Here is a 538,542-nt window from a genome sequence, read left to right on the forward strand (position 1 = left end):
AGTTTCATAAACAATAAATTAATGTAATTTTATTTTTTTTAAATCAATTACATAGGAGGCCTTTCACAAACCTTTATTAAAAGGAAAGGGAATACAAGACATTGTTAACTAGTAGTCTGTCATCAAAATAATAACTCATAAAACTGGCACTGTGCCTTTAAAAACCTCACAGCACCCCCTGTATCCCATCATGCCCCACAAGTGACAGGTCAGTTTATTTTTCCGGATCCTGTTAGGATCCTGGAGCACTGAGCTCTCCCTTTTTGACAAGAATCATCAGAAAAATCTTTCTAAACGATTACAAAATATTTTCACTTGATAGTAGCAGTAACCCCAATACCTACAACCTTTTTCTGACAGGAATTCTCTTTATTTTCTGTCAACATAAGCCTTCACTGTTCGGGAACTGTTCTTCCTCTGGGAAGAAGGCAGCTCAGACTGATCCCCACTCAGTCTGTATTGTCTGCCTGCCAGAGTCCCGCCATCCTAACACCTATCCTCACTGCCAGAAGTTATCCATGCGCACCCTTAAGGCAGGGAGAAGATCATGGACTTCAAAAGAGAGGATCAGCTGGATCATCACGATGCCTTGAGCAGCACCAGTCTTTCTCTTGTCCCAAAGATTTCCAAAGAGGTAGATCATATGAGAAACATTAAAACATGGTCACGGTTGACATTGAGAAGTATATCATAGAGAAAAATACTGGTATGTTTGCTCTCAATGTCGAAACACACCTGACTTTAGACTTCGAGAGTCGCATGGCCTGCAAGGAGATACTATCAGTCGATGTTGAGAAACTCCTCGGCGCCGAGACACCCATCGCGGGTCTGACAACAGTCATTGCCATTGAAGTCTTATGGCATGACGTCGAAGTAAACATCACCGTTGAGAGACGGACACCTTCCCTTGTTGCGGAAAGGCCCCAAACAGCATCAATTGAGGTCCAATGTTTCTCATTGGACTTGGTGGAATCTAGACCTCTATCTCCTGCTGGATCCAAGGCACAGTTACCTATAAATGTCTCACAAGATGGTTGGGAAGTCTGCAGAAAAGACCTGTGCCTCCGACATCTGAGTGTATTCACAAAAATACTCTCCTTCAAGAGTGACACCACATACGCATCTCCGAAACGAACACCTTCTCCAAGTTTTTCTTCTGGCACAGCATTGGTACCTCCTACGGTTCCATCCAAAGTCACACCATGTAGGAGTACACAGCCATCACCTCGTCGATCAAGAAGTCCTATCCGGAGCCAGCATGGAGGGGACTGCTCTAGACCGGATTGCATCCTACCTTTTCAACAGAACTAATGTCACCCATACGCCACCTTTCTCGTCCAAAACGTGCTCCACAATAGCAGGGGTCCCTCAAAGCTCTATCATCTCATCTATGCTTTTCAACATCCACATGAAGTCTTTACCAGTACTGATCGATCAATTTCACCTCACGCGCTAGAACTATGCAGATGACACATAATACTCCTTCAACTGGAATGCCCCAAATACATTGGAAACTCACCAATTTTCAGTCAGTTCACTCAGAGCCGTGAATCAAATTGAATGCTTCCAAAACAGAAATACTCACTTGTGGGGATGGGAAACATTATGACCCGCTTACCGCCTGGCCTGAAGAACTGGGATCACCACCTAAAGTATCGAAGGAAGTAAGAAGCCTCAGAATGCCCATGGACTCCAAGCTATCATTGAATGCCCAAGTGGACAAAGTAGCAAGATCAAGCTTTGTCACTATAAAAACTCTGCGACTAATCTTTACCCATTTGAGGTTTCCACACAAGGTCCAAGCTGCCATCGCCCTTGTTCTGTCCAAACTCGATTAGGCCAATAGCCTCTACCACGGATCAGCTTAAACGACCATGAAAAGACTACAACGGATTCAGAACTCGGCTGCCAAACTACTCTTGCATATCAAACCGCGAGACCACATCTCCCCTGCCTTGAAAGCCCTGCATTGGTTACCGGTTGCCAGAAGATCCACGTTCAAGCTGCTTTGTATCACACACAAAGCGATACATGGAATGGGACCACTCTTCATAAGGAATACAATCACTAAACACATTCAACAAAGGAACCTCCGCTCTAGAGTGGCACCTCGCCTCAAAATCCAAAGATACAAGAAAAAAAACATGGGTGGCAAATCCTTCTCTGTTCAAGCAGCCAAACTATAGAACTCCTTACCCCCAACATAAGATCCACAGACAACAGCCTTATCTTCAGAAAATTTCTCAAGAATTGCCTCTTCTCCACATAAGCACCATATGCAAACAGAAATATACAGCATATCCCTCTGTATATAAGCATTCATTTGTACTATAGATATGTACCTTAATATGTGTATTGCTTTGTATAAACATGTAGAATAATTGTTTTTTTTTAAAAGACCATTTTTAAGTACAACACTTGAAACCCAGACTTCATCTAATGCATCTTTAATCTACATATACTCACTTCCTTCATGCATCTATATAACTTTCATGTACTTGGATCTATATATTTATTACTTTTCTGCTAAAAAAGCATATTCAATGCACTACCCTATTTCTCACCCTACACCTCTATCAATCTTTAATCTACATATACCCTTTTCCTTTATGCATCTATATACCTTCCATGTACTTATGGATCTATATATGTATTACTTTCTTATAATTCAGCTTATCCAGTGCACTACCCTATTTCTCACCCTATGCCTCTCTCAATATATCTTCTACCTCAACTCTGATTAATCTCAAACCTTTTTCTACATCCACTCCCTCATTCATCCCAAACCCCATACCACTACTACGATCCCCAGAATAACCCTTTCTTGACTCTCCACTACTCTACCCCATCATTTGGCATCTTTTACTGCACCAATCCTCCAAAGCAAGCCTTTCTAAATTCTTCCTGCTCCACTCCACATCCCTTTTTACTCATCTCAAGCCTCCTCCTACTGCTATGCCCTCAATAAAAAAAATCTAAATCCTTCACTCTTCTATCTCTCCACTATCCTTTTCAACCAAAGTAACAGACTAACATGTCCTCTAATCCTTTATCGATTCCGGAGTAGCGTGCTACTCCTAAAAAAGTGCTTCAACACCCAATCAGGGGTGACAAGTGTTATATTAATGCAAACCTTTTTCCCTCTTCTATCCCTCCACTGTCCTTCTCAATTCAAATAATTGACAAATATCCACCACTCAAATTACATTCATATTTCACTATACTAATTCACCACTAATCCTTTATGGGTTTCCGGTGAAGCGTGCTATTCGCCAAAAAACCGCTTCAACACCCCATCAGGGGTAACAAGCGCTATATAAATGCAAACCTTTTTCCCTCTTCTATCCCTACGCTATCCTTCTCAAGCCAAATAATTGACTAATATCCACCATTCAAAGTACTGCCGTATTTCACTATACTAATTCAGCATTAATCCTTTATGGGTTCTGGAGTAGTGTGCTACTCGCTGAAAAAGTGCTTTGACGCCTTGTCAGGGGTAGTAAGCGATATATAAATGCAATTACAATACAATACAATACAATACTGCATCATCCAGGCATCGAAGGAGATCACCTTCTTGGTCTACCACTTCTCTTTTCTTAGTGCAAGATTAGTCTCCTACGCTCTCAGCTACACCTCCAGCAAGAGCGTCACCAGTGGGTGATCTCTTGACTTTCAATGATGTTCTGATTTAGAGGTGTGACAAAACAGAATTTTGACATTCCGACCACTACAACGACTTAATCTGTGATCATCAAAATGTTGCATCATAAAACAGCCTCAAGACCACTTTTGCCGCTGGAGTCTAGAGCCTGCGATGCAGCCATGTTGAACTCCAGCATCATTGCGATCCACCCTATCTCAGATCCTTAAAAAATACAACACTGCGGATCAGGACCCTCTGTTCCTAGAAGCGGATCCTCCTCCTGGTTTCGCGAGTGTGGCGGCAGCACAGAAATCATACTCTGCAGCTTCGTCCTCTTCTTTGGTTCCACCTGACAAAGACAGTAAGCAGGTTGATGCTCTTAGTAAGATGGGTGGAATATCAGAATCCTATATGAAGGTTGCGAGTTCCTGGGCTTTGCTTGGGAGAAATGATAGATCCTTATGGGATTCGCTAGCTAGGTTCACAGAGAAACTGGCTAAGGAGGGAAGGTAGTATTTTTAAGAAATTCTCAATAAGGTGGCCTGCTGTTGAATTAAATTATTAGTGCAGCTGCAGATGTGTTGGCCCTAGCGGCGCATGGTTATGTACATGACATCGGTACAAGAAGATCAAAGGGCTACATCTTACTGGATTGAAGCCAGAGGCACAATACCGAATCATGAACTTTCCATTCTCGGGTAACATTCTTTTTGGTACCCATGCGCATAAGGAGATGCCCAGAATGAAGACCGAATTGGATACTGTCAAAGCTGTTGCTCTGGAAAAGAAAAATGAATTCCGCAGAAGGTACAGCCCTTATGACAGAAGATATTTCCATCAGAGTGAAGGTGCACTTCATCAGTAGTTGTAGGAAACAGACACTTGTAGTTCAGAAGTCTTTTTTTTCGTTTTCTTTTTATTCGAAGATGATTGACACAGAAACGGCACACAGCCAACGCGTTTCGTTCCCTTGTGCCTTGGGAACTTCGTCAGGGCTGTAATAATCATGAAACCACCCATGAATACACAATAATAACACAAAAAAATAACACAAAATACATATTACATGGGAGGACATTATATGTGCAGAGAGAGAAACCAAACATGTACATAATGACGAATATGTCACAAACAATCAAAAGAATAATCATTTGAACAAAAATAACCACAAATACATATATAAATGACCCAAAATCAATACAAACGACATCAAATGAACTAACAACACGAACAGATAAGACAAAATTTCATTACTATACAAATATAAATATGTATATAAAAATGCAACAATAGATACACCCACAGTCATATTCCTTTTGATGATCAAAATCTGGCATTGTAGCCATCACATAGGATATCTTAAAAAAAGGGCAAAGACATTTCCTTTTTGAGAGATTAGAAGATATGATAAAAGAAAAATGAGGGAAAAGCAACATAGAAACAACAGAAGACGGAGGAAGGAAACAAGATCTTGATTATATAGAGAGTGATATTAACGGTCAGTACAAGTAGCTAAAAACCCCAAAAAAGAAGAGGCGGGGGGGGGGGGAGGGGAAAAAGGAGGTGCTCACCAATATAATTTCAAATGATATTGTCAAGAATTCCTGTCATGCGAGGGGAGGAAAACGGTAACCAGCGAAAACGGACTACATCTCCCAGGATGCTTAGCGGTTGAGAGGTTATGTAAACAGGAGAGCTGTTACATAACTCAAGGAAAACACGCCCTTATGTAAACAGGAGAGCTGTTACATAACTCAAGGAAAACAACGCCCTATAAAGGGAGGAACCGGGAGGTACAACGCTGTCGGATATTGTGTTTACAACCGACGTACCTGCTTAGTGAAGAGCAGTGTTCCGGAGTGGTGCTCCAGTAAGGCAAGAACGGAGGTAGGTCGAGTCGTTACTCCCTGGGCCGTATCTTGCCCCATCGTCACCTGTGAAGGACCCGGAAGCTCTACCGGATAACCATTGAGCTTCGCTTTTTGACTCGGCTGAGTCAAAGCGCAGTGGCGCTTTTGCTGGTTGGAGTCGTAACTCCCAGCCCGACCAGAGATACAGGGACTGCCAGCTGTAACGCACACCAGGAGGTGTTTGCCGCGTTACAGACTCGGAAGTCCACAGGATCGATGGAGCGGCTGCTCTCGGTTCAGTCTTCTTTGCTTGTGATTGGGGTATCGGTGACGCATCACCAGGAGGTGACTCCGCGTCCCGGTGCAGTCTGAGGAAGAGGTTGAGCGGCTGCTCCCTTCAGGTAGAGACCCCGGCTGGGTGTTTCCCTGACTCCTCGATTCTCCCCAACACTCTTCGTGCCCCTCACAGCCTACCGATTGGCATTGTCGGCCATTTCATTTCTGCCCTCTGTTGGCATACGCCGGGATCGGCGTATATGCAGAGGGCGGTTAGGACCATCCGTGCTGTGGGCTGGTAACGTACTTAGCCTGGAGGATTCCAGTGACTATAACCTTTGTTTATTCCTTGTATTATTTTTGCCTTCATTAAAATAACTAAACCTTCACAAGTGGTTGCGTTCTCATTATCGTATCTGTTAAACGATCCTGAGACGTTCAGGGCGTTACAAAATATCCGACCTTAATAACACTAACTGTCTCCCGGTCGATAACAGACATGGCAACACTTGATGTGCTGGCTGCTTTAGCGACCGTGCAAATTGAATTGGCTGCCTCCAGGCAAGAAACAGCCGATGTAAAAGCCAGACTGGATGCTATCCAATTGGACCCGCTCACGCCCAGCACCTCCCTCACGAACCAGACCCCTGCGGTAGTAGTGGAAATGCCGGTAGCCGTCCCCTTGGCAACACCAGAGAGGTACAGTGGGGATCCTAACACAGTGCAGGTATTCCTCACACAAGTGGCGCTACATCTATCGTGCAAACCAAGGGCGTTCCCCACGAGTCAGGCTCGTGTGGCTTTCCTTATATCCTATTTGGCTGGAAACGCGGCACAATGGGCCGTACCTCTGGTGAGCAGGGACGACCCCATCTTATGTGATTGGGGTGCTTTTCGCGAGGAATTCCTGAAGGTCTTCGACAGAAGGGCTGACTCGTACACAGCGGACCGTGAAATGCTTGAGTTGAGACAGGGATCCAACGACCTGGTGCAGTATCTCAACGCGTTCCGAAGGCTGGTTGCGGAAACCAAGTGGCCTGTTGCTAAACAGTCGGCGCTCTTCCATCACGGGCTGTGCGATGAGCTCAAGGACGCCGTGGCTCATATTGACCCACAACCCAAGACATGTGAGGGCCTTATCAACCTGGTATTACGGCTGGAACATAGGCTAAGTGAAAGAAAGGGGGATCATGGGAGAAAAGGAAAATCCCTTCCATCCTATGTGACAGTGGGAAGTCCTGAAACTTCCACCGCATCCAAGGGAGAACCCATGGACATCGGTGCAATACGAGCGAGCCTCACAGCCTCGGAGAAAGAGTCACGCCGTAAACCAGGATTGTGCCTATATTGTGGCAAAAAAGGCCACTACGTACGTGAATGCCCTGCCAAACCGAAGACGTCACGTTATCGGGCCAACCGGTCGGTAACAGCCGTGGTGGACGTACCGGCGGAAAACTAGAGGACTCCCAGACCAAAGAAGGGGCATCTCGGAGTCACTCATCCATCCCTTCACTTTCCAACTCGGTCACTAAGGGACAACGACACCTGTTTCTCACGGTGCACGTGGGAGTGCATGACCAGTGGATACCCGTTGTGGCCATGGTGGATTCAGGGGCCACTGGCATGTTTATGGACCACAACGAGGCATGCAGGCTAGGGCTAGTGCTTCTTCCCAAAGCTGTACCCGAAGACGTCTATGCTGTAGACGGAAGGCGATTGGTGACGGGGCCCATCGGGCAGCACACGGGGGTCCTTCCGATGAGATGTGGGAGGAACCATTTGGAACAAATCGATTTTAACATCATCCGAGCGCCCCAATATGGCGTCATATTGGGATTGCCGTGGCTACAGAAACACAACCCCTCTGTGGATTGGCCAACACATCGCATCGAACTGACGTCACCGTATTGCATCCTGCATTGTGGAATAGGAACGGAATCCCTTGACGCAGATGAGAGCGGGAGTCAGACGGTGGCTACAGCGGCAGAAAAAGATGTGGCTCTCCCCCAGGCTTATCACAGTTTTGATGATGTATTTGATGAGGTGAAGGCGGAAGTGCTACCACCACATAGACAGTTTGACTGCCAGATCGACCTGGTGCCAGGGGCCAGCGTTCCCAGCGGCAGGCTGTATGCCCTGACGGAGCCTGAAAACGTGCATCTCCGGGGGTACCTGGATAAACTCCTCAAGCTAGGATTCATCCGCCCGTCCAAGTCTCCGGCCGCCTCGCCACTCTTCTTCATCCCGAAGGCTAATGGGGAGCTGAGAGCCTGTGTGGACTTTAGGGCATTGAATGCGATAACCGTAAAGAATCGGTACCCCTTGCCTCTCATCAGTGTACTCCTGGAACAGGTCAAGAAAGCTCGTATCTACACCAAGTTGGATTTGAAAGGGGCATACCATCTGGTGCGCATGAGGGACGGAGACGAGTGGAAGACCGCCTTTAAGACCAGGTTCGGCCTTTTTGAGTACCTCGTCATGCCGTTCGGTCTGTGCAACGCCCCGGCAGCCTTTCAGTACTTTTTGAATGAGGTATTCAGAGAGGAGTTGGATATCTACGTGGTCGTATATATCGACGACATCCTCATCTATTCGTCCAGTGTGGAGGAGCACGTACACCACGTCAAAGCTGTGCTCCAAAAGCTGAGGGAAAACATGCTGTTTTGTAAACTCAGCAAGTGTGACTTCCACGTCACATCCGTGGAATTCCTCGGAGTGATGCTGAGTCCAGAGGGACAGGAGATGGCAGAACGAAAGATCAAGGCGGTGAAAGAATGGCCGGTGCCCCAAAGCGTGAAGGACGTCCAAAGTTTCAATGGCTTCGCCAACTTTTACAGGCGGTTTATAGATGGATTTTCAGGATTGGTGGCCCCAATCACACAGCTACTGAGGAAGTCCAAGGAGTTTGTCTGGTCCCCTGAAGCGAACAAAGCCTTTGAGGCCCTGAAAAGCGCCTTTGGTAAGGCACCGGTGTTGGCTCACCCCGATCCGGATCTCCCCTACGTGGTGGAAGCGGACGCATCGGATGTGGCGCTGGGGGCTATCTTGTCCCAACGCAACCACGACACAGGGGTGCTTCATCCCGTTGCGTACATGTCCCGCAAACTCAACGACGCCGAACGCAACTACCATATTGCGGAGAAGGAGCTTCTCGCAATCAAGGACGCCTTCACCGAATGGAGGCATTGGTTGATGGGGGCAAGACATGTGGTATCGGTGTACACGGACCATCGGAACCTACAGTTCATGACGGCCACAAGACACCTTTCTCCCAGACAGCTGCGGTGGATGATCTTCTTTGCGGGGTTCAACTTCCGCATCACATATCGGCCGGGGACGGAAAACCGGAAGGCGGACGCCCTGTCCCGTCAATCTGCAGTTAAGGAACCATTGCCTGCGACCGAGCATTCCATCATTTCCCCGAGGATGGTATTGGGGGTTATCCAACCGGATACTTTCCTGAGGGGAATAAAGAGAGGGATCAGGTCATTCGCATGGCGGAGGTGGCTCCTCAGTCACAGAGAATGGCAGCTGAAGGACGGGATACCCCTGAAGGGCAGGTGCCTATTGATACCCACGCCTAGGCTAAGGAAACAAGCATTCATCTGGTGCCATGACTCTCCATGCGCAGGTCATTTGGGCTTTGAAAAAACGGTGGCTAGCATGGGACGGCATTTCTGGTGGCCAACCATGAGAGTGGATGTCAGGAGGTGGGGACAGGAGTGTCCTACGTGTGCTACCATGAAGGCCGACCATGGCCGAACCCAAGGGCTCTTACATCCACTTCCGACCCCGGATAGACCATGGGATAGCATATCACTGGACTTCGTGGTGGGCCTACCGGTAGACCAGGGGATGACGGCAATACTGGTGGTGGTGGACTACTTGACGAAAATGGGGCACTTCATCCCCTGCAAGAGAGTCCCTACGGCCGGGGAATTGGCGTCACTACTCCTAAAGAATGTGGTACGACTGCATGGATTACCTGGGGTGATCATGTCGGACCGGGGGTCGCAGTTTACTGCGCAATTCTGGAAGACTTGGTGCACTGCGCTGCATGTTAAGACCGCCCTGTCCACCAGCTACCACCCTCAAACGGACGGCCAAACCGAGCGCCTGAACCAAACGCTCAAACAGTATCTGCGATGTTTTGTGGACCAGGGCAGGGAAGAATGGGTCGACTTGCTATGGGTTGCAGAGATCGCCTATAACAACGCCACTCACAGCTCCACACAGTCATCTCCGTTCTATAGCAACTATGGCCAACATCCCAGGTTCTTGCCATTTCTACATCCGTTCAGAGAGGACAGGATTCCCGCCACAGCGGACAGGGTGGCACACATAAAAGACACGTTGACGCGCTCAAGGGCTGTCCTAATAGAGGCCAAGAGAAGATACAAGGCTGCGGCAGACAGGAAGAGAAGGCCCGGGCCACTGTACCGCACTGGAGACTACGTCTGGATATCCACAAGAAACATGAGGTTTCGAAAGAACAGTGTGTTCCATCCCAAGTACATGGGCCCCTATCGAATTACCAAGTGTATGGGTCCCGTGAACGTGAAGGTGTGCTTGCCCCAGTCATTGCGGATACACCCTGTCTTTCATGTATTATTGCTCAAACCAGCACCCTCCAAGCCGTCTGGGACACCTAGGCCGGTATGCGTGGAGTCGGAGGTGGAGTATGAAGTGTCGGGCATACGGGCGTCCCAATGGCGCAGGGGGAAGCTGTGGTACCTGGTTGCGTGGAAAGGCTATGGCCCGGAGGAGCAGTCATGGGAACCGGCTGAAGGGGTTCATGCTCCGCGCTTGGTCTCCTTGTTCCATCGGCGTTTTCCTGCCAGCGCTGGACCCGTGGGGAGCCGCTGAGAGGGAGGATGTACTGTCAAGAATTCCTGTCATGCGAGGGGAGGAAAACGGTAACCAGCGAAAACGGACTACATCTCCCAGGATGCTTAGCGGTTGAGAGGTTATGTAAACAGGAGAGCTGTTACATAACTCAAGGAAAACACGCCCTTATGTAAACAGGAGAGCTGTTACATAACTCAAGGAAAACAACGCCCTATAAAGGGAGGAACCGGGAGGTACAACGCTGTCGGATATTGTGTTTACAACCGACGTACCTGCTTAGTGAAGAGCAGTGTTCTGGAGTGGTGCTCCAGTAAGGCAAGAACGGAGGTAGGTCGAGTCGTTACTCCCTGGGCCGTGTCTTGCCCCATCGTCACCTGTGAAGGACCCGGAAGCTCTACCGGATAACCATTGAGCTTCGCTTTTTGACTCGGCTGAGTCAAAGCGCAGTGGCGCTTTTGCTGGTTGGAGTCGTAACTCCCAGCCCAACCAGAGATACAGGGACTGCCAGCTGTAACGCACACCAGGAGGTGTTTGCCGCGTTACAGACTCGGAAGTCCACAGGATCGATGGAGCGGCTGCTCTCGGTTCAGTCTTCTTTGCTTGTGATTGGGGTATCGGTGACGCATCACCAGGAGGTGACTCCGCGTCCCGGTGCAGTCTGAGGAAGAGGTTGAGCGGCTGCTCCCTTCAGGTAGAGACCCCGGCTGGGTGTTTCCCTGACTCCTCGATTCTCCCCAACACTCTTCGTGCCCCTCACAGCCTACCGATTGGCATTGTCGGCCATTTCATTTCTGCCCTCTGTTGGCATACGCCGGGATCGGCGTATATGCAGAGGACGGTTAGGACCATCCGTGCTGTGGGCTGGTAACGTACTTAGCCTGGAGGATTCCAGTGACTATAACCTTTGTTTATTCCTTGTATTATTTTTGCCTTCATTAAAATAACTAAACCTTCACAAGTGGTTGCGTTCTCATTATCGTATCTGTTAAACGATCCTGAGACGTTCAGGGCGTTACAGATATTTGTGGGGAGAACCCCTCAAGCCATGTGATGTAGATCCTTATATTCCAAAGGGTTCTTAGGTACAACCAAAACCCGCAATTGAGACCTGTGGACATGAAGCATAAAGCTGCTGCTGTCCAGTAGTGTAACATAAGACAGCTTAAAACAACATCACCATAGGACAATGCACATCAATGTTTCACATTCTCTAATGATGAGAAAACTAGTGTCAGCCACACGTCTCACCTTAGTAGGTGTAAAAGAAACATCCAATGTAAGGACACTTCGATTATTAGGTAGTCCTGAGTTTGTGGGAATTATCCCAAGAATTATCTGTTGATAAGAAAGAAAGGGGCAGCGTAGTGAGCAGATTAATTATAATAAAAACAATGAAAAAGAAACGTGCGCACTCTATGGTAAAAAGTAATGTCTATTTTAGAGCCACATATCGCTAGCGTGCTCTATAGTTGGATATCCCAATCTATATCTAATCCGAACCAAATATTGTTGTCCAGATATAGGTGTAAACGGCCTCGAAATTATAAATTCCTCACATCTACCCCAAAGTATCAACAACAAAGTGCCAAAACGGACAATAGCGATCAAACGTACACGCGTCCTTCTGCTAAGTAACAACAATTTACTTCCGGATTAAAGCCCGTCATTGACGGTACATATTAACACTATGCGACAGCATTCTATGCCAGCCTGACGTCGCTTACCCGTATTTAGACAAGTGTCACTGTCACTGCTTTCCGTGTTGAATGTCGGCAAACGGAGGCAGGGAAGCATACTGGCCTTTAAGCAGCGCGCCGGACAATCACATGACCGCATCCGCGTTGCCAACGAAAAAAATAGAGCAATAGAAAAAGGACCATAGCTGCGAAAGAATTACACAAATAGTCGGCCATATTGGAGTATCCAATATACCGAAAAAGATGATACCAGTTCACTGCAAGTGCGTTATTTATATAGAGTAATCTAACGGTCCTAGTACTTAAAGAGCCATGTTTTAAAATCAAATCCACATCACCATATACGTAAATGAAGATACTGTATTCAGTTACATAAGCAGAAAGCGGAACACAAAAAAACATTTACTGGCAAGCCATTTCTTTAGAATTGCAGCCATATCCAAGAATCAGACTGCCATAATGAACACGAAAAAGCAACATTTACTGTCAAACCATTTCCTTAGAATTGCAGCCATATTCAAGGGTCAGACTGCCATAATGGACACATGAAAATAAAGGTATTGATGCAGTAACCCGAGGCCCACGTTTATAAAGGGCATCAAGAATCTAAGAAATTGTGCATAGGTGCCACCCCAAACTTAATCCATAGCGTTAGGATTGTCAAAATTCCAAAATTTCAAAAACTAAATATATCTAGAAAAAAATTTTATTGTCAAAATTGAGTTACCACATAAAAAGGACGTTATTAATATGTTGTCCCAATTTAAAACTGGATTTATCTTCCAACCTCGCGAGCATATGTATATATTTTATTAAAAGCTAAATATCGATGGCATGTATTAAAATGTCAGATAAACACTTAGATAAGATCTTATATGTTGAGAAGAATATAGAGAATAGAGAGAAGAAATTATGAATAGTGATCAGCATACGGACCCATTAGATAAGACAATCATTATGTTGGATGCATGTCATTTTGTAATGAAGGACAGTACATGCATTACATATACCCCATACAGAACAATAACTCAAATTTTCACCATCATACTTATCTATCCAAGAAAATAATGAAGCTCTCTATCGGTGTTATGACCCATTGTTGTAGCCCGCAGACGACAAATCCACTTGGCCTCCTTTTGTCTAACCTGCAGTTCACGGTCACCGCCCCTAGCATTGATGGGCACGTGATCTATCCCGTAGAACCAGAAGGACGTGTCATCTCGATGCATTTGTTTATAATGTTCACTTACAGGGTAACGCGTATCACCGTTAATAATGGCCCTACGATGTTCTTGTATTCGGACCTTGAGGCAGCGTACAGTGCTCCCTACATAGATGGCATTACAGCTACAACCCAATACATAGATCACGTGTGTCGTATTGCAGTTGATAAAATGTGCAATTGTGTGACTTTTAAGTGAGTTGTGTGTAAAGGTAGTTGTTCTATTTCTACCTAGCGGACATACATTGCAGGAACCACAGGTAAAGAAACCTTTCGGTTTGGGAGGTAGCCATGTAGTTGGTGCATTTGTCACATAACTGGAACATAATATGTCCCGTAGAGATCGCCCCTTGCGATATGTAATGGCTGGTCTGGTGGGCAGACATTCGCTAAGGCCAGGGGTATCTTTTATTAACCCCCAATGTTTTTTGAGGATCTTATAGACCCTGCCGCTGTTGTTATTGTACTGGGTGATAAACCGGACTGTTGTATCTCGGGTGGCTTTGGGTTTATCTCGAAGTGTATCTTCCCTCTTGAGTTTCTGTGCTTTATCCATGACTTTATCAAGTAGTCTCCTATCATACCCTCTTTTAAGGAATCTTTTCTTTGATTCAAAAATCTTCTCAAGGTATAGATTGTCCTCACTACAATTTCTCCTTAAGCGTGTCATCTCTCCGAAAGGTATGTTATTAATTACTGTGCGTGCATGCGCACTCTCCGCGTGAAGAATCGAATTACAGGCTGTTTCTTTTCTATAGAGAGAGCTTTGTATGGTGCCATCTTTGATGTAAAATTCAATATCAAGGAAGTTTATTTTGTCTTTGTTATGTGTCATGGTGAGCTTTACATTAAAAGGGTTAGCATTCAAGTATGTATGGTATTCCTCAAGTGATTCCACAGGTCCTGACCATAAGATGATGATGTCGTCAATATACCTCCCCCAGAACACGATGTATTCCGTCCAGGGGGAGGCATGGCTGTGCCAGGCATACTCCCTCTCGAACCATCCCATGAAGAGGCAGGTGTAAGAGGGAGCAAATTTAGAACCCATGGCAGTCCCGAGTATCTGCTGGTACCATGTGGTGTCATGCAAGAAAAAATTATTGTTCAAAATGATGTCGATCATCTCTAACGTCATCTCATTATATTCATAGAGGCCAGCAGGTTCCCTATCCAAGAAAGAACGTACAGCAGGGATTCCAAATTTTTGGTGAATACACGTATATAAGCTCTCTACGTCCATTGTGACGAAGTAGAGCTCATCCGACCACTGAAAGTTGTCAAATTTGATCAAAATGTCCTTGCTGTCCCTAATGTATGAGGGAAGATCCAGGACATATTTTTGAAGTCTAGAATCAACAAATTCCGACAATTTTTCTGTTGGTGAGTCATTCCCTGAGATAATAGGGCGGCCAGGAGGGAAAAGACCGCCCTTATGTATCTTAGGTAAGATGTAGATACATGGGTATCTCGGTTTGTTCACTCTCAAATATCTGTACTCATCTTCAGACAACAAGCCAATATCCTTCCACTCGCTTAATTTCATATTGATCATAATGGTTAAATTCTTGGTGGGATTGGTTGAAACCCGCTGGTAGCAGCGTGTATCGCCTAGCTGTCTAGTGATTTCAGTCATGTAATCACAATGGTTCATGACCACAACATTACCGCCCTTATCAGCCTCTTTTATAACAATGGTGTTATCCGATTTAAGTCTATCAAGTGCTTTCCGTTCATTGGCGGTAATATTGTGTCTGACGCGTGCCATTGACCTACTAGGCACTTCCAGATTGTACAGGTCTTTACTCATTTTATTATAGAACACATCTATATTCGGATGGTAATTGAAAGCGGGTATAAATTTGGATCTGGATTTGAGCCCACTATCCATATTACAATCTTGTTCAATATCAAAATGATTTAGTAGAGTGGTCATGTCATGATTCTCGTCCTCGTCCAGGCTAAGCAACAATTGTACATTTCGAATATCTCCCACCGTTTGTGTATAATTTCTAGAAGGAATCGGGGGGATTAGGCTTCTGGGTGTTTGTTGTGAAAAGAAATCCTTCAATTTCAAAGCTCTTATAAATTTATACAGATCGATATGTACATCAGTGAAATCGCCCCCCTGGGTGGGACAAAAGCTCAAGCCTTTACTCAAAACCATCATTTCATCTTTGTCAAGAATTTTATTAGTCAAATTAACAACTTTCAGGTCACAAGTGCTGTCAGCAACATTAGGTACACACATATTAGCAGATAGGTTATCATTGGTAATTATGGTTTCGATTTCTTGTTCAGACCTCGACCTATTCCTGTACCTGCCTTTGGACCTCCTGCCACCCCTCCTTGTTTTGTTTGGTCTTTTTTCTGTTGTATTCGGCTGCTGATTCGGAGTTTTGCGAGCTCCTTCTGGAAAGAAGAAGCTCCCTCCTCTAAAGGGGTCTCATGTGATACATTAGAGACTGAACTACCTACTGATGAGGCGACACTGCTGTTAGAACGAGCGTCATCACTCTCTTCCCTTTCCTCTCTAGTTCTCTTTCTTTCTTCTCCTGCTTGGATATTGTCAAATTTTTTCGCGAACGTATATACACGCCCGTCACGATAATCTCTATCGTCCCTTTTGATTTTTGTCAATTTTTTATCTTTCAAGTATTTCTGATGTTTTTCCATTACCTTTTTAAGTATGTTAAAATTCTTTTCAATCAAATCTTTTTGTTCTATATCATTAATTTCCTTCTCAAGGACCTCTATTTCTCCCTGCAGCTTTTCACCCTTCTCCTCAGATGCTGGAAGACGTTGCACTCACTCTAAATTTGCATAAATAATTGAACTTAAGTGCTTGGCCTTGGTCTGCTGTTGGTTGCTTTGTCATTACATTATATGATTCCTCCGGGATTATAGACTGTCTTGCACTTGTTCTGCTTAAAACACTTTTTATCAAAATGTCGAAATTTAATGACGGCAGAGAAGAAATGGCCCAGAATCTTTTTGGTACAAACACCCAGACTGAACCTACTGAACATGGTGCAACTAGTAAAGCTAGTTTAAAAACACTATTTCTCAGGCTAGAGCGTTTAAAAAAACAGGAGCTTTCCCGCTGGTGGGATGGGGTAACATTACAACAATACCTGGCAAATAAAAAAATACCCAGAGGTTTAAGAATTTTAATCTTTCCCACTTTTGAAGATTTAAGCGAGGATCTTTTGAATGAGTGGGAGGGTAACCTGGGAAGTGCATCACAAGTGATGATGCAAATCTTAATCCGCCATGCTAAGGAGAAGGGTGAAAAGCTGCAGGGAGAAATAGAGGTCCTTGAGAAGGAAATTAATGATATAGAACAAAAAGATTTGATTGAAAAGAATTTTAACATACTTAAAAAGGTAATGGAAGAACATCAGAAATACTTGAAAGATAAAAAATTGACAAAAATCAAAAGGGACGATAGAGATTATCGTGACGGGCGTGTATATACGTTCGCGAAAAAATTTGACAATATCCAAGCAGGAGAAGAAAGAAAGAGAACTAGAGAGGAAAGGGAAGAGAGTGATGACGCTCGTTCTAACAGCAGTGTCGCCTCATCAGTAGGTAGTTCAGTCTCTAATGTATCACATGAGACCCCTTTAGAGGAGGGAGCTTCTTCTTTCCAGAAGGAGCTCGCAAAACCCCGAATCAGCAGCCGAATACAACAGAAAAAAGACCAAACAAAACAAGGAGGGGTGGCAGGAGGTCCAAAGGCAGGTACAGGAATAGGTCGAGGTCTGAACAAGAAATCGAAACCATAATTACCAATGATAACCTATCTGCTAATATGTGTGTACCTAATGTTGCTGACAGCACTTGTGACCTGAAAGTTGTTAATTTGACTAATAAAATTCTTGACAAAGATGAAATGATGGTTTTGAGTAAAGGCTTGAGCTTTTGTCCCACCCAGGGGGGCGATTTCACTGATGTACATATCGATCTGTTTAAATTTATAAGAGCTTTGAAATTGAAGGATTTCTTTTCACAACAAACACCCAGAAGCCTAATCCCCCCGATTCCTTCTAGAAATTATACACAAACGGTGGGAGATATTCGAAATGTACAATTGTTGCTTAGCCTGGACGAGGACGAGAATCATGACATGACCACTCTACTAAATCATTTTGATATTGAACAAGATTGTAATATGGATAGTGGGCTCAAATCCAGATCCAAATTTATACCCGCTTTCAATTACCATCCGAATATAGATGTGTTCTATAATAAAATGAGTAAAGACCTGTACAATCTGGAAGTACCTAGTAGGTCAATGGCACGCGTCAGACACAATATTACCGCCAATGAACGGAAAGCACTTGATAGACTTAAATCGGATAACACCATTGTTATAAAAGAGGCTGATAAGGGCGGTAATGTTGTGGTCATGAACCATTGTGATTACATGACTGAAATCACTAGACAGCTAGGCGATACACGCTGCTACCAGCGGGTTTCAACCAATCCCACCAAGAATTTAACCATTATGATCAATATGAAATTAAGCGAGTGGAAGGATATTGGCTTGTTGTCTGAAGATGAGTACAGATATTTGAGAGTGAACAAACCGAGATACCCATGTATCTACATCTTACCTAAGATACATAAGGGCGGTCTTTTCCCTCCTGGCCGCCCTATTATCTCAGGGAATGACTCACCAACAGAAAAATTGTCGGAATTTGTTGATTCTAGACTTCAAAAATATGTCCTGGATCTTTCCTCATACATTAGGGACAGCAAGGACATTTTGATCAAATTTGACAACTTTCAGTGGTCGGATGAGCTCTACTTCGTCACAATGGACGTAGAGAGCTTATATACGTGTATTCACCAAAAATTTGGAATCCCTGCTGTACGTTCTTTCTTGGATAGGGAACCTGCTGGCCTCTATGAATATAATGAGATGACGTTAGAGATGATCGACATCATTTTGAACAATAATTTTTTCTTGCATGACACCACATGGTACCAGCAGATACTCGGGACTGCCATGGGTTCTAAATTTGCTCCCTCTTACGCCTGCCTCTTCATGGGATGGTTCGAGAGGGAGTATGCCTGGCACAGCCATGCCTCCCCCTGGACGGAATACATCGTGTTCTGGGGGAGGTATATTGACGACATCATCATCTTATGGTCAGGACCTGTGGAATCACTTGAGGAATACCATACATACTTGAATGCTAACCCTTTTAATGTAAAGCTCACCATGACACATAACAAAGACAAAATAAACTTCCTTGATATTGAATTTTACATCAAAGATGGCACCATACAAAGCTCTCGCTATAGAAAAGAAACAGCCTGTAATTCGATTCTTCACGCGGAGAGTGCGCATGCACGCACAGTAATTAAAAACATACCTTTCGGAGAGATGACACGCTTAAGGAGAAATTGTAGTGAGGACAATCTATACCTTGAGAAGATTTTTGAATCAAAGAAAAGATTCCTTAAAAGAGGGTATGATAGGAGACTACTTGATAAAGTCATGGATAAAGCACAGAAACTCAAGAGGGAAGATACACTTCGAGATAAACCCAAAGCCACCCGAGATACAACAGTCCGGTTTATCACCCAGTACAATAACAACAGCGGCAGGGTCTATAAGATCCTCAAAAAACATTGGGGGTTAATAAAAGATACCCCTGGCCTTAGCGAATGTCTGCCCACCAGACCAGCCATTACATATCGCAAGGGGCGATCTCTACGGGACATATTATGTTCCAGTTATGTGACAAATGCACCAACTACATGGCTACCTCCCAAACCGAAAAGTTTCTTTACCTGTGGTTCCTGCAATGTATGTCCGCTAGGTAGAAATAGAACAACTACCTTTACACACAACTCACTTAAAAGTCACACAATTGCACATTTTATCAACTGCAATACGACACACGTGATCTATGTATTGGGTTGTAGCTGTAATGCCATCTATGTAGGGAGCACTGTACGCTGCCTCAAGGTCCGAATACAAGAACATCGTAGGGCCATTATTAACGGTGATACGCGTTACCCTGTAAGTGAACATTATAAACAAATGCATCGAGATGACACGTCCTTCTGGTTCTACGGGATAGATCACGTGCCCATCAATGCTAGGGGCGGTGACCGTGAACTGCAGGTTAGACAAAAGGAGGCCAAGTGGATTTGTCGTCTGCGGGCTACAACAATGGGTCATAACACCGATAGAGAGCTTCATTATTTTCTTGGATAGATAAGTATGATGGTGAAAATTTGAGTTATTGTTCTGTATGGGGTATATGTAATGCATGTACTGTCCTTCATTACAAAATGACATGCATCCAACATAATGATTGTCTTATCTAATGGGTCCGTATGCTGATCACTATTCATAATTTCTTCTCTCTATTCTCTATATTCTTCTCAACATATAAGATCTTATCTAAGTGTTTATCTCGCGAGGTTGGAAGATAAATCCAGTTTTAAATTGGGACAACATATTAATAACGTCCTTTTTATGTGGTAACTCAATTTTGACAATAAAAATTTTTTCTAGATATATTTAGTTTTTGAAATTTTGGAATTTTGACAATCCTAACGCTATGGATTAAGTTTGGGGTGGCACCTATGCACAATTTCTTAGATTCTTGATGCCCTTTATAAACGTGGGCCTCGGGTTACTGCATCAATACCTTTATTTTCATGTGTCCATTATGGCAGTCTGACCCTTGAATATGGCTGCAATTCTAAGGAAATGGTTTGACAGTAAATGTTGCTTTTTCGTGTTCATTATGGCAGTCTGATCCTTGGATATGGCTGCAATTCTAAAGAAATGGCTTGCCAGTAAATGTTGTTTTTTTGTGTTCCGCTTTCTGCTTATGTAACTGAATACAGTATCTTCATTTACGTATATGGTGATGTGGATTTGATTTTAAAACATGGCTCTTTAAGTACTAGGACCGTTAGATTACTCTATATAAATAACGCACTTGCAGTGAACTGGTATCATCTTTTTCGGTATATTGGATACTCCAATATGGCCGACTATTTGTGTAATTCTTTCGCAGCTATGGTCCTTTTTCTATTGCTCTATTTTTTTCGTTGGCAACGCGGATGCGGTCATGTGAATGTCCGGCGCGCTTCTTAAAGGCCAGTATGCTTCCCTGCCTCCGTTTGCCGACATTCAACACGGAAAGCAGTGACAGTGACACTTGTCTAAATACGGGTAAGCGACGTCAGGCTGGCATAGAATGCTGTCGCATAGTGTTAATATGTACCGTCAATGACGGGCTTTAATCCGGAAGTAAATTGTTGTTACTTAGCAGAAGGACGCGTGTACGTTTGATCGCTATTGTCCGTTTTGGCACTTTGTTGTTGATACTTTGGGGTAGATGTGAGGAATTTATAATTTCGAGGCCATTTACACCTATATCTGGACAACAATATTTGGTTCGGATTAGATATAGATTGGGATATCCAACTATAGAGCACGCTAGCGATATGTGGCTCTAAAATAGACATTACTTTTTACCATAGAGTGCGCACGTTTCTTTTTCATTGTTTTTATTATAATTAATCTGCTCACTACGCTGCCCCTTTCTTTCTTATCAACAGATAATTCTTGGGATAATTCCCACAAACTCAGGACTACCTAATAATCGAAGTGTCCTTACATTGGATGTTTCTTTTACACCTACTAAGGTGAGACGTGTGGCTGACACTAGTTTTCTCATCATTAGAGAATGGGAAACATTGATGTGCATTGTCCTATGGTGATGTTGTTTTAAGCTGTCTTATGTTACACTACTGGACAGCAGCAGCTTTATGCTTCATGTCCACAGGTCTCAATTGCGGGTTTTGGTTGTACCTAAGAACCCTTTGGAATATAAGGATCTACATCACATGGCTTGAGGGGTTCTCCCCACAAATATCATTTGAAATTATATTGGTGAGCACCTCCTTTTTCCCCTTACCCCCCCCCCCCCCCCCCCCCCCCGCCTCTTCTTTTTTGGGGTTTTTAGCTACTTGTACTGACCGTTAATATCACTCTCTATATAATCAAGATCTTGTTTCCTTCCTCAGTCTTCTGTTGTTTCTATGTTGCTTTTCCCTCATTTTTCTTTTATCATATCTTCTAATCTCTCAAAAAGGAAATGTCTTTGCCCTTTTTTTAAGATATCCTATGTGATGGCTACAATGCCAGATTTTGATCATCAAAAGGAATATGACTGTGGGTGTATCTATTGTTGCATTTTTATATACATATTTATATTTGTATAGTAATCAAATTTTGTCTTATCTGTTCGTGTTGTTAGTTCATTTGATGTCGTTTGTATTGATTTTGGGTCATTTATATATGTATTTGTGGTTATTTTTGTTCAAATGATTATTCTTTTGATTGTTTGTGACATATTCGTCATTATGTACATGTTTGGTTTCTCTCTCTGCACATATAATGTCCTCCCATGTAATATGTATTTTGTGTTATTTTTTTGTGTTATTATTGTGTATTCATGGGTGGTTTCATGATTATTACAGCCCTGACGAAGTTCCCAAGGCACAAGGGAACGAAACGCGTTGGCTGTGTGCCGTTTCTGTGTCAATCATCTTCGAATAAAAAGAAAACGAAAAAAAAGACTTCTGAACTACAAGTGTCTGTTTCCTACAACTACTGATGAAGTGCACCTTCCCTCTTTTTTCTTATGAACTCTCGTGTTTAAATAGCATCTTTCAACAGCAGATGCTGGAAGACGTTGCACTCACTCTAAATTTGCATAAATAATTGAACTTAAGTGCTTGACCTTGGTCTGCTGTTGGTTGCTTTGTCATTACATTTCCATCAGAGTGTTCAAACCCCTCAACTAACAGCAACATCACCAGCAGGCAAGGTCACTATTCCATCTTCATAGGCCATCTAGAGGAAGCGGTTCACTGCAGCCACAGGAAAGCCTCCAGCAAAACAATAAATTGTCACTTCTCCCTTCTCTGTTACCCGCTCCGGTGGACTTAGGCATCGTCAATCACTTGGAAGAGTGGCAGTCAATCACAAAAGACTGATGGGTCTGGAATATGGTACAGAATGACTATTCTCTTCGCTTGAGGTCCCCTCCTCCTACTGTTGCTACAGCAAAACATCCCGGTACCAGCTAGACCATTGCAGTCGGAAGTCAACACTAATGCAAAAAGAAGCCATGTAGGAGATTCTGTGCCATCAAGGGGAGTCTGGAATCTATTCCTGTTACTTTCTAGTAAAAAAGCAAGGACTGAAACAAGAGTTTAGAGTCATCTTAGACCTGAGAGTGCTTAACAAATGCATACTACGCAAAAGGTTCAGAATACTGGCCCATCACCAAATCAATCCACAACTGCATCAAGGAGATTTTAGGTGTGCAATAGACCTTTAAGGTTCATATTTCCACATTCCACTTTCCCTAAAGCATCGCACTTATCTCGGTTTGAAAGTGGGATGTCTGCACTATCTGTACAGAGTACTACCATTCGGCCTCAAATCAGCTCCACAAAGCTTTTCAAAATGTATGGCCGTAGTGCAGCATTCTTAAAGAAACAGAAAATGTTTGTGTATCCTTACCTGGACAACTGGCTGATAAAGAGTTCCTCACCATCACAGACAAAGGAACATTTTCACATCTGTGTTGAGACACTCACCAATCTGGACCTTCGTGTGAATTTCCAAAAGTCTACAGAATGCCCAGCACAAAAAGTGCATGACCTGGAGACCACACTGGACCCACAGTCTGCAAGAGTGTATTTTTCGGAGGAGAGACTATCCTCAATTACTCTAAAATGTCACAATCTTTTTCAGGTTCACCATCCATTTGCAAGGCAGATTGCGTCTCTACTGGGGCTGATGACTTCTTGCATCTTTATAGTACCTCATGCAAGGTTGCACATGAGACCTTTGCAGCTTTGCCTGGAAGGCCAGTGGAATCAACTCTCCAACCGCTAGGAAGACAAGCTGACATTATCACAGGCTGCACACCAGCCTAACCCATGGCAGTCTCAGCGGAACAATCGTATGGTGGGGGTACCATTCCATCAGGACCCACCAAGTCAGACACTAATCACAGATGCCTCCCTCCAGGGATAGGCAGCAGACATGGGTTCCCTTCAAACCCAGGGTGTTTGATCGGACAAGGAAAAGACTTACCACATCAATATGCTTGAATTGATAGCAGTCCACCTTGCTCTAAAATCTTTGTCCAGCGTTCACACCCAATTGCATCCTTGTTCAGACCGACAACATGACAACTATGTATTACCTGATCAAACAGGAAGGAACCCACTCTCCCCCTCTCGAGGCTCAGACCATTTGGAAATGGCTACTAGCCAGAAACTTGACGATAACAGCCATTCATCTGCCAGACATTCAAAACATGCAAGCAGATTCTCTTAGTCGACATTTCCAAGAAAATCACGACTGGATTCTCAACGAGGAGGTGTTACAAGAACTTTTTCCCGAATGAGGATATGCTCAAATACACCTGTTTGCAGACACAAACAGACAATGCTATGACTACGTGTCCAGGTTCACTCAACCAAGTTCACAGGGGAATGCCCTTTTGATAAATTGGTCATGGATATCCACCACTGTTTTTAAAACTTACCCAAGGCCCCCACTATTAAAATACCACCTCAGGTAGGTGGCCTTGAGTCAATTTTAAATCACTCACATTTTCACTGCACAAACAAACTAGCTCCATTGTAATCGGGCATTTGATAGAGATATCTAGCCACAGATTTCTTACCTTAGAATATCCCAGGTGTCTGGCTGGATCCAGAAGACTTTTTCTCAAGCAATACCCTCGCACGGCGGTAGGTGGCGTTGGTCGGCTTTGTGTGATGAGGTCAGCGTAGTCCGCGAAATGACATCCGCGTCAGCTAAATAGGCACCACGTTGGTGCTCTGACGTCAGTTCTTTTCCTTCCACGCCAGCTAGTGCAGATTTTTGAAGAGGGATACCCTCTGTCACTTTTTGACTGGCTTTTTTTAAAGTTTTGTCGACTATTTTTGGTGCGTAGGTTTTTCCTCAATGTCGAAGAAGACTTCTGGATTCAAACCATGTGGTGCCTGCCATCGCGCCATGTCAGTGACGGATTCATACTTAATTTGTCTTTGGTGCCTGGAGTGCGACCATGACTCAGTCATACTCCAACTGCTGGGCCGTGGCTCTGAAGGCTTTGAGGGAGTGGTCCCTAAAGCTGCTTGCGGACCAGCGTTCAACTCCACGCTGTCCGCTCCAGAGGTCTTGTTCACGGTTGAGAGGAAGGTCCTGGCACCACTCCAGGAGTCCTAAGTCCTCTTCCTCCCACTCGAAGTAATCAAGTTGGTCAAATAAGAGGCATAAGAAACACAAGAAGTCGAAGCACACCTCAGCTTCTCCCAGTCCGTCAGCCCACGTGACGGAGGAGTCTCGACACTCTAGGCCTTATTCTGCAGAACCTGCCCCTGGGTCGGCACCGCAGTTCCCTACCTTTCCAGGAGCCGGAGCGACCCCTGCCCAGCTTAAAGAATTCTAGGACACCATGTGCCTCGTGTTTGGGTGACCTGACCCTCCCGGCGTGCCTTTGGGCCCTGGAGGCTCAGAGGGTGTTCCATCACGTTCCGCGCAGGCAGCTCCGGCCCTGGCGCCAATACCCCCAAATGGATCCGGCGGTGGGTCTGGATCTGCACTAGTCGTGCCCCTGTGACCTTCCCCAGTGCCAGCTCCGCGCCTAGACTCCTGACGCTGCCGGCAACCCATTCTTATCCCTGACGACCCAGAGCCGGATCGGCACTTATCGACACCGATTCCTTGCGCCGATGGCACCCTTGGGTCCTTGGTTGGTCTGTCAGCCTTATTTTGAGGGGCTACGGATGGAGAAACTTTGGGAGGGGTCACTGGACCCTTTACAACACAAAAGGAGCACGAAATGCACTGGTATGAGAAATTGGGTGAGGCCAGTGGACTGGATACCTCCCTAGATCTGGCCTGCTTACTCCCCCCTAGGGAGGAGAGAGCTTCATATGCTATTGTGGTGAGAAGGGCAGCTGAGGCCTAGACCTTCAGCTCCCTTTGGTGGTCGTAAAGGCAAACATCTCGACAGAGGTCCTGCAGCTGGTTGCCTTCTCCTAGGAACCCCTCCTGCCTTTCAACGAGGCCTTGACTGATGTCCTTCTGGAAACGTGGTCCCAGCACAGGGCCTCCTGTGAGCAGTACAGTTGCCCGCTGCCATCGCCCTGCAACAGGCAACCCAAAATTCCTCACCAACCACACTACCCCCGAGAGCTGGGTGTTTCAGGCCTCTACCTTGCAATCCACGTTCCCTTCCGCACTCCCGTACAGGGAATCCTAGAGGCTGGATAGTTGGGGCAAGAAGAATTTTTCTTCCTCCAGCCTTGCATTGCGGTCAGTGAACACTGCATACCTATTGGCAGCTACGCCCACGCCTTGTGGGAAGGGTTTGCACAAGTGCTGCCACAGGTCCTGGAGGAGGCCCGGGCCATTCTCTCCCATTCGGTATCAGATGGTAGAGATGTGGCAAGGTTTACCATTCGCTGTGGGCTTGACAACACCGACTCGCTGGGCAGAGCAATGTCATTGACTGTGACTTTCCTGAACCACTGCACAGAGCGGGACGGATGTAGGTAAAGTGGCCAGGCTTTCCTTTTGACGAATGTGTGACTAAAAATGACCCCGCCCTCTCTGTGACCATGATGTTGGTAACACCAATACCTTAGGGTGGCAAGGACAAATTACTCAACCACAGGCAGGTAATTATGGTAGGATCGCAATTAGAGATCACCCGTACGATAGTCGATTCCAAATTGGAATGGCGTTAATGTCTTACACACAGGGATCTGTATGCCCTGAAGTATGCCCCAGACCGTTAAGGTTTGCAAAAGTGGGCAGAAACCTGTTGGCAACATTTTGGATGAGAGGCATTGCACTCCAGTACCCAATCCTTCATCTTTTTTAATTTTACCTAGTGTTTCACTAATAAAAGTAAAATTCCCCTTGGGACTCTAAGGTATTTTTACGTTTTTCATCTGGATCCCCTATTATATGGTGTTGCCCAGTAAGACTTATGCAAGAACTCCCTCCTAACTAGTCGGTCTTCGAGGAGGTCGAGTCTGCCCGGGTGGCTTTGTCCTACCAGGGTGGGGCGAGAATGCCTATGATGAAGCATGACACTAGGGATGACTTCCCCATAGGCCAGAAATCTAAGGTTTCAGCTCTGCAAAGTTTGCACCAGAGCCTACAGTTCTGTGACTCCGAGTACACTTCTTTGCGTATCGCTGTCACCGTACAACTATATTGTGTTACATGGTGGCTGTTAGACGCCACACCTGGCTAAGAACTTCTGGCTTTTCTGGGGATGTCCAGGCTTCCCTTATGGACATGCACTTTTATGGACCCATCTCTTCAGAGACCAGGCAGACATCACCCTGGAGCGCTTTAAGCACTCGCGGGTTACAGCAAAATCCTTGGGCCTTTCAGGGACTACCTGTCCCCGTCTGCTTTTTTCCCATAAGTGGCTTTCAGCCATACCCAGCCACAAGACCGCGCAAGTTCAGAAACCTCTGCGCGGCTGTGCGCGCGGCTCCTTTCGACTCCGTCAGCCAGTTGACCAAAGGTCCAGTCCGTCCACTCCTGCCCCTGGTGCCTCTAAACCTTGCTAGTCCAGCCCTTCAAGATCATGGGCGGCTGGTTGGTGGCAGGGTCAGCCATCACCTTCACTACTGGCAAAAGATTGCATCGGAAAAGTGGGTTCTTCAGATAGTCCGAAGGGGCTTCTCTCTCCCCTTCGAGACTGCCCTCCCTCACGACCAGCTGGCAGAGGGACCTCCTGAACTTGCTTCAGGAGCAAATCAGGACTCTCTAGGCCAAGGGAGCCATAGCGAGGGTTCCGTCACCAGAAATAGGCTGTGGTTACTATTTCTGCTACTTTCTGGTCCCAAAAAAGGACAAGGACTTTCGTCTTATTCTAGATCTGCGAGCCCGCAACTACTTCCTCAAAAAGGATTAGTTGAAAATGCTTACTCTGGCTCAGGTCTATTCCGCCCTAGACATCAGAAACTGGGTGGTAGCACTGGACTTGCAGGACGCCTATTTTCACATCCCGTCCTGCCAGCTCATCTGTGCTACCTGCGGTCCATAGTAGGCCACGAGCACTTTCTGTTCAGTGTTTCCCTGTGGCCTTACCAGCACCCCTCAGGTGTTCATCTAAGTGATGGCAGTGGTCGCAGCTCATCTGCGCAGATCAGAGGCGCCAGTCACTTATCTCAACGACTGGCTGTTGAAGGCGAGCTTGCCCCAGACTGACCTCTCCCACCTCCAGACTACAGCGAATCCCCTGATTTCGCTGGGATTTACTATCATGGTGCCTAAGTGACACCTAACTCCCTCTCATACGCTCCCTTTCATCTGAGCTGTTCTGTACACAGTGCAGTTTTGGCCTGTCCTCCGAGCGCGAGTCCAGGATATTCAGTCAATGATACCGATGTTCCAGTCTCTGTCCTGGATTTCAGTGATACGTACTGAGGCTGCTAGGCTTCATGGCCTCCTGCATCCTGCTAGTGACGCATGCCAGATGGCATATGCGGGCTCTGCAGTGGGACCTGAAGTTCCAGTGGGCACAGCATCAGGGGAATTGCTTGGACATGATCCAGATCTCGAAGGGAACTGCACAGGATCTGCAGTGGTGGCTGACCAACCATGATTAGGTCGGGGGCAGACCCCTCTCCCTTCCCCAACCAGATTACACCGTAGTGACAGATGCATCACTCCTGCGATTTGGCAGCTATCCGGAAGAGATGAAGATCAAAGGACTCTGGTCTCTGGCGGAATCAGGATTCCACATCAACTTGCTGGTACTCTGGGTGAATCGCTGGCATTGACGATTTTCTCCCTTCCATCGAATGAAAGTTGGTTCAGGTGTTCGCAGATAGCACCACCGACATGTGGTACTGCAACAACTGGGGCAAGGTGGGGTCCTGAACCCTTTGACATGGCTGGAACAGCAGGACAGATCCCTGGTCACTCAACACCTGGCAGGTTCCCTGGATGTCAGGGTGGACAAACTGAGCCGTTGATGCCTAGTTGATCACAAATGGCTTTTCCATCTGGAGGTGACGCAAGGTCTCTTTCAGAAGTTGAAAGAGCCTTGGTTAGATCTGTTTGCCTCCATCAAGAGCAAGCAATATCAGCAGTTTGGTGCGTTGGAATTTCCAAGACAGCACTCGCTCAACAACGCTTTTCGTCTGAGTGGAGCTCCGGCCCAAACTGTGTTGCGGTTCTCTTCTTTAGATGCAGCTGTGACTAACCTAGTTATTGATCTCCCATATTTTTCAGTAAGTAGGGAAGCTTTATAAATTATCAAGATCTCAGACTCGCTGGAAACCAGGTTTCTGTAGGAAACTGGACTGGTGTTTGCCAATAAATAAAGATAGTATAAGAGGATTAATCAACTGAGTTTGCAGATTTCTAGTGTCCCTACAGATTATCCCACCTATTACTTATAAGTCTTGTGACGATTTACTTGTGGATAGATCATGTGCACACTCTTGGAGGCACAATCGCCAGTATAATTCTGTGTTTAGGATCTCGATAGGCAGGCCAAGTTTAACAAAACAAATGGCCTTTCACTTTATTCCTTGCCTGCCCTGCAGGAAACACTGAAGAGTAAATACTATTTGCATGTGTTAAGAGAAAGCATCTATGCATCCTGCTGGCAGTTTCGCCTGTCCGTTCCATTCATAGATGTGAAATTAACCTTTCTTACCTTAGTCTTAAACATCTAAATTATTTTGAATTTGATAAACATCATTGTTTTAAAATGCTACACCCATCAGTCATTACTGGCACATTATTTTCACATGCTTGGTGTGTAAATCTTGTACTATAAATACATTTCCTAATTCTTGTTTCAAATACATATATAGAGTCAAACATTTTGTTATATCCCCTACCCCTGGAATGGAGAGGAGTCAGCAGTACCATCAAACATTGCCTGAACAACACAGACACGTGTGTGCTCTCTCTCCATATACCTGATGAGTCTCACTAACATTTGCTTTACCATAGAATGTACTGTTAACATCACTGTGGCCCTGATTTTGAGTTGGTTGGTGTTTTCTGACCCCTGCACAAACCCATCTTTGAGCAGGGGATGATATTCCTTGTTGGATGGTATTAATTTAACCTGCATTAAATACCTCGCTCTTCCTTAAATTTCAGTAGGTCAAACCTGTAGGAATTTAACAGGGGAAAACGGAACACTATTTACCCTAACATGAAGGTGTTGGTGTTACAAGATGGACTAATAGGACTCCAGTAGACTGTGAGCCTCACGGCAGGGATTAATTACACACTGTCACAGTGTCCCATAAGATATTGATTGGTTTGGCAGGATTAGTTGGACATTTAATTTTTGGGTGGGGCAAATTCCTACAATTTACTGTGTATATCTGTATGTCTTTCATTGTGTGCAATTATTTTCATTATTTAATCATTTCACTAGATTTAGTTTTAGCTGCATTACACCACCGCATAGTCCAAAGTCTTTGTGAACATATTGTATTGTTTAACATCATGGTAACTGTTCATATAGCATCTGTTAACATATTGTTTGGGATTTCATCTCTTGCTGGAAAGTTGCTAGTCTTGTCTTCTTTGCCTATCATCATTTTATATGTGGAACATTCGCCTTATGCATATTATAGTACTTCTGTTATAGAATACAGAACTGACTAATAATCGGTTATTAACTGGTATCTGTGTTTATTGTTTTCTGGGTATCTATTTTCAAATGAGTTTCTTTAGAAAGGTCTTGTCTGCTGGGTCCCGTTGCCTTAAGCGAACCAAGTGCTCAAAAGGAGTACTTGGTCATTCAGTGCGAGTGCAATGGTAATGTGGTCCAATGGGATTGGTTGTATTGGACACTAACTGTAAAAATCGGTGGCCAGTAATCCCAGACTGCTTTGCCCATCGAGAAAATGTTCTCACAAATCTGAGTTTAGTTTTTGTGTGCGGTGCTACTTTAAGGTAGTTAGGCGAGACAGCTGCCCACTCCCCTGACCAGTCTGTTAATAAGTGTCTGTTTTACTGGGCACTTGTTGAGATCGGAAGTACTAGAAGTGATGTAGCATGTGCCAGGGAACATGGTGGTGGAAGTAAAAGGAAGGCAATGCATAACAGTTCCATTTACTATTTCAGGCCAACGATTACACAGTTGAGATAGCCCAGAAACCAGGATTACAGGAAGCTGTGGATACAATGGCCCTCCGACTCCTGAGCCAGCAGCGGGCCCACGAAAGATTCAAGACCTACACAGCACCTTCCATTTCAGATCACTGACCAAGACTGCTTTGTGCACCCTCAAGACATACAAGCATCCCTGATAGCACGAAGTGCGAAGCTAAGTTCTCCCTCATGATGGAGTTGATGGTGGCCCAATCCTGTACATATACGGCTACTTTTTAAAGTTTTCTCCAAATTGTATAGAATATTCTTTCCCTGCCCTTTCTATGACATCGACCCAGTTCTTTGTTTAAAAAAGAGAATTGTATAATAAGAGAATACTTTTTGAGATCTTCTCTTCGCTTTTAAAGACCAGTGGAAAGACTTGTCCATATTTTAGCGGCCCTCACTTTTAATAATGCTTTGGATTCAAATGTCGCTCGATCTATAAATTTATTTCGTCTGCTGGGCACCTGTTTCCAGTTCCCTTCATAGCGAGACGTTGTCTGGCCTCAGGAGAGTAAACGTACTGGACACAGCAGAGGTCCAATTGGGTTTCCACTGTGCTTTCTGACAAACATATGAACTATGTGCATGAGTATCAAACAGCTTTCCAGGATGCTTTCTACAGCTGGGTACACCCTTAGCTCCATGGTGTCAATCTTCTCACTATGTGTACATTTAAAATATGTGATTGGTCAAAAGAGGCCAAGAACGTGTGGCATTGACTTTCTAACTCTTCTGAATACAAGATCTTCTGTTGTGGTGTTGGAGTTGCCCTTTTCATGGTGTACTTCATTTGTGCAGGTCACAACAGCAAATTGTGGTGGAGCAGAGAGCAGTAATACAGAATGGGATGGGCATCACGCAGCATACAAATGATTATGCAGTAAACAGAGTCATACCTTGAGTTCTTGAGTAAGTGGTAAGTCAGCAGAACATGTGTACAGTGAGGAATTGTGTAGAATGAAAAGAGTATTCAGCCTGATTACAGAGTAATTCATCTTGATGAGGGTAGAGATGAAGGGCGCGCAGTGATCACAAAGATTTTGTCTGCGAACAATATGATCGCTCCTTAGACAGAGATGGATTGTGTAGAATGGCTTGTTACAAATGTGCACTGTAGACAAGTTAATTCCCCAAAGACAGAGTCATTGGGCAGACTGAATGGGTTCATCTTTTGGGAACAGAATGATTTATCAAACGGGGTAGAGAGTAATTGGTGGAAATAGCAGGGTGATCGCTCGCTAAAAAAGATTGACGGAATGATTGATTCCTCCGTGAGAGAAGGCATTTGACTCGAGGGACTAAGTCCCCCTAAGGGCTTCAATATCTTTATAATCAAATGCCTCAGGCAGGTTTGGGAAGGCACCTTTGAGTAAGGCAGATTATTAGAAGTCTCGTAAGCTGCTCTGGTAAAGGCCAATACCTTTGTGCCAGGTTGGTACTGAGCAGCATCATCAGTCTTTTCACCACCTGTTGAAAAGAGCAGTCTTCACCTCAGTCCCAGAAAAATAGCATTTTGCTGCAATAGAAATCATATTTAACTTAACAAAATGCTGAGTGTTTTATGTTGGCGCAGGCCCATGACAGAGTTAAGAAGTATGGTAAATAAAAGTAAGAAAATGCAATTTTTAGAGGCCTGACACACCAACAGATATGGTATGAGCCTTGAACTTGAAACTCTGGTCTGGTTAAGTCAAAAAAGATAAGGATGACTCATGGGCACGTCACATGGTACTGCTTTTGTATAATCTTGCAAGCTGTAGCAGATCCTATGTTGAAACCCCTAATGGGTCATTTAGTGGGTCGAGGAAAGCTTTCTTCATCTGCAATTATACTGAATTGCACAGAACAATACATTTTCTCAAATGGAGCTATAAGAACAGAAATGTCATCTTGGTTATAGTGAGCATTTGATATGTTCAATTGTTTGCCTACTATTCCCTACGCCTGCAGTTTAGCATTTGCTTTAACAAATATGATCTTGGTGTCTCCTTTGCCAATGGGCATACTAGTTGGTCCTTATTCTTTCAACCCTCCATCCATGGTGCTGCCCTTTTTGAATGAATACTTTTATTGGTGCACATCAAATGTTCATCTAGATTAGGGAGAGCTAGGTCAATGCCAGCATTCCCTTCCACCTGATCATATGTATCTGCAGTACTATGAAATAATTCTCTACTCTTCTCTCCAATGGCTGTCATCCACCCACTACCTCCCGTGAATGCAGTGATGCAGCACCCTGACTTCTTAGCTGACATGAGATGAAAGTTCTAAATTGCAGCATCATAGCTTCCCAGGTCCCTTTTGTCTTGACTATCACTGACCATAAAAGACATGGATTACCTCCACATGGTCCCTCCCACCCCAAAATTGGCATACATGGATGAGAGTTCTAGCTGCACTCCCCAGGTCTTGAGAATGTGTCCTTAGAGAATACATGTCGTGGACTCAAGTCCCCAGGAAGTCTCCTGTGGCAGTTCCCCTCATGGGTTGCAGTCCTCCAACATCTCAGAGGTGTCCTGCAGCAATGGCATTGTGGGCTGCTGTCCTCAGGAGTGCATCACCTGCTCACATCACTAGCAGTTCTACAATCCAGAGACTGCAAGCTTTCCTGTTCCTGAGACAGAGAACCCTCCCTAATATGTGCATGACCTCTCTGAAACACAAGCGGAACTTCTTTGAGCAAGGCAGGGGCTGGGAGGTAGTACATAGTTCAGGCTCCCGCATTTCCCCAAAGCGTTCAATCAGCATTTTTATGAGAAACCTCGCAGAAAAAGTGTTGTTAATAATTTGTAGTTGTAGATTTTGGGCCGTTTTTCTCCTCTTCAAAAAGCATAATCTAAATTCCCAAGTGTACATATTTTATGGAATAATTGTCCTGGTCTTGGCCAGAGGATGGAGCGTTTTCAGCTCTGTAACTAGTGGTTCTCATAATGCTATTCTGTGGATGTGTGCGACTGCATCAGTGTTTGCATCCAGGATATGCTCCCCAACTACCCTGTAATGTTGGTGGATAAAATGCCTCCTGTAATGTTGGTGGATAAAATGCCTATCTAGTGCTTTCGCTACATTAACATATGTAAGGCATGTCTTCTTCAGATCATGTAAGTGGGCTTTTTTTAATTGTTATTTCAGGATATTGTTCTTTCTTGCCACATTGCTATTTATCATAATAAATACTCTATGGTGCTCCTTTCCCAGTATATTGGCGACATGCCCCCTCATCCGGCAAAGTTTTATCCTTTGTGTCACTGCTCAAGTAATGTCCTGTTATGTTGGCTGCATTACCTGCGCAAGAATTTTTAAGCATCCTTTACAAATTTACATTGTGCTGTCCCCTGCAGTGCCGCCATATTTTATACATCTATTCTAGAAGAAAGCTACATGTTGCATAATGTGGTCACCTAGTATTGGGACATACACAATACACATTTAATCATCTATGGGTGGATACATGTGACAGCGAGACCCAAGGGGTGAGCTTGGAAAATAAATCGGAGCTTGGTAGACAACAAGGGAATATAATTATGTGCTAAACAGTATCTGTTGACATGCTCAAAATGCACCTACCAAAGCAACTTCAAAGAGCATATAAATAAATGTACTATAAAATAATATAATATATACTGTCGGAAACATTCTTATCATACTAAAAAGCAATGAGACCAAATTAAGTCTCTTAACAACTTAATAAACTATGAGTGTGATCTCTTTCTTTCCAAGTGATAGTGCTGCCAAGACTTGCTGCCAGTGATTGTAAATGTTGTCCATGCTTTCTTTAGAAGTGGTTAAATCCCTGACTTGCATATGCAGGTATAGATTATGCCATCATTAGGCCTCCTGTGTAATAACTTTCAGCAAATTTCCAAAATAGTGTTGCTACTGAAATTAATGGTGAAGACTACCAACAATGTATCCGTTCATTAGGCACATTTCCAAAATAGTGTTGCTACTGAAATTAATGGCGAAGACTACCAACAATGTATCCGTTTTTGGGGTGATATGTTTTTTGGAAGATTGGCATTCGAAAATAAAGTCAAAACGGGGTTACTGAAACTCCTTCATGTACAAAATGCCATCTGCAACATTCTAGACGTCTTTGTATTTATCTGTAGTGTTAGTACTCATGACCACTCGCTTTTCCTCTCTGATCAGGGAAGCGGTGTAGTGTTAAATCTGACTGGTTTGGTTATGTTCCATTTTTTAGTGGCAGGGTTTTTGTGAGCGGTATAAGTTATCTGATCTGGCTCGGATGAAATGCAGTGTCTGTCGTACAGGGCATTGTCTCTAGTTTTTAGATGTGTATATGAACATCATTTCATCATCTGTTGTGTAATCTCACAACTTTGCTAAATAGAGCTCAGTTGTTTTTAGGCTTGCCAGTAGTTTGGGGTATGGCCATCGTTAAAATCCAGACATTTTTGCAACGATCGAAAATGGGATAGTAAATATCGAAATTATAAGATACTCATGATGGGATCTAGTGGTAAACTTGAAAAAGAAAACCGTTTGTTTAAAGGCAGATTCTCATTGTTTCTAAAAAAAAATCTGTATCAGGCATTTTCCATATGTTCCCATGTTAAGACATTTTCATTGTATTGCTCTTGTGGCTTTGTCCAGTTATTACACTAAATGCCAGTGTTGCATATGACTGTTATTAGCTGAAAGGCATAAAGCCATAATTGGCACAGCTGTTATTGGATCAGCAATTGACTACCACAGTGTTCTGTTCAATCAGGGAATTGTAAGCGCGCTACTCACCCGTGAGGTTCTGTTGGCCCTGTAATGGAAAATAATCTTTGAAAGCTTTCAATTCTGCAGCTGTCCAACGCTAGTAAAGAACCTCACCATGACTCGTTCCACCAGATTCTGGTGAAACGAGTCATGGTGATTATTACACTTAATCCAAGTCAATGATGCTCTAAGGTTTCAGACCCATGCAAATACGCAGAAAACTGTGCACGGTAACTCTCCAGGTTAATTCAAGCAGTGGTTGGAGCCGAATTCCTTCAGCCAAAAATCTTACGAATGAACCAGAAAAACCTACCAGATATTGAACGTTCTTAAGACTAGAGAAGACAGAAGATATTTTGTGTTTCTTGCAGCCAAATGCTCAAATGAATAAATAAGAGCCCAGCAAAATCTGCCAACATTCAGTCTCTGAATCAGAATACTCTGGTTCTGATTTATCCGTCCATTGTGTTTTATGAGCATTCAGGTGCCAACTGAGGCTTTCTAGCACTGGATCAACATTCTATGATAAGGAATCTAGGGAATGTTGACCTACAGTACCAGTTAAATTAAATGTTTATTTGTGTAAATACCAGAGATATTTAATAATGGCAGAAATTAATGATGCCTAATAATGTTGCTAGTCAGAAATTAGGTTGTTCTGTTGAGGTGAACCCCTTGCATCCCAAGCAAACCTGTTTAGTGAAAACAAGTAGAGACCTAAATTGCCCTTTTCAGGGAGCTTCCAGAAATTTATGTGCAGTTGTTCATTCTAAAGTTCATATCTTAGTGATGTACTACTCAAATGTTTTTATGCTTCCCATAGTCAATTTAGATGACTGCCATTAATAATGATATAAGCTACGGCTGTCATATTTCATGTTGTCACCAACATTACCATGGAGCATTTTTTAGGGATCTGCAATGCTTGCAGAAAAGCCAATAAAAATACTTGGCATAAACAATATTCTGTGTTGAATTCTATTTTCTATAAACTGGAGTTTATTGATTTTTGAAGCAATCAACAACCCGCAACATTTCCACAGGCGCCAAGACAATATGATAGCCCCGATTGTACACCACCACATTCCAACGGGTCATATACTTCAAAACATTCCATGATACTTCATACATCCACTTCCACCATACCTTTGAATGCTTTTGGGGCACACCCTAGCTGTGTATACAGCCTTCCCTTGCTTCACACACCAATCCTTTGCCTGCTTCCAGGAAGCTATCAGAGAAAGGGAGTCCAACCTTCACCATTTAGCGATATTTATCTTTGCCAGCACCACCCAAATCCACACCAACGTCTTATCACCACTGGCATCACACACACACACACACACACCCTCCGGGACTGCCAATAGCCTGCCATGGAGCCAACACACCACTCACATCAACAAACCACTGCTATTCAAGGGCTCATCACATTCTTACTCCAAATGATTTAAAACACAAATCACGCTGCCAGTCAGCCATTCATCAGCTACCTTCTTATACAAACAGGTCTTGCAAAACACATACTACCAGCTGTGGTTGTGTTAGTCCCTTGAACATCTGCTTCCATCTTCACAAGCGCAATATGAAAACAAATCTAGGTTGTGATTTGACTTCCTGTTCTTGTCCTTCTCACCCGCAGTCTAATACTGCGATGGTTCTAGGCGCACCTTTAGTAAAGTCTCAATATGGAAGCCTGATTAGGCTCTCAGAGACTTTTATTTCATGTGCCTTAAGCACACTAAATCTAACTCCTTCCAGTGTGTGGAAGTAAGTTGGGAGGGTGTCTGAGGATGCATTTCTAGCCCATTCCTCGGTGTCAGCCAATCTAACTATGAAAATGAGGATAGACATTCTGGAGCAGACTATACTAAAGGCCTGATTTTAGTGGAGGGGGTTACTCCATCCCAAACGTGACCAATATCCCCCTGCCGAATTATAACTGCATTAAATCCCATGCCGCTTGTAATTCGGCGGACAGGAGATTGGTCATGTTTATGATGGAGTATAACATCTGCCACAATCTAAATCCGGTACTAAATTCCCTAAAGAGCACTTCTGGAAAGACTATGGACCTTAGGGTGTGGTGGACAGTCAAAATATGATGCATGTCCTGTTGACCATTATGAACAGTGCACTCACTGAAATGCACTTGTAATACTGTGGATAGAACTTCCACCACATTTGTGATTGGAGATGAAGATGAGAAGCAGAGAAAAGCAAGACCAAGTGTACCTCTTTACTGGAGTCAGTAAATCTAATTTCGAAATGAAAAGTCCTGGATAAGAGTTCTTCTTTCAAAATTAGATGGACTAATTTCCAAGGCGCCACTCATGATGGCCCATGGAAGGTAATGTATCCATGACCAGTCATTTGGGCAGATAGTAACTCTGCACCCATGTGCTCCACAGTCAGTTTCCCAGAACTTCTCTTTTATGTGGTACAAAGGGAAGAATGTTGGCAAACCCAGGCCAGGGTGAGATGGGCACTGGGGACAATATCTACTCTTCTGCATCTGAGCACAAACTCTGCATCCCATATTGGTGACTCTCTTGCTCTGCTGCAGGAATGCAGTTAGCAGAGTGCCAATCCTGCAGCATTGAAATGTCCTCCACAACAGAAGAATTAGAGGCTACTGCTTCTGCAGCAGTAAGGCTTTCAATAACAGACAACTGAAAGTCAAGGAAGGACCTCAGTCTTCCGATCGATAATATGCACATTGTGTATGTTGCCAACCAAATCTGGTGAATAGCCAATTTCTTATATCATATATGAGTTTTACAATTCACATTATATGGTGGAAGAACTTGGTTGTTTTTAATCCACTCCATCCACGTTTTGTAATCGGGTATATAGGTGGAGTTCTGCCATCTGTCCGCAAACTGTGACGGGAGAGATGCTTTCATTGTGAACTGTAGTAAGCGCATATACTTCTCAACTGTCTGGAAACTTGACAGCCAGCAGTTTGTCGCAACACACCGCATCTCTCTTTGGAGCTTCTTTCAAACAAGCTCCTGAGGGAATTCTTTGAGGTGCTTTCCAATAGTACCACAAGCTACAGTGCCAGTTTGTACAGTTCACTAAACAGCTGGAATCCTGTATGAAAGTTATGTACATAAAGGCTATGGCCTATATGAAAGACATTGATCGAGCTCCTATACAATCTCATCACTAATGTGGGACAACTTACACTATATATTGCGTAGTCCTTCCCTGTCTATACTCCCAGGCTGTACACCTAACCACTCTTGCACAACATGTACATCTTGATGCCATAACAAGCTCTTTCAAGAGAATCATACTGCCTGAACAGCAGTTGCCCTTTGTACAATATCAAGAACTCAACTGCTATATTATTTCCATGAGTATAAATCTCAGAAAACTTGGCAGACAAATGTTCATCGCACAGCGCACCGTTAACGAAGGAGGATAACTATGGTAAAGTTTTTATATGTAGCCTATTAAAATGTATTACACAAAAACAGACTAGATGTCAGTCAGACCGCACAAGGCCCGGGTTCACGCAGAAACGAACCTCTTGATATATGAGACTTATGGCAGGAGCATTTGAAAGTATTATTAACGAACAGGTATTTCGAACATGCATTACACACAGCCTCTGCTGGGAGCTTTCAATATTAGAACCAGACACATTTGGTAACCGAATGAACAGAGGCATCACCAAAAATAAAACAGTAGGATCCGTTACCATGAATACACATTCGAAAAGAAGAGTGGTCCACATAAAACATGACTGTTAAAACACACATCAAAAAAGTAGTGTACAACAAAACTATCAATGACTCTTTGTGAAACAAAAATGTTCTTCTGTACTATGTATTTAATAATTGTCTTTCCCTTGATAAGAGTGTGACTATAGGACAACACCATGCTCTAGATTTGCATGACCCTTGAGAGACCCAGAATAAGGGTAAGCAGAGAGCATACACTTAAGCACTAAGCATGAGAAAAGACTTAGTATGGAATATGTATTATGACTTTTAACATCCCATCCATCCATTAATCACTTTTTGTAAAAAATAAATTAACAAAGATCACAGACCTGTAATACTGTTATACGACAATACCATCACCCAGCATCTTTTGATCACTTTTTAATTGAAGGGAGGTTGTAAGCCTTAATCCCAACACGAATATGGACTACGGAATCACTACACGTCCTTACTAAGTTTAGACCAGGACCACATATTAGTATTTTGGGTCCACCTTTTAACCTCCCCGTAAATAAATGTTTTGTCTCGTAGGTAACTCCCAAGGACAGAAGATCGAAACAGGTGAGAGCCTTAGGCCTCATGTATGTGCATGGTATGCATGCGTAGTAAGGCAGTGATACATCAAATAATCCTGACGAAGGCCCCAAACTTGTTGGCATTGATACAGGAGGTTTAATTGAACAATTATATTCAATATGAAACGTTTTATCCATACCTCAGGTACCCTTTGAATAAAGGAATCCTTTGTGTATACATGTAGGTATTCTAAACCCTTTATTTCTTTTCTAGATTCCTCTTTATTGAGTCAGATTTAATCTAAGAACTCCCATTTCATCTTTGGTTGAGTCCGCCCTGGTGGTACTATCCTACAAGTGTGTGGATAGGCACCGTTGATGAAGCATGTCACAATAAAGTAAGTGCGGTGTCTACTCCAATATCTTTGGATACCCAAGAGGTACAAGGAAAGAGCTTTCTTCCTAGGCTAGGATACATATTATTCTTTCTTTACCTATTCCTGTTACTTTTGTGTGTAACTATTGCTTATGGGAGAGTGCAGCTGGTCTCATAGTCTCTCGCTCTTCATTTTTAGGGCAACGGACAAATGTTCAATGACAGGCCACGTTTTGAATAATCAGTCATGGTCTGGGTGGTCCAGTGGCAATGCAGCATACGCTGCAAAATCAAAAGCTGTTTCTGCTCATAACCGGTGCGAAACGGGGTGTTACCCAAATGGCAGAAGTAGACCAGTAGCACTGTACAGTTGGTTAGTGGACTATTCCTATCCTCGGCATTCAGCCAAGAACCTTTTTCAGCTCCCCAACCGTGAAGTGTTCATGACAGCAATTTAACACATTGGGAGGAGGTGGGCATGACAGTCAATCTATTATGTGATAAGGAGGTAGAGGACTTACAAACTTTGATTGAGGAAGAGGTCTTGTAAGGCCAATTCCTTCTTCATAGTATAATACTGAAAGTATTGCAGAAACATTGGAGCATAACCGCTACGGGGACCTCAAACCCACATTGTCCTACAGACCTTGCACGCAATAAGTGAAAGACAAATGAAAAAAATCAGCTTATTGTACAAGGGACTATTAGAACATTTGGGAACTTCCTTGCAATCTCTAAAAGGGGTGTGCAATACAGACATGAGGCAAGAGCTTAAGGAGAATAAATGGGACAAGATGCTATGTAACCCTCAAAGTCTCCTGCAACGCCCATTTCAAATGTCTACAGAGTAATATGGTACACAGAGTACACCTCGCTGAATAAGATTATTAAAATGTATCTTTGGGTAACAGCTGAGTGTTCCAGAAGCCACAATGAGTAAGCTTATTTTAAGCACATGGGGCCAGATGTATCAAAGAGGTTTACCCATTCTGTGTCTATGGGAAAACGTGTTTGTACATATTAGGTCTCACCTGAGCCCAGTGCATGCGCTGCTCTGCGAGACATTTAGTATGTGGGCATTTAAAAGTGTATGCCTTTGAGCAAGAGTTTATCCTCCCTGCTTCGAATCCACATCGTTCTTCCATAGGCTTATGGAAGCGATACATAGACGATGTGCTATTGATCTGGCATGGCAATAACAACGCCCTCCAGACTTTCCTCACGTGGATCAATACCTTGAATCCAAACCTGAACTTCACATACACCTATGACCAGTCTGAAGTTGTATTCCTGGATGTAGTGATCACTAAGACACAAGGCTCGCTTCAGACTAGGACTTATTACAAGCCTACTTCGAGGAACAATCTCCTCGATTACACTAGTTTCCATCCACGCACTCTGAGGGAGAATTTGCCCTACGGACAATTTCTCCGCCTACGACGGAACTGCACTGCCTTGAGTGATTTCAAGGCCCAATCTCATGATCTGACTACCACATTGATAGCCAGAGGGTACCCTTCCCCTCTCCTCTCCAGAAGCTATAAGCGTGTGAGAAATCAACCCAGGGAAGTACTCCTAACTGACTATGTGAAAGATACTGCTTCCATTCCACTAACATGTGTTACCACCTATAGCACCTTATCCAACCAACTGAAGAAAACTATCAACAAACATTGGGGGATAATTAACAGCATCAATCGCAAGTGGGAAAAACCGCTCTTTTCATTTAAACGCGCTCAGAGCCTACGTAATAGTCTCGTACACACACGCCCTTTGATGCTTTCTGACACTTCACAAAGAACTATAACTGAAGCATGGGGCCTCCCCAAGGTAACTGGACATTTTCCTTGCTCTGACTGTAGCATATGCCATCTGACCTCACACACTAAAACCCTTAATCTTGAACCCAACAAGGTCTGGACCCAAAGAGGTCATACGAACTGTAATACACCTAATGTAATTTACCTAATTACATGTCCTTGCGGTCTACGATACGTAGGGATGACGACGAGGAAGGTCAAACTCCGGATATGCGAGCACCGGAGCAATGTCAGGTGTAAACGTGTTACCACTAAACTGAGCGAACATTTTCTATCCGTCAACCACACAACTAATGACTTAAAATGGACTGTTATTGAAGAGATATCGACAGGCAGAAACATCCCCAAGACACTCTTTGAAAAGGAGCAGAGATGGGTTTACCGTCTGGGTACGAACCTTCATGGCTTAAATGATAATGTACCTTGGACTAACATTTTATAATCTACCTATGGTCAACTGGAGGCGCAGCGTCTACTTTTGTACTTTACGTACTCATGTGACCAGAGACCCCATCGGCTATTATTGAATAATGCAATTTTGCCGAATAAGCGTTCCCAGCTATTCTGATACACTGCTTGATAATATAGCTCGGATTATTACCATATATTATATCTGTGACATCTGGGGTAACAGCATGTTTTCCTGACCCCTGTCCTTTATTTGCTTACGCATCAGTTAGGCACCACTTGAACACGCTAGTTTGCCGATTAATTGCTTCGAGCAGAGCCAACATCATAACACTCCATATCAGCACACATGCACAGCACTTTGCCTTTACCAATATGTGGTCAGGTTTTTGACAACAAGTCCCCCTGCACGCTCAACGTGTGGATTGTTTTGGTCGAATGAGTGTCCAACACGGAGCCTGTCAATAAAGAATTGTGCCCCTTTTTTCTACTTTACGCGTCGTTCAGTACTAGGAACGACTCCTTTCTTTTCTACATTTCCATTGGATGTCCTCACATCCAATCAGCAACGGAGTTTGGCGATTCTGCCCAATCCCGTCTAAGCTTTCACTGTCAGCCCAACCGGGGACTCTTCAAATCTCTTCTTATACGAACCTCCGGTCACGGATCTCCACTATCCGGACCCGGCAGCGAGAGGCTGTATAGGTGACACACGGGTGCTGAGCAGCAAGGGCGTAAGTTATTCACACTGCTCCCTGCCCCTGAAGGTAAGCGGGATCGCACTTCTCCATTCAAGGTAGTGACCCGCCCTCTTTTTCTTTCTTTTTATCTCCCTTCTCCTTTATGCAGGGTGTGCCATTTTGCTCCCACCCCCCTCCCGGGATCCTTGAGGCATCAAACGGATTGGCCTCTTTGTAAGATGTTACCTAAATTCTTGTATATTGAGCATCGGGGGCTGCTGAGTCATTCCCTAGCCCTCCCTATTTCTCCGTACTTTGAGTGGCACGCCGCATATATTCCACGTGCGTTCCGATATATGACTTTAGTCACATCCGATAGGATATCGAGCCAATGGCTTTATCCTACACTGATACTTGGATACACCTAGGTGCACATTTTTTCACCATTTTGGCACCTGAGGTAGACCTAGTGGCACTCCTTAGTTCTCTGAGCACCATTGTTCTTAACCCTTGAGTATAACAGTACGAGTTTGCGACAAACACTGATGACTCTTCTTATGTTTTGTCTTTTTGTTTGTATGTCTTTCTCAATGTCAGAATAAACTCGTTCCTCTCCCACATAATAAATATATTTTGGCGGATTTTTCACTGTAAATAATTTTTCACACAGCAGTCCACGGTAGGGTGAACCTTAGCGCGTTCATACCACCGGGGCTCCGCACATCCACTCTGGTCCTGAAGAAAGCCTGACGAACACTCATAGAGGCAGAAACATGTTGACCGCCGTGGAGTGAACCAGGTCTTCTATTTTTTGACCTTCACTCCCTTTTAGTCTTTTCCAATTAGCAAAATTATTAAAGTTTTATTTTTGACTTAATTGGATATTTTAAATTCACTATCACCACACAAGAACCCCGCTCCGCAGTAACCTGGCGTTGCAGCACACTGGGATGACATTCGGTCATCCCAGTGGAGCCCGATGATGAAGCATGTCACCAACCAGGTTGGCGAGTGAGGGCTTTTTATACCAAATGGGTATTTTCATTGAGGTCTACACTCTTTTCAACAACACATCGGTTTGTTTGGAATTTGTGGACCAGTGCTCTTCCTATTAGTAGTGCCCCCCTTTATTGACTTAATTTACACTGGCTTTGTTGTTTTTGAATAAATCGTTGAGGGGACTAGTCGTGTGGATCCCTTCCTCTCTTGTTGGTTCTCTGCATTTAAAAGTGCTACCACACGCTTTTGCTGGCCTCAAGCTTGCGGTTAGCCGCCATCTGGCTTTCTATTATGGCTCATTAAGCCTTACAGCGCGCAAATCACTTTTACTACCCTCTCCCTTCTCCCCCTCCCTCTAACTACCCCCTCCCTTCTCCTCCTCCCTCCCTGTTAGTCACCGGGCTGAATCGGGTGCCGGTTCTCATATCACAAGCTTCCCGCGTCACGCCCCTCCTTCGCTCGTCTTCCTTCTCAGCCCTGCCTTGTCCTCTATTCTTTCCGTCCTATCGTCTTACCAAGGATCAAGTGACTCCCTCTCTGGCACAAATACAAGGGCTGGTGTTCCTTTCCAGGCCTTGTTTAATTTCCTTTCAGCGCGTGCGCGCTCACACTCCGCTTGTTGCCCTTAGACTTTTTTATCTTTTGACTACAAGTTGACTCCATGTCATGTTTCCCACCAGTAAGTGCCAACATACCCACCCAGCAGTGTATTGCATTGTGGGACGTGTAGTTTCACTTCTCATCAATATGGCGATTCACTTCTACACTTGCAGGTGAAACTTACAACATTAGTTTGGCTTGTGTAATGGCCGAAGTTAAAGGGAAGGGAACGTGAAAGTTAGAACACCGCTGAGATCAATAATAACACAGGTGAGCGTGCTACAGATCATCACCTGGATGGACGAAGAGCATTATTTATTTCAAATTTGGATAATGTTGCATGTCAACGAATTGAAACCTAATATTGTGCAGTACCACATGCTAAAATCTACATTACAGGAATCGTCTAAAAGCTCAATCGACACCTATACTATCAGTGAAACTAACACTCTTGGCCAGACACAGTAATTTGTTTATCAAGGCTTCCATTTGATCAATACTGTTCTTTCTTATTGAGATGTCAGTTTGGTGTTCTGTGCTAGGAAGCGGCAAGCATTGAAGGGGGTTGCAGGAGATATTTGGATATTTGCTGGGAGTTTGCTTCAGCCAGGATTGTGGGGCTAGATCTGTGTTGGGTGTTTAAGTGTTGGAAGGAAGCCGAGTGCGGTGCTGGTCTGAGCTGGTATGCTTTTGGAAATCTCTACGTTGAGTTCGGAAGAACAAACAGCACGAAACCGCTACTCACTGTTGAGTGTTGCTGTCACTGCAGTCAGTGGGGTGCAGCACCACATGAGTGGCAGCCCGCCTCGCTCTAGTGGGAGTCACTGCTCCAGCAGTCTTGCTTGTTTATTTCCTGTCAAGGGAGTAGCCAGCAACTTAAAAATACCCCCCACTTTGGTCCATACCTTGAATGCCATTAGGCAAGTGAAGCTAGTAAGCCGTACTAACTCTAGATGAGGTCCCTTATTAACGCCTTCTCTTCATCTTTAAGCCTTTCCTATATACAACCGTCTAGTCATCTTGTCATACATTCATCCAACCTTTCACCATTTCGTCCATCCATCCTTTCATTATTAGTTTTCTATCTATCATCCTGCTGCTCACACTTCCAAACATTCATACATCCTGTTACTGATCCATTCATACAACCATTTTTCTTCATCGATCCACCAATTCACCCTTCTTTTATCAATACAGCAATCCATCCTTCCACACCTCCATCCAGGCGACCATTCACACATTCATCCAGACTTTTGTCATTCCAGCCACTTTCTTTCTCTCACTCATGCAAATATAGTTTTATCCCTATATCCATTAGTCCTTTTGCCCTTGCATCCATCCTTTCATTTTTGTTGCCCTTCCTTTTCGTCAGTTTCTTCCTTATTTTCATATGAGGTTCATTTCACTCTGGTCCCTGGTATCTAAAAATTCCCAATATCTGCTGGAACCTACATGACTCCACAGATCAATACAAAGTGGAGAATGAGGGGATGGTTTACTCAGCTGTAGTTTTGTGGGAGGCATTCAAAACCGTTATTAGGGGCCAAGGTATCTCATTGGTTGTAGGCCATTAAAAAAAAAAAAGACCAGCATTGGCATAGCCAATAGGGCTCGCCTTTGGGACCTTATAAGTGTTTAGCCATGCAACAGTTGATGTTGTTGCACCAAGGATATTGTGCTGCATAACTAAATACTTATAAGGTCCCAAAAGCGAGCCCTATTGGCTATGCCAATGCTTGTTTTTGATTGGGACTATGCCAAAATTACTGGTTATTGTAAAGATGTAACTGAAGAGCTGGCTCAGATCACCGGTCGAACAGGCCTCTTTGGGATTGAGAGTTGTATATTGGGGTCATTCCATGGGTCAAAGAAGGTGGCCAAATGTATTGACCTAGCTTTGCTACTTCTACAAAGAGAACGTACATTCGCATGGAAAGCCACCTCTGCTGCATGCAAAAATGAAGGAAAACCCTGGCTTACTGGGCTGAAGCTATGCCTTAAATAGGGAGGAAAGCACAATGGGTAAAATACTGTTACTAGTGGCAAACAACAGAACTGATGAGATCCCCCTCCCCATGACTAAGTGATCTGACTTCCCACAGACCACTGCTATAAGTATGTGCATGGAAAAGTTGGTAATTTTATATGCAAGATAAGGACAGCCCTGAGCTGAAAGTAACCGGCAAGAATTTGTGAGGATTCTCAAAATGTGCTACCAATGGATACTTCTAACCAAAGATTCCTCACCTAGTGAATATCCCCAGGTGTCAGATTAGATCCAGAGATTGTTCAAAGCATTGCTCATGCGTCCAGCAGGTGGCATCATGTAGCTCCTGATCAGCTTTGTCCTGCCTTGAAAGGGACATTGGAGCCATATATAAGCATCAGTCCTGCTCACTGATGTTAATTTCTTCTGTCTGTGTCCTCATATTTGTAGCTCAATAGCTGATCAGATATGACAGTGTGCTGATCTCTAGATTGACAGCCTTATATGTATGGAAAAGGCCATTCCACAGAACGGGGTGGTGGGAGAGTACAAGGAGTATGTAGTTATATAAGTACCTACCATAAACTGCATTACAGAAGGTAAAAGTTTGTTCTGATGAGTACTTCTATCTGCAGATTCCTCACCTTGTGAATAGATAGCAAAGCAGTACCTTCCAAGGTGGTGGGCTTGTGGAATGGCTCAGATCCAAAAGTTCTGAAGGGCCAAACAGGTAACATACCCATCCTGGCAGACCTGACCGTCAAGGCAATAGTTCTATGTGAATGTTTGCAATGATGCCCATGTAGTAGACTGACAGTCTCCATGAAATTCACTCCATGTACAAATGCAGTGGTAACAGCCGTGGCTTTGGTGGAATAAGCCCTTCTAGAGGCTTTTTCATAGCCAATGCATATCACATTTTAGTACAGAGGACTATCCGTTGTTTTATGGTCCACTTCTGCATTGCCTTTCTTTGCTCCAGAAAACCTCACAAAGAACAGATTGTCTACCCAATGGTCCTTAGTACGTTCAATTTAAAAGTGCATACCTGAAAGCCCAAACAACATATCACTATTTACAGATTGTCGAAAAATTCATGGAGTTACTCAAACAACCAAAAACCTAAAGTGTACATGCAGGTTTTTAACAAACACCTATTTTCTTTAACATCCTCAAAATGAATAAACCACTTCATCAAACAGTGCCTTTACATATCAATCTCAAACGTGTTTGTAACATTCATGCAATGTGTAACACCATTCTTTTCTGACCAGTGTTTCACTGTATGTACTATCTAATCACCCTGTGCTATGTGTTACAACCATGCCTGAAAGAATGAATAATCACTCTAATCATTTGTCCAGTCCTACCTAGTATGGGCCGACCTGGTTCAAATTGCGTGTATTTCAAAATCCAAATCAACTTTTGGTCACAATGTTAACAGAATATAAATAAAATTAAGTTGACCCCACTACGACAATTGCTGTTCGCATGTCAAACCATATTATACAACTGAACCTCAAAATGCATGAGAGCTCCCCTCACGGGAGTGTCAACTCAGCTTTTTCTTATGCCACAACATCAAGTTTTCCCTGAAAATATCTATAAAATAACCAAAATATCCCCAGTTTAACCTTAACAATCAACCTTGTCCATATCGCTGTTAAATAATGCTATCAACTAAAGTTTAATGAAATATGAAGCAAGATCTGCCTGCTTACCGATAAGTTTAACCGCCAAGTCCTCCTGTTGCAGACCAAGATGTATCCCTAAAGCCTGTGAAGCTTCCTTATACACGTTTGCCATTAACAAACCTAAACGACGAGACCGGACTACTTGCGCCCGTTTCATGCACACATTTCGGCCGCCCTCTTATAATGTGTACTATGATGCATTGCATTGCATGGAATACAGTACCCTAGTACATTCAATATATACAATTAGTAGCTTTGAAATGTGACAAAAGAATTATTATATTGAATACTGTTTAGGTTGTACTGTATGTGGAGCTGATGATGGGTACTTTAGAGAAGGTCTAAAATAGATGTGTAGGTGCAGTTCCTCAAGCTGTGCCTAGATGTCCCTAGTGAGCATCAAACCTTTGGTCACATATGGTACTCCCCTAATGCATTGCAAGCAAGACAGTACCACAAGTACATTCAAATAGCTATGTCCATATATACACAATAAATAGCTATGAAATGTGACAAAACAATTATTATAGTAATTATAATTAAATTGTACTCTATGTGGAGCTGATGAAGGGAAATTTATAGAAGGCCTAATATAAATGTGAGATGTGTAGGTGCGGTACTGCAAGCTGCGCCTGGATGTCCCTAGTGAGCATCATAAACTTTGAAGATATGGTAAATCCACCCTACCCATAATGCATTGCATGGAAGACAGTACCACAGTACATTCGATATATACAATTAGTAGCTTTGAAATGTGACAAAAGAATTTTCATGTTAATTCTGGATTACGTTTTACTCTATGTGGAGCTAATGAAGGGAATTTATAGAAGGTCTAATATAAACGTGAGATGTGCTAGTGAGTAAAGTAACTACTGCCAACCTTGTTTAGGACCAAGTGAGAGTCCTGTCTGAAGGCCTTTAAGAAAATAGTGCGTTGAGGTTGTAATTAAAACCTAGGGTGTGTAACAACGCATGTAATCGGGGGTGTCCTCATAGGAGGTTACAAATAGAGAAGGATGTACTAAGGAGGAACTACGATGCCTAATAACCCATGAAAAGCCACCATTTACAAAGGACAGGGACAGGAGCCAATTAATTTTATGCACATATCCTGAATAAATAATCCAACTTTTCAGAAAGATGAGACTCAAAATATTTTTTCAAGATAATGAAGAAATGACGTCTCGAAATTTCTCTGGTCTAAAAAATCCATCAACCTTTTTTCCAAATGCATATAACATGCCTATAGAACTCCTAACATTTGAAAAAAATGTACTAAGAGATCTAGAAAATCTTGAAAAAAAGAAAAGTTTCACCAAATGGAACCTGACAAAAAAGGAAAAGGAAGCCTTGGACCATCTATCTAATGACAAAGATCTCATAATTAAACCGGCAGATAAGGGAGGAGGAATTGTTATCTGGCCGAGAGAAAAATACGAGTCTGAAGTACAGCGCCAACTAGCAGACAATAGATACTACAGAAAAACCAACGAAGATTGGAATAGGAAAATCAAAGAAAAACTCTTGCCAATTATCAACATCGGAAAAGAGGAAGGTTGGCTGACAAGTAAAGAATCAAAGTTCTTGATCAATGACAACCCTAGGACACCCATCATGTATGTCCTTCCCAAAGTACACAAAGACTCCAGAAACCCACCAGGAAGACCAATAATTTCGGGAGTAAATTCAATACTGGAAAGACCAGCGAAATATGTGGACACTTTTTTGAGACCACTGATCAGAGATACTCCAAGCTATGTCAAAGACACCATGCAGGCAATTACTATACTGGAAAATTTCCCATTCGATGTAGAAAATGAAATTCTTGTGACTCTTGACATTGTCAGCTTATATTCTAATATTCCACAAGAGGGTGGACTAGAAGCTATACAAGTGTTTTTGGATAAACGTGAACGACCACACAACGTACCAACTAATTACCTTATCCAATTAGCAGAAATCTGCTTAAAATACAATTTTTTCACCTTCAACGGAACAGAATTTCTACAAGTCATGGGAACTGCGATGGGTTGTCCCTTCGCACCAGAAATGGCCATAATGTTTATGGCCTTGTATGAAGAAAAATGGGTATACAACAATAACCCATACGATGGCCACATAAAAATATGGCGGCGTTACATCGACGATGTGTTTCTGTTATGGAGAGGCAACTCACAAACACTAGAGAACTTCGTGACATGGTTGAACAATAGGAATCCCAACATCCAGTTCACAGTGAATCAAAATAAAACAGAAATGAATTTCTTGGATCTCCTAATCAAACATGAGGAAGGCCACCTATACACAACACTCTATACCAAGAAAACCGACAGAAACCCATTCCTCCATTTTTCAAGCTTCCATCAACGAAACTTACGGGAAAACCTTCCCTTCAGCCAATTTCTGAGGATAAGGCGAAATTGCTCGAAAAAAGAAGACTACTTGAGCAACGCGTACTCATTAATGGAGAAACTGATAAAGAGGAATTACCCTAAAAAACTACTCAAAAGGGCACTAAAAAGGGCTTGGTATATCCCTAGAGATTCCCTCCTCACCCCAAGACCAGAGAAACAAAACACACAACTGGTGTGCGTCACGACATTTTCCAGCAGAACAACAGAGTTGCAAAAAATCATTCGAAGAAATTGGGACACAGTAAAAGGCATCTCGCCCTTCACACAGATACCGATCTTTGCTCTCAAAAAAAATAAGAGCATACGAGAAAAACTGGTACGTGCCAATACTATGTGCAAACCACCAGCAACATCCTTGAGGTCCATGTTGTCATTACCGCCAATAAAAGGTCACAGAAAATGCGGCACATGTGTATCCTGCGACAGCACCTTGGAGGGCACAAAGTTTCAGTACGGGCAAAAATACATTACCCACGAGAATTTCACCAACTGCAACACACACAACGTCCTCTATTGCGTTCTGTGTCCTTGTCCATTGGCTTACATCGGAAAAACTACACAACCGGTAAAACATCGAATCTCCCAACACCGCTCAAGGATCAATTGCAAAACACCCAATGCCCCGATGGTGTCTCATTGCATTGAGAAAAATCATGGTCCGAATGACCTCAAGTGGACAGTCCTGCGGCACATAAAAGGAAGAAATGTGGACGCTAACTTATCAAGAACTGAAGCCAAAACCATCATGTTCCTAGGCACAATAGAAAATGGTTTAAATGAGATGACGGAAATAACACATATCGTATAACTGGGGTTCTAGACGACACCTCATCTGAAGCTTATCAGTAGAAAGTCACTTTGTACCATCATCAAGTGACAACAATTGTGAGAAACACCCAAAAAAACCTCAGTGCTCCTCGCAACACACTTCAAAACAGTTGAACCACCCGAGCCTTCCCCTCCAACAACTCCCCACCAACAAGCCTATACCAACACCAAGCGAACGTGAGAACTGCAACCCGTTTTCAATTTAACACGAAGACAAAAAAATGCAACAGGTGGGCCAATGAGAAATTCCTCACAAAACAAAGAAAAACTTGCCCTGAAACGAAACGTTAAAGCTTTATTTAATCTTTGACTTCCTGGAAAAACATAAACAACCCTGTCACCATGACGACGTCCTACACAAGCACGCCGGAAATCCCTTAAGAACCTCCCAACACGTAGAAGGGACTCAGAGCCACATAGAAATGCCGGAACCGTAAAGAAAGGAAGACGCCGAAGAAGAAAAAGAAAAAAGAACGACACCGCACGAGAAGACGGCTCGTTACTCAACAACCAAGGAAAAGGTATGAGATACCGAAACGTGCACAATTTACTAACAAACACGGGGCTTTATAGAACCCGCAACTAATTAACTCCGACGTCAGTAACAAAATCGGTCACCACGTGGGATTTGTTACCACACCAGGAACCAATCCGTAAGGGTATAGCATCCGGCACTTTAATCTAGGCGTTCACCGCTTCATCACCGGTTATTACTTTCAGTAACCAACACAGGGCACTAAGTCTTGCAAGTCAAGTGACGGTCTCCAACAGACGGCATAGCCACGCCCCCACAAGGCACTATCTCACTAGAAATGTTATCAATAAATAACTGCACGAGGACAGTCACGACAGGAATAAACCCCTCTGTCACCCTTGACTACATACTCAAAACTCCCCCCCCCCTCTTTGCAGGTCCATAGAGAATAACCAGTCGCTTTAAAACAAAGACGAATCACATTGAGAAAGTTGGTCAACTGGAACCAAGAACTGTAAGACAAAGTCGACAAGTCTCCACCACCTGAGTGCACGTAAGTCCCTACAATATCCCAGTGTTTACAACGTCCTATTTAAGTACAAACACTAAAACAGCCACATTCTTGTCCCCACAGGAATAGATGTCCGACCCTAACCGTACAACAGCCCTGAAGACGACCTTACAAACATAATATAGGTCCCTGGAGCTACAGGTCGAAACGCGTTGGCTATCAGGCAGAGATCCAGAAAATATTGGGAGAGATCCCCCCAAAAAAAAGTGAACAACAGTAAACCTCAAAAAAGTCTAGTGCTCCCTTTAATTACTGTGTCACTAGCATTTGACTCTGCCCAGGACCTCACTAATTTCAGGAACTAGAAGAATTAATTTGCTTCAGTTTCTAGAGATATAGAAAATCGGACAACCTATTATTGTCAAGAATTCCTCATTTGTTTGTTTTCTTCTTTGTTTTTTGTATAAAATATCTATAAGTCACTGTATAAATGTATATATTTGTCACAATTTTATATGTAGAACAATTGTCTTGAAAACTGAAGTTGTGTTCACTCAGCCTTGAAAATAACAAGAAAGCAAAATAATATATTTTCAAACCGCAGTCATTAAAAAGGCTAGCAGGAAAAATAATTTTTTGTGATCAATGGTGTCAGAGGTACATGCATGTCAAAAAAAAGCATATCCTGAATACAGCATGTCTCGAAGAAACAGCGCAAGCGCTGCCTAAGCAAGACCTAAAAAACTGACCGCCTGTGCAAGGGCACAAAACAGAGCCCGATAGAGACCCTTTTCAAGCCCCCCTATAAAAAACTGCCGGTGCTCAGCTACATAAGCTATAATGCACACCGGAGAAACTACACATAGCCAGACTGATTACATACGCGCGTTGCGTGCGCTGTGTGACACTTGCACTAACTTGCTGCACCTCGCATGGAAATGCCCAGAGGTTAGGAGTTTTTGGAACGCAGTCTTTGAGACGAAGACATTTACAGAAAATGAAATTTGAGAAATCTCCGTTTGTTGCATTATTAGACTATGTGAAATATGTGCCACCGGAGGAGCCTAAGCTGACTGCGATGCTTCCTTTACTTGCTAAATGACGTGCAGTGCTACGGACTGGCTCCTGGACACAGCATTTTGTCAGGAGCAGCTGAACAACTACTGGGACGCTCTTTCTGCTGTTTGTTATGGGGCCAGGACTATGGGGCACAGATTTCCTTGCAACTGCTGCCGCCAATGAGCTACAGCTGCGCCTGAAGGCACTTTAAAAGCCATCTAGCACTCCCGCAGTGCAGGATGCTCTTCCTGCTGTTTGTTTTGGGGCCAGGACTACGGGTCTCAGCTTTCCTTGCGGCTGCTGCCGCCAACAAGCTACAGCTGCCCCTAAAGGCACTTTAAAAGTCAGCTAGCACACCCACAGCGCGGAACGCGCACGGTAGGGCCCGTCTGCGCCTGTCAGCGCCAGGACGAGACAGGGCAGGGCCACCCCTCTTGGCTTTAAACTGTGAGTACTGTTCGATAACTTGGTGTGCAGTCCCTTATTTAATCCAATAAGTCTCCCTTTCCTTGAACTGACCAGGGCTTGGCGTCGTACTAAGGTCTCGAAACTTCATCAAGTTATGGGTAAAAGAAAGGCTTCTGACAAAAACCTGAGAGCTTGTAATGACAAAAAATCCCATGACATGCTGCTGATAATTGCACCCTTGCTGAAATTGACGAACTTATTGAGGAAGTGGAGGACTTGCTTGCCCCCCAACGAAAGCTAAATGGGCCAACCCAGCAAGGGAAGCCCTCCAATGGGCTTGGGAAGGCCAAGGGGGGAGACCCGAAGCACCAGAAAAGCATTGTTACCTATCTTGATAAAGTGCCAGTAACCTCTCCAGATATTACATCAATCATAAATCTGAGTGCCTTGGGCATTCCACCTGCTTCTGCCCCCCCCCCCCCCCTTATGTTAACAGCAGCTCAACCAAAGGGGAATGAGGAGCATATATTTGCAAGTGTGGAATGCTCAAATCATTACACCGTGCTAGGAAATCTTGAGACTACAGAGAATATCCCCCCTCAATCGATAGGGGCTCACATTTCTGTGAAGACCTGTACTACCGAAGGAACTGTGGCCATAAATGATCAACTAGTAGCATTAAGGAATGAAATTAATTCACTAAGGGAGACTCTGGAAAAGATGGCCAGACTACTAACTGAAGCTGGAGACCTTTACCGATCTAGTCTCACAGAAATAATGTATTGAGTCTGGGCCTGGGTATGGTCCCCCTTAGACATCTAAGAAGATGGCTGATCTAATGGGAGAGAGACCTAATTGTGCTAACCATAACCCACATAACTTGACTAACAGGGAGAGACTGCTAGGTCATCTACCCTTAGCACCAGCTGGTCCTTTGTTGTATGAACCATACCTTGATCTAACCAAAGTGGCCAATACCACCCCAGTCTCTAACATCAACAGGGTCGTATAAACATCCTGTGTATAGTAACCTAAAGGGGCATAACACGGAGGGGTGGTGGGTGGCTCCCAATCGCATTAGGCCAGAAAAAAACAACTAGAGTGAAGGGCCGTATGCAAACTCTAATTTGGCATATGCGAACCCTAGCCTTTCGTTAATAACTAAGAAAAGCGTATCTAACAAGGTACCCATTGATGTGAGACGCTATAAATCCTTTGACCTCTTTATGATTAATACCCCTAAAAATCAAAGTTCACACCAGGAAAGTTATGAGTCACCGGTTAACAAGGTAACACATTGGATCCAGGTTGGAAGAGGTTGCAGATCCATTATTAGGGAGGACATATTTAATGTTAAACGGTTTAGAACTGACAATGAACAATGGGATCACATTGGTGCTACCTTTAATGACAAGGACTTAGCAGATGGGCTACTTGCATTAGAACTATGATTTAATTCTCCATCCAATTCTTGTATAAGGCTTAAACTCAACGCCCCAAACACTACTGTAGTACTACTAACAGGAGATAATCAAAACAACCACAAAAGTGGGGCAGCACAAGCATAAGAAATTTTGCAACTTCATGAACACCTCGGATATTGATTGACTCAGAAATGTTACCCAGGATTCCCCTGTAGACTTAGAAGTGCAGCATTCATTTATTGATGAAAGGATTTGTTGTACTACATCCCTTATTGATAATCCCGCAGAAAGCGTAGGGGATATTGCTACTAAAAACACCAGAGCTATCCCCATTAAATCGCAGGGTGAACAAACTGGGTCCATTTCGAGGTCAATTATAATTTCTGATGCATGTAGCTTAAATCTGCTTTCCTGGAACATTGTGGGGATCAAATCCAAACTTGAAGATCCAGAGTGGAACACCTTTATTGACCTGCATTGCATCATACTTCTCCTAGAGACATGGACAACCAATGTTATTTCTCGACCAGGTTTCCAAACTTTTAGTGAGAATGCAATCCCTTCCCAGGGTGGTCGCCCATCAGGTGGGTTACTAATATGGCTATGTCTTGACCTGTTTTCCACTGTGAGTCTAGTGCCAGCTAGCTGTAGCGATATACTAGCGATTGAAATTGAACTTCCGACTAAAACAGGTCTGAAATATATAGCCTTGGTCAACGTATATACTAGGTCTGTTCCCCTGAATGTTCAATCCCCTATAGTGGATAAGGTAGATGCCTTGATGGGTCAGTTTAACAGGAAAGCTCTAGCGATTGTAGCAGGTTACATTAACACCCGAATACCAACAAATGTTGGACAGAATCCTACAGCAACCCAGAGTGGTATTGACGCAAGAACATCCACGTCACCTCTGCCTGGTTTTAATAAAGGTATTAATATCACTAAAGCAGGAGCCCAAGTTGTCGATTTGTTATTAGATCCTGGCCTAAGAGTGGTTAATGGGAACACTAAGTCAGATTGTCCACCGTGTACAACCTTTAAAAGAGGTTTTAGCTTTTCACAAATAGATTATATCTTTTTGGACACCGAGTTATGCGCAGATCTATATGATATGAAGGTGATCCCCAGACCAGATAGTGACCACCAAACTGCATCCTTCGCTATGGCTGCTTTTACTGATGTAAAACTTGATCAAGTAGTGACCTCTTAATCTATGATCCCTATATAGTTAGAGGCGGCTGACCCGTAAGCAGAGAATCGGCCAGGGACCAGGGTTCAATTCCCGACGCGGCAGGGTCGTGGACCAGGGTCAAAACGGACTTGATAATTCTCGCCTCGGTACCTACTCTAACCAGGAACACACTCGGCAACTCTGGGCATTAAGCTTGCCTTATCTCTACAACGGCCCCCCACAGACGCTGGGGATGCCTGGTTTCACCTTGGAGATACCCAGAAAGGGACCATCTCACAGGGAAAACCAGGACGGGTTCCCCAGCGGTCTTCAGCGCCAGGATACTCCTTGGAGTCACAGTGCGCTTTACAAGTACACCCACATACCTAATCTAAAAAACATCAAATGGGCAGTCCTGGAGATAGACATAAAGCGAATGACACACTTGTATAATCTTTTTGTGTGGAAACTCTCCCAGCTAGATCTAGCAGTTATGGATAGCATTAACTTTGTCCTTGTACACTCAGAACTGATGGGCACATTGAGGTCGCGTTTTGTCATGCGCCATAAAAGAGGGGCTTTCCATAAGAAAACCCCCTGCTGGAATACTAAATGTTGCCACTTAGATAAATCTCGCCTATTAAGTGCGATTAAAAAGGGACAAAGAGCTGAAATCATAAAGGCCAGAAAAAACTACAAATCTACACTAGAAAAGGCTAAGAGATTGGGAGGAGGAACAGTGGTCACTTATGGCTGAAGCCTAGAGATGGGGGACCATAAGACGTTCTGGAAATGTATTTGTTTACTCCTCTAGTGCTAATCACCTGGAGTTAACTATACAACCTGAGTTATGGGTTTCACACTTTAGAGGCTTGTATAAAGGCTAGCTGAACCAGAATAATCTTACAATTCTCCAGCCAGGAGCTACGAGTAACCTGATGGAAAACCCAAACGATGACCAGTATAATAACCCTGATACCTTAAAATGTAATCTTACCTTTACCATTGATGAAACTCATCTAGCAGTCAAGCTAATGAAAAGGCGCCAGGAATAGATGGTATTCCCTGTGATCTCTTTTTGTCGCAACCAGACATCTGGGTACCATACTTGAATGCTGTATGCAATAACATTTTAAAAGGTAATTCTATCCCGGCTTCTTGGCATGGAGCAATTATTATACCTGTCTTCAAGAAGGGGGACAGAGAAAACCTCTCAAATTACAGACCCATCAGTCTCCTGGACCACACACAAAAAATCTTCTGTAGGCAGCTGATGTTTAAACTCAATGACTGGGAATCACATCCTAGAGGAGGCGTAAGCTGGGTTTAGACACAAGATTAGTACATTGGACCAGGTCCTCCGCCTCAAGGTGATAACCTGGAAATACGTCACCTTGAAGCGTGACCATCTATATTTCGCCTTTATAGATTTAAGGGAGGCATTTGACCTTGTCCCAATGGGATACACTATGGGAGCTATTGGATGGCTATGGTATTCCCCCAGACCTACTTAGGATCTTGAGAGTTTTACATACAAGCACCTATGCCAAGATTAGATGGAATGCTGGGGATTTGTCAGACAAAATCGAAATTAATCAAGGGTTAGACAAGGGTGTGTCCTCGCCCCGACCCTCTACATTAATGGAGCAGTAAGTAGACTGAAAAATTGCATGCATGACGCCCCCAAATTAGAAGGTGTGTCAACGCCTATTTTGATGTTTGCGGATGACACCCTGCTAATTTCACACACTCCAATGGGACTGCAAGCCCAATTAAACGCCTTTGTTTCCTTTTGTGAAGACAGAGCACAACTCCACAAAGTCAAAAGTCATGAATATCAACCCCCATTGAACTTATAGAGGTAACGTGTATATTGAGGGGGTCTGCCTTGAAAAAGTCCCACACTTTGACTACCTGGGAGTTAGGCTGAGCGACACCCAGACGTGGAGCCCCCAACTAGAGAAAAGTAAAGCCACCCTCCAATTGAAAACTGCTGCCATAGAGAAAATACCGGGTTTCTTCAGGAGGTGCCATGTCCCCGGTCATCTCTGTGTGAGCAACAGCTATAACATCAGTGACATATGGCGCTGAAATATGGGGCCATGTCCCTGCAGAAGTCCTGACAATAATAGAAAATAAGTTCATAAGGGGTCTTTTTAATCTTCCCCCAAGTTTCCCTATTACCCCCTTAAGATTTGATCTTGCCCTCAATCCTATACACTTAGGGGCAGATTTACGAGGACTGGCGTATCCCTGCATATCAGCAGGGAAGCGCCAGTAAAAATGCGACACGCATTTATGCGACACATCTGTGGTGACGCAAGGATAGCCAGATGCGTGTCGCATCTTCTGGCATAAGGGCAGCGCATTGCTGGAGTCGTGTCGCAAGCGCAACGCGACTCCAGCAATGCTCAGGGGCACCCTATGCCTAACATGCTGCCTCACTCCTTACGCCTGCTTCAAGCAGGCGCAGGGTTTTGACGCAGTATGGATGTAAAAGTGACTCCATGAAATCTTGTAGATTTCACTGCGTCACTTATACAGGGCTTCCGTGCGACGGAACGCTCACCTTGCATACATTATACCTGACGCAGGTATAATGTAGCGCAGGGTTTTACAATGTGACTCATCTCACTAGATGCATCATGTTGTAAATCTGTCGCATGGAGGTGCATTGTTTACGACGACGCTGCGTCACAGAAGTGACGCAACAGTGTCGTAAACATGTCGTAAGGGGCTTCTAAATCTGCCCCTTAGTGGTTCAACTCAAACCCCTACTATTCTGAGTAAGACTTTGGTCCACAAGGTAGTAAGCAATGCACAGAGATGGTGTAAAAGAGCTAATATCCCTGGATAAGGACGTAAGTACAGCCTGGCTGAAGGCAATAAAAGCGTTATCCCACAGAATAGGCATGGCTAATTTATGGAACACCCCAGAGCAGATCACCAAAAGTGACGCCCGTGGAGTGAAAACCCGGTTCTGGGAGGAAATTGTACTGTAAACATGGAAAATACATCAGGAAAATTCTATTACTGGCCAGTTTCTCCACCATAAATGTTCTCCCTGCCCAGAGCCTTATATGGATCACATGTATCCACGCTATTTAAAGCACCTGTATGTCTAATTTAAGTGTGGCATACTGCCATTGAGAACTCAAACTATGAAATGGGACAGGACATTCACAAACCATAATTTCTGCCCAAATTGCCCTAATATCGCGGAAACTATTGAACATTTCATGTTCTTCTGTCCACAATATAGAAATCTGCGTAAGAAATGGCTAAAAGCAGCATTAAACTCGAAGGGTGTGATACACTGTGGGGAAGCATTAAGGCTCCTTAAGAGTGACACAAAGGAATTATTCGCACTGGCAGTATCGCGTTATCCTCTCTGTGCGTGGAGCCAGAGAAAGAAGGTGCTAGATAATGCACCCCCTAGGATAGCCAACCTGTAGCGCCAGCCTCAGTATGTTTATGTACCGTCCCATCTCCCCATATGCGTAATCCAATTGATATCAACATTGGGGATCTGCATATTTTTTTATGGCTCGTCCATGTAATTTCTTTTAAATGTACATGAATTTTTACTTCTATGAAGAATACCCATTTAATAAAACTATTCTTATGGGGTCGGGTCTAGTAGGCCTGTTCTTTTTATTATCTACAAATTTTAACCATTGACGTTTTAATTGTAAATAGAATGTTGTATGGCGTTTTTACTGACATTGATCTGAATTGTACATTTCTGTGATTGTAACTTTTTATTGCTTTTAGCCGAAATAAAAGGTTTTGATGATTAACTACTGGGAACTAATGCCTGTAGGCACCTGTACCAAGGATATCTGGTCCCCTAAAGAGGTGTACTTAGTTGCTCGCAGCGCGGGGGCAGAACTACTGAGAGTGCAGAGACCATGATGGAAACCTATATGGCACCCGGAGAGACCGATGTGGTGGCTAACCACCCTTGATGAAAATGTGACTACAGGGGGTCGCCCTCTACTCCCGTGCCTATTCTAGCGCTCATCATAATAAACTCGATGTCATTTGATGAGTAAGTGTACTGGACTGCTCCAGACTTACAGGTGGAGTAACACTTTACAGTGTAAATAACAAGGGGGATTTAGAATAACTGAAAAGGTAGCATAGGGATCCCGTTTGTTCTGATGAATCCCGGTAGAGAGATGGAATCCGGCAGAAACATGTTGACCTCTATGCAGAACGAAGGGGTGGTGAATGCATAATTCACTCACGCCACCACCATCCGATGGTATTTTTATACCTTTTTATACCTGCCAAGGGAATCCAGGAATAAAATTGTTATGACGATATATCTTAGTCAGTTTTAACACTATTTGCCTGCACCTATTTAGGATCCTTTTCTTTTCCTGTTTCTTATTGTTTGTATTGTCTACCCCTCCCTATTGCTCCGCCACTAGCGGTGGTCTGCGCAGAGGCATTTAGTAGAAGCCCTATGAAGAAGCATGCCACACCTTGTTGTGGGTGAGGGCAGTTTTTACAAAGTGTTGGTGTTCCTTACATAACTTCATATATTCTTAAAACTTTGCGACTGATTTTCACCTTACCTCCTTTTGTGTATATATATATTGTCTTGGAGGAGGAAGAGGTAAGGTTTTGTCCTTCTCCCCCTTTTCTTGTGTATAGACCATGACGGAAACCACTCCTGTAACAGAATGAGTACACTGAGAGGGACTGCTAGCCCCGGCTGCAGTGAATGTATGCATAATCACACTTGACCAGGAATGCGCCACTAGGCTGACTCTATCACAGTGTTAGATTTCCTTTTGTCATCTTTATTGCTTTTCTTTCCTGCCACTGAGTGTTTCCTTTTTAGTTCTCTTTTCTATGTTGAAATACCACACCGGTAATTGTGAACGTGTGCCAGTGTACTTACTCTGTACCCTTATTGATGCATCCTGTGCTGTCTTAATCTGTTTGAAATGCAATAAAAAGAATTAAAACCAATTCTTTAAAAAAAAAGTATTGTAGTAAGGAGAAAAACCAATTAATTTTGTTAAAAAAAACAGTCAGAGTACTTCCAGGAAAGGTGGCAGTGGAGCAGAATGCAGAGGGAGCTGCTACGCCCTGGGCTGTCCCCCCTGTGGCCAGAGAGCCTATCATGAATGAGAGCCCACCTGAGGCCGAAGTCTTGCTGAGCTGACAGGGTCTCCCTGGGGACTCGGAGGGTGCCCACATGAGTCAATCCCTCTGGGGTGGGAGCGGATTGCGATAGTGAGTAGATGCGAGGGGCCATTCTAGAGGAAAGGTGCGTGGAGAGTGAGTAGGCAGCAGAGCAACACTTGGCAACATCATCCTAGAGGGGGCACTGGAAGGTCCTCGGCCCGTACCTGGGAACGAGTCCTGCTGGCCCATGAGGAGAGATCAGAAAGATGTGGCCTGAGGGCAGGACGAGCTGCATGGTCGTCCTGCCGGGGGCCATGCTGAGAAATGGCCGTCTGAACACCAGGGGACAGATGAACACGCTGCAAAATTGCAGTTCACCCTCAAGATGGTGCTGGAAAGTGACGTGCTCAGAGGGCCCCGCAGCTGAGGCAGGGCCTCGCTGGCCAGTGAGAAGCCCTGAGAAAGGGTGAACTAGGGTGAGGTGAGTTGTAAGGTTGACCAGCTGGGCGCCATTGTGAGGAGTGGATACCTAAACTCTGACAGAACAGGAGGAGCTGCTGAACATGGCGGCGCACTGATGTGGGTAAGACTTAGGTCTGTGCAGTTAACCATCAACACCAGTAGGAACAAAGAACAACGGTGCCTCTACAACCGCATGTGAAGGGCGGTGGACGTGCATACAAGGGATCACCAGAAGGACACAGGGAGAGATGTAGGTCTGGGCAAGTGAGTACGGCCCAAGGAGCATACACTATATGGACAGAAGTGGGAAAGAGCCTACCAGTAATATTGAGCAGCAGTCTATCAAGCTAGCACAGGGGTGTTAAATAGCCACAACTCTACACATAAACTGTGATCTGGGAGAGGCCACTGAGGACAGTAAATGCCCTGAGCACAGACACAGTGCGAGAAGCCTATCAAGGGCTACTTCCTGAAAGAAAGCCAACACTCAAAATTGGATATGGTGGGATTGTTAGAGACACTTGCACCTCCAAGTCCAGAAGTCATATACTAGAATAGACATGTTTTTCCTTTCCAAGGATTTGCGGGGCTGGGTTACCAACAAACATATGAAAGGGGGTATTATATCAGATCACAACCAAGTAGACGTGGGTGGGAGATGCACAGACAGATGCTAGATCCAAATGATAAACAACTATTGTAATGATAATGACATGAACAACACCTCATATAACACACTGGGATGCTTTTAAAGCAACCTTTAGGGGAGCTGCCATATCATTGATGGCTGGGAAGAGGAGACAATGAAGACATAGTGAACAGGTCCCAGCGGAGCTGGAGTTGATGAGCAGCAAAAAATCGACCCACCAGGCAGACAGAAAAGGAGCAAAATAAACTACATGGGCAACTTAGGATCCTTAGAGCTCAAAAGGTGGAGATAACTTTACAGAGACAAAAACGACCATTCTATGAAAAAGAATAAAACAGATAAGATAATGGCAAGCGAACTCCGCGTACAACCGATGAAGGAATACTTTCCCACATTGCGAGATGAGAAAAGGAGATGCAAGGTTTTCCTTAACTTCTGTAAAGAGCTTTATGCCTCGGGGAAAGGAGAACCCAGAGGCAGTAGCCTCCTATTTAGACAAACTCACACTGCCACTGGTTCCCTCAAAGTGGAAAAACCTTTTGGAGGAACCTAGAATGACCCAAGAGGTAATGAACACAATCAAATCCCTCAAGCCACATACGGCACCAGGCCCGGGTGGCCTGACAGGGGCTTTCAATAAAGAATTCTCAGTTGCTGCTGACACATTTCACAGCCCTTCATAACTGCTTTCAGGAAACAGAGATAGTGACCCCCACAAAGAGAGAAGCAGCTGGGATAGTGATCCCAACACGAGGTAAACTGACAGAATGAAAATCATATTGACGCAGAGCATTACTAAATATTGATGTGAAGATATCAACTAAATTATTGACGGAGCGCTTGAGCAACGTCCTCCCAGTCTTGGTGGAATTCGACCAGATGTGGTTTCTCAGGAATAGACAAGACGCAGATTAGGAAAGGAAATTCACCCATATTGTGGAAAAGTGCAGAAAAAGCCAGATACTAGCTATATTGGCAGTCCTTAGTGAAGAGAAAGAGATTGATAGGGTGAGCTGTGAATATCTCTGATCCATCCTAGACAGAATAAATCTTGCGTCCAAATTCAATCACTGGATCCTAGCAAACTATATATAACCAGAGGCCCGCATCCGGGTCAATGGGAGGGTGTAGGAACGTGCCCTTTCTACATGGTTGCCACTAACGTTTTTGTCAGATAGTTGATGTCATTTTGACTGAGTGTGCCCTGGGTCCCTGCCAATCAGGTTCCTAGGGCCCATGTTCTTTCCCTAAACTATACCATTGTTTCCACATTTGGCACAACTCTGGCCTACCTATAAGTCCCTTGTAAGAGGTACCTATGGTACTGAGTGCATGGTAGCCTGGGAAAGGCCTCAGAGGACTACATCATGTATTGTGCCACCCTCATAGACCTCTCACCACAAACATGCACCACTGCAATTGCTGTCTGCATGTTTTGGTGCAGCTAAAAGTGAAGAGTCAACATGATACCCTTCCCTGTGTGCCATGCCTTCCCAGCACTGCATGAGCCTAGGTAAGCCACTTTAAAGGTAGGGTGCACTATGTCTCAATTGAGGGCCCATCTCCATGAGAAGACTAGCCCCTATTATATCTAAGGCCATTCTGAGTATATGGTCTGGAAACTGGCCATTACAAGTTTCCTAGCTCCATGATGGCTTTACTGAATCCTAGGATGTTTGGTATCAAACATTTCAAAATAATAAACCTGCACTGATCCCAGTGTCAGATTTATTATTCCCTGCATGCAGGGGTCCCCTCGAACCAAACCAGTCTCTGGGGAGTTTTTGACTGGTGACCACCAGCCTGCCACCTCAAGTTTTAGCTCCTTGGGCCCAGACACAAAGCCTTTCCTGGGCGAAGGTGTTCCCATCTCCCCAGGTCAGGAGGAGCCATCTGTGGCACAGGAGCTTTAAAGGCCTTGCCGCCTTTACAGAGTGATCCCCAGCCTCTCCCGCTATCAGAATGCAGTCCCCTTCCTGTCCACCTCATTTTCAGGGGGGAGACAGGTCGGAAAAAATGGAGCAGCCAAAAAGGTGTGCCCACCTCTGCCAACCCCACCCTTCAGGTGGGGGCGGTGAGGTGAAGTCCACTCTTCAGTGCCTGCCATCTTGCAGATGGCCGGCACTCTCAAATCAGGGATAGAGATGATGCCCACCCTCCCACGTGGGGCGAGCATCCCAAGGGTGTAGTCACCCTAAGGACAAGAGCCCATTGACTACTACCTCCGACCCCTTAAACGCCCCCTAAATACATTATTTAGGAGGCAGCCCTGAACCTAGAAACCAGATTAGATGTGACAAGAAGGACCGCAGAGCCATGCTGCAGAAGAGGACGATGACAACTGTTTTGGCCCCAGCCCTAACTGTGGTCTCCCGCTCCAGAACCCTTGCAAGCTGAAACCGGCATGTCCTGCAGCCAGCAGTCTCCAAGAACCATGGGGGCCTACCCTGCCTTCCCAACGAACTCTGATCTCCCGTGGACACCGGATTTGTCCAACACCAACCCAAGTCAGGACTCCAGATCAAGCCAGATCCGTGAGTCCTCAGCACTCTGCACAAGATGCCCATGGCCAAGTTTGAGTGGCCCAACACCCCAGCAAGTTCTCACCAGGGATCCTGACCTGTGTTCCAGCCTTGGACAACCTCCACCAACCTTCTCCTCGACGCCTGCATCCTCATCCTGAAGTATCCCCCCCAACTGCGACCGGAACTGGTGAGAAGAACCCGACACGAAAGGACACCCTGCACCCTCAGCCCCTGAGTTCTGAGGTGCCTGACTGACGGTGTCTTGGTGTCTAGCAACTCTTCAACTTCATCCTCCAGTCGTTGGTTCCTTTCGTCCAGTCTTCTGGCTCCAACCTGCAGTCCTTTTCCATAACCAACATCCTCCATAGGAAAGCACTGGGCTCTCGACACCTCCTGAGTACCCTGCACCTGGCTGCCCCTACGCCGTTGGTGGGGTGAACTTGGTGCTAACCTGGGAAACCCCTTGCCCTGACCTTAACCGTAGGAGCTTGACTCCCAAGACTGAGTGGCCTGACCGTGAGCAGCCCCCAACCGAGCTGCCCGTAGCCCCATTGGCACCCTGCACTCTGCAACTGGCGGCCCTAGTACTGCTGGTGGTGCCCCTTGAGTGCCAACCTGAACCTTGGTTCTACCCCCCAAAACTCCATAGGCAAAAACGTTTACTTACCTGTAAACTTAACACTTCGTTTTTCTCCATCGGAGTGTATGGTGGGTTTTCTCTGAAAAATCTTCGTAAGTGTTGAATTGCCTTGTACTGCAACAAAATCAACTTAGTGCCTTAAACATAGTTAACCCGTTTACTGATGTCCTGTATTGCTTAAACTGTATTAGGAGTTTGTTTCATGCCAAGCTAAAAAAATAACTACAAAATAATCTCAAAGTAATTTCAAGTGTTTTTGAACAGCTTACAACCCGTTTTTCTCAACTGCAAAAGTAATCTGAATGTTCCTACCAAACCAGTATTCACTGTCTTTTGAAAAGTAACGTATGAAGAGTTTAACTTACTTGCCACTAAGAAAATCTTGGTTCTAAAAATAAGACAACAAAATAACTTTCTATACAAACAGTTGGTCTGGATTCAGTCTTTGAGTGTGTGACATCATTTCTTGCCTGAATGTGTACAACAAATGTTTAACACTGCCCTCCTGATAAGCCTGACTGATCAACCACAATACCACAAAAGAGAGTACGGTATTATCTAATTTAGCCTCTGCTATACCTCTGGGGATCCACTGGACTACGTGCACACTACACCTTACTTTGCTATAGTATATACAGAACCAGCTTTCTACAGAGGGCCTTAGACAAATTCAAACTACAGTGAGGCACCCGGCAGGGATGCACACTCTTGCCCCTCATTTTTGTCCTATTCATAGAGCCACTAGCTATGCTCCTCAGAGCCCACCCAGAGATAAACAGAGTGACCTTTGGTGGTGAAGAGCACAAAATTATCGTGTTCGCTAATGATATTCTCTTGACCCTAACTGACCCGAAGACCTCCCTGTTGATGGTCCATAGCTGTCTGAGAGAATATGAAAGGATTTCGGGGTTCATGAAAGAGAAAGATAAATCTCAGAGATACTTAATCTGTCTTTCCCTAAGGCACGTGCAAAAGATCGGAGAGAGAAATGGATAAAACAGGCCATAAAATACCTGGGCATCCAGATCACCAATTCAGTGCAGGACACTTGGACCAAAGCTAACTGACCCATATTAAAGGCACACATTTTAGATGACTTAACTAGATGGAAGGGGCACTACATCTAATGACTGGGGAGGATCAATGTGGTGATAATGAATATACTCTCCCGCCTTTAATATTTGTTCCAAACTATCCCCACAGCCATACCTAAAATGAGCTGCAAACTTTGTAGAATCACACTCAATATATAGGGCGGGGGGAGATAGAGCGAGACTGAACAAAAACATACTGGTGGGGCCCCTACAGAAAGGGGGTTTAGCACTTCCGGACATCTCTATATACTATCAAGCGGCCCACCTCTGAATATTAGTAGAATGGTCAATGCGAGGATCTGAAAAGCCATGGCTTTTTATGGATAGAGCAGTGGCGGGCAGGTATGTTTGGGACCTGCAATGGAGAGTCGAAAATCAATGATCCAGTTCACCCTATATGTCCGATGTAACCAAACAAAACAACACTGGAAATATGAGATGACATCCACGACACAAGGACTCTCCACATTAGTGGCACCATACACACTGATAGATGCAAACCCCAGCTTCACTCTGGGGGTAGACACTAGGAGGTACCAGACCTGGAGAAAAAGGGGGTGTCTAACAATTGGCGATATGTTTCATAAGAACACAATAAACCCTTCCAAGACAGAGAAAAGGGCTTTAAGCTGTCCGAATTGGAAAGATTGCGATATGCTCAAATACAACACTGGAATATGCAACCTGAGATAAAGGTCCAGGCAACCAGAAATCTCACTCCGTTTGAAAAATTACTGGGTACATATGACACACTACATAGGGGCTCATAGGCACACTGTGAAAAATCTTGATAAATAAATGGGCTGGACTTAAATGGGCCTGTCAAAAAGCATTGGAAAGTGGGCTGGCACATCCATATTATAATTGTAATTTGATTTATATAGATCTTACTACGCCAGACAAGGCGTCAAAGCGCTTTTTCAGTGAGTAGCACGCTACTCCAGAACAAAAAAAGGATTAGTGGTGAATTATTCTAGGGAACTATTAAATTAATTTGAGCGGTGGACATGTTAGTCTGTTATTTGGATTGAAAAGGATAGTGGAGGGATAGAAGAGAGAAGGATTTAGACTTTTTATTTAGTTCATAGCAGTAGGAGGAGGTTTGGGTCGAGTGAAGGGGAGGTGGAGGGGGGAAAAGTCAGAGGGAAGGGTTAAGAAAGGCTTGTTTAGGAGACAGGAATAGTAAAAGTGGTATGGGATGATGCAAGGAGGAGTAGAAGAGTGTAGAAAGGGTTATTTGGGGGGTTGTAGTAGTACAATGGGGTTTGGAATGAGTGAGAGAGTGGAGGCAGAGGATATATTGATAGAGGTATAGGGTGCGAAATGGTTGAGAGTCTAGAAGGGCTTATTTTAGGGATCATAGAAGTAGAATGGGGTTTGGGATGAGTAAGAAAGTGGCGGTAGAGGATATATTGTGAGAGGTATAGAGTAGTAGAATGAGGTTTGAGATGAGTCAGAGTGGAGATGGAAGATACATTGAGAGGTATAGGGTGAGATATAGGGTAGTGCATTGGAGATGCTGAATTAGAAGCAAAGTAATAAATATAAAGATACATAAGTCCATGGAAGGAATGTATGTATAAGAAGATAATGTATGTAGATTTATAAACTCAGACTTTCAAGTTTTGCTGTATTTAATGTTAATTAAATTGTTTTTTATTAAGTTTCTTTTTTTTTTTGTAATTCAATATAAGTATACTTATGAGATGGTACCTCACACCCAGAAAACTTGAAACCTTGTATCCATGCGCATTGGATTGCTGCTGGCGGTGTGGAACAGAGGCATATTCACCCACATCTGGTAGATGTGCCACGTGATCCAGACTTTCTGGAAATAAATTTTAAGCCACATGGACTCTATAATGGGGTTCACAGTCCCCAGAGAGCCTGCCATGGTTTTGTTTGCCACGGCAAGTGGCCATACTGGAGTGGAAGGGGGCAGAGTTGAACAAGGGGGCAGAGGTAGAGAACTGCTGGGACATCTGCTCGGAGCAGCTAAAAGACTGATCGCAGCGATTTGGAAAAAAGTAAGAGGCACTACCAACAGAATTGTGGATCCCATCTCTTTGGCAAACGATGGCCTTAGAGAAACTGACTTACAATTTGCAGGAAAACAGTACTAAATACAAGAGGATCTGGTCCCCTCTGCAATACTATCTGACCCAGCAGCAATAACTCAATGTTGTTATCATTTTATTTTTCTGTTACTACTTAAGTGCGTGCGGGGTGAGCTGGGCTGGCCAGAGCAGGGGCCACGGGGAGGAGTAGTGAGCATACTCCAACTGCGCATTATGGTTTTGAAAGAAGTGTCCTAAATCGGGCCACCTAGGTCACTTGCGACCACCTTCCAAGAATTGAAGAGACAATTAGACAGTAGAGAATACACACCAAAGCATGTATTAATTTTGCGCTGCAGCGGAGCCCAGTCTCCTGAAATGACTGCCGAGAGACTGCCTCCCCCCAGCATGGAAAAACAACAGTTGATGGACAGAATGCAGAACAATGTCATACATTCACTCCAGTACAGAGATCTGGGCCTAAATCCATCGTTTTTTTGCTCACTATGCCATTCCAGTTTGAACCCAGCCATTTGCAAATCAGTCTTGATCCTGTGCCTCATGGGAACAGCCCAGCCCGAACTGCCAAGCCAGGTCCTGCCTGGACTGGAAACAAGCATCCTAGGACCGGTTTCAGGGTTTCACCCCTCTTCTGCCAGGATAGCTTGGTTCCAGTGGCATGGAGAGCACGGGACCCACGTCTGAGCATACCCGTCCCACTCGGGGTGACAAATGCAAAAGCAACAGTTGATGGACAGAATGCAGAACAATGTCTTACATTCACCCCAGTACAGAGATCTGGGCCTAAATCCATCGTTTGTTTTTTGCTCACCATGCCATTCCAGTTTGAACACAGCCATATGCAAATCAGTCTTGACCCTGTGCCTCATGGGAACAGTCCAGCCCGAACTGCCAAGCCATGTCTTCCCTGGACCGGAATCAAGCATCCTAGGACCGGTTTCGGGGTTTCACCCCTCTTCAGCCAGGATAGCTTGACTCCAGTGGCGTAGTGAGCACAGGACCCCCAGCATGGAGCTGGATATTGTACATTCCCAATACCCCAAGAACATGCCCAGACTGGAAAATTCCAGTCCAGGCAACAGTGAACAAAGGTAGCAAACAGGGATGAGCCACAGTCCTGGTGCTGGGTACATGTTATCTGAGCCCCATGGCTGCTCGGCCTGTGCCTACCATTCTGAGATGTGGGAACGGGCCTATCTAGCAGGAAAGGTATGCAACAATAAAAAGTACATTCATTAGTACAGCAAAGCTTCAACCTTGAGAAGTACAAGCTGTAGGCGCAATGGCAGCCTTCCTGCTGAGGCAAGCATTATTAGACAGGAACTCGATCTTATTTACAGAACAAAATGTCAACAACTAAAATGGCACCATGAATGCTAACTTAACACAGAATAGAGCATAAGCATTGCAAAGATAACGTTTCAAGTCTGTGCATTAGGGGAATAACATTTAAAATCTAACAGTTTGGCTAGCCATCTTGGGCCGGCCAAACAGTCATGCACACTTTGCATGTTCTCCACTGGCTGTATTGCACATCCTGGGTGGAGAACATGCACAGCCTCCCAGTCCCTCTCTGAGCGCCGAACAACGGCACTCAGACCAATCACAACGCTGCTCCAACGCAGCATTGTGATTGGCTAGGAGAGTCTGGGAGCCTGTGTGCTTCCTGTGTCCTGCTCCTGGAGTCAACCGAATAGCCAAAGAGGACCAAGAGATGGCAGCCTGCCTGCAGATAAGTGTTTTTTAAATTATTTTTTTCCATTTAGCCCCCCACCGCCACCGCCACCTCCCCCCATCACTGATGTCACCTCTCTGTCGATAGCACAGCCTATTATGGCCCTAGGACCAAATTGATCACCGAGTGAAAGCACCGGCGCAGTGGAAACATGGCTGAAGGTGAGGATGGACTCCATCAGACAAGAAACATGGACAAAGTGAAGCCCGAGAGCTGTGTGTTGAGGTGAGGAGGAATGTGGGACAAGAATGCTGTACTGTTGTTTATCTTATTGGTGATATACTAGGCATGATATGGGGATATAGACAATAAGCATGGTATGCCACAGAGACTCACTCCATGCCCTGGTGTCTAAAGCGGCGATTGTTATATTAAAAACTCAATAAAATGTGTTACACAATTAAGGGAGGGGACTGCCTTGGTTCTGCATGTCTCTTTTGTAGTCGTTATATGATATTTCATGAGAAAAATATCAAAACTGGTATGTTGTCTCTTGATGTGGTTGAAGTCTCTGGGCCACAGAGCTTCGCTGAATGTGTCTTTGACGAATAAAATTTGTTTACAAAAAAAAAAAGTGTTACACAAAAACTAAATTCAGAGGCAAGGCTACCTGTCACAGCGGAAGAGCCCTGCATCTCTCTATATCATTGCTCAAATTGAGTAGCTGGTAGTTCGATAGTGCCTTCTCATCCCTCGCACATCACACATAAGGTAACTGGCCTAGTGTTAAAAACCGACTTCAATTAGAGATCACCCCTTTCTAAAAAGGGAAGTATAATGTCACAACATTCGTGTACCAGCACTGCCCATAATATCTCCTTGAAGTTTCTATCAATGGTTGGCCTGTACAGTGTGTATAAGTTCTAAACATACTGCTCAAGTAGGGAACCGTGAAGTTGGTACTGCTGACAGGTTTGTCTTCAGTGAAACCATGTGTGAACACAAATGGAAATCTGTCACACCTTACATCCATGGCTGTAGCCAACAAACAGTACGGTTTCATGGTACAGTGGTAGTCGGAGGTTAGTAACTCCAGGTTAAATCTGATGCCTGAGTGCTTTATCGAATGTCTAGGGTGCCAATGATAAAAACACCCTCTGGTAGCACTTATGTCAATTTCCTCTTTTTCCCTCAGAAAAACGTTTGTCCCGACCGACCAGCTACCTCATTGCTTAGACGTCCTATAACGCTGAAAGAATATTTTGCTTTCCCTGTTCCATGCCTACTCTTCTGCCGGGAGCATTGTTGAGAAATTTTATTATTTGATATCCAGTCTGTCTCTTGGGATGATTCCAACGGGGAGGGGCCGGTGATTAGGAGTATATATTAAACATATCAGTCTCAGTTTGCTAGCTGCCAGGCAACTACTTGATACCCACAGTTTAAATTCGTGCCAACATCTGTGTTAATTTCCTTTACCGAGTTTGAGGCTCAACTGTCCTGATTAAAGACATAAAAGGAAAACAGCTCCAGAGCACGACAGGTGATGGGTTAGGAGACTCCGCAAGCCTCCCTCCCCTGGCTCCATGGTGAACACGGTTATAATGCAACTTCCAGCTACAAAAAGGACATCTTTTGAGCAAAAGGAGGGAGCGCCTAACACATAAAACACAAAGCACTGCAGATGCTGAGAACAAATGGGCAGAGAGTTTTATTTTAAGGGACACTGGAACTAGCAGCTATTGATTGACCAATTGCATATTATCTAACATATCTAGTGCTTGCAACACAGTTTAGGGAATCACAGCAGTGGAACCTAATGGCAGGGCTGCCAATGGGGCAGCAGGAGGGGAGTTAAGAGAATGACCTTTGATTGTTCCAGGATGACAGTAAAGGGAGTAGTAAACCCTAAGAATGTAGCAGCTAGGATCAGGAACATACCCAGCTCCACTCCCAAATTTGCCTGTCTTCCAACAACTCCAAAAGTTTATCAGGGACAGTGCGCCAGGGAAGATGTCTTCCACAAAACAGGCTTCAAGCTGTGCCACTCCTTCAGGAAACAGAAGACACCTATGGTGCATGGACTGTGGTCATGACTCATGGTTGTGCAATAAGTGAGACCTCATGCATCTGAAGACAACCAGGGAATAGGAGGCAAAGCTATACATCGCTGAACATATGACGACAGAAGGTCCGCTTCAAGTCATGAGCTATTACCGTGTGCAGTCCCACAAGAAGTCCTGTTGCTACAGTTAGTCAAAAATGCACCATAAATGCTAGAAAGCAAGGCTGGACCTATCCTTATCAGGCTACTACAAGTCTGACGAGACGTTGCAAGCACAACACTCAAAGGTTCTGGCGTCTTCGGACCCTAAACTGGTCCTACCACATACCCTTAATTTCTCAGGTCATTGTGGATCCCTCAGCACATAGTGACCTTCAAGGAAGCCATGTAGAACATTTTCCAGATGCCACTAGATACGTCTGGTGGGCCTTACAGGTTTGCAGGGGACCCCCCATTTGACTACAGTCAGCAGACCGCTCCCTCCGCCCCAGTGCTGAATGCCACCTCGGACCCTGATCCCAGGCTAGTAGCAAAACCAGTCCAGGCATTCACCCAGGGTCCACGCCAGTTCCTTGTCGCTGTAGACTCCAGTACTGGACCCAATTGTGACACCAATGTCGGTCCACGGTCTGAAATAACAAATGAGCATCAAGTGATTTAACAGCAAGACCTTCAGCCTCTGCATCTTCCACAATGCTAGTACAAGTAGATAGAGGCTCCCTTTATCTCCTTATCTGAAGTCCAGGGTGTAAGAAGACAGACCTTTTTGAATCCCCTCTCTTTTGCCCCCATTTGGACAACTAGCTGCTGTTTTTTTACTCAAAGTGCACTGGACCCTGCTAACCAGGTCCCAGTGGTCTCTCCCTAAATATTATGTATGTTAATTGGTAACCCCAATTGGCTAGGACTTTAACCCCCTTATAAGCCCCTGGTAAGTGCCACCGTGAGTGACCCAAACAAATATATGACTGCAGGAGCAGTGCAAACTACTCAAACTCGACTTTGCCTTCACCATGTGCGGCAAGGTCTACCCGCCGCCTCAGTGGTCCTGTTGTCCAGTTTTTGCATCCATTTTCTCCCCAGCACTGTCTAAGCCACAAAACAAGCTCTCCCACAGCTCCTATTTCAGCACCAGGGACAACCTGGACAACTTTGCACCCGAGCCCTACGAGCCAGGTAAAATCCAACTGACTGTCGTGACCTGGTCTGGGGACCTGCATCACCTTTCCAATGGACTCGATCTGCAAGTGACCGATTGCCATTAATGCTTTCCCCCATTGACCGCAACATTACAGTTTTGCAGAAGTGAATTGCACAGATTTATTTTTCCTCTGAAAAAACATAACTCCTTTTATATTCATCCAATTGTCTTCATTTTGTGTCTAAATGAATGTCAAAATCTGCTCCATTTTGAGCTGTGCAAATTACTTATCGTCTATGTTGGTACTCAGAAATGTTTAACACATGTTTCTCTAGTAAAGCCTGACTGTTCTCGGTCACAGTACGAGGACTGAGCTAGGGACTTAATTGTGTGAATCCACAGGACTTATTTGGGGTATTGTGAGAGTATTGCATAGTTAAGCCTAACCAGCCTCACTACATAATCCTCCACTTTCCTACACATGGCATATTTTAATGTTCTTCAGACACTGATGATCATGTGGAAGTCGACAATCTTCTCATCCCTAATTACACTCAGAGAGGGCTGTTCTTAGACTAGCAAACAGCCAATGGACTAAATAGCTCACCAAAGGCAGAGGTGGACTCACCACCTCGGCCACCAGCGAAAGAAAGTACCTCTTTTGCTGAAGCAGTGCAAAGAATAGCAGATGTGCTTGACTTGTAATTGCCTATTTGGGAAACTAAAGTCAATTCATTGACTGAAAGATTTCAACTTGACGATATTGTTCCCAGCTAGACAATTACGCCAACGGTATAGAAAGTTTAGAAGCTACTTCAGAGGTCTAGCGCACCAGCAGCACCAACATTCCCAGCTGGTGCAACAGCAAACTCAGCCTCTTCAGTGAAGAGGTTGTTGAGGCAGTGAAGGATGTTTGCTCCAGTAGGAAAATTTTTTGTAATTCATTCACCCATCCAGCAGGAGGTTTACAAACTTTTTTGATTTTCCCTCTGATACCCAAGATCAGCTGTTGGGGGTTGGCAGGATATGATATTTCCTCCCCAGTTGGAAATTGTACAAACTCATCATGTCAGACCAATGGATTTTTATAAATTACTCAAAGGCGCAAAGCCCTACTTTCCATTTCATCCCCACTTCTTGTTACCCCGCTTCATAAATGAGCAATTTCTGGTAGACCATGCCTCTATCTTGATGCAAGAAGTAAATCTCCTGCTGGCCAAAGGCTCCATCAAGTGGGTGCAGGACTCTAAGAGGGGCGAGGGAAGCTATTCAAGCTTCTTCCTTGTGCAGCAGAAGGATTGAGACCTCAGGCCTATTTGATCTCCAGTCATTGAATGCCCTTCTTAACGAAAGATCCTCTGTGCTCTGGATTCAGAGCACTGGATGGTGTCCCTGGCTTTGCAGATGGTGTATTTTCATAAACCCATGCTGCAGTCCCACACACTACCTGAAATTTACATTAAGGTAAGATCACTTCCAATTTGCCCTGCTGCCCTTCTGCCTTACTTCAGCCCCATGGCTATTCAGGACTGATTTTGACTTCCCTTCGGAGGTCAGGGATACATGTGTTCCTGAACCTTGATGGCTGGCTGCTCATGTCATGCTTGGCACAGTCCTGAACCGGCTCTGGACAGTGGCTAGGCCCTTTACTTGGAGTTTTCCATCAACGAGTCAGAGTCCCATGCAGAGGATTCCCTTCGTAGGGGCTATCTTAGACATGGTAGCGTTCAAGGCTTTTCCACTGCCTTAGCGAGTCAGGGGCATTTAGGATACAACCTGACATTTTGGCAATAGTCCTCTGTCTTGTTGGTCCTGTCTTCGTGCATCTTTCTTGTCCCGTAAGCAACATGGCACACATGGACCCTGCAAAGCAACCTAAGGGTTCAATGGGCCCAGCACCCGGGGTTGCCTCTCAGACTCCATCCAGATCTCAGAAAAGAAAGCTTGGGACCTCACTTGGTGACAGATGAGCGCCAACCCAACAATTGCCGGGGCCACTCTGCCTTTGCAACCAAAATATCACGTTACTGGGTTTGGGTGGCCTGAGGGAGGTGGAGCTCAAGGGCCTCTGGTCTCAAGTGGAGAGATAACTCCACATCAACCATTTGGATCTTGAGGCGAACCTTATGGCCCTGAAAGCCATTCTACTGACCATCAAGGAAAGGCTGATACAGGTACTGACAACATGACTGCCATGTGGTACAGCAACAAGCAGGGCGGGGTCCTTGATCTTGTGCCAGAAGGCTGTGCCTCTGGAGGTGCCTGGGACAGTAGAATATCGTTTTGTAAGCCAACCACATAGCAGGGTTCTTGAACGGAAGAGCAGGTGAGCTGAGCAGATGTCAGCCGATGAACCACTAGTGACACCTTCATACCAAGGTGGCACATTCAGAAAGTAGGGCGTGTACTGGCTAGATCTGTTCACCATAGTTGATAACATGCAGGGTCAAAGCTTCTGCACATGGGAGTTTCCTCCAAAGAGGTAATTCAGAGTCAAGTCAGGTCATCCCCAACTAATCTTAATAGCCCTGGTCTGGATTTGGAGAGTGTGGTACCCAGAACATGTGTCCTCTAAATTGGCTACCCTTTCGGAAGGATCGCTTGTCTCAGCAACAGTGGAGGGTTTTTCACCCGATTCTCCACAGCTTACATCTCTATGTGTGGAGACTGAGCAGCGACAGTCGACTCCTTTTGACTTAAGTAGCGACTGCATGGGTCTAGACCAGGCAAACAAAATGCCATGGCTACACTTAATTAAAAAAATCCCTAGGGTGCTTGGGGCAGGGAGGAAAGGACCTTTGGACATTTCCGGAGGACATTGCCGTTTATTCCAAATGACACCTAAGGGGGTCAGTATTTAAATGTGTAGACAGAAGAGGTCCCAAACAGATAAGATCTCAATAGAACGATATGTGGGTCTAAATGAGGGGACTGTATGAAGCTGTACCTCACCTTAATTAATAATACCCATCATAGGTATCTCTTACCATGCTTCCACCTCCTCATTTTCCATCGCAAAGTTACATTCCCAAGGAAAGCGGAATGGGGTCTATCAGGCAGAAAGGCCCCTCTGACAATCGGTCAGCCCAGTCCACTGAACACATTATACTTTTCTGCAGGTTTTATTCAGCTCCTAGGAAGTTTTATATTAGTGCTCTTTTTTTTTTAGCTGAAAGAATTATTTATTACCGGCAGGAGAATATTTGTTTTAGGTTTGCCATGTGTCTTTCTTCTGCTAACAATCTTAGAGATGCTATGAATGACACGAGAAACATAATGAATTAGCTTAAGATGAGTTAGTCCGAATTATGGACATCTGAAAGAAACACGTTCGTTAGATTCCTCACCTTAGAATATCCCCATGCGTCAGGCTGGATCCGGAAAGATTTTTCGTCAGCAATACCCCTTGCGCAGCTAGGCGTGGTCTGCGGCTCCGCGTTCGTCGTCGGCATCGTGCGCCGGAATGACGTCGGAGTACTTAGACGCCGCCCTCACGCGCTGATGTCAGTTCTTCTTTTTTCCGCGCCAGACAGCGCCGATCTGGGAAGAGCTTACCCCTTTAGTCACTTTTTGACTAAAACTTTTTGGACTCTTGTCTACTCATCGACTCGAACTGGTGCCGCTAGGATGCCTGGTTTTAAAGCCTGTGACTCCTGTCACCGACTGATGTCGGTAACGGACCACCATTGCCGGTGCCTTTACTGCCTTGGGGCCGACCACGACGCAGAGTCGTGCCTCGACTGCCGGGCCTTGACCTCGAAGGCTAGGCGGGAGCGGTCCTGCAAGCTTCTCAAGCTCTGACACTCGGCTCCGTGCCGTTCACAGTCCCGGTCCAGGAGGAGGTCCAAGAGCCGCAGCCACCACCACCACTCGTCAGGTTCCAAGTCTTCGGGTAAGTCGAAGCATAGTAAGACAAGAGACAACATCGCTCTTCGGACTCCCCTCGCTGGTCACGCGACTCGGTCGAGGGTCCGGGTAGTACCACCCCCGCGGCTCCACCGGAGCCGCAGGAACTGCGTCCGTCCCCATACCCGCCAGTGCCTTCCTCTCGGCCATGAGGGGCCTGGCTCTGCCGTCGACGCCTGCCGGTGCACCTTCGGGCCCCGCAGGCTCGACTGGGAGGCCTAGCGAGCCGGTGGCTCCGGCCCCAGCGCCGTCGTCAACTTCGGTCCCGACGCCACAGGTCCCCGTGGGATCCAGGCCTGGATCTTAGTCAATGCCGGTCGACCTCACGACGCCTCCTCCGCCGGCGTCGACACCGGTTCCACCCCCGGCGCCGTCTCCGGTCGACGCCGTTCCCCAGTTCAGCCCCGGTCCGGCGCCGTCTGGCGCCGCATCCGACGCCGATGGGTGACCATTTCATCATCCGCCCGGCTCCGATCATTCCCCCTGTTTATCAGGAATCGGATGACGGTGGAGACTGGGAGGGGTCTGATGACCCTCTGGCCCGCCAGGGCCAGTTATCACAGGACTTGGCAGATGAGCTGGGGGATGCCAGTGGCCTTGACACCTCCCCTGACACTGGCTTCATCTCTCCTACGACCGTGGCTTCTGAGGAAGGTGCTACCTTTTCTGTGGCGTTGCGTAAGGCGGCCGAAGCCCTCGGCTGGAGCTAGCTACTGTGGCCGTGAGGACTAACCTCCTCACTGAAGTGCTCCAACCGTCAGCAAGCTCCTCGGAGCCTCTGCTGCCGTTTAGCGAAGCACTGATGGACGTTCAAGGGCACCTGCTCCAAGCCCTCCACAGTACCTCCTGTGGATCGGAACGTGGCCCGACGCCACCGCCCTGCACCGGGCGACCCCAGTTTTCTGTCCCAACACCCCACCCCTGAGAGCCTGGTTATCCAGGCTTCTACTTCCCAGACCTCCTTCCCGCCCGCTCACCCGGATCGGGAATCCAAGAGACTGGAGCAGTTTGGCAAAAAACTGTTCTCCTCCCTTAGTTTAGGGCTGCGGTCGATTAACACCACTTGTCTCTTGGACCGTTACTCCCACTGGGATATGGTGGAGGCCGTGCTGCTCCTGTGCCCGGAGGAGGCCCGGACATGGCTAGCCCAACCTCTTGCCGATGGGCGGGACGCAGCGCGGTATGCCATCCGATGTAGTTTGGACATGACGGACTCACTTGGCATGGCAATGTCGTCCACGGTGGCGCTTCGTAGTCACGCCTGGTTGCGGTCCACGTCTTTTTCCGGGGATGTCCAGAGCACCCTCGTGGACATGCCCTTTGATGGCGATCGCCTCTTTGGCGACAAAGCGGACAGTGCGCTGGAGCGCTTTAAGGACTCCAGGGCTACGGCCAAGTCCTTGGGTCTCTCGGCCCGCGCCCGCAAACTTCCGCTTTTCACCCCTTTCGTGGCCAAGGAAGGGGCGCCCCCTCACGTCCGCCTAGCCACAGGCCGCAGAACAATCCTCCACGCGGACATGGATTTCACCGAGGCGGTACAGGGGGTCAACCTGCCGGTCCTTCCACATCCACCCCAGCAGCATCCGCCTCAAAGCCTTCCTAGTCCGTGCTTCCAGGCCCATTCCACGCCAGTGGGCGGCAGAGTTCGCCATCACCTGCTCCACTGGCGTTCCATCACTTCGGACAGGTGGGTGCTGCAAATCGTCCGAAGGGGCTACTCCCTCCCCTTCGAGACGACCCCTACAGCCATGCCACCGCATGTCGGGGGACCACTTGAATCTTCTATGGGAGGAAGTTGCGGCCCTCTTGGCCAAAGGGGCCATCGAGCGCGTTCCTGGTCCAGAAGTAGGCCGTGGTTGTTATTCCCACTACTTTCTGGTTCCCAAGAAGGGGAAAGGGGGCCTACGCCCTATCTTGGACCTCAGGAGCGTCAACGCCTTCCTCCGGAAGGAGAGGTTCAATGTTCTAGCTGCCCTAGACTCTGGAAACTGGATGGTAGCGTTGGATTTGCAGGACGCTTATTTTCACATCACCGTCCTGCCGGCCCACCGGTGTTACCTGCGGTTCATGGTGGGTCAGGAGCATTTTCAGTTTACTGTGCTCCCCTTCGGCCTCACCAGTGCCCCTCGGGTGTTCACGAAAGTGATGGTAGTGGTCGCAGCTCATCTGCGCAGATCAGGGGTTCCAGTCTTCCCCTATCTCGACGACTTGCTGTTGTAGGCGGGCTCGCCCCAGCAAGCCGTCTCCCACCTCCAGACTACAGCCGACCTCCTGCATTTGCTGGGGTTCCCAATCAACGTGCCGAAGTCGCATCCGAGTCCCTCCCAGAAGCTCCTTTTCATCGGGGCGGTTCTGGACTCGGCGCAGTTCCGGGCTTATCCTCCGGAGCAGCGGGTCTGGGATATTCAGGCTCTGATTCCCATCTTTCAGCCTCTATCCCGGGTTTCGGTCAGGTTGGTGCTGCGGCTTCTGGGTCTGATGGCCTCCTGCATCCTGTTAGTGCATCACGCCAGGTGGCGAATGCGGGCTCTGCAGTGGGACCTAAAGTTTCAGTGGGCCCAGCATCGGGGCAACCTGTCCGACCATGTCTTGATCTCGGAGTGCACCGCACAGCAGTTGCAGTGGTGGCTCACGAACCACGATTGGGTCAGCGGCAGATCCCTCTCTCTACCCCACCCGGAGCACATAGTGGTGACGGATGCGTCCCTCCTGGGATGGGGGGGGCCACATGTGGGAGGCGGAAATCAGAGGACTCTGGTCTCCGGCGGAGTCTCAGCTCCATATCAACCTTTTGGAGCTGAGAGCGATCCGACTTGCACTGAAGGCATTCCTTCCCGTTGTCCGGGGAAGTGTGGTGCAGGTGTGCACGGACAACACCACCGTCATGTGGTATTGCAACAAACAGGGCGGGTGGGGTCGTGGACCCTTTGTCAGGAGGCTCTGCGCCTCTGGACATGGCTGGAACATCAGGGCATCACCCTGGTGGTTCAACATCTGGCGGGCTCTCTGACTGCCAGAACAGACAAACTCAGCCGCCGGTGCATGATGGATCACGAATAGCGTCTCAACTTGGACGTGGCGCAAGGCCTCTTTCGGCAGTGGGGAGAGCCTTGGTTAGATCTATTCGCCACCTAAGAGAACGCGCAATGTCAGCAGTTCTGCACGTTGGAGTTTCCAAGTCGGCACTCGCTCGGGGACGCTTTCATCGCGAGTGGAGTTGCGGTCTGTTGTACGCCCTTCCGCCTATACTACTTCTGCCCAGTGCTGAAGAAGATCAGGCGCGACCGGGCTCAAGTCAACTTGGTGGCTCCGGATTGGCCACGAAGGTACTGGTATCCCGAGCTACTCAGTCTGTCAATCGATCCCCGATACGACTGCCTCTTCAGGAGGACCTTCTGTCGCAGCAGCAGGGGACGGTCCTCCACCCGAACCTGTCCAGTCTCCACCTCCATGCGTGGAGATTGAGCGGCGACAGTTGATGCCATTTGACTTGCCTCCTGAAGTCTGCGATGTGATTCTGGCAGCCAGGCGTCCCTCCACAAAATCGGTATACGCCTGCAGGTGGAACAAATTTGTGGCATGGTGCACAGCAAAGACTGTGGATCCCCTTTCCGCCCCTCTTTCTGAGATTCTTCTCTTCCTTCTTTCTTTGGCCCAGCAGGGCTCTGCTCTGGGCACTCTTAAAGGTTATCTTTCTGCTATCTCTGCTTTCCTCCGGCTTCCTGATCAGCCTTCTCTTTTCAAATCCCCTGTTGTTTCTCGCTTCTTTAAGGGCATTACTCACATGTTTCCTCCTGTCCCTTTCGTAATGCCTCAGTGGGATTTGAATCTTGTTTTGACATATCTGATGTGCGCTCCCTTTGAGCCACTTTATAATTGTCCTCTTCGTCTGTTGACGCTTAAGACTGCTTTCCTGGTAGCCATCCCCTCTGCTAGAAGGGTGAGTGAGCTCCAGGCTCTCTCTTCTAAGCCTCCTTTCCTTTCTATCCATCCAGACATGGTTGTGCTCCGCACTCGTCCTTCCTTCCTTACTAAGGTTGTGACTGTCTTTCACATCGGGCAGTCTGTTACGCTGCCCACCTTCTTTCCGCCTCCACATCCCTCGAAAGAGGAAGAGAGGCTCCACCGTCTGGACCCAAAACGTGCACTCTCCTTCTATCTGGACCGCACAAAACACTTCCGGGTGGACGACCAACTCTTCGTTAGCTACGTGGGCGCTAAGAAGGGGCGGGAGGTGCACAAGCGGACCATCTCTCGGTGGGTAGTTTTCTGCATCAAAGCTTGTTACTCCTTAACTAAAAAGGAACCTCCTGTAGGGCTGAGGGCCCACTCCACTCGGGCCACGACGGCGACGACTGCCCTGGGTCGGGGAGTCCCCTTGCAGGACATCTGTCAGGCAGCAACGTGGGGCTCGGTGCACACGTTTGCCAAGCATTATTGCCTGGACAGCCAAGTCCGGAGAGACAACTTCTTTGGCCGTTCTGTTCTCCAGGACTTTCTGGTGTGATCTTGGTTCGCAGACCCACCACCGGGGTTGGTATTGCCGTGGTATCTATTCTAAGGTGAGGAATCTAACTAACGTGTTTCTTTCAGATGAACAAGTTACTTACCTTCGGTAACGATGTATCTGTAAGAAACATTAGTTAGATTCCTCACCGACCCACCCATCCTCCCCGTTTTGCGAACCGATATCTAGGTTTGAGGTCATCCCTACCAGGGCCCTAGAATTTTTTGGCACCAATGTCGGTCTCTTGCATGGCTCTGCGTTCCTGGCGCAGAAAGCTATGTACAAGAACTGACGTCAGCGCGCGAGGGCGGTGTCTAAGTACTCCGACGTCATTCCGGCGCACGACGGCGACAACGGACGCGGAGACGCAGACGACGTCTAGCGACGCGCAAGGGGTATTTCTGACGAAAAATCTTTCCGGATCCAGCCTGACGCCTGGGGATATTCTAAGGTGAGGAATCTAACTAACTAATGTTTCTTACAGATACATCGTTACCGAAGGTAAGTAACTTGTTCATTTAGCAAGCTCGCGCTCATGGCTGAAAATGACCTTAATACAATTTTGTTTTTCAAAAAACTTTAGTGTTTAAATATGCGTTTTACAATATGAAATTGAGCGCTTAAATGAACTGTATGTAATACTGTGATGCTTTTATGGCTCGTTTTTACGAATCACATAAAGCTTAAGAATTTAATTGAATTGACTTAAAAAGTAGATGTCATTCTGCAGCCAAATGTCTGGTTACCAAACCCATCTGCCCCGGACAGGTAAATGGTGTGGCCTGGTGTAGGATTCATGATTTCAACCTTCTGCAGGACAAAGTTTCGGATGTATTCTTCTTTGGTTTTGTCATTGGCCAAGCATGACAATTGCAGTGGACACAGTTAAGGGTTACTTGCTGGCCTTTTCATGTTTGCCTGGCCAACCCTCTCTTCACGTCACGGTTTGCGATGCATTTTCTAAAGTGCCTAACACGTTTCCTCCAAAGCCATTCGTCATGCCTCAGTGGGACCCAAATACTCGCCTTATGTGCACACCATTAGAACCTGAGCACAGTTGCTTGGTACGGTTACTGACAATCAAGACAGTCTATTTATACACAATCACTTCTGCAAGCCGTATAACTGAACAACAGGTGCTCTCTTTGTAACCACCCTACACCTCTTTCTCACTGGACAAATTGGTGCTGAGGACTCAGGCTGCCTTCCTGCCAAAGGTGGTTTTGGCCTTCCATGTCAGTCAGTTGATTACCCTGCTGACTTTTTTCACTCTGCCACACTTCTCAAAAGAGGAGTAGAGGTTCCATCGACTTAACCCCAAGACGGCATGGAGTTTTTACATCGACTGTATTAGAGATTATCATGTAGATAATTTGCTCTTTGTGGGGGTACACTGGAACCAAGAAAGGCAAACTGATGTGTAGCAGGAATCTGTATAGGTGGACCGTCCTTTACATAATGCCTGCTATGCACTGGCTAAGAAGGAACCCCCAGAAGGCATGCAGGCTCACTCCACCACAGCTGCTATGAAAGCATTGTCAATGGGGATATCATTGCCTCCTCATCAGTCTTCCCGTCCAATTCCTTAACAGTGAGCAGCTTCTCTGCTCCACAGAAACACTATACCTAGCAGAGCTTTAACACTTCCCACAATATGGCGCCACCTAGTTGGTGTGCATAAAGGGGAAGTGCGTCATGAGAACATCCTGTTCGGTTTTTTTCTGACTTTGTCAGTTTCCGTGTGCCTAGCGGAGCAGGTAATCGGGTAAGTGTTTTTTACATGTTCCTTTTGTTTTCCTAGCGGCCTGCACAAGCAGCCGTTCTTCTGCCTTCTTTCCCTTTGCTCGCTGCTTTGGCGGGTGGTTGGGCATTTTTTTTTTTTGTATTTGGTGAAGGCAGTTGGTATTTTTGTGTTTCGGCGGCCTGCTCTAGGGGCCGCTTTCCTGTCTGGTACACGATTTGTAACCCTCTAATGCTGTCATTCACACATGCGGCTTTGGAATGCTTCGCAATCGCCCGGCTTCAGCAGCTGTGTGTAGTATTACTTACTTTGTTGTGTGGAAGCGGCTTGCTCTAGCGGCCACTTCTCGGCGATGGTGCCTTAACGCTCTGCGCCCTCTGTTCTGTTTGCTTGCATGCCTCCCCTATGGGTTTTCCCCGTCCAGCTGGCTCCTATTTAGGACTGCCGGGCACTTCCGGCTTGCGCAAGAGGTTGGGAGCCACGGGACTTTGTTTCCATTTAAGCGAGTCCGTGGCTGTTGGTGCCCTTCCTCTGCATTTGGCTGCCATGGAGCAAGGTGCTTCTTGCTCTTCTGCCCCTACTATGGATGCCCTGCACCTCCTTGTCAATGCTGGTGCTGCTGCTTTCCGGGCTCGGGAGGCGGATGGCCCTCCTGCTAAAGTGCCTCGCCCTGTTCCCTTGCCTGATGATGTGGGGCCCAAGGAGGATTGTGAGCATGGTCGTTTTGTCCAGGGGTCAGAGCTCTCAGATTTGTTTGGCCATATCAGGGAGAATCTGGGTTTCACACCTCCTGTGCTGAAATGTCCTGGAAGATGACTTTTTTACCCAGTATCATTAGCCTGATCCTGTCTATTTTCTCCTACACGGCGCTGTGCGCACGGTACTTACCCATGAGTGGCAGGATGTTGACAAATGAGTCTTCCCTCGCTATTTAAGTAAGCGTCCTCCGTTGAAGGGGTTTTCTGCTGAATTCTCTGTCAGTCAAGGTTGATAATTTGATGGCTGGCCTTTCCACGCAGGGCTTGGTTCTGTCAGATGATGCCCTTCCTTTTGACGCTGTTGATAAGCTGGTGGAAGGGGCGCTGCTTCCAACTTTGCTGTCCGGGCTGCGACCTACTCCAACTATATGGTCCGGTCCCTGTTGAAGGATTTCCAGGTCCCCTCTCTTCTGTTACAGGAGGGGGGGGGAGGATGCCTCCTCTCGCTTGGCTCTCATGGAACTGCAGGTGCGCTATCTCTCAGACATTTCCTTTGATAATTTGTGTGCCGCCGCGGCTGCTTCTGGGGCTTACATTGCTGCTCGTCGTCATATCTGGATGAGGTCTTGGAAGGCGGAGTTCTCTCAGAAGTCGGTCCTGCTTAAGTTGCCGTTTGTTGATTCCAAGGTGTTTGGGCCCCAGCTGGAAGACTTAGTCAAGCAATCGGCTGAAAATCATAACCTTGTGGCTCCTGTTCGCCCTCCTTCTCGGGGGCGTGGGTTTGGTTATCGCAGTGCTTTTGGCTTTCCTTCCGCCATGGGTGCTCCGCAGCCATTTCGTGGGAGTGGGTCGTGGTCCGGGGGCCCCTGGTGCTGCCAAGTCCCGGGCCCAAACCTGTGGTTCTGCCTCCACTCCTTCTCCAAAGCAATGACTATCTGCCTTTTCCGGTTGGAGGACGCCTTCGCTTCTTTTGTCATCGCTGGTTAAGTCTTCCAGATGCCTGGGCGGTCCCGATGGTGTCCTCAGGTTACTGGTTTGAGTATTCCTGTCCTCCCCCTCCGGTCTTCCGGGAAACTCCTCTACTGTGTTATCTTCGGAGGCGGGCGGCCTTGCTTGAGGGTGTATGGCTTCTCTTGGAGAAGGCTGCTATTGTGGCGGTTCCTCCTCTTGAGCTGGGGCAGGGTTGTTTTTCCATCCTCTTTCTGGTCTCCAAAAAGGATACGACTGACTTGCACCCTGTGTTAGATCTGAAGAGGGTCCATCTCTACCGTCCTCGTCGTCATTTAAAAATGGTGACTTTGCTGTCTATCCTGCAACTGGTGCTGGCGGGGTGCTTCCTTGCCTCCCTGGACCTGAAGGACGCCTATCTGCATGTGCCCATCCATCCTGCGGATCATCGGTTTCTTCGCTTTGCTGTCAACTTCTGGCACTTTCAGTTCCAGGTGCTTCCTTTTGGCCTTTCATCGGCACAAAGGCTTTTTATGAAGCTCTTGGTCCCTCTGGTGGGTATTCTCCATTCCAAGGGACTGCAAGTTTTTCCCTACACTGATGATTGATTGATTGTTTCTCCTTCTTTCTCTCGGGCACAGAAGGATGTGGACCAGATCTGTTGTCTTCTGGAGTCCTATGGGTTTCTCATCAATCACAGGAAGTCCTTCCTGCAGCCCTCCCAGACTCTGAAGTTCCTGGGTGCTCTCTTCCGGATGGATCTGGGGATGGTGTTCCTTTCCCAGGAGAGACAATTGACTTTATTCAGGCATCTTTTGTGGGTTCTGTCTCAGTTCCAGGTGTCTGTCCGGCTCTGGTTGCGGAGTCAAGGGGAGATGGCTTCAACTCTGCATCTCCTTCCATGGGCCCGTCTCCATTTGCATCCCCTCCTACTTCACATTCAGGGCCACTGGGATCCGGCCTCTCAGGACTACGATGCCCTTATTCCTGTTTTCCAGGGATACGGGCTGCTCTTCAATGGTGGTTGTTCCCTCGGTCTCTCCCAGGGTTTCGATCTTCTTCCTCCTCCGGCTGTGGTGTTCTTGACCGATGCCAGTGTAGTGGGTTGGGGTGCGGTCTGCGGGTTTCCAAGGCTCAGGGTCGGTGGTCCTAGTTTGAGGCTTTCCAGTCATCGAACTGGAAGGAGTTGAGGGCGGTTTGGTTTGCCCTTCTGAGGTTTCCTCCCCTCATTCTGGGTCGTGCTTTCTCTGTTCAGATTGACAACCATGTTGTTCGCGCTTATGTGAATTGGGATGGGGGTATGTGCTGGTCTCCGTTTCTCCTTTCCAGGAGGATCGGTCTATGGGCTGAGCGGAATCTCCTTTCTTTGACAGCTGTCTATCTTTCGGGGAGGGAGAATGGGCCTGCGGACTCAATGAGCCGGGTGTTTCCTTCCTTGGTGACAATGTGTCTGTCCCCTCTTCTGTTCGATCAGATTATCTCCTGGTTCAGCCTTCCTTGGCTGGATCTCTTTGTCTCGGAAGACTCTGCCCTTCTTCCTCATTTTTTGCAGCCTTGTTCCTTCTCGGCTGGCCTGTGCGATCAATGTTTTCTCCGTTCCATGGTCCCTGGGGCTCCTGTTTGCCTTCCCGCCCTTTGCCTTGATCCCCAGAGTCCTCCGGAAGATTTGGTGGGTCAGGCGATGGTTCTTCTGGTTGTAACGGAATGATCCCTGCGGCCATGGTTTCTCCTTCTTCTGGCCTTGTCGGTGTGCCCCCATTGGCAGTTTCCCCTGTGTCCCTCTCCGCTGCGTGCTCCTCTTCTGAGCATGACCTTGCTGCGTCGCCTCCGGCTGGGAGTTTAGCACTTGAGAGGTTAGGTTTGTTGGACCAGGGTTGTTCTCTCCAGGTGGCCCAGAGCATCCAATTATCTCGTAGGCCTTCCACCTGGAAGTCTTATGGCCGTCATTGGAAAATGTTTCCTCCTGGTGCCTGGAGAAGTGTCTCTTCCTCTTCCTGTGCTGCTGCTGGACTTTTTGCGTGATGGGTTTGACATGGGTCTCACTGTATCCACTCTCCGTGCTCAGAGGGCTGCCATTCTTTCCTATTGTGGTCCTCTGTGACTTCTGTCTGCCCCTTGGCGTCTCATCTTTTGCTGAGTTTTTTGATACAGCGTCCTGTTTCACACTCTCCTGTCCTGGCCTGGGATCTTCCCCTGGTCCTGCAGGCCTTGACTGGCCCCCCATTTGAGCCGTTGCTCTCAGTTTGCCCTAAGTTCCTTTAGGCTAAGGTTCTTTGTTTGGTGGCCGTTTCTTCTGGGCGGCAGGTTGGTGAGCTTGGTGCTTTGATGGCCTCCCTCCCTTTTTTGTGATTTTGCTCTGACAAGATGATTCTGCATCCTAGTTAGTTTTTTCTGCCCAAGGTTTTGTCTTCTTTCCACTGTCCGGAGGATATTGTCCTTCCTGTTTTTTCCCCTGAACATTCCTCCCCGGTGGAGGAGGTTCTGCATTTCTTGGATGTGTTGAAGGCTCTCCGCATCTATCTGGATTGAACCAGTGCTTTTTGGAAGGTTGCTTCCTTGTTTGTTACATATGGGCTCTCTGGGAAGGGCCTTCGTCCTTCCTTGTCCACTTTGACTCGATGGGTGAAGTGTGCTGTTATTTTAGCTTAGGAGTCCTCTCACTGTCCTCTCCCTTCTGTCCAGGGTAGGTCCACCCGGGGTGTCTCCTCCTCCTGGGCCATGTTTAAAGGTGCCTCATTGCGTGACATTTATAATGTTGCATCAATAAACAAAAAAGTGCCAATGCTGCACTTTGTTCAACAGAAACTTGATCGAAGTGAATTGAATAAAACAATACCACCGTCAACTCCTTTTTCAGTTGGATTTAATCCAGAGAATTTTTTGTCAAATTACATTAATTCTTTATCAAAATTATTTACACAAACCTGAAAGCAACCGACATTTTCAAATAAACATACTGTTTTGAATAACACAACCTACATTCAAGATTTTTCTTTTTTGATTCTTCATTCACTTGCACCACAACCTCATTCGAAACCGACAATCATCCACAGATAAACCACATACTCACTGGTCAAACACACTATTTACACAACATATATATCAAATTGACATTTAGAAAACATCATAGTTAAATTCAACGAATCAACAGAAAGGCCATCAACAAACATCAGTTTATCGTAATTCTGAGAATTGCACTCTGTTTTCTATTTTCCGAAATAGATTGGCCTAAGACAAAAAGGTCTACGCATTTCAAATCCCGCCTCTTGTGGGGATTCTCATCAGGACCAATAATAGCTGCAACTAAATGCTTTCAAAGGCTCCCCTGGTGTTGCAAACATACACTCAACTTGGAACCATTAGAGGTAGAAGGTGGATTCTTTCGTTACGCGAATAAATCTTTTATGAAGGTATGTGCTCTTCGAGAAGGCTTAATGGTTGGCCTCAAGGTGGACTTGCCTCGACAGTCTAAAGAGTGACTCAATCGCTCGCGGCACCACGGTCATACAAAACGTCCTGCTCGTTTGATCAGTGTATAATGTTGCCACATGGGCCACTCCCCAAACCTTTGTTTCCCATTACCGTCTTCAGTTGGGGATGGCGGCCTCAGCTACCTTTGGCGCTCATGTTTTGTCTGTACATGGTTTGTGACTTGTACTGCTTTCCTGGTTATTAAATGGACCTGTCATGATGCATATCCTGTTTTTTTTTTTTATTGCAATCACCGTGCACGTGGGTATGGGCTCACTGTTCAGGAATGGGACGGGAAGACGGACGAGGAGGTAATGTATGGTTCCTCACCGGTAATCCTCATTACTTCAAGTCCTGATTTTCCTGTTCCATTCCTGAGCCCTCTTCTCCCCCCCCCCCCCTTTCCTGTTTTTGTTTTCAGGTGATTGTTTGGTGTTTGGTTTTTTCTCTGGGTTACTTTGGTATTCTCAGGATGTTTTCATGACGCACTTCCACTTTATGCACACCAACTAGGTGGGGCCATATTGGGGGAAGTGTTAAACCTCTGCTAGGTATAGGGTTTCTGTGGAGCAGACAAGCTGCTCACTGTTAAGGAATGGAACGGGAAGACTCGGAGTAATGACGATTACTGGTGAGTAACCAGCCATTTCTCAACATCTGCCAGGCTGCAACACGGACGAATGTGCACACCTTCAGTAAACACTACTGCCTTGACAGTCGGGGGCCGGGTTGAGAGGAGGGAGAATTTTACTTGCTCGGTCCTGTGGAACTCTTTGGACTAAGTCCACTCCCAAGATCCTCCACTTTTGGAAAGTACTGCTGCAGTTACAAGTATCCATCAGAAGTGCAAGATACTTACAGTCGATAAGTCTTATTTTGTATTAAACAATAAGAGATCGCCATCCCGCAGGATCCCTTAGCATATATGGCATGAGAGACCCTATTGTAGGCCTGGCAAAGCAGGAAGGGAAAATGAGTGCCCATCAAGTGCGTCTGCTAAAGCATTAGAATGGAGAGGAGAAAACAGTGGGCATAGCGCAACACCGTGGAACGCTTTCTACGATCCAGTCGACTGTTAACGTTCCATGACAGAATGTGAAGATCCGTAAGAGGAGGGCAAATTGAATAAAGTATAGCTGGGTAAGTGGGCCCCACCAGGGAGGCCACGGGTGTCCAGCAGGGGGATGTGCTGGTGCAATATCTGTTGCCATTGGATTGGTGTGATGTGACAAAATAACTAAGTAGAGTGAGAAAAGAACAGTCAATGAAATTCTTGTACAAAAGAAACGAAAACTCCCCTCCCCCCAACAACACCCCACCCCATACTTCAACCACGGAATTATCTGTTGCCCATAAAACTTCAACAAAAACCAGAAAACATAACTGAGTCAAAAGTGGAGTGGTGGACCCCTCCTTAATACAGGATCTCTGACAGTCAGCATTCAGTAACAATATGACCATTACAAAGGTTACACTCATGAAAGTCACCCAGTAGCATCGTCAAAGCACAGGACTGGAGGACAGCTCCGTGTCATCATCAGGTGGGGAAGAAGGGGTCACCTCCTGCAGAGCACCTTCCTCCGGCGCCAGAACCTGGAAGGCCACAGCATTGTCCGGTGACAGATCTAAGTCCTGTAGTATATTGGTTGATTCGAGGTTGGGAGGAATGGGGACAAGAGGTCCTGTCTTTCACCAGGTTTACGTTGGAGGGTACAGCAGGAGCAGTTGAACAAGCACCCAGCCTGCTTGCTACAAGACACGCAGCAGCACAAGCAGCTAGGCAATGAAGTGACTTTAATCTGCATGGGGAGGTCGAGCATTAGCAGGGAGACTCAAATTGATAGCAGCGACAAAATGATGCAGGACTCCCAGAATCCACTCAATGAAGAGACAGGTGTGGCTCCCAACCCCCAGACAAGCTACTCAGATCAATACTAGGGATGGCTGATAGCAGACTCCCCCCTCCCACCCCCTGCCTCACAATAGGGGAGACCCAACCACTGGACGCAGTCACCAACAGCCTGCCTACAATCAGTCCTCACAATCAGGATGGAAGTCAGGTACTCCACGGGTTTTGGGAGTCAGATAGCCTCACAAGCGACACGATGGGCCAGGACCCCCTCCGTAGGCCAGGATGAGCATTAGGGCAGGGGGGAGTGTCACTATTCATTTCACAGCGGTAGCAAAGGAATCTGCTTAAGTCTTGATCACAGTGGGGGGGGAAGAGGGTTCCACCCACTCTCCAACGCTATCTCTCAACAAGGATCTGCAGTTAGAGCATCCACCCGAAAGAGCACTACTGAAGGTAAATAACTTGTTCAGCATTTGCATAGCACGTTGTACCACAATAAGGTCGCCTCAAAGCTCCGAGAGGAACAGAATAGATCATCTTAGGGCCTAACCAGCCATTTTATTGATACAGATGGAACTCCGCAGTTCTTTTAGGTGAGCAAATTCAGCAGACATTTTATGTCCTATTTTGAGAGATTCACATTTGGATGCAGGCCAACCCCTCTAAGACTCAAATTCTCAGCACAGAACCACCCAGTCCTGCCACCTTGCCTTTTGCGTGGCCACTTTACTACTGGTTTTACCTTAAGCCACCCAAATCAGTAGTTCCTAAATAGGCATACTTCCAAATGGAAGGGGGAGAAATCCTCACCTTATAACTTAAAACAGTACAAACAACCTTTTCAGCAAATTCCACACCCTCCAAAATTGACTACTACGACTGGATATACTGCGGCAATATTGTGAGCATAATTTCCTTACAAATAATGTTAACAAGATCTTGGCGCTTGGTGAAAAGAAATACTAAATTGGTAGTTAAGAGAGGTTAAATTAGGTCTTCCGTTACAAATATATAAATGTATAGGAGTACATTTTGTGACTTGTTAAATTGTATAGAGTACTCTGAAATAGCCCATAGGGAGAGTTTTAAAAGTGACCTCCACCCCGGGCAAGAGAAAAATTGTACAAGGAACAACATCAGCCTTTTGAGCTACACCCTCTTACGGACACTGTTTACAATATCTGTTAAACATAATATAATATTGTACAAGGGGGAAGTAAGAAGTTAATCTGTAGAATAAAGATATATTAACTGTTCTTTCTAAAAGTATAGTATTTAATTTGGTTCACTTTAAAACTGCCTTGCATACATAAAGGTCACGTTGGAGAGGGCAGACCTCTCTTATTTGCTTCTCTCAAAAACAAATGTTTTTTATTCAGACTATATATTTTGTATGTTTACTTCCTCTGTAAATACTGGTTATCCCAAGTACTGATACCCAATTGTGATATAGATCTTACCCTCCAGGGATGGACTGCCTCTTCCTTTGGAAACTAATGCTCAAGATATATCTTGATTGGGCCACCAATGACGAGAAAAGATGGCTACAAATCGATGGTGTGCTTAAATGTCAAAAAAGCATTACAAAATAGTTCTAAGCGTTTAAAGACTACCACAGTATTAATATCGAACAAGAGTTAAGAATCGAGCCCTGCATCATTAAGTAAATGGCTTAAATCTTCAACCAAGTTGAAGAATCAAGTCAAACCCTTTACTGATGAGCTTCGCTGGAGAAAGCCCACTCAATAGCCTGTTTACATATAGTTTCAAAAGAATCAATTGTCTATAGAGATATACCCAAGATAGGGAATTAATAGGCAACAAAAGTAAAATCGGTTCATCTACAGACAGTAGCTCTTTGTGGTAATATGGAATATGGGTGGGCATATCAAGTACTAACTTAATGCACTGTTGTGGCCACATGGCATGGCACATTATGATTCAACTATAATGTCTAATGAAATAAGACAGTACATTATCTAATTTTATATTAAGTGTTTTATACAACATTGAACATGTTAACTTAATCAAAATGTTTCGGAAATAACACTGTACAACTGTAATCCACTTTATTAAATTGAATATGGAATTACATTTAAAACAAAAGTTAATGGTTATGAAAATGTGAAATGGTTTCATTTAATCATGGTTTTACATAGCTCAAATTAACTATTGGGGCATTGCAGCACAGTACTTGAGGAGATGGATCACAGAAGGAAGGCGATGGGACTGGTAACACAACACAGTCGGCATCAGTGAACTAGACTTTAAAAGACAGAGTAGAAGACATACAGTGACTTTAGACCAGGAATGATCTTTAGAATATGTGAAGATGTCAAACGCTACAACTCTGCCATCTCTCAGTGGAGAGTGTACCTCATAACTTCTGCAGCTCTGAAGAAAGGTAAAACAGAGGTCTAGGTATTAACACATCATGATCAGCTTTGGCATGCACGCTTTTCGTTTAAAGATATACCACACCAAGCTTAATTTATCCAAGGGTGCGCAATTCCTATTGTCCAAGACATATTGTGTCAGGTTGGTGGCTTAGTGGACTAATAAACCCACTCTAGGGGCCTGTGTTCGACGTCTTGGTCACAGGTTCAAATCTTGGTAGGTATCCTCAGCATTTCATCCTTTAGAGGTCGATAAAATAAGTTACCATTTAGATTGGGTAACAATAAACATCTGTTATTCAGTGCCAAGATACCCTTGGGTGAGCGTGCACTTTACAAATACACATTTTATGTAGGTTATAGACAGCAAGTTTTTATCGAGGACCAAGTCCCTGCAGCACAAATACTTTGGTTGCCAGTTTACAGGACCAGAGTAAGGATCTGTGAAGGAGGAATGTCTGCCGCTATGGCAAAGGTTGTATCCACATGTAGAAGTGGTTCAAAATTGTCTATATGATTTATTAATGCAAATATTTAATTATTAGGGCAAGCACTTTAAGGAAATGAAATGGGGAGAGGATGTAGCCTTACGGCTAGAGCGGTCGACCTTGAAGCTGGGGGACCGGGTTCGAGTCTCGGGCAACGACGCTCAACATCCTGTGATTCTGGGCAAATCACTTAATCTCCCCGTGCCTAACAAAAATGAATGCGTCTTTCTGTAATGAAACTGGTGCTCATGTAAAGCGTTCTGATACCCATTGTCTCGGGACTAGTTTTCTAGTTTGCACTATATAAAACTCAAAAAAAAAGAAAAATGTAGTGACGTGCGCTCAGCTTGAAATACTGGCAATGGCTTCAGTATAAAACACGTAGACATCTGCAAAATGTAAAACTTTCAAGCTATTTATAATGCTCCGAGTATATGAATATATATATGCATAAGCGTAAGGCAATACTGGATTGGGTTTGCTTTCAAAATAAACTGCACAAAAAAACTGCAGCTTGAAAAAAATATTGTGCTAAGCTATTGTGCAATTTTAAAATCCATTCTCCGAGGCATCATTTAGTAAAATGTATGTGATGCGTGCCAACATATAAAAAAAACTCCTCTATACTCGCTACTGCTAGCTATACCTCATGGCTGTCTTTTATCTCGTTATTTCTCCCTTTGATAGACTAAACTGGTTGACAATTATCGGTACTTTAAGCTGAAATTTAAATGCATTTTGCTGCTATAGCTGGAATAGTTTTGTTTCATACTTCTGTCTTATTCAATGATCTATTCGATGCACCACAGTTCACTTTTTTTTATTTGCTCTAGAAAAAAAAAAACCTTTTTTGAAATGAAAAACACATTCTTAATTGTGAATCAGTAAAAGGCCTGATTCTTAAAGAAAGTCACAAAAGTGCACCAGTGGGTATATATTCTAGCACTAGTGCAGATTTATGACTTTTTGAAAATTGCCAAGAGTTTACAGAAGCAGGTCTGGAAAACCTACTCTTAGCAAACGTTTGAAATCCATTTTCACGTGAGGCTATTATACATGCAAACATTATGACACAAGAAAATCTGCTCAGTGATTGAAAATTAACTTTCGCTAAATTCCCTATTTGCCATCCAGATAAAAGTTTTGTTTCTTAATCAGAAGTATATTTCCAACCGTTTCCAGTGTCGGAAGATAATAGGGAGCATTTGATGAATACCCCTAAGTTAGATTCTAGGAGTGTACAGATGCACAGGGCTATCTAACTTTGAAAGCACAACCTTTTGCCTACTCCCGGCCTCTGGTGGCAAAATCGGACTCTTGCTACAATCGAAACCCCTATAAAAAGCGAGCACTAATGTAATGAGAGGGTCTATTAATGAGAATGCTGCCATAATGTGTCGCCACATGATAGGTAGATCTCTGAAGCCCCCGTTCCTTGAACACGTAAATATTTTTTTAACATTTCACACCTATGCGTTCCTTAAATCTGAAAAAGCCCTGAAAATGATGGAACACTGTCCCAGGCAAAAGAGAGTCTCTGTAACTTCTCTCTTTCTTGATTTTAAGAAAGAAGAATAAATAAGTTTAGTAAGAAACAATGCCTGTGTCCCTTGCCATTATTGTTCCTGGACCCAAAACGAACTGTGATCCAGGAGAAAGTCTTGCACAAGCTCTTTGTTGTTGCCCAATCCAGCCTCAAGAGAGCTTTAACTGATTATATGATATGACTCTTAAAACATAACCAACAAGGCACCCACATAAGCAGCAACCCTAGAGAGGCAAGATGATCCTCCAGTGAGACATTTTGATTCATTCTGATCTCCACCCCTGCACAAATCACTGCTAAGACGTCACATGGTAGGCTTCCTGGTCTGAATACAACAAATGCTGTGAAAACATAGCTAAGAGCAGTTTTCTCACAATCTACTCTCCTTTTACTCGGGTAGAGTACTAGATTGAACTCGGCAGTCTCTTAGACTTGTCCCCCTGTCGCTCTGAAATCGTTGGGAGGTCCTTCAAGGCTTACTCCTTTTCCATGAATGTGCCTAACCCTGTGGAATAGCAATCACAGACAATAAATCCATCACTTTTGCCCGTAAGCTACCAACCCCACTACAATCTTGAAATCCATCCAAGCTGATAGCATTTCATACTACACTAGCTAAAGATTTTGCCAGAATACATTCAAGCACACCAAACACTTTTTGCTGGAAGACTGATGTTTATTTTGTATGGAACGGACTCTATCTAAAATAACAACTACAAGGATTGCTCTTCTTATTCTGCATAACTGGTGCACCCTCAATAGCACCCGAGCAATTTGGTTACACCACAAGAAAATCCTTAACACAAATGCACTTTCTGCCTCACTTAAATCCACAATTGAGACATGTTTATTCCATTCTTGTATCAATGAGCGGCAACTAGAGGCCTTTGAGTGTAACCTGGCCAACTAAATACACACTAGCAATATTGAATAAGACCAGGTATAGCCGGGATCTTAGTAACTTTAACTCTGGAGGCTATTTAAGCCACTGACAATGTATGTGCCTTTTACATCATGCATAGAAAATTACACCCAGATGGCAGCTCAGTCAAAAATGTGGGTTTTCACCTACATTTTGAATCTCTTTCCTTCTGCCCTACCATTACCACTATTTTATGTCAAAATCTAATCACTGTACAATCAAGAAGTAACTCTAGTGACAGTAACTATAACTCGTGACCGACAGTAACTATAATTCGATGCCACTAGACTTCTGGCCACCGTCTTGCGTCACCTGCCCCAGCCAAGAATGTCAAAAATCTGGCGAGTTACTTTAAACCCGACTTGTCACTATCGGCACAACTGAAACATATGGTGTCCAACTGTTCTTTTCCTCCTGAAATTGATACGTAAAATCTTGCCCTACCTTCCTATGAATGTTCATCGTGCAGTAATTCAGGCCACCTGAGTGTAAACACTGAGTCGCCTTTTATTAGGAACAGACAAAAGCCTATTAAGTTGGCTACAAATGGTCCAGAATGGAGCCGTCAAACTGGTCCTCTGGCTTTCACTCTACTCTTCTGCCTCTGGAGCTCTGAAAGCTCTTCACTGGCTACTGGTCAATAAAAGGGTAACTTTTAAAGCATGTTTGTAAAGCTGTCGACCACATAGGGCCACAATATTTAAGACCTATAGAAAAGATCCCTGAAAGTATAGTCTTATAGGGCCACAATATTTAGCTCAAATATTCATTAATTACAATCCCTCTCATTGTTTACGATCTTCAGAGGCCTGCCTGGTGGTTGTTCCTAGAGTTAAGAGGTCTCGCTCAGTTAGAAAATCTTCCCCAGTAAGAGCAGCTAAATTGTGGAATGAACTTCCTTACAATCTTCGTAAGATTTCTGACTTACAGAAAAAGTGTTTAAGGATCCGGCTTTTCTGCAAGTAGTTCTTAGCCTGTAATGTCTGGTCTTGTCTAATGCTCTGTCTTTTTAGCACCCAGACACCTTCTGAGGTATTTTCCGCGCTTTGCAAATATTATAACATAACACAAATACAACACTGTGACACCACATATGCGATAATGCAGCATCAGAGATGTCCTTTGTGTGACTTATGATGAGGCCATCAAACTGATCAACAGAGTGCATTGTACATGCAATGGAGAAGACCCGTAAGGTCCAATGTACAGAGAAAAACACTTGATAGCCACTTTATCCAAAAAATACATATTTTAATTAAGTGTTGGAGCTAAAGGTAATTGGTGCCAAAATATCACATGTCCGTGCGACAGTCTGTAATCCTTATTGCGCACCTGCTAGCTAAATAGAGAGGTGTAGGTTTGCATGTGTGTTTTGATGCTCTTGACCATGTCAACATCTTTCTTGCTGCGGTTGTAGTAATCTGTGAAAAGCCCATCTGGATTCAGCAAGTAAATAATGACAGTGTGGTCCACTATGTAGTCGTTGTCCTCATCCTTGGGGCCCGGACTGTAATATACTCTATATGCCTTCCCAGCCTCCTTCACTTTCTCACTGGTGCCCGTTAGCCCTAGGAGGCGTGGGTGAAATTCTTTCACATACTTGGCCATTGCATCAACATTGTCTCTCTCGGGATCAACAGTCACAAAGACTGGCAGAACCTGGGGAAGTGTACTGTCCTGGTCCAAAAGATTGACGACAGAGGACAATTTTTCCAGCTCATCTGGACAAATGTCTGGACAATGAGTGAATCCAAAATAGAGCAGTACCCACTGCCCCAAGAAGTCCTTCTTAGTCCTGGGGTGTCCTGTGTGGTCCACCAAAGAGAAGTCCCCCTGTCCGACAGATAGCTTTTTCAGATGCTCAATACGCTCCATCTTCTTTTTTCGCTGCTTCTCTGCACGCAAGACAAGCCACAATACCAGAACTCCGCCACCCAGCACTCCGGTGGCCAGAAGCCGCATACCCAGCTTTAGATGCCCACCTGTCTTTACTGGGTCATTTGAGGATGGCAACTGAGAAAATGCTCTATTAAGTCTGCACTCACGCTTCACCAATCCCAGTTGAACATATCCTCCAAACTGCACCCCCGGCCTCCTTGCTGAGATGTTTCTGTCCAAGGAGTGGGCTGTGTTTCTTATGGTTAAAGATGTCTCAGGTTTTGAAGCCTGGCTGCAGCTATCAGACAAATGACGCGCCATGTCCCTGCATGAAAGTAAAGACTTCCTCCACCGGAGGGACGTTGGAGATCCACATGTAGTCAATCTCCACACACCACAGGCCCAGAAAGCATCAAATAACTTGGGAAGCCTGAAAGAGACATAAAATAAGTTTAGAATTAGCTTGATCTATGTCATTTAATCTGTGGAGAGTTTACTCAAATTCCACCAGGTTCCAAATATTACATTGCAAACCATTTCAATGGAATCACCGTTGAAACAATCATCCAATCGAAAATAACTGGTTAAAAAGCAAAATGGTAACCTCTCCTAAAACGTACTAGTTTCTTAAATACTTCTATTAATATTATTTTTTTTTTTACAAAATAACTTGAAACTGTAACCATAATCCGTATTTTGATTCTTTGTATTGGTTAATTTTTTTCTCAAGATACAGATGTATCTACCATAGTATGGATGCAGGCAAATAAAAACCTAAATCCCTCTGACATAAATCCAATGTTTCACCCCATCTAAATAAACAGAGCAGGACGTGATTCTGTGGTTCTAAGCAGATATCTTGACATGTGATGACATTTTGTAGGATGGATGTACATTTCCTACACTAAAAAGGATGCGATTTGATGTCCATATCCCCATTCAAAATATTTTTTACAACACGCATAAACAATAACAAAATAAACAAGCATTGGCAAAGCCAGACGATCTCTCCTTTGGGACCTACTGGCTTTCCCAACTGATTGGCAGTGATTGGCGGTGCTCTAAAAGTTCGATAGGCTGTGCAACATTGTAAAAAAAAAAAAAAGACTATGGTAGTTGCCTCATTCCACTGGCACACACGTGTCAGAAGGCACGCACACACCAGCGAAACGAAGCAGGCGCAACTTGTTTCATTTATTTTTATTTACTGATCCAAGATGGCCAGCGGTGCTTGAATCGGTAAATAAAAAAAATTACGACTGGGTGGGAGGTAATGGAGGAGCGAGTGTGGGAAGAAGAGGGTGGAGTAGAAGCACAAGAGAGAAAACACTAAAGAAGCACAAAGGCTCGAGAACAACACAAAACAGGGTGGGAGAGAGAGAAGTACACATAAGTGAGAGAACAGCACTGAGCAGGAGGAGGACAGAATCACACAAATGAGACAGGTGGAAAACTCATGTACACGTGGAGTGCTTAAACAAAAAGAAACAAGAAAGAAGCATGGTTGGGGGAAAAGCCGATGGATGAGAAATCACTATAGAGCGAGGGGAGAAGCACACAAGGGAGAAAGCTGGAAAACACATGCACTCTCGTGGCATGCTGAAGAGAAAAAAAAGGAAACCAGAAATTCCCTAAAAGTGAGCATTAAAGAGGACATGCTCCAGGGAGGGACTACACAAGATGGACAAGGCAAGCCATCGAATAAGAAACAAGCAAATGAGACGGACAATAAAGCCAGCCAATGCTAAGCACTAGGTGGACTTTAAGATCTTGATATCGGAGAGGAACACACCAAGATATTTCATTCCCCAGTGCACCACCCGCACCGTGGAGGCCCAGGTACCAAGATTGCCCCCTCCGCCCAAGACCCAAAGGGTGGACTTTCGCTCATTCATATAGAGGCCAGAGGTCTCACCAAACACCTGCATGATGCTCAGCAGCCGCGGTCCAGCCCTGTCCAAATTAGTAAGAAAAAACAACACGTCGTCGGCATATAGGGCTATGCGATCCGACAGCCCATCGGTCCATTTGAGACCGGCCAATTGCGCATCAATGCGCACCCAGGCAGGGGCCAGGGGCTCCATAGCTAAGGCGAACAGATATGGAGATAATGGGCACCCTTGCCTGGTGCCTCGACCAATAGTAAAAACCGACGAGACAGAACCTGCCACGCGTACAGACGCCGTTATGTCAGTATAGAGTAGGGTTAAATAAGACAAGAAGTGAGGCCCTAAATTCAATCTGCGCAGTAGTGCAAATAAATACACCCAACTCAATGAGTCGAAAGCACGATCCATGTCTGCGAGCAATAGCGCCACGCGCACCCCTAGGCCCCCGACTGCTGCGATAGCGGTGTGCGCTCTGTGAATATTATGGCGGGTCGCCCGCTGGGGCATAAACCCGGCTTGGTCCAGATGAACTAGGGAAGAGATATGGGGCCGGATACGGTTAGCCAATGCCTTGGCCAGGACCTTGGCCTCGGCGTTAAGGAGGGAGATAGGACGATAAGACGCCTGGTGTTCGGGAGGTCTACCGGGTTTATGAAAGACCACCACCTCTGCATGCCGCCAATTACTGGGCAGACGACAATGCTCCCTGGCTTCCTCTACAATGTTGCGATAGTGAGGGCCAAGTTGTAGGAAATACTGTTTAAAAAATTCATTCGGGAAACCATTGGGACCTAGGGCCCTCCCAGGGTGCAACTCCCGGAGGGAGGAATCCAGTTCATCCTCTGAGTGGACGGTCCAACTCCGCACTGACCTCGTCCGACGGGGCTCTAGGCGAGAGATCGTCTAGAAAACAGCCTATCGCTTCTGCTGGCAGACATTCCCTAGGAGTATATCGTCCGCATAATACGCCGCAAAACTCTCTGCTATGGCCGACAGGTCCAATAATGGTGACCCATCAGGTCCGATAATACCCGGGAGAACCAGGGAGCCCGACGCTCCTTGACACAATCTATGTAATAGCTTACTCGACTTGTCTCCCCCACTGGTATATCCTACTCCGGGTTGCCAACCAAGCCTGGCGGGCTTCGTCTAGCAAGAGGGATGAGTAGCTTTGTTGCGCAAGCAACAGTTGGCGGCAGACCAGCCACCCCCATTCATCCCTGCTACGCTTCTCCAGATCCAAAATTGTAGCTTCAGCCTGAATAAGAGACTCTCTATGGACCCGCAGGCCGCGGCACAGAAGGAGATGTCCACCCCGCGAAGAGTGGGCTTCATTGCCTTGTGGTAAATATTTTGTTACCGGTACTATTTTTTATGCGGTAAAGTCTATCTAAGAATAACTCAGTAAAATGAGAGGCAGAATCCGTGGTATTAGAGGGTTTAAAAAGGCTTTATTCCTATACAAAGGAATACAATTCGAATTGTGGGCCTTATATTCCATCACCACGAAAGTTCAGGAAGGAAGGAACATATATTATTGACAGATAGGCAGTTTTATAGAAAATACATTACAGTAAAACAGATGCAAGAGGCGTAACAGCTGATAAAAGGTGCATACGTAGCTAATAGAGGGCGTAATTTAATAAACGTCATCATACATGATGTCATAGGTGGGTGGATCCATAAGAGAATCCTGCAATGTCAGCAGAAATAGTTGGCAGAGATGCGCGCGCAGCCGCATGACGTGTGATTGACGTGTAACGAGAGGGTGAAGGGGACTTGACATTTAGCTCTACATGTGGAGACAGAAGTCTGGGGTTATGTCAACCTAATCCCGAATCATATCTAATATCCTATGTTTAAAGAACTGTGTTATCCAAAAAGAGAGGTCTTTTAGGATAGAATCTTATTCTATACTGACTATACTGACTGTTAGTGCGTGTACAAGCGTCTAAGTGTCTACACTAGATGCGAGGGAGTAGGAATATTCCATGGTAACGGGGCTATGAATTATTGGCATGAGGGCAGCGAGGCCTGGCCCTTTGCACGGGAGCTGGAAGAATGTTTACCTAAACTACTAGACAGGAATGCATCGGATGAGGAGCGAAGGAGATAATCTCGAAGGTGAAATACAGTTTTTGGCAGGCGACAGGCTGGATCAGGCACCGTTAGCCGCGCAGGGAGTAAGACAAAGTTCATGGTCACAGATGCGGGCTCAGACTGGAGCTTTCAGAAGCAGAAGGCAGGAAAAGGCTTGATGACAGAATTCGGGCCTACTCGCCTGAATCTGTAAAATGTGGAAAGTGAACCATATAAAGTCGGTGGCCTTTCATACTTAGGAATGGAATATCTGACCCATTCATGGCGGATCTGAAAGAGGACATGTTGACGGTGGACACACATATATTTGCGTCTTCAAAACTGGAGCAGGAGGGAACATACATGTACTTATAGCATGCACATGGAGCCGTTGGGGTCTACGATAGGGGACATAACTGATCACAAAATTCATATTTCCTCATTCCCTCCTTGTCCCCTTCGGACCCTTAGGAGATATCGATCTTCATCAATCCATCGATCTGTTCATATAGCATCATTTGTTCTTCTTTCTTCTTCCGGGATCTCGAACGAATACTTGGATGTGGGATACACGAGGTGGCACACAGACCACAAATCGCTGGCCCACATTGTAGACATAAGCAGCAACTGAATAGTATGAGAAAGCCAATACCTAGGAAGGACAGGGTTCTCCATCCCCAGGCTGACAACACGCCCCAGAACCAACCGGACCAAGTCCAGGTGCCTGGACTCTGGTGTATCTGGCTTACAATCTTATGAAGGCGAGTTATGGCTTTATATACTGACGGCGAATTTTCTGGGATGAAAACGCAGCAACTTGATCCGATGACCCTACAAGCTCCGCCCCTATCGGCCAGGATGACGTCAAGGACAAGACGATTTTGGAGCACAACAATCCGCATAGCAGACTGCTCTTCTGTTAAATTGCCTAAGGCGGAAATAGTTTCGTTCACTACGGCTTCAAGGGTTCTGGTTAATCTACGTATCAGCTTACTATTAGTGACTGTACCTATATAGGGAAAGAAACCTTTATTGAAATCTGTGTATTTCTCCCATGCTGTTTCAGTGTAATCGACAATTGGGAGATCTCTCTGCTGTCTATTGTGTACTAAATGGGTATTTCTATGATAATCAGGAGGAGCTAGGAAAACAGGTGGTAGAAGGAATGCTATGTAACAGGTACCATCCCAATCTAAAGGTAGACGTATATATGCGGTCTGGCCACATATAAAGTAGGAATGACGAGAAGCTCTAAATGTAGACTTGCCTTGATCACTGAATTTTATTACAGTGGTGCATTTACTATGGCCCATGTGTATGGAACCATTCTTTCTGATACATAATTCCCCTTTTACTGGGAATACTGACATGGCGGGCAAGATTGGTGTAGCTTCAGATTCAACGTTCAGGATCATAAGGTTAAGTGTAAAATTACCTAATCCATATACTTCATTTTCTAGATCAGTTCCTGTTCTTTTGGGAAGTCCCTCCTTGTTAGGGTAGCAGACTTTAAGCAAAACTAAGTTCAGGTTGCCCCATACCCAGTTGTCTTGATAAACTGCGGAATTTGAATCTAGGGAATTAATCAAACTAAACCATGCTCCACAGGAGCCATGGTGTGTAAACGGATAGGGAAAGAGGGGCAAAACTCCCTTATAGTTCTGATAGGGAGGGAGTTGGCCACATATCCAACAATTTGTGGCATTGCTGGTTTGATGGGAATGATGTAACATACTAATGAAAGTGTTATTGCGCAGCGCAAATCTATAAGACAATTCATGTGGAGGTAATTCACTAAAAGAATGTTCTGCAGTTATATTATAAGCATGCTTAGGAATAGGGTAAAACATGTGCAATAGGATGCTGACAATGATGATCAAAAGACTTAGAAAAAACAAAATTAATAATGTTACTGTACAATGACTACGAAATGATTTACAATACGCTTGCTTCTTGAGCAGCATGTGATTATTTCTTTCTCTATTCCGGTCCAGAGGATACATGTCAGAAACAAATTCAACCGATTCACCTTGGAGAGGACTTAAACAATCAAATTGTCTGACTTACTGGACCTCAATTTTAGTTTATATAGTTCTGAGTTCGATTGCTCAACCAAGGGGAGCTTTGAGTCTGTCTGTGAGGGAATACAGGGTTGAGTCTCTATACTGGGTGGTAGTCCATAAAATTTCTTGATATGACTCGAGTGCAACCACCCTTTTCTTCCTTCGATTTTCACGGCTGTCCTTGTGGTGAGTAAAACTAACTTCGGTGACTTCCACCTAGGATCCAGTTGGGTCTTCCGGTCAAAGTTCCTGACCAGCACCAGGTCACCAGGAACCACGTCATGGGGCTTCACCTCAGTATTGTCGGGAAAAGCTGCGGATACCTGTGAACGACAAGATTGTAGTGCAGACATCAAGGAAGCCAGGTAATCTGTCAGCATATTACAGTCAACGTCAGTGATTTTGCGAGGTATAGGCGTCCCCCACATATTTGGTGGTCTACCGAAGATCACCTCATACGGGGATAGCCCTGTTTGAGAATGTGCTACCATTCTCATGTAAAAGAGCGCAACTGGTAAGGCTACTATCCAATCGACTCCTTTTTCTCTACATATTTTGGACAATCTAATTTTCAGAGTTTGATTATGGCGTTCTACGAGTCCTGCTGCCTCGGGATGTCGGACACAGTGAAATTTCCATTGGTATCCTAATAGAAGGGAAACGTGTTTCATTAGTTCGGATGAGAACGGCTGGCCGTTATCTGAGTAGACAACACGTGGTAAACCGTACCGTGGGAAGAATTCTCGAACTAACTGTTTGGCAGTAGTCGGGGCAGTGTAATCTGAAACCGGGTATGCTTCTGTCCAACGGGAAAGAGCACAGACAACTACGAGAACATATTTGAATCCTCGACATCGTTCCATCTGGATATAATCCATCTGGAGGACTTCAAAAGCATGATCGGGAGTTTGGAATCCACCCTGTTCTACGGGGATGCTTTTACCTGGATTAAACTGACAACATATCATACTGGTACGAACTTTTTGTTTAGCTGCGGCTCGTAAATGTTTGTTGAACCAAATGTGTTGAATGCTGTCTAGCATAGCTTTTTCTCCTAGGTGCGCTGGACTATGTATAGTGTTAATGATGACTTGGACCATTGAGTCGGGAAGAAACCATATAGATTTTTCCTTCGTCATCCATCCTTGATCTGTTTGGATCCCTCCTAATTCAGTCCATTTCTTTATTTCTTCTGATGTAGCGTGTGTCTGTATATCAATTACATCAAGGGCGGGATCCTTAACTATCATGCAATGTGTTGGTGTCGGAACTATTGTCTTTGTCATGTCAGTTGTGTGAGTCTGATTTTGAGCAGTCTGTTTAGCTGTTCTGTCAGCTAGGTCATTACCCTGAGAAATGATATCGGTAACTTTTGTGTGGGCTTTGCATTTCATAATCGATATTGCAGTAGGTAGATGAATCGCGTCTAATAGGGCTTGAATGAGGGGTCCGTGTTGGATGTGGGCACCGTGAGAAGTTAAATAACCTCTCTCTCGCCACAGTACGCCGAAGTCATGGACGACTCCGAATGCATAACGTGAATCTGTGTATATGTTGACTTTTTTATTTATGGCTTGAATACAGGCTTGTGTCAGAGCGGTGAGCTCTGCTGCTTGAGCTGACAAAGTGTTAATACAATTTGTTTCAATGACTTCAGTGTCTGTTGTGACTGCGTAAGCGGCCACTAACTCTCCTGTACTTGTTCTCATACATGACCCATCTACGTACAATGTTAAGTCTGGATCTGTCAAAGGGATATCTGTCAAGTCTTGTCTGGGTTTCGTCGTGATAGTAATGACTTCGACACAATCATGTGCCAATGGATCTGTTCCGCCTACTGGTAACAGTGTGGCAGGATTTAACGTATTGCAACGTCTGATTTCTATATGTGGCTGAAACAATGTTAATTCGTAACCAGTAAGTCTCGCTATAGTCAAGTGTTGTGTTTGCGTGCGGTTCAAGAGAACCTCTACTGCGTGTGGTACTTGTACTGTCAGTTGGTGTCCTAACACTATGGCATCGCTTTGTCTGATTGCTAAAGCTGTTGCTGCCACTGATTTCAGGCACGCTGGAAGTGCCTGAGCTACTGGATCTAATGTACTAGAGAAATAAGCACATGGTTTGTGTGATCCTGCTTGTTCCTGGGTGAGTACTGACAAAGCAGTACCTTCGCGTTCTGTAACAAAGAGTGTAAACTGTTTACCGTAACATGGTGTTGCTAGGACAGGTGCTTGGCATAAAGCTTTCTTTAAGCTTTCAAAGGCGTGTGTATGTTCTGGAGTCCAAGGGAGGACAGTCGATGTGGCTGCCTCCTGTGTTGTCAACTGGATGAGTGGTTTTGCTAGAAATGCATATTGAGGGATCCACTGCCTACAGTATGAAGTGAGGCCTATAAAAGCCCGCACCTCCTTTTGTGTCTTGGGTGGTGGCATGTTAGCAATTAACTGTATGCGGTCGGATGTAAGCTGCCTTCCCTCCTTGGACAGCGAGTGCCCAAGGTAAACAACTCGCTGGACACAGAATTGCAGCTTAGAAGGGGCCACCTTGTGCCCCTTGTCAGCCAGAAATTTCAGAACCGTCAGTGACGCTTTTTCACATTCAGGTTCGCTTCGAGCGGTGATCAGCAGATCATCGACATATTGAAGCAAGGCAGTGTTAACTGGCATATGGATACTGTCAAGTTCTCGTTTCAGTGCTTGGCTATAGATGCTGGGGCTTTCTGTAAATCCTTGAGGTGCGCGTGTGAATTTAAAACTTCGTCCATTTAAACTAAAACCGAATAAATATTGACTTTCCGGATCGATTGGGACACTAAAGAAAGCATTCTTGAGATCAATTACAGTGAAAAACGTTGCTTCTGAGTCAATAGCTGTGAGTAATGAAGAGATATCTGGGACCACAGGGTATTGTGGTACAATACATTTATTTAATTCGCGCAGATCAATAACTAATCGATATACTGGTGGAGCTTTTGGATCCGTTCTTTTAAGAATCGGAATTATCGGAGAATTACATACATTGGAGTCGGTTTCGACAACCACTCCTTGTGCAATGAGCTCGTCAATGATTTGCAGTAAAGCCACTACAGCATCTGGTGGTAACTTGTATTGTCGCATTCGTGGTAGTACTATTCCTGATTTCAGTGTAACTCGATATGGTGTAATGTTCATGCAACCAACATCAGTGGGGCCTTGTGCCCATAAATGTGTAGGTAAGCTAGAATTGGCGCCTGTTCGGGCGCCAATTTATGTGGTAAATATTTCGTTACCGGTACTATTTTTTTCATTTCTAATAATTCCAGTTTAGTTATAGGCGTGTACACAAACACACGTGTGAAATTATCGTCAGCACCTCTGATCGGGTGCACTTCGCGTAACGGGTTCTGTCTATCTATGTGATACATTTTTCTTCCCATTATGGGAACTGGAACGTGTTCTGGGCATACGAAATTTAAATATTGGTTTCGGGATTCTAGTATTTCCTTAATCAAATCAGTACCTGACCCTCTCCATATGTTGGTGAGTAGTTCTGTCAATATGTCAGGTAAGGGTCCTGGATCGGAGTGTTGGCTTTTATATAATATAAGGAGGTGTTGAATCATGTATATACTAGCTAAACGCTGTTCATATGGGTCTAGATTCAGAAACGTGTGTGCAAGTACATCATCATTGTATTCGCCGGGACTGTCAGCCCATTGTACTGCTGACCTGGCTAATTCTTGTTCGTCCATGGAATCGAGCACGTGGTACCCCCTTCGATCTCGGAGTAATTTATCAGCGGCTTGGAATAGGTGTTCAGGGGATTTTGTATTTAGCATAGGGTTTGGAAGATGTCTATTATATTCTGGACGTATTGGACGTATTGGGTCGTTAAAACCTCTGGTATTATTATGGGGTCTTCCTTTACTTACATAAGCTATCGTGTCTACTTGCTCTGATTCTTGCTCCTCCTCCTCTCTGTTTAGATCAGCGGCGTCTACCTCTAATCTTTCTTCGTGTATTCGTTCTACCTCTTTGCGGATCTTTCGGTACATGGCTACTATACATAACTGTTTATCATGTCTTCCTTCTGATATATTCCGGCCCCAAGTGACAAGTGTTTGCATTTCTTCCGGATTTACCCCAGGCCGGTCTTGATTTCTAATTACACAGTTTATGAGAAAACGTAACAGTTGTCCCTGTACCTCCGCTTTCTGGTACTCCATGGCTCTGCTAATACTTTCAGGACCTCGCCCTGACTGGACAAAGTGATATATATTTTCTAAATGTGTATCCATTCCTGGTAACTTCGTTAAATATATTGCAGCTCGTCGGATACGTAATGATGACAGCAGCATTTCGTCCCGTTTACCGGGCACAGGATCATATCTACAATCTACTAGAAGTTCCTTAAGCATGTCGGGAGTTGCTAGTTTGGGCGTACGTTGGTGTGCTAATTCTCTAAGGGAAAATTTATTTCCTCTGGGTGGCGTAGAAAAAATGTCTGTCGTACCTCCTGTAGCACCGTCTGGGGTGCTGGACGTGAAAGGATTTGTTGAGGGTGAGACAGCAACCGTCGTTGCGGGAAAAGCTGTAGAAACAGATGTGCTTGTCGGAATGTGTGTCGAAGCGTGTTGTTGCGGAGGTACAGACGAATGTTCTTGGCGATGAGCATCATCGGCAAGCAGTCTATGTGGTGCGGTATTAGCATACTCGGGAGCTGCGTCATCTAAATAGCGGGAAAGGAAAACATCTTCTGCAGTTCTGGGATGTCCCTTGGGATGTGCTTTTATCGGAAACAATGGAGGTGGCAAGTCTTTTGGTATTTCCGGAGTGGCCTTAGGTAACCCTTCGGCCAGAAGTGGATACATACCATTCACAAGGGCGTTTCTTTGTCTATCTACTTGTTCTGCTTTTACTCGGGTACCTTCCTCAAGTAATAGATTTTCTCGGACTTTATTTGAATTCTCCTTACCCTTATCTCCCTGTCTGAGTGCTTTTTCTGTACGTCTATATGATTCTTTACGCCATAATTCAATGGCATCTTTCTGTGACTGTCTGGCTTTCTTTTTCCATAATTCTTCTTCTACTCTCATGATGCAATCTGCATCCCAGGTCCCCGCTGCGGGCCATCTCTGACTCTCTGGTAATTCTTTGGTGTAGTCCACCCATAAATCAAGAAATAATACGGCATCTAGGCCATGCTTATGATACATAAAGTACCCTGGAGTGTCCCTCGGTGGGATGGGAACAGCTTCTTCGAGTACACCTTTTCTAGTTTTGATCTGTCTTAGTTTCGAAAAGAGCGGCATTTTTAGATCTTGTTTCTAGAACACACTTTATACAAGAAAACACAATAATGAACAGTCATTCACACCACAATATATAGAACGTATTTAAAAACATTTAACGCTTAACAGTTTTACGAACAATGATAACTAATAGAAAACTAGTTACTGACATTATACTGACACTAGATAATACTTATTTATATGCAAGACATACTATATATACTGCTAAACAGTACAGATACACTGCTAAAACAGTGCAGACCGGATTTGTGTACCCAAACCCGTCTTGACCGGCACAGACTATGTGCACGTAAAATGCCTCCCCGGTAATGGTACTCACCGGGTAGCTCGGAACGGAAGGCCTCGGAACGGAACTTGAAACTGGACTGGACCGGACTGGACTCGGAACTTCGGAACCTGGCGGGTCTCTGTATACCTCGGATCTTGCTCTCTCAGCTAGGCTCTGGTCGGGATACTTCGCACTTCTCACCGCCTCGTCTGGGTGTTGATCGCAGCCTCAGTCGTCCCCGCTTGGCCGGAAGGAGACACAGGAAATCCTGCAGATACGCGTTTTTGTTGTCCGTTCAGCTGTGGCAGGAGACCGGGCCTGCAACGCACCGCCGGCGCGTGAGATGAGAAAGTGTCCCTATTCGGGCGCCAATTTATGTGGTAAATATTTCGTTACCGGTACTATTTTTTATGCGGTAAAGTCTATCTAAGAATAACTCAGTAAAATGAGAGGCAGAATCCGTGGTATTAGAGGGTTTAAAAAGGCTTTATTCCTATACAAAGGAATACAATTCGAATTGTGGGCCTTCTATTCCATCACCACGAAAGTTCAGGAAGGAAGGAACATATATTATTGACAGATAGGCAGTTTTATAGAAAATACATTACAGTAAAACAGATGCAAGAGGCGTAACAGCTGATAAAAGGTGCATACGTAGCTAATAGAGGGCGTAATTTAATAAACGTCATCATACATGATGTCATAGGTGGGTGGATCCATAAGAGAATCCTGCAATGTCAGCAGAAATAGTTGGCAGAGATGCGCGCGCAGCCGCATGACGTGTGATTGACGTGTAACGAGAGGGTGAAGGGGACTTGACATTTAGCTCTACATGTGGAGACAGAAGTCTGGGGTTATGTCAACCTAATCCCGAATCATATCTAATATCCTATGTTTAAAGAACTGTGTTATCCAAAAAGAGAGGTCTTTTAGGATAGAATCTTATTCTATACTGACTATACTGACTGTTAGTGCGTGTACAAGCGTCTAAGTGTCTACACTAGATGCGAGGGAGTAGGAATATTCCATGGTAACGGGGCTATGAATTATTGGCATGAGGGCAGCGAGGCCTGGCCCTTTGCACGGGAGCTGGAAGAATGTTTACCTAAACTACTAGACAGGAATGCATCGGATGAGGAGCGAAGGAGATAATCTCGAAGGTGAAATACAGTTTTTGGCAGGCGACAGGCTGGATCAGGCACCGTTAGCCGCGCAGGGAGTAAGACAAAGTTCATGGTCACAGATGCGGGCTCAGACTGGAGCTTTCAGAAGCAGAAGGCAGGAAAAGGCTTGATGACAGAATTCGGGCCTACTCGCCTGAATCTGTAAAATGTGGAAAGTGAACCATATAAAGTCGGTGGCCTTTCATACTTAGGAATGGAATATCTGACCCATTCATGGCGGATCTGAAAGAGGACATGTTGACGGTGGACACACATATATTTGCGTCTTCAAAACTGGAGCAGGAGGGAACATACATGTACTTATAGCATGCACATGGAGCCGTTGGGGTCTACGATAGGGGACATAACTCATCACAAAATTCATATTTCCTCAGCCTGCCAGAGAGATTCCGCCGCAGGCACCGACCCTACATTATACGATAGATACTGATCAACGGCCTCTTCCATGCATTCCCTGTAATCCTCATTCTGAAGATTCCATGTGGAAAGGCGCCACCGGACGGGCCCATGTGCCAATCCAGCAGAGTAATGGCCACTGGCGAATGATCCGAGAGCCCACGGGGGAGAATATCCGCCTCAACAACTCTGCCAGCAACCGCAACCCCCGGGAGACAAAAATGCAGTCAATGAGGGAGGAGTCATGGACCGCTGAAAGATAAGTGTACCCCTGGGTCCTACAATGGTTCTGTCCCTCGTCATAGCGGACCAAGTGTTCTCTCGCAACACCAATACCAAGTGGTCAGACTCTGGCGTGCCCGTCTCCCGGTCAATACAGGCTGTGCAGGGGCGGCGACGGCGCCAGGCAGCAGCCCATGCGGCTCGATCCAGCTGCCGAAGCATCCACCGTGAAGATAGGGCCCAAGACACACACCATGGGGCCACCCCTAGACAGGCAAGTGGCCCCACCCACACCTAAGAGGGGACCTCCGTAGTCCGGCCGGCCGGCCTCCAATGGTGGGGGAAGGGGGAGCCCTGCCGGCCCCTGCGCCAGTGACGAGATGCGCAGACGGACCCCTATGTGCCAGGCGTCGCAACTCTGCACCCCCAGCAGTGTCCTCCAGGCAGGCGAGCCCCACCGACCAACAGTGTGGGGGGGACGGGGGGCCCCGGATGTCCAGAAACACAATACTAATCCAGTATATCAGGCCTCTCAGCACAAGGGCCCCCAACTGCAGGCCCGACACGATACACAGGGAAACACCCAAATAACAGCAGGCCCACCAGGAAGCACCCCAGGGCCACCAGGGGGGGCAGGATGCTTGTCGGACGGTGGTCACCAGTCAACATCCCCATGTGGCCCGAAAATGCCGCCGAGCCCCCGCACAGACCCGGGAGGGGGGTGGGGGGGGGGGGGGGGGGAGCAAGAGGAGACCCACACCAGGCACCGGTCCACACAGGCCCCCAAGCACCCCAGCCGGGCCCAATGCCACCAGGGGAGAGGCAACAAATGGAAGGCAGGCCACTCACTCCGCGAACCAGTGCATCATGAAAATGGCGGAGACTCGCCCAGCGTCCCGCAAGCCACCAAAGCACCTTCCTTGCGGTCCGAACTGACCGCCAAATGGGGAGGATCAGCCCTGTGATAGGCAGGGAGAGAAGGATAAACTCAGGCGGGTATGCAGGGTCCCGCAAAGCACTCCCTGAAAGGGCAAATCAGCCGCTGCAGCTCCAATCTCACCAGGGAACGTCAGAGGAGCCGCACGCCAGGCCGTGGTCCCCACGTCATCTGCGGGCCCTAGTGGCAATCGTCACCACACCGCAGCCCCAATACTCTGTGCAGGGCAGGCGCCAGTGCACACGACGCCGCTCATCCCCGCAGGCTCCAAACGCCCCCGGGCAGGGCCCCAAAGCACCAGGGGTGAGCCCACAGAGCCGAAGGGAGGCCAAGAACTCCGCGGCCGGGACGTCGCAAGATGGCGGTGGCTGCACCAGACATCTCCTAGGCCTCGCACACACTTCCCCTGCGGTCCAATCTGGCCGCCGAGCGAGGGGGGGGGGGATCTGCACTGTGAAGGGACAGGCGCGTAGCCGAGGACAGGTTCCGGAGGGGAGATGGAAGTCCCGCACAGCGCCACTGGACGGGACAGGCCAGCTGCCGCATCCCACCCCCATCAAGGCCGCGGTCCCATCGCTATCTCCAGGCCTCAAGGCCGATCGTCGCCACCTCGCAGCCACAGGATATGGCACAGGTCAGAAAAGGTAAGCGGCACCAAGTCACCACACCTCAGTGACAGCTGGGGGGAGGGTATTGCAGCCGGAGGAGCAGGATAATGCAGCATAATGTAAAGGGATGGACAGAGCTTACTTAGCATACGTCCGCCATGCTGGCTTGCTAAGCCACGCCCCCCTGCTTTGCGTTTTTTTGACTTGATAACTGAAATAAATTACATTGTTGAATGCATAAATTAGAAGATTGGATATTAATTCAATATACTCATAACCAAATGTGACAACTAATGTATATTTGGTGCAGATGGAAGTGGTAATTAAGTGTGACAACATGCAAGGATATGAATTAGGGAGTAAATTATTCACCTTTCAAAACTATCTTCTCGGTTCTCTCTTTCACCTCCACGGGCAGTCAAGTAAATTTAAGACCTGGAGCAACTCTGGATGAACCCTTTGCCCCTTTCTCTTTAAGTTAAACTCTTATTTGTTTGTATTATGTCATTTTGCTCATTGAAAATAATAATGACACTTTGAATTGAGTTTCACAATAAGTGATGGAGCAATAGGATGCAGTTGTGCTGCAAAAATGTGTTTTGTTTACAAATATCCAAGTTCCTTTAGTATTGGATACTTGCTGCAGTCACTGTGAAATAACTCAAATCAACGAGTGCATAGGTGGTGGTATATTTATAGCAGGAACTACTATCCTGATGTCAGTAGCAGTGGATGATGTCTATTCTAACCAAACAGAAAAAAATAATAATGTAGAATCACCCCACTAACATAATAGGAGGTTTAAAAGACACGGTGTTGAAGATTGTCACAAATCTTTTGTAAATCTCTAGCAACAAAGTTAAGAATATAGTAACATATAGACTGAGAGATAAAAACAATGGGGTTTGAAAAGCCAAAAACAATCAACCAGGTTATTGTGCCATGCCCATGACAATTTACTGCATCATAAAGGTCCAGACGACCTCACAGTCCACGGTATAAAAACCCTGACTGAGAAAACACGTTCTCTTCTTTGATTGCGCCTCCATACTGCAATATCCCAAAGTCTTTCGTGAGCAAATAAAACACAAATGATGAACAAGAAATCCATATCTTGACTAAGTTCTTCCAAGTCAAGAAAAATAATGTACCCACAAGCAGAATGTTAGCAATTGCAAAAAAAACCTCCAACAGCGCCTTATTGTACTACATGAAAGAGAAAACATACCAATTAAATCAAAGGAGAAGTAGGGAGGGATAATCTTCATCTCTGTGTCTTTAATAGAATCTAAACGTCCTGTAATAGTAGTAGGGGAGATTTTACATTCCATTAAGAGACATGATTAAAGCTTATATTCAACAACAATAGAACAAGTCACCTACCTATTGCAATAATGCCTTTTGAAAAAACCTTTTTTCTGTTATCCACAGAGTCATTGACTTAGAAAACACAAGGTGTTTAAAGAAAAAAAAACATCTATTGTTGTTGAACATAATTAATGCATGGGAAGGTGAGCGGGTCTATACTTCTACCTCTCCCTTTTGTTTCATAAGTAAAATGATTGAAGCTTAGCCACTACACTACAGGAAACTTGAGCAACAGGCTTGAAATAAAACATTTTAAAATGTTGATTCCTGAAACCAGTCTGCTGCTTTCATGATATTCCAAGCGTCTTGAGGAAACAAATGCTTTAGACACCACAGCCCCCCTAGAGAGATGGGCCCCTAATATAGAAGTATCTTTTCCTCCCTCATCCATTATCCATCTCAATCAACTAGCTAAAGTAGATGAAGTAACAGCAGGGTTGGAGTAGCCTATAGGGCAACCAAGCAGCACACGATGGGCTGGTCTGATAGATCAGTGTGTGGGCTGTTTTTTGGGCTGCTTGTGGGCCTATTTTTATGGTCTGTTGGGCGAGTTTTACTGTTGATTTTCCCCGATATTAAATCAATTATTGCCTGCAGCAAGCTAAAATCCATGCAGTCTTCCATATCTTCCAAAATACCTATATAGCATTTTTACAAGTTCAAAACTGCCCCGAATTGCAGAATGCGGACCACTTTTTTTCTCCCATCAAATTCACGAAAAGGGGACACTTTATTTTGGTGACAGGGCCCATTTTTTGCCCAGTCTGACACGGGGCAACAGGAAGAAAAGGTTTTCTAGCAGAAATCGACAGCTGTGAAGCTAAGGGAGATGGGAAAGCAGCAGTCTGGGTCCTATAACTTTTCAAAAACATTGAACCACTCGTAACTTTCAGAATCCACAAAAGAATGGTAAAAACAGAAGTGACATCACAAAATAAAATATTGACGGAGTGTTGAAACTTTTCAAACACTCACTCCTAGTCACGGATCTGGGTTTAATCTATCATTATTTTGCTCTCCATGTCACCCCAGTTTGGACCCAGCCATATGCAAATACGTCTTTACCCTGCTCCCCATGGGAACAGTCCAGCCCTAACTGCCAAGCCAGGTCCTCCCTGGACTAGAAACAAGCATCCTGGGACTGGTTTCGGGGTATCAACCCTCATCAGCCATGCTCGATTGCATCCAGTGGCGCAGTGAACAAGGGACCCACGTATGGGCATACCCTTAACCGCTTAGGGCGCACATAGCAACATCACAGAATAAAATAATGGATGAAGTGTTAAAACATTTCAAACACTCACCCCCAGCCACAGATCTGGGTTGTATTCATTGTTATTTTGTCCTCCACGTCACCCCAGTTTGGACCCAGCCATATGCAAATAAGTCTTGACCCTGCTCCCCATGGGAACAATCCAGCTCGAACTGCCAAAAGTTTCAACACTCCGTCCATGTAAGAGAAATATCAATATTTAGGAATGGTAAGAATCTTAAAAAACGAATCGATCCCAAAACCTTGCAAACTAAAAAATGCTTACCAACCAGCACCCCTTGAACACATGAAATGGTAGAACGATAGGAATTAATCATTATGTAAGCCTTGACCTTTGTAAAAAGATGAACATAACATTCACCACCTGCATTGAAGAAGCTGAAAGTGGATCAGCCCGTCTCATTCACCAGCCAACCCATAGTGGCCATACATATTCATAGCTTGCTCTAGTGGCCAGAGCCCAGGAATCTCTGCTAATGAACAATGCTTCCTTTAAAAGGCCTGGGTATTCCAAGATCCCTCGAAATCTTCCAAGCCACCAGAGGAAAATGTATTTGTAACACTAACTCGTGGACTTTCTGACCGATCAGAGAGGATGCGCGGAAAGAAGTAAGGGAGAAGTCTGGGAACACCTACTGATAGCCGAAATATGAATCCCATAATATTTTAGGAAAGACTATGATGCGGTGCGCTTGAATTTTCTCGCGCCCGCTTGTCACTGGCTACTTTCATTCACTTGACCCCGCCTCTATAACTACCGTAGATGTAACTGGTAGATATGAGACGCCTTCTATGTGCCCAGGCCTCGTCTCCTCCTCCGATTGGAAGGCTTGGATTTCAGAAGCTAGTAGGATACACTGTACGGCCCAATGGAATGAAAAGAGCAAGCCTCTTTAAATGGCTAAGAATGTAGCTGGCAGGTATGAGGAGTATCTCAACACGGTTCATAAAAACATAAATAATCAAGTGGGAGGGGGAAGGGGGGGGGGTCTCAAGATGGGAGGAGCCAGGGGCTGGTAGAGAGTTATATTTGAAATACAGAAAGGGAGCTGGATGGTAGCAGGGCATGCACAACACTTCAGCGCCAGCCTGAGAGGACAGGGGGGAGGAGACCAGAGCAGCAGCCGAACACGGGAGCAGGGGGAGAAGACGCCATTAACACCACCGCCTTTCTCCGAGGTCAAGCAGAAATGCCTCGGAGAAACGCAGCGGCGTTTTCGGATTCGGGGCGTGTTTTTCTTTCTCTCCTCTTGCCATGGGCTGGAATGTTTACATTCCAGAGGAGAGAAAGAGTAAAAACACGCCCCCAAATCCGAAAAAGACGGGGCTTCTTTGGAGAGACAAAGCTCTTCTCCAATGGCTGACCAGCATTTAAGAGGCCAACCAATGGAGAAGAGGGAAGAAGAGAGGCGGGTTAAAGCCCCACTTCTAAAACGTTAAATCTCGCGAGCGAGACTGCGCAAGCGCAGCCTTCGCTAGCCGAGACCTAAAAAGGAAGTACAATATTTAGGTCATAAAATTGAGAAGGGTTTGAGGAAAGTGACTACAGACAGGATCAGAATAATAAAAGGAATGAGAGCACCAATGACTCAAAGAGAAGTGAGAAGGTTTATTGGAATGGCTGGATACTGTCGTCAGTGGATCAGCAATTTTTCACTGATTGCAAAACCTTTTGTGCGATTAACGAAGAGTGTCGTGAAAGACCCCCTTGAATTGAACAAAGAAGAGTTGAAGGCTTTTAAACAATTAAGAGACAGTTTGTGTGAAGCCCCAGCTCTTGGAATGCCTGACTATGAGAAGGAGTTTGAGCTCTATTGCAGTGAGAGAGATGGATGTGCACTTTCTGTGTTAGTACAGAAACAAGGAAAATTGAGATGACCAATTGCATATTTTTCGGCTGTATTAGATCCTGTAGCTGTGGCATTGCCTGGTTGTTTGAAAGCAGTGGCTGCTACCTGTAAGAGCTTGGAACAGAGTGAAGGAATTGTGATGGGATATTCTGTGAGAGTGTTTGTACCGCATGATGTGGCGATCCTTTTAACAAGGAGCCGCACCCAATTTATGACGCATAGTCGTCTAACTAAATATGAGAAAGTCATTTTGGGAGCAACGAATGTGAGCCTTGTGAGGTGTCTCAATGTAAACCCCTCAACGTTGTAGCCCGATGCTGAGAATGTGGAAGTAAAAGATGACGTAGATCATGATTGTTTGGAAGTGCTGGACTATTGCACCAAGCCGCGTCCGGACATAAAAGATGTGCCTCTGAAAGAAAGTGACTATGTGATGTTTGTGGATGGGTCATGTTTGAGAACAGATGAAGGGATCTTGAGTGCAGCATATGCAGTGTGTACTGTAGCGGCTGTATTGGAAGCGTCTTGTTTGAAAGGAGGGAGAGCAGCTGAAGTTGCTAAACTGTTTGCGTTAACAAGAGCATGCAAATTGGGAAAGAATCCGAGAGTCACTGTGATTACTGATAGTCAGTATGGCTTCGGAGTGGTACATGACTTTGGGCAAATATGGTCCCAAAGGGGGTTCTTGACATCGAGTGGAACTCCTATAAGCAATGCTGAAGTGGTCGGGAGGTTGCTTGAGGCGATACAGCTGCCTAAGCAATTGGCAGTAGTAAAGTGTACTGCCCACTCAAAGACTGCTGACTATGTGTCGGCGGGAAACGAGTTCGCAAACGACATAGCGCAAGATTGTGCGCGCAATCAGAATTCGGTCAACAGAAACAGGAGAAAGGAAATGAACTCATGTCCCTTACTTTTTACTAACACCGTAAATACATGGGAAGAGGTGAGGCAGTTGCAGGAAGAGGCAGGAGATGAGGAAAAGAAACCGTGGATAAAATCAGGATGCGCACCCCGAGAGTCAGACCGAGTTTAGGTTTATCGGGATGTAAGACCAGTCATGCCTGATAGCATGGTCCCTACCATGGCACGGATGTACCATTGACAGGCACATGTAGGAAGGGATGCTATGATCAGACTTTTCAAACAGACATGGTATAATGCCAAGTCTCGGCTTATAGCGGAGAGACCTTTGTCAGAGATGTCTTACATGTCAACAATACAATCCAGGAAGAAAGACAGTGGTGAGTTTGGGAACGATAGGATGGGAAGGAGGTTCTTTTACCCAAATGCAGATTGATTTCATTGAAATGCCCCCATGCAATCGTCTTAGTGGTGGTTTGTCTGTTTTCCCGGTGGGTAGAGGCGTACCCAACCAGGAGTGATGGGGTTACAGTAGCCAAACTCCTATTGAGAGAGTTCATTCCTTGATTCGGTTTCCCAGTTACGATAGAGTCATATAGTGGAAAGCATTTTAAGAATAAAATCATAAAATTGATTTGGGAAGCTTTGAATGTACAACAGAAACTGCATTGTGCCTACCGTCCAGAGGCTTCTGGGGTAGTGGAACAAGTAAATGGCACCATTAAAAAGAGATTGGGAAAAATGTGTTTGGCCACAGGGTTGAAATGGCCTGATGTCTTACCTCTGGTGCTCATGACTATGAGATCTATCTCTGATAGGAATACTGGACTGAGTCCTCATGAGATTATTATGGGTAGGGCGATGAGACACGTTTTGATTCCTGTCAACAAACTACTGCCTATATCTGATGACTTCGTGTTGGATTATTGCAAGGGGTTGGCTGATTCCGTTCATTCTGTGTTTCATCAGGTTGGATCGGATGCAACCACTCTTGAAAAGAAGCCAGCTCATGATTTGAGCCCGGGAGACTGGGTAAGAATCAAAGTACATAGAAGAAGAAATTGTCTTGTCCCACGTTGGGGAAAGCCACGTCAAGTGATTTTGACCACGACGATGGCTGTGAAATGTGCCAGGGTAAAGAATTGGATTCATGCGCGTCATACTCTGCGAATCCCTAGTCCAGTGGGTAGACCTGAAGAAGAATATTTTGGAGAATCCGATACCAGTTCTGAGTCGGACTCAGAAGAAGCAAGAGCCAGATCAACTCCGAAAAGAGGAGAGCTGGAACCAAGTCAAGTTACAGAACCAGAGAATTTGCCATTAAGAAGGCGATTGGAGATTTCTGATACTAGCTCAGAGTCAGATCCTGAACAAGAGAAAATACAGGAAAATGTAAAGGAGAATATTGAAGAGACTGTCAAGGAAATTCTTAATAAAAAGGCTCCACATGCAAGTGCAAGAGAAATTCCACCGGAGGTCACAGAAGTAGAAGGTGAGGAATTAGATACAGAGAGAGAGGGCAAGATTGTTGCGGAAGACCCCCGAGGAGGTGTAGGGAAACCACACATCCAGGTAGAAGAAGGGACAGTTAGTCAGCAGGAAGATTGCGTGGAAGAAACACGAGGAGGGACAAAAATAGATAGGGAACAGGATGTTGTGGAAGAAAAATCTACAGAAGGTAAAAGTCAAGGTAAGACCGAATCCAAGGACAGTGAAGGAGAAGTACAAGAGGGACGAGTCTTGAGAAAGAGAGCCTGGAAAGCCAAAAGAGGTGAAATGGGAAATAAGTTGAAAAGGCCAGCAAAGGAGGAAATTTGGCCAAACAAAGTAAAAAGACTGAGGTGTATCGATTGACACGATGAAGTCATCTAAAGCAGAACAAGTGAATGAGGTGTCTAGCCAAGAAAACTCTGGAGACACTGATCAGACACACTTGAAGAAGGGAAAACAAATTAAGAAACCCAACCAGAGGTATAAGTCACCGGAGTGGACGTATGTGGCACTACCTGAAGTGCAAGAGGAAGTAGACAGCCAAGAAAGTCTAGGGGTAACTATACCAGAAGTGGTTGAGGAGGAAGAAGATTCCGAAATCCTGAGAGTTATCTTGTCCAATATCGGAGAAGAGACGGATGTTCAGGAAATTCTGAACCAAGATTGTGAAAATAAAATAAAAGACGATCAAATGCCAGACTGAAGCGACAAGAAGAGGTTGTGGGGAGATTGAATTACTGGATAAAGACATATAACAAAAGGAACCAAGTAGGCGCTCAGAGCCTTGGGTTTACACAAAAGCTAGTGTGAGTAGGCGAGGCTAAGTCAATAGACACTGATCATTTCCAAAATGGCAAACTCAGAAGGTAGAAAATATATGTGTGTGTTCCTTCGAAGATGGTGCAAAGTGTGTTGTTGTTGTACAGGATTACTAATGCTTGAATGGAGTGTATTAGCTTTAATAGTTTCATTTAAAGTAATGTTCGAAACGATAGAGGGTCATATTGAGAATACGACTAATGTAGAAAAGATTCATGATATTCACTCAACTAGATTGATAGACAGAACTGACTTACATAAGGATAGGTCTATAACTGATTTTTCTAACAACGTTTTCTCAAAGTTATTGTATGAATATGTAAAAATCATGGATGTTAGAGATGTTATGTTTGTATGCAATTACCCGCATCAGTGTCAGAAGGGGTGACATATCGCCACCTTCCTGTGACCTATGGAATAATATGTAGTGAGTTAGCAAGTTTGTTTTACAAAACAGGGAAATTAGACTATTATTTCTCGGATGTAGATAATATTTTCTCACAAGTACCTGTAATTCCTGAACTAAACCAGATAAAACCTGGTAAAGTTTTAGGTGAATATTTCTTAGAGAATAGTCTTTAGAAGTAGTGTTTAAGAATAATCTTACTTGTAGTCTGAAGAAGGAGGAAAAGACTTTCTTGGACATGGTGGAAGAAAGGAGAATTAAGATGCAAAGAAAGATACCGGAGGAAAAAGGGGAGACAACAGTTTGGGATATAGAAAAAGAAAAACATTTGAAGGGAGAAACTAGTCCGGCTATGGCTTTAGATTGGCCTCAGAGAGGGAAATTGTGTATCAGAAGAAATGAAACTGTGTATGATAACTATTTTATAGGTGCGAGCGAATGCCACGATACATATAGAATCATGGGGATTTAAAGGAGGAAACGATCCGGTATTCCCTGGGTTATATTTTATCTGTGGGAACAAAGCTTATTATCGGTTGCCGGACCATTGGTATTGCACATGTTACCTAGGCCTGGTCTTCCCAAAGATATTTCATGTGGGGAGGGGAAAGGATGGTGCGCATGAGATAGGTAGACAACTAACACGTAGAAGGAGGGAAAGTTGGTCAGAAATTGTAGGGGATATTTTTGGAGCACTGATACCAGCCGTTGGAATATCTCTGAATGCACATAAAATTAGAAAATTGTCTACAGTAATGGATCTCTTATTGACCAGCACTGCTGGAGGGTTCTTACTGGTAAACACCGAAATGGTCGCCATGAGAGCCATGGTATTGCAAAATCTACTTGCCCTTGATATTATTTTGGCAAAGGAGGGAGGTGTCTGTAGAATGCTGAAAGTGCAACATTGTTGTACTTATATTCCTGACGAGAGTCAAGATTTAAAGAAATATATTAAGAACATTATGGACTTGCATGAGGAAATTGTTCCATTGGAGGTTGAAAGTGTTTGGGAAAAGATTGGTAAAGGGTTTTCTACTATTAAAAACTTCTTAATTAAGTTAGGTAGTTCATTCATAGCTAAAATTCTAAATCCAGTAACTTGTGTGGTAATACTAGCATTAATTCTGAGATTAGGGAGTGTATGTGTAAAAAGAAGAAAATTACAAAATAAAATAATAAGAGAAGCTGCCAAGAAGAGAGAGAAGGAAAGAAAGGAAAGAGAAATGGGAGATATAGAATTGGAAGAATGGAAAGAGAATATGTATAAGAGAACAAGAGAGGATGAAATGGGGGAAACAATGATGTAACGTAACATTTTGTAAGGGAACTGAGAAATCATTTCCATAAAAACTAATTGAAATTTAGTGGGATTTGTGGTGATATTAAAAATCACCAAAGGGGGGATTGGTGGAGCAGGTAAAACAAAATGTTGTATGCCTTCTCTATTTTGCATGAAAATACTAATTACCTAATCAGTCTAAATACTAACCTGTACTAATGGTTTGGAGTGTGGTATTAATCAACCTCACACCTTAATAAACACGAATTACACGTGGGACTGAATGCAAATTGCATGGCAAATAACCCTAATGAATATCTGGGGCACGCATATTAACGGTAGATTGTGTTGATATAGAAAATTGCATGATTTATGTTGCTTTTGTAATGTTTTGCGTTCCTGATGGGACAAAATTGTATTATTGCTTTAAATGTTGCTATAAGCTAGGAAAATACTAATATATAAAGGGATTAATGTGGGTTTAAACATTAGAATCTTCATTTCCGAATATTAATTATCCTTTATGTTTGTTTCGCTTAAGTTGGCATTCGGGCCTACTAGGCCGCAATATCCAAAATGGAGTTCGGAAGTGGCCACCGTCGTGTGAGCGCGATGTCAACTGCACAGACTCGGATGGCTAAGATCTCCAGGCGTCCTATGACCGGGTCACAGTGTTCCTTGTCAAGGATAGGAACGTGGAGGACTGCCAAAGCTCAACTAGTGTGACTGACAGAGAAGACAAAGGACATCTGTCCTTATCGGTCTGCATATTGATACTTTGGACCCTTTCGCATGAGAACTGCTCAAACCAGGACATGACATCTTCAGTTTTCGTGAGAATCAGGGAACAATGAGAATCATGACCGATATTACAAAATTTGGTGGTTTAACCAATCACCGTCATTCCCAATTCAACAAATGTAGCATGTTACCCAAACTTTATTATAAAAGGAGGGTTTGTAGAAGGGGGTTGGGTTGTTGTGTTCCAGGAGTGTGATCCGAATCCCCGTTGACCAATTTGCTTGCATGACTGTCGGGTTCCGGAGATATTTGGGACTGTGTAGTGCTAAGCGAAAAGAACTTTCATCCGGACTGATTTGGGTCTTAGCCTGCATTCGATAGAAGGGTCACACCGGAAGGGATTTGATTTATGCAGGATTGTTAGATTGCGGGAAAATGGTTGCCAAGATCAGAAATTGGGTAAATATAATTGTCATACTGATTTATGCCAATGTTAAATTTAATTGATGAAGATACTGATTATGCAAATGAAGGTGAATTTAATTAGATAAACTAAACAATTATAGAAAGCAAATGAGTTTGTGATTCTTTAAGGGGTGTTGATTGAAGAGTCTGAGACTTTAAAAGTGTTTTGGCTGGTTCTAAATCACCATCAACCAGTCCAACTAATTGGTCCATCGACCAAGTGGTGGAGTGCCTTGATGTTAAAGTTAAGATTCTATAAGAGCAGATTTATGATATGTGAATACTGTAAATAGTTATTTCTATAGGTAATAAGGTACCCCCTCACATGTCCAGCGCTTCTTTCCTCCTGTGCGCAGATTCGGAGTGAGACGTAGGAGTGTTGGTGTTATGGGCCCCACCAATGGATGTGTGCGTGAATGCCAAAGAGTGATGAAGGGTCTGTGACGCAGGGAGGATATGTAAATTTGCCCTTTTCCACTGGATCACTAGCATAAACAAGGGCCTATAGGAGCTAGGGTCTGAAGGGTCCCTTACTGGCTTGTGGAGCATGACAATCTGGGCCTCCCGCATAGATTGCTGCAGCACCCCGTGATTCCTGAAGAGTCTCCAATAAGCGAAGAATTAGCATCTCAGAAAACGCCTGATAATATTCCACTGGAAGCCCATCTGGGCCTGGCACCTTGCAGCGTGCTATCTTCCGGACTGCTTCCTTCAATTCCTCCATCAGGAGTTCTCCATCCAGTACCCTCTCCTGCTTTTCTGTAAGACGAGGAAGTACCAAACTCATCCAGGAAATGTCTGGCCTCCGTTAGTCGGTCCCACTCTACTTCACTATATACGGCCGCCATAAGATCCTGCAAGAGGAAATTAAGGTTTGCCCTCGTCCAAGCAACAGTGCCGTCCCGGCGTCGCAGCGTCACAGCGAGAGGATCACCGGGGGTGGGTGCACCCTTTTAAGCAGCTGGGCTAGGAGCCACCCCAATTCATCTGCCACCCTGTGCAAGAGTTGACGATAGTCACAACAGACCAGGCAGTCCAGCCTATCCCAGGTCTCCCCCACCTTTCTCTGGGCTGTCAGGAGTGCCTCCTGTCCCTCCTCCAGGACACAGGCATTCCAGTAGAAACTCGCCAACTCTCTCTCATCCCCAGTCAACTCTGCTTCCAGGCGGCGCCTAGTACCACTGATTCAAGACAAGAATTCCCCATGGGTCACCGCCGTCAGAGCTTCCCACTCCACCACTCTCCACATAGTCGACCAGTCAGTTTCAAAGTAACCATCAGTCACTGTCACTGTCCTAAGCTCCTCACGGAACTGGAAGTCTCCCAACGCATCCGGGCGTAGGCCCCACAAGGGCATCCTGTGCCTAGTTCCCCCCATACCCCATTCTTAGATTAGCGGTGCATGGTCTGAGAGGAATCTGCCTAGTATCTGAGCATCCAATACGTCCGTAGCGAGTTCCTCAAACACCAGGACCCTATCAAGACAACTATATGTGAGAAAGTGCCCTCTTTCTTGCATGGTATGCCCCCACTTTTTGCCAAATTGCTGAATGTACTTTGACTGAGTGTACCCTGGACTCCTGCCAATCAGGTGCCCAGGGCCTATGTTCCTTCCTTAAACATCCAAACTCCAAATTGGCAAACCCTGGCCACATGTCAGCCCCTAGTAAATGGTACCCTAGGTGCCCAGGGCCTTGTGACCAGGGAAGGCCCCTAAGGGCTGCAGCACTCCTTGTGCCACCCTTAGGGGCCCTGTACCCTTACACACACACACTGCCTTTGCAGGCTGAGTGTCTGGGTGCAGGACAAAATGAAGAGTCGACATGGCACACATCCCTGTGTGCCATGCCCAACACCCACACTGCCAAGGCATATGTCAGTCACCCCTCTGGCTGGGTGCCTTATGCCCACGGTGTGGGCACAGGAGCAGGAGCCCTGTGCCCCTACAGTACCCAGGTCCATTCCCGGGCACTGTAAGTGCAGTGCTGCCATTTAAGAGTACATGGTGCTGAGAGCTCGTCAAACACGAGCTCCACAGCACCATAATGGCAACACTAAAGACTGGGAAGTTTGGTATCAAACTTCTCAGCACATTAAACCCACACTGATGCCAGTGTGAGATGTAATGTACCAAGCACCCCAGAGGGCATCTTAGAGATGCCCCCTTACAACTAACCTACAATCCACATCTGCTCTGAGGCTGCCCAGGCTGCCACACAGCAGACACGTTGCTGGACCCCTGGGTGGGAGAGCCCCTGCTCTCCCGGGCCTGCAACAATGCACATCCTGGGTGAGGTGATAAATCTCCTCCCCCAGGATGAGCAAAGGGAAGCTTCAAAGGCCTGCCGCCTCTAGGAGTTTCCCCAGGCCACTGCAACCCCCCACTCTGGCGGGAAGCTTGGCCGGAAACCCCATACAAGGACAGGGGATGTGCCAGCCTGCCCACCCCACCCCTCAGGTGGGGGAGGCGAGGTGAAGCACATCTCCGGGCTCTCGCCATCTTGAAGATGGGAGGCCCTACCCTATCAGGATTAGGCTACTGCCCCCCTCCCACAGGAGAGGGGCAGGATAGGGGGTGTACCCACCCCAGGACAAGGACCCATTGGTCTCTGACCTTCACCTACCTGTAACGCCCCTAAATCTAGTATTTAGGGGCACCCTGAACCTTCCTTCCCCAGATTCCAGATTCGAAAAACTACAAGAAGAGCAAGAAGAACAAAGACCTGCCCTGCAGCTGCTAAAAAGGGAAGAAGACACCAACTGCTTTGGCCCCAGCCCTACCGGCCTGTCGACTCCCGGACCTGCACCAGCGCGGCATCTCTCGTGGCCAGCAACCTCACCAACCCCAGAGGACCTGGCTACCTTTTGGCTCTAAGCCCCTGGGACTCCCATGAGTAGAGGCTCTACTCAGAAACCTATTTCTAACCCCTGGCAGCAGCCCGGAACCGCGAACCCAGCACACTCTGCACCAGCCAAGCCTGGCCAGTGTCGGAGTGGACAAAGACCGTGAAGACGACCCCACGGCGACTGTGACCCCGAGTCCGGCACCCAAGGACCCCCCTCGACATTCCGGAAGAAGCCTGCAGCCTCGGAACAAGGTGCCCCCCCAACCGCGATCATCAGAGGGTAAGATTTCCCGACACCAAAAGGCACCCCTGCACGCGGCGCCCTGCGGCCCCCTGTGCCCAATCCCGGGGTACCCACCTAACCTACAACTACCCAACTTACCTCTCGAAGTGGTGGTGGCACCTGAAGCATCCTCGTCCCCGAGCTTGCGGCCTTTTTCCTAACCGGAACATTCCCATTGATTTCCATTGAGCGCCCGACGGCTCAAAAGCACCCTGCACCCAGCCGCCCGAGTGGCCCTGGCAGTGCAATCTCTACACTAGCCTACTTCCCCACTTGCCCTGAGTGAGTGACCAGGAGCCCAGCTCCCACAGCCGCGTCGCCTGCTAGTCAGCAGCCACCAAACCAGGCCCCCCTATTCCTCATAGGCTAACATTGGGCCTAACTCTCTCTGCACCCGGCCGTCCTGAAACCGCTGAGGGTGAACTGACTGTACCTACCTGACACTGGGAGACCCCTGAGTCTATGCCCAGAACTTCAACTCTGCCAGTCGAGAACTTACCCTTAAACCGCAAACTTCATTTTCCTCATAGGGTAACATTGACTGGCTTTTTCTTGGAAATTCTTCTAAGTGTGAACTTTTCAAAACTCAAAATATTCACCAAAAATCAGCCGAGTACCAAAAACAAATTTACTCACCTGCTCTTAGGTGAGCTCCTAGTGCTGGATCTTGGTGCCCAGCACTGACTCTGAAAAGTACCCACAACTATACTTACCTTTAACTCATTTTTCTTCCATAGGAAACCATTGACTGCTTTTCTATGAAATTTCTTCTAGGTGTTGATTTCTGCAATTTCTAAATATTCCTCAAAAATCGTATAACATCTGAAAACGTAATTACTTACCTGTTTTGGGTAAATGTCCCAGTACTGAGTCTAGCCACCCAGTACTGGATTACAAAAGTAACGATAACCTACTGTACCTGTAACCTACATTTCCTTCCATAGGGAATCATTGATTGTTTGGTCTGAAATATTTTCTAAGTGCTCACTATTGAAATAGCTAAATATTAGTTAAAGATCACTACAGTACCAAAGTCGACTTTCAACAGCTGATTCTGAGAACTGACCCAGGACTGGATCTAGGATCCAAGCCTGGAATTACAAAAGTAATCTAAAAAGTAATCTGTTGCATATAATTTGAATTTAAAAATGAGCTCAATGTATTGTGTTTAGAAATAGAGTTGCCTACTGCAACTATTTGTAACTGTTTACTAAAAAGTCTATTGCATATACAAAAGTATTTTTATGAAACATCTCCTGTCGAGAAAGTATATTTTAATTCCAAGTGTTGGTTCTAAAATAAAACAAGCATATATTTATTTTTTATATACAAACCATTGGCCTAGAGTTCAGTTATTGAGTGTGTGGAACTATTTGCTGACTAAGTGTGTACAACAAATGCTTTACACGTCCTCTGATACTGCCTTACTGCTCGACCAGGCTACCACTTTGGAGAGTAAGGTTATATCTAACTTTAACCTCTGTTAAACCCTTGGGGTCTGTGGACTCTGTACACCCTGTACCTATTAAGGAACAGTATATACAGAGCCACTTTCTCACATTGGTGGATCAGCGGTAGGATACAAACTTGCATTTGTTGGACTACTTGGTTACCATCTGAACACACAACAGAACTCCTAAAAATTGCCTTTAGAATTCTGATTGGTCTTTCCAAAATTACTAAAAGTCTTGCTAGGGCCCTGCTTAAGTCCCATTAGAATTCTAGAAAAATAAAAGTCACTATAGTCAGGGTAGAGGGTTAGAACGGTCAGGTTAGAATGTCTCAAACAAACCCAGCTATTAGTGATAATAATAACATGGACCTGGTGGAGGAGCTCGACCTCACACCTTACTTACACTTGTCTTTCAAGGAATTGAGGTCCTTACGCAAACTTAAAAAATTACAAATGGGCCTGCATCCAACCAAACTAGGGCTCCAGGAGCTCTTGGCGGAGTATGCCAAGGACCACCCATCTGAACATGGTGATGGCCAGTCAGATGAGGAAAGGGAAGCAGAGGAGGTTGACAACAACCCCCCTGGGCTATTCCCTAGGGAGGAGAGGGCACCCATACCCTCCCTCTCAAGAATTAGCATCTGGGAACCTAGAGACTACACAGGTGGCTCTGGTCCCAGAGAGAACACTGGGGGACCCCCCAGTGAAGAGGACAGCCTTGTGAGGCTGGCCAAAAGATTAGAGCTAGAGTCCAGGCTCCTGGCTCTAGAAAAAGAAAGGAGAGAGATGGGTTTAGCACCCATCAATGGTGGCAGCAATAATACAAATAAGGATAGGGGGGAAACTTCTGACCTTAAAATCCCCAAAGGGATTGTCCCTAAATTTGAGGAAGGTGATGATATCACCAAATGGTTCACAGCCTTTGAGAGGGCTTGTGATATCAGAAAAGTGAAGAAACCTCTCTGGGGGGCACTCCTGTGGGAACTGTTCTCTGGTAACTGCAGAGACAGGCTTCTGACCCTTTCTGGGCCAGAGGCAGGATCCTATGACCTCATGAAGAAAGCTCTGATTGAGGGATTTGGATTCACCACTGAGGAGTATAGAATTAGATTCAGGGGGGCTCACAAAACCCAGACCCAGTCCTGGATTGATTTTGTAGATTTCTCAGTGACGACGCTGGATAGTTGGTTAGCTGGACATGGTGTGCAGGATTTTAATGGATTGTACAATTTATTCATGAAGGAACATATTTTAAGTAACTGCACAAATGAAAAGTTGCATCAGCATTTGGTAGACCTAGGTCTAATTTCTCCCCAAGAATTGGGAAAGAAGGCAGACCACTGGGTCAAGACTAGGGTGACTAAGACAACCACTGGGGTGACCAAAAGAAAGTGGTCCCAAAACCTCCCCAGGGGAAAGGTGGTGAGAATCCCCAAGATAAAAAGTTTGAGTCTTCCAAAGGGCCCCAAAAACCTGTTAAGGTGGGTGGGACCCAAACTACTCCCTATGTGCCCCAACCATATAGGGGGAAGAACTTTGATCCCTTAAAGGCCTGGTGTAATACCTGCAAGAAGCAAGGACACTTAACTGTAGCTTGCCCCCAAAACAAACCCCCTAAGGCACCCAGTACAGCTACTCCTGGGGCAGCAAGCATACAAATGGGATCAGAGGTGTACCCTGAGCAAATCTGGGAACACAATGAAGCCAGTCTAGTCTCCTTGGGAGAAGTGGAGTTTGCCACTGTAGCTGTGTGGCCACCCAACTTAAAGAAATACTTGCAGTACCACTGGGTGAATGGAACTAGGGTAGAAGCTCTGAGGGATACAGGTGCCAGTGTCACTATGGTGAAAGACACACTGGTTTCCCCTGAGCAATACTTGATTGGGAAGTCTTACCCAGTCACCAACGCTGACAGTGTCACCACTAGTCATCCCATGGCCATGGTAACATTAGGCTGGGGGGGGGGGGGTTACTGGCCTGAAACAGGTAGTGGTCTCTCCAAAGTTGCCAGCTGCCTGTCTGCTTGGAAATGATCTGGAAACCTCCGCCTGGGCTGAGGTTGAACTGAAGGCCCTTGCAGCCATGCTGGGCATCCCTGAATTGGTGTGTGTGCAAACCAGAGCACAGAGCAAGAGGAAGGGTGAAAAAGTAGGTCTGGAGCCTGGAATAATGGCCCAGCCAACCAAGAGAAAAGGAAAGAAGACTGGGGAACCAGCTTCTACACAGCAAACCATTCAGGACCCCTCTCCCCAGGGAGAGGATTTGGATACCCCTGAGGAAACTGAGTCCATGGAGCTTGACCCTTACCAGGTTGAACTCTTGGGCCCAGGGGGACCCTCTAGGGAAGAGCTGTGCCAGGGTCAGCGAGACTGTCCCACTCTTGAAAGCCTGAGGCAGCAAGCTGTTTCAGAAGCGAGGGGAGATGTCAGTGGTACCCACAGAGCTTATTGGGAAGAGGGATTACTGTATGCTGAGGCAAGAAACCCCACTCCTGGAGCCACCAGGAGGGTGGTAGTGCCACAGAAGTACAGGGAGTTCCTCCAAACTTTGGCTCATGACATCCCCCTAGCTGGACATCTGGGGCAATCCAAAACTTGGGAAAGGCTAGTGAGTCACTTCTACTGGCCCCAGATGCACCAAAAGGTGAAGGAGTTGGTCAGCTCCTGTGTCACCTGTCAGGCCAGTGGCAAGACAGGTGGCCACCCAAAGGCCCCCCTCATTCCACTACCAGTGGTGGGGGTCCCCTTTGAAAGGGTAGGAGTGGACATTGTGGGTCCACTTGAGCCACCCACAGCCTCAGGGAACAAGTTTATTCTAGTGGTAGTGGATCATGCCACTAGGTACCCTGAAGCAATTCCCCTTCGGACTACTACAGCTCCTGCAGTAGCCAAGGCCCTCCTGGGTGTCTTCACCAGGGTGGGTTTTCCTAAGGAGGTGGTTTCAGACAGAGATTCCAACTTCATGTCTGCTTACCTAACACACATGTGGAAGGAGTGTGGGGTGCAGTATAAGTTTACTACCCCCTACCACCCACAAACCAATGGCCTTGTTGAGAGATTCAACAAGACATTGAAAGGTATGATCATGGGGCTCCCTGAAAAACTCAAAAGGAGGTGGGATGTCCTGTTACCATGCCTGCTTTTCGCTTACAGAGAAGTGCCACAGAAGAGAGCAGGTTTCTCACCCTTTAAACTTCTGTTTGATCATCCTGTAAGGGGACCACTTTGTCTTGTAAAAGAGGGCTGGGAGAGGCCTCTTCAAGAACCCAAACAAGACATAGTGGACTATGTGCTTGGCCTAAGGTCCAGAATGGCTGAGTACATGGAAAAGGCATCCAAGAACCTTGAGGCCAGCCAGGAGCTCCAGAAGCACTGGTATGACAAAAGCTGCACTGGTTGAATTTCAACCTGGGCAACAGGTGTGGGTTTTGGAGCCAGTGGCACCAAGGGCTCTCCAAGATAAATGGAGTGGCCCTTACCCTATCCTAGAAGGAAAGAGTGAGGTCACCTATCTAGTTGACCTGGGCACTAGCAGGACACCCAAGAGGGTCATCCATGTGAACCGCCTCAAGCTCTACAATGACAGGGCTGACATCACCATGCTGATGGTGACTGATGAGGAGCAGGAAGCAGAGAGTGAACCTCTCCCTGACCTCCTCTCTTACAGCCCAAAGGATGGGTCAGTGGATGGTGTGATCTTTTCAGACACCCTCTCTGCCCAACAGCAAACTGACTGCAAGCAAGTCTTGCAGCAGTATGCTAGCCTCTTCTCCCTGACCCCTGGTCTGACCAACTGGTGTACCCATGATGTGGACACTGGTGACAATGCACCTGTCAAAAACAAAATCTATCGACAGTCAGACCAGGTCAAGGAGAGCATCAAAGCTGAGGTCAGCAAGATGCTGGAGTTAGGGGTCATTGAACCCTCTGAGAGCCCCTGGGCCAGCCCAGTGGTTCTAGTCCCCAAACCTCATCAACAGGGTGGAAAGAGAGAGATGAGGTTCTGTGTGGACTATAGAGGGCTCAACTGTCACCAAGACAGATGCTCACCCTATCCCAAGAGCAGATGAACTGATAGATAAATTAGGGGCTGCCCAATTCCTCAGTACCTTTGACTTAACTGCAGGGTACTGGCAGATTGGCATGGCCCCAGGAGCAAAAGAGAAAACAGCATTCTCCACCCCTGATGGGCATTATCAGTTTACTGTGATGCCCTTTGGGTTAAAGAATGCCCCTGCCACTTTCCAGAGGCTGGTGAACCATGTCCTGGCTGGGCTGGAGTCCTTTAGTGCAGCTTATCTTGATGATATTGCTGTCTTTAGCTCCACCTGGCAGGATCCCCTGATCCACCTTGGGAAAGTTTTAGAGGCCCTGCACAATGCAGGCCTCACTATCAAGGCATCCAAATGCCAGATAGGGCAGGGCACTGTGGTGTACTTGGACCACCTTGTAGGTGGAGGCCAGGTACAGCCCTTACAACCTAAGATCCAGGCCATCATGGACTGGATAGCTCCAACAACCCAGACCCAAGTCAGGGCATTCCTTGGCTTGACTGGATACTACAGGAGGTTTGTGAAGGGGTATGGGTCCATTGTGACTCCCCTCACAGAACTCACCTCCAAGAAAATGCCCAAGAAAGTGAACTGGACAGTTAGTTGCCAAAAGGCTTTTGACACCCTGAAAGAAGCAATGTGCTCAGCACCAATTCTAAAAGCTCCAGATTATGCCAAGCAGTTCATAGTGCAGACTGATGCCTCTGAGCTAGGGATAGGAGCGGTCCTATCCCAGACCAATGATGAAGGCCAAGACCAACCTGTTGCTTTTGTAAGCAGGAGGCTACTCCCCAGAGAGCAGTGTTGGAGTGCCATTGAGAGGGAGGCCTTTGCTGTGGTTTGGTCCCTGAAGAAGTTGAGGCCATGCTCTCCCGGGCCTGCAACAATGCACATCCTGGGTGAGGTGATAAATCTCCTCCCCCAGGATGAGCAAAGGGAAGCTTCAAAGGCCTGCCGCCTCTAGGAGTTTCCCCAGGCCACTGCAACCCCCCACTCTGGCGGGAAACCCCATACAAGGACAGGGGATGTGCCAGCCTGCCCACCCCACCCCTCAGGTGGGGGAGGCGAGGTGAAGCACATCTCCGGGCTCTCGCCATCTTGAAGATGGGAGGCCCTACCCTATCAGGATTAGGCTACTGCCCCCCTCCCACAGGAGAGGGGCAGGATAGGGGGTGTACCCACCCCAGGACAAGGACCCATTGGTCTCTGACCTTCACCTACCTGTAACGCCCCTAAATCAAGTATTTAGGGGCACCCTGAACCTTCCTTCCCCAGATTCCAGATTCGAAAAACTACAAGAAGAGCAAGAAAAACAAAGACCTGCCCTGCAGCTGCTAAAAAGGGAAGAAGACACCAACTGCTTTGGCCCCAGCCCTACCGGCCTGTCGACTCCCGGACCTGCACCAGCGCGGCATCTCTCGTGGCCAGCAACCTCACCAACCCCGGAGGTCCTGGCTACCTTTTGTCTCTAAGCCCCTGGGACTCCCATGAGTAGAGGCTCTACTCAGAAACCTATTTCTAACCCCTGGCGGCAGCCCGGAACCGCGAACCCAGCACACTCTGCACCAGCCAAGCCTGGCTAGTGTCGGAGTGGACAAAGACCCTGAGGACGACCCCACGGCGACTGTGACCCCGAGTCCGGCACCCAAGGACCCCCCTCGACATTCCGGAAGAAGCCTGCAGCCTCGGAACAAGGTGCCCCCCCAACCGCGATCATCAGAAGGTAAGATTTCCCGACACCAAAAGGCACCCCTGCACGCGGCGCCCTGCGGCCCCCTGTGCCCAATCCCGGGGTACCCACCTAACCTACAACTACCCAACTTACCTCTCGAAGTGGTGGTGGCACCTGAAGCATCCTCGTCCCCAAGCTTGCAGCCTTTTTCCTAACCGGAACATTCCCATTGATTTCCATTGAGCGCCCGACGGCTCAAAAGCACCCTGCACCCAGCCGCCACTTTTGAAATAGCTAAATATTAGTTAAAAATCACTACAGTACCAAAGTCGACTTTCAACAGCTGATTCTGAGAACTGATCCAGGACTGGATCTAGGATCCAAGCCTGGAATTACAAAAGTAATCTAAAAAGTAATCTGTTGCATATAATTTGAATTTAGCATTGAGCTCAATGTATTGTGTTTAGAAATAGAGTTGCCTACTGCAACTATTTGTAACTGTTTACTAAAAAGTCTATTGCATATACAAAAGTATTTTTATGAAACATCTCCTGTCGAGAAAGTATATTTTAATTCCAAGTGTTGGTTCTAAAATAAAACAAGCATATATTTTTTTATATACAAACCATTGGCCTAGAGTTCAGTTATTGAGTGTGTGGAACTATTTGCTGACTAAGTGTGTACAACAAATGCTTTACACGTCCTCTGATACTGCCTTACTGCTCGACCAGGCTACCACTTTGGAGAGTAAGGTTATATCTAACTTTAACCTCTGTTAAACCCTTGGGGTCTGTGGACTCTGTACACCCTGTACCTATTAAGGAACAGTATATACAGAGCCACTTTCTCACACTATACACTTCATGTACCGGAGCATTGCATGTGAATTCTCTGACCTCCGGGTGCGTCGCGCTCCAGACATCTCTACAATGTACCCTCCAACACACCTCTGAGCACAGCCAACCTACTCTGCTTCACGTGGGGTCATGGGAATGTCTGTCCCATCGCACATCCAGTACACAATTAAAATCCCCAGCCCACAAGAGGGGAATCCCAACATAAGGGATCAGCTATCACTCCACATCTAGATGGAGTGCCCCATCATCTGTGTTAGGTGCGTAGATGTTCAACAGGCATACCTCCCTCTTGTCTAACAGGCTGTACGGTAAGCAGTATCTTACCTCAACATCAGCCTTAAATCCTCGAGCCTGGAAGGGGACCAGAGGGGCAATCCATATCATAACCCCAGGGCATTGTTAGAGTATGTGGTAGAGTACAGTTGCCCCCTCCATTTCCTTTGCACCTTTTGTACCTCACCCTCCATCAGATGAGTCTCCTGCAGCAGAGCAATTTGTATGCCTGGCCGGGGTAGGTATGTTTGTATCTTATAACGCATTGTACTGGAGATCAGCACAAAAACATTCCATGTCACTAACATGAACTGGGCAGCCATGATACTACATATCACTCACCACCCACTACTCCCCCACCACCACTCTGTCAACACTCACTCCGTCGCTGCTGCTGCATATCAAACTGTAACATGACTTCCTTTCCCACGCATCAGGTAAGCACAAAAGAACAACACATGCCTCCCCAAACATCTCAGCCCAGTTGAAACCTCCCTGTTAATGAATCCTCACTCCACAGTATAACAACTTATGCCCAAGAAACCCCTCAAGCCAACACACAACCTTCAGTCTCAGTAATTAGCTAGGGAAAGCTGCGCCCAGTGTCAACCACTGAGGTTGTCGTCCCTTAGCGCAACACAGCCCACACCCACTAACACACCAATCACACATCCGCTCTACCAACACACACTTATCCACGGTCACCCCGGGTCTCCACAAGTAATCGCCACACTCAGTACCAAACAACCAAAACCTAAATAGAGAACTAAATGCTACAGTGAAAGCGGCCCTTCCTGTTTACTCAGCACATGCTACTCAGCAGCTCACATCAACATATCTCTCACAGAACTTACTGACCAAATCGCCAGTCTCTTTAAGCGGGAACTCCGTGGGCCTTCCAGGTCCGTGTTCCACACAAACAGTTCATGGTTCCGCTTTCTCAGGAATGTTAATACGGCGTACAATCAATGTACAGGGGCACCAGTGTCAGCGGATCCAGCCCAGCATCAGGTCTTTCTTGTTTCCGGCGTTTCCTCCAACATGTCCAAAATGCTCTCAGAGCTGGTGGAGGTCACTGCTTCCACCAGCGCTCTTGCCTCCTCCCTCCCAGACTGCTTCTGTTCCAAATCCAGAGTGCCATCCTGTCCCACCACCACTATGTAAAACGGCCGAGATGTCCCACTGCCTACATCTCCCAGCCGGTCGCGAGCAGAGCTGACCCTGCGTCCAATCTCCAGAGTCACAGGGGATCGGTGCCGGGATCAGACCATCTCCCCGTATCTCCACACCACCTCACGTGAAGTGAAGAAAGGAGTGCGGTCATTATGGATTTTCATCCATATGATAGGTTTAGGACTGTGTAACGCAGTACCATTATCTTCAAATTTTGTTTTCACTTCACCAAAGCTAAGCCGCACCTCTTGCACCTGTCGCAAGTAGTCTGGGAAAATGCAAATCGACGTGGTTCTCGAATGTGGGCTCCCCTGCCGGCTAGACCGCACGCAGGATGTCATCTCTGTCTCTATAGTTGAGTATTTTTGCGCTCATTGTACGGTAGGGGGCCCTAGTCGGTGGTCTCAGCGCCAAGGCAAGATGTGCCCTTTCTCTACCGAAAAAAAGGGGGCAGCCTGTCCGAGGGGATCACCACTGCAACCCAGCGTTCAAGAAATAGATCTGGGTCTATCCCTCTGCATCCTCCGGGAAGCCGACAAACCTGAGATTGCATCATCTGTATTGCCACTCCGCATTCTCGACTCTGTTCTCCAGCACGGACATCTTGGCAAGAGGTCAGTCAGTTAAGCCCGCAGAGCGGCGACCTCCCCCTGAAGCTTTGTCACATCCTGTTCATGTCCAGCGAACGCTCCGCCACATTATGGAAGTCCACCCGCAACAGAACAACATACTGCGATACAGCCTCTATTTTTGCCTGAACAGTCGCACTCGATGCTTCAATTGTGGGCAATATCTGGGCACCTGTAGGACTCTGTGGCTCCTGCAGGCCCTCCACTCGGTCCATCGGAGTGCCCCACTTCCGCCACGCTTGTCCCCAAGCCATGGACTGGTCCATCTTAGTCTGTTGTGCCCCATGCTGCAGTCTATCCTTCCCCATTGTATCCTTGCCTGGGGATGTGGGGGTATCAAGCCAGTCTACTGCCACGTACACCCCACGATCCCCCTAGGTACCTGCACCACCATATGCTGATGTGTGTCTAGCAGAGCGTTGCCACATTCACCAGCCGTTACCCACACTGTGGTGTCACCCAGGCATCACCTCCAGCGAGGCCTCCAACTCTGGCACGGGTGGGTGCAGATCAACCCCGGCCGCCGCAGCCCTCAGTCCGCACCAGGGGGGACAAGGTGCCGCCACACAGACCACCAATCCTCCTCCTCTACCACCTGTTCTACACAGAACTGTACTCCACCACATCCGGATCAGAAGTGGGTCTGACTCTCTATGGGCCCCAGCTGCAACTGTCCAAGGCAGCGTCTAGCACGAAAAGGGAGGGGTCCCATCCTCCACCGAGACTCCCACCATAGCAACCCCCCAGTATGTCCTTGTTTGTTGGCCAGGAAGGGGGGGGGGGGGGGGGACACAACACTGCCGCTTCTTTCCCAACTTCAGTTCCCGGCTTGGCAGAGCTCCCCAGATAGTTTGATCCATCTGCAGGCTCCTCCTGCACTCAACAAAAATTTGCCCCAGGGTCCATCATGGCACTCACCGCTTGCCTCCTGCACCACTGTGTCTGGGCTGGGCCCACAGGCGTTTCACCTGGTCCCCAATGTTCTGCCCATTTTCTCTGGGCACGGCCGTACTCTTAGGGGACAACAGACCAAACTACAGGGTCTAGACATCATGCCCCGCTCTCGGTGACAGGCTATTTCACCCCCTGGTGCCGGCTGCTGCTGGGATCAGCCTCTTTCAGTGCCCCCGAGGGTATGGGACACAAGGGCCTGGCCCGCAGGCTTCACAGGCGTGGCACGGCTCCTGTCTCCTTGCGCCTCTCTCCTCACCGCAGCATGAGCCAACTGCATCTCCTGGCATGGAAACTGTCTGGCTTCTCTCAGATGCTGTACCTCATCGCCCTCTTTGCCCCTCAGTGCACTGCCGCCAGTCCCAGATCCAACAGCCTTTTTCACGGCTCCGGGACACCCAGCAATCAGCACTCCAAGCCCAAAACATTGCCAGGCCTCCATCCGGCCGCCGTCATCCCCCAGGGGCACGGGGCTCCACCAGCTTATCGCCGTTTAGCAAAACAGCTGTCGAGATCACCGCAGCAGCAGCGATCTTCAAGGCGGCTCACAGAGCATCTACCATCACAGATAGTACCAGATTTTTACAGGCCAGGACAGGAACTCAAAAAGCGAAGTCCTGGTGGCCGTCGTTCCAGGCCATGCCCCCAAAATCTCCACTCTTTACTGAATTTCCTCTCCCAGGTTCCTTCCCAGTATCTTACCAATTTGTAAGGCTTACTTCAGAACTCTATTAAATATTTGGGCAATATACAGCACATTTCTCATATTGGATTCCTCTTTATGTTAAAATAAATTAAATTGCCCTTGACACCAGCTGCACCCCATTCTCAGTCAGGATGGAATCTAGAATGCCCTCTTTGCCAAACACCTCATTCAAAATCTTCTAAACATTCCTTGTTTCAAGGCTTTGAGAATGCAGATCTCTGGCCACCTGGAAAACAAGTCAATCATTACCAGCACATAATATTGGCCGGTCTTGTTGGAAATTGGACCCACAATGCCTAGTGCTGCATGTTCCCATGGTCCCTCTGGTAGTTTTCTTATAACCATAGTTTGTGTTCTTGCCTTATATAACTTATCACTGCCTTTACACTCAACACAATCTCTGATCACTCTTTCCACCTATACATCCAAACTAGGACACCAGACATTCATTATTATCCTTCATTTAGTTTTACAGATGCCTAAATGCCCTTCATGGGCTACATCCACTAGCTTACTACCTCAGTTTACTGCCCCTCCACCACAACCCATGATGTTTTGAGAGCTCATTTCTTACTTTCCCAAAACTTCAGATATTCTGAGCTAGTACAACTATGGATCTTCCATCCATCTTCAATCACTTTGGTCAAATCCTTGTCATTTGATACATAGTCCCTCCACTCACTTTCACTTATGATGCCACCAATAACCTCATGCACATTAAATGTGTTCAATTCCCACCAATCTTCCAGCCCACCTTCATTCTCACACGTCTTGGAGTCCACAAACTTTGAGAGACAGTCTACCACACGATTTTCCTCACCCGGAATGTACTCCACCTGGAAATGAAAATCCTGCAAGGAAATCACCCACTTACAAATTCTGCTTGACACCCCATCCAAGTCTTCCCAAACATCTCTTCATGTGGCTTATGGTCAGACCTCACCACAAAACTTGTGCCCGGTAAAACAATTCTTCAGATTTCTGATGGCCCAATATATACAAAGGGCCTCCTTTTCCATCACTGAATAAGGGTACTCTGGACCTTTCAAACATCTTGAAATAAACATTATCACCCTGTCAATATTTCCCTCTCCCTGCTTCAACTCCGCTCCATGTCCTCTAGCACTGGCATCCGTACCGAAGACATACTTTTCCTTCGTATGGAAGCTCTGTAATGAAGGAGCATTCGACTGGGCACTTTTCAAGTCCTCAAACTCCAACTCACACTGCGAAGCCCATATAAATGTCACTCTAGCAAATTTGGGGATGATCTTACTGTAGTACACTGCCATACCCAAAAATGTGATCAAGTCAACCTTAATTTCTGGAACAGCCAAATTGCATATTGTGTTTACAAATTTTTTATTAGGTTTCACACCACCCCAGTTAACCTATGACCCAAATAAACAATGTACTCACAGTTCAGTTTACAGATGGTCTCCTTTAGGGATAGTCCTCTTTTCCTAAACCGCTCTCGTACAGACCTTAACTGAAGATCGTGTTCCTCCTGTGTGGCTCCAAATACAAGCACATCACCCTGGTAAATTTTAACAACTGACATATCACCCAACACATCTTCCATAGCCCTCTGAAAAGCGGAGGTCGCTGAAATTAGGCCAAATGGCAATCTAGTGAATTTAAACACTCCAAATGGAGATATGAATCCTGTAAGATCCATGGAATGACTCGTCAATTTGATTTGGTGATACACTGACCTAAGATCTAAATGTGGAGAACACCGCAGCACCATCAAGCTGTGACAACATATCCATTATATTAGGAAGAGGATATTTATCCACAACCACAGCTTTATTCAGTCCTCTCAAGTCAATACAAAATATTATCTCACCAGAAACTATGTGGGCCAATACAACCAGGGACACCCATTCAGTATTTTCCACCTCCCCAATAATACTTTCCTTCATTAATCTGCCCAATTCAGATTCTATCATTGCCTGTCTCATAGACGGGGCTTGAAAAATCCACTTGCAATAGCGAGCCAGATGTATTCAGGACGAGCTATTTTTTAGGGCCTACTCACCAGTTCTGGTGAGCTGCCAACAGGTGTTCTACTTGCTCACAAAGTGAATGAGCAATAAAGATGCCTTTAAATCTTATCTTGTCATATTTCTCCGCTTTCAGAGACAGATCAAAAGTCAGTTTGTCTTCCTACATTTACTTTTCTTTCTGTGACTGAAGTTAGAGGATCTTGTAAAGTGAAACTGTGTGACAGTCGGGATGAGACCAGTTCATGGGTCAAGTACATTACAATTAGGTTCAGGAGTGCTTTCATGTTACTAGACCTGCAGGTCTAGTAACATTTTTATGACTTTGAGCCCTGATAGACTAGCATTGGCAAAAACAATAGGTCTTGGCAATGCCTGAGCTATTGGCCTTGTCACGGTGAATGCCTTTTAGCCATGTTGTCTAGCAACACATCTACTGTTCTTCATGGCTGAAAGTCACTAAAAGCCCAGAATCACAGGATGTTGAGCTGAAGCAGAGTCTCTTCACCCCCCATGTTGAGTTTATTGTCCTGCTCCTCCCTAACACAAACAAATGCTATGACATGGCCTGCGCAGGCCGCATCATAGCTCTTTTTTCAGTGACTGAGCTATGCTGAACTGCAGATCTGCTGCTAGACAACATGGCTCAAAGGCATTCACATTGACAAGGCCAATAGCTCAGGTATTGCTGAGATTTATTGGTTTTGCCAAAGCTTGTTCGGTGTTGACAGGGTCTTGCTGAACAAATGTGGAAGTAATAGTGAGAAACAGTTGAGGAGCTTTAAAGTGAAGCGAGGATGTTGTGTAGTGGCCAGATCTGCCGACAGGGCAACCAGGCTCGAATCTTGGATTCGGCTGAACAGTTTCTGATTCTAGGCAAATCACTTATGCTTCCTTACGTACGACAATGAATGTGTCATTGTGTGATGTAACTGGTGAACACTTAAAGCGCTCCAATATAATTGGCTGGTGTTAGCACTATGGCAAGATGGAGGACGGAACGAGCACTCCAATAACATTGGATCGTACAAAAAAAAGCAGCAGCAGCAAGACAGGTACTGGGGGGAGCGGGTCAAGCAAGGAAGCAGGAGGGGATGGGGAGATGGGCAAGCAATGACGGGAGAGGGTGGGAGGAAGCAACAATGAAGGGGAAAAAAAAAATCATTGACGCAGGATCAGAGACAAAAATTAATGTGTCATTGTGGAATGTAATTGGCGAGCACTTGAAGCGCTCCAATACCATTGGCTTGTGTTCCCGCTATGTCAGGATGGAGCAAGCGCTCAAATACCATTGGATCGTGCAAAAAATATATAAACAAGTGCTGATCGTGTTTTAACCTCTTCAGTGCCCATGACGAGCTGGTCTCGTCATGGGCCGCGGTTGCGCTGTGCCCATGACGAGACCAGCTCGTCATAAACCCCGCCCGCTAATGAAACGCCCGGCACAGGGCGGGGAAAGGGGCGGGCACTGAAGGGGTTAACAACTTTTTAAGAAATGTATTTGTTTATGTATACGCTCATGCATTTTAGTGGTGTGTGTGTATGTGTACAAGGGAAATGGCCTGAAAACACAAGTACTCCTATTGAGTGCTTGAAAACAAAGAAAAAGATAGCTTTGCAAACCGGGAGCAGTTTAAGGAGACATGTACTTGGTGCAGGAGCTATGGGAGGGACACACACAAGAAGAGGACAGGACACCTGCATGCCATGACGAAAGGCATAAAAAATAAAACGAGTGTCGCTGAGGTTTACTAATGTTAGGAGATGGGTGGCCTGTAAGCCAACAGATAGAACACAACTCATCTCTTCAAGACGGTGCATGCCCTGTTTAGCCAAGACCTAAAAACAATCAATTTTGTATAGGTTAAACCTAGTGGCTTTACTAATTGGTTAACTGGCTTTTTGTGTTTAGAAACGGGGAGATAAAGTGATTTGTCCATAATCACAAAATGTGGAGCCGAGGCTAGGGAGATGATCTTGCCTCCTTTTGGGAGAAGATGCGGCGTAAGGGCCAGAGCTGCCGACTATGGGGCTGGGAAACCCAGTTTGAGTTTCGACGTTGGCTTAACAGCCTTGATTTTGGACAGATCACTTAATCTCACCTTGCCTACAAATATGAGTGTGTCCTTGTGTAAAGGAATTAGTGCTAATGTAAAGCACTCAATTACCTTTGGGTGGTGTGGGCGCTATATAAAACAGCACCAAAAATAATTTACTGGTGCTAATGTAAAGCGCCCCAATCGCTTCCAGTGGTGATGGTGCTATATAAAGCTGCACACCAAAAAAGTAACTGGTGCTTATGTAAAGTGCCCCAATGCCTTCGGGTGTGCTGGTGCTACATAAAACTGAACAAATGTGACAAACAGAGTCGGTGGAGGAGAGGGATCTGTGCAACATAGTTCAGCGGGGGCAAGCAGCAACGGGCAGGAGGTGGATGGGCAACCAACAGAAAATGCAGGTAGCCATGGGGAGATTAAGTGATTTGCCCGTAATCACGAAATGTGGAACCGAGGCAGAGTCCAGGGAGACTAAGTAGCGTCCTCTTGGGAGAGGATGTGGCGTAAGGGCCAGAGCTGTCAACTATGGAGCTGGAAAACCTCCCAGGGCCTACAAAAATTAATGTGTCCTTGTGTAAAGTAATTGATGCTAATGTAAAGAGCTCCAATACCATCGGGTGGTGTTTAGCACTATATAAAACTGAAAAAGCAAAAAAGTAACTGGTGCTTAAGTAAAGCACTTCAATACCTTTGGGTGCTGTTGGTGCTACATAAAGCAGCCCCAAAAAAAGCAAATGTGTAAAGCGGAGTAGGGGAGGAAGGGATCTTGGGGAAGGAAGGATCTGTGCATAGGGAGTTCAGCTTGGGCAAGCAGTGACGGGTGGGAGGTGGATGGCAACAAACAGCAAATGCTAGCTGCCAAGGAGGGGATTACGTAATTTACCTACATTTATGGTGTCCTCGTGAAAAGTAACTGATGTTAATGTAAAGCGTTTCAATAACTTTGAGTGGTGTTGGCACTATATAAAACTTCATACAAAAAATTGAAAACCAGAGTTCAGCGGGGCAAGAAGCAATAGGCGAGAGATGAACGGGCAACCAACGGCAAACGCGGGCTAGAACAGGGAGATTAAGTGATTTTGCCATAATCACAAAATGTGGAACTGAGGCCGAGGCTAGGGATATGATGTGGCATCCTCTTGGGAGAGAATGTGGCGGAAGGGCAATGGCTGCAGAGTATGGAGCTGGGAAACCGGGGTAGAGTTTCGGCATCGGCTTAACAGCCTTGATTCTAGGCAAATCACTTAATTTCCCCGTGCCTACAAAAATGAATGTGTCCTTGTGTGAAGAAACTGTTGGTAATGTAAAGCGCTCCACTACCTTCGGGTGGTGTTGGCACAATATAAAACTGCACAAAAAAAAAAAAAGAATCACAGTTTTAGGCTGGTTTACAGTATACATTGCATCGGCAACCCCATTAACAGGACTACTTTTGCCATGGACACTGAGGGACAGGCAGACCTTGATAACATCAAGACTCGGCCTGGCTCCTTTGAAGAGAATTCAAGTTAAGAAACAATGGCACTTTGAAATGCTTCACTGGTTAATGTGAAAAAAAGTGAAAAAGTGTCCCAATGGGAGAAATTTGAAAAAATGGAGTTCCACCCTATGAAATGAGAAGCAATAAGGTGAGACATGAACAGTTCAATCATTTTGCACAGGAGAAACATAGCTATGCAATTACAGCAGAAAACAGATACTTTGCTTGATAGATTGATACTTTAGAAGCTCTGACTTGGCCTGTGATAACACATACCCTATTCACTTGGTCTGATTTTTCAGTGTAAACACCATTGCCGAATGACCACATATGGCGTAAACACACACACAACCAACCTAGTACCTACATGCGCTGAAAATAAACAGACTACACATGGGCCAAGTACTAGTAGCTGCGCACACATGCTCCAATCAGCACGTCAGCTATACACTAACAGGACATTAGAAGGCAGAACACCACCCCTCACTAGAACGAAACAGACTACAATGAGGGTTTAAAGCAGTGATAGGGGAGGGGGTAATTTGTGGAGGAGGCAAGCACTGGTAGGTGTGAGAGAGCAAGCAGCGATGAAAGGGAGAAGGTGGGGGAAACGAAAAGCAGCAATAATGGGAAAAGCAGTGATGGGACAAGGGTGATCTGTGGACGGGGCAAGCACCGGAAGATGCGAGGGAGCAAGCAGAGCAGGAGGGAGGAGGTTGGGAAAACGCAAAGCTGCAATGAAGGGAAAATCAGTGACTGGGAGGGAGTGATCTGTGGATAGGGCAAGCACCGGGAAGTGCGAGGGAGCAAGCAGCGAAGGAAGGAAGAGTTGGGTTTAAATGAAAAGCAGCAACAATGGGAAAAGCAGTCATGGGGAAGAGGGTGATCTGTGGACAGGGCAAGCACCAAGAAGGGCAAGGGAGCAAACCGTGATGAAAGGGAAAAGGTGGGGGAAACGAAAAGTTGCAACAAAGGGAAAAGCAGTGACAAGGGAGGGGATGATCTGTGGAACACGTCAAGCACCGGGAGGTGCAAGGGAGCAAGCAGCAGCGGAAGGGAGGGGGAAAACAAAAAGCAGCAACAATGGGGAAATCAGTGGTAAGGGAGGGGGTGATTTGTGGACGGGGCATTAACAGAGCTGGTAAATGCACAAGCACTGTGTAGAGTACTGAAAAAGAAAGAAAAAAGTAGGTTCTAAAATGGTTGTAAAAACGTGAGCAGTGGATGTTCACAAGTACTTGGTCCATGCTCAGGGGGAGGGGCTAAACACAAGAAGCGGCAGGACCATGCATGCCAGGGACAAATGGTGACAAAGAATATGAGACAGGGGATGGAGCGAGAAAATGGGAAGCCTGTGGGCGGGCGGAAGCTCATAGATTAAACACGTGTCTTCGATACAATGCATGCACTGTCTAGCTGAGACCTAAAAAAGGAACTTCCTGATCCTTACAAGCCACTGGAACTGCATTATTTTTAAACACTATTGATAGACATGGCATCTTTTGGTGTTGTTTCCCTTGTCTTTTTACCTCTGACCTCCTGTTTTTGACTGTGTGCTGAATTTCGTTTTTGCTGGTGTTAAGACTCTGGGCACTTTACCACTGCTGACCAGTGCTAAAGTGCACGTGATCCCTGTCTAAAATTTAATGGTATGTGGTTTCTCCAGGATTGGCAAATTTGATTTACTAGTAAGTCCTGAGTACAGTGCACCATGTGTGCCCAGGGCCTTTAAAGTAAATGCTACTAGTGGACCTGCAGCACTGATTGTGCCACCCACCAGAGTAGCCCTGCAAACATGGCTCAGACCCTCCACTGCAGAAGCTGTGTGCGCAGTTTTAAACTGCCATTTTTTTTACCTGGCAAGTACACCCACTTGCCAGGCCCAAACGTTCCCTTTTATTACATGAAGGTACCCCTAAATTAGGCCCATGGTAGCCCCATAGGCAGTGTGACGTTCATTTAAAAAGGTAGGACATGTACTGCTGTGTTTTACATTTCCTGGTAGCTAAATTTGTTTTTTTACTACAGCAAGGACTACCTCTGCCATAGGATAACATTGGAGCTGCCTTGCAAAATCAAACAAGTGTATCTTCCAATTGGGAGCTGATATAAGATTGGAGTTTGGTGTCTCTGGACTCAAAATAATAAAAAATCATATTTTAGTGAATCTGGTTTTTAAACTGCAGGTCTGAAAATGCCCCATATACTCAGAACACTTCTAGCTTGAGGGCATTCTACAAGGAAGAAGTGCTGGTTTGCTGTCAGGAGGGACTGCCACTGTTTTTTGCTTTACTGTTTTGGCCTGCTGTTTCTGTCCTGGGAGTGAAGGGACTGGATTTTGCTTTCTACATCCTGCTTCAAAAGGTTCTCCTAGGGCATGAGTTGAGCTTGCCTCCTGTTAAGAAGTCTCAGGGCCAGCAAAGACTTTACCTGCAGTCACCTGGATTCTGCTGCTCTGTGTACTACTCTGCCAAGTGGTGCCAAATCCAATTCCTGGGCCATTGGAAGGAAGTTCTGGTTATACAAAGAAGAAAATCCATGCAACGACTCCAAGCATCATTCAAAATAAGCGCAGCACCGCCAAACCTCGTCGCATCGCCGCTGCCTGGACTGGACTGTGATCTTCACTAGACGCAACCTCCGGGGCTTACAACGCAGGTCCCAGCTTTTCATCACAGCACATCCGAAGAACTACAGCTGCATGAGTCTTGAGCCCAGAATCACCGAATTCCGTGATGCATCGCCCCCACTCCGACGCAGCATCAGCTTAAACGCTGTGGAATTGGCTCACCAAGACTTGACTTTATGTGCACTGTCCCTGGGCAGCGATTTCTTCATTAGCACTACAGTAAGGAACCAAGGTATTGTGCCCTCAAACGACATCACCTCCCCTGCCTAGCAGTGAGGAACCAACGCATCACCTGCTTTTATCGACACCTCTCCCCTGCGCCTCGCATCGTCTTTAATTTGACGTATCTAAGGTACTTTGTCCTAATCAAGCGCAACCATTGATTTTTAAGAACTACAACTTGATTTAATCTTTGAAAAAATTAATATCTTGACTTGTGTATGTTGGATTTTTGTCTTGTTTTATTCAGATTAATATTGGTTATTTTTCTAAAATGGTGTTGAGTCCTTTCGTAGTGTTTTCACTGCATTACTGTGTGCGTATCTACAAATACTTTACACATTGCCTCTGGGATAAGCCTGACTGGTCGTGCCAAGCTACCAGGGGGGTGAGCATGGGTTATGTTAGGTGTGTAACTTACTTACCCTGGCTAGAGTGAGGATCCCTACTTGGCCAGGGTGCAAACCATTGCCAACTAAAAACCCCATTTCTAACAACTATCTTGTGTGCATAGTTAGTCAAGCACCCCAACTTGTCACTAAAAACAGCTTGCACATCTAGATGCCAAACATCCACATGCTCAGTCAGTTTCTTTTTCTGGACTACACCAACCTCGCTAGACACCTTGTTCTTCCTAACAATCGGAGAACTATTAGGATCACTAGACCCCTTGCTCTTCAAAACAATTGGAGGAGAACGATTCAGATCCAAAATCAATTTCAAATCTCCGTGGTGAAACCACCTGACAATACTATCCCCCTTAAAAGAGACATAAATCTTGCCCCTTGTGATGCATCTTTTGTACTTTAATTCACCTACAAAGTAACCTACCAATTTGATAAGTTTAGCACAATACGCTAGTGGTTTGATGTCTGGCTTATATAACTTTAATTGAAGTTACATTAGGAAAAATGCCTCAGCCACCTTGCAGCTCCCCAACCATCTACACAGTGAACCCTCAGCCAAATTCCAGATCTCTCACTTTCTGGTCCTAACATTCCAAGATATGACACTAACATCAGCAAAAGGGACACTATGCAAACTATCTTACCTTGCCATTGAGTCAAGCTCTCGAACATAATCAACATTTTGTCTAGATATACTATAACTCAAATCCCCCAAGATGTGAGCAGCGTTATCATCGCGTTCAGAAGGTTTGTAAAGCACCAAGCAGCGGATGACAGACAGAATGGGAGAGAATTGAACTAAAATCTCCTTTGACCTCAAATGAACTGAGGAAAATGACTGTGTTTGCGAAGAATTGGAACTAACAGATAGGAGTACTCCATGTCTACTTTCAACATCCAATCTATCGGTAGGAGGGAATTCCTACCATTTTAAATGCCTGTAACAAATGAAACCATTCAACACCTTACAATAGGAGGTGGTAAACTGTCCTCTGTCGCCACCTTCTGCTCTATAATCTCTTCTTGGAATATTAAAGTCTGGCTTAAACTTTGATCTCTTTTGGTGTTAAGAGCCGGTACTGGAAGCTGGCTTCGACAAAAAAGGGGTAAATACTCTCTTCAAATTTTGATGGGCCATGTTCAGTCAGGTAAGTTTGCACATAAGCAGTAATTTCTTAGAAAAACTTTTTCCCAAACAGATGACAGTCTGCAGCCAGTCTCAGCTCCTCATCAGCCATCTCCACCAGTTTGGGGTCAATTCACATCAGCAAAGTCTTTCTGCATTCCACCGACAAAGCTGAATTCACATTCCCTAGAAGGTGGATTGATCTCTGAATCTAACCCCTTGAAACTGGAAAATGTAGTTGTTCACTGGCTGCTGCAGTCCCCTCAGCCATTTCCATGGTCTGGTTCAAGGAACCCAGCAAATCTAGCAGCTTGTCTGGCAGATTCTAAAGGTCTTATTGATCCCCGTTTTAGTGTCCTTTTTTGGGGGGACAAATATGGCACCATTGGAGGATCAATGGAGTAGAGGACAACGTTTTAAGAAGAATAAGCTTATAGCATTCCGACATAAGCTTACTTACTTTGTCTTCCCCATCAAGCTATAAAACAAATAGTGTGGTGAATGGATCCCCTCTTTCATCTAGAATGCACCATCAAACTGGGATCAAACAATGGCTGGCCTAAGGCATTTACAATTCCCCTTCACTTATTGTGGCAGTATCGTCCAATGCTAGGGGCACCCCCAACTGAACCAGCTTTCAAGGAATCTCCGTGACCAAAGGGAACTAAAATGCCACCCTCTTGAGAATCCACTAGAATTGCACTCGCAGATTCTTTGCATATAAAAGTATCCTCAAGAAAACACACTAATCTTGCCTTCTACAGGAGAATATCTGCTGAGAAGGAAGATAATGCTGCCTCCATAGGCAGTAAACCTTAATCATGAGACGCCTCATAAATATGCTTATGTTTTTGTAAATGTTTATTTCCACCAGCCATAGGATGGGGAGAAGTCTCAGTCCTCTTTAAGTTAACTTGACTGTCTCTAGGACACGGTGGGAAAAAGGAAATAAGTTAGTCAAAAGAAGCATTAATCAAACTACAAAATCCCTGCTTCACTGATTTCATCAGAGCAGTCACTGTTGACTGAACAATATCAATGACACATACATGGGTGTCCTCTTTAGCGGACTCCTAATTAGAATCCCTAACCTTGTACCCAAAAGGGAGGGGGGCCCCAAAACGCTTTTTCACCTTGTTAATTTCCATAGGAAAATTTAGACACGGACACAGCCCGAACTGCTAAATGGAATTACACCAAATTTGGCAAAAAGGTAGCTCTTGGTCCAGAAAGCACTCTTTTTGTTAAATGGTGTAAATTCGTTCAGTAGATTCTGAGAAATTTAAAGATTTCTCAGATATACAACTGTGGCCGCGGTGGATCTGCGATTCCTGCAGATCTCGTGCCTGAGATCTGATTGGCTGCCAACACTTCAAACCAGGAAGTGTTGGTAGCCATCTTGTGACTATGTTGAGCCGAGTCACCAGAAAAAAAGATTTAGAAAAAAAAGGGGGCAGGTTAGAAACACCCTGAGCCCCTAGGACTTTTCAGGTGGTCCCGGAAGGACCCCCAGGTCCAAAAAAAGCATTTTTTCTTTTTCATTTTTGGCAAGAGTCGCGGTAGAGCCACGAATCCCACCGAAAATGTTTAAACAAAAACGAAGCACGTGCTTGCACACTTTGTTTAATTTTGGCCCCCTGTGGGTCAGGTCCCGGGGGCAATAAAAAATAGTTAGGGGGGCCCCACGTGGTCCCCCCCACTGCTTCGGGGACCGCCACTTCCCCGGAGCAACTGTATACTAAATTATATACTGGGGCCACGTAGCCCCCACAGCACTGGGGACCACCACCTCCCCGGCCTTAATATTTGTTGGAGGGGGTGCGCAGACCCTCTCGTGGAGCTGTCAGTGGCCCTGGGGACCACCACCCCCCAGGGCCGGCTCCAGCAATGTCCCAGGGTTCCCAACCCCGGAACATTGCAGTTTGCTAAGGCTTGGCAGGAGTGCTGCTCCCGCCAAGCCATAGCAAACTCTGCTCCGGTTCAAGGAAGCGAGAGCGATAAAAATGCTCTCGCTTCCATGAAGCGGAGCAGAATTGCTTTTGGACAGAGGGAGCTGCACTTTTGCAGCTCCCTTCGTCCAAATGCAATGCCAGCTCCCGCAAGAGGAAGGGAGCCGCAAGGGACCGCGGGGGCCTTTAGGCTCCCCCTGCGGTCCCCAACATGGTGGCTATGCCCCAGGGGATGGGGTCCCCGGGGCAATATTGGCCCGGGGAGTGGGGCCACACTGTAAGACCAGTTAGAATATGAGCCCTCCCTACTCCGCATGTAAGTGGTGCATTACCCTGTCGCTCAAGATTCCAAGTTGTCGACAAGCGAAGAGGATATACAAGTATAGTCGTGAGAATATGCTAATTACAAGATGTAGGGCATGCCAAAAGAATGGGGGGGGGGGCAGTCTGAGATGTAAAGAATTAAAAAATTCCATTAGTGCAGTGCAAAGTTGTTTGTAAATATATACTGCACAAGGCAACAACACGTTTTTGACATCCTACAGCAAAACACTTCTTAGGTGTGCACCTGGCACATCGACCAGAGGAAAGCAGAAGTGTGCATGCCACGCTAGTATGAAGAAACGTCTGAGCTAACTTGCACAATATTCAGACATATGCATCGGTCGGCCGGAGTTCCTCAAAATCTCGAACAGCCAATTCGTTCGAGGGTGGGCGATGAGCGAGACATTAGAGTTAGTTAATGCAGCTCAGTGCTTTTTGATATTGTGGGATATCGTCGTGATATACTGGAGCTCTGCATGCATGTTTTACCTCTGTAACAATATATAATTACCAATACACGCTGCAGTGTACCATCGGCACCACATGCATTCTCACTCGAGTTACAATAGGAGCACCGCACTGCGCCACTTCGATACTACACACATGGACCACGACCTCCGCCCACTTTACCGTCAAACAGCTGTGATATTACATACGGGGTAGCAGAGAGAGCGTGCTTTTGAGTGCACAGATGATAGACAGAGGGGAACAGAGTGTGTGAGCATGAGTGGGGCTAGAGAGACGGGGAGGGTTGTGGGTGTGTACCTTAAGAGAGAAAAACAAGACGAATGGAAACAAGCATTGGCCGCGCGGCTGTGAAACTGACACAGCCGCGCCGCCTGTGATCACGATCAAGCGCAGCAAGCGGCGGAGGAAAGAGAGATGGCTGCGCGATCGTGCACGCAAGCTTTAGGCCACCAAAAGCCTGTGGCAGCACTTTGATAACCCACAAACTAAATGTCTCGCAGAGCAGTGCATGCGCTGGCTCAGCGAGACCTAAAAACCTTAGAAATTCACTGAGAAAAAAAAAAAAAGGTTACAGAGACGTTATAATTAGGAATTAGCTTTTAAAAAAACCTTAGAAATCCACTGAAAAAAAACAAAGGTTACAGGGACGTTATAGTTAACTTAGGGTCAGATTTCACTCGTACAAAACCAGGGAAATTCAGCAGTTATAGTTAACTGAGCTAACTATAAAACTTACACCCCCGCAATGCACTGCTTATGACCTCACATATTACAACACTCATGACATGGTCAATGATATCACTGATGACATCTCAAATGATATCACTGATGACATCATACACAGAACCACACACACACCTACTCACACCCACATAAAACCTCTTGTACGCCCGCTCACACACCCGTACAACCACTGACCTACCCACTCACATCTATACCTGTACTCACACACCCACTCAGTCCTCCATAGAGCCACTCACACACCCACTTACACAACCATTCACTCACCCATACAGCCTGCCACATAACCACACTCACCCATACAGCTACTTACACATCCACTTATTTACCTACAAAGTCACCCACCCACTCAGTCAATCAGCCTCTCTAAACAGCCGATCACTCACCAATAAAAGTCCTCATACACTCACTCACACAACCACTTAGATAACCATTCACATATCCATACAAGCACTCACACATTCCAGTACTCACACATTCCAGTACTCACCCATACAGCCATTCACACAGACACTCACTGTCCAATACAGTCACTCACACACGAAGTCACGTCACGAAACACCTATTGAAACAGCCACTTACTCACCCATACACCCACTTACACACCCAGTCACTTACTCATACAGCCATTCAGATACACACTCATACAGTCACTACACGCCGACTTACCCACTGATAGAGCCACTAACACCGTCACTCACCTACACATCTACTTACACACTACTCACTCACTAATACAGCCACTCACACAGCATCTCACTCATTCGCACAGCTGCTTACACAAACACTTATACACCCATACAACCACTCACCCACCGAAACGCACAAGGATACATACAGTCACACAGCCACTCACTCACATGATATATATTAAAAGTAGTATCACTCATTAGTAGTACACTTACTACTTCAATTTTTGTAGTAGCTTAGTATATATGTTTAGCAATTATAAACTCTTAAAAAATACTTACACTCACTGGATGGTGTCATCAGTGATGTCATTTGAGATGTCATCATGTGATGTTACTGACCATGTCATGAGTGATGTAATATATGAAGTCATACGCAGGGCGTAAGTTATAGTTAGCTCAGCTAACTAACTATAACTTCTGCATTTCTCTGGTTTTGTATGAGTGAAATTTGACCCCAACTATAAAGGCCCTGTAACCTTTGGTTTTTAAGTGAAAAAAATAAACAAGTATATATATATATATATATATATATATATAAAGTTTTAACTTAGTATTTCGAAATAATACTGTTTCTTTAGAGTGATTGATTCATCGCCATTCTCCAATTTTCGTTGGTTGCAAGCCACATTTAATTTTGATTATCACCTTTATCCCAGAATTCAATTCCTTCATTTATAAACAACTTAGTTATTGATAATGGAAGGCCCTGATAAAAAGTGGCTTGCATAAGTTGCAATTTCCTGATGATAACATCAGTTGCAGCATCGCGTCATTGATGAACTGGAGTCCTCTGGCACTACTGCCAGCACACCTCGATCACGAGATGCAGAAATCTCTGGCCTTTAAGTACAGGAACCAACACATGTTCAGTGCCTCAGGCTCAGTCCGACCATACACCACATTCTTCTTATTCGAAGGCTGTAACTAGTGTTATCCTCACCCAATTCTAACAATGCATTTCAACCCGCAAGAACAGAATTCAACCAGCTTATTCCACAATTTCCCATTCACGTCTGAGACCAAAATTCACGTCTGCGTGTTCAATGACGGAACTCACACACATTCTCAAACTACACTTCAACCTTTCCTTTCCAGCAGCCATGCGACCGCACCACTGCGATAAATGCACCTCGGCTGCTCGCCAACACCCCTGCTATCCCAACTATGCACACTGCTCTTCCAAATTCTAGTAGTTACCACTTCTTCACTCACATTGTAGTAGACAGCCACCATAGGTCACTGACAGCTCTTGCTTCAGCATGAAGAAGTGGCTTAACTCGCGGAATCTGTGATTGACGTCAACAGATTCGAAACGCAGATCTAACCCACACACATCAGAAAAAGACCGGAACAAAAAGTCGGCCATAGTAGGAAGTATGCTAGTGAGGTCCGCGTCACCTTTTTTTGCAGACAATTATTACCACAACAGCCTTAAATAAAAGTGGTGGTTCAGAAATTGAGAAATACATATTTTCTTCTCAAGATATGTCCGTAGAAGAAAAAAGACGCACCGTAACAGAAGGTTAGAATTTACGAACAAAATATTAAGAATTTGGCAGGTTATCAATCTATATGGAATGCGTCTTTTAAAATGCCTTTCTTGTCCTTAGTTGTACGGTGGCTATCTAAGGAATACCGAATTCAAATATTCCAACTCTGCCATTGTGCAACTTCATTTTTGTTCATTTCCTGAAGTCCGTTTTTTATGTCTTTGCCGGTGGCCTTGGCGAATCTGCTACTCTAAGAGCGCCATCTGTTTGCCTTCTAGTGCCAAGTTCTTGCCGGGAGTGACGTGAAGGCCAGGCAACCTGAATTCCCAAGACTTCCGCGGTAAATCGCGAACTGGAAAGACGGTAAGAGTAGTGAGTTTGGGAACAGGTTGGTGAAATGTAAAATTTCGGATCTACTCAGTTTCGCTTCTATTAAATATATGGAGGGGTATTATGCATCGTCTGTCTTCACTTTATTCACTCAGCAGCAGTTCTGAAGTTCATCTCTCTAAATTACATTTCCCAAGAACAGGAAAATAAATTTAAAAACAAAAACCCTTTCACAACAGTATAGTAACTTCAACATATTTACCCAGTCCGTCAACTTAGGTTATATAGGATGGGGATAATCCTCGCCTCTATGTCTTTAATAGAATTGAAACTTTCCTTCCTGTGTAGCTAGTAAATGTTATATTCCATGTCAGGTGTCAGAGACGAGGATTATGCATGTTGTAATGCAATGCCACAATTGAAAATTGTCTTAAAAATAAATCTGACAATCCATTGCTGCATTCACTTCTTCCAGACTTCACCCTGATGCTGGACCCACAGATGCAGATATCTCCTGGATAAAAGAGCTTCATTTTGAGATGTTTGCTCATCCGGAGAAGGGATGGGAAGAAATTTCCCAGGAAGATTTCCTCATTGCCATCTAAAGGCTGGCGTTCCCTCACCACCATATCTCCTGAGCCTTAATACAGCAAGTTGCACAGTTTACATTCCCCTGCAAGTTCCAGATAAGAGGATGACCACTTATTGTTCTTTTCCTTTGAATATGGCCAAAGCCATGACATCAGACAATAATTTGCGAAATTCAAGCATAACAACAATGGAGCCTGTAGGCAAAACCTAACTGTATAGAAATTCATCATCCTGCCAGGACAGATTTGTACAATGTTTCAAATGTGCTATCTCTAGGATAACTCCTAAACAGTACCAACTTGAAAATCAATAAAGATCCATAAAAATAATCCTCCTAGGACAGAAGGTTTTGTCAACAATTGCACCCCAAAGGTTGGAAAGCACTATTCTGGCGGCCTAGACAGTCGGACCCCCCTCAACATCTGGCAGCCCAGGGATGCTTTCCCACTTGTACTTCATTCACAACAATTACCTGTACCTGCACAGATCACTCCTCTAAATGTGTACTTTTCCGGGCTGAGCTAGCTTCCCGGGCACACACACAGACAGTTTTTGAGCTGCTGTAGGCTGACTGGTCTGGCGTCCGTCTTATTGCAGCAGCACCTGACTACTTCACAGGTCTTTAAAAGACTATTTACTTGTTAACGAGTGTAGGAAGGTGGAATCTGACTGCATGGTTGCCCCCACTTTTTTCCTGGTGTTTTGCTGGTTTTCGACTTAGTTTGGCTGGGATCCTGCTATTCAGGACCCCAGCCTATCTGCTCTCCCCTTTAAATTGATTACCAGTACTTTAGGTACACTCCAGATTGGATTCTGGGGTACCCTTATAAGTCCCTAATATATGGTATACTATGTACCCAGGGCATAGGTACCCCAGAGGCCTACCAGGGGCTGCAGCATGTATTATGCCACCCCTGGGAAGCCTTCCAAAATGACACCACAGGTCTGCTACTGCAGCCTGGGTAAGGTGGTGCATGCACCCCTTACTGAGATATAGGTTCACTATATCTCTCCATATCACTGCACATGTAAATCTATCAGTCACCCCTATTGCAGGCCTTACCAATCCTGAAGGCAGGGTGCTGGGTTTCATGTGAGAGGATGCCCATGCATGAGTAGAGCCCCTCTACAGCTTTCGGAACCTTTATTCCGGGGTTGTTTGTGATGCAGCCAAACCATATACTCTTAAAAGTGCATTATAGCCAAACGGTAAATGCTAACTTTGGAATGGCTGTATGGAAACATGTTGTGGCTGGTGCCAAACCCCTTGGAATCATACCCCCACACCAGTAACTGGTGTGGGAGTATGATCCCACCCTTCTTCTTTTTTTTTTTTTTTTTTTAATTTTTAACAAACCTTTATTGACATCATAACGATCTGACACCGCTGGGTGCCTACATCCCAACGGGCCGGCACTTCGGCGCACAACAGTCTCTACTGAGGACAATGGGGAAGCAAACACAGCAAGCCGCCTACAACCTCTAAGGGCCGGCCGCGTCAGGTGGGCAAGCATATCGGGTAATAATCAACTCGGGTTCGTAAACAAGTGCCCCCCCTAAACATCAACTTCAATAAGTCACATCAGCGTCGCCGTCCTTTGCCCTCGTTACCAAAGCACTGTCCATCCAGTCTCTACTCATCATTCTCCCCTGCATTTCTGTTACCCCGCAATTCCTTCCACAACCCTGCACCATAATAAAATGCTCACTGCCCCTCCATGCCTGGGAGATGCCCTTCGCCCCCCCCTCGCCCCTCATCCCTTCCCTCGGTCTCCCCTCTGCCGGAATCAAGGTCAGGGTCCCCAGTGTTGTTGTGTGTCAGAAGATAAGTTTGAAGAGGGGCCCAGGTATCCCGCGGGCGTGAGGTGGGCGGCATAAGTTCAGCAAATTTGAAATTTGTGTAACTGGTCCTGGCAATATGTGAGATCGTTTATCCAATCCTTAAATTTGGGAGCACGACCCCGCCCCCATTGACAGGCTATTCGTCGCTTCGCCAACAGAAGGGCCATGGAAACATATCTCCGTATCCTAAGTGGGACGTGTTCCGTGTACCCCAGGAGCACAGTGAGGGGATCGTCGGGCACATGCGCCCCAGACATCTCGTCAAGCGCCTGCAGTACCTCCCTCCAGTAGTCTCGAATCAGCGGGCAGTCCCAAGCTAATTGTCCGAAGCCAGCCTCCCCGCCCTGCATCGATCACTGCGGTCGTTATCTCGCAATTGCAACCGGTGTAGCCTATCCGGCGTGTAGTATAGGCGGTGAACATATTTATAATGTATGAGGCGTAATCTGCTATTGGCCGATATGGCGCCCGTTTGTCGGCAGCAATAGGACCATTGTTCCTTCGTGATGGAAGTTCCCAATTCCGCCTCCCATTCCCCTTTGGCTGGGGCCGGAGTCCTCTCCCACTCCTCTTGGGTTGACCCATATTATCGTGACACTACATGTTCCGGGGGATTGTGTTGTAGACGGGCATGTAAGGGAATCATAATGGGGGGTTCCAACGGGAAGCACTGAGTAAGCGATCGTGTGTCCTGCCTAAGCCTCACATAGTAGAACCGCTCCAAAGGAGTGGGATTCAGGGTACCAAAGAAGTCCTCACTACTTTTAAACTTGCCATTCACATACAATTGGCCCCAAGACAGGACAGTTACCGCAACATGCGGCGGCATTCCCCTTCTGTCGTGACTGGTAGGTCATGCCTCCCCTGTAATGGCGCTAACGGCGAGTAAAGAATAGGGCATTTAAGTCTGTGCGCCAGTTCGCGCCATGCACTGGTGGTGCATTGTACGGTTGTAGATGCTAGATGTCTAGGGACTGCGGTGGTGCTCAGATATGCTGTACAAGGCGTAGGGCCCATGTAACCATCCTCCATGCCAGATGCGGCATGTATGGGGGAGGGTGCATACAGTAAGCCGCATAGTGCGCCTGAGCACCTAGGAAGTATAATTCCATATCTGGAACCTCGAGTCCCCCAGCCTCAAACGACCGAGTGAGAACGTCCCATGCCAGTCTGGGTTGCCTTCCACCCCACGTCAATCGAATCAACTGAGCTTTGATACTGTTAAAAAAGTGCCGGCTAGGAGCATACAGGATGTTAGTAAAAAGGTAAAGTAGCTTAGGCAATAGTACCATCTTAATCAACGATACTCTAGCGGCCATGGAAAGAGGCATTTCGATCCATCTAGAGATCTTATCCGTAATAAGATCGATTGCACATCCGTAATTGGAGCGCATCAGTTCGTCCCGACTTCGAGATACTCGAATGCCAAGATAAGTGACTGTATCGGAACACCATGTAAGAGGGAAATATGGAGCGAACTCCAGTGTGGCATCAGTAAGTGGGAATATTTGAGATTTCCCCCAATTCACAGGTATCCCAGATAATTGACCAAACAGGTTGAGCAATCGGAGAATAGGATTAAGGCTAACCACCGGGTCCCGCAGATATAGTGTCAGATCATCAGCGTAGAGGGATATCAGAATCTGCCTCTCCGGGTAGATCAATGCATACTCCCGGAAATGTTGCCGGACTTTAGCCGCCAGGGGCTCGATGGCGAGAGCGAAAAGCAGGGGCGACAGGGGGCATCCCTGCCGGGTGCACCGTGTGATCGCAAAAGGAGCCAATTGAACACCATTGACCAGCACACTAGCTCGTATCCCGGAATATAATAACTTGATCCATGCCAGGAAAGGTGCAGGAAATCCCATACGTTGTAAAACAAAGGCGAGGTAGTCCCATTCCAGGGAGTCAAACGCCTTAGTGGCATCGAGAAATATAGCCGCCGCGTTAAGATTAGGGTCTATATCGTGGAGGAGTGCAAATAGTGTACACAAGTTATGGGACGTGCCTCTAGTGGGCACAAAGCCCGATTGATCAGGGAGTACCAATGCTGTCATAAGAGCACTGATCCTATTAGCGATCAATTTGGCTAAAATTTTTGCGTCCACGTTTATTAAGGATAGAGCCCTGTATGAATCCCAGTAGGAAGAGGGTTTCCCCGGTTTAGGTAGGGATATAATACGCGCCTCTCTCATTGAAGGAGGGAGTATACCAGTCTCCCGAGCTTCCTCATATACATGGCGCAACACCGGTATAAGTAGGCGATGGAAAGTTTTATAAAATTCGGCCGGTAAGCCATCCGGACCTGGCGCTATTCCGGATTGCAACTGCATTATAGCCGATATAATGTCTTCATCCTCGTGGTGTCTCAACAGAAAGTCCCTCTGCCCGTCCCCCAACCAGGCGATCGCCGTATCCTCAAAAAAGGGAGAGCAGTCCACCGGGTGATCTCTCCGCGTCTGATATAGACCTCTATAGAACCTTCGGAACGTCTCCACAATCTCAGTAGTATTGCTATGCCTATGACCGTCCTCATCCTCCACCTCAAGTACTACATTTGCAAACTGCGGAGGTCGAATCAAGGACGCCAGCGTTTTTCCAGGCCTATCCCCCTCTCCGTAATGCCGCGCTCTAAAGTATTTCCCTTTGTATTTGCATTCGCGTTCAGCTGTCTCGTGGTAGTCAGTAAGCACCTCGCGCAGTTTAGCTTGCAATTCCGGTGTGGGGCTACGTTGCAAATCCTCCTCAATACGTTTAAGTTCCGTCTCCAGTCTACGCAGAGTAGATCGGATGTCTCTCAATACTCCCCCACTCTTTGCAATACACAAGCCTCGTATGGTCACTTTGAAAGCTTCCCACACAGTGGAGTACTGTGTCATCGACTCCTCATATCGAGGGAAGAAATCCGTGATCTCCTGTTCGAGTTCCTGCTTGAAGACTGGGTCTAATAAAGAGAGGGGAATAAAACGCCAGAGTAGAAAAGGAGATTATACATGCAGGGGGGCTATAGCAACCAGTACCGGGGAATGGTCCGAGTATGTCCGAGGAAGGTGAGAGGTGTGCGTCACCCAGTAGGCCACCCCCTTGGTAATGAGCCAAGCATCAATTCTGGACCATGACGCCCGGGCCGTAGTGTAGCAAGTACCCTCCCGTCGCGATGGGTGTGAATGACGCCATACATCGAGCAACTCATAGTCAGCCATTATCATCTGTAGGGTGGCCTGGGACTGAGAATAGTGATGGGGTTGCGGGTGTGACCGGTCCTGTGGGGGATTGACTGTGACATTAAAATCCCCCCCCCCCTAGTAGGTGTGTAGAACCGATTTCTAGAATTTTTCCCCATAGCACGCAGAAAAATTCTGGCTCGTCCGAGTTTGGCCCATAGCAAGAAACAAATGTAATGGAGTAGGCGGCAAGTCTCCCCCAGAGAATGGAGTATCGGCCCTGCTTGTCCGTGACAGACCCTATCAGGGTATATGGAAGGGACTTCTTCACTAGAATACATGTGCCGCGAGCATAGGAGGAATAGGAGGAAAAGCATGTATATCTGGCCCATCGCGCGGCAAATGTGGAAGGGGTGGCAGGGTTAAAGTGCGTCTCCTGCAGCATAGCACAATGTACATCATGGCGGTCTAAATAAGATAATGTGTGTCTGCGCTTGCGAGGTTCCCCCAGTCCTCGGACATTCCAGGTAAGGAAACGAAATGCGGTGGGTCGAGTGTGGTCAGTCATTGCATCGGCTGGGGTAATACTCATTCAAGCGGTGGACTATCGCAGACCGGTAGACAGAGCTTGGCATTAAATTGGCAAATAAGGCAAAGGCATGTTTCATGTCACTCATTCGTTCTTTTCTCGTATGATAAAACACAACATCCCCCCCCCCCCCCTCCCACATCAGCAGTCCAATCCTGCCGTGGTAATGTTCCCTCCCCCCTCCCGCCATTCCCCCAATGTCATGGTCCCACCAAGGGAGAATGACTCACCCTGAAACAAAACTTGCAATATAACACCCCCAACCAGACTGAGAAGGGTTCACCTGCGAGGTGGAGTCCAGAGGGCGTCCAGGGTTCTTCCTCGCCATAGCGAGGGTGTTCGGGCGATCAAATGGAGGATCATCTCGTTGCGATTCCCAGTGTGTCCAACTAGCTCACAGCCAGCATCCCCCACAGCAGCCCAAGGGCCGGGTGCAGCACTCAGCACTGCCTCCGTCAGTCAGAGGGGCGAGGGGGCGACCCCCTCCCCGCCCCAGCGCACCAGGAGCACCGGAGTCACTGTGGGAATGCCTAAGTTCTTGTGCACAGAGGACGGCTTCTAGTCTCCCCTCCCCACCCCAGTCCCCTCGTCCCACTCCAGTGTTCAGACATCTCTATACCAGCAGTGCCTCTATTTCAATAGCCGCGTGGCAGGTTTGCTTTGTGAAATGCTCTTTGAAGCGATATCCAATTATTCGACGTCTGAAGTGTTGCCACCCACGCCGGGGCGGGGAGGCGTGGATGACCGACCCATCTCCGGCCTCGGTAAGGATTTAAGAAAGTCCTGCGCCAGTTGAGGGGCATTAAAGAAGTGCTGCTTACATTGATAGGACACTTTGAGTCGAGCTGTGTGAGAAAGTGCCATCTTTCTTGCATGGTATGCCCCCACTTTTTGCTAAATTGCTGAATGTACTTCGATTGAGTGTACCCTGGGTTCCTGCCAATCAGGTGCCCAGGGCCTATGTTCCTTCCTTAAACCACACAAACTCCAAATTGGCAAACCCTAGCCACTTGTCAGCCCCTAGTAAATGGTACCCTAGGTACCCAGGGCCTTGTGACCAGGGAAGGCCTCTAAGGGCTGCAGCACTCATTGTGCCACCCTCAGAGGCCCTGTACCCTCACACACACACACTGCCCTTGCAGGCTGAGTGTCTGGGTGCAGGACAAAACAAAGAGTCGACATGGCACACATCACTGTGTACCATGCCCATCACCTACACTGCCAAGGCATATGCCAGCCACCCCTCTAGCTGGGTGCATTACGCCTATGGTGTGGGCACAGGAGCAGGAGCCCTGTGCCCCTACAGTACCCGGGTCCATTCCTGGGCACTGTAAGTGCAGTGCTGTCATTTAAGGATACATGGTGCTGAGAGCTTGTCAAACACGAGCTCCACAGCACCATACTGGCAACACTGAAGCCTGGGAAGTTTGGTATCAAACTTCTCAGCACATTGAACCCACACTGATGCCAGTGTGGGATTTAATGTACTAAACACCCCAGAGGGCATCTTAGAAGATGCCCCCTTACAGCTAACTTGCAATCCACGTCTGCTCTGAGGCTGCCCAGGCTGCCACACAGCAGACATGTTGCTGGACCCCTGGGTGGGAGAGCCCCTGCTCTCCCGGGCCTGCAACAATGCACATCCTGGGTGAGGTGAGAAATCTCCTCCCCCAGGATGAGCAAAGGGAAGCTTCAAAGGCATGCCGCCAGTTGGAGTTTCCCCAGGCCACTGCAACCCCCCACTCTGGCGGGAAGCTTGGCCGGAAACCCCATACAAGGACAGGGGATGTGCCAGCCTGCCCACCCCACCCCTCAGGTGGGGGAGGCGAGGTGAAGCACATCTCCGGGCTCTCGCCATCTTGAAGATGGGAGGCCCTACCCTATCAGGATTAGGCTACTACCCCCCCTCCCACAGGAGAGAGGCAGGATAGGGGGTGTACCCACCCCAGGACAAGGACCCATTGGTCCCTGGCCTTCACCTACCTGTAACGCCCCTAAATCTAGTATTTAGGGGCCCCCTGAACCTTCCTTCCCCAGATTCCAGATAGAAAAACGACAAGAAGAGCAAGAAGAACAAAGACCTGCCCTGCAGCTGCTAAAAAGAGAAGAAGACACCAACTGCTTTGGCCCCAGCCCTACCGGCCTGTCGACTCTCGAACCTGCACCAGCGCGGCATCCCACGTGGCCAGCAACCTCACCAACCCCGGAGGACCTGGCTACCCTTTAGCTCTAAGCCCCTGGGACTCCCACGAGTAGAGGCTCTACTCAAGAAACCTACTTGCTATCCCTGGCACCAGCCCGGGACCGCGGACCCAACACACTCTGCACCAGCCAAGCCTGGCCAGTGCCGGAGTGGACAAAGACCCTGAGGACGACCCCACGGCGACTGTGACCCCGAGTCCGGCACCCAAGGACCCCCCTCGACATCCCGGAAGAAGCCTGCAGCCTCAGAACCAAGTGCCACCCCAGCCGCGATCAACCAGAGGGTAAGATTCCCGACGTCAAAAGGCACCCCTGCACCCGGCGCCCTGCGACCCCCTGTGCCCAATCCCGGGGTACCCACCTAACCTACAACTACCCAACTTACCTCTCGAAGTGGTGGTGGCACCTGAAACATCCTCGTCCCCGAGCCTGCAGCCTCTTTCCAAACCGGAACATTCCCATTGATTTCCATTGAGCGCCCTAAGGCTCAAAAGCACCCTGCACCCAGCCGCCCGAGTGGCCCTGGCAGTGCCCTCTCTACTCTAACCTACTTCCCCACTTGCCCTGAGTAAGTGACCAGGAGCCCAGCTCCCAAAGCCGCGTGGCTTGCCAGACAGCAGCCACCAACCAAGGCCCCCCTATCCCTCATAGGATAACATTGGGCCCAACTCTCTCTGCACCCGGCCGTCCTGAAACCGCTGAGGGTGAACCAACTGTGCTTACCTGACACTGGGGGACCCCTGAGTCCATGCCCGGAATTTCAACATTACCAGTCGAGTACTTACCCTTAAACCGCTAACTTCATTTTCCTCATAGGGTAACATTGACTGGCTTTTTCTTCAAAAATCTTCTAAGTGTGAACTTTTCAAAACTGCAAAAATTCACCAAAAATCAGCCAAGTGACAAAAACGAATTTACTCACCTGCTCCTAGGTGAGCTCCCAGTGCTGGATCTTGGTGCCCAGCCCTGACTCTGAAAAGTGTTCACAACTATACTTACTTCTAACTCATTTTTCTCCCATAGGAAACCATTGTCTGCTTTTCTGTGAAATTTCTTCTAAGTGTCTACTTTTGCAAATTTGAAATATTCTTTTAAAATCGTACCATTTCTGCAAACGAAATTACTTACCTGCTTTTGATAAGGACCCCAGTCCTGGGTCTAGGCACCCAGTCCTGGATTACTAAAGTAACGATAAAGTACTCTACCTGCAATTTGAATTCTTGCCATAGAGATCCATTGAATGTTTTCTGTGAAATATTTTCTAAGTGCTAACTTTTGAAATAGCTAAATATTATCTAAAAATCCTTACAGTTATTAAGTCGACTTTCCTCACTTGATTCTGAATACTGACCCCAGGCTGGTTCTAGGATCCAGACCTGGAATTCCAAAAGTAATCTGAAAAGTAATTTATTACAAATAACCTGAATTTACCATTGAGCTCAATGCATTGTTATGTTTAGGAAATAGGATTGTTTATTGCAACCAACTGTGACTGTTTTACAAATTTATTGCTTGAAACAAAAGTATTTATATTCAACCTCTCATTCTGAGAAAGTATATTTTTATCCCCTTGTGGTTCTAAAAATAAAACAAGCATATATTTTATATATACAAATCATTGGCCTAGAGTTCAGTTATTGAGTGTGTGAAACCATTTGCTGACTGAGTGTGTACAATAAATGCTTTACACTGTCCTCTGGTACTGCCTTACTGCTCGACCAAGCTACCACTTTTGAGAGTAAGGTCATACCTAACTTTGACCTCTATCAGCCTCTGGGGGACTGTGGACTCTGTACACCCTGTACCTATTAGGGAACAGTATATACAGAGCCACTTTCTCACATTGGTGGATCAGCGGTGGGATACAAACTTGCATTTGTTGGACTACTTGGTTACCATCTGATCACACGACAGAACTCTTAAAAATTGCCTTTAGAATTCTGATTGGTTTTTCCAAAATTACTAAAAGTCTTGCTAGGGCCTTGCTTAAGTCCCATTAGAATTTTAGAAAAATAAAAGTCACTATAGTCAGGGTAGAGGGTTAGAACTGTCAGGTTAGAATGTCTCAAACAAACCCAGCTATTAGTGATAATAATAACATGGACCTGGTGGAGGAGCTCGACCTCACACCTTACTTACACTTGTCTTTCAAGGAATTGAGGTCCTTATGTAAACTCAAAAATTTACAAATGGGTCAGCATCCATCCAAACAAGGGCTCCAGGAGCTCCTGGCTGAGTATGCTAAAGACCACCCATCTGAACATGGTGATGGCCAGTCAGATGAGGAAAGGGAAACAGGGGAGGAGGACAGCAACCTCCCCATACTATTCCCTAGGGAGGAGATGGCACCCATACCCTCCAACTCAAGACATAGCATCTGGGCACCTAGAGACCACACAGGTGGCTCTGGTCCCAGAGACAACACTGGGGGACCCCCCAGTGAAGAGGACAGCCTTGTGAGGCTGGCCAAAAGAATAGATCTAGAGTCCAGGCTGCTGGCTCTAGAAAAGGAAAGGAGAGAGATGGGTTTAGCACCCATCAATGGTGGCAGCAATAATAAAAACAAGGATAGGGAGGAAACTTCTGACCTTAAAATCCCCAAAGGGATTGTCCCTAAATTTGAGGAAGGTGATGATATCACCAAATGGTTCACAGCCTTTGAGAGGGCTTGTGATATCAGGAAAGTAAAGAAACCTCTCTGGGGGGCACTCCTGTGGGAACTGTTCTCTGGTAACTGCAGGGACAGGCTTCTGACCCTCTCTGGGCCAGAAGCAGGATCCTATGACCTCATGAAGAAAGCTCTGATTGAGGGATTTGGATTCACCACTGAGGAGTATAGAATTAGGTTCAGGGGGGCTCACAAAACCCAGACCCAGTCCTGGATTGATTTTGTAGATTTCTCAGTGAAGACACTGGATGGTTGGTTAGCTGGACATGGTGTGCAGGATTTTACTGGATTGTACAATTTATTCATGAAGGAACATATTTTGAGTAACTGCACAAATGAAAAGTTGCATCAGCATTTGGTAGACCTAGGTCTAATTTCTCCCCAAGAATTGGGAAAGAAGGCGGACCACTGGGTCAAGACTAGGGTGACCAAGACAACCACTGGGGGTGACCAAAAGAAGGTGGTCACAAAACCTCCCCAGGGGAAAGGTGGTGAGAATCCCCAAGATAAAAAGTCTGAGTCTTCCAAAGGGCCCCAAAAACCTGTTCAGGTGGGTGGGACCCAAACTACTCCCTATGTGCCCCAACCATATAGGGGGAAGAACTTTGATCCCTTAAAGGCCTTTTGTAATACCTGTAAGAAGCAGGGACACCTAACTGTATCTTGCCCCCAAAACAAAGCCCCTAAGGCACCCAGTACAGCCACTCCTGGGGCAGCAAGTATACAAATGGGATCAGAGGTGTACCCTGAGCAAATCTGGGAACACACTGAAGCAAGTTTAGTCTCCTTGGGAGAAGTGGAGTTTGCCACTGTGGCTGTGTGGCCCCCCAACTTGAAGAAATACTTACAGTACCCCTGGGTGAATGGAACTAGGGTAGAAGCTCTGAGGGATACAGGTGCCAGTGTCACTATGGTGAAAGACACACTGGTTTCCCCTGAGCAATACTTGATTGGGAAGTCTTACCCAGTCACCAACGCTGACAGTGTCACCACTAGTCATCCCATGGCCATGGTAACATTAGGCTGGGGGGGGGTTACTGGCCTGAAACAGGTAGTGGTCTCTCCAAAGTTGCCAGCTGCATGTCTGCTTGGAAATGATCTGGAAACCTCAGCCTGGGCTGAGGTTGAGTTAAAGGCCCATGCAGCCATGCTGGGCATCCCTGAATTGGTGTGTGTGCAAACCAGAGCACAGAGCAAGAGGAAGGGTGAAAAAGTAGGTTTGGAGCCTGGAATAATGGCCCAACCAACCAAGAGGAAGGACAAGAAGACTGGGGGACCAGCTTCTGTACAGCCCAACACTCAGAACCCCTCTCCCCCTGGAGAGGATGTAGATACCTCTGAGGGAACTGAGTCCATGGAGCTTGACCCTTACCAGGTTGAACTCTTGGGCCCAGGGGGACCCTCTAGGGAAGAGCTGTGCCAGGGTCAGCGAGACTGTCCCACTCTTGAAAGCCTGAGACAACAAGCTGCTTCAGAAGCCAGGGGAGATGTCAGTGGTACCCACAGAGCTTATTGGGAAGAGGGATTACTGTATGCTGAGGCAAGAGACCCCACTCCTGGAGCCACCAGGAGGGTGGTAGTGCCACAGAAGTACAGGGAGTTCCTCCTAACTTTGGCTCATGACATCCCCCTAGCTGGACATCTGGGGCAATCCAAAACTTGGGAAAGGTTAGTGAGTCACTTTTACTGGCCCCAGATGCACCAAAAGGTGAAGGAGTTTGTCAGCTCCTGTGTTACCTGTCAGGCCAGTGGCAAGACAGGTGGCCACCCAAAGGCCCCCCTCATTCCACTACCAGTGGTGGGGGTCCCCTTTGAAAGGGTAGGCGTGGACATTGTGGGTCCACTCGAACCTCCCACAGCCTCAGGGAACAAATTCATTCTAGTAGTAGTGGATCATGCTACTAGGTACCCTGAAGCAATTCCACTTAGGACTACTACAGCTCCTGCAGTAGCCAAGGCCCTCCTGGGTGTCTTCACCAGGGTGGGTTTTCCTAAGGAGGTGGTTTCAGACAGAGGTTCCAACTTCATGTCTGCTTACCTAACACACATGTGGAAAGAGTGTGGAGTGCAGTACAAGTTTACTACACCCTACCACCCACAAACCAATGGCCTTGTTGAGAGGTTCAACAAGACATTGAAAGGTATGATCATGGGACTCCCTGAGAAACTCAAAAGGAGGTGGGATGTCCTATTACCATGCTTGCTTTTCGCCTACAGGGAAGTGCCACAGAAGGGAGTAGGTTTCTCACCCTTTGAACTTCTGTTTGGTCATCCTGTAAGGGGACCACTGTGTCTTGTAAAGGAGGGCTGGGAGAGGCCTCTTCAAGAACCCAAACAGGACATAGTGGACTATGTGCTTGGCCTAAGGTCCAGAATGGCTGAGTATATGGAAAAAGCATCCAAGAACCTTGAGGCCAGCCAGGAGCTCCAGAAGCACTGGTATGACCAAAAAGCTGCACTGGTTGAATTTCAACCAGGGCAACAGGTGTGGGTTTTGGAGCCAGTGGCACCAAGGGCTCTCCAAGACAAATGGAGTGGCCCTTACCCTATCCTAGAGAGAAAGAGTGAGGTCACCTATCTAGTTGACCTGGGCACTAGCAGGACACCCAAAAGGGTCATCCATGTGAACCGCCTTAAACTCTACAATGATAGGGCTGACATCACCATGCTGATGGTGACTGATGAAGAACAGGAAGCAGAGAGTGAGCCACTCCCTGACCTCCTATCCTACAGCCCAAAAGATGGGTCAGTAGATGGTGTGATTTTCTCAGACACCCTCTCTGCCCAACAGCAGACTGACTGCAAGCAAGTCTTGCAACAATATGCTAGCCTCTTTTCCCTGACCCCTGGTCTGACAAGCTGGTGTACCCATGATGTGGACACTGGTGACAGTGCACCTGTCAAGAACAAAATCTATCGACAGTCAGATCAAGTCAAGGAAAGCATCAAAGCTGAGGTCAGCAAGATGCTGGAGTTAGGGGTCATTGAGCCTTCAGAGAGCCCCTGGGCTAGCCCAGTGGTTCTGGTCCCCAAACCTCATCAACAGGGTGAAAAGAGAGAGATGAGGTTCTGTGTGGACTATAGAGGGCTCAACTCTGTCACCAAGACAGATGCTCACCCTATCCCAAGAGCAGATGAACTGATAGACAAATTGGGGGCTGCCAAATTTCTCAGTACCTTTGACTTAACTGCAGGGTACTGGCAGATTGGCATGGCCCCAGGAGCAAAAGAAAAGACAGCATTCTCCACCCCTGATGGGCATTATCAGTTTACTGTGATGCCCTTTGGGTTAAAGAATGCCCCTGCCACCTTCCAGAGGTTGGTGAACCATGTCCTGGCTGGGTTGGAGTCCTTTAGTGCAGCTTATCTTGATGATATTGCTGTCTTTAGCTCCACCTGGCAGGATCACCTGATCCACCTTGGGAAGGTTTTAGAGGCTCTGCAGAGTGCAGGTCTCACTATCAAGGCATCCAAATGCCAGATAGGGCAGGGCACTGTGGTGTACTTGGGCCACCTTGTAGGTGGAGGCCAGGTACAGCCCTTACAACCCAAAATCCAGGCCATCATGGACTGGATAGCTCCAACAACCCAGACCCAAGTCAGGGCATTCCTTGGCTTGACTGGGTACTACAGGAGGTTTGTGAAGGGGTATGGGTCCATTGTGACCCCCCTCACAGAACTCACCTCCAAGAAAATGCCCAAGAAAGTTAACTGGACAGTTAGTTGTCAAAAGGCTTTTGACACCCTAAAAGAAGCAATGTGCTCAGCACCAATTCTAAAAGCTCCAGATTATGCCAAGCAGTTCATAGTGCAGACTGATGCCTCTGAGCTAGGGATAGGAGCGGTCCTATCCCAGACCAATGATGAAGGCCAAGACCAACCTGTTGCTTTTATAAGCAGAAGACTACTCCCTAGAGAGCAGCGTTGGAGTGCCATTGAGAGGGAGGCCTTTGCTGTGGTTTGGTCCCTGAAAAAGCTGAGGCCATACTTGTTTGGCACTCACTTCCTAGTTCAAACTGACCACAGACCTCTCAGATGGCTAATGCAGATGAAAGGGGAAAATCCAAAACTACTGAGGTGGTCCATCTCCCTACAGGGAATGGACTTTGAAGTGGAACACAGACCAGGGACTGCCCATGCCAATGCAGACGGACTTTCCAGGTTCTTCCACTTAGACAATGAAGACTCCATAGGACAAGGTTAGTCTCATCACCTTTCGTTTGGGGGGGGGTTGTGTGAGAAAGTGCCATCTTTCTTGCATGGTATGCCCCCACTTTTTGCTAAATTGCTGAATGTACTTCGATTGAGTGTACCCTGGGTTCCTGCCAATCAGGTGCCCAGGGCCTATGTTCCTTCCTTAAACCACACAAACTCCAAATTGGCAAACCCTAGCCACTTGTCAGCCCCTAGTAAATGGTACCCTAGGTACCCAGGGCCTTGTGACCAGGGAAGGCCTCTAAGGGCTGCAGCACTCATTGTGCCACCCTCAGAGGCCCTGTACCCTCACACACACACACTGCCCTTGCAGGCTGAGTGTCTGGGTGCAGGACAAAACAAAGAGTCGACATGGCACACATCACTGTGTACCATGCCCATCACCTACACTGCCAAGGCATATGCCAGCCACCCCTCTAGCTGGGTGCATTACGCCTATGGTGTGGGCACAGGAGCAGGAGCCCTGTGCCCCTACAGTACCCGGGTCCATTCCTGGGCACTGTAAGTGCAGTGCTGTCATTTAAGGATACATGGTGCTGAGAGCTTGTCAAACACGAGCTCCACAGCACCATACTGGCAACACTGAAGCCTGGGAAGTTTGGTATCAAACTTCTCAGCACATTGAACCCACACTGATGCCAGTGTGGGATTTAATGTACTAAACACCCCAGAGGGCATCTTAGAAGATGCCCCCTTACAGCTAACTTGCAATCCACGTCTGCTCTGAGGCTGCCCAGGCTGCCACACAGCAGACATGTTGCTGGACCCCTGGGTGGGAGAGCCCCTGCTCTCCCGGGCCTGCAACAATGCACATCCTGGGTGAGGTGAGAAATCTCCTCCCCCAGGATGAGCAAAGGGAAGCTTCAAAGGCATGCCGCCAGTTGGAGTTTCCCCAGGCCACTGCAACCCCCCACTCTGGCGGGAAGCTTGGCCGGAAACCCCATACAAGGACAGGGGATGTGCCAGCCTGCCCACCCCACCCCTCAGGTGGGGGAGGCGAGGTGAAGCACATCTCCGGGCTCTCGCCATCTTGAAGATGGGAGGCCCTACCCTATCAGGATTAGGCTACTACCCCCCTCCCACAGGAGAGAGGCAGGATAGGGGGTGTACCCACCCCAGGACAAGGACCCATTGGTCCCTGGCCTTCACCTACCTGTAACGCCCCTAAATCTAGTATTTAGGGGCCCCCTGAACCTTCCTTCCCCAGATTCCAGATAGAAAAACGACAAGAAGAGCAAGAAGAACAAAGACCTGCCCTGCAGCTGCTAAAAAGAGAAGAAGACACCAACTGCTTTGGCCCCAGCCCTACCGGCCTGTCGACTCTCGAACCTGCACCAGCGCGGCATCCCACGTGGCCAGCAACCTCACCAACCCCGGAGGACCTGGCTACCCTTTAGCTCTAAGCCCCTGGGACTCCCACGAGTAGAGGCTCTACTCAAGAAACCTACTTGCTATCCCTGGCACCAGCCCGGGACCGCGGACCCAACACACTCTGCACCAGCCAAGCCTGGCCAGTGCCGGAGTGGACAAAGACCCTGAGGACGACCCCACGGCGACTGTGACCCCGAGTCCGGCACCCAAGGACCCCCCTCGACATCCCGGAAGAAGCCTGCAGCCTCAGAACCAAGTGCCACCCCAGCCGCGATCAACCAGAGGGTAAGATTCCCGACGTCAAAAGGCACCCCTGCACCCGGCGCCCTGCGACCCCCTGTGCCCAATCCCGGGGTACCCACCTAACCTACAACTACCCAACTTACCTCTCGAAGTGGTGGTGGCACCTGAAACATCCTCGTCCCCGAGCCTGCAGCCTCTTTCCAAACCGGAACATTCCCATTGATTTCCATTGAGCGCCCTAAGGCTCAAAAGCACCCTGCACCCAGCCGCCCGAGTGGCCCTGGCAGTGCCCTCTCTACTCTAACCTACTTCCCCACTTGCCCTGAGTAAGTGACCAGGAGCCCAGCTCCCAAAGCCGCGTGGCTTGCCAGACAGCAGCCACCAACCAAGGCCCCCCTATCCCTCATAGGATAACATTGGGCCCAACTCTCTCTGCACCCGGCCGTCCTGAAACCGCTGAGGGTGAACCAACTGTGCTTACCTGACACTGGGGGACCCCTGAGTCCATGCCCGGAATTTCAACATTACCAGTCGAGTACTTACCCTTAAACCGCTAACTTCATTTTCCTCATAGGGTAACATTGACTGGCTTTTTCTTCAAAAATCTTCTAAGTGTGAACTTTTCAAAACTGCAAAAATTCACCAAAAATCAGCCAAGTGACAAAAACGAATTTACTCACCTGCTCCTAGGTGAGCTCCCAGTGCTGGATCTTGGTGCCCAGCCCTGACTCTGAAAAGTGTTCACAACTATACTTACTTCTAACTCATTTTTCTCCCATAGGAAACCATTGTCTGCTTTTCTGTGAAATTTCTTCTAAGTGTCTACTTTTGCAAATTTGAAATATTCTTTTAAAATCGTACCATTTCTGCAAACGAAATTACTTACCTGCTTTTGATAAGGACCCCAGTCCTGGGTCTAGGCACCCAGTCCTGGATTACTAAAGTAACGATAAAGTACTCTACCTGCAATTTGAATTCTTGCCATAGAGATCCATTGAATGTTTTCTGTGAAATATTTTCTAAGTGCTAACTTTTGAAATAGCTAAATATTATCTAAAAATCCTTACAGTTATTAAGTCGACTTTCCTCACTTGATTCTGAATACTGACCCCAGGCTGGTTCTAGGATCCAGACCTGGAATTCCAAAAGTAATCTGAAAAGTAATTTATTACAAATAACCTGAATTTACCATTGAGCTCAATGCATTGTTATGTTTAGGAAATAGGATTGTTTATTGCAACCAACTGTGACTGTTTTACAAATTTATTGCTTGAAACAAAAGTATTTATATTCAACCTCTCATTCTGAGAAAGTATATTTTTATCCCCTTGTGGTTCTAAAAATAAAACAAGCATATATTTTATATATACAAATCATTGGCCTAGAGTTCAGTTATTGAGTGTGTGAAACCATTTGCTGACTGAGTGTGTACAATAAATGCTTTACACTGTCCTCTGGTACTGCCTTACTGCTCGACCAAGCTACCACTTTTGAGAGTAAGGTCATACCTAACTTTGACCTCTATCAGCCTCTGGGGGACTGTGGACTCTGTACACCCTGTACCTATTAGGGAACAGTATATACAGAGCCACTTTCTCACAAGCTGGAAAGAGCATTGCATATGGTATGTTGAGCTGCTGTAGTTTCTTCTTCACATGGATGAACTTACGTCTCTGCTCTTGCACGGCCAGGGTGAAGTCGGGATACAAAGAGATCTCCATCCCCACGTGGCGGAGTTGTCCCCGCTCCCTAGCAAAGCGGAGGGCAGTGTCCCGATCCCGGTAATTGAGCATCTGGGCTATTATCGGACACGGCGTGGCTCCAGGCACAGGGCAAGCAGCCAGTGCCCCGATGAGCACGCTCGACCACCAGTACTGACGAAAAAGCGTCTTTCCCAAAGAGCTCAATCAGCAGGCACTCTACGTATTCCTCCATCCTGCCGGTAGCTGTGGATTCCGGTATTCCTATGATGCGGAGGTTATTTCTTCGAGACCGGGATTCTAACTCTTCGTTCTTGGCCGCGACAGCTCTCAGAGCCCTCTCCATTTCCAGCGTGCGAGACGTTGTCGCAGTAGAGGTGTCCTCCAGATCCGATATCCTCCGTTCCGTCTCAGTCAGCCTCTCCTCATGCTTGTCTACTCTGTGCATTACTCCTTCCAGCCGCGCAGCCATGGAGTCCATCTTGGATTCAATGGAGGTCAGGCTGGACTGCACCGCCAGGATGAGGTCCTTCAAATCTGCGTTTGAGGGCGCCGGAGCTGCCACTCGGTCTTCTTCCGGATCCATTTGAGATATGGTGTTTTTGCGTGTGATCCCACCCTTCTAGAAGTAGAGACATGACAGCACTGGTATACCCGGTACCAGCTAAACAGACCCTGGCATCACCAGATGGATGCTGCCAGCCACAGACACGAGTCTGCCCTCCTGCTGCTGGATGAAACTCCGACAGGGAAGGCCTGGACAATAGGTTTCCTGTCACAGGGAGGTGTCCCCACCTTCCAGACAGGCTTTAGTGTATTGGGGCTGGGTGGGTGATCTCCAAGAGTGCTTTGAAGTCAGCACTGGGGGCACATTTGGTGTCCCTGTGCATAGTCCCGCTCAAACCGGTTGCAGGGGCCACCAGCCCCTGCTCTGGCGCAAAACTGGACAAAGGACATGGGTGTGGCCACCCCTCTTTCCTGACCCTCCCATAGGTGGGTCCCTAGAGTTTGCCCCACCCCTTCCTTGGGTATAAGATAGGAACCCCTGGCTACAGGACTTTAGATTACACCTGGACGAAACTCTGATACTGGATCCTGGAACTTCGACGATCTACATTGAACTAGATGACTGAAGAATCTCCCTTGGAGTAAAGGAGTTACTCTCCTGCAAGGCAGGAACCAAAGACGCATCTGACCGGTTTGTATATCCGAAGCTCCCGCCGGACTCCGAAGAATTTTGCAACACAGGAGGTGGGTTTCCGTGGTCTTAGAGGTCGATCAGTGCCCACAGCAGGTCTGAGGCCCATATCCCTCGTGGCAACCGTGCAACCCGAACCCCTGGACACCGCGTCACTTTGCAGAAGCATCAGCTTTCCAACGACTCCTGCAGCTGAGCTTTGGGTTACTTGTAGCCCTGACCCCAAGCAGCATTTGCACCAAAGATTGCCCACCTACACTTCACGAGTGTTCCATGAGCTGGCCCTTTGTGTTTTCTCTCGAGGTCCCTTCATGATCCCTGGTCCGTCGATTGGTGAGTCCCTGTGAAGGCAACTTTAACTTTAATTGGGCTTACCTGGTTGCTCCATATGTGCCCCGACTCTCCATCGCTTGGGGAGTCCCCAGGACCTTGCTGGTCCGCACCAAAGCATCTTTTCTCTTCCTGCGTGGGTTGCTGTTGCCAAGGCTTGTTGTGTTCAATCCGAGCACCGACACCGCAGCACCTGACATCCTTCGTGGGACAGCTCGAATCCAGCTCCTGGTCATCGTCGACGCCTCCTGGTCCTCGTGGCTGCAGAGTCAAGCTTCACCTCTTTGCACCTCAATCACCTGACATCGGTGGGCATTCGTCTATCGTGCCCCTGGTCACTGGCAAGTGACCCAGACTCTGTCCCCTCTGCTTTCAGGTTCTTCTGATCTTCGATCCAGGCTTGAATCACACCGGACACTTTTCTCCTTCCCGGCGGCAGCACTTTGCAGCAGATCGCCATTGAAATCAACTTCTCACAACAAGGCTTTGTTGTTTTTTCCACCCCTCCTTAGAGTCCCTGCATCTCCACTCTGCCTATTACTGGAAGAATTAGCCCCCCCCCCCGAAATGTATATGAGCCTCCCCCCTCCCCAAAAATATTTGGCTCTAGTTGCGCCTCTGCCTCAGGTTAATCATTGACCTGGGAAAGGCCCCTGTTTGCTAAGTCTGTTACATCCACCTCCGTCAGAGCCTATTCCTTCTGTGAAAGTCAGATGTTAGAGCCTTGCTAGCTGCACTGTAGACACACGGAATTCTATGGAAGCCCTAAACGGACTGCGGTACCCACAGCTCTCCCATGATCCCTCTCTATTTCGGCAGGAAACTCCCCGAACGTTCCCTCTAGCTTAGAAGGGAAATCCTTCCTGTGATAACCTGATGCTCTCACAGATTCTCTGAAACCGCCTACGTTTTCCAACATTGGAAATCACTTTATCAACAGACAGGTGCATCTTCCCATTCACCGTGTGCAATTTGCGTTCCCCAACAGGCCATTTCTCTTTCTCCCAGTCTAAAGATAGGGTCATAGACATAGCTAAATGCGGAGCCGTCGTCTCTATTGCCATGTCACGGATTTTCTCAGTGGACCCACCACATCCTAATAACAAATCGTATTTGAATTCTGCTGTTAACCATCCGCTGCACTCATTGAGGAGGTTTAGACCTACTATACCGAGGCCCATCATCAGAAGAGTCCCTGTAGCCCATCCCGCCCTCCTACCCTAATGGGATCCCTTCTATGGGGATTGATTCTGAAACAATATAGTTGTTGTCTGCTCCGGCTTACTTCTGCCTCCCAGGAAGAGGATGTAAATTTGGCCTTGCACAGATTTTATAAGGGGTTTTTCCATAGCTTGTTGAGCGCCTCCAAGGGCCCTGCATCACGCTTTTGGGGAACTTTTCTAGGTTGGGGGTGTCCGGGGATGACTTTGTTTTAGGGACCTCTTAAAAGTATTCTTCCATTCTTCCGGGTGATGGTAACAGCATTTCCTGCTTTTTGAGTAGTCTCAGAGCCTCATTTGTTTACATTGTACATTTTATTTATTTCATGGTACTTTTACATTCTTTCCAATTGAGCAGAACTTTTAGCAGAATTGTAACCATGGAGGCACCTAGGCTTGAACCCATAAACATCAGAGCTAGAGTCTGACACCTTAACAATTAGGTCACAAGTAACTCTCTTCCACCTGGGAGTGAGAAAAGTCAATGGTCTGAATTCCATATCTATCACGAAAACTGTCTCCTACCTCTCCCTCTTCAAATTTGTAATATTTATTATCCCACCTAGATGCCCTCATCTACTCCATATCACCGTTAAGATCTGACACACAAAAACACCCATTTTATTCTGTAGGGATAATTTGCATAATCTTCAGTGCTTTTAAAGTTTTGGAATACAAAACATAATGTTCTGATATTGGTCAAGTGGTGTACTCAAGATGAAAATTGTCTTTGAAGCCAGCAGCCCGTATTTGTTTCAGAATCTTTTTAAATGTAAGTCTTTCAGTTTTCCACGACTATTTTATTAAGGTAAAATTTAGTCAGATAAACCTGTGCTCCTTTACAAAACGTACCTTTCACTAGCTGCACTTCAACACGTCCTGGGCCGCCTGGGTGGAAGGCAGGAAACCCAATCTGCAGACCAAATGTAGACTTCGGTGAGGGAGGCAAAGTTCTTCCAGCACCACTCCACTTTAAGGGTGCGCACCTTGTTCTACTTTGGTGCAACGTGGGGCTATGGATTCGCGTGAGTAGGAGCACTTGATCCGCCGGTATCCCATTGCGCCCACTGTGCAATCCGTCCATCTCTGCGTTACCTGTGTGTTTTGTTAAATTAAATTTCGACCTGTGACTTGATGAAGAAAATGATATGCCTAACACCATGTATGTTCAACAGAGAAAGTTTACTTAGCTTTGATCTACTGGCAGCAAACACACAGCAACAACAACAGCAGAAAGATCATCGTCCCATATGTGGCAACAGAGCTCTTCGTCTGCACAGCTACACCCAGAACGATTCCTTTGGTCAAGTCACAAGCTCTCCCCCATCCTCCAACTGCCTTTTATATTCTATTGACCACTTTGTCACAAGCCTTTTCCCTGTGTAGTTGGTTAAAGTTTAGTAACGTGTCTTTGTCACATCCACTGTCTTCTTACACAATCATCTGCCATGCTTATATGTTACTTAAATTGTACACAGCATGTGCTTGCCAGGTCTGTAGTTTCCTTCATATACAAACACCTGCCCAGCTAATATGTTACTTTGGTTAGAGTTTAAGCAACATGCCAACATCATGTGTACTGCCACATAAAAGCAACTTCTGAAAATATTTTTAATAGCAGCCACACGTTGAACTGTGCAAGCAACCATTCGGATGTGATGGCAAAAACCCTTTCGAGGAGACTTGTATGGTGCGGGTTGGGGTAGAGTGGGCAGGGGGTGAAGTTTTCTTATGAACATTTTGCAATCATTTTATCAGTCGCTCCCTTTTAAAATGCAATGTTTAAAGTACACTCGGTAAAGAAAAGCAAAAAGTAGTACATTAAGCTCTGTTGGGAAAATAATGAAATATTCAATGTGTATAGAGTCTGCCACTTCACATAGGAAGAATCTTCCTCAATTGCAGCAAGACATGTATGTGCCTGTTAGAAAATTGTGTGCTCGATACAAACAATTGGATGCACAGCAGGTATATGTTTCTAGTGTAGACGCAGCACTACTGCGTGATACAGTATGCCTTGCTGGAAAAAAATATGCAGCGGAAATCCTATGGCAGAAGAAAGAGCATTGGTTTTAAAAGCAGTGCCAAGGTCGGATGCTTATCCCTTTCCCTGTGCCAGTTAACAACCCATTAATGGTTCTGGGCCGTAAAATACAATTCTATCAGAAGTGATACCACCAGGTACTTATGAGAATGGCTCGAAGTAAAAAACAGAAAGTGTTATGATGCCATCAGTGCTGGTCGTGCCATAGATCTTCTTTTACATTTAAAAAAAAATGTAAACTTGGATGAAGGAGAGGGGGACTGCAAAGACATGCACTCAAAGAGTGCAAGTCGAAAAGTAAAAAAGAGTGTCTGAACTGCAGGAGCCTGCAGTGGAAGTACACTAGCCATCGGAAGCAGTACTTGGTTCAGGCTCCATGTCAGGACAAAGACTCGAAGCCCAAGAGGGAGGCAGAGGCTAGAAGGAGTTCCTGACCAATAGTAAGCAATGCAACAAGAGTGATGTGGGAACCACTTGGGACCCAGCCATTGCTGGGTAAAGTGATGTGGAAGTCAGTCAATGACACGGAAAGGAAAGTCATGGGTGGGTTCTAAGGCCCATTTAAGATTATTAATTTTTTTTTTAATACAATCTCTATGCTGGTGAAACCTAATGAAAAGAAGTATTTTATTTTTAACTCTACACATTCAAAGGAAGGTTACAACATTTATAAACAATAACACATTTCCCCTTCAGGTCGTGTCTTTAGTGTTTCACTGGCAAATCCCCGTCCCACCCGCTCTTTGTAATGGGGCAGGTGTTATTCTCCATTCTCTTATGGTCACAACCAGGGAATGCTCATTAATAGTCCTTAACTAAAGAGTTCACTCAGACTCTTAGAAAATAGTCAAAATTGTCTTGGCGCTGCACCTCTCTTAGCAGCGAGTCCCCCGGTGCCCAGTAGGCCAGTAACCAGTCTTACCCACTCCAGCAGCGAGGAAGCATGCAGTGCCTCAATGAGTGCCCCGTCCACAGGCACTCGCAGGGCTCCTGTCCTGTTCAGTGACTAGGCTGCACATGGTAGGCACGGCTGCACCCGACAAGTGCAGGCTCTTCTTTAGGCAAAGCGGTTGGCTCAAGCAGGGTTTGGAGGTGCTCTGGTGCTCCTCCTGCACGGTACTTACTGCGCTCCCCAAAGGGGGGAGAGGTTGGGTTCTGATGCTTCTGCTCCTCCTGCATGGTACCTTCTGCGGTACCCAAAGGGGGGAGAGGTTAGATTCTGATGCTCCTTATCTGGGTCCCAGTAATGTGGCAATGCACCCATAGTGTCCTCCTCAGTTCACGGGTGCAGTTCTTGATGCTTACTTGTGACCTACAGCTCACAAGATTTCACAATTCTCAGGCGGCGGGCCGAGCCTTACAGCACTCTTAATACTGTCAACCCCTTCTGGCTTACGGAGCTGCTGCAACACTACCAGCCAAGATGCCGACCCTCCCTACACAGCAGTCTATACCATGGTGGCCCTTAAGGCGCTGGTAAGGTTTTGCACAGGCTTCGGCCCTCGTAATCAAGCAGTGTCTTCCATGGCGGACCCTCCTGGCACATGGGGCTGCCACAATGTTGTCACACAGGCTTTGCTATCCCTGAACGGCACTCTTCTCACAGATATCTTCACGGAGGCCCAAACCTGACGTTTGGGGATCACCAATTTGAATCTGCACATGGGCAACAACCCGATCGGTGTAGAAGCGGTCTCCTCACTCCTTGCACTCAAAATCACCTCAATAGTGCCACCCACTGGACCCCCAATCCCCCAACGCTCTCCTCTTCCTCACAGGGCACAGTGGTCTTGTCAAGCACACAGGTGATTGCCATCCAAAGTAGGTGGCCTTGTTTCCTCTGGGTGATGTCACCTCACCCAGCTGGGAGACTAGCAGGCCTTAGCCCCCAGTCCTGGTCACAGGCAGAAGTCTTGCAGAGCTTCCCCTCCTCACACAGACAGTTTGGCTGCTTGGCAGATGACAGTATTTGGATTCTCAACGTCCTCTTCTTATAGTCTATGTCCAGACACCAAATTTGATTTAGAGTCTGGGCCTAATGATGTTTTATGTTGGGGTTTTGCTTCTTTTGAAGTACACACTCTCCTCTCCCTCTTCCTCTTGAAAGGCTGTCTGTCACAGCAGTGAAGACTCCGATGCTGATAATCCCACACAGAGGCCATGGGAGTGACAAGGTCACACCTGTATGTCAGCCACAACGATATGTGAATCAGAAGGTTCATCTTGAGCTCCCAGCCCCACTCTTTATGATTCCCTTATCAGTATCTTCTCCTTCCTGAATTGTGTCTAAGCCTCTTCCTTGTGATCTCTCACTGAATCAAAGAGCATCCTTTGAAGTGTACACTGGGAGACTCTCTCTCCCTTCTCCAGGATGTCTCACCCAGCCCACAGGAATGCAGAAATACACAAATCTGTATTTGCCTCCTCATGTCTTCACCAGACAGGCAGGCCTGAACTTCCCAAAAGGGAGCCCATGGTCCTCCATGGTCCTCCATATAATGTATCATTCCAGGCACACTTGCACTCTGTGTATGTACACCGCTCACACGCTGTCCAGCACGGTTACCTCAATGTATCATGCCACCACAGGTGTACACACATTCACTCTGCAGGCACTGCTCAGTACTGTAGCCTTTTTGTATTGTTTCACTTTCAGGCACACGCACAGCCAGCACACACATTCACTGTGCGTGTGCTGCACAAAATTACACCCTTCATATATTTTACTTATTGCAGGTACACATACACCCAGTACATGCATTCACCATGAACGCACTGCACAACACTACATCTCTCATGTAATGTACTCTTCTCGGGTATGCATACACCCAGTACATGCACTCACCATGCATGGCCTGCAGACCATTATATCTCTCATGTGATGTACTCCTTGCATGTATACATACACGTAGTACATGCATTCACCATGCACGCACTGCACAGCACTGCTCTGTCCCTCTACGGTATCCTTCCCGAACCCTATACAATCAGTGCAGAGTCACCACTCCTGCACTGTGCAGCACTTTACATCTAACTGCTGTAGACCAAGGGGCGAGTTAAGCACACAGCAGCAGAACTTTAAAAGGGTGAGTTAGCCTGGATGCCCGCTCATGTGACACAGGTTCGAAAGGACCTGTTTACCCCTGCTGAGCACTACACAGTATGCTGCCACCAACACGCTTGTGCTGCTTAGCTCCTGGTGAAGGCAGTAGCCTTCCACCACTTTGAAGGTAGCGCTTTGGGTGCCCCTCCCGTCCAACAAGACCACATTCCATAAGATAGACTTGTGTCGCACATGCATGATCCATATTTGCCTATGATGACCAAAATCAGCATTTGGGATCCAGACAATACAGTTGGGCACTCAGGGCAGGGGTACACATCCATTACCATGCAGAGGACTTTTCCGTTCCAGCAACTCCACTGTTATTGAAGGCCCTTACTGACTGAAGAAAAAACACTATAGCCACCACAGACAAGCTGCATATTTCCCCTTACCTGCCCTGGCGCTTTCAGCACCGGGAAAGAGGTGTTACATGGATCATTGGTACCCACAAGTCATGGCTCACACGTAGCATGTGCCCAGCCCAGTGTGGCAGCGATATGCACCAGGCCTTGTGAAACACAGCTGCTGTGCAGGGAGCACTTTGTTGCTGCTTACACACGCTTATGTAGAACTTTAGTACACAATTGCACTTTACCCAACTTCTCTACATCTAAAAATGTGGAAATCAGAGTGGCAAAATATTTGAGGCTACGTTATATTTTCCTAGGTGAATTCAAAATCAATTTTTTATTTAATTTACAAATATTTGACCAAAGTTCACCAATGTTCTGGGATACACATTTGATTACACAAATTAAGACTTATAGTACTCAACTTAACATGAGACGTAGTCTTAATTGTTCCAGAAAATAATATTTCATTAAAATGTTAGTATTGCAAAGTAATATGCACCATAATTCAAACACACATAGTAAGAATATATATATTGTAAATGATCTAGGGCAACTTCAAAACAATGAAAATCTCAGAACATATCAAGAATAAAAATAGTGACACTAGTGTTTAGAAAAATACAAAAGCAGTTTATTCAAGAATTCATAATTCCATTTTACCTTTTAAAAGACATGATAAATCTAGTCTTACAGAGACCATACTTCGAACAACATCCTAACTACACACATTCATAACTCATTCATACTACACTCTATTATTCATATCCATATATATGGTCTGTTTGAGAAAAGTGCAAATCACAATAAATTCATGATTGATATAGCAGAACATCTCATTGAACACATGATTTTTTATTTTTTATGGGGGGTTCCAGATTGATCTCTACGCGCGTTTCGGCAGAACACTGCCTTCCTCAGGAGTTCCACCACCGAATGTTGTACTCAGAACAGAACGTATTACACCAAAAGAAGATATGAAATAAACACTGAATGGAATTCCATGTTCAGGTCCAGAGTTTATGTTAGATGAAAAATGCCTAACAGCAAGATAAAACCAGCATTCCACAGTATGCTTATTTAATTCTCACAGCGACGACGAAATGTATAATGTCCGCTTGATATGCTGACAATAAAGAGATGGAGGATATTCTTTTTGACCTTTAAATCTTCAAACTTGCAGAAAAAGAACCTGATATGGTGGACGAGCTGCCAATCCACCAAACCTCGCAGCGTGTGCTCAATGCGGTAAAATAGCAAAAACGTGCAAGCAGCTCTTTCAAGGGTAACGAACGTCCAGACCAAAGTGCCTCGGATTACGAATGACATTTATTTTCTGTTTTATATAGCACATGCTTACCAAAGGTAGAGATGTGCTTTACAAGTAACAGTAATGCGATTCAAGGTCTTACAAAAAACTAGTGTTAGCAAAATACGTGGTTATGGCAAGGCATGGAGTAAGTGAATAGATAGGGGGGCGAGTAGGGTGATGATGGAACAAGAGGGAGAGAGATTTATCATGGGGAGGGAGAAGAGGTGGTCATGGGGAGGGGCAAGAGGGTATGTACGAGGTGAGAAGGTGAGGAAGAGGAACAAAAGTTGAGGTAAGGTGGAAAAGGATAAGAGTGGGAGGGTGGGGATAGTGGAAGATGGGACAATTAAGTATAAATAGGAACAGATTGGAAGAAATAAATCTGAGGGTAATGGACCAACCTATGGTTAATAGGGATTGTGGGTTGAGTACAGTCTAAATAGATTAGTCTTTACGAGACGGAAGACAGAAGAGTTGTGGCAGTTCTGATCTCTGTAGCATGCAGTTTCAGAATTTGGAGGCAGCTCCTGATAATAGAGGTTGTCTTTGCTACTGAGTTTCCTCGTGCCTTCCGAGATCTTGAGTAGGTTGGTCAAATAAGTTGGAGTTTTTGAGTGGATTTCTCTGAAGGCTAGGGAGGAATATATGATGTTACTTAGCAGACCATTACTTCGCACGTTTTTACTACGATGTTTTTACATCGCAAATACCATTACTACGCAAGATTTAACTGCACATGCTTTTAGTTTGCAAATACATTTAAAAGGACTAACTATGTATTTACTTCGCAGTGTATTACTAACTATTCAACTTTTACGCATTTTTGACTCTTTTACCCTTACCCTCATATACTACATTACCCTACACTACCCAAACACCATTACACTACACAAACACCACAACACGACCCTAAACCCAAATACACTACTCTACACTACATAAATACAACCCTAAAACCTAAAAGACAACCCCCTGCACCACAACACTACCCTAAACCCAAATACACTACTCTACACTACATAAACACAACCCTACAATCTAAAAGACAACTCCTTGCACGACCACTACATTAAACCCAAATACACTACCCTACACTACATAAATACAACCCTAAAACCTAAAAGACAACCTCCTGCACCACAACACTACCCTAAACCCAAATACACTACTCTACACTACATAAACACAACCCTACAACCTAAAAGACAACCCCCTGAATGACTACTACCCTAAACCCAAATACACTACTTAAACACAACCCTAAAACCTAAAAGACAACCCCTGCACGACCACTACCCCAAACCCAAATACACTACTCTATACTACATAAACACAACCCTAAAACCTAAGACAACCCCCTGCACGACCACTACCCTAAACCCAAATTCACTAATCTACACTACATAAACACAAACCTAAAACCTAAAAGACAACCCCCTGCACAGCCCCAAAAACTACACTGCCCCACTTACCTCTCTCTCCTCGTGGTCCTCCGCTTCCCCGTGCTTCCTCTCTTCTCCTGCTTCAGGTGTCGTCAGAGCTATACGTCGTTGTTTGGAAACGGAAGCACCTCCTTTTCCAAACAACGATGTGAATAGTCAGCAAAGTAATTGACTTTGCTAAGTAACGGTATATGCGAAGTAAAAGCATGTGAACTTAAAGCATGCGAAGTAAAAAGTGTGTTGTAATGGTAAGTCGTAGTAGTGGCCGCAAAGGAATGGTAGATTACCCTAGGGAGCCTAGCTTGAACTTGTTTCTCACCTCAATGTTACGCCAGTACAGTTCAGAAGGGATTCTGGGAAATGTGGTTGAATTTCCTTGAAGATGACCGCAAGCTGGCTGTGGCATGAATAACCGCTGTGAGGAATATAAGTGCTGTTAGTAAAGCTGCAGCCAGGACCACATTCCCCAATTCCAGGTGAAGCGCAGTTTTTCTTTCATCAGGCAGTAAGTGGGTCTTTTTTTTTAACATCTGCAAATGGAAATGTGAACTTTTTAAAAATTTTATTTACGTGAGATACAATGGTTAGTGAAGAGATTAGTGTATTCAAATTGAGGAGACGGTTGGTGACAAGTTGAAGTTTGAAAGGTTGAAGTGTTGTAGTTGATATGGATTGAATGATTTTGTTGTATTTTGGGCAGAAAAGTATGAATTCAGTCTGTTTTAGGTTAAGGGTGAGAAAGTTCTGATTCATCCAAATTTGATTGGTAAGTAGGACCACTCTAAGGTTGAGGTTTTCTCATAATGTTGTGGTCTTTAGGTACATTTGCATGTCGTCTGCATATTGGTGGATAAAGGCACTTGATACTTTGCAGATTTCAGCAAGAGGCTCAACATATAAGCTAAACATAATTGGGACAAAATGGATCCTTATTGAACTTCACAAATAATAGGAGCTTGAGTGGAGCTAATCATTCTATATTTTCACAATTTATACTGTACAAACTCGTTAAATAATTGTTAATCACCACAGCATGCTTAAATGTGTGTTTTATAGCATCTTATCGTTCTGTACTTTGACCCGTGTTATTTTTAATGCTTTGAAGCTGTTATGTTTAGTGGGTGTGTCTCCACTGGGGCGGTCACCCAGTAATGAGGTAGTAGGTGCCAGGAATGGGAGTGGTGGTTTTTGGTGATGTAATGAAAATGACCGGAACCCGGACCTCTGGATTCCAGCTACCGCATGAGCAAGTGTTTCTGTCAGTTATTTAGACTTGTGTGGCCCCTCCTTCTGAATATCCCCAACGCAACAAATTGGCGCCGAAGGTGGGATTCGTCTTGTTGCCTGCCGCCACTGTTACCTGCCTGCATTTCACGGTGGTGTTCCTGGTCCGCGTGCGGCGTCTGTGGTAGGTGAGGCTGTGCTTGTCCTGTTTGCTGTCTGCCTTTGCCCGTGTGGTGTGTTCCTGCCTGCTGCCTAGTAGTACGTTGCTGGCCCTGTGCGTAGTGAACATTGCCTGTGGAGATTGGCCCCGCCCGCCCTGCATTGTGTGGCCGTGCCACGCCCCGCTTCGGGGGCCTTGAGGTTGTTTTGTTTGAGGCCTCGGAGTGTCTGGAGGCAGCCGCCAGAGTGGGTGTTTTTTTTCCTCTGGGCTTGATGCACGACGGCTGGGGAAGTCAGAAGGACATTGAGGGTTTTGAAAAAACCAAAGAAACCTGGAGGACCAAAGAAAGAAGGTATCATTTTCTTTTTCTGGAACAATGATTGAAATAATATTACAGTGATCCAGTGCTATAAAGCTGCATAAATGAGATACCCTGTATACAGTGGATGGCAAGCTTTATTTTTGTCTTGAAGGGGCACTTGAGGCAATTTGTTATCTCACGAGTTTGGGACTTCGTTGTGACACCAGTAGGACTACCATCACTTTTGTGTGTGTAGGACATCTGAACCCCAACATCTGTCCATCATCATTTCTAGTGTGCCACCTGTCGAACCGTTTCTGCTTGATGGGCCACCTTCAGCGCAGACGGCTAACTGGAGGGACTGGTTAGAGCGCCTTGAGACCTACTTTGCAGAGGTGGATTTGCCGGCTGAACGTCAACGCCCCATGTTACTGCACCTGGGTGGTGCTGCGTTGCACAAGCTTAGAAAATCAGTAGTGGAAGCTGGGCCGCTGCATACCTACACTACGCTGAAGGCAGCCCTGACCGCCCACTTTGGACATCTCACTAACCCGGACTACAAGCGTTTCCTCCTGCGACGGGCAAGACGACTCCCGGATGAATCTCTACATGGTTTCTACGCTCGGCTCAAAGAGCTGGCAAGTACGTGCACCTTACCGGATTCCAATGATGAGATACAAGCACAATTTATCCAGGGGTGTGCATCTGCTAAATTAAGGGAGCACATACTCCAAGTCCTGGGGATGGCAATGGCGGACATACTGACAACGGGAAGGTCGAAGGAGTTGTCTAAGGTGCGGGCGGCACACATGGAAGTGGCATTACAGCGCCAGGTGAAGCTGGAGCCGGTCAACGCCGAGGTGTCTGGTGCTTCTGCTAGGAGGTTGGTGTGTGGCAAGACACCTACATCCACCAGGACATGCTACGGATGTGGTGGGCCTTTTCACCATCCAGACCTGTGCCCTGCTCAAGGAAAAAGGTACTCTGCGTGCAATAAACGTCATCATTTCACAAAGGTGTGTCGCTCTACTGCAGGGGACATTGGAACCCGCAAGTCAATATTCGGAACGTTCCTCACTCTATGGAGGTTGATTGGGACATGGATGATGATGACGTGGAGGGAGCCGTCCATGTCATTCATGCCATGCAACCCAATGGAGTTCTTGGGAGGTGGATACCGAAGTGCAAGGTACTGGTTGCAGGACACCCGATTCCAGCACTGATTGACACTGGGGCTGTCTATAAACATCATGGCACGTTCACTGTTGCAGACTCTTCCTATTCAACCGGCTCTATTACGTAGTCAACTCAGGTGTTTGCATTTGGATCCACTGCTCCTCTTTTGTTGGCTGGAGTTTTCACCACCAATATCTCTCATGATTCTTGTTCTGTTCGCACCAAGGTTTATATTACCCGGGAGGGAGAGGGGATGCTGTTAAGCTGTCGTACAGCGGCACATCTGCAATTAGTGGCTTTTGCTTTTTCAATCCATCGCGAGTGTGGAATCCTTAGTGGCAGACTTTACACCTCTTTTCAAGGGCATAGGATGCCTCAAAAACCACATGGTCCATCTTCACACTGATCAGCCAGTGGCTCTCAAGCCTCGGAGAGGGGCGTTTCATCTGAGGCCGAAAGTAGAGGAAGAGTTGATGAAGCTCGCCCAGGCTGATATCATCGAATGTGTTGATGGCCCTACTCCCTGGGTATCTCCCATTGTTGTAGCACGAAAGCCTAAACAATCTGGCGAGGTGAGGATTTGTGTGTATATGAGGCTACCCAATCATGCAATCAGAAGGGAGCATCATCTAACCCCCACCTTAGACGACATTGTGGCTGAAGTTAGTGGCTCTAAATAGTTCTTCAAAATGGATCTGCGAGCGGGATACCATCAGCTGCTACTGGATCCTGAGTCATAACCACGTTTTCAACACGTTGGTCTTCGAAGGTATAAACGCCGTAGCTTCGGAGTATCCTGTGCCGCTGAGGTTTTCCAAGACACCATCCGAGGGGTGCTGGCGGGTCTAAATGTTATGTTATGTTATGTTAACGCGATTTGTATAGCGCGCGATTACCACAAGAGTGTCCTGGCGCTGTCCACTACTCCAATTAGCCTTGCTCCAGAATTATTTGACAAATAGCCAAGTCTTCAATGCTTTCCTAAATTGAAATAAATTTTCCATAGAACGCATGTGAGAAGGCAGACCATTCCACAACCTTGCCGCACCATATGAAAAACTGCGGCCGCCCCAGTTAACTTTCTTTGTTGGGGGGACCTTGATCAGATTTGCATCAGTTGATCGAAGGTGTCGGGCAGGTATATACCTTCTGAGCCTGTTGATCAGGAAGTCTGAAACTTCTCCATGTAGAGCCTTAAAGACCAGACATAGTGACTTAAATTGGACCCTACATTTAATAGGGAGCCAGTGTAGGTCCCGAATGGCCTTAGAAATATGGGCAGATTTAGGGAGGCCTGTTAGGAGTCTGGCCGCGGCATTTTGCAGCAGCTGTAGTCTGTATAGTATGCCTTCCTGGATATTGAGGTATAGACTGTTACAGTAATCAAGTCTTGAAGTTATCAGGGCCCGTACAACAGTCTGTCGATGCTCCTGTGGAAGAAGGAACAAAATCTTCCTCAACATTCTCAGGATGTAACTAGTTTTGGAGGCTACCGAGTTGACCTGTAATGTCATGGATAGTTTGGCATCCAATACCATTCCAAGGTTCCTGGCATGATTAACCGGGGTGGGAAGAGCCCCCAGTTCCTGCGGCCACCATGTTGGGGTCCAAAAATTAGGGTTATTCCCAAATAGCATCACCTCGGTTTTGCTAGAATTTAACCTGAGGCAATTGTTTGCCATCCAACGAGCTACATCTGACATACAAGACTGAAAGTTCTGGTCCACCCCAAGTTCATTGCCAGGTAGAAGAGACACAACAATTTGCGTATCATCCGCATAGGAGGTTACGCTAAATCCGTGATTTCTGATGATAGGCGCTAGGGAGGAAACATAGATATTGAACAATGTGGGACTCAATGAAGAACCCTGTGGGACCCCACAGGGCAGAGAGAATGGTTGAGAAGCACAGTTTTCCAACAACACTATTTGGCACCGATCGGAAAGGAAGGTGTTTAATAGATCCCATGCCTTTCGCTGGATTCCACTGTTTCTTAGTTGTTCCATTAATAGGCCATGGTGGACCGTGTCGAAAGCAGCCGATAGGTCTAAAAGGATCAAAGCTGCCTTTCCCCCCCGATCCACCGTAAACCTGATCTGATCTGTAGCCTCTATCAGCGCGGATTCGGTGCTGTGTCCCTCGCGGAACCCGTGCTGTGAAGGATCCAGAAGTGAAGTGTCCTTTACAAAGGTGGTAAGTTGATGGTTGAGCGCCCTTTCAACTAGTTTGGCCGGGAATGGAAGGCGCGAAATGGGTCGAAAATTATTTGGATCGGAAGGGTCCAGAGTAGGTTTTTTCAACAAAGGGAGAATGGACGCCTTTTTCCAGACTCCTGGAAATATCCCTTCATCAAACATACCGTTGAAAATTTCTGTAAGATGATTTGCAATTGGTATTGGTGCCAGTTTGATGATTTTAAGTGGGCAGGGGTCCAGAGGGGATCCGGATTTGACTTTAACTATCAACTCCAAAGTGTCCTGAGGGGTCAGATGTCTAAATTCCTTGAGGACCAACGGTGGCTGAGGTTCACTAGGCTTACTCCCGCCATCCTTGTTCCTTTGAAACGGGCCACTGAGACTAGTGAAGATGGTATTCACTTTGTTCTGGAAGAACAGAGCTAACTTTTCACATAACTCAGTGCTGGCCGGTACTGAAGCTGGTTCCACTCGCGACATTTTATTAATAGTTGTGAAAATCTCTTTCGTGGGATTTTTTGCTGCTGCAAACTGAGCGGTAAAGTGCTTCTGTTTGGTTTCCCTTAGCATACGTTTGTATGTAGCCAGGTTTGCCAGATATGTCTGTCTTTCTCCATCGGCATATGTCTTCCTCCAGATGCGTTCTGATCTCTTGCATACGCATTTTTGTGTTTTCAATTCGGTCGTGTACCATGGCGCCGAGGGCGTAATTCTGTTAAAAACCGCTAGTTTAGGCGGCGCCAGCTTTACGCAGGCCTGGGTAAGCCAGTTTGTGTAGGACAGAGCTGCCTCCTCCGTGTTCCTAGGAATGGGAGTGAGTGAGGTGGAGAGTACCCTAGATAGGGTCTCGGCTTCTACCCTGTTTCAGGCTCTGACTGCTTTGGCCAGTGTTGGGGGACGCCCCTTGTGTGGGAGGGGAATAGGTGAAATATTAAACCTGACACCGCATGATCAGACCAGGCCAGCGGTAACAAAGCAGTAAATGCTAGTTCCGATGTATTAGAGAAAATCCCATAGAGTGTGTGACCCGCCCGATGGGAAGGACCCGTTACCTGTTGCTTCAGCTCCGCGGTTTCCATCATATTAAGGAGTCGAGCTGTATCAGGATCCTCTGGCCTTTCAAGATAAAAATTAAAGTCCCCTAATATCGTATACGAGTTTTCCAGCAGTGCCTCCTCAAGAAGGGTACCCAAGGAAGAGAGAAACGGAAGTTTAGAGCCCGGGGGTCTATAAATGAGAATGGGGTCCTTCATGTCAGCGATGACATTCTTGTGCATGCCCCCATGTTGGAAGAACATATGGACCGTTTGAGAGGTACTTTTCAGCGTCTGCAGGAGTGTGGCCTTACTCTCCATCAAGATAAATGTTAATTCCTCAAGAAGGAGATTGCGTTTTTTGGTTATCGTTTTACCAAGCACGGAGTATCACCGGATCCGTCCAAGGTCCTTGACATCCAGATGGCGCCGGCTCCCACGACAGTGACCGGTATCAGGAGTTTCTAGGGCATGGTCACATACTGTTGCTGGTTCATGCGAAAGCTGACAGGATTCACTGCTCTTCTGAGAGAGCTGACGCGATCCAATGCCGTCTGGGATTGGGGGCCAGCCCAAGAGCAAGTCTTTCAGGATACCAAGCAAGTGCTTTCTGCTGACACTACGTTGGTGTATTTTGATTCAGCCCGGGAGTCTGAATTATCCGTGGATGCAAGTCCCAATGGTCTTGGTGCTGTGCTGTCACAGAAACAGAAGGATGGACACTGGGCTCCTGCAGCCTACGCTAATAGGGCTCTGACTGATACAGAGCAACGATACTCGCACATCAAAAAGGAGGCGATAGCCGTTCGCTGGGTCTGTCGCCATTTCCATCTATGCTTTTATGGTCAGCCATTCATAGTCCACATGAACCATAAGCTGTTGATTCCACTTTTCATGGGACGTTCCTCGAATCCTCCACCGAGGATTGAGAAGTGGATTTTGCAGTTACAGTAGTATCAGTTCCAGGTGGTATATCGCCCAGGGGTGCAGAACCCCAATGATTTTCTGTCCAGACATGCTAGGCCGGCCACTGAGGAGGAAAAGTGTGCGGCAGACGAGGTGGAAGACTAAGTCAGGCTAGTGGTAGAACGATCACGCCTGCGGCCCATCTTCTTGGAGGAGATTGTGAGTGCTACATCTGTAGACGAGTGCTTGCAGCTGGCCATTGCTACTGTGACTTTGGTGAGATGGTACCTGCTGCTCGAGAACTTACCTTATAGGACCGAAGAGGCTCGTGCAGATCTGAGTGCAATACATAATATTTGTGTTGAACTAGCCCTGTCTCCAGGTGATTGCCTCATGAGAGGATCTCATCTAGTGATTCCCAGGACACTACAGCAGCGGGTGGTTGATCTGGCACACATCGTCCATCAAGGGATTGTAAGAACTAAGGCCCGTCTGTGCTGTAAAGTGTGGTTTCCTAATCTCAATACTATTGTGGAGCAGACTGTTCACCAGCGCCCCATGTGTCAAGCAACTGGTTCGGCGGACTCTCCTGCTCCAATTATTACAGAAGACGAGCATTGGCATAGCCAATAGGTCTCGCTTTTGGGACCTTATAAGTGTTTAGCCATGCAACAGTTGGTGTTGTTGCACTAAGGATATTGTGCTGCACACCTAAGTACTTATAAGGTCCCAAAAGCGAGACCTATTGGCTATGCCAATGCTTGTCTCATTAGGCGCTTTTGCGTTTTTCTGATCCCACTAGTTGCATGGCGGACTATTACTAGTAGTGAACACCCTTGCCGGATGATGTTAACCACTGTTAACTGTCTGAACAGAGGGCAACAACTCTTAATTATCTAATAGCATTTGTGCAGCACTTAATGCCTAAAGCTCTCAGGATGAATGTTGATGTAAAATCCAGGTTTCAAAAGCCATTGCTGAAACCAAGCTGAATTTTAAGTGGGAAAGTGGTGAAACAATCTTTATATGCACCTAAAAGCATATTTAATAATTTCACATTTTATCTGACACCCGAATTCTGAGGAAAGTAGCTTTTCTGGGAATATGGAGGTGTGGGAGGGGAGAGATTAGCCGGTGTGTTTGACTGCAATGGGGAACGCTGATGGGAAGTCTTTGAAAATATACTAAATGCACAGCTGAAATATACTTAATGCACAGCTGAAATATACTGAAGCATTTGCATCATTCTCACGTTTCAGAAAGGAGCTAATGAACACAATACGCCCTTTATGAAAATTTCAAAGAGGAGGCAGTCCGCATACGTGAAACTGAACTGCTTTTAATTAAATGGGACTGTAACTACAAAGGCCAGAGTCTTAAATGGGTGTTCTAGATGTACACCGTGTGAATGTCAAGAATTGATCTAAGCAAGCTAACTTTAGGGAACATAATTAGGTATATTGCATCCCTAACTGTGTCCTCCACACGCTTAGTAATTTCAGTTTAGCTATTTCAATCTTATTACGTATCTGGTAATTGAGGCAAAATCATAAAGTACTAGTTATTAAATAATAAAGAAAGAATGTTGGAAACCAATTTAAGGATTTCAAAGAAGGAACAGTGGGAATATCTACAAAACTCATAGCACTAAGTGCGCATAAAAGGCAAGTTGCAGCCACGACTCTAAATTGATAAGTGTTGGATGTTTTCCATCGCCAGAAAAATTATAACGGCACAAGAGAATTGCTCAAATTAAAGGATGTGTGGGGACGTGATGCTAATGCGCATTTGGCACCATGGACCGTATTAGATAAACGTTTGCCAACGGGTAATTGCACCAACAGTGCCATTTACACAAATGCGTATTCAGACCATCACCCTTTCCAGGAGGCCTCTATCAAGAAGACAATCTGCCATTATTGACAATACATACATCACATAGAAGGATCTATTTTTTTTAGGCAAGCAGCCATGAAAGTTGACAAAAATATTGTCCGCCTGTGCTCAAAGGCCGATTCGCTCACCATCCCACACAATTTAGAAGCATAAAAACAATGCTGATTTAGATGTTATTAAAACACACGAGATAGAAAATATAGTGAATTTCCTTAAGGGAATTAAAAGTACAGCAGCAAGGCTAATATACTTTGTGTAGTCCTTCATTATCGAAGATTCATAGGGTGGTTTTCAGCAGTTGTTAAGTAAAGATCTGGAAGGTGACCAAGAAGAACAATAATACAAGAGCCTGTACCTTTAATGGTCATGCTAGATTAGGGATGCGTGCGCAGCAGCGGGGGGGGGGGTATGGTGCACAAAACCTACAACAAAATATGTGCTTAGACGAAACGCTGGTTACGACCTGGTGTGAGATTTCAATGAGAGGGCTGTGTAGAAAAGTCACGTGATAACCCACGCTAGGGATGCGCGTGCAGCAGCGGGGGGAGGGGTATGGTGCTGAAGGCTGGCGCAGGAGATGGCTGGGCGAGAAGGGAGGGGGGAATGCGGGGAGCAGCTGTGCGCGTGCACGCCATCGTGCACTGTAGCTTGTCGCCAGCACAAAAAGGTGGGTAGCACTTTCTAAACCCACCTACTAAATGTCTCGCCAGGCCAGCGCATGTGCTGGGTCAGGCGAGACCTAAAAAACCACCTCACCCCTGGCACAGAGCCAGTGCTGACTTCGGATGCCTCCTGGATGGCAGGCACATGTTAATGATGACTTCTCGAAGAATCCAGAAGTCGAAATCCTGCATTTAACAACGGCGAGCAACACCATACCAGGGCTGGAAAAGATAATGGCCACACACGGCCTTCTTAAAGAACTACCCACAGATAATGACCCTCCTATTTCCAGCCATGAGTTCTCGGAATATTTACTGTCTCGGGGTGTTCAGCATTGGAAGATCACCTCACGTTGACCTCAAGCAAATGGGGAGGTGGAGCATTTTATGCTCACGCTCAACAAGGGAAATGCACTTAGTAAACAAGGGATATCGAGGGCAACGAGGCAAATGCAAACACCTGTTTACAAGCACTAGTGGCAAGTAAGTTTGGAATTTAAAGTTTACCCAACTCAGATCGGATGACTGCCGCCATGTTGAGAGCACCAGGCTGTGGCACGCCTGCACCAGAGACACCGGGGCCATAGTGTCTGTCTTCCGTGTTGATGTCTGGGGCGGGGCTAGCTGTTACATGGCTGTGTGCTTTTCTGAAAGAATGCCCCCTGCCCTGATGGAGAGCGAGTAAAACATGGAGGTGAGGTGTGCACGTCCTCTCTTACTTGTTTACGCTGCTTTCGAAATACATCAAAAGAAGCAGCCATGAGGGGCAAATTGATAACGGGCAAGTAGCGACCTGGGAGTGGTGGTGGGTAGCGGAGATGGGTGAAGGTACCATGCTGGGGCAAGAGCAACGGAGTGAGACTGAAAACACAAATGCCACAAACAAAGTGCATAGTGACGCGGCCGCGCAAGTGATCCTGATCGTCCAGTCCATTGCACCTGTGATTATGGGCAAATCAAGGTGCCCCAAAAAAAGTTTCCTTGTGTAACGTAACTAGTAGTCATGCAAAACGCTCCAATACCTTTGGATAGAGGCTGCGCTATAAAACTGTAACAAAAAATAAATAATATGGGGTAGAGGGTGAGGTAAGCGGACAAACACAGAGAGCACGGGTGGCAAGAAGCACGCGGGCAAGCGCACCAGGAAGGAGGGCAGGCAGCAGAGAGTAACAAGCATTGGCCGCGCAGCCGTGAAAGTGAGGCGGCTGCAAGGGTGCCCGCGAGCGATGCACTTAATGAGTCATGACGAGAGAGGAAAGCCAGATGGCGCCTCTGCTCGTAACTGTGTGCGTAACTGCACGCTCTAGGCCACACAAAAAGCTGTGGTTGGCTTTTTAAAGCCCACTCACTAAATGTCTCGCCAGAGCAGCGCATGCGCTGGCTCAGGCGAGACCTAAAAACTCTCATAGGCGACATCTAAAAGCTGTGGTTGGCTTTTTTAAAGCCCACTCACTAAATGTCTCGCCAGAGCAGCGCATGCGCTGGCTCAGGCGAGACCTAAAAACTCTCATAGGCGACACCTATTGGTTTTTTAATTTGCAAATGGACAAAGACAGCTCCCTCAGAGAGATGCACAGATGAAATGGCTGAGAATCTTTGGGAGGGAAGGGCTTCATGCCTCAGCTGTTGTGCCTGTGGAGTAAATGGAGAGATTGACTGAAATTCCTGCCTACTTAAGGGTTTAAGAAGATTCCTGTGTACTTCTTTCAGGCAAGAAGGTTGCCACTCAGCAGCTCCATAAATCTTTACATGCCCAACGCAATGTCAAGACCTTTCTGCATCTATGCCATTTACACTTAGATAATTAAACAAGCATTTTGCAATACAATAGGTCTCGCATTTGCGAGAGTTTAGGCTATTGGCTTTGTAAATAACGATTCCTTTTATTTATCGGTTTTAAAAACCAACATATAAATAAAAAGCATTGTCATTTACAATGCCAGTTGCTCAAAATCTCGCAAATGCGAGACCTATTGCATTGCATATGCTTGGTAATTTTGCCCTTGTACTCTTTTTCTGTGCTATATAGTTTAATGTCATACAGTGTTTTCACAAGGCGGTGTTCTGCTTATGTTGCTCTCCTTTCCTTAGCCTTCTCTTCAGTTGCCTTTCGTGTTTCTATACCTAATGCAGCAACAAAAAGCAACTTCAGCTGCTGTTTCTGGAAAAGGGCACTGGCAGGCAGCAAGAGGTCAGACTCTGCCGCTCTTCATGTTAAATTGCTCCTTTGTTTGGCCTGGATACCACAAGAAACGGTACACTCCATATCTTAAGCCACTGACAGAATATGAAAGCAGATGAAAGGCTTTGAAATGCACCCAAGAGCTTTTCATTGCCACATCTCTTGGGAGTTTCAAAACATAGGCGTTGGGAGAGGATTCCCCGTGTGTGCGTAGGTGAATGCACTATGTAGAGTTTGCAGGAGTTTCCCAAAAGTATTTGACATTTATCACACAGTATGTATGTAATAAACCAGTTCCCTCTAAGCAGCTGCACCCTCTTGGGTAAGCGCTCCATTTTCCAAATTGCTATTGCATGTAGCCAAATGATTACATTTTTTTGATGACACTTTATTAATGATTTTTTTTGTTTACATTTGTTTTATTGATTTTCATATTTGAGTCGCATATCAGGTCATGCATTTACATCACAGTTCACTTTTTTAACATAGCAACGCTACTGAGCAGATTTACAACATAGTTTGTTTTAAGCAATGAACATCAGAATCTCGCTCAGTGTTTTGGCAGTAGCTGCAATGCCATAGTGAGTATATATTTAAACTGTTTTCAACATAACATTGGTGTAACAAGGAAAAGAGCACATTTACCCTTACTCTCAGGTTTGAATCAGTAAATCAGTGCATCACATTAGTCATCATATATCCCATTACCATACAGCCTTCCCACTCTGTTGCTCGCAGCACTTAATTGCCTTTGAATCTAGACATATGTCTCCGTCGAGGCCCCTGTCCCTTAAATGTCACATGTTGTGTGCAGTATTGTTTAACGTGGGCAAGTGTCAGGGGGTTTTGCCATGCCTTCTGTATTACACATGCTGTTAAGCAACCATTGTGTGCGCTGCCACGTCACATACACCTTGTCTATTCTGGTAGATTCTGGCCCTTATCTCGCTCAGTCGCGCCATCTGACTCTTCAGAGTGACTCTGCTAAGTCGCACGAAAATCTGCTAAAATCACATCCCACCCCGCCGCCAGTGGTTGCCTGCGCATCCCCAACGCGTCCTCTCGATGCAGTGCTCTGCTCTCCGCCTGCGCCCAGCAAAGCAGCGACCGAAACCAGGCCTTCGCCGCTGGGTGCTCAGGGGATTTCTAACGCTGCATGAGCAGCCGTTTGGCCACTCTGAGCTTCAGATCCATATAACAAGATGTCCCTTTATATTTTCTGGGCCTCTGGTACAATCCCAATATGCACACCTCCCAAGACCAATCTAGCGCGCATTCTGTACATTGGGCTAGGCTTCTGGTAACTGTTTCCTAGTTTGACTGTATAGCTGTGCAGGACCACAACATATGTAGCAAGTCACCCCCTATCTTACCACATCTTGGGCAATTGGCGTTGGTGCAGTCAAAGTATTTATTTATTCTGGCTTGTTTCAGATAGGCCATATGTGTTATGTAGTACTGGAAGAGCCGGAATCTGGCATTTCGGGGGACATGAGTAGGGCTACTAAGAATGTCTTCCCATTTACGCTCTGTGCTGTGTCGCTGCAGATCTGTATCCCAGTGAGCGTGGAGAGAAAACAGCTGCGGCGCTGTGTGTGCCCTTAGCGAGTCCGGAAACTATTTGAGTTGGCGAACCGTACCCAACTCATGTAAATATTGTATGGTTAGGCGCTTGGCCGGCTCCTGTGCCATATGACACTTCATTAATGATGATACCACTTGCGAATAATCAATCGCTTTGGTTAAAAATATGCTATAGCAGTTGATCATGATTAGATACACACTTCTTGTGGCAGAGTGCTTCATTTGATTCTGATAATACATTTTATAACGCAATTTTTTTTTATCCAACCTTAGATTACATGAACAAACTTAGTGTTATATAAAAGTGGAATATACACTATTGTTTCATACCAACTCTTGGGCACACATCTCCGTCTCAAGGGCAAAATTATTTTGGGAAAGGCTTGGTGGATTACTGCAGTGAGAACTCCGAAATCCAGGGGCTCATTCCTCACTTCCACTCCTTTGACCTAATGATGTTATGAATCCCAATGTATTGTTGATTACTTTTGCTAGTGTGAAATTTGAAATTGTAATGTTTTTCCCACGGATGTACACTGATGTTGCCTATTCATTGTAACAATATCTGTGAATGTGAGAAGTAAACCACCTACAGCCTTACACTCCTGTTTATGGTAAGAAAAGTGTCAAAGGCTTGTGCGTGCACTTCTAGACCATCACGCTTAGCACATATAGACTTCCTAGTGTAGAATCAACATGCACTCTGCTCGGCTTAGGCTGCTTTGTGGTGTGTTCGAAGTATCGCTTTACGTAAGGCAGCAAAGCATTTGCTTTAGGATTGTGAGTTGTGTTTTGATTTAGATGCAAAGTGCTGTGGGGCAGTGTAATGTTCTTCTAGTGTTGGTGGGTTTTATTACCAGACAGCTGTGCTCACATCCAAATCAGCACTCGTTTATGAATGCGTTAAGCTGGTTCTTATATTGTTGTTTAAGTTCACTGGCCTGTGAAAAAGTCCCTGTGTTCACTGTGTGTTATTTTTGAAAGGTCCGTGTCACGAAGAAAAGCTGGCATCATATTTCTTCTGACTTCTATATTCTGATACTTGTGAAAACCAGATCCTCAACTAGTCCCAAATCTATGTGTCCACTCTTCTTTCTTCAGCAGCTAACAAAGCATTAGCCTAGATCTTCTTGGCTTTGTTGACTGTTCCAAAATACTTATTTTTTCATAATTATGTTTGCTAAGAGGATACAACACCTCCAGATTGTGTTTCTTTAAATTTTTTTAGGCAGGGCTTTTCACAATGTGCTGGTAGTTAGCACATTGGACCCCAAAGGCGAGACCAATTACATTGCAAATGCTTGTCTTATATTTGGGGAAGTTTACACTTAAGCGTTCGTAACTATTTTCCCACAAAATATATTTAAGCCAGACATGAGTGAGCCTCACTCACTGTAAAATATATTTAAATTGATTGAGGGGGTGTGGCCTGAGTAGAAGCTCTCTCATGTTGCTCTGCGGCCCAATCTGCCAGCGGTCCGCTCCAGCCCTCTAATCTTCAGTTCTTCATTGGAGACAGAGGGGCCATTAACCTCCGTGGAAAGGAAGACTTCACAAGATTCACCAAATCCTCGCTGAAGTGTGTGAAGAAGCTCCAACGACAGCTTCCCAAGTACTCGGACCCGCTCAGAAAATGGTGGAATGCAACACACAGAAACAGTCTTGATCATGTGCGACCCGGCTCTGAGTTGCGACTCATATGGAGCTCTTCAGACCTTGAGTAGATCTGCCTGCTGCCCGCGCTTGGGGGAGGAAGGAGCCCGTAGGGGCGGTAGACTCTGGGCTTCATCTAGCTGCAGCAAGGCAAAGGCTTCAGAAGGGGAGGCCGGACCTGGGCCCCAAGAGGCACACACAAGGGAGCGGCTCTCCTGATGGAGCCAACCAGCTCGGTCCTGACGTGCCTGCACAGACCAAGAAGATTCCCCGGAAGGGAAAACCCATTCACCAGGCGGCACTCTCGCACACAACGGGGGCTGAGATCCTGATCTACTTCTGAGCCAGTGCTGGCGTGCGTAGACTGATGCCTCCGGTGACTCGGGGTAGCTCGCCCATCACCAGTGGACTGGTGCTGCCTAGGGTCCTGGTATCAGCAGACGCCTCATTTTCCTGGCTCTGTGAACCGAATTATTGTAAGAGCATTCAGCTATAACAAAAAAGGGAGTGGTTGATTTGAGCCGGTGTTTTCCGGTGCTCAGCACCACCACTTAATTGTCAACACCAGCACTTCTGACTGTCTGCCACATGGTGTTCTGTTTGCCTGATTTTTAGATGAGTACAACAACAGTTGTTTACTAATTTTAATATACATTAAAAATGACTAGTACCTGCTGCCCAAGCTCTTCTTATAGCTTTGGGGGGCAGGGACAGTCTGGATTGTCACACATGTAGGAATGTAATGGTTAGTAGTTGTGTTGGTACTGTCATTAGAAGCCCTTGAGGGGTCAGAGCAGTGGGTGGTGCAAGCTGCGGTGGCCTCCTGGCGAGGGTCCTGGCATTTATTTCTTTACAAATCAAGCACTGTAAAAAGGTACACTTGTCACTCTGAGTGGAGTTGCAGAAACATCAGAGGTTTTGTACTAGGCTCTGATTGATCCGTTCCGTCTGGTCATTACTTTGAGGATGGAAATCAGGACAAGGCAACCTCGATCTGAAGGGATTTAAAACATTGTTTTCAATATCTGGATATGTTCTGTGGACCTTGATCAGAAATGATAGCATGAGGCAAGCTGTGAAGGCATAATATTTTGTGCAGAAAATTTGTGTCAATCTTTTGGCTGAAGGAATTTTCTTAAGAGGAATTAAATGAGCCATTTATGGGGGTAGTGCTGTTATGAAATCAATTGATGTAGTGTGTGAGGGTTCAGATGGAACAGGTAAAAGGTGCAGCAAACCTGAATGCCGGGTGTGAGAAGGCTTACTTTGGGCACAGGTTGGACTAGAGGTGACATAATATTCAGCATCTCGGTAGACAGAAGGCCACCAAAACGAACAAAGTATAAGTTCTAAGGTAGATTTGGTACCTCTGTGACAGATTACAAAGGAGTCATTGCACATCTTAAGTACTTCAAGTTGAAAATTCTTAGTGGGTATGAATAAGGCCTTGCCCTTGAAGTAGAACTTGTCTTGTTTTCAAACCTGTCTTTGTAAGGATTTCCAGTCTTCTTAAGGGACTGTAGTTTAGCTAGATAGCACTCTTTCAAGGAAAGATTGAGTTGCTACAATAATTCGATGTGGAACAAGGATATTCTGATCAAAGGTGGTCAGAGATTCAGGATATATGTGGGAAAGTGCGTCTGCTAGAACATTCTTGGTGCCAGACCTATGGGTGATGGTGAAATCATACGGGTTGAAAAACATTAGACCCATCATGCGTGGCAACTGTTTCTACATTGCATGTTTGAAAGACATTGGAGGTTTCGGTGATTAGTCCTGATTTCTAAGGATTTTCTAATTCAGGAAGTGTGTGTATTCACTACTAGCCACTTTCATGGCTAAGAGTTCTCATTCTAACACCAAAGAAATTGCTTTCAGAGTCTGACAAGATATGCGGGAGGTAGAAAATAGGGTGTTCTAGACCGCCATCTTGTTGTTGTTGTAACAGAACTGCACCAACGGCTCGGGCAGAGGCATCGGTTTCAACTATGCTTTTTGTTTTTTTGGTGTCCATAAGATTTAATATGGGTGTTTGGGTGAAAGCTTATTTTAGTTTTATAAAGCTTTCCTCAGTATCCCACTTGAACTTGTTACAGAGATTTTCCTTCTTTAGGATTCGGGTTATGTTGCTGGTCAAAGAGGCAAAATTGAATTGCTGATCAAAATTGGCAAGCCATTGAAGTACTGAGTTTCTTTAATCGTGGCTAGTGTAGGCCACTCTTAAATGACAGAAACCTTTTGATGGCTATTGGTAATTCCAGTGTTATCTAGGCAGAAGCTTAAATATTCTACTTGACTGATAAAACTCACACTTTTCAGGCTTGCAATATTACCGATTTTTTACATTAGCTACTAAGTACTTGACTAACTTGTTGATGATGAAGAAATGGGTCTGAGGAAAAGACTAAAATGTCATCCAAATACACAACAATAAATTGGATCAGTTTGTCTGCAAAAGTATGATCCATGAAGCCCTGAAAAGTCACTGGGTATTGCTCAATCCGAACGGCATGACACAATATTTAAAGTGTCCCAGAGGGGTTCTAAAGGCTGTCTTTAATTCAGCTCTCTCTCCCACCTCTCCTCTCCTCTCACCGCAGCTGGAACAGAGTAACAGAGTAATGGAAACCCAATGGACGCAGGCTCTTAACACCACCCAGCCCGATGTTGCGTCAAACCTGGAGCAGGCCTTTCAGAACTTCTCCAACTGGATTACCAAATGCGCTGACCGAGTCGCCCCCATGAAACCAGCCAAACATGCAGAGCCTCAAGAAGAGCCAGCTGGTATACACCAGAACTATGAACTATGAAGTGCAACTGCAAACGACTAAAGAAACTATGGCGCACCATCAAAGACCTAGCGGATACAACCGCCTTCAAATCATCCCTCAACAGGTACCACCAACACATCAAGGACAACAAAAGAGGCGCCCTCACGCACTGCTTCGAAACAAGCGGCAACAGAATGAAGGAACTCTTCAGCATAGGGCGTTCTCCTGCCCATCAGCCACTGAGAACATAGTCCACCCTTCCCAAGAACTCTGCAACACCCTGTGGGCATTCTTCCACAGGAAGAAAGCCACCATCTACAGCAACTTTGACCCCCAACCTACCAACGTTGACTTCAAAAACTTCAGCCCACCCATGGAAATACCTCTCAATCACTTTGTGGAAACCAATTACCACGCAGACCTCCATCTATTGCTGAGCACCCACAGACCCCTGCCCTCACCATATCTTCAGCCTTGGAAACCAAGAAATCAGCGTAGAACTCGCCAACATCCTCAACGCCTCCATCACCACAGCGACCTTCCCCGACCGATGGAAACACGCGGAGGTCAGACTACTCCTGAAGAAACCCTCCACCAACCCTGGCAAACTCGAGAATTACCACCCCATCTCGCTGCTTCCGGACCCTGCCAAAGTCCTCGAGAAGGCCATCAACCACCAGCTCACCAAACACCTAGAAGAAAACCTGCTTGATGCCTCCCAATCCAGCTTCCGCGCAAACCACAGCATCGAGACCGGCCTAATCGGCGCACAGACAACATCAGATTCCTCCTCGACCACGGTGAAATAGCAGCTCTGATCCTGCTTGACCTCTCGGCAGCATTCAACGCTGCATCCCATCACTCCCTCATCAACAGACTCAGCCACATCGGCATACTCAACCACATCAAAATCCAGGGAAACGCCTGCAAATGGATCGCATCCTTCCTCACCGGGCGAACTCTGACAATCCACCTGCCACCCTTCAACTTAGAAGCCAATACCATTGTCTGCGGCATCCCCCATGGATCGTCCCTCAGCCCCACCCAGTTCAACACCTACATTAGACCCCTCACAGACATTGTCAGAACCCTCAACACACAATTCATCCTCTAGCTCACCAAAGATCTCTCCACCACCAGGTCAAGCTTTCGCAACGCCATGACCAGCGTTGCCGACTGAATGAGGACCAACTGCCTGAAGCTGAACGCAGACAAGATGGAAGTGCTGATTTTCGGGAAGAACACCTCCCTCTGGGACAAAAGCTGGTGGTTCTCCAAGCTTGGACCCAGAGACCACACCCGCAACCTAATCCTTGACAGCAAACTCACCAGGAAGCGCCAAATCAGTGCATTCGCCTCCTCATGCTTCCACACCCTCCGCATGCTCTGAAAAATCTTCAGATGGATCCCCGTCAACACCAGGAAAACCGTCACCCAGGCCCTTGCCACAAAGCCGGCTCGACAGCGGGAATGCTCTGTACTCCAGCATCACCATGCCAACTCCTCATGGGACTCAAGACCACACAGAACACAGCAGCCAGGCACATTCTCAGCCTCCACAAATGCACCCACATCACTCCCACCTCTAGAACCTCCACTGGTTCCCCATCCAGAAGAGATGCCAGTTCATGGTCCTGACACACGCCGACAGAGCCCTACATGACCAGGGACCAGCATACATCAACCACAACATGAACATTTACCAACCCACCAGGTACCTGCGCTCCACCTCACCTCTCTGACACCTACTCTGACCACTACAACTGCCGCAGCCACAGCAGAGGTCGCACCTTCTCCTGCCTCATCGCGAAGGTCTGGAATGACCGGCCCCTCCACCTACGAACAGCACCCTCCCTGGCGTAATTCAGAAGAGAATTCAAGACCTGGCTGTTCGACTGAGACCAGTGAAACCTCAGCGCCCACAGATACCCTCCGGGATGAGGAGCAGCGCTTTATAAAATTGATTGATTGAACAGATGATAGGCCCTACGAAGGTCCAATTTGGTTAATAGTCTAGCACCCAGAACAGAATCTAAAATATCTCTAATGAGAGTTAAAGTGTTTCTATCCTAATGGTTATCTTATTTACACCTCTATTGTATATGCAAGGTTGTAGTTCATTGGATTTTTTAGGAAATATTGAGGCCCGAGCACGTGAAGAGGACTGTGTGATGAGACCATTTTAAAAAATGTCTTCCAGTTATTGCCTCAAGGCCTGCTTTTCTGGCTCGGAGAGGGAGTAGATTCTTCCAAATAGAATGGTAGCTGCAGGTTGTGTGGGCCTGGCATATTATCAATGTGGGGGAACAAAACTTCCTGGGGCTTCTGGAATAAGTCTGTAAGCTCTTGATGGTGAGCCGGAATCGTTGCAGAGCATTGATGGACTATTTTCAGCCCCAAAGATCTTGGACATTTCTGTAGAGGTTCAGTAATCTTCCATATCATATCAGAACCAGAGAGATTGTCTTTGTTTCCAAGTTTGTGTATAGGTTGTATCAAACATAGGAATGCCTAAAACCGTATTAGGCGAGGTAATAAGATCGAAGGAAACTGCCTCTTGATGTTTTCCGAAGGTTTACTTCAAAGTAATTGTCCTTTCCTTAACTGGTCCAGATATGAATGGTGTACCATCAACTGTATGCACCTGTTCTGGAGATACTTGGGGAATTTGGATAAGTCTTCTTTCGCTGGCCCAATTTCTATCTTGGTAAAGACCACTGGCTCCACTATCCAGAAGTGCCAAAACTCTTTCAGTCTTCCCATTACGAATTTCAAGTTGCATAGGCAAGAGAAAAAGCATGATTTGCATGTCTATTGATGTGCAGATCAAAGGGCTACCAAATATTCCCATCCTTGGCCTTTCTGAAGAGGACAGGATCTGGTGGTTCCCAAAGCCTTCTGAGGGGGATTTGGGCAAATATATATCAAATGTTCAGGCGATTCACAATACATACATAGCCCATGTTTTCATCAATGTTGTTTATCAGATTCAGAAAGAGTACCACAAGATAGAGCAATTTGCATTGGTTCTTCACTGGAAGGTATAGATGATTCTGTAGAGTGGCTTTAGCCCTTCAGACTGACGGTAGGGCATTTCCCAGAGATGATTGAGTTTGAGCTCTACACTTCTTTGGCCTACATTTACATAGGGGATGTACAATTGATAATGATTGGTCCATAAACATTGAGATTGCTTTAGCTCAGTTTGAATGCACTAATTCATCCTTTAGCTCTTCTCGAAGACCCCGGTGAAAAAGGGTGACACGGATCTACTAGGTCCATCTTGGTTGCCTTGCTGGACATCGCAGAGAGGTTCTTCGGCGGAGTTCGCTAGCTCAAGTCTTTCAATATCCGCTTAAAGGCTGTGAGCAAGATAGAATAGTTGGACAGACTTGAATCTTCTGTGGCTACTAGACGGGTCGCCAAAGCAAGCGCTGCGCCTGACAGAGCACTGATAAGGTGTTCTAGAGAGAATTTTTTTGGACAGAAGGCAAAAACCATAGTCAATGAATCCATGAATTCAAAAAGTCCTTTAACTTGTTTGTACCTCCAGAAAAACACGGAGTAGCTGAAGAAATGGTAGGAACATCAGAAGCTCTCGCTGCAAGTGCTTGGCAAACCACCAAATTCTCATTACATAGTTGTTGGGAGTTCCTGAGATTGCTTTTGTACTAATTGGAAAATACTTGAGTTTCATGGACCTGTTCAGCTTGAGCCATATCTTACACCGAATCCATGCTGTCGGAGCTAGGACCATAAGTAAGGCATCGCAATCTGTCAAATCTCTCAGGTGGAGCACTTCTGTTCAAAGGTCTTGGACGCAAGAGGATTTTGGAGCACAGCTCTGGACAGTCCGCTATAAATAAGTGCGAACCCTTCCAGTTGGTACAATACCGCTGACACTTTGAGCACCTAAGCAGATAGCCCCTCCCAGAGGAGCCCAAAAGGAGAAAAAACCCAAAGGTAAAAAAAATCCAATGAAGTTAGCGTGGCTCCAAGATGACAAGGCGCAAGAAGAGGGGACACTGAAGACAAGAGTTGGCAGCAAGAACATTGCTGGAAACAATAAATAAAGGAGAGGGAATTCCAGGAACAAATGGAGTGAAAAAACAAGTGAACAGGTGTAAATAAGTGTTGCGATGTGACCAGGAAGAGAAATCTAATCACTTATATTCCCCTGGGACAGGAAGTTACCTCATAAAAATAGTTCTGACCTCTTAGGTTGGGAGCATCCCATAGAAAACAATGGATATCCGCCATCTTGGTTTGAGTACATTTAGTCCCATAAATCCTTCCTATAGGATACTGGGACAAAGAAAGGAGAAGCCATTGTGTCCTCCAACGAACCCCCGGGGAGAGATCTGCAAGACCCTGCACTGGTGGGCCAGCTGCCTCAAGGTAAGGCCTATGAGAATGCACGGCGGGCCACCAGAGTCTCTGCTGCCATGCTGACCGCTGTACTGCGCATCCTGCTGTATTGAGCAGGACACGAAAGAAGCTGTTGTGCAGGGCGCATAAGAATCAGCTGACTTTATCATCCATATACTCACCACTGGTACTACTAAAACTAAATTGTATCCACTGTTTGCTTTTGCTGCAAATTCAACATTTGCTCCAATTAAGGGTGATGCGGTTACAGCGAAACAACAAAAAATTCATGTCGACTCACCTGAAACTCAACTGCTTGTTACGGAAGTGTGAAACACCTCAAGCTCTCATCTTGGGTTTAGAAGAATCTTGCTTTCATCTGTTGATAAAGGCAATAAATGTAATGATGCACCTTGAGCAAAACGGCGTACCTGTTTTATAGTTACCATCAGACAGCCATTTAGCAAAGTGGCATGTGATGAACAAAGTAGGTTTTCCTTTAATCACATGATGTATTCCCCCCAAACGTATGAGGCTACTGGAAAATTTGAAAATGAAACGATATATGTCTAACAAGCTGCCTTTACTTCATATTAACTACTTTGGCCTAAAAATCACTGACTTAGATTCTAATTGTACAAACAAGATAGACACTGCTAAGTTAATTTCTACTGGGGGCACAGTCTTTGCCTTCCCAACGAACATAAACAATAAGGAATTGAATGTGGCAGCAAATGAGACCATATCATTTACCAGCAACAATAACGACAACCACCCCAGAATAGCATGAGTTACGCCTGACAAGATATACCTTAATCATATACCTAATGAGACAACATTGCTTGATGCAACCAACAACCCCAGCTAGGTTGTATATGAAAGGGCTAAATACTGGAATAAACATTCCAAGTAGAGACCTCTAAACTGGTATTCCTTACCGATCATAACTCAAGGGATCCTCATGGTCTATTGATCTCGGGAAACATATGTTGTTTATTACATGCTGATTTAGAGTTTTATCATATAGTATCTAATATTATTTGGGTGATTGAGTTTAAAGAACTCGAAGGGTGCATGTATAGGAATCCACTATAGTCATCTGGAAACCCAGGCCACCAACTGCAAATGTTTGATCAGAAAGAGCTCTTAGCACACAGGAGTATTAACATTTATAAAGATGACCAAGAACCCTATCCAACCCCATCAAATCAGGAAGGAGGGCAGGTGAGTGACATAACCATATACCCTCAGGAGAGTACCAGAACCTCCGGGTTGGTACCTAAGAAAGCATGTGGGAGAGATAGTGGAAGCACCTTCAAGATATTAATGTGAGAGTCGTTCTGCATCAAAACACATTGAAGCAAATCTTGTGAGTTCTTTGGCTTGCAAATTAACCTGTGGGAAGGAAAGTGGGTTATCTATCTGCACTGCATAGTTAACTGCAATAACCGTCCGACACAAAAGAATACCCGAAATTTAAAGACTCATACTCCACTAGCCTATTCATTTTCTTCTGGCACGTTAGAGTGTTGGTGAACATTTTGGTTGAAGTAGATTGACTGGATTTTCTACCTAAAAATAAGGTGCTCTGATTTCCAGAAACATGGGCTTTCAGAGCTATATCTGTCTCAGGGTTCGTGGAATTCAGAGTTCCTGCCATGAAGAAAGGCGATAATTACCACTCGCCTGGTGATCTTTCCATATAACTCTCCTGAGGTATAAATAAATATGAAGAAGAAGAATCAAACAACAAGAGAGAGAGGGTCAAGAAACACACTCTTCGTCCCCCTAGAATACTAATAATAAACAACAAAAGAGTATGGGACAATTATTACTGAAAGAAAGGGGAAAGAACCTATATTGCCACAAAACAATCAAAATTTGTTAAAAGAGTCCTCACTCACCAACCTAGTTGGTGACATGCTTCATCATTGGACTCACACCAGGGAGGTCTAGCACCTCCCCGGTGTGCTACAACGCCTGATTACAGCGGAGCGGGTGATTGATGTGTCACGTGTGATAGTGCAGGTAATGTGCAGAGTGAATGTAAAAAATGTCAGGTTTCAACCAAAAACCTTTATTGTGGCAAACCTGGCATTAATTAAAAAGGGTATAATAACTAAGTACCAAATTTTGGTTAGTTAACCCTAGTAGTGGGAAGGATAAAATTTGGTCAACATGTTTCTGCCATTAATAGTTGATTCACCAGGCATTCGTCAGGACCATACTGCCCCGGTGGTATGCACACGCTAAGGTGCACCCAACCGTTAGCAGCGTTGTTACTTAAAAACTCACGGTTCTTGTTACCGGAGAGTCTTCAGGATTTCTGAAGAAAGGAAGGTGTCTGTAAAAATAAACAGAAACAACATACGACATAAAAAGAACATTGCTTCGTGGAATTGGCAAGCATTTACATGTTTTCAATCGGAGGAAAACCCCTTTCACTTAACAAAATCGTTAATTAGTGCACACGAAATTTCATCAGGAACTACTATAGTGTGCAGGAAGCTATAAGTATTTAGCAATGTGCGTAGCATTTGTTTCGTTTCTGAAGCAATTCGCAGCTATTCAACTTCCTCTTATTTAGGAATGTACTTCTTGGCCAGAAGGCCAGTTTCTCATAAACAAAGAACTCCAATATTACCGGACCTGTCAGGGCCCCAATGGGAATCAACAGAGGACAAACAAGGTCTCCTAAGGCTTAGTCATAATCATGCCTTATATCAGCACTCATTCGTAAAAAGACTTACTAATGGCTAAGATCAGCCTCACACCATGGACCCAGGGAGGGGGATGCGCACTTGTAGTCACACACTGCAAAAAACAATATTCAAAACGTTACCATCCGGTAACAGAAAAAGATTTTTTGAGATAGATTATGCAGTTGCGAGAGACCACTTACTTCGTCAAAGCGCCGCACCCACCGGAACACCTAGCGAGTGTGGTCACCATATGAAAAAAAAGAGGGGCCGTAACTTTATGAAACCTTAGCTGGAATGTCCACGAGTGCCATTAAATAAAGTTCTTGATTTTAAAAAAACGCTTTGAAAAAAGAGGTATTTCCCCTCCCCTTTTTTTTTTCCGATTTTTTTCGATTTATTTTGACTTCATATTTTTAATGAAGAATTATGGCATTTGTGGTTGCTTATTGTCTGCATTCATGTGATGCAGTTCTGTGGTGTGGTGACGCCTTTTGTATCCTGTTCGACAGGTTCGTTAGGATGGCTGGACCGTTTAGTGGGTTTAACGCTCTAGTCTTTTAGCGATTCCCCCAGCCTTCTTTTCCCTGATTGGCTAGTAAGACGTACCATGACGTAACACGCATTGTGAGGCTTCCGCCTTTGAGAAACGAGCAACACCCGTTCTGTTTGTTTTACTGATTGGATGTCGAGGGTATTTAACCTCTTACCTTGATCAGTTGCGATACCTACGGGATCCAAATTGGAGGGAACGCTAAGTGTTCCGGTGGGTGACCTTGTTTGTCCTCTGTTGATTCCCATTGGGGCCCTGACAGGTCCGGTAATATTGGAGTTCTTTGTTTATGAGAAACTGGCCTTCTGGCCAAGAAGTACATTCCTAAATAAGAGGAAGTTGAATAGCTGCGAATTGCTTCAGAAACGAAACAAATGCTACGCACATTGCTAAATACTTATAGCTTCCTGCACACTATAGTAGTTCCTGATGAAATTTCGTGTGCACTAATTAACGATTTTGTTAAGTGAAAGGGGTTTTCCTCCGATTGAAAACATGTAAATGCTTGCCAATTCCACGAAGCAATGTTCTTTTTATGTCGTATGTTGTTTCTGTTTATTTTTACAGACACCTTCCTTTCTTCAGAAATCCTGAAGACTCTCCGGTAACAAGAACCGTGAGTTTTTAAGTAACAACGCTGCTAACGGTTGGGTGCACCTTAGCGTGTGCATACCACCGGGGCAGTATGGTCCTGACGAATGCCTGGTGAATCAACTATTAATGGCAGAAACATGTTGACCAAATTTTATCCTTCCCACTACTAGGGTTAACTAACCAAAATTTGGTACTTAGTTATTATACCCTTTTTAATTAATGCCAGGTTTGCCACAATAAAGGTTTTTGGTTGAAACCTGACATTTTTTACATTCACTCTGCACATTACCTGCACTATCACACGTGACACATCAATCACCCGCTCCGCTGTAATCAGGCGTTGTAGCACACCGGGGAGGTGCTAGACCTCCCTGGTGGGAGTCCAATGATGAAGCATGTCACCAACTAGGTTGGTGAGTGAGGACTCTTTTAACAAATTTTGATTGTTTTGTGGCAATATAGGTTCTTTCCCCTTTCTTTCAGTAATAATTGTCCCGTATAAATAAATATAACAACATTCTATGTGAACTACTCAAATAATCTTGCTACAAAAATCGATAATTTAGGTCACTTGGAAAAAGTTATACTTCCACTCCTGTGATTTTAGTAAAAACGTATATTACCCCAGCCGTTCATCAAGAAAAGAGCGATGGTAAAGCAGCTAATAGTTTGCCTGAATGCAATAAACGGTAAATATACTGGTAACATATTCATCATTACTGGGAATTTTAATCTATAGCTTGCAATTAGAGGCCATGATGATAGAACAGAACTACAATTGGCAGAAACCTGACATGTAGCTCCTTTTCAGGGCGGGGACAAATTGCAGGCGTCTTAATTAAAAAGTTCTTAACCAATTCATCTGTGACATACACACCCTTTCATAAGGAGAGAAAGGCTGTGCTAGATTGTACTTTTGTGTCTTCACCATGTTTGTTATTGTACATAAGTTCACCATTTTTCAACGGCTAAAAGCGATCGCTTTTCTCAAGTATTTCAAATGAATTACTATTTAATAGGAGGGCACCACTTACCTAGTTGGGACAGGATATAGATGAGTGACAGTTTAGGAAAATAAAATGGTCCTTATCAAATAATAATTTTCGGAAGCTTTGGAAATCGTAACAATTCAGCATTAAGGCAGTATTGTTGATTAAACAAAATAAATCTGTGTCAAATCATATTTGGAACTCCATGGTAAAAAATCTACTAACTCCTCTACACTTCACCAATAGGAAACAAAATGTAGGTTGTGATACACACAAAAATCCATGGTTTAAGCGAGACTTAAGAATCCTAAAAAGAGAGTTTAAGCCTGAAAAGTCGTTAAGGAAATCCATATTTAATCGAAGAAGTGAACAAGCTGAGGAAATGATACTAGAATGTGATTTGAGAGCTTAAAAGAAGCATACAAAGAATTGTATGAGTTGTTCACAGTATTCGGCCCAAATGATACACAGAGGTTCTGGGCACACCTCAGTAGCTTGGACAGCCTTAAAGGTAACAACACTGAGAAAAATGTTCCCGGAATAATGAGAGCAACATTTCAGCAGCTTTACTTCTAGACATAATCACTATCAATCTAACTGTAATGCATAGCATAGCACTGACTAAAATGTGACCACATTCAGGAAGATCCGTTTAAAAATGGTTGTAGACTGAACAGCACACTAGGACCGAAATGAATTCCAGCAGTCATATTTCAAGAGAATCCAGATACCTGATTGAGTTACCTTACACCAGTATTCAGTTACTGAATAACAAATACTACAATTCTCTCAACCTGGCAGGGGCCAATATTGCATCCAATTAAATAATTAAGAAAAGGGTTTCTCTCAAACCATCCAGCAATCCACTCATAGCCATGTTAATTATAGAGGCAACATGTTATGCCAAAGGAATGCTGGGTGAGCTGATAACTATGGTCCAGCAAAAACAACGCCTGCTATGACACCAGACGGGCTTTTGATCTGGGTGCGGCACCTCTGATGACATGTTAGCTTTATCTATGCTATTATACTTCACTAATACACTTTTGTATGCCTGCATCACTTTAGACTCTGTCAAGACCTTTGATTATTTAGAGTTAAGGGCCGCCAATTTATTTTCTTGGTCCCCACAGATCCTTAAAAGCAGTCTGATTATTCAGCACAGTCCTACAAATGCACCGATCATCTCAACTTAAGGCAGTCTCGCCATCCTTGAATGTACATACGGCTAAAGCCCAGTTCTCTGCATTATATGGTACAGAGCACTGGGATGTATCTAAATGTAGTGTGCTAGCGACCGATTTCTTAAATCCTTAACGTCCTGACTAGTTCACCTACCATACCAATAATCCTCAACACTGCTTGTTGTTGACCATTTAGCTGTACCTAAACCTCTTCTGTATTGAGTGAGGCTTTTGACTCACAATGAATTAGACCCATATAGATCAAATCTCATGGAAATTAAAAACGTAGACACCAATTGCAAGATCAAGTGGTTTTCACATCCTATGCTAAGGTTCACTAAGCTAGTCCTTCAGTCATTATATACAACCCCATCATCTATCAGATCCCACACTAAAGGCCTTTTAATCAAAACTGGGATCATGTTGTGACTCTGTGGCACTTTTCTTCTAGGATCTGAGTTCTTTCTGATTCATTTTTATGACAACAATTGCTTCCCAAGTTCGAAGCGATTCTTGACGAAATATTACCTCCCCTTGCAAAAAACATTTTTTAAATCAAATTTAGATTACCCCTAATTGCTTTCATGTATAGATGGTCCTCAGGGCATGAAGATTATTTGCAGTGTAACAAGCGCAGGTGCAAACTCTTAGACATTGACCATTTTTTTTGTCCCTCCTATACGCCCCCCAGACCTAAATGGATTTAGCCCTTGTGCCTTAAATTGGGCTTAAAAAGCTTCTGAACTGCCCTTAGGATCCTTAAATCGGACACTTCAAGGTGTATTGTTTTTGTTCACAGCAAATACCTATTTGCAGCATGGCTTATCAGAAATAGACCCTGTAAACACTCTTGCTGTGTTTGCACTATTATGCACTTAATTCTTCCCCCATTATTCCATATTCCCTCCTCGTAACTTTTTTATATGTTTTTCTTTTGCCAGCTGTTGTAATTTTCTTTAGTAGGCAATTCCTAAATGTGCTTACGTGCAGTTTATTAATTGATTGCACTTTGTGATTATGACTGCAATAGGATGTTGCCTACCTTTTTATTAATCACATGGTTTTTAATTGCTGTTTACTTTTCTACATATAGGCTTACTTTCAGATTTGTTATTTGACATTTTTTTAATATGGCCGAGGTACAGTGTTGATCACCTTTGCCTACTGGTATCTTATTCATGTACTGCATTTTTACCTGTTATTTTCTGTATGCTTCGGATATGTTTTATTAACTGAAATTTGTCTGTTTGTACTTTTATGACTGCTTGGCCAAAATCAAGTAAATGGATGATGCCTGCTTTTATAGAATTCTGGGCAGCATTGGATGGAGTGAACAGATGCTTAATATGGGCCAAATGAATGATCCCGAGATATGAGTCCAAATTGAATTAGGCATCACAGATCCTATCAGTACTAACCAAGGGCTAAAGCAGGTGTCCGATATTGATGCATCAGACTGCTCTCAATATGCAAGTGAACCAAGATGGACTTAGCTGTGGTTCGCTATGGCGTTATATAATTATGTAATTTTTATTTTTAACATTTATGACACAATAATACTAAGACCATAATACTTGGCGGGCAGCAGCCAATTCTAACGTATATCTGTTACATTCACATAAGACATATCTGATATGTGGGCTTTCCATCACTAGTACTGTAAAGCCAAAACCAGACATGACCAAAAGAACAGGCATGGAACAACTGAAGAAATCTGTCTCACAATGCTGAACAATTCAGAGGACTTCAATCTAATCCTCCACTGCAGGTCTCATTAACTATACGCTCTGACTGTTTCTTTACATCTCACAATAGCACTTCGATATGGGATGATTGAAAAAATGGTCCGATCTCTCCACTTCTCTCTCCCTCCATCCATGGCATCTTAGGACCACAACCGTATTCAAAATCTCATATTGGACAACCCAGTGCAGTAAGCCGCTCAGCAGAGTATAATCATAAGAGATACCACAAAGCAACCTGCAGAGCTATTGGAAGCTGCCTGTTTTCTGTAAACCATAACACTGCACATTTGTCTCTCACACTTCATCAGCCACCACACTGCGTTCCATATCACACTAACCACATACCGGTGGGCCGCACTCACTACATGAAAACACACATTATCCATATTTAATCAAAAAACAAAGACAACACCCTTTAAACAACATACCCTAGATGGAATAGCTTACTTCACATGTAGGTGGGTGCTTTAGTGCCCCACGTAGGTGTAGTATGAGCTATATAAATGCTGATGTCCAATACATCACTGCACGGTTAACAGTCATTCCCCCAGGTTAGGAAGTAGTGAGGCAGTGACTTTCTAGTTTGTCAACAGTACCATAATTTTCAATAGAGCACAAGTGAGCCTCTAAAGGCTGCTTTAGGCCATGAAGATATACTGCAAAGTTAACAAGTTGGAAGTTATCACCAGCAAAATGAAGAAAATGGTGTTTGGGCACAAACGAAAATAGCCTGGACAGTGATGCTTTGGGGGACAAAAAGTGGAGCTTCTGCTAGATTGCGCCAACTTACAAACATCTGGGTGTATAGTACCACAAGAGAAGAGGGCATCACTATTGCCTTGCCAGCAAGAAATCCGGATGATTCTCATTTCCCCATTTGATTCTTAACCTTCTGAAAAAACATACTGCCCAGTGTTTGTTACCAATATTAAATGTCACCAAACGAAAGCTAGTGTCTACTTTATTGTAAGCATATAAGTATTTTCTGTAAAGTTGTTACATTGACTGGATAGTGATCGATGCTGTGTATACAGAAGACACTCTTGTTTGCCAAACTCGAAGCAACCAATGTTAGACGCTAGTTCCAGCTCATTGGACACTCGCTATGGAATGGCGGCAACCTTTTAAAAACATAATCGCATAAGAGGAGCCCCAGAGGGAACACTAAAGGCTTTATTATGGGCTGGGCTTCACACAATGTATGGTCAGCAGCCGCACACACAGCTAGTATAGCTATCTGATACAATGTAGTCATTAGGAGTAGGAAACGATTGGGTGTCAGCTATCTATCTTGCTTCATTTAATGTTGATCCAGCGCAACCTAATATCTGATCAGGGATCAATAATTACAAAAATCTCAAATAATGGCGCATACACATTCACCCGTATCCCTGATACGCTGGGGTCAATTTTGTTTCAATAATCTCAGAAAACCTTGTTGTTTATTATTTCATAGTCAACATGTCATCTATAGATAAATCTACCTTATACATTCAACCTTTCTTCTACTTGGTCGATGGACCAATTAGTTGAAGAGTTGATGGCAATGATATGACATTTCTAACTTATCTAATCAGATATTTGAATAAATCACAGACTCTTGGTATTGATTAACCTCTTCGACGCGCTTGACGGAACGGTTCCGTCATGCACGTCGGTTGGGCTGTGCTTATGACGGAATCGTTCCGTCATGGCCCCGCCCGCGCACGGAATCTTCAGCGTGGCGCGGAAATCCGCGCCGCGCTGAAGGGTTTAATAAAGTTTATCAACATTATTTCTTAATTCTATAATGCTCATATGCGAAATGGTACAATTATGAACAATGAATTTATCAGAGGAGAGAAGTTGTCGTAAAAATGCAACTGACACATATTCTTTTCTCACATCAATAAGAACGTTAACCATTTAACAGAGGGGATAGATTAAGAGACAGCAGAAAATATTATGCAAGGAACAATAATATGACGGAGTGGATAGGTGGAGAGACAAAAGTATCAGAGAAATACATTTGCATGTATGAAAATACAAACCTAGTGGGTCTGTATGAAAACTACCCCCTGGCCTAGGAAATGGCGAGGGTCCCCCGAGATAGGATCAGGGATCAAAGAAGACAGGACCCGAGACAGGTAAGGGACAGGAACAGCTAGGCCTCTCTGCAACCGATGATCAGCGACGCATCCACACTTCTTTTCTTCCTCCCTGCAAGTTTAAACCACACCCGTAAAGGCACCCCAATTATAGCCAAAAATCTCCATAGCCATCCCACCTAAATTGCAGCAACTCACATTTTTTTTACAGCTGATTGGCTATCCCAGTAGGTGGCTCTATCACCCTGTGGTGACTTCACCCAAACATTAGACATTTCTTTGTCAAACTTTCGGTTCCCACAGATTTTCAAATTCTCTATTTATACTACATGCAAATGTTACAATTCGATAAATTTTATTCAACTTTTGTGCGTCTTCTGAGGAAGAGACATCCGATCCCACGATGGACCATGTTCCTTGGCAAACTGACAATTGTTCTGGGACCCATGTTCTTCACCTTCGGGCACACTTGCTGCTGAGCACAGCAAGTTTGCTCGCTTCTGTCAGCTCTGATGTGCACTCTTTTTTCACCCTTCCAATCGGAACGGCTCTAGGCAACTGGGGTTCGAGTCCCGCATTCTACAGTAAAATGTAAATAAAGTTTATTAATAAAATGACAATGTAGTTTTCACTGTGTACCCCCCTCCCGTATTCTAATCCCAGTAAATATTACCTAGCATAATCTTTAAGCGGAAAAACGGCGTCAATTGGTATTCTGAAGCAGAAAGTGCAACATGCAACTATGAATTGCGCATGCGGCCTAAACATGCATCTTTCTCAACCTTAGCGAATTATAGGTTTTAGTCCTTCCTCATTAGTGCATATTTGTGCAACGCTTCTTCCCACGTGTGTGTGTGTAAGGTGCATATTCATTTCTATTTCTACTTACTGTTATTAAATATTATGGGGGTGTTGCTCCGAGCAGGTTTCGTTTGTGAAATCCTGCTCCATCAATCCCCCCCTTTGATGGCTTCCCAGAGCCATCATAAAAATACCTACCATACCGTGTGCCATCTTTATTTTAAAACAGTGTTCTTTTCTCTTTTTACAGCATTTTCATCTAAACATTTCATCATGTTACAGTATTCTCCTTTCATTTCTTCTTTCTTTCTCGGCCTTCTTTTATTACTTGTTTCTGTCACTTCATTCCTTCCTCTCTTACTCTTACAACATTTAAGAGTTGTTATTATTATTAGTGCTATCATTGCTATGGAAACAATTGGTATTAATATTTTCCCTATTATGCTACTTCCAAAGGCAGAAAACCATTTGCCTACTGAGGAAAAACTCTCACCCAGTCTCTCCCAAACACCGTCAACCTCTAGTGGTATCAGTTCTTTATGTATTTCTGTAATATTCTTAATATACTCCTCTATTCCCTTACTTTTATCGGGAATTTATTGTAAGAAAGTGGATTTCTGTAGCTGTAACCCCCCCCCTGTTTTGCCTAATAGCTGATGCACTTTTCCTTGTTGTGCCCTGGGCTCCTGCCAATCAGGTGCCCAGGGCCTGTGTTCCTTCCCTAAAAACTGCCTAACAGTCAAAACCCAAATTGGCAAACCCTGGCCACATGTCAGCCCCTGGTAAATGGTACCCTAGGTACCCAGGGCCTTGTGACCAGGGAAGGCCTCTAAGGGCTGTAGCACTCATTGTGCCACCCTTAGAGGCCCTGTACCCTAACCCACACACACTGCTCTTGCAGGCTGAGTGTCTGGACACAAGACAAAACAGAGAGTCGACATGGCACACATCCCTGTGTGCCATGCCCACAACCTACACTGCCCTGGCATACATCCGCCACCCCTCTAGCCGGGTGCCCTATGCCAGTGGTGTGGGCACAGAGGCAGGAGCCTTGTGCCCCTACAGTACCCAGGTCCATTCCTGGGTCCTGTAAGTGTAGTGCTGCCAGCTAAGAGTATATGGTGCTGGGAGCTTGTCAAACACGAACTCCACAGCACCATAATGGCAGCACTGAAGACTGAGAAGTTTGGTATCAAACTGCTCAGCACATTAAATCCACACTGATGCCAGTGTGTGATTTAATGTACAAAGCACCACAGAGGGCCTCTTAGAGAGGCCCCCTGAAACCTAAACCTACAATCCACGTCTGTTCTGAGGCTACCTAGGCTGCCACACAGCAGACATGTTGCTGGACCCCTGGGTAGGAGAGCCCCTGCTCTCCTGGGTCTGCAACAATGCACATCCTGGGCGAGGTGCTGAATCTCCTCCCCCCCAGGATGGACAGGGGGAAGCTTCAAAGGCATGCCGCCTCTGTGAGCTTCCCCAGGCCACTGCAACCCCCCACTCTGGCGGGAAGCTTGGCCGGAAACCCCAAATAAGGACAGGGGATGTGCCGGCCTGCCAACCCCACCCCTCAGGTGGGGGAGGCGAGGTGAAGCACATCTCCGGGATCTCGCCATCTTGAAGATGGGAAGCCCAATCAGGACTAGGCTCCTGCCCCCTCCCACAGGAGAGAGGCAGGATAGGGGGTGTACCCACCCCAGGACAGGGACCCACTGGCCCCTGCCCTTCACCTACCTGTAACGCCCCTAAATCTAGTATTTAGGGGCACCATGAACCTTCCTTCCCCAGATTCCAGATTCCAAACTACAAAGAAGAGCAAGAAGAAAGAAGACCTGCCCTGCAGCTGCTAAAAAGAGGAAGACACCAACTGCTTTGGCCCCAGCCCTACCGGCCTGTCGACCCTCAAACCTGCTCCTGCTCCAACCCGGCATCTCTTGTGGCCAGCAACCTCACCAACCCCGGAGGACCTGGCTACCTTTTTGCTCTAAGCCCCTGGAACTCCCATGAGTAGAGGCTCTACTCAAAACCTATCTCTAATCCCTGGCAGCAGCCCGGAACCGCGAACCCAGCACACTCTGCACCAGCCAAGCCTGGCTAGTGTCGGAGTGGACAAAGACCCTGAGGACGACCCCACGGCGACTGTGACCCCGAGTCCAGCACCCAAGGACCCCCTCGACATTCCGGAAGAAGCCTGCAGCCTCGGAACAAGGTGCCCCCCCAACCGCGATCATCAGAGGGTAAGATTTCCCGACACCAAAAGGCACCCCTGCACGCGGCGCCCTGCGGCCCCCTGTGCCCAATCCCGGGGTACCCACCTAACCTACAACTACCCAACTTACCTCTCGAAGTGGTGGTGGCACCTAAAGCATCCTCGTCCCCGAGCTTGCAGCCTTTTTCCTAACCGGAACATTCCCATTGATTTCCATTGAGCGCCCGACGGCTCAAAAGCACCCTGCACCCAGCCGCCCGAGTGGCCCTGGCAGTGCAATCTCTACACTAGCTTACTTCCCCACTTGCCCTGAGTGAGTGACCAGGAGCCCAGCTCCCACAGCCGCGTGGCCTGCTAGTCAGCAGCCACCAAACCAGGCCCCCCTATTCCTTATAGGCTAACATTGGGCCTAACTCTCTCTGCACCCGGCCGTCCTGAAACCGCTGAGGGTGAACTGACTGTACCTACCTGACACTGGGAGACCCCTGAGTCTATGCCCAGAACTTCAACTCTGCCAGTCGAGAACTTACCCTTAAACCGCGAACTTCATTTTCCTCTTAGGGTAACATTGACTGGCTTTTTCTTGGAAATTCTTCTAAGTGTGAACTTTTCAAAACTCAAAATATTCACCAAAAATCAGCCGAGTGACAAAAACGAATTTACTCACCTGCTCTTAGGTGAGCTCCCAGTGCTGGATCTTGGTGCCCAGAACTGACTCTGAAAAATACTTACAACTGTACTTACCTGTAACCCAATTTTCTTCCATAGGAAACCATAGACTGTTTTTCTGTGAAATTTCTTCTAAGTGTCGATTTCTGCAATCTTTAAATATTCTTCAGAAATCGTATAATATCTGAAAACGTAATTGCTTACCTGTTTTGGATAAAGGTCCCAGTACTGAGTCTAGGCACCCAGTACTGGATTACAAAAGTAACTTGAACATACTGTACCTGCAACTTGAATTTTCTTCCATAGGGAATCATTGACTTTTAAAATAGCTAAATATTGCTTAAAAGTCATTACAGTACTTAAGTCGACTTTCCTCACTTGATTCTGAGTACTGACCCAGGACTGAATCTAGGATCCAGTCCTGGAATTCCAAAAGTAATCTAAAAAGTAATCTGTTACAAATAACTTGAATTTATCATTGAGCTCAATGCATTGTTGTGTTTAAAATAGAGTTGCCTATTGCAACCACTTGTAACTGTTTACAAAAGCCAATTGCATATTGCAAAAGTATTTATATAAAGCATCTCATTCTGAGAAAGTATATTTTAATTCCAATTGTTGGTTCTAAAATAAAACAAGCATATATTTTTTTATATATAAACCATTGGCCTAGAGTTCAGTTATTGAGTGTGTGAGACCATTTGCTGACTGAGTGTGTACAACAAATGCTTTACACTGTCCTCTGATACTGCCTTACTGCTCGACCAAGCTACCCCTTTAGAGAGTAAGGTTATATCTAACTTTAGCCTCTGTCAAACCCTTGGGGACTGTGGACTCTGTACACCCTGTACCTATTTGGGAACAGTATATACAGAGCCACTTTCTCGCATTTATGTGCAACAATGTTGGACTTTTAGCATCCCACAGACTCCACGCTCTTTTGCCAATAGAATATCAAGGGCAAGTCGATTTTGTAAAACCATCGATCTGATGGCAACCATTTCAGTATGTATCATTTAAAACCCACCAGCAGTATCTGTTAATAATCGATCAACAATTGTTGACAAATTTCAAATTTTCAGTGAATTTAGAACGACTCCCACTGACTGTATCAGTGCACTAAAAATATCACCTACAATTTCTGGAAAACTAGCTCTTTTGTTACGTATTAGTCCTAGCTTTACTTCACTCAATTTTCTTTTTTTTTTGATAATCAAATTTATTGTTTTTCGAACACATTGAACAAAACAACAAAAGCACGGAGGACAATAGATCAATTCCATTCTTGTGAGCATAACATCCCACGGTTTCATACCCCATAAGATATACACAAACAAAGTAAGGAGGTGATTCAATCCGAACCCTCCACAGTACCCAACCACTTCCCCCACACCCTTTGGTATTTTTTGGAACATCCTCTCGCCATGTAAAGGGCTTTCTCCTTGGTCGCGCACCAGTCCACACCCCTTCGCCACCTTCCAAGGTCCAGCGGGTCAGGACATTTCCATGCCGCCGCTATGTCACGCTTGGCTACAATCATAGCTGTGTTAAAGAATATCTTGTCATTTCTGGACCCGTCCAGCCCGTCCGTGATCTCCGGTAGTGAATGACGTAGGCCATGGGGAACCCCCCACCCCAGGACCTCCGTAAGCTCCTCCTCAATGGCCCCCCAAAACCGCTCCAGGCGGGGATAGGACCAGACCACATGAAAAAAATCAGCCGGAACATGGTTACATCTCACACATGACGCGTCCGGGTGCAAACCCACACGGTGGAGGCGCAGGGGAGTGAGGAAAGCTGCATGTAAGTAGTAGAGTTGGATCAGCTTAAGGTTGACGGAGGTGGTGACCGTCCTGGGTGCCATGAGGGCGTAGCGCCAGTCCACCTCATTGAGGGGGCCCACCCACTCTACCCATTGGTCCCTCAACTTGTCCAGGGAGGTGGGGGTGTTGTTGACTAAGTTGCGATATATGCAGGAGATGCTTCCCTTACCTAGGTCTCCCAGCAAAGTCTGCGCCTCGGTAGGGCTGTATTCGGGGAGCCTTGTGTCATCCGTGATGTGCGCTTGGAGGGCATGCCGCAGCTGTAGATAATTATTGAATTGGGAGGAATGTAAGGAATAGCGGGTTCGAAGCTCCTGGAAGAAAAGCATATGGCCTTTAGCCCATACGTCCCCCAGTTGTAAGATGCCAATGAGGTCCCATGATTTAAACCCCTGCAGCCCACTAACCTCCTGGAGCCATGCCCCATGCCAGAGGCGTGTACATTGGGTCAACCTACGCGTCCAGCTGGTGTGACGTAACAAGGCTCGCTAGGCCAATAATACGGAGCGTGTCACGTCAGGTAGTTGGGATGGAATGGGCCCCCCGTACATCATAGCTTGGATGTTAGGTAATCCCAGCTCAAGCTGGTTGTCCGGGTCAGACCAGCCCCCATTGAACCAGTCGTGGACCACCACTAGACGCGCAGCCAAGAAATAAAGATATAGGTGTGCCTTCCCCATACCCCCGTCGAAGGAGGGGATCCAGCATGCAGACAGAGCCAAGCATGCCCTCCCCCCGCTCCAGAGAAACTTGATAGCTAGACTGTCCTGTTCCCGGAACCAGGTCCTGGGAAAGCAGAAGGGGGCATTTTGAAGGACGTAAAGAAATCTGGGGAGGATCATCATTTTAAACAGAGCAACCCTCCCCAAGGCGTATGGGGCAGATTCTTCCATTTTCGAAGATCCTTTTTGGCCTTTTTAACCAATGGGACGACATTGAGGGATCAGCCCAATTCGTTCACTCAATTTTCTATTGTTTCGGTTTATATGATAGACCTTTGGAAAGACAAGGGCAAAATAGTAGCTAACATACCAATGTGCAGGCAGTCTATAATAGGCTTTTGTTCCACACACATAATATATCCCTGGGAAAACAGGATCAGTTCCACCTTTCAATCCCCAACCTCCAGTAATCTGAAAAGTATGTTTGCATTCGCTACTACCAATAAAGTAGTTATGGTAGTTAGTCTTAGTTCTAAGCAAGCGTATTTTCCCCCTTTGTTGCCTGTCCAAGGACATTGCAGCATATGTCTCGCCCTTTTTATAATTTCCTTTCCTAAAAGCCCACCTTGGTACTCAGGACTTTTGTTCAGCAGCTTTCTTTTGAAAAAGTTCCCTTCTAATTTCCACCATCTCAACAAATACCCTTTCTTCAATCTGCAACCTACAGGTCAGGTTATTCTTGTAGGCATATTCTATATCTAAGGCTTTAGTAATGTGGAAAAACTCTCCCATATAACGTACATTTTTAGCGCTTAATGCCTTATTTAATTATTTTATTACTGGTATTTCTGAAAATACCAAATCTATATTAGAGTACTGATACTCTATTTTACCTGTTACATAGAACAGGCTCGTTAGTATACTACATGACACACCATATGTTAAAGGAAGGTGATGATAAGTCACCCCCTCTGAGGCAGATGAAGGTAATTGCATGCATACGTATCAGTCACTCACATTCATGGTGGTAGTATACTCATACAGCAATTTAGTAAAAACATTTAACGAAAAATCATTTATTTATCATGATGGAAACTATTTCCATCCAATTGTCCGTCATCAGTAATGAGTGACATCATTTGTTCGTCTACTTGTTACGTTATTAGTACTATTTCCATTATTAGTTACTATTAGAATAGGTACTATTATTGTTAATAATATCCATATGAACATAGGAAATAATATACTACATAAGCATGCTTTAATGCACCTATGTTTTAGACTAGGTTTTGGATGTTCAGTCACCTCTACTTCAGTCATTTTATATTCTATATAAAAAATAAAATCTACCCATCTCTAAGTCTTATTTCTCTAAATCTAAACCCTTTTTCTTTTCTTTTATTTTCTTTGGCTTTTCTGAATTTTGGAATTCTTCCTTTTTTGTCAAACTTATCACCTTAAATTTCTCTTCAGTTCTTTTAGGGTGGTCTCAAAATGCTTTCATCAATCTGCTCAGAACTCTTTGTTTTCTCTTGGATATGGATTCTCGATTTCTTCAAGATTATCTATGTCCACTCAGGTGCTTTGTATTTTCTGTTTGGGATTCTTACTCTTTCTTTTTCGCACTAACTCTTCTCCTGCCTCTTCTTGTTCAGTTTGACGTGAGACCTCATTAATTTGTTCTGGTCTTTTCTTTGATCTCCTCACTAGTCTGTATTTTAGTCTTTTAGCTCAGCTTGGCCAATTATCACCTTTCTTTTGTTTCTAAGCGACTACCCATTCACCTTCCTCGTCTTTTTCATATATTCTTTTGCTTGGCCCTGCTTTTATGAGTTCTTCTCTTTGATTTTCAGGAACTTCTTGTTCTGTTGTTTCAGCAGTGACTTCATCCACTTCAGACTCGTCTGTACTTCTACCTTGTTCCTGCCTGACCGTGATCTCGCCGTCACTTCGCTCAACAGTGAACTCACTTTCTTCCTTTTCGCCAATAATTTCACTTCCTTCTGGTAATTTCTCGAGTCCCAGTATCTGGTGCCCACTTCACTTGACTTGTGCTCTGCTGTTCATCATTTGTTTGTTTTTCAGAATCTGTTATTTTAGATTCTTCATCTTCACACACTTCAGCCACTGGTCTTTGACTTTGATTTACCAGTTGTGGCTCCCTTGGTTCTTCAAGTGGACTTGGGACTCGTCTGGTGTGGCTCGCATGAATCCAGTTTGGCAAGCCTAAACACTTCACTCCCGTTGTCGTCACCAGAATGACTTGAGAGGGGCCATTCCATCTGGTTTCAAGACACGTTTTCCGCACGTATTTCTTCACAAGAACCCACTCACCAGGACTCAAATCATGAGCTTGATTTCACTGTGTTGTTATGGCTTCTTCTCCAACCTGGTGAGACACAGAATGCACCAGGTCAGCCAATCCTTTGCAATAGTCAAGTACCAGATCATCAGATATACTCATCAGTTTGTACGCTGGTACAAATGCTTGTCTCATTGCTCTTCCCATTAGGACCTCATGTGGACTCAAACCAGTCTTTTTGTCAGGAATGCTTCTCAGGCTCATCAATACAAGGGGTAAAGTGTCAGGCCATTTCAGTGATGTGGATGCGCACACTTTCCCTAACCTAGATTTTATGATGCCGTTTATCTGTTTGACCACTCCAGATGCTTCCGGTCGATAGGCACAATGTAGCTTCTGCTCAATGTTGAATGCTGCACAAATTATTCGAATTACTTCATTATTAAAGTGTGTTCCCCTATCAGACTTCAAAGTGACTGGAAATCCAAACCTAGGAATCCGTTCTCTCAAAAGCAGCTTGGCTGCAGTCAAACTGTCATTCCTCCTGGTGGGATAGGCTTTCACCCAGCGAGAGAACAGACAAACAATGACTAGCAGGTATTTCAGCCCGTTACATGGGGGGAGTTCCACAAAATCTTATTGCAGTCGGGTAAATGGTCCCCCTGCCTTTCCAATTGTACCCCTACTAACAACTGTTTTTCTGCCTGGATTTTGCTGCTGACAAACGATACACCTCTGGCAAAGGCTCTCTGCAATGACCCTGAACTTTGGATTATACCATGTCTGCTTGAAGAGTCTGATCATTGCATCTCTTCCAATATGTGCAAGTCCTTGGTACACCCTGGCCATGTGAGAAACTAAAGAATCTGGCAAGACTGGTCTTTCATCATAACAGACCCACAAACTGTCTTCTGCTCTTTTTCTACATCCTGCATTTCTCCATCTTTCCTTTTCCTCATCACCTGCCTCTTCCTGCATTTACCTCACTTCCTCCCAAGTTTCAAATGTAGTTGCGAACATAAGATGGCATTAGGTTTTTTCTCTTCCAATTGATCTGTTTATAGCCATTGCATTTTGTGCACAAAATCGTGCCATTTGATCCGCATATCTATTGCCCTTCGTCACATAATCATCTCTTGATGTATGTGCGGCACATTGACCACTGCAATTCTTTTGGGCAATTGCAAAGCATCCAATAACTCTTTTACAGTTTTGCTGTTTCTGATTGGAGAATCTGAAGAAGTCAGGAATCCCCTCTGCATCCATAGCTGACCGAAACCGTGTACAATCCCAAACCCATATCTACTATCAGTAAATATGGTTACTTTTAGGCTTTTGGTAATTTTACATGCTCTAATCAGAGCTATTAACTCTGCAATTTGGGCTGAATTTACTCCTTTTAAATAGGATGCTTCTAGAACCCCTGCTATGGTGCATACGGCATAGGCAGCACATAGTTCACCTCTCTCATTTCTTAACAAGCATTTACAATGCAATGGTCTCGGCATTGGTAAAGTTAGAGCTATTGGCATTGCTCATGACATTATTTTTGTTTATGTTTTGGTTTTTAAAACATTTAAAGAAACGGCATTGTTATTTACAATGTCAATAGCTTAATCACTCTCAAATGCGAGACCTATTGCATTTGCACCCACACACAGAGCCACCTACACACACACTGATTAAGCTATTGACATTGTAAATAACAATGCCGTTTCTCTACATGTTTTAAAAACAAAAAACCCCAAAAATAATGTCATGAGCAATGCCAATAGCTCTAACTTTAACAATGCCGAGACCGTTGCATTGTAAATGCTTGTTTAAAGGGGCCAGCCAAAGCAGAGAAAACACAGTTCTCTTTACCCGGTAATGCATCGCTAACCATTACCAGCAGCAGACATCTGGAACGTTCCTTTGTTTTATGGTGTCTGCTTGGGCTTTGAGTGCATTGTGACATCATGGCCCCTTTAACGTTCTCGCAGGTAAAAGGGTAGCGCCTAGTGCCTGTGGCTTCAGTGTAACTTGCTAGCTGAGGGTGTACTCGGTCTGGTTTTATCCAATCTGAGAAAGGACTTGTTTTTTACACTAACGTGCCACGTTGAACGCATCGTATTGGCAAACAGCCTACTTATTCATGTGCGATTGTATTTGAACATCAACAGAACCACTGAGTCTGCCAATTACATCAAGGTAGAGCAGCGACGGCTCGCACACCCACCTCGAGCACTACATTTTGACAATTTTGATAAAACAGCAAACCGAGCAAAATACTCACTTCCTGTGAATCCGTGTTTTTTTTCCTTGATACGCCACTTACGCCCATTATTTTCTTTTAAATCCCAGAGATGTTACCACCCGCCTGCGCAGCTGCACTGTAGAGTTTCACTGCAGTGTAGTGAAACTTGCTCTGACAAAGGCATCATGGCTCACTCTGGCCAAACATGTCCAGCTTTCTGTGAGAACCGTCAACATTGCTGGTTCTCAGGTAGAAGTGCACATGGTACAGGCGAACAGGAGCCAGGTTGGATTTTCTGAAAATGCGTTTTTTTTTCTTTCAAAAAATGCTTAAGTACTGCGAAGTTTCGCCGAGTGGCAATATTTCAAGATCCCGCAGGGTCATCGCGAGCAGGCTGCCACATCAAAGAGCTGCGGCAGGACCCTGTATTGTTAACAAAATCTGCAAAATTGTGAAAAGTCCTCGACGCTGAACAATCATAATGCTGACATTCTGGGTTTCTACCGGGATGTAGGTTTCGCAACAGAAGAGTAACCCGAAAACTGCCATGGGCCTAAACAACACACCACTGCCTTTCTCCGAGGCAGAGCAGAAATGCCTCGGAGAAACGCAGTGTCCTTTTCGGATTCGGGGGCGTGTTTTGCTGTTATCTCCTCCTGCCATTGGCTGGAGGAGATAATTAGACTTTCTGCAAAAAACACTCCCCCCGACCCGAAAAGGACGGGGCCTGATCGGAGTGACGGGACCTCTTCTCCAATGGCTGGCCAGCATTGAAGAGGCCAGCCAATGGAGAACAGGGGAGAAGAGGGGCGGGTTCAAGCCCCTCTTCTCCAAGTCATTAAAACTCGGATCGAGACTGCGCAAGCGCAGCCTTCGAGCCGAGACCTAAAAATGACCCATCCGCAAATATATCGCAGTCTGATTCTTCCAATGGTACGTCCTCTGTCTGGCCTAGGTTTCAAACACAGTTCTGTCACATCCAAACAATCATGATCAGCTTCATCTTTCACTTCCTCACACTGGGAATTTGGTAGTAAAGTGGATGGATTCAATGTTGTGCACCTCACCACTGTCACATTTTCAGCACACAAAATTATACTTTCATACTTAGTCAGCCGACTAGAAGTCAAGTGTTGAGTTCTCGTTCTGGTCAAAAGGATCTCAACTGAATGTGGCACATATACCTTAACCGGATATCCCATCACAATCGCTTCACTTTGTTCCAGACTCACACAAGTGCCAGCTACTGCTTTTAAACAGCCTGGTAATGCCGCAGCCACTGAGTCAGGGTAGCAGAAAAATATGCTACAGGGCGTCGTGCCTTTCCATGTTTCTGTGTTAGTACTGAGAGTGCATACCCATTTCTCTCACTGCAGTACAATGCAAATTCTTTTGCGTAATCAGGCATTCCCAGTGCTGGTGCTCTGCAAAGGCTGTTTCTCAGTTTAATAAATGCTTCCATTCATTCATTATCTAAAACAATCGGATCTTTCACATCCTTTCTTGTCAACCTCTGTAGAGGTTTTGCAATCAGTGGAAAAACCACTGATCCATTGTTAACAGTATCCAACTATTCCCAAAAACATTCGTACTTCCTTTTGCGTTGAGGGTGATTTATTTTGTTTAATTGCATTTATTCTTTCTGGTGTCACCTTTCAGACTCCCTTTTCTAGTTTGTGTCCTAAGTACTGGACTTCCTGCTTACAAAATTGCAATTTTGCAGGGGACACTTTGTGTCATCCTTCTGCTAAATGTTTCAGTAAGGCAACTGTATCAGTTACACATGCCTCTCTTGTTTTTGATGCCACCAATAGGTCATCAATGTACTGAACCAAAACCGAATTTCCTGGCATGACTAGAGTCTCCAGACATTTTTTCAAGATCTGATTAAAAATTGAGGGACTTTCAGTATACCCTTGAGGAACTCAGCACCATGCCAAGATACAGTCTCCAAACCAGAATGCAAGCAAATACTGGCTTTTTGGGTGAAGAAGAATTGAGAAAAATGCTTGGTACAAATCAATTACTGTGTGCCATTCAGCATCACAGGGAATTTGGTAAAGAATTACAGCTGGATTTGGGACTATAGGACAACCAGGTACAACAATCTTATTTATTTTCCTTAAATCCTGCAGTATCCTGTATTTTCTGCTAGGTTTCTTGATACCTATGATAGGCGAATTACATGGACTGCTCATTATTTCTTTGAGGATTCCCTGTTCAATCATTTAATCAATCCCAGGAGCAACACCTGCAATTACTTCTGGGCTCATTTTGTACTGAGGGGTGTTTGGATATATAGCACCCTCTTTCGCCGTAATCTGTAATGGGATCTACATTAGTAATCAATCCAATTTCCTTTCCAGTGAAATCCCACACATCTGACCTTACTGCACTTTTCAATTCTTCAGGCAAAGTTTCTCCAGTAAGAAGTGAATTCAATTCATCCACTTCAGTTCCTTGTTTTGCTAGCATCAATTTGAATTCTACATCCTCATCCGGTGTCTGAAATGCTATACCATCTGGTGTACAGTAGATGGTACAGTTCATTTTACACAATAAATCCCTTCCCAAGAGATTTACTGGACTCGAGTCGCATACCACGAATCAATGCATGTCTTTGAAGTTTCCAATGTGAACTTCAATTGGATTTGTAACTGGGGTTTTAATCTGTTTATTTGAGACTCTTACAACTCGGATAGTTTCTCCCGGGAGGGGTAGGTTTGGAATTTCTGCTGCTCTCACTTTAGAACGGGTAGCACCAGTATCCACTAGAAAGGTAATATCATCCCCTTCTACTTTTCCATTAGCAAATGGACCTGACTGATCTACCGTCAAAGATGCGCCAGGCACGCACCCTTCCTCCCCCCTCAGGCACCATCAACTTTCTGACTTATCTCAAACTACTTTCTACTTCTCTTTCCAATCCACTACCCTATCTCTCCCCCTATACATCTATCAATATATCCTCTACATCCACTCTCATTTTTCCCAAACCCCATACCATTACTATGATCCCCAAAATAACCCTTTCTAGACTCTCTCTTTCTCTACCCCATCTTGCATCATCTGGCACCTCTTTTACTACACCGATCCCCCAAAACAAACCTCTCTAAACTCTTCCCTATGACTCTTCCCCTACAAAAACCCTTTTTACTCATCCAAAAACCTCCTCCTACTGCTATGACCTAAAAAACAGAGATACAAATTTAAATAAAAAAAAAGTCCTTCCCTCCACTATCCTTTTCAATCAAAATAGCAGACTAACATGTTCACTTCTCAAATTCCATATTCCACTATACTAACTCACAACTAATCTTTTATGGGTTCCAGAGTAGCGTGCTACTCACCAAAAAAGCGTTTCAACACCACATCAGGTTTACAAGCGCTATATAAATGCAAACCTTTTTTCCCTTTTCTACCCCTCCCTAACCCTTCTCAATCCAAAAACCTGACTAACATATCCACCACTCAAATTAATTTCATGTTTCACCATACTAATTCAACACTAATCCTTATGGGTTCCAGAGTAGCGTGCTACTCCCCAATAAAGCGCTTCAAAACCCCATCAGGGGTAGCAAGCGCTAAAGAACTACAAACCTCTTTACCTCTTCTATCCCGCCACCTACCCTTCTTTATCCATATAACTGAATAACATATCCACCACTCAAATTACTTCATATTTCACTATACTAATTTTCATCAATAATCCTTTATGGGTTCCGGAGTAGCATGCTACTCGCCAGAAAAGCGCTTCAAAACCCATCGGGGGTAACAGGTGCTATATGAATGCAAACCTTTCTTCCCCTTCTATCCCTCCGCTACCCTTCTCACTCCAAATAACTGACTAATATCCACCACTCAAATTACTTTCAAATTTCACCATACTAATTTACCACTAATCTTTATGGGTTTCCAGAGTAGCGTGCTTCAACACCCCATCTGGGGTAACAAGCGCTATATGAATACAAAGCTTTTTTCCTCTTCTATCCTTTTGCTATCCTTCCGAATCCAAATAACTGACTAACCTATCCACCACTTAAAATTTACTTGCATGTTTCACTATATTAATTCAACACTAATCCTCTATGGGTCCCGGAGTAGCCTGCTACTCGTGGAAAAAAGCGCTTCAAAGCCTCGTCAGGGGTAGTAAGCGCAATACAAATGCAATTACAATACAATACAATACAATTGATATGAGTCAGAATCACTCTCATTGCATTGCAACAAATATTGTGGAATCGTTTGTACTACTTAATTCTTACCGACTGGTTCACCTCCTTGATATCTATGGTGACTTCACCAAAACATTAGACATTTCTTTGTCAAACTTTCGGTTCCCACAGGTTTTCAAATTCTCTATTCATACTACATGCAAATGTTACAAATCATTACATTTTATTAAACTTTTGTGCGATTTCTGAGGAAGAGACATCCGATCCCACGATGGACCATGTTCCTTGGCAAACTGACAATTGCTCCGGGACCCATGTCCTTCACCTTCGGGCACACTTGCTGCTGAGCACAGCACATCTGCTTGCTTCTGTCAGCTCTGACGCGCACTCTCTTTCTTTCCCCTCCCAATCGGCATGGCTCTAGGCAACTGCAGTTCGAGTCCCGCATTCTACAGTAAAATGTACATAAAGTTTATTAATTAAATGACAATGTAGTTTTCACTGTGTACCCCCCACCTGTATTCTAATCCCAGTTAATATTACCTAGCATAAGCTTTTAGCGGAAAAGTGGCGTCAATTGGTATTCTGAAGCAGAAAATGCAACTTGCAGCTACGAATTGCGCATGCGCCTAAACATGCATCTTTCTCAAGTTTAGCGAATTATAGGTTTTAGTCCTTCCTCATTAGTGCAAATTTGTGCAACGCTTTTTCCCATGTGTGTGTGTGAATGTGTGTGTATGTAAGGTGCATATTCATTTCTAGTTTCTTCTTACTGTTAGTACATATCATGGGGGTATTGCTCCGAGCAGGTTTCGTTTGTGAAATCCTGCTCCATCAATGTTGTATTGCAGTACTACCTGAAAGTAAAGTCTTTTAAGATGATTGTTTTGCTTTCGCACAGAGTGAGCTCACTTGTCTAGTGTTAATCTCCTGGATTCATTGATATATATTTTTTTAGGCTTTTAATTAAAAAATGTATATCAGGTCTGAGGTTTTAAATGAATCGACTCCGACCATGGGGCTAACATATTTTATCTTTCACAGGCAAGGTCAAGACCATGTTCGATGTATGTTTGTTGATATTGAGTTTGCTTGTTTATTATGTAATGTTTACAAAACAAATTTTACAACAATAATACAATGTCTCCTCGCCATCCTCTCCCCCAGGTATCTATTTTTTCTTGCCATTCAGTATGCATGTCCATTATATCATTGCTTCTCTTTGTTTCCATGTATTCCTTCTTAGACTAACAATCAAAAGCAAGGGAAAACCTTAGACATCCATGGTTGTACATTACTAAATTATTGACAAGCATGCTTTATTCAGGAACATGGACACAGCTTTTAAAATTGACTCACTGTTACCTATAAATTCCAAAAAGTCCATCTCCCTTAGATGTTGAATGATTGTTTCTTCTGAAAGCAATTAAGAATATATTTGCTAATCTGTCATTTCGTGCACTTAAGCGGGGACTCCCTCATTTCCCCCACAACGCTAGCTTGATGGATCTTGCTCATTCCTTTAGTCACTGGTCTCATATAGTCTAGAGTGTCTCCACCTTTTCACAAGTTTCATACATTTTAGTAGTGACGCACTCATTTCCCTTTGCAGTCCTCTATGATCTCTTACTCATTCCTATTGTTACTTCGACTTGCATTTCAGTGGGGTTTCATTCCTTTCCTTAGAGCTATTCTTCTACTGTTCAGTGACTTTTCACTCTTTTCTTCCCTTGTTAATTGTTTCACACATTGTACTTTGAGTTTTCATGATTTCCCACATCACTGGTCTAATACACTTCACTGTGTGCAATTTCACTTGTTCTCCTCATGACTGATTGCATACTCTATACTTCATTGTGGTTTCACTTATTTGCCTCTGCACTGGTGAAGTTCATTACTAGTTGGTCTCACTTTTTGGTTTCTGAAGTCTCTTGGCATCTTACTAGATTTTCTGCTTCAGCAAACGAGGAACTAATTTCAGTGAAGGAAATTAACTTTATCTGCGAAGTGTGTATCTTGCACTTGGATCCATGTATGTGTATGCCGCAACTGCTCCACACAGTGTGTTTGATGTTAAAAGTCGCTATGCTTTCGCTCTTTGTGTGATATATACAAAAGTCGAAACTTCTCAAAACTATCTTTTTTTTTTAATAACTCATTCTGACACGCGGGTGTCTGTATTCTTTATTTCAGTTCTCTAATCACACTCCCTACTCCCTTCCAGTATCGGTGAAGTGAATGACATGTTTCATATTACAACAACTGGGCGAGGCATCTCTGACTTAGACACCAATCACTATGATAAGGTATGTTTTGTTTGGTTCCTTATGCCAAGATCATTTTGCCATTCCTTGACTACTTGTATCAACCCATATGTTGCGTATGTACCCTGCTGCCTCTTAATTTACTTCATTCTCTTCACTCATACAATCTCACTCCTCCATAAGGCATTCTCTTCTGACCCATCTGAAAACAATTTCCTTCTTTTTCATATCTATGTACTGTGCGCATTTCTTTGCATAAACTGGAAGAGTTTATAGATTATTGTTTACAATAAAGATGCACTTTCATATGGAATTATTTGAATACCTTATACAACTCTTTGCACATATTGGAGAACTTTTACGAAACATGCACTTTAATACTCAGAAGAGATTATTTAGACTCAAGTATTCTATAGATCTCTCTCATATAGGAGATAAAACAAGAATCTCCTCCCCTTTCTCTTTGTTCTTTGTCTCCCCCTTTTCTCTCTCTTTTTCTTTCCTTTTGTTGTTTTTCTCCTTTACTATGATCATAATTATTTATCTCTATACTTTTCTTTGACATTTCTTATATCTAAGATATTTGAATTTTGACACTATGATGTGTTTTATGAGAAATTTGTACTTTACAAGGAATATGAGCAGAGTATAAACATCAACTATATAGGAGTACTTTATCGAGATTGAGAAAAACAATCTTATTTGAGTGTCATGTAGAGATCTATCTATCTATCTATCTATCTATCTATCTATCTATGTTTAGTTATATATGTGACAAAACTTAACATGGTAGAAGAACTGCGCCATTGCTTTAAATGAGCAGCAGTCTATCCATTGTTTTTAATGGTGGTGTTTTTAGAGGGCGGTTCCCTTTAAAAGTATTATATGCACTTTTAAACTCTATGACCCTGTTGAGGGCTACGGCTTAAAAAAAAGACATACAAAGTATTGGAGCCCACGCGGAATCTCAGGAAAACTCCCTTTATTTAAGCATAGTGGTTGGCATGACGCTTTTCGGATTTAATTCCTTTTTCAAAATCAAATGCCTTAACCATCCCTGTAATTGGCACATCCACATTTAAATGCAGAGCGTCTCTGATCTTATTGGTGGAGACACTCCGCTGGGCTGAGGAAAGTGGGAAGATGTTTCAGACTCAGTGATCCGGGTTCAACAGCTGCAGGCAACCACTGAAAAAACCACAGGTTTCAGGGACGTTATAGTTAGTTGGACATTTCACTCGTAAAAAACCAGAGAAATTCGGTCGTTATAGTTAGTAGAGCTAACTATAACTCGCGCCCCCGCAGTGCACTGCTGATGACGTCACACATTACATCACTCATGACATGGTCAGTGACATCACTGATGACATCATCCAGTGAATGTGTGTTTCTTTAAAGTTTAAATATGATATATACATATCAAGGTGTAGTGCAGAATGAGTGTCTGAATGGATGATTTAGTAGGTCATAAGCAGTGCCCTGCCATAGCAAACGGCAATGTCTTGGGGGTGGGTACCCCCGGACATTGCAGGAGCCATCCCTGGGGGGTGGCAGTCCCCAGAGCCATCAAGGGCTCCTGGAGGGGGTCTGTGCATCCCCCCCCCCATCATTTGCACAGACCCAGGGAGGTGGTGGTCCCCGGGGCTTGGGGGGGCCCGTGTGCCCCCCCGCATATGATTGAAGATAGCTCCGGGGAGGTGGCGGTCCCAGGGGCTTGGGGGGGGGTCCGTGAGGCTCACCCGCCCACACATTTTTTTCTGTGTGCCTTGGGGAAGTGGGGGTCCTCGGGGCAGCAGGGGGGCCGTGTGCCTCCCACGCATATATAAGTAAAGCCCCGGGGGTGGGGGTCCCCGGGGCTTGTGGAAGGCCCCCCACACATTAATAAACAAGCCCCGGGAAGGTGGCGGTCCCCGGGGCTGCGGTGAGCCACGTGCCCTCCCACTATTAATTTGCATAGCCCCAAGAGGTGGCGGTTTCTGGGGCGGCCCCGCGATATAATTTTGGCATTCCCCCGGGACCTAGCCCACCCGGGCGCTAATTTAAAGGAAGCACGGAGGCCCGCGCTTCATTTTCTTTTTATTTTCTAGGCCGGATTCACGACCCCAGCGGGAATTCAGACAATTGAAAAAAATAAAATGCTTTTTTTGGCCCTGGGGGTCCTTGTGGAACCCCCTGAGCAGGCCTAGGTGTTTTTACCCTGCTCCATTTTCTTGTTTTTCACCCTTTTTTTATTTTTTTTACTCTTTTTTTTGTGACTCGGTTACTGAGTCACAAGATGGCTGCCAACACTTCCTGGTTTGGAGTGTTGGCAGCCAATCAGAGTTAAGCTCGTGCCCGGGGGGGCAAACCCTCCTCGGTGCTCAGATATCGATATTTTTCTTTAAATTTCTCAGGAACTGCTGAACAGATTTACACCATTTAACAAAAAGGGCGCAGTCTAAACCAAGACCTACCTTTTTGCCAAATTTGGTGTCATTCCGTTCAGCAGTTCGGGCTGTAGCCTGTAATAAAGTTCCTATGGTAATTAACATGGTGAAAACGCGCTTTGGGCCCTCTTTTTCTCGGCCCCCACCTGACGAATCATCCAGAAACTTTCAACACACAAACTGAGCAGTCCAATCCTGTTTTTTGACAATTTTCACGAAGATTCGTCCACCGGCGCCAAAGATATTGGCAAATCAAAAAACGCTTTTCCTATGGAAACTAGGTCCCAACTATAACTACCCACTGGCGACTGCCAGTAGGTAATATAGAATATATAAATATGTATGTATATATACATACATATTATCTACTGGCGGTCGCCAGTAGATAGTTATAGTTAGGACCGTGTTTCCATAGGAAATCTGAAAATTCTATTTTGAATAACTTTGGCGCCGGTTGACGAATCCTCGCGAATTTGTCAAAATAGGAGGGGCACTCCGCTCCGCTGCTACCCTGAAAGTCTCGGGGTGATTAGTCAAGCGGGGGCCGAGAAAAAAGGGGAGTCCCAAAACGCGTTTTCCCCATACATTTTTCCATAGGGACCTTTAGTCCAAGGTACAGCCCGAACGGCTGAACAGAATTACTTGAAATTTGGCAGAGAGGTAGTCCTCAGGTCAGGGATGTGCCTTTTGAATATCTGGAGTCAATCTGTTCAGTAGTTCCTGAGAAAATGTAAGTTAAATGTACATATATATCTATAAGCGCGCACCGTGCGCGCACGGTGACGTGCGCGAGCGCAATTCTGATTGGTTGTTAGATGTCAGTAAACATTCGAATCGGTCGAAATCAGGAAGTGTCGTCCGCCATTTTGTCTCTCGCAGTCTGAGGCAGTGAAAAACAAAGGTGGAGAACGTGAAAAGGGGGCAGGGTGGACAGTTCCTGACCCCCTAGCCTTTGTCAGGGGGTCACTGAAGGACCCCCAAGGGTGAAAAAAACATTTTTTTTTTTTTTACGAAAAAGCGCGGGGAGCGCGTACCGTGCGCGCACGGTGAAAAACCTGAAAAAAAAATATTAATAAATACATAACTTAGCATTTTAAAAAACGTACAAATTCACTTAAAAAACCATAGGCTTCACACACGTTATAGTTAGGAATTAGCATTTAAAAAACCTTGCAAATTCACTTAAAAAACCATAGGTTTCACACATGTTATAGTTAGCTGGACATTTCCCATTTGCCTTAGTGCAAGGCAACTATAACTCACGCGACCGCAATCCTCTGCTGATGACGTCAGATATTACATCACTGTATTTAGACACCTATTTACCCATGTCTTCTTCCATTAATCTTTAGCTATACATATATTACAAATATTTATTTTTCAGAAAGACACATATGTAATCAGTGATGTAATATCTGACGTCATCAACAGAGGATTGCGGTCGCGTGAGTTATAGTTGCCTGCACTAACTATAACGGGGGAATTTCATTGTTTTTTTACGAGGGAAATGTCCAGCTAACTAGAACATGTGTGAAACCTATGGTTTTTTAAGTGAATATATATATATATATATCCTACCTACAAGGGAGGCATCAAGCGCTAAGGCAGGGTGCTGTCTATTAAAATGTGGGACATGTATTTTTTTATGTGTCATGACAGTAAAAAAACACCAAATTTTCATTTTTACTGTAGAAGGCTAGTAGCCGCATTGGAAAGGTGAGGGATATACACTGACAACTCAACGGTGCTAACTTCTGAATGGGACTACTAAAGTTAGTCCTTCAAGTTATCAAAAGAATCATTGCATTAAACCTGACTTAATGCACAAGTTGAATTTAATGTAACTTTTGAGTAAAAGGCAACTTTAGAAAGTTGGCACTCTGTTTCCCAAGACTTTTAGTGGCCATTCGCAGATGCTGGCCACTAAACAGCTTTTTGCCCTTGTTGGGCAGACGTGTGAATGACTCCCAGAAAATGACACTATAGAGGCTTGCCATTTGAACAGGTGTTACATCTCCATGGTTGGAACCCACACAGGGTGTGAGTCCAAAAGGCAAACTTGAAAGGGGAAGATGCCTTTGAAGGGCAAATGGTGGACACATACGAAAGGGGCTGCTCTTTTGTTCTGGTAGGCAGGTTGGCGTCCGGGACAAAGAGGGGAAGACAGTTGCCAAACCCTTTTTTCCTGTGAATGTGTAGTCTGCAGATAGCCATACCTCTAGGGTGGGCTACCAAGCTCCACACACCAAGAAGGGGGGCCCCTTCTTGGGAGTATGCAGAATGTTGCACTCTAGGATAGCTAGATGGCACAATGTGCAGGAAGACTTCATCAGGCTGAAGTGGACCTAGTTGCCCATTGGCTAATAGTCACCACATGCCTCTAGTTCAAGTTGTGGGCATTAAAGTGGTACCCCTGTCACCCAGACCATGTCTGCACAGGAAAGAGGACTGAATCTGGACTGCCCTGCTGGTCCCAAGACCTGGCAAAGCGAGGCTGTTCCAAAGGCTAGACTGCACCTGCTGCTCTTCGGCTAGCACAGCAAGAACTGTGCCCGTGGTGCCCTGCTTGAGAAAAGGTTGTCTGTGAGCCCCAGACAAAACCAGTGAATTCCAAGAGTCAGGGCCACAAAAGCTGAAGAAGCTGCAATGGCCGAGTTGGTGGTCACAACCACTTAATGCCTGATGACTGCCGAAGCGCAGCCCAGGAGACAGAACCCTGACCAGAGAGATCCATCAAAATGCTGTTTGGTCACCCAAGGTGAACTCTAGCCTCAGTTAAAGGGAACCGTTGGTTTTGCTGTGAATGGAGATCTGTAGACCAGCGCCGGCAGTTTTTTGGCTGGGCTTCACTTGGACTTTGAGGGACGTCCATCTCTGTGGCCAAAGCGCTCCACCGCATTTGAGGACTGAGGGTTGGCCCCAGGAAGACCCTATTTGACCGGATCTTCATCTTCAACATATTTTATCCCTTGCATCAGGACGACTCCATTGATGCCTTTGGTGATTCACCCATAGAGCCTGGGACTGGCGACTGCTTTGACTGCCCTTTGTAACAATGCTTTGAAATTGTTCTACTAAGCCTTACTGGCCCCTTTGACTTGCTCCCTGCCTGAGTTGGTCACCAAAGCGCATCGGAGTACCCAATCACAACTTAATAAAAAAAGTTTTCAAAAGTTTCCAGACTAACCAGTAGCTGCTGTTGTTGCCAGTGCTTATTAACAATTTGAGTGAAAAGCTGTGCCTTGCGATTTACTTAAAAATATATGTCCATAACCCTTCAGTGGATTATCTTTGTTTTGGTGTCTAAAAAATCATAAAAATAAGATCTATTGTTATAAATTAATGTTGGATTTCTTTTGTCGTGTTTCTCTTTTATTCAATTGTTTTGATACTTCTAAATGCTTTGCCCTTGTTCCTTTGTAAATTCTGACTGCTTGAAGCCCCAGCTACCCAGGGTTGAGCTAAGGTTTTACAAACAAGCCTAACTGGACACAAGACTGGGTTGTGAGTTTCTTACAGGGTGAGGCCACACAACCACACCACATAATCAACAGCTTTTCCTCACAGGGTTGATGTGTTTCACCATGAGACCTTGCCCCAAACCAATACATGAAAAAGTCACAAAGAGGGTATTAGATGTGGTCTCAGCCAGGATTTGGAAATGGTTACTGGTTGTTTAATGATACACTTTCAAAGCTGACTTCATACTGGGAGCCAGGAACTGTGCTGGTGATTGTTTATTGAGGTGGGAGGGAGTGCTGGGGTGTGTGAGGAAGAATATAGTTGGGTTATGGATAATGTATGTGGTTACTGATGGTGGTGTAACAGAGGAATAATGGTGAAAAAAAATAGCGAAGGTGTTATCCTTACCGAAAGCATGAAAAAATGAAGGAAGGATGGTAAGATAAGAAAGGCCTCTGGACCGAAATAAAGTTATGTTGTAGTGTTAAGAAAGCGTTATCCGAGAAAGACGCTTGTTTGTTTAGATCAATGAGGTTAATTCCTCCTCTCTTAGGAGATTACTTAGTCTCACTCATGAAGGTCATTTAGGTGGAGTGAAAACCAAGGAGAAGACTTATGGTGGCCTGGTTGTGAATGAGAGATGGAGAACGTCAGCTGAAGTCACAGTAAATATTGCAACCAAGATAAGGTTATCATGACATATCCCATCCAGTCATTGTCGCAATTTGGCAAGCAAACCTTGAGAAGTGGCACTGAATATTGTTGCACCAATAAGGAATGAACAAACCACACCATACTTATTTGTTTTAGTAGTCTAGTTCTTGTGGTAGGTTGAGTTTGTGTGGTTGGGAGAGACATAAGTTCCAAAAGAGTAGTAACTTTTGTAGAGATTGCTCCATAGAGAGGGTTTCCCCAATTCGTTATTAATGAACAACAGGGTACAGCCGGAGAGAGAACTGATGCCAGACTGTCCTGCTATTCCCTGGACCTGGCAAAGAGAGGCTGCACCAAAAACCTAGGTCTGAATGGGGCCTACCAATTGGGGGCCCCATTCAGACCAAGGGCTTTAAATGTCTGTGACAAACGGGAAACTCCAAGGCCTCTCACCACATTCTGCATCGGGGCATCACTTTGTGTTAAGGCACTGCCTGCTTGGACTTTTGCTGTGGGGTTCTCATTAAACCTATCTGCAGCCTCCTTTAGTGCGATTAGTGTAAACTTTACACTGATGTTGGTTATCTTTTTTCTAGCACACCAACACGCCCCTGCACTATGCGGCACACTCTGGGAACTTGCGCACCGTGCTTGATCTACTGGCTGCTGGAGCTGATATTCTGCAGGAAAACCAGGTAATGATCTGATGTTGAGAGACCCCTGGCCAACCGCCTTGTCTTAAACACTGCAGTAACTGGATTTCACACTAAATGAGAACTTTGTTTAAATGGAACACACATTTCATGGAGGTGTGGTTTATGCATACTGAATTGGAGAGTTTTATAATTGGTAAGTATATCCTCAGGTTGGATTGGATATGAAGCGTACCTGTTAGTGACCTAGGAAATAGTTTTCTTGTAAGGCTAACATTGGGGATAAAAGAATACAGATGCTGCTTATGGTATTTCATCCTCATGAAGTATGGTATATGGCTAGAGTGGGGCTGCCTTCTTAAACATAACTATAGGGATGTGCAATGCAATTTTCTATACAGTGGTTCCGAAGAACAGTATCTTATTAACATGAACACTTAGCAGCATTGATTTTGCTACAAGGGCTGAGTCTTGAGGGACAGAAGATATGTATGGTGCCACAGATACAATTAGGACAATTGCAGAGCAACAATTATAAAAATGGGTAGCTATGATGCCAGAACTTGTTTATGGCGGTTCAATCATGTTGCACAGTGAGCAAATACAGCTTATGTTTTGCGAACATCACAGGTGATTTTATCTGCAGTTCTAGATACCCAGCACATTTGGACCAATGGATGCAACAAAAATAATTAAAGCCTCTCATAAACTACCTACTCATTACATTTTGCAACATGAATTACAGATTAATTAATTAACATTTAGTACTGCAACAGTACTTGCTAAACAGTCTCTGGTGTGGCTAGGCCAAACCTCATCTTCCTTGAGTTTCTTTTTTATTGATGTGTATCACCATTTATCCACTATCCTAAAGGTTGAAGTTGTTTGTTCTATCCACGTAAGATGATTGTTTTATGAGCAGTTTTGATTATTTTAGTTTTTTTATAATTTGTTTGTCGATTCTGTTGATTTTAAATACTTGTCTTCTCCTGAAGATGAGCAAATAAGTTTGAAAAACATTCAGATACTTAATTTACATTTTTAAGACTAAGGTAAACAATTAAATTCAAGGAGACAAAGTAAAAAATATTTTAAAGTTCTATTTAATTCAATCCATTTGAAATTTCCTGAAAGAGTTACTTAAAATCAAATAAACCTGTTGGTCCTACTGTGAGTACCTCATACTGTGGATAAATCACCTGGGCCTTTCTGAGTAATTTGTTGGTTTTCTGGTCGGGTCGGCATGTGGGTAGCACCGCTTGTTGTGATCAGTCTTCAAACAATATTTAGAATGATACAAGGAGTGCCTCAATTTTATCACAGACTAGCCTTTTAGATTGCATTAATGGGCTATCATGAGTAAAAGTGAGACATCAATGCAATTTAAAAGGCAAATGTAGACTGATTCTCAAATAGGTTCAGTGGCATTATCGATTTCAAAATATCTTTATTGAGAAATTTTATGCAGACAAAAAGAGAAAACAGAACAGGAGTTGGGATCAGGGCAAGGGCCCCTAAGTACATATGACTGTGCTTCACCGGTGCAGCAGATAGCTGTCAACATTAGACGAACCCCTTGCCAGTGATTTCCCCCCTAAATCTCCAACTCCTGAGGAAGGAGAGGAAGAAAAAAAGGGTGAAAGGAGAGACAGAAAGGGGGGAGAGAAAAGAGAAGGGAGAGTTATCCGGCGCCTCCAGCATCCAAAACATATAACATATTACAGCATCAAGTGTCCGACCAAGTCAGTAGCCATGGTGTGATGACGACATGGGAATGTTCTTCCAGAAAGTGAAGTCATGGCGGCTTATGAGAAGCAAAATAGTCATCCAGGGTAGACCATATGTTCCTCGTGGAGGATTTCCATGGTGACTGTTGTAGGACAATATTATCTGCTCCCCTGAGGTGAATGACCCAGTTCATCCAACACTTGTAAGAGACCTTGCTAGTATCCTTCCAGTTGGTAAGTATCATTTTAACAGCCGAAATCAACAGTAGATCAAGGAGATCACGATCCCCCTCCGAGTGCAAATCCTCCTCTAAAAAAGCAGTTACCACGGACGATAGGGACCTAGGAAGAAGGCAGTTAAATAAATTAGACAAAAACAGAAAGACCCTATCCCAGAAGGGTTTCACAACCGGGCAATGCATAATAAGGTGAGCCAAATCCCCTTTGTCTTGCTTACAATTCCAACACACATCATCTTCCCGGATCCCCATGGAAAACAGCCTGGCCGGTGTCCAAAAGGCTTTGTGTGGGGGCGTGGCCAAGATGGCGGGGTGAGCGGACGCTTCCTCCCGTAGCTCCTCCGGCCCGGCCAAGCTAAAGCCCTTTTCTTATGCTTCTCTCCCCCCGCTGAGGCTCAGCACGGGAGAGGAACGTGGCGGAACATCAGTGGCATACACCGGTGCTGTTTTGGTCCGGATCGCCCCGGGGGAACCCCCCCAAAAGTTCGCCCGAGATCAAAGGACGACGGCGGCGAGCCCGAGGGGCGGAGCGTATTGGAGAGCTGTCCGGGCGCCTCGGTTGGGCCTGGTGCTGAAAGTTGCGGTCTGGAGGGGATCTTGCCCGCCGCTCAACGGTGACTGAAGGAGCCTGGCGGGAAGGGGCCCGACGGTGTGGAAGGCTTGGGACGGGTGCCCCGGCACTCAGACTGGTGATGGCGACACCTTGCACTGCGGAAGCCCTGACCCCTAGCCGAGGTACGGCGGACTCTCTGATGGGGTCGGATCATCTGGCCCCCTGTGCGTGACAATCGGGGGCCGGTGGTGGAACTTATTTTACTGCGGGGTGCCTCGGAGGCCCCGGAGGTGTCGCCGGGCCTAGTCGTTTTGGCTTGCTCCGCCCGGCCGCCATTTTGTCCCCGAAGGAGCAGTGGTGGCGGCCTCCGCTGGAGTCCTGGCTGCTGGCTGCGGGCGACCTCCCGCTGTTGCTGGATTGACTACCGGAGGGATGAGCTGTTGGGACCCCTCCGCTGCGGTCCCCTTGGTTGTCTCACGCTAGCTCTTGCGGCTGACGGTGACCGGACTAGGCCGCCATTTTGTCACCTGTGACGCAGCGACCTCACTTGTGGGGGATACCCGGGCCGAGTGCTTGCCGGCGGCTGAGCATCCCTGGGGCGCCTGGATCGGTGCCCGACTGCGGAGCTGGCGATGTCTGGAAAAGGAGGCCCGAAGAAAGGGGACCGTACTCTGCCGGACATGCTTGGCAGGGCCCAGCACCTGCGGGACAGAACACAGCCCTCACCGGGGCCCTCCCGGGCTCCGGCAGATGTGACTGGAGGGGAGCCGCCTGTCACGAGGGCCTTTATGGAGGAATTGTTTAGCTCCCTCAGGGAGGACTTCCAGACACTGAAGCGGGAGGTGGCCAGCGAGGTCCGAGAAGTGCGCAGAGAGGTGGAGGGCCTAGGTGAGCGTGTGGAAGCGGCGGAGACGGAGGGCCAACAGCGAGCGGAGGAGATAGTCCATCTCCAGCAGGACGTTCTTCGCCTCCGGGAACAGTGTGTGGAGCTCCAGGCCCACTCTGAGGACCTTGAGAACAGATCTCGGAGGAACAACATCCGAGTGCGTGGCGTGCCGACTGCGGATGAGGGGTCCGATCTGGGGGGCTACCTGCGGGCCCTGTTCCGAGAGATCCTGGGGGAGGCCACGGACTTTCCCATCAGCATCGACAGGGCGCATAGGGTTGGCCGTCAGCGCCAGCCATCGGCGCCCCCACCGGACATTCTGGCCTTCCTGCCCGACTTTCCACTAAAGGAGCGTATCATGGCTGAAGCAGCCCCTGACCTTTCGGGATCGGCCGGTGGCGCTTTACCAGGATCTCTCCGCCATCACTCTGCAGAAACGCAGGTCCTTTAGGATTGCCACTGACTTTTTGCGTGAACATGAGACGCCGTACTCTTGGGGTCACCCCTTCCGCCTGATTTTTCGGTGGAACGGAGTATTACACCAGCTACGCTCCTTGCAAGACATTTGTGGTGTCCTGGGGCTCACGGCAGCGGAGGAGGAGGGAGCTACGCCGTCGTGGAGGCCCTCGGAAGGACGGAATCGGCGGAGGTCAACGAGGCGGCGCTCAGCGACCAGCGCGGGGCGCCCGGACTCCCCTACCATTAGGGCGGACAGGGCTGACGCCCTGAGGGCGGCGGCCGGGGACTCGACCGGCTCCTCTAGCGTGGCCTTGACGGCCTAACACACACTCCGGGGGGAGATGTCTTTAGCTTCTTAACATGCTTGGCACGGGGCGGGGGGGTTGGGGGGAGCGGGCGGAGGTGAGTGGCTGGACGTCCACTTTGCTTTTTTCTACGGACTTGCCCGTTTTGGGGCTTGACTGAGACTATGGGGTGTTTGAGTTTGGGGATGGCTAGTTGCCGAGGTTGGGTTTTGGGTGGGGGAGGGAGTTGTTTTGGGGTTGGGAAGGTCCCGTCCGATGTTGTCTATGCCCGCTTTGTTTTGGCTTGTCCCGCGCTGCGGCCCCGCGCGCCCCACCCGCTGATTCCCTACCCATTGCATGGCGCTCCCGATCCCTGCGAGGAATGCCAGGCCTAAAGGTAGTGACCCTCAATGTTCAGGGTCTGAATAACCCGGTGAAGCGCAGAGCGATCCTGTCGTTGCTGGAGGGGACGCAGGCGGACATTTGCCTTTTGCAGGAGACACACTTATTGCCCCGAGACTGCCATAGGATGCGCTCTGCTAAGTTCCCCACCCAGTTCTTTTCCTCGGCAGCGAACAAGACGGCGGGGGTGGCCATTCTCCTAGCGAGCTCCTTTCGGGGGGAGGTGTTGCATAAGTGTGCTGAACAGAAGGGGAGGCTCCTTGCGTACCGCATGCGCCTGGGAGGCATAGCATTTACGGTTGGCTCCGTTTATAGCCCAAACGAGCATCAAGAGCGCTTCCTAGATTCCGCGCTGGTGGATGTCACTGCTTCCCCAGACCGACACATTATCTTGGGCGGAGACCTCAACATTGTCTTTGACTCTGGGATGGACAGATCGGCGCAGCGCTTTCCGCAGACGGGGGAACTGTCCCAGGCTGGGAAGGCCCGGATTGCGGAGATGGACTTGCACGATCTCTGGCGCTCCCTGCACCCCACGGATAGGGACTACTCTTTCTTCTCGCACGCACACCGCACCTACTCCCGGCTGGGCTACCTCCTGGTGAGTGGACCGATGCGTGCCGCTGCCACGGCGGCGGACATCGGGGTCCTGACCCTGTCTGACCACTCTCCAGTCACCGGCGTTTTCCGGTGGCCGGCGGCCTCCCCCTCTCGGGGGGCGTGGCGCCTCCGGGACACACTTCTACACAAAAAATCGGTGGTACAACGCGTCGGGGAGGTCATACAGGACTATCTCACTCACAACAGCAACACTGACACTTCGCAGGCGACACAGTGGGCGGCACTGAAGGCCGTCCTACGGGGGGAATTCATCTCTATCTCTGCAGCCGAGAATAAGGAGCGGCAACTGAAGAGGGATGAGTTGACAGCTCAAGTCCGGGAGCTTGAGCAGGTCCACCGCCGCACGGGAGCGCCGAGGGTATGGAGGCAGTTGAAGGCAGCGAGGAAGCTTCTCTCCGCTCTGGATCTTGATAGGGCGGAGTACGCCGCCTTACGCTTGAAACATGCCTACTACACTGGGGGGGACAGATGTGGCAAGCTCCTAGCACACCGGCTCCGGGTCGCGCAACAGCGCAGCGTGGTGAAAGAACTGGTGGGTGCGGACGGGGGGGTTGTCTCCGGGGACGCGGAGGTAGCGGAGACTTTCCGCGGCTTCTACGAGGCGCTGTATGCTGAGGAGCCCTCCTCGCCACGGGATGCCGATAGCTATTTGGAGTCGGTGACCCTCCCGGTGCTGGACCCGGCTCAGGCTGACCACCTGGAGCGGGACATCCATGTGGAAGAAGTGATTTCGGCTATCGCGCGGCTGAAACATGGCAAGGCCCCGGGCCCGGACGGGTACACGTGCTATTCTATAAGACTTTTTGCACGACCGTGGCCCCTGTTCTTACGCGGCTGTTTAACTCTTTCTCCGAACCGGGAGCCATCCCTCCGGATCTCCTGAGGGCGACGGTCGCGGTAATCCCGAAGCCTGGGAAGGACCGGGCCCTCTGCGGCTCGTACCGGCCCATCTCGCTCCTAAATGTCGACCTCAAGTTGTACACGGGGATTCTCGCATCCCGGCTGGGTCCACACCTCCCCGACCTGGTGGAGGCGGACCAGGCTGGTTTTGTGCCCGGTAGACAGACGGTTGACAATACCAAGAGGGTGACGCATGTTCTGGAGAAGGCCTCAAGGATCTCGGGGGAGCGGATGTTGTTGTCCGTTGACGCGGAGAAGGCCTTCGACAGAGTTCACTGGCCGTATCTTGAGCGGGTCCTCAAAAAACTGGGAATCGGCGATAAGTTCCGCACCATGGTATTTAATTGCTATAAGCATCCTTCAGCGTCGGTGCGGGTAAACGGGTGTAGCTCTGGTGGCTTCGCCATCGAGCGCGGCACGCGGCAGGGCTGCCCTCTCTCGCCGCTCCTGTTTGCCCTCTACATGGAGCCGTTTGTTCAGAGGATCCGTGATAATCCGGATGCTGTCGGGGTCCGGATGGGCCAGTACGTCCACACCGTCAGTCTCTACGCGGATGATGTCCTGCTGACTTTGGACGACCCTAGGAGGTCGCTGCCTGCTTGCCTCCGAGAGTTGGACGCCTTTGCGGGGGTGGCCGGCTTCAAAATGAATATGAGCAAGTCGATGGCATTAGACGTGTCCCTGGCTGCGGAAACCAGGAGGGATCTTCAACGGCTCTTCCCCATGCAGTGGTCCTCGTCCACGGTGCCGTATCTGGGGATTCTGCTGGCGCCTACATTATCGGAGATGGTTACGGCCAATTATGCCTCCCTCAGCAGGAAGATCAAGGACGAGCTTGGCCGATGGAACAAAGGCCTGCTGTCCTGGCTGGGGCGAATCGCGGCGGTCAAAATGACGGTGCTGCCCCAGATACTATATCTTTTCCGAGCCCTTCCGCTCCAACCCCCGGTGGGCTGGATCCGACAAATGCAGGCTGACATCTCCCGCTTTGTCTGGCAGGGCCGCAGGCCACGCATGAAGAGGGTCCTCTCCATGCTTGCTCCGGAAGCGGGGGGTCTCGGCATTCCGGACCTCCGTAAGTACTTTCAGGCGGCACAGCTTCGCTATCTGGTGGAGTGGAGCAGGTGGGAGTCCGACAAACATTGGCTCTTCCAAGACCAGGCAGTGGCGGGCCGCACCTTACAAGAGGTTCCATTCTTGCGCCGCACGCATCGCCCCCCTAATCTTTACGCTTCCTTTGTTACGCGGGTCCCCCTGCGTGTGTGGGACGCGGTCTGCGAGACCCGGGGCCTTACCACCTTCCCTTCGCCGCTCACGCCCATTATGGGCAACCCGGACTTCTCCCCAGGGATGGAGCCGGGGGTTTTCTCCCACTGGGTACGGGCGGGCTGCAGGGCACTCTTCCAGATCTATGGCCCGGAAGGCGTGGTTCCTTTTCAGCAACTCCGCCAGGAGTTCGGCCTGACGGAGCTGGACAGATTGCGCTACATGCAAGTTCGGCATTGGGCCATCCAGCCTCAGGTGCGTGCCACCGCTGCCCGTCCAATTACACCGTACGAGCGGTGGTTGGCTACTCGGACCTCCGACGCTAAACTGATCACTGATCTGTACAAACACCTACAACCCCCGCCGTTTCACTACTACAACCCGGGGAGGGAGCGCTGGCACAGGGAATTGGGTAGGACACTCAGCCACAAGGAATGGGACAAAATTGCGTATCGGGCACGGCACTCTGCATATCACACGGGCCTTACGGAGACATTCACTAAGGTGTCCACATACTGGTACTACACCCCGGAGAGACTGTATGAAATGCATAAACACACTGACAAGGGGTGCTGGCGGAGCTGCGGGCAGGAAGGTACCCTTACACACATTCTATGGGATTGCCCAGTGCTGACCGCCTACTGGAAAGAAGTCTTGGACGAGGTGGATGAGCACTTTGGGATAGAGCTGCCGCGACTCCCGGCGTATGTCCTGCTGGGCCTCCCCAATGACCTAATGTACCCACTGAAGTCCCGCAGGGGTAGGCAGATTGCAATAGCGCTGGGGTCTGCGGTTCAGAACATCCTAATCCACTGGCGCACATCCACCGTCCCCTCCATCACCGGTTGGTTGCATAGGCTCTGGCATGTGCTGGGGATGGAGAAGCTGTCGCTTGCGGTTGCGGGGGAGATAGACCAATTTGAAGAGCTATGGCAACCCTTTCTAGCGCTGCTGTCCACTGAATTCCGGGAGCTCACCTGCCCGAGGTACCTTAGGCTTCTCAGGCTGAGGCCGCCGGTGACCCCGGCGGACTAGCTTACATGTGAGATGGGGACACCCGGGGAGGGGGGGGGGAGCGGGGCTTCCTGGTTAGGGCTACTTTGATGCGGGACCATAGGACGGGGGGGAGGGGGGAGTGTTGTTGTTTTGTTACTGGGAGGAGGGGGGATGGGAGGGGGGGGTCTGTGTTCTGTTGAGGTGTTGATGGGGGGGGATGCTCTTGCTCAGCTTTGGGGTGTCGGATACGCGCGTGGGACTCCACAGCTTGTAATTCTAGCGTTCAGTTACTGTGTTCTTCCCTCTGAGCCACCGCGCCACCTATTGCCAACCCTCTGGAGATGCATCCCTTCTTCTTTGACTGCATTCCATGTATCCTGCCTCCTATCCCCCTCCCCCATGGTTTGTTTTGTCTCAATAAAAAACGTTTTAAACACAAAAGGCTTTGTGTAATAGCCAGAATTTCGTTTGGGAGAGGACTGGGGTAATCTTATTACGTGTGACTGATCTCCATAACTGGGGCCAAGAATCATCGGATAGCTGAGTATCAGACAGTCCCTTCCAGTAACCTACCACCTTAGAATTAAGCTTGGAGGACTTTGGGCGCAGAAGTCGATATATCTGGGAGACTTGATGACCAAGCCTATTAAGTTTTGCCACAAAGTTGGGTAGCGATGGTGAGCTGGGAGACACCCTGGATTTCGTAATGGCAGCCCTCACTTTCAGGAAATTATAGAATTCGATATCAGCCAAGTGGAAGCGGGCTTGAAGTTCCCTGAATGTCAAAGGATATGTGTCATCAATCAATTGATGTGGGAAAAAGATACCTCTTCTACACCAAGAGTCGAGGAGTAAAGGCTCACCATTATAAAGGAACTTGGAGTTTAGCCAAAGTGACTCCATATTGGATCCCCTCATGCCAACCTCCAAGGACCTATCCACTTTTAAGAGAGCCGGTTTAGTATTCCTAAAGATGGATCTGGAGTGGGTGGCGACAAGGCGGTTGGCCGTGAGAACTGACAGAGGACGTATGTTCTGTAAAAGAGCCCCTTCCACCTCCAGCCACACCGGCATATAGTGATCAGGAGGAGAGACCCAGAGCAGACCCTGCCTCGCTAGAAAGGCATATTGGTATAGACGAAAGTCAGCCAGGTTAACGCCGCCCATAGACTTGTCAAGCCTCAATTTACGGATACTGATTCTGGCTCTTTTACCACGCCACAGAAAGGACGTTAGAAGAGTATCTAATTTATGGTGAAAGGAGTCGGTGAGTAGCAATGGCAACATACTTATGAGATAATTAACTAAGGGAGTAACCATCATCTTGATAGTTTCAATTCTCCCCCACCACGTGATGAATTTAGGGGACCAGGTTTCCAAGAGTGTTTTAATTTTCTGTAGGAGTACCTTTTCATTTTGATACAGGGTGTCCATGATATTATTACCAAATTCAATCCCCAGATATTTAATAAAACTCGACTGCCATGCTAACCCAGAGTCCCCCAGTATTTCGCTAGTACAAAAAACGTTCAGCGGTTTAACCTCCGATTTATCTCTATTAAGTTTGTACCCAGAGTGCAGAGAATACTCTGCAATCGTCTCCATTAGGGCAGAGATGGAGGAGTCTGGGCGCTCTGTAACTATCAAAATGTCATCCGCATACGCGGCTAGTTTGACCCGGACACCGTTGATGTCCACACCCGCAATATCCCCGTTAAGTTTGATAGCCTGAAGAAGGGGTTCTAACGCCAGGAGAAAAAGTGATGGAGACAGAGGGCATCCCTGCCTGGTACCCTGATATAGGGGGAAGGGTTCCGAAAGAGCCCCATTGACAGCTATACGTCCAGTCGGTTTTAGGTAAAGTGACATAGTCATTTTAATAAAGTCCTTACCCAAGCTAAAGGAATGCAGACAACGCTCCAGGAACGGCCAAGAGACTCTGTCGAAGGCCTTCTCGGCATCTAATGTAATGGCGATCGAAGGTACAGTTTTGGTTGCAGCATTTTCTAATACGTGGCATAACAGTCGTGTGTTGTCATTAGATAAACGGCTACGGAGGAACCCCACTTGGGAGTTGCTTATCAATTTATGAAGGACCGAGTTGAGTCTGACAGCGAGAATTTTGGCATAAATTTTGCAGTCAACATTTATAAGTGAGATGGGCCTATAATTTTTTGGGAGGACAGGGTCCTTCCCCTCCTTGGGGATAACTACAATGTTCGCTTCAGTCATGGAGTCGGGTGTGTGTCCAGTATCAGCGATATGATTAAAAACCTGTTTCATAGCAGGACCTAATTGGGTTAAGAAAGACTTATAGAAGGATGCCGTAAAGCCGTCCGGCCCTGGAGCTTTATTTTCCTTCAAGGACCTGACCGTCTTATCTATTTCCGAGCTGTTGATTTCCATAGCTAGCATGGCAGAGTCGTCTTCTGAGAGACGTGGCAGATTAAGATCACGGAGAAAGGCAGAGCACTTCTCATTGTCGAAAATCTGATTGTTTGAGTACAGGTCCTGATAGAATTGTTTGAAAGTATTGAGAATGTCCTTGTGAGTTGTGTGGGTTAGGTTATTAGTGTCCTTGATTGAAGAGATTACGTGCTGGTTTTGTCTATGTTTAAGATATGAAGCCAAGAGTTTCCCCGCCTTGTTGGCCTCGCAAAGATTCAATGCCTTAAATTTATTAATCCACACCCCCGCTCGTTCACTTAATATCTTATTGTATTCATACTTCTTCTGTGTCAGAGTCAAGAGTAGAGTGGAGTCGTTCAAGGAGGCAATATGGGCGGTCTCTAAGTCTCTAATTTCCCGTTCTAATTGAAGAAGCCCCTGGTTCAATCGTTTATTTATTTTTGTTTTTATCGCAATGATTATCCCCCGTATAGTGGCCTTCAATGCGTCCCAGTGCGTGTTTATGTTAGTATCAGACACCTTGTTGTGGGCAAGGTATTCTGAAATGGCCTCCGCAATCTTTTTTTTATCTTCAGGGTCCGATAGGACATCGTTGTTCAGGGGTGGGGAAATCATAACGCCCGAGCCATGTTGATTTTTACCACGGGCAAGAAGATTTAATGTCTATTTTGTCCGATGGACAAGTAGACATTAAACCGCATGCATAATACAGGTCGAAGCACTCTGGGACTTGCAGCCAATCAGAAAGGCTGCCAGAGAGCTGGAGACACTTTTGAGGCCTGTGATTGGCTAGCAGCCCAGGACTGGGCTCTCGCCAGTGATTGGCTGGGGGACTGGAAAGTCAGTCTCAATAAGCGGTAGTCTCGCTTTCCCAAGCTTAATGGGGTGGACATGCAGAACCACGAGGAAGCTGTCTCAATTTTAACACGAGGGTAGCAGAAATATTTTGGTGCTGGTGGCGCGACCTGAGACAGAGGTGAGGAGAAAGAGTGGCATTAATGTTACCCAGTTAATGCCAAGTGAGCTTGCGGCACCAGGGGGCGGGCGTAGGAGTACAGTTAACTTTATTCTCTCTGCTCGCGAAGGAAAAAAAATGCAAAGATCCTGCTGAGAGCTCAACGGATTGCAGTGAAAATAACGGTATTATTCTAGTGCTCAGTTCAGAATCCAGGAGAGAAAACCGAGCGCGCTAACTTGGGGTTTGGAGCTGACTGTTCTGTAAGTGGAGCTCTGCTATGCAACGGCTCATATTATACTAAATGTGGCGTTAAGGAATTGTACCGGGTTGAAAACATTTCAAATTCCCGTGATCAGTATCTCAGCTAAACCACACGGTAGCATTATAGCAAATGAGCAATATGTTTGTTTTACCCTGTATTGCCCATTACAGCTGGTGGATTTGAAAAGTGATGGGACGGCTTTCTTTCTCTCTCTTCTGCTTTTTACTCTCTTAATCTGCTCCCCCTGTCTGTCTCTCTTCCTCTTTGCGTTAGCCCTTCTCCCTTCTCTTTCCCTCTGCTTCTCCCTCTCTCTGCCCCCTTTATTGCTTTGCCCCCCTCTCTTCTCCTTTTCACTAGCTCTCTCTTTATCTGCTGTCCCTGTCTGCTCTCTCTCTTCCTCTTCTCTCTCCATCTTCCCTCCCTCTCCCTCCCTCACATTCACTTCCTTCCCGTACCGCCCCAGCCGGAGTGCTGTGCCTCCTCGCGGGTCGCCTCGGAGCCCTTCTTGCCCCACGGTAATCCACAAACAGTTTGGCCTCGGATGCCTCATTCTGCAGCCGTTTAATGAAAACGATGATTGCAGGGTGAAGAAAAACAGGCCGGCTCCATTACACACCAGAACTGGATGGCGATTGGGGCAAGAGAAGCAAACAGATGAAGACAGCTTCCCTCCAATGCCCCCTAGAACTGAATAGATTGGTCTCCCGGAGCCAGTTCCTCGTACTCGCTGTGGATTTGGAAGGAGCACTGGATCCCACCTCCGAACGGGTGATTGACCAGGGTGCCCTCAAGGCTCAGACATAGCCTCGGACTCTCAAAATACTATTGTTGTTTCCTGCCCTGAAGGAAGAGCTGCTGGACTTCCAACTGAGGAGAGGAATAGCCCTAAACTTGAGGAGAAAAAGCCAGACAACTCACAGAAGACCTGGCTGTGTGCACCATAAAGGTAAAGAATGAGGAATAAGGAGCTGTCAGCAAGTAAATATTAAACTACCAAGAACCTACAACAACAAAAAAAAGTGATGGGGCGGATGGGTGATTTATATTAATTTCCTTTAGGGACAGAAGCTGCTATCTGTTACCTGCAAAGTGCGTGATCGAATTAGTCTACTTTTTGCCCGTATGAGAATTAAGGTGGTGAACAGTGAGCCGCTGTGTGCTGTTACATATAATATATGTAAAGACGAAAAGATGTTGAAATTCCAGGGTCCCGAAAGAGTGTGTGTGCCTCACATTGCACACACTGTGACATGAGTAACACTATTCGTCTCATTCACTCTCCCTCGCCTTATTTTTCTCTCACGGGCCAATGTTTCATGCTTTCTTTCCTGCTATGTTTTGGAACATGTGTCTGTTTAACTATCTTTTGAAAAACTGCTTGGCTCGTGAGGATCGTGAGTGCTGCCTGCAGCCACGTGCTGCAAGCGCATCGGCCCTGTCTCTTCCTCCCCAAATCCCCCTCCTATGATCTAACCCACTGGGGTCGGAGCAGGGGAACTGCAGGGGTCTTTTTACCTTGTATGTGGTAGCAGGTGCAAAAGCCTACCAAACTACCATACTCCTATCTGGCACGTAGGTTACAAACCAATCACTGCAGCATACTCTCGACCTCCTTAGCTGTCCTCTTACAGGGAATGGAGGCTGTAATCTGAAAGTGTCATAGTTTGCCTGTGATGTGATCTATTTAGACAAAGAGCCCTCAATGCTTGGGTACGTTGGAGGTACATTAAGAATGTTTAGACTGTTGTTCCCCCCCCTATTGCTGCCCCTCAACCTCATTCCCAGCCCAAAATCCCTCTCGATGCCTTCACACGCCCATCCACATTATTTTTCATTCTGACTACAGAAATGATTTTCAGGAGATCTCAGGGTCATAAGCCCACATTGACACTGGTTCAGTGTCACTACTAGGTGGAATCAATTCCTCCAGGACAGGCCCCTGCGGATAAAGAGCTGTGTCATTGCCCCTTTCACCTGCGGTGACCAGAACCTCCTTCAGCAGAGACCCTGTGTACAGGCATCTCACAGCCTCCACCTCTACCCCAAGTAATCCAGGGCTGGCCCGGCTCTTTTGACAGTTGGTGGAGTTGAGTGTCCTGCAAGATGGATGCTTGTGGCTAGCATCAGAACTCTGCAGCAAAACCTGCACAGTCACCGTTCCATAGAGATGCATGTGCTGTCTGCACATGTGGGTGCCAGTGCCTAGGACGGTCTGTCAGAGAGATTTCTGCCTGTTGTGCTAAATGTTAATGGGTTGGTCAGTGCATGAACTAATAGAGGTTTCATAATATCCCACTGATTAACGTAACTTTCATTTCAACTAAAGCTGTCCATTATACATGTAGTTACCTGAAGGTGAAAGACCACAAAAAGTTAGAAAATATTTGTTTTTTTTAGCCACTACTTTGACCCCCCCACCAGACTCTCTAACCCTGCCTCCCCCTTTTCATGCAGCATCACAGTTCCCATACTTTTTTTTTTTAATGCACTTCAACCACTGAGCAGACAGCTCGCAGGCTGTGCCTGATACCACTGCTGCACTCACACTGCCCTCTGAATACAGTATTCAGGACTTGCTGCCATGGGGTTTGGAGAGCAGGGCAGGAGAAGAGGTAGGCGGAGGGCCTCCTGTCATAGACTCCAGACTGAAAGAAGGGAGCAACGAGTCCCCTTATTTTAAAGAGAGAGTGGGACTGCCCCACCATTTTACCAACCACCATCCCTATGCCCTTCACACACACATACCCACCCAGCTCCCAACTCCCCAGTTACAGCCAGAGCTGCCGACTTTGAACCTTGGGGACCAGGTTCAAGTCTCAGCATTGCTAAACATCCTGTGATTCTGGGCAGATCACTTAATCTGCTCTGGCCTAAACAAAAATGCTCATGACCTTTTGTAATGTAACTGGTGCTCATGAAAAGCACTCCAATACCTTTGCAAAAATTAAATGCCCACACCAGGCTCACATGACAAGCATGGTGCTTTCCTTTCACAGATGAAGCAGATTCTGAAGCTTTCCCAGTTTTAAAGGTGAAAGGAAAGAATCCTGAACTCGGACTTTATACCACATGCAGTGCAAGAGCCTCAGTGTTTACGCCTGTGTCCTGGCTTGATAATCTAACGTGCATTTTTAAAGCACATGTTCACCCAGAAGGGTATCTTGGCGCTGAATAACATTTGTTTATTGTTACCCAACTCAATGTTACTAATTTTATCGACCTCAGAAGGATGAAAGGCTAAGTGGAGCCAGCAGGATTTGAACCTGTGACCATAAGGTCAAACACAGAGCCCTACAGTGGACAAATTAGTCCACTAAGCCACCAGCCCTGATGTGTCATGAGAGGAAAGTAAAATAAAGTAGTGGCGCTTTGGGTGTTTGTTCAGTTATTATTGGATCTAAATCTGCTGAAGAATAAACAAACTTCATTCACCAGATACCATTTGACTATCCAAGAGGTCAGGACAAAGTTTCCAACTCTACTGTGACTGAGCCTGGGCATCCTTGCTAGGTGTGACATGACATTTTGAGTGGTTGCAGTTACTCACTAGCCCCTGTCTCAATGATGCTCAGCTCTGCACTTCTAGATTTACTGTCTTTTCAAACTAACACTCCTTCCCTTCTCTGTGAGACCAACGCTTGCTTTCCAGCTGTGTGAGTATAAAGATATCACTGCTGCTACATGTCCTACAGATCTGAGAGACAAACTTGAACATCAGTTGGTGAGCTGCACTTTTTCATGTTAGGGTAGCTTACTCAGCTGCTGCCATTACTATATGCAAGAGAGAACCCTGTACTGCTACTGCCAGTGCTGCATATGCTCTTTGTGTGGGAGAAGAATGTAGAGATGTAGCGGTGAGTGCACAATAATATAAACACACCACACCTGACCAGAAGTGTAAAATAAGAGATTGATTTAACTGCCTATATTACTGCCTCTTGTGTATTTGTACTTAAGTATCCTGCCTCAGTGAGCCGCAGCACATCTGCTACTTGATTTTGCTGCCCCATGAACCGTTCATAAGCTCTGCCAAGAAGTGCAGCTATTCCCATTCACAAGTTTATCAGAGCATCACATCTGAGTATTTTTGAAGCTGGACAGCTATGAGTTCGCCCTATGATGGAGAACACCCTTTTATCCTATAGGTTCATATTTCGACAAAGTCTTGTCTGTGCCAAAAACACTTCCAGAAATGTAGTAAATTATAAGTCTGCACTCTGCCTTTAGGTACTATTTGTCTTAATATGAAAATGTGTTACATGCAAATTAGTTGATAATTGGGTGCAGTGCACACTGACACATCTGCACGCATGCTGTACAGCCACCCTACAACAGTTGCATTTAAGAGTGCATGACCATGCATTGTATAATTGGACTTGCACTTGAAATATATATTGCAAAGTATGTTGCACTGCAGGTTCTCTTTGTGCAGACCTCCCTTAGTAATTTATGGAATAGGCGGGGCAAGCAGTTACCTTCCCAGGACAAGTAGATTGGTGAAACATTTTGTCCCTTGGCCAAGTAGATTTTGGAAAAATTTCCACACCCCTGGTTGTTAAACCGCCACCGTTTGGGAGTTTGTTCTCTGTGGCTACCGGTTAGGGTAAGAGAGATGCAAGAGTGGTCGGAAATCAATCTTGGAGCAATATCAGAGGACTCAATGAGGCTGGTGAATGCGCCGGAGACAAGAATATAATCAATCCTAGTGTATGATTTGTGAGGGGCCGAGTAGAAAGTGTAATCCCTTGAGTCTGGGTGTTGGAGTCTCCAGGGATCTTTAAGGTTAAATTTAGAGCAAATAGTGGTGAGCTCAGCGTGTGCGCTCGAGGGATGGTATTGGCAAGTGGACTGTCTGTCAATTATCGGGTCCAGGGGGAGATTAAAGTCCCCTGCCATTATTATTAAATCTTCCCGAGGGATACCGTCTAGCTTGTCAGACACGCCAGACCAAAAGGTGGGATCATCTGTGTTGGGCCCATAAATATTGATCACATGTATTACGTCTTCGCCCCTCCTCAAGTGAGTGAGCAAAAAACGGCCCTCATCGTCGTGCTGGGAGGATTCTAGCGTGATGTTAGCAGATCTCGAGATCAAGGTTAAGACCCCTCGCTTCTTCTTAACTGCCGATGAGCATGCCAATTGCGAAATCCAGTTGCCTTTCACCAGATTATTGTCAACTTCTGAAAGTTTAGTCTCCTGTAGGAGCACTATGTCACTTTTGGTTTTGGCTAAATACTCTAAGACCTTACGCCTTTTCACAGGATGGTTAAGGCCCTTAACATTTAGAGAGGCTATCTTCAGGTCACTCAAAAGGACCCCTTGTTTGTCAATGGTCATGAGTAATGTATCTATATGGTGAATTCAACAAGTATGGGTCGTGACATAAGGATAAATGCAAACATTCTAAAGACCCCAGCGCAGGCCCAATGTGGGCGCCAATATAAACATACATCCACAACTGTATTCCACCTCTGGAAACTGGACAATCCCATCCCGAACAAAGCATACAGTACATAGGCCACTTGGCATATCTAGAGAGTAGGAGGCACCAGATAGAGAGAGGAGACAGGCAGAAGGAGGAAAGGAAAGAAAAGAGAAGGCGGAAGGAAAGTAGAAGGAGAGCAAATGAGGAAGCAACTGTGAGAACCATAAAAATGGTCATATAAACGTGGGCGCTCTCAACCCAAACCCCCCCCACACCCACCCACCCCACCCCTCCCTCAAAACCTAGCATGTGGGAGGTGCGACGACAGAAGCGTCCACCCGCCCCCCAGGGGAAACAACATGGTCAGAATATATACATAAACATACCTTCCCAGTAACCAACTTCCAAAGCGCCATTGGTAAAGAAAGCAATTCGAATACAAATAACTGTCGACATATCAGCGTGGCAAATCAAACAAATAAAGATCTGTACCACCCATAGGACACAAACACCAAATGAGCTAATACGTCACATCGGAACACCTGAACAGGGCAATAACAAGAAGAGCAGAGGAATCAATACATGCGCTACGGTGGGCCTGGTGAGGATTTTCTCTTGCTGGCCAGAAGTTGTGATGAGTCCATGTCCTGAGTAGGAGGGCCCTCTAGATAGGACGCAAGGGCTCCGGGGTCATTGAAAAAGAGGTGTTTCCCCCCCTCGGTGATCTTGAACCTAGCAGGCCCTACGAAGGAGAACAGGATACCTCTGGATTTCATTTTGTCTCTCAGACTTAGGAACCCCCTACGAATGTCCACAGTAGGTTTCGAAAAGTCTTGGGTAAAGATGATTTTGTTACCCTTCCAGATGAGATTGTGATTTTTCCTGGCGTGGGCAAGTATTGCTTCTACGTGGCGAAAACGCAGGGGTTTACAAATGATTGGGCGGACCCCCTGCCGAGAGGAGGATTTGAATGAAGGGATTCTGTGTGCCCTGTCCAATTCAAAAGGCTGATCGAACGTTATACCAGTGAACTTAGGAATCCAGTCCTCCAGAAAGGCTAAACAGGAGCCCAGAGGATCCTCTGAACCCTCCGGAACACCAAGAATTCGGATATTGCCCCTACGGTTGCGGTCCTCCAACTCGGCCGTCTGCCTCAGGAGCATGGAGGATATGTTCGACAAGGCTTTCATCTCCTTACTTGACTTGGAAACAATGTCCTCAACATCACTGATCCTCTGTTCAGCAACGGAAAGTCTGTTATTCACTGCATTCATGTCTGCTCTGATGGCCGTTATCTCCAGTTGTATAGTGTCAGTAGTTTGTTTGGTCGACTTGGCCAATTCATGGACATCGGCCAGCTTTTTCAGAATTAACTCCAAGGTGCTATTGATGTCTGGTTTCATTTTGATAGGAGAGTCTGACTGTGAAGGATCACCTTTGTTTCTCTTGTGTACCAGTTTAGATTTGCGGTCAGCCATTCTGGAGGTCGTGGCAACAATTGGATAAGTAGCTGACCTATGCTCCCGGCCTGCAATATTGACTATCGACTACCAACAGCGCCGAGCTCGGGAAGAGTGAAAGGCTGCGTAGACTTTATGAAGATCGCATAGTATGCGAGAGACCGGCAGACCCAATGGCCACAACCCTGCAGCCGGTCGACCAGACACAGAGGCGTGAGGGGGTTAGTCGCCAAAAGGCCGTGCGGCAGAGCCACAGCCTCAGCCTCAGAGCCACAGAGGCAGCAAGAGTCTTGATAAGGTGGACAGGTACCCTCAGCTACAGGGCCAAAGCCGTTCCCAGCCCGGTGACCCAAGTCTACCCTCCGCTGAATCGTCGGTTGAATCGCCCCTGGAGCACACAGGACACGGGGCTTAGCGTGGCCAAGTCTGATACACGATTCCTTCCCTCCGTAAATCTCCAACCCTAGATCGCGTCAGGCTCATGAGACCAGGAGTGGGAACACTGGGAGTCAAGTTCAAGTGTTTGCGCGCTGCTATCTGGGAGAGAGACTAGCCCGACACAGTCCATGACTTGGGATGGGTTGGAACCAGGGTCGCGCTGGCAATTTTGTGGATAACCCTCTCCTTGGTAGGCTTTATCTGAGTAGCGCTGGATAGACTAGCGAAATTAATAACAATAGCGCTTGGGATTCCTCCGTCTCGCCGTCACCGCCGCCGCCATTGTGAGGTCAGGCATGTTGATGTAGTCGCAAAAACAGCAAAGGTGCCGAATAAACAGTGCCAACAAGGCGCCAGCAATGAAATTAAGCAGCCAATAAAGATAGAGCATGCAGGGTACTTGCAGGTAGACCAGGGGTCTGACGATTAATGATAGCGCTTAGGATCACTCCGTCCCGCCGTCACCGCCATTTTGGGGTCAGGCATGTTGATGTAGTGGCAGCCAGCTCGCAAAAACGGCAAAGGCGCCGAGTAAACAGTGCCAGCAGGGCGCCAGCAATGAAATTAAGCAGCCATTAAGGATAGAACATGCAGGGTACTTGCAGGTAGACCACGGGTCTGACGATCGGGGACATCCCGCTCGGACTAGCAGGGAGGCGCCATCTTGTTTCTTTTCCTTCGCTTCGCACCGCGAAGCAAGATGTCTCAAAGATCGCCTACGCAGAGACCGCCGCTGTTGTCAGAGGGCTCCTCTTGTGCCCGGCATCTTACGTGGTTGGATGCGCTCGGCCTGAGTCGCGAACAATCACCACAGGACACGGGAAGGGCAGCATTTTCCCCCGGGCCAACGGAGCGACGGAGTCAGGCGGCCATCTCGACTGCCGTCCAAGCCACGCCCCCCCGGTTCAGTGGCATTATCTGCAGACTAAAAGGCGACAGTGGAGATGATGAAGAATGGTAGTTCATTCCATAGTCTGCAATAATTCGGTCAGTCAATTGTGGTGGATATAAATTCAGAAAGCCCTAGGGAAATAAAATGCTTTGGGCAATTCTTAGCTTCGTGGAAGGGGAAAACCGGTTTCCACAATACATAAGGCACTGTTAGAAGCAGATAACACATAAAAGCAGAATTGTTATATTGAAAGAGAGTTGGCGGATGCACAGTGCTGGGCAACATGCAGTGCCATCAGATCTATTAAATTCTTTTACATCATTTTTACTGTGCTTGTATAAGTCTCCCTCTTGCCCAAAGCACTTTGCAATCACGTTAGTAGTTCTGATTCTAAGATGCATGAAGGAGAGAAGGGTGTTGGTAGTTTAGTATTCATGTAATGCACGATGCCCAGAGTGCTCCAAACTTGCTGCAGCAGTTTGAGTGCACCCTGTGTGCTGGCATAAAGTAAAGGAGTGGTGGGTAGGTTTGGGAGTTGCATATACAAGCCACTTCAGTCAATCAATCAATCAGGCGTTTGTTAAAGCGTGACTACTCACCCGTAAGGATCTCAAGGTACTGGGGGGGGGGTTGTCGAAGAGTCAGGTTTTGAAGTTTCTTGCGAAGATGGGGAGCGATGTCTGTCTGAGGTGGAGCGGAAGGGCGTTCCAGGCTCTGGCCGCGAGGATGGAGAAGGAGCGGCCTCCCAATCTGGTCTTTCTGGTGCGGGGGACCATGGCGTAGAAGAGCTGGGCTGATCGTAGGGTCTTCTGGGGTGCGTGGAATTTGAGTCAGCTGTTCAGGTATGCTGGTCCGGTGTCGTGGAGGGCCTTGTGTGAGCATCTTGAAGGTGACTCTAGCTTCGATGGGGAGCCATTGGTGTGTGCGCAGGTGCTGGGAGATGTGGCAGTGTCTTGGTAGGTCGAGGACCAGTCGTAAATTATGGGAAGAGCCAGGACTCATGGCTCTTCTTGATGTGCATATGGTTTTCTTAGACATTTTGTTTCACAATTTGCATGTCTGTACTGAGAAGTGGCTGCTTCCAATGGCGGTTAATTGAAATGTAGGAATTTATTATGAGATATGTTTTTGATTGTGTAATCTGAATTTCAATTGTATGGAGCCAGGCCCAAGCACTGTATCACCCAATGTACAATGCAGGGGAGAGAGATTATTTTGGCCGCTTGCTGCCATTTTAGTACTTTCAGGGCAGAGGTTATATGTTCCCATTTGTACAGAATGAAGATTTGTTTAGCTGAAGTGTTTGTAATTTGACAATTTAATTTTTGGTCAGACTACAGTACAGTCCCTTTGTACGATCGAGTCTTGCTGTAACTAGGTCTAGAGATGCCTGTATCCTAAGTGAGAGTGCCTGGTAGTGGTAAACGTGTCATAGAATTCTTATTGTGTAGAATGAGCCACTTTGTTGGCTTGGGATTGAAAAGAGAGTTTGCACTACTTAATCTTTGCAAAGTTTTTCACTTTAGTCGAAGTGATAGAAGGTTGCTCCATTTACTGACCTAACTCTTGGGCCCAAAAGGATATAGGGTTGTAAGTTTGTCAAAATTCGCTGGTTGAGTATATTTTCAAAAATTGGTTTTGAGATGATTTTCTAGCATCCCTTGTTCCACAGCTAATAGGCATTCCTGAGTTTTAAGATTTGACCTCGGATTGCTCAGTGTTTAATATGGTCGGGTTGTCAGCAGCATAATCATAGCAAGTGAGATATAATGTATTCACTTGTTACAGAAGCTTAGGTAAAGATTTAATTGTCAGGAAAGGTGTAAAAATGAAGACCTTGGCGAACACCTACTAAACTGGAATAAAACGACGGATTGAATCAAGGCACAGAGACAATTTGCTGCCTTTCCTTAAGGATTGATTTTATCCGGGTACTTAGTGTGACATGCACTCTGATGTCATTAGCCTTTTAGCTGGTGGTCGCCTGTGTAAAAACACAGTTTAGGACATACATATTTGTTTGCGTGTAATGGTATTGTACTTGCATTACACTCAGCTAACCTCAGGAGCCATTGATGATAATCTTCTGACACACCATTCGTAGAAATTGCAGCCACAGTATGGTAATGCCGACAGGCCTCAAAAATATTTAGAGCTCAGACATGCATAGAATATTGCAAAAAACAGTTTCAACTGCTGACTGGTTGATTTAACATTAAAGTACAAATTTAAGATAGACGAATCTTGTTAATCACAATCCATTGCAGATGACCTCTCACAGCGGCTTAAGTAGTACTTCCAGATAGTAAATCATTGCAATACATTTGAGGGGCAAGAAAGGGCCCCTCACACTCCTTTCCTCCTCACCCCTCCCTAGAAAACGAAAAGTTGGAAAAATCTGTGATTCCTAATAGTTTCCCTAGGCTTTAAAATTTCAGCATGCGCCAACAATCATCTTTCAAGGCACACTTGCCAGGTCATTTGTCTATGCTGCAAATATTCAACCAAAGAAACAAGCAAAAGTGAACCAAAGACTGGGGGCCTCATGTAGGTAGCATACCAGTTACCACTTCTTAAATACCGAACGTTACCGAATCGGTATTTAAGAAGTGGTAACTCGTATGTAGGTAATGAGTCGGTAATTTTTACCGATTCGTTACAATTCGGTAATTACCGAATCGGTATTTACCGATTCGGTAATGAGGCATACCTTCCCATTGAGGGGAAGGTATGCCTCATTACCGAATCGGTAAATACCGATTCGGTAATGGTGGAAAACATGCAAGGGTGGCAGGGTGTCACATTGACACCCTGTTGCACCCCTGATTCGGCCATGTGTGCACATGTGGCACACATACATGCCCTAAGGGCATGTATGTCTGCCACATTGCACACTGCTAAGCGCTGAAAAATGCTTATACACATACATTAATTATTTACCACCAACTATTAGTTGGTGGTAAATACCGACTCCTAAACACACCCACACACTCCCCCTACATCTCATTTTTGGATTCGGAATTTACCGAATCGGTATAATTACCGAATCGGAAAAATTACCGATTCGGTAACATTACCGATTCGGTAATTTTCCCGATTCGGTAATTTTACCGATTCGGTAAATTCCGAATCCAAAAATTGTCCCCCTACATACCAATAGCCAAAATACCGGTCGGTAACGGTATAATTACCGAAAATCGGCCGTTACCGACCGGTATTTGGCGACCTACATGAGGCCCATAGTGAGAAGGAGAACACTTTCAGTTTGCTACCCGCCTCTCAGACATGTTTTCTGAACAAGCCACACTAGTTACACCGCATGAGCAGATTGCAATGTGGCCACTTGGAAAGAAGTTATTTATTGAGCCGTAAAGGAAGTAGAACAAATTCCTCACTTAAACGTAAATTACCGATACAAAGCCCAGCCCTGCCAGGTATGACAGAAACCACTTTCTTTCACTAGAGCAACCGCTTTCAATCCAAAAGTGTTAGAAATGATTATCTTTTGTGTGGTATTCCCCCAGATTTTTGCCATCTGTTGCTGAACCCGTTTTTGTTGGCCACTGGACTCCGTGCACTTTATCTCTGCTACCCAGTGATAAATTGCTTGTACCCTCCCTTTCAAACTTGCTAAAGTTGGCATACTCCTTATTGGCATATATAATTTGCCTGTAAGGCTCCCAGGGCTTACAAATTAAAAGTTACTAGTGGGTTGTAGCACTTATTGTGCCTCTCACTATAGTATCACTGTAAAGCATGTCTCCAGACTGGCCTCTGATGTCTGTGTGTGCAGTTTAAAATGCCATTTTGACCAGGCAAAATAAACCTTTTGCCAGGCCTTAACCTTCCTTTTAAATATTTATAAATCAGCCCATAAGTAGTCCTTAACCCCTCTTAGGGCAGGGTGCCTGGTAAAAGTAGGACATGTATATTTAATGCTTTACATGTCCTGGCAGTGAAAAACCTCCAAATTTGATTTCTATCAATGGCAGATGAAGCTTACACCTAGGCCTGCCTCCCTTTTTAGGTCTCGCTCTCGAGACCTATTGTCGCCGAGATGCCTCTCAAGGGAGACAGACCGGGGCACGCGCAGCGATAGCGATTGGGGTCGGGGTCTGTGGACGCGCTTCTGATATGCGCTTGCGCAGACGCACACACAGACACGCGCGCGCACACACCCCGCCGCTGCCGACCCCCCCTCACCGCATCCGCGGCTGCCTAACGCGCGCGCACACACCTCACTACCCCCCCTGTACAACAAGCATTGGCAAAGCCAATAGGTCTCGCCTTTGAGACTATTGGCTCATCCATTACCTTTGAATCATGTTCTATAGCTTGGGCATTGCAGACTTTGCCAATGATTTGTAGTCGTAAAGATGCTATCAATGTTTCATAATTAAATGTGTATATTAAATTTATCAGGAAGATGATACACGTTTTTCTCAGGTGAATGTGTATATTCCGAAGGTATTGGGTGGCAGTAAACGGGGAATGTTTTAATTACACGTAAGTATTAAATGAATCTCGATGGTGGATCGCTATTAACTTTTGCTTTGTATATTCTAGTTGCAATTGGAAACGAGTGTCACTTATTAATGTTATATAGACTGTTCATTTTGGTTGAGTTTATCTACCTCCTGCGACATCTTCGGGAATAGTATCTTATTACAAGTAAAATGCGAGGCGAGTAGGCGTTACTATTACTTAATTCTAGCTTGTTTTTGGAGAGGCCGAATATTATGAAAATATGCATTTATAGCCTGACGTGGGAACCCCGGGATGTGACTCCAGGAAATGAATGGGCCGTTCAGACCGCCACAGTACTTCTTTAAGAGTCAGAAGGCAAGAGCTCCCCGAAATGGGGTAGAGTTTAAAAATGAGCCCCTAGACCCTCGCTTTGCGGCCCATCGAGCTCCATTGACATTCTCCTCCTCACCACAAAAATCCAACATGGCCGTCAGACCTAGAGGAGCGCAGCCTAGCATTACACAATCCACAGGCCCCACCCACACCTACCGCTCCGGCTTGCCACTGGCTGCCTCCTTGACGTCCTCACTCTCGCATTGGCCGCACTGGCTGCCGCTTACGAGCAGCAACGCCCGGGTCCCAGGATGTTCTGCCTTTCAGGTTTGTATGAGGCAACACATAAACATTTCCCAGGCAAGGCCCAGCCCCCTCCCGCGCCCGGAACATTGGGGGCTGATAGGGTACGTAGGTCCAAGGAAGTACCACAACAGTGCCTGAATATGAGTTCAGCGTGAGGAGGGTTCATAACCAACAGCGTGATCCGATTTCGGAGTTATTGTCCTCTACTCACAACAGATGTCCCTAACATAGGGGCTCAACTGCTGGACCACGCCCCCCCCCCCTCCCTAGCTACATTATACATGCCATTAGACCTAATTCAGGCCAGACTCCCGGTTTTGTAAGTAAAAAAGGTTTTAATTTTGTCTGTATCCCGCCTGAAATTGCCCGATACAGTAAAAGTCAATGAGGAAAATACATTATTCAGAGTATTTCCTTAAAATGTTCCACTTTACTTTTCTGAAATGTTGACATCTATGCTACATCTATAGATGCCACATCGCCTGCCTAGCTGCTTCTCTTACCCCTGGTTAGTCACTACTCCACTATACAGACCCCACTCCCCCGCACGACCCTTGATCAGTCATCCCACCAGTAAAAGGATCCATACTTTTCTTCCTTGACTCCTACGGATGATGGGTGGTGCATCCTTACTATCATTGATGGCGATTTACCACCCGCCCTACCTTCTAAGAGCCCCTACCTTTGGTAGTCCGTTACTTAAAAATCTTTCTGATTTACATTTAATAATACACCTGTGCCTGGCTCGGGTCCCAACGCCCCATCCAAAATTACAAAATAACGTAGTAGCAAAACCACTAAATAGCTATCAACTGCTTCTAAAATTAAGATGCATGAGCACCATGTCCACTTGCAAAGCTCTTTGTCAAGCAGCTCATTCATTCCCCCAGTCGATTTCCCACTCTTGGCATGCAGCAGTCCGCTTCCCATTGGTTCAACCACGCCCCCTTTATAGCAAAATGCAAAAAAGACCAAGGAAAAACTATTTTCATGCTATGCCCCCTCAATCAGTTGAGCACTTATTATACCACAGTATATTTTACCTACAATAACGTATTTTGCAGGGGCAGACAAATTAAAAACATTTTAGAATTCTCTCACTGTTAGACTTTCCCCACAGAAATCCAGGCACTGTTTCCCATCCACCGCCTTGCAATAGGGAAATCACATGATTTAATGTAGTTCTCGTCCCTTTCACCTCTTCTTTGTCATTGGGGGGGGTGGTATCATGAGGTGCTAGACATGCTTACTGTGGGTGCCCTGTTGCGGCGTACTTTGTCTCTGAAAACATTTCTCTAGCAATCGACAGCAAGACAGGGCAAATCTATTGCATTAGACAGGGCAAGGGCCAGCAGTTGAGGATTGGAAATAACAGCGGGCGTGGTGCCTGCTGTCAGAAGAACGAAACACCATTAATTGTGAGGGCTGAGATGGTCGCTAGTGTTCCAGAAAAGGGTATGTGGCTGCAAGCAACCTGTGAATTAGGGAGCGAGTAATAAAACCTGCCGGATCCTGATTATTCCTGCAGACCCGGTAGAATGACTGCGCCGAAAACAAGGTGTCGGAGCTACAGCACTCTTTAGCGAGTGGCGAGGCTGGGCCTCACCTTTCAAAGAGAAGCCTACACGGAAGCCAATCCCCGAACCCCCAAAGTAGGACGGGGCCTCGTAATGTTAAAAAGCTGCTACTACATTTCTTACAAAGCGACAGAAAGTCTTATAGCACAAACCAAGCGCGAGAGCGGACTGTTGTCGGTTCTCTATTATAGGTGATAAGTCGTGAGTTACACTCCGAACTAAAGTTATACTCCCTCCTCCACGCACCTTGCCATCGCTGAAGATATTCTGATGCCTTTGGGTAAGTGGTTGTCCCGGCAGAGGGCTGTTTTATGAAGTACAGTGCCATGGTGTGGGCGTGCCCCAGTCTGTCTGATGCCTCACGTGTTCTCTTGGCAGTGCAGCAGCCCTGTCACCAGCGTGTGGGGTATTGGGAAATGTAGGTCTGCCCTCCTTTGCATCTATTTTAACTTTTCCACAAATGTACTCCTCTATTTAGCACCTCTTCCGGATGGGGAAGCAGAGGAGGAGTTAGCAGTTACAACCCCGAAGCATAGTAGGGAGACTGTGTCCACAATCCTCTGTTTTTCGCAAGGCTACCTGGACTTTTCTAGAGCTCTGTGCAGCCTAAGGGGGTGTGGCGGGATCTGCACTTGAAACAAGGCGTTCTTCCTGCTTTTCAACACCTTTAACTCGCACATTTCCTTCCTACAGCACTATTTCTAGCTGTGGGGTCGAAAGGGATCTTCGCCCCACTGCAGCCCGCAAAGGGAGTCTGGAGGAGCTGGCACCCAAAGGCGGAAGGTCCCTTTCACCCTCCCAAAATATCATTTTCTGTTTCTTTCCCCTTGCACTCACTTGCTGTTGGTCTGCCCTTCTCCGGTGATGCTCTTCACCCCCTCCGCTGCTACTTCCGCTGCCCAGGACCCTCCATGCTTCTTTCCTTGGGTTTGTTTTGTTTATGTCCTACCTGACGGGTTCCCAGAAAGCGCGTGACTCCCCCTGGTCACGTGTGACTCTACAGTCCAATTGTAAGACCCCGGCAGCAGGCGTGGGCCAATCACTAGCCGCCTGCTACATGGGCAGCCAATAGCAGCCCCCTTGCTCGGATGTCCAATGCGTGCTTTGGGAAGAGACTGGGAGCAGATCACAAGCTCTGCAAGTTTTTTTATTCCACATTTTTCAATAATTATTCGCTAAAGGCAACAGAAGAAGCTATTCCGTTTTTTTTAGGTCGAGCCTGGCGTTAGCGCGCTGCTTCGCTCAGGCGAGATCTATAGTCGCTGAGATGCCTCTCAAGGGAGACAGACCGGGGCACGCGCAGAGTGTTGTGATGCCTTGCCTTCCAAGTGCGTTCATTAGGGAGACAGGGCGGGTGCACGCGCACAGACTGGGTGACTGTTGCGCGCACGCCGTGTTGTCAGCCCATCCCCGGGGACCGTCGGCGCGCCCACCTTTCCCACTCTCCATCCTTTCGGCTGCGCGCACCCCCGCTCCTCCTCTCCCTCCCACAGAGCCCGAGAGGAGTGCGAGCAGGAGCCGGAGAGCCGGTGGCAGGAGTAGGAGGCCGCCGCGGGGGCAGGACACGAGAGCCCGAGGAGCGCGAGCCCCAGCCCACCGGGACACAGCTGCATTCAGGTGCCTCGCACTCCGCCACCCCCTGTAGCCGGTTAATGGCCCGGGGCTGCCCCCGCCTGGTAGCGGCGCGGCGCCCGGGACCCCAGACACCCTGGGTCGGACTCCAGAGGACCCGCCACCCCCGCCCGGACTCCCAGCAGCGGCCACGATGAGGAGCTGCCGGTCACCAAGGAGATGCCGCGCCGCTATATTTAGGCTTCCATTGAAAAAAAAAAACCTGACTGTATTCCTCGTTTTAACGCTGCGTGCAGGTGGACCCCTCGCCCCCACTGCTGGTAGCAGTGCACTGGTTAATACAACTTTGTATAATGAATCGCCCGCCACCCGCAGGCCCTGCATCAGGGTTTCTTTTTCATATGTACCTGGTTGAAGGGCAAATACAATGAAGGTGCGGTGCGTGAAAGTGGGAGTAAATGCACTGGGTGTGGGTGCTGGTAGTGTTTCTGGTTAATGAGGGGGTTCTAATAGTAACTTAAACCTAATATGGAAAAACACAGCTTATGCTGCCTCCACCCCTGCCAGGCAGCCACCACACCTGATCACTTGCCTTACCCTTTGCTTTCTAGTAGGTTCAACGCATGTGTTTTCTGACATTGTATTTCCCATGTCTATGCTGATGGCTTTTCTGTATGTCTCAGCTTGGCATTTCCCCACTGTTCAAGGGGGCGTATTGTAGAAGGGGACTTTGCCCACCACTAGAGTAGCCACAGTTTAGGGTTTTGTATATAACCCCAGCTAGATACCTTGCTGAGAACTGGGAAGGAGGAGACAGGGCGGGTGCACGCGCACAGACAGACTGGGTGAGTGTTGCGCGCACGCCGTGGCGAGTCTTTCGCTCATGGCATCTCTTGCACGCGCTGTTTTCTACAGGGCCGCGGAGTAGGGGTCCGGCTGCATGTCCTGTAACTGGCGCTTCCGCTTCATCCGGAGAACGAGAGGACCCTCCCCCGCACGCCCAGCTAGATTCCTCACCGAGGCAGGTTATTTGTGCCTTTCTGCCCCTCTCTACTTTTGGGCCCTTCTGCGCCACTCGTTTTTGTGCCTTTCTGCCCTCTGTTCCACTCGTTTCCCTCTTGTTTTGTGCCTTTCTGCCCTCTGCTCCTCTCGTTTGTTCTGCCCTCTGTTCCACTCGTTTTTTTGTGCCCTTCTGCCCTCTGTGCCACTCGTTTTTTCCCTCGTGTTTTGTGCCTTTCTGCCCTCTGTTCCTCTCGTTTTATTTGTGCCCCTCGTTTTTTTCCCCTTTTGTGCCCCTTTTGCCCTCTGTCCCACTGGTTTCCCCGCCGCTGTGGACCCCTTCCAACACTACATATTCACCAAAGGATTGTGTGTGTGTGGCTCAGTGTGTGGCTCGGTGTATGGCTCTTTTGTTCCCTTCTGCCCTCTGTGCCACTCGTTTTTGTGCCTTTCTGCCCTCTGTGCCACTCGTTTTTCCCTCCTTTTTTTGTGCATTTCTGTCCTCTGTTCCACTCGTTTTCCCTCTTTTTTTGTTCCTTTCTGCCCTCTGCTCCTCTCGTTTTTGTGCCCTTCTGCCCTCTGTGCCACTCGTTTTTGTGCCTTTCTGCCCTCTGTGCCACTCGTTTTTCCTCTTTTTTTGTGCCTTTCTGTCCCACTCGTTTTCCCTCTTTTTTTGTGCCTTTCTGTCCCACTCGTTTTCCCTCTTTTTTTTGTTCCTTTCTGCCCTCTGCTCCTCTCGTTTTTGTGCCTTTCTGCCCTCTGTTCCACTCTTTTTTTTGTGCCTTTCTGCCCTCTGCTCCTCTCGTCTTTTGTGCCCTTCTGCCTTCTGTGCCACTCGTTTTTGTGCCTTTCTGCCCTCTGTGCCACTCGTTTTCCACTCTTTTTTGTGCCTTTCTGTCCTCTGTTCCACTCGTTTCCCTCTTTTTTTTTGTGCCTTTCTGCCCTCTGCGCCTCTCGTTGTTTGTGCCCTCTGTTCCACTCGTTTTTTTGTGCCCTTCTGCCCTCTGTGCCACTCGTTTTTCCTCGTTTTTTGTGCCTTTCTGCCCTCTGTTCCTCTCGTTTTTCTGTGCCCTTCTGCCTTCTGTGCCACTCGTTTTTTTCCCTTTTGTGCCCCTTTTGCCCTCTGTCCCACTCGTTTCCCCGCCGCTGTGCGCCCTGTGGACCCCTTCCTACACTACATATTCACCAAAGGATTGTGTGTGTGGGGCTCAGTGTGTGTGTGTGTGTGTGTGTGTGTGTGTGTGTGTGTGTGTGTGTGTATATAAATGCAATAGGTCTCGCCTTTGCGAGAGCTAAAGCTATTGGCATTGTAAATGACTATGCCATTTATTTATCTGTTTTCAAAACCAACCCAGAAATAAAAAAGTTTGTCATTTACAATACCAATAGCTCCAACTTATGCAAAAGACGAGACCATTGCATTGTAAATGCTTGTGATAACCCAGTTTTGGACTTTTTACTGTGGGTGAATCACATACTTGTGTCTAACCCACTGTAATCACACAGTAAATGGGCTGTGCGTGTTTCCCGCCAGTGTCCCCCTTTTAAGATAAGGCTGCTGCAACACGGCTAGTGTAAGGGGCACTTGACTGGCACTCATAGGTAAAGTCAGTATGGTTTACTGTTCCATCTGCAGTTACACTTTATTATACACATAGGGGGAATTGTGCCTTACAGTGTAGTTTCGTTTTTCTTTGGCCTACAAAGTCCAGCAAGATATCAAATGGGGTCAAAAGAGTGCGCCCAGTTCACATATGCAAGTCCCCAGAAGATATATGTACATCTTATGGGTCCTCCAGAATTTCATATTTCTCTGGCTCAGCTCAGGATTATAGCCCAGGCATTTTGCCACCCTGCTGGGCCAAGTTAATTACATTGCTCACCTGCAGAGTGCACAAAGGCCTCCCCACATAACATTTTCAGTGTCTCTACAGCACATTAACAGTGCTTCCCTCAGCTCCTAAGGAGGAAGGGGTGGGGAAGAAAATCTGTTTCTGTTAATTAGCTGTCACACTGTACCAGGGCTGGGACAGCCCCTGCCTACTGAAACAAGCATTTGCAATGCAATAGGTCTCGCAGTTACGCGAGTTTAAGCTATTGGCATTGTAAATTACAATGCCTTTTATTTAGGTTTTTAAAAAGAAAACAAAAATAAAAGGCATTGTTATTTGCAATGCCAATAGCTCAAACTCGCGTCAATGCGAGACCTATTGCATTGTAAATGCTTGTTGTCTCTCTGGTCCGGCTTGCTCAAAACTCAGTGGCATGGGAGTAACTGACGAGAACTGGTTTAGGGGCTGGACAAAGGTTTGCCCTCCACCCACAGGCTGGCACTTGGCATAAATTTGAGCCCCGCAGCCCTTTCCATAGAATACTCCTGGACCTGTGAAGATTCAGGACAGCTCGACTTGCCTTGAACCCAGTACCCTATAAGTGTTTCCAAGGGTCAGTTGCCTGCCATCTTGTTTGAGTTGCAAAGACATCAAGAGGTCAAAGCAGCTGATCAGTTTCAACTAGACCTCACTTGGAACCTGCTGGTGATATCTGCTGTAGTGAGTCCTAACCCCCAAGTGGTGCCCCCCAGGTCCTCGACTCTGGGCTGGGCTTGATGTACACATCTCCTGTCCCTAGACTGAAAGAAATGGGAATTTCGGCGTGGAGAACCAGTGGAGATATGTGTTCCCATTGAAGCCGTAGCCATCAAATTGCCTGCAAGCCTTAACTTACCGGCTTGCTGCTAAATGAGATCCGACTTCCAGAAAGGTTTCTAAGTCCGAACATAAAGGGCTCCTTTCGGATCAATCCCAAGCAGCATCTGATCGAAGTTGAGGCCTTCCTAGGCGCAGACTTCGGACTGCGCCTACTCAGGGTTTTCCCACCTTTGTCGATGACCGCACCAGGACCGTACTCTTCAGCAAGCCACATCTTCGGGCCTTGCTTCACGTCCAGCCTGCAGCTTGCCTTGCTGACGACTCGTCGAAGACCATTTTTATTCCATAAATGTCTCTAAGTCAGAAGGTAAACTTTCCACCGGGACGAACCTGGTCTCTGTATCCAGCATGCACCATTGCAGTCAGCCCTAACTTTTGACTTTTACCAGGTTTAGCGCGACCAGATACCCAGGGTAGACGCTTTTTGGTGCTATTTTTAACTAAAACTCCATATCTCCGGTTCTACTTATTGGATTTTTGTCATTTAGGTGTCATTTTATTACTGTTTGAGTATTATATAAATATTTTACTGATTGTCTGCCAAGTTAAACCAGACTACTTTGGGCCAATGTACCAGAGGGTTAAGCACAGGTTTATTTACTGTCTTTAGTGGTCCACCCTGACAAGGATTGTGATAATTATTTGAGGTGGGTTTTCACCCCCCTTAACAAATACTCAGATTTCTTACACCTTGTCTGTTGTTTAGTTTACATTCTGTGTTTGCCATGTAAAGTGTGCTGCTGTTGCACTGCAGAAAAGCAATTTGCAATGCAGGCTTGTTCAGGCCCCTAACCAGAGGTTAATGACAGGCCAGGCGCTCATCATACTGGGGACTATGATGGGTATGCCTGGGACTCCTTAGCATGATGGGCATTCTATCCTGCTATGTCACGCCACTGCATGTAAAGGTAGGCTTATGCTCTTGTACATTCTGTCATTTTGCTGCGTCCCACTGAATGATTGAATGCAGGGAAATGCACCCATTGTTAAGGATACAAATTAAACATTCAAAGCCTCTCAACCTTAAGAATAGCCAACACTTTCCATGCATCCATGAACTGTTTACGTTCTTTGTTAACATTTGGTGTAGTCACACATCCTACGTTATACTGTGGTGATGTGTCCTCACAACGACTCCACCTCCTTGTGTGTTTGTTTGAGTTGTGCTCTTGGTCTAGTATTTTAAACAATATTACGAATTATGACTCATGCCACAAGTCCAGTAGGACAAGCAGCAGTGCACTCAGAGTGCCACTGTGGGTGTAACCTCCAACTCTAGTAGGCATTCTGTAGACCATTCCCTTAATGCTGGTCTGCCTGGCAAGACAACATGTACAATATTTTAGGGGTAACAGCATCACTGAAATGTTACAAAGATACCACTTCATCAATGGAATGAAACGTGAAACTTATTATATGATATGGAGCAATCTGATGCCAAAGTATAGGGGTCCCAGGTTAGACAATTGGCTTTTTTCTTAATTCTGCTGGCTACAAATCTACATTACTCCCCCGGTATCATTTACATCGAACCTGCACATGGGATTAAAAGGGACATTGAATAGCCACTTTTGTTGTGCTTGGCATTTTGTCGTAAGCTGGAGAAATTGGTATGCAGGAATGGGAATTACTATCTGAGGCAGGATGGTGGAGATACTGATGAAAGTCCATTAATTTCAGAAACATTCCTGTGGGTCTAACTGACCCCTAAAGCAACAAATGCTGCTGTTATTAATGGTTGTAATCGAACAGGTCTCAACTTTGGCAGATGGTCAGGGCAGAAATGCAGTATAGCGTGGTAGAGTCTGGAAAGGTATTCCGAAGTCTAAGGCCCAAGATGCTCATTCATGCAACTTTCACTAAGAGGGTTGCTTTCCTACTCCAGCTAGTATGAGTAGCTCTCCTGTGTCCAGAGACACCTAACTACTCCATTAACTTGAGAAATATGTCCCAGTGTACACAACAAAGGGCTTTATGAGTTTATAGTAACACATGCATGTCCCACCGGCTTTCTACTTCACAGACACCATGAGATCTCAGGGGTGAGCGAGAGACAGACACATTTGAAGGAAAATTTATGATACACTGGGATTCTTACAGTCTCTCTTAAGACCTTTCCCCAGCCCCATAATGTAGTATCTGGTTTACATTTGTAATTGGGTAACCTTTTATGCACCTGTGCAACATTAGCTGGGCTCCCATTCATACAATACTTACTTAAACAATTAAACAATACTATGTCAATACTACATGTATAAAGAATTTACAGACACACAGGTAGTCCACCACATAGCTGGCACTGAGGTTTCTATTTATAAAGACATCCACTTCAAGTGGCCATTTGGTGACTGTGGGCCCTCGAATTCGATGAGCTCTGCTCTTAGTGCAGATCTACAAAACCATAAACCAGTTCATTTTCCAAATTTGTGTCTGGCACCTTTCACACAATTAAATTGCCATAGAAAAGCCATTAGGATTAATGATCAGTGGATGTGTACATGGTGCCATGGGGTGCTTAAGAGCATTGCTTGGAATATTTGTATTCACTGAGGTTCAGGTCCACACTTCATATATGACTATATGACTGGGAACCAAATGCTGTATCCGCTGCCGTGGCTGAACAATCATTTTGCTTTTTTTAGCCTGTTTATCATGCTCACGCTATGCTGTTTGTATGCTTCCTTCTTAGAGTGGTCTCACTCCTCTGCACTTTGCGGCCTATGGAGGAAGCAGGGTGATCCTGCAGGAGCTATTGGAACGAAGACCAGACTGCATCAACCTGTTGAGCTACAAGGTGAGATACAGCGTTGATGTTCATAGACAAATAACAAAGATGTTAATAAGCGAGAAATGGCACAGGAGGTTGTTTCAGGGCAAGGGCTTTATGAAGGGGAGTATCCTCACCCACGGTGATGTTAGGAGGAAGATATGAAAATGAGTGAGATGGGTGTATGGCCAGCCGGAGGAGGGAGAATAGCAGAGGAGACACTAATGGTTCAAAAGAGGCTGACTCGAAGACACATCTGAAACCAGAGGCAGAAGTAAGGCTGGAAGTGGGTCTTTAAATAACGGTTTGATTAATTAAAGTTTACTCATGGATACTGGTGAAAAGTTATCCGATGAAAGATAGTTTTTAATACACCTGTTTGATGGCTGAAGCAGAGAAGAGGCAATGATTATCATCAGGGGTTCTCTTTAACTGTCTCATTCCAAGTGTCTGAACTCCCTGTCTTTCCTCTAGGATACTGGTTTGCTTCCTTAACTGGCTGCTGTCTCTCGGTAGCTGTCTCTTACTGGGTGTTCACTTCAGTATCTGGCTCTCTGCTCTTCTGTCTCTTTGTAAGTGTTCTATATAACCACTTTCTTTTTTAATGTTCTCTCTTTGAATATTGAATTACCTCATCGACACCATTGTCTTCCTCAGGATCTCTGCCGGTGAACCTGTAATGATCTTTATGTAGTGAACCTTAAAGCAAACCTAGTCATTGCTTCTTTGTACTGTGAGTTCACAGCCATTGCACAGTCTATATCGGACACAACCGTAAAGTCAAACCGAAAGATCCCAACTTCATGAGTAGGATGAGCCAGTAAAGGGTAAGTGTGTCATAACAGTTTTAGATTCTTTGGGTGAGAAAGGAGAGGTATCTGCACTAGGAAAATCGATCTTTGTACTCCTTCTCTCTGTTGGCCACCTTTGGCCACCTTTGGTTTCACAGGAGGAGTAGAAGTTAAATTACTCACAACTACAGGGTTTGTATCCAAGGGAGTGTCACTGAACAGACACTTTGAAGGCAATTTTCCAGAGATTTTAAGCTTCCACTTCCTATGTATTGTAGTAATAGAGAGACTGCAGCTCTACTAGGTAACAGCTTCCTCTATGGGCTAGTCAAAGAGAATGTGGTTTGCTTTCTGCTCTCATGATGTTTCTGATCAACTCACAAATCCCCTCTGTCCCTTCTGACCGAATGTTGAGAGATTTGCTCAGTAGCCTTAAAATAGACCACTACGACAGGCATTCACCAAGGGTTCTCTTCCTCTGGCCCAAATAGAGGACTTCTGCACCTGGTTATCTGAGAGAGAAACTGTTCAAAAGAGAGGGAAAGGGAAGTAGAATAACATCCCCATTGCAAAGTACTGTTGTGGGTGAGGCAGTGTTTAAGACACTGGCCTGCTTTGGAGGGAAGAGGGGTGTAAACAAATTCTAGCCGCTCTGACATGTAGAACATCACTAAACATCTTGTAGCACTGTAGGTAGCATTGAATTTGAGTTTACACACATTCTATTTTTTATGCAGAGTTCTACATTGTTAACAGAATTTTGTTGTGGTTGGAGTGATTAAACATTTCGGAACTACTTGAGAGTGTTAATTATGTGGGCTCCATCTTGTAGGGAGGTTATCAGGACACAATGGCTGAATTTGTAAAGCACAATGTGCTCAGTACCTGTTAGCTAGATTGATAGGATTTGTGCCTTCATAGCATTTGCTTGATTTCTGTGTTTGTCTTGTGGTAGTCGGTAGTAAGCTTAAGCGCTAGTCACTTGATTTTGAGTTTAAGAGTGAGGTTTGCCTATTGCCTGGACTTTGCTATTATGTCTGTGCAGCATCTGGTAGAGTAATTGTGTCCTATGGTATGTTATGTAGTAATGAAAGTGTGTCGTATCTTCTAGTGTGTTTAATTGTGCTTTAAAAGGATTGGACTGGCAGTGCTTTGTCTATGTGGCATTATCATTGTGCTTATTATGTGACTGTATTGAATAGTCCGAGTTGTGTATTGTGTTTGAGTTTCGTGCGGAAGGGAAGCAGCCCATTACCATATCTGTCTTTTTTGTGCTGGTTGATTATGTGGAAGATGGCTTTTTTTAGGTCTCGCGAGCCAAAGGCTCGAAGAGACATTTTATATGTGGGATTTTCAAAGTGCTACCCACACTTTTGGCTGGCCTAAACCTTGAGTGCACGAGATCACATGCACGTGCAAAGCTGCTCCTCTGCTAATTGCATTCCCCCCTCCCTTCTCACCCAGTCCTTTGATGCTCTGCTCGATTACTTTCACTTTCGCCGCTTTGTCCCCCTCCCTTCTCTCCCCACCTCTTCGCAGAGACGGAGGAGACAGAGCTTGCTCCTCGGATTGCCCTTCCCCCTCTCTTCTCTCCCCACCTCTTTGCAGAGACGGAGGAGACAGATGTATCTCTTCCTCTCAACCCATATCTACCTCTCTTAAACCCGCATTCTCTGCTCACAGTATACCTGTCTCTCTACCCATCGCTTTCTATACTCACACTCTATTCCTCTCTGTACCTCTAGCTCTAAACCTCTCTCTCCAGCTTTCTCTCTATCCCTCTCTTAAACCCTCTTTCTCTGCTCACAGTATACCTGTCTCTCTACCCATCGCTCTCTATATTCACACTCTATTCCTCTCTGTACCTCTAGCTCTAAACCTCTCACTCCAGCTTTCTCTCTATCCCTCTCTTAAACCCTCTTTCTCTACACCTCTTAACCCTGTCATCATGCCAGCTGCAGTTATATAAAACATCCTGTAAAACATCACACCTCCTCTAGGTCAACCAAAAGGGTGTCTACATCTCTCTGTATCAGCAGGAGTTAATCAATGGAAATACGTTAAAATATTTTATCTAGGGGACGAGTCTCAAATATTGTTTATTATTTGCCAGGAGGGGTATGTCAAGGGGGGAGTGGACACGCAAGAATGTACCCATGTTCTGCCGGGTAACTGGAAAGAGGCTCTTGCCAGGGGTGAGACGGAGAAGACAGAGCCTGCTCCTCGGATTGACTCCCCCCTCCCTTCTCTCCTGCCAACTGCAGTTATATAAAACATCCTGTAAAACAGCACCCCTCCTCTAGGTCAGCCAAAAGGGTGTCTACATCTCTCTGTATCAGCAGGAGTTAATCAATGGAAATACGTTACAATATTTTATCTAGGGAACGTGTCTCAAATATTATTTATTATTTGGCAGGAGGGGTATGCCATGGGGTGAGTGGACACGCATGAATGTACCCATGTTCTGCAGGGTAACTGGAAAGAGGCTCTTGCCAGGGGTGAAAGACGTGAGTGCTGCAGGGCACACTGGCCACAGCTGACGGACCCCTGTGCTGATAAGAGATCGCATTGAAGCAAGGCTGACATGCAGGCCCTGCTAAGAAACTTTAGCCGTGAACAGTGACATATACACAGCCATAAATAAGTGCCAAGGCAATCGGCCAGCTTTCACTTTCGCCGCTTTGTCCCCCTCCCTTCTCTCCCCACCTCTTCGCAGAGACGGAGGAGACAGAGCCTGCTCCTCGGATTGCCCTCCCCCTCCCTTCTCTCCCCACCTCTTTGCAGAGACGGAGGAGATAGATGTATCTCTTCCTCTCAACCCATATCTACCTCTCTTAAACCCACATTCTCTGCTCACAGTATACCTGTCTCTCTACCCATCGCTTTCTATACTCACACTCTATTCCTCTCTGTACCTCTAGCTCTAAACCTCTCTCTCCAGCTTTCTCTCTATCCCTCTCTTAAACCCTCTTTCTCTGCTCACAGTATACCTGTCTCTCTACCCATCGCTCTCTATATTCACACTCTATTCCTCTCTGTACCTCTAGCTCTAAACCTCTCACTCCAGCTTTCTCTCTATCCCTCTCTTAAACCCTCTTTCTCTACACCTCTTAACCCTGTCATCATGCCAGCTGCAGTTATATAAAACATCCTGTAAAACATCACACCTCGTCTAGGTCAGCCAAAAGGGTATCTACATCTCTATGTATCAGCAGGAGTTAATCAATGGAAATACGTTAAAATATTTTATCTAGGGGACGTGTCTCAAATATTGTTTATTATTTGCCAGGAGGGGTATGTCATGGGGGGAGTGGACACGCAAGAATGTACCCATGTTCTGCCGGGTAACTGGAAAGAGGCTCTTGCCAGGGGTGAGACGGAGAAGAGAGAGCCTGCTCCTCGGATTGACTCCCCCTCCCTTCTCTCCTGCCAGCTGCAGTTATATAAAACATCCTGTAAAACAGCACCCCTCCTCTAGGTCAGCCAAAAGGGTGTCTACATCTCTCTGTATCAGCAGGAGTTAATCAATGGAAATACGTTACAATATTTTATCTAGGGAACGTGTCTCAAATATTATTTATTATTTGGCAGGAGGGGTATGTCATGGGGTGAGTGGACACGCATGAATGTACCCATGTTCTGCAGGGTGACTGGAAAGAGGCTCTTGCCAGGGGTGAAAGACGTGAGTGCTGCAGGGCACACTGGCCACAGCTGACGGACCCCTGTGCTGATAAGAGATCGCATTGAAGCAAGGCCGACATGCAGGCCCTGCTAAGAAACTTTAGCCGTGAACAGTGACATATACACAGCCATAAATAAGTGCCAAGGCAATCGGCCAGCTGACCTTTGCTAATTTTCGCCGCTGCCTCCCTTCCTCCACAACCACCCCCCACACCCCAAACCCCATTGCTTCTTTATGAAGCCTCTGTCTGGATAGATCTCTCACGGAGTCTGCCATTTACAATAAAAAAATATTTAGTTACAATAACATTTGGGTAAACTGTCCAAGAAACATAGAGGCGTGTCAAAATACGCAGAGACAGAGGAGAGAGCCATCCTGCATGCTTAATGCTTTGGCAGGCATCAGTTTCCAACTTGATGCAAACTTCACTCAACTGCACACACACACACACACACACACTCACACACTCACACATTCACACACACGCATTCATTTCTACTTTTATTTGTTCTGCAAAGAAAGTTTAGCCGTGAGTAGCTAGATATACACAGGCATACATCAGTGCCAAGGCAATCGGCCAGCTGCCCCGTGATACTTTTCTCAGCTGCCTTCCGTCCTCCACAACCATCACCCCCCACCACCCCCAAAACCCCATTGCTCTCTGCCTCAATGTAACAAGCATTTGCAATGCAATAGGTCTCGCATTACGCGAGTATGCGCTATTGACATTGCAAATAACAATGCCTTTTATTTTTGTTTTCGTTTCTAAAACAAATAAAAGGCATTGTCATTTACAATGCCAATAGCTTAAACTCGCGTAAATGGGAGACCTATTGCATTGCAAATGCTTGTTATTTTTAGTCATGTGTGCTCAACTTTGTTGTGTTGTTGCTAAAACAAACTTTCAGTGCTTTTCTTTTTCTCATGTCCAGCATTGTCATTGTATTTAGTGCTGTTAGAAGGTAACACACTGACTACCATGCTCGTGGAAATTAGTGCTGTAACGTGGCTAGAAACATTTCTACATGCCCTAGTTCAACTTCCACAACAACCAAGTTGGAAGGTTCCAGAGAGCCTTATCAAGGATAGGTTTATTATACCCTTACTTCACCTTTCGGTAACTTTGACCTAGCTAAACGTGTTGTCTTAGGGAGGGTCACGGATGGCGAGGATTTAACAATTCATAAAATGATACAGTTGGTTAAATAAAGAATGCAAAGTTTCAACCATATTCAAACAACATTGGCAAAGCTAAAAGGATCCTTGAAACCTATTGGATCTGCCAATGTCTTTTGTTTATGATTAACAGCATCAACAAAAATGCTAATGCTGTACAGCACGAATAAAAGGGGAAAAAATGTGTGATTTTGTAGGTGTGCAGGTGTGTGATGTGAGAGCCATTTTTTTTTTATTTACCGATCTGAAATGTATCGATAAGTTTAAAAAACAAATCTAAAAGTAGCATGAAAGCACATTTAGTTATAAAACGGAAGAACCAGCACCAATTTTCTGCCTGACCATGCAAAAAAACATAGATAAAAAACATAAAATACGGCCACGGGAGGACAAATGGTTTGGAGTGCGGCGTGGAGTTATTGGAGGAGTGAGTCAGGGTAGCAGGTGGGGTGGATGGAGGGAAAAAATGCACACTAGAGAAGGGAAAAAAAATAATCAAAACAACAAAAGAGTGTATCCTTGAAAAGGAGAAATATATCAGGAAGGAAAGAGTCACTTCAAAGTGGTAAAAGAACCCTCACTCACCAACCTGGTTGGTGACATGCTTCATCATAGGGTCCCCACCAGAGATGCCGAATGCATCTCTGGTGTGCTACAACGCTTTACTATAGCGGAGCTTGTTTAATTAAAGGGGTCGTGAATCAAGTATGATAAGTGCAGGGATGGTTAATTTAAAAAGAGGGGCCTTTATCCTCCAAAGAGTTTTTATTGACGGAAATAAAGGCGCCAATTTAAAAACAAGTGAAATGGATGTCCCCATCTGGAATTAAATTGACCAGATACATCCTAGAAATAAACAAGTGGTCAACATGTTTCAGCTTCTATTACATAATTTGGTGAAGCTTTCGTCAGGACCAAGGGAACACCACGGCGGTATAAGCACGCTAAGGCTTACCCAACCTGTGGTGTATCAGTATACCATAACTCATGGTTGTGTGGAAACCTTCAAGAATTTTCTTGAAAGCCCAAGGAGTATCGTGATTCTGAAGACTCCGCTCCTTAGGTACTGCCGGGTAGCGGGAGCCTCATTCAAATTTAGCAGAGGGTCAACCGCCGGCCATTGAACCTAGTGCATCCCAGCAGGCCTGGAGAAGGGAGCCATAAGGACAACAGGGAAGATGCACATGAGAGAGAATAACATGGAGGCAAAGAAAGAAGCACATGAGTGTGAGCAACACAGATCACAGGGTAGAGAAGCACACAGATGAGAGAGAGCAACATGGAGTGCGGGGCAGAGAAGCACACAAGGTAGAAAGCTGGAAAATAAGTTCACTCTAAGAAAAAAGAAAACAAATAATTTCCTAAAAGTGAGCAGTGAAATGACACAAAGATGCTGTGCTCCAGAGGATCAAAAAACACAAGATGGACAAGGCAAGCCATTGAATAAGAAGCAAACAAATGAGTGTCAATAAGCCAAGCAAAGGTAAGCAATTGGTAGGCTTAGCATCTAACATAAATTCTTGGTAAGGTGACAATTGGACTTTTGCCCGGGCCTAAAAATGATCTAACAAGAAGTCTGAAGAAGGTCGATAAAAAGGGGCCCCACACATTTTGATGAAAGGCAGTAAGTGTTATCATGGAAGTCTTTGAAAATCAATGTGATTTAATGGAAAATGGTGCATTAGAAAAGGGTCTTTTTAGTGGAACCCGACATGTGGTTTGATTGTACTTGGTAGTATTTTCCCCGGTAAACAAAGTTGCCTTTGGGCTTAGACATTTTTATGGAGCTCAGTCATGTTTAGTGGTGTTTGTTTCAAGACTGTGGTTAGTCTGTGGAGGCGAGGGTGTGCCCACATAAAAAATACAGGACTGAAACACTTTCAAGGCCCAGTTGTCTCATCTTCAGGTGCTAGAGCTTCATTCATAACCGGTGAAGGGTCTTTTGAAGTTTGATTGTTGAACAAGGGTTTCAGGAGCTTCATATTGAGATCTGTTTGATACCACTTTTTTCCAGGTTCCTGTCAGGATTTCAGCCATATCTACTGTCCTCCTTGGTCAGTGTCATGGCTCTTCCCCGCCCAGCTCCACCGTTAAAGCTCTGGCCTTGAGCCCATTCCAGGTAGGTGTTTGAGGCCCTCCTCCACCCACAGGCTGTTGCCTGCACATCCCTGGTGGTCTAGTGGAAGAGCACCCTACTCTTGTACTATTCCGCTCTTTCCTGTTGTCCTTGCTTTTTTGCTGTCTGCCCTTTCTCTTGTCTGCCTCTTTTGTGTGCCTTTTGTCTCTGTTTCTCTTTTGTGCCTCTTTCTATTGTGTGCCTTTTTCTCCCTTTTCCCTTTTTCTTTTGATCCTTTTTTCTGTGCCTCTTTTTCTGTTTTGTGCCTCTTTTTCTTTTGTGCCTTTTTCTCTCTTTTCTCTTTTTCTTTTGTGCTTTTTTTCTGTGCCTCATTGCTCCCTACCTCTCTCCCGCTTCCCGCGCTCCCTGCCGCTGCTGGCCTTGCGGCCCCTCCCGCCCAGCATGTTGCTCCAGCCTCCCACCCCTTCACCCACCTCCGGAACCCTGCAGCAACCCCCAGCCCACCAGATGCCACCGCACACAAACCACTGAACTGCATCCTCCTCAACGTACGCTCCCTGCACTGACATGCTGTAGAATTCTGGGACCTCCTCTACACTCACACGCCTGATGTCACCTTCTTAACAGAGACCTGGTCCAACACCAGCTCCACACCCAACATCTCAACCGCAATCCCTGACGGATGCAAGATCCTGAGAAAAGACTGCCCCAACCGCCCAGGAGGAGGCCTCGCCATCATCCACAAAGGCTCCCTCCGATTGACAACCACCAACTCAGACGATGCCTTGCGCCTCATGGAACACATCCACTTCCAGAACGACGCTCTGCGAAACACTCGCCTACAGACCACCTGGACGCCGCACTCCCTTCCCCAACGTCATCGCTGTCCTCATCGCACCCCACGCCCTCGCCTCCACAGACTACATACTACTCAGAGACCTGAACTTCCACGTGGACAACTACAGCGACCCCAAAACCAGCACCTTCCTAGAGAACAACAAAGCCTTCGAAGAACACCTCACCGCCACCCTCACCTGCACTCCACTCCCAATTACGATAGATGCCAACACAGTGGCAAACAACCTCCACCAATGGATCGCCAACTGTGCCAACACTCTTGCCCCCCTCCAGAACACCACGAGGCAACACAACAAGAAAGCTAACTGGTTCATCACGACCCTCCAAGAATCCAAGCGCTCCTGCCGACGACTGGGAAAGACGTGGAGAAACAGCAAAATGCTCCTACAAAACAGCCATTACAGCACACCACCAACTCATCAAATCCACAAAGAAGAACTTTCTCCAAGACAGAATCCTCTCCAATGCCCACAACTCCAAGGAACTCTTCGCCATCATACTGGAATTCGCCAAACCCAGCAGTGAAACAACCAATGTCAATCCCTCCCAAGACCTCTGCAACAAACTCCGCTCCTTCTTTCACCTCAAGATCAAGACGCTCTACGACAACTTCAACGACCAAGACCCATGCACCTCCCCAACCCCCACCCCCGACGCCACACAACAGACCCTTCTCACTGTGCCAAAGTCATCCCCCTCCTAAAGAAGCCCTCCGCAGACTTGAAGGCCCGCAAGAACTTCAGTCCCATCTCACTGCTTCCATCTGAAGTCAAAGTCGTTGAAAAGGCCGTCAACACCCAGCTATCACACTTCATAGAAAACAACAACATCCTTGAGAAGTGACTGACCAAGTACAGTGATCCATTTTGATGAAACATTTTCGTATAACTAATTTTGGAAAATCCAGCACTGGGGCAGGGCCTGGGTGGGCGGGGAACTGTGAGGGTTTTAGCCCACAACTACGGTCCTAGATCAATTGTTGGCAAAACTTGTCTGAGAACAATTAAAGTAAAAGGAGTTTCGAAATGGTTAGCACTGAAGTAAGGACTTAAGCTTACTGTTCCTTATCCTAGCATCTACTCATCTCGTATATCGAATTTTGGATCCATGTCATCACCTCTACAGTTGGGTAATTGTGCCAAAAAAGAAAGTGAAATTGCGCTTAGAGACGCGTTGTTGCGTAGTGTTGCAAAAGCAAATATATCAAGTCAGAGCTTTCCTGCAGTAGCCAAAGTATTATTTAAAAAATAAATAAATCTGGCCTTCTAATTCGCTGAGTATGATTTTTCTTCCATTAGCCATTTTGGTATCTAAGTACGGAGTGATCTGATTGCCTATGAAGAAAACCTGGCAGCCTCCTTTACAGGACTCGATACTAGGCTCCCGTGTCCTGAAAACGTTTTTTAAAAAGGGCATAAAAGGGCAGTGTAGAGTGACCCTGACACCAAGGTACTTGTAGAAGGGACTCTCAGGGACCCTCTCCACAAGAAATGAAAGTAAAAAAATAAAATAAACATTCAGGGTGCAGGTACTGCTGTACTCCTGCACTTCCCTGCATGGCTGTGTCGTCAGGTATTGCTGTACCCCAGCGGGAGCTGCTGCACAAGTGACCACCCCCATGGTACTGCAATACCATACAAGCTTCCTCGAGGAAGCTTGCATGGTACAATGGCACCGTGGGGTGAAAGGTTGCATGTTGGGAACCGCAGGACTACCACTGTACCTGAAAAATAAATTTGGGGAAAAAAGGAGATGAAATTTCTGTTTGGGCGCTTGTGGGGGACTGAGTGCAGAGCCTGGCCAGAGGTATGTTTAATATATGCTGAGTGTCAATCGGAATACTGGTCAGGTTGTCAAGTACCGCTCATGATGGACGATGAGGGGAGAAGATGGACATGTCTGTACATGCATGAAATTACTAGCTGGGGTTGCATCATGCATGTAAACTGTAAGCAAATTAATTGCTTGTTTTCCCTCCTGTCTATACAGTGTAAAAACAATATAGTTTCACTTGGAAAAAAAACAAGGGCAACCACATTTGCTTCCAGGGCTATGTTATTTCCATGTTGTGTACCCACATGAGTAGACACAGTAACTCTATGCTATGTGAGACTCTGGTTTTATTTGTGATGTCATCAGTTTGATGTCATCAATGATGTTATTTAACATGTAAAGAGAAATGTAATATGTGAGGTCCTAAGCATTGCATTGCAGGGGTAAGTTAAAGTTTGCTCAGTAAACTATAATTTATGAATTTAGTATGTATTTCGTTTTCAAATGTTAGTGTTTATCTCAATTCAACACCTACCTACAATGTCTCTTTAATATATATATCCTCTGACATTTTGATGTTCAGGATGCCGTTCCCAACGGGTCGGGCCTGTCCGCGACCCTCAATCGTTCAATATTTCACAAGAACACGCTTGCCAGCCTCCAGCAGCGCAAAGACAGGCCAAGAGCCGATCATCAGTGACAGCATTTTTAATTCCAGCAGTTAATACACCATGAAGCATTTTGACTCCTTGTTAGTCTTAATCATATGCAAATGGGAAATGGGCAGTCGCTCGTTCTTTTAAAACCAAATGTACAAACACAGAAGAATGACTTGTGACAGATTGTAATTAAATCCAGGACCACATTGTCCATAATGCATAGCTACAATTTACTTAAAATACGTGTCCTTCAAACTTGTGTCAGTGGAAAGTTATTTTTGAAAATATTGTGTCATCCTTATGCCTCAAAAGGATTAAATTCTATGTTGTGCTGGATGGCATGGTATGTCATATTCATCACATACCATGCTGTCCAGCACAACATGGAATTTAATCCTATTTCCCCTTTGCCCCTTGGGTTCTATTTGTCCTCCTGTTTTCTCTTGGAGATCTATTGATAGTCGAAGGGAGAAATGGGACAATCATGATATTAATGGCATTCCTGTACAGTTTGTGAGTCATTCGTGACCGCTCCACACCTACCAGATCATAAGGATTTGTGGCCCTTTGGTCTCTACAGTACATGCGCACAGCTTTGTAGAATGCAAGAGTATACCACTATCCCTTCAAACAGATCAAGAAGCAGTATGTTTGGACTTGTTTTAACACTATCTGCTATTGTTTATCCAGGGTTTCTCTCTTTTGCATGAAGCAGTCCGCGGAAGAGTGGTGGAGGCAGTGAAATTCCTGTTGGAAAAAGGTGCCAATCCCAATTTAAAAGACCAGGTAAGATATCTTTTGGAAGGCTGGCAGTCCCGGTAGAATCTGCTCTATGTATTGACATCCATAGTGAGAACATAAAAGACTACAGGCTCGCCTTTTACTCCCATTTTCTTCCATGTTGTAGGACCTGGAGACCCCACTTAGACCCATGTTCTTACCGGGGCAGAATCTCAACTGGTAATTCTCCTGTTGATAAATACTGTACCACATTTGCTGTATTTACCAGGTGTTAAATTATATTCTGAGTTTTGGATCTCGAAATGGGGTAACTAGCTGATAAAGCGTTTTGCTTCGTCCCGAAATACCGAAACTCAGATATCATGCAATTAACCTACATGATTCGAGACAGGTTTACCTTTAGAAAATTGTGTGGGGAAGACATCTTTTCTGTTTGTGCCCCTGTAATGGTCCCGATTTAAATGAAAGCTTGTATTTGCAGGTGCATTATGATTAGCACAGAGCTTGAAATGAGCAATTTAGACTTCAGCTGTGTGCTTCAGTTATTTTAGCTCCCAGGAACATATTGGCTTTAAGATAGCTCACCAAGTTGAGTTACAGATTTCAGTGCCTAAAGGGGTGGCTTAGCCTTTTATAATACTGAAGTAAATACCATGAATATATTTTTCTGTTGAATAAGCTTAATTGTAAATAAAACATTCAGTGTCAAGTGTTTTGGTTTTACATTTTACTGCATGTATTTTAAAGGGTGCTTTTACATCGTGATTCGCCATGAGTCGCAAAGTGTATTTTGTGAGTTGAAAAGACCATTCTGACTCGCAAAGTACACTTTGTCCATTACAACACACAGTTTTCTTGTTACAAAACCTGTGATTTTACAAATTACAGGCTTTGCAACTACAAAATAGTTTTGTACATCTGTTCCTATGTATTTTTTATTGCAAGAAAGGAGAGAGAGTTCAGGGGAGCAGTTGAAGATGCCTATTCTTGCATAGAGTGGATTTAAGAACTGATATGAAGCAGATGAACAGCACACGTCCCTCTCGCCCATAGACACATTGACAAACTTCCTTTTCTGTGACCCTCATCTACAACTGAAATATTGCTAATTTACTGCTGCTCCACACTTCATCATTAAAAATTATAGTATACCTGGTCCATAACCTTTTTTTTTTATCTTTCACCTCTAGATTTCTCTTCCAACCTCTCTGTAATGGTCCTTACCCTTCCTCTCATATCCCCTCTTCAACCATTTATTAATTGTTATTAGTGACTTTGAAGCAGCCTTAGAGTGTTCATTATCAGTGTACAAGCAACCAGCACAACTTGAGGTCTTTTAGAAATTCAAATTTCTCTGCATCTCCTTCCCAGGATGGACTCACTCCACTGCACATGGCTGTGTCTCAGGGATCACAACTCATCTGTCGACACTTGATAGCTCATGGAGCTGATGTAAAGATGAGGAACAAGGTGAGTCTTCTCACTGGCCCAACCTGACACTAAGAAGTAGGTAGCGGGTGTGGAGGAGGAGAGCTTCTGTGGGTCACATGGCATCATAAGGGCTAAACAAAAGTGAATCCCTTATGGTGTACAAAAGTTCAAAATACCTTAAATGTATTTCTAGCAGATTTCCAGGATTCTGTATCCCTTTCCCCTTCCACTTGACCTGTTAGGGAAGGAAGAGGATCAATTCTGTTTCAAGGCATATGAACATATATAGGTTTTACTGCCATCAAATGTAATAGTCATACATGCCTTGCAAACATCTGCCTGTATGGTAGATTATCTTTGGACATTAATAGACTCTAGTGGTAGAAATGTATTGACTATCTGCCTGCATTTGAACCCATTGTAAAGGTAGGTACTATTATGCCAGGTATCTTAAGAATGCAGGCAGGTTGGCAGTGCAAAGTGTTCACTGAGGAAAACAAATAAGCTACTGTGCTGAACCAATGCTTGGGAAGCTCTGGACCCCAATGTCCATGTGCTATCTGTTTGCCACTGCACTGTAGCAGTGCCTTGGGTCCTCTGGACTCCATGCCCAAGCTGTTTTTGCCAGTGTACATTAGCAGTGAAGAAATCCTTTGGATCCCATGCCCTGTCTATCACTGCCCAGTACCTGTGCTTGAGAACATTTGAACCCCCCATGCTGTTTACTACTACACAGTGACAGGGTATAGGAGCATTTAGACCCCATGTTGTTTGTCAGTGTACAGTACCTGAGTGCATAATACCCACCTGTACTGTCCGTTTGCCATTGCTCTGTGCAAGCACTTAGAATCTTCTAAACTCTATACCCCATGCCCTATTGCCATCTGTTTGCCTAGACACAAAACTAGCCCTTAGATGCAATTCTGCAAGGACTGACCTGAACTAAAATGCAGGATTGAACAAGTGTCGGGCTGGGGAGGTAGTGCAGCCTGGGGAGCAGACATGTCTCTTACTTGGGAACATTGAGTGGGAGAGGAAAGGTCCTTCTTTTGGAATATGTAGTGTCCATGGAGAGAAGCAGTGTAGAGTCAATCATATCCTTGCACTTATAGAAGTCCCTGAGTTGCATTATCAGATCTTTCTCATGAGCATACAGTTGTGCAATATCCAGCTACTTTGTCTTTACTATTTAAGAAAGTAAGCGAATAAGAATATGTCTGTGGCGAATCGGTGCTGTCGCCTGCGCAGAAAGGGAGGAGTCTAGGCTGCCACAGGCCCCACTGGACTCCATCAATCGAAACATGGCTGTAAGGCTTACGGTGTGACTAGTGCAGAGCTGAGGACCCCTTGATATGTGTGCTGATGTTTGGATGGACCAGCGGCCGCTTGACGAAATGGTATGTTGGAAATACATTTTTAACCTAGTGCTTCATCAAGTACACTCTCTACCCCCTTCAGTATGGCAGTGCCGACTCTTAACTCTTCCGATACCTCCTTCTCTCTGGCAGTGCCCCTCTTAACTCTTCTGACATCCTATTCACTCTAGCAGTGCCTGTTCTTACCTCTTCTGACATCCCCTTTTCTCTGGCAGTGCCCCATCTTAACTCTTTAGATACCGAATTCACTTTGGCAGTGCCCCTTGTAGGAAACTGGACTTTTGTTGCAGTTATCCCCCTTTTTAGCCACAAGATTCTGATTTTCGACTCTGACAGTACACTGAGGCCTGCTAACCAGACCTCAGTGCCAGTGTTTCTTTCCCAAAAGAAGGTGCTGTTTAATTGTGCTACAATTGGCTAAGGACTTTAGCACCCCTGTAAGTCCCTAGTAAATGGTACCCGAGGTACATAGAGCATGAGTGCTAAAGAGGGTCTCAAAGGGCTGCAGCATATCTTATGCCACACTAGGGGACCCACACAAATTCCACACAGACTGTCATTGCTGGCTGCGTGACATGGTGCAAACCATGAGTGAAAACATGACGTGGCACACTTCTGGGTGCCATGCCGAAGTCACTGCATCTGATATATGTCAGTCACCCCTACAACAGGCCTTTGAGCCCTAAGGCAGGGTACATTATATTTTATGTGAGGTCATATCTGCATGAGCAGATATGCCCTTGTGATGTCTAGTTATATTATTAGACATTACACGTGAGCAGGGAAGCCATCTTATGGTATATACTGGACACTGGTCAAAACGAGTTACCCAGTTACATAACGGCTTCACTGAAACCCATGGTGTTTGGTATCAAATACCTCGTATTAATAAACCAACACTGATTTCAGTGATGGATTTATTAAGACTGGCACCCAGAGGGTACCTCAGAGGTACCTCAGAGGTAACCCCTGAAGCCTACAGCCCTCTAGTGTGCCTGCTAACTGGTCCAGTCCAGCCTGCCACCACAGATAAGATTCTGACCCTCGGGGGTCAGAGTCCACGCTCTCAAGAGGTCAGAAACAATGCCTGCTCATAGGGAGGTGTTTTACATCTTGTCCAGGAAGGCTGGTAAATAAGCATTCCAAGGCAGGGTGCTTCAAAGAGCCCACCGTCTTTGGTATGCAAATACGTCTTCCCTCAAAGGTGAGGGCATGCCACACCTCCTGACCAGGGCCCATTTGGCATCATGACAGGTGTCAGAGTAGTCAGAGAGCCGTGTCCACCTTCAGGCTGGTTCCACCCCTAAGGTTGACTACCTGATGGAGATACAAAATGTGAAGGTCTGTCATCTTGTTGATGGCAGAATTGGGAACTCTGGGACAGGGTTATGCCCACTTCCTACAGGTAGTGGCCATATAAGGAGTATAGTGACCCCAAGGGTAAGTAGCCCATTGGCTACTATCCTACACTCCCTTAACACCCCTAAATCTAGTATTTTGGGGGGACCCTGTCACCAGGAAATTAGATTCCTGCCAACCTAAGAAGGAGGAGGACACCGAAGAGCCATGAGAAGCAAAGACTGTGTAAAAGCAGCTGACTTGAGGCCAACCCTGCCAGCATATCTGCTGTTCCTGCCAGATTGTGCTAAAGTCATCTCGTCCTGCAGCTGCTGTGCCTCCAAAAACCTGGGTGGACTGCCTGCCTTCAACAAAGACCCAGGATTTCCCATGGAGTAGAGGAGCTGCTTCCCTGCATCCTGCTGACACTCCAAAAGAACTGAGGACTCCGGACCGCCACAAACCCGACACCGGAAAACACCACGGCACCCGTACCTCCTAGCCAGAGTTGATGTTGGCCCGTGATGCCAGTGTGGTCCCCTGACCCTCTAGACACAAAGCCCACCTTGGGTTTGCCCACAGTGGACTCACTAATGCAACCTGCAGCCTTGCATCCTTTACGCAAGCTCTTGGGGAGCAGAAGCTAACGCTGGACAAATATATTAACACAGCCAATGATCAGATAGAGACGTGGATCACCAATGCACTAGATAAGGTAGCACCTTGGAGCACAAGAATCCCTAAGAGAACTAAGGTAACAGCACCATGGTTCAATGATGAACTAATGATGGCAAAAAAAAGGTGTAAAAAATCAGAACGAATATGGAGGATAACCTACTGTAATAGGTCAAAAGAAGAATATAAAAAGGAACTAAAAGTCTATCATTCTCTGATTTAAAAAAAACTAGATGTGAATTCTATACGGATAAAATAGAAAAAGCTAACAATTCACATAAAGAAATGTTCACAATTTTGAAGTCCCTCAAAAATCAAGAAGAAAAGAAAGATATTACAACCTCTAAAGAGATCTGTAATGAAGTGGCAGAATATTTTGATAATAATGTACCTAAGATATATGAGACTTTTCCAACAGAGGCAAAGCTGGACAGTAATCCGCCCGCTGTCAACCCTGGGACGTTTGTCGGAGTAACACTGAATGAATTAAAAATACATGAGAATGAGGAACTAAAAGCTACAACAAAAGAAATAAAATCGGGCTCACCTCTGGACCCGGCACGACCAGAGAGAGTAATGGAAGGGATAGATATGATTTTCCGTACATCGCAGAACTTCTTCTCCGCACCTTCCAGACGGGAACAGTCCCAGTTAGATGGAAACAGGCCATCGTTAAACCACTTAGGAAAAAACCCTTGCTTGATTATATAGTACTAGATAACCTACGCCCTATCTCATTACTCCCATTTGTGGCAAAGATCGCAGGAAAAATTACAAATAAACAGTTGGTGGAACACATCAACACTAACGACCTATTACACCCTTCTCAGTCAAGTTTTAGAACAGCACACTCCACAGAATCGGCACTACTAATGGCGACAGAGACCTTGAGAAAATGTGCTGACGAAGGGCAGACAGCAGCGCTGATCCTATTGGACCTCAGCGCAGCATTTGATACCGTCTCGCACCCATTGTTACTTCAAAGACTAGAAGCTTGCGTCATCAGGAGTAATGCTCTTAAATGGCTGACTTCGTTTCTATCCGAACTGAGCTTTCAAGTTGCCACAACTATCACATATATCTGACAGCAACCCTTTGCCCCAAGGGGTCCCACAGGGATCAATTCTGAGCCCCACCCTCTTCAATATGTATGTGGTACCACTAGCAGACTGTGTAGAGAAACATGAGGTATCGATCGTATTCTATGCGGACGACACGCAACTAATCGTAATGTTATCCCAAAACAAGGATCAGGCAGCGATCCGCTTTACCAAATGCTTAGAGGAGGTTGCGGACTGGATGTCAAACCACTGCCTCAGACTAAATGGAAACAAGACTGAGGTGTTAGTTGTAGGCAAGACACCCACCATATGGTCATCTGCGTGGTGGCCAGAAATACTGGGCCAAGTCCCCCTCCCTAAAACAGAGGTAAAGAATCTTGGAATCTGGGTCAACTCCAAACTGTCTTTCGACAATCAGATCCGGAAGGTTGTGGGGAAGTGTTACGGGGCCATGAAAACCCTGAGGAAAGTTATAGATTTGTTACCGTCTAAAGCCAGGAGAACCATAGTTCATGCAGTAATCACCTCACAATTAGACTATAGAAATGTACTTTATTTGGGTGCTTCCAAAAAAGGATTAACTAAACTACAAAGGGTTCAAAACGCAGCGGCGTGCCTGGTCCTCATCCTCCCAAGGAGAACTAATACAAAGAAAGCCTTAACTACCTTACACTGGCTGCCAGTGGAGAAGAGAGTCGTATTTAAGGTAATGTGCTACTGTCATCGCATCCTCTCACACAAAAGTCCTAGATACCTTCAAACACTTCTGACCAGATATATCCCTGGCCGAAATCTAAGATCTATGGGTATGGCCTTGCTGACTGTCCCTAGAATATTTATAGCCAGAATGTGGGCCCGCTCCTTCAGGTACCGAGCAGCTAAACTTTGGAACACCTTGCCAATTATCATTAGAACAGAACCCAGCGAAAGTATCTTCCTCAGACAGCTGAAGACATGGCTGTTTACAAAAATAGAATAATGAATAGCTCTACAGCCACCTAGTAACAGCAGTATACTCATTTTTTGTGTGTGGTGTAACCAGGCGCTCTATAAACGAATAGAATAAAATAAATAAATTTGTGCAGGTCCCCTCTATTGAGAGTGTCTCCAGTGACGAAAACCCAAAGCCTCAAAACACCTTTGCACCTAGCCACCCTGGCTTGACGAGAAGAGGACGAAAGGTGTCCCCACATCCCCGAGCATCGGGATATCTGAGCCACCTTGTTGGTTCAGCCTGATTGGTCTCCCAGTCCCAGCCTGCAGTCTCTTTGTAATCAGACGGTTCCCCAATAAAGTGAATGGCATTCCCGATGCCGTAACACACCTCTGCACCCGGACACTCCAGAGCATCCTGTTGGTCTGGCCCTTGACTTTGACCCATACTCACCCTAAGTCCAGGAAATTGGTCCCGTTAGTTGCTGTGAAGTGACCAAATTCCGTACATTTTTTTCTCCCATAGGATAACCTTGGCACTTCTGCACCAAGCCGTCCCAGTGCCGCCTATGGTGGCCTGTTGGTGCTGCCTTGGACATTGGCCTATACTTACCTTAAATCCAGGAGCTTTTTCCCTTAAGTCACTCTGAAGTTCCTGTATGAAGTGTATGTCTTGTCTCCATAGGAAAACATTACCGCTTCAGAAATTGCACTGTGTCCGTTTTTAAAAACTCAAAAAATTCAGAACCTGAAAAGTACTTACCTGATTCTGATGATTAATAATATGCAGGTTGTCACCATAAAAATTCCAGTAATATATATGCACATACAGTTCCAGGCCACCAGTCCAGATTATTCAAATTTCATCTGTGGAGTGGAAAGTTATGTTTCTTTGTTGTACCTCTCTTCAGTGGAAACATTTGGTTCCATAGAGGTTTCATCGTAGATAGGAGCCCCCTTGTTTAGAATGTCAAAGAAGGACACATTGTCTTATTCTAAGGATTATATCAAAAAACCTATCACTGGAGGAGGAGCCTAGCGCGCAACCAAGATGGCCGCGTAGGCACAGGGCTCCCGAGGGCCTCCACAACCTCCCACGTCTATCCTGAATTGATCCTGATTTTATCGACGGGCTTCCACGGGCGAACCTATGTGGAGGTGATACCTGCTGTCCAAATTCAAATCGGACATCGGGAGCCGAAATAGTATCGACTCCAAGTTGGCGGCCTACTCCAGACCTGGCCCCGGACTCGAGTTGGCATGGTGCCCGGGCAGAAAGTGAACAACAACGGCATGCAGGACGTGGGCCGGTGCGCACCCCCTGCTTTCGCTTTCGGGTCTCCTCGCTGAACCGGAGGGGCCTTGGATTGTCATTACACATTTACAGAGGGACGACTGGGTACCCTGCCTGCTCTTGGCCACTAGCTGGGACTACCCTTTGGGGTCTCCGAGGCGTTCTAGATTGGTTCTCCGGTGCTCGCTCATCATGTTGGTGGCCGACACCTTTGACGCCCATCAGACAATGGCGGCTAGATTGGACGGAGATAAGCAAAAATCCAAGACGACTAGGCGGGGAGCCCATACCCAAGCTAACAGCATGGACCGCTATACCCAATCGAGAGGTTCTCCTGGTGGCCCGCATAAGTCGCCGGAAAGATCCAAGGATGGCCCGGGATCGTCAACGGAGTTAACACTACAGGACGTCATGGGTGCCATCGAAGAGATGAAAGCGGCGGTTGGCCAGCGATTCGATACATTGGCCCATAAATTGGACACAGTTTTGATCGACGTTAACCTAGTCAGAGCGGACCTTTCACAAACGAATGAAAAGGTCAAATCCTTGGGTCTGACGACGTCGAGCCTGGTAACCGATGTGTCTGACCTGCAAACCGTGGTCCGTAATCTGCGGACGTCCACTGCTTTGTCTGCCCGTCGTTTGGAGGATTTTGAAAGTAGGGCTCGGCGGAATAATGTGCGCATAATCGGGGTGCCGGAGAACTCGGAGGTTCCGGCTGCTGACCTCTTTGTGGAAGACCTTGTGATCAACCATCTCGCACCCAAAGGCTTGAGTAAATTCTTTGCGGTTGAGCGGGCCCAAAGAGTTCCGGGTGGTAAGCCCAAACCGGGCGCTCCCCCACGGCCCATCATCGCCAGAATCTTTCATTTCAGGGACAGGGACGCTATACTGCAGGCCTCGAGGGTGAGTGGGCCGACGAAGTTTGAGAACACTCATATAAGTTTCTACCCGGACTTCACACAATTGGTCCAAAAGCAGCGACAGGAGTTCATGGGTGTCAAACGGCGACTGAGAGACATGGACCTGAAATATGCGATGCTCTTTCCGGCCAGGTTGCGGGTTGAGTTTGAGGATCGGACGCACTTCTTCGACCGGCCGGAGGAGGTTGGAGATTGGCTTGATACTTTGCCTCAGCAACAACGTCGAGAGGGACAGATCGAGGGGAATGGAGCGGGCGCGGCTGGACAGGAGTAGACTTTTGGTTCCCGGTGACTGACTATTGTGATGGCACTTCCATATTTTGGTTTGGTGTTTCTATTCAGCACCTTATCCTTCAATGCCCGGGGGTTGTGGGGTGCTCAGTGAGGCTCTTTCCTCCTCAGGGGTTTTCTTTTTGTAGCAATAGTTAATGTTAGGGCGACAGGCACACTGCAAGTTGGGGGGGCTACATGGGCTCACGCAGGGGTGCAGGGTGGGGGGAGTTGTAACGGGAAGGTTGGTGGGGAGGGGGGGAGTTGGGGAATGTTTATTTGTTTTACAAGGCAATGTTAGGATAGCTGCTGATTTGTTCTGGTTGTGTTCTCCGGGATGTGGGCATTATGCACGGGAGCGGGGTGGGGGGTAAGGGATTGAGAATACTCTCGTGGAATGTGAACGGACTGGGGGATAGGATCAAGCGCGGGGTGGTGTTGCAGTTTTTGAAACGGATCTCGCCCGACATTGTTTTCCTGCAGGAGACACATCTGATTGGGAACTCCTTCCATGCCCTGAATAGGCGGGGCTATCGCCTAGCTGTTCACTCTGGTTTCACTTCTGGCTCTAGGGGAGTGGGTATCTTGGTCAGGGCCTTTCTCCCGTTGGAGGTGGACGAGGTGCTCCACGATGATAGAGGGCGATATGCGGCATTGGTGGGGAGATGGGAGGGTAGAACTGGTTCGCTTGTTGCTGTTTATGTGCCGCCTGGATTGCAGGCGGCTACATTTGCGGACCTGGGGCGTTTGGTCCTGGGACTCCCTGGGGGGATCCTGGTGCTAGGGGGTGATTTTAACGCTGTTGTATCCGGTATGGAGGACCGTCACCCCCCAGGGACCTCCCTAGAGCCCAGGCCTGGTTGGGTGGCGTTCTAGATACTTTAGGACTTATAGATTGCTGGAGACTGATTCACCCGGGACACGCACAATACACCTTCCACTCGGGGGCCCACGGGAGTCTCTCGAGACTTGATTATATACTTATGCCAGCGTTCCAGGCTGGAATGATCGGCGAGGTGCGACATTTGGCCCGAGGTATTTCTGACCATTCCCCTCTATTGTTGCAGATGGAGGTTGTTCCTGGGGCGGAGGGAAGAGTTGCGCCAATTAACCCCTGGTATTTACGTAACCCTGTTGTTCGCGCTGAACTGGTTAAGTCCATTGATCACTACTTCAAAGATAATGTGGGGTCAGTGTCGTCTGCTATCTCCCTTTGGGAAGGTTATAAGACAGTGATCCGGGGGCAAGCCTTGTCTCTTATTTCCCATGCTAGGAGGTGCGGGAGGGAAGAAGTGGTCCGCCTGGAAACTGACATAGCTGAGATGGAGAGGGATCTGGAGCGGGGTGTCACGGACAAGAAATTGCACGTTCTCAACCTTAAACAGTCGGATTATAGAGCGCTGGTCACGGATGCTGCTAAAAAGATGAGTAGAGAGCAACAAGGGCGACTGTATGATGTGGGAGATAAGGCCGGGAAGTTGATTGCTTGGTTGGACAGGAAGGAGAGAGCGAGTAGAGTGGTGCCGGTTGTGGAGAAAGTGGATGGCGTGTGTGTTACTGATCCGGTGGAAATTGTTGACTGATTTGCGGATTACTTCCGTGGGGTGTACTCTCCGGTCTCTGGGTGCTCGGAGGAGGACTCTCATCTGTTACTTAGAGATATTGCACTGCCGTCCCTCTCGGAGGCCGATAGCACACTGATGGAGGCGAAGTTGTCGCCGGATGAGATTGCTCTGGCGATTCGCTCGATCGCTTCTGGTAAGGCCATGGGTCCCAATGGTCTCCCCATTGAACTGTATAAGTTGCGTCCAGATAAGATAGCACCATATCTCCGTGACATGTTCCTTGCTGCACGGGCGGCGGGCTCCCTCCCCCTTGACCAACGTCTTGCCACCATAGTTGTGATATATAAAGAGGGGAAGCCGCGAGACTGCTGTGCCTCCTACAGGCCTATCTCGTTGTTGAACGCGGAACCCAAAATTCTGGCTAAGGTATTGGCCAACCGTCTGGTTCGGGTCGTGGGCGACTTGATTCATCAGGACCAGTCCGGTTTCATACCTCATCGTAATACCGCCCTGAACCTGAGGCGGTTGCATGGCGTGCTTGCTAGAGCGGGGTATATGAGTGAGCCGGCCATCTTGGCGTCTTTGGACGCTACCATGGCGTTCGACACTTTGGAGTGGCCGTATATCTGGGCTGCGTTAGCGAAATTCGGGTTTGGCCCTGAATTCATTGGGTGGGTAAAATTGCTATACGCTGACCCATTGGCGCAGGTTGTGGTGAATGGTAGGGCGTCGGCTCCCTTCGCGCTGGGGAGAGGTACGCGGCAGGGATGCCCGTTGTCGCCCCTCCTCTTCGCACTTTCTTTAGAGCCTCTCGCTGCCTGGTTGCGTTGGGAGCCGTCGCTGCGGGGCATTAGATGGACGCCGGAATTCGAAGACCGTGTCTCCCTTTATGCTGATGACATCCTTCTGTATCTCACCTCTCCTCGACAGTCGCTAATTGTATTGGTGGACGTATTGAATTCCTTCGGTCGTAATTCTGGCCTGGTTATTAACTGGGCCAAGTCATGTGTTTACGTCCTCTCGGGCGGGGCCCCCCTCTTGCCGCGGGGGTGCCCTATTCAGATTGCTACATTGGGGTTCAAATATTTGGGGATCTACATATCACTGGACCCTGCGATCCGCTACGAGCGGAACCTTCTCCCCCCACTCCAGCGATTGAAGGCCGACGTCGCGAGGTGGCGACGGCTTCCGCTGTCGCCGCTCGGACGGGCGGCATTGTTTAAAATGATGTCGCTGCCTCGTTTTTTGTACGCTTTACAAAATACACTGGATGTCGTGCCGGCCCGTTACTTCCGTGAGGTGGAGGGTCTTCAGCGCCAACTGTTTTGGGACGGGCGACCGAGGATCGCTCTCGCCAAGTTGACACTCCCTTGGTACGATGGGGGGGGTCGCCCTCCCCGATATTAAAAGATACTATTGGGCGTCTCAATTGGCGGCGGTGAACCACGGGATATACGGTCCTGCTTTGAATCCGGCCTTCGAGATGGATAAGTTATTACTTCCGGGCGGGGATTACAACAGGGCACTGTATTCGGCGACTCCGGATGCACGTTTGACAGGACCGACGCAAGTTGCGGTACGCGTGTGGCATGCGGCGAATGCCGCGATGGGGTGGAGGGATCGCTTGACTCGAGCGACGCCGTTGTATGCCTCCCAGCGTTTGGGTTGTCTGTGGAAAACGAAAGGCTTTGAGAAATGGGACATGATTGGTATAAGTAAGGTGGGTGACCTCTGGGCGAAAGGGTCCTTTAAAACGTTTGACATGCTCAAAACTGAATACAAATTAAATGATAGGGAGTACTTTCGATACGCGCAGGTCCACCATGCGCTGTGTTCGGTTTTTCCGGATGTCGCTGCTATCCCAAAATATTCCCCGTTGGAAGATAGGGTGTTAGATGGCTATGTGCCCGACAGCACTATTTCCCTGATTTACAAAAAACTCATTAATGATCGTACGGACTTGCTGACCCATCTGCGGGAGGCGTGGACGGCCGACGGATTGGAACTGGACGATGAGGATTGGGTATTGGCGGTGGCCTCCCCGAAAGAGGTGGCGATCCCGGCCCGCCTTAGATTTGTGCAGCTGAAGATACTCCATAGAGTGTATGTCACTGGGCCGGGTTTGATACGTATGGGTTATTCGAGGGATGGACTATGTAAGCGTGGCTGTGGCTTGTTGAGTACCTTTCTTCATATCCTATGGGAATGTTCGGAGGTTGTACGATTTTGGAACGGGGTGCATACTGTAATGGAGGAAGTCACGCATGTCGCTTTGTTACCAGAGGCCAGGAGGTGTTTGCTGAATGTCTGGGAACCAAATGACTATAACGCGGCGCAGACACAGTGGGTGACTCTGGGGTACATGGTGGCTAAGCGCAATATCGCACAGTTGTGGGGTTCCCCGATGCCGCCTACGATTTCGGTATGGAAGGAGAACATGGATTGGTGTATGTTCAGGGAGAAGACGGTGTATGTGGCGAGAGGCAAGCCTGGGAGGTGGACTAAGGTGTGGGGTCCATGGAATTCCTATCGGGGGAATATCTGTGCTCCGCCTCTGCCGCGAGAGGTCGACTCCGCTTTGTCCCCCTAGCCGCACATTCTACGTAATTGTGCATGCTTTGTCCCCTTTCCCGCCGCCCCCCACTACCACCTCCTGTCAAGAGTTATTCTAGATAATATGTATCTTCCCCCGTCCTGGGGAACGCACGATGCTATTTCGGACTTAAATTGCCTTGTTTGTGTGTTATTGTGGATCTTTCTTTTTTTTTTTCTCTTTTTTAGAAAATATGAAACCGTTCTTTTCGATTGCCCTTGGACTATGGCCGCGGTCTGTTATATGTGCTTTTGAACTTTCGGGAGCTCTTGCTTCTGACTTATTTGAATGTATGGAGTTGCCTTGCTGGCTCCCGAGCCTTCTAGCGGCCGGCCCGTGTGGTTGTAGGCCCTTGTTTGTATCTCTTTAATGTGTAATAAAGGTTTCTTCAAAAAAAAAAAAAAACCTATCACAAATCTATCCCCTTTTTCCACTTCAAAAACCAGTCACAGCCACAATTTAACAAGATGAAACTGATTGATTACTGAGTTTATTAAAGAAAAAATACATTAGGACAGAACTTCGTGGTCAAATTGTATTAGAACACCTGAAAACTGGGACAATCCTTTTTGGTCTCCAAGTTAAAAATATGCCAGTTATTATTTACTGAGGGTCTATATATAAAAAAGATGACTGTCTAGTCCCATCAATAGAAACATCACAGTAGATCTGCAAAAAAAGAATTGGAGGAAATCTTAAGACTGGAGGAAGAAATTCAAAACAGTGACATTATATCTGACTGCAAAGAACTTTTGGCAAATGTTGAGAAACAAATTGACGAGTTAATAGAATTCGTGATCAATCAGAAATTCATAAAGTTGTAGAAGGATTAGAAGAATCTCAAATTAGAAAACGTATATCCCTCCTTGCGTGAAGATTTTTATTTATGACGTGAAGCTACTAAATCATTAGTCGATTACTGAGGTAGATCACACTAACACTTCATCATCATAATCAGCCACCAAGCAGGACGCCGGAGAGGGTACCACAAGTCTCAACAGACCAACAACTCAACACCCTATGTTTTTTAGGAAGAGGCCAAGGAGGATCAAGGGGAGAACAACCCTGGGAAATGCGCTCACGCCACTGATTGTACAAAAGGTATCTAATCCTTTGCATAATATTCCCGATATAACATTATCTGAGGCACAGTTGGAAGTTTATCCAGAGGACTATAATTTGTACCAGCAGACCTGACTGATTTTGTGCAGTTAAAAAGAGAGACTAAAGAAGTTTTCCATGAGTTTAGACTCAAAGTTTTCTTTCAAGATCAGGAAGACCTAAGAAAAGAAGTGAGGAGATTATAGAAAAAAGCTATTTCCTGCCACCAAATTCCATAATGCCTCCACAGATTTTAGCTTTTGAAACAACGGTGTTGTCTACCCTCACAAAGTTGGAACATAAATCAAGCCCATTCTTTCTAAACCTCTGATTCAGGGCTTGTTACAACTGAGGGAGGAAAATAATCGTGTGATACAACCTGCAGATAAGGGAGGAGCAATAGTTAATCAGAATAAGGTGGAATATCTGGCTGAAAGGATAAGACAAATATCTGTCACTAACTATTACCGGAAACCGAAGCAAGACCTAATTAAAGACATTACTGAATGCATCAATGCTTTAATGAAAAATGCTCATCGGGAAGGTTGGTTGGAACCATTGGAATTGGAATATTTGAAAAACAACCCAAGAACCCCGGTACTGTATCTCCTCACTAAAATCCATAAGGACCCGAAAAAAATGCCCGGACGACCAGTTGTCTTCATATGTTCTCCATTCAATACAATACTCCCTAAATACAAAGGCTTCTTCATGAAATCTTTTCCCAAAACTATTCGACCCTATATATATGAAACTACTGAGTTCATCATCCACGTGGAAGGGATTACATTTGATGTCTGCATCAGACCTTGGTTGCATTAGATGTAATTTCCTTGTACCCTAATATTCCCCAGGAAGAGGCTTTGGAGGTGATTGAGCTCTATCTGGATAAGAGAGAAAGACCTCATCGTGTGCTTACAGAATTCATTTTGAAGTTGACTGAGCTTTTCTTGACTCGTAAGTATATCCTCTTTAATGTTGACTACTATCTTCAAATCAAGGGGACCACTCTACATGGTGGCGTTTGAAGAGAAGTTTGTGTATAATAATAATCCTTTTGACAACAAGATTTCTATGTGGCTCCAATGCACGGAGGATATATTTTGTATATGTGGACAAGAGGCCAGGAGCAGCTGCAGGCCTTTTTATGGGTTTCTTAATGTAATGGCTGCTGAGATTAAATTCGATATGACTATTGACAAAAATCAGATACATTTTCCTGACATTATTATTTCAGTGGCCAAAAGATTGGTGACAATGCTATTCGAAAAGCCCGCAGATAAAAGCAGTCTCTTAAGATATGATAGCAATCAACCAAGCAATCTGCGAGACTATCTCCCATATGGGCAGTTTTTAAAACTACAGAAATTGCACTATCATAGAAGAATATTTCAAACACACGGAGGAGCTTAAAAGTAAATTGATCCAAAGAGGATATCCAGAGGTTAAAATCCAAACACTACCCTTGTGTATCAGGCAGTGGATGGCAGTATTTCCAACGGGGAAGGTGCTAGAGCCATAGCAGCGCGGATGGGAGGCTGAAGTAGTGCATGCAGGGCGTGAAGGCCTTACGGCTTTAGTCCACCCAGGACGTCTGCGCCAGGTACAGTAGTAGCAGTTAGCCAGAGAGGCCCTCGCTCAGTTCTCAAGCTGATGGCTGCCGCAGGCCACCAATGTCAGCATCCACCTCCAGCCCGAGCTTCAAACATGCAGTCGCTCTTTCACCTAGCAGAAGACCAGGCTAGGTTTAACAGTTCCACGACTCCGTATATTGCAGGCTTCGTGCCCAGGTCAGCCCCAATCCGCTGGTATCATAACGGAGCAAGCCGGCCTACCAGGCCACCGTTCGCTGCTAAGCCCCGCCCTCAGGCTTGCCTGCAGGCCCTGCGAACCACATCAGGCGGCGCAAGGCAGCGCAGTTCAGCGAGGGCAGATGGGGGTCCAGAGGGGCTGAGGAGGCTGCGAACCCATGTCCGGGCACCTTCACGCCGGGTTTAGAAGTGCCGGCACCATGGTAGCGATTTTAACAGTGCATGGTGTAGGGATATGGGGGCATTGCTGTGAGGAGCTTCAAAGCAGTACATGGCATGGGGCCAATACCACTGCAGGAGAAGTTTACCTGGTATAAGCCCAAGAGGCAGCTTCGCTCCTCTAGTGCAAATCTGGTAATGACTACCAGATTTAAGAAATCTAGGATGGGGGGCAGAGCATTTTGTGTGGCTGCCTCACGCCTATGGAACGAGCTGCCCCAGAATATCAGGCAGGCTAACTCCCTGACTTGTTTTAGCAAAAGTCTGAAAACCTGGCTGTTCCCTAGGCCTTCCCACTGATAAATTGGTCTATTCTTGTGGTGGCTATCTTCCAAGTCTAAGTGCCAGGATACCCGTAGGGTGACAGTTCGCGCTATATAAGCTTTCAATACAATACAATACAAAGCTGTTCAGCCATCTTGGTCGGCAGCTTGGCCACGCCCACCAGGGAAGTGCATTTCTTTAGATGACATTTTAAAGAAATGCAAATGTTGAGCATGGAAATATGGGTAAGCAAAACAGCAGTGCATTCTCCTTTTAAAAAGGTGAATGCGCGAATTGATGTGCTGGAGCAAATATTGATCATTATTATCATCTCATTGAGCCTGAAGTGAGTACATTTACAGATTTGTAGTCTACCCCTGTATCTGACTTAGCTTGCAATATTTTGCAGAAGCTACAAGTACCTACTGACTGTTACAAAGAATTAAATCCACAAATAAACTGTTATTTAATAAATGTATATTTATGGATATAAGGATGTGATTAGAAGGTTTACTGCTGTGCCTCTCATAAATCATAAGCCAGAGCCACAGCAATAGCAGGTGAAAATTTTAAAACGTTTAAAGCTTGACCTCAACTTCTCAACAAGTGGACCAATAACAAGGCTAATTCAGAAAACCTCTAGGGCGGTGCGATCAGTTCCACCGCACTGGGCGCAGGCTTGGATTGGGGGCACCCTGTTTGCAAGTATATTTTGATTTTAAAAGCACCTGCTGCTGCGTTCCTTGGTTCCAGCAATTTTCAGCCATCAATAAAAACTTCAGGATCACTCCAGTGATTAATGTTCCTGCTGGAAAGAGATCGGCGGTCTCATCGTTAGGTAGTGCAGTGGTTAAATGGGCCTGCTGCAAAGAATGTGTACCATGCAGATCACAAAGTGCATGTAATGTAAATAGGTCAGTGGATTATTGCGTGTGTCCCAGGGATCCTTTAGTTACTTGCAGTTTATAAGTTAAAATCTCAATATAGCATAGTGAGCTATTAACTGTCATCAAAGAGCTGCATGCAAACTGCCGTGTATAGGTTAGAGCGTTATGTCTTTTGCACTGTCTTTCATTATCCTAAACTTGCAAAAAGGGTTTATTTGGGTAGAAATCAATTCTTATTATTAAAGAGAACCCCTAACAATGATGTTGTGTTTTAAATTCTGAATTTGTGCTTTTCCAGACCAAGGACTCTTAAACTATACTGCCTACCAGTATAGATGACATGTGACTCCTACACCTTGTAGTCCTCTTTCTTATGTAACATTCCTGTAATTGTACTTGTAATTGCATTTATATAGCGCTTACTACCCCTGACGAGGCGTCAAAGTGCTTTTTCGGCGAGTAGCACGCTACTCCGGAATTCATAAAGGATTACTGGTGAATTAGTATAGTAAAAATATGAAAGTAATTTGAGTGGTGGATTTGTTAGTTATTTGGATTGAGCAGGATAGTGGTGGGATAGAAGAGGGAAAGGTTTGCATTTACATAGCGCTTGCTACCACTCATTGGGTGTTGAAGTGCTTTTTCGGTGAGTAGCATGCTACTTCGGAACCCATAAAGGATAAGTGGTGAATTAGTACAGTGAAACTATGAAAGTAATTTGAGTAGTGGATATATTAGTCAGTTATTGACACAACATAATGTCCAACAGACTGCCACTCCTATATAAAATCCACCATGACACTAGGCATAGACCGGTATGCCATGCCACATAATGACCTCTCTGCCGTCGAAGGGCACCATCAACCATTTATAATTCTAAGAACAGGGTGCTCATTATGGATTATCATTCCCATCGTACAGTCCCATTCATGAACAGTACCACCCCCTTATAACTGCCAGCCTCCTTCAAAACATCTAGTCGGGTTCCCCTACCGACCCATGCCCAGTAAACATCCTGTCTCTGGTTGGCCCTACAATCAACCAGATTGTACACCAGCTCTTTAACACTTCCCTTTCCACAGGCATTATGCCCAAGCTGTGGAAGCATGCTAAGATTCTCCCTCTATTTAAAAAATCCAATGCTCATCCTATGGATCCAGCTAATTATAGGCCAATCTCCCTGCTTCCGGCTCTCTCCAAAGCTTTAGAGAAGCATGTTAACAAAGTTCTTCAAAACCATATTGAAGATAGGAAGCTCCTCCATGATTCCCAGTCCAGCTGTAGGGCTAATTATAGTACTGAGTCTGCGCTGTTGGAAGTGACAGAATTTATCAAGAGTAAATTAGACATGGGTGGTAAGGCCATTTTGTTATTACTTAATTTATCAGCGGCCTTCGATACGGTCCCACACGAAAGGCTCTTAAACAGACTTAAAAATATCGGATTGGGTGGGACTGTCCTCTCATGGATGTCCTCCTATTTGGAGAACAGATCCCAGGATATCTGGTTTCCTCCTTTATCCTCCCCGGTCCCTGCCATCAATGTTGGTGTCCCCCAGGGCTCCATTCTTAGCCCTACTCTCTTTAATATCTATCTTTCTCGCTTGGCCTTCTTGGTTGAGGAAGCAGGTGCTAAGATCATTTCTTACGCTGAGGACACTCAGCCTATTTTCTCGTGTGACAGATGCTCCGGCTTTGATGGGGCAATGATCAATTCCTGTCTCTCGAGGGTTTTCAATTGGCTGAGGGTCAATCAACTTGATTGTAATCCGGATAAGACAGAAGTGGTTTTCTTTGGGAAACTAAAAACACCCGATTGGAGATCCTGGTGGCCCAAGGACCTGCCGCCTCCATCCGCGGAAAAAGAGATAGTAAAAAATCTGGGTATAGTTGTAGACAAAACATTGTCAATGTGTTCTCCGATCCAACAGCTCTCCGGTGCGTGCTTTGGCATACTCCGTGAGCTAACATTTTTTTTTACCTCTCCTGCCGTTAGAGTGTAGAGGGATTGTCGTGCAGGCTCATGTGACATCTAAACTCGATTATGTCAACTGCCTGTACCTTGGTCTTTCTAAATCCTTGACCCAGCGCCTCCAGGTGGTTCAAAATGCGGCAGCTAGAGCCATCATGAGATTCTGAAATCCCTTTACTGGCTTCCAATTAAAGAGCGAATTGACTTTAAAAACAAGGTAGGTGCCGGGTACCTAAACAAATGAGTAAACCACTACCTTACTTCTAGACCTTTGCGTTACTCTAACGCCAATCTGACCATTGTACCCAAAATTCGCCTTGTTCGCACTGGCGGTATATCCTTTGGTTTTTTGGGTGCCAAACTCTGGAACAGCTTGTCAGAGTTCCTGAGGCTTGACACAAATTTACTTTCTTTTAGAAAGAATTTAAAAACATGGCTCTTCAACCAATAATGGGCTTCTTCCATTGCTGCCGTTTATGCGCCAGGACACTCTAGCTTGAGTAGCTGAGCACTTTATTAAATGCCACTTTTTTCATTTCATTCATTTCATCTCACAATGCCTTAAGCATCACCCCTGTATGATGTCCATCATGTGGAAAGAGTTTTGAACTTCAAAGCACGCTAAGTGTACACTGATTTACACATGTATGATTGTCCTTTTACCAATGCGTGTATGATCTAAAGTGCTCTGACACCCTGCACTGGTATGAGTGGTCATGGGGGGTGCGCCAAAAAACATTGTCGCACAGGGCGCCACCAGTGCTAAAGCCGGCCCTGTTTTTAGAGGCTCCAACCATTAGATAGTGCCTGTGATTCACAATCTCTTAGCCAACTAAAGCAGGGTGGCAGTTCACAATTTGATATGAATGCAACCTTGATATATCAACATAGTCCTTCATTTTTTGAATTCTTGAACATTGGCTTCACCAAAACCTTTTTAGTTATATTTGTTAACATTTATTAGATGCAGACATGCAAAGTAGAAACCTGCAGCATTGTGTAACAGTCATCACACTAGCAGAGTTGTGTTCTGCTTTACTTGTTGCATACATACCATCTTTATATTGTCGTCTCTATTGCGGGTTTTTTGAAACTTCACCATGGTTGCCTGACACACGCTGTTCTTTTTCCATAGGATGGAGACACCTGCCTGCACATGGCTGCATTGAAGGGGTCACTACCTATCTGTCAGCTGTTGCTCCAGCATGAAGAATCTCTAGCCGGTGCCAGAGATAAGGTACAACTGTGGATTGGAGGGCTTTATGTGTGCCATGGCTTCCCTTGGGAAGCTGTTATAAAGGGCTGAAGGTGACCGCAAGTAGAGACCCATTTGCTGCCTCTGCATAACTGTTCTCTGTTGCATTCCGAACATCACACCATCAATGAAGATGTTTCAGTAGCACCGACTCTGGCTCTGTATCAAGTTCCTGCTAATCATGGAGGTAAATATCTGCCCCTTGATCAGGCGTATCACTTGGGCAAGTGCCCCAAGTCACTGCATGCTGCAGAGTTCTTCTCTTCTTATTGGTTATGATATTGCCCAAGCATGCCCTACAGTCTCTTTTTGTTGGTTACCAAGAGACTTCAGACAAGCACTCACATTTCTTATTTTTTATCTGTATGATGTATCAGATTAGCACCTTTTCTTTTTATTAGTTGGGGAAGCGGCTGTCAACAAGTTTTGCACAATCTTCAAAAACCCTTTTATGTTCATTGGTTTTCAAGAGACCTCAGACAGTACGCTATATTTTTCTTGTTAGACATAATAGCACCTCAAACAGGCATGACCCATTATATTTATTGGTTTGGATAATGTCTGTTACGGAAACCTCACACTGCACCTCCACAGCCATATAAGTGATCCCTGACAGTTTAGCCTTTAATTAAGACTTTGTTGGTTAACTAGCGCTCTCTCACACAGTCCTCTTGACATGGCATTGACAACCAGCAGAGCCCTCTCTGTGGTAGTATTGTGGTTTTTTATAGAAATTGAAATGACTAAATCCGACACCACGGTTTCATGTCTGCTCAATCAGAATAGGCATCTATGGGCTGCTTTCATTCTGTTAATTGCAGAGAGGGCAGTTTTCCTTTTGCAGTTATTTAGTGTGAAAATTACCCCTGCTACTGTGATCTTTCGCCTGTTTGCCAGTGACTAATCTCTGTGTCTCCTGTATCCATGAATCAGTACATGGACAGGTAAGATCATGGCTTTTCCATTCCTTTTCCTACACTTTAAAGCTCAAACACTGAGACTGTACGGCAGTATCTCAGGACATTTCCATATATTCTCTGGTCCCTTTTTCTTCTCTTCCTCAGGCCTGTGCATGCCTCAAGGTGGAGGCTAGTGCTTCTGGAACATTAAAATAGCACATAATGGTGAATGTTACGCTTCCCCAGTTTTCATATATTTACTCTAGAGGCTGGCACCGCAGATAAAAGCGGTCGCACATCATGGTGAAGGCCCCAGATTAGTACTGCACCTGGTGACCCAGACTGTGACCGCTTACTGTTGATTTCCATCAACCACTTAGGATGAATCCTATTGCACATCAGCCACCAAGTGATTGTTGCCCATTACTTTAAAGGCTGGCAGTGCCCATAAAGAAGTTTTGCAGCAATGCACCATCTCTATATTCCCTCAAATGTATGTAAAACCATGGAGACATGCGTCTGTCCTACAGGTGTCTACTTTCTCTGATTAATCAACTTTCAGTAGCTAAGCTGAATGACCTTCACCATCACAAAATAGCTTCTGCTGTCCTTCATCCGCTTGTGTGATATTTCTGGGCCCTGACTGTGCTAGTATCGCACGTTGTCCTCTGTGTTAGTGTTTCTCACGTCCTCTTTCCCTGCAGACATGCAAGCCTCAGCAGAGTAAGTTTATGATAGGGTCAAGGTTTCTACAGCCGTGGTACATTTACCTTCTTGCCTAGAATATGTATCTGCTCAAAATATCCCTGTAAGACGGGTTTATGTGTGTTTCTCAGAGTGGTGAGACCTTCCTGTTCCGAGCTGTGAGAGCTGCTGCTTGTGGAAATGGAGGTGCCCACACAGAGCTGATAAGCTGGGCATTGGAGCGAGATGAGGACTTACTGTGCAAGAACGAGGTGAGTATTCATCTGTCATCATGATAATGGATGCACAAAGACGTTTATTGTGATATTGTATGTTTGCAAGCTGAGAGTGGGCCATGCATCCACTACTAGAGCATATTTCCTATTCGTTCTAGTGTGTTTGCACCAATGTATCTGTCCACCAGGGGTCTTCAGAGTGATTCTGTGCCAGTGAAAGGAATAACGCTTTGGCATGCTGGTGTAGGCAGCTGGGAGCCAGCGTGGTTCTTTCTCGGGGGCAGGGATCCTACAGCCCAAGTGGTAGATGATGTCCTACAGTCTGCAGGCATCCACAACAGTACCAAGATAGCAAAGCACGATATGAGGGTGCAAAAAGGAGCTGCATTGTGGGCAGGAATGGAGAGGTAAACTCGGAGACATGGAGCAGATTGAAGTCCTGACAATAAGTCCTTTGCTGTCATATAAGAAGGGTCGGGTCCCCTGTATGCTAGCTCAGGTACATGGGAGAAGGAGCTTTAAAATGTCCTCATAATGAAGGATAATGCGATGAAACACGAGCCCAGACGAGTCATTGAGCTATTGTCAAGGAAATTGAGGGAGGCTAGCTCAGTGGAATAGAAGAATTTAGAATCTGGTGCTCAGCGTGAGCTGCACTCTAAATAAATGAAGATGCAAATACAACCTCTATATGTAATTGAAAGCTTGGAATTATTTAATAGGAGTGATTGCTGACAATAATCGTTGCTGAACATAATTCAAAATAAATGTTAGTTGAGGCTTCTGTCATGCAGCTTGTCCTGAACCTTATTTGAAGAGGTATGCTATGAATGCCCTTAGCTAAAGGGCAGGTGCTTCCTCACTCGCTCGCTGCAAAATATAATGAAGCCAAGTAGCCTCAGCTGTAGACCCCCAGTGGGTGGGACGGAAACATGGGCAGTGCCATCATTGAGCAAGGAATGTAGCAGGATATCAAGAAGCAAAGAGGAAAACAAGCAATGTGAAAATAAAATCAGCTTGCCATCAATCTCTCTCACGCTCACACATCACCTATTTTTCATTTGGTTTTATGAAGGGCATTTTCTCGAGGCAGGGTTTTATGACGTAGATGTACACTGCTTGCATGCTCACCTCTGCATGTTCCGGGAAATGGCAGCCAAGGAGGTTTCTGTTTTTATGAGAACTTAGTTGCACTTTAGAGTACTGATATGGGACATGTATGCCAAAACCAGGCATAAATGAAACAGACTGTACATAGTTTGTGAATTCCTGTAGTAAGAATTCTAGAAAGGCATTTCAGGCAACAAACGTTGTTGGGAAATTGAATAGAGGTGTACATTAAAAAGACAGCTATAGGAAAGCATGGCAATCATGCAATAGTATCAGTGAAAATCAGTATGACTGAAGTTCAGGAGAGAGACAGACAAGGCAGAAATAGGAAAGGGTTCGTCCTGGAAATTAGTCTCAAAACTATACACAGTGTGAGGAGCAATTCAGAATTCTGCACATATTGTAACTCGAACTTCACAATGCTGGAACCAAATTAAAATGGACTTGGGACACAGTGAACATGTTCCATACCAGAAAGAACAAGGGATTCAGCATGTTTAAAGCAGAACTCGGGCACAGTGGCTCAGGGCTCATAAATAATTCAGAAGCTGGATAACAGAATGAAATTGTGAACCTAGAATAAGGATATGTGTAGCACAGACACTTTGAAAGCAAGGCAAGATATAGGTCGTAAGATATAAGTGCGAAACCTGCTCTGAGCAGTGGAGGGAACCAGCTTCGCTTTGCAGGACAAGTAAAAAGTAATTACAGGAGAAGATTCAGACTAAGGTAAACTAGTCCCCACTAGTGGAGAAAGTTGCAGAACCAGCCAACATATTTCACATGCCTGTGTGCTGTGGTTCCTGGTACACAGCAAGAGGAGCTGTCATTGAGTAGCTACAGCTGTTTTGAATCCTTCTGGCTGGCATCTCTTACGTTGTAGAAGATTGACACAAGGTCATTTAGGCATTCTATCAAAAAAACAAAAAGGGGAGTGAAGAGGTTCTGCTCACATGAGCAGTGGAGGTGGATACGTCCTCCTCAAGTCAGTAGACACAAAACATAAAGATCCACCCTCAGAAAGATGTAAAAGCAGTGTTCTCCCAGACTACTTGTGTTTCCTACAATGGTGGAGAAACACACAGTTTGTTTAAATAACCCTCACACACCAAAAGGGCCCTTGGTGTCATGCTTCATCATAGGGGTCTTCCTGCCCCACTGCGGGACGGGGCGTGCTGCAACCGACGACTATGTGGGAGCACTGTTATTGTAGAAAGACTATGTGTTGTGTAGGAGTGTGAGTGGAAGGGTCAGGAGTGAATAAGAGAGTAAAATTTAAAAAATACCTGGCTCGTTGGACTTAAAGACTTTAATATTCCTTTGAGCTGGTATTGTTAAAAGTGGGGAAGGAGGTGTGTTGCCTCAATGAGTAGTGCTTCCTATGTCTGTCAACATGTTTCGAAGCCCTCCCCTGGCTTCTTCTTCAGGACCAAAAGGATCCCTTCTACATTCACTTTCTAATAAAGAGCGATATTTATAAGGTATCTAAGATTAGTGTATGTACATGTCTTAACTATGTGAAGGACATGCCAAATAACCATGCACAGTATACAATACCTAAATAGGTATACTACTTTGTGATCTTGAAGAAAAATGACATAGCATTAAGAGGCAAGACATTATCATCATCCATCATGATAGGTGGTGACCTGCAAAGAAAGTGATAGGTGATAATGCATTCCTTATCCGTAATCAGTGTGACAAAATGATGGTGATGTGTCCTGCTGTTAGAAAGAAAATTACATTTACAGAGACAAACACACGTTGAACAAAAAGCACACACTCTATATCAAGGGACTAATTCTAGTGAGTCCAAAAAACGGTAACTGCATCCTTAGAAACACAAGGTATTGCCACATATCCAATTAAATAAAGTGCCATGAGAGAGGTATGCTTGGTATCAGGGTTGTCAACCTACTTGATTTCTAAGGACATAAGGCCCCATGAGCCTTATAATGGGTGGGAGGGGTGCCTATAGTCACACTTACTCCAAGGACACTGCCCCGCCGTATCCAGCCTCCCTGCGGCTCCGTTGAACAATGGAAATGCATGGGGTGTGCCCTTAAGTAGTCATACTAATTGATGTTGCCGCCGTCAAGTAAGGGTTCAATCTTTTTCACCTGTGGCAAACGCTCCGGAAGTGGATTGAAAAAGCCCCCTGCCTGTGGCGGAGTGTAGGGGCTGGTGCGCCAACCTTACTCGTGTTACGAAAGAAAAGACTTCCCTTGCTCACAGTGCCTTCCGTCACATTGGTATCCCAGCGTCTCTACCCGTTAAGATTCACCCGGAAGTAGTTTTAAGGTTGTGTTTCCTGGCGTTAGGTTTACAGGATGTCTCTCAAAACTAGTCTGCCAACCTTAGTGTCACATCGAGAGCGGCGGCAGTTCACAGTTACGGTCACGCTAGTTCCTACCGGGAACAAAGCTCCCTCGATCCTGGGGAGAAGTGTTATTACATTATCAGTATTTGTTTAAAAGAAATAAGTAAATGGATATCATTTGTGGTGATGAACATGTCTGATACCCTTCGTTATTTCACAAGTGGGATAAAAAACGATCTGGAGGTGCTCCAGGTGGCCATAATTTGAAAGGTTCACGAGTTGTTTAGAGGACATAAGTATTAAAAGAAGGAATACGTATCATATGTGTGAATGAGTATGCTGAATGTACTTCCTCCTTTATGAACCAATACTCCTCATACACGATGGAAAGCGATCAGAGGGTGCTCTATTGGGCCATAATTTTTAAGGGTTCCGAGCAGACTTTAGGACAAAGAAATATATGAATAATAGTGAGATTGGGATCCTCCCTTCACTCCGCCACAGGCAGGGGGCTTTTTCAATCCACTTCAGGAGCGTTTGCCACTGGTGAAAAAGATTGAACCCTTAATTGACGGCAGCAACATCAATTAGTATGACTACTTAAGGGCACACCCCAAGCATTTCCATTGTTCAACGGAGCCGCAGGGAGGCTGGATACGGCGGGGTAGTGTCCTTGGAGTAAGTGTGACTATAGGCACCCTTCCCACCCGTTATAAGGCTCATGGGGCATTATCTCCTTAGAAATCAAGTAGGTTGACAACCCTGATACCAAGCATACCTCTCTCATGGCACTTTATTTAATTGGATATGTGGCAATACCTTGTGTTTCTAAGGATGCAGTTACCATTTTTTGGACTCACTAGTACTAGTCCCTTGATAGAGAGTGTGTGCTTTTTGTTCAATGTGTGTTTGTCTCTGTAAATGTCTTTTTCTTTCTAACAGCAGGACACATAACCATCATTTTGTCACACTGATTACGGATAAGGAATGCATTATCACCTATCACTTTCTTTGCAGGTCACCACTTATCACGATAGATGATGATAATGTCTTGCCTCTTAATGCCATGTCATTTTTCTTCCAGATAACTAAGTAGTATACCTATTTAGGTATTGTATACTCTGCATGGTTATTTGGCATGCCCTTCACATAGTTACTACATGTACATACACTAATCTTAGATACCTTATAAAAATCGCTCCTTATTAGAAAGTGAGAATAGAAGGGATCCTTTTGGTCCTGAAGAAGAAGCCAGGGAAGGGCTTCTAAACATGTTGACAGACATAGGAGTCACTGCTCATTGAGGCAACACACCTCCTTCCCCACTTTTAACGATACCAGCTCAAAGGAATATTAAAGTCTTTTAGTCCAACGAGACAGGTATTTTTTAAATTTTACTCTACTGACCCTTCCACTCTCACTCCTACACAACACATAGTCTTTCTACAATAACAGTGCTCCCATGTAGTCGTCGGTTGCAGCACGCCCCGTCCCGCAGCGGGGGGCGGGAAGACCCCTATGATGAAGCATGACAGAAAGGGCCCTTTTTGTGTGTGAGGGGTATTTAAACAAACTGTTTGTTTCTCCACCATTGTAGGAAACAGAAGTAGTCTGGGAGGACACAGCTTTTACATCTATCTTAGGGTGGATCTTTATGTTTTGCATCTAGGAATTCTAACATGGAAAGTGGTGAAAGAGAACAGAATGACTCTAACAATATTGGTTACAGATGTTATAATAGGGCAGTGATGCAAACTTTCAAGGACAGCATGCAGACCCAAGTGGATCTATATGATTCATATATAAGTAATTTTTACATCATCTATTCAGGCTCCCAAGCAGCGCTTCATGACAACAGAATGGCATGATCCTAATAATTGACACAACAGGAACAGAAGCTGATATGATTATGTCTACAAAGGAAAGAGAAATGGTGTCACCTTCAGGCATTTATTAAGAATGGACATGATATGTATGTCTGATATTGAAAACATACAAGCCAAATGAATCTTATATTTGTGGGATCCTTCTACCCTATTCTTTTTCCTTCATAAAAAAATTATATTAGGCATTTTTAGGTCGAATCCTACAAGACAGTGCAGCTCTCTGGTCGCAGAGACATATTGTGGACATGATGAAGCTTCCCTAGGAATGCATTCCACCCATTGCTTACCATTGGCTTGGTGTTTTGTTACTCACATTTGCTTGCTTTCTATTTCCTACCTGATTTGTTTTAGGCTGTGCAGCAGGTCTTTGTCCCTCCTGTGACCATAGCCTGTTTAGTACCTCTCTGACTGTCTCCCTGTATTCTTCCACCAGTGCTCGCTTTCTGGGAAATCTTTTTTTCTTTTCATGAGGCACATGTGTTTTCAAGTTGTCTCCTGTATGCTTCTGCACAGTAATAAACACGCTGTATTGCTTTGAAAAGTGTTCCTGTCTCCTATATTTCTACTTGACTGATTCTACTTATCTCTGTTAGTACATCAATCTCACATGCCTTAGAGGAACAATGTTCTGTCTATTAGCTTATTAATTTTGGTCTTTGCTCTTTAATAGTACCATGCCTTAAACAATCCTCTACCTCAATTTCATGCCCATGCCATACGTGCTTAAAGTAGGTAAGTGAGGTGATCTGAAGCACACCTATAATAACCTTGCTGGAGTTCAGAAGTGAATAAGCAACAAACAAGCCTTTACATTTAGTTTTTATCTTGTCACATACACCAAAATTAGGAAATCATAAATAAAGAAAGTGTTTTTGTAACTGAAGTGTGGTGGAAACCAATATTTGAATCCGATCAAAACAATCAATACACTAGATAGTCAGCAAATGTAATGGTCATTTCAATGAAAATATGTTGTCTGTAATAGCAGTGAGCTGCCACGCCATGAATACTTCACTCTACGCCACTGCACTCCACTCCACTCTACACCACTCCACTCTATGCCACTTTACTCCATTCTACACCACTCCACGACACTTTACTTCATTCTGTGCTAATCCACTCTTTCCTAGTCCACTCTACCCTACCCTACTCCACTCTACCCTACTCCACTCTACCCTACTCCACTCTATTCTACTCCACTCTATGCTACTCCACTCTATGCTACTCCACTCTATACTACTCCACTCTATGCCACACCACAACACTCTGCTCCACTCTGACACTACTCCCCAACACTCCATACTATTCTACTTCACTCTGCACCACTCCACTCTGACACTCTACTCCACTGTACGTCACTTCACTCTACTCCACTCCCTCTGACACTCCGCTTCACAACATGTTACTCTACAACACTCCACTCTACACCACTTTACTCTGTTCTACTCCACGCCACTTTATTCCATTCTATGCCACTCCACTTAACTCCACTCACTCTTTACCAGTCCACTTTACTCTACTCCAATCCACTCTCTGCCACTCCAAGTTCACTCTGACACTACTCCCCGACACTCCACACTACTCTACTCCACTCCGCTCCTCTCCACTCTGCTCCTCTCCACTCTGCTCCTCTCCACTCTGCTCCTCTCCACTCTGCTCCTCTCCACTCTGCGCCTCTCCACTCTGCGCCTCTCCACTCTGCGCCTCTCCACTCTGCGCCTCTCCACTCTGCGCCTCTCCACTCTGCGCCTCTCCACTCTGCGCCTCTCCACTCTGCGCCTCTCCACTCTACGACACTCCACTCTACGACACTCCACTCTATGGCACTCCATTCTCCTCTACACCTCTCCACTCTTCTCTACAGCACTCTATGATATTCCACTCCACACCACTAACATTTAGCCATGCTGACCGTAGGCCACGCTTGTGTACAACATGGCTAAATACAATTCAAACAAACACACAAAACCCCTTGTAAGAGAAATAATCAAACTATCCCACAGAATACACAAAGTCTACTATAACATTCTTTTTTTGGGTTTTATTATAAAAATATATAAAGTTATGTAACAATTTTTTCTTTTTAGATAGATCATTTCATTTTTCTATTCAGAAACATAACAGGCCAACTAACTCATCAAACTAAGAGAGACGAAGCAATACAATTATTGAAAAACACAACATAACATCAAGACTCAAACATTTAGTGTTATGTACACAAAAGTGAACAGTTCTGTGAAATCATACAAAACAAGGAATACAATTACAAAAACAGTACAAAAAACATAAGAAGAACACAAATGCGCCGACGCGCGTTTCGGAGTCTTCCTTCCTCAGGGCGCTGATGGCATATCCAACCGGTGAAGACTCAATATAATTTGATATGATAAGCTAAATCAAGACGATCAAACATTCAATTGAATAGATTTTCTTTTATGCCTCGTCAGTCTCATCTGTGGGAATAGTGATAGCTAAATTACATTTTTATCACATAATAATGAGTTAAAGCACAATAAGTAGAACTTAAAAAGTGCTGAAATAGAAGGAGAGATATCTGGAAAACTTCACCAGGATATATTAATGACAGAAAAACCCAATAAAGAGGTATCCAGAGACACAGAAATCCATAAGTGAAAAAGAAGAAAAAGAACCAATTAAGTGATCCCAAGAGTAAGTATAAAAATTCTAGAAAATACACACTTGTAGAGTCAAAAGGCGGCTTCGGATAAAATGTGATCCCAAAGAATCAGGATCAATCTCAGTGAAGTATCAACAGCAGGAAGACAAAAATCATCCAAAGGTAATGTACACTCAAGATTAATAAGGGACAATGCCGTTAATTCCAGGTCTCTGATCGGATTTCACCAAACTAAATCCAAAGTGCATCTTAAATAGCTGCAGGGAGAAAGTATAATATCAATTATCTGTAGGTTCAGAAATTTGGTCCTGACTACACTTAGGGTTAAGACCCCAATAGTACCATAAGAGTTTAACATGAGCGCTCAAATAGCTTAGTGCGGTTTAGCTATGATAACTGAGGTAACAACTGTGTCAGGTATACAATATACAATATATCTAAAAAAAATTATATAAGCACCTGTGTTGTTATTTCAGACTGCCAGTAGAACTCATTTGAACGAGTCATGCATATGCCTTCTCTTTATGAGCCTTCTGGTAACTCTTGAGCGGGTTAGTTTTAAACTACCTGGGGACCTCGTAGTTTTTTCATCACGGCTCCTACTAAAGTAAAGCCATTATGTCTAGCCTTCCTGTGTTTAGTGGTAGGTTTTGAGTTATTCCTCATATATACTCTATGAGATTTTGCAAAGAGTCTATTCTTCTTCTTCTCTTTTTTTGTTATAGAATATGCCCATGGGTATGGAAGCCATATAGTGACCGCTGGCCTTTTTATGATCCCCACAAAAGGGACCGAGATAAATTAGACTCTTAACGAAAACTAATCTCCATCTAGTAAGTGTACTCTAATTCTCTATAGTTTTCAGGATATGCAGGACTCGTTCAAATGAGTTCTACTGGCAGTCTGAAATAACAACACAGGTGCTTATATAATTTTTTTTAGATATATTGTATACCTGACACAGTTGTTACCTCAGTTATCATAGCTAAACCGCACTAAGCTATTTGAGCGCTCATGTTAAACTCTTATGGTACTATTGGGGTCTTTACCCTAAGTGTAGTCAGGACCAAATTTCTGAACCTACAGATAATTGATATTATACTTTCTCCCTGCAGCTATTTAAGATGCACTTTGGATTTAGTTTGGTGAAATCCGATCAGAGACCTGGAATTAACGGCATTGTCCCTTATTAATCTTGAGTGTACATTACCTTTGGATGATTTTTGTCTTTCTGCTGTTGATACTTCACTGAGATTGATCCTGATTCTTTGGGCTCACATTTTATCCGAAGCCGCCTTTTGACTCTACAAGTGTGTATTTTCTAGAATTTTTATATTTACTCTTGGGAGCACTTAATTGGTTCTTTTTCTTCTTTTTCACTTATGGATTTCTGTGTCTCTGGATACCTCTTTATTGGGTTTTTCTGTCATTAATATATCCTGGTGAAGTTTTCCAGATATCTCTCCTTCTATTTCAGCACTTTTTAAGTTCTACTTATTGTGCTTTAACTCATTATTATGTGATAAAAATGTAATTTAGCTATCGCTATTCCCACAGATGAGACTGACGAGGCATAAAAGAAAATCTATTCAATTGAATGTTTGATTGTCTTGATTTAGCTTATCATATCAAATTATATTGAGTCTTCACCGGTTGGATATGCCATCAGCGCCCTGAGGAAGGAAGACTCCGAAACGCGCGTCGGTGCATTTGTGTTCTTCTTATGTTTTTTGTACTGTTTTTGTAATTGTATTCCTTGTTTTGTATGATTTCACAGAACTGTTCACTTTTGTGTACATAACACTAATTGTTTGAGTCTTGATGTTATGTTGTGTTTTTCAATAATTGTATTGCTTCGTCTCTCTTAGTTTGATGAGTTAGTTGGCCTGTTATGTTTCTGAATAGAAAAATGAAATGATCTATCTAAAAAGAAAAAATTGATACATAACTTTATATATTTTTATAATAAAACCCAAAAAAAGAATGTTATAGTAGACTTTGTGTATTCTGTGGGATAGTTTGATTATTTCTCTTACAAGGGGTTTTGTGTGTTTGTTTGAATTGTACTTTCCCTGGGACTCCGCCCCATTATATCTTTTGAGTACAGGGACCCTCTTAAGTATTTATTGTACAACATGGCTAAACACATTGACAAAGCCAATACCTATTGGCTTTGCCAGTGCTTGTTGCGTTTTGCTCTTATCTGTCTTACTCAAACCTGATAGCTTTAGAATCAGTGTATGAGTGTGCAGCAACTTTGAATTGGTATGGTAGAGCAGGAACAATTGTCTGGCTGTCTGGAATTTAAAGTTCTGCAACAAGGAGTGTTCTGAAAGAGGAACTTTGTTAGAGTCCAAATAGTGATTAATGTTGAGACCTAGCCACTGTGCAATGTACCACAGAATATCCACCAAATCCACTGTTGATAGTTCACACTTACTTTGCAATTGCTGCTGCAGTTTTCAGGAATTTATTCTACTTTGGGAGTAGAAACCAAGCACTGGTCCTAAAGATGTACAATTTTGTGGATGATGGGCAGCGTTTCCTTAATGCTTTGTTTCAGAAGTAGCTCTTGTTTTAAAGCAACTCTACTATGCATATATTGGGACACCAAGATTTGTCGCAGGGATTCTGTTGGTAAATAGAACTGTACCTCAGGACGTCAGACTGTAGGGACTGTTTCTCTCTACCACGTCAGTACCTGGTAACCCAAATCTCAGCTAGCTCATAGTGCCTCACCTGAACTACAAACCAACCCAGATTAGCCGGTGATTTTGGCAAACCTAGAACATTAACCTCTAGTCCCCAAGGGAGCCATGGAAACAGATGATCGCCTTTCGTATCTCACTCATGCATGGCTTTAGTAAACAAAGGAAAGTCATGATGGAAGTTTACAATAAATTTATTGAAACTATTGTAGTTGTTAGACCTGGCATCCTTGGCGTGGTTTTTCCATGCATTTTTACCTTTGCCTCCTGTATTTTTGCTGTGTGCTGAATTTCGTTTTTGCTGGTCTAGATGCTTTGGGAATTTTGCCACTGCTGACCAGTGCCAAGGTGCAGGTGCTCCCTCTGTAAATTGTGTATATGGATTGGTGTTTCCATGATTGGCTTATTTGACTTATCACTAAGTCCCTAGTACAGTGCACTGTATGCGCCCAGGGCCTGTAAGTCAAATGCTGCTAGTGGGTCTGCAGCACTAATTTTGCCACCCACACAAGCAGCCTTTCAAAGGGGTCTCAGACTTGCCACTGCAGTGTATGCGCGCAGTCTCTACCGCCATGTCGGCCTAGCAAGAGCACCCACTTACCAGGCCCTAACCTTCCCTTTTCTTACATGTAAGTCACCCCTAAGTTAGGTCCAAGGTACCCCTGTGGGCAGGGTGCAGTGTCTGTGAAAGGGATGACGTGTTGTGATGTGTGTAACATGTCCTGATAGTGAACTACAGTGAATTTCGTTTTTCACTATTGAAAGGCTATATGTCCCATAGGATAGAATAGGAGTTTATTTATAACATCTTATAAACATAACTTGCCATTGGGACAAGATGGGAGTGTAAAGATTAGTAAGCCTGAACTCAGAATATAAAGATGAATCTTTTAGTAAGGATGATTTTTCCATTCTGTGTTTGAAAATACCACTTTTAGAAAGTAGGTGTTTTCTTTCTTAGCCATCCTGTGTGCCTCTGCTGGTTTGTGGATTAACTGTCTGGCTTCGGAGTGACAGAGGCTGGGGATTTGCTTTTACTTTAGACAGTCACGGGGGGGGGGGGTTAAGGAGTGCCCTGCCTTTCCTGGATGAGTCAGGGCTGGGTTGAATAGACCTGGGCTGTATTTAGATTGGGGGAGGAGATTTCCTGTCATCTGACGGGTCTGGTCTGCCTTACACAATGCTGTCTCCACCTCCTGCCGGGAAGCTGGACCAGAGAGGACAGAACTGGTTTTAACTGAGCACAGGGCTTCTCTGCCACCAGAGAACATAGATAATTGCTGTATAAATATTGGGGCCCAGACCCCAGAACTTTAGATCATTTATGGAATACAAGAATAACCTTTGCCAAGGAGAAGAGCTGGAGAAAACTGAAGGAGAAGTACTGCCCCTTTGCTGTGTGCTGTCTGGGGTTGGCCTGCAGTGGCTGTTTCTGCCAAGGAAAGGACAAGAACTTTGCTGTGTGCTTTGTCCCCTGCTTGAGGAAGATCTCCAAGGGCTTGAAGTAGAGCTTGCCTCCTGTTCTGAAGTCTCAGGAACACAAAGACATCACCCCCAGCCCCCCTGAACTTCGTTGCTGGGAGTTCTGACCTGCCAAGAATTTCCACGCATCGTCATCGTGCCGCTGACAAAACTGATTCACCGCCTGCCCGCGGCTGGAGAAATCGCCGCATGCTGCATCGAGTGCACTGATCTACAGAATTCGAGATCACCTCAACGATTCCGACGCATCCCTGCTGTGCAGCTGCAAGGACCAACGCATCGTGGGACCGCGGCTGGAGAAACCAATGCAGCGATGTTGCTGCCACCGCCTCGAGAACCGACAGAAGTCTTCAAGGACACCCAGGCCACAGTAAGAAACAGACGCATCACCTCCCCTTGAGTGAGGAACCGACGTATCACCTCCCCTGCGTGGCAGTAAGTAACCGACGTATCACCTCCCCTGGAGTAAGGAACCAACGCATCTCCTTCCCTGCACGTAAGGAACCAATGCATCACCTTCCCTGCGGCTGTTCTTGTTTATGATATTGACGCATCCAAGGTACTTTGTGTTAAAAGTGTCACATCTATAGTTTGCTATGGACAGAACTGTTTTTACCTTCTAAGAAGTTCATTTTGATTACTGTATTGGGGATTATTGTTGTTTTTGGTCTTGTTTGGTTTAGATAAAGATTACTTATTTTTCTAAACTGGTGTGGTGTCCATTTGTAGTGTTTTCACTGTATTACTGTATGTGTGCACAAATGCTTTACATACTGCCCCTGAGATAAATCTGCCTGCTCGTGCCAAGCTACCAAGGGGGTGAGCAGGGGTTATTTTAGAAGTGTATCCCCCTTACCCTTACTAGGAAGAAGTGTCCCTACTTGGACAACGGTGCAAACCATTGCCAACTAGAGACCCCCATTTCTAACAGTAGTCTATATTAAATCAGGTGTGCTGTGATGAGTAGACAAATACAACTAAGCAAAGTTATCAACATTACTATTAGACTGTATACAATAAGCAAATTGGCAAATTATCTATCTGTCTAGGACTATTCTTACTATGTAAGCAAATGGAAATATTAGCAATCTGTGGAATTAACAACGGACCCCATACCTGGCGTGCATTCGTTCCAGGACATGTCTCTCTTCCGGTATTCTCCTCTCTGCTGAAAAAGGGCCAAACACAGTTTATATGATGAAACTATTGTGTTGCAAGGCTGAAGCTTGGCTGCTGTGTTATGTCTAAAATGCTAGGTGCCATTGCTGACTGAGCAGAAAACAGTACAACATGGTGTTATGTATTCTAAACGTCCTTGTACAAAATGTGCAGACAAAATCCCAAGAAGAGTCACTGAATAACAAAACAGCATGTACAGCGTATTTCTAATATAATGTCCCAAAACCAAAAGTGTTATGTACAGCTGTGCTAGCAGAATCAGCCTAAAACATACAATACGCTAAAATAAGGGAGAACCAAGGTGGCCCAGAAGGGACATCACTACAGATTCAAAAACCCTCAGAACGACATTGCCTAGATCTTTCTGACTTCCCAGTTAAAACGGTTTGCATCTGTATGTAGGAATGGGGAGAAATACTTTATTATTACCAGCAGAGCAGCAAGTGCCAGGAAAAGCATATAGAATGTTGTATGGCCACTCGAGGGATAGCTGACCTCTGGCATATGTCTGCAATTCATTCTATTTTTCATGATTTTAAGATTTTGATATTTGCGAGCTATCTTTCCAAGGCTTTAATCTTTGGTCCTTAGAAAGAGAGACATTTCAAGGATTATTCAATTTTATTAAGATTTGTGTTTCCTAGCACAACAAAGGGCATGGTATTCCATAAGGGGGCCCAGCTCATTCTTGTTTGTGGCACCACTTCCACCATTGTTGATGAATGAAAAATTTCCTAGCTATCGGTACGGAAAGTTTCCATTTTATTAAGGACTCGGAGGCGAGGATTATGCAATGCTTTCTTTGCTTTATTTTAACAGCAGCCATTTTCAAAACTTCATAAACAGACCACATTTCTCAGACACCCTCGGGAACATGCTGGTCAAAACAATAAACAAACAAGGGACAACATATCCCCAAGTCCATGAGCCAATCATGGGGCTGAATGTCCGATATAGTCTCTCCTCTAGTCACTGGCCAACCTCTTTCGATGCGCGCGTCATGCCCTTCTTCTCCAGTAAACCTTCCTGTTTCCCAGATTCACCTCCTGGAATAAAACAGACAATATCAGGGCTAGAAGACTAATGAGTGAAAACAACTCAACGCTTAGAGCTAGACACCAATGTACCACCGCACAATCAAGTACTTACAGACATTTGCAGTTTGAGACATACCAGACCCAGTAGGTCCTAATCAAACATGAGCTTAAAACGTTTTAACCTTATCTGTATCATGACAATATAGACCATAAAGTTGTACTTACTCCTTAACGGGCGGGCGAGTCAGACAAAATCTACAGGTGGGATAATCCTCGCCTCAGAGTCCTTAATAGAATTGAAACTTTCTGTTATGATAGCTAGGAAATTTTTCATTCTATGTCGGGACCGGAGGCTTTGGATTATGCTAGTTTAAAGCTTACTAACCACCAAATGCGCCATGTCAATAATAGGCTTGAAATAAAACCTTTTAAAGGTAGAATCTTCAGACCAGTCCGCAGCGTTCATGATATCCTCTAACCGAGCTCCCAGCGTGAAAGCCTTAGAGGCCATTGCTCCCCTCGCTGAATGGGCCCCAAATTGCTGCAGGCTAATGCCCGCCTCTTGCATGACCCATCACACCCACCATGCTATCGTTGGAGCGGAAACTGCCTTGTGTGGTTTTCTGAGAGCAATCAAAAGTTGTCTTTCTCCTGGAGGTCTCGGCTCCAAAGACATTTCCTCATAAGCCTTCAAGCAGCCAACCACACATAATTTAGGAACATCAGGGAAAGCTGGGTATTCAATTACTCTGTTATGGAACCTGGTCCTACGTCTGATCGGAAAAGACACTCCAGAGTGAGAAAAAACCCTGCCCGTTATGTCCAGGGCTCGCACATCGGACAATCTCCTGCAGGAGATTAGACAAAGAAGCTTCCCCAACTTCGCCGTCAACTCTTTTCGTGACAAATATTCATTAGGTTGCCATGACAAAAACAAATTGAGCACCCTATTCACATCCCATAACTCGAAATAATGAGGTTCCGGAGGGAGTGACAAGCGGAGACCCCGCAAGAGGAGACACACAAAAGGGTGTTCCCCCACCGGCTTGTCCTGAATTGGCACATGCCTGCCGAGATTGCGGACTGAAAGGTATTCACTGAACGGCAGGCCAAACCTTGCTGAGCCAAACCCGCTAGGAAGTTCAGAACGTGAACTAAATCTGCGCACACGGGATCACAACTCCGTCGCACACACCGACACCATCGTCGCCAGGCAGATCTATAGCGTTTGATGGTGCTATCCGCCCAGGCCTTTGACAAGAGGCCTTCAGCTAAGTCTGAAAGGCCAGGGAGAGACCATCCACTCCTGTAATCCTCCACGCCATGAGCCGTAGGGCTCCGCTGAGCACAATCTGATGAGGGTTCAGCTCCGGACTGAGAAGCAGCTCTGGAAAGTGGGGGAGTCGGATTGGATAATCCCAAGAAAGTTCCAACAGAACTGTAAACCATACTCGCGACCTCCAAATTTGAGTGATGAGAACCACGTTCGCTTTCTGTCTCTTGACGTGGGCCGATACTCGAATGATCATCACGAACATGGGAAACGTATAGGCCTGATCCTGTGTCCTGTCCTGAAGGAAAGCATCTGTGGCTGCTGCCAACAGATCTGGACGCTAACTGAAAAACCGAGAAACCTGGTGGTCCAGTCTGGAGGCAAAAAGATCCACTGAAAAAGGACCCCCAACGTTCCTATAGTACAGAAAAAACATCCGGATGTAATTTCCAGAGACTGGAATCCATGAATTGGCATGACTACCAGTCCTAGCATCCAAGTGCAGCCTGTGTGGGCTGCAAACCCATTCGCACAGCAATGAATAAATGTATTGCCAATTTCCAAAATGTGTCTTTGTTATTCTTTTATTACCAACTCGACTTTCTTTTGTGCCAAAAATGTCCGTTAAAGCTTCACACAAAATAGTTGTGCCCATCCAAGCCTCTCACCACTTTGCGATAAGACATTCAATTCATGAATCACAGCTACAATCTCAATGTTCCCAATGCATTTCGGGCTTTTTTTGGCGCCCTTCGTCAGGGGAAACTGTGAAAAAAATATAAAACCCATATTCATTTTCAAACATGTTTTCACTCGGAAACGCTTAAAACAATGCATCCTGTAACCTACCAACATCGCTCATTATGAATGTTAGATAAACTCCCTCTGTACTAGAAAAATAATATAAAATACCTTTAGAAAATAATTGATTTTGTGCAATGAACTCTCTTCTCCTCTCCTCTTTAGAACCTACCCTATGTTAACCGCTTTGCTAAATCCCCACTGAGCATCTGTGAGTCATGGTGACATTAAACTGATATTTTAAACACATACCATCCCTCTCCCCACAGTACAAAAATACTGAATTCCTAATTCCCAGTGAACCCATCCCATGCTTAGAACCTGATTATATTTCCCAAACATTTCCATGACTACCAGTCCGCCACCTGATTCTCCCGACTGGGGAGGTACTCTGCCTGTAAGAAAATGTGATGATCCAGGCAAAATTGCCAAAGGATCGTCGCCAGATCCGACAGCACCTTCGAGCGGGTACCCCCGAGATGATTGAAATACCGTATTGTCGATATATTGTCCATCTTCAACAGGACACATGACTGGACCCGATCCTTGGTCCAGCACTTCACCGCAAAGGAGCCTGCCAGGAGCTCCAGACAGTTGATGTGTAGAGTCTGCTCCTGTGGGGACCAAGACCCTCCTGTGGAAAAATCTCCACATCTGGCGCCCCAACCGGACCTGCTGGCGTCTGACTTGATAACCAGGTCCGGAGCCGAACTGAAAATTGCCCTCCCATTCCAGGATTCCATATGGGAGAGCCATCAACAAATTTCTTCCCTTGCCTCGTCCGACAGGGAAACCAGATGGGAGTAGGGGCATCCTTTCCGCAAATGCTGCGTCTTGAGGCGCTGCAAAGCCCTGTAGTGGAGCGGGCCTGGGAAGAACGCTTGGATGGAAGCAGACAGAAGTCCCACTACTCTGGCAACCTGACGAAGGGGAATCTTCTGTTTGGTCAGAGTACGACTCAATTCGTGTCGAATTTTAGACAACTTTTGTGTCAGAAGACTGAGGTTCGCATCGATTGAGTTTATCACAAACCCTAAAAACGTGACCTTTTGAGACGGGACCAATAAAGACTTCTTTGAGTTTATCACGAACCCAAGACCTTCCAAGAGGGTAACCGCTTGCTGTAACTGGTTTCGAAGCAAACGCGGATCCTGAGCCAGCAGAAGCATATCGTCCAAGTACACAATAAGAAGAGTTCCTCTTGCTCTGAGGTATTCCACGACTGGTCAGAGGACCTTCGTAAAGCACCACGGAGCAGAGGAGAGCCCGAAAGGAAGAGACGTAAACTGATACACTTGATCTCACCAGCGAAACTGAAGAAACTTTCTGTGCGGGGAAAAACAGGAATGGCTAGATTGGCATCTTTTAAACAGAGGCAGACCATCCAATCCGCGGGACGCAGCACATCTCTGAGGAGATGGATTCCCTCCATTTTGAAGTGGTGGTAGACGAGCCACTTGTTGAATTCTCGGAGGTTCAACACTGAGCGCTGGCCGCCGTCTGTTTTGTCCACCAAAAACATATTGCTTATGAAACCTTGTGGATGCAAGACGGTACGGCAAATGGCCCTTTTGTCCAACAGCACGGCCACTTCTGCGTCTATCAAGGCTGCCTCTTGGCGGGAAAACTGGATAGGTCGAGGTGGGACCAATTGTCTGGGATCGCCGCAGAACTCTACTTTAAACCCTTGAATCGTTTGTAATAACCCAAGCATGGGCCGTGACTTTATTCCACTGTCGCACAAAACCGGCCAATCGGCCGCCCACACGCACCAAGGTCTCCGAAGTAACACCGGCGGAAGAGGAGTTGTCCCCGCCTCTGAAGCCAAGTCCTCTGGCACGACGTCCTCGGGAAGGGTAGAAATTATTGTACCGTTGCTGGTTCTGGTACTGCCCTTGCCTTGGACCTTGCCCCCTGGAGTTCTGGGGGGCTTGGCCAGTCGAGCGGCCCCTGCCTCGCCGGCCCCCCCGGAAATCCCGAGAAGAAAAAACTTTTCTTATAGAATTCTGGGCTTTGTCCAGTGACGTGAACGTGTTCACGAACTTGCACAGTTCCTTTATAAAGGGTTCTCCGAACAGGCCTCCTTGGGCCACCGCTCCTGCCTCTGAATCTGCTAAATCCCCAAGCTTTGGATCCACTTTTATGAAAAAGGACCTCCGTCGCTCTGTTGAGAGCGCACAATTCGCATTGCCGAGGAAGATCACGGCCCGCTGAGCCCATCTGGAGAGGGCCTCCGGTGAGATAAGGGCGCCGGACGATTTAGAGTCCTCCGCCATATCTAAGATCATGGTTAGGGGTCCTAAGGCGTCCAACAATTTATCTTGGCATGCCCTCCAAGATCTGTCTATCCCTTTCTTTGGATCTTTAATGAATTTGGCTAAAAAAGTTGCCATCCTGGGGTCTAACTCGGTTGTCTGTGCAACTTTGCCATCCAAAGAGGGACGGGGACACTCCGACCGGAGATGGCTACGGGCGTCCTACCCCATGGGCGTCCGGGTCCTGCCCGCCAAGTAGCTTGCCACCTTTGCGGAGGGAGTCCATTCCGAGGACCTGGGATGCATGATGAGTTCCGGATCCAACATGTCCAACTCTTTCCCTGCCCCCTGAGGCTCTGAGAGTCCTGCACCCGATGACGAGCACCACGGTCTAGAGGTTTCAGGCTCCTCGTCTGTGTCTGCTTGGGTGTCATCCCTTTGGGACGTGCTAACCGGGACAGGAAGGGTCGGGGAAGGAGTAACCACAGGAAGGCTGTGCGCCAGAAAAGCCTCACGCAACCGCTCAAAAGAGTCCTGGTCTACTCCATCCACCCTGGGAAGTTTTGCGGGAACAGGTTCAGCTTCTTGTACACCCTTGGGAGCGGCTGGGGTCATAGGCGCTACACCCTGGGATGTAGATGGATCATTGGGCGCTACTGGAGCCCACCGAGCACACAACTGCTCCAATTTCTGGGACAAACGCTCCTCCATAGGAGCCATAACAACCTAAACTGCCCGGTCGACGGACGCATCCACTGCGTCATAAGACTCATCTTCCCAGGGCAGTTGGGCCAGGGGATCCTCCTCCCACTGCATGTCGGCCTGGTTAGACATGCCCACACGTGTAAGCAATGTGTCCGTAAGCTTAACAGAACCTTGACGCCAAATCTGTTGCCTCCACAGCCTGAGGGACTGTGTGCTAAGTGCTGGGGACAAGCTAATTGGACAGGGCAGAGCCCTAATTTGGTAAGTATGGGGGGGGGGACCAACGTTCAGGGACACTACCTGCACTCACCTAAAACTCAGGCCTTAGACAAACAAGCATTGAAAATGCAATAGGCCTCGCCTTTTATTAAGTTAAAGCCATTTGCTTTGCTATATAATACCATTAGCAAAGCAAATGGCTTTAACTTAGTCAAAGGCGAGCCCTATTGCATTTTCAATGCTTGTTTTAACTCAAGTGAAGCAACACGCCAGAGCTGTCCCCGGAGCCTGTGTCAAGAGCAGCTTTGGGTAGAACGATTTTCCTTTGCCTGTTGGTGAAATGGCAGCTTGGGAGGTGTGACTGGTATGGAGATTAACAACTGAAGAGGGGTTTTCTATCGGCCTCATTTATTCCTGGGAGCTGGCTGGGGGACTTAAAATGCGGTGTTTGGCGCTCCTGAGGTAATTTCACATTTCTTTTACTTAACATTTTACCTCTGCGCCTGTTGAAATAAACAGTTGGAAACCGTTGGCTTACCTGATTAACCGCCGTCCCCTGTTTTCTTCTCGCGCACTGTCCTGCAGCTCCCACGCTATGCTGCATGGACGTGCTGGGAGCCACCCGGCTCTCCGCCGTGCTACGTGCCGCCATTTTGTGTTTGGCTCCACCGGTGCATAATAAGGTTTTAAGTGTCTGTGGCATTCTGCCTTGCAGTTCATCACTGCCAACCAAGTTGTTCATTTTAAATAAAGTTTATGGTCTTCAAGACATGACCGGAGACATCGTTACAGCCGAGTGGACTAGGGATCGTTTTCACCAAGGTGACAGAAGACCCGCAGCATGGGCCAACAAATGCCCTGCTTGCCGAGTTGTGCTGCTGGGCTATGACCTGGGGGCACCGCATCGACATTCACACTAACACAAGGCTAAAACATAACTTGGAACAATAGCTGGCGGTAACAGCTCCGCTGACGGCATTCTGTGTACTTCTCTTCACATCTCAGCAAGTAGATATTTCCCATGGACACGAAGATTAACGACTTCCTGCAGTGACGAATCACTAATCCACAGGATGGAGTCTGTTCGCCTTCTAGAAGATGGCTGCTCAAATCCTCCGGACAGCTTCATTGTTGGAGGCCGTGAAGCACCACAGTTGCTTTGGAAACAGACCTAGGATGCTTTCTGCCTGACTTGCGCGATCCAATGTTAGACATTTAAAGCCGAGGATTGGATGGAAAGTCTCAAGGAAACGTTTCTTGTAGGTCGCGCGGTAAAAGAGCTGCTGAGGCAGGAAATGTGATACATTTGGCCCGCCGCAACAACTCATATTTACTTAACGGTGTGACCTTCCAGAGCTTGAGCCTGCTCGACTCCATTTCTAACAGCGTAATGAGACCAAAGATAGTCATCAACTTCCGACTCGAGATGATGAAAGCTTTTCTTGTCTTTATGGGGACATATGTTTGAAACACATGGCCCCATAAAGATAAGAAAAGCTTTTACCACAAACGTAAAGGACCGAGCCAGTCCAACTGGGACGGCTCTAAAAGAGAAAAGTGTACGTCACTAGACGCTCATTTCCAATGGCTGGCCACCGTTTAGCATAAACGGTGACGCCAGCCAATGGAAAAGAGGGGCGGGGCTTAAAGCCCACTAGAGAAATCTCCTCTAAATCATTAAATCTCGCCAGCGAGACTGCGCATGTCTGCGCAGTCTTACGCCAGGCGAGACCTAAAAAACTGGGAGCGTGTTCCTGCAGGTCTTGCTTTAACCTGCTGCTGGCGTTACGAGAAAATTACACCCAGAGGGCGCCAGCAATTAACCGCACACACACCGACTCAGTTATCAACCTGAATGTCAAATACAGACCCAGGGCCGGGCGTAACTCTCCAGGGAGCAGGGCACAAGCAACGGGTGCGTAGTTTTTTCAACTGCGCGCCCGATGCTACCGAGACGAGAGGAAGCACTCTGCGTGTCTCACCGCGCCCCGTGGCAGCCGGAGGCTGGCCCCACTCTGCAGCAGGCGACAGTACTCGGCGTCGCGTAAGCCCCCCATGGAGCCTGCTAGCCGGTGCGGGGAAGCCGGAAAACCACCGGAGCAACAGCACGCACCAGAAAACCCCCCGCGTGCACGTACAGAGCAGCGAGCAGCGCGCGGGGGCAACCTCACATTCCCCTCATTCTCCTGGTAACCGGGAAGCGTGGGGGCCCATCAATCAGGGGAAAAAAAACAATTCTCATTCGGTAAACAGTGTATTGAAGCACCAAATAAAACGGAAGCACACAAACATGAAACGTGGTTGCGGGCGCTCGAAAGCGGCTCGCGATTGCTTAACTGTCAAGCACACTTAGCCCACATTAAGGGTAATAGAAAAACACTCATCTGAGGGCTGCGAGCAGCAAAGAAAGAGGATGGGCAGTGGCTGGAGGAGAGACTATATCGGACATTCAGCGCCGTGATTGGTTCATGGACTTGGGGATATGTTGTCCCTTGTTTATTTCTTTTTTTGACCAGCATGTTCCAGAGGGTGTTTGGGAAATGTGGTCTGTTTATGAAGTTTTGAAAATGGCTGCTGTTAAAATAAAGCAAAGAAAGGATAGCATAATCCGAAGCCTCCGGTCCTGACATAGAATCTGCCTTGTGTTAGGACTCAAACCTTCGGGTTGACAGGTGGCCTGAAATATTGAATCTTTACTTGGGTTATTTGGCAGTGTTACCTTTCAGGATTTTTTTTATTTTTGGCCTCATTACACCATGGCTACTGCATTCTGGACTGGTTGTAAAAACACCCTCAATCCGTCAGTGGTCCAAGCAGTTTCGGACAGCACCTTCCACAGCACCGATGTAACGACACGGGGGGAAGGGGCTGAAAACCTCCAAATCGCCCCAGTCCATGGCTTGATGTAATCATTGGACTAGTTTTCCATTACCGTGACCCAACTGCTTACTTGTCAACCTGACCATTTCAGAAAGTCCTCCCACACTTCTGCAGACCTTCGTGGGATCCCCTTAGTATCTAAACTGCATGTCCATTAAACCACATTTAGCCAGGTAATTGGAATCGGAGGTTGGGGGTCCAGCCAGTGTTTACAAATCTCCCTCCTGGCCAGGAGTATCAAATAAAATAATAAACCCCGTTGCTTGTGATTTAAAGCCTGTTGGGATACATAATCTACTCCGAGGAGCACCAATGTTTTGGTTAAGGTTATATTTTCTCCTAAGAAAGCCCTTATGGTGTTTTCTACGGACCTCCAAAATTCTTTCAGCTCTGGACATGTAAAAAAGACGTGTACATCGTTTGCCTTTGGGTAGTGACATTTTTTACATCTTGGCACAGGCTGTAGTGCAAATTTAGATAATCTTTGTGGTGTCCAATACAGTCTGTGAATAACAAAGTGGTGGCGTTCAAATTTTGCTGGTGTTACTGTGGCATAGAGTAGTTTCACGGAGTCTGTCCACAGAGATTGTACACTACCCTCCTGCAATATATCTGTCCAGACCTCCGATAAATCCTTCATTTTCTCTTCCTCTACCTCCAACTAATATCTGTACCATATTGCTACTTCTTTATTCCTGGAGCAAGGCCTCAAATTCCCAGTTGCCTCCAACTTCCTCCACTGCAGCCAGAACCAATGAAGTAAGCCGCAGGTACTTGAACCTGGAAAGCCTGTTTTCTGTCTTAATGTTATCAGATCTCCCCATTTTCTAATCCCTGCCTGCTTTAAAGGCAGGCTCAGCGAATCATTCAAGCATTCTGGCGTCCCCGGGGATTCCCAAATTGGGGCAAAATCAGAGAAGTAGCCAATCTTTAAGGTCCATCTCACTGCAAGCCAGAGACATAAGGCTGCTTTCAACACCTTTAGCCTTACTTTTTTTTAAAAAATTGGGCTCCAAATTTATATAAATAGGCTCCTCCCACTTCTTTAGTCATTTCACTCAGTATTAGACCCCATGTAGTGTTCACAGGCTCCACCGCCAACATGAGAAAGTTCTTAAATTGAAAGGCCATGCAATACAGTCTATGGTCTGGTAATGCCAGCCTCCCCCTTCTTAAGACAACTTCTGAGTTTTTTCCAGGATAGCCGTACCACCGGGAATGCCCAAATAAAACTAGATATCTTCCCTTGTATTTTGTTAATTATCTTTAGGGAAACTATAGGAGAGAAGGATCTGCTTCTTATAGTTACCCCCACTTTTTGCTGATGTTTCACTGTTTTTCGACTTTAGTCTGGCTGGGGCCCTGCTAAACAGCACCCCATCCTAGCTGCTTCCTCTCTAAATTGATTACCAGTACTTTAGATACACTTCAGATTGGATTCTGGGGTACCCTTATAAGTCCCTAGTATATGGTATACTATGTGCCCAGGGCATAGGTACCCCAGAGGGCTACCAGAGGCTGCAGCATGTATTATGCCACCCCTTGGAAGCCTTCCAACATTACACCATACGACTGCTACTGCAGCCTGGGTAAGGTGGTGCATGCACCCCTTACTGAGATATAGGTTCACTATATCTCTCCATATCACTGCACATATGAACCTATCAGTCACCCCCATGGCAGGACTTACCAATCCTGAAGGTAGGGTGCTGAGTTTTATGTGAGAGGGTGCCCATGCATGAGCAGAGCCCCTCTTCAGCCTTCGTTACCTCTATTCCGGGGTTGTTTGTGATGCAGCCAAACCATATACTCTTAAGTGCATTATAACCAAACGGTAAATGCTAACATCGGGATGGCTGCATGGAAACATGTCGTGTTTGGTGTCAAACACCTTGGAATCATACCACCGCACCAGTAACTGGTGTGGGTGTATGATCCCACCCTTCTAGAGGGAGAGACATGACAGCACCGGTATACCCGGTACCAGCTAAACAGAACCTGGCATCACAAAGTGGATGCTGCCAGCCACAGACACAAGTCTACCCTCCTGCTGCTGGATGAAACTCCGGCAGGGGAGGCCTGGACAATAGGTTTACTTTCTCAGGGAGTTGTCACCACCTCCCAGACAGGCTTTAGCGTATTGGGGCTGGGTGGGTGCACTCCAAGAGTGCTTTGCAGTCTGCACTGGGGGCCCATTTGGTGTCCCTGTGCATAGTCCAGCTCAAACCGGTTGCAGGGGCTACCAGCCCCTGCTCTGGCGCGAAACTGGACAAAGGAAATGGGTGTACCCACCCCTCTTTCTTGACCCTCCCATAGGTGGGTCTCTATAGTTTTTCCAACCCCTTTCTTGCGTATTAGATAGGATCCCCTGGCTACAGGACTTAAGATTACACCTGGATGAAACTCTGATACAGAATCCTGGAACTTCGATGATCTACATTGAACTAGGTGACTGAAGAATATCCCTTGGAGTGAAGGAGTTACTCTCCTGCTAGGCAGTCACCAAAGAAGCATCTGACCGGTTTGCATCTCTGAAGCTCCTGAGGACTCCGAAGAACTTTGCAACACAGGAGGTGGGTTTCCATGGTCTTAGAAGTCGATCAGTGCCCACAGCAAGTCTGAGGCCCGTATCCCTCGTGGCGACCGTGCAACTCTAACCCCTGGACACCGCGTCACTTTACAGAAGCATCAGCTTTCCAGCGACTCCTGCAGCTGAGCTTTGGGTTACTTGTAGCCCTGACCCCGAGCAGCAATTCCACCGAAGATTGCCCGCCTACACTCCACAAGTGTTCTGTGACCTGGCCCTTTGTGTTTTCTCTCGAGGTCCCTTCGCGATCCCTAGTCCGTCGACTGGTGGGTCCCTGTGAAGGCAACTCTAACTCTAATTGGGCTTACCTGGTTGCTCTAGACGTGCCCTGACTCTCTATCGCTTGGGGAGTCCCCAGGACCTTGCTGGTCCGCACTGTAGCATCTTTTCTCTTCCTGCATGGGTTGCTGTTGCCAAGGCTTTTTGGGTCCAATCCGGACAGATGATAAGATCATCACTATACACCAGCTTCCAACGCATAGAAAAATTGCATTATATGCAAAAGATTTGGTAGTCTATACCTCTGACCCAGTGCAAACATTGCAGCGCTGTTCGAGTAGCAACATCGTCCAACTTTTGTGAATGAGGCTTGTATATCTGCTTAGTTTGCCTCTGATACTTCAAACCGGCCTCTTAGCTCTCTCTTGAGGTCCATAAGAATGTGCCAATGTAGCATCTGTTTTTTCTGAGAGCGGCTGAGGTACCACCAAAGGGTCGGCTGGTGCTAATGTACTTGAAAGGGCTAACAGATTTTTTACTTGTACCACTGTATCTCTGCCTGCACCTTCTCCACAATCTCTGCAGTCTCGTTTTCTTGAAGAATACTAAACCTATTCTGCGTTGTTACTTGGAACCCCATTACAGCTGCCCCATCTTCTGTGTTTCTTCTTGTATTTCTTGGCCCCTTTGTTTCTCCTCTCCTGGATTAATTCCAGGCTTATCGGGCTTAACAGGCTCCGAACAACTACCTTCTTGTTCGCCCAATTGTCTCTGTGCCTCTCCACTCGCACCACCACCATTATCTCCTGATGCCATTACTTGTGTCAACACTTTATAGTGTGCTTTTAATGAAGGAGTGATTTTAGCTTGCAAGGGGGAGATCATTTTCCCACTGTCCCGGGGGCTCTTCCCCTGATGCTTTGCAACTTTTCCTACTCTTTGTAGCTTTAGGGGTAACTCTACCCGCAAATGTATCCCCCGTGACCGATAATAAACTGGAGTTTTGACTTACCCCTGTTAAATTTTCCGCCACTCCAAAGGCCCGGGAGCGGAGCGTGTACCTTGAAATCCGGTCCAAACTTTCACCTGAGGTCTCCCCTTTCTTTCCCCCTATCTTACCTACAGGTAACAAGCTCTCGCTCTCCTTCCCCATAAGGGGTGAAGGGCGTTTTGCAAGGTTATCCCTCCAACACCTTCTATTTTTGCCATCCAGCTGGGTCTCTGCTTTACAGTGAATCCGAGTTGAAACTGCTCTCTGGTGGCTCAGAAACGGCACATACAACGCAAGTAGGCTTGTGCTGTCTCTTCCACCCTGTGCACGCGCCGCTCTGAGCCGCTGCAGTAATCCCGCTGCTTTCAGCCATGTCGGCGTAATCCCCGCTTCTCTGAGGGCGTGGGCACCCTCGCCGGTTAGGTGAGTCAGTATCATGCCCCAATTCTAATAAGTATGTAGGAATTCGAGACTAAAATCGTCTCGCTCTGTTCTACATGAAATAAATCGAAATCCGTTAAAAAACAGGAGTGCTCTATTCTCACATCTCCGCGACCGTTTACATCGCGGCCACCATGTTCCCCCACATCCAGGATTATTTTAGTGTGCAGTTTGGCTTTTAAATATCACCGAGCACTGGCGTTTGAGCCATTCTGGTGTTTTTGAGGATGATGGCTCTCATTACCCCTCACACAGTCGCAATAAGAAAAGCTGGAAAATTTTCAAAATCTGCTTTTTTCAAAACTCAAACTGATACAACTAAAAATGCTATATCGCACTTACTATACCTGAACACTCCTACATAAACTCAAGCGGACAGATTCGCAGCTATGTCTTCGACAGTGTGGAGAAGAAGGGACTCTCTTTCACACCCTATGGATGTGTCCCGTAATTGTCCAGTATTGGAGGGCGATAATGCGTACACTTTCTCAGGTTACGAAAATCACGACTCTCCCAGAACCACGGAGATACATCCTTAACATATGGGAACCCACAGATCTTAACCATACAGCACAAACATGGGTAACATTGAGCATGATGATGGCAAAGCGAAACATAGCACAGAGATGGGGATCCCGACAGCCCCCTGCCCTCCCCCACTGGTGTAGGGACATAGATACCACAATGATCGCTGAAAAGGCAGTATATGTACATAGAGGATGCCCCAAAAAATGAACTCAGATATGGGGGGGTGGAACACCTACCGAGGGAATATATGCGAACCCCCGAAGGAAAACTCAGACTCAGAAGTAAGTGACTGAGGGAATCAGGGGGAAGGATTGTGGAGTGATGGGTAATATCGATGTCATTGATGGGGCGCTGATGCGGAGAAGTGGTCCGGGCTACTGTCATGTCACTGCATTACTATGTCAGATATTGAATGAATATGCATGTATTACTGGACTGATCCTCACTATAAGCAATGCCGACGATTGGTCATATGTTTTTGAAATATCAATTAAAAGTGTTTTTAAAAAAAAAATCTGCTTTTTTATTGGTAACCCAGTTATTGTCCATGCTGTTAGGCTGAATTGTATTCTACAGCAACATTTGTCAAATTTATTTGGCATCCCATCTGGTAAAGTCTGCTTCAGAATTTGCATTCCATGCTTAGCCTTAAGTTAAGCTGTATGCCAAGTGTTATGTATTTAAGGTGAGGGGCAATGTGAATGCTTTGTAGTGATACAGATGAGCACTCCAGAGTGGGTTTGTGTGATTGGCTTCTAGCTTATCAGCAGCATCTCAATTTAAGTGAATTTTAGAGGCGGACAACGGCGAACACAGTGACCGCACTCAACCTGTAGTATTCCCTTAGTATAGTTGTTTAGGTGTGCACGGACTACTCCAGCACCAGCCGCTGTTTGGTGCTATCTGCAAAGCAGAAAGATACAGAGCCCAAAGATTGGAGAGGTGCACCACCAGTTGGGTGTGGAAGGATGTGATTCCAATAAATCTCAAAATTTGTTGGTGTTAGTCTTTTAAACAGTCTTTTATTTAAGAAGATCCAGATTAAAGAAACTTTCAGCCAACGCGTTTCGTTCAAACAGATGAACTTCTTCAGGGCAAAGTGTGTAAAGACATCCGAGTGGTAGTGATCATGAATTAGTCAGCTGCGTAGGCCTCCTTGATAAGGGCCAATGTACTGTTGAATCTCAGTATAACAAAAGTCGAGCAGCCGTCCGCTCCGGTGGCAATTTTATCACTTTGAATCTGGTCCTGTTTGAATCCATACATCGTTAGATTGTTGAAAGGAGGCTGTTCAATAACTCTGAATCAGTAGATTGTGTTTTTGAAGAAGGAGAGTTGCATGCCTTCAGCTTATAGGTGGATGCCTGTATTGAAGTTGTGATTTTCTGTATATGATATTTAGATTTACTGTATTTGGGGTTTTTCTAAACCCTAACCTTAAAAGACACAGGAGCACTATAGCACAGTTGGTGTAACAGTAGAAAGACAAGTATGAAGTAAAACAAAGAGGTTTACAAAGTTTATCGAGAATGGATAGGATGATACAAATGTTGTTCAAATGAGAGGATATGCATGTCTGAGGGTGGAGGCAGAAAAGTTTAATGCCTATAGTTCTTTGTTGCATCTGATGTGGCATTTGCTGTTGCATAAAGGGAAATGTTGAAATTTCTTTCCTGAAATGTATCAATGAGGCAGCAAATTTGATATAGAGGTGGATGGTAGTCCATAGCCCAAGAGTGTATTCCTTAAACACCCATTTTTATGCCCAGTTAGGTATTGGTGTTGAGTGTAGGGGGAGCATCTGAAGAGGTGTGGGTGTGCTTGTTGGCCTGACCTGAAATGTTCCTCCTCAGCATGACCTTGCAGATCATGCACCAGGCTTTGGTGAACATAAGAACAGGGATGAACAGTCAGTCGAGAATGACATAGGAGTGAAGTGGTTTGTATTTGCATATGCTGGTGCTGAGACTTTCTGCCTTATTGTCTCTGCATTTCTGGAGCCCAGAAATGACTTTAGGTGGACTGTAAAGATTGTAATGCAGCAAAGGTGAACATTAATGTCATACATGTGCAACCCAAAATGGCTCTCCATCTTCTCAGGGCGTTGAGGGTCATGAATATTTCTGTGTGAGATGGGCATATGTGTTGGTCAAGGAGGCTACCCCCCGTTTTTGGACTGTATTTCTTGTTGTCTGTTTAATGCCGTACATTAGCTTTTGGTGATACAATTATTTCCAATGCTGCAGACAGGTCTATGGGCACTAGGATGGCTGCACTGCTCTCTGTTTTAATGGACAGCACCATTATTAGCAACAAGCAGGGTTTACAGAAGGAGGCTGTGGTTTTTATCTGATTTGTTAGATCGTCATTGGCTATTTAGTCCCTTACTTTTCCAACAAAGGGACATGTAAAACTGTGTATAGTTCTAGGTGAGCGTGTGGATTATTGATGATAACTAACAAGGGATTGTCAATTCAACGAAGATTGAAAATAAAACCAATTAATTTCAGATTAAGCCACAAGTATACCCAAGAGTTGACTCTGAGTCAAGTTTTTGAAAGTATAAAGTTCTGGCAGCAGCCTATTTGAGGCAGACCAAGCGAAAAAAGGCACGCTGTTTCAAACAACTGGCAAGAATCTTCAAGATGTCCGTGGCAGCTTTCAGACACCAGCACCCGACACCCCCTCTAGCCGGCCTTATTATGTGAGCAAAAACCTGTCAGCATTTTACAGCAGCTGGAATTCCATTAACTTAGATTGTTGGGTATTGTATCTGATTGATCATGATCACACTTTAGAATTTGTCTGTTAAGGAAGAAAATTCTATCACTCCTTTGCAAAGAAGCCATTGAGGAGGCCCCCCGCTCCTCAGAACATTGTTTTTTATTCAAACATGTTACTTCTCAATAATAAAAATCAGGAAAATAGAGACAGATGTTGGATTTGAGACAGCTGAACAAATTTCTGAAGAGCCAGTCTTTCAGGAAGGCTATGCTACGCCAAATACTCCAATTGTTGAACCCAGGAGATTTCATGACATCCCTGACATCCTAGATGTTTACTTATATATCCCTATTCACAAAAAACATCAGTCTTTTAAGGTTTGAGGTGACCGTTTGCCATTATCAGTTTAAAGTCCTCCATTTTGGTATTAAGTCTACTCCCTGCGTATTCACCAAAGGCATGGCCCCAGTAGTGGGTTACCTCAGAAGGGATGGTCACCAGGTCTTCCGGTTTTTGGATGACTGGATTATAAAAGGTCCCTCATTCCAATCGACGAAGCAATCTAGTATGCCTGTTGGCATATTTTGGAAGACCTAGACTTAAAACTTAACATAGAAAAATCATGTCTCATAGGTTGTGTTGGTTTGGGTTAACGTACAGAGCTCATGTACACTGAGGGGTTGCTGGGTGTGCAGGCAACCATGAAGGAAAGGAGAGACTACTCAGACTAATCAACAGCCAGACCTTCAAAAGCTTCCTGAACCTCAGGAAGTTAGGTTCCAACCTGGCCAAGGAAGGGAGAGCATTCCATAAGATGTGGGCCAGGACAAAGAAGCCCCTGCCCCCTGTTCTCTGTCGCTTGATCTAGGGATCCTCAACTAGTTGGTAAGAGAGGATCTGAGAGCTTGAGTAGAACATACCTCTTAAATCTGCTTGCTACAAAAGCTGGAGCCTGGTCATCAATAGATTTGTAAATCATACGAGTCATTTTAAAGAGAGCTCACTGTTTGACCAGGAGCCAGTGAAGCTTCATTAGTGCTATTCGCATGTCCATGCCTATCCTCGCTGCTGTATTTCTAATGATTTGTAGTTTGTGTAAAAAGTTGTTGGTAACCTCAAATACAGGGAGTTTGTATGGTCCAAATGGAACACGATTACTGCTGCAATAGCTTCTCTCAAAGCCTCCGGTGATAGAAAAGGAGCAACCTTTCTAATGGATTTCAATAAACCAAAGCACTGCCTTGATCTGGGGGATCATGGACAGTTGATTGTCTACTGTGATGCCCAGGCTCTTGGCAGAGGCCAATGGGACAGAGGGGCACAAGCTCCAAGAGCCAGTAGGTGTTGGCCCAGAGATCTGTCCTATCACTGAGAATAACCATCTCGATCTTATCGGTGTTTAGCTTAAGGGAGTCAGTGCCCATCCATTTCCAGACGAACTTTAGGGTAGAATGAAATTGCTGATAGGATTGGGCAGTACCGCCAAGCCAGAAGATGAGCTAGGAGTCATCAACATAGTTTTAGAATCTACTACCATGATTAGCCAGGGCTGAGTTCAACGGGCAGATGTAAACATTAAACAGAAAGGAGATAATGCAGAGCCCTGAGGGGGCAGCACAGATGGTATGGCTCTTGGAAGAGGAAAAGTGGCCTAACTGCCCTTTCTGTGTGCGGCCTCCTAGACAGGAAGGTATCCAACTCAGAGCCTGACCTGATAGACCAGCAGCCTTCAGACGATTCAGCAGAATCATGTGGCCAACAGTATCAAAGGCAGCCAATAGATCGAGGAGAATTTGGGCAGACACGTGTCCTCAGTCCTACTATCATTGATCATCAAGGACAGAAATCATCACTGCTTCTGTACTGCAGTAGAAGAAAGTTGGATGAATAAAAAAAACCTGCTTAGCTCCTGAGTAACAAAACTTTCTAAGATTTTATCTGCATCAGGTAGAAGTGAAATGGGGCAAAAACTTTTCAGCATCTTAGGATCATCACCCGGCTTCTTCAGCAAGGGAATTATCACTGCAGCTTTAAACCACAACGCTCTGAGCGAGTAACTTAATCGAAAGGTCTGACAGAGGTTGCCCGTTATGCCAGACAGAGCTTGCATAGTAATGGGGGAGGCAGGGATCCAACTGGGAACTAGATTTCACCTTATGCTTGAGAGAAATGAGTCTCATGCTTTAGCTGGGGAAACTGAACCAAGGAGTGAAAATTATTCGTGCCACAGTCCACATCCTCTCCCAGTTGTTGAGGCAGAGAAGTGGTCGGAATGCTATACTTAATAGATTTACTTTTCTCACTGTAACAAGTGCGCAGAGTTTTGGAGGGTTCTATTTCCCAGACAACTCGCTTGAGACAAGTGAGTGTGTTCAATATCTTAAGTGTTTCCTTTTGATTGTTTGCTGCTAATGTAATCAGCAGAATTGGCGCGGGGAAACAAACGCCCCCGAAACCGGTGCCGGACGGAGAAAGCCAGCGTGTGGCGTGTCCGGGTGCCGAGCAGCCGAACTCCTGAAGTTGCGGTGCGTCACCGTCATCTGTAGGGCTCAGCCCAGAAGAGATGGTGCCTGGGAGCGGCCTGCAGGGCCGCCAGTGACATAGAGGCGAGAGTCAGCTTTCCCTTACCCACCCGAATCGAAGCAGTGGCTCCCAAAAGTACAGTGACCGTGAGCGAACCTAGCAACCGGAGACAAATCTCCCCCCTGGCTTCTCCCGCGATCAGCAATAGCGGGAAGATGAAACGAACAGAGTTGAGGGGAAACGGTGGGGGCTCCATTGACCCACTTAACCAGAGGCCCCTTAATCCTGAGACACTGAAAGGGGCGGCCCATTTGGGAATTGGGGGCCATTCCCTGAGGCTGTGTCAGAGGCAGAGAGATGGTGCAGAGCTGGTGCAAGGCGGAGCAGGACCACGAGCCCATCAGAGGCAGGGCCGCCCCCCCTCCCTCTTTCACTATACCTTCAATTAAAGTAGGTGAGCCGTGAGTTTATTTGCTGCCAAATGTCTAAGTTGAAACCTGGGGAGAGGGGGTCGGAAGGGGGGCCACATACGCTCTTCGGTGTCTTTGGACTCTATGCTGGAGAGAGTGGTGGGCATAGTCTCTAGCGAAATTGACCTTACAGAGCGGCGATTGTCACTGAATATGGGGTGCCTCCTCCCTTGCTGTCTATAGAAAGAGCTACGGAGGAGTGTGCGGCCATCAACACTAATATTAACAACACTATATTAGTTGCCGCGAACAGGAATGAGTTGACGCTGCCAGACATCCCAGGCACTAAATTAGGTAATGATGAGAGCACTACTATGCCCAAAAGTTCTGTGAGCCGGCCTACGTCATCCGGGCAGGAAGACGCACAAAAAAACTGGGCAAAAAGTGGTAGCTAAAAGGAAAAGGATTGCTAATAAACAAATAGGAAGCAAGAGGAAATAACCACCCAGAATAGCATCTAATAGCAACCATTTATTAATGTGGATCCAACCTGCCAACAGGTAAAAAACGTAAATATCACACAACTTGCGTCGCAATCTGCTTTACAGCTACAAGATCCTACTCCAGTTAATAAAAATGCTAATGTTGTAAATAACAATGCCACCTTAGTCCCTGATCAAAAAGATCTTTCCTTTTGTGACATGCTATGCGACAAAATTAGCACTATCTTGGACACAAAACTAAAACTACTACTAGAGCTACTCCTAATCCTCGAGGAGAAACTTGGTGCCGTAATCTGCCTTGAGAAACCACGAAACGTTGATAAAAGCACTGAATGTCATCTCAACACTGTATCCCGAGGTTCATCTCAATCCAGAGGCCTAGCCGGGCACTCATCGTCCAATAAAGCCCAGTGTGACACTACCCCTAATCTGTAGCAGGTGCTCACCCGACTTCACAGACTACATGGACAAATCTCAGAAAGTGAAAGTAGGCCACCTTCCTCCAGTCATCGGGAGAAGGATCCCATTAGTAATTCTAATTGTATCTCCTCCAGGGAAAAATACTATAATTCTATAAGTACATCAGCACAGCAAGCACCCAAGGGTTCTATAGACATTTTGGATCTCCCGCCGGCAGCATGTCCTTATGTGGTGGTCCTTTCAGGAGTCCCCCCCACTACAGGCTAACCAAAAAGAATCTTGGGAGGATCTGAGAAATAAAAGCGCTGACTGGTTAATTACAAATAGAGGACTTGGGCCAGCTGACATTAATAACATGTTAATGGTCCGGAGGGTGGGCTGGGTAGGGCATTCTGGAAAAAGATTTGTGGGGAACTGTATTGTGATTAATTTACGCAGAACAATCCTTGCACGTAATCTGTTAACTCACCAGGAAGACAACCAGGCCCCCTACACTAACATCCGTTGCCTTCCACTTGGCTTTTTTTATAAGCCTATGTTGGTCAGGCCTTGCATTCCACCAAGCCCCCCCATCTTTTTGGAAAATACATTTGCTATACTAGATGGTTTGGATGGGATAGATTGACTGGAATCCCCACCCACGGATAGTGTTGACCCAATTACTGCCATGCTTGCTATAGACTCCGCCCCCCCCCCCTTCCGAATATGCAAGGGCCTCGAATAATTGAAAGTTCCAAAAATAACGCCCTGAAAATTCTGAGTTGGAAAATAGCAGAACTACATTTCAAACTCTTATGCCCAGAGTGGATCTCATTTATTACTCAATATGATATTCTGATGTTCCAAGAAACCTGGTCTGTAAAAGAAGTATATATCAAGGGTTTTGTTGGCTTTCACAACCCGGCATCTCCACCAAGCTCTGGTCGCGCAACTGGGGGTCTGGCCACTTGGGTCAACATAAAAGCAGGAGGAAGCGCGAAGTTCGTTAAAACAGATAATGTTAACATTTTAACAGTAAGATACAAAAGAGGAGGTGCACTATATTTAATTAATTGTTATACTAATGGTTTTATAAATGTACTGAATGTTAATTTAACTTCTTTATCTGGCCGAGTACAGAATCTCTAACCACGCCCGACGGACTCCTGCATATGCACCTGTGAGGCCCAGAGATAACAGGGGCTACCGGATTGATTTGGCCCCCGCGTTACCCTCCCGCCGTCGCCCGCAACCGCGACCGCTGTGTGGGGGGAGCGCTTGAAGGGACCACAACACCCAGGATCCCTTGGGTTAAGGAAGCGGAAACCACGCATCCAGCACGCCTGGTGGCGCTACTTAACAGATCACGCCCCCCGGCAGAGCGGGGGCCGAGTACAGAATCTCTAACCACGCCCGACGGACTCCTGCATATGCACCTGTGAGGCCCAGAGATAACAGGGGCTAGCGGATTGATTTGGCCCTCGCGTTACCCTCCCGCCGTCGCCCGCAACCGCGACCGCTGTGTGGGGGGAGCGCTTGAAGGGACCACAACACCCAGGATCCCTTGGGTTAAGGAAGCGGAAACCACGCATCCAGCGCGCCTGGTGGCGCTACTTAACAGATCACGCCCCCCGGCAGAGCGGGGGCCGAGTACAGAATCTCTAACCACGCCCGACGGACTCCTGCATATGCACCTGTGAGGCCCAGAGATAACAGGGGCTACCGGATTGATTTGGCCCTCGCGTTACCCTCCCGCCGTCGCCCGCAACCGCGACCGCTGTGTGGGGGGAGCGCTTGAAGGGACCACAACACCCAGGATCCCTTGGGTTAAGGAAGCGGAAACCACGCATCCAGCGCGCCTGGTGGCGCTACTTAACAGATCACGCCCCCCGGCAGAGCGGGGGCCGAGTACAGAATCTCTAACCACGCCCGACGGACTCCTGCATATGCACCTGTGAGGCCCAGAGATAACAGGGGCTACCGGATTGATTTGGCCCTCGCGTTACCCTCCCGCCGTCGCCCGCAACCGCGACCGCTGTGTGGGGGGAGCGCTTGAAGGGACCACAACACCCAGGATCCCTTGGGTTAAGGAAGCGGAAACCACGCATCCAGCGCGCCTGGTGGCGCTACTTAACAGATCACGCCCCCTGCGACGCGGGTCGGCGCCGGGAGAAGCCCGGGACAAGGGCGGGACCGTCTGTGGCCGTCAGGGGACGGAAGAGGCCGGGCTGGGCCACCCCTCTAAATCGCTGGTACTGATGTGCTGAACACTAAACAGGTACTGTGATCGAGTAGCACCGTCACCCACCACCCGTGGTGGTATTGGACTGGGTAGTGCCTATTGACTGATTTTTTCCTGCATTAGCCGCACTACTTATGTAAGGCGTTTTTGTGTCTAGAACCCCCCTTCTACTTATTTGTTGGTTTCTGATTTATACATTTGCTGCTTATTGTATACCCGACCAGGGTTTGTGTTGTCATGCCTCACGGCCCGGCCCTGTATTATTACTAATGCCAACACGTTCAGGTAAAAGTCTGAGGGGGAACGGGGGGGGCATGGCTGGAACCATGGACCAGTTTATTACCCGTGTGGCCAATGTCATCGACAAAGAAATATCTATGGCTGAGCGGCGGCTATCTGGAAGCCCATTTGGCGACAGACGATCTTCGATTGGCCCGATAGCCCAGATACCTTCACCGGAACATGCTTTGGTCCCACTTTCGCGCCCTCTTGGCCCCTCTCCTCCGGACCATCCTCGTGTGGCGGCCTTGAGAGCCAATATAGAAGGGCTTGAAAACTTGTCAGATACGGCACTTAATGCCCAAAGCCTAGTGACACCAGTTGTAGTTTCAAGTAAGCCTGCTACTGCTATTTCCCATTTGACTGTCCCCACCATTCCCTCAGCTATACCTAACCCGAAATCTATCATGGTACAGGCGGATATCCACCCTGCCCCCCTTAAATCTAGAAAACTTACCACCTTACAGAAAAATAGATTTTCTAGAACTGGTAAAAACAAGAGGCGGGTGGCTGTTAGGAGGGGCTGCCTCACTAAGGTTACAGGAGGGGAATCCAGTTTATTCCAGGTAGATAGTGAAGAGGACACCGTTGAGGGGAATGCAACTTTTGCCGTTAATACCCAAAATGTCGGTAGTTTAGAGCCCCCTCCATCAGATTCACTCCTGGCAAAAAAAATGGAGGAAATAATGAAATCCCTACTTTTGCCAGTATTAGACAAAATCAGAGGGCTATCCGAGCAAATGGATAAAATGGAGCAGACAACCCTAGATAATTTTTTCTCATTAAAATCTTTTATAAAAATGCAGTTAAAAACTAGGGATGACAGCTTGGGTAGGGGCTCTGACAAAAAGGCGACGTCTACTGTCCGACACAATCTAGCTCCTACAGTTGATAAACCAGTAGTCTTGGAGGTGACTGATCACAATTTGTTCTCTACGGCGCTTCTCAATGGCAATTCCAGTGCCATCGGCCTGTCTTCCGTTAAGCCGGCTGAGAAGTTTAAATCCCCCAAAGCTACATCCGACACTTTGGGCAAAAAAACTGCTTGTCCCCCGGCACTGGCTAGCGTAGGCGAGAATAATTCTACTAGCACTGCTACATCTTCGACCACGGAACCATCAGAAAATGCAAAAGCCCATGTGTTGTATTCAGGTGAGGCCCCTCCTGGCGGGAGAAACGCTACTATTATTAATCTTCCCCCTGAGTGTAAGCCCTATGTAGTCGTTTTGACTGGAGTTCCCGCCCTTAGTCCAGGCAAGAAAGAGTCCTATGCCGAACTGTTTAATAAGATCCTTTTTTGGCTCAAAGAGAACAGACCTCTGCCCGAGCTTTGGGGGGGCAGGATACTACACGTACGTAGAGTTAGCTGGATTGGCTCTAGGGAAAAAGTTATTTCTGGCGATTGTATTATAGTGAATTTCGAAGATCCAAGGATTGCCAGCTTTATATGTAGTGGCGCTACAAAGGAACATAGTTTTGTAGGAAGCCTGGGTTCGATTGGCACTTGTGACCTCAGCTATTTTTATCCCCTAATTTTGCCAAGGCAGACCGGTTCTGATATAAGGGATGGTTGGGTCCGTAGACATATTGGTGGTTGTAGTTCTCAATCCAGTATATTTAATAATGGCCCTGGTCACTTGCAGGGTCGAATGTGGAAGGGTAATTGACAGGTAATTTCCCCCATATGTGAGCTACACGCTGAACCATCTGGGGAACCTTTATTGGAAAGTTTACCCCTTGGAGAGCTACAGGTGAACTCTCCAATCACTATCCTTCCTCCTCCCACCCCTATGCTTAGGGGATACCCTCAGGCGTTGTCCCAACTTAGTGGGGAGACGCTTGTCGAAAATCTCCCAACTTTCTCTTCTGTGGTAATACCGGTTGACCATAAGGATATTTTCACGGATTGTACTCCCTCTACAGCAGACTTGGTTTCGGAGTACGGAGAGATTACCAACAACCCCTTGAAGGTCGTAAGCTGGAATATTGCCGGCTTAACCCGAAATATAAGTATCCCAGACTGGAACACATTTATCGAATCTTTTTCGATCTGTTTGTTCCAGGAAACCTGGTGCATGGACCCACAATATAAGCTGGGATACACTACTAATTTTGCACCAGCTGTCCGACCGAATGGAGGCAAAGGGCGCCCCTCCGGTGGACTGTTAATTTGGGTAAGCACTTCCTTGCGGTACTCTATTAAAAGTATAGCCACCAATTCCCCAGACCTCTTGAGACTAACTGTAAGATGCCCGTCTGGTGGAGGAGTGCTTGAAATATTCAATATCTATGTTAGGAGTACTAGAGGTGGTCTATCTATTCTAGCCCCATCTGGTATCGAAGAGGAACTCAAACGCTGTGGTCCAGATTCCCATGTCCTATTAGCTGGGGATTTTAATTGCACATTCGAACCTCTTGCTCTGGAAGATGTGCTGGGCATTGGTGAGGATGATGCAAGGAGAGGCATTCCTCCACTGTCTATCTCGCCTATTAGAAAATGGCCCCAAAATGCAATAGACCTTAATGCTCTTTGCCTGGAGCATGGTCTTAGAGCAACAAATGGCAGATCCAAATCGGACCAAATGGGGGCACATACGTATAATAGAATAGGGCATACCTCTAGAATTGACTACATTATGTTGAACTTTCGGTTGTGGTCTTTTCTGGTGGACATGGAGGTTTGGCCTTCTACTGATAGTGACCATAATCCCCTAATCCTGTCTCTGTCCCAACCTTGGAAGGGCTGGTCTCCTCCCCAAACCCCTCATGTATGGAAAACAACCCATGAAGTGCGCCCCTCCAATTGCGGGAGGCGCCTGAAATGGAAAAATATTGTTGACAATGAGGCCAAGCTGTCGGAGGTGCAATCTGTGATGGCTAATAGCATACTCTATCTAGATTCCCCCTCATTCAGTGTGCAAGAGGTACCTACAATCTTTGAACAAACCACAAAGGCTATAGGCGAACTATTTATAGCCCCAAATATTGGGAAGAGGGCCAACAAGAGTGGTGACAGGAAGGGTCCTGCTGGGTGGTTTTCAGCTACATGCCGCATGGCCAAACGGGATCTTTTAATGGCAGTTAAATCCAAGACTAGAGCGCGAATTTGTGCTGCGAGGGGTAACTATAGGAGGGTACTATTAAAGGCAAAGTCAGATTGGGAAGACCAGTTTTGGTGTGACCTGAAGGCTGCAAGTCTTAGGAAGGACGCCAAGGGTTTCTGGGATCTACTTAGAAATAGAGAAAGACCTGTGGATACTCTGATCACCTGCAATGTTCCCGAGAGTGCGTGGGTCTCCCATTTTTCCCAACTCTATTCAATAACCCCGGACCAGGTTGGAAGCCTGAGTATATGCCACCCCTACGCTTATTCTCAATCTATGGATGAGATTATGTTTACACCCAAGGAAGTGGTGGAGGCGATTACTTCCCTTACGCCCAATAAAGCTGCTGGTCCGGATGGGATCCCAGGAGACTTGCTACGCATCAATCCTGAGGAATGGGGAAAACTCATCTCCGCACTATTGAATGTCAGCCTCAGTGGGGCCGCCCTGCCGACCTCTTGGAAGGGCGCTGAGGTCGTTCCTATTTTCAAAAAAGGATGCCGTAACGACCCAGCTAATTATCGCCCAATAAGCCTGCTAGATACCTCTCAAAAAGTGGCAGGAAAAGTGGTTTTGGCAAGGATATTACAATGGGTAGAGGAAAAGGGCATTCTCTCGGACTTTCAGGCTGGTTTTAGATCAGGCACGGGGACAATAGAGCAATCTTTTCGCCTTTTAATGTTATACTGGAAGGTGGTTCTACTGGGCAAAGGCAGTCTGTATCTTGCTTTTATTGACCTACGGACTGCCTTTGACCTAGTTCCCCGTAGCCAATTATGGAGTGTGCTCAGCGAACAGGGTATTCCACCTTATTTGCTGAGCTTGTTGATAAACCTCCATTCGGAAAACTTTGCCCAGATCAGGTGGGGAAATCAGGGACAAAAAACACCCCGTATTCCAGTAAATAGAGGGGTACGCCAGGGTTGTGTTCTTGCCCCCACTCTGTTTTCATTGTATGTCAACGGAGTGGTGGAGCACCTGCTACAACATCCTGCAGATGCACCAACCCTGGCTGGTAGAAGAATCCCTACCCTTCTATTTGCGGATGACACCCTCCTGATTTCTAAAACCCCGGTGGGTTTGCAGAGTCTATTATCCAACTTCAAGTCTTTTTGTGATGTGAGAGGGTTAGTTATTAATACAGCTAAGACCAAGTATTTGGTCCTTAACCCCCCGAAAAGGTTGGCTAAACCTCCATCTTTGGACTCTGTTACCCTCGAAAGAGTGTCAGAATTTGACTATCTTGGTATCCGCCTCTGCGACTCCATGAGATGGAAGTGCCACCATCAAAAAATGTTGCTGACCCACAAGAGGGTGGTGGGTGCCTTGCTTAAGGAACATCGTGCATCATCATTGAAACCCATTGCTCCTGTCCTTGATATATATAGGGCAAGGGGGGTTAGCGCAGCTCTTTATGGGGCGGAACTTTGGGGCGTCCATAATGTTGACCAATTGTCCCGCTCAGAAAATAAATTCCATAAAGATCTCATGGGGCTCCCTTATAGTACCCCAACTCTTCCATTGCTCTTGGACCTGGGCACCCGGCCAATCAGCGATCAGGCTAGGCTCCGCCCTCTCCTTTTATGGGCGCGCATATGGAGAACACCCGAACTATCTAGCTATGCGGAGGGCCTTAATGAGGTGCTGGGGTTAACAGGCTGGTCCAAGATCTTTTGGCTGAGGGAGGTTAAGCGTCTTCTTGTTTGCCTTGGTCTTGGCGAGGCCTGGTCCAATAGATCTGCACCACCTAAGTCTGAGCTAAAAAAGATTTATTGGAGTTGGGTGGCGGGTACCAGAAGCAGTAATGCCAATCTGTGCAGGTCCTCTCTGGATTTTCTTTTGGTCAAAGAAATTTACTTTTGTGAACCTTACCTGGATGTTATCTCTAATCGTAAAGACAGGGCCCTATATTTTCAATTTAGAATAGGTTTACTCCCTGTAGGAGAATTAACTTCCAGGTGGAAAGTCCCACTTCAAACAACTTCCCTCTGTCCATTTTGTGATAAGCGGTCTGAGTCTGTCCCTCACTTTCTGTTTGAATGTCCCGCTTATGCAGCCCCCCGGAGTAGGTGGTTAAAACCGCTTTGTAGAGAACTTGGTACCAGACATTGCATAGAAGCCTTACGAATATTAAAAAACGATCCAAGGCCCCTCTTTGCTTGTGGTTTAGCCAAGTTCTTAGGCTGGGCTTGGCGTATTAGGTCATCTAGGCTTTTGTTTGTTGTTTAATCTGTTTTTTAATTTCTGTTTTTAGCTAATTTATTGGCTTTAGTAGTAGCATGAACTGTTTAAATATTTTTCCTTGCTCTGCTTCCCTTTTATCTTTTTATTGTACAATGCTGATGCTCTGCTTTTTAAGATATATTTATATCGAAATAAAGCCTCTTTGACTGACTGACTGACTGACTAATGGTTTTATAAATGTACTGAATGTTAATTTAACTTCTTTATCTGGCCATATTTCTTTTCTCCAAAACACTATTTTAAAAAGTGGACAGTCAACGGGAATATACATAGGAGGTGATTTTAATACAAGACTTCACTCTGCAGCTACGTATAACCCACATGTAATAACCTCACAATCCAATCCCATTAAGGTCACTGCCACTGACAACAATCTTGATGGCAGGGGACGCGTGTTGATTTCTCTGTTTGCTGCTCACGACGTAATCAAGTTCATGGAAGTCACAAGCACCGAGACTGATATCCCTCCCACTTTTAAAGGGCGAGGTCAGAGCTCCACTATTGATTACATTTTAATTTCTTCTTTTCTTATCGATTTTTTGTCATATGGTAACGTGACCCCCTCTAGCTTTAGCGATCATAACCCTATAGAGGCACATTTAGTACTGGCCCCCAGGCCAAAGAATAACAAGGAGATCGGAGAGCGACATCTTGATCCCTCTAGAGATGGCCTAAGGCTGAAATGGAGATCCGTAGCACCTGAATGCCTATTCCAGAAGATAATCATTGAAAATTACACTTTTGTACAGGCTTGCCTCACCGAGCCCGATTCTGCCAACGCTGCAGTGGTTCCTTTTGTACACCTATGTGATACAATAAAAAAAGAGCTTACGGTCTGAAATTTTAAATCTATTAGTAAACCACGGTGGTTTAACCAGGATTGTTCCCATGCCAACAGCCATTTGCGATGTACATTTAAGACCACGCCAAAGAACAACGCAACTGGAGCTCGCAAACAATATAAACAGACATTACGTAACAGAAAATTGTATTAGTGACACAACAATGGGAATCTCTCATTATAGCCGCGAATGGGAAGAATAGCACTCCTCGTCCAGCCAAATCTTTACTAAGATTCAGTGGACTAGACGTAGCAGGGCTAAAATTAGCCAGAGTACACACCCACAGGGTCTGCCTGAGGAAACAATGGGAAGGAACTCTCCTCAGACAGTGATACTGTCTCAGGCAGCAGACACAAGCACTGTATCACACAGATTGTCACCGTCTCCGAATCAGTCACAAAGGCATTAGCTACTTCAGATATGATAAATATAAATTGTGCATCAGACTTACCAAAAATAGTCAGTGCCATGGTAAGGCTTTAGGTTCAGCGCGTGAAGACCAGCTGCCAATGCGCAACAAGCATTTGCAATGCAATAGGTCTCGCATGTGCGAGACTTTGAGCTGCTGGCATTTTAAATGACAAACCTTTTATCCATGTGTTGGTTTTGAAAACATATAAATAAAAGGCATTGTCATTTACAATGCCAATAGCTTAAAATTTCGCAAATGCGAGATCTATTGCATTGCAAATGCTTGTTAAAACAAGCATTGGCATAGCCAATAGGTCTCGCTTTTGGGACCTTATTAGTATTTAGTTATGCAGCACAATATCCTTGGTAAAACAACATCAACTGTTGCATGGCGAAACACTTATAAGGTCCCAAATGCGAGACCTATTGGCTATTCCAGTGCTTGTTTATTTTTACAAATTAGGCATTGATTCAAGTACACATCTACACACAACAAGCAAGGCTGAGTCCCAGAGAGGAAACAAAGAACCAATCCTTGCTTACAGCCTGAACGGCAGCAAACACACCCGGCGTCAGCGCTCTACCTACAGAGTTAAAATAATGTGTCCAGTACAACAGACGCTGGGCTTCGAGGCCTTTGAGGTGAAGGAAGGCCTTGGTGCGAACAAAACTGTGAAACCGGAAGGCAGGACAAAATCACGCAAGTGTAAGGAAAATCGCATGAAAAAAGATGGGACGGAAGAAAGAACGGGTGACAGGAGGAAAGAAGAAGGAAAAAGGGAAGGATTGCAGGTGAGGTAAAAAAGAAAGGCAGGTGAGGGAAGAAGGAAGAGGGAATATAGAAAAGACAGACGGAAGAAAGGACAGACAGAAGGAAGGAAAGAGTGAAGGATGGAATAATGGAAGAGAGGTAGGAAAGAAAGGTGGGAAGCAAGGGAGCAGGGAAAGGAGAAAGAATGGAAAGTCCGAGATCCTGGGGCAAAGGATGGAGCGGACGGGGGATACTATGGAGGGACAAATAGAATGAGGGAAGGAACGACAGGGAACGTGAGAAGGAAAGGGAGGGATGTAAAAAAGGTAGGGCAGAAGGAAACATGGAAGTCTGAAAGAAACACATTAGTTAGATTCCTCACCTTAGAATATCCCCAGGCGTCAGACTGGATCCGGAAGATTTTTGTAGCAATACCCCTTGCGCGTCGCTAGGCGTCGTCTGCGGCTCCGCGTCCGTCGTTGGCGTTGTGCGCCGGAATGACGTCGTCGGAGTACTTAGACGCCGCCCTCGTGCGCTGACTTCAGTTCTTCTTTTTTCCACGCCAGTAAGCGCCGATCCGGGAGAGCTACCCCTTTAGTCATTTTTTGACTAACTTTTTTGACTCTTTTTGGTCACTTTCTCGACTCTGGTGCCGGTAGGATGCCTGGTTTCAAGGCCTGCGACGACTGTCATCGACTGATGTCGGTGACCGATCATCACCGCCGGTGCCTGTACTGTTTGGGCCTCGACCACGACGCGGAGTCGTGCTCCGATTGTATGGCCCTGACCTCGAAAGCTCGGTGGGAGCGGTCCCGTAAGCTTCTCGAGCTTCGCCACTCGGCTCCGCGCCATTCTCGATCCCGGTCTAGGAGGAGGTCCAAGGATCGGTCGTGGAGCCGCACTCGACCTAGTCGCTCGTCTGGCTCGAAGTCTTCGGGTAAGTCGAAGCACTCCAAGAAGTCCAAGAGGCGACACCGCTCTTCGGATTCCCCTCGCCGGTCGCGCGACTCGGCCGAGGGTCAGGGTAGTTCCACCCCCGCGGCTCCGCCGGAGCCGCAGGCGCTGCGCACGTCCCCATACCCGCCGGTCCCTGGGACTGACGCGACGCCGGCGGAGGTCAGTGCCTTCCTCTCGGCCATGAGGAGCCTGGCCCCGCCGTCGACGCCCGCCGGCGCGACTTCGGGCCCCGCGGACTCGACTGGGTGGCCTTGCGCGCTGGCGGCTCCGGCCCCGGCGCCGTTGGAGGCTCCGGCCCCGACGCCGCAGGTCCCCGAGGGGTCCAGGCCTGGGCCCCGTCGACGCCGGTCGACCTCGTCACGCCTCCTCCGCCGGCGTCGACACCGGTGCCACCTCCGACTCCGGTCGACGTCGATCCCCAGTTCAGCCCCTGTCCGGTCCCGACGCCGATGCGGCGCCGCCCGACGCCGCATCCGACGCCGCTAGAGACACAGTTTGTCTATCGACCGGCTCCGATCATTCCTCCTGTATACCAGGAATCGGATGACGGGGGCGACTGGGAGGGGTCTGAGGATCCTATGGCCCTTCAGGGGCAACTTTCGCAGGACTGGGCAGATGAACTGGGGGAGGCCAGTGGTTTGGATACCTCACCGGACACTGGATTCATCTCTCCTCCGACTGTGGCTTCGGGGGAGGGTGCAGCTTTTTCTGTGGTGCTGCGCAAGGCGGCCGCGGCCCTTGGGCTTGAGCTGCCTGCCGTGGCTGTGAGGACTAACATCCTCACTGAGGTGCTTCAGTCTGCCGCATGCTCCACTGAGCCTCTGCTGCAATTCAATGAGGCCCTCACTGACGTTCTGCAGGGCACCTGGTCCAAGCCCTCCACAGTCCCTCCTGTGGATAGGAACGTTGCCAGGCGCCACCGCCCTGCTCCGGGCGACCCCTTTTTTCTGTCCCAACACCCCACCCCCGAGAGTCTGGTTCTCCAGGCCTCTACCTCCCAATCCTCCTTCCCGTCCGCTCCTCCGGACCAGGATTCCAAGAGACTGGAACAGTTCGGTAAAAAGCTGTTCTCCTCGCTCAGTTTGGGCCTGCGGTCTTTAAACACCGCCTGTCTCTTGGACCGTTATTCCCACGCTCTGTGGGATACGGTGGAGGACGTGCTGCCACTGTGCCCAGAGAAGGCCCGGGCACGGCTTTCCTCGGCTCTGGCCGATGGGAGAGATGCAGCGCGCCATGCCATCCGATGTGGACTCGACACTACGGACTCGCTGGGTAGGGCGATTTCTACCACAGTGGCGCTTCGACGTCACGCCTGGCTGCGGTCCACGTCCTTTTCAGGGGATGTCCAGAGCACACTCATGGACATGCCTTTTGATGGCGCTCGCCTTTTTGGTGAGAAAGCGGACAGTGCGCTGGCTCGCTTCAAGGACACCCGGGCTACGGCCACGTCCTTGGGCCTCTCGGCCTTGCGGCCACAAACTTCCGCTTTTCGCTCCTTTCGTGGCCAAGGAAGGGGCACCTCCTCACGTCCGCCTAGCCACCGGCCGCAGAACCAGCCTGCACGCGGGCGTGGTTTCCGCCGAGGCGGTACTGGAGGACGACGCGGTCAGTCCACATCCACCCCGGCAGCATCCGCCTCAAAGCCTTCCTAGTCCGAGCTTTCAGGCCCATTCCTCGCCAGTGGGAGGCCGGGTTCGCCATCACCTGCTCCACTGGCGTACCATTACTTCGGACAGGTGGGTGCTGCAAATCGTCCAAAGGGGCTACTCCCTCCCCTTCGAGACGACCCCTCCAGCCATGCCACCGCAGCACCACCGTATCTTGGAGGATCATTTGAATCTTCTGCAAGAGGAAGTTTCGGCCCTCTTGGCCAAAGAGGCCGTCGAGCGCGTTCCGAGCCCAGAAGTAGGTCGTGGTTGTTATTCACACTACTTTCTGGTTCCCAAGAAGGGCAAAGGAGGCCTACGCCCTATCTTGGACCTCAGGAACGTCAATGTCTTCCTTCGGAAGGGACGGTTCAAAATGTTGACTTTGGCTCAGGTTCTAGCTGCCCTAGACCCTGGAGACTGGATGGTAGCGTTGGACTTGCAGGACGCATATTTCCATATCCCCGTCCTGCCGGCCCACCGGCGTTACCTGCGGTTCACGGTGGGGCAGGAGCACTTTCAGTTCACCGTGCTCCCCTTCGGCCTTACCAGTGCCCCTCGGGTGTTCACGAAAGTGATGGCGGTGGTCGCAGCTCATCTGCGCACATCAGGGGTTCCAGTCTTCCCCTATCTCGATGACTGGTTGTTGAAGGCGGGCTCGCCCCAGACAGTCGTCTCCCACCTCCAGACTACGGCGGATCTCCTGTATTTGCTGGGGTTTTCCATCAACGTGCCGAAGTCCCACCTGAGCCCCTCTCAGAAGCTCCTCTTCATCGGAGCGGTTCTCGATTCGGCGCAGTTCCGGGTTCATCCACCGGAACAGCGGGTCCGGGATATACAGGCCCTGATTCCCATCTTTCGGCCTCTATCCTGGGTTTCGGTCAGGCTAGTGTTGCGGCTTCTGGGGCTGATGGCCTCCTGCATCCTACTAGTGCATCACGCCAGGCGGCGCATGCGGGCTCTGCAGTGGGACCTGAAGTTTCAGTGGGCCCAGCATCACGGCAACCTGTCCGACCATGTCTTGATCTCGGAGGGCACTGCACAGCAGTTGCAGTGGTGGCTCACGGACCGCGATTGGGTCACGGGCAAGAGCCTCTCCCTACCGGAGCATGTGGTAGTGACGGATGCGTCCCTCCTGGGATGGGGTGGCCATATGGGAGAGGCGGAGATCAGAGGCCTCTGGTCTCCGGCGGAGTCTCGCCTCCACATCAACTTGTTGGAGCTGAGAGCGATCCGACTTGCACTGAAAGCCTTCCTTCCCTCTGTCCGGGGAAGTGTCGTGCAGGTGTTCACGGACAACACCACCACCATGTGGTATTGCAACAAACAGGGCGGGGTGGGGTCGTGGACCCTTTGTCAGGAGGCTCTGCGCCTCTGGACATGGCTGGAACACCAGGGCATCACCCTGGTGGTTCAACATCTGGCGGGCTCTCTGAACGCCAGAGCAGACGAACTCAGCCGCCGGTGCATGATGGATCACGAATGGCGTCTGAACTCTGAGGTGGCGCAAGGTCTCTTTCAGCAGTGGGGAGAGCCTTGGTTAGATCTATTCGCCACCGACGAGAACGCGCAATGTCAGCAGTTCTGCGCGTTGGAATTTCCAAGGCGGCACTCGCTCGGCGACGCTTTTCGTCGCGAGTGGAGTTGCGGTCTGTTGTACGCCTTTCCGCCTATACCACTTCTGCCCAGAGTGCTGAAAAAGATCAGGCGCGACCGGGCCCAAGTCATCTTGGTGGCTCCGGTACTGGTATCCCAAGCTACTCAGTATGTTGACCGATCCTCCGATACGTCTGCCCCTTCGGGAGGATCTTCTGTCGCAGCAGCAGGGGACGGTCCTCCACCCAAACCTGTCCAGCCTCCACCTCCATGCGTGGAGATTGAGCGGCGGCAGTTGATGCCATTTGACTTGCCTCCTGAAGTCTGTGATGTCATTCTGGCAGCCAGGCGTCCCTCCACAAAGACGGTATACGCCTGCCGGTGGAACAAATTTGTGGCATGGTGCACAGCAAAGGCTGTGGATCCCCTTTCCGCCCCTCTTTCTGAGGTTCTCCTCTTTCTTCTTTCTTTGGCCCGGCAGGGCTCTGCCCTGGGCACCTTGAAAGGTTATCTTGCTGCCATCTCTGCCTTCTTACAGCTTCCTGATCAGCCCTCTCTTTTCAAGTCCCCTGTAGTGTCACTCTTTCTTAAAGGCATTACTCACACGTTCCCTCCTGCCCCTTTCGTAATGCCTCAGTGGGACTTGAATCTTGTCTTAACATTTCTGATGTGCGCTCCCTTTGAGCCTCTTCACAATTGTCCTCTTCGTCTTCTCACACTTAAGACTGTTTTCCTGGTAGCCATCACCTCAGCTAGACGGGTGAGTGAGCTCCGGGCTCTATCGTCCACGCCTCCTTTTCTCTCTGTTCATCCGGACAAGGTTGTCCTTCGGCCTCGTCCTTCCTTTCTACCGAAAGTGGTGACCCCCTTTCATCTTGGGCAATCTGTCACCTTGCCCACCTTCTTTCCACCTCCGCATCCTTCCAAAGAAGAAGAGCGGCTCCACCGTCTGGACCCAAAACGTGCGCTCTCCTTTTATTTGGACCGCACGAAACAGTTCCGGGTGGATGACCAGCTTTTCGTTGGCTACGTGGGTGCTAAGAAGGGAAAAGCTGTGCACAAACGGACCATCTCCCGGTGGGTCGTTTTGTGTATAAAAACCTGTTATTCCTTGGCAAAAAAGGACCCTCCTGTTGGGCTGCGAGCCCATTCTACTCGGGCCACGGCGGCTACTACTGCTTTGGGGCGGGGAGTCCCTTTGCAGGACATCTGTCAGGCGGCGACGTGGGCTTCGCTGCACACGTTTGCCAGGCATTATTGCCTAGACAGCCAAGTCCGGAGGGATGGCTTCTTTGGCCGTTCTGTCCTCCAGGACTTTCTGGTGTGATCTTGGTTCGCAGACCCACCACCGGGGTTGGTATTGCTTGGGTATCTATTCTAAGGTGAGGAATCTAACTAACGTGTTTCTTTCAGATGAACAAGTTACTTACCTTCGGTAACGATGTATCTGTAAGAAGCATTAGTTAGTTGGATTCCTCACCGACCCACCCATCCTCCCCGTTCTGCGAACTGACATCTAGGGTTAAGGCTATCCCTTTCAGGGCCCTAGATTTTTTGGCACCAGTGTCGGTCTCTTGCATGGCTCTGCGTTCCTGGCGCGGTAAGCTATGTACAAGAACTGATGTCAGCGCGCGAGGGCGGCGTCTAAGTACTCCGACGACGTCATTCCGGGGCACGACGCCAACGACGGACGCGGAGCCGCAGACGACGCCTAGCGACGCGCAAGGGGTATTGCTACAAAAATCTTCCAGATCCAGTCTGACGCCTGGGGATATTCTAAGGTGAGGAATCTAGCTAACTAATGTTTCTTACAGATATATCGTTACCGAAGGTAAGTAACTTGTTCGGTAGGAAGGATGGACGGAAGAGGTAGGGCGGAGCAGACCGAGGGAGGGGGAAAGAAGGAAGGTGGGCGGCTAGGGAAAGAACCTAGGGAGGGACAGAGAAAGGGGGCAAAGAGGGAAGGAATGAAAGGAATGAGAAAATAATGGGGCAAGAGAAAGAAGGAAAAAGAAAAGGACGTGGGAATTAAGAAGGCTAAGGTGAAAGAACAAAGAAACAAAGCGCAGGGGTGAAGATGCAGTTAGGTATGCGGAGAGAAGGATGAAAGATAGGAAGAACTATGGGCATATTCACGAAGAGCCGTCCAGACACAGCAAAAAAAATCACAAATAATGTCGGGGCTGGAGGCGGCAACTGGCAAAGCAGAGGAGCACATGCTGACTTCATAAATCTGGGACGGGAGGCCTGGAGGCGCCCCCCTCCACGAGTCTTACCAGGGCCATTAACTGTCAGCATGACTCCCAGAGAAAGGGTCAGAGAGCAGGGAATGAGTGCAGGTGCCAGGGCTGGGCTTTGAATCAAGGCGTGAGTGCTGCTTTCACAGCCAGGCTCCTGTGAGGGGGCGGGGCGGCTCCGGCTGCTCAGAGAGAGGCAGTCACTGACTGCGCTGCTGCAGCTGCAATCAGGGAGTGAGGAGTGAGAGCAGTACCCGCAAAAAGGGGAGAGAGTGAGGGAAGCTCCCTCAAAAGGGCAGAGAGTGAGTGCAGGTCCCACGGCCAGGCTTGAGTGAGGGTCCCAGAAAGCACTCAGTCACTGCAGCTCGTGCAGCTAGTATCAGAGAGTGAAGAATGAGAGCAGCTCCCTCAAAGGGCGGAGAGAGTGAAGGGTGTGTGCAGCTCTGGCAAAAAGGCATAGAGAGCGAACAGTCACTGCACATCAAGCAGCTGGTATCAGAGAGTGAGGAAAGAGTTCAGCTCACATAAAAGGGCAGAGTTTGAAGAGTCGGTGCAGCTCCTGCCAAAGGACAAAGATGGTGAGAAGTGAGTGCAGCTCCTGAGAAAGGTAAACAAGCATTTACAAAGCAATGGCCTCGGCATTGTTAAAGTTAGAGCTATTGGCATTGCTCATGACATTATTTTTGTTTATGTTTTTGTTTTTAAAACATTTAAAGAAACGGCATTGTTATTTACAATGTCAATAGCTTAATCTCTCTCAAATGCGAGACATATTGCATTTGCACCCACACACAGAGCCACACACAGAGCCACCCACACACAGCCACCTACACAGAGCTATTCACATAGAGCAACCCACACACAAATAGAGCCACCCACACAGAGCCACCTACACACACCGAGTTACCCACACACAGACAGAGCCACCCACGCATAGAGCCACCTACAAAAAAAGACACACACACACACACACACACACACACACCCACACACACACACCCACACCCACCCCTCTGCAGCAAACACATTAACCCACTGATCCAACGAACCAGGATTTGATTCTGTACCCTGTAGAATACACAGGGAACGACGCAGCAGGCTCACTATACGGTTTTAGAAGGAAAGGAAGCTGTGTATACACATTCGACTCTGCAGCAAATGCATGAACCTGCTGAGATACAGCTGTGTGAGTGTGACCAGGGTGCAATCATGTGACCCTGACACTCATCCCTGCCTGGGTGAGTTATTCTGCCCGCTTATCTTGTTAACAAGGATGTTCCACACTGGCCTGTGTGAAGCAAAGGGGAAAGGTGACCAGGGCCAGTCCGGAAGGGTACACAGGTCACCCTTTCCAAATAATAACTCACACCGCGTGGCCATGTTTGTCCCAGTCATATGACCGCAAAGAAGGAATAATGCGGCAATCAGGGTGAGTCATAAGAAGCCGAGCACGGGCTGCTGAGTGACCAAAGGGCGGAAGTGAGGCCGCCGGAAGATTCTGGGACATCTTTAATACAGACTAAACGTATGGCTTGCCAGAGAAGTGTGGTTATCGCGGCAACCTATGAGTGTTATCTTCCCTCCGAGACTCGAAAAGTAAGGCACGTGTGACTAGCAAATATACGCATGCCCCCATGACAGGACAGCATGCCTCTGGCGATCTTTAGATCTATTCCCCAGCCTCCCCCAACAGGCCTGATGCACTGTACCAACAGCAAAGGTGCAACTTATCCCTCCTGAAAGACACTTGAGAAATCTAAAACCAGACAGGACCAGCCTGTCCTTTGCGCTTAGAACGATGCGTCTCGGGACTACAGCTGCCTGACCCTTGTGGCCTGGACATCTGAGGCTTCTTCTTTACGGAGGACTGTGGCCACGAGTCTCTAGCGCCACCTACAGTTCTACAAACACTTAAGTTATCTTCCTAAACTTTGACTATCCACCAGGACAGCGTTTCAGACCTTTGTCTTTCTGCTGCAAATAGTTATCAAAACCAGACTACAGCACCCAAAATGCACTAGATATGATCGAAAATGACGGCGCAATGCTCTCGGAGTTCCACAGCCTGCGGTTCCTTTTGGCGACCAAAATACACAAAGACCTCTCTGTTGGTGTCGGCTTTCTACGAGGAAAACGGGATACTCTGTTGTTCAGGAAGTGCCTGAAAGTAGGTAGGGGGTACTTCCTGTATACTAATGAGCAGACCCGCCTCCTGGCAAAACCTTAATGGGGTATGTTTAACTCCCTCTCGTCTTGTTTAATCCATTATATAGCAGGACTGTGGAACTTCGCGGCTACACGTGGGCATACATTTATAAAAATAAATAAACAGAAAAAAAAATATCTACGATCTCCATAATGCAAGAATACTCCAAACCAAAGATGATTTTAGTACATGTATAGTCGGACTGTTTGATACGAAATGGCGAAAGGGAGGCTAGAGACAGAAGTCTTTCAACGCCAGTTCTCTCCAGACAAAGGAGAACGATTCTGGGCAGCGCTTGGTGTTGGTCAAGTATGGCGCTTTCTTCCCAATTCGCAACTCAAACACGCTTTAGGAATGAAATACAGGTATGGGCTCTGAAACACAGTGCTCAGGATTTGTCGTAGTGATATATCCCTTCTTTACCAAGCTTGTCTCTGGTGACCCTCCAAACAGGTTAGATCTTGTTCTTACCGGCTCTCTTTCTGTAGTCCCCGGATGATGTCCAGGAGAGAGAGACAAAATTGATTTATCGGTCTCTTTTTTTTTCTTCAAAATGAACCTCTTCCTAGTTTTAAGATGTTGACATGTATGTACTAGTATCGCCAAAAGGGCAAAAAAGCGACTCAAAACTGCACGCACTCATTGAGAGTTTTAGTTCATGCATGTAAGGGATTTTTTTTCCTTCAGTTTTATATAGCGCAAACTCGATCAGACGGTATTGGAGTGCTTTACATGAGCAGAACAGCAATCACATTACACACAGACACATTCCTTTTTGGTAGGCACGGGGAGATTAAATAATTTGCCCAAAATCACAGGGTGTTCAGTCAACGCCGAGACTCGAATCTTACCAAGTACACCAACCAAATCTGCCATGTCTCTGCTACCCAACAGGCTAACAGCCCACCGCCATTTGTACCGAGCAAACAAAGTCCATGGTCGTTTAAAAACACATACGATAATTAAAACAAGAAATGTAAATAAACAAAAATCGCTTACCTTAGATGTTCGGAAATCGCTCTGTACATCCCAGCAAGAGACACGAATAAACACGAGAACGTCCCTATAAAAAAAAAAAAAACACGTCCACCAGTGTAAAAGGGACGGGGCTTAAAAAAGAGAAAGAAATGAAAAAACACACCTCCGAATCAGAAAAAGACGGGGCTCGAATTGACAGACAAAGCTCTTCTCCAATGGCTGACCAGCATTTAAGAGGCCAGCCAATGGAGGAGAGGGGCGGGTTCAAGCCCCACTACTAGAAAACATAAAATCTCGACAGCGAGACTGCGCAAACACAGCCTTTGCTAGCCGAGACCTAAAAAGTGTGTGGAGTGAGTGCACCTTTCTGCAAAGAGGCATACAGTGAGCCGTGCAGATTCCGCAGCCGGAATCAGAGAGTCAGTGAGTGCAGTTCCCGCAAGAAGGAACAGAGTGAGTGCAGCTCACAGCAGCCAGACTCGGAGAGTGAAAAAGTGATTGCAGCTCCCGCAAAATGGCACAGAGAGTAAGGAGTGAATATAGCTCCTACAAAAGGGAAACAAGGAGAGAGGAAGGAGTAAAAAAGGGGAGAGGAAGAGAGAAAGGAGTAAAAAGGGAGAGAGAAAGGAGTTAAAAAAAAAAGCTGCGCGGCCGTGAAAGTGACGCGGCCGCGCAGCCGTCAAAGTGAAAGTGATCGCGGGCTGTAAGGGTGCCTGCGAGCGATGCACTTAATGAGCCATGATGGCTCGTAACTGTGCGCGTAACCGCACGCTGTAGGCCACATAAAAAGCTGCGGTCGGATTTTTTAAAGCCCACTCACTAAATGTCTCGCCAGAGCAGCGCATGCGCTGGCTCAGGCGAGACCTAAAAAGGGATCATTCTCAGCCCAGCTGCTACAGACCAATCTCTTTAATAGATACCACTCTAAAAATACTGGATAGGTGTTTACACAATCATATAAATGACTGGGCACAAGAAAAAGCAATATTACATCCCAGCCAGTATGGCTTTAGACCTAAAGTGGGCACTATAGAGCAGTGCCTCAACTTTAAATTAATCATAGGAAAGTATACGTTAGCAAGAAATTCCCCTGTGTATTTATCTTTTATGGACCTTTCAACAGCGTTTGATAGTGTTAATCAGTCCAAGCTATGGTCTATTTTAATCTCCCTTGGTCTGGAAGAAACTTTAGTGCACTTCTTAGCTTATTTGCACAGAGGAATGAAAGCTAGAATAAGGATCAGTACCAATGGTGAAGTTTCAGATGATATTAATATCATGAGAGGTGTGAGACAAGGCTGTGTTTCAGTCTCACCTTATGGTGATGGCAGCCCTGATTTTAAAGCGAATCGTGTACATAGTTTTATTTTAACATTGAATTTTATTATGCACTTTTTATCATTTACTTTTATGGTTTGAAATCGTTTAAACCGAATAAATAAGAATTTAATTGAATAATGTGGTTAGAATGAAAAGAGGATTTTTTTCATTGAGGAGCAATCTTTATGCTTCCTTAAATCCTCATTAAAACGTCCTCTTTCTAAGGTGCCATAGATTTTGCACCACTGCCTTTCAAGTTGGTGTGGCTTGAGCCTTGGCGTTTTCAATTCATCACTGAACTACGGAGCATGTTCAAAAGGAGGCTGCATGATTTGAGCATGTTCTGCACCATGTACATCACGGGAGTCCTACAGTTATAAAAAAAAAAAAACGGTTCAACAGAGGCATTGGGTACTGGGCAGGTTTTGCCGAATGTATTAGCCATTTTCTGGAGATTTACCCTCCTCCAGTTGTGGAAGGTGTTCAGGCACACATTACTCAATGTAGTGCGGGTCCTCAATTCTCCAAAGAGATAAAACATTTTGGGGCAATCTTGAATACGGTCTGATGCAAGGCATTTCCTACAGAAGAGAGAATACAACACCTGGCAAATTTGCCATTTTCCCTTTCAAAAAGAAAGTGCCCTTTGGTTTGAACAAATAAATCCTTCCTGGGGATGATGCCCTCCTGCATTCCTCTTATTCCGAACTGTCACCTCCACATGAGACCTTTGCAAGAGGAATCCGACAGTGGATTCAGACTCAATGAATCTTCAAAGACACCATCAGAAACACTGCAGAAATGAAGTTGACTATGGTCTGGTCAAGAAAATTGCGTTATCTCCAGGTATGACATTCATAAGCTCTCAGCCTCCATTTTGTCATGATCATGAATGCTTCAATGGAAGGATGGAGAGCACATTTGCAAGACCTCGAAGTCAGTGGCAAATGGTCACCTCTGGAAATAAAGATGCAGAGCAATCTTCTGGACCTAAGAGAAGTGGCTTTAGCACTTGAGTCCTTTCTCCCAAGTATAAAGAACTCAGTAGTTTTAGCCCGTACCGACAACACAACAATGTATTACTTGAGCATGTGGGGAAAATCAAAGTCACATCTATTGTCCATAAAAGCTAAAAAGTTCTGGAACTGGATGCTACAGCTCCAAATCACCCTAAAACCACTAAAAGTGGAGCACGTTCAAGGAATAGAGAACCAGTGGATGAATATTCTCAGAAGAACATTGAGAAGGCCACGTGTAGGAAATAGATCAGCATCAACTGTCAAAGATCTTTCAAAGTTGGGGAAGTCCAAACCAGTCCTTAATCAAGACAGCCTTAAATCACAAATGTTGATTCCATGTCAGCAGAAATCTGCAAAAGGCGTCTTGGGGAAGGCCTTTCAAATTGTCTGGACATGCATGTTTGCCTATACATTTCCCCCTCTCCCATTGATACCCAAACCCCTAAACAAAATGAAGAAATAGCCATGTCTGTTCATTCTTGTAGCCCATTCGCGGCCAAGACAGTACTGGTACACATAGTTAGTTCTCCTATCGGAACAGCATGAAATCCCACTGAAGACATTACCACGACTCCAGGAAATGAGCAAAGACCAGGTTGTTCATCTAACACAGGAGTCTCTTAATTTATCAGCCTATCTTATCACTACAATGAATTCTGTTTCTTAAATAATTCTCAATTATGCAGAAACATTTTTGCCAAGGAGCCAAGAAGAGAGTGGCCACGACAGATAAAACATAAAAGGCAAAATAGACTTGTTTCCATATATGGTGCGCTCTTGCAATCAAATTCATCCGGTTTCATTCCCACCAAGCAAATTCTGTCATATTTATTACTAATGGTGTAAGTTCAGGTCTTTTCCACATTTCAGTAACAGTCTTCTTGGCTGCAGTCTCAGAATTTCGTAGATCTTTCAACCAAACATCATTATGGTCTAACAGACTGCATTAAGGCATTTATGAGAGGGCTCTTCGGGGCCTTTCCTCTGATTAGGAAACCTCCTATTGGCAATTGAGTACGGTCTTATCAAAATTAGTTAGAAGCCCTTTTGAACCTATCCTCAGGGCAGTATTAAAACAGCTATCCTGGTAACTGGCTGTTCTGTTGGACCTCACTTCAGCCAGAAGCTTTTACTATAAAAGAGCCTTACATACAGTTCAAAGATGACAAGATAATTTTGAGGACTAATCCTCATTTTATTACTAAGGTCCAATTTGACTTTCACCTCAATGAGCCGATCATTTTAAAAACTTTGTTGTAAGAAATTGATTTACTGGTTATGAGGTGTGAAACCCTACTCAAGCAGCAACCACAGTTCTCGTCAGGGTAAAACACTGCCCTCCATCTTGTCTCTTGTACCCTCCAGGTGGGAACTGTCAGGGTGCCCTTGGTGGCCATCCCTACCAGCTCTCCTGACACTGGAGGTAACTTTTCCCTAGAATGCAGTCTAAGGGCATCTGGGGATTAAATATTACCCTCCTATGGGTCACCTCCCCACCCCACTCCAGGGATAGCAGGCCCATCTGGTGGAAAAAGTCATGCCCCTGGGCCTGAATTACCCTACATCTCAGGCCAGTGTACTGTGCTGAAGAAACCAGCTTTTCCACTGTCATGGTCTGGCTAGCCCCTGTGTCCCTCAAAGGAGTGATGAGGATCCCATTAATCTTCACCTGGTAGGAGTGACCGCTTCCACGCTCAGGGATCACAAGCTCACCCTTTGAGTCTATCTCCCAGGTAAGGGAGATCATGGCATGGTCTATGACGTGCCCTTTGGGACTACTTAGCCCTAATTCCACATTAGCCACCCCTGTAGAGCTCTCACCAGTCGGTTGTATCTTAGTGCAGAGTTCCCCTGCTTGTGTCCTACCAGGAAAAAAAATCAACACAGCGGGTTGGAAATGGCTTGTTATGGATCACTGCCCTCTAGAACTTCCTCTCTGTTTCTCAAAAGGAGCTTGGGATCCCTCCCCTCATCATTACTCTGGGACATATCTGGATCACCTTTGACCCCCACTTCACTCTGCTGGGGGAATCTGTACCACCCTTCTTAGGGTCACTCCCAGGTACCTTTCTGTGGACCCTGGTGCTGAACTAGTGGTCTTCCCCCTTAGCAAGCTACCTGGGGGGCAGCGAGTTTCCTAATATTCAGGTGTTGGTGCAGCTCTGTAAAACAAAGACTGAACATGTGCTCTTTTGCCATCAAATTGTACAACTCTTAGTAATCTTTCATTTCACTACCCTTCACCCACCATTCAGTTCCTTGCAAAAGGAATCCACACAATCCACCCAGGACTGATGGGGCACCTTCTGACTGTCCCTAAATGTATTTTTGTATTTTCCTTGGTTGAGGCCATACTTCCTGATAAGAGTGTCTTTCATGGGTGGGTACCGCATCATGTTCTCCTTTCCAAAGGCCAGCAAGGTATCCCTCCCCATACTCGGTATGTGCCTCCAGAGACTGGCCCCTAATCCTAGTCAGGACCCTGTGTATTTCTAAAGCAACCTCATAAGCGTGAAACAACTTATCAACGTCATCCCCCACAACAAAGTTTGGCACCAGATCCTTGGAAATGTGGACTCTCTTGTCTCCAGAGGGCACTGTGGGTATGCTGCCACCATTATTCCTGGACTCTGCCTGCCTGGCTCTTATGTCTAGCTCGCTGAGACTTAACTCATGGGCCATTCTCCCTCGCTTCGTGGCCAGTTTCTTTTCAGCCAAGGCTGTCTCTGCTCAGCTTTCTTTTCTTCCGTCTTGAGTTTAGCCATCTGCAGGCTAAACTCCCTTTCAGTCTTACTGTCTGCCAGCTCCTCTGGGGACATGCCTTGGGAGTACACACTGCTTTCTGTTCTGAGAGGGATTTCTAAATCAGGAGACCAAGAGACAATGCATAAATTATTTATGCAGCACACAAACAATAATGAAGTGCAAATACAACACAAGAAACATCCCACAACAATTTAGAAAAATATAGAGTAAAATGTAATAAATTATTCAATATCAAATCGACAAAAATCCAATCAGTAGAACCGGAGATATGCTATTTTAAAAGTTTAGGTAAAAATAGTGCTTAATAGCACAAATTGCCAACTGTGGTTATCTGGTTGCGCCAGACTGAGACAAATTCAGGTCTACTGCGTTGGAGCGCGGGCCGGATTTAGAGACAAAGTTATGCCCGGTGAACACAGTACCTAAAATCCTGGTTGCAGAGCGTTGTAAGATCCAGCGTTGAGGATGCGTCCAATAGTGATTATTCAGGACTGCGATGCAAGGTACTGCGTTGAGGATGCTGCACACAGCAGTAGTTCCAAGGACCTGCAGAGCTGCAATGCGAGTTCCTACATTGTGCAGCGCCAATTCCGAGGAGCTTCGGGGCTGTGATACGAGGTCCTCCATCAAGGATGTGTCGTGCAGTGGCAGTTCCGATAAGCTGCAAGGTCCTGCATCGGGGATGGTTCGCTAAGCGGCGGTTACGATGAGATGTTGCGAGGCGATGTGTCATGCTGCATAGGTTCTGCTTGGACCACAACTGGTCTGAAAGATCACCTTCAAGCGCACTTCCAAGATTTCAGGACTGGGTGGCACCACTTGGGGAGGAAGACTCACAGCAGACAGAGTCCAGGTTCTGGGTTCAAAGTGGCTGGAGACTTTTCTGTCCCTTAGTCTCTGATGAGAAGGTCACCCAGCTATCCCTTGGAGTCAATCTGATGGTCCTGGGTTCAAGATGCAGGGCTAGTCCTCACTCAGGCAGAAGAACAACACAGCAGTCCTTCTGAGTCTTGCACAGGTCCAGATGTGTACAGAAGAGTTGGGTCTGAGGGTCCACTATTTATACCTGGTATCAGCTTTCAAGTAGAAGTTTGTAGAGGTTTCCACCCCAGAAGTGTTTAGAATTTCCAGCCTCTTACTTATCTGGGGGCATAAAAGACTAGTTTGAAACCCTTTGTGAGTGTGCTGAGGCAGAGTCTATGTGATGAACAAGTGTGGTAGGTGACAGTTCCGCATCCCTATCAAGTCAGAGATGGCCCATCCTGCCAACATCTATTCCCCCTTTGTCTCACTGTCAATACACAAAGAACAGCTGCCAGCTACACCTAGTCATGTGACTGAGTATACGAGCGACTGCCACAAAATGGTTGGGACCAGAAAATGCAACTTTCTAAAAGTGGGATTTTCATAGTTGTGACTTAAAATCCAACTTTACCATTAAAGAGGGTTTTAAATTACAATTCTTTAGACACCAAACCTGACATTCCTTCCCGCTCCCAATCGAAAGTTATAATTTTTTTAATGTAATAAGGTAACTCAATGTTATCCTGTTGGAAAGATAGGCCTTGAAGTAGTGAAAAATTAATGTAAGAGTTTTTCACTACCAGGACATGTAAACGTTAATAGTACATGTCCAACTTTTTTAATACAAAGCACCCTGTCCTATGGGCTGTTTAGTGCCCACCTTAGAGTTGATGTATACGTATTAAAAAGAAAAGTTTAGGCCTGGCAAAAGGTTTAAACTGCATACACGGGCTACAGTGGCAGGCCTGGGACTTGTTTGAAATGCTGCTTAAGTGGGTGACACACTGAGTGCTGCATGCCCACTGGCGGTGGATTGACATGAAAATATTTTGATCGGGGAGGTTTAAAGGCCTCTTCTCTAGGGTGAGAAGCATAGGAGCCAGAGGGTCCCTTTGAAGTATATGGACAGTCCCCCACCACCCTTCCCCAGCTCCAGATAAATGTTACCCCACCAAATATTATAGAGGTAGCTAAGTGGTAAAACCTCTCCCTCTTTTGTGCCTTTTGTTTGTATTTGCCCTGACTGGGAGCTTCCTGCCCCAAAGCTTGTTCCTGTTGATAATATAAGAGAAAGACTGTGGTTTAACCTATCTGGGAGGAATATACAAACATCAGGAATTGCCTGAAATGACTCCCAGAGCTGGACCTTTGGAATACAGTGTTGCAAACCTTGTATGCGTGTGGGATAGAAATCATCCACAATCAGAATAGTTCACTGATTGCCAGCTCCTATTTGCCGTGTTCGGGAGCAGGAACCTGTAAATTATGCATCCTATTAAGACAAGCTGCCTAGGCAATACCTTGAGGGGGGAGCTGACTACTGAGCAGTGATGATGGAGATACCCTTGTTTGATGAAAAAGCTGCTACAGTAAAAAAGATTGTGAGGAGATGCGCTTGGAGAAGTGAAGTTGGCCTACTGTATCTCAGGGAACGATCTGCACTGCCAGACCATGTGATGTGACCCTGTGACCATGTTCCCCTGCAGTGCGTCTCTAAAGAGAGTGGGTTACTCCTGGAATCCATGCTTGCACCTTGGGCTTGTGCACTCCTTTGCTCATGCTGCAAAGCTTTGCAGAAAGTCAGAGACGTGGAAGCTCCTCCCACATAACAAAATTGCACAAGAAATACCATAATGTGTTAGCACTATGAAACATCGGTAACACAATCCGTAGTTTATGTTCAACCATACAAAACAGATCTAGTGATGACTTACCACTACAGTGATTTACATTTGCTGGTTCATCATATCAGCAAGATCACTGCTGCGACCTGCGTGGGCTTTTCATTTGTTTGTCAGATGAGCTTGATCTCTGTTGTGAAGGAAGATCCCAGTATTTCACTCTCTTCCGCTGGCATGAGAGATTCCATGTACTTTTTACGTGTGGCCATGCCGTCTTTTTATATGACCTGGAGGTGCACAACCGTACTGCTGGGGACAACGGGGACGACCACAGGGCTGGAGTAAACACAAGGGCTGCTACTCCAGCGAAGAAGTGTGTACACTTCCAAGAGCAGTGCGAGCAATGGATTGTGGAGCTAATCATAAGGAGTAAGAGTACAACTCATGATTCGAAACTTTGTTGAAGAAAAACTAGTTGTAATGTCTCAGGCCAACACTAGATGGCATGAGTATGCAGAGCATGTGAATCTACAGCACTACACACTATAAACAGATGCTTACAGAGTATGCACATTTTCCTTCACTGTGATTGTAGTTTTTAAGTGAATTTTAGTCTTTTAACTTTACTACTTTTATATATATATAGAGAGAGAGATGCACATTTTTTTTTTTTTTTTTTTGAAACCGTTTATTACAAAACTCAAAAAATATACAAAGATGGGCCTACAACCTTCCGGCCGGCCGCTAGTAAACAAAAGGAGCATATGATACACATTGTAGAGCGCGCGTTGCGGCTAAGGAAGATGCACAGGAGTTAGCAGCGTTGATAGCCACACCATCCGGACCCCACTGTACGGTTTCATTTTAAACTGAAATAACAACCAGAAAAAACAAAAACCACAAGGCAATCTACAATCAGAAATAGCAGCATGTGCTCCCCTGAGAGGGGGGCCCTACCAATCCATAGGAGTATCAAGAAGGGGAAGAGATCAGGATTAGGGCTGGGTAAAACTCAATGCCCGGAACAGGGAAGATGGGTCGGCTACGGGGATGGGGCAGGCGACGGATCAGGCAATAACGGTGGAGTACAGATTCCCCCGCGGTAGGCGTTCCAGGGGCCCCAGACTTTCACCCATGTCCCAGGCTTACCTCTCGCAACATACACCACCTTTTCCCGAACCATGCACCAATCCATATGTTCCTTCCAGGCCGAGACAGTCGGGGACCTCTGAGATCCCCACAGTTGAGCAATATCACGCTTGGCCACCATATATCCCAGAGTCACCCACCACGTCTGTGGCGCCGAGTAGTCGGTAGGTTCCCACACATTCAACAGGCATCTCCTCGCTTCGGGTAGCAGCACAACATGCGTAACCACACGCAGGACCTCATGCACACCACGCCAGAATCGCTCCACCTCCGGGCATTCCCACAATATATGCAGAAAGGTCCCCAAAGCGCCACACCCACGCTTACACAACCCGTCCACAGCATAGCCCATACGCAGAAGCCTCGGCCCCGTCATGTAGACTCTGTGGAGTATCTTGAGCTGGACGAAGCGAAGGCGGGCCGGTATGGCCACCTCTTTCGGGGAGGCCACCGCAAGGGTCCAGTCCTCGTCATCCAGCTCCAGTCCATCGGCAACCCAAGCCTCACGAAGGGCAGTCAGCAATCCCGTGCGGTCATTGATCAGTTTTTTGTAGATCAGTGAGATCGTGCTGTCCGGAACGTGTCCATCCAGCACTCTATCCTCAAGGGGGGAACACTCCGGGATGGATGCAACGTCCGGGAAGACGGAGCCCAGTGCATGACGGATCTGCAAATACCGAAAGTACTCCCTGCCATGCAAGTGGAATTCCGTCTGCAGCATCTCGAACGTTTTAAATCCTCCCCTCGTCCAGAGATCCCCCACCTTGCTAATGCCTATCATGTCCCACTTCTCGAAGCCCACAGGGAGCCCAACTGCTCGGACGCGTATAGTGGTGACGCCCGGGTCAGACGATCCTTCCACCGAGATGCACATTTTCAGTTTGTTTTTTTAATAACTATTTTTCTGCTTCATCTGATGCCTTGTAATGATATTGAAGAATGTGCCATTTACTTTTTGTTTGAATCAGTGGGATTGTATTTTTGCTATACTGAGTGAAGGCAGTAACATTGTGCACCACGTGATTAAGTAAAGTATTTTTCCCCAGGCTGGCTTGACTGTGCTGGATGTGTCCAGAAATCTTGATGCCTCTGTCAACATCAGAAAGATCATCAAAGAGAAAACAGAGGTAATTTTAAGCTTATGCTTTTATGAAAGAAAAGCTTAGATGAGCAAGGACGCATGGCACATCAAATCATGCAGGAATAAGATATTGTGTTGTTTTGTAAAATGCTAACTTTGGAACCTGAAGTCCTGGGTTCTAGGGCCAGTTTTGCCACTTATCCAATAATTATGTGATTCTGGGCAAATCAATTAATCTTTTTCATGAAAAATATTTTAAAGGCTCACTTTAATGTGCACAAACTTGAATCATCTCCATATGTGTGTTTAATACCCACTGCAGTTCCTTCTCCTATTTCTAGTATATTTTCTGTTCTATCTATCGATTCTTTTCAAAGTCAGCGTATCCTTTCTGTGAACTACTTTGAAAACCAGGTCTGTGGTCATCAGATGTCAAGCTATTTGATTTTCATGATCTCTGCCTGTGAAGTTGGCCTTCAACTGTGAGCCAAACTAACATAATAGTTAGTCTTCAAGTTGATGCCAGAAAGTTTCAGCTTGCGGCCAACTGGTGTTGCGAAGGCAAAAACTGGGAGAAGCAGCTGCTGGCAGGTGTCCCACTGGTAGAAAATTTGCCCACAACAACTAGATAGGCGCAACTCTTTTGTGGTGCGACAGTTGGCACAGGTGTGGGAAAGCACAGTAAAATCGGCAATACGGCCGGAGATTTGTTTCAAGGGGACCAATGTATTACGTTTCAGGAGGCACAATAGTGTTTTGGAGTGGGCTCAGGGCAGCTTCAGCAGTTTTCAAAATCACAGAGACCGCGAAATATGAGTGTGCTTTCTTGATATTCCAGATACTTCATGCACATTGGAGGTACTCTTGAATCTGGATTTCCCCTAGGCACTTGGTGTCTCGGTTTCACACAGCCATCATGCAGGATAGACAGCGAAGGGAGTTTCTAGTGAGACAGAAGTGGACTAGAGACCTGTTGGAGCCACTGACGTATAAGGAGTAGAGCGCAGCATGCGCAGTGGTGCGGGGAGGTGTCCAGCAAGGTCTGGTTCAAGCTGGCGCATTTCTGTATGTTGCATCGTGCATACCTGTTGCCAGATTGAAGCGAGATTGAAGCGCATATACCCAGGTAGATCTGGCGCATGCCCCAGATGCTTTTTTTGGGGGGGGGGGTGATTTTCTTCATATGTTGTGGAGCTGCATACGCATAGAGGCGTATTGGAGGGAATTGGTGCTTGAACTTCAGAGGGTCACACACATTCATTTGGAGGTGAGTATCAGGCACTGTCTCTGCAATTTGCTTTCATGCACTTTAAACAGTAAGATGTTCCAACCCACTGTCCCTGTCCACACTTATCATATGCGAGTTTGTGAGTCCCTTGCTACTGTAACGCACTTGATAGAAGTATATGTCTGCTATGCTTGTTACTATTATTTGTATCATGATTGTTGTATCTCAGAAAATTAGAATAAATGTATTATAAAATAGTTATGCCAGAATATTTGTGATGTGCAATACGAATAAAGCATCTGTGTATTATTCAGCATCATAAAATGCTCCAGCTTGAACCAGGCATAAAACAAGTTTACAGAGAGCTGAAAATTGCAGAATAAGATAGACGACTGGTTCATTGCTTCATACGTTACAAGACAAGAGTTGAATGAAGAGATGTAGTGGGCTCATTCCTTTTGTCAGGACGATAATAGTATTTCAGCATCCAGTCCAATACTTTCCTTATTAGAGTCATCCTATGAAAGCTCTCAGACATTTTTGGGTAGTGACTATTACCATTTATGATGAGGTTCAAGGGTCAGTTGAATGAGGAATGGCACGAGTAGGAAGATATTTAAAACTAGAAGACAACAGTCATTCCTTGATATCTCATCATTAAGCTTTTATTGCAGCCACAGCTTTGCTCACAACATCTATTTATTGATAGCTTTTCTATTGTGCAGATCTAGCCACAAGGGTAGCACAGAACTCTACAAGAAACAGGTCATAAAAAAAGAACAAAATGACCGAGAACAGTAACAAAAGTAAAGAGCATGCAAGAGGAATAGTTAAAAAGCAGCAAGCAGCACTTTTGGGTGTTTAAAGAAAGCAACTAAGTTATGATTTATTCTGATGTGGTCATGGATGGGGTTCCTTCGCCTTGGACAATGCTTTAAAATATTTGCTTTGATGTTTTCTCTTTTTTAACTTTGGAGTTTTCTAGAATCAGTCTGTTTCTGTTTCTTGTATTTCCTTGTCCATCTGTGAGTTACAATTTTTTACCTTAAGTAGGACAATAGTCCATTGTGAATTGACTTACAAGCCATGCATCCATTCTCACTTATCTTCTTGTGGACTGCTGCCACAGCAACACACCAACCCCACCTCCAACTGTGTTGCCTGATCGTTAGTATTGCTACCATTTGGCATGTACCATAAAACCAGGATGAAGGTTCAGAAAACACCACTGAGCATTGTGGCAATGGAAACCCAAGCCCTTAAGTCATGTTGAGGTAAAGAGTGTCTCCAACCCTTGTCACTAGTGGGAAAAGTGAGGCACACAAAAAAGGTAAAGCGATCAAGCTCTTAATTTGACTACATTCACTAGCCACTCCTCAGCAACTGGCACTCTTGAACCCTCTGGTACAATGAGGACACAAGGTTCCAGAAGGATACATACAAAGAATGGAAAGCCAGGAGGGACATGACACCACACATGGCTTTGTACTTGGATATAATGCTAGGCTGCACATGTAAGGCCTGAAAATTGAAGCCCAACAAATTGGTTTTGATTCACTTATTACCAGCTGGGTCTCTGTGACTCCCAGTCCAGTTGGATAGTTTCACTATATGAAATGCATATCAGAGGCCAAGCAATCTGAGCCATCTCATATGAAATTTAGCCAATCATCAAATCCAACAATGACATCACATAGGAATGAAATCCCTCCAGGAGTTCTTTAAAAGAGCCTTCCTATAGCCAAATACACTCTAAAGCACCCCTCTCATAACCTACCTCGTCAGCAGAAGGATGCTATATTTTTTCCTGGACTGGGAAGAGTTCTAACACTTGATATAGATTTGACAGGGCATTCTTTAAAGTTTTTAAAACTACCTTTAAGCACAACTATAGCCAGCAAGTTTTGCTTATTGAGTTTCCTTTTCTAGGGAAGGAAATGTACTCAGCACAGATTCGTAATAAACCTATCTTCTTCTGCTGCTGAGGACATTGGTGACACTATTCTAGTTGCTTAAAGTTAGCTATGAAGGACGAGCATTATCCGAGCCAACTCATATTAGTGTTGAGAACATTAAAGTAGCAAAGTCCAGTTTTTCTCTGTGGGCATAGAAACTTTGAAAAAGCAGAGAATATTTTGAAAAGTGTTTCACGATTCAAGCAGTGAAGATTGTCAAAGCTTAATAATCTGGTGAGGATACCTTTGCTGGAGAGGTACGTCTGTAGGCGAAGAATCGTACTTTGGGCTCCTCCTAATTGTCTTTCTCATACGCTGCAACCTTTTTCTATTTGTTGTCTAACTTTCATTTTTCCACATTGAGAATTTAATGTTCTTCTTAAACTATATTTGCAATTTTTCACAGGCTAGTTTGTTGTTTATCAGGGTGTCCCTAAGTGCTGAGTGTGGATTCCCTGTTTCAACACTAATCAAGCCTGAGAAATGAAAACAGGTAGGGGAGAGGTTAACTTTTGAGCACTGTACAAATTATGGAGTAAAACCTTGACAGCCATTAGGTTTGTCATTTGTACCTTGGCCATTGCCTTTTTGACTGAGGTCTCTTGAATCCCAGCATTTCAAAGCCTGCGTGAGGCAGCACGATGTGTGAAAGAAGACTTACTTTCTCTTTCTCTCTGGATTAAATCCTTCGATGAAGTGAGGAGTGGTACTTTGGCATTTGGATTATTTATACCCCACCATGCCAGGCTGGTTGATGGGATCTTCAGTTGCAGGTGCTCCAGTATTAATATTGAAAGTGCCAAAATCTTACCTCTGAGTTCAGGAAAATCATCCTTTCATTGATGACCTCAGCTTGATTCACCCCACAAATTAAGTGATGTCACAGCTAACTCTGGAAAAACCCTGGGATTCTAAGCCTTGAGTATGTAGGAGTTAGATCACCACGGGGCTGGAAAGTAACTTGTTCCTTAAACCTCAATTAGGTCCTTGTTTACCTAAAAGAACAATTGTAGTACCACTTGTAGCGGAGTAGTTTCTTCTTGGAGCGTACATCGCACTGACTATACTCCCTTCAGGCATGGTCTTGAACTGCACTTATTCCTCTGTCTCCATTTCCACAACAGATAATTCTGGCTCGCAACTGAGAAGATGCGTAGAGTGGTATCACTGATTTACTTGATTTAATGGAATACTCCAATTCAGAGGGCACACTCAGTTGGCCCAGCAGGGATGATCAAGGATGATCATATTTTGCTAGCAATATCTGTTCCTGATAACTGGCAGAATTGAACTGATTTGTTGGGAGGATGACAGAAGCCCTGTGAATGGATATAGATCGCAGTCCTTTTTTGATGTAAGTCTTGTTTATTTTCGAAAAAAAAAACGAAGGATTTTCCTCATGTACACAGCGTGTCGCCTACAACCTTGTGGAGGGCCGGCTGTGTAGTTTAAGTAGGCATGCAAAATGCAAGTGGGTTTTGTCCATGCAGATGTTACACAGCAAGTCGCCTAGCAGTCCTTTTTTAAAGCATAGCTTGCATTCCTGGAGAAGCCTTACTCTAAGACCTTGTCACCAAGAAGTCTGCTGAGAAGCGATAGTGTTCAGGTGTGCAATTCGATAAGCATAGCCATCTTTAAATTTTACATCAAATGTAAAAAGTAACTCCTCTATTAATATCAAAACAAAATTTTGTATTTAAAACAGGGATTTCTAATGTATGTCATGGATAGCTGGCTCCATGCCAGATTGTGATAGATCAACATAAGATAAATTTCCTTATGTAACACATTTAAATAGCCAGTGAATATTCAAAAACATTGGTTATGGCCAATTTGGATCTAGATTGGACATGATGGATGCACATTATTTTCAATTCTACTTTCCTTATTATCTGATAATTAAAACAATGACAATTGCGATCATTGATTTCCTTCAATAACAACAGTATGGCCTGTGACACTTTGGCGCTATCAAAAATTGAAACTGTGTTTAGCAGTTTTATCAAAAGAAGGAGAAGTGCCTAACACAGCGTGGCACCAGACAAACTTCCAACTGCAGTCAGTGGTTATTAATTACTGCCCCTCAACCAGGTTAAATACTGCAACCTGGGGTGGTCTCTTCACTTGTTTGAGAAGTGGGTTGAGTTTGGGCCCTAGCAAAATTCTGCAGTGAAGACGTGCTCATATTGAGTGTGAATGAGTGCTCCCTCAGCAGAGCTGTGCCTGTGCCGCCCTACCTCTTCAGACCTGAAAACATGTTCTGATGCACAAACTGCCACTTGGAGTCAATTGTGGGAACCAACGGGTTGCGAACGATTCAGCATGCTTGTTTCCGTGAGTCCTTGTGCAAATACTCACACCGGTGTGAGTGCCACCACCTCTCAGCCTGCAAAGTGCAGCAGACTGGTGATATTTCACATTCTCAAGGAATTGTGCTCAACCATGGTTACTTGTGACACAATAACTCTATATGTTACAGCAACAGTTATACAGGAGTGTTGAGATGACAACAACTTACCCATATTAGTGGTAACAGAACCATAGTCGGGAGATCAAGAGAGAAGATTGTGCCCATCTGTGTTGGGGAAGCCTAATTGTGTTAAACACTGAAGAGTAAATGATCTGGGAATAATTTCAGAGTAGAATTTGCCCTCCACATCATACACATATTGTTTAGCTGTGTGTCACAAATAAAGTAATTTGCCTTCATCATTAAATGCATTGACTGGATAATGATTTATTAATTCTGGTTAGATGCTTTCTTGAGGTCTGCATTTCTACCCCACATCAACTCCTTGAGTAAGCCTTGGACTGCTCCGTTTCAAACACCTGATAAGGGTTTACTTGGTGCTTCATTTTTGATTCAACAGTAAGGTGTAGCCTCAGGACACAGGTGGTAAAAACCTTCCTTTGTTACAGCTGGAGCTCGGTAAACCTTGATTGCCATGAGACTCCTGAAAAATCTCCCCCAATATTCCTTTGTATGAATTATATATGCTACTCTTTGCACATGCCCCTTTTCATTCTTCATTCTTGTCTCCTCCTTTCCTGCTTCTGCTTTATCTTCCTTTTCCTCCCTTTCTCAATTACTCACTTGTTTATAATTTTCTATGTTAGCTTTTGCCTCTATCTTTTTCCCAGTTATTATTTTCTTATTTGTTTTCGTATTGGTTCTCTTTTGGGACTTATTTTCTCCCACCCTGTTCTCCTTTCAGCTTTAACCTGTTGTCTCACATTGTCTATCCTACTTTTCTTATTTAATTTTTGGTTCTTGCTTTGTGTTTCTCTTATTCACCTTTCATTCTAATTTACCCTTCATCCACTATTCTTCTTACTCTACTGTTTTATTCTCTTCTTTCCTCCTGTTTGTCCTTTCTAATATTTTTTCACATTTATTCAGAATCCTTTCCCCTTCTTTTGTGCTTCTCCACACTCTTTCCTTTTCTCCTATGCTTCTTCTTTTATTAAACTATTTCTCATGTCTCATTTCATACTTTAGGAACAGCAGAGATCCAAGTTGCTGAAAAACTACAACCTGGTACATCGCAGCAGAGTAAAACTCTTTATGTGTGGGCACGGTGGTGTTGGAAAAACTACCCTAGCTAACACGCTTCAAAAGGTAGTGCCATGCTGAAAGGTATTTTATTTTTTAACAGTATTGACTTGGATTATATTAGTCTTATTTCAGAGCAAAAACAGTAGTCCGATGGATTTAATAGGCAAACCTTCCTCATCTGACAATCTCTATAGAATGTTCAGCATCCATAAGTCAAGTTTCATGTAGCTATTTTATTACAGTGTATATACTAGTTTCCCTACAAATAGCTGAACAGCAAGGAGAACAACTACCTCTTCTAAAAACCCCTGCCTAACTTATTTGAACTAGCAACATTTGGTGTCGACTACTGGTATCTAGCTCAACAAATCCATTCTTTGTTTGCCCCCTTGTCATCGTTGAATCTATCCCTAAAATGCCACCTCCTCAATTAATAATATCACTAATGAGGGTGCTGTCCGTTTTGCATTGAAGATGAACGCAGTTGATTAATAGAAGAAACATGTAGCTCGCTGTATGGAAAAAGCTACAATGTGATATATATGTACAGCTCTTACAATCTTAGCATCCTTCTTCTTATGGGTGTCCCACCTGTCCAATATTGGTCCCCTATTTGCAAGTGATCACTCGTAAATTCTTGTTGGCCCTTAGCTGGTACATAAACAAGATATGTTTAGTAATGTTTGTTGAGATGATTTCCATTCTATTAGCGTCAACCGTATACAATGTAGAAAGGGACATACATTACTCTTTACAATGGCATCAGCATGTCTTGCACACATCAAGTCAGTCAGGAGTGTTCATCAGGACTTCTGTCCTTTGTACATGTCTGTCTATTTCACTAGGCCTGCACACCTCACTAGTTTCCACTAGTTTGCTCAATACCATGCCAAAAATGAGAACAACAAAAAAGTCAGTATTTCACGTGTAGGAAAGTGGATTATTATCTGGTGTTGTTGTAATATAATAGATATGGTAATGTCACAATCTTTATCAGGTCCAATTAGGTTTTGTTAATAAAACCCTTAGCTCAGCAGTCGGGCTTAATCAAAGGAACAAGTGTAAAGCATTTAGAAATACTAAAACAGTTAATAAGTAAAACTCATTACACAATAAAAATCTGGCACTAATTCATAAAAGTAGAGTGTCTTTTTTTAATCTTTAAATGTAACTAAACAGACAACAATCTGTTGAGGGGAACAAGAGGTATGATTTTTTTTTAATGGAAAGCAAGTTCTTTTAAGTACAATAAATCATTGTAGTTGGCTTAGCAGCTTCTGAGCCAGTGGGCTAGAACGACTACCAATCTTCTCTTGGACAGGCCACAACAGATTAGGAGCCAGTCACAGGGACCACTTAGGCCCAGGAGGTAATTTTACTTTTAGGTCCAGCAGTCTCAAGGTCCTCTCTTTATTTGTTTTGTCAGAAATTAGATTGTTGTTTGAGGGGGGTGTTAGCCCTTCTCAAGCAATAGCCACAATTCTTCTCAGGGTGAGCCACAAAAGTCACTAAATTAAACCGTGCTTAGCCCTTTGGTAGCTTGGCACAACACCAGTCATGCTTTACTTAGAGGCAATGTTTAAAGTATTTATGCATCACTCACACAGCAATCAAGTGAAAACATCAGTAAACAAAAAAAACCTTCACCAATTTAGAAAAAGAGAGTAAAATGTAAAGAATTATTTGACACCAAAATAACAAACATCCAGTCAGTTGAACCAGAGATATGCAATTTCAAAGATTTAAGGAAAGCATAGCACTTAAAAGCAAAAAGAGCCCCTTGCGGCCAAAAACCCGACACCAGAAAGCACCACCGCACCTGTGCCCCCTAGCCCGAGTTGAAGTGGACCAATGGTACCAGTGTGGTCCCCACACCCTCCAGAGACAAATCCCACTTTGGGTTTGCCAACAGTGGACTTCCCGGCACCTCCTGCAGCCTCTTTGTGCAGGCCCCCTCTCTACCGCAAGTGTCTCCGGTCGTTAAAACCCAACACCTGAGACCGTGTCTGCACCCAGCCATCCGGCCCGAAGAGGAGAGGACCAAAGGTGACCCTACGTCTCAGAGCATCAGGAGACCTGAGCCTACTTGTTGGTTCAGCTAGAGTAATCAGCCGCCCACCCCCCGTCCAAGCTTGCAGCCCTTTTTGACCGGTCGGATGCCCATTGACTTACACGTGGCACCTGATGCGGAAAAGCAACTCTGCAACGGCCACCCCAGTGCTGCCCATGGTGAGCTGTTGGTGTGCCTTGGCCATGCCCCATACTCACCTTAAGTCCAGAAGATTGGTCCTGTAGGTCACTGTAAAGTACTTGTATGCAGAATATGTCTTTCCTCTATAGAATAACATTACTGCTCCAGGAATTGGACTGTCGACTTTTAAAAAATCTAAAAATTAATAACTAGAAACGTACTTACCTGATCAGGATGATCTTGGTGCTTAAAATTATAGAAGATAAGTGTTATTTTTATAAATTGGTGTGGATCTCCTTACTGAGGCGTGTGTAACAGTTATCGACTGTGTTTGAGCAGCAGATTTCTAACACTGCTCTCTAATAAACCTAAGGCTGCTTGACCATACTGCCCCCTAAGAGAGCACCTTAGGATTTCTAGAGCGAGCCCCTATCCACTTATTAGGGATACCTGGACTCTTTGCACAGTATACTGCTTTTTTGTATACTGTATAAAGAGACATCTCCCTACACATCCTGCCAACATCAGTCTTCTATTGTGTGGCTGTCTGAGAGGATTACACAGTTGCCAGCTGCCAGCTACACCTAATCATGTGACTAAATGTAAAAATAGCAGTTTCAAAATCGTCCGTTAAAAACGGTTTTAAATTACAATTCCTCAGACACCAAACATAATATTTCTCCTTCTTCCAAACACAAGTTACCACCTATTAAATGTAAAAAGGTAACCCAAGAGGTAGGCCTCACAGTAGTGAAAAATGAAATTTGAAAATGTTTCACTACCAGGGCATGTAAAACTTAAAAATGCTTTTCCAGCTTTTTAAACACAATGCAACCTGCCCTATGGGCCAGTTGGGGCCTACCCTAGGTGTGACATATATGCATTAAGGGAGTTTTATGCTTGGCAAAAAGTTTATTTTGCCAAGTTGAATTGGTTGTTTAAAACTGCACACACAGGCTGCAATGGCAGGTCTGGGGAAAGTTATTAAAGGGCCATTTAAGTGGGTGGCACAATAAGTGCTTTAGGCCCACCAGTAGCATTTAATATTCCAGCCTTTATGTGGTATACCACTTTACTAGGGACTTACAAGTAAATGAAATATGTCAGTGAGGTGTAAGACAATTTTACCATGTTTACAGGAGTGAGCACAAGCACTTTAGCACTGGTTAGCAGTGGAAACATATGCAGAGTCCTATGGCAAACAAAAAGGAATTCAGCAAAACAGGAGGAGTGAATGCAAAAGGGTTGGGGGGACACCACACCAAGGACGTCAGGTTCAACACTGATCCATCACCAGAGACCATCAAAGAAGTGCTACTGATGCTGGGGATACAGAATTCTGAAGGTTCTAAAGAGATATACTGAGTGTTCCTGGGGCCACCCAGATATCCACAAGCATCAAGGGTCGTCTCTGGCCTCAGGACTCGCTCTGCCTCGTGGCACTAGAAGAGGCTAGTGCAGGTCCTATTGCCATGGTCAACTAGTCTCCATTTACAGTAGTCTCAGTTGTTCCTTACAGGTAGGTAAATATTTATTTTTGGGGGACCCGAGTTTACTCTGACTTCAGTCACAGGCCCAACGGACTTGAGGGCACCTTGTGAGGGTCGGGACTCAATCTTCCAGTGGGTACTTTGGTGTCCAGCAGCAGTTAGGGATTTCTCGGCAGATAGGCTCTCGAGGTGTGCAGGTTTCCTCAGCTGTTGATGGTCTTGAAGTTGTACAGATTAGCCAACTAAGCCTTGGAGTCACTCTCTCTCTGTCCTGGCAATAGTGGAGCTCTTTTCCACAAGTAAACACATCAGGCACAGTCTTCTTTGCAGGGTCCTGAGGGTGCACAAGGAGGAGATGCCAGACTTTTTGTCTACACAAAGGAGCGGGCCTGTCGAGGTGTGACTTGCATTTGATTAACTGAGGCGAGAGCCTATGCCTGGTATTCCTCCTGTGGGGGAAGGTCACACCTCGACCCACCATTCGATTCTCTTTGTTCGCTGTTCCTGGGAGCATTTCACACGTCTTAGCAAGTGGGCAACCTGTTGACTCAAGTGTCAAGTGCTGCAGTCATTTGGGAACAACTGCCACTGCTCTTGGCAAAAAAGTGGTGACTTTCTAAAGTTCTCTTTGCTTTAAAAGTTACTTTAAATCTGGCTTCAATAATGAGACAGTTTTAATGCAACAATTAATTTGATACCTTTTAGTAGTCTTTGGTAGTCCTAAGTGGAAGTTAGCACTTAGCGTGATGACTAACGCAACTCCATTTATGCCAATGGGTCTACCAGCCTCGCTACATTGAAAACGAAAATATCGAGTTTGCGCTTTCAAGGCATATCATAAACATGCACTTCCTTTTATTATTTAGCACCCTGCCTCGTGGGCTACCAAGTCCTTTCCTAGGTGTAACTTATTAATATTAAAAAGAGAAGTTTGGACTTTGCAGAAGGGTTTAGTTTGCCATGTCAAGCTGGCAGGTTAGAAACTGCCCGACCTGACTGTGATGGCAGACCTAGAGCCATGTTCTCACCTTGTCACTGTAGTGATGGCACAATTAAGTGCTTAAAGTCACGAGTGACATTTTACTTACTAGCCCTGGTTACCCTTTGTCCCTTTTGCACCGTTTGACTGATAGGTAAGTTAAGTAAGCCAAGTGGGTATTAGTTAATTGGCAACATCTTTTAAGGATCAGAGTAGAACACATGCACTGGGGCCTGGATGGCAGGAACCAGCACATTTCAGAGTCAAAAAACCAGCAGCATGCGTAAAATGTGTGTGGGGGTGATCATATAAAAAAGAGGCACTTTCCTACAGGACTGGAGTATGCACAGTCAGTATTGATCTATTGTCTTAGCCATATCATTTGTGACTATACAATGTCATTCTGAATGGTGTCCCTCACCTCCATCATCTCTTGCTTCGATTAAGGCTGTGTTCTTCACTCCACACCGAGACTTGCCTCATTCAAAAGGAAGTTCGATTATATCGCATCGATCCTGAGTGTCTTGCACTGAATACCTAAAGACGTCCGATTAGGTTTAAAATTTGCTGCAGTACACTTACTGGGTCTACATTTAGAAAATCTGTCTTGCCTGACCAAGCACCTTACTATTTCCAGCAGAAAACCAGGCCTCTGGAGCAAAGACTACTTGCTTCCGGTAAAACCTTAAAATTCTAAACTTCCTGACGTCTGAAACAGTCGTTATCCGGTACTTCAATAATCCTGTTGAACTTCCACCATCCACAGCTAAGAATGCAATCCAACCTCCTCTCCTCGTTTAAATGAAGACACAATTCACCTCCTCTGCATGCAACTAGAGTAACTCATTGTTCTAAAAGATCCCATGCCACACGTTTCTTTCTTCTCTATTTGTCTACTGTTATTATAACAAAAAATATTTTTTCATTTTTGCCCGTCGTTTGTAAAGTGTGCTAGAACCTTCAGGTGCAACAGCACTATAAAAAATGTGAAATAAAACTCAGCTGCCAAACCTCAGAGTTTCTACTTTATACTATTTATTTTATCTTGGCCGTCCCACCTCATTAGTGGGCAAAGGGAAGAAGCTTGGTCTAGATCTCTCCGCCCATTTACCGTCTCTCATTTAAACACACGTTTACCTGTTTTGCATCAAAACTGAAGTGCAGTTCAGTTTTAATGCCAAGCCATTTTGATGACATGACTATTATAATAAAATGGAACAATCCAAATACTGACTGTTGCCTTAAAAAGATGCATTCCTCCTGGTTCATTTAAAAGCATACACAGTAAGGTATTTTGTAAAAGGAAAGTCATAAGGGCAAGCGCAAGATGATAAAAACTCTGGGTTGTGGAGGTTACATTTTCTTTTAACATGGATCAGCCTGCAACTGGAGATACTGGGAAAATGCTTTTTAAAGTTCAAACGCTTGTTGATGTTTTTAGTTCCAGGCAATTTATTCATAAGCCTTTGATTGATTCCAGGTTAGATTGGTTGAAAAGAATGTTCAAAATTGACACATAGCAAAGCAAAAATCTCACCCACAACTTGTCAAACTATTTCTTCTATTGCTTTTGGGAAAGCTCTTCAATGTACCACTCTATTTTTAAACTGTACCATGTACCCTCTGTAGAGGCATGAAAAGGAAGGCGGCTTCTATTAATCCATGTCCTTTGGTCTGTCACTCATCCAAGATTTGGAATCTAGAATTAGGATCAATAAATCTAGATCGTGGTCTGAGAATGGGTATTCATGAAAAACAGTTGTAAAGGGAGAAAGGTTAAGCACCAACTGAACATTGCCTTTGAATTCACAAATCTTAATTAATTGGACATAATGTGACCTGCAAGTGCTGTTCAGAACCAGAGGAACCTGCCCCCCACCCCCATGTGAGTCATCCGTCTTATAATTCCCTTTCTTTTACTGAGCCTCATCTTACACACATTAAATTTGCCTTACATTCCAAATGATACGGTTACAAATCCTCAACAAATCAAGCTCACTATAGCCCATTTCTTGAGAGAAAAATGGCAATATATAACAGATATATTTAATAAACGGGTATTAAAAAAAATATTTTTGGGAGTCCGGTAATAGGATAGATCCTCAAATCTTTCAATAATTATTTGAAGCATTCTGGACTTCTTTTTTTCTTGTTATTTTTTTGAACATTCATGGATCGAAATGTACCACCTTCCTGGCACTTATTGGTCTGTCAAAACATTCTCTACGGATTCTTTCATCAACTCGCAATTCATTCTTTTTGTCCTGTGCAAACTTCACTTTGTCACTGTTACCAAAGGCAAAAGCATTTTTAACCACTTCCATTTCTACATTATGTTTAAATCATTTTTATTTCTATGCAAAGAAAGTCTTTGCGATGCCCCTTCTAACCATTTGCTACCTTTTTCACTTCTGATGGATAAGTAACCTTTTACAAACCTCTCTTATTCAGTATTATTCTTCATCCAATTTCCCTTCTCCATCCATTTTGTATGAGTTTTACGAGTGCAATTCTCATTGCTCAGTTGTGCTCAACTCCTTGAATCCTAACCCATGTTTTGCTGTCTTTATCATAGTCAAACCATCCATTATTTCTGTATGAGACATTATTTTTCATAACTGTGTTCACAAAGTTAATAACTATAATATATTCCCCACCAGAAATATTAACGGGAAAGTAATTGTGGTTCAACATTTCATAGGGTAACACTTCCTGAGCTGTAAAGCATTCTGGCTTCTACAATTGTTGCACCATAATCCATTAGCATGTATTTGCTGGAAGATCTTGTAACCAAGGCAGATATCACCCTTCACTGTTGTGCAGATGATAAACACAATGTTTTGAGGTACCCGGTATCATTGATGTCACCTGCCTTGTGGGCTTCCCCCTTCAAATTTACAAAAGTTAGTAGTTTAAGGTAAAATCTTCTTGCACCAAATATGCACTATTTGCTGTTAAAGATTAACATATCATCATCAGGGTGTGGCAGAGGGAGGTTAGGGAGCCTTACAACTCACCAGTGCTGTTCTCACATTTCATACATCTACGATTCATATTACACTATGCTCTTCACCATTAGTAAGATTTCTGCGTGGATAAAAACACTCATTAGTGTTAGGTGGGTCTTAACAGGAATTTGGAGTTCTTTGGCTTGCTTAGCTTCTCTTATTAAACACCTAGCATCGTGTAAACCTTAGTCCATAGTAAAGTTTGAACTAGTCTCCTCTAGCTTTGCTCTAGGAAGAATTATACCCTTTGCAATTATTCATGTTAAATCTAAAATTGTACAATATGCTCCATAGTACGTGTGAAGGGTTCTTTCAAATAATTTTGGAACTGTGTTCCAACTCTGGTGCAGTATAGGGTATACTGATAGAATAGTATCCGTCTATTCTCTGAAAACGCCAATGGCACGCCTGGGAGCAGAGTTGCATGTAGACATTGGGTTAAGTATGAATTCCTGGCTTTAAGTTCACATTACTCTAGAGTTTAATTTTCTCTACTGACTGCCAGTAGATGCACCTTTCATAAACTTAATAAAAAGCTGGAAACCCAATAGCAAAAATTGAACTGTTCACCCTGGTAAAAAGCACTAGATTATTTGAATTTTTTGCCTACAATTGTCTCTTACACATTTCTCTGTTTTGCATGCAGGAAGGCATCATTCCAAGGCTTCAGTATCTCTTTGTTACTCCTGAAGCTCCACTCTCCACACGAGGTGTTGATATTACCCACACTGAGTTGGCAGGTATAGAAGATGGTGGATGGGTGGGAGAAGGTGTGATACAATGACTGTATGGTGATGTGTGACTGGTTGGACAAAGGACAGTGTGTATATTTCAGCACTCACATTGCAGCCTTTGTATGCTAGTGGACTCCTTGTAGGAACGTCAAAGTTGATACTGGTGAAATGAGGTGTGGTTTATGAACTTGTGCTTTAATGGAGCCGGTGTGAATTGAGTTGAGTATTGCATGTGTTGATTTTGACATGGAGTGAGCTCTCTGTGAAAGCGATTTGTGGATTCCAGTCTCCCCTTGGTACTGCAAAGCTTGAAACCGGGTAGCTTCTGCTATTGGCATATGAAGCAGATGAGAAAACACCTCCTGTTCATTGCCTCAGAATTTCACATCACCAGTAGAGATGGCCTTGATTCTGTCACACCTTGCCTATGGGAATTCCATCTATTTGAGACTCCCCGACAAGACTATCAGTTGTCTTCAACTAGTCCAATATACCTCAGTGTGCCATATGTCTGGAGACAAGTAAAGGTACTATATTCTTTCTATACCTGGAAACCTCAACATGCTTCCTTTTAAGAACTGTTTTATTTAAATTGTTGTTTGTACGTAAGAATATCCATCACTCCTAACCTAATTGTTTGATCTCAAAGATCCAGCTCCATGCCCCATAACAATCCATGTGCTTCTTTGGCCTGTAGTTGCTGCAGATTCCCAGGACCGATTTTGTCTCCTTGGGAGACAGGGTTTTTCTGTGGCAGTCGCCAAAGTGGAGTGGAACAAGCTCCCCTTGAGCTCTGCTCTCTGACCAGGCTCACAGTGTTCCATAGGAAGCTAAACATTTCTCTTTTCAATATGTTAAGTCTTAGGTTGTTTTTTTCCTCTTCCTTCATAGATCTTTGTTTTCCTTTCCACTGTACTGGTCTCCAGTGACGGCTGCTAGCAGGGAAAAGTTGTGGGGCAGCACGCGGGCAAAAGAATTTAAATAAAACTTGCCTGCAGCTTGCCGCCCCCGCCTCGCCACCTCTTCAGCTACCAACGATGCACACACACATGCTCCCAGACTCCCCTGCGCCAATCCAGACGCTGCTCTCATACTGGTATTACCCAGCATGAGAGAAGCTCTGGGATTGGGCAAAGCGTGCTGGTTTCCCGCTCCAGCAGGATCTGGGAACCTGTGCTTCTGAGCCCTGCTGATATCTCCAAGAAACAGCCTGGAGATATCCAAGTGCATATGTCGGTTTGGTCATCCTAAGACGGCCTGCCAAACCTACATGCACACTTGCAGTGCTCTGTGCCCACCACTCCTCCTGCGACTGTCCCTCAGAGGATGACCCCGCCCTCAAGACCCGGCTGTGGCTCAGACATAAAATAAAAAGTTTTATTAAATGCTTTATTATCATTTTATTTTACATTTGTCTGTTGGTTCCAGCAGTGGGACGATGTTCCTCCACCATAACAGAGGCGCAGCCCCTGCTGGTCTTATAAACACAGACATAAGATAACATCTAGATCTGGTATAGGGACACTGGTCAATGATTAGATGTGTATTTGGAGCTCAGTATTGCTAGTGGCTGTGAAATGTGCATTACTGTACAATGGTGGATAGTTGGAGATATGCATGGTGTTTTGAGCACAGCGTCGCCCCTTCATGTTTAAAACACCAATTGCCAACAGCACAGAAAAAAAAGCTATCAAGAGAGACTGATATTTCAGGCGTCACAAGTTATGTGTTTGTTATGTGCATTGCTAACCATAACTGCCGATTCTCAGAACTATAGCTCTGTTTTTAACTGTGGCTTTTCATTGAACTTGTATGTGTGTGTGTATGTCTGTGTGTGTGTATGTATACATATATTATATGTAATCTGTACTTCTGTACAGAGGTGGGTGGTTAGAAGCATGTATGTAGAGTTAAACATTGAGGGTTAGGAGGTGTGAGTGAAACAGGACATTATAGGGTTGATGCATTGGTGGAACTGAACACTGTTGAATTTTTTGGAGATGCTTGTGGAAATGGATACCGTTTTTTGGGTGTGGCACTAAAGATAACTGGATGTGTTTTAGTAACTGGTCCTGTTGGGTGGATTGAGGTTTTTGTAGATGTGGAAGTATTACACCTCTGTGGATGGCTGGAGTTATGAGTGGAACTGAACTTTGACTGGTTAGAGGTATATGTCGAACTAGACTGCAGTGTGGTTGGAGGTATGTTTTGTACTGCACACTTCCCGGTGGTATAGGGGTGTGTGTGCATGCGGGTGCAGAATGGAGACTGTTGGAAATGTGAGGGTCGGTATGTTACAGGAGAGCTTTGTTTGCTTCGGCTACGTCTTTGACTGCACATTATTGTGTGGTAGGAGGTGTGCGTGGGTATATAATTGGACATTTGGGATTAGGAGTGTGATAGAACTGTGCATTTGTTGTTTATAAGCGGTATAGGAGAATGTAGTTGGATATTGGCAGCTGCCTGGGGTGCATTGTGGAGGTTGTCTAGGGATTTTGTGCATGTAAACATTAGTGAATGGTTAAAAGTTTGTATGTGTGGAGTTTTGCACTGATCAGTAATTGGTCATTGTGTTGGTGGTTATTGGTGTGTGACTGGAAGCCTTTGTGGAGACAAGCATATACTGCCAAGTCAATGTCGAGATTGGCGCTCCTACATCGATAAGTGCTCAAATGTTGCCTGCGTACTGGTCAGTGATGTAGTGTAATTGTTAAATTGGAAATGAAAATTCCTCTATCTCTCTCTCTATGTCTCTCGCTCTCTCTCTCTCTGTCTAGTTGATGGGATTGCTGTGTTTTGTTGCCCTCTCACACTGTGCCAGCCAGCCCACAGCCTATTCTTTGTGGAAATGTTCATGTGCCATTACACATTGACAGATTTTGCTTTGCTGTTTTTTCACAGAGCAGCTTCAGAGATCAGTATAGCAGGGGGAGACTAACTAGACGTCAGTTTATGAAAGAGATGGTGGTAGATATGGGCTGACTGTTTGTTGGATGTTGAGCTTGTCCTAAAATTAAAATTAAAGAGCTGCTTACCTGCTTATCTGTTTTCCATCATTCACCTTAGGTGGGGCACTGGTAATCTGGGACTTTGCTGGTCAGATGGAGTACTACTTCACTCACTCTTTGCTGTTGGCCACGACCAGCCATAATGTAATTTACTGCCTGCTTTTCAGCCTGGAGGGCATTCATCATAAGGGGGACCAACAGCAGAAGTCGTTGGAACAGGTACAAATTATATGCAAGAGAGAAGAGCATCAGGAGTGGTTGGGGCAAGCAAGAAGTGTATTTGACACACTTTTCCTATTGATTGCAGATTCAGTATTGGTTGCGGTTCCTTAGCGTCACCAGTGGAAATAACAGCAAACCAAAATCCAGAGTTTTCCTGATTGGTACCCACTGTGATAAGATCCCAGCAGAGCACCGAGCTGAGATAGGTAAGATCACAATTGAGATATTAGCCACTCAGTTGGGGTTCTGTTGAAGAAACAGATAGATAGGTTAGGTGCAGATTAGAGTTGATAGGGGCGAAATAGAGCAGAGTGTGGCCAAGAGCTAATGCTGATCAATAGGAATGAAGTGGCATAGGTCAGAAAAGAACCTGGGAGAGATGTTACCATGAACCTGGTATAGATAAAGAGAAGAGATAATTTAATTGGAAAACAACAGATTTATTACGTTCCAAATGATAATTGATTAGGTGCAGCATAGATTAATAATGACAGGAATGGAGGCATTGGTGAAAAATTGCTACAAGCAGGTCTGAGGAAATCCATATTGCCATAATAGCCACTCTGTTAAAGCAGGTGTCTGTGTGCAGGTGCCCATGGCAGTGGTAGAGAATATAGTAGTGGAAAGCAGGAGTGATATGTGTCAAAGTCTTCTAAAGCACAACATTTGATTCTAGATTGCATGTTCAACTATCAGCCTCTGCTGCTCAACATATCTCCTACTATATAAAATATAAACTGACATTTATTGTGAAGCAGGCGGGGAAAATGCTATCAGAATATGGGTAACCTAGATTGAATGATTTGTGGTGATTTAGTTCATGGTGCCAAATACCTTTGTAGCGGTTATTAGATATGAAATATATTCCATCAGTTTAAAGCTATAGTGTTTTTCAATTACATGTGTATTTCTTTCTGGATTTGCATGATGTTTGCACCTTTTGATGACACTTCTCTCTCTTTACAACTTCAGAAATGCAGGCTGTACAATGTCCAGGGTATAATGAGTAGTCTCCTGGAGTCTTCCAAGTCAGACATTGGTAAATGAATAGAACCTATGTCATCTTTACCCGTCCAGGCTATAAGTACTCGTTCATCTGCTGAATTACAAGTACTGTTAATAGCGCATCTGGTATTACTGAAATGGGGATGCGCGTCTTAGTAATACCGAATGTCACTATTACTATGGGTTCATAGGCCTTTTGGGCAATATAGAATGTAGCAGAAGATGTGGAAATTGGTACTACTGAACCAGTTTCCACACATGAACACATAATTCAGCTTTTTTTCTGAAGCAACAAAAATCTCTCCAGCTTTTACTGTGAGAGTTTGTTCCTGGAATGCAGTGGGTGTTACCCCATGTGGCAATAAAGTGGTTGTCTTGATTCAGGTTTGGATGAAAATGAATGTTTCTGCCCAAAATTGTATTAAGAATAAGGGCCTAAGAAGGGAAGCTGGGGAATCTCATTTGAGTTGTACCCTGCATTAGACCCAGGCCAATATTTGTCTGTGGAGCAGTCAGATTCCCTTTGATGCCCAACTGGCTGAATTAGGATGGATGATGATGTTGTTGGGCAGCAGTTGAGAAAGCTCCGCACATGGATTCACCAATTTGGATTTTTAATGCATGAAACCCTGCAATAGGTTTACTGCCACAAAGCATATTCGTGTTACATGAAGGGCCTCAATTTGCTAGAAGTGGACAGCCTAAGTGCTATTAAGATAGGGTAGAGGTCACAATGTTTTGAAATACCATGTTTGACCCTCTGTATGGGGAGACACTGGAACTGTAGAAGAAAGAAGACTGTCTGGTGCTCTGAAGAATTCCTGCTTACCTGACATCTTTGGAGAGGGTTGCCTCATGCACTGAACCCAGCAGTTAGTTTCATGTTTGACACACAAACCTTAATGAGTCAATGTCCCCTCTACGAAATCTGCTTGCCTCCTGTTGAACTACACTCCTAGGGTTGAAGGATATTTAAGATACTAAGACATAGGATACTGATGTCTGCCAGAACTAATTCCAGTTTGTTATGTGATATAGAGTGTTTCTGGTGGACTTGGAAGCTGAGTTGCTCAGACCCTTTTGGAACTCAAAATGTGGGCTGGAGTTGTAAGATCCAATTCAGTTTTCTTGTGGAAAAACTTTGAGAAACCCTTTCACTGGAGGACTAAGGGCAACATACAGACTCAATACAGGAGGATCATCTTTATTATCTTTCCCAAATTACAGACTACAGTGGGGTCATCCAGTCATTGCATCCAGTTTTATAGAGCCCTTGTTGGATTCTGCCATCAGGTTTGACCGTCTGCTGACAATCGTCCTTGAATAGAGTCCCAAGTTTACATTAGTCTGCTCAGTCAACCTCTATCTTGAATCCAACTGCATTCAAACACAAGTCTCCCCCAGACGTTCTTTTCTTTCACAGATCCCTATGGATAACATTGAACCCTCTTTTGTCAATGATTTCCTTTGTGGCTTTGATCCCTACATTCACTTTTGTGACACTTTTCTTATTCACCTTGTAGCTCTTTAATGTTAAGTTGCTTAGCATGAACTTTTTGTATATCAAAATTGTATTGTTTATCTAGTTTTTTCACACATTCTTTATACATTTTCTCTTAGACCTTGCTGTTTATGCTACACTATCAACGGTGAGCCACTGATTCTTCCCAAAAACCAGTTTACTTTTGTAGGGCTGATTGTTTAGGCCTTGTGTGAGCTCAGTCACAGTTCACACCAGGATTGTGGGTTCTCACCTCCTCTGTTCGCCAACATTCTGATTCCCTTCAATTGAAAAAGTGTACAGAAATGCAGTGCTAGAACCTGTGCTTACAGCCGAGCAAGATGGTCGACATCTAGGGAAACTCCCGTACCCTCCGCCCCACATCCCAGTAAACCCGGCAATTAATCCGTGTGTGGTACCACAGAAAACAGATGCTTTCGACAGACACCGTCAGGAATCGCCCAGAGTCACTAGGAGGTCCGGAGATGCCAGCAGCCTGAGAAACGTGACTAGGCCTATGTTCGGGGGGAGACCAGGAGCTGTAGTGACGTGAGCCCTGATGCTGATTGCACTGGAGTCAAAGGCTTGTGGGCCCACGTCTTCCCTTAAAGAGGTGAGGGTGAAATAAGAGACATTGGGCGAGTGTCGGATGACCTAATTGGGATCCTGGTGACCGACAGCAGGCCCGCCTGCTTTCGGAGAGCGGGCCAAGCCCTGCGGCGGCAGTGGCTACCGCAACAAAGGGCAGTAATGGTGGGGAGTGGCAGCGACACAGGCGTGCAGGAAAAGGCTGTGGCGTACTTGCAAACGGCCTCTTCGAGAAGCTAGGGTGGCCTGGGCAGGGCCACTAGACGGAGCACAGAGCGCGGAACAGTGAGGAGAACTGTCTGGTTCTTGTTCAGCTCTGGCGGGCTTCTGGTGCAGTGTGGCGTTGCCTTGGCCTCCTCGTGCTGAGACCCAGACTAGCGAAATTGCAACCGCCCACAGAAGAGACCCGTATCGGTTGCATCTACGCCCGTCCAACACAAGGGAGATCGGCGGGGCATAGGAGTCTTTGTGGCTGCTGAGAAGACCCATGCAGCAAATCTGAGTCACCACTGATCACCCCTGGAACTTTCACAGGACTCCTATCAACAACAGGAACTGGGCACATGAAAAGCTCCTAGATATGGTCATCGACTCAGTGAGCACACTCTGGAGTGCAGTGCTTTAGAGCTCAGCCCGAAATACCTGAAAAGTCCACATCAGGAGCAAGAGGTGATTAACATGCGCCTGCGTCCCCTCCAGACAAGGGGGCATGACACATTAACAGGGTGCCCTGATAGGGACTGGACATACCGGAGCTTGAGTGAGGTAATCGATCAACAAGCCCCACCGGGAGAAACCCGACAGGCCGCATGGAATACCGTCACATCCACTGGCAGGCGGTGGTGAATACTCTGGTGGGGCACTGGTGACTCTAGAACTAATTTGCCGCCTCACTTCCTCTAACTCACAATGATGGTCGGGAAGGGAGCTCGAAACAGCCACCAAACCAAGCTAGATACATTTGCCTGGCACAAAAACAAGGAAGTGTCGGAATGCCCCCAAGATTCCACGCAGTCTGACGCCCGCACACCCCCTTCTGAGTGCCAACAATCCCTACAAGTCATTATAGCAATCCTCAATGGAGTACATACCTCGCTTGAAATGCGAATAGATTCTGTGACCATGGAGGTATGACTCGTCAGAGAAGATCTCAGAAAACATGAGCACAAGTGTCACAGAAGTGAAAGAGACGGCAGCAAATCTCTGTGCCGATGCCAAAGCACTCAAACGTCAAGTCCGCGAACTCCCAAGACAACAGCAAAACACTTGAGGCCAAACGCGACAAGTAATGTGAGAATTATTGGGGTCCCTGAAGGAGCAGAAGGGCCAGCAGTGGATCTATTCGTGGAGGACGTCCTCAAACACCTCCAACCTTTTGGCCTCTAAAAGTATTTCTCTGTGGAATGGGGCCAACCGGGTGCCGGGTCAACGACCCAAGCCAGGGGCACCTCCGCAACCGATCCAGGCTTGCATTTTCAACTTTCGAGACCGAGACGTTATACTACAGATGATCCGCTGTGCGCCACTGATGCATTATGAAAATCATGCCATCACCTTTTTTCCCAACTTCACAATCAAAGTTCAAAAACATAGGTAAAGTTTTATGGAAGTCAAAAAAGCCCTAAGAGACAAAGAGATGAAATACGCTATGCTTTTCCCAGCTAAGCTACAAGTGGAGGCAGAGGGGAAGGTATGGTTCTTCCCAAGCCCAGAGGAAACTTGGGAGTGGCTGGATGGATGGCGATGAGCAGGTGGCTTCAGCACAAGTGCAAAAGGTGAAAGTGACCAAAGATAACACAAAAGAACTTCGGATTCACCAGTGGGGACTCGGGGGATGGGGGGGTATTCAACCGACGAGGCACCAGCCCCAGCTCAGACTCCTTGAACTCTGCCCACTTAACTCAGTGGAGGCATGACACCACTCGTTTTTATAGTCAGTAATGTTAGAGATAGGATGGAACAGCAGCCAAACTTTCTAACTAACACACCCTGTGATGTAGAACACCATCCACAGTCAAACATTATACCGCGCACCATCACGAAGCATCAATCAGATATCAACTCAAAGATCTCTCAACAAACATGCATTATACCAAGGGTGAGAAGAGAATCGCACTCTTTGTCGCTGAGACATGACCCAGGCTGCGACTGCTTTCTTTGAACATTAATGGCCTAGGATACAAATTGAAAACAGAGTTCGTACTGAAATACATTAAACAACATCTGCCTGACATGGCCCTCTTACAGGAAACATATCTAGTGGGCATCTCCTGCAGAGCCTTAGACAGGTGGGGCTATAAACTAGTGGTGCACTACGGCTTTCCCTACGAATTGAGGGTAGTGGGTATTCTTTTAAGGAAACAATTTCCCTTTATGATTGAGTGGGCATGGGCAGATGAACAGAGCAGATTCGCAGCAATTACTGGGCAGTGGGAGGGGAACCAGTAAATATTATCTCGGTCTATATGCCACCGGCATTACATAGCATAGCCATGCCGTACCTGAGCAGATTCCTACTCCGAAATCCTATTTCAAGGGAAACGAGAATTTGGTGACGTCAACGGTGGTCTTGTGGAGGCCTAAAAACCAGCAGTAAGCGGTCAGGTATTCTCCCTTATGGTATGCCACAAAAAAGTCAAAAGGGTGGCGATGGAGGCACTTGGTAACGCAATATTAGACTTGGAAGCTCGGCTGACAAGCGATCACACAGACACGGCCAAACGCAATAACTCTCAAAAAGTAGGAATATAGAGACCAGGCAATGGAAGTGGCTAGACCCAAGCAGTTGGCGACACAAAATAGAATATATGAAATAGGAGACAAGGCTGGGAAATTATTGGCCTGGCTTGACAGGCGAGAGAGTGCAGACAGGTAGGTCCGTGTAGTCTTCACAGAGACTGGCGAGACCTTGAGTGACCCGCAATACACTCGCTGAGGCATTCGCGAAACACTACGCTCGCCTCTACACTCCTCTGATCGCAGACACAGCTGAAGACTCAAAAGAGCTTTTGTTAGATCTCCCTCTACCCACGCTTTCCCTAAGACGTGACATTTATGGAGAGTGATCCCACTGTCAAGGAAATAACCTTGGCTATTCATAGTATTCCGTCAGGAAAGGCGATGGGGCCAATCGGCCTCCCGATAGAACTTTATAAACTAGCGGCCTCTTACGTGGCACCTCACCTTCTCAGGATGTACTTGAATGGGCAGGGGTACTACCAAGTGACCAGCGACTAGTCTCTATCGTAGTTATCCATAAACAGAGTAAACCAGCGGTGATCTGCTCCTCATACTGTCTCATCTCTCTGCTTAATGCAGAGCCAACATACTAGCTAAGCTGCTAGCTTCCGGACTGATCTAGCTTATCTCCACATTAGTGCACCTTGACCAATCCGGTTTTATGCCAGGGAGAAACACAGCACTTAATTTGCTCTGACTTAATGGGGTGGTGTACAGAAAGGATACAATACAAGAAGGCACAGTGGTGCTCTCCCTGTATGCCTGTATGGCCTTTGACACAGTCGAGTGGCCATATTTATTTGCAGTCGTAGAAAGGATGGGGGTTTTTCCCCAAATTCCTGGCGGGGTTTCGACTCCTATACACAGGACCCATGGCGCAGGTCGTGATAAACTGGCGAGTCTCAGGCACCTTTCCTCTCGGGTGGGGAACGCGGCAAGGTTGCCCCCTGTTGCTGCTACTCTTTGCCCTGGTTCTCGAGCCACTGGCAACCTGGATCAGAAGTGACCCACTGATACGAAGACTTTGTTAGACAGAGGGATAAGAAGACCGAATATCCTTATCTGCAGACGATCATTTATTATATGTTGCCACACCACACTGCTCCATAGCCAGGATAATCAATATTTTCACAAATTTCGGTAAATACTCCGACTATTCTATAAATTGGTCTAAGTCCATAATCTTTATACTGCATGGCCCAGTTCTTCCAGCGGAGTGTGAAGCAACGGTTGTGACGGAGGGCTCGGGGATATGCGTCACGGCAGACCCAGACTGGTTTTACGCCCATAACCCACAGGCCCTGCTGACGTGCCTCCGAAGTGATGTCCATCACAGAAGATCACTGTTGCTGTCCCTACTAGGATGCACTGCACTTTTTCAAAATGATGGCGCTTCACTGCTTTCTCTACACCAGGGGTACTCACAAACTTTCTCTTGGGGGCCAAATTTACAGTGTGGTTTGTGGCCGAGGGCCGCACCTTGGGGGCGGGGCTAGAGCAACCAAAAAAAAACCTGTGACCATGAGGTGGAACACAGGTCCCTGCAGCGGACGCCTTCGTCCACTGGGCCACCGCACCTGGCATACACATATCTCTCTCTCTCCCTCACTCTATCTCCCTTCCTCCCACCTCCGTCTCCCTCACTCCTCCGTCTCCCTCACTCCTCCGTCTCCCTCCGTCCTCCGTCTCCCTCCCTCCTCCGTCTCCCTCCCTCTCCCTCCCTCTCCCTCCGTCTCCCTCCCTCCTCCGTCTCCCTCCCTCCCTCCTCCGTCTCCCTCCCTCCTCCCATCTTCCTCCCTCCTCCATCTCCCTCCGTCCTCCGTCTCCCTCCCTCTCTCCTATCCGTCTCTCTCCCTCCCTCTCTGTCTCTCTCCCTCCCTCCCGTCTCCCTCCCTCTCCCCGTCTCCCTCTCTCTCCCCGTCTCCCTCCCTCTCTGTCTCCCTCTCTCTCTGTCGCCCTCCCTCTCCGTCTCCCTCTCCGTCTGTCTCTTTGCCTCTCTGTCTGTCTCTGCCTCTATCTGTCTGTCCTTGTCTCTGCCTATCTGTCTCTGTCTGTCCCTGTCTCTGTTAGTCTCTATCTCTGTCTCTGTCTGTTTCTGTCTCTCCCTACTGCCCTCTGTCACCCTCTGTCCCCTTACCCGACTCTCACACCCTGCTGTTCTTTTGTCATTCTTTGTCACCTCTCCCCCCTCCCCCCACCCTTCTGCTTGTGTGGCACCTGAGGCAGCTTCCCTTCCAGGGCACACACACAGCCCCACCCGAGTACTTCACCGGTCTTTAAGAGACCATTTGCATGATAACACGGCTTAGTTGTATTTCCCCTCTTAGCGCCCCAGCAGCTCCACTCGGACTATCGCTTGAATCCCCGGGCCCCCACAGAGCAGAGTCTGTGTTTGCTGACACTGTTAAAAAAACAAAGAACACCGGTACGATGTCTGAAAGGTCCGTGGGCCGCCAAGAAAGGCTTGCCGGGCCGCTAGCGGCCCACGGGCTGTACTATGAGTACTCCTGCTCTACACTCTACAAAACACACCACTTGCAATTTGGTAATCCTACTTCCAGGCTATTGATTCTAAGGTTCAGACTCCTCTCTAGGAGAGGAAACCCCCACTAATAGCAATGCAAAAGTTAGGGAGGGGGTGGTACGATGGTATAATTGCATTGCCGAATATTCAGACATATTACTAGGCAGCCCAACTAGCGGTCAATAATCAATGGATGCATCAGGCACAGGATGAGCCGCCTATAGAAGCGACAGACTTTTCCTGGGCACATGGGGCAACACACGAGCATTATATACAAATCTAAGATGCAATAACCTCACAGGTCCCATGGCGCAAACTATCAAACTCTGGAATCTAGCACATAAAAATCTGGAATGGCATTGTTTGACAAAAAAAAATCTGGAATGGCATAATAAAATAACACAAGCCACACCACTTTGGGAAACTGAGAGACTGGGTCGGTTATCTAAGTGCCCCTGATTCGATAAGTGGGACCTCCAAGAAATCTCGAAAGTGGAGCTCTCTGGACAAGGGGAAGGGTAGTTCCATTTGCGGACCTGCAGCAGGGGTATAATCTTGCCACGACGGAAGATTTTAGATATCTGAAGGTTAGGCATGCCCTAATGGCAGCCATAACATCGGGGAGTACCCTCCCTGAAGCCTCCCTGCTGGAGGACAGACTCCTCACGGATTTCATGGATCACCAAGTGATCTCCCTGACATATCAAAAAAATGGTGCATAACTCCTCGGATTCCCTCCATCGCTCCATGGGCACTCGCAAAGGGACATTGACTGGCAGCAAGCCCTTGGTTCACCTTACAAAGTGTCATACCAAAAATACTGTGGGTCTAGAGTTCTGTGTGAAAAACTGATATATTGAGTAGAGTGAAACAGAAAACCATCTGGGGCTTACCCAAAAAGGTTAAGTTCCCATCACCCACCAGAGGTGGCTAATCATCATCTGGGAACTGTGGACTTAACCATAGAAGCCAACCACATAGGTAATTGTGGTGGTTATGTGGTAGTCCCAGTCGTGGGTGCCAAAGATGGGGTGATGGTTTGCAGTGCAAAAAGTATAAACAGAAAAAGTGTTATTAAAAATGGCTATCAAGACACAATCAATTTTATTCTGGTGCTGTCTTGGTGCCACTCTAAAAACAGTGCGTAGACAGCTTAACAAATAACTGTCAGGGTGTCGGTCTACATGTTTCGGCTACTGGACTGGGGAGTCCAAGCTCTCATCAGGACCATATTGCGCTACTGCAAAAAACGTGTGAAAAGGAAACTTATATACACAAAAGGTTAGGGTAAATACCCAATACAACCTGATTGTTCAAGTACGTTCCCATAGGGTTTTTACAGGGAAAAAGACCCGAAAATTTTAGGGTACGCACCTCGCCTCGCCTGGCATCCGCTCAGGACATGAGGCATCGCTCTCTCCGTCGGTACCCCGCTCTGGCAACTGAGCTGGAAGGGGAGGATTCACCTTACAAAGTGGCCATATCCTCTAAACTACGACTGATCCAAATCAGAATACTTCATAGATCCTATCTTCCTAGAGACACGTTGGTCAAAATGTGCAGAGAAGTTACCTTGGCATGTCAGCGACTATGTGGGCAGGAAGGTATGTTCTATCATATCTTATCGGAATGTCCAAGGGTCAGACTATACTGGGAAGCCGTCATTCGCATAATGGCACAAGTGAGTGGGACAAACCTCCTGCCAGAGGCGAAACGGTGTCTCCTTAACATATGGGAGGCGACAGTTCTGAGTCAGTTAGTCAAACCCACTTTATTCGGGTAATAAAAACCATAAAAGTACCATACATATATATCAATACATCACACCGTAAAATATCAAACTCCAAGTTATCAATAAATATTGGTGACCTAAAAAAGAAAAAGATAATATGAAACCAAAATTAATTTGATTACATAAGAATCCAGACTGGCTTTAGAACATACATAGCAATAAATCACCACAGTAAAAATAATTCAGTTTAAAAATACTAATGTAAAAAGAATGATCACATAAAATGGATGAATGCTCATTAGAACATTATAGGGTACCTTTTTTTCTTAAGTCTCACAGCTGTGATTAAAAAACTTGCAATGTTAAATATTTCCTATGGATCATTCAACAGCTGAAGATAGAGTAAAGCAAGTTTCACCTGTATAAAACCTTTTCCCCTTAAAATGGGAAATAAAAACCTCCTACGGTTAGAAGCAGGCGATGGAAGGGCTTCGTGACTATTCTCAAATAAGGTTCAGTCTCGGGAGAGGTTTTCAACAGATAATAAGCTTTTACTGAGGGTTTCATTTACTCGATTTCCTCCCGCTCAGCCGACATCAAATTCAGAAAATGTGTTTCTACCCATGCCAGGTCCCTTGTCCTTATTTTATCAGGGAAATCAAATAGTTCTTGGCGCCCAAGTTTGTTTAGGATATACTTGTTTTATTTTATTTTTTTATTGACATTTTTGCAAATACAAACCACTTCATCAACAAAACAGGCCAGTTTGTTGTCACAATAAATCAAAATGCAGGTTGGTTAAAGTACATGCATTAACCCATAAACAGTTTTTGGTCTCTTGGCGTGAACATCTTCGGACCAGTACCACACAAATTACATACATCCGTATTTACTCATCAGCAACCAGCATGCAGGATAGCACATCTACAAGTCCCATAGTCACATCGCCCCTCTCCACAACTCATGGATTTCCGGTCTGTTCCACATCTGTAACTTCATTCTGTCTCTGAGCCCATGTCAGGAATGATTCCCATATATCGCGGGGTCGAGAAGTGGGGGGGGGGGGCAAGCTCCCAGAACACAGTTAGTTGTGCATGCCCATAGGTGACATCCGCTATCCAACCCTTGTGAGTGGAAACCCTCCTCCTTCTCCAGTGTAGCGCTATTTGACGTTTAGCATATAATAAAAGCAAAGCGTGCAGTTTCCGCAATTTAGGTGGGGTGTCTTTGACATATCCTAATAATCCAAGAGCCGGGGAGGGGACCTCCGCTCTTCCAACAATTTGGCTCACCGTAACGAACACCTTGGCCCAATACCCCGCTATCTCCGGGCAGTCCCACGCTATATGTAGGAAAGAAGCAGGGGAAAACCCGCATCTCCAACAGCTTTCATCTTCTTTGAGCCCCTATACGATGCAGACCTACAGGTGTTCTGTATACTCTGTGCAAGTATTTAAAGTGAATCAGCCTGAGTTTATAATTGGTAGAAAGTTCTCTTAACTGTCCACAACAAAACTCCCACTGCTCTTCAGTTACTGGAGCGGAAAGCTCTTCATTCCAATATTGGAATGATTTAGGCTGAACCAATGGAGCAGATGCCTGCATATGCGTGTACAATTTCGTATTGTTTAGGATATACTTAACATAGTAAAGCCATGGAATGTTGTTAACTCGTTCCATGGTGACACAATCCTTTATAATCTTATGGTTCAGTGTTAATTCTGGGTTAAGCCAGATCTTGAGCCAGCATACCACCGGGGCCAGCCTCAACCTGTCTGCCATATATCCAACACCCAGCTATTGGTGTATTATGAAGGTTGGGGTGGATTGGGGGACTGACAAGAGGGTACGTAAAAACGTATTTTCATCTATCTGAACCCCCTCCATTGGCTTATAGTGCCAGATAGCCGAACCATATAGAGCAATGGCTACACATTTAGACCTATAAATGTTGATCATGGCATCAATTGGTTTGGCCCCCAGTCGCTGGGCAAATCCATGCACAGTAGCCAACGCATTTATTTTTACTTTCTGTTGGGGTGCCCATGAGCCCCTCTCGTCACAAAGTACCTCTAAATAGGTAAAAGAGGTCACCCTGGTCAGCTCTACGCCTTCACGCTAAAAAGATTTTGATTTTTTTGGTTTCCGGCCCATGGTCATTACATGTGATTTGACTATATTAACAACTATGTCCAATGACTTCATATAGGCCCCAAAGGAATCCAAAAGCCTCCGGAGCCCTACAGCAGTACGAGCTAATAAAACGGCACCATCCACGTATAGGAGCTCAGGGATAACCCTGTCTCCTACTCGCGGTATATCCAAACTAGCCAAATCTAAAGCGTTATCTAAATTATTTATGTAGAAAGTAGAAAGTAACAGGGCTACAATACATCCTTGGCGTACACCTCTATCAGATTTAAAGTGCCTTATGCATTTCCCTTCTTGGTTGACCCTCACCCTTGCAGAGAGATCCCTGTGTAGGTCAGCCAAGAAGTGAACTAGACTTGGGTCAATGCCCATGTCTAGCAGGATAAGCCAAAGCTTGGATCTATTTACCAGGTCAAAAGCCGATGAAAGAGCCATAAAAGCCAGCTGTAGTGTCCCTGCTTTAGCTTTGGTGTATTTACCCACTAGTAAATGTAAGTTTAGACACTGGTCCAAAGTACCCCTTCCACTTCTAAAACCATATTGAAGATCAGTTAAAAATAGTTCTCTCCTAGCCAATCCATTAACTTAGTTAAAATCACTTTCCCTAAAACTTTTACTTTAGAGTCTATTAATGATATTGGCCTATAACAGCGTAGGTCCCCTCTCTGACCTTTTTTAAAGACTGGAATAATGGTAGACGATGACCAGGATAGCGGGAATCCCTGACAGCTTGCCACATTGTAAACATATGTCAGGATTTTAGCCCAAAAAATTGAGTTTTGTTTATATAGGTCAGCCGGGACACCATCAGGGCCAGGGGCCTTATTACTGGTCATTTCCATAATTGCCAATTCCACTTAGCCTTCATTAAAGACAATTTTAGGGGAAACCCTACTGATTTCTAAGATAACGGGTAATTCCAGGCTAGAGGTGGCCTCATATATGGCTTCAAAGTGAGAAAGACATTGAGGTTCTGTAATATTGCATTCAACTGGGGCATTTTCTGCCCCGAAAAGAAAGGTTTATTTACAATGGCCCAGAAACTACAGATATCTTTTAAGACTTCAACTGATTATAAAACGTTCAACGCTTCTTCTTTAATTTCCTTTTTACGAGTGGATAGAGCAAGCTTATACACCTTTCTTAACCTGGCTATATGGTCTTTATCCCGTGGGACTATTTTCAGTGCTGCTATCAATTTTCGATGTGCTTCAGAGCAGTTGCTGTCAAACCATCTCTCTCCTATAATTTTCCTAGATCTAATTGGTAAGGAGAGGTCTGACGCTACCTGTGCACAAATGTATTCAAAGGCTGTAAGTACCATCAACCCCTGTCTTGTATTATCAAGGCAGGTTTCGATCTTATCCTCAACCTTTACACTTAGGTCCTGGATAAAAAGGTCCGGGATTACTTTAGCCCATTTTAGTCTCCGACCCTAGTCAGATGTTTTCAGACAGATATTACCCCCCTAACTTTTCTCTTTTCCCCTTTAGGCCACAGCCTCTGTCCAGAACAAGAATAACTGGGTTAAGATCACTGAAATGAGACCACTTGGCGTTGTAAGAAATTACTTGTGGTAAGAGGGTAGGGGAGATAAGTATAAAATCTATAATGGTATCCCGCCCTCGTTGTTTAAAAGTGGGAATCCTATCATCTATATCAATTAAACTTGGTTCAGAAAGATCTATTGCAGGCAGGAGCTCCTCCAAACATTCCCCATACTGTGTGTTTTCGAAGTGGGGAGTTGGGGAATTCACTGGCCCTAGAAAATCTTCTCCCTGGCAGTTCAACTCACAGACATGGATGTTAAAATCGCCCATAATTATAATCGAATAATAAGTAGTTTGCTTCGATCGATACTCCTCTAAAAAACATTTCAAATTAACCAAATGTTCATTTAAATAACTACTCTCTCCTGAGTTATAAAAGTTGACAAACAACAATTTAGTCGAGTTATGAGTAATAAATTCAATTGCCAAACAGTTGTGGGACCCCACATCCACCCTCCTATGAGCCCCTGATAGTTTAAGTGAAAATAACGTTAAGAGGCCCCCTTTTGCTCTGCCTGACGGGGAAGATTGTGCCGGGATGCTATATGATTTTAAACCCATCCACCCAAAAGTTGTTTTCCGTGTCCCAGGTCTCCTGTAGACTTACTTAGCGTAGTCTTTTAACAAATTAATCCACCTGGGATCCTCTTTTTTGCTTCTCAGACCCGCAATATTCCAGCTAGTAATATTGCAGTTGAGAGTTTCAGTCTTATCTAATCCCTGCCCTTTAATACGTTCAGAGGTATAGCTCTGTTGACAGCAAAACGGCTCCAGTCAATCATTTTCATCTAAATAAGACAATGGAAGAAATCTATTTTGACAAGCTAAGCCATTACTTTCATCAGTCTTCTCAGGGATCAAGGTTGGTGGCTTAGGGGCACTTGCTAAACTCCAATTTGACATAGCAGGGCAAATCTTCTCTCTAGGGTTCGAGCGGGGGGTGGGACGGCCTCGTCCTTCCATTAAGGGTTGAAGCCCCTTAGAACTTCTACCCGATGACTGTACCCTATTGGGTGGTGGATAAAAGAAGCCCAGTGGCAGAGGCCTGATGACCCCTGACTCTCCTTGGGGCCATCCCTAAATAACGGCCCGGCTATATCCGCACTGTCAAAATTAACGACAATGCAGTCACCTTCAGTCTGTTTAGGTCTGTGGCCCACCCACCTCACTCGTCTAGCCATTATGATGTGTGAAGAAACCTTAATCCTGCTTTTGGAATATTGATCATACCAATGTTTGTTTTTGCGTAGCAACTCCATAGTAGATTCAGTGATGTGCTCTTTCAATTGAGGAACCCCTGTAAGTATGGCAACTAGGGGAGTGGATTCTGGGGGCAAATGAAGTCTACTACTATTTATCACATTTTTATCCCCTTGGCTACCAAGGCTCCTGCTCTGATCTTGAGCCTTATGAGTTGGCAAAAGTCTTGGGAGGATCTCAGTATGACAGTGAGTGGTGCCCCCTGCCTGTCTCCCTAGTATTGTATCTGGATTAATTATAGAGGTGGGCTCAGGCCTATTCCTTGGTGGTGTTTGATTAACGGGAACCTCCTCCCTATTATCAACTTTAGGCCGCATTAGTACCCGGGGATGGAGTTATGATTAGAGTTTTTGCAGGCTTTTTTTGGGCCCCCTATCTGGATCTCAAGGCGCTCCCATTTTGCCATAATCCCCTCCACAGAAGTGTTCAATGAGCTAAGAATATCTTTAGCAATGTTCGAAAAAATGTGCTTCAGCCTTGAGATGAAAAAGTCCGCCATCACTTTCCGAACAGCAGACTGGACACATGAGTCTAAGTCACTGGCCTGGCTGTGGGTCAGCTCCGGAGATAAGTGGCCGGGTTTGCTCGATCTTTTTTTTCCCTTATTTTTCCCTGGACAAATCGAATGGGCCTTCTGCAGGGATGCATCCTCTCTGAGAGTCTTGTTGTTCGCCTCTCCCTCGTGCCCCTTGCCAGTCTATCAATATGTAAGGTGCCTTCCGCCCCTGTTCCCTGCTGAATTATCAGCACTCTCGGTTCAATGGGGACAGGATTTTTAGGGGGACTATCTGCTACAATTTTACTCCCGGGAGGGTCTGAACTTAAACCCAGCTCAACCTCCGCATTTTGGATTTCCTTATTCAGGGCCCCCACTGCCGAGGTCAAATAAGACATGATGGAGGCAAAGTTCCTGGGCACCTTCACTCTTGCACTCCCTTGACCCTGACTGCATGGTTGCTTGCGCTTACCCATTGTTGCTGGTGGATATGTTGATGTTGAGGGCGTGGCCCAGACCAGCCTCCTCCGGGCTCTGACGGGCCCGCTCTTGGCCCGGGCTTCGCCCTGGCGCGCCCGTGCACGTCCCGCAATGCGGGAGCCCTTTCTGTTTTTTAAGCGCCTTCTGGCGCTGGCAGGTTGCGTCTGTGGTGGCGGCGCCTCGCTGCAAAGCAGTCTGGGAGATGTGGTCCCAGCCTCCCCGGAAGCAGTGGCAGTGGTAGCCGGAATATGCCCCCACGGTCAAGATTGCAGCAGGGTTTGCAGGCAAGTGTGGCAGGTATGGACTTCAGGATCCGAGTCATAAAGATCAAATATGGGTACCATTAGATATGACAATAGCTAAACGAAATGTAGCTTGACACTGGGGGACACAATTCACACCAACCCTTGGGGAATGGGAAAGAGACATGGACTGGTCCATGATCACCGAGGGGGCTGTATATGAAAGAAGGGGTTGCCAAAGGAAATGAGAACGGGTCTGGGGTAAGTGGAATGCTCATAGCGGTGCGTTCCGCTCTGGCCCCTGCGTGTGCACCAGCCGGGCCGTCGCGGGGAGGAATCTTATGGGAAACCTCGATGAGACACATTGGACGAATTAGGCGTAACGTTGAACAAAGCAAACTATATTGTTACCTGATTTGTGGAAATTTTTGGCTGTTTTATTGTCTACTCACTAAAATAAAAAGATTTATTGAAAAAAAGAAATGCAGTGATAGAGAAGTGCAGCAATGAGGGAAGAGGAGCTTTTGAGTATAATTTTTATTTTGATGTGAACTGATTATTCCTTGAAGGTTTAGAGGAAATTGGCAAAATGTATTCAGAACCCAATTAAACCAGTGCATGAAGATTTTTTTTTCAATCAGGGTTTTGGAATAAAAATGTTTTAGCTGTATTGTTCATGCCCTTTACGTCTTAAGTTAGCATTTGCGGCACCATTTATATTCAGCCGCCTTTTTGAGTCATGATCGAAACTAACTTCTGTCTCTCTGCCCCAGCTGAAAGCAGCTACGATAGTTTTTGTTTCTCCAAGGTTGAGCCTCGCTGTACTAATGAATACACTGTTCTTATTAGTACATACCTTTTCCACTATATAGGCCTGCTTCCACCATTAGAGCGGTGGGCACAGGCAGAGTGACCTTGGCGCTGAGATAGCATTTGTCCGGTATCGTGATGAAACTCATCTTTCTGTTTTCCCTTTGTTCACCAGCTACCAACTGGAAATTTACAGTCAGGGCGTGTTTTTATTGGTTCTGAATTGTACATAATGTATCGCCATGCTTGCTGAAGTCAGTCCCTCTGCAGCAATCCCAGGAGGCTGGTCAGATTGGACTCCGCTCCAGTGTATCTGAAATAAATATACTTGGTTTGTATTCTCTACTGTCTGACCGACTCTTCATTTGTTTGGAAGGCTGAGAGGTAGTTGCGAGTAACCCGGGTGGCCCTAATTGGGTCACTTCCTACAGTTGGCACCCAAACATGGACTCCATTGGGTGACCAATCCACGCCCGCAGACGGTTGAGGAGGTCAGGGCGTTTGTCGGGTCAGACGGGTGGACCAGGGATCCCTGCATGAGAGAGTCCTGAACTCGCAGCTGCCCCGTCCGTCTGACCGGTCAGTGCCTCGCCCAGCGGTCATCCTGACTGGGGTCCTGAACGTCGAAACCCTTGGATCTGACCGTTTGGTCCGAAGAGCGGCAGTGAATAATACATTTGTTTGACCTGTGTGCACCAGGTGAGTTTCTCTTTGTTCTTTGTGGATATGGTACTATTTTGGTATGAATTTGGCGAGGTTGAGGACCTCCTTTGGATTTGGTGCTGGTTTGAGGACCACTTTTGGTACAAGGTGTCTGTGAACACTTTGCCGGGAAACCTATCGAATTTGGCTCACTTTTGAAAATATCCGAGTCGAGTAAGTTTTGGGTTTCTTGTTGTCGTCGTTGTTTTGCTGATGCTCGAATGGAAGAGAGTCAGCCAGCGCCTCTGGAAGGCACTCAGAATTTTGATATGTATGTGAAGCATGGCCTTGGCTCTATTATGTTTAGTACGTTATGGCACAAATATACGAGGGACAATGCTGAGTTGCAGTGGCCGTTGACGGGCACTTTTGATGAATCAAAAATTGGGTTTTTACAGGAGAAGTTGTTTGCGAGAAGAAATAGGCAGTTTGATTCCCTCAGAACGTGGCAAAAAGAGGCTAAACAGCGGCGAATGAAAGCAGTGAAAGAGGCCCGGAAGGGGAGGATGCAAACATTGACTCAGAAAGCTGTAGCGCATGATAGAGAGAAGCAGGAGATAGGAATCAAACGTGAACATGGGAAGTTCCGGCTGAATATTGATAAATCCTATGTGGCCCGAGAAGAAAATGACGCTTTTGTAAAAGAGGTGCTACATGCCCGGCCTCCACCTCCGTATGCCCCGCAAAGGATATATCCAGCTCTTCCCCCGCAGGCCCAGCTGCCCCGTTCGTCTGTCTCTGCTGTTTCTGCTTCTGTTATTGTTGATCAGACTGCCTTGGCCACGGCACCTCCTGTCCTTTCACTGGCTTCGCTCTCTGTGGCAACTGCGACTATTAGCATTCCTGCAATGCCTATTGCTTCGGCATCCCTTTCGCCAGCCCTTACGAAGTTCAAAGTGGAATGCGCCAGCCATTACGAAGTTCAAAGTGGCATGTCTTTCTTTTTCCTCCATTTATGTTCCTATGTGCTGTTGTGCCAGCTTATGTGTTAAGACTTTAAATTTGGACCTATTGAACAATGTTAATCGTTGATAGTTCACAGCCTATAAACGTTTTTAGTCGTAGGAAACATTCTTTAAAATTCAGGACCAAGTCCGTGGTGAAGTGTTTGGTTATGGTTGGCTGGAAGGGAGGGGCGAGTGGGGGAAGCGGGAGGGAACAGCAAGTTAAGCGCCTTTGTTCTACCTTGTCATGGTTTGAAGGTTGTTTTTAAATCTACGTTATGTTACCACGTGTACTGTACATTTACAAAACTCAATAAAATGTCCTTAAAGTTCTTAAAAATTCATATTCCCATACCTGTTGGAAACTGTGGGTTCACTGCATATTTACCATTTAGGGTTTGCAATGGTGGTAATCTATTCCTGTAGTAAACAATATTGTATTTGCAAAATGTATCTCAGTAAATATTTTTCAATCTTCAAATGGATGATTTTCTTATGTGAAATTGTGAATGCTTGTTTATCTCAGGAAACTAATTGATGAGGCTTATCACCTGATGCCAAGAAGGCAAACATCAATATCTCTGGGAGAATGCCACTCAATATATTCTCATAAATGTCTCAATTTGAAGCCATTCCACAACACATGGCTGAGGTTGTCCTAATTTATTTAGCGGCACCGAAATTTTGTGTCACCTTATGAATGAAAATCTTAGCTTGATGATAACGACATAGCAATTTTTGGCTTTCCAAATACCATTTACATCTCTTCAAGAACCTTCCAGAACTTCACATTTGTATGGCTGCTTAGTCTGGTTTAGTAGCTCAGTTTAGTATTGCACAAGCTGAGGTATTCTGATTTTAAATTTGAGACCAGTAAATGTTAATCCTACGTAGCAATTTACCAGTAAATTGATGTAAATCCCTTAAATCTTTGATTCCTGTGGGTAAAACTTAGGGAAATGCATTAATTTATAAACCACATTATTAGTTTATTACACCAGCATTCACATTATATTTTATATAGATCTTGTATTTATTTCAGATTACACTGCAAAATGGAGGATGCCCAAAACTATTAGCATATATGTTTATATTTTGCAAAATATATATTGGGAAAAGATCACTCTAAAGAGCTTAGTATTGGCAACATTGCTTCATAGAATGTTTGTTGAGGAGTCATTTTTGGAGAAATGGGTACTCGCCGTGAATGAAATGGGGTTGCTGGAAACAGTCTGCTTCTTTATATATCAATTAAAACAGCTATTTTCCTCCTACTCTCTCTCATATCTTCTACCGTGTATTTCTCCTATGCTCTTCTTTCTGCCTGTCCTCTCTATAACCTTTGTAGGAACATTACCTCTCTCCAGCTCTTTGCTGTCTCTTTACTGCCACACTGCCTTCTGTCACATGCTACCCAAACACCACCAGATTTCACTAATTTAGATTTTTGTCTGAGTTTTAAAGGACAGTTAAGTATTTGTAGAGTAGCTAAGAATTTCATGCAGACAAATGCTAGCCTTCACAAACGATGCCCTGCAGCCTTTAACAGTCTGTCTTCATCAGACATGATTCCAACCCCCCGGTATAAGCTTTTGCTTAATTGCCACTTCTTTGGCTCCCAGATTGGTGGCAGTGGTAATTCATTTCAAATTATTCAAGTATATTTTGATCTGTGCCCTCAGCCTCTATGCAGTTCACAGTGCTGGGCAAAGCAAGAATAATGGCGACAGCATCTTCAGCATTGGTGCCAGCAGATCAGGTTTAATACAGTGGACTGATCTCATTCTTCAGATTGCTAGGCGAAAAGTGCATTTAGGCTTTCCTGATGATGATTCTTCAGGAAAACGGTTCTAATGGCACAATGTTTTACCCATTTTTCAGATTTTCCAAGGTTTTGAGAGCCATACCCTCAAAGGGATGAAGCTGGAGGTAGTGGGGCAGTCACTATATCACTCTTAGGTGTAAAAAATGCCCTGGGACTGGCACATTCTCAAGGTGGAGGCCTTAGGATCTAACATTTTTTCTTTCTAATGTTGTGCTCAAATGTAGCCTTTTCTTTGAATTCCTTACCTTCAGGATGCAGATGTAATAGTCATTAGGTCTTTCAATGAAGCTTACATGGAAATGATAGCAGTGCTCTGGTGACGTTGTAGAGCACATCCTCCCTCAGAAAGTTTGTCAATGTAGGCTTTAAACCCAAATTGAAGCCTCCTTCCTTTTCCTTGGCCCACCATATCAAGAATCTAAACATCTGGACTCCCAAAGGGCTTAAAGTATTTGCTTCAAGTATCATAGCTATTTAGTGCCTCAAGCCTTTTGGCTTGTTACTCCTACATATTTTGGGAGATGGCCGACCTTATGACAAATCATTTGTAAGAACATAAACTAGCACCATTGTTCAAGCTAGAAAAAGGTGACATTAATCTTCAAATGTAACTTTGTAATCTTTAGAAGTAACATGGGGGCTGTAGATGCCTTTGCCCCCTCCATGGGTACTGGAGTCTTAGATGTGGTCAGCTGGCTTCTCAGACAATGCACAAGCTAGGTAATTAGATGTGGAATGCCTTTTGGTAGAGAAAGTTGACTGCTCTTTGGAGAGGTTCAAACAGAGCAAGAATATGTCTCGGTCACTCGCCCTTGCTTCTGCAGCTCACCAGTTCCCTCTGCAGTAAGGAAAGTTCCATGACTACAAATGTTTCTCCTTCAGCAGACCTTGCTAACCAACAGATGCAGCCTTTTTTGCGCTTGTCCACTTCACCACCTAATGTTCAACCCCATATGCCTTAGTCTGCAGAGTGCACGACACTCCAGTGGAAGGATGGACGTGGGCTTCCTGTTAAGGTGGGGGAACATTACTTAGGGCGAGTATGTCCTTTGAATTGTCAGATTAGTGCACCCCCAACAATTTTCAAGAACTCACCTCTTAATTTCCCACAGAATAATATCCTGGTGAAAAAGTCCTGTCTTTCCTAAACAAAGGACCTGTCGAGATGATCCCTCCTGCTGAAAAAGGAAAAGTTGGCATCCCAGATATTTCCTTATGCCTTACAGCAGTTGTTCAAAATGGCCACTGAGCTAAGTGTTTTTGAGCCCTACAGGGTCAATTATGTGTGGAATCTTTAATACGCATATTTCAACATTCCTGCTAGTAGATGGCACATGAGAAGTGCTCGGTTTCTTACGGGATGAGAGACAGAAGTATCCCTGGATCGTAGATAGAGACTTGGACCCTGGATGTATTTACATCATAATGCAGTGTATTACAATCCCTTTGCAGAGTGGCTACAGCCAGTGTGACAAAGAACCTCGGAAGTGTGGTGTATCTTGTTTTTGAGGAGTACATTATTTGGTCTTCTGTTAGGGTGTGATTGGATATCTACGTGCAGGTAACTGATGGTTAATGGGGTGAGAGAGTGCTCTAAAGAATTAGGGTATTCTTTTTTTTTTTTTTTTTTTTTGTTGAAACCGTTTATTGCAATCTCAAGTATATACAAGTATGGGCCTACAACCTTCCGGCCGGCCGCTAGAGTGACAGGAGCACCTGACAAACTTACAAAAGGGCACTTGGCGTTACAGAGAAGCAAATCAGGAGACATCAACGACGTAAGCCACATGACTCTAAGCCCACAATACGGTTTCATTTTATACACACGCAACAACATAGAAAAACACACCCGCAAGGCAACCCGCAATCGAAGGTAACCACCCGTGCTCCTCGAATAAGGGACCCCGACCATCCACAGGAATCTGAAGAGGGGGAAGGGAAACAAGTCCAGGACTGGGGGAACTCTGTGCCCGGGGCTGGGGGAGGGGGTCAACTAGGGGGACGGAGCCGGTGAGGCAGCAGGCAGCAGTGGTGGCTCGCAAATACCCCCGCGGTAGGCGTTCCAGGGGCCCCATATTTTCACCCACGCCCCAGGCCTGCCCCTCGCCACATACACCACCTTTTCTCGGAACATGCACCAATCCATATGTTCTTTCCAGGCCGACACCGCCGGGGGCCGCTGGGATCCCCACAATTGAGCGATGTCACGCTTAGCTATCATATATCCCAGAGTCACCCATCGCGTCTGCGGAACCGAGTAATCAGTTGGTTCCCACACATTCAGCAAGCATCTCCTCGCTTCAGGCAACAGTGCGACATGCGTAACCAGACGCAGGACCTCATGCACACCACGCCAGAATCGCTCCACCTTCGGGCATTCCCACAAAATATGCAAAAAAGTCGCCAAAGCACCACACCCACGCTTACACAACCCATCCTCCGCATAACCCATACGCAGAAGCCTTGGCCCCGTCATGTAAACCCGGTGGAGTATCTTAAGCTGGACGAAGCGAAGGCGAGCCGGTATGGCCACCTCCTTTGGAGAGGCCACCGCGGAAATCCAGTCTTCGTCGTCCAACTCCAGCCCGTCGGCAACCCAAGCCTCACGGAGGCCGGTCAGCAGGCCCGAGCGGTCATTAATCAATTTTTTGTAAATGAGGGAGATCGTGCTATCCGGAACGTGGCCATCCAGCACTCTATCCTCCAGGGGGGAAGACTCCGGGATGGAGGCGGCGTCTGGGAAGACGGAGCCCAGCGCATGACGGACCTGCAAGTACCGAAAGTATTCACTGCCCTGCAGCTGAAACTCCGTCTGCAGCGTCTCGAATGTTTTAAATCCCCCTCTCGTCCAGAGGTCCCCCACTTTACTGATGCCAATCGTGTCCCACTTCTCGAAGCCCTTCGAGGTCCACAGGGAGCCCAACCATTGAGGCGCATACAACGGCGACGCCCGGGTCAAACGGTCCTTCCACCCCATAGCTGCATTGGCCGCGTGCCACACCAGCACCATGACACGCGTGGGCCCCGTCAAGCGGGGATCCGGCGCGCCAGAGTAGAGTGCTCGATTGTAGTCGCCACCGGGCAGGAGCATCTTGTCCATTTCAAATGCCGGATTCAAGGCGGGCCCATAGAGGCCGTGATTAATTGCAGCTAGCTGGGAGGCCCAGTAATACCGCTTAATGTCCGGGAGGGCAATCCCCCCGTCATACCACGGGAGCGTCAACTTCGCCAGGGCTATACGCGGCCTCCCGTCCCAGAACAGGCGGCGCTGTAGACTCTCCACCTCACGGAAGTAGCGCGCCGGGACTAGGTCCATAGTGTTCTGGAGAGCGTACAGGAAGCGCGGCAACGACATCATCTTAAACAATGCCGCCCGGCCGAGCGGCGAAAGCGGCAGGTGCCGCCAGCGCGCGACGTCCTCCTTCAAGCGCTGGAGGGGGGGAAGCAAGTTTCGCTCGTAGCGGGCCGCCGGGTCCAGCGTGATATAGACACCCAGGTACCGAAACCCCTGCGAGGCAATCTGGATCGGACATCCCCGCGGGAGGACGGGAGCCTCCCCGGAAAGCACATAGACACATGATTTAGCCCAGTTGATGACAAGGCCTGAGTTACGGCCAAAGGAGCGCAGGACATCAACCAGGACAATCAGTGATTTGCGCGGGGAGGCTAGGTACAAAAGGATATCGTCAGCGTAGAGGGACACGCAGTCCTCATACTCGGGGGTCCAACGGAGACCACGGATGGAAGGGTGCCACCGCAGCCACTCCGCCAGGGGTTCCAAGGCCAATGCAAACAGGAGCGGCGACAAGGGGCAACCCTGTCGCGTGCCCCGTCCCAGCGCGAACGGGGCCGAGACTCGCCCATTCACTACCACCTGCGCTAACGGGCCCGAGTACAACAATTTGACCCAGCTGATGAATCCCGGTCCAAAACCAAATTTCGCCAGCATCGCCCAAATGTATGGCCATTCGAGCGTGTCAAACGCCATGGTGGCGTCTAAGGACGCCAAGATGGCCGGCTCCCGCACAAACGGAACACGCGCGAGCACCCCGTGCAAGCGCCGCAGATTGAGGGCCGTGTTGCGATGGGGGATAAAGCCAGACTGGTCTTGGTGGACCAAATCGCCCACCACGCCGACCAGCCGGTTGGCAAGCACCTTGGCAAGGATTTTGGGCTCCGCATTCAAGAGCGAGATAGGCCGATAGGAGGTAACCCGGTCTCGGGGCTTCCCCTCCTTGTGGATCACCACGATTGTAGCCAGACGTTGGTCCGGCGGGAGGGAGCCCCGCGAGTGGGCCGCAAGGAACATCGCGCGGAGGTGGGGTGCCAGTACGTCCGGTCGCAGCTTATACAACTCGATAGGGATGCCGTTCGGGCCCATGGCCTTGCCAGATGCAACCGAGCGTATAGCGAGGGCAATTTCGTCCGAGGTAGGAGCAGCATCCAACGACTCCCTGTCCTCCACCGAAAGGGAGGGCAGCGCGATATCTCGAAGCAGGGCATGAGAATCCGCCTCCGAGCAGGGAGAGACCGGGGAATACACCTCGCGGAAATAATCCGCGAAGCAAGAGACAATGTCTTCTGGCTCGGTGACACGTACACCATCCATCCTCTCAATCAGCGGAACCACACGACTCGCTCTCTCCTTTTTATCCAACCACGCAATCAATTTACCAGCCTTATCACCCACATCATACAGTCGCCCCTGTTGCTCTCTACTGAGGCCCCTGGCTGCCTCCGTGACGAGGGCCCTATAGGCCGCTTGCTTAAGGTGTAGAACATGCAGTGCAGCATCCGTCACCCCACTTCCCAAATCACCCTCTAGTTCAGTAATTTCGGCCTCCACTCGGGTCACCTCCTCCTGCTCGCGCCTCCGGGCATGGGATATGAAGGAGAGGGCCTCCCCCCTAATAACTGTCTTGAAGGCCTCCCAAAGGGAGATAGCCGAAGGGACAGACCCCACATTCTCCTCGAAATACCGCTGCAAGGATTTAATCAGGTCCGCGCGAATAGTGGGGTCGCGCAGATACCAGGCATTGATTGGAGCTACCCTGCCCTCCCCCCTCGGGAGGACACCAAAGTGCAACAGGAGCGGGGAGTGATCTGAAATACCCCGCGCCAGATGGCGCACCTCTCCCACCCTCCCAGCATAGGCCGCAGGGACAAGGATATGATCAAGCCGCGAGAGGCTACCATGGGCACCCGAATGGAAGGTGTATTGCAGCTGCGTGGGATGTTTTAAGCGCCAGCAGTCCACCAATCCCAATGTATCTAAAAGGCCGGACAGCCACGCCTGCGCCCGGGGGAGGTCCCTAGGGGGGTGACGATCCATAGTCCCAGAAACCACCGCATTGAAATCCCCCCAACCACCAGAAGCCCCCCGGAAGGTCAAGGAGGAGGCGCCCCAGGTCCGCAAAGGTGGTAGACTGTAGCCCCGGTGGGACATACACTGAAACAAAGACAACCACTTTGCCCTCCATTCTCCCCACCAAGGCAGTGTAGCGTCCCCTCTCATCATGGCGCACCTCATCTATTTCCAGCGGGAGCGAGTTCTTAACCATGATGCCCACCCCCCGCGAGCCAGACGTGAAGCCCGAGTGGGCCACCAAACGATAGCCACGCCGATTCATGGCAAAGAAGGAATTACCAATAAGGTGTGTCTCCTGCAGAAAGACCACATCTGGCGAAATTCGTTTCAGATACTGCAGGACCACACCTCGCTTAATCCTATCCCCCAGTCCATTAACGTTCCAAGACAACAAAGTCAAGTCCCTACCCCCCATCACATACAGAAGCCATCACTCGTCCCCCCGAGAGCACCTCAAAAACACCAATACAGTAAAGGGTTTGCCTTGCGGTAAAAACGAACAACACCCCACCCCAACCCACCCGTCCCAACAGAACTCCCCCCTCCCTGCACCCCTGCATGAGCCCGAACAGCCCCCCCAAAGTGCAGTGTGCCTGTCGCCCCATAGATGAAAACACTAACTAGTCCCCCAGAGGAGGAGGGAAAGCCCCCAAGAGACCCCGTACGACCTCCACGGGAGGGGAACTTACACAATCAGTCAATGATGACAATAATGTTGTCCAGAGCAAGGCCTACTATTAGTCCCTCAGTCCTGATCCGGCAAGCCCTCCCCACCAACCGCGCCCCCCCACCCCCCCGCCCCGGTCCCCGGGCAAAGTGTCCAACCAGTCCCCGGCCGCCTCGGGACGATCAAAAAAGTGCGTGCGGCCATCCACCTCTACCCTCAACTTCGCTGGAAAAAGCATCGCATACTTGAGGTTCAGGTCCCGTAGGCGACGTTTGACTCCGAGAAAACTCAGTCTCTGCTTCTGGACCGCCGGAGTAAAATCAGGATAGAAGTTTACGTCCATATTGTTGAGTCTGACCGGTCCTTGTTGCCTAGAAGTCTGCAGGATAGCGTCTCTGTCCCGAAAGTTGAAGATCCGGGCAATGAGAGGCCTCGGAGGGGCTCCGATCTTAGGTCTCCCTCCGGGGACCCTGTGGGCACGTTCCACTGCGAAGAGTTTACTCAGCCCCCGGGGCTGGAGACGGGTGAGGATCAGGTCCTCCACAAACAGATCCGCCGCCTCCTCCTCACGTCCCTCCGGCACCCCGACAATGCGAACATTGTTCCTCCGGGCCCGACCCTCGGAATCTTCCAGTCGACGATCCATCAGGGCGCTCGCCTGGCCCAGTCGGCGCACCTACTGTTGGAGGGCCGCCACGTCCGTTGTGAGGCCCGAGGTGGTGTGGGCCAAAGAGTCGACCCGGTCATTCGTCTTGGACAGATCGGCCCTCACCAGGCCCACATCCACGAGGACCGAGTCAATCTTTTGCGCCAGAGTGTCATAGCGCTGGTCCACTGAGGCCTTCATCTCGGCGATGGCGCCCATGACGTCCCGGAGGGTCAGATCCGCGGGCAAAGCAGGGGCATCAGTCGGGCCAACAGGGGACCTACGCGGCGCCTCTGGAGATCCCTTCTGGAGGGTGTAGCGGTCCATGTTGTTAGACTGAGGGGCTGCGCCACGGCGGGTCGATTTCACCTTTGCCCGGTCGCCATCTTGTTTCGTGGACATGGCTCCAGTCCCCAAATCGTGCCAATCTCCTTGAAAAGGGCTGACAGACCGGTTCACGGGCTCCGGGGGAGGGCGACCACAGCTCCGAAGGGCGGATCACAGCTGGCGGGCCGGCAGGGCACCCCGATGAAGTCACACCACCGCACGCCGCCCTGCGACCCTACCTCGCTTGGCAGCAAGGAGGGCGCGAAAGCGAAAGTGAAAGTGCGGGGTACGCGAATCGCCCAGCCTCGCCCGCCGCTGTTGTTCACTTTGTCTCCGGATCGCCCCACAACTCCAATCCGGGGGGCCGGCGTGGAGAAGGCCGCAAACCTCAATCGATGCTCCCGCCGGTGTCCGAGGTCCGATTTGAAAACGGAAAACGGGTGGCACCTCAGCTCGGTCTCACGAACACAGTCCCCTCATCTAGGACAGGATATAGTCAGGATTTATGCAGGAGGTCGCGGAGGTCCTCGGGAGCCTCGCACCTACGCGGCCATCTTGGTTGCGCGCTAGGCTCCTCCCCCAATTAGGGTATTCTTGCTTGCATGGAAACTCTTCAGGTATACTGCTTTGGGGACTTTGAAAGTGCATGCCCTGGTACAGAGAGGGAAAGGAAAGTTGAGTGCTCCATTGCCCAGGTAGTGGCCCCTACTCAAGACATGGACCTTAGTTAATTTGCAGCCACTGGTGTCCCAGCATTTTTCTCAAGGAGCAACCAACAATCATGGAAACTCAGTGGGATCCTGGGTAACACATGTGCCCGTTTTGCCTCATTGCTTATTGATGGCCATCACAGGGAATGTGGATACACTCCTGGGTTACATAGAGGCATGGTCAAAGTTGCATCGTGCCGCAGTGAAAAATAAGAGATCAATAAGAAACTTCAATGTTTGAGAGTTACTAGGTTAGGAATTAGTGAAGTTGGCTATTTGCTTTTCCGAATTGCTGAGATGTGTATCAAATGTGTGACCCAACAATGGTTGTGGATGTGTATATAAGTTGGATCGAGTTCTCCCTGCATAACGGGGGCACCCTCTCTCTTTCACACACAAGTGAATGTTAGTCTTCACTGGGTTACATGAATGGTGGACATAATTTGGGTTTCCGGACTACTGATAACCAGATGGAAGCACATTATGTGATGAGATGTGCGATCAATTGGGGGCATTGTATTAGTAGAGTATACTCATGTCTGTGACCAGGTACCATATATTTCCAGCTCTACAGCCTGCACTGGAAATTTCTCTTCCACCTTTGCGTGTTCTACTCAGGGTGATTTCAAAGATAAAACATCATGGTGCACTGTCATCCTAATTTTCATAGGCTGGCTGAGCAGACTTAGTTTCTGGAAGAGCTTCATCTCAGTCTGAATCCTCTGTAAAAGCTTTCTCTGAGGCAGGATCACTAATGCAAGCTGGTGATATATATGCCCCTAAGGACTTCATCCAGAGGCTGAGGGTTCCCATGTTTGGGATAGGGGTCGGGGCAGGGTTGGAGTGAGGGATTTTAGGGGTGAAGCAGCACTTGAGGTGAGCCCCAGAAAACACACGAACTCACATGGAATGCAGATAGAAGAAAAAAAAAAGTGATCTGTGAGCAATGGCAGGATAGAAGTCACCCATATAAAGGGACAGTAAACAAGCTATGCTGTAGGAGAAGGATAAACACAACAAGAGGAAGAAAAGCCATTGTGTAAGAACCAAGCAAATGAGATTGATAAGAAATCCAAACAATGGTAAGTAATTAACTGACCCAAAGCTGCTAAGAGAGACCTAAAAAGACTTGATGCAGCGTCGAGCAAGGAAGTTCTGCCTACTTAAATTAATTATATGTTGCCTATCGCATATAGGGCTAGGTTTTCAATGTTTTTATGAATCTCAGTTCAGCTCTGTAGCAAAATAAGTATCTGCGGTCCTAATTCGTCAGCAGGTATAGACATAATCTGGATCAGCTAACATTTCCGTAGATTGAAAATAGTACCATGCAAAATGTGACAGTACTACACATTCTCTCTTTTGTGCCCTCATTCCGAGCGGAAGAATTTCACTGAGAGCAATAACTCAGGGTGAAATTCCAAATCTCCCTATTCCAAGTGTCTCAGATCGTGGCATTATGGGGTCTGCAAACTATGGATCTGATGACACCAGGCCTATATCTACGGCAGCATGAGCTGTGGGCTGCTTCACAGCCCAGCCCTCACCTGATCCCTGCAACAGAATGAGGAGAGCAGACAATACTTACTCTGATTCAGCACACACCCGCCTGGTCCCCAAAACCCCACCTCCCCATCCCCTGGCCCTCCTGCTGAAACTTTCCACCTGCCTAAAGCAGGTGGGAAATGTCATGGGTTTTCCCCTGGAGTCGGGGCAAACTGCCCTGAAAACCTATTCCCGGCCTAGGGGAAAAACATGTAATCAGTGAAATTTGGTGCAGAGATAGCAAGATTCCAGCTGGTGTCCCCGCACCAAAGTCACGATACTCCTAATGAGGGCCTGCGTATAGGAGTATGGATGAGAAGGGAATGTCATTGGCAGGAACGAATGAATGTTAAGAGGAACCAATTTCAGATCAATGCTTCGTAGCCTCCTGAATGCAATTGGGACACATTCTGATTGCGGGAGTACAGCACATGAATGCCAATAAAAATATATTAGAATACTGCAGTAGGTAGTATTAAAAAAAGCCATTAATGACTTGCTCTGTGTGAGCTTGTGCAGAAGGGAACAAAGGAGAATGTGAATGCTCCCAATCTGAAGCAGCTGGTTCCGAGGTCTCTACATCTTGGGTAAGATTTCCCCAGAAAGCTGGAAACCCATTTGATTTAAAGGGATGAAATCCACTGACGTTGCCACTGGATATTTCTGCTTTTGGGGAGATGAAGGCCAAAGGGGGCAAGTTGGCGATGGCCAATCGAAAGGCAGAAAACACGTGAAAAGTTGTGTCTTATTGGTATTTAATTTTTACTTGCGTGTTCCCACCATATTTACACACACACATGTATTCTACAATAAAGTGGGTGACCATTAGTGTGTAAATAGGGAGGAAAAAATCCCCCAAACCCCAGTGTTTTTCATTGCGCTTCAGGAATTATTTTTCCTGTGAATAAACATAATATAGTTTAATTTGCTGATGCATGCTTCTGCAACTTTCACTCCAGTGTATAGTCTGACCTTAGAAAAGTCCATTGGGGCTAAATCTAGAGGAGGAATATGCATGAAAATCGTCTGTGCCTCCTCTTGACAAAGTCAAAGGTTTCTCCAAATCGTATTAGAAAATGTGCAATTCATTCATCTCTATCAAGTGCTGCAACACCTGCACTCACCTAGTGCAAGCTCTACATTAAATATATATAAGAAGGCTCCCAGTGGTCCAATAAAGTCTAAATCCCCTGATGATATTCTCTTCCCAGCTCAGCACTTCACAACATGCGTCAGGACCCGATACAAGGAACTCTTCAGCTACTTTGAGGTGGAGGAATTCTATGTGAACTGTGCCTCCCCTGCTGACCTGGAGACTCTGCGTGGTAAGCTGGAGGAGACCTCTGTGAGGATGATGCAGGTAAAGTCTATGAGTTGGTTACAGACCATCACTTTGGAAACAAAGGTTTGCAAGGACACTGGTGTGAAAACAAAATCTTGCCTATGCAGCCACTGGCAAATGTTGCTCTACATTTACCACACTTTGTAAAATAAAAGGTTAAAAATGCCAAGTACATTAAATTGTATCCTTTGTACTGGCTTTGATCACAACCCTCAGCCTGTAATTTGTATTCACAATTCATTTTCATTTTTAATTTAAATGTTTCAAACCTTTTTCCGTTTTATTTCAAACATTTGAAGTTTTAACGCTTTAGTTTCAAGTTTTTTCACTAAATTCCAAGGGAGTATCTGAAGACTGGCTGCAGTCAGGGCACATTAGCTCAACACCTGTGCACATGGTCTGAAAACGTCTGGCAAAGACATTCTCTCAGAACACATATTGTGTAGTTCCTATAGATCTATATAGGTTCTGCGTGCATAGACAATCCTTTATTTTTTTTAATGTATTTTTATTTTCAATTGGCATACAACATCAGTAAACATGCACACTGATGCAGTCCAACACATATGTAGTCTTTTACATTTTCCAATGTACCACATTGCATAACACAAACAGTGAATATCAGGTCTCCAAGTGCCGTATGCACAAGCGGCAACGTTACACAAGTTAGTCGAATCTTATACAATACAAGAATGCAGGCGGGTCCCGGCCAAGAATCTGGTCACTGCTCCTCATTAGGGAGCAGTTGTACCCCATCCCAGCCAACATATATGCTGTGCCCAATTCCCTGGTTTCCACCGATTATAATATAATACCAGCCTCCCAGTCAAATTATAACAATTGTCCATGAGCTATGTAAGCGGATGATCCAGAAGGTAATTAGTGAGAGGCGCCCATATATCTCTGCGTCGAGAGGGGATCGGAAGTAACTCAGCATATGCGTTCAGCTTCTCTTGCCACAAGATCAAGTCACCCAACCACTCCTTAAATTTCGGCGCCCACCCCCTGCCCCATCTGCACGCCACTCTACGCCTAGCCAATGCGAAACTAAAGGCAACAAATCAGCGGTGGGCAGTCGGGATCTCTTCAACATACCCTAGCAAAGCAACCATAGGGGACGCCTGAATTTTCAGCAAGGTCATCAGCGCCAGCGCCTCAAACACCTGCCGCCAGTACTCCCACACCGCTTCACAGGACCATGCCAGGTGCAGAAAGACCGCCCCATCTACTCTGCATCTATCGCACCATGCATTATCACGTAGCCTATAATGGAATAACCGGGCGGGGGTATAGTACAGGCGGTGTAAGAATTTGTAGTGTGTAATACGGAGTCTGACATTTGAGGAGACAAGCTCAGTCTGTTTACAGCAGTATCCCCACTGCTGGTCCGTAAGTTCCCATCCCAACTCCACACTCCATTTTGCACGGGCAGGACATGCCCTGTATGCAGTCCCTGTGTACAAGCTTCTATATAGGGTCGATACCAGGTGCGAGGCATCAGGAGTGCGCAACATATGGTGTAATGGGGAGAACGTAGGGGGTTCCAGCTGGTAGGACGGCATGTGTTCCTTCAATCCCTGTCGCAGTCGTATGTATAAAAATATATCCATAGAGGATGCAGATGGGCCTTGAAAGAGCTGCGCCAAGTCTTTAAATTTACCATTTAGATAGAGGTCACCCCAGGTATGTATGCGAAATTTGGATTTGGTTTTGGCGAAAACCCCTTCTGCGATTACAGGCATCTTCGGGTGGTATGTGAGGGGGAGCAGCGGTGAATAGAGCACCGGAAGATGTGCGAAGTAGGCACTGCCAGGCTCTTACGGTGCAATCCACCGATGAAGGGCCCTCTGGACTGCTCTCCAGCACCGAAAGGATGACCCCGTCCAGTGGGATAGGGTGGGCCAGCCAATGCTCGGTGGCGACTTGAGGTGTATATCTGGGGGGGGTGAAACCAATAATGGGCGAAATGCGCCTGGGCGCAGAGATAGTACAGTTCAAAGTTTGGTACTTCAAAGCCACCTTGGGAGTAATGCCTAGCCAGTATCTCCCATTGTAAGCGGGGCTGCTTACCGCCCCAGACTAATCGAATGAGCTCAGACCTAAGCATGTTAAAAAAGGGGTGTCCTGGATACTGCGGGATATTTTTTAAAAGATATAAAAATTTAGGGAGGTTGACGATCTTAATGAGCAAGATGCGTCCTGACATGGTGAGCGGGAGAGCAATCCACCTAGTGATACAGTCTGTGACATGTTCCAGTGCCTTGCCATAATTACTACGCAGCAATTCATCACGATCATTGGTGATGTGTATCCCCAGATATTTGACCCCTCCATCGCACCACTCTATGGGATAGTCAATGGGAAAAGGTTGCGCCGCGGGAGTGATCGGGAATACCTGCGACTTGGACCAGTTAATCTCTATGCCCAACAGCCCTCCAATTCGTATAACCTCCCGCAAGATCGGATTGAGATTATGCACCGGGTCCTTAACATACAGGGTGACATCATCCGCATATAAAGAAACTAGTATCGGTCGCAGGAAGAATCTGAGGCCTTTCTCCGACTGATGTTGACGAATTCTCGCTGCAAGGGGTTCAATAGCTAAAGCGAAGAGCAGCGGAGAAAGAGGGCATCCCTGCCTGGTGCCTCTGGAGAGCATAATGGATGTAGAGATGTGCCCATTGATTTGTACCCGAGCCGTAGGTGAAGTGTATAAAATCTGGATCCAGGTCAGGAATTTGACCGGAAATCCCATGCACCGCAGTACCGCAAACAAGTAATCCCACTCCAGTGAATCAAAAGCTTTTGTGGCATCCAAGAAGACTGCCACGAGCGCCAGCTTCGGATCGACCCTGTGCATCACTGAGAACAGTGTTCGGAAGTTATGAGAGGTCGCCCTCCCGGGTATAAAGCCTGCCTGATCTGGCAACATCAGCTTCTCCATTAACAAGCTAAGCCTATTAGCCAGAAGCTTGGCAAGGATCTTCACGTTGGTATTAATTAAGGACAATGGTCTGTACGAATCACATTGATCCGTGGGTTTATCTAGCTTAGGCAATGAGATGATAAGGGTTTCCCTCATCGAGGGCGGTAACACCTTGGACTCCAAAGCCTCCTCATAAACCTCACACAGAACCGGCATCAGTTGAGCTAGGTATGTCTTGTAGAATTCTACCGGCAATCCGTCTGATCCCGGCGCCTTACCGGATTTCATGTGCATCACTGCTTCCCTAAATTCATCCATCTGGAAGGCTTCAGCTAAAAATTTCCGTTGGGTATCTCCCAGCCATCCCAGGGTAATATCCTGGAAAAAGGGAGCGAAATCTTGGGGCTCCATGCGCCGAGAAGTATACAGTTTCTTATAGAAATCTGCAAACACATCCAGAACCGCCTGGCTATCTTTGTGGTGTGCGCCCGACGGGTCTAAAATGTCTAGCACATAGTTGGAAAATTTCGGCTTCTGTATGTCCTGGGCTAGTGCCTTGCCGGGCCTCTCCCCCCTCTCCATAATGGCGTGCAATGTAATATTTTCCCCGAAAACGGAACTCCCTTTCTTCAGTGTCTGTGTATTCCGTGAGTGTTGGACAGGCCACACGAAGGGCTTGCTCCCTCCCCGCACGACAGGGCCCGAGCTCCGGCCCACCAGGCATAACCCACGAAAAGCACCTGTACCCCGTCTCCCGACGGATCTTCTGCCCTCGGACCTCTACTCATCACGGGGCCCAGCCCCACCGGCTCCCCCGGCCGGCTCAAGCCGCCATCTTGGGCCCTGCACCACGAGGCCGCGTGGCCTCGGCACGACCCTAACCCCGGGCCTGGCCGGCCCCGACATCCCGGCACCACCCTCCACCCAGGAGGTGAGCGGACCACTTGGCAGGTCAATGGGAGAACGAAGTGTCAAGAGCTCTTCCCCCCGCCAGGTGCCGATCGCCTCCAGCTCCCCCCAGGCGCTGGCTCCACCCCCTGCTGGGTGTCTGGACACCTTCATCCCGGGCCCTCCGACCTCCAAGTGCGAGGGTCCGGACATCAAAGGGCGGCTGCCCTATAACTGGGGCAACTCCGGAGCAGGAAGGCAGTTGTATCCTGGAGTCGAGAGACACCGAGAGAACTCAGCCTTGACGGACTACTGGCGCTGCCGTAGCCCGCTCTTGTGAACCATCGTCCTGCCTGCTGGCGCTGCCGCGGCCTTCTGCAACATCCATCCTCGTCGGGACCTGCTGGCGCTGCCGCGGCCCGTTGTAACGACCATCCTCGTCGGGACCTGCTGGCGCTGCCGCGGCCCGTTGTAACGACCATCCTCACCGGGACCTGCTGGCGCTGCCGCGGACCGTACATCGACCATCTTTCCGGGACCTGCTGGCGCTGCCGCGGACCGTGTACCGACCATCTCAACCGGGACCTGCTGGCGCTGCCGCGGCCCGTACCAACTAAACCACCAAGCTCGAGGATTGTGAGCTAGTCATCATCTCATCCGAGCTACCTGACTGGTAGACAGACTGTCCCGCTACCCCTTACCCTGCTTTGAGAGACTTGAATCGAGGGGACCCCTGGGTCCAGACCTCCTTGTACCATTCAACCGTACCTTAAGAAGTGCTTATAAAGAACCCTGAACCTTATCCGTGTGTGGTATCTGTCTGTGGGGGGGAAGTTACTTGTCTGTACGATCGCTGGAGACGGTTCTCCCCGGAGACCTCTCCTCCTGACCCCGGCCGACCCTCCCGGTCCATCTACCCTTTCTAACATTGGTGGCCAGCGGCGCGATCCGAATCAACGCGTAATCGTACAGAGAGTAGCTCACCCCACGACAGAAACACGATGTCAGCCAAAGATAGCAGCTCCACCGAGAATTTCCAAATGGATAAATTAGAAGAATACAACCACCGCGAACTGAGACAATTCTGCATAGAACTTGGCATTGCTACCACCGGCCTGAGTACCAAGGATGATCTAAAGCACGCCCTAGAGTCGTGGACAGAAACTGGGGTCGCCGGACCCTCCGACCAAAGCAGCATCACACCAGAGGGGAACGCCACGGCTCCCGAGGAGCGGGGAACGGGCCTCTCGCAGGAGGAGATCCGAGAAAGAGAAAGAACCAGATTGCACGAGTTGGAAATGGCACGACTCAAGATGGATGGGGAACTCAAGTTAGCTGAACAGAAACTCAACCTCGAGCATATGCGGCTCCGAGATGAACGAGAAGAGAAGCAGAGACAGAGAGAGCTGGAGGAGAAAAAAATAACGCTCGAGCACGAGCGCCAACTAGCGGAAATAGAACTTCGGAAACAGAATAAAGAACTGGGGGTGCCTGAGCGACCACACACCCCGGGGCCAATCGAGAAAAAAGTCCACATCCCCAAGGATGTTGTCCGCGAGTATGTCCGAGAAGACGACATACAACAGTGGTTTAAAGCCTACGAGATCGCCATGACCTCCCACCGGATCGACCGGAGTGATTGGGGAGCCGGACTTTGGGGGAGGTTTATCAACGAGGGTCGCGATACCCTACTGCAGCTCCCAGATCACCAAATGTCGTCCTACGACCACATGAAGGCTGCCCTCCTCACCCGCTACGGCCTCACACCCGAGATGTACCGCCAGAGGTTCAGAGATTGCACCCGGATCCCAGGTACAACTTGGGTAGAATACGTGAACTATTTCAGCCGTGCCTTCGAGGGTTGGATAAAGGGGAGCCATGTCACCACTTACGAACAACTCTTTAACCTTATGGTATGGGAGCACCTGTCGAACAACTGTTTCGTCGAGCTCAGGCAGCACCTCCTCGACAGTAAGCTGACTGACCCCCGGCAGCTCGCCGCTGAAGCTGACCGATGGGAAAGCACCCGAGGGGGCCGGAGGGGGCCACACGAACAGAACAGAAGCAACCCAGGCCAGCACCGTCCTCGGGGAGGAGGAGGGGGCCAGGGGCGAGGGAGAGACGCCTTGCCAGCAACACCCGTGGCCAGCACCCCGCCTCCGGCCGGCCGGGGCAACCTCCCGTGGCGTCCTGGGGCCCGAGCCAACGTCACGTGCCACCGATGCCAGCGAGTCGGCCATTACGCCAATGACCCGAGCTGCCCGCAGAACCAAACGCCCAAGCCCCGCCAGGTAGCTGCCGCCGCCCTGGGGGAAGAGCGATCATCGGAGGAACCAGAAGAGTATGAGCCGGTCCAGCAAGAGTGGGAGCCGGCCGCCATGGTCCTGGCGTGCTTAGGGGGAAGAGACATGGTCCCGCGGGCTCCCCTACCCGCTAACACCAGGAAATACGGTCAGTGGGTGACCATTAATGGACAGCGAGCCGAGGCCTTGCGTGACACAGGCGCCAGTGTGACGGCCGTCCGCTGTCACCTGGTGAAGCCCGAGCAGATCCTGCCGAACATTCTCTGCCCCGTCCGCTCGGCAGACAACTCTGAAAGTATGTGTCAAATGGCCTGCGTCCCATTCGAATGGGGAGGGGTCTCCGGCCTGTTGAAGGTGACGGTCCGGGACGATGCCCCCGTGGACTGCCTCCTGGGGAATGACCTCGAGAGTTCCCCGTGGGCCACCGTTGAGAGAAGAGAGCACCTGGGGATGCTGGGCCTCCCGGACTGGGCCTGCATAACCACCCGGTCCATGGCCGCCCGTGCCGTCCCCCGATCAGAAGAACCGGAATGGCCGGCACCTCCGCCCCCGGTCGCCCCAGTAGAAGACAACGACAAGGCCAGCCTCCCAGACCCGACGACCGAAGGGGACGCGCAATCCCAGGACCTTCCTGACCTGGCTCAGTGGCGTCAAGAGGGGGGGCCCACCCAAGAACAGTTCCGCCAGGAACAAAAGACCTGTCCCTCCCTCGAGGGACTCCGCCAACAAGCCAGCGCCCAGATCGCAGGGGACTCCACCGGAACTCACTGGGTCTACTGGGATAACGACCTGCTATACAGCGAGCAAAGAATCGCCGAGCTGGGGGCCGGTCGAGTACTGGTGGTACCTCTCCGCTTCAGAGACTTTCTGCTCAACCTGGCACACGATGTCCCCCTGGCTGGACACCTGGGCCAGGACAAAACGTACAGCCGCCTAGTGACCCACTTTTTCTGGCCGAAAATGGGGAACGACGTCCTGAACCACTGCCGATCTTGCCCCACATGCCAAGCCAGCGGGAAGAGTGGTCGGAAGCTGAAAGCCCCTCTGCAACCCTTCCCTGTGGTCACCACCCCGTTCGAGAGGGTGGGGATAGACATTGTGGGGCCTCTGGACCCCCGCACGGCACAAGGACACAGGTTCATCTTAGTACTGGTGGACCATGCCACCCGCTACCCCGAGGCGGTGCCCCTACGGACCGTGACAGCTCCGGTGGTTGGCCGGGCCCTAATGGGGATCTTCTCCCGGGTAGGCTTCCCCCGAGAAGTCGTCAGCGACCGAGGCACGAACTTTATATCCAAATACATGAAGTCCCTCTGGCAACAATGCGGGGTCACCTACAGATTCACGACCCCCTATCACCCCCAAGGGAACGGACTAGTGGAGCGGTTTAACCGCACTCTCAAGGGGATGATTGGGGGATTGGAAGAGCCCCTCCGTCGCCAGTGGGATGTGCTACTCCCGTGCCTCCTCTTCGCTTACCGAGAAGTTCCCCAGAAGTCCCTCGGTTTTAGCCCTTTCGAACTCCTATACGGGCACCCTGTGCGAGGGCCCCTCAGCCTAGTAAAAGAAGGTTGGGAGATGGCCCCCCTAAAGACCCCTCCGGACGTCTTCAAATACATCCTGGCCCTACGCAATCAGACCCGGCGCTTCAGAGAGATGGCCAAGGCGAACCTCGAGGCCAGCCAGGAGGACATGAAGAGGTGGTATGATCACAATGCCTCCTCCGTTGAATTCGAGCCTGGACAACAAGTATGGGTGATGTCCCCCACCGAACCATGTGCCTTGCAAGATAAGTGGACGGGGCCCTTCAAAGTGGTCGAGCGCAAAAGCCCCGTCACTTACCTCATCGACCTGGGGACCTCCCGGAACCCCCTCCGGGTCCTCCACACCAACCGACTCAAACCACACTTTGTGCGCTCAGAACTCAGCCTCCTGATGGCTACGGACAGTGGGGCAGAGGAAGACTCCGAACCCCTCCCGGATCTTCTGAAAACTCAGGAGAATGACGGCTCCGTGGACGGGGTCCGGCTCTCTGACGCCCTCACTTCGGAGCAACGCCAGGGCTGCCGGAACCTCCTGCTGCAGTTCGCTACCCTGTTCTCCCTCACCCCCGGGGTCACTCCTTGGTGTTTGCACGACGTGGACACCGGGGACAGTCCCCCTGTCCGACACCGGGCCTACCGCGTACCAGATCGGGTACGGGCCTGCATACAGGAGGAAGTGGCCAAGATGCTCACAATCGGGGTCATCGAGCCCTCAGACAGTCCCTGGGCCAGTCCGGTTGTATTGGTTCAAAGCCGCTGCCCCCGGCACCGCACCTGAACTGAGATTCTGCGTCGACTACCGGGGCTTGAACGCTGTCACCCGGACCGACGCTCATCCGATTCCCCGAGCAGACGAGCTGATCGACCGGCTGGGGGCCGCCCGCTACCTCAGTATCTTCGACCTAACAGCGGGCTACTGGCAGATCGGCCTCACACCCAGGGCTCAGGAACGGTCAGCCTTCTCTACCCCCGATGGCCACTACCAATTCAAGGTCATGCCCTTCGGCATGAAGAATGCCCCCGCCACATTTCAACGCCTCGTGAACCAGGTCTTGGCGGGGCTCGAAGAGTTCAGCGCTGCCTACCTGGACGATATCGCTGTATACAGCCGCCACTGGCCCAACCACCTCCGTCACCTCCAAGAGGTCCTACAGGCCCTCCAGCGGGCCGGTCTCACAATTAAGGCCGGCAAGTGCCAAATTGGCCAAGGGTCTGTGACCTACCTTGGGCACCAAGTGGGAAGCGGGCTGGTGGCCCCGCTACAACTTAAGATTGCTGCCATCCAGTCCTGGCAGCCCCCCGTCACCCAGACCGAGGTCCGAGCCTTCTTGGGGCTCACCGGCTACTACCGGCGGTTCGTGAAAGACTACGGCAGCATCGTGGGGCCCCTCACGGGTCTCACGTCCAAGAACCAGCCGAAGCGGATTAACTGGACCCCCGATTGTCAAGCGGCCTTCGAGAAGCTGAAGACCGCCCTGTGCACCGCCCCTGTGCTCCAGGCCCCCGATTACAGTCAGGAATTCGTGGTACAGACCGACGCCTCCGACCACGGCATCGGGGCCGTCCTTTCTCAGTTAAACCCCGAGGGTCATGACCAGCCGGTGGCCTTCATCAGTCGACGTCTCCTGGCCCGAGAACAGCGCTGGAGCACCATCGAGAGGGAGGCCTTCGCAGTGGTGTGGGCCCTCAAAAAGCTCCGGCCCTATCTCTTCGGTACCCACTTCCGGGTACAAACCGACCATCGACCCCTGCAGTGGCTGATGCAGATGCGGGGGGAGAACCCAAAACTCTTGCGCTGGTCCATTTCCCTGCAGGGAATGGACTTCACTGTGGAGCACCGACCAGGCCAAGACCACGCCAACGCGGACGGCCTGTCCCGCTTTTTCCGCCTCGACGAAGAGAGTCCCCAAGGAGATGGGTGACTCTCCCCGCCTTCAGCTGGGGGGGACGCATGTTGGACAGGCCACACGAAGGGCTTGCTCCCTCCCCGCACGACAGGGCCCGAGCTCCGGCCCACCAGGCATAACCCACGAAAAGCACCTGTACCCCGTCTCCCGACGGATCTTCTGCCCTCGGACCTCTACTCATCACGGGGCCCAGCCCCACCGGCTCCCCCGGCCGGCTCAAGCCGCCATCTTGGGCCCTGCACCACGAGGCCGCGTGGCCTCGGCCCGACCCTAACCCCGGGCCTGGCCGGCCCCGACATCCCGGCACCACCCTCCACCCAGGAGGTGAGCGGACCACTTGGCAGGTCAATGGGAGAACGAAGTGTCAAGAGCTCTTCCCCCCGCCAGGTGCCGATCGCCTCCAGCTCCCCCCAGGCGCTGGCTCCACCCCCTGCTGGGTGTCTGGACACCTTCATCCCGGGCCCTCCGACCTCCAAGTGCGAGGGTCCGGACATCAAAGGGCGCCTGCCCTATAACTGGGGCAACTCCGGAGCAGGAAGGCAGTTGTATCCTGGAGTCGAGAGACACCGAGAGAACTCAGCCTTGACGGACTACTGGCGCTGCCGTAGCCCGCTCTTGTGAACCATCGTCCTGCCTGCTGGCGCTGCCGCGGCCTTCTGCAACATCCATCCTCGTCGGGACCTGCTGGCGCTGCCGCGGCCCGTTGTAACGACCATCCTCGTCGGGACCTGCTGGCGCTGCCGCGGCCCGTTGTAACGACCATCCTCACCGGGACCTGCTGGCGCTGCCGCGGATCGTACATCGACCATCTTTCCGGGACCTGCTGGCGCTGCCGCGGACCGTGTACCGACCATCTCAACCGGGACCTGCTGGCGCTGCCGCGGCCCGTACCAACTAAACCACCAAGCTCGAGGATTGTGAGCTAGTCATCATCTCATCCGAACTACCTGACTGGTAGACAGACTGTCCCGCTACCCCTTACCCTGCTTTGAGAGACTTGAATCGAGGGGACCCCTGGGTCCAGACCTCCTTGTACCATTCAACCGTACCTTAAGAAGTGCTTATAAAGAACCCTGAACCTTATCTGTGTGTGGTATCTGTCTGTGGGGGGGAAGTTACTTGTCTGTACGATCGCTGGAGACGGCTCTCCCCGGAGACCTCTCCTCCTGACCCCGGCCGACCCTCCCGGTCCATCTACCCTTTCTAACAGTGAGCTTGTTTCTGAGTTCCGCTCTGCGGTCACCCGATGAATCTCGCCACATGTCGGTTTCTAATTGCTTCAGCTCACCCTCCAGTTTACGCAAGGTCCGCCTAATGTCCCTGAGCACCCCAAAACTTTTTGCCATGCAAAAGCCTTGCATCGTTATTTTGAAAGCTTCCCACAAAGTGCCTATACTATTCACTTCTGCCTTTATTGCGAGCAAAAAAATCTGAAATCTCCTCCCCCAGCTCGGTCTGGAAAACTAAATCCATCAGTGCCTCTGGTATCAGTCTCCAGCTGAATGGGGGGGCAACGGTGCAGGGGAGCGTCAGTTGCAGTAGTACGGGTGCATGGTCAGAGAGTGTTCTGGCCAAATGTGTTACAGAGTGTATCCAAGGGACCACTCCTCTGCTAACCAGCCAATAGTCTAAGCGTGACCACGCGGCACGAGCTGTGGTATAGTATGTGCCTTCAGTCTCCCCTGGGTGAAAATGCCTCCATGCATCTATCAGGCCATGAGCGCTGAGGATTTGTGATAGAGTCTCCTGCGTCCGAGTATAGTGATGCGGCTGAGGATGGGACCTATCTAGAGCGGGACTCAATGACGTGTTCAAATCCCCTCCCCAAATAATGTGTGGACCCAAGTTAGAGGATCTGCCCCCAAAGGGACGAGTAGTAGCCAGGGTCATCTATGTTGGGGCCGTAGAAGCAAACCAGTGTGAGAGATTGCGCGCCCAACTGGCCCCATAGCAAGCAGTGTCTGCCCAGGGTATCACTCACCGAACTACCCAAAACAAAGGGGGGGCCTCGCTTTATAAGGACCACCGTGCTTCTTGAGTAGGACGAGTATGAGGAGAATATTCTGATGGACGCCCACCTATTTCGAAAACAAAGCCTCCCATGTGGAGCAGTGTGCGTTTCCTGCAATGCCGCAATGTGTATTTGGTGTCGGTCTAGGTAGGCTAACAGTTGCTGACACTTGCGTGGGTTTCCCAATCCCCTGACATTCCACGTTAGTAGATTTATCCGCTGGGGATTATTGTCCGACGCCATGAGAAGGGTTTGGATAGGGGGTACCATGCATCATGTTAGGAGACCTGGCTCTTCGTATAATCAAATGTGACGTGGTATGCAAATAGTGATGTGCTGCGTTGGAACATTTGGCATAACTTAACATCCCCATGCCCACCCCCACCCACCACGACACCCCAATTGTGCCAGGAATTACCCACCCACCCCAGCCCCATATAAGTGATACAATGACATAAAATACGAATACATTCCTGCGCTGTGGGGCAGACAAAACAACTGAGCACTCAGGGGGAACTCCCATATAGGAGGACGCCAGGTCCACACAAGAGCAACCCCGTTCCTCGCAACGTCAAAGGCCAAGCCACTAGGTTCACCAGGGGCAGTGAGTCGGCCAGCGGAGGCGAGGGGAAAGGGGTTACCTGGCTCGTCATGTATCACAACCATCTGCCAGTGTGGAGTGTAAATGTTTCCAAAATGCACAACTACCAAGAGAAAATCAGGCACCCCAGGCCAACAGCAGAGAACTGGGCCTAAGACCTTGCAGCAATATGGGCCTCTGTGTCACTCAGTGTAATCTGTGGCACAGCTGCACACACCAGGCTCCATGCGTTGAGTACAAGGCAGCAATCTCTGTCTCAGCACTCTCAGGCTCCCACCATCATCCCGCTATTCACCGCTCTCCGTCCTGCAGCATGAGCGGCAGCCTCCCATCAACGGTCACCGGCCTCCCGCCGTAACTCAGCTTCCCTGCCAGCGCTGCTCAGTGTACCCAGTCACGACCGCACCTCACCTGTCAGGCGCATCGTCAGGATCCTCCGGCGATGCCCAGACTGCCCGCCAGCGGCGAGGTCAATAATGGCCGTGCACAGGCTCCCTCCGCCCCCGCGAGTCCAGGCGGGCGGCCTAGTGCATACGTGGGGAGCCTCGGTGCTCAAGTGACTTTGGCGGCTGAACGGGGCTCCGAGCCGATCTCCACGCCGTTCCGCGATCGTGGCGGCAGGCTCCAATACTCGTCCCCAGCAGATATGTCAGCTCAAAACTTCTCCGGAGCCGGCACCATGCATAGCTCCTCCGATGTCCGGCAGCTTGGTACCGTTTACGTGGCAGTGGCAGCAAATAATTGAAATATTCTAGCGCCAGGTTGCCGGAGCCTCACAGGCGTGCGGCCATTGCGGTCGTGCGCCCTCTAGCGCCCCCGTGCTTAGACAATCTAAACTAAGGTTTTGGTGTCCGGACTGATTCCTGACACCCCCACAGGATATGTTCGCCTGTTGACCAGCTAGCTCACAGTGCCACTATAAGCCCCCACAACCTTACCAAGGATCGAATAGTTTCTGGCAACTATCGAACATTACAACCCTGTCCCCTCAGGGATCGTGGAAACCGTACAGCACTTTTCGCTCAGCCACTCGTGCTCACTTTGTCTCAGAGAGATATGCAGACTAAATGGCGGGGACGTTTTCAATAAGTATTTATCAAACTAGCGTCATTCTAGTGTAAAATACGTGTGTTGCAACAACCATGAGACAGAAACAGATATATACGGTTATTAGCACCAAAAGAGCAAATAATAGATAGACTTCTGCCATAGTGCTAAAATAGTGAATATATGCAGGCATATAAATACATGACCGTAGTAATGCGTACTCCTACGATGCAATCCTAACTAGATGTACCTAAGTGTACCTAGCATGTATGGAGGTGTATAGCCAAGAATCCCCCTAGGAAAGAGCCAACCCCATTACCTGATGTGAGAGAGCGTAGGACCCCGTCTTGGTCTCGAGTTGAACAATCCGCGAGGGATGTCAGACCACTGCATGCTGGAGTTTCTGCAAGCAGAGACCTCAGCTTCTTACGTCAGCGTGTCAGCATGGAAGTCTTTCTCCTCTGGTTTGCCCAGCTAACATGTGGTGCTTATAAAAGATACTCTCAGGGGTTCTACCTTGATGTGTCATTGTACTGTGGGCATGTCAGACAAGGATGACGATAGTGGTGACCCTTATGCAGAGTTATTATGCAGAAGATGGTAATCCTGCTGTGATACCGAGAATCCTCATGCATAATAAACAAGGCTTGTTTTCGGAGAAAACCACATAATATTTATGCAGCACCTAACTAGGTAAAAGGTCAGCACCAAAACCGTTATGTAGAACAATGGTAGGGCGAATGTAGGCTAAAGGTGGTGCAACTACCTAGGCCTATATTGGGGTACATTGGGGTTCCGAACAGTATGGGCATTGTACTTGAGTATGCTGTCTTAAATCTGCTTACAATATCATGTATTCCAATCAAACAATGGCACTTGTCCTTTGTACACAGTGTCTGACCTAACCATATAGCCCTTCTGTCGGCGACTATATTTTTACAAAGCCTTGTGACACTTTGAGAAATTGCAGCACATCGAGGCATGTGGTCTATGCACACTTTCTGAAAGCTGACAACAAAGTCATCTTATTGAGCACGTGATGATGCCAGGCCTGTGCTTATGCTCTGATGTCTGACCACAAATCCCTTCCATCGGAGCATTAAAATGTTCAATTTCACGGATTGTTTGTAACGGTCGTATCGTTCCCTATTGTGATCTAATTAGGTAATTTACAGGCGAAATCTTTAAATCCATTCTCTCTTTTTTTAATTTATTTTTTTAACCAAATTTTATTGGCATTTATCAATATTGCAATTAGATACATCACATGAGTGTCCAGATACATTTGCACTGACGGTGTATCCACCACAAATCTAGTATTTGCATTATACCGCACTGATATCAACAGGAGTCTTTGGTTCTTTCTACAAACATGAAACTAACGAGAGTCCTTTCCATCCCGTATCCACATTGTCCTCACGGGAGTCCAGTATTATTCCTAAATTGTCAGCGTATGCCACTGTATCATGCCTTAGGAGCACTAGGGCATGCATTAGGGAGGCGTTGCTACACCTATAGAAGGCAGTGGGTGGTATCAGCACGGGAGAACTGGGGGCGTTAAACATGTATGGGCTAGGAGGCAAATAAAAGTGGGATTGGGAGGGCACAACATCCCTGGCCCGCCAGGCATGGCATGTGATTATAAGCATGAGAGCTAGTGCTTCTTTCAACCCATTCGTGAGGTTGTTTTACCCCGGAGTCAAATGCAATATAGCAGGTCTGCTATACACATTTTCCATAGGGAAATGATTCATTTTGACTTCACGTATGCCTAATGAAAGCTCACTGTCACGTTGTAGTAAAACACTGTTGTAAGTTAAAGAGCAGCATCTTTCAAAGTTGTTTTACACTGACACTAGAGTGTTCCCTGTTGTAAAATTGACAGTAGGCAGTAGTTAATTTGCTGCAGGAGGATTACATTCAAGAGGTGGGTAATACCAAATTGCGAGCATTTGTGTGCAAATAAAAAACCTAGGATAAATTCATTCTCTATAAAATGCAGGAAAACATACTGTTCCCTTGAAATCCTGAACATCCTAGCCATTCTGCAGACTAGACTCCGCTTCCTAAAATCTGCAATTGACATTGTGCGGCTTCTATCCTGTGGCCATTGGTGGCCCAAGCCTAATGGCGAAGTCGTTGATTGTGGAAGCTTTAGACATGGGTTCTAATCCATGTGTCTCTTTCCTTAAAAGCCAATTTTGAGAGAGGTTAGATGTGGGATAAATAACATTTGAAACCACTGATTGAAACAAAATTAACTTATAAGTCTTCTAACACAGTGGTTCCCAAACTGGGGTCCCTGGACCCCTAGGGGTCCGTGACACATTCCCAGGGGGTCTCCAGGCAGCAGTTTTAAAAGCACTGCAAAGTTCCTTGTATAATCAGCAGTTTTCAAAGCAACATTAAAAGCGTCAAGATAACTCAGGTGATTAATGTACCTGCTGGAGAAAGAGATGGGAGTTTTGTCTATTGGCAGCTTTGACTCCTCTAAGGAAGCACAGAGGTTTAATATGCCTGCTACAAAGAACATGTACCATGTATTTAAAACAATATTTTATGTGCATAGCTCAGTGGGTTACGGCTCTTGTCACAGAGCTTCTGTTGTTACTGTGCAAATCAAAAGTTACGATCGTAAACTAGCACAGTGAGCTATAAACTGCCATCAAAGAGCTGCATTAAAACTGCATAGTACAACATAGTAAGTTATGTTTTCTCTCAGTCTTTCATTATCCTGATGCTGCTAATAAAAGTTTATTTGGGTAGAAATAAATTCTTATTATTAACGTCAGTGCTAACCACTGTTATGTTCTGAATCCTTAGTTTGTGCTTCTCCAGACCAAGCACTATTAAAAAAATGCTTACAGGTATAGATGACATAAATCCCACACCTTGAAGTCACCTTTGCCTTATGTAACATGTTCTATACACTGATTTACACATGTTTCATTCATTGTCTCTGCCCTACACTGATATGAGAGATGCTATGAAACAAATGCAATACATGTGACAGAGGAGCTATGGAGAGATAGGAGGGACTGTTGGAGGGTGATAGTGAGGGAATCATTGAGGAGCCCCAACAGAAGATAGGTGTATCCTGCTACACAGTAAGGTCATCATTTACTATGCTTTAAAAGCTAATACAATTCAATATATAATGACAAATGTATGTGAAATGCATCATTTTTCCATATTTTATTGGGGGGGGACAGCACCCCCAAAGCTCCCTTTGTAGTGGTCGGGGTCACTCGCAACACTTGGTGCGCACAGTGGAGGGACTGTTCTGACAACATTTGCCAGGGCTGCCTTGGGTTTCCAGTACAGCCCTGGCAGAAGCAGGAGCCTCATACTGCAAAATAAAAGCAAACATTGAAAAAAGTTAGTCGCCGAGGTGCAGCACCAACCTTCCCATATTTTCAATTATAAAATAATCAAATCTTTAGCTATTAGATTATTTGTTTGGTATGCACTTGTTTGTGTATTTTTCACGGACTTCTGTTTTAATGTTTGAAATTTAAATAGTACAAATTGCTTTGGGGTCCCCGGCTTCCAGAACTGACTTACTGGGGGTCCTCAGGAGTCAACAGTTTGGGAACCACTGTTCTAACAGTCTCAGAAAATGGCAACGTATTGCGAAGAGGGGGTCATTTTCTTGGATATCCTGCTACCTGGTACCACTTACTGCTGCAGCTAGGACATAAGCCCACACCATAATTTTTAAATGTGTTTTCAAACTGTGTCCTATTATTGTCATCTTACTATTGAGGACTGTAGTGCTTTGCTACTGTTTAAGTACTATGCGTTAGTTTAGTAAGCGCTTTGTCTTTTTTTGTATTCTGGGAAGGGCTACCCTATCTGTAAAGAAGCAGTGTTGAAGTTTCACAGTATCTGTGACATAACTGTTTTGATGAGTCTGGATGTATTTCAACCATAAGGGAAACACAAGCTTGTTCAAGCTAATATTATTTAGGATGTTGCAGCGCGTAGAATATGCAAGAATGACTTCCATTTTAGACCGAGAATGTTCCAAGTGAAATACATAAATCCACCAGTGACATTCAGTGTACTTTTTCCACACCAATTACTCTAGATTTTGGATTAATGAAATTCTATGTGGACCCATCTAGAATAAAGGAAGGCAACTTCTGACACATGTTTAGTTCTCATTAGATATCATGAGAGGGCTATATCTTGTCCATGGTACCCATTAGTACAGAAATCCAGAACCCAAGAAGCTTAATTTTGCCCCACTAAACTTGGTGAAAATGAATTCAAACTCTCTGCATGCCTCTGCATCAAACTTCTAACTTTGTCTGTCTCTGTCTGTGTATCGAGGATATTTGACATCCTAGGCAATCTTGACTATTCAGGCAATAGTGCCATATATGATGCTGCAATCTGTTATACCTGCTTTTGGAACTTTTGGTATCTGCCTGCTGTAGTTTTAACCTAGTGCTGGCTCAGCTACTCAAATGGGTGAACGGATGCTGACCTGCCAGAGGATCTCTGGCAAACCCTGCAGTCCTTTCTCTAAGTATTTAAATATACGACAGAACAGCTGTACATGGATAGCAGCCACAGGCCTTTCCTTGTTACCTCCATTCTCTTGTCTTTTCATCTTGTGCACCCCTATTTCTCTTCCATCTTCGCATTATGTCCCACCCAATAATAATTCCCTTTCCTTTCACTATTCCCAACATTTTTATACAATGGTATTCTACCACTCACTTCCCTTTCTATCCTTTCTTTTTTCCACTGCAGATTTCTTTCTCATCATCCTCAGACTTACCCCATAATAGTTCCTTTCTGTCTAGATAGCACAGTTTATTTCACTGTCTCTCTTTTTTTTCTTTCCCACTCCTTTTTTTTTTTTGTAGTTTCCCAGGTGCTACTGCTCCAGCCCTTAAACATCTTTTCCACTTAGTCATGTGGATGGCTTTCCTCCTGTCTTGCTGCTTCTTTATGGTTGGTCTTTCCTCTTTTTGTGCAGTCATTTGATAGCTATCCTCTAAAGCAGACTTTGTCACTAAAAGTTAATGAATTACAGACATGGCTCCATCTTTATTTCCAGGACACCTTGGGCCAAAGCATCCCCAGCATCTGTAACCACGTGATGGAAACGGTAGAACAGCTCTGCAGGATGCGAAAGGTAAGTGTTCACTCCTTGGGCACATCTTTTTAAAGTTTTTTTTATTGGCATTTTATATTTGAACATGTCGCAGCAGTGTGTTACAGGGTAATAAGGCAACACATAGCCTCAATAATGACATCCATCACTGTGATCGAGACACGTCTAGGTAGCATAAACGTTATACATCAACATTGATCAGGTGGAAATAACCCCCTGCTTTTAAGAAGAGGGGACATGTAAGCATCAGAACTGTACTACGGATCTTCATGTGGAGAGATTTAGGCTGCAAGGTATGTAACAGGAAACAAAAATATCAATAATAAGGAACACAGAAGAAAAAAGATACCGATAGACAGGGAGACTGCACACATAGAAATAAACCAAGCAGGATCACATTCCCAGTTCTCAATTTCCATTTCCTTCAATAAACAGGGGTGAACAGAGGGGGCTTCCTCCCGGTGTCCTTAAGGATATTCAGGGCTTTTCAGATGGTGCCTTTTGTATAGTGTGCAGTGCAGGTTGATTTAGCGCCACATGCATCAAAGTTAGGAATTGCGATTCCTAAATTGCGATTTTTAAGAAATCGCAATTTAGGAATCGCAATTCCTTATGCATGTAGGAATTGCAAAAAAATTGTGATTCCTACACATTCCTTATTTGTGACTCGCAAATTGTGAATCGCAAATAAGGAATTGCTTCCCATTCATTCCTATGGGCCTTGAGGCCCATTGGAATCCATGGGAATTGCATGCGCAATTTGCGAGTACCAAATAGGTACTCGCAATTTGTGCATGCAATTTCAAGGGTGCCAAAAAGACACCCTGATGCAACCCTGAAATTAAAATTTAAAAACATGTTGCACACACATACATGCCCCAAGGGCATGTATGTGTGCAACATAGAACTTTCAAAAATGCACTTTTGTGCATTTTTCAAAGGTCTTGGAAATTACCATCAACTTTGAGTTGATGGTAATTTGTGTATCTTAAATGCGAAATTGCAATTTTTTTTTTGCATTGCATTTAGGGAATCGCAATTCGCGATTCCCTAAATGCAATTGCAATTTAAGTAATCACAAATTTAGCGATTACTTAAATAGCGATTTTTGCAATTGGGATGATGCATCCCAAATGCAATAATTTCGGTCCCAAAGTGGCTGCTTCTGCAAATCTGCCCCTTTCCGACTGCAATTTCCAATGATGCATTAGTCACCTCTCTGTCCTCTGTCTGAGCAGTATGGAAAGCTCAGTTCCAAGTTAGTATTTCCCGGATTATCCAGAGGTCAGTCCTTCAGTCTGGCCTCCAGGTGTCTTGGCTAAGTCACCCTCTGGTTGGTCGTCCCCTTCTACAGACTCCTCCCCTTGACCATCGTCTAGGTGCTCCCAAGTCACCAGCACCTCTGTCCAGAAATCTGCAATAGGGCAGGCCCGTATTCCTCTAGCCTCCACTTTGTCCTACGCCCTCTCCTCAGTCATGGCTATCTGTCTTTTTGCTAGCACCAGCGCTAAGTCGATGAACCTCGTGCCAACTTTTAGTGTGGCCAGTCTCGGGTACAATCCCAGGAGACATGCCTCCAGAGTGCAGAGAGGGGACTGGCCAAGTGCTGTCTCCAGGGCCCTTAGTACCTCTTCCCAATAGGGCCACAATTTAGAGCAGTGCGATACCATGTTTGCAAAATAGTCATCTAAGTGACCACTCGGGCATGGGCAGGGTTCCCCCCATATACCAACTATACTTTGTGAGGTGTCATATACGTCATATATATATATTGTTAAATTGAGTATATTTTAACCTAGGATTCCTGGAGATCTTTCGTGGGGAGACCAAAAGTCTCTGCCACTCCGGGTTGGATAATTCCCGTTCTAGGATCTTTTCCTATCTGTCCTGTACGGCTGCTAGAGGACTACGTGCCATTGTTGCAAGAGATTGACTGAACCATGTCACTAGGTGCCTAGCTGATCCCATTGACATCATCAAATGTAAAACATCATGTGTCATTGGCTCTTCGTGATTCCCACCCCCATAGGTCTCTGAAGGTTCATGTCAGTGCTTCATTGGTAAGGAATTGTCCCAGCTGCAAGTCCTACAGCTCTATCAATTCGTCCAACGGCAGTAAGGTACCTTGGTGGTAGCATTCACCCACCTTGACAAGCCGAGTACCTTTCCATACTGACATCTGCCAAGCGGTAAAGCGAGAAACTGGTTCGCCATGAGGGAGGCCCACCAAGGACAGAGCAGGTGCATTCAACTGTGTGCCTGCCATCCTTGAACCGCATCTACGCCAGCATTTCAGTGCTACAGAAAGTAGCACCCATGGGCCTTGGAAAATTGTCGGTGAGTCAAGCAGCCCAGTTACCAAGGTCTTTATATGTGCCGAGGGCCCAATCGTCCCAGCCCACCTCGATCGGTTCGGTCAAGCCATTGTGCAATCCACTGGAGCTGGGAAGCTAAAAAATATAGTTCAAAATATAGTTCGAAGTCTGGAACGCCTAAACCTCCCTCCTCCATGGGGCGCCAAAGGATAGCCTGGGACACCCTATGGCGACCACCATCCGAGATCAAGTCCTGCACCAGGGCATCCAAGTGTTTAAAGCATGTGAGTAGCACTCACACTGGTAAATTCCTGAAAAGATAAAAGGAGTCTTGGTAGCATGACCATTTTGTGAGCGAGGTCCTGACTATTATAAGCAGCTTAAGAGACCACCAAAAGGTGACACCGGTCTTCAGAGAATGGAGAGCCGTCCCCACATTAGCTTCTCGTAGATCTTCCAGTTGGTGAAAGATCTTGATCCCCAGATAAAAAATAGAGGTAGATGACCACATCAAATCCATGGGGAAGCACTGGGGTCGCGCCATAACCTGGGAGATGGGGGAAGACATGGACTTGTTGACCTGCAGGCCTGACACCACCCTAAAGCTCCGCAGGTGTTCCAGAGCGTGTAGAACACATTGCATTCCATTCTCAAGATATAAAAGGATATTGTCCGCGAGAGATATGTTCGCGCCCCTTGACTGCTATACCAAGGCCCCGGCTTTCTCATCTAAATAGCTCCACTAGTGGTTCAATGGCCAAGGCAAACAACAGCGTGGATAGCGGGCAGCCCTGCCTCGTGCCTCTACAGATTGCATATCACAGGGAAAGTGTCGCGCCCGTTTTGACCCTAGGCGTAGGGGCCATATATAAAAGCCAGATCCATTTTACCTAATCATCTCCCAGTGCCATCTTCAACTTTACTTCAAAAAGATAGTCCCATCATACTGTATTGAACACTTTTTCTAGGTCTTCTGACAGCAGCAGGGCATCTGGATTTTCAAGGGTTGCAGGATGGTACATCGCGTGGTATATCGGCCTAAGGTTCTGGGAAGTGTTAGGTGTAGGAATAAAACTGCTTTGGTCTTCTAGATGAGGGACCGCATGTGAGGGAGCAAGCGGAGGGCCAGCACTTTGCTAAGGATCTTCAAGTCTGTGTTCAGTATAGATAGGGGGCAAAACTTAGTAACCTGCACTCCCTGTGTCTTGACCTTGGTGAATGGGATATCCACAGCCTCGTTAGTGGATTCAGGAAGTGAACAGAGCCATCATGACTCCGCATACATGTTTTCTAACCGCGGGGTCAGCGTCCCAGCGCAAGTTGCATAAAACTTAGCCGGGAGGCCATGAGGACCCGGTGTCTTGCCTCCAGCCATATCTTTAATTGCCACTCTAATGTCCTGTGCTGTTATAGGCCCCCCCCATCCCAGATCTCTACGTCAGACCTCGGATAGGGTGGTCAGCGATACAGTTTCTAAAAAAGTCAATTGTGAGTCCACAGGGAGAGGTGCAGGGGCAGCATACATGTTTTTATAATATTCAAATAACTCACTATTAAAAGCAGTCAGAGAGTACAGAGATCACCAGTCTCCCTGTCATATGTGTGTGATGGGGGCCCCTCGAGAATCTGGTCTAATGAGCCATCCCAACTGTCAACCTGCCCTACCTTCCTCCTCGTGGACTTTAGTAGTGTATTGTTTATAATCGTCGCTACGCAGTCTCTCCATGTTGGACTTAAACTGCTCTCCCAGAGTTTCTCCATCACTCCAGCCCGGGTGCCCAGAGCCCTACCCAAGGCCTGCAGTTTGTCTTTCAGTGTCTGGAGCTCCCCATTCAATTCTCTCTGAGTTCCGACTGTCTGCCAGAGACAGTGACCCTGAGTCACCACTTTGAAAGCCTCCCACTCCGTAAGAGTTGTGGATACAGTACCCTGGTTCTGAGTAAAATAGTCTGAGATTACTTCTGCCAGGGAGATAGCATGCATCTTCTAGAGAGGCTGGGTTAAGTCACCACGTGGGGACGGGCGGGCAATCCCCTATAGGTTGCAACCCTAGCAGCACGGGCTGTAATCAGATAGGGTGCATCTCAAATGAGTGTGTAGACTCAAAAGAGTGTGTAGTGTGTTGGGTAAGCCTCTGAGAACACCCAACTATCTATCCGTGTGTGCAGGTTGTGGATGTGGGAAAAGAAGAAGTCTTGTTCCTCCCTATGCTACGTTCACCACACATCCGTCATCTCTGTGCTCAAGCCAATCCCGTAGCCCCTCTGCCAGTCTGCCCGCCCCTGTTCCTGTCAGCGGTGGTGTCGAGCGGTCCAGTATAATGTCCAGAACAAGTAAAAGTCGCCCCCTATTAGCAGGTTGCCAACCGGGAGGTCGGCTATGTGAGTGGAGAGTGAGTGTAAAAACACGATCTGGTCCTGGTTTGGGGCATAGATGCATCCCAGTGCAATCTCTTTCCCATGTAACCTACCTTCTATATATGCAAACCTACCCTCTTTATCTATAATAGTGCAGGTAAGCTCAGAGGGGACCCCTGCCTTAATCCATATTAAGACCCCTCTGGCTTATGCAGAGTAGGAGGTGGCATAGAGCTGGCCCTGCCATCTACGTCTCAATCGATCAATCTCGGTCCCCACTATGTGGGTCTCCTGAAGCATGGTGACCCGGACTCCCCGCCGACTGAGGTATCTGTGAATGCCATTCCCCTTCAAGGCAGAACCCATTCCCCTAATGTTCCAAGACAGAAATGTTAGGGCATGTCGTTGTTCAGGCATACTAAGGTATGTCAAGTTATCTTTATCGGTGCTCATCAAACGTACACCACACCCCCCCCACCCCCATAGTGCGGTGTGCAGTGCCTGTACGAACACAAAAAAAGGGGAAAAAAACTATAAATTAAATAAAAAAGAAGTGGGGGCATGAACGTCCTCCAACCATAAACTCCCTTACCCAATTGCAGTATGGCAACGGCCGGCCGGCCGACCAAACCAAACAGCACAAACAGCTCCCGAATGAATATCTCGCGCAGTCAGCCTGCAAGGGCCATTCTGTGAGGCGTGGAGGAAGTCGGGTCCATGCGCTGTCGGCCCCACACATAATGGCTAGCACAAATATCTGTCCAGTAACCAATCAAACCTACCAAGAATGGAACATAGACAAGAAATTTACAGGGTGGTGCAAAGCGACCCCAGAACCGCCCCCATCCCCATTTCCACAGAGCCCTGTGCATTAAGGGATATAAGTGCTACGCAAGCAAATGATGGACAGAATACTGAATAAATCATACATTCACCTCCAGTCAAGAGATCTGGGTTAAATCCATCGTTTATTTGCTCACCATGCCATCCCAGTTTAGCCCCAGCCATATGCAAATCAGTCTTGACCCTGTGCCTCATGGGTTCAGTTCAGACCAAAATGCCAAGCCAGGTCCTCACGGGACCGGAAACAAGCATCCTGGGACCGGTTTCTGGGTATTACCCTTCATCAGCCAGGCTAGCTTGAATCCAGTGGCATAGTGAGCAAGGGACCCACGTCTGGGCATACCCATCCCACTTAAGGTGAAAAGTGCTACGCAAACAAATGAGGGACAGAATGCTGAATAAATCATACATTCACCCCCATTCAAGAAAACTGGGTTAAATCCATCGTTCTTATGCTCACCATGCCACCCCAGTTTAGACCCAGCCATATGCAAATCAGTCTCATCCTGGGACCGGTTTCTGGGTATTATCCTTCATCAGCCAGGCTAGCTTGAATCCAGTGGCACAGTGAGCAAGGGACCCACGTCTGGGCATCCCCATCCCACTTAGGGTGAAAAGTGCTACGCAAACAAATGATGGACAGAATGCTGAATAAATCATACATTCACCCCCAGTCAAGAGAACTGGGTTAAATCCATTGTTCTTTTGCTCACCATGCCACCCCAATTTAGACCCAGCCATATGCAAATCAGTCTTGAACCATTTAGGCCCAGATCTTTGTACTGGGGTGAATGTATGACATTGTTCTGCATTCTGTCCATCAATTGTTGGTTTTGCATTTGTCACCCTGAGTGGGACGGGTATGCCCAGATGTGGGTCCCGTGCTCTCCATGCCACTGGTGTCAAGCTATCCTGGCTGATGAGGGCTGAAAGCCCGAAACCGGTCCTAGGATGTTTGCTTCCAGTCCGGGGAGGACCTGGCCTGACAGTTCGGGCTGGACTGTTCCCATTGGGCGCAGGGTCAAGACTGATTTGCATATGGCTGGGTTCAAACTGGAATGGCATGGTGAGCAAAAAAAGATGGATTTAGGCCCAGATCGTTGTACTGGGGTGAATGTATGACATTGTTCTGCATTCTGTCCATCAATTGTTTTTGCATTTCTCACCCCGAGTGGGACGGGTATGCACAGACGTGGGTCTCGTGCTCTCCATGCCACTGGAGTCAAGCTATCCTGGCTGATGAGGGCTGAAAGCACAAAACCGTTCCTAGGATGCTTGTTTCCAGTCCAGGGAGGACCTGGCCTGGCAGTTAGGGCTGGACTGTTCCCATTGGGCGCAGGGTCAAGACTGATTTGCATATGGCGGGGTTCAACCTGGAATGGCATGGTGAGCAAAAAAAAGATGGATTTAGGCCTGGGGTGAATGTATGACACTGTTCTGCATTCTGTCCATCAATTGTTGTTTTTGCAAGGGATATCAGAGCAAGTCATCCACCGTCTGGGGTGTTACTGTTGGGGGTTCTATGCCTTCCCCCTGTGAGAACATGGAGTCAGAGAGGGCCGAGCCATGGTCTGAAGCAGTGTCCACCTCTGAGTTTTCCCATGCCCCTGCACAATGTCTGCAACCGCCTGCAAGGCAGCTGCTCGTTCCAGTTCAATTTTTGAGGGCAATGAGCCACTTTTAGGGCCATCCCTTTGAGCTCAACCTGTGCGCCTCCATATCCTCTTTCCAGGCACCGAGGGTCGTGTACGTGTAGAAGGGAGAGGTGTTCCCGCATTGTAAGCCTCCAGCCAGGTCTAGGCAGATTCTGAGTCTTCACAGAAGTGGTGGTGCCATCCAGGACTATTTGGGAGTATTGGATATCATTTTCGCGGAGAGCCCGTTTAATCTCTAAAAGGAAGCCCGACTAGCTTGCACCGCCGCCGTGAAATCCAGGAATATAGAGAGCCTCCCATTGTCCACCACATAGGGTCCATCGGAGCTGGCCTTGCGGAGTATAATGTCTCTATCCCTGTAATGTAGCAGTCGAACCACCACCGGTCTATGGGGACGGCCCGGGGCCAGCGGCCCTGCCGACACTCGGTGCGCTCGCTCCAGTGCGAAAAAGGGTGTGAATAATCCAGCAGCCACCTTCGTTCTTAGCCAGGTCTTCAGGTAACTCACCATATCTCCCTTTTTCGATTCTCTCTGGAAAACCCACCACTCTGATATTGTTTCATCTATTTCGGCCTTCGGCATCTTCTGATCTCCGTTCAATGAACAGTACTCTATCTCTCAGTTCAGACACCTGGCTAGCAAGTGTGGTGTGTTCGGGTCTGAGTTCAGTAATGGAGGTTTCTATCTCTTTGACTGTCTGCCAGCTTGTGATGTTACGCGTGAAGTTGGCCCAGGCCCACCGTCACCGTGCCTATATCCTGTTGCAGAGTGGTTTAATATCTTCCATGGCCGCTAGAATCTTGTCCAGTTGGAGTCGTATTGGGCCTCCTGTCTGGGCGGCGCAATCGCCATCAGCCCCTATGTCTCGGGTGGGATCCGCTGTGTCTGGCGGGACCCCCAATGATTTGAGTCATGCCGTCCCCATCAAGGCTACAGTAAGTAGGGCACCACTGTGGGAAGCTGGGTTTCTGTTGCAGTAACCACCCCACTTTTTGCCAGACTACTGATGCACTTTTGACTTGATGTGCCCTGGGTCCCTGCCAATCAGGTTCCCAGGGCCTGTGTTATTTCCCCAAAACTAACCCAAACCCAATTGGCATCTCTGGCCACAGGTCAGCCCCTGGTAAATGGTACCACAGGTACCCAGGGCACTGTGACCAGGGAAGACCTCTAAGGGCTGCAGCACTTATTGTGCCACCCTTAGAGGCCCTGTACCATTACACTCACACATTGCCTTTGTAGGCTGTGTGTTGTGGTTCATAACAAAGTGAAGAGTCGACATGGCACACATCTCTGTGTGCCATGCCTAAAACCCACTGCCCTGGCATAGATCAGTCACCCCTCTAGCTGGGTGCACTCTACCAGTAGTGAGGGTACAGGTGCATGAGCCTGTACCCCTACAGCGTCTAAGTTCATTCTTAGACATTGTAAGTGCAGTGCTGCCATGAAGAGTATATGGTGCTGGGAGTCTATTATGAACTCCACAGCACCATAATGGCTACACTGAAAACTGAGAAGTTTGCTATCAAACTTCTCAGCACATTAAACCCACACTGATGCCAGTGTGGGATTTAATGAAAAATGCACACAGAGGGCATCTTAGAGATGCCCCTTGAAAAACGACCTACCACTAGTGTCCAGGCTGAGTGGCTGCTTTCAGCTGCCACCACCAGACTTGTTTCTGGACCCCTGAGTCAAGAGCCTGCTGCTCTCAGGGCCTGAAACAATGCACATCCTGGTAAGAGGTGCTAAGCCTCCTCCCCCAGGATGGGCAGGGTCCACGAAGGAGAAGCTTCAAAGGCTCGCTGCCTTTGTGAGCTTCCCCGGGCCACTTGCTGCTTTCAGCAAGTGATCCACACCTATTCTGACCCCCACTTTGGGCGGGAGAACCGGCAGGAAAAACAAGTGAGGAAGAGAGGTGTGCCCACCTCTGCCAACTTTACCCCGCAGTTGGGGGAGACGAGGTGAAGCACAACTCTCAGTCCCCGCCATCTTGCAGATGGTGGGACACAGCCAACCAGGGAAAGGCATAAGTCACCCTCCCACTGGAGGGTGGCATAATAGGTGGTGTACCCACCCCAGGGCAGGGACCCATTGGTCCCAACCTTTTATCTACCTGTAACGCCCCTAAATCTAGTATTTAGGGACACCCCTGAACCTTGCTTCCTCAGACAAGAACCTACAAGAAGAAAAGAAGAAGAAGGACCCAACAGCCGTGCCGAAGCTAACAGGCGGAAGACGCCTACTGACTTGGCCCCAGCCCTACCGGCTTGTCTCCACCTTGACCCCACCTTGACCCTGCTCCTGCAAAATCCCAGTGTGTCCTGCAGCCAGCAACCTCGAGAAACCCGGAGGACGTGCCTGCCTTCAAGCCCAAAGACTTTGTCTCCAGTGAACACCGGATTTGTTCATCTCCAACCTCAGGCCCTGGCCGGAAACCGCAAATCCGCCCCACTCTGCACCCGGCATCCACGGCTCAAGCTCGAGTGGGCAAACACCACGAGGAGGTCTCCCCAGTGATCCTGACCCGATATCTAGCAATCCCTGACCTGCCTCAAGTCTCCAGCCGACACCTGCAGTCTAAATCCGGAAGGTCCCCCAGCCTCGACCAGGAGCTGGTAAGAAGATCCAACCCTAAAAGGCACCCCTGCACCCAACGCCCCAAGGCCTTGACTGGCCCAACCTACGTGCCTAGCCAACCCCCAACATCACAACTTACTTCTCAAAGGGGTGGTCGCACCCAGAAGACCTTCGTCCCTGAGCCTGCAGTGCTTTTGCAAACCGGAGACTCCCCATTGAAAGCTACAGGACTTCCGACGCCAAAACAGCACTCTGCACCCGGCCGCCCCAGTGCAGCTAAGGGTGCATCTTTTGTGCTGGCCTAAACCCCCATTTGCTCTGAGCTTAAGTCCAGGAGCTTTGCTCCCACAACCCAGTGGCATGCTCGTCAGCAGCCACCAACCGGAGGCCCCCTATCCCCCATTGGATAACATTGGTCCTCAGCACTCTGCCGCCCTAGTGCCGCTGAGGGTGTAACAAGAGTGCATCACTGACCCTGGAGGACCCCTGAGTCTAACCCCAGAATACCAATTCCCACAACAAAGTACTTACCTTTGAACCGATAACACTATTTTCTCCATAGGATAAACATTGACTGTTTTTCTATGAAAAGTTTCAAAGTGTGGAGTTGGAAAACCTAAAGAAATTCTTTAAAATGGTACTAACTAACAAAAACGATTTTACTTACCTGTTTACAGGACATGTCCCAGTGTAGTATCCAGGTATACTACACTGTGTAAGAAAAGTATTCTCAAAAGTAATTTACTTGTAATTTTACTAAAAAGCCCATTCAAAGTATATGTACTGTATTTGCAAGGCATTGCATTTCTCAGTAACAATACTGTAAGTCAAAACAATGTGCATATACAATTACAATCCAAACTGTATTACAACTATATATTTACTGCAAAGTTTTTATCACTTACCTGTGCCAGGCCTGCTTTGTTCTAGGAAAAAAAATAACTAAAATAATATTTTTATACAAAAACAATGTGTCTGAAGTTCAGTCATTGAGTGTGTGAATTCATTTGCTGACTGAGTGTGTACAACAAATGCTTAACACTATCCTCTGATAAAGCCTTACTCGACCACACTACCACAAATAGAGAGTAAGGTGCAATCTAAATTTACCTCTGCCTACCTTTGGGGTTCCACTGGACTCTGTGCACACTATACCTCACTTTGGTATAGTATATACACAGCCAGCTTCCTACAACCACACAGAAGGCAAAGTACCTGGAGTTGCGCAGGCAACCTCCCCTATATGCCAGCGGGTGGTCTGTGTCGCAGAGTCGTAAAACTGGCCTTTCTTTGTTCCGCACTCTCAACAGTGCCTCAAGTCGAGGACCCCCCGGCCCCACTAGCCACAAAGTCGCAAGGACAAATCCACTAGGCAGGCACCATTAGCATGCGGTGTCTCCCGGTCACAGGAGGTGTATGGGGGGAGGTAGCTGACCCAGAGCGGGGATTTGCAACACTGTAGTAGGAGAGAACCACAGTCTACTTGGGGCCCCATGTGTCTCCACTACCCTCTCAAGTAGCCTCAATTCCACAAGGGGGTACCAGATGGTCAATCCACCACAGTTATGTGCTCATTCCCCAAAGTTTCACTGCTAGGTCTAAGTTCTCTCGATAGTGATCACCGCAATGAGCTGCCCTCTCGGTGTCCTAGACCGCTATCAGGCAGGCAGGCCTCGGCTACGGCTCCCTTACTTATGCAACCACCAAGGGGCAGCAATCAGTGAGGGATCAGAGGTCCGCCCAGCTGCGCAGTCCCCAGGGCCAACCCCTTTCCGGGCAATGTTCTCTTGCAGGAGGGAGCACCTCAGGCCCCTCGCTGTCAGAACCAGTGGAGGCCCCGACAAACCTCGGCAATTGGCGGCTCCATCTGGCTCCGCAGGAGGTCACCAAGGGGCTGGCAGTGCGGGCCCAGCCTGTTCGGAGGTTGATGGCTCTGGAACTTCCACTGGCTCCCCATCCAGAAAAGATGCCAATTCAAGATGATGAAACACGCCTACAAGTCCCCCCACGACCAAGGACCAGCATACATCAACTGTGGCCTGAACTTTCACCTACCCACCAAACACCTACGATCCGCCACCCTCGCTTACACTCACCGCATCCACTGACACTACAGTGGAGGATGCGCCGTCACCTTCATGTCTTGGAACTACCTTTGCCTTCACCACCATCTCTTCTGGAATTTAGAAAGGAACTCGACACCTGGCTTTTCGACTGATCCCAGCCAGATCCTAACGCTTGGATACCATTAGGGTGATTAGCTGTGCTCAGCAAATCCTGATTGATTGATTGATTTATTGATTGATTGACTGATAGCAAAGTGTCATCATGTATCATCAGTGACTTAAACCACCCAAATTCAGAGTTAATCCATTTAAGAGTATTGGAGAAAATAAAATAAAAAACTCACAATAATCATTTATTCAGTAAGAATGCTCCACTGCTTCCAATTCATCAGAAATATTTGTTCCCTTGGCTAATTTCTCAGGATCTGGATTTGCCATCTATTAGGAGCATTTCGGTGTGTCTGAGCAATGCTCGAAGAAGGCCAAAGTCCCTGGGAGCTTTGTTCAGCCCTGACTCCCATCCTTACAGTGCTCAAGCTTGTTTACTTCAACCCAGCAGAAGAAATGTTATAAGCCGATTCACCTGAGGCAACTGCTGTTGCTAGAATTGAGATCTGTCTGGTTAATACTGCAGGTTAAATTTGCCCAAAACTTGCCCTATCCCTTCCTGGGTTGATAAAGGTAAGCCATGTGGTACATTAAAATGTCAAGCATGACCTTAGAGAAGCTAAATGCATTCCTAATATCTGGTTGGGACTTTAAACAAAAGAGCACTGAAGCGTGGTATTTGGATAAAGGACACAACTGGAGAGTGGCGTTGCAGGTTGTGAGGGAAGTCCAATGGTGTTAGTTGGTGGATTAGGTGTCTAATGGGTTTGGCAGTGTTGACAAATCAGAATGGGTCCTGTGCGGATGGAGGTGCTCTTACACCTCATGCATTATCATCAGTCACTGCTTGGGACTACCTTCTATTCTGGTTGATGTCAGTTACTTGCAAACTGTTATAATAAATTCCAGCTTAGAGCTCTTCTGTGGTGCGCAATGAAAAATATCGCTGTCTGTTTGGTCTAGGAGTGAGGATATGCTTTGTTCCAATAATGCAATGAGTATCACTAGGACATATGTGCCTTTGAATGGTTTGAGTGGCTGGCGGTAGAGGTAGGAAGAGTATGGTGATAGGCAGCTTGGGAATAGTGTTAGCTAATAAAGACTCAAATATTCCTTATCTGTAACTGAAAAGAAGCCTGTGGTGAAGAACCTTGTTCAATTAACCTATTTTCTAGAGAGAAAAAAGAGCCAAATAACATCAGGCATGGGCTCGAACTGTGGCAGCCAGCTACAATACTGACAATCCCCACAAAAGATGCTGTGGTAGAAACTACTCTTCCTGGCACTCTTAAGAAGAAAGTGGGAGTTATGAAAAAAAAAATCAAAGGACACTTTTTAATTATTTGTGTTTTTTCTGATTCTTTTGCAGATAAAGTTCATGCATTGGAAGCATTTCTTAAGTACAGTGAGGGAGAACCTGGCTGAGCCCATCGAGGAAGAACAACTCATAATGGCAGTGGAATATCTGCACAATATTTCCGAGGTAGGTATCGGTGAGAAATGGACGTTGTTGAATGCATGTCATTTGTGAACTAGGGCTTAGTGACATGAGGTAAAAGGTGAATTTTGTACATTTGTTCTCAGGTTGGGCGACAAGGCTGCAGAATTCAGACTGATGAAACAATATACTGGAGCACTCCGACAATTTGTTTTAAAAACACTGCTTGAGAGCTATACCATTTTACTTTCGACTTGTATGTAAATTAACTATGTTAATTGCCAATTAGGTGTAAGCTAATATTTTACCATGTTTTAAGTAGTACAGGCACTTTAGCACTGGTTAGCAGTGTTAAAGTGTGCAGAGTCCCAAGGCAACAAAAACATATTCCACAGAATAGAAGGGTGAAGGCCAAAAGTTTGGGCGATGACAGCTCTAAGGCTAACAGGCCTAACAGCTGCCAAATATCAATGTTGACATTGATGTTTTATTTTTATATACACTGGAACTGATTTTACTGTTCGGTGCCGTATGACTGTTAAGTAAAATAAAGTTTTGTATGTTAAAAATGGATGCACTGATTAAGGAGGGCTCATTAAATTCCACAAATAAATAAACCCACAGCATTATCTCAGCTATAAAGTCATAGAATGGCAGCTAGCATCATAAGTTCCATACAAAATTTGAATCACAGAGAAAAGGCGGAGATAAGGTAGAGTTTGCTTGGAGTAGGCCTTACTAGTTAGTGATTTTCATCTGCTTTAAATCATCTACATTTCTCTTTATGTATAGTATTAGGCCCCGTTTAGAAAGATTAAAATTTGGGCAGCCTCATTATGCATTTTATTCTCTTGAGGATTCATTGATTGTCAGCTGAAGTTACTGTAAACTAGATCAAAGTGTTCATTTTTAATATATCTTATCACAGTAGTATGAACTTTCCTAAATAATGCGTTTGCTCTTTTGTTTTTACAGTTACTCTACTTTCCTACTATTGACAACAGTCAGGGCTCACCCGATGGCCTGGTCATTCTGAACTTGAAATGGTTGTGTCACGACATATTTGGCACATTTGGAAACTTCACCTTGAATTCTGTGGTGCAAGCAGATCGTGAGAGATGGAGGCGCAGCGACCTAGAGTCCTGCCTGAAGCTGGATGGCAGTGGGGAGATTGGATGTGTCTTGGAGATTCTGGAGCAGCTGGAGCTGCTCTTTGCTCCACCTGGGACAGATGAGTACATTGTCCCAGCATGGCTGGCGAGCGGAAGGGCTACCTCCGTTTGGCAAGACAGCAGTCAGTTTAATGTATACCACGGCATTGCTTACCGCTGGAAGTCAAAAACCGGCTTCTTCAGCCAGGCATTCTTTGCTCGCTTGCAGATCCGTCTGTTGAAGCACTTCACCAGGTCTGGAGATGAACGATTCCTCATTTGGAAAGATGGCATCAAGTGTATGGAAGAGGCAGAGGTGATGGTACAGGTGACAGAGTCACGACTCTCTGTGAATGTGATTGTGCGTGGATTCTGGGAGAGTAGCTTGTGTAGGAGCTCAAAATTGGATACAAGGTCCAAATGCTGGGGGCTGCTTCAAACAGTAGGGAAACACATCGAAAAGCTTCTGGCAGAAACAAGCGCTGGTGACGACTGGCACAAGCTGTACTTGAGTCCTGTTGTCTTAAATCAGAGAAGAGAATCCTTGACCTGGGAGATCGCAGCTTACACCCTTGCCGAAGTCCTAGCAGCTGCAGAGAAACAAGAAACCCTTTGTAGGAAACCAGCTGGTGTAGAGGACCAGCCTTGGAGGGTACTTATGGCTGGCTATGACATCACAGTTTTGACCAGACTGAAGCGCTGTGCAAGTATCCGTTGGCTGCATGCTGACACCCTGCAGCAGCTGTGCTGCTTATTGGATCCTGAGCATCCCACGTTTAAAGACTGGAGATCCTTGATGGAGAAGATAGGTGAAGCAACCCACCAGGACATTCAGACCTTGGATGCAAATGCTCAACGGTCCAAGTGCTCCTCTACTGCCCTTGTCTTTGAGAAATACCCAGAAACAAGCATAGACCAACTATATTGTGCTCTCCAGGAGCTGGAGAGAGAAGACTGCTTGTATGAGTTGGATATCATGCTCAAAGCCTTGGAGGAGTGAATGAGGTGATTTCTGACCATCGTGTGGCAGGCCAAAGTGTCCACATCGTCCTTACAGCAAGGAGGATTCCTTCTGTTAGGTCAAATTGTTCCCAGTACACCTCATTCTCTTACCTCTACATTGAGATACATTTAAAAGAGAACTAATCATTGAAGCACAAAGTCAATAAAAGACTCCCCATTGGACCTTTAGAAGTAAAACAAATAATTACATGGACTTTGGGTAAATCCAGACTGGAGCATATCAATACGAGATCGCTTTATTTTGGTGGAAAGAGTTGATTTACAGGTGACAGATTGTTTTTGATTTTAATCTCTCCTGTGCTTTCCATTATTCTACAGGAGCTTCTTTTCTCTCTGCTAGGCCTGGCAAGGGGTTTAGAAAGTGCTTTATAAATACAAATGCAATTCAGTACAGTATGATGGGAAGAGACTGTGTGGCTCATGAGTCCTTTCTATCTCTTTTACACCATGCATTATGCTAAGACCATGTGGACTGTGAGTCTGTTCTGTATTGCACAGTTCTGTGGTGAGAGATGGGAAGAACAATACTTTCAAGACCTATCTTCTCTAGTATCTTTTTGCTCAAAGCAGTAGAAATGTTGTTCATTTACTTTTGGTCCATTGTTTGTCTGTTACTTAACTTGTGCTGGTGCTGAAATATCCCTGAAACGGATCACTGTTACACCTTCTAAATCACAACAGACATTCCCTGTCACTACCTGCCTGTGAGCTCCTATCTTTCTGACAGGGTATGTGTTCTTGTTGGAGCCCACCAGTTAGGCTCCTACACAATAATCTGTGAATTAGTCAAAAGCCTGAATGGTGACATAAAGTTATTATTGTTAATTGCCACATTTATGGTGCAAAAGCTGTTCTTAGAATATTTCAAAACGCTTATATACCTCTAGCTCTCAACATTGAATGTTCTTGTGGGAGGCTGTGGACCATTTTAAATTCCCTCTAATGGCAAAACAAATATTCAGTCTTCTGAATTTGGAAACATTATATACACAAATGCCTCTAAATAAGGGCATCAAAACATACAAAATACCAATGATAGTGAAGGCAGTGGACCTGCCTTGCAATACACAGACAAAATTAGAAAACATGATGGAGTCGTTTAGGTGATTTGCAAAAACTGTAGAGGCAGAGTTGAACCCTGTAGTTTGGAGAGAATCCCAGCGGTTCCATCATTGCCTGGGGTGCACGCATACCCAGGGGATGGAAGGTAACCCTTTGGATAAACCAATAACCCAGGGGGGCCCTTAACCAGGTGTAAACAAAGGTTCTTCCTTCTCCAGGGTTGGGTGAATTCAGGATGTTCCACATAGGGAAGAGAGGCTAAGTGTTTTGCCATCCCTAACATCAGAGAAGTAAAGTGTAAACTATGCCGGGACACACAGCTAGGTTCTTGTCCAGCTACTGTATGTTGCATCCATAAAATGTGGGACATGCTTTCACTGGAACAAGCATCCAAGGCATGATACAGGAGTGTGGGGGGCTTAGCAGCTGGAGGAAGGCTAGAGCTCTAGAAATGGTGCATCAGGGGTCTGAAGAAGGAACCTTGCTGGTGAGACGGGTAGGGGATGAGATGGTGGTTAGGGCTCAACAGGGGGCGGTCGCTAATTGACAGCAGTCCCCCTTGCCCTTTGTGGCACACAGCAGAGTTTCCTACTGCTGCAAAAGGCCACCAAAGCTGCCTTTTCATTTTTTAATTCAAAATCTTTGCAAAGCTTACCAGGAGTTAAAACAGTGCAAAGTTCTGATTTTCCTTACTTCGCAACTTCAGACACCCCTCCCCATAGCCCCATTTCTGTACCTATTGGACACCCATGGCTGTCAGAAAAGCTAATTGCCAAAGACAACTAACACCTTGTCTTTCCTGTTTGACACCTACTCCATCACCCCAACACACCCAGTTTTTCTAGCAACATCAATTAAAAACCTGTTTTTGGTTCGTCGTTCCTTCTTAATTTTATTTCTGTGTTTTTTCTTGAAGATAGAAAGTATCTTGTTTTGCCTCTTTTTGCTGCAGCTTCCTTTTGTCAAATAATTAAACTGCTATCTCCATTCCTTCCTGCTTTCCTACTAATCCACTCCAGGGTTTCTTTTCTTGGGATTTTATTGTGGTTGAGATACTTCTTAAAGTGCTCCCCTCATCCAAGAGTCTCAACATTCCCAGATTATGTACAACCCTTTTGGGGTGAGGGCAGGATTTTTCAGTCTGGCCCTCTCTCTGGAACAATCGTCTCATCAATCTTAAAATGATCTCTAATCTCTTACTGTTCAGGAAAGGTCACAGACCATTGATATTCTCTTAAATTCTGGCTTTTCTGATTAGAATTTCTAACCGCAGATTCCTCTTATTCCTCATACCCATGCACCAGCTTGGATCCAGCAAATGTTTTCAGCATAGCCCTTGAATGTAGGTATGTGACATTGTGCAGCATTCCATTGGCCTTGTTCCCCCCTGAAGATAACAGTCAGAGCTGCATATAAGTGCCACTGTTGCACGATGATGGCAGTTCCATTTTTCCTGTGCATTCATATGAGGATTCGGTGCTAGCTCCCAACTTTTTCTTATTGATTAGCAGGTTTTTTTTCAAAAAAATGTTTTCCAGTGTGCAAGGGGACATATCTCTTCCTAAAACTACAGGATGTAAGCCTTGTAGATACTTTTGCAAACAGATGTCTGTGACAGATCGCCACAAAGTGTGTCTCTGGTAATTAGGTTGCGTCCATGACAACCAAGTTGTGCTTAGAGTTTGGCCTTGTGAATCTAAAGGTGATTTGGGAACTCAAAGCCAAACTGTATGTTGCCAAACACCAAAATAGAAGTTGCATAAGTCCTCTTACGGCTTTAAGTTCAGGGTGCTCGAGAGGGAACCTGTTACCACTCTCTGGCTGTTACTGTGGAGGGTCATTGTCACTGTCTAAGTCTTCTGGTAAGTCGAAGTCGTAGCAGGCCAAGCAAAACTTGTACCTGGCGCACACCCCTTTTTCTGAAGTCGCGAGGACATAAAAGTGCCTCTCCGTCACACTTCTGGTCCCCTGCCGAGGAACCGACTCCACAGCTGATCCTGTTGCACCCCAAATTTCCTGGGCTGTCAGCAATGTTGCAATAGGTTGAGGCTTTCAGAGAAGCCATTTTGAGACTCTTTAGCACCCTTCCGGTTCCCTCTGGCATGCCTTCGGGCCCCATTGATCCACCCAGGCCTCCAGTCGGGTTACCACCGGTGGGTCCACCCGGTGCGTTGTCTGTGCCTCGTAAACCTGTTTTGGATTCAAATTCATCTCAGGAGCCGACTCAAATCCTGCAGCAAGATCCACCCTGCTTCCTGCTTCGGCAAAGCAGGCCCAGATGCCGGAGGAGGACGCAGTTTCTATGTGCTTGTCCTACTCATAACCAAATTTGCTTTGACTGCAACCAAGGTTGCATCCCAGAACAGTTCCAGTGCACCCAGTTCCTGTTTATTCTAAATTTAGCAAAACATTGCCTTTACCTCGGACCAACTGTCAAGCACTCCAACACCTTTTTGGATCAGAATTTGGCCAGCTTTGGACGACAATTGGGATGAATTACTCCCATGCCAGAATCAACAATCACTCCTTCGCAAACGCCAAACCGTCCAGAACGTTGCAGCCAGACTCGTCCTCCGCATCCTACGATACGACCACATCGCCCAGGACCTCTGCGACCTTAACTGGCTCCTCGTCAAAAAGGGAGTTACCTTCAAGCTGGTCACACACGCCTACAAAGCTCTCCACAACACCGTACCCTAATACCTCAACGAAAGAATCTCCTTCCATGTCCTCAAGAGAACCCTCAGCTCCACCGACCTAGCCCTTGCCAAGATCCTCCGCATCTACAGAGGCAGAACGGGGGGCAGATCCTTCTCCTACATCACGGCAAAACCTGGAACGAACTCCCCTCTCAGCATCAGACGGAGCCCCACACAGCCAGCCTTCAGAAAAGACCTCAAGACCTGGCTCTTTGGATGACCTTGGAGCTGCCCAAACTACCCCCTCCCAGTGCCATAAGACCCTCACGGGTAAGTAGCATCGCTCTAAAAATCCCTGATTGATTGATTGTCAGTATGATCGTGCAGTTTCTAGTTTGGATTTATGAGGGGCCAATGGTTTGGACACTTCCCTTGATTCTGGAGTAGGTTCTCCCCAGTCCCTCCACGGAAGGGACGGTCTAATTTATTGTGATCATCTGACACCCAGTGAAAGTCCTAGATTTACAATTACCTTCTATAAAGGGAAAAGTATGTATGTTTTGCAGCCTAGGCAGTCTTTGTCCAAACCCTTGTTGTCATTTAACAAAGCCCTGACTGACATTCTAATTGGCACCTAGGCTAAGCTTTGCTCTTGCTCACTAGTGAATAAGCAATCTTCCCCCCTTGGTCCTGTGCCCTGCTCCCCTGCTGCCTCTTAGCTCCACGAGCCTGGGACTCATCTCACACTGCTTGCAGTCCCCAAGGCAGCCTGTTAGATCCTGCTTCTCCAAGGATTGAGTGGGGTTACCACTGTACCTTTATTCATGGATTCACAGTTACAGTAGTGTAATAATACATTTATACTAGCATTTAAATAGCAATTGGATTTTATTGTATACATTTCACATAGACTGATTGGGGATATTCAGAGAGCATTTTCCCGCCGTCTTTGCCGCTCCTACTTATTTCGATCCCTGCTCTTCCGCCACTCCTACAGCCCCTCCCACATCCCTGGACTACTTATGGAGGCCGCTGTGGGGCTCCATTGAGTTGCCCCTGACCTCCTGAGCATGTGCGGTGTTCACCGGCTGCCTCTTAGCGCCACAAGGTGGGACTCTGCTTGCAGACCCCAAAGCCTCCTGTTCAATCCCGCTGCTCCAGGGACAACCCTGACTGGGGTAATTACTGTACTTTTATTCACAGACTCATAGTCACAGTAGTGTAATAATTTTATACTAAAGCAATTGGATTTATTTCTATACATTTCACACTGACTGGGGATATTCAGAGAGCATTTTCCCGCTCCCACCATTTTTGCCTCTGCCAATTTTGCTTTCCGCCCTCCCGCCTTCCTGACATCCACTCCAACCTCCCAGGACTACTTATGGAGGCTGCTGTGCCGCTGCTTCACCAATGGCGGGTCAAAGGCAAGCCTGTCTGCGCCCGTCCATGCCTGGACCGCATCCAGCACCAGAAATCCTGGTCCTTCCACCCAGTGCCGCTACACCACTGCCGACCTCCGAGGCCTAGACTTCATATACCGTAACAACCACTGCTACCACTTGTCCCCTCATATCACCAATGGACCGCTGCCCTGCCGACACTGCCGCCTCACCTTCAGCACCGTAGCAATCAGTGACTACAGAGGCACCTCTGAGGCAGCCACGTCCTCTGCTTCTACCAGGACCACCACAACACAACTCCAGTGCATCCTACTCAAGTTCGCTCAATCTGCAAAAATGCCACCGAGATTTGGGACATGTTCTCTTTCCTCACCCCAGACATAATTTTCCTCACAGAAACTTGGCTTAACCCCGCCTCCGCCCCAGACATCTTCATCGCCATCCCCCAAGGCTACAGGATAGCACTCTATGACCGAACCAACAAACACAGAGGGGTAATCGCCATCATCTACAGGGACATCGTCCACTGCATGATATCCCCTATTAACCCAATGCCGATAATGGAATACCTCAACTTCCAGCTCTACACAGAAGGTGAAAGCACCTTCAGAGGCACCCTTGCCTACAGACCACCCGGATCTCGCCCCAATTTCTGCAACGCTATAACAGACCTCATCGCCCTGCTCGCAATCGACTCTGAGCACTACATCTTCCTAGTAGACCTCAACTTCCACCTCGACGACCCAGGTGACACCAACACCACCAACCACCTGGAGAACAAGAGCAACATCGGCCTCAAGCAGCTGGTCACGGACCCCACTCACATTGCTGGACACACTCTCAACCCCATCTTCACTTCCAGCGACAGAGTCAGATATAACTACACCACACAACTCACCTGGACTTACCACCACTGGGTACACTTCACCATCTCTGGGCATTCCTTCCACAGCACCGCACTACCCAGATACACATGGAGAAACTGGAAAAAAGTATCAAAAGACCAGTGGAACAACATCCTCCGCTCCTACAGACCAGACTCGACTCACAACCCAGAACAAGCAGAGAAGAGCTTCTCCCAGTGGATAGCAGAATGCGCCAACGCCATAGCCTCCGCCGAGACAGCAAATGTCAAAGACCCAAGCAGAAGAGCTAGCTGGTTCACTGATCAACTGTGCTCCGCCAAATGCAACTGTCGTCAACTCGAAACGAAGTGGCACCTCAGCAAAAAACCAGAAGACCGCACTGCCTCAACCAAAACCAACGCCTCCTGAAAGAGACCAAGGAGGACACTCTAGCACACTACATCGAGGCCGGCACAAACAACAGCCAAGAACTATTTGCCATCAGGAAGGCATTTACGTATCACACAGCCTCTTAGAACAACATCACTCCCTCGCAGGAACTGTGCAATAGCCTCGCTGACTCTTTCCATGACAAGATCTCATCTATGAAAACTTCAGACACCAACCCTCCGCCACCGACAGCATCAGCATGCTCCCACTCACGAACACAAACCTCGAACACCTCCTCACCCACTGGGACCTCCTCACCATGCAAGACACAATCTCCATCATGAACGCCATGCACTTAGGCGCACCCCTGTACCCCTGCCCCACCACGTCTTCATTCTCGAATGCAACACAGTCTGTGGCGAGCTCAGGAAGGTCCTGAACACCTCCATCACTGCGGTCTCCTTCCCCGAGGACTGGAAATACACTGAAGTGAGGCCCCTCCTGAAAAAACCCTCAGCCAGACTAAAGAACTACCAGCCCATCTCCTTGCTCCCCTTTACAGCTCAAGTCCTCAAGAAAGCAATAGACCAGCAACTCACCCAACACCTAGAAGACCACAACCTACTGGACTGCTTCCAATCAGGATTCCGAGCTAACCACAGCACCAAGACAGCCCTGATCGCAGCCACCGACGACATCAGAGCCCTCCGGGACCACAGGGAAACAGCAGCCCTCATCCTCTTGGACCTGTCCGCTGCATTTGACACCATCTACCACCACATCCTGCTCAACAGACTCCACCACGTCAGGATCCAAGGAAAGACCGTCAGATGGGTAGCCTCGTACTTCACCGGCAGAACCCAAAGGATATGCCTCCCACCATTCTACTCAGAACCCAAGAGGATTATCTGTAGAGTTTTCCAAGGATCATCCCTCAGCCTGACCCTCTTCAACACCTACACCTACTTGAACCCCCTGGCCGACACCGTCCGGTTACACGGATTCAGCATCATCTCCTACGCTTATGACAAACAACTCATCCTCTCACTGTCCGAGGACCCCTCCACCACCAAAGCCAACATCTACTGATACATGAAGAATGTTGTAGACTGGATGAAGGACAACTGTGTCAAGCTCAAAACAGGCAAGATGGAAGTCTTCATCTTCGGGAATCACTCCCTCACCTTGGAACGATACATGGTGGGCAGCGGGACTCGTCAACTCCCATCCCCCGCCCCAACATACCACGCCTGCAACCTCAGCATCATGCCTGGCTAGCAAGCTTTCCATGAAGAAACAATCAACGCAGTATCATCTGCCTGCTTCCACACCATTTGCATGCTCCGCAAGATCTTCAGGTGGTTCCCGAGCAACAGCAGAAGGACCGTCACTCAAGCCCTCCTCACCAGCTGGCTGGACTACTGAAACACACTGTATGTAAGAATAACGGCACGCCTCATAAAAAGACAATACAGAATGCAGCGGCACGACTCATACTTGACTTGCCCAAAAGGACCCACATCACACCACATCTCAGGAACCTACACTGCATGTTACACCTGCTATTTCCTAATGCCAAAAAAAGATGGAGGTCTTCATCCTATTTTAGATCTTCAACCTCTCAATGTCTTTCTAGGCAAGGACAAAATCAAGATGCTCACACTGGCCCAGATTCTATCTGTGCTTGATCCAGGAGACTGTATGGTAGCTTTGCACCTGTAGGATGCCTATTCGGATGTTCCCAGCCTGTAGGCCCACAGATGCTACTTGCGTGTTCAAGGTGGGCCAGGAGCATTTTCCATTTTCTGTGCTCCCCTACAGCTTCACCAGTGCCCCATGGGTATTAATGAAACATTGGCGACTGGCTGTTGAAAGCGGGTTTACCACAGTCAGCCGCAGGCCACCCCAGACTACGACAAACCTTCTTACATTATAGGGGTTCACTATCAACATGCCGAAGTCGCAACTGACTCCTTCACAGAGGTTCCTTTTCATCAGAGCTATTCCGGATATGGTGTGTTTTCAGGTCTTCCCTCTGGATCAACAAGTACATTCGAACTATAATCCAGATGCTTCAGTCTCTGGTCTAAATTAGACAGGCTATGAAGCTTCTTGGCCTGTTGGCTTCCTGCATCTTGCTTGTCAACAATGCCAGGTGACCATGCGTGGAAATTGAGTGGTGGCAGATCACTGCAGTCAATATCTCTCCTGAAGTAGTGGATGTCATCCTTGCTGTAAAAAGTCCTTCTTCAAAGTCTGTTTATGCCGGGTGCTGGGACAACTTTGTGGCCTGCTGTTGACACCCGTTATACAGACCTGTTGCAGGTCAAACTGTCAGATGTATTGTTTATTCTGTTTTTGACCCAGCAAGGGTTTGCAGTGGGCACTGTTAAAGGTTATTTGTCAGGCATTTAGTCTTTTTGCCTACGCAGGACCAGTCATCCTTGTTTAATCACCTGTTGTGATGAGATTTCTTAAAGGCTTAACTTATATGTTCCTGTAAAACCTTTTGTGATGCAACCGTGGGATCCTAATTTGGTCCTCACTTTTCTTATGTGCAGCCCCTTCGAACCGATGCACAGCTGCTCGTTAGGTCTTGTGATGTGGAAGACTGTCTTTCTCATTGCAATAACTTCAGCTTGTCGCATGAGTGAGCTTCAGGCTCTTTCAGTCCAGCTGCTCTACACCACCTTTTTCTGGATAAACCGGTGCTGAGTACTAGAGTAGCATTTTTGCTGAAGGTTGTGACTCCTTCATCAATCTTCTGATGTTCTTTGCTCCATTTTATTTACACCCCTCCCCAAAAGTGGAGGAGCAATTCCATCTTTTGACCCCCAAAAGAGCATTGAGTTTTTACATTGATTACACCAAAGACCATAAGGTGAGCGATCAGCTCTTTGTGGGATTCTTAGGGGCAAAGAAAGGCTAGTAGGTGCAGAAAAAGGACCTTATCAAGATGGAACGTCCTCTGTATTTAGATCTGCTACGCATTGGCTTATAAGCAGACTCCAAAAGGTTTGACGGCGGAGTCCAAAAGAGCCAACTGCGTTGGCACATGGAGTGCCCATTCTGGATATCTGGTGGGCTGCAACATGTGCGTCAGTGCACACATTTACAAGGCACTACTATTAATTGGGAATTGCATTTTGCCCATTCAGTTCTGCAGGACTTATTGATCTGAACCATTTCACTGGCCCACCACCTTCAGAGTACTTCTTTGGTATATATTCACAAGGTGAGGAATCTGCAGTTATAAGTAACCATTATAAGAAAAAGTTACTTACTTTTGGTAACGCTCTTTCTGGAGGATTATGTGTCGCATAATATATAATATAATCTATAACCGCAGCTCCCTCACTACCCTCACACCTCCACATTCTGTTGAATTGTCTTTTTCTCCATCTAAAAAGGTTCCACTTTAGAGAGCTGAGCATCTGATTGAGCGTTGGGATCCGCTTACAAGGACTTGAACAGTGACAGCAAAGAAAATTATGTCAAAGCACTGGGTTAGCACTGATATGCGTCTTTGACTGTCATTTTTGGAGTTGAATGAGGCAGACACAAAATGGTATGACACCACCTGTTCACATGCAGGAGCTTTGTTGTAAACATCTTATGGATCCCTTCTGGCACCTTGAGGAGGAATCTGCAGTTGGATAGAGGATCCACCAGAAAGAACACTACCAAATCTAATTAGCATGTTCTTATTGTTATCTTTCCTAGCATTGATAGTATAGCAACAAGAATCCCTCTGTTCTTCCTAAAGTACAAATTCACAGGACGTGGCCTAGCTACATGGCCGACAGGACGTGAGCTTTTCAGCTCCTGGCCGACCCGCTGTGTAATCCTCCCAAAATCCTGGAATCCAGACCAGATCAGCAGCCCGGAGCACAGCATTAAAACAAGCAACTCTTGACAAATATGAAACTCTGACCGTCAGCCCGGAAAATGCAAAAATGACAAAGATGGGTGCTGGGGCTAGTTAGGCCCAAAACGAGGCCTAGCACTGTGTCACAGCTGGTAATCAAAGGGGAGCAAGGCGGAGATTTGTGGACCGCCTTCATGCTAACCGGGCGGCGTGGAAAGTGTCAGCTGGCTGAGGGACGGATCCCGGCCGGGGGGAGGCTCTGCTGAGGAGGATCAGCTGAAGCAGAGAGGTGCGGCCTGGCCCAGCCTCCAGAACACCCCGGATACCGAGAGGTAAGCAGTATCGGCCCAGCAGCTGCAGCATGGGACAGGCCAGGTGCAGCAAGCCAGGACCCGCCTGTGACTGAGACTCCGGGCTGGGCTTGGAGGTAGCGTGAGTATGGAGGCAGGGAAGCAGTCTCCAACAGCCACTGACATGAGCGAGCCCCCACGAAGCTTGTAGGTGCGACCCTGTTGGCTGTGGGACTGCCTCTGCTGCGCCGGAGAGCCCTGGTGCCAATGACCTGACGCGCATATAGCTGCTGTGTGGGCTGGCATTGAAAGACTCCAACTGGAGTGCACGTCTATGGGCACCGACTGGGCTGCCGGGGACTGGAGTAGGGCTGTCCCGATGCGCTGCAAAGTGAATGTCCTCCCTCCTCCAGTCGATGTACACAGAGTGAAGTGGCAGCGGAGTGCATTGTGGGACTCGGACTAGGGCATGTGCCCTAGCACCAACGACTTGAAGCATATTTACCAGCAGCGAGGGCCCGGCTTTGAAAGGCCTGACACTGGAGTGCATGTCTGTATTGCACTGACTGGGCTGCCAGGGACTGGAGTGGCGTGGAAAGTGTCAGCTGGCCTTGGGACGGATCCCGGCCGGGGGGGAGGCCCTGCTGAGGAGGATCGGCCGAGGCAGAGAGGGCACAGCCTGGCCTAGGCTCCAGAAGACCCCGGCTATCGAGAGGTAAGCGGTATCGGCCCAGCGGCTGCAGCGTGGGACGGGACAGGTGCAGTGAGCCGGGACCCGCCGGTGACTGAGACTCAGGGTCTGGGCTTGGAGACTGCGTGATTATGGAGGCAGGGAGGCGGCATCCAACAGCTAGCTACCGGCATGAGCGGGCCCCCACGAGGCTTGTAGGAGCGACCCTGTCTGCTGTGGGACTGCCTCTGCCGTGCCGGAGAGCCCTGGCGCCAATGACCTGAAGCGCACATACCTGCTGCTGGGGCCTGGCATTGAAAGGCCGCGATTGAAGTGCACGTCAGTGGTGCACCAACTGGGCTGCCGGGTACTGGAGTTGGACGGTTCTGTCGCGCTGCATAGTGGATGGCCTCTTCCTTCTACTCCAGTCATCGTGCACAGAGTCCAAGAGGCAGCGTAGAGCGCTGTGCGACCCAGGCGCTGGCTTAGGGGGCATAGACCACCAGCCCAGATTGTGGACTGTGGGGGGCCCCTGTAGGGGGTGGGTCCTGCCGAACACGCACGGGCCCCTGATCTGGGATCTTCCTTGTGTCCTGAAGCCAGGTCCTGGTGAAGTGAATGGGCCTGGCTTGAGCCACTACTAGACAAGGGGGAACCACTCTGATCCTGCTCTGCCGCTGGCCTGAGTACAGCGGTAGTGCAGGGGGTAGGAGCCTCACCCCGCATCCAAAGGTGGGCCTGGCCAGGGGAGCCTGACACCCAGATACGGCCCCCCTACTGACATCCCTGAAGGATAGAAGGTCTTGGGTGCTGTCCGTCAGGGGGTCACCAGAGAACTGTACGTTTTTGCTTGCCTGAGTGCTGAATGAAGCTAGGTTCATTTGTGGAGGAAGGTAACTGCGCATACTGTATTCAGGCTGATTGAGAGTGTGCCACGCATTGAGGGCTTTCTCCTATGGCCCAGCTCCCTAGGGGAATAAAGGGAGGGTCCATGCAGCGACCGAACACATTATATTGTATTGAGATTCTGGCTGGTGACAATCTTGGTGGAGGTGACACTTGGGCACCTGACCTCGCTCACACATGAGGAGAGCAACCTAGGCGTTGTCAGAGCGAGAACGGGTAGCCTTGGATCTACCAAGGGGCAGGGTGACACACACGGTCCAACGTCGGCTGGTCCTCACCTAGCATCATCATGGCTAAAGACAAAGGCACTTGTGCTGGGGCATCCAACACCATTACCTAGTACACTATGCTGTGCCACGCCCTGCTGCGCATCACACACCAAACTATGGGGACAGATGAGAAGGATGGGGGGGATGAGGAGCTGACACGGGTGGAGCTGCTAGCTGCAATACAGGGATCCCGTAAGGTGCTGGAGGCCCGGATTGACACTGTCTCCATCAATGTTAATCTTTTGCAAGCAGACCTCCGCAAAGTAGCTGATAAGGTCACGGCCGTGGAGGAGGACGTATCGGGACTCAAGGAGGAAGTGGCCACCTTGGAAAAACAGGTATCACAACTACCCTCCACAACGAAGTCCCTGGAGGGCCGCGCCTGACGCAGCAATATTCGCGTACTGGGCTTCCATGGGAGAGCAGAGGGGAGGTTTGCAGATCAGTTTCTGGAGCAGTGGATCAGAACCCAGCTGTGCTCGTCTGCCCATCTGACATGGTTGCTATAGAGAGGACACACAGGGCCTTGGTGCCCTCGCCACCCCCGCGGCCACCCCCGCGAGCTTTCATAGCAATCATTTTGAATTACAGAGACAGAGATTGCATCCTTAGGGCTGCTAGAGAGCAACATGATGTCTTATTTAAAAACAGCAAGATCTGCATTTACCTGGATTATACATAGCGGGTGCAGGAAAAAAGAAAGTCTCTTTTAGGCGTTAAAAGGAAACTAAGGGACTTGCGTCTATAATGCATGTTGTTATACCCCGCAAAACTGAAGGTCCTGGCACAGGGTAAGGTGCATTTCTTCGAGAGCCCCGAAGAAGTATAGGAATATTTAGAGATTCTTGGGGATGCACTTCCGCCCCGAGAGCCATGAAACTGGACTAAGTGCGTCTGGGATCGCAGTCTGGGAAGGGTGCAGGAGACTCTCTCGCTGCAGGCAAGGGCCCGTACAAAAGGATCACAGTTGGTAGTGACGGCACATTACAGATGAGCACAGACACCCCCTTGATTTAGGAGGCTGAGGGACACTTTGCTAATATGGCTCAATGCATCGTTGGATGTTGTCCCAGACACTATGATCGAGCGGGTGGCGGAGGCCTCGGAGGAGCAGTGACTGGGGGGCTTGGGATGGCTCCTTTGTTGTCCTAGCGGTGAGGATTAGCCCATGGGACGAACTATACCAAGACTAGAGTGATCTGCTGCGATGAAAGGGCGGGTGTATGTCCATATAACATGGCAATGTTATTATTGAGGCAGGGTGACTCTCACCCCTGGGTTCTATCGCTTGATCAAGTTAAATCATGGTGTGTTGAAGTGGGAGGGTCTGGATTTCTTTCTATAGGGCGGCTTAAGAGTGTTGTGCCCCAGATGGGCGATACAGGGTGATGCGTGCGACCTGGCACAACATAGGGGTAGGCATCTTTGATAATATTGTTGTTCACAAAATGTCCGAGGGAAGGGGGATGGGTTTTGTTGCTACAAGTTTTTTTTTGTTCTGGTTTACTTAGTAAGTGTGCACCGTAGTAGCTTAGTCAAGGGAGGGCAGGGCCCCAAATTGGTAGCTGAAGCAAGAACACATCACATTGAGGACTGAGTTTAAACTCTTGACCTGGAATGTGTGGGGGTTGGGCACATGCACCAAAAGGCACAGAGTATTAACTTTCCTCAAACAACATCACATAACGATAGCTGGCCTCCAGGAAACGCACCCGGATGATAGTGGTGCGGCCACAGTAGCCAAAAAGTGGCGAGGTCAGATTTACCATTCCTCTTTCTCTACATACACCAGGGGCACTATGGTTTGGGTGGCTCCGGGAACACCATTTACTCCGTCATACTGTAAATCGGATGTGAATGGCAGATATGTACTCCTGGGAGGCTCGCTAGATGGCAGGGAAATTGCTATTTTGAACACCTACACACCAAACACAGATGACCCCACGTTCTTTCAGGACTTACTGTCCAATGAATTGGACGTCCCATACATATGGATGGGTGACTTTGTGTTCTAGACTCAGCCCTTGATAGACATCCCCCCAAAGTAGGAACCAAACCAAGAATGACAGATGCTCCGGAAGGTTATGCATGAACTGGGGGCCCGAGATCTGTGGAGCGAGGCCCATCCTACACTTCCTATCTTCACATGCCATTCACATACACATGGAACCACAGAGCAGGCTAGATAGGGTCCTGGTGTCGGGTGTGCCGACCTTCCCAGAGGCAGAGGTGACCCACTTGGCGCGTTTTCTGTCAGACCATTCCCCGGTGCACTGTTTGGTGAATTGGAGGTCTCCTGTGGTGGGGCGAGGCGATGGAGATTTCCACCTGACCTGCTCGAGGACGAATCGGGAAGGGCTGCACTGTCTAAGACGGTAATAGACTACCTGAAGGCGAATGGGCGGGGCCCCATCGAGAGGGCCACCAAGTGGGAGGCCTTAAAAGCAGTGGCATATAGGGCGAGCATGGGACTTGTGTGCGGGGTGAGGAGACAACCACTAAGTGAGCTTGACAGCGAGGAGAAAACTCTAACTGCCGTACAGGCGGGGAGCCTGTCTGACCCAGATGCGGGCAGAAGGGGACAGGAACAGTGCGAGCGCATAGCAGATATCTGGGATAGGCTGGATAAGTACACACTAACGCTTTACTGTCAGAGATCACACGCTGAGGGCGACAAGTCTGGGCTCCTTCTTGCATGGATTCTCCAGTGCCCACCACTTTGAAAACTGAGGGAGGGAACATAGTCCACACCAGGGCTGGGATACTGGAGGTGTTCCAACACCATCTACGACGAGTCTATACTGCTGACCCCGGAGTGACAGCAGAGAGATGTGTCCCCATTATTGAGGGTTTGGCTGTCTCGCCCACAGCCGTGATGTAGCTTGATGCTAAGATCACCGCCAAAGCGGTATGGGAGGTGCTTCAGGCCATGCCGGGAGCCAAGGCCCCTTGGTCTGATGGGTTCCCGATGGCCCTTTTGCAGGCCTTTTCCAATCAGCTTGTGCAGCCCTTACTACAAGTATACGAGGAGGCCTTCGAAGCAGGGGTGCTTCCCCCATCAATGCATGAAGGGGAAATAGTCATGCTCCTTAAGCCAGGGGACAATGATCAGGATCCCTCTGCGTACCGGCCTCTCACGATAAAGACAGACGTCAAACTTTTGTCTAAAGTCCTGGCGGCTAGGCTGGTTCCTAGAATGGTACACCTAGTCCACGAGGATCAATGCAGCTTCAAACCAACTCGCAGCATGGATGTGAATATTAGGCGATTGACCCACATTCTGCATGAAGCACAGCAAAGAGACGAGGGCTTAGCCGTGGTCTCCATAGATTTGGAAAAGGACTTTGACTCGGTGGACTGGAGGTATCTATTGGAGGTGCTCGGGGTGGCTGGTTTTGGCCCGTGGTTCTGATGGTGGGTTCAGATCCTATACATGGCTCCCAGTGCTAGTGTTCGGGTGGGGCATAGCAGATTGAGCGAGTGGCGGCTGGGGAGAGGGACGCGCAAGGTCTGTCCACTTTCTCCACTCCTGTTTACACTGGTGATAGAGCCCTTGGCGATATGGGCGCGCAGGGACCTGGGCAGCTATTGGGGGAATCAATATCGGCGGGACTTCTCATATCATATCGCTATACGCGGATGATGCATTATTCTATGTCTCCTCACCACGGGAGGTGGTACCGAGGCTTCTACAGGTGTTGGAGGAGTTTGGTGCATGTTCGGGATTGCAACTTAATAGGCGGAAATGATTGATTTTCCACCTGGCCCGGCTGGCGGGCTATCCAGCGGGTGCTCTTCCTCAATTGGGCCTATGGTGTGAGACCGAGCACTTCAGGTACGTGGACATACAGGTGGCGTCGGAGGACTCGCAGATACTACAGCTTAACGTCTATAAGACAATAGATGCAATAAAGGGGTTGGTGGGCGTTTGGAACACTCTTCCGCTCTCCTTTATGGGAAGACTGGCGATAGCCAAAATGGTGGTGCTGCCCCACTGCTTATATATGCTTCAGAACGCTCTTTGCCCCATACCCTGGTGAATATTCCAGACACTTGATTCTTTACTGATAGATCTCTACTGGGCGGGCCGTCGCAGCAGAGTGGCACTCGCCACACTGAATTGGAAGTATGAGAGGTGTACTTGAGGCGCCCAGACTGGATCTCTACTATTATGCTGCCCAACTGCCGCACGCCACAAGATGGTTTACTCAGGGGGACATCTGGGAGAAAAGGCTACTCCAAGACAGAGGACCGGTTACTGACTTGCCCTTCCTAGTTTTGGAGGGCGCGGGCACATGCGACATGGGGCCATATGTGGTCAGCCAGACCGCGCGCAATTTGCTAAACTTTGTGGAACAAATCTTGAAGCATGCTCCTTTTCATAGGGAGCTGTCAGTCTGGGATATTGCGCCAGTCAGGAGGGTGATGTCCAGCATGACCTATCGGGTGTGGCAGGAGGGGGGCTGTGGTGTCCTCGCGGATCTGTACCCGGGTGAGAGCTTTGTCACATTTGAGCAAGCCTGTGGCGATTTTGGACTGGGGCAGGGTCAATACCTACAATATGTTGGGTTAACTAATATATTCAAAGAAATCTTGCTCACACATCCAGCAATTCCAAAGCTCACACAGACATTAGACATCTTACTCACATGCGGGCTGGTAGGCGCATTATCTCACTGCTGTATAGGGCCATGAGGGTGGATGCCACTGCTTCTCTCCCAGGGGCATCTGTCGCCTGGAACACGAACCTGGAGGTACCTCTGGAAGACTAGGACAGGATGATGGTGGTGGTCACACTCACACGCACGATTTCCTGTAATACCTTCCTCCGTTTAGTCCACTACAACTACACACATATATGATCCCAGAAATATTAAATCGCATGGCTCTCGATAGGTCAAACACCTGCCCCAGGTCCCATAAAGAAGGGGCCAATTTCTTGCACTTGGCTTGGGAATGCCCCAAGGTCAGTAGTTTTTGGTTGGAGATAGTGGAGCGGATAAGGGACAGTGTTAATAGACAAGTACAGTTGACACCCACTCACTGTCTGTTGGGGTTAATACAAAAAGCAAAGTAAAATGGCGTATAGGCTCTAGCAACTACTACTGGTGCTAGCAAGACGTAGAATCGTAATTGTTTGGATGGGGGTGCAGGCGCCCGAGATCTCGGCATGGATAAGAGATGTGCGAGAATGGATGCTGGCTGAGGAGGTGCACATGAAAAGGTGCCGCAGTGATGAGAAATTAGAGGATGATTTGAGGGTTTGTTGGGAGTACAAATTCACACATCTGCAGGGTCAGATAAAAAATGTTTTCCTATGCATGAGAGCGTTTACTCGGGTATGGAGGAGGAGACCACATAGAGCAGTAACTTGTTGGTTATGTTTTAAAATAATGTTTATTTAAGAAGGTGTTTGTATGATGAGTGGATTGTAAACAGAGTCAGTCGCATAATAGTAAACAAACATGATGGACATTATTTGTTAAAATTATGAAAAACTCAGTGTGAATAAATCTCTGAATTTTATATATATATATATATATATATATATATATATAATATATATATATATTCACCACAAACAACCTTGTTTTCTGGAATCCGTGTCCCATAGGCAGGTGGCGAGTAAAAACCGAGCAGGTCTCCCGGTAGTTCAATAGGCTTACAGCGTCTTCTGCATAGAAGGACTCGCACTCAGGAGGGAAAATCAACTGTTTATTTAGTCACTCGTAACGCGTTTCGTCAGTGAAACTGACTTGATCACACGAAGTGTACACAAAATGGGAGGTATTTACACGGCTGGAGAAATAAACGACAGACAAAAGTTTGTCTAGTGGTGACTGTGACTTTGGCGGCCATTGCTAAAAGTCAAAAAATAATGCCAAACTATACGGTTTCATGACATAATAACTGGTTACATGCTATGTCAACAAAATAATTGTAAAACATATTATCCAAATTTGTATCTACAATAGTGTATCATCGCAATGGACTGAAAACCAGCTATTATTAGACATTATAATTGGTATAGTGCCAAACAGTGAACAAACAATATCAAATTATCCACCGTAGTAATGTTACTAGTAGCATACAGTAGCATGTGTTTGTAGTGCAAAATGAAAATAAATACACAAATAGTGTGTCATCGCTAGTATTTTGCATCAATAATCGACAATTTGATAAAAGCAAATTAATCTGGTGCGCAAAAGTTACCCGAAAATAGCATACAAGGGCATAGTCACGTAAAGTACTTTAGAATTGTATATACATGTCTCTAACTTTGGAAAGTAATTACATGATCGCGTACAGTACTTTGGAATTGTATATACATGTTTCTGACTCTGGAAAGTAAACGTACTCGGCATAGTGCCCGTTACGTATTGTGCACCTTGAGCTTCTGGTAAGAGGAAAGAGACGAAAAGCCGTGTCTGCACCACAGTTGTATAATGTTACAATATTAAATCAGTTGCCTCCAGGATCAGACAAAGTTCTGAAAACACCAGCACCGTACAACCTCCATTGCAAAACAATAGTGCTCAAAATTAATCTTGGAATCACAAATAAAAGGAAGGAAGAAGAAAGGATGAAGAAATAGAGTTCTTTCCTTACTGTACCCACAGAACCAGGAAGAAAAGGGTAGGGTAACCGGTACGGATGAAAATAATCCGATGAGATGGTGACCCTTCCTTTCCTCCTGTGCAACAAAAGAAGAGAGAAAAAAGGGAATTATACCAAATATCATAAAAAAGCATAAGTTAAAATTGCACATAGTTATACTATTACATCATAGTATCTATCAATGGCTAAAAAAGCAATCATACTTAAACAACCAGTAGTCGGACATGCATGACCCCAATGGGGTTGTGCAAACGGAAAAACAGAAGGCATATATGAAACAGGAATCAGTCTTCATGTAGGTGTACATTAAGTTCCTCGTCCAAATTATGACCCTTGGGGAACTTAGTTTCCAATACAATTATCCATTTGGATTCACGTTTCCGGAGTAATAAAGTTCTGTTACCACCTCTTGGACCAAGATGGACTTGTTCGAGGACGAAGTAACTTAACAGGGAGCTGTTGGATAGATGGAAAAGGTCAAAATGTCTTGCAATAGGATAGTTAGTATCTTTCTTGTTGATGGCACGCATATGTTCTAATACTCTTTTCTTAGCCATACATGTAGTGCTCCCAACATACCAAAGTTTGCATGGGCATATCAATACATATACACAAAAAGAAGTACTGCAAGTTAGAAATTGGTTAATCATTTTGGGTGTAGTTTGCCCAGGAATATTCACAGTTTTGGTAATGTGGCTATTGCGGCAGGCCTTGCAGTGGCCGCAGGGATGGAAACCAGTAAGGTTCTGTACATTACCAGTTGTTCTAGAGGTAACATCGTTATGTACCAAAAGATCTCTTAAACTGCGACCTTTCCTGTAAGTTATTCTGGGTCTGTTCTCAAATGTATGGCCAATAATAGGATCACTCTTCAGAATCTTCCAATTATTGGTTAGTATTCTGTGTATTTGTTCGGAGTTACCACTAAAAGTGAGTATAACTCTGTTAGTGCCCTCTAAGGAATTTTCTGTGGTATCCGTATCAGTAGATAAAGTTTGAGCATGGTCGATGGAATTGACTTTGGTAATGGCCTTATTAAGGACCCATTGGGGATAGCCTCTTTCCCTGAATCTCTTGATCATGGCTTCCTTCTCACGGTGGAATGCGTCATTGGTGCTACAGTTTCTTCTCGCTCTTAGCAGCTCTCCGTATGGGATGCTCCATTTGAGTGGCTCTGGGTGGCTGCTAAGAGCGTGAAGAAGTGTATTGCCCGCCGTAGCTTTGCGAAACAGACTAGTATGTAATCTGTCTCCTTGGGGTTTAATCAGTAGGTCTAAAAACTCCACTGAATGCTTACTCATATTGCTGGTAAGGGAGATGTTGCTATCATTGATGTTGAGTTTCTCTATAAACTCGGTAGCAGTTTGTTCGGTATCAGTCCAGATTACAAAAAGGTCATCAATGTATCGCAACCAAATTTTGACTTTACTGAAAAAATCGAGGAGTGTGTTGTCTTTCCTGATATCCTCCTCCCACTTCCCCATAAATAAATTGGCAAAACTTGGGGCAAAACAAGTCCCCATCGCTGTGCCAAGGGTCTGTTTATAAATGATGCCATCAAACATAAAAATGTTGTTGGTAAGACACAGATGCATCATTTCTAGTACCATATTCGTGTGTTCAAGAAATTCAATTGGTCTTTTGCTGAGGTAATGTTTGCATGCTTGCATACCTTGTGTATGGTCAATAATGGTATACAGAGAATTGACGTCAAGTGTTAACATGAGATCATTGGGTTCCCATTTGATGTTATTGAGTTTAACTAAAAAATCTTTACTATCCTTGACATAGGAAGGGAGTTCAATAACATATTCACGCAAAAAATTATCAACATATTTCGATACATGTTCAAAAGTACTACCTATAGATGACACAATAGGTCTCCCAGGGGGTACTTACGAGTTCTTGTGAACTTTGGGTAGAAGATATAAAACAGATAGTCTTGGGTAGTCGCGTTTTAGGTAACAATACTCTTCCCATGAAATGTAACCTTTTTCCTCCCAAAGTTTGAGTTTGGCCCAGATATAAAAAATGCTGGCATTGTACATGTCTATGTTTGTTTGCATATAAAATCTGGTATCACTAAGTTGTTTCCGTGCTTCCTCCATGTACATTTGCTTTGCCCACAAGACAATATTGCCCCCCTTATCTGCGGGGCGTATAACCATATTGGGATCATCAGCCAATGTTTTTAAGAATTCCTTTTGTTCAATAGATAAATTGAACTGTATATTTCTGATTTTATTTGTCTGGTGTTTTAATTTTAGTAAAGACTCAGTAACCATCTCATGGAATGTATCTATGTTGTCGTGGGGAAGATTGGGGTAAAAAATGGACCGGGGTTTCAATTTGGTGGACACAGCCAAGTCGGTGGGAATATCCAGCTCCACTGGTTCGCTGGGAATACTCTCCGGTATCTCATTACCCATGGCTAGAACCTGCATATCACGCAAGATGTCTGCATCTGCAATGTTCAGATTGTACAAGGAACGACTGGCCTCTTCATTTGTAAAAAATTGATTAGTCTGATCACGTTTGTAAAGGAAATGCCATTTTCTCAATTTGGCTTTTCGAATAAATCTGTATAAGTCAATTCGTGTGTCAGCATAATTAAAAATTTCAGTAGGGCAGAAAGTCAAACCTAGGCATAAAGTGCTTTTTTCAAACATTGTCAATTGTTTGTCACTCAAATTAATAATGGTTTTATTTACCATATCCGGATCCATTATTTCCTGTTTCTTGAGCCACATGTCTTGTTTCCCATGGGCTCCTTTGTGTTGTTTTGATTCCCTTTGTTTTCTTCTTTTGCGTCTTTGTTTACTCCTCCCCTCCCTCTTCCTCTTCCACGGCCTCTGCCTCGTGGTGTTCTTCCCCTTCTCGGTGGTGACTGCGTGTTTGATCTCGGTACTTGTCGGCCTTTTCGTAGGACCCGGAACTCGTCTAAAAAAGTAGCCGTTCTTGTGGTAGTTGGTCTTTCTAATGATGAACTAGTAGTGGAGACTGAAATGTCTGTATCCGATCCATTGGCTTCTGGAATTGAGGAAATAGCTTCTTTCTCCAATGGCTGTGTTGATTCAACATTAGGTGGTAGGTCATTGTACAGGTGATCATACTTATGACTGTATGTTAGTATCCAGCCGGATTCGTAATCCACGCAGTCTCTGTGGAGTTTTCTCTGCTTCCGATTCTTTATGTCCTCTTCGTGTTGTTGGAGTTTGGGTTTAAGGTCTGCCATAAATTTCTGAATCATGTCTTGTTCACTGCACTTGGATAGATCTGTTTCAATAGCACTGATTTCAGACAGAATCAATTCACGGTCTTCCCACACATATTTTATAAGTATATTAAGCATATTTCTGGAACTGTTGGCTGAATTTTCTTGCCAATCCTGCAGCATGCGTGGATTCTGGGACTCATATGAAGGCATGATATAAATTCTTAAACCCCTCTTGAGAGAGCGAGAATCGGATTTATTAAAATAAATATATTGTCAGGCTCTCCAAATCCGTGTCCTCAGGGCTGTGTCAATGCTCTATGGGGGCCCACCTCTGAATCGACCCAAGTCTGGCGCATGTATATATACACAGACTTTTGGGGCAATTGAGCGGGGGAAGGAAAGGATGGGGACTGCGGGGACGGAGACCTGTGGGTAGAAACAAAGAAACAATGTGAAAACCTAACAGCTGTGTCTCTTCTCTCCCTCTAACTCCCTTTTTCCCCCTTCACCTACCCACTCTACTTCACTCTTCCTACCTGTAAAGAAAAAGAAGGGTGGCTCTGAGCATATCCAAGGATAAACGAAGGTAGCGCCTTATGAGGCAAGCCAAGTGTAACCAGTGTCCAGTCACCAGGTATCGCTACAGCGCTTCTTCCTCCGGTATACGTTACTTTGTTCCTGGTTTGAGGCAGAAAAGAAACAAAACTACAGCAGTTCAGAACACTTTCCACTATAGGGTAAATGGCTGGGAACCCTTGTTCAAATATTCTGCCACAACAAGAGCTTTGTACCTGGGAGCTCTCTCAATCGCGGTCAAAGCCAACTATAGTAATAACAGCGTGTTACTTCTCACACACCCATTCCGTTCTGGCTGAATAAAGTTATAGTTGAAGGAACAGTAGCCCCTTCTCACTGGTTTAGTATATAATTCGTGATGCGTGTTTTCTGATTTCGAAAATCATAGCACACACCCACACTTCATACACAAGCTGCAAATCACGGGCACAATACCCTCTCTGCATAAAAACCGAGCCTGTTTTTTTCCAACAGAGAGAATGCTGCCCAAGCGCCTCTATGGGCGACAACTCTCCTCTGCATGAGACTGCCTCGAAGGCGCGTCTCTGCCAACAGAGGAGATAGCGTGACCCGGGACGTCCGTCACCGGTCCAAGTCAGGAATATGGCGGTTCCAGGAGTTTTATATCCAGAACCCTCTTACCGCCTCTAGGAGTAGCCGGGGTTTCAATCTGCGCGGGACCAGTCCTCAGGTAAGAATAATCTGCAGCGCCGCCCGGGCACGAGCAGCTTTAGTTCCTGTCTCCTGCTCCGCCTCCTCAGCACGCACGCCGTGCCCCGCTAAGCGTTCTGGGAAATGTAGTTTTGGGCCGGAAATACGCTACAACAGCTAGCGTCACAACCGGCCACGGAATTCTTGACATATATAACATATTGAAAGGACTACTATAATTATAGATCTGTGCTATATATATACTTCTCTTATATTTCTGGTCATAGGACTCTTGTCATTTCATATGCTTTTTTTAAGGTAATATTTGCAAACTTGCACATATCTCCATTACATTCATCTACAGAAATATGTCTGAAATTATATCAGAAGGTCAAATACAGTTATTTAACTGAAATAAAGACACATTGAGAAGGAGTTGAGTTAGTCTCATTTATTGTAACTCCCAACATACAGAGCGTTCACCATAAGTCTCCCACCACTTGAAACGATACATATTCCAAACATAAACATCCATGAGACCTACACATAGGTATATGAACACTACATAAAGAACCACACAAAGGAGACACAACACATCTCATTTCTTTACAAGCATCTGCAAAGCCAGTAAGTCTCACCTATGCAAGATCATTTGGCATTGTCATTGTTTTTAAGACCGCAGGAGCTGCTGTGCAAGGTGGCTCAAAATCAAGAAAATGAAAAAAATGCACTATGATGCTCGTTGAACGCGTCATATTGCTTTTTTCAAGCCATGTTGAACAGCAGCCACGCTGCTGTGCAATATGTGGGGAAAAAATGGGAGCGAGGGGGAAGCAACACAAGGGGCTGAAGGGGAGTGAGCAGCAATAACAGACAGCAGGAGGAGGGGGTGTAGGGTAAGCAAATAGAGGGAGATATGGGGGGGAAGGAAGGGAGTACCAGACAGGGTGGGAGAAGTGGGGTGGGAGAGCAGAAATAGTACCTCAATCAAGAGCAGCGGATGGGCACTAATTAAGTTGAATCAATATGTGCTTGGTCTGTGCTCCACAGAAAGAAATGTAAGTGACTCTTGGCCTGTGCTGGCCAATAAAGAGGCTGCAAAGAAGAGTGACACTGAAGCCAACAAATGTTCAGCAATGGGTGGCTCCAATCCCTTTATTATAAACAATAATGTCTTCCAAGCGAGAGTGCATGTGCTGTTGCAAAATCGACCTAAAAACACACAAAAACTATGGTAAAAAAATATACAAAACCCCACATTAGACTATACCATTATAATAACTGTATTTCGATCTCCAAGATCATAAGCGTGCAACATATATGAAAACACGTAAAAACATCCTTGCAATGCGTAGTAGGTGTTGTTGGAGCAAAAAGATTTGTCTATTAGTAGAAAGCATTGTCAAGAAGTTGCAGTCAAAATGTGCGTAACACTATAGGATTAAAAACATGATGACTCCATATTTTGGTACAAATTTAAAATGCACTTGTAAACCACTGAAAGTGCAAGTGCTGATTAGATTCATTAAAAATTACACAAAAAGCCGGGCCGCCAACTGGAAGAACCCTCTTTGTATCGCCCTATCTCCCTGATCAATTTTGAGCCAAAACTCCTGGGCAAAATCCTCACTGACCGCCTGCCGACCGGCGTGCCGGACTTAATTCATCCGGATCAGTCCGGCTTCATGCCACATCATGCCACCCACCACAATATTCAGCGGGTTCATAGCACCAGGGCGAAGGCCCCGGAGCTGGGGCATCCTGCAGCTATTCTACTAGCCGACATTGACAAGGTGCTTGATTCGCTTAGCTGGTCGTATCTCTTCCAACTCCTTGTAGTCATTAAGTTCGGCCGGCGGTTTTAAGCATAAGTACGCCTGCTCTACACGAATCCATTGGTCTTGGTCTGGATCGCGGGGCATTGGTCGTCCCTCTTCCCTATTGGCCGCAGTACGAGACAGGATTGCCCCGTCTCCATTATTATTCGTCCTTGTCGTGGAATCCTTGGCGGTATGGGTGCGCAGCGACCCGGTGCTCAGAGGCTACGACTGGTCAAAGTCCCAATCTGATTGTATCACGTTATATGCAGACGATTTCCTTTTTTTTATGACTGACCTGTGGTTTTCGGGTCCGGCAATCCTACAGATTCTTCGTGTGTTTGGCCAAACCAGTGGGCTCCATACTAACCCCTCTAAATCAGTCCTATTCCTGGTCTGTGGGGATCAGGGACGTGGTGCCTGGGTGATGCAGATGTCTCATGCGACTCCGGGCTTTAAATATTTGGGCATCTTCATGTTGCCCTGCCCAAAGACATCGTGGACACACAACATTACCCGCTTATCGCTAGTCTTAGGAATGAAACGGCAGTCTGATCTCCTCTCCTGCTCTCACTGTATGGGCGTTCAGCGATTTTTAAAATTGTCTCACTGCCCAGAATATTATATAGGTTGCCGAATTTCCCTTATAATATAACACAGGCATGGTTCGAGCAAATTAATGCTACACATAATAAATTCCTGTGGAATGGTGGGGCAGTCCGGGTGGCACTAAATACGTGCGCGCAGTCCACGTATTGGGGAGGCATCGCGGCGGCAGACTTGTACGCCTATTACGTTGCCTCTCAATTACTAATCATAAATGAACGGTGGTATAACTTCCCAACAGGCCCAGCGTTTGCACTCGACCCTACGGCTATGGAGGGTGCCCCCCTTCTTCAAGTCCTATATAGCACATGGAACCTGGAGTCCCTACGGCCCTCCAGCAGAACTGTGGTCAGGCTCTGGAGATATACGGTCCGACAGATGAGGTGGTGTGGCTGCCTAACATAATGCAGGGCACTACTCTGAAGTCGTTCCGACAATTAAAGGAAGAGTTCCATTTGCATAGAAACCAATTGTATAAATATCTCCAGTTGCGGCATGCAGTTGCTCCCCTGATCCACTCCCTTGAGACCCTGCCCGAGTTCCATCCCCTTGAAGACCGTCTGCTAATGGGAGACCTAGGTGCACATAAGATCCGTCAGATTTATCAAACGTTGATCACACACACCCGTATGACTTTACATAGGACCAAAAGGGCTTGGCTTGAGGGCATACCGGACCTGACCGAAGATGACTGGACTGAAGCCCTGGCTAGCCCCCGTGGTGCGGCAGTGTCTTCACGCTACCACCTCATATAATTTAAGTACATACATCGTGTATATTACACACGATCTAGGCTGTGGAAGATGGGCGTTATCCAGTCCCCTCTGTGTCTGAGGTGCGGGGGAGAGGAGGGGACTTTCATACACACGGGCTAGAGTTGTACAACATTACAGCCATTTTGGTGGAGGATTTCGTCCTGCCTAGGCGAGGTATTATCATGGAATCTCCCGCCCGATCCGAAACTGTTCCTTCTCCATAGCACTGAAGGATAGGTGGGAACCAGTACAGGCAACACTTACTATCTAACCCTCACTATTGCTAAGTGTGATGCCGCCCAGCTATGGAAGGGGGTATCCCCTCCAACGATGGGTGGGTGGAAAAAGGCCTTGGATCAATGTATGGGTGCAGAGATTGCTGTGTCCCAGGCCCGAGGCTGTCCCCAGAAACATAGCGAAATATGGTCCCGCTGGACAATTTATCGAGGCATAGATCTACCTCCCCTTCCATCTCTGGATCCCCGGTAAGATTTACTTTTACATGTTAATGACCACTGAGCAACCTGAACTACAACATGTAACCGTCTGTATAGATAATCACTTGAACTATTCAAGACGTATGGGATCTGAGACTATCTGTGCCTTGTTTCTGTTGTTTTACCTGCAGGCTATGCAGGAGTTACAATATTATGCATGTTTTGGTACTTCCAAACTATTCCGTTTTCAAACTGTATATGTAGGACCACGGCCCAGAATGTACCACGAAAACCCAATAAAATATGTTAATAACAAAAAATATTACACAGAAGGTTAAAATGAAACGAGGGGAGGGGAATGGTACCAAGCATTAGTCGACAGAGGGATGCGACCCATCAAAGACGAGATTGCAAACCCAAACGTTTCAGTCCAAAGAGTGTCGTAGTGGCATTTTGGGACAGGGGCTAGTTTGTGCCTGCAAGTAAATTTCCCCTTGTAGCAGGATGTGCAAATGTGCAATAAAGTGCTAAAGCAAACCTCCAGGATACGGAATACATTCTTATAGATCGTTAGTCACAGAAAGATAAAAATAACAATAGAACCATGAATGGGTTGTCTCCTTTTCAGGCAAAACACTTTATTGTGGAATTTGAAAAGCTCAACCATTCCCTTGACTGCTTGTATATGCTTGCTGCACCAAATCCAAACTGACAATATCTAGAGATTGAAAAGACCATCAGTCTACTTGTGTCAATGCAGAGAATTCTATATGTAGCCATATATCGGCCCTTGCCAAAATTCCTACAGAGGGAGACTACCCACTTACTTCTTTGGATCCGATACGCAGGGCAAAAGAAAAATATATCCGTTAGTAATTCTGGGGCCTCTCCACAGACTGGACATATCATCCCCAGGTACAGCTCTGGATCACTTACTACAAAATCCCATGGTCGGGAGCGACCTGTACCTAAACTGAATATACAGATTGCGAGCCATGGGGGAGTAATTTCGTCTATGATTGGCTCATAGCATGGAAATGGTTTTACATCTAAATAGTTGCTTGCCAGGGAACCACTACTGGTTAAAGTTGTTGCAAGTTCCCAGTAGATTTTTGAATCTAGCTTTCGTAATTACACTCCGTATATCTGGAAAAACCCAAAAATGTTCCCTCCCCAATTTCCCCAAAAGCAATCTAATGAAGTTCATCCACGGAATTTTGCGCACACATGTTGGGGACATGAGGTCTTTCAGACCCATGCAGTAGGAACTTAGTGCTGCTGTCGACTACAATCTGTGCCAATATACAAGTATTCTGTATTCAGCTTTCTGAATACTGCGTCTTTGGGCCAAACCAAAACCTAGCGGGTCATTTGGATTCTTGCTGATAATCCCAAAAGCAATCTTTTAGAGCTGTTTTTCACTTAGGTGAGGATATGGATATTGGCACATCCCAATATTTCACAACTGTAAAGGGCTGCACCTAAGGTCTTAATACTATAGATTTCAAGGGCTGGTGCTACACTCCTGGAGATAGTTTTCCTATGGATTTTGGATATAGAGGCTGTGTGGTGTATTAGAATTGAATGCGATTTCTGGAGTTGAAAACGCTACTTGCGATTTGGCATATGCCTCACACCTAGATAATCAAAATGAGGCCCTGATCAATTGTGTTGCTACCCACTGTCATCTTCCTCTTTGAGCATCTGTACCCGGCTGGCCTCGAGACCATATACTTGTTTTTGGATCTATTCAGTGCCAGTCCCCTCTCTATACAAAACATGTTAAAATAGTTTAAAAGCTGTTGCAGGCCCTATAGAGACTTCAAAAGCAGCAGAGTTTCATCCGCATAGAGGAAGCCGCGCCCTCTGGCCACCCACCTTTGGGGAATTACACTCGCTCTTGTTTAGGTACTTCACCACCCTATTCATGTACAATAAAAAAAAAAGATGAGGGCCAAGACAAAACTTTGTCTGACTCCACGATTAATACTAAAGAGCTCTGTCAGTTTCCCATGTACGCCTCACCTCACTTGTGCATAGTTTTCTGCATGAAGCCGTACCAATATTTTCGGGAGGTTGGCAGGGATACCCATTTTCTTGAGAACCTTTCAGAGCTTAGATCTGGGGACCAGATAAAAAGCAACTTGTAAATCTACACAGGCGACATAAAGTTTCCCCCTATTGATTAACGCTGTCTTCCAATAAATACAGGTAAAGCAGAAGAACTGGTCAACTGTGTTTTCTTTGCTTCTAAAGCCCGCCTGAAATTTTGATAGCACTTCATGATCCTCCATCCAATCTATGAGATGGGCAAGTATTTGTTTACAAACGTTTTTTGTACAGCATCTATCAGGTTGATGGGCCTCTAGTTGCCCGGGTCACTGCAAAGTCCTTTTTTTTATAGAATGGGATTATCTCAGCCATTTTCCTGTTGTGGGGGCTCTCCATACCTGACAAGGTAGCATTAGACAGGAGGTTGATATATGATCCCCAAGCTTCCTTGTTAGCCAGGTATAGGTCATTGGGGATCACGTCTTGCCCTGGGGCTCGTGCCGCCAAACAGGAATCAATAGCGATCATAGTTTCTTTTAACCCCAGTTCCAAGGTATTGGGATCATTAATCATGGTGTAATCCTACTCTGGAGGGCGCTCTAAACCTTCCTGGGCCTGGTTATTACTAAACATTTAAAGATTTCTTAAATGAGTGACCCAGTGGAGTTGTACACAACAATTCTAGGTTCCCATTGGTGCTCCTATTGCACAATGCAACAGCTCTTCAAAAGGTTTTATCACCCATGGCTAACTGAGCATCATGAAGGTCAGCCTACAAGGAGCTCACCCAATCTCTTCCTCCCTTCTCAAGCTCCCTCTTGTATAACAACCTGCACTTCACACGGGAATCTCTACAATTAGCCTTGGCTGCTTTAAGGAGCTTAGCTTTGGCTTCTTTAGATGTCTTATTATATCAAGCTACCTACTTGTTTTTTTTCTCTCAGCCCTACGCTTATTAACAATGGTCTGCTGATCTAGGTGTAGAGCCGATCGTGCTGTTCCTGAAATATCTTAATTCTATTTTCCACAGCATGGTCAGACAGATTCTCTACTGCCGCCTTGACCTTTACTATAACTCCCTCAAGCACACTGGGGTTCCTGGCTACCAACTCCCACGTGATTTGCCGTTGTTACAATGTGAGACCTCCCCCAAATCCAGACGAATCCTACGTGCCATACTGCCTTCCAGTGTTAGGGAAAGTGCATTGTGGTGACTATCCTTCCTCTCCAGTGCTTCCATTTATCATTTAGGAGTGGCCAAAGTCTGACCTTTATGTCAAAGTCATCAGTTCCACTGGAGTGTCCTCCTCGGTTATAGGTAAGCTTTCCCTTTCTATCCGATGGGGACCCTCCATTTACTGCTACCGATATTGAGTTTCATTCTATTGCTTGAGCTGCTCTGGCTGTCAACCTGGCATTTGGAAGTTTGATCTGGGAGATCTGCCATTGGGAATCTATTTTGAGGGTTAGCTCTGGGACGTGTGCTAATAAGTAGTATTGAAAACCCCAGCTACAATTACAATGGAATCGCCAGGAAGGTCTGCTAAGAAAGACTCCAACTCCATTAGTACTCTAGTGTCAGCTGAGTGGCCTTCCACCCAATAGTAAGCATTGAAGATGGTAAGAGTCATATCTGACAGAAGTTTGTTTTAAACTGACTGCTAGGAGATCTTGTTAATTTGTATTGATAGGGATAACTAAATATTGGAGGGAGACCTTGACCCAGATTGCTAGGCCCCCGGATGGTCTTCCCCTACCGGACTGTACTGCATTAAAGCAAAAGGATGAATAGCCATTGCTATAAATGGGATCAGTACTCCATGCCTCTTGAGAGAGGCAAATGTCATGGACTTCTCTAAACTGCCCCAATCAACTTCAGGCAGCTTGCTTCTTATCCCTGCCACATTCCATGACAGTATTTTGATCCTATATGGTTGCTTCTCTCTGTGCCCCCTCCCCTCATGTCCTGGCACCACTGTTGCTCTGGCAACCTTCCCCACTTGGGCCTGTTTCTACAGGGATGAGACCAAGGTCTTCCACTTCCCCCTTCCCCCTGCACTTTCCTTTCCTAGAACTGGGTGTGCTTAGGCCACCAAGTCATTTAGGTCTGATAGGTGCTTCTGTACCAGGATTGAGTTAAGTACCTAAATTTGGGAGGTCTTGCGTATCGTTGCACATTCTAATTTGGGTATTTACATTACAGATTGTAAGTGCATCTATTGCCATTAGGCCTACCACCAGATCCCTACTAAGAAAGGATACCGTAAGCACATCAATGTGGCCCCCAGTAGAATTTAACGTCTCTACATTACAGATGTCGCTCCTGACAATAGAGTAGCAGTGCTTTACTTCACAAAACCAGTTGGTCACTTTGTTGATTAGGGAATCCTGATCTTCCTTGGTAACAATGGATAATTTGGGGACCTGGTTAAGGAAAATGACATATTGGCCAGCATGTTGCTGGGGTCTCAAATAAACCCCACCATACACCCTGCCACATGGGCCTGGAGGGTTAGAAGTCAGAGGTTGAAAGTTCAGCAAGGGGAAAGAAGTTGCAAGAAAACAAATTTCCTGTGTTGCCACCCCAGAGACCTTTGTCCGCCTGCCTCAAATGGTTACTTCTTGCAAACCCCAACTGATGGGACTCAGTATAAGTTCTCCCTGGGCGCAGCGCCACGTCTAATATGTTTGCTGTGGGAGGATGGGATCTTAATAGGGCACACTCAGGTAGGGCAAACGGACCACAGGTTCTAGATGCCTGGTTTTGAGACGTAGCTCCTGCACAGATATTTGCCCTCACAACCCCCTCACCCCAGTCACCCTCATACAAACTTGTGGACTTCATAGCTATTGCTTCCCGAACCTTTGTTTCCAACCCTTTGATTATTTTCTTGAGAGAGGAAACTTCCGCTTTCAGATTGCTAAGTAGGTCCAGAAGGCTTTTGATGATTTTTGTGTCCCCTAAATTATCTTCCCCATCTTAATCATAGCCCCACCTCCGGACTTGTATTGTCGCCACAAAGTGCCAAGAAGCAATTTTGGCACTCCACCACTAAATCAGCCTGATCTGTAATCCAGGCCCTTGAGTCTGCGGCCTGTATGTTAGACTTTTGGAGGATTCTAGGCTTGTTTGCTATTACAGCCTGGGATGTAGGATTCTCAAACATTTTGGGTATACTCTTCTTGCTAATTCTTGGAGACGGTGATGGGGGAGAGTGAGATAAGTTAATGACCACTGGGAGAGGGGTGCTAATAATATCATTACATCCTTCCAGCCTTGTGACAATGCTATACAATCTGCACTTATCTCCTGCTGATTTCAGTGATTTATTGGTGCTACTCAATCCTTTTGGCCCCTCCAGCAACTTCCTTTTACCTATTGGGACAGTTTTACGTTAGGCAGTTAGCCCTATTTGGTCTAGTTCTGCAATTTGCATGGTCAATGCATACAGACAAATTGAGCAGACCCACCTTCCCAGAAGGCAGGAGGGCCAGACAGAACTACGTATAAGCTCACCCGCTAGAGGAAACACAAATAAGCATCAATAACAGTTCCACCTGTACCTAAAATGCAGTTAGAACCAGTTAGTCAATACGATGCCTGGAGCGTCTGACCCATCGGTCTGACTCAGAGGTGATCCAGCGTTTCAGGAACTTACAAAATTATCATCTGGACCCAAATTTAATACCCTATAGTCCCTTTCACGCTAGGTGAGTTCAAACCAAATTTACCATTTCGTTCATCATTGTTTATCCTTTTCTTAGGAGATGAAATATTTATGAGTTAATCAGGGTTTGGCAAAATAACATTAGAATGACTAAATAATCATAGAATATACCTTTTGTATCACTATATCAATAATACTAATAATGCCAAACTCATTTGTGAATTAAAATGCTTTATATAAAATAATGTGTTTGCTCATCAAGTACAATACAGCTTGAATCGTAGATCAACACACATGGAAAATTATTAGCAAATATAATAGCGATTTAACATTTCAAATGTCAGCGCAATGAGTGAGTGGATAGACGTAGAGACAAAAGAATAAAGAATAAGTAATTTGCAAATAAGTTATGCAAATTTAGAATATCATACTAACCGATCTTACAAGGTTCAAGAAATCTGGAAAGCTTCCCTCTGGCCATGAGAGTAAGTTAGGCCCCTCGAGAAGAGTTAATGAGCAAAGTCAAAGAGTCAGGATCAGCAGAACAGCAGCCAGCCCATAGAATATAGGAAACAGCGTCACAGCTCTCTCATCTCACAAAGTAGGCTATGCGCTCGCAAATCCCACCCCTTAGTACAGTTATTTAGAGCCCAAATTCACTACAAGTCCAACCCCTATTCTATCCACCCCACATAGAGAAAAAGTTTTATTGGCTAAAACAAGGGATGTCTGAGTATTTAATATACAGAAGGGTTCAATCCGAGCAGGTTTTATTTCGCGAAAACCCTTCTCCATCAATCCCCCCTTTGATGGAGACTTAAGCCATCATAGAAACACAAACCAAAATCTGACTGTCATTATTTATATTACTTAGAAAGCAGTTGTTCTCTTTTGTTTCAACATAACCCCATCTACATATTTTACTATTTCATAGTACTTTCCTCTTCTGTCTTCCAATTCTATCTCTTCTCTCTTTCTCTTCCTTGCTCTCTGTTTAGTATCCAGTGTTTGTTTCTTGCATTTGCAACACTTATATATTAACATCAGCATTAGTATCCTTGTATCTACTGCAATTATAGGCGTTAGTATTGTCCCTAACTAACGCCTATAAATGATAAGCTATTACCAAAGGAAGAAAACCTATTACCCACTGAGGAGAAACCCTTACCAAGTCTCTCCCAAGCACCATCAACCTTCAGCTCAGTTAAATCTTCCCGCAAATGTGTAATATTCTTCATATATCCCTCCAGACTCTTACTTTTGTCAGAGATATAAGTACAGCACTGTTGAATTTTCAACATGCTTCAGACTCCACCCTCTTTTGCCAATAATACATCAAGGGCAAGTCTATTCTGTTGGACCATACATCTCATAGCAACCATTTTATTAGTAATAATCAAGAACCCACCAGCAGTGTCTGTTGATAAACATCAACCACTGTGGACAATTTTCAAATTTTATGTGAATTTAGAATTACCCCAACAGAAGGTATCAATGCTCAAAATATATCACCCACAATCTCTTTTATTTCATGTTAATTTACTCTTCATTTCATTGATTCAGTGATTTCTATCTAAATGGTATTCTATTGGAATAACTATTCCCATATAACAACATCCATACCAATGTGCAGGCAACCTATAATAGGCATTTTTACCACACACATGATGTATTCCAGGGAAAACAGGATCTATACCACCTCTTATTCCCCAACCTTCCGTAATTAGAAAATCATGAGCACACTCACTGGAATCAATGAAATAATTGTTAAAATCTGTCCTTAATCTTAGTAAGCAAAGCTTTCCCTTATGATGCCAATCCAGAGTCATTGCAGCACATGTCTCACCCTTCTTGTAATCACCTTCTCTGAAAGCCCATGGAGGTACACAGGACTTTTGCTCAGCAGCTTTTTCCTTAAAACGCTGTCTTCTATCTTCTACTACATTTATAAACTCAATCTCTTGTTGACGTAAACTACATGTTAAATCGTTACGATGTACATATACAGTATCTATTGTTTTAGTCATGTAGAAATATTCTCCCATATACTCAGCTTTTTTGCACTATTTACTGTGTTCATAATCTTTCTAATTGGCACTTTAGAAAATACTAAAGCATAATTTGAGTAGAAGTACTGCAGATTTCCCTTCTCATAGAACAAACTTGTTAGTACACTACATGAAACTTGATATGTTAAAGGAAGGTGATGATACGTCACCCCCTCATACACAGACTAAGGTAATTGCATGCACACATAGCAATCTCTCGCATCCATAGTGTCAACATATTCATACAAAAGTTTAATAAAAATATTTAATGAAAAATCATTAATGGAGTTATCGTGATTATATATATTATCACTGGTTATCTTTTCCATATTAGTTTGTGGTTCTTCTCTAAGATTGCCGACATCTACTTTTTCACTCACCACACTATTAGTAACATTATGTTTAGTAGGGTACATAAAATAAGGCACAATAACAATTATTGTTAGCCAAACAAACATTAGTAGTAAAGTACTTATAAAGCAAGCATTAATACATCTATGTTTAAAACTTTTATTTTGATATCTAAATCTGCTTTTGCCATGTTCTATTAATAAAATCAAAACCTTTTGAAAAATCAAAAATAGACTAGAACTATAACTAAAAACTTTTTTTTTAAAACTGATGTATAATGTATCCAAGCACTTCTTTTGTGGTGTCTAAATTTTGCGGTACTGTTTTGCTCCCACACATGGGCATTACATCCCAATGGCCTCCTCTTTAACGTCTCATGTTGCTGCTATGTCATGTCCTCTCTCCGTCTTCCTGTTTGTCTGTTTTTTCCTGTTGACTCCTGATCTATCTGCTTCTCTTTCCTTCCCCTTGCCCTTCCTCTCTACTCTGCCGTACTCTCCTTTAGGAAGGCATAGGTGCTTTGTATGCATACGTATGAGGGAAGAAGAGAATAGGACAAATGTTCCACTACCTACTTATTCTTTTTGGGTAGCCTAGGCAGGGTGTTCATACCTTTGGTGTAAAAGTGCCACACGCATGGGAGGCAGCCTGGAGAAGCCACAGTGGTTCTTCAAAATATCCCTAAAAGCGAGCCAAGCCAAGGAGCGGAGACAATGACAATCCTATCATTGCCTGAAGTTATACTTGCAGTGACCCATAGCAGACATTCCTAGGCCAGGCACTTACTTACTGCTGCTCCATGCCATTTTCCGGTACATCTGGCTGTGTGTCCTTGGGTATCACAAGCGCCACTGCCAGATAAGGTGGGAAAAAACGAACAAGCTTTTAGTCTGCTTTCAAATTGCACCAGGGAGGAGCTCCATGTATTTTTAATAGGGGTACCAGTTACCCTCAGGAACTTATCATCTGGTGTGGATGGTTTAAGACCGGCTTCTCCAATGAGCACCTCACACATACTGGGAGCTCTCCAGCTCACTGTAAAGCACTTCTGTTTGCAGCCCAGCCTACTAAATAAAAACCTTTAGCGTGACTGAATTAATATATTTATACCAAAATTGAAAAGTGTGCATTTGAGACATAACGCATGTATATTTAGAACTCATAAGCTGATGTTTGGAGAAAACTGATACATTACCAAAATATTTTTAAGCCTGATATTTGAGTAATAAATGATGTGATATTTATGAGACTTTTTGCTTTCATTAGGATTAAATGCGGCAACTATGGCTCATATGTATTTACTATGCAAAGACATTCCAAAGTGACAACACGTTGTTTACATTACAGGCAGCTGCCAATCCTGTCTGAGGCACTGAGGTGACAGCTTCTGCTAAACGTATCTAGAATGGCCCTCAATATATTTGAGTTTATTGGGCGTTACATAATATTAGTAGCTCGGGCTGATATTCATTGACCATAGGTAGCTCTCATCACAGAAAAGGTTGGAGACCCCTGGTTTAATCTGTGTGACCTGCGATGTCAAAATACGCACCTTGTAAAGTCCTAAGTGGAGAATAAGGCTGGAGTCTCTATTTCTGGGTGGGGGCAGGTCCATCTGTGTAAGAGCACAACTCTGGTCCTCGTGCTCTTCCACTGAATAGCGTGCCCGTCAACAAAATGTACTTCAGCGGAGGTGCGAAGTGCTATAAAAATGATCTTACAATGCAATACAACATTCCTTTTCCGTGATGGGGATCTGGGCGCTAGTGGCGGCACATCTACATGTTCATGAAAAAGAGCATTTAGGTTGCTGCGACCATAATAAACTAATATAGACAAAACCCAAAACAGCTAGTTGAACACCCACACTGTGGGGAGGAGGGAGAGGGAGCTGGTCCCAGAACCAGTTTGTGCAAATTGGGACACGGAGACTGCTCGTTCCCCTTATTACAGCCCTGGCTCATACACAAGTTCCCTTGAACTGCAGAGGCCTGTGCCATCTTGGATTTCCCTTAAAATAGTGCACTCTGGGATAGTTTGCAGTAAGGTACTCAGGATGGGCTGTAAAAGTGAGTAGGTTTGCCATTGGGGACTTTTGCCCCATTGGTTAGGGAGTGTCCAGAAGTCACCCTCATCCGCTTGCTACTGAACTATGCAAAAATGGACCTCACCACCTCAGAACATTTTCTGGACCTGTAGAAGAACATAAGGAGGACTGCACCTGCTGTATAAGACCTATAAGGAGACTAAAAAAACTGGATCTGCTCCCACTTGTACCCAGGACAAAGAAGTGACTTGCAAGGGTTAGTTAACTGATCGCCTGGCTGGCTACAGGGAAACAACAAGCTTAAAGAGGCATTTTTTCTGAAGTGACCAGTTGGAACTGGAAGAGGACTCGACCCTCTTGAGGGCCTCTGCTGGAGTGAGACCAAAACACAACTCTTCCAAGCCTAACCATTCAATTAATCATCAAAACCATTACCTTGAGCAATATCATTTTTGTTGTTGCTGCAAATGCATTCATAAATAAATCATTATAATAGTCCTTGGAGTCAAATATCATAGAGGCAAGTTGTATTTTTTCCTCCTTGTGTGACTAATAGACATAGGCAGTTTACAAGTTCTGACTCGTAACTGCTGTCCCTGGGAGACCCAATGGTGTCCAGAAGTACTCATTCTTAAATATCTAAGAAATTTGGACTCAGACAACTTTTGGCCTTCCAGACCTCCAAAGAACTGGAACCAAACCACCCAGTTCAATCCATCCATGGCGTGATTTCACTAGGCTAGAAAATCAGTTAGTGCAACTCAGAGCTTTTTGCTTGCTTTCTGAAAAATCAGCAAACCCTTGCAGCAAGCCTGTCTGACTACAGAGCGACCTTCCCGAATACAGCCTGCTGCCTTACCTGGCGGCAGTAATTCGAGGTGCAAAAAAGAGGTTAAATCTGAAGGTAGAAATATTGACCAGGCAAAGGCATCAGAAGTATCTGGCTGATGAGGAGACTTTTTTTTTTCTTTCAATTTTCAAAAACTTTTATTGACTTGTAAAAATAGTACAGGACCGATCATCTACGATCAACATAGTCGTGAGAGGACTCTGCCTGACCGTGGGGCAGTCAGGTTAACGCATGCACAGCCATTTAGCTGACATCCCGAAGGACCGGCGGCGTTTCAATAATACAGCGTATTCAAACATCCAATCATGCACAAAGCATCAATAAAGATTGCACCAGTCCCCAGTCTATGACTCCGACAACGGCTATGTATTTGAAGATGAAAAGTAGTCTCCGATGCCTGCACTCCAGGCATAAACCAGGAAGTACTAAACTAAACCCTAACCCCAACCACCCACCCCACCCACCATACGCTGGCAATCTCCCCACGTCTCCCATCCCCATGCATATTGGGCCGCAGCCCGATAGTCTATGCACAACCATGAGCGACACCCTCCCGCAATCAATCCGCATCCAACCCTACAGTGGACATTCACCCCCCGAATCACCCTGCGTTGACGTCCTGTACCAGTCTGCCAAGCACCCAACCACACTCTCTTCATGCGAGCATCCAACCCAACAATCACTCCAGAGTCTTCCCCAATCACACGCCCCCAGGGTCCTGACCGTGTCCCGTGCCACCCTCGTCCAATGCGCACTAATTAAGTCCCTCGCTTTGTGCCTCCCCCTGGCCAACCGTCTCAGTGGCCCTGGAAGTCAAATACGTACTGTACAGCCCCCAGAAGTTCTTGGGGCGACTTTTCAGCGGCAGCAATTCGCTGTACGTTTCCGCCTGTGTGCTGCAGTACAGCATGTCGCTGGCCCAACGCTTCCTAGTGGGAAGCGGCCCCCTCATCCAGCATATCGCCACAACTCTCCTAGCTAGTAATAGCGCTATATCCGTCAGGCGCCGCAGTGCCGGTGGGAGCGGCCTGGAGTACCCCAGCAACGCCAGCGATGGGTCGGGTAGTATCTCTGTTCCCAAAATCCGGCTCAGTTCCTAGAATACCTCCGTCCAGAACTTAGCAATTCCCGGACAGTACCAGGCCATATGTATGAAGTCCGCCGCGAGGAAATGGCAACATTCACACTCCGCTGTTCGGCGGAGCCCGTACCTATGCAATCTCTCCGGGGTGTAATAGACCCGTTGCAAGAACTTAAAGTGCACTAGTCTATGCCGGCCATTCAGCGACACCTTTCTGGTGCTGGCGCAGCAGTATTTCCACATCTCGTCAGAGATGTCCATTTGCAGGTCAACCTGCCAGGCTCGCCTCGCCTTGGTGCACTGGCGCTCCGACGCTGGTCCCCCATCTTGGTAAGGGCCGAAACCAATTTGGACGGCGTCACTGTTTTAATGACATAGGTGAGCTCCGGGACTTCCAGGGGTTCCACCATGCCCGGCCCCAACAGGACCAACAGAGCTCTACGGACCCTATGGAATTGAAAACGCTGCAGGAGCGTGGGAGCAGATTGTGCCAAGCCGATCTGCTCCCATGTTTTTGCCACCCCATCCAGAAACAGATCCGCCATCCTGACGACACCTAAACGTCCTAACGCCTGCAGCACCCCTTTTTCTCGCAGTGGGGGGAGCCAAACCGCCCACTCCACCAGCATCAGCGGGTAATACAGTAATGCACAGTCTTGGGCTTTCATTAACGCCTGCCAGGCATGATTCGTGGCTTTGAGAGAGTCCAGACTGCCCACACGGCGATCAACCGGCTGGAAGACCGTCGCCGGCAAGGGAAGCGGGTCTGCAAACAGTCGCTCCAAAAGTACGTGAGGAACTGCAGGGTCGGCGTGGATCCACGAGTGCAGGTGAGCCGCCTGTGCTACCCTGTAATATCATTCCAGATCCGGAGCTCCCAGCCCCCCCATCTCATATGGCAGCGTCAACACCTCCCACCGAATTCATGGCTGTTTACCACCCCAAGCCAGCTTGACCAGGGTCTGGGTCAGCTGCTTGAAAAAGACCTTGGACAGCACTATAGGGAGGTTATTGAAGAGGAATAGAAATCTCGGCAAGACCACCATTTTCATGATGGCTATCCTGCCCAGCAATGACAGAGGAAGCCGATTCCACACCTCCACGTCCTCTACTAGATTAGCGTATGCTACTCCGTAGTTTTCCCTGAGGAGAACCTCCGGATCCTTGTGAAGCCGTATCCCCAAGTACCGAACCAAATCCGTGGTCCACTGTAGGGGATATTCCATCTGGAACGGTAGCGTAACCGGGGTCAGCGGCAACGCCAACGACTTGCTCCAGTTCACCTTAAGGCCGGACAGGGCCCCGTACCTGACCACCTCCCTCAGCACCGACGTGAGGTTCGCCTCCGGGTCCCTGACGTACAGGAGCGTGTCATCTGCATATGTTGAGATACCTATCTTATAGGTGGGAAAGTTAATGCCCTCGAAACTGTGGTATTCCCGTATCGAGCACGCCAAGGGTTCCGCCACTAACGCATAGAGGAGGGGGGAAAGGGGGCAGCCCCGCCTGGTACCCCTACCAACTTCGAAGGCCTCCGTAACCCGGTCTCCTATCCTCAGCCTGGCAATAGGACGGTAATATAATGCCCCAAGCATCTGTAAAAAGGGTTCACCCAGACCAAACTTCCTCAGCACCCGCACCATAAAGGGCCACTCCACAGAGTCGAATGCCTTTTCCATGTCGAGAAAAAGAGCCAAGGCTTTGCACTCCGGGCGCACATGCTGCATGGTGCCCAAGACTGTATGGATATTATAGGTTAGGTTTCTGGCCGGGATGAATCCCGCCTGTTCCGGTGCTACGAGCTCCGGCGCCAGCAGCGCAAGACGCATAGCAAAAACCTTGGTGTACAGCTTGGCGTCAATGTTGATCAGGGAGAGAGGTCTATAAGATCCGCACAGATTAGGAGGTTTCCCAGGTTTCAATATAGTGACAAGCAGGGCCTCTCTCATTGAAGCTGGCATGCACCCTTCCTGACAAATATCATCGAATAGCGTAATCAGATGCGGGAGGAGCTTATCCTTGAAGGCCTTATAAAAGGCGACCGTCAGTCCGTCAGCCCCCGGGGCGCTGCCGGATCTCATTCCCTCCAAGGCCTCCAGTATCTCATCCCCTTGCACTGGTAACATCAGGAATTCCCTCTGCGAATTGGACAAAAAGGGCATTTTGATATAGCTGAGGTAGTCCTCTATTTCCTCTTCCATCTGAGAGGACTTAGATGTGTAAAGCCCAGCATAGTACTCTCTGAATTCCTCTATTATCTCTTCCTCACCAGTAACCACTGTGCCCGTAGAGGTGACAAGCTCGCCAACGACCAGGGGCCTCCTGGAATTCCGAAGTACCCTCGCCAATAAGGAACCCGGACGTTCACTCTCCCCATATGTTCGGGCCGTAGCATACTTGTCCAAAATATGCTGCACTTCCCTATCCGCCTCCACATTGTATTCAGAGACTAACGCTTGAATCCGAGCTGCGATGTCGGGGTCCGCGGCCATCCTATGTTGCTCTTCTAGCTGCGCTAGTTGCGTCTCCAAAGTCTTCAGCCTCTGCCGTATGGACCTGAGGACGCCAGAGTGCTTGGCCATAGCCATGCCGCGGATGTATGCCTTGAACGAATCCCACAGCGTCTGAAAACTCTGCACAGAACCCAAATTCTGTTCGAAAAAAGTGTCAATATCCTCCGCCAATTCGCCCCTGAATACCTCATCCAACAGTGAGTAGGGCGGGAACCGCCATGTGAACGGCGGGATGCGTTTGGCCGGTGTGTCCAATATCAGGAGAAGAGGGGAGTGGTCAGACAGCGTACGCGGTAAGACCACGCACCCCTTAATCGCCGCTAGCAGCGATTGCGAAGCCAGCCAGTAGTCAATTCTAGTGTGCACGTCATGGAACGCAGAGTAGTGTGTATATCCCCCTTTCCCAGGGTGTCCATGACGCCAGACGTCTACCATATCCAGCCTAGTCAGTTCCGCTTGCATGTGCAATGCGGCCGCCGCCGGACCCCGCAGCGGCCCCGAGGAGCGATCCACGGTCGGGTCAAATGTGAAATTGAAATCGCCCCCCCCACACCATACTGGCGTGAGTGTATCGCCTGCAATGCGCGGCCAGAGTGGCATAGAACGCTGGGTTATCATAATTTGGTCCATACACTTTAACGACCACTAGGTCGTGACCGTTCCCGACGCATCTGACAATTAAATAGCGCCCCTCGGGGTCCACTTCTAGTGCCGTCAGAGTCAGATTAGATCGCGGATTCACCCATGTGACCACCCCTCCGGAATGCGTAGTAAAGCCCGCCGCAACGCTAGTGCCCGCCAATCCCCTCGCAGAGAGCATTTTACTCGTGAGAGGGAGATGTGTTTCTTGCAGAAGCGCCAAATCTATGTGATGCCTGCGGAGGTAATTTAGCACCTTCCTCAGTTTGCGAAAATCATTCAACCCTCTAACATTCCAGGTCAACGCTCTCAGTCAGGCCGTCGCCGTCAGCATTCGTATCGCTAGAGGCTAACATCGCCGCCATATCGCGCCATGTAAACAGCAAAGATGTGACCCCCGCAAAGCGCCACCCTGTAGGATGCACCTGGCAACATAGTCAAGACTTGCATAGACGAAGCTGAAGAGATACCTTTCAGCGTACAGTGTGTACCCCCAACCCCCCACCCAAAACATCCCCCAATGTGCACTACCCCCCACCCACAGCCGACCACCCCCAACCTGGCCAGACAGAACCCCGTCCCTCCCCCCCGCCCCGCCCAACAACAAACACCTGGAACTTTCCCCAAACTGGCCCCCATAGGGACCATGTGAGCTTTCAGCACTGGGGCAGAGGTAACCTGGCCGGGTACAATCACAACCTGTCCACAACCCATAGTTACGCAGCGCCCCCGCTTCTCCGCCCCCAAATAGTCGTACTGCGCGAGCTGCTCTCTTGTCACCCTCATTAGAGCCAGGCACATCCCCCAGCACCCCTTTACGGGTCCGAGCCCGGCGCCCGGGGAACCCTCCCAGTGGCCCGAGAGGCCCAAGCTACAGCCCCCCCCTCCTCCCCTAGTCCCAGGCACAGGCCAACCAAGCAAATGTCAGTGGCAGGCTCTTGTAGGGCCCTCCGACCCTAGGGAGCTCGGAGCAATCGAGTTACCTGCAGGTGAGAGACAACAAAGCCGCCCCCAGGAGTTCCACGCAAGGAAGCCCACCAAGATCACACATGCGCAAGGAATCAGAAAAGTCTCACCAAATATCGGCAGCGTAGTCCTCGTGTGCAGCACCACCGGCGGCAGCTGTTCGTTCAGTACGAGGCGTTCTGGTCACCAGCCTGAGCCGCGGGCACCCCCCACCCAGACCACAGACCCAGACCGCGCTGCCACAGGCCAAGCCGGACCACCGGCAACAGACTAGTCCCGCCCCTCCACACACGAGGACTCCGCCAAAGTGTCATTTCGCCCCCGAGGACTGTTCCGCTGTTTCCTAGACCATTCCTTCAGGGATTTCTGCAGCTCCTTCGGGTCCGTGAAGAAATGCGAGCGGCCTTGTCTGTTGATCCGGAGCCTCGCCGGGTACAACATTGCATATTCCAGTCCGAGGTCACGCAGTTGTTGTTTGTACGGGGCAAAGTGCTTCCGTTCTTCCTGCACTTCCGCCGTGAAGTCAGGGTATAGGGAGATGTCCATTCCCTCAAATTGCAGCTTCCCTTTTTCTCTAGCCACCCGCAGGGCTGCATCCCGGTCCCTGTAATTGAGCAGCTTAGCTATTATCGGCCTCGGTGGCGCTCCCGGCCTCGGGCGAGCCCCAGCCAACGGTGGGCACGCTCCACTACGAACATGGGAGAGAACACCTCCGCCCCAAGCAGGGAATGCAAGAGCTTTTCCACAAAGGGTTCCATCCGTCCAGTGTGTGTCGACTCCGCCACACCAGTTATACGAATGTTTGATCTCCGCGAACGGGCCTCCAAATCCTCCAACTTGTCCTGGATGACCTGGAGCAGTCTGATGAAGTGTTTACGGTCGGCATCCCACTCCGTCTGCGCCTCCTCTACGTGTGTGACCCTCCTCTCCGCCATGTCCAGGCGCTCCGAGTTCTTGTCCACCCACTCCGACATGCGGTCCATGCGGTATGTGAGAGCATCCAGCTTGGCGTCAATGGCAGTCAAACTGCCCTGCAGGCCCTTTTCCATCGCCGCCAGCATTTCTTTGATGTCCGCACACATTGAATTCTCCGAGGCCGCGCCGCCGGTGGGCTCCTCCGGTACCGCAGCCGTAGACCCCTTCGCCTTACGTGGGTCAAAGGATAGCTTAGGCTGAGTTTTGTCGCCCTTGCCCATGGCGATGAGGTAGGCCAACACCTCCTCCGTTCCAAAGCTTCTATACGGCCACCGCGTCCCGCGGCCCCGGCGTCGTAGGGATCTGTACAATATGCCGCGCCGCCTCGTGGAGCAGGAGCAGCCCCCACCAGTGGCCGGCTGGGGCCCACCCCCGCATCAGTCTCGGCTTACACCCCAGGACCGGTCCCATGGGCCTATCCACGCATCCGGAGAGTCCGGCCGCGGGCACCGCACCTCCAAGCGATTGCCCCCGAGTGACAAGGAAGGGGGCACCACCACAGGGGGCACCGGCAGGCCGTGCCTCCGCGCTGATCCAGGGCCACCTCACCACAGATCACCACAGGCCGGTCACACCACCATCTCCGCCAGTCGCCAAGGATCTCACTGCAGGCCGCTGTGGGGGGTGGCACGCCAAACACAGCTCCGCAGGGGCACAGGGGGTGCAAGGGATCGCCACTCCTTCTCAGGCGCCCCAGGAAAGGTCCGATGCAGTGACGCCCACCCCGGAAGGACCCCCTGCACGGGTAGGTTGCCACCGACCAGGGACTCCGGGGCGCCTCAGGCCCAGGACGTCGTCCACAGCGGCGCGCAGACCAACTCCGTCTCACGCCAGGATCTCTTCGTCGGAGCTCCCACCTTGCACCGTGGGGGCGCCCAGGTCCGAACTGCACTCCAGGAGGGGGGGGCTGCGTCCCGACCCCTCCGGTCCACACAGAGGCTGCGACCATGCGTGGCAGGGCAGGCCAGCAGCCGACAGCCAGGCCGCACGCTGCGTCACGCACTCCGGGTAGCGTCCCAGGGCAGTCCGGGGATGACGGCCCAGTCTGCCCGACGCTCCGCCTAACGCCTTCCGCGTGCCGCACGGCTCAACCGCCGGCCCCCGGGGTCCGCACGCCGCTCCTTCAGCTGCCGGGAGCGCTCCCCCATCTATTCCACTATATAGCTCCGCAGGGCAGGATCTCTGACAGGATTATGCTAGGGCTTCGATGGAGAGCGCCGCGCTCACTCGTCCGCCATTGCTGCGGGCAAGCTCCGCCCCACTGATGAGGAGACTTCCTTGGGCATGAAATTTGGTTTTTTGTACTCTGAGCTGAACTAACGGCTTCAGCAGAATCTCGCCCAACACTTATCCAACTCTGAAGGGACTTTGCCAGGTGTACCTTGCCGCCTTGGCCCACTGGAGGATTTCGACTTCCATTTCAGAGACTAAGTCAAAAGGAAAATCTTTGACTAGGCCGAACCTGCTTGGTATATCTGACCCGTGCTTCATCGCTGTAAACCTGAAATCCATCCTCGGTCCCTATTACACTCTCACAGTATCTTCTATTGGTGCTTTATTTATTTGTTGGTGCTTTTTAGGTCTCGCCTGATCCAGCGCATGCGCTGATCTGGCTAGACTTATTGAGAGGGCTCCAAAAAGTGCTACCAGGCCAGCCTAGAGCTACAGTGCATGTGCGCGGGTGCGCGCGCCGCACTTTACCGCGATTGCTTTCACTTTCGCGGCCGCTTTGATGTTTGATCGCGATCACTTTCACTTTCGCGGCCCCACGGCCGCTTGGCATAGCCAATAGGTCTCGCTTTTGGGACCTTATAAGTATTTAGTTATGCAGCACAATATCCTTGGTGCAACAACATTAACTGTTGCATGGCTAAACACTTATAAGGTCCCAAAGGCGAGACCTATTGGCTATGCCAATGTTTGTTCTCTTATATCTTTAAACATTCATAACTCCAGTTCCCATTATTGAATTTTGTCATTTTGGTGTCATTTGTTTTGCTAAAGTGTACTATATTTTCATATGTTACTGTGAGATGTTTATTGTGTTGAGTTTTCAATATTTTAAATGTTTTGGTACTTCTAAATGCTTTGCACATTTTCTCTAGGTTAAGCCTTTCTGCTCTGCGGCGCGGTTACCTAGGGTTGAGCACAGGTGGCCTACCAGTTCAGTGACTTTATTATTTGTGGTAGACTGCCATCCACTCTCTTAATAATTCAATTTCTTATGACCTTAGAGCCCGCTGTCAAGGCTGTATCCTTTGTTAAAGGACCTGAGCCAAAGGGTTAGGCCTGAGTCGCAGGAGAGGGCCTATAATGAGGGGGAGGGCATTTAACAATCGGTATAGCCTGATGCAGAAAGGATATAAGGCTGAGACCATTCCGCCCCCTGAGGGTCGAATGTTCTAAAGTACAAAGGGAGAAACAGAAAGACAAACATTGGAATGTGGGAGCAGGAGGCTTATAATAGCCATTATTAGCCCTGAGCCACTTCATTGTCTTAAATGGAGCTCCCAGCATTCCAATGTTCATAATACAACTTGTATCCTTCTTCTACTGCTTACACAGGTGTGGTAAATATTTCTCCTTTACCGGGACTGAATTTGATACAGAAACATAGTAAAATAGCTCAGTAAAATGAGAGGCAGAATCCGTGATATTAGAGTTTCGGAATGGGCTTTATTCCAATAAGCGATTATAATCGGATGCCTCAAGTTCCATCACCACGGGGGTTCAGGAAGTGAAGTACATACTTTATTGACAAGAAGTAACTTTTATAGTCCATACATTATAATGAAGTGAATATAGTAGGCGTAACAATTGATAAGGACATTGACGTTTGGTTTGCGTAACCGAAAATGGGTGTAATAATGAGTAAAAAGGAACATGATTGGTTGTGATGTCATGTATAGGTGGATCTATAAGATAATACTTGGCATGGATGCGCGCGCAGCAGTATGACGTGTAATTGACGTGCAACTAGGGGGTGACGGGGACTTGACATTTAGCTCTATATGTGGAGACAAGAAGTCTGGGAGGTCAAGTCAACCTAATCCCAAATCATATCTAACATCCTATGTTTAAAGAACTATGTTATCCAAAAAGGAGGACTCTCGGACAGAATCTATTCTATACTGACTGTGCGTGTACAAGCGTCTAAGTGTCTACACTGAATGCGAGGGGGTAGGAATATTCCATGGTAACAAGGCTATGAATTACTTGCATGAGGACAGAGAAGATGGGCCTTTTTGCTTGGTAACTGGAGGAATGTTTACTTAAACTACTAGGCAGGAATGCATCGGCTGAGGGGGAAGCAGATAATTCGAAGGTGAAATACAGTTCTTGGCAGAGAGTAAGCTGATGTCAGGCTTCGTGAGCCGCGCAGAGAATGAGACAAAGTTCATGGTCACAGATGCAGGCTCGGGCTGGAGCTTTTAGAGGCAGAAGGCAAGAAGAGTTTGATGACAGAATAAGGGCCTACTTGCCTGGACTGAAAAATGGAGTAACTGAGCCATATAAAGCCGGTGGCCTTTCATATTTAAGAATGGAATATCCGGCCTATTCATGGCGGATCTGGCAGAGGACATGTTGACGGTGGGCATACATGTATTTGCGTCTTCATAACTGGAACTGGGGGGGACATATATGTGCTTGTGATATACACATGGAACCGTTGGGGTCCAAGATAGGGGACATAACTGACCAGGAAAATCCATATTTCCACATTCCCTCCTTGTCCCCTACTTGCCCTTCAAGAGATATCAATCTTCATCAATCCATTGATCTGTTCATATAGCATCATTTGTTCTTCTTTCTTTTTCCGGGATCTTGAATGAAAATCTTGATGTGGGATACACGATGTGGCACACAGACCACAAATCGCTGGTCCACATTGTAGACATAGACAGCAACTGAATAGTATGAGAAGGCCAATACCTAGGAAGGATAGAACTCTCCATCCCCAGGCTGATACCGCATTCCAAAACCAACTGGACCAAGTCCAAGTGCCTGGGTTCTGGTGTATCTGGCTTACAATCTTATGAAGGCGAGTGATGGCTTTATATACAGATGGCGAATTTTCTGGTATGAATACGCAACAGCTTGATCCGATGACCCTACAAGCTCCGCCCCTATCAGCCAGGATGACGTCAAGGACAAGACGATTTTGAAGCACAACAATCCGCATAGCAGACTGCTCTTCCGTTAAATTGCCTAAGGCGGAAATAGTCTCATTCACTACTGCTTCAAGGGTTCTAGTTAATCTACGTATCAGCTTACTATTAGTAACAGTACCTATATAGGGAAAGATGCCTTTATTAAAATCTACATACTTGTCCCATGCCGTCTCAGTGTAATCGACAATGGGGAGATCTCTCCGTTCTCTGTTGTGTACTAAATGAATATTTCTGTAATAATCAGGAGGAGCTAGGAAAACAGGTGGCAAAAGGAATGCAATGTAGCAGGTACCATCCCAATCTAGGGGTAGATGCATATATGCAGTCTGACCACATATAAAGTAGGAGTGGCGAGAAGCTCTGAATGAAGATTTGCCTTGGTCACTGAATTCTACTGTAGTAGTGCATTGACTGTGGCCCATATGTATGGAACCAACCTTTCTTACACACAATTCACCTTTTGCTGGGAATACTGACATGGTGGGTAAGACTAGCTCAACTTCGGATACGACATTTAGAATCATGAGATTAGGTGTAAAATTACCTAATCCATACACTTCATTTTCTAGATCAGTTCCTGTTCTTTTGGGGCGACCCTCCTTGTTAGGGTAGCAGACTTTGAGTAAAACTAGGTTCAGGTTTCCCCATATCCAATGGTCTTGGTAAACTGCTGTGTCTGAGTCTATGGAATTAATTAAACTAAACCATGCTCCACAGGAGCCATTATGTGTGAATGAATGTGGAAAGAAAGGCAGGACTCCTTCATAATTCTGATAGGGAGGGAGTCGGCCACACACCCAACAATTGGTGGCATTACTAGTCTGATGGGAATGATGTAACATACTAATGAAAGTGTTATTGCGCAGCGCAAGTCTATAAGACAATTCATGCGGAGGTAAGTCACTAAAAGAATGTTCAGCAGCAACATTATAAACATGTCTAGAAATAGGGTAATATATGTGCAACAACATACTTGTAATAATTATTAAAAGACTCAATAAAAACAAAATTAATAATGTCACTATGCAGTGGCTACGCAGTGATTTACAATACGCCTGTCGTTTCAACATTTTTCGGGTATTTTCTCTACTCAGGTCCAAGGGATACATGTCAGAGACAATTCAACCGCTTCACCTTGGAGAGGACTTAAACAATCAAATTGCTCGACTGGTTGGGCCTAAGCTTTAGTTTATAATTTTCAGATTTGTTAGGTTCAACAAAAGGGAGTTTTGTATCAGTCTGTGAGGGAGTGCAGGGCACAGTGTCTATATCCGAAGATAGTCCATGAAATTTCTTGATGTGGCTTGAATGAATCCAGCCCTTGCGGCCCTCGATCTTCACGGCTGTTCTTGTGGTCAACAGGACCAACTTGGGTGCTTTCCACCTGGGCTCCAGCTGAGTCTTTCGGTCGAAATTCCTCACAAAGACAAGATTACCCGGAACAACGTCATGGGGTTTCACCTCAGTGTTGTCGGGAAAGGCTGCAGCTACCTGTGAACGAGAAGATTGTAGTGCAGACATCAAGGAAGCCAAGTAATCTGTCAGCATATTACAGTCAATATCAGTTATTTTGCGTGGTATAGGCGTCCCCCACATATTCGGTGGTCTACCGAAGATCACCTCATACGGGGATAGCCCTGTTCTAGAGTGTGCTACCATTCTCATGTAAAAAAGTGCAACTGGTAATGCTACTATCCAGTCGACCCCTTTCTCTCTGCATATTTTGGACAGTCTGATTTTCAGTGTCTGATTATGTCTTTCTACGAGACCTGCTGCCTCGGGATGTCGGACACAGTGGAATTTCCACTGATATCCTAGCAGAAGTGAAACGTGTTTCATTAATTCGGATGAGAACGGCTGGCCGTTATCTGAGTAGACAACACGTGGTAAACCGTATCGTGGGAAGAATTCTCGAACCAACTGTTTGGCAGTAGTCGGGGCAGTGTAATCTGAAACCGGGTACGCCTCTGTCCAACGGGACAGAGCGCAGACAACTACGAGAACATATTTGAATCCTCGACATCGTTCCATCTGGATATAATCCATCTGTAGGACTTCAAAAGGGTGATCAGGAGGATGAAATCCACCCTGTTCTACGGGAACACTTTTTCCTGGGTTGAACTGGCAACAGATCATACAGGTACGGACCTTTTGTTTTGCTGCTGCTCGTAAATGTTTATTGAACCAAATGTGTTGAATGCTGTCTAGCATAGCTTTTTCTCCTAGATGTGCCGGACTATGTATAGTGTTAATTACGACTTGGACCATTGAATCAGGAAGGAACCATACAGACCTTTCCTTCATCATCCATCCTTGGTCCGTTTGGATCCCTCCTAACTCGGTCCATTTCTTTATTTCGTCTGGTGTAGCATGTGTCTGTATGTCAATTACGTCAAGAGTAGGATCTTTAACGGTCATACAATGTGTCGGTGTCGGGACTATTGTCTTTGTCATGTCGGGGGTCTGAGTTTGAGCAGTCAGTTTAGCTGTTCTGTCGGCTAGATCATTGCCTTGGGAAATGATATCAGTAACCTTCGTATGGGCCTTACATTTCATAATTGATATTTCAGTGGGTAGATGTATTGCATCTAATAATGCGTGAATGAGGGGTCCGTGCTGAATGTGGGCACCGTGGGAAGTTAAATAACCTCTCTCTCGCCACAGCACGCCGAAGTCATGTACAACTCCGAATGCATAACGTGAATCAGTGTATATGTTGACTTTTTTATTCGTGGCTTGAATACAGGCCTGTGTCAGAGCGATGAGCTCTGCGGCTTGAGCTGACAAAGTATTTATACGATTAGTTTCAATGACTTCAGTATCTGTTGTGACTGCATAAGCGGCTACTAACTCTCCTGTACTTGTTCTCATGCATGAACCATCGACATAAAATGTCAAGTCTGGATCTGACAATGGAACATCGGTCAAGTCTTGTCTGGGTTTTGTCGTTACAGTAATAACTTCAATACAGTCATGGGCTAGTGGGTCTGTTCCGGTTACTGGCAAAAGTGTGGCCGGATTCAATGTGTTACAGCGTCTTATTTCTATATGTGGCTGAAACAATGTAAGTTCATATCCTGTAAGTCGCGCTATAGTCAAGTGTTGTGTTTGCGTTCTATTTACAAGAACCTCTACTGCGTGGGGTACTTGAACTGTCAATGGATGTCCTAACACTATGGCATCGCTTTGTCTGATTGCTAAAGCTGTCGCTGCTACTGATTTCAGGCACGCAGGCAAAGCCTGAGCTACGGGATCTAATGTACTCGAGAAATAGGCACATGGTTTGTGTGCTCCTGCTTGATCCTGTGTGAGTACTGACAAAGCAGTACCTTCGCGTTCTGTAACAAAGAGTGTAAACTGTTTTTTGTAACATGGCGTTGCTAAAACGGGTGCTTGACATAAAGCTTTCTTTAGGCTTTCAAAAGCTTGTGTGTGTTCCTGAGTCCAAGGGAGAACAGTCGATGTGGCTGCCTCCTGTGTTGTCAATTGAATGAGTGGTTTTGCTAGAAATGCATACTGCGGGATCCACTGTCTACAATATGAAGTGAGGCCTATGAAAGCCCGCACCTCCTTCTGTGTCTTGGGTATTGGCATGTTAGTTATTAACTGAATGCGGTCGGGTGTAAGCTGCCTTCCCTCCTTGTCCAGCGAGTGTCCAAGATAAACAACTTGCTGGACACAGAATTGCAGCTTAGAAGGGGACACCTTGTGCCCTTTTTCGGCTAGAAATTGTAAAACTGTCAGTGATGCTTTCTCACATTCAGGTTCGCTTCTTGCGGTGATCAACAGATCATCGACATATTGAAGCAAGGCAGTGTTAACTGGCATGTGGATACTGTCAAGTTCTCGTTTCAGTGCTTGGCTATAGATGCTGGGGCTTTCTGTAAATCCTTGAGGTGCGCGTGTGAATTTAAAGCTACGTCCATTTAAACTAAATCCGAACAAATATTGGCTTTCCGGATCTATTGGGACGCTGAAAAAGGCGTTTTTGAGATCAATTACAGTAAAGAATGTTGCTTCGGAATCAATAGCTGTCAATAATGACGAGATATCTGGGACCACAGGGAATTGTGGCACAATGCATTTGTTTAACTCGCGCAGATCAATGACCAATCGATATACTGGCGGCGCTGTAGGATCTGTTCGTTTAAGAATCGGTATTATCGGTGAATTACATATATTGGAGTCTGTTTCCACAACTACTCCTTGGGCAATGAGTTCGTCAATGATTTGTAGTAAAGCCACTACAGCATCTGGTGGTAACTTGTATTGTCGCATTCGTGGTAGCACCACTCCTGCCTTTAATGTGACTCGATATGGTGTAATATTCATGCAACCAACATCAGTAGGGCCTTGTGCCCATAGACGTGTAGGTAAGGCCTGCAGTCGGGGATCCATGTCTCTAGATACATAGTGACCTTTAAAATCACGTAAAAACAATCTTACTCCTTCCGGAGAACAACATATTATAGCTCCTAGAGCTTTTAACGTTTTTATTCCTAATAGATTTTCTGGACATGATTTAGTAAGCAATAAATCTGTAGTTCGGGTCAAAGGTCCTATCGTAAGTGGCAGAGGTTGTGACACTTCATTAACAATAGGTTTTCCTGAAAAACCAAGGGAAATATTCTGTGAGCCTGAGAGGGGTGCCCCTGGAACTTCACTACGTTTTATAGTTGTTCGACTTGCCCCTGTATCGAGTAAAAATTTTCTATCTTGACCTAATAATTTACTATGTACATAAGGTCCTTCTTGATCTACAGGAATCTCGATAAGGGGCAAGTCAACTTCCCTCTCTAGGCTTGTTCATGCGTAACGCTGATACTCGGGATATTCATACTGTGCGGTCTGATACATTTGTCGTGTTGTTGTCTGTGTGGCAGCAGCAGGCAACGGTGGTGCAGCTGGCACAAACTGTATTGGCTGTTGTGCGGCTGGCATGGCCTGGGCATGCTGCATAGCTCCTTGTTCATTCTGATCTTGTCTTAGTGGCCGTGATCTTTCTTGTGTTTTACCTATGGCGATATTATGTTTTAAAACTGGACAATCGTGTACGTAATGGCCTGGCTTTTTACAATAATTGCATGTCCCCTTTACAGGTCCTGCTGAATCGGAATGTGTCATACCCTTTTTATGTCCTTCAGCTGGAACTGTCTGGGAAACTAGCATTTTCATTTTCGTGTCTTTCATGCGTCTGTGTTCATGTTCTTGTTCCTCTTTAATTCTATTGTGGTGGTACTGTAACATTTGTAACATTTGTGTTGGAGTGTTACCTTGCCAGGTACTCTCGAATTTTAATACTCTCTTCTTTACTGGGGGCAGAGCATTTTCTACTAATTTTGTTACAAACAGATGTGGGTATGATTCGCTACTTGCTTTTATGCCACTATTTATACCAAAACATTTTTCAAATCGGGCATAGTAATCACTAGTGTCTTCATCTTGCTTCTGCTTACAGGCTGAAATTGTACCCCAATCTTCCTTTTTCGTAGTTAATAAACGTGGCAGTACCTGTACTAGTAGACCTGGTAGTGCTTTAGTTTTGTCCCCAAGCCCCGAACCTGGACCTCGGGCCCTTTCCTCTGCTTCTAATGCTGACCATTCTATCTTTTGATCACCTATCTCCCACTCTTTTTCCTTGAGTTTCTCATAAATGCCAGCAGGCATCAACACCTTTAATATTGTCATAATGTCGGGGTAGGTATACTCTCCCATGAGTAACATGTCTTTAATTTCTCGGTGAAAACCCGCTGGGTCTTTGTCATGACTGGGTACCACTTTCTTCATTTCTAACAATTCTATTTTTGATATGGGCGTATATACAAATACGCGTTTAAACTGATTGTCCTCACCCTTTATTGGGTGCACTTCTCGTAAGGGATTCTGTCTATCTATGTGATACGTAGTTCTTTCCTTGACAGACAATGGAACATGTTCTGAACATACAAAAAGAATATACTGCTTTCTTGATTCTAGAATTTCTTTAATTAATTCAGTACCTGGACCTCTCCATTTATTCATAAGTAATTCAGTCAGTATGTCAGGCAAGGGACCAGGGTCCGAATGCTGACTCCGATATAGTATAATGAGTTGTTGAATCATATAAATCCCAGCTAACCTTTGTTCATCTGGGGTAAGATTCAAAAATGTGCGTACTACTGTATCATCACTATATTTTCCGGGACTGTCCACCCAATGGACAGCTGCCCTGGCTAAATCTTGTTCATCCATAGAATCGAGGAAATGATAACCCCTTCGTTCTCGGAGTAGTTTGTCGGCGGTTTGGAACGAATGCTCGTTAGACCTTATGTTAATTATAGGTATTTGAAAATTTCTGTTATTATCTGGACATATCGGACGTATTGGGTCAGTATGACATCTAGTCTGATTCCTATTACAAGATCTTCCTCTACCTACATAGGCTATGGTGTCTGACTGTCCTGTGGGCAGTCCGGACCCTTCTTCCTCGTTTTGTTCGAACTTGTCTACCTCTAATCGTTCTTCGTGTAGGCGTTCTATTTCTTTACGGATCTTTCGGCACATGGCTATTATACAGTTTTGTTTATCATGTCTCCCTTCCGATATATTCTGGCTCCATCTTGTAAGAATTTTCATTGCTTCCGGGTCTACCCCCGGTCGGTCTTGATTTCTGATCACACAGTTTATGAGGAAACGTAACAGTTCCCCCTGTATCTCTACTTTCTGGTATTCCATAGCTCTGTAAATACATTCTGGATCTCGCCCCGTTTGGACAAAATGATATATATTATCTAGATGCGCAGTCATTCCTGGTAACTTCGCTAAATACACTGCGGCTCGTCTGATACGCAATGATGCTAGGGTCATTTCGTCCTCCTTTCCAGGCACCGGGTCATATCTACAATCTATAAGAAGTTCCTTAAGCGCACGAGCACTAAGGAGTTTGGGTGTACGTGAATGCGCTGACTCTTGAAAAGTAAGTTTATTTATTCTGGGTGGTGTAGAAAAGACATTGGCAGCTCCTCCCGCGGCCCCATCTGGGGCGTCGGGTGTAAAAGGATTCGTCGAACGTGACACAGCAACTGCAGGTGTGGACACAGCCATGGAAGTAGCTGTAGGAGCGGATACAGAAACAGATGTGCTTGCCGGAACTTGTGACTCGATTTGTTGCTGCAGGGATACGGGTACTGGATCTTGGCGTTGAACCTCCCTGGTATGCGGTCTATGTGGGGCGGAATTAGCATACTCGGGAGCTGCGTCATCTAAATATGAGGAAAGAAAAACATCTTCTGCGGTTCTAGGATGCCCCTTAGGATGTACCTTTATTGGGAACAATGGGGTTGGCAAGTCTTTTGGTGTCTCTGGAGTAGCCTTAGGTAATCCTTCGGCCAGGAGGGGATACATACCATTCATAAGGGCATTTCTTTGTCTGTCTACTTGTTCTGATTTTACTCGGATACCTTCCTCAATTAATAGATTCTCTCGAACTTTATTGGGATTCTCTTTACTCTTCTCCTCCTGTCTACGTGCTTTTTCTGTTCGTCTATGTGATTCTTTACGCCATAATTCAACGGCGTCTTTCTGAGACTGTCTGACTTTTCTTCTCCATAACTCTTCCTCGACTTTCATGATGCACTCTGCATCCCAGGTCCCCGCTGTGGGCCACCTCTGACTTTCTGGTAATCCCTTGGTATAGTCTACCCATAAATCAAGAAATAATATAGCGTCTAAGCCATGTTTGTGATACATAAAGTGCCCTGGAGTGTCTCTAGGAGGAATAGGGACTGCTTCTTCGAGAACCCCTTTTCTGGTAGTGATCTGTCTTAATTTCGAAAAGAGCGGCATATTGAGAACTGACCTTATACTTGATTTTGACCTGATACTTGAATTTGAACAGACTTAATACAATAAACACGATAATGAACAGTCATTCATACCACGATATTCAGAACATACTTAAACACTTTAAACATTTAACATTAAACCATTAACTGAAACAACAATGATGATCGTCTGTATAACTAATCACCAAGCTTAATTCTCGACAATAACTAGACAATAACTAGACACTTCGGAATACTTCGGAATACTTGATATACTGCTAAACAGTACAGATACACTGCTAAAACAGTGCAGACCGGATTTGTGTACCCAAACCCGTCTTGACCGGCACAACCTATGTGCACGTCAGAAATGCCTCCCCAGCAATGGTACTCACCGGGTAGCTTCGGAAACGGAAGGCCTCAGTAACTTGAACTTGAACCGGACCGGACTCGACTCGACTCGACTCGTCGGACACTGGGCTTGACTTCGGACTGGTGGGTCTCTATATACCTCGGATCTTGCTCTCTCAGCTAGGCTCTGGTCGGGATACTTCGCACTTCTCACCGCCTCGTCTGGGTGTTGATCGCAGTCTCAGTCGCCCCCGCTTGACCGGAGGGAGATACAGGAAATCCTGCTGGTACGCGTTATTGTCCGTCCAGCTGTGGCAGGAGACCGGGCCTGCAACGCACCGCCGGCGCGTGAGATGAGAAAGTGTCCCTATTCGGGCGCCATCATGTGGTAAATATTTCTCCTTTACCGGGACTGAATTTGATACAGAAACATAGTAAAATAGCTCAGTAAAATGAGAGGCAGAATCCGTGATATTAGAGTTTCGGAATGGGCTTTATTCCAATAAGCGATTATAATCGGATGCCTCAAGTTCCATCACCACGGGGGTTCAGGAAGTGAAGTACATACTTTATTGACAAGAAGTAACTTTTATAGTCCATACATTATAATGAAGTGAATATAGTAGGCGTAACAATTGATAAGGACATTGACGTTTGGTTTGCGTAACCGAAAATGGGTGTAATAATGAGTAAAAAGGAACATGATTGGTTGTGATGTCATGTATAGGTGGATCTATAAGATAATACTTGGCATGGATGCGCGCGCAGCAGTATGACGTGTAATTGACGTGCAACTAGGGGGTGACGGGGACTTGACATTTAGCTCTATATGTGGAGACAAGAAGTCTGGGAGGTCAAGTCAACCTAATCCCAAATCATATCTAACATCCTATGTTTAAAGAACTATGTTATCCAAAAAGGAGGACTCTCGGACAGAATCTATTCTATACTGACTGTGCGTGTACAAGCGTCTAAGTGTCTACACTGAATGCGAGGGGGTAGGAATATTCCATGGTAACAAGGCTATGAATTACTTGCATGAGGACAGAGAAGATGGGCCTTTTTGCTTGGTAACTGGAGGAATGTTTACTTAAACTACTAGGCAGGAATGCATCGGCTGAGGGGGAAGCAGATAATTCGAAGGTGAAATACAGTTCTTGGCAGAGAGTAAGCTGATGTCAGGCTTCGTGAGCCGCGCAGAGAATGAGACAAAGTTCATGGTCACAGATGCAGGCTCGGGCTGGAGCTTTTAGAGGCAGAAGGCAAGAAGAGTTTGATGACAGAATCAGGGCCTACTTGCCTGGACTGAAAAATGGAGTAACTGAGCCATATAAAGCCGGTGGCCTTTCATATTTAAGAATGGAATATCCGGCCTATTCATGGCGGATCTGGCAGAGGACATGTTGACGGTGGGCATACATGTATTTGCGTCTTCATAACTGGAACTGGGGGGGACATATATGTGCTTGTGATATACACATGGAACCGTTGGGGTCCAAGATAGGGGACATAACTGACCAGGAAAATCCATATTTCCACACAGGCATGTAAGTGTTTTCTTGTGTAATGTGTGATGATTTCCCCTTTAAATCCCTGCCCCCATGCTCTCTGTTTTCCTCCCCTGGCCCCCATTTCCCAGCATGTCCATTGCTTCTCCCTCTGCTCCCCATACAGGTTGCTTTTAATTTATTTTATTTTTCAACCAACTCCCCCCGGTCCCTTCTCTCTGCTCCCTCTTGATCCCACTGCTTAGCGGCAGTGACCTGCCAGCTCTTATCCACCTCTTTGTTTTTGTTTAATTATTAAAAACTAAAAATACCTCTGTATCGTGAAAATGTATACAAGCGCATGTTTGGTGATTCATGCACACATATGTATCATGATGCAGCAGCTTATTTTGTTGTTGATGATGCTGATCTGCACTGCCTAATAAAACATTTTTCTTTTTGCTGATGTGGAACAGCATTGGCAAAAAGCATTGGCAAAGCAAGGAGGTCAGGTAGCACCATTGAAAGTTAAGACTATTGGCTTTGCCAATGATTGTTGTGGTAGCCATGTGACTAATTATCAGTGCTTCCTTTGACATAATCCTTTTCAAAACACAGATGGCTGTTCCTTTGATATATTAGAATAGTGTTTCGTTATTCTCTAAAAAATAACTTCATATGAGCTATGATCAACATTTATTGATTAAAAAAAACTTAATATACCGGTTTGATAAAAGAGCATTATTACTTGCAACTAAAATGACCGGCAAAATATCAAATGCATTAATGTCCATATTTAAAGAGGCCATTTAGTGAATTATGTTACAATTGGTCTCAAACACCCAGCTGACTTCATCAAACAAGCAAACACCCTAGAGTGCCTATTGTTGGTGAAGGTTAAAGTTGTAAGGCTGGGCAAAGAGAACATTTGTCTCTACACTAGAAGTCTTCTTTATCCTTGATTTAATCATACCAAGAGAAATAGTGACAGCCTTTCCTCTAATTCAAATGTCACTTCATCAACAATGACCCTTCAGAAGTGGACATGAGACCTGCGGCCATACTTCACTTCATTCGTCCCCTTGTTCCTGCATGTGTGTCTGCTGGCATTCTCTGTGTATCTGTGCTGTGTGGGGCACTCTGTGTGCCTGTATGCTTGTGCATGTGTAGGCCAGCCTTGGTTTGTTGGGTTGTGACCATGGGTAGCGGTCTCTCTTTGGTAGGGTCTGGCATCTTTCACTCCATATAATTAATCGACAAGAACTGGTCCCCAGAGATAACAGGGTTACCAAAGTGCAAGAAGTGAAAAAGACAGAGTCTAGCAGAGTGTTTAGATCCGTCTATGTGTGGCACGCGCTAAGGTGCCCTAACTGGCAGAGGGGGTGTCCCTCTTAAATCCAATCTCCATAAATTAATGGGACCGGCTCCATGAGTCTGGAGTGCGGTGGTCTGTCAAAATACCATTAGCAGTTGACAGAACTCCTACCAGAGACCTCCGTGGCCACTCTCCAGCTCCGATGGAAGGTGTTATCTCTGGGGACCAGTTCTTGTTGATTAATTATACTTGTACCTAGGGGAATTGAACTGTTTTTTTTTCTTCTTCCTCGCTCTCTTATTGATTCTTAGAATCTTTCACTCCATGTCAGGTGTCTTCTCACACTGTTTGCCTCCACTTGGTTTATTCCGCCAGGCCTCGTGTGCTGCTGCATTCCCGCTTTTCCTCCTCTACTCGCTTCATGCCAACAGGGCCTTAGGCGGCTTCCAACTAGGGCTCTGTTTAGGGAAAGATCTTTCTATTCACCAGACTCCTTCTAGAGTCCCTCTCACTTTTTGCCCCCGTTCTTCTACTGGGTCACATCTAGCATTTGTGATGCATTGCACAAGCAACCAACATAACACATAGGGTGGCAACCTTCCCTCAGGATATTGCAGGCTTGTTTCATGTTTTTCCTACCAGTGTTTATTGGTGACTACAAGTCAGGGGGCTGTATGTAGAGGTGCCTGTGGGTCTGTGTGCATAGTGCCGTGTGTATTGGTCTGTGTCCGTGAGTGGCTGCAGAGGTATTGTTCTGTATGTGCACAGATGCCATCAGATGTTTTACTCTGTCTGCATATTTGCATTTGTGCATTATCCATGTCAGTGCGGAAATGAATGATTTGTGCATGAATGATGCGTTTATGAATGATGTGTGTACTGTACACTATAGAACAATCAAACCTATTGGCTTTGTCATCCCTTGTTTCAGTTGTTTATACTCCAGAAGTGTGTTTGCGAGCCCTGAACCGGTTTGGCGGCAGCGTTTCCCCGCCCGCTTGTTCTTTAATGTCGAGGTGGCGTTTAACCGGACACGTGAAGAAGCGTTCACAACCTGCCATACGACATGTCTGTGCATTATTCATTGTTTACACCGATGACCATGCCGTTTCCGCTTTGGATCTGAGCAGTGAAGCTGCAGTGTGACAGTCACCATGACACAGAAACAAAGCACAGCGGCTGCCCTCCGGGGATGTGCGCGTGCCGCCATGAATGGGTCAGGGAAACACAACAGTGAACTCTCAGCAGCTGCTCATTACCAAGCCCCGCCCTTTAAATGGAGGCGGGACCGGAACCACCTGCTTCATGAGTCAGCAGTTGATATTTCTCTCCACTGCTGAGGTTTGGTGCGCGATGGAGAGATCCCCGTTTTCTTCTGTGTCTGGGCCCCTGGGGTTTTGGCGGGTTCTAGTTCTTCATGCTGTGCAGAGGACCTGCTGTTTACTGGGGAGTGTCCATTTCTGAGTAGATCAGTCTTCAGGCCGTTCTATTGGGGATAATGATTCTTTATCCACTAGTAGCCGTGTTTGGGCATTTTGTGATGATTTTACGGGTTTTCCGCATTATTGTCGGTTTGTCTATGGAGTTGGCCATCATCATCTGCATACATTTGAAGTGGAATGTTGTAGAGTGAAACATCCTGGGCTACGGGCTAAAGGGGACAGGGCAGGGGTTCTTTGCGGGGCCCTCACAGTTAGTGACGTGTGTGGATGGAGAATACCCAGGTTGATTCTTGACTTAAAATCGAGAGGAATGATGAGCGCCATTGCAGAGCCACTGCACTGGCACCAGCCCAATGCCCCACACATTAGAGGAGGATTTTGTATCACAGGCAGGCCCGTGGGAATAATGTGACTGCAATATTTTCTGCATGACCATGGATTTAGCGTACTTGACACACATTCCCACCATTTGCTGTATAATATGCAGACTTCTACGTGAAAAACATTCTAGTTCAGATGGATCAAACGTTTCTAAAGGAATACAATCTACAGTAAAAAGGTGGAAATTAAGATGAATTTCTTGTGCTGAAATGTTTTCGTTTTATTAATTGTGAAAATTAATGTTTATCTAGATGTTAAGGGTAGCAGCAATTTCAAGTGGGCACTCAGTATAGAAAAATGTGCCTTTCCTTGTCACATGCTTTAATCAATCCTTCCACTTAATTTGGTCCTCCACTGCTGCATTATGCCAGTGCCCTCGCCATAGGCAGCCAAATAAATTGAGTAGGATAAGAATTTCTGGGGTGCCATTGTGGTAAGAAAATCTTTTCAAATATTGGCTATAGTGATTTTTGGTCTACTCCCTGGTCTGAGCCCAGCTTGTTTATCAGGAAGCAGGTTGTTCGTCTCCACAAAGGCCTGTGGTTCATGTGTGACCTTTTTCCCAATGCTTGAGTGGCCTTGGGACTTTGGCGTGTTGAAGACTAGACTTTTGGTATTTGTTATATATTTACTGAGTATAATAATAATATATATAAAATCACTTACAAAGCACAAGGCTACTTCGCAACAAAGTGTCCCAGTGCTAGGTAAAGTGACCCAGATCCCCAGCGCATTAAGTTATAGTTGAAACATGGCCCATTAGGCTGACCTAAATAGTCAGGTTTTTTGCTTTTTGCGGAACAGTGGACCTGAAGGTTCCGGTCTGATTGGAAAAGGCAGGGAGTTCCATCGTTTGACTGCTAAAAAGCTAAAGGGGCATCCTCCGAGCCGCCCCTTTTTAACAATGGGGACTGATGCTCGCAGTGACACAGCAGATCTTAACCTTATAGTAGGAACATAGGGCTTAAAGAAATGGTGCAAATAGTTGGGACCTTTGTTCCTAAGGATCTTAAGACAGTAACACATGTCTTTAAAGGTAAGTCGTTTCTCAAGCGGTAGCAAGTGCTACTTTGAAAGAGCAGATCCCAAAGAAGACCGCCTAGAGAGGTTTAATTGCAGACGAGCTGACCCATTTTGTACACACTGACGTCTCATCAACTGAGGCTGCGTAACCCAGATACAGAACATTACGATAGACCAGCCTTGAAATAACCAAGGCCTGGACTACCGTCTTTCTATCGGCCTCACGGAGGAGTCCAAGAATATTGCTAAGGGTTTTTTTAAAATCTGGAAGCACTTGCCTGCTAGGGCTGTGATCGGACTATCGAAAGAAGCTTGGCATCAAGCCATATGCCGAGAACCTTGACTTTTGGCTTAGGAGAAGTTGAAGGGCAGAGCACATCTGCCACCAGACAGAGGAGCAAATGGATGGCTGGTTCCCCAAGATAAGGACCTCAATTTTTCCAGTATTTAATTGAAGACAGCTGAGGTCCATCCATTGAGCCACCTCCGTCAAACAGGCCCTTAACAGTGCAGCAGTGTCAGTACAAACAAATACCAGAAACAGTGCAGCAGTGTCAGTTTCATTCTGTGACAGGATGATCACCAATTGTGTCATCGGCGTACGAAATTATATTGAATCCATACTGCTCGACGATATCAGCCAGGCAACGCATACACAGATTGAATAATGTAGGGCTCAAGTAAGAGCAGTGACGTTTTAAGGATTTTTCGGGCCCCGGGCAAAACCTAATTTGGGGCCCCTTTTCGCAATTTTACTGCCCATATTCTGCCAATTGAAGCTCACATGATGCCTAACAAACTTTAAAAATGTGGGTTCACACAAAAACAGTTGAAATATGTCTTTGCAGGGCCCCCAAAAACCCTCAAGATGCCATTGCAAAAGAGAGAGAGACTCAGAGGTAGGTATGAAGAAGAGAGGCTCACATAGAAATAGACTAAGGCAAGCTAGATAAATAAAAAAAATTACTTTCCCAGGGGGAAGTGGGGGGGCTTGGAAAGTGGGGGCCCTAGGCAATCGCCCACATTGCCCATGCCTTTAAACGTCTCTGAGTAAGAGCCCTGCGGCATCTCCTGCTGCAGTGGGAAAACCTGGGATAGGAAAGGTTTTAATGACACCTGAAAGGATCGATCTTCCAGAAAGTGAGCTAACCACTTCAAGGCACTATCCTCGACACCACATCTCCACAATCGTTCAAGCAGAAGGTTGTGGGACACTGTGTTGAAGCTGCTCTAAGGTCTGACAACAGCACTCCTGCTGTATCATCCCTATCAATGACTTGTCAGATAGATTCTGACGCTAGAAGCGTCATAAAGGGAGCGTATAAAGGAGTCAGAAGCCCGAATGAGTTCTATGGAGAAGCTCTTTTGTCGCAATAAATATGGAAAGCTGCCGATTTACCCATTTTTCAGCCGCCTTAGAGGCAAAAGAGAGCATAGATATTGGTCTGAAATGCTCAGGCTTAGATGGATCCAAACAGGTTTTTTAAAGAAGAGGCACCACAGTTGCCTGCTTCCAGCGTTGAGGGACCTTACCTGCCTTAAAGGAGCTGTTCAAGAGGTCACAGAGCATAGATGCTATAAATGATATTCCTCGTTCCAGACCACCTTGGGCAGCAGGGTCAGAGGGAGAACCCGACTTCACTGCTGCCACCAGGGAAGGCATCTCCTCAAGTTTAATGGCTTTAAATGAGAATAGCCCTGAGCTATCCGACAGTGGTTCAAACCGCAAACTGAGGCATGGGGCCTCTCTGGATGCCTCAGGGAACATAAAATAAATAGATGCCCCCTTGTTGGGGAAAAAACGGAGCTATTGCATTACAGTGTTCCTCTGAGGGCGGAGTAGCCACTGACACTTGATCCAAGGAGGACAAGGATTTAACTATTCAGAAACTTTCTCGAGTAAAAGTTTGTGCCGTCTCAATTTTGCCAGCATAGAAGGCATGGTGAGTCTCCTTCATATGCCTGTGATATCCCTTCAAGGCCACCTGATAGCTGGCCTTATCAGAGGGTTCAAAGTTTCTGCGCCAAACATGCTCTAGGCATTTACAGTTCTTTTGTAATGCAAGTAGTTCTTCACTGAATCATTCTGCCGAAGGTTTAGACCCTTCAGCGATATGGTCAACTCTTGATGTAATTTGATCGAGTGCCCGCGTTATCCAATCTTTCAACTGTGGGTTAGCTAAATCAACACCCTGATCCAAACTAGGCAATTCAAGGCCAGAGCCTGAGTAAAATTGGCTGTGGTCACCCTTGCCAGTTTCCGAGTCCTTACCGACTATCTTTCAGCGAGGTTTTGTGCCAATGCTTAGCTGGGACATTTCAAGCTATTATTTTCCTGGCTTTCTTTGTCCCAACTCATGATTTCTGAGATTGAGAGGGCCACATTAAGGGATGACGAAACAAGTGGGTCCTGATGGAGAATGCACTTATTTGTTAAAGATGCAAGTCGGAATTTTGTGGATGTTGTTTTTTAAAAAGGTAAGTTTCACAGAACTGGTTAGGGATGACCAATGTGTTTCTTCAGACTTTTGAATCTATGGATTGCAAAAAAATATTTTGTCTAAAAAGCTCCTTTGTTTGGTTTAGTGTCTGGTTGATTTGAAGCCATCAGGGTTTGTCTTTGCCTTTTAAACTTCAATGTGGTTACTCCTCGCGTGGGATTTGCAGAATTGTCTGTGCTAATCTGGTTTAGATTATCTCAATAGTTCTTTTAGTGTATGGTCTTGTCTTTTAGTATGGGCAGATTTGCATCGAAAGTAAATAGTCTGTGAATCACAGAGTCAACCGGCCAGAGTGCGGATGATGGGAGCAAGCTCTTATACACCTTGACTTCTGCTTTGCATTTCTGCAATGACGTCTGAATACCAAGTTGGGTGGTTTGATGATGGTAGCATGCAGTGATTCTAGGAGGCCATTTAGATTGTAAGAGGCGGCGGAAGAAACTGGATTTCTTTAGCAGTTTTTTAGGAACCTGCTCAGACCTAACATTGGGCTGACATAGTAGCCTAGAAATCGAGAATAATACAATAAATGTGCGAACTTCACAATTGAGTTTTAAAAATTAGGGATAACATATGTCTGAACATGGAAGGGGAAAGCTACAGAGAAGAGATGTTTTGTCAATAAGACTCAAAGGTTGAAGGCATTGTGTGCAGAAGTGTGGAGCTAATTTCTGATCTTAAGGGCATTAATTTTTAAAGAACGGAAGTGGGGAGGAAGCACACATGGGTGAGGACATCACGGAGGGAAGTAGGAGGAGTACACATGGGTGAGCACATCACAGAGGAAAGTGGGGAGAAAGCACACATGGGTGAGCACATCACGGAGGAAAGTGGGAGGAAGCAAACCGGGTGAGCACATCACGGAGAGAATTGGGGAGGAAGCACACAAGGGTGAGCACTTTACGGAGGGAAGTGGGGAGGAAGCACACAAGGGTGAGCACTTTACGGAGGGAAGTAGGGAGGAAGCACACATGGGTGAGGACATCACAGAGGGAAGTGGGGAGGAAGCACACATGGGTTAGCGCATCACGGAGAGAAGTGGGGAGGAAGCACACAGGGTGAGCACATGACGGAGGGAAGTGGGGAGGAAGCACACAAGGGTGAGCACATCACGGAGAGCATCCCTTCAGTCTCTCTTACCAGGGGCCCTGTTCTGTTCTTGTCACATGTACAGGTCCCTTCACTGCTGAACCAGGACACGGCAGAGACACCAAGGGGATTCACTCTCTTTACACCCCCCCCCACACACTCCCCTTGTCCTAGCACTCTGGACACCGAGACAGCCAGACCTAATAGTTCTATTAACAGAAGGAGGCTCCTACAGTCATTGAAGAGGACTCTCTCCGGTCCCTCTCGTCTATCCTCTGCCCGGGCTCTCTGCACCCCGAGACCTCGCCTGTAGGGGTGGAGTGCCCACCCCGTGACTGCCTGCAGTGGTACTGCTCGTCGGTGCACTCGCCCTTCCCCCCCAACTGCCTGTCACTTCCTGACGTTCTCTGTGCCTGCTGCCTGTGCACACATAGGCATTCCTCGCTGCCTAGGCGCCTGTCACAGACTCTGCTTCTCCTGGGACAGTGGGGCGCGGCGTCTTCACTGAAGGGAGTGCAGTGGTGATCCTGAGGTTGCCTGCTGTTCCACTCTTATGTGCATTCTCACCTTGGCTGCCTGTGGCTTTCAGTCGTCCTTTAGCCCTCTTCCCAGTAAACAAGGAGGTATTCCCATGTGCACACAGATATTCCCCATTCTCTAGGTGCTAGCCCCAGCTTCGGCCACTCCTGAGATACAAGGGTGCAGCGTTTCCACTGACGGAGTGCAGCTCTGACCCAGTGGCTGTCTGTTGTGGTTCCACTCGTGAACGCCCCCCCTCTGTCTGTGACTTCCTATCCTGTATGCCTGCTGCCTGTGCACACTGAGGCATTCCTCACTCTCTAGCTGCCTGTCACGCATGCAAGAGGAGACGCGAGCACTTCCACTGAAGGGAGTGCAGCGCTGACCCTGCAGCTGTCTGTCGTGGTTCCATTCGTGGGCGACCCCTCCCCCATCTGTCTGTGACCTCCTATCATACGTGCCTGCTGCCTGTACACACTCAGGCATTCCTCACTCTCTAGCGGCCTGTCATTCTTGAGAGACCAGGACAGATCACTTCCACTGCAGGGAGTGCAGCGCTGACCCAGTGGCTGTCTGTCGTGGTTCCACTCGTGGGCGACCCCTCCCCCCATCTGTCTGTGACTTCCTATCCTGTGTGCCTGCTGCCTGTGCACACTAAGGCATTCCTCGCTCTCTAGCTGCCTGTCACTCCTGAGAGAGCAGGGCAAATCACTTCCACAGGCGGGAGTGCAGCGCTGACCCTGTGGCTTCCTGCTGTGGGTCTCCCTCTTCCTACTTCTCTGGCCCGGCTTGGCAGGGACCCCTGGCTGGCTGCCAACAGCCGCGCATGGTCACTTGACACGCATTGTGTTCAGTCCTCGTGCACGTGGCTGTAGCGTCTGGCAGGCTGCTTCAGTGCGCTTGTGTGTATGGCATGGAGTCACGGCAGTGCACTTCTATCTGTACAATGTGCACTGAGAGAAATGTATGGCTGTTGTAATATACGTATATCTGCAGGCAGTACGTGTGTATACATCTCTATGAATCAACACGTGTATACATCAACCCATTTTCTATAAATCTCTTACATTTTAATTTATATAAATGTACATATCTGTGCGTGTATATCAGGAAATAGATATTCACTAACAACAGACGCCGGTCCGCTATTGTAAAAAAAAAACGCCCGTGAGTTGTGCGCGCGCACGACAGCAAAACATGTGGTTTCAATTATCGCGCCCGTGTCTGGGCACGATAATTGAAACCACATGGCCTTTGGTGCGCGTAATAGACACCAATAGGCCTGGGGCGGAGCAATGCGCCTGCCTTTGGCCTATTGCGTGCTCTCTTTGGAAAAAACACGCACGCAAAGGCCAAGAGCGCGTAGTGAGGCTACGTGAAGCATTACGGAGTGGGGGCAAATCTACACCTACCCGCACACTTCGCGTAGCCCCACTGCGCGCTGCCCGCTGCCCGCCTCCCTCCCGCCCTCATTTTAAAATTAATTAGAACCTTACATATAAAGAAAATTACTTACCTGAGCTGCCGCGTCCCTGCCGTGTTCTAAGTAATTGTAAAATGAGGGTGGGAGGGAGGCGGGTGGCGGCCAACTCTGCTCCGCCGCAGCGTGTGCGTAGTCTGCCCCTGCTACACCTAATTTGCGAAGCGCGAAGTGGGCAGTACTACGCACACTCCGCGGGCGGAGCGGAGCACTGCGCCCACCCTTACACAAAAGGAAAGGCACACGCACGAGCGTGTGCGATTCCTGGCTCCGTTTTGGAACCCCGGACAAAAGGACTCCCGCTGCGCGAGCAGTGCTGCGCCCTGCATTGCTAGGCGCGAGACCTAAGCAGGTCCCTTAGAATTTAGGGCCCTCATTACAAACACTGTGGCTTAGTACCCTGGAAGCACTCATGACTCCTATGTGTTCATGCACTATAGAGTAAAGTTTGGACATAGCTTCTTATTAGCTAAGTCACATATAAACTGTCATGACAATACACCAGCCATCCCACAGTGTACACTAGTATCACTTTTTTGTGCTTTTTTTCTTTTGGGTAGCACTGTTCATGCCATAAGTCTCTGCCACCTCACACCGTTGTACAATGCTGTGACACCCAGTGAAAGACAGTCTGAAGTTATACACAGTTGTAAGAGAGCAGCAGTGTCATCTTGATGGTCTCTCCCAGCAGGGTGGGTGGTAGGTTGGTAGATGGTCCCCCTTTAGAACCATCTTCTCTCTGTGTGCTATCTGCTTGTTAGTCATAGAATACAGGTTGTAACACCTTTTGTATATCTCTTCAGCCCCTAGTGGTGCCTCTCACAGCATAGATACCCTCCTGTATTCTCTCCCAAATCGTACTCCTTATGTCTACCAGCACAGTCTTTGAGCCCTTTCTAAAGAATTGCTCATCAAGAAAGTCCAAAAAAGAAAGAAATGCATAATATATATACATACATATAGGGACTATGTGTCAACCCTTGTCATCCATCGATCTGTTAAACTGTCAGTCAGTTTTTGCTTCTACCCACAACACAGCACACAGCATGGGCAGTGGGTCCCAGGGCCAGGCTGGGATTGCAAACCAGCCCTGGCAATTACGTCCGACCTGCTGGGGGATGGGGGGGGGGGGGCGGGTATGGCGGCTAGTCTGACATAATTCCAGGGCTGGAACGCTGCTGCTGCACTTTTGTTACAAGGGGCCGATTTTGCAGCACTGCTGCAAAACCAGTCCCCAGCAACAAAAAACGGCCCCCACTGGTACAAAACCGGCCTCCAACCTTCCAGCTCACTGGGGTAATGCCCGATGCCCGCTACGGCCAGTCCGGCCCTGGTGGGTCCGACCTACTTCAGCAATTGGCTCTCTTGCACTGAGTCACAATATTTTGTCTGATCGCGTGTGCACATCTGCGTAAAAAAAGAGTACACTTCAGGGCCCAGGCTAGTGGGCATGACGATACTTTGTCAATGTCATTCTTAAGTCTTTTTTATTGTGTTGATCATTAGTTTGCTTAAACTATATTTTCAGGTTCCACTTATTCACCACCAATAAAGTTGTATCTTTGAGCCAATAAGTTTAATACTTTCTTGTGATGGATATTAAAACGAAATTATTCTGGGTACAGGTTATGCAACAATATAAAATTATTTCGGTGCCAGTTATGCAGTAATACAGGGTATCACAGCTGCAAGTTGCAGTAGTACCAAGAGTATTCTAGGTGCAATGCTTACAGTCGTGCAAAACATATATTCTAGTTGGAGGCCCTTCGGACTGAAAAACACCTTGAAGGGCTCTGTTTATCTTCTAGTCACAGGTTCGAAACCCAGTGATACTGCTCCGCCGTTCTCCCTCCCAAAGTCGATCAAATAAGTATCTTCAGGATGGAGAACAACAGGCACCTGTTACTCGCAGGATGCCCACAGGTTAATGTTAGCGTATTAGGTGAAATTGTGCAGTTGGGGAAACAGGTTCTAAGTGCATATTATATAATAATATGAGGTATGCGCTAAGCACAGTCGGTTGGTGGAAGCTATAAGGCGAAGAGTTGAGTTTTACACCTATCCTGAAGCTCTGCAGTGAGGGGGAGGGGCTGGGAGGCAGCAGTGTGGTATAAAACACTTTATGTATATTATTAAAGATTCCAGGATAGTACTTCTCCAAATACATTCATTAAGGAGCATGGACCTGGGACGTTTATGCAGCTGCCTCAGACTCTATGGGCAACATGACTGCAAGCTGCTTATGATGAATAACAGACCGGTGTTGACGTCACGATGAGCATGTTATACGTGATTCTGAGGTATTTCTGAGCATCAGTAATATCCTGCTGTCATTAAATAACTGTCATGAAATTAAAGGGTCGCAACAATAGAATTAAGCAGTCGGTGTGTCGTGAGACAGGTGGTGTTGGATGGGCTCTGTAGTGCAGCCCACTGATGTACCAAGCAGGTAAGTCTTCTGATGGCACCCACCAAGAATCCAACCCCAACTGGGCCCTGTTTCACACACTCGCTTGGAAACTGAAAGCCCATGTAAGTAACAGAGCGCGAGGTAACAAGGATTACAAAATATTTATCCATTTAGATAACAACATAGCAGAAAATATACTTAATGGCAGGCAAGAAATCGGATGTGAGAATAGGATACAACCAGAAGTACATCTAAAAAATACTTTTGGAGGTGTACTGGCGAGTGTGAGTGGATTGCTGGAGCGAGGATTTGAAAAGTCCTATGTTATTGTTTGGGTTACGAGATGAAGCCTTTGATTGGTGACACCCAGTGTCTGATGACGGCTAGTTATTTGGTGCCCAGTGGACTGTCCTGCGGGCTCCATTTTAGGACTAGGAATCTGCTGGAATTGACTCTAAGGCCCAGCACTCTCCTCTGACAGAGACTACTGCCTCTTTCCTCTAAGTTGAGATGCATTGTGATCTCGTCATCTGCTCCCTGTGTTGTGAGAACATGTGTAGAGCATTTCTCTGACTCTTCTGTTCCGTAGCGATGAGATACCTTTATTGGGTTTGTCGTTCTATATGCTGTGAGAAACTTTTATCTGTTCCATCTGCTCCTTCCTTAGAATTTCTTTGGACACGCCCATTTGAGAAGGCAGGAGATAGTTTTCCTTTGGACCACCTCCTCTGAGATGACTGTGTGAGGTATTCTCTGATCCCCTTGATCCGAGACAGTGTATGATGGATTTCTTTGATGCTTTTGTTCAGAGATGCTCTGTTTAGGAGTTGCAATTTGACGCTTGAATCCTTGGATTAGTGTCTGGAGACAAACATCAGAAGGACGTTGCACGGGGCAGCAATAGAACTGTCTCTGAGTTGTGAAGATAAAAGATTTTTCATTTAAATACCTCCTAGTTTGTTGGAACATTTCTATAGCACACTATAAAGCTAAACCAGTCTCTTTGTTGTAATTTAATGTTAGGATGATAATGTAACGCATAGGACATGGAAATGGCTTGATGTCAAGAACAAGCTTTGACCTAAGGTATTGCTCACTCATGCGAATTGGCAGGCTAAATCTAAAGGTCGGGTTTAGGTTTATAGGCAGACCAGGTATAGGTTAACGGTTAGGATCAAGTTAATTTATATCAGTGCCAAGGTATGTTTTGGGTTATCTTAGAATCAATCATCAAGCAAGGGACCCCCTCTAAAAGGCATATGAGGTCAGGGCGTAAGAGGGGAAAAAATTCAAGACAAAAATAGAAATGCTCCCCTATGACCTATATGTCTTTACCAATGATTGAATCTAGTATGGGTATGAATACATGTGCAAAATTACACAATTACAACATACAAATATATATATCAATTTTGTGATTTTTATTTATTCTTCTTATTGACTGTTTTCCATCGTAACCAATGCATTTTTTTGCGATGTTGAAAAAATAAAATTCCCCATTTTTTATACAAACGTTATTAAAAAAATGTATACAAAAATTAATACAAACATGTTGACCCCCAATTAAATAATCAATCTTCTATCAGCCTCATTCATTCCTCACAATTGTTCACAGTCATACAAGACACACATACACATTTGGGTATAAAAGAAACACAGAGATGTAAAACGTTCCCAAGAAGTAGATAACCAAAACAATAAGGTCTGGACACACGAGGTCAACTTAGTTATCTTAGAGGCTGGGTAATGATTACTGTTAAGATTAGGCCTGCCACAATATTATGAGTTGCCTGTGCCACAAGCAGACCATGGCGATCTGACCACCTGCTTCAAGGTGGCGGTGATGAAGGATTTGGGGTTCGTACTCACACCTTTCTTCTTCCAGGCAGATTCCAATGTGGATCCCTTTCTCCAGGTCCCACCTTCACCCCGAGGATTACGACCCTGTGTGCAGAGATCTACAGTTGAGTCCTTTTTGTACCATATACCCATTGCCAGGATTTCCCACATATGGGCTGAATCCCAGTCATAAGTATATGGTATTGTCCCACATATATCATGCATATGTGTGCATCCGACACATATGTAGTCGAAATGCACACACAGGCATTGATACATTTGGTAATAGTACTCAGCACCGCTGCAAAATCGCCACCTCCACACCGCCGACCCTGTAGTCGGTTTGTAATATGGCGGTCTTTGGTCTGCCAACACTATGGGCTGCTGGCACATATTCAGTCAAAATGCACACACAGGCATCGATACATTTGGTAATAGTACTCAGCACTGCTGCAAAATCCCCATCTCCACACCGCCGACCCTGTAGTCGGCTTGTAATATGGCAGTCTTTGGACTGCCAGCACTATGGGCTGCTGGCGGGGAAGCACGCGGTCCCAGCCAAACTCGTAATCTAGCCCTTGATGGGTTAGCTGAGATAGCACACAGCTTTCTAGGGCCTTGGCCAGAAAAGAAAGTTTTGAGACTGGGCTTCAGTTGTTTGAGTTTACTGGGTCACAATATGGGAGAAACTTGACCACTGTTTAGAATGTGCTGTACAATGTCTTGAGAAAGAGAAGCATTGATACGTTTTGCACAGAAAGCTTTGAAGGCTGAGCTCAAGTTCTTTGTGGTGGAAGTAGGGATGAGATATGAGAAGTGAGAAGAACATTTTAGTTTGGACATGGCTTTATGGAGGTCAGCTTTTGAAAAGTCTTCGAATTCTGCCCATGTGGCAGTGGGCTTCTGGGTAGGATCACAAAAAGACACTGTAGGTGGAGCAATGACGACAAAGAGTCTGATTTCCTCAATGTTGCTTTTAAAAAATATAGTGAAGTTCTCATTGATTTATCAGGATTGTTCTTTGGAAGAGTGATTGGTGAAGGCTTTGTAGATCGTCTATGTTAAATTGATTTTTTAGGTAGATTTTTTGCAAGACTGATCTCTGATTAAATGTATGAGGCTTTGACTTCAAATCTGTGTTTCTTGTCCTTTCTTTCCCTCAGTTTGAAGTTCTTTAAATTGAAAAAGTGTGACATTGTCGCCCTCTTCTTCCTGTTTCTCTCTCAACTTTTCTTTGTTTTCAATGCCTGGGTAAACCATAACAGAGGGGTTTTGCTTGAGTCTCTTAAGGTTTAAAGGGGCAGAATCAATAATGATCACACGGTCTAAAAAAGTGCCTTTAGGTTGGAGAGTTGGGGGTGGTCATTATTGCTGAGGAAAGTGCTCACCTGCAAGACACGTGAGTCATTAACTGTACCCCAGTGCAATTTAAAGTTGCCAAGGAAAATGTTGTCTGCTGAAGATGATACTTTCTCAAGGATGAGTGTGGCTATGTGTTCTACAAAGGAGTGGTCATTCCGGATAGGTGGTACATCAGATAGTATTTCGCCAGAGTGGTGTCTGTAGACTGGATTTATATCAAGAGGCTTTAAGAAGTTTGGATTTTTTTTTTTTTACTATGCATTTGAAGGCTTTTTTGTGAATGATTGCCACTTCACATGCAATTTAATTTTCTTGATCCTCTCTAAGTAAATGATGGAGTATTCGGGTGGTGTCAGGAGATCTAGTACTAGTTGACAGGCTTTGTTGAGCCCGGTCTCCGAGGGGCATAGGAGGTCAAGGTTCTTGGATTTGGTGGAGATACATATTTTAATCCTGTGATCTGCAATTGTAGAAGAGGCATTTGAGAGAGATCTGAGTATAGCAACCAGAGTTAGATGAAGCTTGATTTTTGATGTTCCAACTCATTCTGGTGCTTGCACCTTTACATTGACCAGAAGGCAGGACAAGATCACTATCTTTGTGCCTGCTGGCACAGACCAAGCTTTCATCTTCAGAGTTCCTTCAAGGAGTCTCAGGCTGTGGATTTTTTGAGGCAGGGTAGGATCTTCAGCCCCTCCACTTTCATGTTGCAGCCTAGAGGAAAGGTCACCAGTCCCTGTTTTCCAAGTCTTGCTTATGCTTAGAGCACTCTCCCCTTCACAAGATGGCTCCGTAGACACCAGTGTGCAATGAGTGCGAGTGGGGCTCAAAACACTACGTTCTGCAAAGTCGCTTTAAAGTCCAGTGCAATCCACTTTCAATTGGTCTTTTCTGCGTAAAAGTAATTTTCTGCCTTTCTGATTCCTGAGTCTATAAGGGGCCACCTCTTGCAGCCTTTTTAAAAATTGTGTTGTCCTAGGATTTCCATAGGCTGCTACAGCCTTCTTTTGCAGAATCTGTTCAGCAGTTTCACTTAGTAATGGAAAGGCCTAAATTCTGTACTATGATGCCTGTCCATCTTCTGATGTGTTTCAACATGCTCTAGTGACAAGCAGTGGTCTTAGTCCCAGAGAGTGGGTAAGCGAGCAGCTGACTCTAAGCGTGTCTACACCCTAGTCTCCTCCTCTGGTTACTACGGTTTTCCCCACTTGCCTGAGAAATTGTTTCAAGTGGTGGCATTTCTGAGGCTAATAATATTACCAGATATATTCAGTTCTCGTGAAGGCTGCTGGGGACTCACCCCTGGTGAATCTCCTTCCATTAGATGCCTCACCTGTCAGGTCAGTGAGGATCCCACCTAAACAGGCACAGTCACCTGTGCCCCACGCCTCCCAAGAACACATCTCCTTTGCTCTACCTGGTCCTCTCTTTGCAGCCGGGCTGTGCTCATCCGGCATACTTGTCTCTGCCAGAACCGCCCCGAGTCCCTTTGTACCGTCAGGGACCATGTGGGGTCGTTAATAGGGAATCATCTTCCTTCGACCTCCAGCAAAATGGAAAGGCAAGTTTCGTACTTGTGGTGTAAAACGCTGCGCAGGCTGAAATATAACATCATTTTATAACTGTGTATATGGTGAGTAGGTCGTTCACCATGTCAAAGCGGATTCAATGTCAAAGGAATCAGAAAGGCAGAAAGGTGACCACTGTGCCCTCGGCCTGGTCGCCCCCACACCTCCCGCCTGCTCCTCACTTGCTGGGCCTCCTGCTGCCGCCTGCCGCCTGAGCCACCACAGGGCCGCCGAGCGCCGCCCCAGCCGCCACAGGGCCGCCAAGCGCCGCCCCAGCCGCCACCGAGCCCCCAGGTTCCCGCCGCTTCCCACGAGACCCCGCCCCCCCCGCCCGCCGGTTGGATCCCGCGCTCCCCGCCTCCACGCAGACCCTCCCTCCCGGCTCCCCTCTTAAGGGGACCCTCTCCCCCGTCCCAGGTGTGACCACTGTGCCCTCGGCCTGGTCGCCCCCACACCTCCCGCCTGCTCCTCACCTGCTGGGCCTCCTGCTGCCGCCTGCCGCCTGACCCACCACAGGGCCGCCGAGCGCCGCCCCAGCCGCCACAGGGCCGCCAAGCGCCGCCCCAGCTGCCACCGAGCCCCCAGGTTCCCGCCGCTTCCCACGAGACCCCGCCCCCCGCCCGCCGATTGGATCCCGCGCTCCCCGCCTCCACGCAGACCCTCCCTCCCGGCTCCCCTCTTAAGGGGACCCTCTCCCCCGTCCCAGGTGTGACCACTGTGCCCTCGGCCTGCTCGCCCCCACACCTCCCGCCTGCTCCTCACCTGCTGGGCCTCCTGCTGCCGCCTGCCGCCTGAGCCACCACAGGGCCGCCGAGCGCCGCCCCAGCCGCCACAGGGCCGCCAAGCGCCGCCCCAGCCGCCACCGAGCCCCCAGGTTCCCGCCGCTTCCCACGAGACCCCGCCCCCCCGCCCGCCGATTGGATCCCGCGCTCCCCGCCTCCACGCAGACCCTCCCTCCCAGCTCCCCTCATAAGGGGACCCTCTCCCCCGTCCCAAGTGTGACCACTGTGCCCTCGGCCTGGTCGTCCCCACACCTCCCGCCTGCTCCTCACCTGCTGGGCCTCCTGCTGCCGCCTGCCGCCTGAGCCACCACAGGGCCGCCGAGCGCCGCCCCAGCCGCCACAGGGCCGCCAAGCGCCGCCCCAGCCGCCACCGAGCCCCCAGGTTCCCGCCGCTTCCCACGAGACCCCGCCCCCCGCCCGCCGATTGGATCCCGCGCTCCCCGCCTCCACGCAGACCCTCCCTCCCGGCTCCCCTCTTATGACGCCCCCAGAGCGACCGCGCAGCGGAAGCGCGCAGCGGGAGCACCGAATGAGCGCCGAAGGTGCGCCAAAGGTAAGCCCGTCTACGCCCGTCCGCGCCTGGACCGCGCCCAGTGCCAGGACCCCTGGCCCCCGCAGACCCCAGCCCACCCGCCGGATGTACGAGGCCGCCACCCTCAACGCACTCAACACCGGCCGAACCCCCGGGTGCTACCGAGCCACTCCGAGACGCACCCACGGACCCTTCAGCTGCCTCACCTGCAAGTTCACCTGCATCCGGACCTGCCCCACACCAGCACCCGCCAAGCCGAACACCAGCAGCAACCACCTCAAGTGCATCCTGCTCAACACTCGCTCCGTCCACAGACACGCCATTCAACTCTGGAACCTCCTCGACACCACAGCTCCTGACGTTGCCTTCCTCACGGAAACCTGGATGAACGACTCCTCAGCGCCCGACATCGCCATCGCCATCCCAGAGGGCTACAAAATCATCCGGAGAGACCGCGACAACCAGACTGGAGGAGGCATCGCCATCATCCACAGGGACACCATCCGTATCTCGACCAACGCCGACAACACCCTGACAACCGCCGAACACCTGCACTTCCAGATCCACACCGACCCCAAGACCACCCTCAGAGGCACCCTGATCTACCGACCCCCGGGACCACGCACTCAATTCAGCGAAGACATCGCCGACTTCATCAGCCCGCACGCCCTCCCCTCTGCCGACTACATCCTCCTCGGGGACATCAACTTCCACCTGGAGAACAACAACGACCGCAACACCACCACCCTGCTTGACAACCTCGCCACCCTCGGACTCAAGCAGCTGGTGACCACCCCCACTCACCTCGCCGGACACACACTCGACGCCATCTTCTCGTCCAGCAAAGACATCTCCTTCAGCCACGCCACTGGACTCCACTGGACGGACCACAGCTGCATCCACTTCACCTTCAAAAGAACCACGGTCCACCACCACCAGCAACAGGCTGCACGAAGAAGCTGGAACAAGATCACAGCCGAACAACTCACCGCATCCCTGAGCCAGCACCCTCCCGCCAGCTCACCGAACCCCAGCCAAGCCGCCGACAACCTCACGAAATGGATCTCCACCTGCGCGGACGAGCTCGCCCCTCTGAGGACCCCACCCAGCAGACCCGGAAGCAAGAAGGCCCCGTGGTTCACCGACGAACTCAAGAGCTCCAAGAAGAACTGCCGAGCCCTCGAGAAAGCTTGGAGAAGTGACCCAACGCCGGACAACATGACTACCCTCAAGCTCGCCACCCGAAGGCACCATCAACTGATCCACGCCACCAAGAAAACAGCATTCAAGGACCGGTTGGACAACAACGCACACAACAGCAAGGAACTCTTCAACATCGTCAGAGAGCTATCCAACCCCAACGCCGGAACCAACGACATCTCCCCATCGCAAGACCTCTGCAACTCCCTCGCCTCCTACTTCCACAACAAGATCGCTGACATACACAACAGCTTCAGAACACAACCAACGCTCCCCACGACCAAACCAACGCCCCCCACCACCACCCTCAACGCCTGGACACCGATCAACCTCGAAGACACCATCAGCACGATGAACTCCATCCACTCCGGATCCCCAACCGACCCCTGCCCTCACCACATCTTCAACAAGGCCGACGCTGTCATCGCACCCCACCTGCGGGACATCATCAACACCTCCCTCGACACCGCCACCTTCCCTGAGAGCTGGAAGCACGCCGAACTCAGCGCTCTACTAAAGAAACCAACGGCGGACCCCACCGAACTCAAGAACTACCGCCCCATCTCGCTCCTCCCGTTTCCAGCCAAAGTCATCGAGAAGACCATCAACAAGCAACTGGCAGCCTTCCTCGAGACGACTGGTTCCCTCGACCCATCCCAGTCAGGCATCCGGGCCAACCACAGCACCGAGACCGCCCTCATCGCTGCCACCGACAACATCCGAACCCTGCTGGACAACGGAGAAACAGCGGCCCTCATCCTCCTGGACCTCTCCGCGGCATTCGACACTGTCTGCCACCGCACCCTAGTGCAGCGCCTCAGCAACGTCGGGATCGAGGAGAAGGCACTGGAATGGATCATCTCCTTCCTCACCGGAAGGACACAGAGAGTCCGCCTGCCCCCGTTCAGATCAGAAGCCACGGAAGTCATCTGCGGCGTCCCTCAGGGCTCCTCGCTCAGCCCCACCCTCTTCAATGTCTACATGAGCCCCCTTGCGGCCATCGCACGCCAACACAACCTGAACATCATCTCCTACGCCGATGACACCCAGCTGATCCTCTCCCTGACCAACGACCCCGCCACCGCCAGAGCCAACCTACACGAAGGGATGAAAAACGTGGCCGAGTGGATGACGACCAGCCGCCTGAAACTGAACACAGACAAGACGGAAGTCCTCATCCTGGGCTCCTCACCCTCCGCCTGGGACGACTCCTGGTGGCCCCCCGCCCTGGGCAACGCACCCAAACCGACAGACCACGCACGCAACCTGGGCTTCATCCTGGACTCCTCCCTCTCCATGACCAGACAAGTCAACGCCGTCTCCTCGTCCTGTTTCAACATCCTGCGCATGCAGGATCCCCACCGAGACCAGGAAAACGGTCACCCAGGCCCTCGTCACCAGTCGACTGGACTACGGCAACGCCCTCTACGCCGGTACCACCGCCAAGCTCCAGAAGAGACTCCAGCGGATCCAGAACGCCTCGGCGAGACTCATCCTCGACGTCCCCAGACGAACTCACATCTCCAGACACCTGAGAGACCTGCACTGGCTCCCGATCAACAAAAGAATCACCTTCCGGCTCCTCACCCACGCACACAAAGCCCTACACAACCAAGGCCCGACCTACCTCAACAGCCGCCTCAACTTCTACGCTCCCAAACGCCACCTCCGCTCGACCAGTCACGCCCTCGCAGCCGTCCCCCGCATCCACAGAGCGACAACAGGAGGAAGATCCTTCTCCCACCTGGCCGCCAAAACTTGGAACGCCCTCCCCACCGACCTACGCCTGACCCAAGACCACCTCTCCTTCAGGAAGAAGCTCAAGACCTGGTTGTTCGAGCAGTAGCGGACCCCCCCCCCCCCCTAGCGCCTTGAGACCCTCCGGGTGAGTAGTGCGCTTTATAAATGCCTATGATTGATTGATTGATTGATTCTGCCTTCTTTCGATACGGCTGGCTGCCATAGGATACGGCCAGTCCAGTAAGAAGTGCAAACCTGCAGCCTTGATGTGACAGTTGCGCCATTTCAGGCCTGCGTGAAAAGTTCAAACTACGGACGGACGTTAGCACTTCCTTCTCAGTGTTTAAGGAGTCAGCAGCAGACCCCATGCACCGAGAGGCCGCACAGCAATCTCGAAGTGTTTAGAATCAAGATCAAGGCTGGTTCTAGGATTGTTGGGGCCCTGGGCCGAAAGGGAATGTGCGAGTCCCCTCTAATTTGAATATGTGAGATATTCAGGGCTCCAGAAGCTGCTTTGTGGAGACTCTTCCTGGGCCCCAGCTCTTCCTCTCAGCCACCTACAAGCATCTCCTTTACAGCCCATTTTGGGCGGAAGGTGTGAGAATTGCCTGGGGGCTGAGAGATAAAACTGTGTGGGCACCAAAGTGCTGGACAAAGGGCGTCCTGCAGTGTCTCTGAATGGTCAGCCGGGCAGGAGGCCTAATTGCAGGACAGACCTGCAAACTCTGTCTCCTTGCAACAGGGACAACATCCCTAAGAGGCCCAGGGAGGGCACCGGGCCCCCTCCCTCTCATGGGCCCAAATGCAAAGAGGCGCCTTTCTTTCAATTGAATCGGCAGGAGTACAAGAGGGCTTGTGGTGTGTTGAACTGGTGCGGGCCCCCTGCTGCTGGGCTGAGTGTGAGGCCCTGGGCAGCTGCCCATACTGCCCATGCCTAGCGCCGGCCCTGGTCAAGATACCTTCAAAACCAGCTTGAATAAAAGATGAAGGAGCACAAAAAAACAAACAGATTTTCCCTCATTGGCTACCCTAGTCCAGCTTATGACATCAAGGCTGAATGTGAAAAGGCTTTCCTCTGAGGCCTCGACACTCCGTGCTGCCAGCACAGACAGGAGTGGTGTCCATAGAGTTAGTGACATGAAGAAGGGACGGACAGAACCGGTTTGGGCAGGGCGCATCTCGGAAGCAGACTCCGTCGTTTATCGCTCTGGGTGCTGTTTACTCTAATAGCAATAATGCCTGTCATACAGTGAAGTACATTTTAGAAAAAATTTGTTTTTATCGGCAGGACCCATGAGCAGACCTGTCAACTCACACGGTGCGCAACACACATTGGGCTCACCAGGCTTCAGCCCTCCCCCCCCCCCCCCCCCCCCCCTTATGTGTGCCATTCCAGCTGAGACAGCCTCGCGGGCTGGCGTCCGTCTAATTGCAGCCGCACCCAAGTACTTCACAGGTTTTTAAAAGACCATTTACTCTTTAATGAGGCTTTTGTTGTGTTTTCACCCCTTCTTACAGCCACTCTGCCTATGGCTGGAAGACTTAGCCCCCCGGAAATCTTTTTCAGCCCCCCCCGAAATTTGGCTCTAGTTGCCCGCCTGGTGACACACGATATCGGCTACCCTCACATGGTCACCAGGTGAGGAGCCGATACCACATGGTGGCAAGGACAACGAGCTGAAAACCACTGTAAATAGTGGGTTTCCAGCTCGTTTTCCGAGGCTTTGAACCGCCGTCGTTGGTTAAGGGGTATGAAAACACCCCAGGACATCGGCCCCAGCCTCATCAAGCTTTTTTGGAGGGGAGGGAGTTGGGGGGTGCAGGGTTGGCCAAGTCCCCACATCGGGTCTTATAGAGGGGTTTGGACCAGGCGCGTAGCCAGTGTGTCATTGGCCCTAGTGCAAGGAAGAACATGGCCCCCTGGTTGTCCTTTGGATGATAAAATGCAGCAATATTGATGGTTCAGTGGCCAACTTAGGCCTCTGGGCCCCAGTGCCACTGCACCAGTGGAAACTATGCTCCTGGTTTGGCCAAACCCTTGTGGCGGTTTCATAAATATCAAACTATCTTAAAAGTCCAGAAATAAACACAAACATAAAAGACTGTATGTAATCTGCGTCCCTAAAGTATTTGTGCCCATTTCTGGAGGCCTCACCACCTCATTATTACTGTGACCAGTTCTGGAGACCACATCTCCACACCCCCCAAAAAGAAAACACGGGGCAGTGGCGGGGACAGGTCTGCACAGTGAATCTTGGGAAGAGGGGAACACCTGCAGAGGTGGTGTAAGATGTTCAGGCTGAGCTGCCTGGAGTCGAACGATATGAGTAACACTTTCACATACATATATGGTTTAGGCACATGGGAGGAGGTGAGAGTGTTCCTCCAGAGACATGGTTCTTGAGCAGTGTTTATGAGGTGATTCACGGGGTGGTGGAGATTCAGGGGGCCTCATTATCCCACTTCAGGGAGTGGTGTGGCCGTGTGGGCAACACCGGTAACAGCATGCCAACGAGCATTGGGGATGAGGAAGGGTCGTGATAATAGCGCGCGAGCAC

At 46.6% G+C, this 538,542-nt stretch overlaps 3 protein-coding genes across 9 annotated transcripts in view; 2 read left to right on the forward strand and 1 right to left on the reverse strand.

Annotated features, from left to right (window-relative positions):
- NCAPH2 (non-SMC condensin II complex subunit H2) overlaps nt 1-36,462 on the forward strand; it is a 326,298-nt gene extending 289,836 nt beyond the window's left edge. The window contains exon 21 of the mRNA XM_085653753.1: nt 30,737-36,462. Within this exon, the coding sequence (XP_085509879.1) occupies nt 30,737-30,877 (141 nt within the window). The 3' untranslated portion in view covers nt 30,878-36,462. The remainder of the gene's footprint in view (nt 1-30,736) is intronic.
- Nucleotides 36,463-93,174: 56,712 nt separating this feature from the next.
- SCO2 (synthesis of cytochrome C oxidase 2) lies at nt 93,175-154,253 on the reverse strand. 3 transcript variants are annotated; one of them, XM_085653755.1, is made up of 3 exons: nt 154,124-154,175; nt 140,233-140,350; nt 93,175-98,854 (listed from the first exon to the last, which is right to left on the reverse strand). In XM_085653755.1, the coding sequence occupies exon 3, from the start codon at nt 98,743-98,745 to the stop codon at nt 97,882-97,884; it is 864 nt and encodes a 287-aa protein (XP_085509881.1). In that variant the 5' UTR covers nt 98,746-98,854; nt 140,233-140,350; nt 154,124-154,175; the 3' UTR covers nt 93,175-97,881. The 3 variants fall into 3 exon arrangements, with proteins under 3 accessions (XP_085509881.1, XP_085509882.1, XP_085509880.1); XM_085653756.1 differs by having other exon boundaries at nt 140,233-140,320; nt 154,124-154,140; XM_085653754.1 differs by lacking the exon at nt 140,233-140,350 and having other exon boundaries at nt 154,124-154,253.
- A 383-nt stretch (nt 154,254-154,636) lies between these two features.
- On the forward strand, nt 154,637-458,832 carry LOC146855822 (death-associated protein kinase dapk-1-like). 5 transcript variants are annotated; one of them, XM_085653762.1, is made up of 18 exons: nt 154,637-154,764; nt 233,355-233,467; nt 240,564-240,662; nt 275,452-275,556; nt 287,236-287,331; nt 288,658-288,756; nt 308,134-308,235; nt 309,989-310,108; nt 373,329-373,409; nt 380,046-380,165; nt 388,417-388,510; nt 391,571-391,731; nt 391,820-391,940; nt 422,758-422,906; nt 441,187-441,264; nt 454,538-454,651; nt 454,753-454,862; nt 455,582-455,719. In XM_085653762.1, the coding sequence occupies exons 2-17, from the start codon at nt 233,405-233,407 to the stop codon at nt 454,834-454,836; spliced, it is 1,686 nt and encodes a 561-aa protein (XP_085509888.1). In that variant the 5' UTR covers nt 154,637-154,764; nt 233,355-233,404; the 3' UTR covers nt 454,837-454,862; nt 455,582-455,719. The 5 variants fall into 5 exon arrangements, with proteins under 5 accessions (XP_085509888.1, XP_085509883.1, XP_085509885.1 ...); XM_085653757.1 differs by lacking the exon at nt 454,753-454,862 and having other exon boundaries at nt 455,582-458,832; XM_085653758.1 differs by lacking the exon at nt 454,753-454,862 and having other exon boundaries at nt 154,693-154,764; nt 233,386-233,467; nt 455,582-458,716.
- The last annotated feature ends 79,710 nt before the right edge of the window (nt 458,833-538,542 follow it).

Source organism: Triturus cristatus, chromosome 4_1 (genome assembly GCF_964204655.1).
Source record: "Triturus cristatus chromosome 4_1, aTriCri1.1, whole genome shotgun sequence".
Classification (NCBI taxonomy): Eukaryota; Metazoa; Chordata; class Amphibia; order Caudata; family Salamandridae; genus Triturus; species Triturus cristatus.

Bases quoted from the DNA above. Each gene is read 5' to 3' on its own strand.
- LOC146855822 (XM_085653757.1), top strand. From the start codon at position 233,405: ATGTTTCATATTACAACAACTGGGCGAGGCATCTCTGACTTAGACACC. The intron at 310,109-373,328 runs GTGAGTATTCAT...ATTTTTCCCCAG, and splicing joins ACTTACTGTGCAAGAACGAG to GCTGGCTTGACTGTGCTGGA. The intron at 373,410-380,045 runs GTAATTTTAAGC...TTCATACTTTAG, and splicing joins TCATCAAAGAGAAAACAGAG to GAACAGCAGAGATCCAAGTT.